The 507349-nt window shown below is 40.1% G+C and overlaps 3 protein-coding genes, 1 non-coding gene and 4 pseudogenes across 21 annotated transcripts; 5 read left to right on the top strand and 3 right to left on the bottom strand.

Annotated features, from left to right (window-relative positions):
• Positions 1–55801: 55801 nt before the first annotated feature.
• LOC135273469 (U6 spliceosomal RNA) lies at positions 55802–55902 on the top strand (annotated as a pseudogene).
• A 3849-nt stretch (positions 55903–59751) lies between these two features.
• On the top strand, positions 59752–355108 carry PDE4DIPP2 (PDE4DIP). 18 transcript variants are annotated; one of them, XM_064372639.1, is made up of 48 exons: positions 59752–59768; positions 173993–174048; positions 179107–179258; positions 199235–199345; positions 239467–239543; positions 249585–249708; positions 249900–250075; positions 256875–256992; positions 281742–281873; positions 283648–283767; positions 284005–284097; positions 284237–284449; positions 286075–286233; positions 286754–286867; positions 287025–287162; positions 287930–288109; positions 289037–289231; positions 292735–292902; positions 293069–293150; positions 297285–297376; positions 300656–300772; positions 300998–301135; positions 302469–302581; positions 303966–304093; positions 314611–314699; positions 320728–320960; positions 323580–324015; positions 324852–325044; positions 325602–325721; positions 327178–327706; positions 329154–329389; positions 330387–330438; positions 331538–331761; positions 332433–332585; positions 334569–334754; positions 338431–338637; positions 339823–339954; positions 340591–340710; positions 342154–342343; positions 343006–343130; positions 346706–346945; positions 348935–349060; positions 349627–349853; positions 350776–350919; positions 351975–352113; positions 352419–352465; positions 353299–353350; positions 354035–354266. In XM_064372639.1, exons 2-48 carry the CDS (start codon positions 174021–174023, stop codon positions 354178–354180), a joined length of 7314 nt encoding a protein of 2437 aa, XP_064228709.1. In that variant the 5' UTR covers positions 59752–59768; positions 173993–174020; the 3' UTR covers positions 354181–354266. The 18 variants fall into 18 exon arrangements, 16 of the variants coding, with proteins under 16 accessions (XP_064228709.1, XP_064228707.1, XP_064228705.1 ...); XM_064372637.1 differs by lacking the exons at positions 59752–59768; positions 353299–353350 and adding an exon at positions 127005–127108 and having other exon boundaries at positions 354091–354266; XM_064372635.1 differs by lacking the exons at positions 59752–59768; positions 353299–353350 and adding an exon at positions 127005–127108 and having other exon boundaries at positions 325605–325721; positions 348935–349051; positions 354035–354162.
• On the bottom strand, positions 86130–107756 carry SEC22B (SEC22 homolog B, vesicle trafficking protein). The gene is made up of 5 exons (XM_012458826.2): positions 107549–107756; positions 100380–100489; positions 94716–94876; positions 91948–92094; positions 86130–88102 (listed from the first exon to the last, which is right to left on the bottom strand). Exons 1-5 carry the CDS (start codon positions 107621–107623, stop codon positions 87948–87950), a joined length of 648 nt encoding a protein of 215 aa, XP_012314249.2. The 5' UTR covers positions 107624–107756; the 3' UTR covers positions 86130–87947.
• Positions 232060–233611, top strand: LOC110568973 (large ribosomal subunit protein eL6-like; annotated as a pseudogene).
• Positions 282818–283636, top strand: LOC105721697 (coiled-coil-helix-coiled-coil-helix domain-containing protein 10, mitochondrial-like; annotated as a pseudogene).
• Positions 355109–379808: 24700 nt separating the features above from the next.
• On the top strand, positions 379809–381040 carry LOC105721688 (G1/S-specific cyclin-E1-like). The gene is given in 2 exon segments (XM_064371778.1): positions 379809–379919; positions 379922–381040. Coding segments are annotated over 2 exon segments (1230 nt in total).
• Positions 381041–385804: 4764 nt separating this feature from the next.
• LOC135273541 (U1 spliceosomal RNA) lies at positions 385805–385969 on the bottom strand. Its single transcript, XR_010341328.1, has one exon. It is a non-coding gene; the product is annotated as a U1 spliceosomal RNA (small nuclear RNA).
• Positions 385970–398553: 12584 nt separating this feature from the next.
• On the bottom strand, positions 398554–417190 carry LOC105721673 (RNA exonuclease 1 homolog; annotated as a pseudogene).
• Between the last annotated feature and the right edge of the window lie 90159 nt (positions 417191–507349).

Raw genomic sequence — 507349 nt, 5'->3', positions numbered from 1 at the left:
GACCAATCAAGTGTTGGTGAAACAGTCCAGGCACAGATTGGAGAAGACCTGAACTAATGAGGTAGATTTCAGAAGGAATGGATCTGAGACAATCCTGAAGAAAAAAAAAATGGGGGTGGGGATTGGAGCAAAACCTATGTGACTAATTGGATGTGGGAGTTTACAATCCTGTTGGGAAGGGAAATCCTACCCATAGAGCCTCTCCCTGACTCTACAGGATAGAATTCAAACTTCTAAAAATAGTACATACAAGGCCTTTCCATCACTGGGCCCCATCTCCTGTCCTCCCTGCCCCCATGGTGAACTTCACACAATAACAGTATTGAATAACTTGAGATTCCCCCAAACATTTCTTGCTGTTTCAGTCTCTGTACCTTCTGTTCCTTTGGCTTGGAGTGACTCCTGTAGTCCCCTTCCCTCCTCCTCTTAACGAACTTCTAATCATAATTCATCCTTCAGTCCTAAGAAAGCTTTGCTGACACTGCAATAAATTCCTACCTCTAGCAGACAGTTCCTCCACTGTCTTCCACTGCCACTTCTTTATCTTACACCAGTATTTATTTTCCACACAGGACTATTTGTATTTCTGTGTTCTCAACTACGTTAGGAGGTCTTCATGGGCAAGGACCATAGCCTATTCATCCTCAGTGTCTATCCCATAATAGATGTTGAACTAGAATGTAAAACAATGCTAAGCAAGTGCAAGTCAGTATGGACGTAGACCTGTGAAGTTCCAAGACTGTATGCTAACAAGCGCTTTAGGTAAGCAAGTACTGTAAGGCCAGTTGCCTCGCTGGGAGCTCGGACACACCGCCCCCCCATCTTTTTTCCAAAAGCTCGGACATGCTTGGGCATGTTCTCTTCTCCCCTTCTCGCACAGCCTGGCCTTCCCTTAAAGAACCCAGTATGCAAGCGGGATCTTGTGATTCTAGACAATAGCAGCCAACTCTTTCTAGCCAATAGCAGCCAAGTCTTTCTAGCCAATAGCAGCCGAGTAATTCTAACCAATAGCAGCCAAGTCCTGTATGCTAACAAAGGCTTGTAACCTTACCCAATAGTAGTCCTGCTCTCCCACAACCAGTCGAGCTCCTTCACTCCCTATAAAACTCCACGTCTGAGAGGAGTCCAGGCGACTTCTCCGGCCCCTCCTGTTGGACCGCAGAACCTCGCCCGGGAGCCTGAATAAACCCTTCGCATTGGATCTTCTTGTGCTGGCCTCAGTTTCTTCCTTTTAAACTCGGCAAGAACAAACCTTACAAGTACTATTAGTGAAAGTAGTCACATTGGAATACTAGAAACCCTTTTCAAAAATAACACAGCCAAAACAGTTTTGGAATTTCTCTTGTGTAAGTATGTTCAGAGAAAGATAACATTGTTTTTCAGTTGTTCACCCACAGTGTTACCAGTTCAATCTTCTTCTTTACTCACCAAAAATAGTGCAAAGTGACTTTGCTACATACACATTTTAAAAATCATCTGCAAAGATAAGTTTTGTCACCATTAAAATACACTCAGAAGAATATAAGACAGTTATCTCAGAAGAACAACTCTAGAAGTGACTGTAGCTCTGACAACATTATTACAATAAATGTGCAGGCCGGGCACGGCAGCTCATGCCTGTAATCCCAGCACTTTGGGAGACTGAGGTGGGCAGATCACCTGAGGTCAGGAGTTCAAGACCAACCTGGCCAACGTGGTGAAACTCCATCTCTACTCAAAACACAAAAAATTAGCTGGGCATGGTGGCAGGCACCTGTAATCCCAGATAGGAGGCTGAGGCAGAAGAATCGCTTGAACCTGGGAGGCGGAGGTTGCAGTGAGCCGAGATCGCACCACGGCACTCCAGCCTGGGCAACGAGAGTGAAACTCTGTCTCAAAAAAACAAAAACAAAAATAAGTGTGCAGTTTCTCAAAGTGTTTTAAAGAAAGCAGCTGTTATGTTCACATATAACTTTTGTTGAATTTGTTACAGTGTTAAACTTATTGCATACATTCTGGTAAGAAGAACAGGAGAAGTAAAGAGTAAATATTATGAATGGAAGTAAGGGAAAGATATGACTGAAAACATATTTTAAAGATAAGTTTTAATGTTAGAAAAATATGAATAAGGGCTACCAATTGCTTTAGTTTTAATCAAAACTAAAAAACATACATATTTATCTTTCCTAATTTAAACTCACATAAAACTGTCTTCCAAAATAAATGCAAAATTGGGCACTTATTTGTTCTCATGTGTGTCCTCTCAGAGCTAAGAAGCAGTAAAAACCCTCACAGGCAGAGACTCTCTCTTTTCTGTTTTGCCCCAGTTTCCATCACAGTAGTGCACATAAGTGCTCAATGATATATGTTTTACATAAATGCTGAATGAGGAACATATATATATAAATAAACTGGGGAGCAATGCAAAACTGGAAGAATGTCGTGGTGTGTTGGAGATGCTGAAGAAGAGATTCTGGGGAGCTGTGAAGCATAGGTTGAGCTATGCCACGTATCTCTCCATGTAACCCAGGAACCCAAGGATATGTGATGAGATGTTTGTGGAAGCTGGAATTAAAAGGAAGATTTCTTTTAATAATGCCTTGCATTTATGCAGTGCTTCAGATGTTTCAAAAACACTTTTAAGTATATTATCTCATTTGATCCTCAAAGCAATCGTGGGAAATAGGCAGCCCAGTCATTATTATTCCCATTTTGCAGATAAAGAAACTGAGATAGAGCTTTAAGTATCTTGCCCAAGGTAAATAAGTAATTAATGACAGAGCTGAGACAAAACCCCCACTGTTTCTGTCCTCTTACTCAGTCTCACTCCACTGCACCTTTGTGCAACAGTGTGAAGCACATCCAAGATGATACTTAGTGTGGGGACCTCTGCATAGAGGGACACCAGCTTCTTGTCACTTCCATGTTAGTACAGAACAAGCTGACCCACTGTAACTAGGAAATATAAACAAGTGAATACATTCTTTTAATTTAAAATATTTTTTGAGAGCCTATTCTCTGTAAAACACATACTAGGCTCTGCAGCAATGCAGAAATAAATAAAACCCAGCCCCTGTGGTTTGGAGAGCACGGAGCATTGAGGGAGGCCAGCATACAAATAATGTAACTACAACATAGATAAAACACAGGGATATGGGAAAGTAGAGAGTACTGTGATTAATTTCAAGGCCACTTTCATCTCATCCATTCCCCAGAATGAAAGATAAGAACTGTGGTGGCCTACCCAGCTGGACTGTAAACCATGTGACAACAGGAACTATTTCTTACCCCTTATTCATGTTTGTAAACTCCACAGTAGTTGGTTCTTTGCCTTGCATAGAGTAAGTGCTCAATAAAGACCTGCTTTCTGAAAGGTTCACAGAGTTCAGCCAAACAGAGGACGAGTTCTAGAAGGCCAGAAGTTAACCTCAAGATTCAAACTAGCTCTGAGAATTAAGAACCAGCCAGACCTTTCCACTGAGCCGAGCCCCAATCAATTACCTCTGCTCTGATTAAGGGAATAAGTAATGTAAGTAATTGTAATATGGTTTGGCTGTGTCCCCACCTAATGTCTTATTTTGAATTATAATCCCCGTAATCCCATGTGTTAAGGGAGAGACCAGGTGGAGGTAATTGAATCATGGTGGTGGTTTCCCCCATGCTGTTCTCATGATAATGAGTGACTTCACGAGATCTGATGGTTTTATGTGTTTGGCAGCTCCTCCTGCATTCATTCTCCTTCATGCCACCTTGTGAAGAAGGTCCCTTGCTCCTTCTCTGCCTTCTGCCGTGAAGTTTCCTGAGGCCTCCCCAGCCATGCTAAACTGTGAGTTGAATTAACCTCTTTCTATATAAGTTACCCAGTCTTGGGCAGTTCTTTAGAGCACTGTGAAGACAGACTAATACAATGGGCTTCTTGACATATTTTTGCCCTTTTATGATAGTGATTATCTCAATCTGATTGATGTTAAGGAAAGGCACAGTGACTCATGCCTGTAATCTCAACACTTTGGGAGGCCAAGGCAGAAGGATTGCTTGAGCCCAGGGGTTCAAGACCAGCCTAGGCAACAAAGTGAGACCCTGTCCCTACAAAAAAAAAATGAAAAAATTAACTGGGAGTGGTGATGCATGTCTGTAGTCCTAGCTACTCAGGAGGCTGAGGTAGGAGGACCACTTCATCCCAGGAGGTTGAGGCTGCAGTGAACCATGTTACCATCGCTGTATTCCAGCCTGGGTCCTGCTCTATCAGCAAGACCCTGTCAAAAAAAAAAAAAAAAAACAGAAACTTACCTAGAAATTTAATATCTTCTGCTATACATGAGATATGCACGAAAATTCATATAGGAATGCTCACTGTAGCACTACCTTAAAATCTTCGTTTAAGTATTTTATGCTAGAAGGTATTACACTTCAATTACTAAGGAGGTATGTACTTTTTGTATATCATAATGTATGAAAGGGTTGACCTGTATGCACCAAGATGTCTCTCCAGTTTAAGAGTATCATAAATTTACAACTGTGTAATTATCAAACCACAGTATTATTGGATGAGTCTCAGTGCTTTAGTCACTAAAACGGTTATGCAATTCTGAATATTTATTAATGTTTTGGCATTTGTTCTCAGGGACTGAGTTGTTTTTACTCACATTCTTATATTCTTCCTTCATGATTAGCCAAGAAGTTCTTGACAGCAAGATTCAGTCACACAGAAAGTTTTTATCTTAAAATATGGAAAATCTTCATACCAACTAGGTGCAGATCATATCTAAGTCCCCCAAAGAAGAAGAAAATGGAAACTTTTCTTATTAAGTAGAATTGAAAATGGTTAACTAAGTATGAGAGTGGGGGCATCAAAAGGAAGGAAGAGAAATTCCATTTTAAAACATATGCACAGGCCAGGCACAATGATTCACACCTGTAATCCCAGCACTTTGGGAGACCAAGATAGGAGGATCACTTGAGCTCAGGAGTTTGAGACCAGCCTGGGCAATATGTTGAAACCCTGAGTCTAAATAAGATTACAAAAAGTAGCTAAGCATGGTGGCACACGCCTATGGTCCCAGCTACTCAGAGGTAGGAGAATCACCTGAGCCCGGGAAGTCAAGGCTGCAGTGAGCCGTGATCACACTAATCACTGCACTCCAGTCTGGGTGACAAAGTGAGACTCTGTCTCAAAATAAATGAATAAATAAATAAAACCATGCATTTAAAAAAATCTCCAAGTAAGTAATTCATCAGGAGATAATTAATGGCTGGCAACAGGTATTTATAATGGAAGCATATATGGCCTTAACGATAGGGTTTGCTTCTGAAAGCACTCTAATTAAAAAGGGAAAGAGTAATTTTGTAGGAAAGTACAAATCAGTGGTGTGTATGTCTGCTAATGTGGGCAAAGAGACGGAGGTGGTAATTGCTAGACCCAGACCAAGTATCAGCAACAGCTGAACATAATGATCTTATACATATGCAAATAGGATTTCTGATAAAGCCAAAACTACATCATTATTATTATTCATCAATGTGGAATGGAATGTGAAATTGGAATCAGCAGGTGAGGGGTGGTTGTACCTGAATATCCTGTATATCAACTCTTTTTTTTTTTTAATCATTCTGATCTCTGTTAAGAATAATGTAACATGACTACTTTTTCCTCTTTCTCAGATCACTGATTCAATCATTGTTTTTTCAAATCTTTGCCCCCTTTCCTCTTATAACACTTACTAACAGTCTAAGCAGAAAGAGAAGAACAGATGGTGGTAAGACCTAGGATGTTTACCCCACTAAGATCTATGTCTGAATCCAGAAGGAAGTGCTCATTGCTGAGAAGAGCCCTGACAATTCACACCTCTGTTTGTTTCTTTTGCAAGATATAGCTACCTCAAAAAAGTCTTCCTTAATCGAACTCTTATGGCCTGGAATCCTTTCTGCCGATGACTTTCATTTGAGAGTATTTACTAAAGGCAATGGTTGGAGAAATAGATATTTTTAAAATAAGGGAAGAAGTAGATAGGGTAAACCCAGACGTACTTATGTAAACTCCAAGTGCTGAAGTTAGAAGACAACCTTTAAGTTACAAAAAAAAAAAAAAAACCAAGTTAGAATATGTAAAAGACAATATAGTTCCTTACCCATCCGCCACTTGGTTTTGAGGAGAAAAGGGAAGTAGGAAGAGTTGAAGAGAAGGACAACAGAACAGAAAAGAGTGGGAGAGGAAGGGGAAAGGGTGCTCTGGAGCACTATGCACCTGTTTAAAGTGGGGAAGTAGCACTAACACTAGCAAAAGAAGAACCACCATGGAGTTCCTCCTTGCACATCTCTCTTCCCTCCTGAAGGCCTAGGGTGAGCTCACTGCCCCCTGAGACTCTCTCAAGGCCCTTAAGATACCTTCTTGAAGTCCCTCCAAAGAACTCAGTGTGCCCGCAGTCCAAATCAGTTTCCTCTATCATAAATACCCATAGATAACCACGCAATAAAGCATTAATGATGACAATGGCAATTTTGTGTGTCAAATACCGTATTAAGCACTTTACCTGCTTTATTGTTTGTAATGCTCCAACAGCTTATGGGTAGGTGTTATTATTCCTACTTCACAGTACAAAAAAGTGAAACCTGAGTAAATTGTCTGAGATCACACAGCTGCTAAGAATTGGCACAGGGATTTAAGCCCAGGTCCATCTGACCAACTCTGATGGCACATAGTTGACCTTTGCATGGTCCTGCCTGCCCACAGGTCGCTGCCTCAGTGATTCAATCTCATCTATTGTTTAGATGACCAACTTAACCACTAAATAAGTTATCCTCAAATCATTCATTGTAAGCCTAGTCTCCCAAGTTTATTGTGAGTCAAGGGCTAGGTCATACACCTCTTTTGTGCTCCTCTATATCATGGCACCCAATCTCTTGCTTGTCAGCTTCCAACTATGGGGCTTAAGTTTAAGGACTTCTTTTCCTGGTATCTGTCCCTCACAGGGGAGATGTTCAGACAATTCTATTGATTGATTTCACCTGACAATTTTTTATTTTGAAATACTCTCTTCTAAGTGTTCCTAATAAATTTTTCAAAATCAGCAAGGAAAAAAATTCTATTTATTGACAACTGTTTATAAAAATTAAAACATCAATTTAAAATTTAAAATAACCTATAATACCACCACTATTAGCATCTTGGTGTGTTTTATTCATTTGTTCTTTATATGTATATTTTTACGGAGTTGTAATCAAGACATACGTATAGTTGGGTTTTTTGTTTGTTTGCTTTTTGTCTTTTTGTTTTCTTGAGACAGAGTCTTGCTCTGTCACTCAGGCTGGAGTGCAATGGCACCATCTCGGCTCACTGCAACCTCCACCTCCCAGGTTCAAGCAATTCTCCTGCCTCAGCTTCCCAAGTAGCTGGCATTACAGGCGTGCACCACCATGCCCAGCTGACATTTGTATTTTTAGAAGAGATGGGGTTTCACCATGTTGGCCAGGCTGGTCTCAAACTCCTGATGTCAGGTGATCTTCCCGCCTCAGCCTCCCAAAGTGCTGGGATTACAGGTGTGAGCCACCATGCCCAGCCGACATACATATAATTTTTATCAAGATTTCTTAGGTAATTCATATATCATAAATATTTTCTTTGTTTTTAATAGTTGCCATACATAGCATTGTTATTGTCTGCAAGACATTCCAGCCTTAATTAATATATAGAGCTAGAATGCTTTCTGCATTAGTATTGGGATCTGTATCCAGAAGTTGTCCATCTTATTTCAAAGACAGCCTTTGGGGACAGTTCCTCCATACTTGTTTTATTGCCAGTCATGATTGGATGAATAAGTAGACTCCTCTTTATCTTGAATCAGGGAGATGGATGAGCCCAAAAGAATCCCCTGTTGTTGCTCTCCAATCCCCTTTCTGGCATTTACAAGTCTTCACCACTTTCCTGGAGACTCTTTCCTTCTTTCTGTTCCCCATTTTCTTCCTAGCAAAAGGCTTCACTTCCTACTTCACTAAAGATGTCTCCTAGTTCAAATATCACTTTCCCTGCAAAACCTTCCTTAGCCCTCACCATTTCTACACTGACAGGCCATCTAAGGACTCCCTGTTACCTCCCCTCTCAACCTAGCAACTTATCTCTTATGTACCCACGTTTACTTCTCTCATTATATCTCAGAAAAAAGAGTCTGTCCTTTCAATGCTAATTCTTCAGCATTGGCCATTGATTTCATTCCCGTATACCTTTTCTGAGGCCATTTTGCATTCATTACCCACTGATTCCCACTCTCATCATTCATCTTTCCCTCTCTATTGGTTTACTCCCTCAGCCAACAATTTTCTTCCAGACACACACACACACACACACACACACACACACACTCACTCTTTCTATTGTATTTCTATTTCAAATTCATCTTTCCTTTCACTTCCAAACCTCTTAAAAGAGTGGTTTATCCTTTGCTGTTTTTATTTCTGCAATTTATTACAACTTCCTCTCATTACATTTATTGAGCACTTACTATGTAAAAACAATGTTGAAGTAGAGATCGATAAAGCAGTCTCTACTCCCGAAGAGCTTCTAATTAGTAGGGAAGACAGTAAATCAAAACAGCACAACACAATAAAATAAATCGTATCACATAAATATGTGCAAAAGTATCCATGGGGAAATTGGAGAGATTTCCTAGGGAGGTGACATTTGAGTTTGGTCTTGAACAATGAGTGCAGTATTATCAGGCAGAGACTGTACATGTATTGCACATGACTGACAGGAACAACTTATGCAGATAACTGAGAAATCATATTAATGCTTACTTAGGAAATACCAATACTTATCAGGTGTGATAAGAGCTGGATTCCTAGTAAGGAACATCTGAGGAAGAGATGAAGAATTATTTAGGCTAGTAATTCTCAAACTTTAGCACTTTAGACTCACCCAGAAGACTTATAAAAATGCAAACTGCTAGGCTTCATTCCCAAAGTTTTGAAAGGGGTGTGGGGTGAGCCAGATAATTTACATTTATAACAAGTTCCCAAGTGATACTGTTGCTGCCGATCTGGAGACCACACTTTGAAAACCGCTGGCTTAGTAATCCAGCTTCTGCTTCAGCTGTTCTAGTGAAAATACTTTTTAGATGTCTCCAAAGATCTCCAACTGCCAAATCCAATGAACTCATTCTCAGTCTTCATTTTCCTTGATGAGTTTGCAGCATTTGACATCATTGGCAATTTCAGTGACCTGTTAACTGTCTCCCAGCTTTAAGTCTCTCTTTTAATCCATTCAGTACTCTGAAACCCACAGGATTGTCCAAAATACAAGTACAAACCCATCACATCATACTTAAAACCAATGGCTCCCCATTCTCTGCAGTTAGAGCCCAAACTGCACAGACTGACATGAAAAATCCATTGGCATTCTGACCACGTTTACGTCTGCCCCTGTTGCTGCCCAGGATTGCATAGTCTTTATTCCAGGCACATCAAGCTACTAGCCAGTCCCCAAACATGCTATGGGCTCATGTTCTCTTCAGCTCCCTATATGCACTTGCCTTTGCCTATAATGCCCTTACTGCCTCCCCTTCCCTAGCCCATCCTCCCCTGGACCCATCGTGATATAGTGGAACCATAGTGATGTGGTTTGGATGTGTGTCCCCTCCAAATCTCACATTGAAATGTGATCCCCAACGTTGGAGGTGGGGCCTGGTGGGAGGTGCTGGATCTTGAGGGCAGATCCCTCATGGATGGCTGAGTGCCATCCCCTTGGTGATAAGCAAATTCTCACTCTGTTAGTTTACAAGAGACGGTTGTTTAAAAAGAGCCTGACGGCCCCCGTCTCTCTTGCTTTCTCTCTTACCATATGACACACTGGCTCCCCTTTGCCTTCCACCATGATTGCAAGCTTCCTGAAGCCCTCACCAGAAGCAGATACTGGCACTGTGCTTCACCTACAGGGTGCAGAACTGTGAGCCAAATAAACCTCTTTTTTTTTTTTTTTGAGACAGAGTCTTGCTCTGTCACCCATTCTGGAGTGCCCTGGTGCAAACTCTGCTCACTGCAACCTCTGCCTCCCAGGTTCAAACAGTTCTCATTCCTTAGCTTCCTAGGTAACTGGGATTACAGGTATGCACCACCACACCCCGCTAATTTTTATCTTTTCAGTAGAGACAGGCTTTTGCCAAGTTGGCCAGGCTGGTCTTGAACTGTTGACCTCAAGTGATCCACCTGCCTTGGCCTCCCAAAGTTCTGGAATAATAGCTGTGAGCGACCATGCCTGGCCAAAATAAACCTTTTTTCCTTTTAAATTACCCAGTCTCAGATATTCTTTTATAGCAATGCAAAATGGACCAATACCCATGGAATCCTGGCTGAAGGCCTAGCTCCAATCTCATCTCCTCTGCAAAGCCTTCCTTACCTTTCTGGCTCCTTTTCCTGAGGCACTCCATCGGTTGGTTTATAGATATTATATATACCACTTAACAACTAGTTGAACACGTGATTACTATATGGGGACTTGCTTGATTCTCTGAATCTTACTCTGAATCTATCGTATTATTTTTGTTATTCTCATAAAAGGCTTTCAATATAGGTGTATTGAATGAATGTTGAGAACACAGTACACATTTGATAAATAATGATTTGAGTAGGCAGTTGCTCCTTACCCAGTGGAACAGGCAAGCAGGCAAAGAGGAGGTGGAGGACACAAAGAGAAACTTTGTTAATGAGCAAGAATCAAACGTGCCACCTCCAGCCTCCTGACTCCCTGCCTGAGAGGGTGAACCACAGGCTATTCCCCATGATTGCCTCTTTCTTTGATGACACAGTGGTTTGTCAGCTCTGTGGACTGGGCAGTTATGCAGCTGCCTTTCTTGCTTTCAGCAAAATGCTTGCTGGAGGACTTATCCAAAGCTGAGGAAAAACACCTGTGGGGACTGGGCAGGAAGCACTTCAGTAGTTTATCTTGGTGCATGCACCACCAGCGGACAGCCATTTGCCTTCCATTCCTGTTCTGCAACTGAAGAAATGCTGGGGGGTTATCTGCCTCCAGGAAGAAGAGAGCCCACCTACCATCCATTCTTCTCTCTTTCATCCTTAGTCTTACCCCTGCACATTCTGATTGTTGTGGTGACCAGATCCTGCAGAAATAAAACAGGCCTGGGTTCCTATGTGGCTGGGCTGTATTCTCATTATCTAGTAAAACCATGACATTAAGGAGGCATCTATCAACTATTGAGCTCAGAATACCCATGCCTTTTGTCACCTAGTCTTTCCCCGTCTCTGTGCAAATGGTTACTAGAACAGCCATTTATAAAGTGACTCCTATGTGATGGGTGTTTTGCATACATGATCTCATTAGATCCACACAAGATTCCTGCAAGATAGATACCTTTATCTCCATTTAACAATTAAAGATGCTGAGGCTCAGAGAAGTTAAATAACTTATCCAAGGTAGACAAGCTAATAAGTGGTAGGGATCAGATTTGAACCTATGGTGCAACAATTTTAAAGGCTATATTTTTTCCACTATTTATATCATCTTGGAGAACTACAAAAGCTGAAAGTTACAGAGTCAGCCAATGTCATAGCAGAAATTAAATTCAAGGTGTTCTGATTTCCAGGGCAGCCTACAAATATCCACCATATTGAAAGAACTGTTTGAATGGGTATATTTAATGTTCCAAGAATTAATGACACTTAAAAATATATGTTGATACTACAGTTTGAAAAGGACCCAGAATTGGAAAGGCTGCCTGATTATCCATGAGTGTCCCTTGTCTCTACTGTCCTGTAGTCAGTGCCACCTCAAAGTTGGATGCACGTGAGTAGAGATGCTTTCTTGTCACCAAAAGTCACACATTTACCTTTGATTCAGACCCTCTGCGGAAGTCAGTGCTTTTAAAATCTTCCCTTCTCTTCTTTTTGTTTGACGAAATATAAATGATTGTTTATTTCTAGAACGATGCCAAATTCAATAAAACAATGACAGAGTTGTGTTTTGTCTTCTGGTCAAGTTGACACCATAAAGTGGGTTTTCCTGAATGTTTCCCTGTTGCACTGGTGCTCTTGGCATTGTGAATAAACAGAGCTGGTGATAACATCCATCATAAGAGTTAAGCACATCGAGTGGGTGATAAAATCAACAAGAAGCTGAAAGCAAGATTTACCAGGGATAAGCTGCCAAGAGTTGGCTGTAGACTCTAAGTGGACACTGTGGCTCATTCATCTTCGCCCTTCAGCTTTCCACCCCAACGACATCATCCCTGCCTCAGCACTCATGACAAGAGTAGGAAAGAGAAGGAAAGCACCGGGGTCAAATACAGAAGACAAATACATAGTATTGATCAGCCTGAGATAAAATGTGAAGACTCAGTAGTAAATTCTTGAGTACTGAGAGAGAACAAAGAAAATAGTTTTTTTAAGTAAAAATGAACCAACTAACAAACAAAGGTCATATTCCAGAAGGGCAAGTAGACACAAATGATCACTGGGCTTCTTTTAAGCAGCGTTCCGTTTTCTTGTCCTAACCTATCTCAAACTAAGGAAGTTCTAGGGTCTATTGTTCAGAGATTTGACATTGTTTGCCTTGGATTATTCCCACTCTTAAATGTTTCTTGCCTTTTCTCAAAAATGGGTTAAAAATGCCCAGGTTTCCCTCAAGCATCTTAATGAGTTAGTCACGATTACAAATGCATCTTTTAAATTACCCAACCTGTTGAAAGGCTACCGTGAAAGGAGCTTCTACAAACAAAATCTGGGCGGTGTTTTTTATTATCTTATGTTGCAAAATGTGAATAAGGAGCTCCTTCCAAGTGAATAATTAGCACAAAGGCTGTTGAAGCAGAGGAGAGATAGGTGGGCTACTGTTTCATGGAAAATGTCGCTGTTGTTTCTGCAAGGAATATGTACATTACTAGTAAAGGAGAAGCTCTTTGCTAACAAATGTGAAAGGGCTTCACACAGTTTATGGCATATAATAAGTGCTCATAATTTCTTTGCTGCATCAGAATCCTCTCTGTAGTCTACTTCTCAAATAATCAACCGTGGTGACCTCCATTTCCTCACCATCCTGTCTCCTTGTGTTCCTTCTGTTATAGGAATTGCAGCCTCATCACCTATCACAATGCTTCTCAACCCTTTTCTTTTCATCCTTGCCTTCCTAAGGAGGCTTTTCAGACATTTTTAAAAATTGCTCTTCTCCGTAACATTTTGGTACCACAGTGTGATGGTGAATTTTATGTGTCACCTTTACTGGACTAAGGATTGCTGAGATCACTGGTAAAGCATTATTTGTGGGTGTGTCTGGGAGGGTGTTTTTGGAAAAGGTTAGCATTTGAATTGGTAGAGTGAGTAAAAGATTACCCTTGGCTGTGTGGGTGGGCATCATGCAATCCCTTGAAGGCCTGAATAAAACAGAGAGGTGGAGGAAGCACAAGTTCCCTCTCTCCTCTGGAGCTGGGATATCCATCTCCTCCTGCCCTGGGATATTGGTAGTGTTTCTGGTTCTTGGGCCTTTATACTTGGACTGGGACTTACAGGATTGGCTCCCCTGGTTCTCAGGCCTTCTGGCTTGGACTGGAGTTATACCATTGACTTTCCTGGGCTTCCAACTTGCAGATAGCTGATCATGAGAACAGTTTCCATAATTGCATGAGCCAATCTCCCGTAATAAATCTATTTCTGTTTATCTATATACATGCTGTCAGTTCTGTTTCTCTAGAGAACCCTAACACACACAGATATATTGTGATATCAGTTCATGTATTGTATATATATCTGTACTTTATACATTTAAAAAATTAAGTTGTTTTTTATCCCCCAAGAACAATCCTTACTCCCAGTGAGACTGTGGAACCTATCAGACCACAGCAGACTGACTTATGATACAACAGAAGTAGATCACAGAAATAGATGCTAGACAAAATTGATTCGGGCAAAAACTGATTCAGATGTCAGGCATATAAATTTGTCTAGATCAGACTTAGTAAAGGTAAAGACAGACAGATGGCCATAAAGGTTAGCTAAACAAGACACAAGTTGGAGAATACAGCTGACGGCAGTGTTGATGGAAGATAGGAGGGCAAGGCTCAAGGCAGGCAGAGAAGTGAAGAATATTTGTCCACTGGGTCAGAGAATGCCTTATATAGAGAAATTTCATCATCCAGAAAAGGTCCATAGAAGAGAAATTATTCTCAGGTCTGAAGCCAGACTTCGACATTTTGCCTTTGTTCCTGAGGAGCCTGGACTACCCAGCCGACTGTGCCCTATTGATGAAAATCTCTGATTATTATAGGGGAACACATTATGTTGGCTCCCATATTCCCTGAGAACCACCTACGTCTCCTAGTACTTTGAAGTCATGGTATCAGATGAAAGAACCAAGCTTTCCAAATTGACTTGGAGCTGTACTGGGGGTTCATGGCCTCAAGCATTCAAACAGGTTGATCAGATATGAGGTCTGATATTCCTTTTCCTCAAGTCATTTATCTTCTGGAGATCCTAACTAACCTAACCTCTCCTAATCTAAAAGGAGCAGACCCAGGGTTCTGACTGGGCAGTCTCAAAGTTATGCTTCCTGAAACCATTAGGATCGCTTCATAGTCACATCCAATAGCCTTTCTCTTTCTCAGGCCTGCAGCTCACTGCATGTGGTGTTGCGTCTTTAATTAGAGGTCAGCCACTTTAACTGCAGTCTTCATCACACTCTGCCTCCAGAGTCTTCTGAATGCTGTGTTTGAGGGTCTTCTCAGTCTCTTCCTTCCTCTTTATCTTTATCAAAGGCACCCTTTTAATCTTTTGGTTCCTTTCTGTTTCCCTCCATGCTCATCTGTTTATATGTTCAGCTTAAGGTCATAAACATAGTTGAGTGCTTGCTATATGCCCAGCACTGATATAAACAAGAACAGCCCTTGCACATTCTTGTGATGGAACAGATATGTATATAACCGAGCAAAACACAACGTGAAATATGTAATAAAAATATGTACAAAATGTCTTAGGAACTCAAAAGAGGAAGCGATGAATTCTGTCTTGAGAAAAATAAAAGGCATTGCAGAAGGAGAAAATTGTACTTTGAGAATGAATTAGGGATTTATGAAAAGAAAAGTTGGAGGAAGAGCATTACAGACAGAGAGATGAGGATGGGACAGGAACAGCATGACCAAGAAGGGTTAGAAAGTCCATGTAACTGGAGGGGAAGTAGGCAAGAGTGGGCAGGGGGAGTGGTAGGCATCAACCCTGGAAAGTTAGGAATGCATCGCAGCTGTAGTCTGCATTTAAACCTACATGTCTAGTTAACATTCAAATGGATCACTGCATGCCCTGGCACATTCATTTTTTAAAAAATAAATTTAGCTCATACTGCTTACTATATACCATGTAACATGTTTGGTGCTGGTGATACAAAGATAAATAAGCTGTCCCCTCGAGAAATCAAAATATAATAGAGAGGTAAGGATATGTTTTAAGTTAATATGTGCAGTACAAGCTGACCCATGCAGTGATGGTAGTGTGTATATAACACAAAATAGAGAGCAGTTGGCTCTGAGCAGAGCATGCTTCAGAGAAAAAGTGATAGCTGAGCTTTAAAAGATTAATTGGGGTTGGGTGATGCGGTAAGCAGAATAATTGCTTCCCAAAGATATCCACATCCCAAACTTGCAAATGTTGCCTTACATGTCAATGAGTGCTTCGCAGATATGACTAAGTTTAGGGAAGACTGGAAGATTAGATTATTCAGATGAGCCTGATATAATCACAGGGATCCTTACAGAAAAAGGAGGTGGGAGTGTCAGAGAAAGAGATGCGACAATGAAAGCAGAGTTAAAGTGACAAGGCCATCAGCCAAAAACAAAAACAAAAAACAAAAACTGTGGTTAGAAGCTGGAAGAGGCAAAGAACAGAGTCTTTCTTCAAGCTCCAGGAGGTATGAAGGTCTACCAACACCTTAATTTTAGCCCCATGAAATAGCCTCATTTCAGACTTCTGATCTGGAAAAGAGTAAGTTTGTGATAGTTTGTTACAGCAACAGGAAATGAATACAGATGGGAAAGCAGCCAGGGTGTTGGGGGTGAGAGCATTCCAGGCAGAAGGAATAGCATAAGCAAAGTCACAGAGGCATGAAATGGAAGGGCATACTCTCAGGCCAGGGGTTACAAGTAGTTTAGTGTTGCTTAGGTTTAAGAACCACCAGGTACGGAGCAGAAGAATATGCTGGTGTGTAAGGCAAGTCCCTGATGACATAAGGCCTGGTAAGGAGCAGCCCTAACATGGAGCTTAGGTATTGCTGAAGCTTAGAAGATAAATCAGGAGCCATTTCATGGTTTCACACAAAAAAGGAAAAACACTGAATTTTCCATTTTGGAAGAAAAGCTTAATGGGAAAGAGCCCAGGGCAGGGAGATTGTTAAGGAGGCTATTACAAAGTCCTGGAGAGATGTGGTGGGGCTTGAACTAAAGCAGCGTGAGGAATAGAAGTCAGGGTAGTGATATTTAGGATTCAGAGTGACCAAATATGAGGAGCAAGGAGAAAGGGAAGAGTCAAGGATGACCCCACATTTCTGATTTGGACTTTAGTGAATGGCCACATGTTTACTGACATGGGAAAAACTGGAAGTTCCTCCCTATGTTTCTTAGACTCATATTTTCTATATTTCTGTATCCACTAGGCTAATTCATCCATCAGCCTATGTCTAGACAGCCTATAAAGTCTTTCTAGCCACTTTTTCTGATTCTAGCCTTTCCCCTTCTCGATCTATTCTCCACTATATAGTTAGAACAACCAGTTGAATATTCATCAAATATTTATTTAGTGCCTGTCATGTTCCAGGTTCTGTTATAGACTCTATTCATATTATAATGAACAAAACAATTTTAAAAAATAAGCTAGCTTGCATTTAATCTAGAAGATTCTCATAGAAGGTAATTTTGGGTTGTTCCATCTCTAATTCATACCTTCTACAATCACTTCAAATTTCCTCTCACTTTATATCTAAATTTTCTTGTGTGTGCTCAAGCTCTCTGTCAACTTCCTTCCACCAAACAAACTGTAGGGACTCTTAACTTACAAATCGGTTGTGATCTAAAGCAGTGCTTTTCAAACTATCTGTGGGGTTAAATTTTTTTTTTAATTTCCAAGCTTGTGGTCTAAGCGTCTTCCTGCATATGACTAGTCCACAGGTCATGCCATCTGTGACTCACTGTGAGAATTCCACGACACCCAAACCAGTTCATACCCTGCTCACTGACATTAGTCTACTGACAACGTGCTTGTATGTTACAGCATTCTCGATTTGCTCTAAAACTTTCTTAATGCTTACTCTCAATTTTAGCATCATCCATATACCACATTGGAATAATTAGTAAGTCCCTTACTAAAACAGTTTTCATGGATTTGGAACACATTTTTTTATAAATGCCTAATGGTATCGTGATTGCATTTTTTTACTTTTTATTTTTTTCCTTCAACTTTTAAGTTCAGGGGTGTATGTGTAGGATGTGGAGGTTTGTTACAGAGGTAAACATGTGCCATAGTGGTTTGCTGTACAATTAATCCCATCACCTGGGTATTAAGCCCAGTATCCATCAGATATTCTTCCTGATATTCTCCCTCCCCTCACACCCCCCTCTGACTGACCCCATTGTGTGTTGTTCCCCCCATGTGTCCATGTGTTCTCATCATTCATCTCCCACTTATAAGTGAGAACATGCGGTTTTTTGGTTCTCTGTCCCTGCGTTAGTTTGCTGAGGATAATGGCCTCCAGCTCCATCCATGCCACTGCAAAAGAAATGATCTCATTCCTTTTCCTGGCTGCATAGTATTCCATGGTGTATATGTACATTTTCTTTATCCAGTCTGTCGTTGATGAGCATTTAGGTTAATTTCGTGTCTTTGCTATTGTTAATAGTGCTACAATGAACATACATGTGCTTGTGTTTTTATAATATAATTATTTATATTCCTTTGGGTATATACCCAATGATGGGGCTACTGGGTCAAATGTTGTTTCTGCCTCTAGCTCTTTGAGGATTTGCCACACTGTCTTCCACAATGGTTGAACTAATTTACATTCCCACCAACAGTATAAAAACATTCCTTTCTGTCCACAACCTCACCAGCATCTGTTTTTGTTTTTTTTTTAACTTTTTAGTAATAGCCATTCTGATTGGTATGAGATGGTATCTCATTGTTGTTTTGATTTACATTTCTCTAATGATCAGTGATGTTGAGCTTTTTATCATATGTTTTTGGCCACATGTTTGAGTTCTTTTGAGAAGTGTCTGTTCATGTCCTTTGCCCATCTTTTAATGGGGTTTTTTTTTTCTTGTAAATTTGTTTAAGTTCCTGTAAACTCTGGATATTAGACCTTTGTCAGATAAATAGATTGCAAAATTTTCTCCCATTCTGTAAATTGTTCACTCTGATGATAGTTTCATTTGCTGTGCAGAAGCTCTTTAGGTTAATTAGATCCCATTTGTCAATTTTTGCTTTTATTGCAATTGTTTTGGCATTTTTGCCATGATTGCTTTTTTTCTTTCTTTTTTTTTTTTTTTTTTTTTTGCTTGCCCATTGAAACCTATATTGGCCATTCTAGCTTATGTTCTTCCTATAAATAGACCTTAGACTATGTGGAGACAGGAGATGGAAGAGCTCTGAGACTACTCTTCGGTACACCATCTTCCTTTAAAGAATGAATACTTCCGACCAGGCGTGGTGGCTCATGCCTTTAATCCCAGCACTTCGGGAGGCCGAGGAGGGTGGATCACGAGGTCAGGAGATAGAGACCATCCTGGCTAACATGGTGAAACTCCGTCTCTACTAAAAATAGAAAAAATTAGCCGGGCATGGTGACACGTGCCTGTAGTCCCAGCTACTCTGGGAGGCTGAAGCAGGAGAATCGCTTGACCCTGGGAGGCGGAGGTTCCAGTGAGCTGAGATTGCACTACTGCACTCCAGCCCGGGTGACAGAGCAAGAGTCCGTCTCAAAACAAAAACAAAAACAAAAACAAAAAAGAATGAATACTTTTTATTGTCCCCTCCTTTTCTTGTTTTTCTTTTACTTCTCCTTAACCCATCCCATTTTGTGCAAATTAAGATTAAAATTAATGTGAAAGACTCCCAATTTTTTATCAAGTTCTTGCCAGAACTATTGGAACCACTTCAATTTTACCAGCCCTAATTAGATGAAGCTATTTAGCATAAATCATCCTTGCAGTTCAACCTCAGGCTTATGCACTGGCTGGGACTAAAAAAGAAAAGGAGCCTTTGTCTCTGATTCACTGGCTCAACTCTGAGGCTGGCTTATGTTGGACTGCCTCCAGCCCCCAATGAGTATGTCTGCAGCCTTATATTACAGTTTTTTCAGGAATTTTAAAAAAATCCATATCCTTTCTTTGATTTTAACACTACAAATTCTTTCTTCCCTGTGAATAAACTCTTTTTCTATGGCTCTCATGACTCCACATTGGATTTCTTTGTTGTCTCATTCTCCTCTCTCTCATTAACAAAGGGCCTCATCCTAGACCACCTTCTCTCACCCTCACATGCTCTCAGATGCTCTCATCCTTTCTTATGGAATCAGTTATTACCTAGAGAGACTCATGACCTCAACTGTTTCCTGAGTATGAGGCACTTAATTTCAACTGCTTTCTCAACATTTTCACTTAAATATCTCCTAAGCATCACAAACTCAACTCAATGTTATTATTCTGCATTCCATATCAGGAAAACACCATCTGCTTAAACATTCAAGATAAACACTTGGGATCATTTTTGACTCCTCATTTGCCTTCATTCCCCATCTTCATCTGGTTGCCACTCACCATGCCACAACTGCTGTGTTTATTTCTCCATTCTCATTTTCCCCATCTCCACTGCCTTGCCTCAGGCCCTCATCAGTTTTTACATGGGCTATTCTCAGTTCTCTGAACCCTCAGATCAGCAATGTCCCACCCAGACTCTGAGTTGCAGTCCCACTCACTGCATTGTCCTTTCTCTCTGACAAGCACATCCAGTCATCCCTACTCTTGATACTGACCTTCAAAACTCTTCTTTCTGTAGCTCTTTGTAATGCAATCAAAACTCCATTCTCAGCATGAATTGCCAAGCCTTTTCACACACAGCCCCTGAATCTGACTGACTTGTAGCCTCTTCTTCTAATTTAACAATAACAACAACAAAAACAACAAACCACCACATCCCACAGACCATCCTCTCAGTTATCCTCAAATTTCCCAAGCTTGCCAGCATTTCTGCCACTTCTCAGGGCCCTGTACCTTTGAGCATTCTATTCTGGTGACCAGCTATGAACCAACCCCTGCCCTGCCTTGATGTTCCTCTATTTGGTATACACGCTTCAGCTTCCAAGGCAACTCCTCCAAGCACAGTTCACTGCTCCTCCCACTGCATTACCACAGCATGATGTAAGGGCCTCTACGGGTGGTTCCTTCAATGCAGTTGTTTTGAGCTAGGCACTGAGCTAGATTCTAGGGGTACAAGATAAAGATAGGTAGATTCTAGAGGTACAAAGATAAAGATAGCCCTTACAAAGACGGCTCTTAAGGAGCTTATCTTCAATTAGTAGAGGAAGACATAAGTGTAAATAGCAAGTACACTTATGTATTTTAAAACAATCGATGTTACAAAGCACTATAAGTGCTGTAGGAGAAATATGGGCAGGGCACAATAAATGAAGGAAGGGGTGGTTAATTCTACCTGTGGGATTGGAGGTGGGAGGAGAGAAACTAAGGAAATCTATTATAAGGGAGATAACCCTCCTGGAGGGTAATGAGAGGAGCTCATTCCAGGCAGAGAACAGCATGAACAAAGGCCTGAAAGGATGCAAGAGCATGCTATATTTAGGGAAAAGCAATTGGTTCTGTATAGCTAGATATTCAGTATCAGCATAGACCGAGTTAGACAAGAAGCTGGAGAACAAGAGGAAAGCTTTACCTTATAGGCAATAAGGAGCCACTGCAGGGTTTTACACAGGGATAGATACTTTACCATTTGTATTTTCAGAAAGCTCATTCTAGCAACAGGGTACAGAGTATAATAAAGTACTGGAGGGTGGTCTACATATGTACTTTTCTTATTGGATTGTGAACTCCTTGTTGTCGAGTACCGTGGCTCTTTAATTTCTATCCTTCCAATGCCTAATACACGTATTCATCAAGCAATAAGAGAGAGGATCTCCAGCCTGGCCAACATGGTGAACTCTCGTCTCTACTAAAAATACAAAAAACTTAGCTGGCCTTGGTGGCAGTGTGCCTGTGGTCCCAGCTACGCAGGAGGCTGAGGCAAGAGAATCATTTGAACCCAGGAGGCACTGACTGCAGTAAGCCAAGATTGCGCCACTGCACTCCAGCCTGGGTAACAGAGTGAGACTCTGTCTCGAAAGATAGAGTGAGAGAGGATCCATGATGCTGGTGCTGGAACGTGGGTCTGTGACACAGGGAAATGGAGCTCTGGGCCAGGCTGTGCCAGCTTGGTGAGGCATCAGCAAGTCACTCTGTGCTTTTGTTTATCTATAAAATGGTGGCTTACACAAGATCATCTTTCAGTTCTCTTTTGTTCTAATGCTCTGTAATTGTATAAAGGAGGTTTCTTTTTCTTTTTTTTTTTTATTTGCAGTCAATATTTGGTAATACAAGTAAAAGTTTACAGAGGTGAGCGTCAAGAGCTAAGAGCACTGTGAAGCACAGGTGAACCGAAAGTTTACACAAGCCATTTTCTGAAGAGTGGGTAATGACTATGGTTAAATTATTCACACAGTAAAAGGATGCATTTTTCCTGTTGTGGGAGTACAGAATTGTCTCCTCAAATGTTTATTCCTTTTTAAAGTAAATAAACAGAACTTGGACTATTCTTATTATTATTATAAGCCTTTAAGTTTTCAAATACATTTTGAAAACATTAGGAGCCTAAGAGACACCCAGCAGTTTTGTCCACCTTAAGTTAGTTCTTTATTTATTAATTCAGCATAGTACACAGAGCTCTACCAGGTTCTATGTGTCCCTTTTATAATTTTTGTCTATCTTCAACTTAGTAGAATATGCTGTGACATTTCTGCTTCGTCAGCATATTATTGGCCCAATCACCAGAATTTAAAATTCGGGATCTCCAGCAACAAAGCCAGTTTCTATTGACCACTCCCACAAAAAAAGCAAAGGTTTATTTTAGCCTCCATGCTATTTGATTTTTATCTTGATGATGCTATAGCTTTCAACTCTCTTGATAAAAATCTTTTTTTGCTGATATAATATTACCGTCTTTAACCCAGAGGTTATTTTTCTTAAAGAACAAGTTTTCTCAATGTTCTTCACTACCATGAACTGTCTGCATTTATATTGAAATGGAAATATTTAAATTTAGTTTATTAGAGATTTTGTGTCCAACTTTTAAAATTTAATCTTTCCTAATAAATATTATTTACTGTCTAGTATCGAGTTCAAAGATATAAATCTAATTTTTAATACCTATACTTATTCATAAAACCAACGAAAATTCTCACTTTGACCATATTTTCTTAATAAGCTATGTCCCTGGGTTTCTTTTTACTGTAAAACATAGCTGCTAAATTTATGCCAGGGCATAACTTTCCAAAGTGGCTTGTAAACCAGCCACAGTAATTTGAACTAAGTTTCAACCTCCTTTATAAAAAACATTTAGAGGAGGAAAAGAGACTATTTATTATTATAATTTGGAGAACAGAAAGAGAAAGATAGTGGTGACACCACCCATCCCTTATGCTCTCACAGGCACTGTTATGCTCCAGGTGAGGTGGGTGGTGAGGCCAGTAATCCCCTGGGCTTTGAATTAGCTGAGCGTAGACTCAGTTTTCAGTTGCTTGGCTTGTTCTTGAAGAGTAAGCTGACAGGGTAGATTTGGTTCTCAGCATATTATCTAAACAAACAAGACGTGTAGGGTAGCAGTTTCACATCCAGTGAGGGGCTCAGCCTTCTTACAGAGCACCTTTCTCCACTCTCAGCCTCCTGTGCTTGAGAAACAGCAGCAACTGGCCCTGGCTGGGCTGTCTCTCTGAGGCTGCTATACAAAAAGCTTGTATTCTAATAGACTCATTAGCCCCAAAACCTATTCAGAGCATCTACTTTTTATTTATTAAAGTGCACATGAAATATATTTGGGGATATAAGATTAGTATTTCTTAGGAATCAAGAGTCTCCTAGCCAGGTAAATTTAACACTATAAAGTTCTAAAATTCACAGCAAATTTTAAGCCAAACACACTATCTGAAATTAACACAAAGTATAATTTTAGCTCCTCTTTTGTTTCATGAAGAAAGTCTAAATAATATTATCTAGAAAAATTCCCAATATGCAGGCTATTTACTGTTGCTTTCTTTATCTTCAAAGTGAGATGATGTCAAAAAAAATTTTTTTTTTAATATCTTATGCAAGAAATAATAATGGAAAGGAGAAATGTTGTCACTCCAGATAAATGTTTCCCCATCCAAAACCTAGCGGAAGTTGGAGAAAATAGCATGGTAAGAGGCCCTGAAAGGCTAAAATATTGCAAATTAATAAATAATAAGTCTGAGCACTTTCCCATTCACTTATTTTGCCTGGTGGTTTTTCCCTAGGAGTATCGGTTGTGAGAAGGCTAATCTCATATCAAGCCTGGGAGAAAGAAGAGGGAATTGTGTACTGACTTAAGAAAAATGGCAGATAAAAATAAAACATGCCTTTTGTTATATAGGAAGATTTTAATGTATATAAATAAATTTTATTATTTTATTGAACATTAATTACATTAGTCTACCTCGTTGCTTTTGCACACTGGCAACTGATACCTGTTAAAACAAGTTCTTGTATGAATGACCCTCCACTATTTATTCTCACAAAAGTAGCTCTACCTCACTTATTTTGGTTCTCAAAAGGTTACTATTCAAACAACCACCTCTTGTGAAAAAAAGAGCAGAAGAAAATGAATTGTTTTTAAAACTAAGCTTGTCACTTTCAGAAACAAACTTAAATTTCAGTGCATAGTAGGTAATCATTCAATAAATACGTGTCAAACATGTAAAGAAGTCTAAATGTTGTTGTAATAAACCATTTACTTGGAAGATGTATGCGGAGATAACTGTCTGTAGTTAGCTTGAAGCATGTTGAGTAAGATTAGCATGAATGACAAGTGTGGCCTCTGGAGTCAGACAGTCTGAGTGTGAATCTTACTGTCATTCACTAGCTGTGAGATCTTGGGTAATATTTGCACTTCAATTTCCTCATCTGCAAAATGGAAACAATAATGATACCTACTTCATAGACTTTTGTGAGATTTGAATGAATTAATACATGTACAATGATTAGAAAAGTAAAAGTACCTGGCATACAGTAAGCACTTAATAAATGTGAACATTTAATTACATGGATTGATTCTGCTTTAAAATTCTTTGTAGCAATGAAATGCCCTAAATTTTTCATGGGATGTGAGACTGAGACTGAAATAATACAGACCACAGTTCCAGAAACTTTTTTAAGTGGCTTGTAATCCCAGCACTTTGGGAGGCTGAGGCAGTTGGATCACCTGAGGTCAGGAGTTCGACCAGCCTGACCAATATGATGAGACCCCGTCTCTAGTAAAAATACAAAAATTAGCCTGAGGTGGTGGCGGGTGCCTGTAGTCCCAGCTACTCAGGAACTGAGACAGAAGAATTCCTTGAACCTGGGAGGCAGAGGTTTCAGTGAGCAGAGATCATGACACTTCACTCCAGCCTGGGAGCCAGAGAGACTCCCTCTCAAAAAAAATAAATAGATAAAATAATCTGTCTTCGGGAATACTTATATGAAAGCAGAGATTGAGCCAGAACCTATACCTGTAACCATATAGCCCGAATTATATTTGTTTAAAAGTGAATTTACATTTTTGTTCCTCCTTTTTTTCATTCTCCTATTCTCCCCTCCACAACCTTTTGTACTGGTATAACATTTTTTTCAGTTAGTATAATTTTGATTTCTAGTTATACTAAAGACACTTGACTCGATACCAATACGAGAGGTAACTATATATAACTATATATATCTATCTATATATATCTGTGTGTGTGTATGTATATGTATATATGTATATATTCTAGATTAAATATGAATAGGATGTAGAAATCTTAGTATTATGTACAGCATTGTTACTAGGGAAAACACATTCCACAAAGGCAAATAATTGAGTATTCATTTTTATTCTTCTCAGTAAGACAAGGGCCTGGGGTTATTGATTAGACCAGCTTTGTCTTTAATTCCCTTCCAATAATGAAGAGGAATATTATTGCCTAAGAGAAAAGGGTGGTCTTTCAGGCCTACTTGAGCTGGGTGAGATGGAGCACACACCCCAACCAGGTGTGGAGGTTCCCTGCCAGGGTGCCTTTATGAGGTAGGTGGTTACCAAGTGTCGTGCCTTAAAGGGTTATGAGTGAGATCATCTCTCCAGATTATCTGCTGCACTGACTGACCTTAAATCACTCTTGCCATGATTTAAGATCCTTACACTCCACTGTGACTTCCCACTGTGATTTATGCTTTGCTGGTATAAAGTAGTAATCCAAAGTAGTAATGGATCATGTCCCTTCCCCTATTTGCAGCCACTCCTATTAAGTGATTTGAAATACACTTTTATACATACAATTTAAATTTTATAAATACAATTTTAGATGATTGTCAAGCTCAGCAATATAGACACACTAATGCTTTTAGCATTAAAAATCAAAAGCCCTCCCCCACAAAATGTCATAACTGTATATCTAGAAATTACTTAAAACATAAAATAATTAATTTGCTTATCAAATATAAACAACACCAGGTTCAAAATAGGAAATAGACACAAATTTCAGGTAAAATATAAGTATCGTATCAGCCAGGGCCTGCTGTCCCCAGCCTGACCCCATTGCCCAAGCTGATATCTGCCTCTTGCAGATATAGCCTTGCCCAATCCTCATTCCAGTGAGAACCATACCTCGTTCCAATCCAGTTCTTTCTCCAGAAGAGAGACGAGAAATCAGGAAATAGTTTATTATTTCAATTCCCAGCACCTAGCCCAAAACCTGGCACAGTGCCCAAAATATAAAGAGCATTTAGTAAATATTGATTGAATGAACAAATACGCTGTCACCACGCTGACCCCCCACCACCTGCCTCAACATAGTCAGTATTCAGTATGACTTGGGATGGATTTAGCCTTCTGAGGCTTCTGTTTCCCTATCTGCCCTTCACATGTGTGGCTGGCCATCCTACCTGGCCCTTCTGATCTGGATGGTCATCTGCCCTGCTTCTCAGTCTAAAACCCCATGGAGTGCCACAGTGGAGTCTGCAACACCAGTTAACGGGCCAAGGGGTGAGAAATGCCAAGGGAGCCAGACCCTCGTACTTGGGTCCTATAATTCTTTCTTTTTTTAAGCCAGAGTCTCACTCTGTCACCCTAGGCTGGAGTGCAGTGGCACAGTCTCAGCTCACTGCAACCTCTGCTTCCCAAGATCAAGTGATTCTCCTGTCTCAGCTTCCCAAGTAGCTGGGACTACAGGTGCACACCACTACACCCAGCTAATTTTTGTATTTTTAGTAGAGACAGCGTTTCACTGTATTGGTCAGGCTGGTCTTGAACTCCTGACCTTAGGTGACCCACACGCCTCGGCTGCCTAATGTGCTGGATTTACAGGTGGCGTGTAATCCCAGCCCCCTAATTCTTTTTCCCTAAGCCAAGACCTTTTCAAGGGTCTCTTATATTGCCTAGGAACCTCATCAGTAACAATTCTGAGTCCTAATCTTGACAATCCCTTCTTTCCAAAGCTGTTCACTGCTCCCTGTTTTATTCTTTGAATACTACTGCCAGAATAGTATCTTCTCTATATTATGACTCAATTTTTACTCTTTTTGTCATAAGGCAGTTTACTCTCATTGGTTGTGCAGTTAAAATCCAAGTATGAAATCTAATTAATATAACTTTATCATAGATGTGCTAGAAGCTACAAGTCTTGAATTTCTTTTTTAGTTTTCAGCTAGCCAGTCTTTTCTGAAATAAATTGAAGCCACCCTCCTCTTAGAAAAAATCTTTCTTTCTTCATTTTATTTTCATGGGCTGCTTCTGGTAGTATATTGAATTCTGCCTTCCATATTTCTAATCAGCCTTCACAGTTTCTTTCTTTTCTGTCCCTTTCTCTCTTTTCCTATTTCCACCATATCAACTAAAGCTTTCCTTAGCTCTTGCTTTACCTATAGCAATACCTCCTTCTTGGCCTTCAAACTTACTACACCAGTTTATGTTGGCTATGGTCCTTATTATCTATGGGGGCTGAGGCAGGTTGCTTTCACTCTGATCCTCAGTTTTTTTCATCTGTAAAATGGTCATATTGGAGTATGGACCTTGTAAGTTTGGTATAAATGTGAGCAAATATCCTTGGTTCCCCTGGGCTATAAATCCAAATGTGGTTATGTTAATTTAAAATCTGAATAGTCCTCATCCTTTCCCAGATATTTCTGAGAAACTCATAAAATGGATTAACTCAATGAATATTTATTGAGCACTCTGTGTGAGTCACTGATGTGGGCCCTGGGGACACACCATAAACAGATAGACCTGGACACTGCTTTCCTGGCATTTGCATTCTAGGATAGCAAAAGTGATGATTAAAAATAGAAGAAAAAGAAATGAAAATTACAAAACATGAGATGGTGATAAGTGCTATGGAGAGAGAGTCAGGGTAGGCAGAGGGTAGGGAGGCAGAGGGGTTGTTCAGTTTTACATAGGGCAGTCGGAGAGGGCCTCACTGAGAAGGTGTTTTTGTACAAAGCCATTTGGGTGTCATTAGTGGGCAGATCTTACCTGTGTTCTTAAGCTACTGCTATCATTGTGTGTATTGTTATAGTTAGCTATTTGATGCTGGTGCTGACAGCACCACTGTGATCTAAAATTCCACAAACTGTGTCAGTGTGGAGCCCTGCGCATTTACCCTAGCCAATGATGCTTTTGAAAAACAGGAAGTAAGAGAGTTGACTTTCAGCATTAATGCTCAAAGTAAAATGTTATTACTGAATTAACTGAAATCAACTACTATTTCCTCAATACAACTTGGATAAAACCTTTTTCTGCAATCACAGCTAGCACTGTGGTGCTGGTTTTATGGGAAATCGAGGACTGTGAAAGCCCCTGTGATGCCTGTCAGCATCCTCTTTCACAGTGAGAAAAAAAAAGCTCTCTTCCTTAATATGACATTGAGTTACCAGTTACTGGGCGATAGGCCTTAGAGCATTACAGAGTTTCATGGCTCTTTCCAGGACTCAGAGGCCCTTCTTTGTTTTCTTCTGGGAAGACACATACAAGGAAGCTGGATTAGGCCCTTCTCTGTGACAGCCAGACTTGCCATGGCCTTCCAGCTCTAAAGCCCTGTCTTACCATTACAAACTCCTTCCTCAACCAACTGTGCTCTCTCCAGGGGCCCCGCCATTCCTGCCAGCAATCTACCTACCTCTAGAACTCTCTCCAGACATGCCCATGAATGCTGAAAACCCTACTGAGGCAAAGATTTCCAATTTGCCTCCAGCAAACTTCTCAACCCCCTTAAATCAATGGATGCCAATCATTGCTTAAAGGAAAGAGACATTGTCTTATTCTGCATCACAGCCATATCTGTCTGAATTCTGGCCCATCTAGGACATAGCATTACACAAGAAATAGAAAAATAATTCATGAAGTTCCTAGCATAATTCTTCTGTTTAGTAGGTATTCAAACATTGGTAACTATCACAATTATTTAGGTAGTAGTTGAATGGGCAATTGTAAACATATTGTTTATAATTTTTGTTTTTTTCAAAATGTTTTACAAAATCATGTGTTATATAATAAGAAGCAAATTCTTTAAAAAAAAAACAAAACAAAACATGTACACACCAAACTCTTGACATATAGCTGTTTTCTTCCCCTCCTTTTCATCTAAACTTCTCAGAAAAGTGTCTTACAATCACTATTTCCACTTCCTCAACTTGCTTCTACCTAGCTTCTGCCCCAATTATTCCTCTAAAAACTGCTCTCACTGAACCCACCAGCTACTTCTAAATGTTCTTCCCTTGGAAGTATGTTGGTGGGTCTGGGAAAGGAAGGCACCCTCAGGTAAGTAACAACCCAGAGCAGAGTGGATTGAGTAGAAGGGAGGGACAAGGATACAAGAGGTGAGGCAATGTCATCCAAATTGAAAGAATGGTGCAGAACCAAAGTTGGATCCAAACACTCACCTTGTCCCAGAGCCAGGCATTCCAGCCAGAAGTCTGCTCACCTGAGCAGAAGAGAGAGTCCAGAAACAAGCCAAATCCAAACAGGTAATAAGCTGAAAAACCAAAGTAGTCCCAGAAGGAAGAGTGCAAGGAGTTGGAAGGCCAAGAGGAATTCCAAACTCAGCAACTTACCAGCTGCATTTGGCTGGGCTTTCCTGGGAATATGTGATGAAAAGTCCAGACCTACAGTGTTATCTCTTTCAGAAATGAGAGATGGGCTCCCAGGGCACTCCTATACTGGATATGTCAACACAGTGCCTGCCACACCCAACTTCCTCTTTGAGATGAAAGTGCCCCACCCACAGCCCCCTGCTTTGAGAAGCAGAGGTAGGTTGTTCTTTACCTAGGGATGGCACCTGATTGGACCAGTGATTGGCCCTCGACATTAGGGGCTGCCTATCCAAAAACTAGGGCCCGAATGGAAAAGATTAGTTTGATCCATCAGATTCTCTCCTTCTGGGATTTGAATTGGGAAACACGGATAGAAAGAAGCAGTTAGCCATGGAAGAAAGGGTAGCATAGAATGGAGTTGGGGCATGGAGGGTTATAGCAAACCAAAACTATGGGGAAGCAGAACAATGTGATAAGAAGGTAGAATTTATGAATAAGCAGCAATTCTGAGGTAGAGAAAATACATGAAAAGTAAACAGAATTTGTTAGTTGAAATAAGACAACAAGAAGCAAACCTGCAAAGAGTCACAAGAAATGAGAAATAGTACACCATTGTTATTAACATCCTCTCATCTGGTGCAACTAAAAGCCAGTTTCAGACCACCTAGATTTGCTAAGGCTCCTGTGCTCTTCATCAGGTCTACCCCAGCTTGCGGGGTTTCCATGCTGGTGTTTGTTGGGCTCCTAATATGAGCTAGGCACAGTTCTAGGAGTCTGGGATCCATGGGTTAACGAAACAGGAAAATGCATAAAACAAATCCCTCATAACTTGAGGCAGGGTTTCTGTTTCAAAGGGCCAAGTTAAAATAACTGCTCTTGCCTTCACCGTTTCCCATGGTCCAGTTGGTGTCATTACGGTGTCATTATGAGTCTACACCCACTTTGGCACACAGTTCATATATATCACCCTGCACTGCTAGGGTGGGTGACTGGAGAATCAGGAAAAGAGAAAAAAACAGAAGTTGGGAGATGGGACGTGAAGGAAGTCAGATGATGTATGATCATGGCAGCAGAGTGGCCGAATGCCCAGGCTTTAAATTAACTTGTGTTCAAAATTTGGCTCTATCACTTATTCATTATGTGGCTTTTTTGGCAGGTTAGTTTACTCAGCTGTGAGCTAGTGATAAAACAGCATTCTCCTCATTGCATTTTTTTTTGAGAATTAAGTGAGAAAATACATGCAGAGCATTTGTCATAGTACTTGGCCCATGGTAAATAATTGATAAATGGTAACTATTGTTGCTGATGCTATTATTACCAGCAGTTCTCTAGTTTTCCCATTAGTTCGGTAGAATGAATGAGGTGGAGGGGAATTAGATGACATTCTACACTCAAACCTCTCTGAAGGCTGCTGCCAGCCATAACATGGTAGGCTCATTAAAGATCCTTCTCGTTGGTGCATACCTTCCCAGGTACTGTCTAGCTGCAGGAGTATCAATAATACCAAGAAGGGGTGTTAAAAAAAAACAGTAAGGATAAAAACTGTTGTACGCAAAAAAGCAGTTCTGGAGGGCAGGAAATAATAATTAGTGAAAGCAAAGTGTGTGGCAGTGGTATTAGCCAGAGCAGTCAGTTGTGTGGGGGAGGCGAAAGAACACACGTGCTTCTTAAGCACTGCTTTTGTCACCTCTGTAGGGGTGGAGGGTAGGTGGATGTAGACCGGATAGGCCCAGACTGAGGCATAGCTGAGGGCTGTGGTTGGAAAGCAGTGCTTAGAGAGAATGAAAATAGAAGCCCTTCACCCTGGAGTGCATGGAGGAGTAACACAGGGAGGGAAGAGGGCACCGTCATGGCTGGTCAAGCAGGGCAGACCTCCCAGCGACTTGGGAGGCTGAGGTGGGAGGATCACATGAGCCCATGAGTTTGAGTTCAGCCTGGGCAATATAGCAAGACCCAGTCAACCAATCAACCCAGGAAGGGAGCAGACTACAAATAGAAGTCCCAAAACTGGAGTTTCAGATGTGAGTGTGGATCAGGAGTCATTGCTGCTCTTGAGGAAGCTGAGTTATCTTAGCTTTGGGTCCAGGTGCTTTTGCGGTAGTGTACCAGACCACATCACCTCAGGGAGGGCCAGTGACTGTGCTGAGGCTGCATTCTGGCCTTCCTAGCAGGGATGAGCAGTACCCTACTCCTATAAAGACCTTCGTGGCATTTAAGATGGATCCAAATTGCCCCCAAGAGGCCCTGTATCAGGATTAACACCATGCATAAATGTCTGAAATATATCATTTGAGCAGAATGATTGTGAAATACTCAAGCCTTAGTCTTCCAGAGTGAGTCTCTCTGTTGCCTCTTGTACTCAGGCTTTCAGGATACAGCATCTGGTCTGTGATTCTGAGTGCTGGGCACGCAGCTGATGGAGCACCCAAGCATAGGTAAGGCGAGCTGCCTTGCATAGCATAAGCTGAGCATCCAGGTTATGGCAAACTGAAGTCCCTAGCATACATTAGACCCCCTAGGGCTTGAAAACATGCTTGACCACAGGCCTTTCCCTTTCCAAGCAGAGATAATGAAGTATGACACAGAGCAACTCATGGGTCAGAGTGGCTCACTCCACAGTGTTGGCAGCACCAGTCTCAACAGCGTGAGGCTGAACCAAGTGAGGTTCTAGCTGTGCAGAACTGGCATGCAGGTGCAGAGGACACCCTGTGCAGCTGAGTTGCTTGCATTCGTTTTTATTTCTCAGTAACATTTTTACATGTATGGCTTTATACTAGTTCCTTTATCTCTCCATGTTTCAGTTTCCTCATCTGCAAAACTGCAATAATAATAGCATATACCTCATAGGGTCATTACGAGTATTAAATTAGTTAACATAGGCAAGCCCTTTCAACAGTGCCTGGCACATCATTGGTGCTTGCTTGTGCGTACTGGAGCAGAGGTGCAGTGAGTCTTGACTTGCCTAAGCATAGTGTCAACCTCAGCACATCAGGCAAACTTCCTTCTCTATTTTAGGAGGTCATAACTAGGGCAGTTGCACAGAAAAGAACAAAATGCTGTGAGACATCTCTTTAAATGTCTAGGTATCTTCACTGACCAGGGTGTCTCTCACCTGGTCCACAGTGAGAGTGTCTTTCACCAGAACCACAGATAACTGGCTACACCGAATTTGGTTCAGAAATGTCACACATTTCTGTACTGTTTTGAAGGTGCTGATGTTTCAGGTAACACAGAACTGCTGGGGCTACATTATTGTATGAAGCATAGCTGGACAGGTTGTATGTGGATCTGTTTCAGGGTATATTAAGATGTTTTCCAAGAATAGCAAGAAACATCCCTTAGAAAGTCATGCAGGGGCCAGGCATGGTGGCTCATGCCTGTAATCCCAGCACTTTGGGAGGCCAAGGTGGGTGGATCAGCTGAGGTCAGGAGTTTGAGACCAGCCTGGCCAACACGGTGAAACCCCTTTTCTACTAAAAATACAAAAATTAGTTGGGCATGGTGGCGGGTGCCTGTAATCCTAGCTACTTGGGAGACCAGGGGACAAGAATCGCTTGAACCCAGGAGGCGGAGGTTGCAGTGAGCTGAGATGGCACCACTGCACTCCAACCTGGGCAACAGAGTGAGGCTTTGTCTCAAAAAAAAAGAAAGTCATGCAGGATACTGATCATGCTGCTGCCATCGGTCAAGAGGCATTGTGTTCTCTGCAAACTCTTCGTTATCCAAATGTAATGAGGGAAGGCGGATAAGGTTACAGGCACTCCAAAGATCTAATTTTATGGTCCTTCTGAGCTGGCCCAGGAATGTGAGGGAACCAGACAGTATTAGGATCCCCGTAATCCAAACAGAGGCCCAGTCATATGCTTTTCTTCTTCACAAAATGCCCCACTGCCTTCTTGAGAGAAGTGGGGCCCAGTGGATCGCAAGGCCTATGAATTCCTGCCACATGTCAAGTTAGGGCTGTTGTGGTGGCCATAGGAAGGCTACATAAAATTCAGAACACCAGTTAAATTTGAATTTCAAATAAATGATGAACAATGTCTTAATATAAATATATCCCAAATATTGTGTGATGTATAGTTATACCAAAATGTATTTGTTATCTGAAGTGCAAATTTAACTTCGTATCCTATGTTTTCATCTTCTAAATCTGATAACCCTCGCCGAGGGGTATGGTCAGGGAAGGCTGATGGATGGGTGCAGCCTCCAACTAAACAAAAATAATAGAGATGCTGGAGGATTCTGGTGCCCTCACATCAGAGGGAACTCATAATACTGGCTTGTTCGGTTCAACTATCTGATACATACCCACTCTAATGCAGAAGTTGGCTACACTATAGATTTCAAGGGCTCTTGCTGATCAGTCAGGGCTGTAAGAAAGTCCCAGTGGTGCCCACACAGTGTGAGCTTTCAGACTATAGCCAGGCCACTAGACCAGAAGACTTGAGAAGTCTCATTTACATAAGTATCTTCTTGCCCCCAAATAAAAGCAGCCTTGTATCTCCATAAACTACTGGTTCTGGGTCAAAAAATGACATGGCAACTGGACAGGCTCACCTGAAGACAGAGAGCTTGCTCTGGCAACAGGCAGTGCAAGGCTTGGCAAGTCTGACCAGCAACGTGTGCTCTCAAAGGCAGCAGCCCCATTGTCAGACATTTGCTACATCTACAGAACAGATGCAGCAGCCACCAGCTGAGACCACAGCTCATTTCCCTTATGGAGGTTGAGTTTTGGAGAATCGGCTGGAGATCCAGCCTTGTGGATAGAGGGCCAGTGCCCAACCTCACTGACTGAAGGTGGGAGTGGGTCGTAACCAAAAGTAAGGATGTGGTGTAAGGCTGGGTTTCCTAAGCTGAGAGAACAGTCCAGAACCTCAGACGAGTGTACACAGGCAGAGTCTGAAAGCCAGGTCACTAAGACCCAGAAACAAAGATCTACCCAGACAGGTAACAAAGGTCAAGGCAGTCTTGAGAAACAAAGTTGAGAGAGTGAACCAGTAACAGGTTGATGTTTCCAAAGTCAGTGTGTGACTAGCCACCTGTGTTTTTTTATTATCACTATTCCTGGGTTGTGGGTGAAGTGTCGGTTGGTTACAGGTGCTTCCCTGAGGTTAGAGGTGCTATCAGGGACCAGACCTGACTCTCAACACCAAGGGACATTTCCCAGGTCTGCTCTTCAACTGCTCTGTTATCCCTGACTCTGTTAGATACTCTCTTTTGTTTTACTCTGCACACTTGGCTTCTGAGACTGTACTCTCCAGGTCTCCCCCTAGCTGCTCCTTCTCTGTCTTCTTCAAGGGTTCATAAGTGTTCATATTCCTTAGGGTCCTGCCCCGCCCTTAGCCCACTGCTCTTCTCTTTTCTTTCTATCTTTGATTCCTGGATGTTCTCATTTACTGTCATGGTTCCAACTGAGACTATTACTGGTTAAAATGTCAGTTGTGCAGATGAAACACTTGGGTCTTTTTTGCAGCTTCCTAGCTGTGAGACCTAGGCCAAATTACGTCATCTTTTAAACTTCTCTCTTTTAAACTCATCAGCCAAATGAGTATAAATAACATCAACTATATATATATATTTTTTATATATGTGTATATATATATATATATTTCATATCATTGAGTATAAATAACATCAACTATAGATAGATGGTATATATACCCATCCATATATATATTTATATGTGTGTGTTTATATATGTGTGTATATATATATATAGTTGATGTTATTTATACTCATTGATATGAAAATCAGTGAGTCTTGATGATGTGACACACAGTGTTTTCAAAGAAAAAAACTCAGTATGTTGTCAGGCACCACAGATGCACCACATATGCATCGGGTACCAAGGGTGTTCTGTTGGTCAAAGTTCTGTTTGACAAATAGAACTGTTATCATTTTGAAAATGTCAGTAGCAATATATATGTATATATATATACATATATACATCTGACATAGATGTGTATATATACATATATATGTGTGTGTATATATACATATATATAGCTGACATATAGATATGTATATATACATGTGTGTGTATATATACATATATACATCTGACATATAGATGTGTATATATACATATATGTGTGTATATATACACATATATGCATCTGACATAGATGTGTATATATACATATATATGTGTATATATACACATATACAGCTGACATATAGATATGTGTATATATGTGTGTGTGTATATATACATATATACATCTGACATATAGATGTGTATATATACATATATATGTGTGTGTGTATATATACATATATACATCTGACATATAGATGTGTATATATACATATATGTCTGTATATATATACATATATACATCTGACATATATATGTGTATATATACATATATGTGTGTGTATATATATACATATATATATCTGACATATATGTGTGTGTATATATATACACATCTACAGAATAGATATAGCAGCCACCAGATGAGACCACAACTCATTTCCCTTATGGAAGCTGAGTTTCAGAGGATCAGCCAGAGATACAACCCTTTGGATTGGGGGCTAGTGCCCAATCTCACTGACTCAAGGTGGTATGTATCATTTGTTGATAAAAACATCTTTAAAAAGCAATGATTCAAGGCCAAGTCCCTGGCCCTTAGGAAGTTTGTGACTTTGGTGGTGAAAACAGACTCTTATAGCAGATTACCTTATTGTTTAGAATATTTGCTGCCCCTGCCTGTGGGGCCTATGGAAGGAATTTGACACCTGGCTTGGCCATGGACTTGCACTGGCCAATAGAATGCAAACATAAGTGATATGTGCTGAGCAGAAACTATAAGAGCCATCATGTGGTTTCATCATTCTGTTTTCCATTGTTACGATGCTACCATATCCCAAATAGGGCCAGCTTCTTTAGGCTAGATTAAGAATGCAAAAGACATGAAATAGATCAGTGGCCAATTCATGATGTACACATAACATGAACAAATACAAATCTATTTTGTTATTAGGATATGAGGATTATCCGTTACTGTATCACAACCTAGCTAAAACTGACTGATACAACTCCTTTGAGGATTATAAACAGAGTTTTTGAAGGTAATACATGATGATATGAAAATCAGTGAGTCTTGATGATGTGACACACAGTGTTTTCCAGCAAAGAAAACTCAGTATGCTGCCAGGCACCACAGATGTATCACAAGTGCATTGGGTACCAAGGATGTTCTGTTGGCCAAAGTTCTGTTTGACAAAATAGAACTGTTATCATTTTGAAAATGTCAGTAGCTATAAGAGTTTTCAAAAGGGGCCAACAAAATTAAACTTTAAAAATATGTTTGGTGTGTACATAACACACAAAACAAGAGCTGACTGCACTAAAAGATACCAGGGATTCATAGAGTTGCATGCTGAAAGGAAATGGCATTGCCGTGAGTTTATTATGACCTACTTCAACATATTGGAAGAAATGTCAGCAATTTGGAGGTTGGTAGCATAATTTAACAGGAGAACAGCTCCATTTTTCTAACTCTACCACAAGCCCCAAATCAGCCTGACCATTTCTAGGGCACACATCTGCTTTGCTCGGTAGCAGCAGCAGCAACAACAAGTAACGACAAGTGATTGCATATAAGGACCCATGTTAATGTATCACTAGATATTAAACAGGGCATTACTTTGCTGGTATATGTGTCCAATTTGAATAAACAAATCAGCATATGTGTCAAATTTGGATCCAGCAGGGCACTTCAAAACTTAAGTAATTTTGACTCAATTCTAAATACTCAATTTTAAAGTACTTTCTAAACGTCAGCATTTTGACGTTTTGGGCTAGATCATTCTTTTTTGAGGAACTCTTCTGTGTAGGATGTTTAGCAGTATCCCTTGCCTGATCCATTAGATGCCAGTACCACTCCACAAGTTGTCACCCCCATGGTGACAACCAAAAATGTCTCTAGACATTGCCAAATGTCCCCTGGTGACTTCCTGCTCTAAAGCAATGAATCTAGTGGGAGGAAATTAGAAGCCGGTACATACTACATAGAAAATATTTTGAGAAGACAGGACTTTTGATTTATCTAATTAGTTCAGGTAGTTAGCTGATCACTTTGCTTGTAAATCAAACCAACCCTTCGCCAATTCTTAGTAATAGGTATTGATTGAGTGCCTACTGTAGACAGTAAACATAATTTGCATAGTCAATATAGCCTGGAGATTAAGCACTCAGCTCTGTAGCCTGGGTTGGAATCCTGGCCCTGCCACCTGCTTGCTGTGTAACCTGGGGTATGTTTCTGTGTCTCTCTCCCATTGTTACTTCAATTGTACAATGAAATAATGATAGCATGCGTGAAATCACATAGACATGTTGTGAGAATGCAATGAGTCAATGAACATAAGGTGCTTAGAACTGAGCTTGGGTTATGGAAAACAGGCAATAGATGTTTGTTCTTATTCTTAACCCTTACAACAATCGTTCAAGTTAGGCAGCATTGTCTGCATTTTATGCACGTGGAAGCAAATATTCAGGGAAATCAAGTCCCAATTACACAACTGCTAAATCATTTGATTAGCAGGAAGAGGAATCAGATTCAAACTCCAAAACTGCTATGTTTCTCACTACACGACAGGCTTGGGTGGAAAACAGCTTAAACCTGGGAGAAAGCTCTCTTTTAGGGATAAAAAGTGCGACTGTTCAGTTAGTTTGGTGTGTTTGCATGGGGTAGCGCAAAGCCCCTGTGAACGTGACTTTTACCACTAACTAGTTGTGTGAATTTGGCAAGCGTCTTGAACATCCTGGGGCTGTTTACTCATCTGCAAAATGGACACAAAAAACCACCTGCTCTGCGATCTTCACGGGTGGTGGTCAGAGTCATGTGAAAAGATGCAGGCAGCAGAGCGCTGTAAAACTGTATAGTGCTCAACAAATGTAAGGTGGGCCGGTGCGGTGACTCACGCCTGTAATCCCAGCACTTTGGGAGGCCAAGGCAGGTGGGTCACCTGAGATCAGGAGTTCCAGACGAGTCTAGCCAACATGGCGAAACCCTGTCCCTACTGAAAATACAAAAATTAGCTGGGCTTGGTGGTGCGTGCCTGTAGTCCCAGCTACTCAGGAGGCTGAGGCAGGAGAATTGCTTGAACCCAGGAAGTGGAGGTTGCAGTGAACAGAGTTCGCACCACTGCACTCCAGCCTGGGCGACAGAGCAAAACTACATTAAAAAAAAAAAAACCTAAGGTAGAAATAAATACAAGGCTAGGCTGTTGGGTAGGCATGTCTAAGACCTTTCAACCCCTTGGTCACGTCTTGCTTCTCCTGCAAAAGCAGGTTTTCCTGGGGCCCCACGTCGCCATCCCGGCCTAAGGGGCAGCAGACGTTGCTGGGGAGGCCTCATGTGCGTGCAGGCAGAGGTGGGGGCTTCTTCCCTGGTTCCAGGGTGGGCAGACTGGGAGGTGACCCCAGCATGGACGCGGCAGCTGCTGCTTATCTGTAGTTAGTCAGCGGCCCAGACAGATGAGGTGTCCGTGGTGACCTTCCTGCCTCAGTGAGTGTGGGAACTTGGGGCTTCCCAGGGCGAGGGAGTGGGAACATAAACGAAACGGGCCCTGCCATAGCTACGGCATTGTGTCCTCCCTCGGCCCTGCCCTGACCTCGGAGGAGGCGCCCAGGAGATCATCCAGGTACCGCTGCCCAGGGCCGCGCATGGGGGAGGGCCAGGACTCCGGGGTCCGGTGACTGACAACCTCCCGGCATGATGCTGACTCCCCCAAAAGTGGGTGCTTCCTGCCAAAAGTCCCGCCATCGGCACCCTTTGTTGTCAGAGCAGAGTCAGAAATATGTCATCCCGGTGGAAATTCTTCTTCCCTCCCTCTTCCCTCAGCAGATTTATCCCTGGATTCCCTGGACTGCTCCAGGGGTTAGTCTCCTGGAGAGAGCAGGGCCTCTGCATCTCTTTCTGGTAAAAGGCAGCAGACATAACAAACTAGGAAGTTTGAAAGAGAAGCAGCTAATTCTCAGTAACTCTTCATGGGTCTGTGGAAGGCTTGGCATCCATGGCTTCTTCAAGATGCACACCTACCTGTGTCTGCCACTCTTTGCATCAAGTGACTTCTCCATGCCTTTCTTGTGTCATTGTCTTTTTTCTCAGCCTCTTTCCATTGCTTCTTTATGTTTTCTCATTGCCTAGCTCCTCCCAATGGCACCACCCCGAGTGGTTCTAGGGCAAAATACTAAAGCATTTTAAATTTGTTTTAATGACTTCCTACCCTTTTTTTTCAGTCTTGTTTCCTTCCATCTTGATGGTGGCCAGCGGTGGCTCTGCACTTGACAAACGTGCCGGGGAGACACCAGCCAGCAAGCAAGGGAGAGCTGGAGACTTCTCAGCGCTTACCTTCTAGCTGGGAAGACAAATATTGGACAGTCCTCCTCTAAAGGAGTCGTTCAGAGTGCTGTGAGTGCCTGTCAGTAGGGGCAGACAGGGGCTCAGGGAGAGCCTCCTGGAAGAAGAGATGTTTGGGTTGAGCCTGGAGGCATGAGAGTTACTCGGGTGAAGTGTTGGAGAGAGAGGTGAAGACAGAGAAGAAGACGGGGGAGAAGGAACACGTTCTATGTGATGATGCTGAGGGAAGACAGAACATTTGAGGAACCAAAAATGAATATACAGCTGCCTGTGGTGCACAACCTGGGCCTCACCCTCTCCCCTGAGCACTTGACATTGTGTGCACCTACTCACCCACCATAAAACCTGTCATGTTTACTCTTCCTTTAAGGCTCTGTTGTTTTGCCTTTCATAACTGCAACCCAACTGATAGTTCCCTAAGACAGATTTGGAGTCTGGAAACTACTCCACTATGCAACCTTGAGAAAGTGACAACTTCTCTGAACTGAGGTTTATCATCAATAATGTAGGCCAATAACTCTGCTAATAGTCACATTTCGTGATTGTTTACACTGTGTCAGCTTCCAGTGCTAAGTCCTTTCGTCTTTTCTTGTATGATTCTCACAAACCTTATGAGGCTTTATCCCTTTCTCCCTTCTTGAAGGAGTCTTAGGAAGCCTAGATGTGACACTAATTATAGATGCACTTTGTAACCATTAAGGGTTAATGCAAAAAATGAACTATTACCATGATGTTTAATAATATTTCCACGATGTCCAACAAGTACATATTTAATGAATAACTGCATTTGTTAATAGTTCTGGGCTATAATGTCTCAAAATATTTTGTGTCTGTCTCCTGAATAAACCAAACAGAAACCAATAGCAGGGATGAAAAGCGTTATCATCACCAAATTGCTAATCGTATGCCATGCCAGACCACAGAAGGGAGAATTCCACAGATGTGACCCTGAGCCTCCAAAGTTTACACTGATGACCACCACTACCTGGAATGCAGATACAGATAACAGAGTGAAAGCTTAGTATTAGCTGATGAAGAGACGCTGGGTTGTATCAAGCTCATTGCCTACCAAGGGGTAAGGGTCTTTCAGGAGACTGAATGAGCAGGAAAAAAATTCATAAACTTGTATTAAAATTCAAGCGGGGGACTGAAGCCAGAAGGTTCTAAGTCTCTTGGTATTCTTCTTAGTACATGTCTCTTCGCTTTCTATCACTTTATCACAGCGTTTTTCACCCATCCCCAAGGCTGGGAAATTGAACGTGATATATGCACTGTCATAATAATGACATGTTCTTAAATCGTCAACTTCTGAAACCACATATGTGTATCACAAACTAATATGAATGTGTGTGTGCGTGCATATTTATGTGTGTGTGTGTGAGTGGCTTCCTACACTTACATGGCCCTACTTGAAGAGAAGTGGTGCTGGCTCCCCCCAAAATCAGCCAGTGTGGGAGGAGTACTGGCACCGAAAACAAAGGAAATGAAATAGGATAACTGTGCTTTGAGGCTCACAGATCAGATGAGAGGCAATGAATGAGAAAGTCAATGAGCTGAAAATGACTTAAGTACAGGCACCTCCTAGGGATTATACCCCTAATAAATGACTGTAATGAACATTTGTTTAAACTTCTTTAAAGTACTTTGAAATTCAGCATCCTTTCCCTCACTCACAATATTAAATAGTATAGCTTGGAGGTTAAAAGCAGATTCTGGATTCAAATCCAGGTTCTGTCAGATTCTGCCACTTACCAGCTAAGTGACGATGGACAAGTCACAATATCTCTAAGCCCTTATTTATTTACTTGTAATGTGGGAGTAGTATCTTCCCCATGAAGCTCTTATAGGGATAAAGAAAAATAAGATGTGACAAATGTTTTGCATTCGATGTATAGCAAATGACTACTTGATGATATTGTTCGGGTGACAAAATAGATGTCTAGAGAAGTTAGCCTCCTCTCTTGGGTCCTCCCGAGTGTTAACAGCAGTGCAGGGAAGCAGTCAGGCATCCTTCCTCTGGCCCAAGGCTTTTATCCACATGGAGCACCAGTCCCACACAGAAATAATGTTTAGGCTACAAGTGATTTTTCATAGATATCTTCTTTAACTTGCATTTGTGAGCCAAATTCACACATTAGCAAACTCAGAACTCCAGTGGAAAGGCGTATGTAGGAACTTCTGGAACATTAGATCTGGGATGACCGTAGGAGACTCAAAGAACTATGCGTGAGAGAAAACACAATACCCTGTCGCACCCCCTCCAATTGTGGGCAGGTAGATTATTTACTTTGTGGGTTGATGTGACACAATTTTTAATCCCATGTTGGCTACGCTCTGCCACTTCCCCCCACCGTTAATGGGTGTGTGCTCAGGCAGTGTAAACTCAGGAAGGTAATGCAAAACCGGGAAAGTAAATCTGCTTCTTACACCTCTCACCCGACATCAGCCTCCTCCTCTCTTTTTACTTCATTCTCTCCAGCTTTAAAAAACCAGAGGTAAATGCATTTTCAGTTGTCTTTGGCACAACACTATTTTGGAAATCAAAGACAGCCAGCTGGACCAGGAGTCAGGAAGCCAGAGGCTTTCATCTGGGTCTGACATTGGTTAACTGCGGGCCTTCAGGAAAATGAGATCAGTCCTCTAGGCTTTTGTTCCTTTTCTGTTAAATGAAAAGAAGACTCGAGTATTTATGAAGTGCTCACTGTGCACCGTGTGACTTCAATTATGTTACTTTATTTAATCCATAAGAGAAAGAACTCTACCAGACAGGAATATAGATCTGTATTGTGCAAATTTTAAAATGCAAGAGCAGAGAGGCCAAGTTGCCCAAGACCACGGAGGTGGTAAACAGGAAGCTGAGTTGGAATTTGAACCTAGGACCATCTGATTCTAAATTTTATGCTTGAATGAGTTATCCAGTACAATCTATAATTTTCTTTCCTGTTCTAATATGATGCTGTTATGTGAGCACCATTAATCAATATTTTGTTGGCATGGTTTATTACAGTGAGTCATTCTTCCATGCCTTGGAGTCTTACTCTATACAGTCAGAAGCCCTGAGTAGATCCTTATTTAGTCAGCTAATACATTAGTTATACGCTCTGATATTGTAAGTAGTAGTTTTATTGCCATTTGTGAACATATAATGCACCAGATGTGGTGGCAAATGCCTGTAATCCCAGAACTTTGCAAGGCCAAAGCAGGAGGATCACTTGAGCCAGGAGTTCAAGACCATCCTGAGCAATATGGTAAGACCCCATCTCTACAGAAAAATACAAAAAATTAGCTGGGTGTGGTGGTGCATGCCTGTAGTCCCAGCTACTTAGGAGGCTGAGGTGGGAAATCACTTGAGCCCAGCAGACTGAGGTTGCAGTGAGCCGAGATTGATGCCACTGCACTCTGGCCTTGGTGACAGAGCCAGACCCTGCCTTAAAATAAATAAATACATAAACAAATAAGTAAAGTAATGCTTGTCTTCATCTTAGATGCTTCTTCCAATAAGAAGAATCTTTTCTTGGGAACTCTTCCCCTATCCTTCCTTGGAAACTTAATATTCATATAATTGACTTTACCTTCTATTATTTAGATTGTTTATTGGCAAACCAAAGTTATCTGATATGTTTGTCTAACCCACACAGAATCAGGGCATAATATGAAGGGTACTTGGTTCCTAGGAGGGTGTTTGCACAAGAATATTGGACATGAGGCTACCAGCTCTTCACCATGACAATGGAGATTTGTCCTTTTATTCTTCAGGTGCCTCTGAAGTTGGAGTCACATAATAAATAAATATGTCTCAGTTATAACTTGACTACATAATGGCTGGAAGAGGAGTGCATTGGAGCATACCCCATTCTGTGGAGGAGAGACAGGAACACTTAATATTTCTTCTGTAGTCAACCAGGTATATCGTTGAGCCTAGTTCTTCACTCTGTAGTTACAGTCTCTAAAGGTAAATATGATGCTTATGTTAGTTGCTCTTGCATCCTTAGGCTAGCCCAGCACCTAGCACATAGTCAGTGCTCAATAAATATGTGTTAAATAAATGAACAGGACAAGACAAACCAATAGGGAAGATAATTAGGAGCACCTAGACCTGGATTAAATGTTGGTTAGCAATGTAAACCTGCCTAATTCTTGTGAGATGAGCTCCCTAAGAGCAATGACTCTTTTACTCATCTTCGTATTCCCTATGATTTAGCCTTCATAATACAGACTCAAAAATTTCCACGGGATTAAATCATCTTATAGTAAAATCATTTTAGAAGATAATACAGTGGAGGGATGAAAGAAAAGTGACTCGAAAGTGATAATGATAAGAGCGATAACAACAATCACAAAATCTTACAAGGTAACAGTGGAAGACAGAGTGCTCTTGGAAAGGCGTGACGCTGTTGCTGGTGAAACTGCATCAGAAGCTGTCCAGGTAGGGGTTGTGATGGCCTCTTTCTGCTGCTTCCATGACTGTGAAAAGTAGAGTCAATTTATATTGATGCTTTAGAGAAAGTTATTCCCTAACATTCCTCTCAGTTTTGTCCCCATCATTCCCTAACAGGCCTGAGTTCAAAATACCATAGCTGTCGCTGACCGGTTGTTGATTTTCCCCTCTGTTCTTGTACAGAGCCACTTCCTGGGTACATAAAACCTGGGATGAATTCCAGGATCTTCCCTTCCTGGACCCAGTACTGCACCCCTCTTTCTCTGCAATGACAATGTCTCTCTAAAGGGTGGGGGGCGTTTTCACTGCACCCAGGACTCCTCTCCCTGCCCCATCCTCTTAAACATAGCCATGCTCAGTGATCCTGAGCTGATTTTCTATTATATACTGTGATGTCATAACCAATGATTTCTTCTATTAAAGAAAATAAAAATACACATTTTAATTTTAGTGAAACATCCCCTGTGGTTAAGAGAATATATACAAGATGTTATATAAGAAGCCCAGGAGCGGGAGAACAGAGGATTCCGTGATGCTTCATAGATTTCTGGTTATGGCGTCAACTTAGAGACTGACTCAAAATTTACATAAATAGGAATAAAGTCATGGCTTGGAGGGGGAATGAGTAAGGCTGGTTTAAAGTCTACAGGGAGCAATATCCTACATAGATGAATAAGGCAAACAAGAAATACTCTTGAATGGAGCAAGAATGTGGGAAACATTTAGATGAGAAAATGGAAACAAAATAAAGAAATGCAGAGAGCTTTAAAGTCCACATAGAAGACTTTAGAAGACAGTAGTAACTAATATTGTCCACCCAGCACTCGTTTAAGCTCTTTAGATGTATCACTTGATTTAATCTTCACAAGTCTATGAGGTAGGTACTGTTATCCCCATTTTGCAGGTTAGGAAAGCAAGATGCAAAGTGATGGAGTGCGTTATCAAAAGCCCCATAGCAACTAAGTGGTGAAGAGAGTTCAAATTGGAAGTGTAAGCTCTCTTCTATACTAACATTCATTCATCACTAACTGTGCTAAACAGTATGCTGAATCTGACCCAAGGAATCTTAAAGAACTATGTGCAAGAAAAAAAAATATGTTTCTATCCCTTCAATTGTCAACACATAGATTATTTACTCTGTGAATTGATGGAAAGCAATCTTTAATCAGTGGGTTTTTTCTTTTTTTTTTTTTTTTTTTTTTTTGAGATGGAGTCTTGCTCTGTCACCCAGGCTGGAGTGCAGTGGCACAATCTTGGCTCATTGCAACCTCCACCTCCTGGGTTCAAGTGATTCTCATGCCTCAGCTTCCCAAGTGACTGGAATTACAGACGGGCACCACCATGTCCCGATAATTTTTGTATTTTCAGTACAGACAAGGTTTTGCCATGTTGGCCAGGCTCGTCTGGAACTCCTGGCTTCAAGAGATCCGCCTGCCTTGGCTTTCCAAAGTGCTGGGATTACAGGCGTTGAGTCACCATGCCCTGCCAACCCTATGTTTTTTATATACATTCTTCTCATAAAGTATGTGTATATATACACTGTAAGTGGTATTTATATACTCAAATACAATTTACCACCATTCTTCAAGATGGCAAGGATATGCTTCATTCTTATCTCTGGTTTTGAGCATGGTTTCCATTAGTTATTCCTGAGAGGAAATTCATAGTCCTTGCATTTTACAGATGGTGAAAGTGGTTTAGAGGAGGTCAATGGCTTAAGCAAGGTCACAGATCAAGTTTTAGCAACATTTGGCTTAAATCGGGATCAATAACCTCTGACTGTCCAGCCTGGTCCTTGCAGGGTCTGCCTGTCCTGGGGCCTGGGCCACATTCCAAATTGGGTCATCTGGTGCATGCTGCCTGTCTGAAATTCCCCTTGTGGTTTTGCTCACATCTGGTGTTTTTCACTTCTCTTTCTAAACACGTGCTTTGATCCTATTGCTGCTGCAGCAGAAAGATGTCCATGGTTCCAAGGAGCATAGCTAATTTAGTGAGAGGTGAAAGATATTCCTCTCAACAGGACTTCTAAAAATAAACAGTATCACAGCCTCCCAATGTCATGCTTGAAGCACTTCCCAGAAAACCCCCAAGTTAGTAACTTCTACATTATCTCTCTACAGCCCCAAAACCTCCAACATGCCTGGACTTCTAGCCCCTCTTCTCAAATCCTCAGCAGGTTTGGAAATGTTCCTCGTGTTGTTCTTCCCTTTAGTCACCCTTGGAGTAGACTTCAAGAGTGACAAATGGTTAAAAGCTTTCCATAAGACTCTGTGGTCATGTTTCTCTATCAGCTCACACACACTAAGCTGGGAGCTACATAAATTTACTTCCATGAAACCTTATCTACAAGCTTTCCTGTTTTATTTTTTTTACCAAACTTTGTTACTCATTCTGCCCCTTAATTTATCTTACTAAGTCTGTTTCTAAATAATAAAAGTATTTTTTCATTACCTTACTATTTTTAGGTAACTAGAGAAGAATAAAAAAATCCACAAACCCAGCACTCTGCCATAGCCATTATTAATTTTTTGTTTTTCTTCCAGTTTTATTTTCCTTACATGTATGTCTTTTTGTTTGTCTATTTGCTCAGTCCTTTTTCACACAGAATCATAATTTAAATGCAATTCTTGTGTCCCCTTCTTTTACTATTTAATATTATAAATGTTTCCCATGTTGCTACATAATCTTACAGATAAAACATTAGGAATGAAAGGAGATACAGATTTCAACAAAGTAAATGGGCAAAGGGCTTCTTCAATGACCTCCTATAAAGCAATAGATTCTGAATATCATTTGTGGGACCCAATTCATCTCTGAGTTGCTGGGATTTGGCATTAAGATAAAGAAGACATAAGTGATTACAAAGAGGCAAAACAGCCCAATATTTTTGGAGACCAAAGATTAATATGAAGTCACAAATGGCTAAATTCAAGATTCGAGACAATTAACTTTCCCTACGGAGTAAGTCAGAGTCAAGGCTACCTAAACAGTCCTCAGAAAAGAACAACTTATCACAGATATGGCCAGAAGGAGGGATGTTTGGGAAACACACCCCCTGGGAAAAGAACATCCTCGCATGGGCTGTGGAAAATGTTAATAAGTAAGTTACTTTGTTCACTACCATTTCCAGAGGGGTTTCAGAGAAGAGAGGAAGCAAGGTATTCTTCCTGTGGGAGGGGATTGTTGGGCTTCCTGGCTATGTTTTCTACTCTCCTGGTCCCTTTTTCCTTTCAGTTGCCCCATTTTAGCCCACCCCAAACTAAGAAATGTTACCCCAAATGGGTTAAGTTGTCCTTAACTAGCCAACATTCCTTCAATCAAACTTTTGCCCTCTCTTGCCTTTGCTGACCTTCCCAAACCCAAGATGCCAGCCAACTCTCCTGTGCCATCTCATCTCTGCACATCCACCCTTCTCATACACGGAGGCCGGTGCTGAGCAGCGTCTGCATGGCTGCTTAATAGCAACAGCGAAGGCTGATGATGAATAGAGGTCCAGAGGTCTGTCCAGCTTTACTTCTCTGGAGCTGCTCTCCCTATTCTAGGAAAATCCACTGACCTATTATTTGTGTCAGGTACTTTAATCCTAACAGTGCTGGAAGATTGGTATGGCTATTCTCAAATTACAGATGAGGAAACTGAGGTCTGGGGATCTGTCTGTGTCAGAGGTCCCCAACCCCTGGGCCATGGACAGGTACCAGTCCATGGCCTGTTAAGAACAAGGCTGCACACCCCCCTGAACTCCACCTCCTGGTCAGATCAGCAGAAGCATTAGATTCTCAGAGGACTGCAAACCCTATTGTGAACTGTGCATGGGAGGGATCTAGGTTGCATGCTCATTATGAGAATCTAATGCCTGATGATCTGCAATGGAACAGTTTCATCCCCAAACCATCCCCACTGCTGCCCCATCTGTGGAAAAACTGTCTTCCACAAAACAGGCCTCTGGTACCAAAAAGGTTGAGGACCACTGGTGTGTAATAATGTGTAATATTGTAGAGAGACAAGACAACTGAGAAAATACCCAAAGGTGCAGAGAAAAGTACAAAGCAAAATTCCTCCGCATCCATTATTCCCAAAGAAGTATCGATAACTTTTAAAATACATTGCCTCTAATCGTACCTATGTGTTCATCTATGTATACGTGTACGTGTGTATGTAAGATGATAACTCGTAATACATGAGTTTATTTTGCTTTACAAGATTAGGATTCTCTTATGTCTATGCGTTTGCTAGTACTTCCATAATAAGGTACCACGATGGAGTGGCTTAGACAACACCAATTTACCGTCTCGCAGTTCTGGCAGCTAGAAGTCTGAGATCAAGGTGTTGCTAAATTGGTTCCTTGTGAGGACTGTGAGGCAGAATATGTCCCAGGCCTCTCTCCTGTCTTCTGGTGTTTTGCTGGAAGTCTTTGGTGTTTCTCAGCTTCTGCCGCATCACCCCAATCCCTGCCTTCCTCTCACGCAGCAGTATCCTGGGTGCACGTCTCTCTCCACATGGCATTCTTTTCATAGGGATACGAGTCATTTGGAATAAGGGTCCATTCTACTTCACGATGACCTCATCTTAACTTGATTGATTGTATCTACAACAACCTTATTTCTAAATAAGGTCACCTTCTGAAGTAATGGGGCTCAGGACTTCAACATATCAATTTTGGGAGGACACAAATCAACCCATGACAACTATTTGTACAGTATTGCATCTTTTTTTTTTTCTACTTACCATTCTATGTGAACATTTTTGTCAGAGGAAAGGACTAGCACACGCATATGTGGGCAGGTAGGGAAGGCCTGAGCAGAGCAGCACAGTGGGAATCACCCACAGCCCAGAGCATGGAGACAGGGGCCGGGGAGCTGTCAGAGCACTGACCATCATCGTGGTTTTCCTGCCTCACAGGCTTCCTGAGGGCTCCTGAGAAACGTGTCAGAAAAGAAAAACTTTCAGGTCTGTCCAGTCTCCTCCATGGCCACAGCTTCCCACCCACATACCATTATCCGGCTTGGAATGGATTCTGGAAGGAGAACTCAAGAGAAACCATAGAAACAGACAGCAGGAAGGAAGTGTGAGGGAAGTTTTGGAAGGTGACTGGATTAGATTTGTCAATGAGGAAGCAGCATAATATTATAATTAAGCCCTACATAGAGTCAAACAAACGTTTTCAAATCCTACCTCTGACACTCATTTTTAAAATATTTTTTTGGCCGGGCACAGTGGCTCACACCTATAATCTCAGCACTTTGGGAGGCCGAGGCGGGTGGATCACGAGGTCAAGAGATCGAGACCATCCTGGTCAACATGGTGAAACCCCGTCTCTACTAAAAATACAAAAATTAGCTGAGCGTGGTGGCGCGTGCCTGTAATCCCAGCTACTTAGGAGGCTGAGGCAGGAGAATTGCCTGAACCCAGGAGGTGGAAGTTGCGGTGAGCCGAGATCACGCCATTGCACTCCAGCCTGGGTAACGAGCGAAACTCCGTCTCAAATAAAAAAAAAATTTTTGGGCCGGGCGCGGTGGCTCAAGCCTGTAATCCCAGCACTTTGGGAGGCCGAGGCGGGTGGATCACGAGGTCAAGAGATCGAGACCATCCTGGTCACCATGGTGAAACCCCGTCTCTACTAATACAAAAAATTAGCTGGGCACGGTGGCGCGTGCCTGTAATCCCAGCTACTCAGGAGGCTGAGGCAGGAGAATTGCCTGAACACAGGAGGCGGAGATTGCGGTGAGCCGAGATCGCGCCATTGCGCTCCAGCCTGGGTATCAAGAGCGAAACTCCGTCTCAAAAAAAAAAAAAAAAAAAAAAAAAAAAAAAAAAAAATTTTTTAGAGCAGTTTTAGGTTCACAGCAAAATTGAGCAGAAAGAATAGAAGTTTCTCATATACTTCCCGTCCCCACAGATGCACAGCTCCTCTCCATGATCGGCATCCCCACACAGAGTGGCACGTTTGATACAATTGATGAACATACATCAACACATCATCATCATTCAAGTCCATAGTGTAAATTAGGGTTTACTCTTCGTGTCACACATTCTATTGGTTTGGAAAAATGTGTGAACACGTATTCACTGATATATATCATGTAGATTATTTTCTACACCATTATATATCACGGAGAATATTTTCTATACTACAGAAATCAGCACTTCTGATTTCTATAAATCTGATTTAATGTGGAGGAGCGGAGAGGGGAAGCACTTAGGGATAGCCACTCTGAGGAAGCAATATAAAGCTGAGACCTGAAAATATAAAGCTGAGGTTTGAAAATAGCCAGATGAAGTGCTGTAGGCATGGGGAGAGGTGGGGGAGAGTGTCCCAGGTAGACAGAGCAGGTCCTAAGGTAATAAAGAGCTCGTTGACCCATTAGAGGAACTGAAACATCAATGTAACTAGAGTGGAGTCAGCAAGGGGGAACAGGGTGCACATGAGGTTGGAGACATCAGCAGATCCCAGATCTTGCAGGGAGTCATGGGATCTCATTGGATGCCTATTCTTAAGAGAATGAGGGGGACAGAAGAGCCAAAGGAAGAATAATAAGGGAGGAAGGAAAACTAAAAGAGAGAAATAACACAGAATAAGGAGGATAGAGGGTGGATGGGTGAGAGAGACAGAGAGAAGAGGGAGAAACAGAGCAACAGAGAGAAACACAGTGAGACATTTTAAAGGTCAAAAACAGAGAAGTTGAGGAGGATGAGGACTGAGTAGGACCAAGAGATTTAGCAAGTCAGAAGTCCTTCGAGACCTCTGAGACAGTAGGTTCAGTGCAATGGTCAAAGTGAAAGCTAGATTACAAGGGGTTAAGAAGTAGTATGTGGTGAGGAAGTAAAGGGACAGAAGGAAGTTAGCATATTTATTTTTAGAAGTATTATGATGAAGGAAAAGAGAAAGTTTGGGTGATAGCTAAAATGAGAATTTCTTCTTTATTTTCATTTTGGGTTGGAACTTTTTGAGCATTTTTCAAGGCTGAGGAGAAGGATCTAGTAGGTAAAGATTGAAGGCAGGAAGAGAAAGGAGAACGTCTTCTGCCTTCAGGAGGCCTCATTCTTGTAGGTATTTTGCCTGCAATTAGAAAGTGACAGACTCTGGTATCATGATCAGACCAGAGACCTAAACAATGTGCAATTTTAATCATAGATATGGTTAATTAAGACTATATAAAGTATTTCCATGGTTTTTAAAATTCCAACTATAAATCGAAATAGTAGTATTTTTAATTTCCATATTTTAAAACAACTGGCATTTGAAGAAAATTTCAAGAAATTCGTATTAGACACTATTAAGAATGTATTCTACTTAACTCAAGTGTTGTAGCTAGCTTCCTTAATATAATCCCGGTTTCATTTTTGCATTTGATAGAATCCTTTCTTTGTACTTTCCTTGGACCATTTATTTGGGCCAAAACCAGGTAGCCCCAGATTTCAGGTCAGTTTGATGTCAATGGCTCTTTTAAAGATATTTAAGTTTCAATTTCCCAGTTGCTCATAGCTTTTCTTGTGCCTCAGGAAGACTGAGAAGACGACCCGGCTGGGTTGATGGACTCGTGGAAAAAGAAAGTTTCATTTTGCCTGCCCAGTTTCCTTATCAGCTAGGAATGATGCACATTTTCCATCTCACCTCCTCCCTTTTTTATACAGCAAAGGAAAAAAGATCACTAAGTTTTATTTAGTTTTCTTAAACATCAAAGTTAAATATGCACATAGTTCAAAGAATCAAATATTTCTAAATTACTAATTACAAGAAATAGCATTCCCCTACTCCACCCCTTCATTTCCCACTCCTCAGAAGAAATTACTTTCAACGCTTTAATTAAATTTTGGCGGGGAGGAGGGACGATGGTAATCATTGTATACTTAAATAGCTGCTTCTTAATTTTCTCTATTGACTTTCTGCTGTCGAAGATGGCGATTCAGTTTTCACCTCTTCCTATAACATGCACATGTATTTCCTAGGCTTATATTTCTATGTTATTATTAAACTGACACTCAGTGTTTATATTACTATCAAATAAATGCTATTCACATCTCACACAAACTCAGTAATCTTTTTTCCTTTGCTGTATGGGAAAGGGAGGAGGTGTGTTGTATAATAAGTTATGATCACGTTCTTCAAAAATGTTTTGCTTTCTCTGGAGTAAATAATTGTCTCATTTTTCGTTTGCCTAGTTTTCCTATGCATATGTTACTAATTTAATCCATACTCTTCTCTAGTAAGTCTCCTCTCAATACGTCCAAACGAACTTGGTATTTCATCAATTTCATCCGGAAGAGAGCTCTTCCAGAGCCTACTGATGTGCTCCTCTCTGGGCTGGTTGACCTCTAGGCCTGCTGTACATCTGTCATCTTGGGACTTCCCTCCACCCACATCCTGGGGACTCTCTTCACCTCTGTGTTGAGAGCTCTGGTTCCTGAATTCCACCTCTTCCCCTTTCTTGACTCACAACACTGTTTTGGTGGAGCACATTCTTCAGTAGTTTCCTAAGAGAGAGTGCAGGGAAGATGTAACATTTGCCGTCAGTGCCCTGCCCAAATTCTCTTGGCACTTTTAACATCCAGGCCTTCGAAATTGCTAGCACATATGTCTGTTTGCCTGAGAGCTTTGTCTAGCTACTGAAAGTTGGCTCAGGAAGTGTTGGAGAATTAGCCCCCTTTTTCCTGGGACAGACCCTTAACCAATGACTGATGAGTGTTAGTAGATAAATATCCCAGCTCACTCAACCATAACCCTGAAGCATGCTTCCTACACAGGCCTCCCAGAGTTCCCCAATAGAGTCAAGTTCCACTTGTTCACAGTAACTTGCTAGATACATTAACTTCCGTACGACCCTTTTCTTGTTTCTTTACTCCCCTACAGATGTTACCTGGGATCATCTTCCCCAGTACACTAATTTTACTCTTATATTTTTAATTTTCCATCTCTTTTTGCTTTACTTTCTACTTTCCAAATCTACTAAGCTTTTTTTTTATATTTTTGCTATCATATTTAAATTTCTAACTTTTTTGTTCTCTAAATGTTCCTTTTAAAAAATAGCATTCTGTTCTTCTTTCAGAATTTTTTTCTCTTATTTCTCTGGAGATATTATTAATAATAATTTTTGTTTTTTTTTTCTTTCAGAGATGCTGTTGTTTCTGAATTATCTTTAGGGCATTTCTCTCCAGTGTGTCAGGGTTTCAGAAAAGGCTTTCCTAATATTCAAGCTGGCTGTCAGGGTTCCCTAAGTAAGGGAAGACAACATAAGCGATTTGTTTATAATCTCCTGTTTCTTCCCAGCATGCTGTTCTTTCACACAATAGTGCCTTGCCCCTTCTGTGTCTTGCTCTTCCACCAGAAAAACCTCCATTCTTGGACATCATGGGGAAGGGGCAATCCATCTAACAGCAAGAGGGAGAGGGGGCCTGGGGCTTCCATTGTTTCCTGAGCTGATTTTCAATTCAACCTACTGTTTTTAGCCACAACTTCACCGTTACTTCCAAAAGTACCTGGTGCCACCAATTGCTGAGCATTTGAGAGATTCTGAAATGTAAAGTGAGTTGCTTTAGCTTTCTCATCTGCAGGTTTTGGATTCAGCTTTTTTAGGTCTCTTGATTCAATTACCACTCATTCATCTATAGTCTAGCATTTATTTGTTTATTTATTTTATTGGAGATGCAGTCTCACTCTGTCACCCAGGCTGGAGTACAGTGGCATGATCTCAGCTCACTGCAACCTCCCCCTCCTAGTTCAAGTGATTCTCCTGCCTCAGTCTCCCACGTAGCTGGGACTACAGGCACTCGCCACCATGCCTGGCTAATTTTTGTATTTTTAGTAGAGGTAGGTTTTTACCATATTGGCCAGGCTGGTCTTGAACTCCTGACCTCAAATGATCTGCCTGCGTCGGCCTCCCAAAGTGCTAGAATTACAGGCATGAGCCATCATGCCTCGCCTAGTGTTCTAGCTTTTAAAATTATCTCACTCTTTTCCTTTTTATATTTTTTTGTCCTGGTAGGTTTATCCTTAAAAAATATTTACCAAAATTCTTACTTGCTTACACATAAAGAAACTCTGGAAACAAAACATGCATAAGACACTAGTAACAGTCCTTATTTCTGGACAGGGAGAAAGTGGGAACTGAGTTCATGGGAGACATAGATGAGGGAAACTTTTCAGGTTGTGCCTCTTTGTATTTTTCTGGTTTTAAATCCATGTGAATCTGTGTATCACTTGATCAAAACATTAAGTTTTGGTTGACATCTAGGAGGGAGTGGAGCATGTGTTTAATGTGCTGTCTTTAACCAGAAGTCTCAAGTATTGTTTTTCTAAATTAGCAGCTTCGATGTTGAAACCATGAGAAGCTACCCAGCCAAAAGCCTCCCAAACAAATCCAGAGCTGTAAGCAAAAATACAGACAAATTTGGCTTTGTGAAAATTAAAGATTTATGCAAAACAAAAACCAAAACTCAAATCAAATAAAAAAAGGTTAGACCAAAAACAAATTGGGAAAAAATGTTTGCAGCAAGTATGACAAAAGGCTACTTTACTTTAAAATATGGAATTTTGACCAGGTGTGGTGGCTCATACTTGTAATCCTAACACGTTAGAAGACTCAGGCAGGGCCGTGTGCTGTGGCTCACGCCTGTAATCCTAACACTTTGGGAGGCCCAGGCGGGTGGATCACTTGAGGTCAGGAGTTCAAGACCAGCCTGGCCAACATGATGAAACCCCGTCTCTATTGAAAATAAAAAACAATTTGCCAGGAATGGTGGCACATGCCTATAATCCCAGCTACTCAGGAACTGAGGCAGGAGAATTGCTTGAACCTGGGAGGTGGAGGTTGCAGTAAGCTGAGATTGCGCCACTGTGCTCCAGTCTGGGACACAAAGTGAGACTCCATTTCGAAAAAAAAGTTGGGGGTGGGGGCTGAGGCAGGAGGATGCCAGACCTCCAGGAGTCTGGGTGACAAAGCAAGAGGCTATTTTAAAAAAAAAAGATGGAGTTTTTACAAAGCAATTAAACACAGATGAAAATCCAGTAGAAAACAACAGGCACCAGGGCGTGGTGGCTTACGCCTCCCAGCACTTTGGGAGGCTGAGGCAGGCTGATCACCTCAGGTCAGGAGTTTGAGACCAGCCTGGCCAATATGGTAAAACCCCATCTCTACTAAAAATATAAAAGTTAGCCGGGGTTGGTGGTGCATGCCTGTAGTCCCAGCTACTCAGGAGGCTGAAGCAGGAGAATCACTTGAACCAGGGAGGTGAAGGTTGCAGGGAGCTGAGATAGCCCAATGCCCTCTGGCCTGGTGTCAGAGTGAGACTCTGTATTAAAAAAAACAAAAAACAAAAACAGGAAAAGGACATGAATACATTACATAAGTAAATAAATACAAATGGCTTTTAATATAGGAAAAGTGTTCAATCTCACTCATAAATTAAAGATTGAAAATCAGAACAATGAGAAAATCAGTTTTCACCTATCAGAATAGCAAAATTATAAACTCTGATAATATACATTGGTGAGGTAAAGATTTAGTGAGACTAAAATATTTTTAGTAGGATTAAAAATTGTTACTAAATTTGCAGTGCATTTTGGTGCTGTCAAAATTTTAAAGTTATATTTACCTTTTGACGCTGCAACTTCATTATCAGACGTGTTTCTATGAATCTGCTTGAACTGAACATGAAGACATATTTACTTGCTCGCTCTGGCTGCACATATGGTAAAATTGGAAGGATACAGAGAAGATTGTCATGGCCTCTGCACAAGGATGACATGAATGAAGCATTCCATATTTTTTTAAAAATACATATTTACACTGATATTCATTGCAGTATTATTTGTAGTCACCAAAACTGTAAGCAACCCAACCCTGCTTATAGTAAGTAACTGGCTACACAAATTACAGTGTATTCATTCAGAGGGATACTAAGCAGCCAATAAAAAGGCAGGCCAGGCACAGTCACTTACACCTGTAATCCCAGGACTTTGGGAGGTCGAGATGGGAGGATCAGTTGAGGCCAGGAGTTTGAGACCAGCCTGGGCAATATGGCAAGGCCTGACTCTACAAAAAATAAAAAATCAGCAGAGAGCGGTGGCACACACCTGTTGTCCCAGCTACTCGGGAGGCTGAAGCAGGAGGATCCCCTGAGCTCAGGAGTTAGAGGTTGTGGTGAGCTATAATCACACCACTGCACTTCAGCCTGGGAGACAGAGCAAGACCCTGTCTCTAAAAATAAAAAGAGCAAGACCCTGTCTCTAAAAATAAAAAGAATAAAAAGAATGAGGCAGCTTTATACTTACAGAATTATTTCTAATGTGTAGTGTTAAATTTACAAGAAAAGTATGGAAAAGTGTATATGGAGTGATTCTATTTGAGCCATTTTTAAGTAAATTTTCTTAAATACATAGATGTGCTTGTGTACATAAGAAACAAATCAGCATGACTACCTCTAGAGAAGAAAACTGGGAAAATGAGGGATCAACAAAGGGAAGGAGAGTTTTTTTCCCTTAAAAACATATGTGTGTGTATACATATATAATCTCCAAGTGCATGATTTTAAAAAATATTAGGTAGTTCACAGCTCTCCAGGAGGACTAGAAACCCAGGTCTAGGGGCTACATAGCCAGAAGCAACACCTAAAATTGTACTGCAGAACAATATCATGAAGTCATCAATGCCTCCACTGCACGGAAGTCACTGCTCAGTGAATGCCCCAAGCCTGGATGCTGGTCCCTGCTGCTAGAACTGCCAGGACCACCACCACGGTAGCATCTGGAAAAGGAATGTTCTTATTACAACTAATGCCATTGTCTGCTGCAGAACAGATTTGGCAGTCTTTGCTATTTGAGGTCACTAGTTCCTGAGTCAAACACCAATCCAGATCCTTATGCCTATGCATACCTGTAAGGGAAGCTGGAAGTAAGTATCTGACATTGTCAGCTTCTAGAGTAAAAGGTTGTTCTCTGTATATCCCATCAGGACCTATAATGTGATGAATGCTTCAAAATATAGAGCATTTAGATAACAGAGGTGGAGAGAGAGAGAGAGGAAAATAAAGAAGGAAGAAGGAGTTTCACATCAATTTTCACTTTGCTTGGGGGAAAGTATCCTGGCTGCCATATGACATACTCACTTTCCTGTGTCTTTTGCATGTACTGTTGTTAAGAATCACAGGACTTCAGAGTAGAAAATTCCCAATAGAGGATTTAATTCAAAAGCATTGTTTTCTAGTGGAGAAAACAAACTCAAGAAAAATTTGGGAAAACTCAAGTGCCCAGGATTACTCAATGAGAGTTTCTGATTATGTGATTAGGGTCTCCCAGTCCAGGGTCCAATCCTCCATAGAATGTTCAGGTATTATTAGGACTTCAGCCAAGGCTCTAATGCAGTATCAAGATGCAGATTTGCTTCTGGTAGGGCTTCTTCTTGAAGAAACTGGTGCTACTTATTACAAATATTATTAAACATTTGTATAGGACTTTAATTTTTTGAATTTTTATTTTTAAATAGTAAAATAGTTTATTTTAAAAAAACAAAAATATAGAAGGGTTTAATGTAAATGGTAAAATTTCTACCTTTATCTAGCTCACCTACTCCCTAGGAATAATCAGTGTTGAAAGTATGCTGAGTATCTTTCTTTTTCTATGTGTATGCACATATATTTGTATGTATTTATAGACATGCACATACCACATATATAACCTTTTATACGTTGCTTTCCCACTCTATATGCATCATGGATAACTGATACTTGAATGCCAGTAAGTTATTGCTAGGTTGGGAAGCACCACATGGAGACACAGTGCCCGAGGAGAGGATGTCACAGACCATGAAAGGCTTGGTGGTAAGGTGATATTTTTGGTCCAGTGAGCCTCATGGTGTTACTCGAAGAATAAATTGCCTGAGGAAGAAGACTACTAACTATAATCAGGGCTGCTTCAAAACATGAAGGAACCTCCAAAATAATCTCGTTCAACCTCATTTGTAAGTGGGGAACTGTTTTCCTTGGAATTGGGGTGATTAGGGACCTTGCCCAAGATTGCCCAACCAGGAGAGTGACAGAGTTGGGACTTCTTTCTTTCTCCAAGACCCTGGCTCGTTGCATTGTGTTTCATTGCTTTCTGCAACTTTCAGAGGAGAGGGAGGGAAATAGTTAATTTGAAAACACTCATATCCTCAGATTACATTTGATTTCTCAGAGTGTAGTGCTGGTGTTCCCTGCCTGACTTTGCGTCCATGAGTTCTTCCATGAAGTTTTACTTTTAGCTTTTCTATTGCCTATGATATGTCTTATTAATGATCTCCTTGGGGACTACGAATCTTGTACTTTTCAGTCTTTTTATGGCAATTTTCACTCTTCACTAACACAGCTTTATTGTTTGTCCAGGTCTTGGGAGAATATTGAATAAGACCTAATATTTTATCAGATGGATGACAAAAGGAGGGGATAAACAAGAAAGACAAGTTGACATAGATGCCAAATTCATTTAATCAGGGAAAAGTCATTTAGTGCTAGGTGATGATAAAGGGGTAGAATACTCATTAGAAAAAGACGCGTCTTCTGCCCGTAGGAGCTTACTTTCTAGAACAGTTACTTCTAGTCTCTTTTCTTCATACCACTCCATCAAAAAAACAAAAAAGAAAGAAAGAAAGAAAGAAAGAAAAGAAAACCAGAAAACCAGCATACATGCCTAATAATTGCATGTTTACTATAAATCATATATGTTCTACTGTGACATATTAATACTGGTAAAGCCTAACTTCCTTAATATTTTAGATTTAAAAATAAATGGAAGCAAGCATTCACATATGTTTTTCTCATACCTCTATGTACCATTTCGGGCACTTCACTTTGGAGTCCACTGTTCCAACAAGAGAATCAGATGAACACCCAAAATACTAGAACGCTTGAGAGTGTGAAGAGGGCTCTAATATCAGGGTAAGCAAAATATTCTTAGGGCATCAGGAAGCATTGCTGAGGATATTCAAGAACTTCTGACCTACTCCATAGGCACAGCATCCCTAGGCGTGGGCAAGGGATCAGTGCCAGGCTTGCTTCCCTTGGCTGGAATCTGCTCATGAAGACTGCACGTGAAGACCTACCCCACCCCAGAAGCATCTATTTCCTGACACCTTAAGCATGTGAGGGCTTAATAAATAACATGTCATGCCATGATGATAGGGACAGATCTGTTTGACCCGTAGCTCGGAGCCACCCTCAATTCTCTGAGCTCAATGGTGGAGTAGCAAGTACTGTGGGTATGGAGCTGGGAGGCAGAGCTAAATCCTAGCTATCTTACTAACCAATTGTATGACTCTAGTCCTTAAACTCTCTGAGCTTTAATTTTCCTATCTGTAAAATGTGAAAGATAAATGCCTTCCAGGACTATTTACAATTTCTAACTTTTGTTGTTTTTCAATGTGCATTACAGGTATCATCTTATGAAATCCTCATGACTAAACAATCAGGGGAACAATATTGTTCCCCTTTTGCAAATGTGGAAACTAAGTTTTAGAGTAGATAATCTGCTTGCAAGTTTACGCAGCTAGCATGTGCAGAGATGGGATTCTGAGGCTCGCTGGACTCTGAAGTCAATGTCATACTTGCTCTACTTGGCTGCTGACCATGAACACACTTCATGAACTCTGAAGTACAAACAAGGTACAGAGTGTAAGATTTAGTCATTGTCCTCAAGTCTAAATTCAAACTATGTTTAGCTATACAGTTTATGGGGCCTTTTTCTTTTTCTTTTTTTGAGACGGCTCTGTTGCCCAGGCTGGATGGAGTGCAGTGGCGCGATCTCGGCTCAGTGCAACCTCTGCCTCCCGGGTTCAAGTTAATTCTCTGCCTCAACCTCCTGAATAGCTGGGATTACGGATGGCCACCACCACGCCTGACTAATTTTTTTGTATTTTTGGTAGAGACGGGGTTTCATCATCTTGGCCAGGCTCATGATCCACCTGCCTCGGCCTCCCAAGGTGCTGGGATTACAGGCGTGAGCCACTGTGCCCAGCCTATCTGTAAAGTTTTAAAGTTCAATGAAATAGGATTTGGTTAGAATGAAAAGGTAGAGAAAGAGAATTTCAATTTTAGTTGCCTTATCTTTAGTCCCTTACAATATGTGATTATCTGGAAAGAGCACTCGGTTAGCAAGAAGAAAACCAGTTCTGTCCCATACTCGCTCTGAACTTAGGCAGTTCATTTAAGCTGTTTTTCATTCATCTATTAGAAGTCCTAATGAATGAGCTCTAAGGGGTCTTCTTGCCTGATAATCCTCAAACTCCATCCTCAAAACTTCCTGCAATCTGCAGTCTTCCTGCCCTCCATGGAGAGGGCAGGACAGAGGCATGTAGACAGGGAGGCGATCCTCAGGTCAGCTAGGGCTTACTCAAACAAGGTCCTGTGGGGCAACAGGGAGAGTGGATGCGGACTCAAGCCAGAGTCCTGGTGGGATGGGCCGGTAATTATAAGGAAACATTGCAGAGAAAGTTTCTGTTGTGGTTGTTCCCTTTGTTTACTTTAGGCAGTTCTGTCATTTTTTAACTGACCCTTCCCAGATGAGATCGTCAGTTTTCAGCTGGGTAAAGTCAGGCCCTTGAAACTGATGGGGTATTTGAATCCTCTATGGCTCAGTTGCTGGAGGGAGGCCAGGGCAGCTGAAACTCCCCCGCCCTTTCAGGGAAGTGAAGCCAGGGCTACAAACTTGCTGACAGTGGCTGGTGGCCTGTAAACCCAAACATCCCCCTCTCCTCCGCCTCGCCTCGCCTCGCCTCAGTGTAGCAATGTGAAAGAAAACAAAGCCATGAGCTTTCCAGAGCAGGGGAAGGCTCTGGCCAGATTCCTTTCCAGCTACTCCCCCCCGTACTTCGGCTCACAGCCACACAGTACAAGGTTGTAGTTACAGCTGAAAACTGCTGACGTCTACTTTCTGGTTGTTGTACAAATAATAATAATTAATAGAACACACACCAAAAAACACACTTTTCTTCATGGCTAAAGATTCACATAGTTGAGTCAAACCTAAATAAACATACTCACTTTGCTTTTCCTGTTTTCTTAAGTTTGAATAATAGTCATGTAGCTGTTTAAGAATCAGACAGAAGGAAAACTCATCTGCTTAGCACTTTTCCTAACTTGTCCAGTTTCTTTAGCCTTCTGAATACCAAAAAACAGTCTTTTATTCATAAGATTAGAAACTTCTGGCCAGCAGGTCTGAATAAGGCTGAGCTGACATGAGATGAAACCAGGTGGAATGGCCTGCCTTTTTGAATTATAGAATTTTAAGCATTGATGGGACTCAAAGTTACTAAATACTACCACTTCATTTTGCAGATGAAGAAACAGTCCCGAAAGGTTAGGATGTGCTTAATGTCACACAGCCTGTATCAGAGGGGAACCCAGAACCCAGGTCTCTTTACTCCTAGTCTGGCACTCCACACTCCTAGTCCTCTCTAAGCATGAAGATATATATATATATATATATACACACACACACTATGTGTTTGTGTGTGTGTGTGTGTGTGTATATCCATGCTTAGAGAGGACTTGTGTATTAAATATATACTTAATATATTACATATATTAAATAATATAAAATATATGTTATATATAATATAATATATGTTATATAATATATATAATACATATTCTTATATATGATATATATACTGATATATATACAGAGTATATATATACATCTTTTGTATATATACAGATGTGTATATATATACATCTGCATATATATATACAGAGTATATATATGTCTTTTATATATATACAGAGTATATATATATAGAGAGAGTATATATATATATAAATCTTCATGCTTAGAGAGGACTTGTGTATTAAAATTTTTTATAGACGTATATAATCCCTGTCTTTGAAACACCCAATTATTTTGCAGTTCTTATCCACTGGGTATAGATTCTTTAGGAAAAGAGAGGGAGTTAATGTTTATAGAACACCTATTATGTGCCAGGTTTTTCCCACATTTTCTGATTTAGTTTTCAGCATATGAGGGAGGTATTATTATACCTGTTCCGTAGATGATGAAACTGAGAGGTTAGGTACATTTGCTGAAGTTCATGTAACTAGGAAGTCATGGACTCAGGATTCGGATCCAGATCTCATCGGCAGCTCCCAGACTGTGCTGCACCACATTGTCACAGCCACTGTGAACATCACAGTGTACAGTTACATACGTCCCACCTTTCAAAATTATGACCTAATTTTTATTATCACTGCTTTTGTGGATGTATTCACTCATTTGGTAAGTATTTATTAAGCAGCTACACTGTGCGAGGAACAGTCAAGACACTGAGGGTACAGTAGTGAGCAAAATACATAAATCCTTGCTCTCATAGAGCACAGGTTACAGGAGGAGGAATAGACAGCAGCTCAAATAAATAAGTCAGATAAAATGATAAGTGTTGGAAGAATAAAGCAAGGAAGAATAGGATGTGCTAGAGGCTGAGGGATGGGAGGAAGACAGCGAATTTAAATAGGATGGCCAGGAAAACAAAGTATCATTGGCTACATTTGAACGAAGATCTGAAGGCAGTGAAGGAATAAACTAATGGCTATCTGGGATAAGAGACTCTGAGGCAGACAAAAGAGTGAAAAGTCACTGGGGCAGGAGGAGGCCTGGTATGCTCAAGAAACAGTTAGAAGGCCTATATGTTCAGAATGGAGTGTACAGGAGGAAAAATAGGGGATCAGGTGAGGTCACAGATGGAGGCCAGATGAGGTAGGTCCTGGGACTAATCAGACATTGCCTTTTATACTAAATGAAAGGGGAACCACGGAAACTTGAGTAGTGAATGACACATTTAGATTTTCTTTTTTAAATTTTAAATATATTTTTTGTTTCAATAACTTTTGGGGTATAAGTGGTGTTTGGTTACATGAATGAATTGTACAGTGGTGAAGTCTGATATTTTAGAACACCTGTCACCAAGTAGTATACATTGTATCCAATGTGCAGTTTTTTATCCCTCACCTTCCTCCCAATCTCCCCCCTTCTAAATCTCGAAGGTCCATTATACCACTTTGTAAACCTCTGTGTACCCATAGCTTAGCTCCCATTTGTAAGCGAGAACATATGGCATTTGGTTTTCCATTCCTGAGTTATTTCACTTAAAATAGTGACCTCCAGCCCCATCCAAGTTGTGTAAAAGACATTACTTCATTCTTCTTTTATGGCTGAGTAGTATTCCATGGCGTATATGTACATTTTCTTTATCTACTCATTGGTTGATGGGCCCTTGGGTTGGTTCTATACCTTTGCAATTGTCAGTTGTGCTGCCCTAAACATATGTGTGCAGGTGTCTTTTTGATATAATGACTTATTTTCCTTTGGATACTCAACAGTGGGATCGCGACTTTAGTTCTTTGAGAAATCTTCATACTGTTTTCCACAGATGTTGTATTAATTTACATTCCCACTAGTAGTGTATCAGTGTTCCCTTTTCACCGCATCCATGACAACGTCTATTGCTTTTTGGATTTTTAATAATGGCCATTCTAGTTCATGTAAAGTGGCATCTCATTGTGGTTTTGATTTGCATTTCCCTGATGATCAGTGATGTTGAGCTTTTTTTCGTGTTTGTTGGCCATTTGTATATCTTCTTTTGAGAAGCATCTATTCAAGTAATTTGCCCACTTTTTAGTGGAATTATTTGGTTTGTTTCTTACTGTTTTTTTTTTTAACTCCTTGTGGATCCTGGACATTAGTCCTTTGTTGGATGTGTAGTTTGCAAATATCTTCTCCCATTCTGTGAGTTTTCTATTTACTGTGATGATTATATATTTTGCTGCACAAAAGCCTTTTAGTTTAATCAGGTTCCATTTATTTATTTTAATTTCTGTTGCATTTGCTTTTGTGGTCTTAGTCATATACATATATATGTATATATATGTATGGGTATATATATATGTGTGTGTGTGTGTGTGTGTGTGTGTGTGTATATATATATATATATATATATATATATATATTTTTTTTTACCCAGGCCAATGTGAAGAAGAATTTTTCCTGTGGTTTATTCTAGAATTTTTATGGTTTCAGGTATTAGATTTAAGTCTTTATTTCATCTTAAGTTGATTTTTATATGTGGTGAGAGAGATGGATCCAGTTTCATTCTTCTATCCAGTGGCTATCCAGTTTCCAGAACCATTTATTGAATAGGGTGCCCTTTCCCTGACTTACGTTTTTGCATGCTTTGTTGAAGATCAGTTGGTTCTAAGTATCTGGCTTTATTTCCAGGGTCTCTATTCTGTTCCACTGGTCTATGTATCTACTTTTATATCAGTACCATGCTGTTTTGGTTACTATAGACTTGTAGTATAATTTGAAGTCAAGGAATGTGATGCCTCCAGATTTGTTCTTTTGGCTTAGGATTGCTTTGGCTATTTAGGCTCTTTTTTGATTCCATATGAATTTTACATTTAAATTTTTAAAGGATTGTTAAGAGTGCTGTATTGAGAGTAGACTAGGAGGTAGGGAACAAGGGTGAAAGCAGAAATGCCAGTCAGGAGGCTATTGCAATAATTCAGGTAAGGGATAATGGTGACTTAAACTGGAGTAATACGGAATGCAGTGAAAACTGATGCAATTCAGAGTATATTTTGACAGTGAAGCTAGTATGACAATCTGCCATCTTTACATGCCATGATGTCATAAAACATGCTTCTATTTTGGTGATTTATGCCGTTCCTGCTTGCACTATTATAGATAATATTTTCACTAACGTTCCCATTCACACTTTTTGCATGTCTTATTTCCTTACATAAATTCCCAGGAGTTGGATTACTGAGTTGAAGATGTGATCATCCTTATGACTCTTGCTACAAGTTGTCATATTACTTAGTAAGTTCCACCCGTAATACCTTAGGGATCTTTAATTTGAAATGCTCCAGAATTCCTGCCTCCCAGCATCTCTAACCCTCTCTCCTATGATGGTTTTTTTTTTTTTTTTTTTTTTTTTTTTTTTTTGGTTTCCCTCCTCTCTCTCTTTCTGTGGAGCTTATAAAAGGGAAGGGTAACAAAGATGGACAAAAGTTATGGCTGGCACAGACAGCGGTAAGAAAAGACAGAAAAGAATTTCTTCATTTTTTTTTTTTCCTTACAGCCCTGAGAAAGGCCCAGCTGCTTCCCTTAGTTGGATAAAAATCTTCTTCTGTAAGAATCAGCAAGCTAACAACACTGCTTACTTAGAGACCTTTTTGTCTTCTGGGGAGATCAATGCACTTTACAATTTCAATTATCTTTCATAATATCCCCCGGTGTCAGAACAAACTGCCTCCTCTGAACAAACATTCCTCTCACCAGGGTGGGAAGTTTACCAAACTTTTTGGTTCCATTATTCCCCTCCTCCATCAGGCTGGTCCCCCTTTCAAATGACCCATCCCCCATCTCCACAACTCAAAAGTGTACCTGCTCAGTCCTCCTTATCTAATTTCATCCTAGGTGGGAAAGAAAATGTTTTAATTGTTTCTTAGAAATGAGGATCTTTTAACAATTTTAGAATCAACTTGTCAACTTCTGCTACTCCTAAAATGTATATGGGAATGCATGAGACTCATAAAACACAAAACAATGAAGAACAAAGTTGGTGGATTCACACTTCCCAATTTCAAAATTTAGCACAAAACTACAGTAATCAAGACAGTGTGTTACTGGCATAAGGACAAACATACAGATCAATGGAACAGAATTGAGAATCACAAATAAACTCTAACAGTTACAATCAATTGATTTTCAACAAAAGAGCCAAGACAATTCAATGGAGGAAAAAAAGTCTTTTCAACAAATGATGCTGGGAAAACTGGATCTCCACATGCAAAAGAATTAATTTGGACCCCTAAGATCGTACACAATAATTAATTCCAAGTTAATCATAAGCCTAAATGTAGAAGCTAAAGGTATAAAACTTTAGAAGAAAACTAACTCCTTTGACTTGTGTTAAGTGGTAAATCTTTGTGAACTTGAGTTAGGCAGTAATTTCCTAGATGCAACATCAAGAACACAAATAATAAAAGAGAAAAAAACACTTGATAAGTTAAACTTAATCCAAATAAAAAACTTTATGCTTCAAAGGACACCCACAAGTGGAAGAACACCCCACAGAATAGGAGAACATATTTGCAAATTGTATATCTGTTAAGGGTCTAGAATATAAAAACACAGATCAATAAAAAATGACAAATGATCTAATTTAGAAATGGACAAAGGATTACAAGATTTTTTCAAGAGAAAATATACAAATAAGCACATGAAAAGATAAATAAAAAACACAATGAGATATCACTTCTCACCCAGTAGAGTGTCTATAATAACATAGGCAGAAAATAATAATTGTTGGTAAGGATGTGGGGAAATTGGAAAGCTCATACACTGCTAGTGGCTCGGAAAATGGTGCAGCCACTTTGGAAAAGTTAGACAGTCCCTCTAAAGGCTAAAAATAGAGTTACCATATGTCCCAGCAATTCTTTTATCTTGGGAATCTACCCAAAAGCAATGAAAACGTATTTCCATACAAAAACTTGTGCAAAAATGTTCACAGAAACTTTGTTCATAGTAGCCAAAAAGTGGAAACAACTCACATGTCATCAACTGATGAACAGATAAACAAACTGTGATGTATCCATGTAATGAAATGTTATTTGGCAATACATAGGAATGAAGTACAGATCAATGCTACAATATAGATGAACCTCAAAAACATTATGCTAAGTGAAGGAAGCCAGTCACGAAAGACCACATATTGTATGATCCCATTTATATAAAATACCCAGAATGGGCAAATCCGTAGAAACAGAAAGCAGATTAGTGTTTGCCTAGGACTAGGGGAAATGGAGGGGTGGGGCATGGGGGATGAAATTGATGAGGGACTGCCAATGAATACAAGGTTTCTTTTGGAGGTGATGAAAATATTCTAAAATTAATTATGGTGATGGGTGCACAGCTAAATAAATATACTAAAAACCACTGAATTGTACACTTTAAATGCAAATTTTATAGGATACAAATTACATCTCAATAAAGCTGTTTTTAAAAAGTGGCTTCTTGTTTACTCTTGAAAAAAGACACCTGATTGGTTCAGTGCTCTCAAAAATGTGTTCATGTAACGCATGAAGGAGCATGCTAGAGATCGGCCTAAGGAGTTGCCAGCAATAAAATCTAGAGGTAGAGAAGGCCTGGGGAAGAGGAGGAAGGCATAAGGGACGGAGAAAGGAAATAAGGAATAGGTGAAGGGATGCACCCAGAAATGAAGGCACAATCATCTCATGTTGGAAAACCAAGGGCAAAATGGAAAGGAAATCCGGGAGTGGAATTTGCAGAAAACTTTACTCCAACTGTACAGAACTAGGGCTGAGGTGGTTCAAAGTAAAGCTACAAAGCAAGTATTAAGAGGAGAAAAACTTCACTGACTTGTTGAATATATAAGGCCTTGTACAACTCATAGGGATTATTGGTTAGAAGTATACAAGCACTGTAGTCAGTTGGAAGAAGAATGATGATTGCTGTTGCCAAGTTTGTATCAAGACAAAATTATAATATGATCCTGCAAATAGCCAGAAAGAAATGCAAAAGTTAACCACCACCCCCTACAAACAAAGTTGTGAATTAACATGAGGTAACTTTCTAAGAAACCGGTCCTGAAGTTCATGTATATACTCTTATTTGTATAGATTCTTGAATCTCAAGATGTTTTAGTGTTTTTCAACACAGTAACTTTTAAATTTGTTTATTTACTTATTTTTTTATTTTTTATTTATTTAGTTTTTTGAGATGGAATTTCTCTCCTGTTGCCCAGGTTGGAGTGCAATGGTGCGATCTCAGCTCACTGCAACCTCCATTTCCCGGGTACAAGCAATCCTCCTGCCTCAGCCTCCCAAGTAGCAGGGATTACAGGAGCACACCACCATGCCAGGCTAATTTTGTATTTTTTTTTTTTTTTTTTTTTTTTTTTAGTAGAGATGAGTTTTACCATGTTGGTCAGGCTGCTCTCGAACTCCTAATCTCAAGGTGATCCACTCACCTTGGCCTCCCAAAGTGCTGGGATTATAAGCTTGCACCACCATGCCTGGCCTATTTATTTATTTTTTTAATTGATTTTAACTTTTATTTTAGACTCGGGGGTATATGTGCAGGTTTGTTACATGTGTATATTACGTAACACTGAGGCTTGGGGTGTGAATGATCCTCACCTAGGTAGTGAGCATAGTGACCAACAGGTAGTATTTCTTTTCTTTTTTTTTTTTTTTTTGAGACAGAGTTTCGCTCTTGTTACCCAGGCTGGAGTGCAATGGCGCGATCTCGGCTCACCGCAACCTCCGCCTCCTGGGTTCAGGCAATTCTCTTGCCTCAGCCTCCCGAGTAGCTGGGACTACAGGTGTGCACCACCATGCCCAACTAATTTTTGTATTGTTAGTAGAGACGGGGTTTCACCTTGTTGACCAGGATGGTCTCGATCTCTTGACCTTGTGATCCACTCGCCTCGGCCTCCCAAAGTGCTGGGATTATAGGCGTGAGCCACCGTGCCCGGCCAATAGGTAGTATTTCAACCCTTGTCCCCCTTCCTCTTCCTGTCTCTAGTAGCCCCCAGTGCCTATTGTTCTTATCTTTATGTCCATGAGCACCCAATGCTTAACTCCCACATGTGAGAACATGCTAACACATTTGGTTTTCTGTTTCTGCCTTAATTCACCCAGGATAATGACCTCTAGCTACATCCATGTTGCTGCAAAGGATGTGATTTCTTTCTTTTTTGTGGCTGTGTATTATTCTATACTGTGGATATACCACATTTTTAAAAATCCAATCCACTGTTGATGGATACCTAGATTGATTCCTTGTCTTTGCTATTGAGAATAGAGCTATGATGAACAAGTGAGTGCATGTATCTTTATAGAATGATTTATTTGCCTTTGGGTATATACTCAGTAATGAGGATTGCTAGGTTGAACGGTAATTTTGTTTTAAGGAGGAAATCACCAAACTACTTTCCACAGTGGCTGAACTAATTTACGTTCACACCAAAAGTTTTCTTGGCAGCCTCACCAGCATCTGTGGCTTTTTGACTTTTTTTTTTGAGAGACAGTCTTGCTTTGTTGCCCAGGCTGGAGTCCAGTGGTGTGATTTTGGCTCAATGCAACCTCCACCATCCGGGTTCAAGCAATTCTCCTGCCTCAGCCTCCTGAGTAGCTGGGATTACAGGCACGTGCCACCACACCTGGGTAATTTTGTAGTTTTAGTAGAGACGAGGTTTCACCACATTGGCCAGGCTGATCTCCTTAGGTGATCCATACTCCTCGGCCTCCCAAAGTGCTGGGATTACAGGCGTGAGGCAATGAGCCCGGCCTTTTTTAATAATAGCCATTCTGATTCGTGTGAGATGGTATCTCATTATGGTTTTGATTTGCATTTCTCTAATGATTAGTGTTATTGAGCATTTTCCCATGTTTGTTGTCTGCTGTATGACTTCTTTTGAAAAGTATCTGTTCATGTCCTTTGCCCACTTTTAACATTTTATTTAGTTAATTAATTTATCTATTTTTGAGACAGAGTCTCATTCTGTCACCCAGGCTGGAATGCAGTGGTGCTATCTGGGCTCACTGTAGCCTCTAACTCCTGAGTTCAGTGATTCTCCTGCCTCAACCTCCCAAGTAGCTGGTAGGATAAGCATGTGCCACCATGCCTGGCTAAATTCTGTATTTTTAGTAGGGGAGGTTTCACCATGTTGGCCAGGCTGGTTTGAACTCCTGACCTCAAGTGATCTGCCTGCCTCAGCCTCCCAAAGTGTTGGGATTACAGGCATGAGCCACTGTGCCCAGCCTGCCCACTTTTTAATGGGGTTATTCTTTGGTTGTTGAATTGTTTAAGTTCCTTATACATCCTGAATAGACCTTTATCAGATGCACAGTCTGTGAATATTTCTAAATTTTTCCCCCAAACATTAGATCTTTTTAGAGACATGTTGTATCTGACATGTGTCCATGTTGGAAATAAGATTTTAAAAATAAGAATATAGGGTAAGTTAAAATAAATAATATAATGGTAACTCATGGCATCTAGTAAGTCACACACATACACATACCATCCCCCAAAGCGCAAAGCATGTCAAGATACAATTCACACCAGTATTAGCGTCTTCTTATGTGTCTTAGCCCTGCCTACCCAAAAGCCTGTCTCCTCCTCACAGCCCTGTCATATAGAGTGGAAAGGACAGAATAGCTGTGACCAGGGCTTACTCATCTGTGCAGTCACTAGATGGTAATAGTTATAATAATTAACATGTGTAAAAGGTTTTACATCATATAAGCCACCACTGCACATACGATTTTAATTTAATTTTAATCTTTATAGAAATTCCTCTCCTCCTCCTCCTCATCTCAGATAGGAGTATAAAAGCTTAGGAATGAAGTCTCTTGCTGAGATCTCTCACTATGCATTTTCCTCAAGTCTATAAGCATTCCTGAACCTCTCTAGCCAACCTTTCTCTCTTCTTTCACAGCTAAGCTTCTTAGAGTAGCTTACACAAGCTGCCTCCCTCTCTTTGCACTCATGTTGCTAATTTTTCCTTGTCTAAGGAAAGTGATACACTACATTAGGTCACATTCTGAAAGATTGCACCTGGGGAATGCAGTCATCCACCTACTGCAGTTTGGATCATACATAGGTATTAAACACAACTTGAGGCATGTCCTTGACTACTGAAGAAAGTAAGCAAACTCTAGGCAGGCACTCAGACTTGGGAAGCTGGCAGCGTTCCTCTGAGGTCTAAGGAGCTTTCCATTCTATGGCTATCCTCCCTGTCCTTTCCTTTCTGAAGGGAAGGAAGAAAAGAAGGAAGGGAGGGAGGAAGGAAGAACAGTTTCAAAACAAAGTCGTCTGACTACAAATTCTGTTCTATTTCCTTTATTAGATTCTTTCCAATTCACTGTTGTTGTGGTAAAGCACGAATTTTTACCACTTGTAAAGAGGCCATTGTTACTCCCCTCTCCTATCACAATGCCTGAGATTCCTCCATTTAAATATCGGTAATGATGTTGCTCTTGGAAGACTTTCTGATTGAGCAGATTGAAGAAGCTGAATGTGATAGGAGGGGCAAGAAGGCTGCAGGAAACAGAGACTGGCTTGATGGACCGCTTCATCTATTGCCCAGTGCTCCCCGCAGCCAGGTCTGGTCCCTTGAAGGATAGAAAGTACAACACAAGGAGGTGAGTAAATAACTTAATGGTCTTGGATACACAGTCAGTCCTCTGCCCTCCCAGCAGCACTAACAGTATTTCCTGTTCTGTTATCTGAAGTGTGAGGTTGGCACTCTGTGATGACACAAGTGCCCACTTCCAGCCACACCAAGCAACCTTTCCTCCAGACTGAGATGGTTACCTCTATTCTTCATGTTCTGACCTTCCAGCTGCAAAAGTAGGGCCCAAATCTCACCTTCTCAAATTCTGAGGTAGTGAACCTGAAGAGGCGAAGCTCTAGAGTTCCAAGGAGTTCCCCACCTTACCGGTGTTTGAAATCTACACTAAGTTCCCATATATTTTCCCACACTTTTCATTCCCTTTCCTGTCATTTCTTAGTGTCTCCTTTGATAGCAAAGGGGGCAAATGTAAACAGGGTAAGCCATGGGCGGAATCATCAAGTAGGTAACATGTGTCTTTGCTGCTCCCATCTGCTTCCTTTCTCCTCCCTCCACTGAAGTCAGGAAAGAATCTAAAAATAGTCATCATACCTTAATGTAAATTTAAAGTTCTCTTAACTGTATCTCACAAGGGCTTTATTTTTAGTTATAAAATTTTAAAAAGTTGCTTCGGCCACTTCTAGAGGCAGCCTTTCAGGCAGATAGCAAAGGCATTTTTAGGGAACATTTTCAGGAGTCTTCACCCGGGAATCACCCCAAGCAGGAAGCTCCTCAGAAACATTCTCATCCCCCAGAATTTCGTGCTCACCACGCTGAACTGGATAGAGAGTTTGAGATAAAACGGTCTACAGCCATTCATTTCTGGCACCTTCCTCCAGCTTCTACATTTCTGGTCGCTTTTCTGTCATGACCCAGCTTCTTAGGTCAGTACCTGGTGAAACTCATGGTGACCCGGGAAGGCTGGATCGGAGAAGCAGAGGACAGGCTGTCCTCTGACGATTTATTAAAGTCTGTGGCTTCTTACTCCTCCACAAGACTCCTCATCAGAGGGTGCGGCTTGGCTCATGCTGGGCACTCAGGAGCTTTGTGGTGGGTATCGGTTTGTGCTTCCTCCCCTTTGCTTTCGATTCAGTGCTTTCCTGTTGCAGTCTGAGCAGTTCTATTTAACCGCAGCCTCACAACAGCTACCACTGCATGCAAACTGGATCCATCTAGGGCCAAGTACAGGGCAACCAGAGGATAAGGGGTTGAGAGGTAAGACAGGAGACTGCTAGAAGTCAGCTGAAAAGGAAAAATTCCAAATCTAGAATGTCAGGATGATTAACAACCAAGAAAACATTCCAGTACCTGAAAAAAATATGTCCTGGTTTACATTCAGCTATGATTTTAAAAAACGGAACCCTAAGTTAATTAGTTCAAATACACTTTCATTAGAAAATACCCTTGTCTGCATTTTTCAAAGAAATATATAGGATAAAATAAATCCTGGTTTTAATTCAATAATTAATTTAAAAAATTAAGTATTCAAGTTCAGTTCTGATTCAGGAATAAGATAAACGGTAATTTGAGGCTAGAATTCAGTCTAGATGTGTTACAGGCCCCACTGTAGAATGCTCTGAGCAGAGGAAACAGCATCTGTGAACGCCTAGAGGCAAGAGGAAGCAGGGCGTGTTGAAACCCTGGAGGTGTTGTGAGTGGAATTCAGACCGATGGCAGGTTACTGATCATGAGAGGCTTATGAACTGTGATAAGAAGTTTGGACTCCATCCCGAGTATAGTGAGTAGCTACGAAAGAATTTTAAACACAGGTAGTGAATTTAAAGAACTGCATTTATGTAAATCATCATCTAGTGGCTAGTGAAAAATGATCCGAGGGGAGAAAACCTGGGGGCGGGAAACTTGCAAAGAGACATACACAACGCCACATAGATGGTGATCACTGAGGCCAGTGGGGACAGGGAGAAGTGGGTGGATTCAAATATGTAGATTGTATTGAACTTGTTATTGACTGAATGTGGAAGGTGAGCAAGAGTCATTAAGGATGAATCCTGCAGTTCTGCCTAGAAAACTGGGTAGATGGTGTGGCATATGTTTGGATGAGGAGCATTATAAGAGGAATAGGTTTGAGGGAGGGAGTTGGTTAATATGCTTCCAGAAATTTCCAATTGAAGAAGTTCTAGAAAGCAGTCAAATATATAAATCTGGAGTTCAGGGGAGATAGTGATTTAGAAATAATTGGCAGACAGATCTCAATAATGCCATGGAAAGGGATAATATTTCTCACAGAGAATGTTTACAGAGCAAAGAGGCTGATGTAGAACAGGGTTCTGAGGCACACCAGTACTTTAGGAGTAGATAGAGAAAGAAGAGCTTGCAAAGGATGCTGAAGACCCATGACTAAGATAAGGAAAAAATAATAATACGAAGGAAGAGTGAATCTATCAAAGAGGATGTTATCAAAAGCATCAGATGCTACTCTGATGCCAAGTAAGACAAAAACTGATGTATCCGCCAGATTTAGTAATATGGGAGTGAGGAGGCATTAGTGTCTTTAGTGAAAGCTGTTTCAATACAGTGGGAGCCAATGTCAGATTAGACTGGGTTAAAAATTGTGTGAGAAGTAAAGAAATGGAAATAGCAACAGCTGACATTTCATTCAGCAAGCTACACATACTATTCCTTTTCCCTCTACCTCTATCCTCCAAATTCCCTTTCACACTATCCCTATTTGGTAAATCTTGCTCACTCTAGGACAGGGCTGGAGTGAAGATTTGCAAAGAAACAAACAAAAATCTGAGGAATATGTATATATTTTTTTCCAGAAGCAAATTCAGCCAGGGCTGAAATTCAGGAAGTGAGTGACTTATTCTGTGCTCACCAGACAAGAACTTTTAGCCAATAAAGAAGGCTACACAGTCCCTGGTGCCAATGTGGGGGTGTTGGTTACATTAAGCCAAGAATGTGATGCAATTCTCAAGAACAGGAAGAGGTTTAGCTGGAATAGAAAGGACTCTGACTTCGTGGTGGTGGTAGCAGAAGTGGAGTGGGAAACAGGGTAGTTTTTACCAAAGAGCAAAGCTAGAGATTAACTGGCAAAAGCAGAAGGAACTGATAAACTGTAACTGAAAGCCTTCCTATTCCATCTCTGGTTGTAGTAGAGCAGACAGAAAAAGCCTCTCATTCAGAATTCGCTCTTCTAACAATTACAAAAGAAATTACCCACCACTTAGAGCTCTCTTGACAGCTATTCTGCTTACAAATTAGAAAATGTATCTGTAAAATGGGGGATAGTAGCTATCAACTTCACAGGGCTACGGTGAGTATCAAATGGAAAACATGTCTGTTAGAGCACCATATATGCTATTAATTTGCCTAGTGTTCCGTTATTGGAACGCTACACTTGTTGGAGTTATTTATACCCTACTGCTCAAGGTCATCACCAAGGTCTGATTTTTGACAAAAAAAAAAAAAAAAAAAAAAAAAAAAATTGGCCTAAGTGGGTTAAGTTTAAATGTCGGTTGCTCTTGTCATTACAAGATGATTCACTGATTAAAGATAGAAAAGCACAGATATTTGACTAATAAAATAATTAGAAAGATTAGCTGTAGATAACATTTTCTCTGAATGACGAATGTATGCTGTATGATAGGAACTTATGTAGACACTGCTGAGTATCATTCTTTGTACTTAGGTAGGCATCTTAAACTATAAATCAGGCCTGAATACCTTTTCTTTTACACACAAAAAAAATTTATTTAAAAACTGGCAGTAAGTAAGATCCACAAATCTAGGGTTAAATGGACAAACATCGCTAGGAGTTTCTGGAAATAAAGGTCAAATTATTAACATGAGATTAAAGAAACAGTCAATTATTTTCTTCACAGGACACAGAAAAGGAAAAATGTTATTTGGAGTGAATGTTTGTTATATTTATTGTAATAGGTTTAGCTTTGTCACCTAATTATCATTATTTTTAAAAGGCTGTTTTTTACAATATAGTTAGTTCTTTTCCTCTCCAGGAAAAACTAGACACTCTAATTAGGGACGCGGCAGAGCCTTTGGAGTTTTGCTGCCCTCTTCTGGGAACAGGAAGTCATAGCCTGAGAAATTGACTGCTAGAGGATCCTAAATATTGCAGTATATAACAGGAATAATTCCCTTTTCCCTATGAAGAGTAAAACAATTATGAAACTGGGCGTTAGTCTCCAGAGAAGAGGCAGGATTGCCCCGGTCACAAATGTTTTTTAAACAGTTGTAACAGTAATAAAAGTTATACAGTATGGTATACTCGTACATCACGTCAATGTTTATAAAATCTTCAGGACCATTATTGCATTCTGCCTCCTTTAGCCTCAAATAGTTCACACGAAGTAGGCAGAACAGACGTTACTCTCATTTTCACATGGGGAAACTGAAGTACACAGTACCTAAAAAACTTACCTGAAGTTCTGCCAAAGTGCTGAGCTGGGCCTCGAAATCATGTCTCCCAATTCACAGTTCAATGCTCTTTTCACTCATTCACCTACTACATTCAATGTAAGTAATTTGTTTCTGTTGCAGTTTTATCCCTTTTCAGCAATGTCTGTTTTACACCATAGTGTCTAATTAATTTATAGAAAGAAGTCTTCTGCTTTGTATATGATTCTAGCAAGGCTAAGGCTACGCTATTACTGTGGCAAAAACGGATATATTTAAATTACACAAACAAGTGGATGGACTATAGCAGAACTTCTTAAACTTTTGCTTAGAGGTTCTTTAGTGTCTTCTTTTTCTTTTTATGTGATTCCTAAAAGCAAGTAGAGTTTTGTAATATTAAGTCTCAACTCTGCTACTAGGGAAAAATTAGTCTGAGAAAGATGGAAGAAAAGGTGGAGTATAAAAATTAAAAAAAAAAAAAATCAAGAAAACCCAATTTGAAAGTCAAAGTTCTTTTATTCTAAAGTTTTAAGTGTGCAAATAAACCCATTCTGCATATTTTATGCAAATAGCTAAACAACAGGCAGACAAATAGATACAATCTTCAGTCCATATATTGACCTAACTGCTTGTCCCTGCATGCCCAGTCCAACAAACCTCACTGCCTACCTACACAACCAGGAAGTAAATAATTGAGAGTTTAGCTGGTACCAATTTCCATCAGTTCGTCAAAACTAAGCCAGTAAAACCAGTTCCTTGAGTATGGTCAAATATTTCTTATTTTACATGGCATATTGGTCAAGGCATTTATCACTGAACTGGAGTCGCGTTTTCAAAAAATTAAGTAGTTAACGGATCTGAAATGCTCACTAAATATTATCTCAACATAAAAGTAATTATCAATTGGAAACATTTCCAGTCCAAGATCCGTTGTTATATTTGACTTCTGAGCTTTCTCCCCAAGTCTAATTTGTCTCTATGCCTTAATTTCTTCTTCTTTGTCCCCTTACCTTTCAATTGTTCTGCCATCAAAGAATCAATTGCACTTGCTGTATTTTCTTCCTCTTCTCCAATGTATTTGCCATATGTTGATATAATCTTACTGGTCCTCTCTTTCGTCGTGACTTTCAACATGCCTTTCTTTCCCCATTCCATTGCTAGGCCTATACCATTTTGCCCCACTTTGTTTTCTTCTTTTATTCAAATTGTGTGTGCCTATGATTTATGAAACAACCCAGTTCCAAAACACATGTACATATGTCTTTGTAATTCAATGAACTTATCCCACAAATGTTTGTTGCACACCTCCAATGTGTCAGCCACTGCACCCAGCGCCAAGGATTCAAATTGAATAATAATTGATCTCTATCTCAGGCATCTCATAAAGCGTGTAGCCAAGGAGACAAACAAGTGCACACTGACTACATTTGTAGGTGTTAGAGTAGAAATATGAACAAGTTAAGGATGAGAACATAACTTCTCCCAGGTCAGTGAGAAGGAGGGTATGAGAATGTCAGAAAGGCTTTACAAAGAGACATTTGAACTGAGTCTTTGAAAGAAGAGCAGAACTTTAGCAGGAGTCTTTTTTGTTTGTTTTGCTATATGCTTTTTTATTTTGCATTTAAAAAAAAACTTTTATTTTAGGTTTTGGTGTACAGATGATTTTATTACCTGGTAATAAGCATAGTACCCAACAGGTAGTTTCTCTAGCCTCTCCCTCATCCCATCCTCCACCATCAAGTAGGCCTTGGTGTCTGCTGTTCCTTTCTATGTGTACTCAATGGTTAGCTTCCACTTAAAAGTGAGAACATGCGTTGTTTGGTTTTCTGTTCCTGCATAATTTAGTGTGGGATAATGGCCTCCAGCTCCATTCACGTTGCTGCAAAGGACATAATCTCATTTTTTTAATGGCTGTGTATATTCCATGGTGTATATGTACCATATTTTCTTTATCCAGACTACCACCGATGGGCATTTAGGTTGATTCCATGTCTTTGCTATTGTGAATAGTGGCTATGATGAACATACGCGTGCATATGTCTTTATGGCAGAACAATTTATATTCCTTTAGGTATATATCCAATAATGGGATTGCTGGGTCGAATGGTAATTCTGTTTCAGGTTACTTGATACATCACCAAACTGCTCTGCACAATGGCTGAACTAATTTACATTCCCATTAGCAGTATATAAGTGTTCCATTTTCTCTGCAAATACGCCAAAATCTGTTAATTTTTGACTTGATAATAATAGGCACTCTGATTGGTATGAGATGGTATCTCATTGTGGTTTTGATTTGCATTTCTCTAATTATTAGTGATGTGGAGCATTTTTTCATATGCTTGTTGGCCACGTGTAAGTCTTTTTTTGAAAAGTGTCTGTTCATGACCTTGCCCACTTTTTAATGAGGTTGTTTTTTGCTTATGAAGTTCCTTATAAATTCTGGATATTAGACCTCTGTAGGATGCATAGTTTGAAAATATTTTCTCTCATTCTGTAGGTTATCTGTTTACTCTGTTCATCTTTTTGTTTCTTTGTTTTTGGCTATGCTAAAGCTCTTTAGATTTCATTTGCCAATTTTTGTTTTTGTTGCAATTGTTTTTGGCATCTTTGTTATGAAATCTTTGCCAGGTCTTAAGTCCAGAATAGTATTTCCCAGGCTATCTTCCAGGGCTTCTATAGTTTTAGGTTTTATATCTAAGTTTTGAAGTATGTTCCTCTAACACCTAGTTTGTAGAGGGTTTTTAACATGAAGCGATGTTGAATTTTATTGAAAGCCTTTTCTGCATCTATTGAGATAATCATGTGGTTTTTGTTTTTAGTTGTTTATGTGATGAATCACATTTACTGATTTGCATATGTGGAATCAACTTTGCATCCCAGGGATAAAGCTTACTTGATTGTGGTGGATTCGTTTTTGATATGCTGCTGGGCTTGGGCTTGCTAGTACAGCAAATTGAGTTGTTGAGGATTTTTGCATCTATGTTTCTCAAGGTAATTGGCCTGAAGCCTTCTTTTTTGTCGTGTATCTGTCAAATTTTGGTATAAGGATGATGCTGGACTCATATAATGAGTTAAGGAGGTGTCCTTCCTCCTCAGTTTTTGGAAATAGTTTCAGTATTAATGATACAAGGTCTTCTTTATACATCTGGTATAATTTGGCTGTGACTTCATCTGGTTCTAGGTTTTTTCTGATTTGGTAGGGTTTTTAAAAATTATTATTAGTGATTCCATTTTAGAGCGTGTTATTGGTCTGTTCAAGGATTCAATTTCTTCCTGGTTCAATCTTGGGAGGTTGTATGTTTCCAGGAATTTACTCATTCCTTCTAGGTTTTCTAGTTTGTTTGCACAGAGGTGCTTATAGATGTTTCTGAGGGATTTTTCTTCCCTGTGTGGTTGGTGGTTATGTCCCCTTTGTCATTTCTGATTATGTTTATATGGATCTACTTTATTAGTCTAGCTAGTGGTCTATCTACCTTATTTATTCTTTCAAATAACCAATTCCTGAACTTACTGATTTTTGGTATGGTTTTTCATGTCTCAACTTCTTTCTACTCTGATTTTTGTTATTTCTTGTCTTCTACTAGCTTTGGGGTTGGTTTGCTCTTGTTTCTCTAGTTCCTGTAGCTGTGATGTTAGGTTATTAATTTGAGATCTTTCTAACTTTTTGATGTGGGCATTTAGCACTATAAACTTCCCTCTTAACACTGTTTTAGCTGTGTCCCAGAGATTCTGGTATGTTGTATCTTTGTTCTCATTAGTTTCAATTAATTTCCTAATTTTTCCTTTAATTTCATTGTTTATTCCAAAGTCATCCAGGAGCAGGTTGTTTAATTTCCATGTGATTGTACAGTTTTGAGTGATTCTTAGTATTGATTTCAATTTTTATTGTGCTGTGGTCTGAGAGTGTGGCTGGTTTTTTTTTTTTTTTTTTTTTTTTTTTTTTTTTTTTTTTAACCTTGCTGAGGATTGTTTTATGGCCAATTGGGTGGTCAACTTTAGAGTATGTATGTGCCATGTGCAGACAAGAAGAATGTATACTCTGTTGTTTTGAGTGGAGAGGCCTATAGATGTCTATTAGGTCTATTTGGTCAAGTATTGAGTTCAGGTCCCAAATATCTTTGCTTTCTGCTTTGATGATCTAAGTCAGTGGGATATTGAAGTCTCCCACTATTATTGTGTAGTTATCTAAGTCTCTTCATAGGTCTCTAAGAACTTGCTTTATGAATTTGGGTGCTCCTGTGTTGGATGCATATATTTTAGGTTAGGTATTCCTGTTGAATTGAATCCTATACCACTATGTAATGCCCTTCCTTGTCTTCTTTCTTCTTAAAGTCTGCCTTATTTGAAATTACAATAGCAACCCGTTTTTTTCTGTTTTCCATTTGCCTGGTAAATTTTTCTCCATCCTTTTACTTTGATCCTATGGGTGTCATTGAATGTGACATGGTTCTCTTGAAGACAGCATTCTGTTGGGTCTTTATCCAACTTGCCATTCTGTCCCTTTTAATTGGGGTATTTAGCTTGTTCACATTCAAGGTTAACACTGGTATGGTGTGGATTTGATCCTGTCACTGTGTTGTTAGCTGGTTACTATGCAGACTTGTCTGTGTGGTTTTATAGTGTCAGTGGTCCTGTCATTGTATTGGTAGCTGGTAACTATGCAAACTTGTGTGGTTTTTATAGTGTCAAAGGTTTATGTACTTAAGTGTGTTTTTGTTGTGGCCAGTATTGATCTTTCCTTTCCATATTTAGCACTCCCTTCAGGACCTCTTGTAAGACAGGTCTGGCAGTAACAAACTCCCTTAGCATTTTCTTATCTCAAAAGGATCTTATGTCTCCTCTCCTTATGGAGCTTAGTTTGCCTGGATATGAAATTAGTTAGAACTTAAGAATACTGAATATAGGACCCCAGTGTCTCCTGGCTTATAGTGTTTCTGCTGAAAGGTCTGCTGTTAGCCTAACGGGGCTCCCTTTGTAGGTGATCTGCCTCTTCTCTCTAGTCTTTAATATTTTTTCATTCATTTCAACCTTGGAGAATCTGATGACTATGTGTTTTGGGGATGGTTATCTTGTACAGTATCTTGCAGGGGTTCCCTGCATTTCCTGAACTTGAATGTTGGTCTCTCTAGCAGGGTTGGAAAAATGTTCATGGATGATATCCAGAAATGTTTTCCTAGTTGTTGCTTTCCTCCCCGTCTTTCATGCATGCCAATGAGACATAGATTTGGTCTCTTTACATAATCCCGTATTTCTCAGAGGTTTTGTTCATTTGTCTTTAATCTTTATTTTTGTCTGAATTCTTTAGGAGAACCGATCTTTGAGTTCTCAGATCTTTTCCTCAGCTTCATTCATTCTGCTATTAATACTTGCAACTATATTCTGAAATTCTTTGAGTTTTTCAGCTCTATCAGTTCAATTTGGTTGTTTCTTATGATGGCCATTTCATCTCTCATCTCCTGTATTGTTTTATTGTATTCCTTAGAATCCTTTGACTGGGTTTCAACTTTCTCCTGAATCTCAATGGTCTTCATTCTTATCCATATTCAGAACTCTGTTTCTGTCATTTTAGCCTGGTTAAGAACCATTGTTGGTGAACTACTGCAGTTGTTTGAAGGTAAGAAGACACTCTGGCTTTTTAGATTGCCAGAGTTCTTGTGCTGGTTCTCATCTGCCTGGTATGATGTTGCTTCAACCTTTGAAGCTGCTGTTTCTTGGACAGGTTTTTCTGCTTTTGTCTTCTTTTATGCCCTTGGGGTTTGATTGTTGTATACATTGGGTTCAGCCAACTGGCGTCATTTCTGCAAGATTTTAGGGGCAATGGCTGAGCTCAGCACTTGTGAGCTGTGTGTTCTAACTCTGCAGAGGCTGTTATTGGACCTCTGGCTTTGTTTTCTAGCCCCTCAAGGTTAGGAACCTAGCAGGTATCTTAAACTGTTTTCTGTTGCTATAACAGAATACCTGAGAGCGGGTAACTTATTAAAAAGAATTTTATTTAGCACATGGTTCTGTAGGCTGGAAAATTCAGGATCAGGTAGCTGTATTGGGTGCTTCTCATGATTGCCTCATGCTGCATCAAAACATGGTAGAGAAACAGAAGAGGACCGAGTATGTGCAAACGAAAAGTGCAAAATAGAAGAGGCAGTATTGTTTTATAGCAATTCACTCTCTTGAGAACTAACCATACCCATGAGAACCCACCCAGTCTCAGTGTGAAGAAAAAGATGTTAATCCATCTTAGCAACCTAATTACCTCTTAAAAGTACCATCTCCTACTATTACATTGGCAATCAAATTATAACATGAGTTTTGGAGGGGCCAAACAACACCCAAGCCATAGCAGCAGGTTTAAAGGGAAAAGGATGGGAGAGAAGTATACAAAAAGATACTCTGCAGAAAAGGCATACAGTGAGCCAAGGCACAAGGTAAAGTGTTTGACTGGTTTGAGAAGCTAGCTTATTTAGTGTGGGCTGAAACAAAGTAACAGTGGTGGGGAGTGGCAGGAGATGAGCCTAGAATGGTACAATGAGGCCAGACTGTGAATGGCAAACTGGAGTATTTGATCTTTTATTCTAAAGAAAATGCAGTATGATTAGCATTAAAAAAATTACCCATGGTATTATCATGGTAGTACTGACATAAGAGGGACATGTAACAAAATCAGTAAGGAGGGTACCGCAAGAATCCATGTTAAAGTTAATGAGTGCTTAAACCCAAAACATAAAGGATGGAAATGATGTAAGAAATGAAATACCTTTTGAAAGTTATATAAAAAAAGATTTTGGTCAACAGTCTAGTTAGAGGTGAAAGAAGAAAACAGAGGAGTCTAATACAATTCATGACATGTAGCTCAGATAAAGGAATGGCAAATGATGTCTAAATATTGGAAATATAGTAAGAAGCACAGGTTTGGTTTTATCTTTGAGAGCAATGGAATGGAGGTAATATATTTTAGATGCAATTAAGTATTTATGGGATAGTCAAAAACAGATATATAAAAAGCAAAAAAACTTGGGCCCAAAACACAAGTCTGAAGGTATATTGGGGAGTTATCAGTAATACAATTAACTGTTGAAGCTCTAAACACAGACGACAAATTAGAGGAGCTTTTTTCTTGAAGAATTCTTGCCATGCTTGACATTTTTTACAAACAGATTTCTTAAAATATGGCCTATCTTCTTTGGCTAATGTGCAGACTAAAATGAAAGAGCACAGTATATTATAAAGTCAGTAAAAGGTAATATAAATTTAGGCCTAAAAATAAAGAATAAATGCACTCAGTTGATTATGAAGCTGTAATTTATAGATGCAAAATTGCAGCAGTACATTAACTTATATGTAAAACAACATCTAGGGAAACAAAAAAATGAAAGTAAAATGGAAAAAGATAAAAGAAGTGACGCAAAGAGAAGAGAATGGGCAAAAGGACATAGAAAAAATGGGATTTTTTTTTAATGGTGAAAATTTTAGTGAATCACATGTTGAAAACGGTTCGATTAATACTGAGATCAAATGAGAAAGGAGCAAATAAGGAAAGCTGTATTACAAGCCAAGAGTAAAAAGGGGAAAACAAAATAACAAAAGCAAAAACTATTTAAAAAGAATAAAGGAAGAAGAGGTAATGAATTTAAAAGGTACTGAAATAATAAAAATTGTAAAAAACACTTTTCAAAATAAACATACTAACTTGACAGTACAAGTGAAGTGCGTAAGACAAATGTATCTGTGTCATTATTTAGGAGTAGTGAAAAGTATTCTTAAATAATAATTTGGTGTCTAGCAGGCCTGGATTTCAATCTGCTTTAACTTGCTAGCTATGTGACCTTGGGCAAGCACACAGAAAATGCTTCTAAGAATTGTAATTATACCTGTAAAATGCCTAATACTTAGTGCTACAAAAATGAAGGAAATGAGAGAAAAAAGTATAGATTACTATATGGAAGGCAAATTTCTAGTGATTTTTCTAATCTAAACATGAATTGTTACAGTACTTGAAATAAATTTGCTGAGAACTGAGTGACTAAATTGCTTGAGATAGTTTTATACTGCTAGGTGAAACCTGCCTGACAGTACTATGAATAGGACGTGAGATTCGATTTGCTCATTCTATCTCAAAATTTGTCACACACACAATGACTGCTATTTACCTTCCTGCTGAGCTATCTGGAGGAAAAAACCCACCAGGTAGGAGTCTACTAGTTCTGCTAACTTCACTACCAAAAACCTTAATTGTACAGCCACCAATACCCGAGCCCTTCATCATGAAAGCTACCAACAACGTGGAAATTTAAGATATGAGATGTTTTATTACATGTGTTTTACTAAATCCTATCTGTGCAGAAATGATTATCTATTTTCCTTCTTAACTAGCTTTTGTTGGCCGGGCGCGGTGGCTCAAGCCTGTAATCCCAGCACTTTGGGAGGCCGAGGCGGGTGGATCACGAGGTCAAGACATCAAGACCATCCTGGTCAACATGGTGAAACCCCGTCTCTACTAATACAAAAAAAAAAATTAGCTGGGCATAGTGGCGCATGCTTGTAATCGCAGCTACTCAGGAGGCTGAGGCAGGAGAATTGCCTGAACCCAGGAGACGGAGGTTGCGGTGAGCTGAGATCGCGCCATTGCACTCCAGCCTGGGTAACAAGAGCGAAACTCCGTCTCAAAAAAAAAAACAAACAAAAAACAAAAAACACACAAAAAAACTAGCTTTTGTAAGACTTATTAAGTGGAAAATATAAATCTTAAGCTCCTTAAATGTGATTTTGAGGAATTGAGACCAAAACAGTATTTTTCTGTGGAACCAGATCCTTGAATACACTACAGGAAAATATTATTTGATATGTATTTTTTTGGGTACATACAATTTTTCAAAAATACATCTCTCCACAAAGTTAATTCGAATTGTAGAATTCTTCCAAGTCACCATAACTGGAGTTTTCAAGGCTCTGGGTACTTACCTTTGAGTTCCACATCCTGTATCTCTGGAGCTTTTAACTGAGGAAACATGGACCACTAGGTCATGAACAGACTTTGTAGTCCTTGAACAGCCTGAAACAGTATGTGGTACTTGGTGTGCTTGTACACAGGAGCATTTTTCTGGAGTAATGGCACGTACCTTTCAACAGATTTTTAAAGGTTTCTCAAAATGCTTAAGAACCATTGTTAGACATTTAAATAACCAGAGTGTGTACAACGTCCAGATATTTCTAAATTTTGACATCTGTAAGATGTCTTAATTAAAACAAGCCATGAAGCTCAGTGTCATAATAACCAGAAAACACTTGAGACAGTAGTTCTGTGTCCTTACTTCCTAGTGGTTTACACACTCTTTAACCCATATGGCAATCTGGCTTCTGTCCCCAGTGCTCTGGAATTACTTCTGCCTGTATGATTAAGTTCCTGGTTGTTAAATTCAAAAATACATTTTTTGGTACTTATTTTATTTGACCTCTTGGTGGTGGTATAGTGGTTAAGAGTACAGACTCTGGAGCCAAACTACCTAAGTTCAAATCTTAGCTCTGTTACTTTCTAACTCTGACTTTGGACTAATTATTTAACTCTGTCATGCCTCAAAGCAGAATCCTTTGTAAAGTGTATTTATAAATGGTACGAAGAGTACTTACTTCAAAAGGTTTGGTCAGTGTGAGAAATAAGCTCCTAACAAACAAAGAAAGTGTTAATGTAATAGTTATTATCTGGAACCTCTGATCACATCTTTCTTGAAAATCACTTGAAATCTGCCTAAGCTTCATTCTGCATTTGATGGCTCCTTATTTTCATCTATCTACTTCCAGGCTTATCCTTCCCTAATGTATCTTTTATGCCAAGGCCAAAATGATCACTTGAACTGTAAATCTGATGCCATCCTTTGCCACTGCCATTAAGATAGTCTAACCTCCTCAGCACGATAGACAAGTCCTTTTATGATAGTGTACCAATCTAGTTATCATTCCTCAAGTCTCCTCTGTTGTCTATGCTTGCCCTGTGGGCTAAGCTGAACCAAGGCGTTACATTTCCAAAATACGCTTTGCTCTCTTTATTCATGCCTTTGCACTTGCCATTGACTCTCCCTCGAATGCCCTATTCTCCTTCTCTACAAAGTCTTCTCTTACCATACTCCTTCCCAAAACAGACTAGGTGTCCTTTCTTAATGTGCCTCCAATAACCCCATACACTGTTTATCCCATTCTATTTTAAATGCCAGTTTGGTTACTGATGCATTTCATCTAGTCAGATCTTCCCACTGCCTCTTATAAAGAAAACCAGGAGCCATATTATGATAGCCTTGTTCTCTCATCTTTCTCTACCCTGATCTTAAATCACTTTCTTCTTCCTTTGTTGACATTTACCCAATCCCTTCTTTCTTAATTAGCCTACCAAGATTAGACAGAAATGTATCTACAAAAGATATATGTGTATAAGTTAACTAGATAACAAAACTTCACACTGAAATGAACATTCTAGAAGTATTTATTTCATTGCTGACCATTAGGTTGCAGCATGCAACTCTCAACAATGAGCTGCCCCTCTCCACTCTTTTAGAAGCACCAAATACTATGGTACCAGTATTTAGGATTTCAGCCTTTCAAAGGCTTTTATTATCAACATCATCATTACCTAGGAAGGAGCCTTTTGGGGACTTAAAAGCACTTATTATCTATAAAAAGTAACTTCATATTTCATGCACAAAATTCCCAATTGGCAGATTTACATCCATAAAAGAAAGGAAAAAAAATTTTGTAGTTCTATAAATTATCGGGAATAAAATAGCATTTCTCCTTGCCTTGTTATAAGGAAAAATATTTTTTTCCTTACCAGGAATCAGGATAGCATGTTTGATGATCCCTCAGGGTTTTAAAATTGCTTACTGGTTAAAGTTCTCGCCAAAGATATTAAGAAATAAGTTGGCTCGTTTTCCCATACAATTTAAAGAAATATTTGCAGTATATATAGGAGTTTTAAGTTATATTATAGACCCCTGCAATAATATTTAAAAGGCCTATTCTCATTAAAAAATTCTACCTCAGAAGGTAAAAGGAAATCCTCATCATCCCTGAGCAGAAAAGGAAAAAATCATGGGTACTTTAATTAGTTAATAGAAAACCACTATAAATGAGTTATCTATCTCTAGAACATTCTCAGAGAATTTACATAAACTAAAACAGGAATGAGGTGCTCTCAGAGACTTTTTCTCAGGTAAATGTATTTAGTAGTTTGAGTACTGCAAAAACTTTAATTAGCTATATAGATTAATATCTTTTATTTTGAAATTTGCGAATGTCTTAAGAGGATGTCTACAGGACATGAAACTACTGGGTGCAGGAAAATTTTTAAATGTTAGCAAATTGTGGGAGGAGGAAAACAGTGGAGAAAATCGTGGTAGAGAAAGTAAAGAAGGGGCAGGAGAAAGCTATAATTATAACCTGGGTCTTCCTTTCTTCTCATGAAGCCAAGGGCCTCATTTAAGCATATGCTATACTTGCTCTTATACTAATACAAATCAAATGCTTCAAAATAAAACTAACAATGTCCCAAACTAATTTTAGTCTTTTGTTTAAGGAGTAAATGAGAGAAACATTTTAGCTTCTTAATCAAGGAGTGCTATAATTTCAAGCCATCTTAATATAATTCATTTAACCCTAAAGCAATTGTGCAATAAGCAATTTATAAAAGGAAAACAACAAAGGTTAACTTTCTACAGGGGCCAATTGACAAGGCCTGTAGAGCACAGCAATTAACCTTCACATACCGGAGTCTTGTTTAAAAGGCCATCAAAAACTCATACTACTCAAAATCACAAATGTCACCAACAAAAGGAATGTTGATTAGAGTCAAAAAAACAAAAAACAAACAAACAAAAACCCTTCCAAAAGGACTGCCTTCTTTGAAGGAATTTCAGAATGTTGCTAGCACAAGTTGGCTAAATCAAATCTCATTGATGGCTCCATTAGAGAATGAGACTGCCCCAGTCAGTGCCATTTCTAAAATGTACTGGGAGGGAAAAGACAAAGTAACAATCTACTGTTCCCTAACATTTATGGCTTAACACCCAGAGAAAGCCTCTGCCCCCAAAAGAGACGTTCTACATAGGGTTAAGCTTCATTTAATGAGGTGTAACCTTTCATTTTCAGGACATGTCTTTGCTTGCAAGGTCTTTAGAGGCAGAAGTTCTGCTTGGATTCTAATACACTTCTCTGTAAGCTCGGTTTCCTGAAAATATACACCTACTGGGTTCTAGGTTCTCCCTTACCAGTGACTGTATTCATTATTTCACAGCCACCAGAATCGCACATACACTATTAACATGATGAAAAATACAGCTACTGCTGCAAGTTTGGCATAAGTGGAACGCATGTTCAAGTACTTCGCATCCTGGCGGTATTTCTTGGACAGACTGGACAAATTGTTAGCCTTTGAATCCAATGCTGTCAAAGAAGAAAAAAGGAAAACATTAAATTAGTCCCTGGAAAAGTATTAAGATATTAAAAATAACCAAAATGAGTAGCACTGTAACAACCATGAATCTTGAATTATCATTTTTATTTTAAAGGTAACATTGCATATACTAATTAACTGATGATCCTGAAACACTGTAATATCTATAATATAGTTTAAAATTATCAGGTCAGATTATGTTCGAATTTTTGAGGCTATATGGTAAGGTGGTTAGAAGTGCAGGTTCTGGCCTAAGACTCTTTGGTTCAGATATCACCTGTCCCATTCATGTGATGTTGGTCAAGTCACATAACCTATTTAAAACCTAGTTTCTTTATCTATAAAATGGGGATAATAACAGTAACCATGTCATAGGTTGTGTGTACATGAAATTGCCTGTAAAGTGAGCAACAATGCCTGCATATGATAAAGTACAATGATTATTACATGCTAATAATTATTATCTTCATAATCTTTTAATGGTCTGAATCATATTATCTTATATTTTGAAAAACAATAATGATAATCCATGTAAAACAAACTCAAATAATCAGAAAATTCAATTAACCAAACACAGTCTTAAGCTATACTTCAATGATGACTGCTAAAATTTCTAAGATTCTCCACATAGTAAAGACTATTGTGAATTTAAAATTATCAGCATTTATATTTCAATAGATATAGGAAATATAAATTTAGTTACAACTAAAATACAATAAAAAGTGCCACAAAAAACCCCCAAATCAATTAAGTTTTAGCATTTTCTGGCAAGTTGGCAAGTTTTTTCACCCCTAAGGACATCTGCAATGTTGTTATCTTATAACTGGTAACTAAGCACTTAGAGAAATAGCCAGATAGACAAGAGCTAAACCAGATTAAAATATAGGGTATATTTTAAAAATAAACACAAACTCTCCATTTGACATAATAAATTCTGATCAAACTCTTCACTTCTTTAAATTTCAGAAAAGCTATTTTGCAATCTGATTGTTTCTTCCTTAAAGAATGCTTTTGGAATATTTGGAGTTGCTTAATAGAGACTGGTTTTGATTGGGAAACATGGCATTACTTAATAACACAGACATGACAGCCACGTCTGAACTAGCAACTGATCACATGAGTAAGAATAACATCTAGTCACGAAAGAAAAGTTAGGGAGAAATAACCATGACAATGCGCAGGGCGTCTTCTTACAGAATCTACAAGAACACGCACTCCAAAGGGCGGGGAGTTTAAATTATTGTGTTTGCTGCTGTATCCTGAGCGCCCAGAAAAGGGCCTGGTATATAGTTAGTGCACAATAAACATTTGCTAAATGAATCTAAATTTGTTGAGAATAACTCAGCAGAGAAACAATTATCAGACCATACAAAACAAGTCATAGTTAAGAGAATTTATATATGAATATTTTGAAACACAGGATAACATAAAGACAAAGCTATTGCTTGGAGAAGTGATTTATCAAATATTTATGTTACAGGCACCAAGTGAAGTGCAAAGGATACAACAATGATCAAAATGTACATGATCCCTGCCTTTATGGAATTTAGAGTCTTGCATGGGTGATACACAAAAAATTCCTGTGCTAGTCTACTTTATCTCATTTAGGAATTAACATTCACTCACTCACTCAAAATTTGATATTTAAAGAGTGTGAAGGTAAATGGATAACTGCTTACTACTCACAAAAAGGTTAAAGTTTGTAGTTTGTAATAAAAGAAAACCCATTTACTAATGAATATATAGCATGGCTGAATTTAAAAATACTTATTAAAGGCCGGGCGCGGTGGCTCATGCCTGTAATCCCAGCACTTTGGGAGGCCGAGGAGGGTGGATTACGAGGTCAAGAGATCGAGACCATCCTGGCCAACATGGTGAAACCCCGTCTCTACTAAAAATACAAAAATTAGCTGGGCATGGTGGCGCATGCCTGTAATCCCAGCTACTCAGGAGGCTGAGGCAGGAGAATTGCCTGAACCCAGGAGGTGGAGGTTGCAGTGAGCCGAGATCGCGCCATTGCACTCCAGCCTGGGTAACAAGAGTGAAACGCCGTCTCCAAAAAAAAAAAAAAAATACTTATTAAGGAACCTATTTGTGACCATTACTGTGAGGGATATATAAGAAGTATGTGAGGCCGGGCGCGGTGGCTCAAGCCTGTAATCCCAGCACTTTGGGAGGCCGAGGCGGGTGGATCACGAGGTCAAGAGATCGAGACCATCCTGGTCAACATGGTGAAACCCCGTCTCTACTAATACAAAAAATTAGCTGGGCATGGTGGCGCGTGCCTGTAATCCCAGCTACTCAGGCGGCTGAGGCAGGAGAATTGCCTGAACCCAGGAGGCGGAGGTTGCGGTGAGCCGAGATCGCGCCATTGCACTCCAGCCTGGGTATCAAGAGCGAAACTCCGTCTCAAAAAAAAAAAAAAAAAAAAGAAGTATGTGAAACAGACATAAAACACATAAACACGATCTTTAAAGAGCTTACATGTTCACATTAAACACTTAGGTAATACTTAAATTTCAGGTAAATACACATAAACTTTTAATCTAATTTTACCTAATTACCTACACTTTTTAAATTATATAAAGGGCTAGGTGTGGTGGCCCATGCCTGTAATTGTAGCACTTTGGGAAGCTGAAGTGGGTGGACTGCTTAAGTCCAGAAGTTTGAGACCAGCCTAGACAACATGGCAAAACCCCATCTCTACTAAGAAAATACAAAAATTAGCCAGGCATGGTGGCACACGACTGTAGCACCAGCTACTCAAGAGGCTAAGGTGGGAGGATCACTTGATCCCAGGAGATGGAAGTTGCAGTGAGCCAAGATTCTGCCACTGCACTCCAGCCTGGGCAACAGAGCAAGACCCTGTCTCAAAAACATAAATATATGAAATTATATAAAATTATTTAATTATACAAATGTTTACCTACTTTAATATAAATATTTAAATATATAAAATATTTATCTTATATGGAAATATGTTAAATTTATTTATTTATGGTATATATGGTAAGTTAGGTATTTAATAAATATGCATATTTAAGGTAAATTAGGTAAACATACACACACGTAATATGTGCTAAAAACATTATGTTAGTAAGTGCTTTAGCAGTTTAAAGTACAGAAGAGATTAATGTGATACAGGGTATAAGGATCAGAGAAGGCTTCTTCAAAAAGGCAGTTCTTATGGAGGTCTTATAGAACAGTTCTAGCACGAGGCAGAATAGACCACTAAGGATAGTGAAGAAGCTGGCCTGGCTGCAGCAGAATGTTTGTGAACTAGAGAGTGACAACATCTGCATTCTCTTTATTTTCCATGTATAGAGCACAATGCCTTCCAAATAACAAGCACTGATTGACTGAAAAGTAAGTCAGACTGGATCTTATCTTGCAGTCCCAGATTTAAAAGTTTTCCAGAGAGGAATGCCTGATGAAAATGGCCTTTTATAAAGATTGATCTGGTGGCAATAGTCTCCCAAAGAGGCTACTCAAGAAACCACTGCAATAAATCTTTGACAGTTTTCTCATTCTTTTCATTTCCATTAACTTTTACAAGTGTTTCTGTATATAATTTGCTTAATTTTGTCAATATCTTAGAAATAATCATTGCTTTGAATATGGATGAGTCCTTTACACTGTTCCAACTCAACAAAAACTAATCATGCTAGGAAAAAAACATACCCTATTGGAAGCATTGTAATGTAACGTACTTCTGGGAGATAAATTCTTAACAGTTTTAGGTAGAATCTAACAGCATAAAAGGCACTGCAAAATAAGCTATCCTTGTCTATGGAATGAGAACCATTTCTTCATAAGATTCATTGCTTTTAGATACCTGAGAGTGCTTCTCCTCGTTGTAGCACTTCTTCAATATTGGCCACCATGATCCTCTGCACATCTTGTAATTCAGTGTTGATGGAGCCTAGGTTTCTTCGAGCACGACTGTCAATGTAGAGCTTCTTTGTTTTCTGAATGAAGGTATCTGAATGATGAAGAAAAGTGACCATGAACCATTTCTTTAAGGCCTTCAAAGCACTGAAGTAGGAAATTAAAAGTTCTGAGTTGGTGGCTAATGCCTGTAATCTCAGCACTTTGGGAGGCCGAGGTGGGCAGATCACAAGGTCAGGAGATCAAGACCATCCTGGCTAACATGGTGAAACCCCGTCTCTACTAAAAATACAAAAAATTAGCCAAGCATGGTGGCACATGCCTGTAATCCCAGCAACTTGGGAGGATGAGGCAGAAGAATTGCTTGAACCTAGGAAGCAGAGGTTGCAGTGAGCTGAAATCACACCACTGCACTTTAGCTTAGGTGACAAAGCAAGACTACATCTCAAAAAAAAAAAAAAAAAGTTCAGAGTTTATTCCTGAATTTGCCACTGTCCATGGTTAATCAAACTCTTGGTTGGATATCAAAATCTAGGCTTTGATTTCTTTATTTGTAAAATGTAAAGGTACAACTAGATGACCCTTCAGAAGAAATGTCCTTTGGATACCTTTGAAGTATAAGATTTGCTATCTAAGGCTGCTATCAGAAGGCTTAGGGAAATTAAGACCCTCTATATTAAGCCTTTCCTAAAAACAGAAATTTTCAAACAGTATTTATTCTGAGGACCCTTAGGTTTACTTAAGTCTACACATTCTTTAAAAGGATACTGGTAACACTCTAGCATCATTAGAGCCTAACATGGCAAAAGAGTTCATGATCATTAAAAAGCTTAAACACTGCCTTAAAGTATATTCTCTAATATACATTCCCAGTTTCATTCTATTCTTAAACCTCAGGTAAAGCAAATTAATAGGGAGTTTTCCAAAATACCAATATAAAACAAGTCTCGGTCAGGCACTGTGGCTCACACCTGTAATCCCAGCATTTTGGGAGGCCAAGGTGAGCGAATCACTTGAGGCCAGGAATTCGAGACCAGCCTGGTCAACATGGCAAAAGTCCCATCTCTACCCAAAATACAAAAATTAGCTAGCTGGGCAAGGCGGCGTGCATCTCTAGTCCCAGCTATTCAGGAGGCTGAGGTACAAGAATCGTTTGAACCTGGGAGGTGGAGGTTGCAGTGATCTGAGATCGCACCCCTGCACTCTTGCCTGGGGGATAGAGAGAGACTCTGTCTCTAAATAAATAAATAAATAAATCTGAAGTCTCGTCCATCTTTTGCTCATATCAGTATTTCTCAAAACTATAAGAAGAATGACTTAAATTATTAAAGATATATTCAACTTTTGGCAAAAATCTTAATTTATGTGTGCTGGACTCCTTTATTTGCCTCTTTAGATCTCCTTTCTGCACTCCTGCCCCTTGTTTTCTGCGCTGGGAAGCTGACTTGTATGGAGTGCCTCAAAAGACTCCTTGCCCTCTGTCAGTTAGGTTCAGGCAGTGAAAGAGCCCAACAGTAGGGAAGAAGGAGAACAGACAGTGGCATCAGGATATTTATTCCCCTGGCTCCTTTCAGAGAAGGAAGGATCCTTCTTCTGGCAGTATCGCTCTACCAAGTTACTGCTCCTCTCAAGTTGGCCTTCTCTAGAAATTTTTTCCGTTTTAGTTTCAGAAACTGCTCCTTCCTCTTATAGCTTCAGGCCTAGGAATAGTAATAACCAGTATGCTATTGGTCTGAGTTTACTGTACCTTGTAATTCTCCTACAGCCTATTCATATCTTTGTATATACTCCCTTAAGCTAATTTGCATGTACTATTTATTTCCTGTATGACCCTGACACATTTGTCTTATTTTTGTGGGGGTGGTTTATGGGACTACTACTGTCTACAAAAATAAAATTTGAAAACCAGCACTTGGAGAGTGTGTAGTTATGAAACACTAGAGTGTTTTCCTAAACATTCTCTATTTCTTAAAAGCAGGATCACCCATTTATCTAGCAAACTTGAAACACTTCAGAAATTCTGAGAGAATAAAACTAATTTCTCTTTTAACTAAAAATGTCAGCGATATAGCCTGATCCTACTTGTTCTCACTCCCTGTACTTAGGACATTTCCTTTGATCCCTTGCCATCAGATACTTTACCAGGTCTGATTAGTGATTAGTCTTTCTATAATTCTTGTACAAAAACAGACACCTATGCTCACTATTCCTAAATATAGTAAATATTATACTCCAATACTCCAATACCATGAATACCATGTATCTTCTATTTCTTGTTTTTTTTTTTTTTTTTAATAACAGGATCTTATTCTACTAAAAGAAACAACACACCATTCTTTCTGATTTCCCAATTCTGATCTCCATAAAATGAGCCTTATTGTGAGTGTTAGTCTATGGACTGGGGTAAAGAAGAACTCAGCCATAATGTGCCATAGACCTTTAGGCACAGTACCTGTCACATGTGACTCCAATGAAGAGTCAAACCAAATAACAGAGATGGGCAAAAGACAACAATTTCTATGGGGGAAAGATCAAAAGACTAGAGAAAATTACTTTTCAGAAGGAAGCCTTAATCATTTAAAAAGACAAAAAGAAGTGGAATGGAAAAGAAAGCAAAAGCTAAAACTTCAATAAGTAAACATCAGAAAAAATTTATCAATATTATATCAGTGTGTCTGTCCCCTTGATAGAGAGAAGTGAGGGGCAAAAACTTACCAAATTCAATAAAGGAATAGGGTCGGGACACGGTGGGCACCTTCTTTCCATGCTGTTCATCAAATTCTGAGTGCAAATCTTCTAGGTAGGCAAAAGCCAGCTTCTTAGGGAAGACAGCTTCACATAAAACCAAATAACACACCCCCTGCTCAATAATGTAGCTGGTGAGACAAAAAAGGCAAGACAAAGTTGGCTATAAAGTAATATTACTGACAACAGGTTAAAGCAGAATTTCTGTACCATGCAAACTTTTTTTCTTTTTGAGACGGAGTCTCACTCTGTTGCCCAGCCTGAAGTGCAATGGTGCGATCTCGACTCACTGCAACCTCTGCCTCCCAGGTTCAAGTGATTCTCCTGCCTCAACCTCCCTAGTAGCTGGGACTACAAGTGCGAACCACCATGCCTGACTCATTTTTTTATATTTTTAGTAGAGACAGGGTTTCACTATGTTGGCCAGGCTGGTCTCAAACTCCTGACCTCATGATCCCCCCGCCTGGGACTCCCAAAGTTATGAGATTAGAGGCGTGAGCCACCACGCCCAGCCCCTACCATGCAAAATTTTAAAAATATCCAGCCTAAGCACTTTGAAGCTGGCTAAATCAGAAAGTCAATTTAAAACCACAAATGCTTGGAATCAGAAAGCAAACATCTTTCCATTATTAGTAGTATATTCCAAAAGGAGTATTTAGACATAGTTATTATAATTTTTCATCCACTACCTAATTTTTTTTTTTTTTTTTTTTTGAGACAGAGTCTCTTTCTATCACCCAGATTACCCAGGCTGGAGTGCAGTGGTGTGATCTCAGCTTACAGCAACCTCCACCTCCCGGGTTCAAGCAATTCTTGCGCCTCAGCTTCTCAAATAGCTAGGATTACAGGCACCCACCACCACGCCCAGCCAATTTTTGTATTTTTAGTTGAGATGGGGTTTCACCATGTTGGCCAGGATGATTTCAAACTCTTGACCTCAAGTGATTCACCCACCTCAGTTTCCCAAAGTGCTGGGATTACAGGAGTGAGCCACCAAGCCCAGCCAATTACACAACTCTTCAACTAACATTTTAAACATGTATTTTAGCTTGAGGATGTATACGTAACGGTTTGTTACCTGGGTATATTGCATAATGCTGAGGTTTAGGGTATGAACAATCCCATCACTCATATACTAAGCATAGTACCCAATAGTTTTTCGACCCATGCCCCCATTTTTGCCTCCCCCTCTAGTAAGTCCTCAGTGTATTTTTGTCCATGAGTGCCCAATGTCTAGCTTATAATTTTATAAGTGAGAATATACAGTATTTAGTTTTCTGTTCCTGCGTTAATTCACTTAGGTAATGACCTCCAGCTCCATCCATGTTGCTGCAAAGAACTTGATTTCATTCCTTTATATGACTGCATAGTATTCCATGCTGTACATGTACTACATTTTCTTTATCCAATTCAGCACTAATATGTACTTCAGTTGATGTCTTTGCTATTGTGAATAGTGCTAGAATGAACATGCAAGTGCGTGATTTTTAGTAGAAAGATTTGTTTCCTTTTGGATATAAATCCATTAATGGGTTTACTGGGTCTAATGGTAGTTCTGTTTTAAGTTCTTTGAGAAATCTCTAAACTGGTTTCCACAGTAGCTGAAGTTACATTCTCACAAACAGTGTATAAGCAGTTCCCTTTTCTCCACAGCCTCACCAGCATCTGTTGTTTTTTTACTTTTTAATGACAGCCCTGTGACTGTTGTGACCCCTGTGACTGCTGTGAGATAGTATCTTATTGTGGTTTTGATTTGCATTTCTCCGATAATTAGTGATGTGCATTTTTTCATTAGTTTGCTGGCCTCTAGTACGTTTTGAGAAGTGTCTGCTCACGTCTTTTGCCCATTTTTTAAATGGGGTTATTTGTTTTTTTCACTTAATACCTAAGACTTTTTCTTGAAAAATTCAGAGTTGTGACTCCATCTCCCTTTGATTCTATATGGTAAACTAACATACACATATTTAAACTCTTTCCAGCCACAAAGAAAAACAGTGGAACTGGAAATTTCTGTGGATAGAAATGTAAGGTTAATGACTTAAAAATGTAAGGTTAATGACATAATGTTTACTGGATATAAGACTAATAACACTTCTTAATTTCCAGTCCAGGAGAACTCTGTAATCAACTGTAATCTTTTTAACAGTGGAACTGACTTTCTTTTGTGATAATGAGCTCCCTGGCACTCTGGAAGGGGCTATATGATTACATGTCTGAGAAATTCTTAGAAAAATGTTAGGCTACTAAGTGGTTTCCAACTTCTTTTTAGCCATAGCATAGACACACACACACGCAAATATATATATTTTATATATGCAATATGTATATATATATTACAAGCAAAACTTATATTCAGAAGGCCAGTGTACATATCAGATAAAATCAGAGGTTCTTTAGTTTAAGTAGGAGTTTTCAAATATTTTCTCCTATTGTACTGGTTGTCTCCTCACTGTGTTGACTGTTTCCTTTGCTGTACAAAAGGTTTTAGTTTATATAGTCCCATTTATCTATTTTCTTTTCTGTTGCCTGTGCTTTGAAGTCTTTGCCATAAAAATTTGCCCAGACTCATGTCCTGAAGTGCTTCCCCTATGCTTTCTTCTAGCAGTTTTATAGTTTAGGGTCTTAGCTACTTTCAGTTAACTTTTGTATATGGTGAGATAGGGATCTAGTTTCATTCACCTGATAAGGAACTAATATCCAGAATATATAAGGAACTCAAAACAATTCAACAGCAAAACCAGAAATAATCCAATTAAAAAATGGGCAAGGAACAGAATTGACATTTCTCAAAAGACATGTGAATGGCCAAGTATATGAAAAAATGTTCAACATCACTAATCTTCAGGTAAATGTAAATAAAAACCACGGTGACATATTATTTCACCCCGGTTAAAATGTCTATTAAAAAGACAAATGACAATAAATGCTGATGAGGATGAAGAGAAAAGAGAACTTTTATACACCATACGTGGGAATGTAAAGTAGTACAGCCATTATGGAAAACAGCACGGACATTTCTCAAAAAACTAAAAACAGAACTACCACACCATCTAGGAATCCCACTACTGGGTATTTATCCAAAGGAAAAAAAACTCACTATGTTAAAAACATACCTGTACCCCCATGTTTACTGCGGCACCATTCATAACATCTAAGGATAATCAAGAAAAATGTCCATCAACAGAATAACAGATTTTAAGTGTGTTTTTTATACACACATACACACACCACACACACACACGGAATACTATTCAGCCATAAAAAAGAATGAATTTCTATCATTAGCAGCAACATGGATAAATCTGGAGGACATTACATTAAGTGAAAACAGTCATACACAGAAAGATAAATACAGCATGTTTTCATTCATATGTGAGAGCCAAAAAATTTTTTTAAGCTCATGGAAGTAGAGAGTAGAACTGTGGGTATTAGAAGTGGGAAAAAGTAGAGAGGAGGGGAGGATGAGCAGAGGCTAGTTAATGGATACAAAATTACAACTGGATAGGAAGAACGAGTTCTGGTGTTCTGCAAAATTGTGGGGTGAATATGGTTAGCTAGAACTTGCTGCATATTTTCAAAAAAGCTGCAAGAAGGGATTTTGAATGTTCTCAATACAAATAAATGATAAATGTGTGTCTGAGGTGATGAATATGCTAATGACTCTGATTTGATCATTATACATTGTATATATGTATTGAAATACCACTCCATACCCCATAAATATGTATAATTATTACATGTCAACCGAAAATAAAAGGAAAAAATTTAAAACATAAGGAGGAGTTTAGGGGCCCACAGTATTATATATACTTCCATGCTTGCGCTTTCTATGTGGCTCCTGAGGCATCCTAGGGCTCCATAAAGGAAAGACTATTATATGATCTCTCAGACCCCTTAAAATAATATTAATAATACAGTTGTCCTATTCCTTGCTTGGGCACTTGAATTAACTGGTCTCTTTGCTTTCAGTCTACACCATCTTCTATACCGTCAGTTTTATTCCCAGACAGTACAGATGACCATATTACTTTGCTTACATACTGTAAGGGTTCCCTAATATCCACAAAATAAAATCATATTCCATGGTATTATATTTATAGCCCTTCAAAACAAGTGTAAGCAACATTCTATCATATATTTTAGTAAACCAAATGGCAGACTGTTTTCCAACATGCTAGGTTCTTTTCATATTTGTGGACTTCTGCTTATATATTTTTTTCTAACCATTAATGCTCTTTTATGTATATGAGAAATCTTGTTCATTTTCATATGTTCCATTCTACCATAATTTTTTCTGTGAAACTTTTTATATATACTTCCCTCCTCTATCCCCTTTCTTCAAACTTACCCCCGACAAATGGGAATTCATTCCTTCCTTCTCTCTGTTACCAAAACATTTTATTTAAATCTAATTTATGGCACCTTTTCACTTAAAGTAGTATAGTATACTTTTTTGAGTATATGTCTCTCTCTGTACTAAAAGAACAGAGTTAAAAGGTGTGGACATTAAATGCAGGACTCAATACAAGGTCTGGCAAAGAATAAACCCTTAATAGCTCTTGGATGGAAATAAAGGATTATAAGAGATGATGAATGTCCTAAAGGAATCAGGCAGAAGAAAATCTCTTCTCAATTCCATGAGAACTTTCCTAGGTCTTTGTTCACTAAACCATGGTGAAAATAAAGATACTATATATTATGTGACTATATTTTTTGGTGAAAATTAGAGTTATAGAAAATATTTCAGATATTATAAAAATTAATACTTTGTGAAACATAATGTCCACCATTTTCTTAGCCAATAGCCTAGTGTTTTATTTGTTTTGGTGTACTTGTTTACTTGTCTTTTACAGGTAGAGAATTTTTTTTTTTTGTTTTTTTTTTAAAGTAAACATAGCAGCTTCCTCCCTGGCCTAAATTACCTTACTATCTAAGTCCCTAAAATAGCAAAGATTATTTAGCTAATCCGTTTTAATTTTCCTCTGATGCTCTTTTTAATCCTTCCTATTTTATCAGCTTCAAACTTGGCAAGTATTAAATACCAATTATTTGTAGATAATTTAAAATCCAATAATGTTCCTTTGATTCCTCTATCATCTGTATCATTGTCTATAACCACTGATTAAGATACTCTCTTTTTTAATTTTCTTTTTTAAAAATAATAACTAATATTTATTGACTCTTCCAATGTATCAGACAAGATGCTAAATACTATACATGGATTCCTTCAAAATCCTCTGAAACCTCCTATATTTATTTTCACTACTTTATAGAGGAAACTAAGGCTTAGAGAAGTTATGTGAGTTGCTCCAAGTTACAAGGTTAAGAAATGTGTGAGCAAGGGTACTAACCTACAGGTATCTGGCTCCAAGACAGTCCTAAAGCTAGAAGTTACCTATTATTGCATGATGGGCACAGCATTCATTAGACACATGTTAACAGCTTACATTACTGTAAGCATGTTGAAAAAACAAATAAGATCTCTGTTTTGCAGAATTAGAGCCAGAGAAGTTGCTTCTCTCAAGAGACTACATTTTTAAATAATCTTTACTTTTAAAAAAATTATTTTTATAAAGCATTCTGTTACTGTATTTTACACTTAAATGATCGTAAAGAAATCAAGATTATACTCACTGAAAAGTCATGGCTCCTGCTTCCAAGGTACATCTGGTAGGGGACTGTTCATTCAACTTTCGAAAGAGTTGCTTAGCCTGACTCTGATACTGTTGAAGGTCCCGGCCAGACTGAAAAAAAGATATCTTCATTTAAGAACTTTTCATAAAAAGCTGTATCAATTAGTGAGAAACATCACATTGTGAAGACACTCTGAATAAGGTCCGTCATTTACAGGTAAGTAAGATTCATTTTAACTAAAGAAAGATAACCTACTTTCAGAGTACAGAGAAAGACCTAACCCTGACTTCTTCCAGATGATCACATTAGTTATTGGCTAAGATGCAAAAGCATATACCTCAAATACACTTAACGCACTCTTAACTTCCAATCCAGTGTTCTTTCCACTATTAGGACAGTACTCTCCTTCTAACCCATTTCATTTGCAGTTATTCATATAGAACTATACAGCATGTGCTATACTCAGGCGAAAATCCCAGGAACAAGATTGATGAATTTCATTTTTATGTTCGAATATCCAGCAGAACCTTCCACAAGTGTTACAATTTTGATCATTTAAACAAAACTAAATGTGTACTCATGATTGCAAATTACTATGAACACTTTGACTGCAATTAGGTAAAAATGACCAAGAGCAGAGACAAAGATTAGAATGTCAAATACCCTTTACTGAATAAATCGATTTGGTTCCCAAATTTGGACAGCAAAAGTTTGAATACAGAGGGATATATGCAAACAAAAATGAAAATAATAGCATTCAGATGTTATAAGTAATATTCTCCTGAACAATTTCTAACTGCTTTTACAATTTTTTTTTTTAAAGAAGGGGGAAATTTACTGGGAAAAATAGCAGTGTCATTTCAAAAGAAGAAAATCACGCATCTACTAGATCCAATAGGGAAAGGAAGTGCCCAGAGAATGGGAAGCAAATAGACATTGTTTATCCATCCACATGTGGGGTATGAGGGCTTTCTGCCAGCTATCCAGCTATAGTCTGAATGTTTGCTGATGTCTCCCACAGAATTCATGTTGAAATCCTAACCCCCTAAAGTGATGATATTAACAACTGTCTTTGCGAGGTGATTAAGTCATGAGGGTAGAGCCTCATGAATGCGATTAGTACCCTTATAAAAGAGACCCCAGAGGGTTAGCTTGCTCCATCCACCATGTGAGAAAACAGCCAGAAGGTGACATCTATGAACCAGGAATAGGCCCTCAATAGTCACCAAATCTGCTAGTATTTGATTTTCACCTTGCAGAACTAGAAAAATCAATTTCTGTTGTTTATAAGCCACCTAGTTTATGGTATTTCATTACAGTAACCCAAACAGACTAAGACACTGCCATGTGATGCAAAGAAATCATTCTATTTTGGAATTATTTATTTTACATTGAAAAAAAGTCTCCCTTTGGCAGATGTTTAATAACTAAATATTTAAGTAGAAAAGTATTTACACTAGTGTCTCCCAGGGTCTGAGGTCTAACTTTGATAAAGAACACAGTGATATCTTAAAATTGTAGATAGTGTATTGCTAAGCTGATAGTGAAAACAAGGAAGCAATAATAAAATGATAAAGTGGCAGATTTGTAAATGTACAATTATAGGATACTAAGATTCTAAGCTGTACATAAAAATGGTGAACTGGAAATATCAATATGAATAAGAAGGTGAGTAAGCATGAGGTGAACCAGGGGAGATAGGCAGAGTCCAGTCAAGGTATTAGTTTGTAGATTTATCTTGTTTAGCACCACTGTTATGGCAATGATTTGTTTTACTGACATATATTTGTTATATATTTGTTCTATATTAACATTTGAATGTCTGTCTGTATGTATGTACAGTTTTATATATTAAACAGCATTATAATTATATATCAAAATTATCATATTAAACAGACTACTAATATATGGTCAGCCAGTAAGAGAGTGAATACTGTCATATGCTTTTACAATGAGAACTAGTGCACAATATTCTATTTTCCTAAATTTGAATGGTACTTACCAATCTTTTTGTTTCCCCAGTGCCATTCTAAAGAAATCTGAACCCACAAGAGTAGATAAAAGGAGTGCAAATAATGTTGGGAATGCTACTAAGTGCCAAGAAAGAATATCATCATAGATCTGTGATATTCAACCTTGACTTCACAATAGAATCACATGGGGAATCTCAAAAACAAAATTAAAGGCAGATGAGAATCGTAAAAGGACTAGTTGAAGAAACATGGAAAAAATTGTCGGATAGACTGGTACAAATCCTTTGACTTTAAAAGAGGCACTGTAAACATTACTGCAACCTGAGAGAAAGGCTAACAACTGTATCAACTATAAGAAACTGGCCAAAAGCATGCTACAATTTCAGGAATTTGCAAACAGCAATGTAAAGGGATTATGGTATGCCAACCAACATCTTACCATGCTGATTCAGTTAGCATTACCATCCTTGAGAACATAATGCTAGCACAATCTTTTGGGTTAAATAATAATCTTTCTGGCATAGTCATATAATGGAATATTATGCAGTCATTAAAACAATGCTGTATAGTATTTAATATGAGAAAATATTCATTAAACACTGTTAAGTGAAAAAATTAGGTGAAACAGTCTTATGATATTACCTATTATTTAATTTTATACACACATGCATATGTTTAAGGTCATCCACCAGAACGGATATAATCTGAGTACAGATTATAGCTAATAAACACTGTTAACATTTTGGTCATTTTGCTTTTATGTATTTACTGATCTTTCTATAATATGCACAAATTAATTTTGTAACGTGAAAAATCATTCACTCATTACCATTCATTACATATTTGCATCCAGTGTGTTGATTATGTGCAATTCTAATCTGTGACCTTTAAGAAAGGCAAGATGAGGCCGGGCGCAGTGGCTCACGCCTGTAATACCAGCACTTTGGGAGGCTGAGGCGGGTGGATCATGAGGTCAGGAGTTCAAGACCAGCCTGGCCAAGATGGTGAAACTCTGTCTCTACTAAAAACACAAAAAATTAGCCAGGCAAGGTGGCAGGCGCCTGTAATCCCAGCTACAGGAGAGGCTGAGGCAGGAGAATCTCTTGAACCTGAGGGGTGGAGGTTGCAGTGAGCCGAGATCGCACTGCACTCCAGCCTGGGCAACAGAGTGAGACTCTGTCTGAAAAAAAAAAAAAAAAAGGAAAGGCAAGATGGAATTAGAAAAGATTCTTCACAAATGGTCAAATCAAATTATTAAGTGTTCACTTTCTGCCAGGCACTGTTCTGAACACTTTATATTATTTAACTCGTTTAATCTTCATGAGGTGATTAGAATTATTATGCCAATTTTTTACTTGAGAAGTCAAACTTGTCCAGTGACTCTAAGCTAAAAAGGGAAGGACTAGGATCTGAACACAGGCAATCTGGCCCTGGAGCCCCTACTCCTAAGCATTATGCTACACTAACTCTGTAACTGAAATTGCTTCAATAGTAGATCCACCTTTTAGGTCAAGGCTTATTATGTAATTCTAATTCATTGGAAATGCTTAAGAAACCATGTGGCAGGTCTGATCTAGATCTCACAAAACAGCATAACCACTGTTTTACAGACTGAGCTTCAGTTTGCTTTCAAGATCAAAGTCACAAAGGGCCCACAGTTACCAGTCCACCCTACAATACTTAGATGTCCTCATTCTGTTTTCTACTCCATCTAGAACAGATTAACAAAATTTGTATATGGTGTAATTGTGAGCTATCTGTTAGTAATCCAATAATGCAGTGGATCAGAATAACTGGAAAAACTGTGAAACAAATTTGAGGTTATCCAATAGCAAATTTAGCATTTGGATCTATATATTACAAAAGGTAGAAGGTAGTAATTTGACACACAACTACAACACTTTTCATTGCTGTCACCTAGGACTGCTGAACAACTAGTTGTTTTAAATAACAACGTTTGTCTTCATAGCTCTTATCATTTTTAAATACCCCATTGAACTCAGCTGGCCAAAGACCAGCAGCACCAAGAACCAACCACTTTCCTCTAAAAGCAATTACAGTACGGTGATTAATCAACCCTCAGTGATTGGGAGAATGAGACAATTAAACTGTACAACATGTTATCTGCTTTCTTGGAGCTTCCTGCTGCCTATTTGGTGAGAGCTAACATTTTCTTCAAGTCTGAACTGCCCTTCACAGTGCCAGGGGAAAATAAAAGAAAATACAACAATTTTGAGGCAGAACAGAAAGGTAGCTAAAGAAATTGCAAACATCCTAAAAGGAGAAACAGACCATAAAAGGAAGAAAAAAGATAAACAGGATATCAGTTAGGGAGTCTACATTTGAGAAGAAAAGCTCATCTCTCTATCTGCCCTAAGTCTAAATTTCCAGTTAAACACAAAGGAAACACCCTGTATGAAATACTCTGTCTACATTATTTTGTGAATTTTATTCTCTATTGTATTATCTGAAGAACTGTCCATCTTTGGTAATACAGGAGCTTGTATAGGCACCTAGTAAATACATAAAATATGATATCTATTATTAGTATAAATACTGAAAGTACACTGATAACAAAAACAAACAAAAATGAAAATACGCTGAATTATTTGGCCTAGACAATTAAGGTGCCTAAATATAAAACTGTTTGGTCGAAAAATATCTGTTTATTAAAAAGTTATTTCTGGACTGCTGAGGTAAGACATCATTAAAAAGTCTTAGAACAAGGCAGTGAAGTGCAGTGGTTAGGCACTAAAGCTTCAGTTGAATCAAACAAATACTTATTAAAAAACACTGGGTCTCAACTGGGGTGATTTTGCCACCACTCCCCACCACCATGGGACAGTTAACAATGTCTAGAAATATTTTTGTTGTCACAACAAAGTGGGGAAGGGTGGTGGTGCTACTGGCATCTAAAGGGTAGAGGCCAGGGATATTGCTGGACCTCCTATGCAATGTACAGGACAGTCCCCAAAACCAAAGAATTATCTATCCCAAATGTTAACAGTGCCAAGGTGAAAAACTCTGATGAAAAACTTCATCATGCTACTTATTAGCAGTGTGACTTTAGGCAAGTGATCTATCCTCTATAAGCCTCAGAGCTTCCTTATCTATAATTGGAGATTTTAATAGTACCTATTCTATATTAGAATAGGTAGCATGAGGATTAAATGAAAAAATGCATTTAATGGGCTTAGCACAGTGTTTGGTATATAGTAGGCACTTTTATAAATGTTCTGTATACCATTAATATAGTCTAAGATTCAGATTTTTACAGACATTAAAAGTTCAGGCAAACTTTATCATTCAAAGTCAAAATTCCTAAAGGAAAATACTATGGCACTACAATCACAAAAAATATTTGTGTGTAAAATTTCTTTCCTTGTCAATTAAATGAAGCAACCCATCTTGATAAACCAATACAAAATCAATACCAAACTCAGAATTAAAAAACAATAAATTAATTAATTTTTCAATAAAGTATCAAGGCAGAGAGTAGGGGCCACTAATATTAAGTAGATTTTCAAGTTCACTTTGTATTCTTTGTCCACACTGAAATTCAATGCAATACTTTAAAAACTGAGCAGAATCCATCCCCCCTACCCTCATCACACAGCCACCCACTGTAGGAAAACTATCTTTTAGTCAAACTACACATCCTTCAAGGATATTTCCCTACACTAACTACTTTGTTTAAATCATATTCCTGGGTTCATTTGAACAATTACACTCCTTCTGCAGGATGGTCCTAGAATATTCCTGAAAAACATTTCACAGTAGCAAATCAGGGTATGTTAAATTGTTCACAGTTATTTCAAAGATTAGACTTTGTTTTTATGAAATGAATGGAACATATTTCACCTAGCATGACCTGCAACTTTATTATCTGTATCAATACTCTCCTAAAAGTTAAAGTAAATATATATTTCCAAATCAAACCTAAAAAGGCATATAACTAAATAGAATAGTTCCTTACCAATGGATCCTACTGTTAGCTTAATGTCATGCCTTCTGGGAAGACTTTCCTGACTTCCTAAAATCAACTTAGATACATTTTCCATGTTCAATCATAAAACTCTCTTCCTTCTCCTTAGCAGTTATACTACATTTTCATAGTTATCTGATTTTTCCAGTAGACTGTAAGCTCCACAAAGGTAGAGACTGTGTACTCTCGACCCCTGCATTAACACTATGCCTGGCATATTTGATGTGCTCAATTAAATTTTTTTGCATTAATATATGAATGAAAAGTCCAATAGAATAAATGCGCAAAACATTTTTTTTAAGATCTCATCGTTTTCTTAAGGCTCAAGGTTTTAAAACACCACTTAGACTGTATGAAAAAGTAAAATAAAATTGATCACTTTCAATAATATATCAATTCCATTCTCAGCTTTGTCTTCAGAACCTCTCAAGCTCGCTCTAGAAACTGGCCTTACTTCAGAGATCTCCACTGTGATTCTAAAACACAAAACAGCTTCCTTTTAAGATATCTGGAGTTGTTGCTGTTTTTAATCAATTCGATATATTTTTGAGCACCTACTAGCATAAAGCAGCTATTGTAAAAGATATAAATAACACAGAGATTATTAAGAACCGTCGTTAGCCCACTAGAAAACTCCAGTTATTGAAAGACAACGAAAAAAACAAGTTACAATGCATTGCAGGAATGTGGTAAGGTGTATTGGAAAGATGGGAACTGGGGATAATCCTGAAAGAATGTGCTGTACTGAACTTTAACAGGTGCTTTATATGTGGCAGTATTACCTCACCCACTTTCAAAAGATGTCAGCAAGCTAGGTCAAGGATCAGGTGCTACATTATAGAGTTGAGGAGCTTGGCTGCGTTTTCCCAGGATTTATCCGTCAGCAGTCCTATTAGCAGCAGAAAACTAGAAGCCCTGAATTTCAACAAAGTCCCTAGAGTCAAAGAACACTGAGTCATCACAATCAACCAAAGTTAGCACTTCTACAGAGCGTTTTTCTAAAGAGAAACAGGTAACACAAACATCTAACTCATTCTTCGGGAAAGCTTTCCTCTCTCAGGTAGTCTCTCCCACACCAAAAGATAAAAGAGCACTTCAGGGAGGTCGGCAGTGCCGGGAGGTCACAAGGATCTCCCGGTCCTAGGGAGGAATCCGACGCTGAGGGCAAAGCGCGCTGGCAGAGACTTGGGGTCGCGGGGGTCGTCGCTCACCTGTTCGTCCTCTTGCATCGAGGCTGCCAGCGGGAGCCCGTCCGCCACTCGGGCGATCATTGTTAGCAACACCATCTTCACAAACTACAGGGATCCGACACTGGCCCGGAAGGCCGTTGGCTTCGTCCTCACTTCCTCCGCCGCGACAAGTTAGACCCTGTCTCAGTTACCAGAGAGGCAGCTGCTTGCGTCTCCGCTTCCCGCTGAGGTGGCCGGAAACAGCGCAAGAGCTTTCCACTACCGGTCCCCAGAATCGGCTTCCCTCAGACAGCCACAACTATCGGAACACTGGTTCCGCGACCTCTCCTTCCACCTTCATTCACTTCCAAGGTCTGCCTGGCTTTTCTGAGTTTGGGGCTTCGAATAAGCCTTGCCCCTTGAGGGGCATTCCACCCAAGCTGAATCAAAATTTTCTAGTTCTCGATACTTTAATCTTGGGAGAGAGCTGAGAAGGAAGGTGGGAGTTAATGGGTACTCCCCATTAACTATTAACCCTTAACCATGAAGGGTGTGTTAAAAAAGAAAAACCTTAAAAATTAGGCTATTTTCATATTTAATTTTTCTATTTTCTATGTTATATATTCTATAAAATATCCTATATTTGTATATTTCTAGGCAAAGATTTTTGTCTATTTTTGTTTGTTTATGCTACATCCCCAGGTTCCTTAAACGCTTTATGGTAAGAAGTAAATATTTGTTGTATGTGTGAATAAATGAACAAGTACAGGACCTCGTGTATCACCTAGGTCAGTCAGCCTACAAAAAGCTGGGTCTCTGATATAGCTAGGTGTTCTTATCTCCTTGTTTTTTGGCATCCCCTTCCCTAAAATGGGGATATTATCAGCCTTTTGGGGTTTTAATGAATATTAGATGAGAAAATCTAGGTGCAAGCGTTTCCTAAACTAAAAAAAGAATTATACAACTGCTTTTTATTTACCATTACTTAATAATAACTACTCTTTCCTATGTGCTTACAGGAAATTCTTGCATTCATAGTAACACTGTTAAATATGTTATAGATATTAATTAACCAACCAGTAAACAGCCCAGTAAGCTAAGCAACCCAATAAGGTTGTTTAGTATTATATCTCCACTTTGTAGTTGAAAGGAAAGCCTCAGAGAGCTAGCAGTGATGTGGACAGGATTTGAGCTCAGGTTCAACTCCAAATCCTCATGTGATTCTGTCTTAACTTGTACCCATTAATTAAAGAGCTCAGGCTTTTGTTACCTTTTACATTAGCCTTCAGCATTGGAAGAAAACTAATATTCTTTTTTGTGTGGCATTGTTTTTATTAAAAAGATTTTTATTTCAATAGCTTTTGGGTTACAAGTGGGTTTTTATTATGTGAATGAATTATATAGTAGTGAATGCTGAGATTTTAGTGCACCCATCACCCAAGTTGGGTACATTATATTTAATAAGTAGTTTTTTATCCGTAAGTCCCTTCCCACCCTCCCCCTTCTAAGTCTCTAAAGTCGGTTATATCACTCTGTATACCGTTGTGTACTCATAGCCTAGCTTCCATTTAAGTGAGAACACATGGTTTTTGGTTTTCCACTCCTGAGTTACTTCCGTTAGAATAATGGCCCCCAGCTCCATCCAAGTTACTGCAAAGGACATTATTTCACATCATTTCATTCCTTATTATGGCTGGGTAGTGTCCCATGATGTGTGTGTGTGTGTGTATATATATATATACACATATACATATATAACATTTTCTTTATCCACTCATTAGTTGATAGGCAGTTAGGTTTGTTCCAATCTTTGAAATTGTGAATTGTGCTACTGAGAAAACTAATATTATTTAATGATAGACTTTTGAGACCAAAACCCAATAACACCTAGTGATTGACTCCACATGAAAGATGAAGGACTAGAATAAGACCAAAACAAACAAACAAAAAACAGTTGTACTATAAACAGACACAGAAAGTGCAATGGAAGTGAATCCTTGTGTATATGGGAGTCTTAAGTTGGTAGAATCATAGTGTCTTACATTTAAAATAGCCCATAGATTTAAAATTCTCCCACTCAACAAGGACATGCCTTCTCCACAGCCTCAAGTGATGGTCATTTGAGTAATGGGGAATTAATGATACAAATATTTTAACTAAGGATACAGACTGCCATGTTGATTAGAGAAGCAGAGAGAAGAATGTAGTAGGTGTGTGCAGAGAAGCAAATTTGGAGCAAGAATCAAATCTCTTTTCAGTTCCTGGCTCTAGGCTCTTCACAAGACCCATACACATTCCTGCCATGGGGTTGTTCTATCAAACACTATTGCTTCTTTATAACAAATTCCCTCTTTTTTCCTGCTTAGGCTACTTTGAGTTACTTTGTTACTTACAACCAAAACACACACACACACACACACACACACGAAAGAATGCAGTCATCCTGGAGCAATTATTTCTTGGAACAACAACATTCATACTCACACCTCTTACTTTTATCATTTGTAAACACACTAGATGACTCTGGCCCCCTTCAGACACATTGAACTTATTATTCCAGGAAAAGGACAGTGATCATAGGCTGCTAGTAATTTCAGCCATCAGGAGAAAACTAGAGTTGTCTCTAAAATTGCCCGCTATTCAGACCTTGGGAGCTCTGGCATCTGAGTTCCTTTTCCTTCTGACTTGATCAGCTTCATCTCATTCACATCCACGTATTGCCTTTGAGCTGCTGCCCTTTGATTCCTGGAGGAATACAGTACTGTGTAATAATGTTTAACTCTGTGATCAGTAAGTACACGGAAGGTCCTCAACTATTTTACGTTGAATTAAACAAGAGTATCAACAAACATTTGTACCAACTGTAAAATTTATAAAGCCTACGTAAATCTTTTGCCCTAAATCTGACAACCTGTGAAATGGATACAATTCTTGGAGTTTGTAAACGTTGTATTAGGGAAAAAAGAAAAAGTAAACATAAGCCTTGAATGACAGCTGCCAGCAAATTCTTGAAACTTACCAGATATCGTGAAATGCACATATCGAAACCAACTTATATTAAGCTGCCTAAACAGGATAAGACTTTCTATTACAGCAGAGTCACACAGTTCCAGAAATTTTACAAGTGAGATCAAACGAAGCAATAAAGATTTGTGTCCATTTATTCCTAAACAATTCTATCGAGTGCCTAATTCTATTCCAGACACTGAGCTAAGTAATAAAGACGAATAAATAGTAGTCCCAGCAACTGTGACCCGCCTATCCCCAGACCAAACACTGTCACTCAGAAGGTCTGCAAGTAAACAGCAGCTCCTGTTTGAATTACATGATTATATACATGGAAATAACATTTCTTCTGAGAAACTGTTTTTGTGCTCCTGGCAGGCAAAAGAACAGGTAGCCGCTGTATCTGGGCCGATATCCATCGATCTGGACCACTGCACCATTATGGCTGTACCGGCCATTAAAACATTGGAACATTTTCTTACAGATCAGTAAAAAAGCTATTGCCCGGATCATCCCCTCTTTGAGCCCTTTCTTTCTACCCCAGCAGCACGCGAACGCTTAAGATCCCTGCTCCCCACAGTTCAGCCAGATCCCGCTGTCACTGGCCGTTTTCCAAGTTAGTCTTTTTGAAAAGCCTGGCCTCCAAGCACAGCCACTGGATACCCCCTGGGAATCAGAACGCCTCCGGCCACACCTGCGCTCGGCTGCTAGGCGCAGGCCACCGCGGGGTTGGGAGGCAGCGCCCCAGGCGGGCTTACTGACACCGTCTGTACTGGTGATTAAACACGAGTTATTTTCAATTATCATCCCTGATTAAACCTCCTGACAGTGCGAGCTGCGCGAAGGCAGGACTTCGCCTTCTTTATTCTTGAATTCGTTCACAGCGCTTAGCTATGTCCTCCGCACAGGGAGTCGAGTCAGTGAAGTGAAAGTAAAGGGTTAGGGGGAAGGAGGAAAGAGCTGAAAAGAACAAGGTGTGCCTTGTAAGTCCTGTGAAAGCCTATGTTTAAAATAATTACGACTTGCAGGGCGCGGTGGCTCACGCCTGTAATCCCAGCACTTTGGGAAGTCGAGGCGGATGGATCACGAGATTAGGAGTTCGAGACCAGCCTGGCCAAGATGGTGAAACCCCGTCTCTACTAAAAATACAAAAATTAGCCGGGCCTGGTGGCGGGCGCCTGTAATCCCAGCTACTTAGCAGGCCGAGGCAGAGAATGGCTTGAACCTGGGAGGCAGAGGTTGCATTGAGCCTAGATCGTGCCACTGCACTCCAGCCTGAGCTACAGAGCGACAATCTGTCTCAAATAATAAATAAATAAATAAATCAAAATAATTACGACTTTAGCCGGGCGCCGTGGCTCACGCCTGTAATCCCAACACTTTGGGAGGCCGAGGCTGGTGGATCACTTGAGGTCAAGAGTTTGAGGCCAGCCTGGTCAACAGGGCAAAACCCCGTCTCTACTAAAAATACAAAAATTAGCTGGGTGTGGTGGTGGGCACCTGTAATCCCAGATACTAGGGAGGCTGAGGCAGGAGAATCACTTGAACCCAGAGGCAGAGGTTGCAGTGAGCAGAGACTGGGCCACTGCACTTCATCCTGGGTGACAGAGCAAGACTCCGTCTCAAAAAAGAAACAAACAAAAAAAAAACCTATCACCTTATATAGCCTATTTCAAATAACGAGCCACAGCAAAGCTATCTCTTGCCTTCTAGAAGAAGCTATTTCATGAAACTGTAATACTTCTTCCATCATGTCTGTCTGGTTTCCCTACTTTGTCAGGAAAGCCCAGCAGAGAGCAGGCCCAGCTGGTTCACTCCTTGGAGCCTTCGATGTATGGGGTGACTAGGATAATTGGGGTAGTTTTGATAATGCCTAAAATATTGTATGGAACTTAATTTTTTTAAAAAACATATTTCTTCTCTTACTAGTCTCCAAACTCTTTCAGGACAGAAAAACTAGTTAGTTATTCCTAAGGGTCTAGTATCCTGTACCTGGAACCTAGCAAATGCTCAATTACTGTTTATGGAATAAATGACTGAATGAATGGCATGTCTCATGGGTTGAGATGATACTCATTGGTTGTATACAGCACAATTCACAGTGGCTATTGTACTAAGTGAAAACATATCCAACCCCCATTTCTTTCATTCTTCCAATTAGTTATTCAACAAATGTTTATTGTTCAGCTACTATGGGTTAGGAATATCAGGCACTGAATTATACAGAGATGAACAAAAGGAACATGATATATGTTACTGGAAACGGGTCCCTATCCAGAACCCAAGAGAGGGTTCTCGGATCTCCTGCAAGAAAGAACTGCGGGCAAGTCCGTAGAGTAAAGTGAAAGCAAGTTTATTAGAGAAGTAAAGAAACGAAAGAATGGCTACTTCATAGACAAAGCAGCACCCAGGTTTGATCGTTGGCTATTTTTATGATTATTGCTTGATTATATGCCAAATAAGTGGTGTATTATTCTTTCCGAGAAAGAGGCAGGGATTTCCCTCTTTTAAATCATATAGGGTAACTTCCTGACATTGCCATGGCGTTTGTAAACTGTCTCGGTGCTGGTGGGAGTGTCTTTTAGCATGCTAATGCATTGTAATTAGCATGTAGTGAGCAGTGAGCGCAGCCAGATGTTATATTCATTGCCATATTGGTTCTGGTGGGTTTGGTTAGCTTCTTTACCACATCCTGTTTTATCAGCAGGGTCTTTATGATCTGTATCTTGTGATACCAGTCCTGCCAACCTCTCATCTCATCCTGTGACTGAGAATGCCTAACCTCTTGGGAACGCAGCCCAGTAGGTCTCAGCCTCGTTTTACCCAGCCCCTATTCAAGATGTAGTCGCTCTGATTTGAATGCCTCTGACAGTTACGTTCTAGCTGGCTCTCTCTCTCTTCCATTATCCCGAGCCCACCTCCACCCGCATTGCGTTCCCACCTCTCAGTCTGCAATAATAAAAGCTTTGGATGGTGATGTTTTTAACCCTAAATATGCACCCATATTGTCCTTCATACCTGCAGTTTCATTATCTTTCTGCGGAGTCTAAATGGCTTTGTTTTTTCCTAGTGACTATTACGGTTTCCTGATCTTACCTGTAGTCTCAGCAGCTTTGCTGTAACTTAGCCTCCTCCTCTCATTATCCTCCAGCTTCTGCTCCTTTTATTGGACCATCTCTCTTCTACTCATCTCTCTTCTACTCTCTTCTACTTCAGTGTTTCAGAAATTAGTGAAAAATTTCCTCTCAAACTGACTTTTCTTTACAGTCTTAAGGGTTGGATCTTTCAGTTATTATTATTGATAATAGTAGTATTTTATTTTATTTTCAGTTTTTTATGATGGGGTCTCCCTGTCTCCCAGGGTGGAGTACAGTGGCACAATCTTGGCTCACTACAGCCTTGACGTCCTGGGCTCAAGCAATCCTCCCACCTCAGCCTCCTGAGTAGCTGGGACTACAGGAACACATCACCACACCTGGCTAATTTTTGTATTTTTTGGGGAGATCAGGTCTCACTGTGTTGCCCAAGCTGATCTCAAATTCCTGAGCTCAAGTGATCCGCCCGCCTCAGCCTCGCAAAGGGCTGGGATTACAGGTGTCACCCACCACATCTGGCCAGATCTTTCAGTTATTACTAGTCTTAGTTATTCTTTCTGGGGGGAAAAAAAAGTATGAGCCAAAATCATTCAGCTCTACCTGCCAGAGGATTAAATCTAATATGACATTAAAAATGACAAAGTGGGTCATAATCTAACTTGCTGTTAGTGCTTGCTTGTGGTGAATTCTCTAGCTTCCAAAGATGTAATTTTTGTTAATCAGCCCCTCTTGGTTTTTCCCTAATCCCCAGTCCATCCTCTCACTCCATCACTAGGACCTTTTTCTTTCTTCTTTATTAGATAGCATAATCCTCTGGTTCTGGAAATCTGACAGTCAGGCCCCAAACTCTGTGTGCCATTTCTCTAAGGAGGTCTACCTCCAAGCTCTCTGGCAGATGATAACCAAAATTTCAAAGTTCTGGAAGGAATTTCCTTTTAAAAAGCTGCTATTTATGCAGCCTGTCACTTCTTGAGAACATTACAATAAAAGCTTTGAGTTGGAGTTTTCGGAGCTCGAGACATAACAAGCCTTTCTTCCTCTTTTAAGTTCAGATCAAATTGGGAACTAGACAGAGGAGTCAGACAGAGAATTAATAATACTACGGTACTTTTATTACTGATCAAACTCAGGAGAGAATGTGAATTTAGATCTGTGATGATGCAAAGGTCCTGCTAATATTTCACTCTAGAATTAGGCAGACTTCACTCCAGAAACAGTAAGCCTTTCTCAAATGGGCAGGCTGGCTCCTTATCACATGGCATAGGGCAAACCAGAATGAGCTGCTCTGAGGCTGGCATCTTAAGTGCTCAGCTATCACCAGAAGACTGCTCAGATTCTCAGTGAAGAAGGGAACAGGGTGCAGCCCAGCACAGAGCAGGACCCCCCTCCTCCCAGAGAGCAGAAATGGTCTTAGTGCCTTTGTCCGCCTTGGCCAGCTCCAGTGGTGATAGTGGTCTCAGAGACTTCCAGCTGTTCTGTCTCTACTAGCCTTTAGCTGGAAAGACGGTTTGTCCCTGTAATATGCTTTTTGTGGAGGACTTCGCTTATGTGGATTTCATGTGACACAGTGCCTTTCTTATGAGTTTCCTTATTCTGACTATGTTTGTACTCCAGTTTATTGCAGTTGCCACTCCAAAAGAAATACTAGAGTTTTATGTTACTTGTGGGATAGAACGTGTATTTTTATTGGTATTTATCATTTTATTTGTCACAAATGATAAGATGTTATCTAAAATTACTGCACTTGTGTTTGGGTTTTGTACTAGTTTTGTATGGCTGCTTAATTTTGTTCAGCTGCTGAGGAAACTTGAAAATACTGATGAGAGATAAGCCTTAATTGAACTTCTGAAATACTTCAAGACTCTGGAAAATAGATATAAGGGATGATGGGTGATGTATCAAAATTTGGATAATTTTTAAGGGACATTTTTTGAGCAGTGATGATCAAGTCTAGTCTGAATACAAGCTCTCATTTACCACAAATTACACCAGAGGCACTTTGGTTTTAAATTTGCCTTTGTAACTGTTGTAACGTGATAACTGTTGAAATTTGTCTCACATAGAATTTTCTGGAGGTTTTGTTTTTTATGGAAGGATACTCGTGAGGACACAAACTTTTCCTTAAAACCATGGATCAAATCACAAATGAAAGAGGGGACATTATTACCAACCTGTGGAATACAAAGTATTATAGAGGAATATTATGAGAAGTTGAGAAGTTATATGCCAACAAATTAGTATCAAGAAGGATACTCGTGAGGACACAAACTTTTCCTTAAAACCATGGATCAAATCACAAATGAAAGAGGGGACATTATTACCAACCTGTGGAATACAAAGTATTATAGAGGAATATTATGAGAAGTTGAGAAGTTATATGCCAACAAATTAGATAAGCTAGATGAAATGAACAAATTTCAAGAAAGAGACAACCTACCCAAACTGATTTAAGAAGAAATAGAAAATCTGAATATCCTATAACAAGTAAAGCAATTGAATTAGTAGTAATACTTTTTTAAAATGTTCCACAAAGAGGAGCCCAGTTTCAGATAGCTTAATCTGTGAATTCTGCTAAATATGTTTATAGGACACAAACTCTTCACCCCCTCAAAAAAAGGGGAAGAGGAGCACTTCCTAATCCAAGTTTCATACGCAGAAGTATGAAACTAGACCCTTACCTTTTACAATATACAATATTCTATGAGGCCAGTATGAGGCCTGGCACCAAAACCGAAGACTTCAAGGAAGGAAAATGACAGGCCAGTATACCTTTAGAAATATAAATGTAAAAGTTCTCAACAAACTTTATTCAGCAACATATGAAAAGGATTATACATCCTGACAAAGTGCGATTTATCCTAGGAATGCAAGTTTGATTAAACATATGAAACAGTAAATGTAATGACCATATTAATAGAATAAAGGACAAACTCCATAGGATCATCTCAATAAATGCAGAAAAAGCATTTGAGAGAATCTAGCATCTTATCTTGTAAAAAATAATGAACAAACTAGGAAAGAAGGGAAGTTCTTCAACCTGATAAAGGGTGTCTGTGAAAAACCCACTGCTAACCCCATACTTAAAGGAGAAAGACTTGAAAACATTTCCTCTAAGATCAGGAATAAAACAAATATGTCCACTCTCACCACTTCTAGTCAACATAGTACTTGATGTTCTAATGAGAGCAATTAGGCAAGAAAAAGAAATAAAAGTACCCCAACTGGAAAGAAATAAATAACACAATTTCTATTTGTAGATGACTTTATCTTGTATATAGAAAATTCTAAGGAATCCACAGAAAAAATGAAGAACTAATAAATGAACACGCCAAATTGTAAGATACAAGATCAATACACACACACAAAATTACATTTCTATGCACCAGAAATGAACAATCCAAAAATGAAACCGAGAGCACAATTCCATTTACAAGGCATCAAAATAAATAAAGTTGCACATCTACAACCATCTTATCTTCACAAAGCTGACAAAAACAAGCCATGGGGAAAGGACTTCCTGTTCAGTAAACTGTGCTGGGATGACTGGCTAGCCATACGCAGAAGTATGAAACTAGACCCTTGCCTTTTACAATATACAAAAATTAGCTCAAGATAATTAAAAATGTAAATATGGTATCTCAAATTATAAAAATCTTAGAAGAAATCCTAGGAAATAGCATCATTTAACATCAGCCTTGGCAAAAAGTGTTTGGCTGAGTGCCCGAAAGCAACTGAAACAAAACCAAAACTTGACAAATGGGGCCTAATTAAACTAAAGAGCTTCTGCACAGCAAAATAAACAATCAATAGAGTAAACAGATAACATACAGGATGGGAGAAAATATTCACTAACTATGCATCCAACAAAGATCTAATATCTAGAATTCATAAGGAACTTCAATCAAGAAGCAAAAACAAATAGCCCCCTTAAAAATGGGCGAGGGATATGAAGAGACATTTTTCAAAAGAAGATATACAAGTGACCAACAAACATATGAAAAAGTGCTCCACATCACTAATTATCAGAGAAATACAAATCAAAACCACAATGAGATACTACCCTATACCAGTTAGAATGGGTGTCATTAAAAAGTCAAAAAACAACAGATGCTGGTGAGGCTGCAGGGAACACTTATACACCATTGTTGGAAATGTAAATTTGTTCAACCACTGTGAAAAGTAGTTTGGAGATTTCTCAAAGAACTTAAAGTGACCATTTGATGCAGCAATCAATCCCATAACTGGGTATATATCCAAAAGAAAATAGATTATTATACCAAACAAATGTCCATCACTGCACAATTTACAATAGCAAAGACAATCTAAGTGCACCTCAAGGGTGGATTGGATAAAGAAAATGTGGTACATATACACTGTGGAATTCTATACAGCCATAAAAAGTGAAATCATGTCCTTGGCAGCAACATGGATAGACTTGGAGGCCAAAATCCTTAGCAAATTAATGCAGAAACAGAAAACCAAATACCATATATTCTTATTTATAAGTGGAAGCTAACTACCGAGCACACATGAACATAAACATAGGAACAACAGGCACTGTGGACTACTAGAGAGGGAACAGAGCGGGGGCGTGGGCAGAAAAACTTCCATGGGTATGTAACAAACTTGTACATGTACCCCCGTATCTAACTTAAAGTTGAAATTTAAAATAAATAAATAAATAAATAGAATATTTAGGAATAAATCTAACAAAAAAGTGTACACTAAAAACTACAAAATTCTATTAAAAGAACTAAATAAATGGAAATATTAAAAGAACTAAATAAATGGAAAGGCATTCTGTGTTCATGTTCCATGCTCATGGATTGGAATAGAGTTAAGATGACAATAATCCCAAATTGATCTACAGATTTGTTGCAATCTCTATCCAAATCTCAGCTAGCACTTTTTTTTTTTGACAGAAACTGACAAGCTGCTCTTAAAATTCAGATAGAAATGCAAAAGACTCAGAATAATTAAAACCATCTTTAAAAAGAAGGAAAAAGAAATGAGAAGGACTCAAACTTCTGATTTCAAAACTTAATACAAGCAACGTAATTAAGACAGTGTGATATTGAAATCAGAATAGACATACAGGTCAATGGAATATCATTTAGTGTGTCCCAGAAATAAACACATGCATATATGGTCTAATTTTTAAAAAAATCGGGAAAGGAGATACCCTTTTCAAGCAAATGATGTGTGACAACTGGATATTCACATGCGAAATAATGATGATGGGCTCTTACATCACACTACATATAAAAATTATCTAAAAATGGATCATCAACCTCTGAGCTAAAACTATATATCTCTTTCAATGAAACACAGGAATAAATCTTTGTGACCTTCGATTCAGCATAGCTTCTTAGCTATGACACCAAAAGCACCAACTGCAAAAGAAAAAAATAGATAAAAAGACTTCATCAAAATTTAAAACCCAATTTCTTCAAAGAACACAAGAAAGTGAGAAGACAACCCTCAAAATAGAAGACACATACCAACAAATGGCTAGAATTTGGAAAAACACTGAATTGCTGGTGGGAATATAAACATTATGAGGTCATTTGTCAAAACACTTTGGCAGTTTAAGAAAAGTTAACCAGAGTTGCCATATAACCTAGCAACTCCACTCCTAGGTATGTACCCAAAGTAAATGAAAACATATGTCCAGAGAAAAATATATACATGAAAATTTACAGCAGCATTATTCACTATAGCAAAAACAAAACAAAACAAAACAAAAAACAAAGACCACCTAAATGACTATCGACTGACAAATGGGTAATATTAAATGTGATATTTCTTTACAATATATTTTCAGCAATAAAAAATGAATGAAATATTGGCACTTGCTGTAAAGTGGATGGACCTCAAAACACTATACTAATTGAAAGAAGCCAGACATAATGTACTACATATTAAATGATTCATCTATATGAAATATTATGAAATGTCCAGAACAAGTAAATTTATAAATATAAAAAGAAGACTAGTGGTTGACAGGGACTGGGGAAAGGAACAGCAGGTGGTAGAAATGGAAAGAGTAAGTGGCTGATAATGATTATGGAGTTTGTTTTGAGGGTGATAAAAATGTTCTGAAATTAGATAGTGATAATGATTGCACAATTCTGTGACTATACTAAAAAAATACTGATGAAAAGATTAAAAACAAGCTAAATACATGGAGAACTGGCCGGGCGTGATGACTCACGTTTATAATTCAAACATTTTGGAAGGCTGAAGTGGGAAGATTATCTGAGATAGAGAGTTCGAGACCAGCCAGGCCAAGATGGCGAAACTCTGTCTCTACTAAAAATACAAAAATTAGCCGGATATGGTGGCAGGCACCTGTAATCCAAGCTACTTGGGAGGCCGAGGCATGAGAATCGCTTGAACCTGGCAGGTAGAGGTTTGCAGTGAGCTGAGATCATACCACTGCACTCCAGCCTAGGCAACAGAGTAAGAGCCCATCTCTAAATAAATAAATAAATAAAATGGAGAACTATTCCGTATTCATGGATAAGAAGATAGTATTGTCAAGATATCGGTTCTTCCCAACTTGATCCATACATTCAATGCAATTCTAATAAAAATCCCAGCAAATTATTTTGTGGATTTTTATAAACTGATTCTGAAGTTTATAGGTAGAAGCAAATACTCAGAATAGCCAACACAAAATTGAAGAACAAAATTGGAGGACTAACACTATGTGAGTAAACAAGACAGTGTGATATTGGCAAAGTAATAGAAATACAGATCAGTGGAATAGAATACAGTACAGAAATAGACCCACATAAATACAGCCAAAAGACATTTTGCAAAAGAAAATATACGAATGGCAAATAAGCATATGAAAAGATGCTCAACATCATACGTCACTAGGGAATTGCAAATAAAAACAAAAATGAGGTACTACCTACCACATACCTATTAGAAAGGCCAGCTCCAATACCACATGCTGGCAAGAATGCAGAGCAATTGAAACTCGTATTCATTAATGGTGGGAATGCAAAAATGGTAGCCACATTGGAAGACAGGTATTTCTTACAAAACAGACATATTCTTACTTTACCATCCAGCAATTGGCCTCCTTGGTATTTTCCCAGAGTTGAAATTTTACATTCACATAAAACCCTGCACATGAATGTTTATGGGCAGTAGGTAAATGAAAAAACAAACTGTGACACATCTACACAATGGAATTGTATAAAGCGCTAATAAGAAATAAGCTATCAAACAATGCAAAGACATGGAGGCACTTTAAATGCATATTATTAAGTGAAAGAAGCCCATCTGAAAAGGCAACATATGGGATGATTCTGACTATATGACATTATGCAATAGGTAAAACAGTGAAATTAGGATCAGTGGTTGTCAGGTGTTGGAAAGAGGGAGGGATGAATATGTAGAGCACAGAGGATTTATATGACCATGAAACTACTCTATTGGATACTGTAATTGTGAACACACATCATTTTACATTTGTCAAAATCCATAGAATGTACAACAAGAGTGAACCCGAATGTAAACTGTGGACCTTGGATGATAATATGTGTCAATCTAGGTTCACTGATTGTATAAATGTACACTCTGGATTTTGATAGTGGAGGGGGCTGTATGTGTCTTGGGGGCAAGATGTATGTATGAAACCTCTTATCATCTGTTCAATTTTGTCCTGAACCTAAAACTGCTTTAAAAAATAAAGTCTACTTTTTAAAATGTCAATTTCAAGTCTCTTAGAGCTAACCAAACAAAATGATATTATCAGAACTTAGTGCAATATTTGGAACAATTCAGATTCATAGTTGTTTCCAAACTCATAGCAGAAACTCAGTGTCACAGGTAGACAAAGAGGGAACCTTTTAGTGATAGCCTATCTAGTTTGACAATCATCGTATGCCAGTTATCTGAGCCTGTGACCTATAACCATAACGTCAATTGAGATAAATGTTTACTGTGAAGAGGTTAATTAGGATACTGTGTTTGATATGTGGCAGGTAGGAGTTGGAAATCACCTATACAAGTGTCCTTTCTCAGAAAAGGACATTTGAGATCTTGGTACTCCATTACTAAATTTAGAAAGCTACAGCTTGGCAGATTCAGTTTCTAGTGACTATGGTTTAGTGAGATTGTTGGTTTTGATTTCCCACTAGGATAATAAGAATCTATTCATTTCCATTTCGTTTTTTGAATCCCTCTTTTTTTTCTGGCACTAAAGAGCTAATTTGAGTGTGGGCTCTGTTTATTGTATAATTTTCACACTCTCGTCTATGTGGACATTTCAAGCCCATGCCTCCGTGACTCATGCCACTGTCTAGTGCTGTGGAACTGCTTAGGCCTATCAAACCCACCTTGCAATCAAGATTTCTTTCTTTGTTTCAACTTAAGAATTGTCTTCAGCAAATATCTGAATTGAAACTGCTTCTAATATTTCTGAGAGATAATGGTCTTCTGTTCTACTTGGGGTTTGCTGAACTTCTGGCATCTGAGAGGTCAATGTCTTTTATCAGTTTTAGAAAATTCTTGAGCTTTGTCTCCTCAAATACTGCTCCTCTCTTTCCTCTCTCTTTCAGGGACTGCAATTAATCATTTCTTAGACATTTTTTATTGTGTTTTTGAGGTCTGTTATGTTCTTTTCCTTTTTCTCTTTCCTTCTGTTTGGATATTTTCTGTAGACCTGTCTTCCAGTTCATGAATCCTGACTTCTCCTGTACTCAGACTGCTGTTAAGCACACCCAAAGAATTCTTATTTCCAGCTTTTGAAATTTTTGGTTTTAGAATATTTGTCCAATTCTTTTTATAGAGTCCATTTCTATCTATACTGAAGTAAATTACCCATCTTTCATCTTTGTCCATCTTTTCTTCTATTTTCTTAAAACTATTAATTATAGTGATTTAAAGTCCTGGCCAATTCTAATATCTAGATCGGTTTCTATTAACATTTTTCTCTTAGTGTTTAGTCATTTAGATTTAATCTTTTGCATGGCTCATAATTATTTTATATTGGATTCCAGATATTGTATAAGAAAAAACTGTAGACTCTGGATAATGTTATCTACCCCCAAAGAGTTTCTACTTTCTACTTCTGGAAAGCAGAAAGAATAGTGGCAGATAACTTTGATTTTGTAAGGCTTGATTTTAGGCTTTGTTTAGGACTATTTCATTTCAGTATTATACTGCCCTTACTCCAAGGATGTGCTGAGATCTCAACTGAAAGCCCTGGGTATCTATGTACCTTATCAAGGCTTCAAGTCTACCTTCTGTTAAATGCTGAACTCTTCACTTACCTCATTAAACTCTAAACTGCTGTTTTCAGATTTTTGTTTTTATTTTTTTGGCATTTTGCTTTGTGCATGCTGAGTATAGGATCTTAGGTCACTATCATGACAGCAATTTGTATAGCTTATTGAACTCCTCCTCTGTACTTCTCCTCTCTTGGAGCTGCTCTCTATTGGAGGCACTTTGGTATCCCTCAGCTTTGGCCTTTGATATGATTCGGCTTTGTCTTCCCACCCAAATCTTATGCTGAATTGTAATTCCCACTGTTGGGGGAGGGACCTGGTATTAGGTGATCGGATCATGGGAGTGGATTTCCCCCATGCTGTTCTCATAATAGTGAGAGTGAGTTCCGATGAGATCTGATGGTTTAAAAGTGTGTGGCAGTCCCCCCCTCGCTCGCTCTCTTTCCTGCTCTGCCATGGTAAAACGTGCTTGCTTCCTCTTCACCTTGCGCCATGCTTGTAAGTTTCCCGAGGCCTCCCAGTCATACCTCCTGTTAAACCCGAAGCACTGTGAGTCAGTTAAATCTCTTCATAAATTATCCAGTCTCAGAGAGTTCTTTATGGCAGTATGAGAACAGACTAACACAGCCTTTTATTCCTCAGCCCAGAAAAACTGCTGTATTTTTTTTTTTTGGCTTTCATTATCTTGCACTTAGGTTTGAGCAGTCCCTCAAGAGAAATATTCCAGGGTGAACCTTGAGTTCACCTCATGTGTCTTCTCTCCAGGATCATAGCTTTAAGTTCTGCCTGTTTTAGTTACTCTTCAGTGCCTCCAAAGAATTATAGATACTCCTAGGCTTATGATGGAGTTATATCTCAATACACATATTCTAAGTTGAAAATAAGTCAGAAATAAGTCTATTCTAAGTTGAAAATAAGTCAAAAATGCACTTAATACACCTAACCTACCAAACATCATAGCTTAGCTTACTCTATTTTAAATGTGTTCAGAACACTTATGTTAGCCTACAGTTGGGCAAAATTATTTAATGCAAAGCCTATTTTATAAAAAGTATTGATTATGTAATTTGTTAAATACCATACTGAAAATGAAAAATAGAGTGTTTGTATGGGTATTCAAAGTATAGTTCCTACTGAATGTTTATCACTTTCACACCATCGTAAAGTCAAAAAAATTTAAGTTGAACTCTTGTAAGTTGGGGACCATCTGTATATGTACACAGTCATGCCTCACTTACTGACAGGGATACATCCTGAGAAATGCATCATTAGACAATTTGTTGTTGTATGAACATTCAGAATATATTTACACAAACCTAGATGGTATGGCCTATTACACACCCAGCCTATTGCTCCTCAGGCACAAACCTGTACAGCATGGTACTGTACTAAATATTGCCGGCAATTTTAACCCAATGGTAGGTATTTGCACATCTAAACATGGAAAAGGGAGAGTAAAAATATGATATTATAATCTTATGCGACCACCAGTTGTATATGCATTCTGTCATTGATCAAAACTTTGTATGCGGTGCATGACTATATATACACATATAAATATATATGCATATGTACATTTATATGTATAATAATATGTAAATATTTGTATATATTTTACTCCAGTTTTCCCCTGAAGTGGGAGGTTTAGTTTGATATATACTACTCCATCTTGGCTGGAGTTGGAGGTCTCAGTACTTCATAGCTTTTGGGTTTGCAGTAACTTCACTGAACTGTTTATCTGCCACACTACAAAAGATGGCATATTCTCTTTAAGTGATGGAGCCTCATTCCTTTTAATCTATGTATTAGATAAAATCTGCCACGTGTCTATGCGCAAAACCAAAGTCTGAGTCTCTAAAATCTAAGGCCATAATCAAAACTAAGTAGTTTATAAATCTAGAGTCATATACTGGGGATTCCTCTTCAGCCTGCATTTGGATAAACCGCATAAACCCAAGTGTGTAGCCCTACCATTCAAGGACATTTTATATGGTTCTGCATGCTTCAGCGGGTCAGGTGATGTTTATATAGGTTAAATGGTGGAATGGGACCCTTTAGTGTTGTGCGATGTGCTGGCCTTGATGCTACAAGTTTGTTGTTGTTGTTAATATATCTGAATTCCTTTGTTGGGGGAAAAAACTAGGGCTAGGGGCAACTGATCTGGCATTGCCTGCCTTTGCCTGACATGAAATTCACCAGGACCTCTGGGAGAATGCCTTTAGTTAAGCAATAGGATTAGAAGCCTGATAGCAGAAAATTAGGAGGTAAAGAATGATTGAGAAGTCAGAAAGTGTAGACATCAAATGAATACAATATATTTAAACAAATTGGATGTGAAGGGAAGTGAGAAATATGGTGATAGGCAGAGAGGGAAGGATTTCATTTTAGGGATGAAGAGATTTAAGCATGTTTGTGGGCTGGGGATGAAGCTAATGGAAAAGGAGAGGAAGAAGATACAAAAACCAGAAGAGATAATTAAGAATTTTCTGGTAGAGGTGGTTAGATAAAGAGCCCAGATAAGACAGATTGGACAAAGATAAGGAGAGGTAAAGATAAAGGTTAAGTTAGGAGACTTAAAGAATGGGCCAGGCATGGTGGCTAACGCCTGTAATCCCAGAATTTTGGGAGTCCAAGGTGGGTAGGTCACTTGAGGTCAACAGTTTGAGACCAGCCTGGTCAACATGGCAAAACCCCATCTCTACTAAAAATGTGAAAATTAGCCAGGCGTGGTGGCAGGTACCTGTAATCCCAGCTACTTGGGAGGTTGAGGCAGGAGAATTGCTTGAACCCAGGAGGCAGAGGTTGCAGTGAGCCGAGATCATGCCACTGCATTCCAGACTAGGTGACAGAGTGAGACTCCCTCTCAAAAATAAATCAATAAATAAAATAAAAATAAAAGAAAGAATGACGAGATACCTGAAAATTCCATTTTCTGGAGGCAGCTGGAATCATGATAGGAAAGACCATTTAAAAATATAGCAAAGAAGTAGAATTAATGATTGGATGAAATGATTGAGAGAGAAATAAGTCTCTGACAACCTCCAGGTTTGAGGATTGAGCAGCTGGGTAGATAGGGCTGGGGTTAAAACACAGAACTGAGCAACAGATTTGGAAGGAAGGATGAGTTGGGATTAAATCAGTTTTGTTCACATTCAGTCAATTAACAATAATAGCTGTTGCCTATGAATCTTGAGATCCACAATGCCCAACTATAAAGATAAACCTTGCTCCCCTCCCTGCTGGCTTTATGCTATGTGCAATAGTGTTGCAGAAGCATTTTGCTTTGCCGGATGCAAAAGCAAACTAGTCTCTGTTCTTCAAAGACAGATGTAGGATATAAGAAATGGATTTTCAGAGTGAATATTTAGTGGACAATTTATTTAACCTATAATCTAAAAAAAAAAAAAAAAGGTTAAAACACTTTCTTGGTTTATACTGGATACCAAGCTATATATGCTTTGCTGCGAGTTCTTCGTGAAAAACTGCAATCAGACAGCCTCAACTGAAAGGAAACTTTAGGCTGCTCGGGAGAAAGTTTTTACAATGGAAAAACTAAAGAAAAAATCGAAAGGAAAATATTTTAGGAAAGAGAGAAATGTAGCGGAGGAAAAGAGGCTAGTCAACAACCTGCAGTAGTGATTCTGAGGAGCTAATAAGAGGAAAAACTGGATAAATTTTAAAGGATAACTGATGGGGGGCGCGGGAGGTGGATGAAATCGGGGAAAATATTGAGAGCGCCAGAAAGAAAAAGACAAACTTCTTTGAGGTTGGAAATAGAGAGAAGGTAACACTGGAGCAGATAGAAGGAAGAAACGGAGTGGGATCTGGGAATGAGGCAGTGGGTGGAGAGAGAATGGGGAGACGACAGAGGATGAAGGGCAGCCAGCCGGGTGTGTCTGCGGCAGAGGGACCAGAGGAATCTGGGCGGAGCAGGTGGCAGAGGCAGCCGCGGAGGAGGCCCGGGGAGCTGACGGGGGTGCTCAGCCTGGCCCAGAGGATGCGCCCTGGCAGTCCCGGCAGACTCTAGGAAAACGAGCAGGGGCCGTAGCTAGGACGTGGGTGGCCAGGCTGGGGAAATCCATGAAGGGGACCTGCGGCGGGTCCTGCTGCTGCTGTCGTTCCCGCCCGGCTCACCGCGCGCCTTACCGGCCCCCACGGCAGCCCCCGAGCCGGGAAAGACGGCGCCCGGAGCCGGCCGGGAGCTGGGCAGCAGCGGCTGAGGAGGAAGAGGCCGCGGCGGCCGCACCCCGGGTGAGGTGAGAGCCTGGCCAGCTCCTGTGGCCGGAGCCCGGGGCGCTGAGGACCGCGATCGGGGTGGCCACGCGCGGCGCGCTGGGCAGGGGGGCCGCGCCGAGGGCTGGGCCCAGGGCTGGAGACCCGACGCCGGAGACGGCTTGGCGCTGAGTGGCTGCTGCTCGGAGAAGGGTAGGGAAGGGGCAGAAATAAAGGTTAAAGCTTGGGAAGCTCGGTCTCTATCTCAAGAGCCTCGCTTGAGGCGTAGACATTCGCTGTGTTGGTGGAGGTGACATTGCAGGCTGCGTGTGTTAGGCTGCGCCGAAGGAGAGAGGAACACATGACTCAGAAGCATCAGAGATGGCCATGGAAGATGAGGGATCGGGAAGCGCGCGCTGCCTTCTCTTACACCTCTTCTTTTTAGGGTTATTTCTCTTAGGTACAGATCTCAGGGTGGGGCTGGTGGTGATTCCCTCTTCCTAGGCTACCTCTCTTTCCCTGCAGAGCTGGAGTCATGCCTGATTGTTGGATGAGGCTGTGCACGACAAACTCCTAAATTCAATCCTTTCCTTTGCTTTGGCCTGGAAGAACAGGCTCAGTTTTCTCCATGTAGCAGCAGTAGGATAAAATTTGTCACACATACGACTTTAGGAGAAGAGATCGACTGTGCTGCAGCCTTTTTAGAAATAGAAGTGTCCTCATCACAGCATTTTTAGCTTTTTATTTCATGGGAAGGTAGTACTCATAAATCAAACTACCAGGCAATAGTGGTTCCAGTCTGAGCTAACTGGAGTCTATAAAAAGTTACTTTATTTCTCTAGGCCTCAGTTAGTTTCCTATGCATAAAAGTGGAATTTGGGTTAAAAGAGTACTAAATATAAAACGAAATAATCACTGGATCTGTATTCTATGTTCAGGATAGCTATATTTGTGAACTACGAAATTTAGCGTATTCACTGACACTTAATTTTATTTTTCAATAACGCTATCCACTGTTTATGTCAGAAAACATACGAATGTTCAGATAACAGTGCTTAAATTACATGCCTTCTAAGAAACCCATAACAGATTACTGCAGCTAAGAAATAATTAAGCAAAAAGTATTCATCGTTTGATTTTTTATAAGGTGAAAGTTGTATTACTTTATACAAATTACTTTTATAGACAAAATTACTTTTTAAAAAATGTATATCTATGGGATGTTCATTATTTTATAAAATACTTCAAAATTTTATTTAAAGTTTGGAACAAGAAAATTAACCTGAATGTGTGTTTATAATTCCAAGACTCCTTAATCACTTACATACACTGGGTGAATTCATTTCATCTGGAAAGAAGCATTAATCCTGTAGAATTTAAAATGAATCCTGACTCCTTATCACAAAAGTATGATTTTTCTCACTACCTTTGGTTAAAAAAATTTGTAGGGTTAGAATTTGATCCTCTAAATTGTGGTTTAATTGTGAAAATAGATAGCAAACGTTCATGGTTTCCTTCATAGTTACTCATCTGACAAACCACATCTACGTTCATCTTTGTTGATGTAATGATAAGTCTTGAAATGTTTTTTAAACATTTCACAATTCCCAAATGAAACAGTTGCAGCAACTTTACTGAGGTTAGTGCTACTTCGCCCTTCATTGAAAAATCAATTCCTCAGTTTAGCATACTTTAAAATATGTAACAACTTTAACTATAGTGTTAGAGGTTTAATGAGTGTTAGAGTATTACAGGTTATAGTTGGGGAGTGGTGTCTTTGATATGATTTTCTAACTCTCAATCAACTGAAAAATGTAAGAAAGGAGCTCTGCACATTATCCAATTAAATTTAGTTCAGTGTTATTTATTGAGCAATGATGGTGGAGGCCAGCACAAACTGGAAAGAAAACTACCCTTAGATAGCTCAGAATCTATAGTTCTATAATGTGCTTCAATAACTGGAGTATGGAGTAAGTGCTATAACAGAAAGGTGAGCTGTGGACCTCTCTCTCTCTCTCTCTCTCTCTCTCTGTGGGTCTTTCTCTTTCTCTCTAAGGAAAGCTGACTTCCCTAACAGGCCATAGAAGGTGGCATTATCTTGGAAAATATGTCAAAATCTTGTCTTTAACTTATTAAGTCTGTTTCTTTTCTTTCTTTTATTTTTTGGAGATGGAGTCTCACTGTGTTGACTAGGCAGTGGTGCTATCAATCATTGCTCCTTGCAGCCTCCAACTCCTGAGTTTAAGAGATCCTCTTGCCTTGGCCTCCCAAGTAGCTAAGACCACAGTTGTTCACCACCATTTCTGGCTACTTTTAAAATTATTTTGTGTAAATACAGAGTCTTGCGACGTTGCCCAGGCTGGTCTCAAACTCCTGGCTTCAAGCAATCCTCCCACCCCATCCCACTCTGCTTCCAAAGTGCTGAGATTATAGGAATGAACCACTGCACCCAGCCAAGTCTGTTTCTTAAACTGATAAATCACAGGACTGCTATATAAATGCAGAATAACAAATGATTAATTTATGATGATAATTTTAGCATCTTAGGTAACTAGATTCTCTTTTGTGATTGCAGCAAAGTATCTCTTGGTATATGTGCCGTATTTGAGAGCCGAATTATAGCCAAAAGGTTGTTTTTGAACTTGAATTTAGAGCAAGAGGAATTAATTAGTGGATTCTAAATTTCAAATAATTTGATAGCTTCAAACAGAGTATCAAGATGTACACATGGTTTCTTTCTTTCCTGGACAGAAGTGGTCCACTGATGATTATCTTCCCTTCTTAGGTACACCCCTTTTTTCTATCTCTGATATGCTAATATTCTCAGTCAGGTTATAGTCTGGTTTGGAGATCCTTGTGACTGTTTCAAGTGTCTACGTTTGTTCTCTAAATCAATTTGTCTTCATTGTAAAGTTTAAATTCTAAGTGGCAAGCTTATTTTCTTATTTTCTTATTTCTTATTTCTTATTTTCTTTAGGAAAAAATTATAATGGGGGTAGGAAGGTGAGGCTGGGGGACCATATTACAGCAGCTACATGCTGGCAATATAAACCAGGTGGTCAATCACACCTCTATGTGGTGCTAAAAGGCAGATGAGACCTGGCGAGGTGGCGCACGCCTGTTAATCCCAGCACTTTGTGAGGCCGAGGTGAGTTAATCACTTGAGGTCAAGAGTTTGAGATCAGTCTGGTCAAAATGGTGAAACCACATTTCTACTGAAACTATGAAAAGTAAGCTGGTTGGGGGGCGGGGGTGGCGCGCCAGTAATCCCAGCTACTCAGGAGGCTGAAACAGGAGGATCACTTGAACCAGGGAAGCGGAGGTTGCAGTGAGCCAGATCGTGCCACTGCACTCCAGCCTGGGCGACAGAGTGAGACTCCATCTCAAAAAATAAAAAATAAAATAAAAAATAAATAAAAAAAAACTTTAAAAGGCAGATGATCAGAGAGGGCTTTACACAGGAGGTGAATTTTTGTCTGGCGTGACCAGATAACAAAGCCAGGTTGAGTGGAAAGCAAATTTTGCCAGAAGGGCACAAGCAAATTTATGAAGCTAGGAAGATGCCTTATTGAAGTGCATCCCATGCTGTCATAAAATTTTCTGTGAGGATTTAATTCAAAGTCAATCCTTTTTCAAGCATATAAGTATTTAAAAGGAGAAATTAAGGGAATTGTTAGCTGTTAGCCATCTGCCTCAATGTGTGCTTTTGAAGCCCAGCAGATTACACATTCTATGCAGATGGATAGCCTGAAACCTGCAGACAACTGTCAGAGGACAATGACTTCAGAGAAGATTCAGTAAGTTTCTAATATGAAACTTCAACCACCATAAGATGCTTGTCTAGTCATCTCTTTGTTGTTGCTGTTTTACAGCTTTATTGAGATATAATTGACATACAATAAACTGGGCAAATTTAAAGTGTGCAATTTGAAAAGTTTCAATATATGTATATACCTGTGAAATCATCACCACAATCAAGATGGTGAACTTAACCATGATCCCAAAAAGTTTCCCTCTACCCTTTGGCAATTCCTTCTTCCTGCCCCTCTGCTTTTGTCATTATGTGTTACTTTGCATTTCCTAGAATTTCATATAAATGGAATCAAACAGTATCTACTCTTTGTGGTTGTCTGGCTTCCTTCATTCAACATAATTATTTTGAAACTTATCTATGCCGTTGTGGGTATCAGTAGTTCATTTTCTTTTGTTGCTGAGTAGTATTTCATTGTATGAATGTGCTACACTTTATTAATTCACCATTCATTGGGTTGTTTTGAGTTTTATGGCTATTACAAATAAAGTTGCCATAATTATTTGTGCACATGTCTTTGATTTATCTTGGGCACATTTCTCAGGGTATATAACACTAGGCATGCTTTTAAAGAAACTGCCAAATTGTTTTCCAAAGGGGCTGTACCTTTTACATTCCCACTAGCAATGTATGAAGGTCCTCATTTCTCCACAGCCTTCCCAATATTGTTACTGTACATCTTATTTATTATAGCCAATTTTAGTGGGTATGAAATGGTATCTTGTTATGGTTTTTTGATTTAAATTTCCCTAATGATTAATGATATTGAGGTTTTTTTCATATGCTTGATTATTATCTACATTTTTTGGTGAAGTGTTTGTTGAAATCTTGCCCATTTTCCATTGAGTTGTTCGGGTTTCATTGAGTTCACTGGGTTTGTTTCATATTCTAAATACAAGTTTTATTATATATGTTCTTTGCAAATATTTTCTCCCACTGTGCAGATTGTCTTTCCATTTTAGTAACACTGTCTTTTGAAGACCAGACATTTTAAAATTTGGCAACAGTAAATAAACATTGTCAATTTTTTCTTTCATGGTTTTGCTTTTAATGTCATATTTAAGAAATCTTTGCCTAATCCAGATTACAAAAATATTCTGTTCTTTCTAGAAGTTTTATAATTTTGCATTTTTACATTTAGGACTGTGATCCATTTTGAGTTAACTTTTGTATATCAAGGTTCTTTTTTTTTTGCTTGTCAATGATGTATAGTTGTTCTAACACTGTTTGTTAAAAGCACTATCGTTTCTCCATTTAATTGCCTTAACACCTTCGTATGTAATTGTCTGTATCTGGGTTTCTATTTTGTTTGACTGATTTGTTTGACTGATTTATTTAACTACCTTTTTTTTTTTTTCCATCGTTTTTTGAGACAAAGTCTAACTCTGTCACCCAGGCTGGAGTGCAGTGATGCAATCTTGGCTCACTGCAACCTTTGCCTCCTGGGTTCAAGCAATTCTGCCTCAGCCTCCCTTATCTATCTTTAGACCAATACCATACTGACTTGGTTACAGTAGCTTTACATTTCTTGAAATCATGTAGTCAAATTCTTCGACTTTGTTCTCCTCAATCAAAATCGTTTTCATTGTGCTAGGTTCTTGGTATTTCCATGTACATTTCAGAATTCACTTGTAAATGTATACAAAAAGTCAGTGGGATATTTGATTGAAGTTGCAATGAGCCTATAGATCAACTTATAGAAAATTGATATCTTAACAATAATGGGTCTTCTGATGCATGAACATGACATATTATTTCATTTATTTTGGTTAGTGGTTCTCCATTAAGGGCAACTGTACATCACAAGGGACATTTGACAGTATTTAGACACAAACAACTAGAGCATCAGAGCCCCTTTGCTGTACTCACAGTCTTGTGCTTACAGTGTATAATTCCATTCTTCCAGGAGGTTTGCTCCCAGAACTGGTGGTATAAAGAAGGAAACTAGCAGTATGAGCACTTTGAGGGCTAAGCAATGGGATAATATCTTTCTAAAGGAACGATTAAATAAACCTCATTTGGCCTTTAATGGACATGAGTTTCAGGTGGCTTCCTGGCCTTTCTACTGTTGGCCCCTTTGCTAATGTGTGAAGACTTCCTTTATACTCAATCTAATTCAGCTACCATAGGCCACATCACCAGTGCTCATTGTGTTCTATAAATCCTAATATTTTCATTAATCTGAAAGGAGGAAGCAGTATACTCAAGTGGACTTTCTTATAAACTCAGATGGAAAGTGTCTTGAAATTTGTCTTTTTAAAAATATCTGTGCCTTTTTTTATGCTATAACATTCTTACACATATCATTCTTTGATTAAATCTCCAGCTTATTATAATGATATCTAAATTCTAAAGAGCCAATTCTAGTTATACCAATATGACCTTAGAGAAAAGTAAGGGAATACAATTTTTATTTGTCGGCTATTTTGTTGGAGTTAAGTATTTAAAAAAGTAAGATAGATCTCAGAGGCACCACTGTTAAAAATAAATGAATGAATAAATAAAGTAGAAAGAAGAGACAAAGACCCAAACCTTTCAAAATGAAAAATGAATTTTAAATGTAAGGTTATATGCCTGTTACCTAATGCTGAGACCATCATTGCATAAATGAATAAACAGATTTACCAGTTTAACCATTTTAAGTGTACAGTTCAGAAGTTGCATTAAGTACATTCATATCATTATGCAACAAGTACCACCATCCATCTCCAGAATTTTCTGTTCTTCCCAAATGGAAACTCTGTATCCATTAAATAATAGCCACCCATTCTCCCTCCCCCACCTTCTGGTAACCACTATTCTACTTTCTGTCTCCATGAATTTGACTACTCTAACTACTTCATATAAGTGGAATCATATATTTGTCCTTTTGTGTTCAGCTTATTTCACTTGGCCTCATCTCTTTTAGGGTCATCCGTGTTGTAGCATGTGTTGTAATTACGTACTCTTTTGTGTGTGAGATAGAGTCTTACTCTATCACCCAGGCTGGAGTGCAATGGCACAATCATGGCTCACTGCAGCTTTGACCTCCTGGGTTCAACTGATCCTCCCACCTCAGTCTCCCAAATAGCTAGAATTACAGGCAATTTTTTTTTGTATTTTTTTTTGTAGAGATGGGGTCTCACTTTATTGCCCAGGCATATAATTATGTACCTTTTAAAAGACCAACTAATATTCCATTGTATGTTTATACAACATTTTATTAATCCATTCATCTTTTGATGGAAATTTCAGTTGTTTCTACCTTTTGCCACTGTGAATAACACTGGAAAAGATATGGATGTACAAATGTCTGTTTGTGTCCCTGCTTTCAATTCTTTTGGGTATATACTCAGAAGAGGGATTGCTACATATATGGTAATTCTATATTTAATTTTCTTAGAAACTACCATACTGTTCTCTATACGGCAGCTGCACCATTTTACATTCCCACCAATGGTGTACAAGCGTTTCAGTTTCCCCATATCTTCATGAACACTATTATTTTCTGTTTTTGTTTTTTAAAATAATTCCCATCCTAATGGTTATAAAGTGAAATGTCATTGAGGTTTTGATTTGCATTTCCTTACTGATTAGTGATGTAAAAGTTATTTTTAAGGTTTCTTATTTACTGACATAGTTACCATTTCCAGGATTCTTCATTCATTTGTTTAATTCTACATTTTCATCTGGTATCATTTTCCTTCTGCCTTAAAGAATTTCTTTAATTTTTCTTATTCTTGTGCAGATTTGCTGGTGGGAAAATTCTTTTAGCTTTTGTATGTGAAAAAGTCTTTATTTCACCTTCGTGTTTGAAAGATATTCTTGCTGGTTATCAGGACTGACAACATACTTTGTGGGGCTCAATGCAAAATGACAATGTAAAACCCTCCATTCAACATTATTAAGAATTTCAAGTCATCAACAACGAGCATTAAACCAAGCACAGTCCTTCTGAGTGCAAAGCCCTGTGTGACTGCAGGGGTTGTACGCACAAGAAACCTGCTCTGCTGGTTATAGAATTCCAGGTGACTGCTCTATTTTTTCCTTTAGCTCTTTGAAGATATTGCTCTGTTGTCTTTTAATTTTTTTTTTTTTCAGCAAAAATGGATTTAATACAGTTTATCAGGAGCTTACAAAATCATTGGAAAGGATAAAGGAATGGTCACTGCTGCCCCTACAACTTCTACTCAGCAGGCACGGGGTAGGACCTAGACACTGAAATACTGCTGCAGAAATGCCCAATGTGTCCATAACTAGTTTTCTAGCAGAAACAAAACATAACTGTAGCCTAGGATCAACCTTCCAAGTGCATCTAATTGGCAGAAGCATAACCATATCTACAGGACATGAATTGTCTTTTAATTTTCAAGTTCTGCTCTCATTCTTATCTGTGTTCCTCTCTATATAATGGTTTTTTTCTCTTGAATACTTAGACATTTTTCTCTTTATCACCGATCTTAAGCAATTTGATTAAAATGTCCCTGAGTGTGGTTATTTTCATGTTTCTTATGCTTTGGGTTTGTTAAGCTTACTGGATCTGTGTGTTTACAGTTGGACAATTTTTGGCCATTATTTTTTCAAAAATTTGTGTTGCCCCTTATAAGTCCTTTACTTTGGGGACTTCAATTACATATATATATATTAGATCATTTAAATTGCTCCCATTGATCACTGATGCTCTGTTCACTTTTTGTCTTCCTTCTCTTTGTGTTTTATTTTTGGATCATTTTTAATGCTATGTCTTTAAGGTCATTAACTCTTTTTGCTACATTGTCTAATCTGTTGTTAATTCCATCCAGTGTATTCTTCATCTCAGATATTGTCTTTTTCATCTCTAGAAGTTTGTAACTTTCATGCATTAATTTTTCTTTTCTTTTTTTTTTTTTTTTTTGAGATGGAGTTTCAGTCTTATCACCCAGACTAGAGCGAAATGGAGTGATCTTGGCTCACTGCAACCTGCAATCTCTGCCTCCTGGGTACAAGCAATTCTTCTGTCTCAGACTCTTGAGTAGCTGGGATTACAGGCATCCACCACCATGCCCAGCTAATTTTTGTATTCTTAACATAGACGGGGTTTCACCATGTTGGCCAGGCTGATCTCGAACTCCTGACCTCAGGTGATCTGCCTGCCTCGGACTCCCAAAGTGCTGGAATTACAGGAGTGAGCCACTGTGCCTGGCCCATGTATTAATATTTAACTTCATTTGATCAATCTTTGTTCTACTTTCTTGAACATTTGAAATACTATAATACAATTTAAACATTTGTTTTGTTCTGAGTATGTTTCTAGTGATTGATTTTTCTCTTCATTTTGAGTACTGTTTCCTGCTTCTTTGCACACCTGGTAATATTTTTGATTTGATGCCACACACTGAGCATTTTACATATTGGGTGTTAGTTTTGTATTCCTGTAAATATTATTGAGCTTTATTCTAGGTCACAGTTAAGTTAGTTTTTAAGCTTCATTATGGGGAATCCAAGCAGCTTTTTAAAGATGATTAATTTTCCTCATTACTTGGGTGTTACTCTTCTGAGTACTTTACCCAATATCCTGTTATGTATGAGGCTTTTCCCAATTTAGTAGATGAAGCAAACTATTTCCAGCCTTGTGTGAGCCAAGAGGATTGTCCAATCTGATAACCTTGTGTGATTCTTACCCCAACTTTGATAGTTTCCTGATACAAATGTACTGATTTGTATCAGTTGAATATTCAGGGGGACCCTCCACAGATCTCCAGAATTTTCTCTCCTTTCTGGTAGTCTTTCCCATGACCTCTGGCTGCCTTGGCCTTCTCAAATCCCAGCATGATCTCTTCAACTCAGGGAGACCACCAGGCTCTGCCTGGATTTCCTCTCCACTGTTACCACCTGTGAGCGCCTAGGCAGTTAAGTAGGACAGCTGTATGGCTTACTTTGCTTATTTCTTTCTTCTCTTGGATAACTTTCCTATGTTGTCTGATATCCGGTGTCTGAAAATCATTTTTTTATATACCTTGTCCTGTGTTTTTGTAATTTATGTCAGGGGTGAAGGGGAGTGAATACGAACTCTATTACTGCACGCTGTCTGGAAGTAGAAGTGTCTTTTAGACACATTATAAATTAATAGTTTTCAACCCCGACTACATATTAGAATTATCTGGAGGAGGTCTTTAAAAAGCTGATGTAAAGGCTTCACTCCAGACCAATTAAATTAGAGTTTTTCAGACTGAGGTCTTAGCATCAGTGTTCTTTAAATGCACTACAGCTTTTCTCATATACAGCAGGGTCAAATAACCTGTGTATTCAAGAAAGGGTTGCATTTATAAACCATTCTGAGAAACTTTTGCGTTCTGTCATTTCAACTAAGACACAGAGGTAGTTGGCTTTTATTTTTGATAGACAGTGTGGAGTTACAGGTTTTAAAGAAGAGTCTGGCAGATACAGACCTTGTTTTAGAGTCATGAGTGTAGCAACCATGTAGGAGATGGGCTCAGGTAAACTGAGTGAAGAGACGGGATCACAGAGAAACTGTTGTGAGTGGTCCAGAGCCAAAGGTAATAAGGACCTGAACACAGGCACTGGTATTGGGAATGGTGAAGAAGAGATAGGTTGGAGAATTTGAGTTAGAATTGACAGGACTTTTTGATCAACTGAGTGTGGGAAATGAGGGAGATGGTGGAAACAAGTATTACTCTCCAGTTTATTACTCAAAACAAGTAAACTCTCTCTAAACAAATCCCTAGGCCAGAGAGTGAATAGTAATTTCATGAACTGAGCTAGATAATATGGTGCGAGGAGCAGGTGTCGGGGACATGAGAGAATTAGTTTAGTTTGGGATAACCAAAAGGACGTGTCTTATAGAACTGTCTCCTGACCTCTAATTTCTTCTGAATCATGGGACAGAAAAGACATTTTAAGCATATGTTTTTAGTATGTTGTATAATTTTGAACAGATGTATTTTTCTTCTTTTGACTTAATATTGAAATCTGTTTATATCTCTTAAACAAACATCAGTGAATGCTGCAAGAAAGTAGATGTCGGCCAGGTGTGGTTGCTCATGCTTGTAATCCCAGCACTTTGGGAGGCCAAGGTGGGCGGATCACCTGAGGTCAGGAGTTCAAGACCAGCCTGGTCAAAATGATGAAACCTCATCTCTACTAAAAATACAAAAAATTAGCTAAGCGTGATGGTGGGCACCTGTAATCCCAGCTACTTGGGAGGCTAAGGCAGGAGAATTGCTTGAACCCAGGAGGTGAAGGTTGCAGTGAGCCGAGGTTGAGCCATTGCACTCCAGCCTGGGCAACAAGAGTGAAACTCCATCAAAAAAAAAAAAAGGAAGAAAGAAAGAGAGAGAGAGAGAGAAAGAGAGAAAGAGAAAGAAAGAAAAGAAAGAAAAGAAAGAAAGAGAGAGAGAAAGAGAAAGAAAAGTTGTCTTCTAGATGACAAGCTATCAAGTCAGACATTACTGCAGACTTGGTTTGGTTTTTTGGCTGTGGGTGTATCCATTCCTCCCTTCTTTGGACAACAACCCTACTTTTTTGGGGGGTGGAGGGTGGGGAGAATTGCCTTTTTTGCTATGGTTTGCAGTCTTGGTGGGAAGTTTGGTTAAGGTAACCTGACCTAATGATGATCTTGAGACCCACACGAGGATGATTTGATTTTATGAGCCTTGCATCATCAGTGGAGCAACATAAGAGTAGAAAAAAGTGGCCAGAACCAGTTGGCCCCTTCTTGCTACCTAGAACCTTATTGCTTCCCCTATTCCTGCCCCTTTTGAGCCTGTCCTTTTGACTCTTCAACTGTTCCTTTGATTCTGTAGGTCTCCTCTTCCAGTAAATCCTATTTTTAAAAAACAGCATAGCTGGAGTCTGTTCACTGATCTAGGTGCTAGAATAAAATGAGGAACAAGATTATTGGATAAAGGCTGTACTCTCACAAGTTTAAGTTTAATGAAGTTGTAGTAGGCCTGGTGAGGATATAGACAGAAAACAAATAAATACATATACATATAAAGTGATTTCTGATATTAATAAAGTTTATTAAAAATAAACTTTGTTAGAGAGGAATTGAAGCAGGAGGTGAAAGAACTGAAAAACCCTTCAGGTAGAAATAAGCTTGGTGTATTTGAGGAACAAAATGAACACTGCAGCTGGAGCATAATAAGTAAGAGAAGGGGGCAGAGGTGAACCTGAGCCAGGTCACCTGAGACCTCATAGACCATGGTAAGAAGTGGATGTTATTCTAAGGACATTGGGAGGCCAATGAAGGTTTAAAGCAGGAACATTGTATGATCTGAAAAGTGTTAAAAAAAAGTCACTTTGCAATTGGAGAACTGACCTTAGGAGGCCAAGAGTGGAAGGAAGGGAGCTGCTTTGCGGGCTGTTCCTGTAAATGGCATCAATAGGAGATCATAGTGATTTACATCATGGCGGTAGCAGCGGGGCTTGTAAGAAGAGAAGGCCTGGGCCTTCTAGCACATAACATGGTACCCTGCAGATCCTGAAAACAAAACCAACAAATAAGATAACTGAGGGATAAAGAGAGACATCTTCATTGTTGGGTCTTCCTATTAAGCTGTGTTTGAAGCCTCTGTTTGAAGTTTTTGTTTCACCTTAGTGGAGATTTTCTCCCCACTCATTATGAGGGTGGGAGTTAGATGGTGGGACAGAGTTAGAGGTCACTCAAATGAAAAGAACCCTGGATAATGTAAGGTCTGTTCTCGCAGAGGATAAAATGAAGAAACTGAGGCCAGCACGAAAATAATTCAATGCGAAGGAATTTATTCAGGCTCCTGGGTGAGGTTCTGCGGTCCGACAGGAGGGGCCGGAGAAGTCGCGTGGACTCCTCTTAGACTTGGGGTTTTATAGGAAGTGGAGGCATTTGATTGGTTGTGCCCAAGGTGAGTGGGACAAAATGGCGGGGAGTGGGGCCCAGATAGGACAAAATGGTAGGCAGAAAGACAAAATGGCAGGCAGGGAGTGGGGCCTGGATTGGACAAAATGGTATCAGGTAGGTCCTGGCAGGGCTTTTTTTCCCAGGCTCCTGGGGTGGGGGGGGCAGGTATCTGAGCTCCTCGCAAGGGAAGGAGGTGTGTCCGAGCTCCTGGCGAGGGGAGGGTGTGTGTCCGAGCTCCCTGTGAGGGAGGGGGGTGTGTCCGAGCTCCCCACGGGGGAGGGGGGTGTGTCCGAGGTCTCAGCGACGCAACCAGCCTTACAGATAATATTAAAAATATCTTCACACAGGGTTGCATATGGCGACCAAATGGGTAGTGCCCACGGTGAGGAGGGTAGCAGATATGGTGGTGGTATTCCTCAAGGCCAGGGGTCCCCAGCCCCCAGACCATGGACTGATATCGGCCCATGGCCTGTTAGGACCCGGGCTGCACAGCAGGAGATGAGTGGCAGGCCAGTGAGGAACATTACCCCTGAGCTCCACCTCCTGCCGATCTGCAGATCAGCAGCAGCATTAGATTCTCATAGGAATTCAACCCTATTGTGAAATGAGCATATGAGGGATCTACGCTGCCTGCACCTTATGAGAATCTAATACCTGATGATCATTCCAAATCCATCTCCCACCCTGTACATGGAAAACTTGTCTTCCTTGAAACTGCTTCCTGGTACCAAAAAGGCTGGGGACTGTTGCCCTAGGATTCTTCAACCTATTTATGAAATTGCCTGTTCTTTTAGTTTTATTTGCTGCAGCCTCATAAGTATAGGTGATTCATACTAGGTCACACAGCAGTTCCAAACAGAACTCTATAAAGATTTTACATTATGAAACCTGACATCTCATGGCAGAAATATTATCATTATCACCATAACTACATATATAATTACATGATTAACATTTATCAAGTAAATGACAAATGCTAGGCCCTATCTTAAACTTATTTTATAAGCATAATAGTATTTAATTCTCACTATAATTCTGTGAGAAAGATGCTATCAAGATCCCCAGTTTTATGGAGAGGTTAAGTAATTTGACAAGATCACACAGTTAAGAAATGGTAGAGGTTGTGTTTAATTGGCAAGTGTTGATTTTCTGTTTCGTGTATATTAGAGTAATTATTTTTGTGCATCTGGTATGTTTTAAAATTTTTTTCCCTAGGTTTTCTTTTTGTTAAAAAGTAAATCAAAACAAAACAAATGAAGACTATAAAACAAAAGCCTTTGGTAGGACTTGGACAAAAATGATATGGTCTCCAAGTTAGCATAACGAGTATGAAAATGTCATCTGTTTAAAAATCATAAGCTGCATGAGTAAAATTTGACCTTGTGAGAATTTGCTTTCTAATTTATATGGCATACCACCTCAAGGTTAGCACAGAGAAATATATGCCCTGTTTAAAACGAAAGGAAGTGTACCCGGGCACAACAAGAACCTATCAAAAAAGCATCAGAGAGCTCCATATTAAGGTTAATAAAAATAGGTGAACTGCACATTTCAAAGGAGAATCTGGGACACTATTCAAATAACAAAGACTTAAAGCAAGCGGGGCTCACTGCCCGGAATAACAGGCTCATGCATTTACAGAATGAGGAGATTCTGTCCACTGTATGCACGCTCATTCACACTCACATCTAACCCCACAACACTAGCTCAGAGAAAGCAGACGCAGTGAAGGAAATGTTAACATGGACAGTGACGACCCTGGTGTACAAACAAACAATATCAAATTTTAGCATCCCTTTTGTCTCTATGATAGTCTAGTCTATAACATCTTTTGGCCATATAAACCTTGACTTTGAAATCTCCAAATAAACATTTCAACCAAATTGTACAGTTGTATTGTAATTTCAGCAAGAAAGATTTTCATTGTTTGCACATATCTTCAGAAAGAAAAAAGTGTACTTGGTAGTAATTGAAAGCAAATTCTTGAGTGAGAATGCTTGGGTGGTATATTCTAGAGACTGGGAAAGGTCCTACTCATCACTCCCAAATTTTCACCATACATCTACTTTCCTGATGTGCAGCCTTAAAAAACTGCTCTAACTTCTTTGTCTTTCTATACTTTAGAGAGAATAATAGCTTCTTTGTGAATGGGAGGTCTGGGTTTCTAACTCCGAGGAATGACCTTGGATTGAGGAAAGGTTCAAAGTCTGTGTATTAGTCTATTGCTATCGCTGCATACCAAATCACCCCAGTGGCTGAAAACTATAAGTATTTAGTACTCACACTTTTGGAGAGTCAGAAATCTGGGAGCAGCTTAGCTGGGTAGAATTGCCTCAAGTTCTCTCATGAGGTTGCAGTCAAGCACTCAGCTGGGGCTGCTGTCATCTCAAGACTCCACAGGGGCTGAAGGATCCACTTCCAGTCTCAGGCAATAGAATTTGGCAGGCTTTAGTTCCTGTCCAAACTATAGGTCTGCTTTAACACGGTAGCTTATTTCCCCCAGCACAACTGATCTAAAAGAGAGCCTGCATATTCAAGATGGATGTGCCACAGTTGTTTTTGCTTCTTAAAAAATGACCTAATCTCAGAAGTGACATCCCATCCCTGCTGCCTTACTGTAGTCATTAGAAATGAATACTAGATCCATCCCAGACTCAAGGACAGGGAATTATACAAGGGTTTGATGACCAGGGGTTATTGGGGCCTCACTTAAAGACAACCTATCACAGTCTGCATTCATTACCTGAGATGCTGTATAGCAGAGGAGCAGTAGAATTTAGTTCCCTCTCTTTCTTCTTCTGGAACAAAGCTTAGTACAAACTTAGCACAAAAGGGAGGGGAAGTATAACCAGAGCTGAGGCTGAAGACTACGCCAAGCTGTGTAAGCCTCGTTTAAGATTTTCATCTATATGCTCAGAACAGTAACAACTTCAGACCCTCCTTGCTCAGTCATCCCTTCAACTCCCTCAGAAGACATTGCTGGCAGTGACTGGCCCTGGGGACTTCAGCTGTCTTCTTGCATGCTTGAAAGGCCAAGGTTCACATCTATGGCTCCAGTGTCCTATCTGAGGGTAGGTTAAAAAAGTGACACGAGGCACTCAAGACTAGAGAAGTGGTTGACCCTGTGAGGCAGGCACATTATAGTTTGAGAGGCAAGAAGTCAGGCCCCGGGTTCCCACCATGAGGCAGTAGGAAGCCATAGAAGAAAAATGCAAATGCCACACGCCTGCAGGCGCCTGGCAGGTAGCATAAATAAGTGAACCTGCTCAGGTATAAGGGCACAGGGAATAGTGTTGGCGACTGTGACTCTGACTGTGACTTTCTGGACCATTGACCAAACAAAATACGTGAGTGAGGGCAAGTCTTTAGGATAGTACCACCAGCAGGGGGCACATGCAGATGGTTTTCATTGTCTCGAAATCAGGTTTGGTACTTGGGGCTGAGCAGCTATTTACAGTGGAGAGGCTCTGGTTTGAATTATCCTACGCTACTTGAATTCACTACAGGCTGCATGGAGGGAGCAGCATGGCCGCTTTGATTTCCGGAACCACCTGTAGACGATGTGAAAAGAAGAATAGAGGTGAGGCTGATTTGGGTTTGGAGGAGAGTGAGCAGGTGCCTCTAAATGAGAGTTGGGGCTCAAGGTTTTCTTAAAAAGATAAGATTCTTGAAAAATTGCACTCTAGTTACATTAGTGCCAACTTATGAGGTCACCTGTTCTTTTTTCCCTCTCCCATTATCTTCCCTTTCCCCCCCATTCTACCCCTCCATGATGCCCTAAACGTCACAGAAATTTGCCCTTGAGACGGAATACTATTTGGAAGGAGGTTGGAAAAGCAGGTCTTGGCTCAGAGAGTTGCTTTTACCTTGTGATATCTTTTTTTTTTTTTTTTTTTTTTGAGATGAAGTTTCGCTCTAGGCTGGACTGCAATGGCGCGATCTCCGCTCACTGCAACCTCCACCTCCTGGGTTCAGGCAATTCTCCTGCCTCAGCCTCCTGAGTAGCTGGGATTACAGGCACGCGCCACCATGCCCAGCTAATTTTTTGTATTTTTTAGTAGAGACGGGGTTTCACCATGTTGACCAGGATGGTCTCGATCTCTTGACCTCGTGATCCACCCACCTTGGCCTCCCAAAGTGCTGGGATTACAGGCGTGAGCCACCGCGCCTGGCCACCTTGTGATATCTTAAAGGTCCAACCGTTCATAACAGACAGAGAGCTGTTGCCAACAGGGTCAGCAGAACATAGCACTAGAGAGCACCAGAGGAAATGCCTCTAAGGATTCGGCTTTTGGCACATCATCTGGGGATGAACAAGTTGGGCCTGGACTAGGATGAATCAAGTAAGACACTCCCTGAGTCATGAAAATGCGGGGTCAGATCCTGTCTTTATTTAAAGTTTTAATATTTTCTTCATGGTGGACTTTTCTCATTTTTTTCTGAAATATTACATTAAAATACTATTTATCTTGATTACTGAGTTTTTGGGACCCTTTACATTTTGAAGCTCAGGTGAGTGCCTTGCTCCTCTCATCCTAGTTCCGGCCCTGAACACCTTCACAGTGGAATCAGTTTGAACCAGTTGATCTGGTCCATCAGCACCAGGCCCTTCTGGTTTGGATTTTTCCCCCTCCCTCTATCTCCTGAGAATGTACTGAAGCCAACAAACAAAGGATGCAATCATTCTCTTCTGTATACCACAAGCTCTGAGCTTCGGCCAGCTTGGGTAACTTTTGTCTGAAGATTATTTGGGCTGAAAAGAATTGTGGTGGTTAATGTTGGATGTGTCTGTTCTTTTACCAAACTGATATAATTTCCAATGTCATTAACTATTTTTCTGATTGTTTCATTTTGGTTTTTGAGACAGGGGCTGGCTCTTTCACCCAGGCTGGAGTACAGTGGCATGATCTCCAGGGGCTGTGGCCTCTGCCTCCCTGGCTCAAGCCATTTTCCCACCTCAGCCTCCTGAGTAGCTGGGACTACAGATGTGCACCACACCACACCTGGCTAATTTTTCTGTATTTTTTGCAGAGATGGGTTTCACCACGTTGCCCAGGCTGGTCTCAAACTACTGTGCTCAAGCGATCTGCCTGCCTCAGCCTCCAATACTGCTGGGATTACAGGCATGAGCTACAGCACCCTACCCCAATGGCATTAACTCTTAAAGCCACTTGAACTTTGCAAAGATAAAGGATGGTAGAGTTTTGCTCTTCTTTGGTCCAGGATTGCCAGATGTTTGATACAGTACTCAACAGCTCAGTATTTTGGTGTTTTATATGCTAAAATGAAAATGAAAACAAAAGTGAATACACAATGTGAGATTTTTCTCATTAAAATTTCTTCCTCGTCGTGTGAAGTTTTCTGAGGCTGTATCTTGATATTTTTGAATCTTTGCCAGCTGGAAGAAAGGACAAAACACAGCTGTTCTAAACTGCCAAGAAATTGGCTGGTGCGTAGAAGAGGGAGTTTGTCTTTGTTGTATATTTTGCCTTTGTCCAGGAAGTGATTATTTTGACCAGCAGTTCTGGTTGTACAGATATGAGCCAAATATCTGGCAGAGGGTAGCTCCTGATTTTAGTCAAGTAATTCACTGCTGAGACTTCAGATTATGATGTAAAGTGTTCTGCTTAATAGCAATAAAAGCTGACCTGAAAAGGGTGTTATATTCTTTTACATAATATAGTTATTTAAGGATTTCAAATATCCTTAGGAGTTACACATTAAATATTTTTTTTTCACATTAAATATTTAAGGTGACAAATCTTCATCTTACTCTCAAATGGTTCATCAACATAATATTAATGATTGTGTGCTTGGGTGTGTGTGTGTGTGTAAATAGAGAAATCAAATGTGGCAAAATGTTGACAATCTATAAAGGCAGTGAAGGATTTATAGGACTTTATTGTGCTAGTTATACAACTTTTCTATATGTTGGAAATTTTAAATTTTTCAAGCTGGAAAGTTAAAAAAAAAATCAATGTTACTTTTCACTTATATGTGTGTATGAGTGTAAGCTGTTAAATATGGCTTCAGGTACCAGGTAGTAGATGGAATGATACAAGAAACAAAGGCAAGGACTGTGGCTACATATGGTGTCTTGTCTTTAGAAATATTTTTTTCTTTTTTTTAAGAGACAGGATCTTGTTCTCTGTCACCCAGGCTGGAGTGCAGTGGTGTGATTACAGCTCACTGTAGGCTCAACTCTGGGCTCAAGTGATCCTCCCACCTGTCTCCAGAGTAGCTAGGACTACTGGTGTGCAGCACCATGCCCAGATAATTAAAAAAAAATTTTTTTTTTGTAGAGACAAGATCTCGCTATGCTGCACAGGCTGTTTTCAAACTCCTGGCCTTAAGTGATCCTCTTGCCTCGGCCTCCTAAAGTGTTGAGATTACAGGCATGAGCCACTGAACATGGCAGTAATTATTTTTTTCTAATTCAGAATCTAATCCAAGATCTGAACTAGGACCATGTATTCCATTTAGTTATTGTTATCATTATGGATTTTAAAAGCAGTCTGGATTGATTGACACAGGTTCCATCATTGACTTGTACTGGAACTACTTGCACTGTCCTGGAAAATGACTCAGATTTTAGCGATGGCGTGATTGTCATGAATGCCTTGGAAGCTATTTATGAATTTATTACAGTATTGTTTCTGGTTCCAGAAATGTATTTATCGACCCTAACATCAGTCCCTTCAATTTTTGAGAGGTGATATCTATGTTCAAATCAAGGAGAATTATTCATGTAATTCACGTAAGTCTTTCTTCACTATTCCAATCCCCTTTCCAGAAATTTACATACCATATTTCTTGCATGATTTCCCCTCTCCCAACATCAGATACACATAAATAGTGGGTGTTGAAAGAATAAGGGGGGGTTGTGTGAGTAAATTACCACCAGCTGTCTGAAGGCTTGGTCATAATTTCTTTCCTTGAGGTTTGAGGTTTTTGTTACAGCTGACAGACAAGGCTAACCATTGAAAGGGATGGATCTGAATAAACACACACACACACACGCTCATGCACACGCATATGTGCACACACACACACATTCCTCAAGTCAGGTACAAGATGGAGGAAGTGTCTACCTCTTCTGCTCCCTAGACCTCCAGCCAGCAAGTGAGGAAATCTCCTTATTCAGCTTCCTTGCCAATGCTTTGGTCTCACATGATAAATCAGAAAAGATGAGAAATGGAAAATCTGGGTCACTGGCCTAGCCCTAGAGAGCAGTTTGGAGCAGAACTGAAATTAAAATTCACGACTTCTATACAGTATTGGAGTCCTGCCTGATACACAAACATTAATGAAAAATAGCTATGATTTATAGGATGCTTAAAATGTGCTAGACAATGAATTAAACACTTTTCACATATTAGCTCATTTTGTTCTTACAATGGCCCTATTAGGTAGTTATTATCATTAACCTTGTTTTACAAATGAGGAAGCTAAGGCACATTTAAGTAATGTACAAAATTGCAAGGCTGGAAATTGACAGAGGAGGACTGGAACCCATCTCCCTGACTGTAGAGCCAGTAATCTTAACTGCTCTGCTATGATGCCTGCCAGCAATCTCAGCTGAGCTGCACTGCTCTTCCAGATGAATGGGACCCTAGGCACTCACCCACAGGAGACCAGGGTCCTGTGAGTAAATTACCACCAGCTGTCTGAAGGCTTGCTTGTAATTTCTTTCCTTGAGGTTTGAGGTTTTTGTTACAGCTGACAGACAAGGCTAACCATGGAAAGAAATGGATTTGAATAAACACACACACACACACATATGCACATACACACACACACGCACATGAATATTTTTCCTTCTAACAGTGAAAAATAAAATTGTTTTCATCAATACTATTCTTAAGTTGATTTTTTAATTGACAAATTGTAATTGTATATATTTATGAGGTACAATGTAATGTTTTGATATATGCATACACTGCAGAAGGATGAAAACAAGCTAATAATTTTTAAAATTTTAAAATAAAAGCACTGTCTTTTACAATCCCAATATATGATAAAATTTTATATCGCTAGCATACTTTAGTACTCTACTCAGATGCCACCCTCTTTAGAAAAACTTCTCCAGTGGAATTTAATTAATCACTCCCTCCTTCATGTTCTGCTTGGTGTGTACCTTTATTGTAGCACGTTACCCAGTCTGGTTTGTATTATGGTTTGATGAATGCCTGCCTGGCTTTCCACACCAGATTTTAACACTGAATTTCTGTACTAGATTTTAGCCACACCTAACACATGATCTGTGTCTCTCGAATTAAATGAACTAAGTTAACCAAATTGTCCTTGAGTTCTATCAACTGTGGAAATAAAGTTAAGTCCCATGGGCATCAGCTACCTCCAAACTCCCACCTGTTCACTTAGGAAATGAAGTCTCTTACAAAGCCCCCTGTACCCCACAAATATTTCTGCTTATTTTAAGAATTGTTTTCTCTTCTAATCTGTTCCTGGTCCTGATTTTGGTTGTTCTGAGTCACAGCTGGCCCTTTGCCTACTACATGTAGTCATCAGAGCCACACATCCTCCTCCAAATTCTCCTGCCTCAGTCCACTCCAGCCACCGAAGGGCAGACCTTTTCATTCTTGTATATATAGTAGTTTCTCTCCAGGTTACTTGGACACCCTGGGTAGCCAGGAACACCCATCCAAGCTGCACGTCTGCCCATTAGGTTCCTCTGTTGTGCTAAACAACAATTTGAATTTATAAATTCTATTGAACAGTTTTTCATCAAGTGAAACTCCAGTTTTATTGTACTTGGGAACCTGCTTCTCTTACTGCCTATTAGTTAATCTTTTTAAGGCTCTGTTTTCTCTTCTGTAAAAAAGGGTTGCCTTGCTAGGATGCTCCCTTGACATGCTTCACTTATCTTTATTGCCCTGATCACCATCTGGCATATTATAATTATTTCTTTACTTATTATCAGTCTATACAAGTAGATTGTAAGCTCCATGAAAACAGGGTCTTTACTGGGCTTTTTTTAAATGACTATGTCTCTAGAATAAAGAGTAGTGCCTGACACAATGTTTCACATGAATGAATGAATGAGATAATGCATCAGAAATACTGTGTACATATTAAGGCATTGTCCCAGTTGTCCTGCATAAACAATCTACCCCAAAATTCAATGGCTTAGAACAACCGTTTTATTATAAATCTTTGTGGGCCAGTAATTTGGACAGGTCTCAGTTCAGCAATTCGTTTTCCCCATGCAGTATTGACTGGGTCACTAGGTGGTGTTTAGTGGAAGGCTGGGGTGCTCTGGAAGTTCCGGGTAACTTCACTCTTATTCTGTGCCTGATACCTTTGAGGACTGCTGGATGACTTTCCACAAGTGCCCTCAAGACCTCTCCTCTCTATAGCTCCAGCAAGGTAGTTGGATTTCTTTCATGACACCTCAGTATATCAAGAGGCCTAGTGGAAACTGCAAGGATTTTTATTGCCCAGGTTCAGAAGTTTATGGCCTAGAACTGCATTCTACTAGTCAAGCAAGTCATGAAGACCAGCTTAGATCCAAGGGAGGAGAATTCGATTCTACTTCTGAATAAGAGAAGTAGCAAAACAATTGTAGCTATTTTTAATCTACCACATTCCTTTTTCTTTGGCCACAGACATTATTACCAAAAGTGAAATAAGCTCACCCTCTCCTAAAGCCCTCTAAAGTTTCCTGACATTTACTGCATCAGCATAGAAGTCCCCTTTCTCACCATCTAACTGAGGTTTAGGTGATGATGAGGCTCCTGGCACTCAGCCCCTTGAGTACAGTCCCTCCTGATCTGAAGTCATTGGGCCTCTCACACCCAAGAAACAATGGGACAGAGATTGGATAACTGTGATAGACACTCCCATTCAGAGTCAGAGAACAGCGGCATACAGCAGTCAGGAGTCCACAGCAATTTTGAAATCTAGCTGAGTACATGTTACCAGTTTCTTGATTAGGGCCCAGTCCTGCTCCCGGGATGATTCCCTCTGGCTCTCCATCAGTCCTCTGGGCTCTTGGTTCCCTTCTTCGAGTCATTCTTCTTTATCCCTAAGAAGTAATCTCGTTTTTGGCTAGGTCACTTTCCCAGCCCGCTTCTCTGAGGCAGATTGAGGGTCTAAAGGCATCTTTTCATTCTGTATCCTCTTCATCCTTTTCAGTCCATGCTGGTACAATTCACTTAAAAATGTTATGGCATCTTTCGTACTAATTGATGACCAACTCCACTAGGCAGAAGCCACAGCCACATTTCATTCTGAAGCCAGCTCTTTTTCACCTTGTTTGGGCTACCTGTGAGTCTGACATGGGATAACAGAACCTTAAAATTCTTAGAAACTCTTTTGTCCAGTGGAGAGGTACATTGCCCAAGATTTTAGAGGCCTTTTTGTTTAACTAAAAGGATATATGAGGCACCCCCTTAATCTTTTTGAGGTCTTAACCATGGGTCTAGCTGTCACATCTTCGATTTTATTTTTGCTCTGAAGCCATTTCTTATTTTGAAAGCTCTTCCTGTCTAGAGAGATTGAGGATGAGAAGCAGTTTGATGTTTGAACCCAGCAAAGTCTATGATCGTACCGCCCTGAATGTGCCCAATCTCGTCTGAACCCAGCAAGTCCTGGCTCTTTGTATTTCCTCTGAATTCTGCCTAAAAACCAAATGGCTCTTTTTTTAACCCATCTTTCTTTTTTTAGCAATACCTTATCACAATGTGACTAAAAGAAACCTCTTTGTACTTTTGAAATTCTGCTGAAAATCTCCTTAGCCAGATCCTCGCCTTCACTGGGCACCTCTTCTATTTTCCCACTTTATCAAAGACAACGGTTTCGATAAACTTTCTGCGACTACATAACACAGGTCGTTTTTTCACCCACCACCCCATGATGTGTTCTTCACTGTCCTTCACAGTCTCTCCAGCAGTCTCCTCGATGTCCTTCCAGTCTTCACCAACGTTTTTCTCGAGGCCTTTCCAGCTTCTGTGGCAACCAGGTACCAAAATCATTGCTGTTTATTTTCAGTTTTTGTTACAGCAACAGCCCACTTTCAGATACCAAATTTAGTTCCAGTTATCTATTGTTATTTAGTAAACTACTCCAAAACTTAGCAAGATTAACAATTTATTGTATCTCATGATTTCGGTAATCAATAATTCTAGCATGGCTCAGCAGGGCAAATTTACTCCACAGTGGGCACAGCTAGGGTTGGTCAGTTGTGTCTGGCTGAAGGAAGACTGCTTAACACATAATGCCTGGCACGCTGATGGGAACTGCTGGTTACTGGGCTTAGCTAGGCCCCTCCCCTTGTCATGTAGTCTCATGGCCTCTGCACATGGTTTCTCCGGCATGGTAATTTGACTTATCCAGCAGCTGAGGCCTTAGAAGACATGTCCCAAGAATCTCACATGGAAACTACAAGGCTTCTTACTTACCTAGCCTTGGCAGTCAGACATCTCTTCTGCTGTATTCTATTAGTCAAGTAAGTCTCTAAGTGTAGCCCATATTAAAGGGAGGAGAATTAGATTCCACCTCTCAATGGGAGAAGTAGCAAATAATTTGTGGTCATCTTTAATCAAATACAGACAGTATATCCTTGATCTCAGAATGATGCCTCTTTGTCTGGAAAGGACATCTGTTTTTAAACCCAAGGTTAGAGAGACAGACACGGAGCTGTGATGGATCAAGAAGACATCATGTTCTGATCAACCAAGTGATCACAGAGATCACTGAAGTGACGGATACTGCAGACATATTGTCTTCCTATCTAAGTGCCCAGCGAATGTTACTTGTCAAAATAAGGGAAGCGGTATGCCAAATGGTTAGGCAGGCCATTCTGAAACAAAACTGATTGGTTTCAAATCTCAGCTTTGCCATCTATCTGCTTTGCGAATTTAGGCAGTATAATTTACCTCCCTGCGTTCCACGAGTCATCTGTAAAGTAGAAATTAACCAGAGCCTACCTCAAAAGATTGTTGTGAGGATGAAAAGAGTTAGTACACACAAAGCTTTTAAAGGAGGATCTGGCAAAAATATATCAAACACGGTTATTTTTATTATTGATTTATAAGTTATGGAGTAATCTACATCAATGTCAATAATACTTTTTACCCAGAATCAAGTTGGAGAGAAGGAAGGGAAAATGAATATTAAAAACTGAATGAAAGGTAAAAGTATCATTGGAATATTTGGAGCTAAGTGTGGAGACTGTGACACCTTCTGATTTTTTGTCCCTTATCATCAATTCAGGTATTCCCTGAAGCACAATCAGTTGGCCTAACTAAGAGCGGTGCACTCAGGAAAGAATAACATGAATAGTTTTCTTTATCAACATCATTTACCCATATTATTTCAGTTCTAAGCCAGAAAACTGAGAGCAGATACACACACAACAATCCTCGGTTGCAAAATGGGAATAAAAAGCAATGTGTCAGGATAGGCCAGGTCATGCTTGTAAGGTTGGCTGCCTCGTGGGGCGTTCGGACACGCCTCCTCCCCTCGCGGGGAATTCGGACACGCCCCCCTCCCTTGCCGGGAGCTCGGAAACGCCCCCCTTCCTTTGCCGGGAGCTCAGACACCCCTCCCCCCCGCCGGGAGCCTGGGAAAAAAAGCCCCATCAGGACATACCTGATACCATTTTGTCCCATCCAGGCTCCACTCCCTGTCTACTATTTTGTCCTATCTGGGCCCCACTCCCCACCATCCGGGTCCTACTCCCCTCCATTTTGTTTCATCCGGGTCCCACTCCCCTCCATTTTGTTCCACTCACCTTGGCCACAGCCAATCGGACGCCTCCACTCCCTATAAAACCCCGTGCCTGAGAGGCGTCCGCGCGACTTCTCCGGCCCTTCCTGTCCGGGCCGCAGAACCTCGTCTGGGAGCCTGAATAAAACCCCTTGCATTGGATTATTTTCGTGCTGGCCTCAGTTTCTTCATTTCATCCTCGGCGAGAACAGACCTTACAATGCTTCAGTGATAAACAATCACCAAAGCTCACTAACTTACTACCAAAAATGAATTTCTTGCTCATTCCACATGTTCAATTTGGGTTAGCAGGAAGGCTTTGACCATCATAGTAACTTAGAGACCTAGGCTGATGAAAGCTTCATCTTACGTGTATTGATCTTCAAGGATTAATAAAACAGTGGAAACTGAAAAGGGCCAATTTTGTATTGGCTCTTAAAAATGTCTGCATTCAAATGCAATAAAAGAAAAAAAATTTTAAAAAAATGTCTGCATTCTTCTTAGAAGTGACCACATGAGACTTCCTCACACATTTCAGCCACGGAAACAAGTTACATTTCATTGCTCAAAAGCCATAGCTAATTTAAACTGGGATGAGGAAGAATAAAATTACCATGTATCCACAAGGAGAAAAGCTTAATAAAAAGCCAGAAAGCATTACATATAGTGACTGATAGATTCCATTATTGTTCCACAAATATTTATTCTCCCCTCCTGCACTCTGTGGGCAGACTGAACTGTTCTGCACCAATGACTTTGGACTTGGCCATATTACTTACTTTGGTGAATGGAAAATGGCAGAAGGGAGAGTGTGCCAGTTCTGAGCAGAAACCTCAACAGACATCATGAGTCTCTGCCAACTCTCCTGCACTCCTGCACTCTGCCATGAGAAGATAATTGCAGATAACCACTGCTTCTTTAGTGTAGGTCCTGGAATGAGACCCATGCCCAACCAGTCCATATCTAAACTACAGATTCTTGAGGGAGAAATGGATGTATGTTGTATGATACTGAGATAGGGGAGTTCTTTGTTAAGCACCATGGTTTCGGCAAAAAGATGACTAATACAGTGATCCAACACAAGGATTTCATGAGACTAGCTACTACAGATATGGTTTGCACGAAATAGGACCTTACTAGTTAGTATGCTAAGAAATGTAAAGCAAAATGAGATGGTGTTACATTATTTATATATTAGCTAGATATAGATCTAAAATATCTTTTTTTGCTTTTTAAAATTTTTATCTTTGGATCTAAAATATAACTATCCAATTATTTATATATTAAATAAGGAAAACAATTAAAAGGAGAATTTCTACTGCTTTTGAGGCTAAGATAATAAAATTACAAAGTCCTTTTATCCCAGGAAAATAGTCTTTGGTCCATTCCTGCCACTATAACAAAATACCTTAGACTGGATAATTTATAAATAATAGAAATTTATTTCTCACAGTGCTGAAGGCTGAGCGAAGATCAAGGTGCTGGCAGATTCAGTGTTTCGAAGACCTTGCTTTCTGCTCCCAAGATGGTACTTTGTTGCCACATCCTCTGGAGGGAACAGATGCTGTGTCCTCACATGGCTGGAGGGACAGAGGACAAAAGGGACCAGAGTAATCCCTTCAACCTCTTTTATAAGAGCCCTAATCCCATTCATGAGAGTGGAGTGCTCATGCCTTATCACTTCCTAAAAGGCCTCACCTTTTAATACTATCACACTGGGTATTAAGTACCAATGTATGAATTTTGGAGGCATACATACATTCAAACCATGGCAAAATTCAAAAGAATAGAATGATAACGAAGAAAGCTCTTCATTGAGGCATTATGTATAAGAGTCAAATATTAGAAACAGCATAACTATGCAATAATAGAATATTTTAAGCAATTTATGGTTCCACTAATATAAAATATTGTACAATCATTAGGCTAATAACTGTGAACTTTCCCTAACAACAGGGACAAATATTTACTAAGCAAAAACAGAGAATATAAACTTATATCTAAGCTGTAATTATAGCTACGTAAATAGATATTTAATATATATGGTTAATGACTAAAGGGACTATGGAGAAATTTAAACATTTGTGCTGCAGCAGTGGTTATATGGGTAAATAATTTTCTTCTGAAGTCTAACACAAAAAATTGTACTTTTGACAATTTTTAAAAAAATTTTTTTTTAAAAAATTTGTTTTTAAAAAAACAAAGAAATTTCCCTTCTCAGGAATATACCCATTTGTGTAAGAAAGAGTTGGTGTTTGGATTAAAAGATGCATTTTTTTAAAGAGTGGAAAAAATGCAACACATTTTTAATATTGAAGATCCCTGGGTATTCTGAGTAATCTATATACCTTTCTGTATTTTTTAAATGTTTTTTATAATGAATGTGTTATAAACTTTTGAAAAAAGTTATTTTAAAAATACATGAGCATATTTTGTGGTGTCTTTTCTGAAACCCCACAGCTCACCTAGTCAATGCTATCATTTTTTGAATGCAGTGCACAGCTGTCTGTAGATAGAGTTCCTCTCCACAACTTGGTAGCCCGTAATTTGATTTGAGACAAAGCTAAATATAGCCCCAACTTTGCTATGAAGGGCGGAAATATGACTCTCCCTGCCTTTTTTCTTCCCCTCAGAGGCAACAGGATATTCTTTTCAAGATAGGTGGCCTGTAAGGCTTGCCTAAGATCAAACTGGACCTTGAAATTTTTCCTGGTGACGTTCTGAGCTTGGGAGCAGTGTGGTCCTACCAATAAACCACGTGTTGCAGGAGCCTAGACTAGGGGCCTTTTAGACAGTTCCGCTAAACCTTCAGATGTTTTGTTATCCTCTCCTCCCCACCACTACTTTGTACTGGTATGTAGGGGAACTTATCTAAGAGCCAAGAGACAAGATGACAGGTTGCCCCAAGAACACAGACTCCCACAGTCTCACTGATACCCAGGCATGCCAAGTTCTTCCTGAGTTAAATGCCTAGGAAGCCTGAAAGAATAAATTCATTCTGGAGAAGTCCTGTGGGTTGTATCTTTAGAAATTCAGGCAACCTATCTTTGGGGCCATCCAGTGGAGAACACAGCCTGTATCAGAATCTTCGCAGAGACTTCGGGCCTTTTTGGGTCTCAAATTTAGCATCTTTGAAACAGGTACAATGAAATCAACATTGCCATATGTGGGCACTATAAAGCCTTTTGCAAATTAAAAAAAAAAAGGTCAGTGATAATGGTAATAATAACAGTAATTATGTCATTTAATAAAACGGTCTTATTTTAGAGCTAAAAAAGGAGCTTCAGGGCAGCAAGCACTCTAATTATAGTATGCCTGCCTTGTTTAAACCTTGACACATAAGTACATGGTACAGGGTCTGAGGCAACGCCATCTCCAAAAAGCCCTTTTCCGTGATCTTAAAACAGTCACAAGGGAGAGTCTAGGTCCTGATGACTACTGCCTTGAGGCTTCTCTCGTGTTCTGGGAGTCAGGCAGCTCCTTCCTTGAAGCTACTGGTAGAGCCCAGTTGCTGGCGAAACTGAAAAACCAGAAGGTAGAATACCGTAAAACAGATGTCTGAGATGCAGGCAGCTAATAGGGCTGTAAGGTTTTGTTGGGATGCTTCCGTTCCTGAGGAAGCGTCCTGTCCCTAGATTAATGGTGAAACTGTCATATCACATCCCTAGGAAGATAACGTCGTATTCCACAACCACCTTGGGTGTACCTCTGCATTCAGCTGGGATTGCTCCTGAACCTTCCTAGACTGCATCTCCGGCTCCGGGGTCACCTGTGGGTGGGGCGATGCCGGCACCCAGGGAGACCTCCTCTCCGAATTCTCCCTGCAGTCGGTTGGTTTTATCCCAAGCCCTTCGTCGGGATGCGCGAGGGACGGGGCTTGGTACGGCGTCCTCCAAGCGGTCTGCCCTCTGCCGTCATCATTCGTCTGAGCCAGCGAAAGAGGGGCCGGGGAGGCGCGAGGGCGGTTCGGGCGGCGCGCAACGCGGGCGGTTCTGCCCCAGCACGCGGGCTGCCGGGAGCCCCGCCTCCGCTCGCGGTGACAGCGCAGCCGGGGCCGAGCGGCTCGTGCCAGCCAGGGGCGCCCCAGCCCGGAGAGTGCGCGCACCGCCGCCCGAAACAGCGCAGGGCGCACCGCCGCCCGACCCGGCCTCCCGACAGAACAGTCCCTCCCTGTGCCGGCCGCGTCCAGTCCGTCTGCCGAAAGAGCCGGCAGCGGAGCTCTCTGTTCGCCGCCGGCGCAGGACGAAGGAGCTGGGGAGGAAGAAGCGGCTGCCGTTTGCGCTGGAGATTCGTGGGCAAGGCTTCTCGTCTTCCCAGGCTGCTTCCCCTCCCGGGTGAGGAGCGCCCGGAGACCGAGGAAGGAGCCTGGAAGATGGAGCAGACGTGGACGAGGTAGGTGCGCTGTTTCCTCCTCCTTCCCTCTCCCGGCGCCCTCGGGGACAGGTCGCCCCTCACCGCCAGGCCCCGCGACAGCTTCCCTTTTCCGTCGCCTCGCCCTGCCTGGTTCTCAGCCCATCTCTCTCGGTCCTTCTGCACATGTTCTGTTTTCCTGGGTTTCCCTTGCTTAACGAATCTCCCTTCCACCGAGTCCCGTGTTAAAAATACCCGGGGAGTCTGCCTGAAACTTTCTGTAGAAATGTTTCTCTGTCTTTTCGTGTGGCGAGACGGATTCCGGTGGGTCTTCTTGAGAGGTATGTTTGATGTCAGATGCTTTGAACGACATCAGGTTTATTTATTCTCACCCTGCCACGTTTCCCTTCTCAGCTTCGTCTCTCACCACTCACACAAAGGCCAAGGACTGAGTGAGCAGAGCCCAGCAGTACTCATCTGCATAACCTCCAGTTGGGGCCCACTTGGGAGAGGAATGGAGAAGGAAGGAGGTCAGGGCACCCTACACTCTCAGGCTTTGTTGAGGTCAGGCAACAGTTGGCTTTTAGGTCAGATTTTGGACCTGGCCCGTGAAACTGAGTTTTCTTCCAGTCCTTCCCCCCAAATACACTTTAAAATGAAGCCCCATTCAAGAAGGGGTAAGAATAAAAGACCATGTATTGAGACAAAGACTTCCTTTCTGTTTTTTAGTGGGCGGAAGGGTAGGGAAACTATTCCAGAGGTGTCTCTAAAACAGATATGCTTCCTTCTGCAGGATTTAGCTTTGGAGAATTGAGGTGGGGCCAAGTGAGTGCTCTGACTCTTGAGTGAAGGCTGTACTAACACAGAAGGCAAATCTGGGGCTTAGGCAAAAGACTTGGGTGGTTTTAGTTGATTGTTAAGCTCAACAGCAGTCAATGGTATGGTGTGAATATTAAAGAAGAAGCAAATGGAAGCTTAGAGTGTGTTGACAGAAGAAGTATGCTGTCTAGATTTACAAGTGATGATTCTACTTTTGCCTCCTTTCTGCTCTTCTTGGGCCTCTCTAGAGGATGGTGCTTAGTTCTGCGGATCATTAGATAAAATAAATACAATCAAGAGAAACTCAAAGCCATGCCTTGAGGGATGACCAAAGGACCTGGGACTCCTGAGTCTGGAGAAATGATGACTGGGAGTGGGAGGATGTAGCTTCCTTCAAATTTCCTAAGAGCTGCTGGTGGTAGAGGGATTGGATCACTTTAGAATCTCTTAGGAGGACAGAACAACTGATTGATGCAAGCCACTTGCAACGAGGCAAGTTATGGCTCACTGTAAAGAAAATGCTTTCTAACAAGTGAGCTGCCTGGGCAGTAAAGAGATTGCTGACCCTGGAGTTACTCAGGCTAGATGACCACTTGATGGTGATGCAAGTGAATGTATCAGGGCTTTTTGTTCTCTGTTAGTGTTTTTCGTGCTTGAAGAAAAAGGTATTATTTATTAAGTTTTTAAAACTTTATATTTACATGTAACAATTTCAGACAAATTCAGAAATGATTTGGAAAAAAATCACAAATTATATATTGACAGTCCAATTAATTTGACAAATTGTGTATACTCTTGGGATGGGCATTCAGGTAGAGAAAGGGAACATTACCAGCATCCCCGAAGCCCTCCTGATGACTCCAAGGATAACCATTATCATAATTTTTAACACCATAGAGTAATTTTTCCTAGATTGAACTTTATGTAAATGAAATTATACGCCACGTACTCTTTCGTATGTGGCTTCTTTCACTAATCTTATGCTTTTGGAGTTCTATACTGTTATATGGTATTGTTGTTCATTTATTCTTGCTTTTAAATAGGCTTCTATTATATATAAATATATCAAATTTATTTGTCCATTCTATTCTTTTTTTTTCTTTTCTGTCTTTATTTTTTTTTCTCCTAAGTGATCTTTTTTTGATGTCCATTCTATTCTTAATAGGCCTTTGAACAGTTTCCAGTTTGGAGCTTATTATAAACAGCGTTGCTATGAACATTTCTGTACAGGTTTTTTGGTGAACGTATGTACACATTTCTGTTGAGTAAGTAAGTAGAAGTATGATTTCTGGGTCATAGGAAATGCATGTTCAGATTTTGTAAATACTGCCAGATTGTTTTCTTAAAGTGATTACAATAGAGATTTCTAAAGAGGGCATCCAGTGTGAAAAGGTGCTCCACGTCACTAGTCATCAGGGAAATGCAAATTAGAACCTCAACACCGCGCTGCTGGATACATATCAGAAATGGCTGAAATTACAAAGACAGAAAAGAACAAATACTGGCAAGGTGGAACATTCAGAATGTTCACATTATTTTTTGTTTACCTCTACCCACCATAAGTAATATATTTACATTGCAGCCAAGTACACTTACATATGTAACAAACACAAGTTTCTTGTAACAATATGTAACCTTACTGTGTGTTTTGCACTCTGATATTTGCTATTCTATCTTTTTCTTTAAAAATAAAATGTTGGCTCTGATTCACTGAATTTAGTTCTCCATCTAATGGTTCACAGTTGGAAAAATCCTATAATCACAGATCATGGCTGACATCTCAGATCCTTCCTGACTCACAGATCAGATCAGTTCATAAACACTTATTAAAAATTTGAGGGCAGGGGCAATGGCTCACGCCTGTAGTTCCAGCACTTTGGGAGGCCTAGGCAGGTGGATTACTTGAGGTCGGAAGTTTGAGACCAGCCTGGCCAAAATGCTGAAACGCCATCTCTGCTAAAAATACAAAAGTTAGCTGGTTGTGGTGGCTTGCACCTGTAGTCCCAGCTACTCAGGAGGCTGAGGCAGGAGAAGCCCTTGAACCTGAGATGTGGAGGTGGCAGTGAGCTGAGATTGTGCCACTCCACTCCAGCCTGGGTGAAAGAGCGTGACTCCATCTCAAAAAAAAAAAATTATTTTTTGAGAGCCCTTCAAACAGGCCAGACACTGTGCTAGATGCTAAGAATAAAACAATGAATGCAATGAATGAGATTGAGTCTCTGCCTTTGAAGTCTTTACATTCTCATTATTTATAATTTGAGCAGACAGATGCTGAGGCAGAGATATGCATTGGCTGCTCTACACGGTGGGTAGGGGATTGAAAGAATAAAAATTAACTATAATTGACAACATTTATTAAGCTTTCTTTGTGTGCTAATCTCTTTGAATACTTAATTCGCCTAACCCTTACAACCCTATCAGGTAATTGCTGTTATACTCATTTTTAAGAAAAGGAAATTGAGCTTCAGAAAGATTAAATAATTTGCCCAGGGTGACACACACAGCTAAGAAAGCAATATAGCCTGGAACTGTTTAATTCCAAAAAATCTATGCTTTTACTTTATTTTAGTAGAGTTTTGTAGGTGACTCAGTTTATGAGTTGTTTCTGAAGCTGGCTACTTGCTCAATTTACCCATAAAGGACAAGGGACTTGGTATTTTAGTTCTCAAAGTTAGATATGCTCTATTTCTAGCTACACATCATCTGCACCTCTGTAGCTCAATGGGAAGTTTCCCCCCACCCACTGGGGCTGTCACGTGACTGCTGCCAAATTCATTGGTTAAATCATCTGGACGCAGCGTGGTTGGCTCTGGAATGGCAAATTTTCTGTGACTACCCTGGCTTTACAAAAAGCTGATTTGGTCACCACCTTTCAAGTTTATTTCCATGAATAAGGTGAAGGTTGTCAAAAGAATAAGCTCATGGAGCTGATGAAGAACTTGATGATGGGGGGAGGTTTTCTTACCTGGCAGGTCCATTATCAACTAGGCAAGCAGCTTCTACTGCTCTAAATTTTCAGCCTCCACCCGTCTGGACTAGCACCCCCTACACCTTCTGCTTTAAAGATTATCGGTATTTCAGGATTACTGTTTGTATTAATTTCCTATTGCTGGTGTAACAAATCACCACAAACTTTTTTTTCTTTTTTTTTGAGACAGTGTCTTGCTTTGTCTCTTAGACTGGAGTGCAGTGGTGCAGTCTTAACTCATTGTAACCTCTGCCTCTCGGGTTCAAGGGATTCTCCCACCTCAGCCTCCCAAGTAGCTGGGATTACAGGCTCATGCCACCAGACTCAGCTGATTTTTGTATTTTTAGTAGAGATGGGTTTTCAGCATGTTGGCCAGGCTGGTCTCGAACTCCTGACATCAAGTGATCCACTCGCCTCGGCCTCCCAAAGTGCTGGGATTACAGGTGTGAGCCACTGTGCCTGGCTAAATCACCACAAACTCAGTGGCTTAAAACAATACAAATGTATTACCTTATAATTCTGGAGGTCAGAAGTTTGAAATTTGGTTTTCTAGGTTGAAACCAAGGTGTCAGCAGGACTGTTCTCCTTCTAGAGGCTCTAAAGGAGAATTTGTTTCTTGCCCTTTGCGGCCTCTGGAGACTGCCCACATTCCAGGTTCATAGCCCCTTCCAGCAATGGCATCGCTCTGGCCTCTGCTTCTAACATTACATCTCCTTTGCTCATTCTGACCCTCCAGGGTCCCTCTTACTAGGACTCTTATGATTATACTGGACCCAACCAGATAATCTAGGATAATCTCCTCATCTCAAAATCTTTAATCACATCTGCAAAGCCCTCTTTTGCTATGGAAAGTGGCATATACACAGGATCTAGGGATTAGGAATGTGGACATTCTTATAAGACCATTATTTTAGCCTACCACACCATTCAGTGCTGAAAAAGTCATTACTAATCCTCTTCCCCATTTCAGTGGAAATGTTCTTGTTTCTAGCATATGAGAACGCTGAATAAACGTCAGGTGACTCATATATGAACCTTATACAACCTCCCCGAACACATAACTCAAGAAAAGAGTGAACTGGAAATGTTTAAGGGCAATCTATAAGACTGAAGGTTAGAAAAGAAAAGCAAATTAGTCTGTTTTGTTTTGTTTTCTATTACCCTGCAATTTGATTTAATAAAATGCAAGCATTAATTGCATTTTTCTGCTGTGTCTGTGGAAGTATGGAAAATGGAAGTAACATTCAAGAAAAGTAATGATCTGGTTTCAAAATTTAAGAATTCTGGCTTTGTTTCTTTTCTGAAGTACAGCTTTCAAGCAAGACAAGGTGTCCATTTATCATAGCTATATTTTACTTAACAGATCTCCATTGATAGCTTATTTGAATTTGTTTTTCTCTATATAAATGTTTAGCCTAGAGGAATCAGGGAAATTTATTTTTCTTTGAATTCATGGTGAGTTAGTAAAGAGTCCTGTTTAGAAAAGACATAGTTACAACCAGAGATGGCATTTTTTCTCATTTTATAGATATGGCCACTGAGGTTAGCGTGGTTAAGTGATTTGCTGGCATTCATACAACTAGGAAGGCCTAGTTAATTCCAATATCTTTACTTATTATGGTGCTGGTGCTTTGCATATAACACTTCATATTAGGAAAATGCTTGTTTTCAAAATTCTATTATTGAAATGTCTTTGGAAGTTGAATTTCCTGTTTAATATTCAGCACTGCTAGCAATTAATTACCTGAAAGTTAAGAAGGAAATTCTGCCTCTGCAACTCTGGTCTACTTTTAAATGGGCCTATACTTGGATTTTGGCCTGGGGAATTTGCCAGAATCAATGCTTTCACTCCTACTTGCTTATTTCCCACATACCAGATCAGTCTGGACCTGACTGTCCCAGCCCCCATTTCTTTTAGCTACATGCTAAGACTATATTTAAAATACCTAAAGACTGGGAAGGGGTTGTTTTTGTCTCAGAAAGGATAAGCTGACTCTCCTCATGGTGTGCTCCCCATTGTGGGAGGCTCGCCTGTCTGTGGCTGAGGGATCATATTTCCAAGGCTAGGTGGAGTATCCATCCATTCAGTGGATGTCCCAGGACACTACTCCTATTGAAATCTACCCCCATTTTATAAATAAAATTCCAAACTGGGCTCAGAACATTCCACAAGTTGTCTCTGGCAAAAATTCAAATAGCATTTAAAGTTAGAAGAAAGTCCAGAATAAAAGAGATGTCATAGTGACCCAAGGTGGCTCTGTGTGATTCTATTTTAAAACACTCAAATGCATTGAGGACTTGTTTTCCTCTGTCTCAGAGCATTTTCTGAGTTCTGTGGCCAGCAAGACAAGCATGATCTGAATTTCTTTTTTCTGAACCCTTATGGCTAAAGTGCTAAATTAGTCACAGACTATAATAAATTGTATAATAATAATGTTTTATTTTCATAGCACTTTCATAGCCTGTGATTCATCTTTCCTTAATCTGTCTCATTATCTTCAGTCCTTTTCTGCTTGTTACATTCCACAGAAATGTCCTTCTTTCTTGGCTTTTCCAAGGCTAGCGAGGGAAGAGGTAACTTGCAACCAGTGTCTTCTTATCATGGTCATGGTAGAAAGGGTGTAAAGAAGCAATGACTTCTGACACATAGAAAGCATTGACTGGCCAGGCGCGGTGGCTAACGTCTATAATCCCAGCACTTTGGGAGACCGAGGTGGGAGGATCACTTGAGGTCAGGAGTTCGAGACCAGCCTGACCAATATGCTGAAACCCTGTCTCTAATAAAAATACAAAAATTAGTGGGCATGGTGGTCGGTGCCTGTAATTCCAGCTACTCTGGAGGCTGAGGCAGGAGAATCACTTGAACCTGGGAGGCTGAGGTTGCAGTGAGCCGAGGTCACACCACTGCACTCCAACCTGGGTGACAGAGGAAGACTCCATTGCAAAAAAAAAAAAAAAAAAAGCATTGACTGACAAAGAAAATTGAATAATTTCTAGCATTTCATATAGTTTAAGAATAAATTTATTGTCCATTTCATAATGTAGTATATTATCATTCATAATGTAGAATAACATGCTATGGAATTACAATATTTTTTAAATCATTACCCTATCCTGAAGCATGTAGACTTCCAATTTTTAACAATAATACTTCATAAATATCTAGGTACATAAAGCATCTTCTTCTGCAGCATTATTTTTTGAATAATAGATGTTCAGAAGTAGAATAACTATGTCAACATTTCCAGTTCTTGAAAGTAAATTGCAAATTACTCAAGTAATTTGAGTAATTTTATTCAGTCATTCAATTTAAATATCTTTTTCAAGATCTGAATTCCTGTTGTAAAGGGGGAAACTGAGTCACACTGGCATAATGTGACATAACCTAGATGAACCAATATCATCATTTTCAATTTTTACCCTTCTCTGGGGTATAATGCTTCAGTGTTGCTGTTAATCGCTATTACTATCCTGAAATGTTTCCTGAAATGATAATAAACAGAAAATTTTAACATAAGAAAGTAAAAGGTAGATGTAAATTATATCAAAGCTATGAATACCTATTAGGTTGTCTATTACAAGCAAAGAGAATAAAGAGAACATAGATGCCGTGTTTGGTTAGGGGATTATGGGCAATATCCTTTATATGCTGCTTTTAAACTAAGTCAACATAGATTTTTATTGCAGGAAGAAGTTTACATTTGTGTCTACCAAGTGACAACATGTGAAGTTTGGAATTGAGTTGGTTTTAGGTTTTTCCGTGTATTACTTGGAGGTTTTCTCTCTATTACTTTCTGGTATTGCTTGGAGATTTTCAGGTTATTGGTGCCACTGGAGCAGCATTATTGCCAGCAGACCCAGGGAGCCGGTTGTAGAGTCATTGCGACTTAATTCACCATGAGCTAAAATTATTATGTGTGGGCCTTAATATACCAGTTGTTCCCCTCTACACATCTAGCCTTGCCTTTGCTGGGATAACTTTGCTTACCCTTCAGAGGTTAGATTTAGAAATATCTCCTTTCGGAATTATTTTTAGAACCTAGGTCTGGGTGTTTTCTGTAGCCAGAACACGCTCTGCCAACTCTGTTGAAGCATGTAGCTAGTTGGTTAACTTGATATTTTCCATACTCTAGTTTATTGGAAAAATGAAATGCTTTCATCTGTAAATCTTTAGCATCTAACATTGTTTCTAGCACTTAGAACTAGGTCATCTATTAAGAGCTTTTCGGAGAAGATTCCCCAAAAGGCTGATGTGAATATCTGTTTGGTGGGTGCCTTCTTATTGTAGAATGGATACAGCAGGTTATCAAAGCTTGATGCCATTGTGCATTCAGATTGTACTTATCATTGTTTAAGAAATATGCATCTTGGCCAGGCGTGGTGGCTCATGCCTGTAATCCCAGCACTTTAGGAGGCTGAGGTGAGTGGATCACGAGGTCAAGATGGCCAAAATGGTGAAACCCCATCTCTACTAAAAATACAAAAATTAGCTGGGCATGGTGGCAAGCGACTGTAGTCCCAGCTACTCGGGAGGCTGAGACAGGAGAATAACTTGAACCTGGGAGTCAGAGGTTGCAGTGAACCAAGATCACACCATTGCACGCCAGCCTGGCAACACAGTGAGATGAAAGAAAAAGAAAAGAAGAAAGAAAGAAAGAAAGGAGGGAGGGAGGGAAGGAAGGGAAAAGAAAGAGAGAGAGAGAAGAAAAGGAGGGAGAGAGGGAGGGAAGGAAGGAAGGAGGGAAGGAAAGGAGGAAGGAAGAAAGATGTATCTTGTTTTCTCACTAAGGGAAAAGCAAAAAAAAATGCATTTTATTCCTATTATGACCTAGACTTCTTAAAATGCTTGACAGATGATCGTGAAAGATCTAAAAACCCTCCCTTCCAGGGACTGACATTCTAGAGGGGTCACTAGGCATGAATATATATCACTATTATTCCTTGACCTGACAGTGCCTTAACTCGAATTCACTTCAGTATTCTATAAGCCAAGCCATCTTTTGTAGTTCATCTTTCTTCCAGATTTTCCACCCTTGGAATCCTTAATGCTGAAATTATACTTCTTGACCACAGGTCAAGCACCTCACTTCCTCATTCTTTCTGAATGTTGTTTACCTCATCATGTATTCCAGTTCCTCAACTCTCTGTGTCTTCCAGGCCATCTGCTCTTTATTCACCTCCATACTGAACCCAGACGTCAGGGTCAGATCTTTGAATCATGTTCTCAGTGCTGCTTTAGAATCTAACTGCCTTAACAGTCTTGCAGCTTGGTAACCCTTAGTCAATTATATTATCCTCTAGGATTCTATAAGTGTTATTTTAGTATGTTATAAAACCATACTGAGAAGAAAGATTCTAGATTCATTCTTGCTAATCTTCAGCAGATCTATAATGCTGTTAAGAAATTCTCCTCCTCCTCCCACCTGTCTCTTTCCCCTGCTCCTTCTTTCTCTTTCTCTTAAAAATATATTCATCACAACCTTTGATTTCCATAGTGTAAATAAAAACAAGTTTCAAAACTTATGTTCAATATTATTTCTATTTGCAGAATTCACACAGGCAAATAAACTGAAGAACAACTAAGTAAATAGATAAAAATCTTTATCAATGTTGCCTTTAGGTGGTAGCATTTTTAAAATTATTTTTATTTTTCTCTGCACACTTTTCTCTTTTCCAATATTTCTATAAGAGGCATGTCATTCTTTTAAAATCATTAAAAATAGACATTGTAAAGAAAAGAAACTGAAAGATTATTTGAATATAAAAGTGGTGGAAAGGGAAAAAAAATCACCTGTCTCTTGACATTCAGTCTAGGGCTCTAGAAAGATTCAGCCAGCTGCAATATACCCCAATATCTTGTGGATAGAAGTTGTTAATGAAAACTGAGGATTGCAGGGTGCATTGCCAGGACCAAAAGTAAAATGCAAAAGGCAAGTTTCAGAGGTGGGTGGAGAGACTATATACCATTCCTAGGTGATGTGACTGAATCCAGAGCAGTTGTTTTCATGTCTCTTTTGAAAGAATGTTATCTGTGAATGTTATCTTAGCTGATTCAGCGGAGGTAGAGGAAAATTTATTAGATATTTGGATATGTGATGGCCTCATAAGGCAAAGTGAGGAAAAACAATTACTTACTCATTAAGAGGTTTTTCTGAGTCTTCATGGGTAGCATCAAGAAAGTAATGTCAATTTCCTTATTTTCTTTAGGATGAAGACTTAGTGCAGGACCCAAAACGAAACAAAACAAGGATCCTAAAACTTACAGGAGTTGTTGTGAATGCACGATGATCTCTGTGGCTACTGGGGACTTAGCACTCCAGAAAACAGCTTCTCAGAGTGAGGGTCACTGTCAGTGAATAGACTTTGAGTGAAGGGTGTAATTGCAGCCTGTACTGGAATAAAGTGGATGTCTCTGTATCAGTGCCAAGTCAGCCCATACTCAGTGGGCATTCAGAAGGAGGCTCACCGTGATACTCTCTCTGCTCTGGGGGCTTTGCCAATTAAGCATCCTCACTTGCAGAGGTTATAATGATAGGTCTTTAGATGAGAAAAAACGATAATCTCACTGTATTATATAATAGTCTTAACATTCTGCATCTGGGACTTTCACCCTATTTGCATTTGAATATGTGTTTTTGCAATTCTGGTGCCACATTGGGGGGAGGGTATTTGGCAACATTTGGAACATAGAAAATATAACCAGTGTCTCGCCTTAGAAAAAGAAAAAAACAAACAAACATCTGAGACATCTCAGAGCTTGTTCACGAATGCCTTTTCCACTTAAATGTGTCTGTTTCCACCACCTTTCCTGCCTTTCAGTTTATTCTGTTGGGTAGGGACAATGCCAAGTGTTATCACAGGAGGGCCTGGAGGAAGGTGTAAATATTCTGAAAAAAGAGGGTTAGAGATAGAGAAGTATAAAATGATGGATGACTCACTTTTCAGGATAGGACCTATATAAGAAGTCATACTAGCCACTTCCCTTTCGGGATTTTAATTCCTTTGTCACATGGCATCTGTTACACCAGTACTCAAATACTCAAGTGTAAGCTGTGCCCATCAGGGATAAGTTGATAGTCCAAGAAACAAATTTGTATCAGGGTTTGAAACAAAAATCCCATCTCATTAGCACAGCAAACAGCCCAGCCTTCCTTTCACCCCAGCTTCTTAGGGGCCATTTCCCTGGAGTCAAGGCAGGTACAAACGAGGTTCCCGGTAAATGTGTGGGAAATAGGGCATATTGGGAAAAGTAAAAGTTTGCTCTCAAATAGATACAGTTTTTACATTCAGGCTCTGACACCAACTAGCTGTGTGATCTTGGGCAAATTACTTCATCCTTCTAGGCCTCTTGTTTCCTCTCTGTAAAACATGGATAACAGTATCTACTTCAAAGGATTCTATGAGGGCTGAATGAACTGATGCCTGGAAAGTATCAGGCATTCAGTAAATTGCAGAGGCAGCATTGGTGGAGGGTGGTGATGGTTGTCCATGATAATAATATGTTCATTTAATACAAGGTTAGTATTGAGGAAAATTCCAGTGCAAAAAAACCTGTGGAACTGTAAAGTTATGCACCAGCAGTCCAGAAATCATTACCTGTAGATGTCTTTGTTTTTAAGTTGACACTATTTCTGAAATCTTACCATTTATAAATCCTCAGGGCCAGAGCTTCACATATTAAAAATAGGCTACAGTTCTTCTCATTCTGACCCTTTTGTAATTGCCACAGTTGCATATGGCTGTAAATTAAAAATAGGAAAAATGAATCTTGGAACATTAGAAAGATTTCTTTCATTTGAAACAGAAACCAGCAACTCCTGTTAAATGAGCTCCTGGATATGGGAATCAGAACAGAATCTGTGTTTGGATCAGTGCTTACTCCTGTGAGGACCCCAAGGAAGAGTGAACTTCAGCAGCCTTGCTGCCATCCCAGATGCCCCCACTGTCTGAGAGGCCACACCGAGCCCAATCCTTCCCATAGTTCATCTTTTAGCAAGGTCATTAATTAGGAAGAACAATGTAAATTCAGTAAAAATACATTCTTCAAACTTTTTAAACATAAGAATTAGCCTTTCGGCAAAAACAGTAAAAAGAAAAAAAAGGGGAGGATACTTACTATATTTTCCACCGCTCTAAACCTCCGGCCTTTTCACTTTTCCGGGTTCTTTTCTAATTTGTTTCTGTGGGTATTTTCACAGTAGTGCAAATCTTAGTCCCTTCTTGCTGACATTATTTTAAATCATTCTGGGGTCTTCTAAGCTATAGCGCTTGAGGAGGGAGGTGCAAATGAAGAAGCAGTTTCCCCCTGAGCTTCCCTTCATATTCCCAGCTAGGTGAGTGCTTGGGGAGGAAGGCTTGAGGAGAGGAAAGGTAAAAAGAAGTTGGAAGATGTCCTGGGAAATAGTTTAGGGCTCCTCAGGCGGGGAGAAGGGGGGTGGGAAGATGCGGGGAGCGGTTGGGAAGGGGAAAACAAAATGAAAGCCCCCTGAACACACTGTTCATTTTCCTATCATTGGGTCTTTGTTATGCTTCCTTGTGTATTTATTATACCCATCCTTCAGGACCTAGATTCAGTGTTCTCTGTTTTCTGTAAATTTCCTAGAACCCCTCCCTTGGCCACCCTGCCCCAGCCCACTCCCCATCCAGACAAAATTAATTGCTATCTCATTTATGTTGTGAAATCTCAGGTCAAATCTAATTTTTCTGATAATTATCTCTGAATCATGTGCCTGTGCCTGCTTCCCTCAATAGATTCTGAGTACTTTGACCACAGGGTGTATACAGTTTTTCACCTTTGTATTTCTAGCACCTAGTATATAAGCAACTGCTCAATAAATGTTTATCAAATGGAATTATAAACCCTAAAAATAGCAATAAGGGCCCAGGTTTTTGCTCCAGGTATTGCTATAGCAGATTGTTTTTTCTCCTTCTGAGTTTTTGTTCATCAGAAAACTGTATAAAAAGAAGCTTGAAAGATAGAAAATGCCTCTAAGAGATGGCCCTGGTCTCCAGGCTTAGAAATGTTAAGCTAGGGTGGTGGTTAGTGATGAATTAGGAGGGCCAGACTGTGTATGGGTCTCAGAACAAATTCAATGTATGTGAATAGCCTGAAGAGAGGGCCGGAAAATCACCATTCCTTTGGAAGTTTAGACACTGATATAGGAAGAAATAACCTTAGATTAATTATTTTAGTAGGTCAGACTGGAGAGAGGAAAGTAATGGAGGCTAGACAGGCATTAGTACCTTAGGTACAGTTTTCATGGTGATTTTGGTCTTGGATTACAAATATCTCATGCTGTTCAAAGACTCATAGAACCTGCTTGTAATGATGATTACCATCTTGTCATTGGTTTTGAATGAGATGATTCATTCACATGATCTGTTGCTCCTCTCAGTCCACAAATTAGACAGGCTAAAGTGTAAGAAAATAATACCAGAGATAACAGTTCATGGAGGAAGGTCTATTTTGCCTTATAGAAAATATCTCTCTGCAGACTACAAAGGAATAAGAAACCCAAGTGTCCACCCGTCCCCACAATGTTATGAGAAACTAGACTAGTGGGACCAATGCAATGCTTGCATCTTGAAAGAAGCTATATCAGTGGTTAGTTTCAAGTACAGCAAAACTGAGTGTTTTAGATAACCCTGGCCGTAAATGAAACTACCAGTCTTAGAAAATTACTGGAAGAAATCATCACAGCACAGTTTGAGAGTGTCAGAATATCAGGGGGTTCTAGATGGCCTTCAGAGAAGCAATTATTTCCTGATCATTCTCAACTTAATCACACTGGAAAACCATAGAAAAAGCAAGTAATATGGGATATTGAATGTTGATGTATTATTTGATTCTAACATCTTAATAGCTACTTGCAGCAAATCAAGAAAATATGAGTGATATACGAAATCAAGCAGGTGAAACAGCTTGATTGATGAGTAGGTTGTACTTGGAAAACGCTTGGTACTTCCAAAAGCAAAATAATGTCTTGGCGAGAATATTAATATACGTGATTTTAGTGGAATTGGTATTGGCATTAGCAGATTGATGAGGTGGGGAGAAAAGTATAGTTTGTTTATAAAGAAAAAGCAAAATTTTAAGTAAAAGCATTTCAGGAGAAAGATTATACGTGGAAATGTAGGAGAGCTAAAAGTGGCCTGGTGAACCACATATTAGCTGAGCATGAGTCATTCATGGATTGATATTTAAAAAAACTAGAGACACTTGAATTTGAGAAACTAGGACAAGGATACAAAATTTTTTTCTGAACTTGGGTAATATGGAAGAATGTACCAACATATATTACCACTTTGTGTGTGTGTGTGTGTGTGTGTGTGTGTGTATGTGTCCATGCTTGGAGTCTGTCTATACCATACACCAATTCTCCTTGCATTTTCGTTTATCAAATATTCTTACAAATTGCAACTCCCTAGACTTACACTCTGTGTTTCTCCACTCTGAGCCCCTTCCCTTGGGGAGCATCAGTTTCCTTTCCAACCTGCAGAGCAGCTGAGTGAGCCCCTCCCTCTGGCAATAAGAGAGGGAACTTGAGCTGTTAATAGAGCTAAAGTGATTTCTGAAAAATCTCCTGAGAGACCGTGGGAATGCCTATTATCTCCGTACCTATCTAAAGTGACCTCTCTATCCTTCCAGTTATTGATTCATATAGGGCAGGCAGAGTGCTCAGAGTGCATGTGGGTGAAATGGGAAGGGTGAGATGGCTGGTAGGACTGATAGGTATTGCCGTGTGGTAGCTTGCTCTTGACCTATAATGTGCAATCTGCAGAGCAGAGAAGATTGAGTGAGATCGTGTCTGGAAGGTACCCTGGATCCTTGGACAGTATTAAAATAGGTTTTATGTTTAAGCATCTATTAGAGTAGAATTGCATAATTACTGCAAGGAACCTTAGAAATGCATGTCCCTCTTTTATAAATATTAGAGAAAACTAATGCCCAGAGAGGTGAAAGTGACATATAAGCCAGTTAGTAGCTTGTCACCACAAATTAATTAATTGTGTGTTGAAGCCAATGGATTCCTCAAGACTGTGACTTAGTAAAGCAGAAATGAAATTCCGTCTGCACTTGGTCTGTACTGGGGTAACAGCATCAGAAGCCTGCAACATGCCAGCCAAGTATCATAATTAAGTGAATGAGAGATGACAAGGACATGGAGTGGCAGGGACTGTGGCAAACTGGAAAACACATCGCTGTCCTGTGTAAAGGGGGCAAGTTATCCCCCTGTGTGGGAAGGCAGGCCCAGTGTTGGTAGACCCACTGATTTCCCAAGAGCAGTTAGAAATGGGTCAACCTTCTGTGGGCTAAATAAAACATGTCGGATGGGCTGAATTTGGCCTGAGGGTTGAGCTTGCTCCTGACAGCAGATGCAGCCACCTTCATCTGTGGACTAGGCAAAAATGCTCAGTGAATAGCCCCAGCTAAGTATAAATTTTTCCCCACAAAATTTTAAGACATTTTTCTGGTTGATAGTTTTGACATCCTTCTCCTTTTTTACCTCAACAGAGGGGAGTCCATAAGTAGTACATTCTTCTTTGGCCTTGTATACTCTCAGGGAAAGCTTTTAAGGAGAGGGAGAAGGGAAAGAGGCAGGGGGCCTGGAAGAATCACAAGCTGGTGATCTACTTTTGGATACTAAATGATTGTCAGGTGGTATGTGTAGCCCAATGTGCCCTGTCTGGTATGTTCATGTCCATCTGGGAATTCACAAAGTAAAGATTTCTGCCAAGATCCAGCCCTGAGGCAGGGAAGAAAAAACACCAATTTCCAAGCAAAGGCCAGATCCTCCTCTGCCTCCCTGTGAGTATCTTCTGGCTTTTAACAGGAGAAGTCCTCTAAATCTCTGTTTACAGAATTCTTGGGAGCACCCAAGAGTTTAAAGAATAAGCTACCTATTGAAAGCATCTTTCTGTAGGGTTATTGCAATCATCCGTTTCTGACTTCCTTATCACTCAGTCAGTTGCCAAGACAGTAGCCAGCCCCCCTTTAAAACATTAGTCACTCAGTCTGTCTTTCTTTTTTATCCACAAGACCCTAGTGGCTAAATGCCTCTTGATGTCCTGAAAGGCTTCAAACAGTTTGCACCCTCTGCCCAGTCCTCCTATTAGTTCCCTGACCTCACCTCCTGCTACTCACCACGTTCTTACTGCACCCAGTCACTAACTAGTATGCTCCCTCTTATGGGCCTTGGCATTTTATGTTCTCTGCTTAGAAGACTCTTTCCCTAGAGACCCTCATGCCTATTCTTATGGCTTCTTAGAGCAGCCTTGTCTACTGAAAATTGCAGTCTCCTCTACCTCCTCCTACCTCCAGCTCCCTCTATCCACGTTCCCCACTTTACTTATTTTATAGCACGTATTCCCAACTGCTACTATACAATTTATTTATTTGTCTCCTGTAGTGTAAAAGTTCCATGAGTGCAGGGATTTTTGTCTGTTTTGCTCACTGCTACATTTGTGGAGCTTAAAACAGGGCCTAAAAACCCAGCATGTGCTTGACAAGTGTTTGTTGACTACATTTTAAGATATTGTCCCCTCTCTGCTAGGGATGGTGGTATTTACTGTACTGAACAGATACGCCTCTTGCTACTGAATCATGGTGTTATTAACATTTCCATTCATAAACTTGGTCTGTTTTTCAAGGTTTCTGTGTCAGTTCTACTTTCTAAACAGATCTTGAATTCTTAAAATTTCCCTTAAACTATCACAACTTCCTATTTGGGACATAGACTCTTACCATCCATTTTTGCCCCTTCACAGTCTCACTGTGTAGAGCCAGGATGCAGCTAGCTGGAATGACTGACCTAAAATTTAAATGTGATCATTATCATTCATTTCTTATGTAAAATCCTTCATTGATTCCCCATAGCTCTTTAAAACTCGGTGGCCTTACCCCATGCTACAAGGCCCTGAGTGGCCTGGTTACAACATGGGCTTTCTTTCTTCCTCCAACAGACCAGAGTCCGCTCTGACTCAGGGCCTTTGCTGTTCTCTCATGATGGAACACTCTTCCACTCACATTCTACACCTGGCTGATATCCTCTCCATCTATGTTTAAATGTTCCTTTCCCTGAGTTTCTCTGAGTCCCTATGCTAGTTAAGTTCCCTCTGCATTTTCCTTCATAACATTTACTACAATAGTAGTCAATGCTTGTGAAATTATTTTAATGGCTGGGTCTCATGTACTTACTGAATATAGGAACTCTTCTGGGGCGTTTGCCTTTGTATCCCCAGCACTTGACACTGTCCCTGATACATAATGGAAGCTTAGTAAATACTTGCAGAGATAAATAGAAATGACAAATAGGTAGGTGTCTTCTCCTCGATCCCTGGGATTGGGGACCTTGTGGGATACTCATTAATTAATGATGTGTTTCTCTCCACAGAGATTATTTTGCAGAGGATGATGGGGAGATGGTACCCAGAACAAGCCACACAGCAGGTAAGGATGCTGTAGGTCTTGCCCTGTCAAATTCTTTGTTTCTTTTCTTTATTCATTTGTTTTTCTTTTGAGACAGGGTCTCACTCTCTCACTATGGATGCAGTGCAGTGGTGTGATAGCTCACTGTAACTTCAAACTCCTGGGCTCAAGCTATCCTTTCACCTAAGCCTCACGAGTAGCTGGGACTACAGACATATGCCTAATCTTTAATACGTTTTCAGAAATGGGGGTCTTGCTATGTTGCCCAGGCTGGTTTTTAATGTCTGACCTCAAGAGATCCACCCACTTCAGCTTTCCAAAGTGTGTGGGAGAAATTGGCACCTGGCCAATTCTTGGTTTTCTAATGATCATAATTCCCATGAATTATGGCCTCTTTAAGTTCATCATGGCAATATCTTCAAACTTTTGTGAATTTCCAAATTTACACATACTACTGTAGCAATTTCACACTGACAATTATAAGCTAGATATAATTCTATGTACTGAGAGGCAGCACAGTACAGCAAATCATAACAGATACTTATGTGAACTCGTCATACTTTTAATGATTCTGTAATTGCAAGGCTAAGCTCACTTATACAATGATTAAAATAAATTATGTTACTAAAATGAAATATCTGCCTTAATACACCATTAAAATGGGTATAATAGGCTAGGCTCAGTGGCTCATGCCTGTAATCCCAGCATTCTGGGGGGCTGAGGTGGGAGGATCACCTGAGGTCAGGAGTTTGAGACCAGCCTGGCCAACATGGTGAAACCCTGTCTCTACCAAAAATAGAAAAATTAGCTGGGCATGGTGGCCCCTACCTGTAATCCCAGCTACATGGGAGGCTGAGGCAGGAGAATCACTTGAACCCAGGAAGCAGAGGTTGCAGTGAGCCAAGATCTTGCCAGTGCACTCCAGCCTGGGTGACAGAGTGAGACTCAGTCTCAAAAAACTTAAAAAGAAATAAAATAATAAGTAAATAAAATGAGTATTATAATAATAATGTTAATCTCATAGGTGAGACTGAGAAAAGGTCTTAGCACAGAGGCTGTCAAGTAATAAGCACTCAGTATCTTACTCATTGTTACTATTAATGTATTCGTAATAACAGCACAATTATTACTGCATTTACATTAGCCAGAGATCTACATGAGTTGCAAAACCAAAGGGAAGGTAACATTCTTTTGGGGTCTATTTTTCACAAAGAGGGTTTTACTTCCTTGCTAAGTTATTTGCTTTTTTCATAACAGCCTGGAAGCACAGATTGTTTATGTGCACAATTTGGAAAAAAGTTTTTAATTTGAATAAGTTAAGGATTTCAGAGTCACTTAAAATTAGTATTTGAAATTGTGTGTTAAATCCGCTAATTCCAAGGGTTACTATGCTCAACATTTTAAATGTCAGTCTTCTGCATTTTGAGGCAAAAATTGAAGGACTGGGGTGAAAATGTGAGAGGAATGGATAAAATGCTTACTACATATAAGACGTGGTGAGGTGCTTTTATGTATTATTTTATTTAATCCGTGTAACAGCTCTGTAAAGCAGATGTTATTACCCCGTTTTTACAGAGGTAATAAATCAGCAAAATTAAGAGATTTGCCTAAATTCCCACAATTAGCAAGTGGGCAAGATTCAAATCCAAGCTTCAAAGGCACTGCTCTATCATATCCACCAATCTAACTGTGATGTATTATTATTCTGTTTTATCTAATTATCTTCCCCTCAGTAGCATATTTAATTTCACCTATTGTGGAAGAAATATTTTTTTCTAATCTTTATTTATTTATTTATATTTTTTGAGATGGAGTATTGCTCTGTTGCCCAGGCTGGAGTGCAGTGGTGCCATCTCGACTCACTGCAACCTCCACCTTTCAAGTTGAAGCAATTCTCCTGCCTCAGCCTCCTGAATAGCTGGGGTTACATGTGCCTGCCACCATGCCTGGCTAATTTTTGTATTATTGGTAGAGATGGGGTTTTGCCATGTTGGCCAGGCTGGTCTTGAACTCCCAACCTCAAGTGATCCGCCCACTTCAGCCTCCCAACGTACTGGGATTACAAGTGTGAACCACTGCACCCAGCCTCTAATTACTTTTAATTTAAAATTTCGCATTTACTTAGAAACATTCAGAATATCACCAAAACAGGTGCAACATCATCATAATTATTTTATTATTATTATTTGCTATCATAGAGTAGTATACAACTACAGAAAATTATGTTGGGTAAGCTGCATGAAAAACAATTGAAGAGGGAAAAGATAGTATCTCCATATATATATATATATATATAATCGATTTGTGGTATGCACCAATAAAACCCGCTTTAAATTTCTGTTCCAATTTAAACCCCCAAACAGTACCAGGCAAGGTTAGTGGCTATTGAAACTACCATTAAGGAGAGGGTTATCTGATGGCACACTGAATACTACATTAATTTTGCAAAAATAAAAAGACATTGTACAGTGTTCAGTTTAAAAACAAATCATATGATCTTACATTTCAGTTTTTTTTCTTTGAAATCAGTGGTGCAATGGGAAGTTAAATAGTTTTAGGCAAAAAACAAACAAGAACAAACAAACAAAAAAAGGCTCTTTTAAAACCACGCTGTTGACTATCATATTTTTCTTCACCTTTTTCATCTTTCTATTTACCGGTGTCTTTCCAATCCCTTTTTTCTTTCTTCCTTTTTTCTTTTTCCAGTTTTTCTAACTTCCCTTTTCCCTGCATCAGACTTTCTTTTATTCCAGAATACAGAAATAGCCTTTATATTTATAATCTTAAAAGCCTTTCTTTCCTCAAGGCTGTATATTATCTGCAGCAGTAATTCATTTCTTTCATTTCTCTCAGTTTCCTTACAACATCACCAATGAATTAGCCAAGATGTTCTCTTGTGTTCTTTTGGGGCAATTTTCAGAAGAAAACAAAACAAAACAAAAAATGGAGATCCCTTTGGTACATTAGAATCCTGGAAAATTCCCCCCCGCCCTCATTTCCTTGCAGAGAGAATATAGATTTTTGTTTCTTTCTTGTAACTGACCTGTTCACTTTCACCCTGTCTTCAAATTTTTTCTTTCTCTTTAGCAGAAATGATTTTCCATCTTTTCTGAACATTTAAAAACAAAAAAGAGAATTCTAAGAAGTTGACTAAGCATCTGGGTGCTTTTTCTTGTGCTGCTTCTGGCAAGTTGGCAGAACAAAGGAAAGAAGGCAGGGAAGGAGGGATGGGGGAAGGAAGGAAGGAAGGATGGAAGGAGAGGAGGGGAGAAAGAGAAAGAAAAAAGAAAGAAAAAGAGAGAAAGGAAGAAAAAAGAGAAAGAGAAAGAAAAGAAAGAAAGAGAAAGAGAAAAAGAGAAAGGAAGAAAAGCATGTGTTGGCATTTTGCCTCTTTATTGCCTTGGATCTCCTTCGCTCAAGTGTCTAGTTAACGGCAAGGAAATTACCTGGTGCTTGTTTTGCTCTTACGTGCCCTGACATTGTCTACAGAGCTTAATGCTTTGCCATGACTGTCATTCTTTCTTATTTAAAAAATAGTTCCACAATAAAGGTTCATTATTTCCTTCTGTCAGCCAAAAACTATGTAGCTTTCTATGTTGTCCACCTGGATCTGTAACTCAGGTAGGCAGTGACTCCAACCCTGCCCCAACATGAGGTCCTCTGTGTCCTTTGTTTGACAGAGGCTCTGATTTCTCATTCTTTTACAACATTACTTCTCAAAAGCAAGCATAGGGTTAATTACAGTGTAGACTCCACGAGGTTCTCCCAAAGCAATGCTTCCACTGGTTAATGGAATGATTGTCTCTGCCTCTTTGCCTATTTTCCCCACTCTCAGACCTTTGCAATCCCTTTAGTTGTTAAAATAACACAGTAGTAGCATACCGCTAAGGAAGACAGGTGGAGAAAATATGGGATCGGTTCTGCCACTTTTTAGCAATGTGATCTAGGACAAGCAAACTTTCTGAACCTTTACTTATTCAGCAGTAAAATGACTTTAATAATCACTTATGTCTATTTCACTGGTTGCAGCAATTTCATCAATGAAATAATTCATGTGAAACTATTCTGTAACATGTAATGCCCTTTAAATATGTTGGTTTTTACAACTGTTACCATTACCAAATAGTAACCTGAAAAAGTCTCTGTAGAGATATTTGTAGAAATACTTCGCTAGTAGCTTGGTTTTTTCCTTTAGACTCTTTTGGTTACCTATTGTTATGTGACAACCTATCCCCACTTAAAACAGGAGTCAGCAGACTACAGCCCATGGGCCAACAGCCAGTTTCTATAAGTGAAGATTTATAACCACACAGTCACACTCATTCATTGACAGATCGTCTGTGTCTGCTCTGTGCTACAGGGTGGAGTTGAGTACCTGTGACAGACATGCTATGACCCACAATCCTAAAACACTGTCTGGTCCTTTAAGAAAAAGTTTGCTCACACCTGGCTTAAAACTACAATGATGTATTATTTCTCACATTCTGTTTTGGGAAACTGGGCATTTTTGCTGCTGGTCTCACTTGGGATCACTCAACTGGCTGCGATCTTCTGATGGCTTGACTGGGGTTGAAGGTCTCATACAGCCTTGCTCACATGTCTGGCAGGTGACTGTCAGCTGGGGCATCTTCACTTCCCTGAACAGCTTTTCAGTTTCCAGTGGGGTAGACCAACATCTTCGCAGCATGGTTGTCTTGGGATGCTAATAAGACAAGAACAGAAATGCAAGGCCTCTCAAAGTTCGTTTCTGGAAGTCAGACAGTGGCACTTTTATCATATTCTGCCAGTCAAGGCTAGCCACTTTGCCAACCCAGATTCAAGAGTTGGGGAAACAGGCTTCACTTCTTGATGGCAGGAGTATCACATTGCAAAGGTGTATGGACGCAAACTAGTTTGATTCGCTGGGGATGGCTATTAATATGATTTCCCACAGGCTACTTTACGTGAACTGCTTCTATGTGGCCTAGACTGAGTTTGTATTTTGTGGAAACTGAATTCTGCGGGAATGTGCGAGTCACAATGATCCTAGTGCCACTATTAGATAAATCTTTCCTTGTTATTGTTCTGTTTCACCGACAGCTTTCCTTAGTGGCACTAAAGATCGAGGCCCTCCAGTGCAGTCACCGATCTGGAGAAGTGGTGAAAAGGTCCCTTTTGTGCAGACATATTCCTTGACAGCATTTGAGAAACCCCCTCAGGTACAGACCCAGGCTCTTCGAGACTTTGAGAAGGTAAGTCATGTGAGTGAGTGGATAATCGTTATACCAGTTAGAAGCAGTACTATGGAATAATGATGTCTTATAAAAATATGACCCATGGATTAGTCTGGATTGTGGGTTATTATCATTGTGGTGTCTCTTTCAAGAGCATGTGTCCCAATAAGCATATGCTCTGTTAGCTGCGTGCTGGGGGGTGTGGTTTATGGACACTTGCCTGTATAGCAGTCCCCGCTTATCTGTAGGGGGTACATTCTAAGACTCTCATTGGATGCCTCAAACTGCATAGTATTGAACCCTATATACGCTGTGTTTTTTTCTATACGCATATACTTATGATAAAGTTTAATGTATAAATTTAGTGTTAATGAGATTAACAATAGTTAATAATAGCATAGAACAATTATAAAAATATACCAGCATTACTACTCTCGCACGTTTACATTATTAAGTAAAACGGGAGTTACTTGAACACAAGCGCTGTAATACTGTAATCATCTTATAACGCAGACAGCTACCAAGTGACTAAAGCATGCGCGATGTATACAGCCTGGATGTGCAGGACAAAGGGATGATTCAAGGGTGGGATGGAGCGGAACGGCACGAGATTTCATCATGCTACTCAGAACCATGTGCAATTTTACATTTATGAGTTGTTCATTTCTGGAATTTTCTATTTAATATTTTCAGACTGTGGTTGACTGTGGGCCGCTGACACCATGGAAAGCAAAACTGTGGATAAGGGGGCATTAACTGTACCGGTAAATTCTGCCTCATTACCCATACCCTTGGTTTACTTCTCAGATAAACTCAGGAAGTTTAAACGGCATCCTGAGAATCTGTAGATACAGCATAGTGAGTCCCAGTCCAGCAGCTAGTATTATGTTCTCTGTTGCCAGCTTGGACCTCTCTAGATACCTGGGAATTGCCTGCAGTACGCGGTGGCACAGTAACAACCGTTTGTTTCTCAACAAGAATCTGATAATGTTGCTTGAACCTCCTGAACCAGTGCCACGTGCTCTGCTTCTTCATATGTTTGTCCTTAGATTTGACCAAAACCAGCAAGTGATAATGTAATACAGATCCCCAGCTCCCTATGAGCTGGGTTGATCCCAGGAGGTCTGTACAAAAGAACATGTCTACTGGGATTTAAATAGCCCAGAAACAGGCACCCGGAATTTCTTATACTCCTGTGCTCTAAAATAAATAAATAATAATAATAATAATGGCTCTTTGGTGCCCCCTCAGGGATAACCGGGAAGCAGGTCCCACATACGTAATGTGTAAATAGTCTCTAAGACACTGAGGTTTCTCTCATTCTGGAATTGGTAGCTTTTGACAGAAAAAAAAAAAAGTAAAATTCTAATTTCAAAAAATGTTGTGTTGACATGGGTTTATCCCATCTTTCCTCAATTTGTAAATAGAAATATTTCACTAAGACTTTCTGTACATCCTACTAGATATTCCTGTGGGCAAAGAATATGCACCACCTAACGTGTGCCTAAGAATTAGCCTATTCTTCATCTTTTTTGCTAAGAATTCTCATGGATCTGTGTGTATGTTTTTTTAAAGACACAGAGAGTTTACATGATAATTAAGAGGCTTTGAAGAGTAAACCTCTGAACAGCTCTGTTGTGCTGGTGGGGGTAGCAGGGATTATAACACCCCAATCCTCTCCTTTTTTTTTCACCTTTGGATCTACTGCGATGGAGAAAAAGTGAGCACAGCTGCAGAGCTCTTCAAAACACTATGGAGTGCTCTCTAGAGGACAGCCAGCCTACATGTTCCTTTTTGGTGAGAGGTGACTGGAAATATAGAAATGAGGGTTGTCACCTGCATTGAAGGAATGGATGGCTGCACACTGTGGGGGGAGGGGAAATGATGGGTTGAGTTGGGTGATAAGCAGGGGTCAGCTGACTTTCAGATATAAGGCCCTAAATCCTTTTCTCTTAGAGTTTGGGTCTGATATCACAGATGATTCCTTATTTCTTGATGCTGGGAAACACTAACAGAAGCCAAGCTAAGATGCAGGGAAAAGGCCAATAAGAGAGAGTTTAAATCTCTCTCTGTTTATGTGTCAAATAAAAAGTAAATAAAGAGGCTACAGCACACTTCAGGCTTGATCAGAAAGACATTGCCAGTAAACCATGCAGTACTGTGTCACATGTTTGTTCATTCTTATATCCATTCATCCATCCTGTGGACTCTGAATGACAAGCCTCCATGAAAGGATTTAAAAATTAGAGGAAATATTGGTTAGAAAAAATATAGGAGAGATAGGAACACATTCCAATGCCCCACCCATATTTTAAACTTTACAGAAAATACCATGTTATTTAGAAAATACTAAATACCATGTTATTTAGAAAATATTAAATAACATGGTATTTTCTGTAAAGTTTAAAATATACATTCGGTAGCCTTGATATATAGGACGAGTAGCTATACTCAGAGAGAGGAAGGGTCATGCTAAATGTTTTTTGTCAGAGAAGGGTTGACTCCTCCAGAGCTTAGAGAAGTTGTCAGAGGGATATAGGCCTGGGAGAAGCAGCCAGGAATCCCTTCTTATTTCATTTATCTGTGTAACAAACACATGATCACATTAAATGAGATTCTTTAGTTGCTGCCCTTAGATAGTTATAGTCTATTTGGAAGTACAGATATTGCATTAATTACAATATAGAATAGCAAGTGCTTTCATAGAGATAATGACAGTACACTCTGAGACCTTGAGAGAACATACCTACTTTTATTAAAGGAATAGGGAAAGGCCTATTACCAGAGGACACTTCTCCTGGGGGCTGCACATTGAGCAAGGTCTTCAAAAGTTAGATTTTACTAGTCAGAGAAGTGGAGTATAATATTCCAGACAGAGGGGAAATCTGGGGGAAGGAAGAGAGATATGTTCATGGATTGAGCAAATAAGAGACTGGGCTATTGAGAGGTAAAGAAAGGAGAGTTAGAACAGGAGAGACCTAATATTAAAGGAACTTAATCTGTCAAAAGTAATTGTAATTGTTCAGTAACATGGTTACTTCTAAAATGTTTGCTCATGTAGGAAATTCTAGAGAAAAGAAGGTTCTTTGATCACAGGGAAAGAGATAACAGACTGAAAATGCAAAGACTGGCACATTATGGAACCAAAACATAATTGGTCAATTAAGGAAGTGAAAATGACAACTATCGTTTATGTTGGTGCAGAGAAAAAGGGACAAAGAAGGCAATATTTCGCACATACAACAGTTTTTCTTGTCTTTCATTCTCCACCCACAACCAACAGCTTGGTTGTACGTGTATACAAACTCCATTGTATGTTTGTTAGGTTGAGGTCAATAGGTATTATTTTCCATATGAAAGGAGGGCATTGCTTAGCATATATGCTTCATTTGTATTTTCGAATGAGTGAGTAGTTTAATTAATTTCCCAACCTTATCAGCTTTGTTATGTAGGGGCTTTTCCCCACTCAGAGAGTCCACTGATGAAGGGATCTTTATTATTTTCAGATCCGTAGAGTTAAGCAGTGGGTTAAGTGTATCTCATAAATTGTCTTATTTTGTCTTTTAAAGACATGAAACAAACATCACTCTCCCCATTTTTTAAGTGAGGGAACCGGGATTCACATAAATTGTGACTTTTTCAGGGTCATAAATTTAGGTACCATGATCATAAATCTGAACAGGCTATTGGGTCAGAAATAATTTTACCTACAAATGACCATAATGATGTATTGAGAAAAACCCCTTGCCATATGATTTCTCAATGATCACAGCACCCAGCTGCATCTCTGGGACACGTAAGACCAGAGCAGCACATCCATAATACTGGCTAGCATTGGCTGATCACCTTCCACGTGGCAAATATTGTTTTAAGTATGTGACAGCATTATCTCATTTCCAGCAACCCTGTGAAAAGGCATGATTACCAGTCAGAATGCCGATCATTAAAAAGTCAGGAGACAACAGATGCCGGAGAGGATGTGGAGAAATAGGAATGCTTTTACCCTGTTGGTGGAAGTGTAATTAGTTCAACCATTGTGGAAGACAGTGTGGCCATTCCTCAAGGATCTAGAACTAGAAATACCATTTGACCCAGCAATCCCATTACTGGGTATATACCCAAAGGATTATAAATCATTCTGGTATAAAGACACATGCACACATATGTTTATTGCACCATTGTTCACAATAATAGCAAAGACTTGGAATTTCAGGCACGAGCTGCCCCACCTGACCTCTTTTCCACTTTAAATGGAATGATAAAACTAAAAATGAAAAGGAAGGGAGAGAAACAGAGACTTTTTGAAATAATATTTGACATTGGACAGGACTTATTAAGAAGATCATAATAGTAGCTAATAACAATAAATACTATTTGAGTGCTCATTATACACTAAGCACTTCTCTAGATATTTAACATACTTAATTTAGTGAATTTTCAGTTCATTTTTCTAACTTATGAGATAGCTATTATTATTACAAGCATTATACCAGTGAAGAGATTAAGGTTCAAATAACTTGCCCAAAGTTATATAAGAATAAAGTAACAGAGTCACTATAACTCCAATGATTCCAAAATTCTTGGGGAAATGAAAGGACCATTCAGAAAAGGAGAGCATTACATTGGTGGAATGCCTGTACTGAGTTTTTTTTTTTTTTTTGTACATAGAATCAAAATGGCAGAAGGTACAGAAAAGCCACAGAAAGATGGGAGTCTTTGGCTGTAAAATCAAGAGGGGGACTCCCCTGCCCTGTCCTGTTTACACATTTTCTAATAATGTTGTCTTTCACATGAAAATGTCATTAAAGCCAGCTGTAGTGTTTGCCTGACTGTACTCTGCAGCTTTCCCTGGCAGTCTGAATCTAACCGCAGTGTGTCAGCCTGTTCAGGTCCCACCCATCCTGGCGAATTTTTCCATTTGGATCTTGAAATCTTTGGGAGGAAAAAAGAAAAAAAAAGTGTTAAAAGCAGAAGGCTTTTTTGTTTTGAGGGGCTTCTGAAGCTCTGAGTTATCACAGTCTGGTTAACCTGTGCTAATTTAGGTTAATTGGGGTCCTGTCGTTGCTCTCTTTATGTTCCACAATTTTGGTGCTTCTTGAGTGTTTCTCTCTAATTACAGCCTTGGAAAATGAATGCTACTGGTAAAGTGCATTTTTATTTTAAAACATGCGTTCACTCTTCCAAACCACAGTGTCCCACACATACTGGCTTTGTTTTCGCTGGTATCTTAAGACATTCAAAAAGTTATTAGGTGGCAGGGGGTAAATATTAAACTTTCAGCAATTACAAGTACAGTTTGTTTTCCTTTTTCAATCTCGTGTTTAAAAAGAAAAACAGAGGGCTTCCACACCCGGTCATTCTTGAGACCTTCCATGCAAAGTTTTCATTACTTAGCAACATTACCAAAGACATAAATCAAATCAATTACTTTTTTTCTTGACAACTACAGAGTAAAAGGAATGCTTATGAATGCTGTAGAAGATACAAATAAAGACGTGAGTTTCCATTCTCAAAGAACATACGATCTGATTAGGGGCATAAGAAATTTAAATTATATAAGATTTAATTTAAATAACATGTAAGGCAATGTTGGAAGAGGTATTTCAAGATGGGAGTACTTGCCAAACAAATGTATGTTTTTAAAACTTAAGTATGGCCAGGCGTGGTGGTCATGCCTGTACTCCCAGCACCTTAGGAGGCTGGGGCGAGTGAATCACCTGAATTTAGGAGTTCTAGACTAGCCTGGCCAACATGGTGGAACCCCATCTCCATTAAAAATACAAAAATTAGCCGGGCGTGGTGGCACATGCCTGAACTCCAGCTACTCAGGAGGCTGAGGCAGGAGAAGCGCTTGAACCCAGAGGGCAGAGGTTGCAGTGAGCTGAGATTGCTCACTGCACTGCAGCCCGAGTGACAAAGTGAGACTCTGTCTCAAATAAATAAATAAATCTTAAATACTAAGATATAACTTTTTGTCTAATTTGCATGTGTTTGTGTATGTGTGTGTAAACTTTTCAAAGTTGTAAATATTAGCTTACATTTGGTTATAAAATTAATAAAGAAACTTTATCAAAAAGAATGAAATTTTAAAAGTTGGACAACACTGAATATTCTGAAAGCTATGATTACCAACACAGAAAAGAGAGCAACAATTTTCACCAAGAATGTGGCACTTGAATTGGAATAATTCTTTTTGTAATTTCAAATGATCTCCTTTCTCTCTCCTCGTTAGAACTTGTTTTCTTCGCTCCTCCATTGTACGAAGAGAAGCCCTTTCTTTCTGTGGACTTTGCAAAGTTTCCATTCTAACGATAATTTCCATTCCAATACTCAATTTTAAAAATAACACCAAAGATCATGATACCAATTAATATTTGTAAGTGCTTACAGTGTGCCAGGTTCTGGGAATGCACTTGACCTTATTCTCTTATTCTCCTAATAGTCTTTTGAGGTTTGTACAGCCATTATCTTCATTTGTAAAGAGAGACACTGAAGCTAGGAAAACACTAGTAATTGATGGAAAGTGCTGGAGCTGGGATTTGTACATAGTATACTGGTTCTAGTGCCTGAACTCTCAGCCACAATTTTATTATGCTTATTGATAGCTGACTCCCTTATTCATTTGTTTGTTAATTCACTCATCCACTTAGTATATGAGTTCATCATGTGTGCCAGGCCATGTACTAGCTATTAGTTGCGCAATGATCAAGGATGAATATATGAAAATATGTATGTTCAGTGGGCGCGATGGCTCTTGCCTGTAATCCCAGCACTTTTGACGCTGATGTGGGTGGGTCACCTGAGGTCAGTAGTTCGAGACCAGCCTGGCCAACATGGTGAAACCCTGTCTTTACTAAAAATACAAAAATTAGCTGGGCATGGTGGTGCACACCTGTAATCCCAGCTACTCGGGAGCCTGAGGTAGGAGAATCGCTTGAACCCAGGGGCAGAGGTTGCAGTGAGTCGTGATTGTGCCACTGTACTCCAGCCTGGGCAACAGAGCTAGGCTCCATCTCAGAAAGAAATAAAAGAAAAGAAAGAAGAAAGGAGGGAGGAAGGGAGGAAGGAGGGAAGGAAGGAAAAAGAAAGAAAGAAAGGAAGGAAGGAGGGAGAAAGAAAAGAAAGAAAGAAAAAGAAAGAAAGAAAGGAAAGAGAAAATATGTATGCTCAAGGATGAGTGTTTATTTCAGTGTTCTTTATACTGATACAATACTAGTACTGAAGCTGAGGATTGATTACTTCAAGTAAGGAATATGTATACAATAGAACATTATAGAGCAATGTACTGATTTGGGAGGATGTCCACTATAACAAATTTAAGATTAAACGAAAAACAGCAACAACAATTTGACTGAATATTACAAAAAGTAAGACCTCATTTTTGAAAAAGAAAAGATGGAAATGTCTAGGAGGATATATAGCAAAATATTGATATTGATTATGTCTGAATGATGGGATTAACCTATTGCCTTCTTTATAACTTTGAATGTTATATTTATTTTAATTATCTACTCATTGGAAAAATATTCTAGTGCTTTCACTATGTGCAACATGTCTTAAGCATTGTAGATAGAATGACAAATAGGCAAACATGGCTCCTGCCTTCATAGAGTTTACAGAACAGCAAATTCCAACAGCTATTCATTATTGTAATAGAAGTAAAGAGTGTTATGGAATATATAGCTGGACACTTACTCAGTATGAAGAGGTTGGGGGATTCAGGGAAAGTTTTCCAGAGGAAACTGCATCTAACCAAGGACCTGAAGAAAGAATAAGAATTAGCCACTAATATGGGGTGGGAACGTGAGAATGAAGAATGTTCCATGCATAGGAAATAGCTTGAATCAAGATCCAGATGACAGAAAGAACCATAGTCAGTCAGTATTCCTAGCGCATGGGTGTGAGGAATGCAGAGAAGAGTTGAAATCAGAGAAAAGAGAGAGGAGCCATCATACAGAGTCTTACAAATTATGTAAAGGCTTTTGAATTTTATCTGAGCTCAAGAGAACTGCTGAAAGCTTTTAGATTTAGAGGTGACATGACCAGATTTTCCTTTTAGAAAGATCCCTTTGGCTTCCATGTGGACTCTGCATAGGAGGAGGAGTCTAGAGGCAGAGGAAACAGTTAGGAGGTGGTCGTGGCATTCCAGGCAAAGGCTGGTGGAGATGCCAGTATACAAATTAGATAAATGGACCAATGAAAGAGTTTTCAGAGGCAGAATTGATAGGGCTAAGCCATTGATGGGATGTAGAACCAGTGAGGCTGAAGAAACCCAAAGACGACTGACCACCAATTCATCTCTCTGCTCACACCCTACCCACTGTCACCTTGTCATAAACTTCCAGACTGCCTTCACCTCTCTAATAACATGAGTTATTTGTTCAAAGTGTGCCTTTTCTTTTAAACATGAGCTCACCATAGCAGGGACAGTGGTTATCTTTTCACTGCTAGACACAGTGATTAGCGTAATGCCTGGGAGAGAGTAGCCATGCCCTTTTCTTTTCTTTTTTGTTTGTTTTGGATGAATAAATGATGTCAAGTTTTCTTGCTTGGGCAACTACTAGGTTATGCCCTGCACTGAGAAAGAGAAAACTGGAACAGGCACATGTCGTTCTTTTACAGCCACTGTAGCAACAGCAACACGAACCAAAAAACAGTCAAGCAGCTTCTATATTTGGAAGAAAAGTAAAGCAGATTCTTCCTGTTGTTAAGGAACTCCAAATCTAGGGGAGACAGTCAAGGAGATAATTCCACTATACTGTGAAACAGGCCTCAATAAGCGTAGGTTAGCAGTGCTGTGGAAGCATTCAGGAAGAGCCCCTGCCCAGGCATTAAGGCCGGGTAGGTTTCTTAGTAGGTAATATCTAACTTAGATCCTTATGGGTGAGTTGGTATTAGTTAAGTGAGAGCTGGGTGGGGATTAAAGAGAAGTGACATTCCAGGCTAATGCTACTACCCATGCAAAGTCCTGGAGGCAGCAAGAACCTGGTGCATTCAAAACTAGAAGGCTTTCTGTCATGGATGGAGCACTGGAGGGTCAATTGGGGTTCATCTTGGCTTTGTCTCCCGCCTTATCCTCCTACTTCTGGTCAAGGCGTTATTGTTACAGCCATGGACATTCATGGTATCACTGTGATCACTGTGGACTCTTGGCCTCTTTTTCTTTCTTTTTTCTTTTTTTTGAGACAGGGTCTTGCTCTGTCATCCAGGCTTGAGTGCAGTGGCATGATCTTGATCCACTGCAGCCTCGACCTCCTGGGTTCAAGTGATCCCCCACCTCAGCTTCCTGAGAAGTTGGGACTACAGGCACATACCACCATGCCTGGCTAATTTTGATGTTTTGTTTTTTTATTTATTGTAGAGACGGGGTCTCACCCTGTTGCCCAGGCTGGTTCCAAGCTCCTGGCCTCAAGCAATCCTCCTGCCTGGGCCTCCCAAAGTGTTGGTATTACAGGTATGAGCCACGACACCCGGAAACTCTTAGCTCTTACGCCCAGAGCAGGTGCTTGTCATGCCTTCAAAATTGCCTTCACTCCTAGAAAAAGACGGAGAAAGCATTATTTAAAATTTAGAGAAAAAGCTGAGGCCAAAAGTCACTATTTCTCCTGGATTCCAGAAGCTCAGCAAATAATCTGAGTTGAGCCAATTGTGATCAAACACCAAGTCCTGCTGATGCTGATTGGGCCAAAGTGATGGGGAATCTAGTCTGGAGTCTGGAAATCTTTGGGAGGCCCAAGCTCAGCTGTCATTCCTGCCTGGCGGCTCATTTCACTGACTCTGGCAGCACTGTTTCTGGCTGGGCCATGTATTTTTGGTGGCCAGGGACATTGTTATTTGTTTTGTTTTGTTTTGATATGGTTCACAGTGCTCTGGTGTGATGGTGAAGATAACACCTGGTTATTCCAGAACTGGGGGTGGTGTGGGTGTGTATCCATGTTGGGGAAGGCAGCAGGAACATCATCCTAACTCCTGTTCTTTATCTGCGTGATGAGGCTGCCTAAGACAGGGTTTATTCATCAACCTGATGCAATAGCTCTGTCACTAGTGCTCTTGTTATCAGGCCAGTTATTTCAAGAAAAGGCTGTGTACAGGATGGGTATCAGTACTCTTCCAAGTTTTAGCAGAGAAAATGGAATGGTATTGTTAATATTTTAGCATTTAATAGACTCTGGAACTTCAGGAATTATGTTAAAATTTCAGAAACAGACTTTTAGAAGGGTGACTTGTTTGTTTATTGTGCAATCCAAAAGAAAAACACAGGACTTTGTGGAGTTTGTAGTCAGCTTTCTGAAGCACGTATCAGTAGTTGGCTTCTGAGACAAGGCAGAAACATTACGTTGGAATAAAAGAGTTGATGAGCGGAACACCAAGTGGGTTGACATTTTCCTTGGCAGAATGTGGTATGTGAAAGTTAAACGTAGTTTCTTATGTCAAAACATAGATCATATGTTTCTGTCTTATCTAAGGGTTATCCTAGAACTTTACCTTTTTATAAAACATAATAAACTGTGAATATTCAGTATTGAGAGGCACTTAGAAGATACTACATCTGACTCTTCTTTTAGGGTCCTATTACATAGGTAGGATTGGTATACAGAATATTTAGATGTGATTCATTCTAAGCCATTTGTCTTTAACTGAATTGAATCAAATTTGACTTTAACTGAAACTTATCATTAAAAAAAAATCCCTTATAGAAGATAAAGATTTGGTTTAGTTCTCTAAGCTTCGGTTTATTTGCCTTCTTGTAAAAGCGAAGCTCTATTGAAACATGATTAACACACTATACAGTGCACCTTCTTTTAAATTGTACAATTGTATGACTTTAGTATATTCATAGAGTTGTGCAACCATCACCACTGTCTAATTCCTGTACCTGTTTCTGACTCCAGTAAGAAACTTCATACCCATTCGCACTCACTTCCCATTTTCCCTCTCCCCAGTTCTTGGAAACCACGAATCCAGTTTCTCTATGGATTCGCCTATTCTGGACTTTTCATATCAATGGAATTATACAGTATGTGACCTTTTGTGTCTGGCTTCTTTCATATTATAGCATAATGTTTTCAAGGTCATTTATGTTGTAGCATGTATCAGTACTTCATTTCTTTTTATGGCTGAGTAATATTCTATGATTTGGATATGCTAAATTTTATTTATTCATCAGTTGAAGGACATTTGAGATATTTCCAATTTGGGGTATTATGAATAATGCTACTATGAACATTTGCATATGAGATTTTGTGTGGTCATATGTTTTCAATTTTCTTGGGTATATAACTAGGAAAGGAATTGCTAGGTCATATGGTAATTCTTTATTTACCTTTTGAGAGCCAACTTCAGTTTGTTCATCTTAAAAATGAAGAAAATGATTTTTTTTTTTTTGAAATGGAGTGTTGCTCTGTCACCAGTCTGGAGTGCAGTGGTGTAATCTTGGCTCACTGCAACCTCCGCCTCTCGGGTTCAAACAATTCTCCTGCCTCAGCCTCCCGGGTAGCTGGGACTACAGGTGCGGGCCACCATGCCCAGCTCATTTTTGTATTTTTGGTAGAGACGGGGGTTTCACCATGTTGGCCGGGATGGTCTTGATCTCTTGACCTCGTGATCCGCCCACTTCGGCCTTCCAAAGTGCTGGGATTACAGGCGTCAGACACCACATCCGGCCAGAAAACAATTTTTTACATAGATCTAGGTGGTCAGATCCTTTAAGGTCTCCAGGAAGATTATTTACAGTGATGGGTACTTTTTGAAAAGATGGAAGGGGCCTGAGGTAGAAGAGGGAATACCTTATCAGTTGCAGGTAAATCCCAGGCTTAGCAGGGTCATACAGTCTCATGATTAAGACCCTGATGCATATGCAGTATGGAGTTAAACTGTTGGAGTTACAGTCTGTGCTCCTCCACTTTCTTGGTGAGCAAGTCAGTTAATCTCTTGATGTCTCTTTGTCCTAGGCAGTAAAATGGGGATCATCGTATCTTCATACTTCAAAGGTTGTGGTAAAGATAAAATGAAATAATATACGTGGAAGTACTTTGTACATTGTCAAATCCAATGCAGGTGATGGTTGTTGTGAAGTTAGTATAATTGTATCTGATTAATTTTATACAGGCCCAAGTCATTCAAAACAGCCAGGAATTAAACTTTTTATTTGTACAATTCAGATTTTATGAGACCAGCATAGAGACTCCCAGACACATAGATGTATTATAAATAAAATATGTATTTGTAAAACAAACCAGCCCTCTCTTCTTCCTGCCCCATCTCTTCTTGTCTATCCCCATCCCTAATCAAAACAAGTTGGGCTCCTGGTTGTAGTTCCCTGGGTGCTAAAAAGCAGGAAATACTCCCCAGACATTTGTATTTCCTTCCCACAGGGCTGTTTTGAAAATATGACAGTTAGCAAAGTTATAGGTTCAGTTGTCTATTGGTCATCATCCTTGAGTCATTGTTACTGCTTTTGTCTTAGAAATAGGGTGTCCTTTATACACACTTATCACTTCTGCAGCACAAGGCAGCCAGAGCGCTCAGCCTGAGCAGGTGGACTCTCATTACCTTTTCGGGCTACAGGAGAGCTGGTGGGCATTCTGAAATTCTTCAGAAAGTGATAGTTCTCTCACTGGCCTTTGGTAGGAGTGTTTCTATGAGAAAATGTGTTTCAAGCATAGAACTTCAGGATGGCCAAAGATCTTTAAAGCCCTCTAGAGCTAACTCCTAGCTGATGTGTGAAAACTTTTAACAGTATATCCCTGACAGGTGATTCTTTAGTTTCAGTGAAGCTGCCTTTTGTGACAGGAAGTTTACTCTGTCTCATGATGTATGTGCTCACTAAAAATCTGATGTATAAACATATGGATAGAGTGTGGCAATACCTTTATTACATCCAACTCTACTAGAGAATTTATCCTTATATCTAATCGATAGCTGCCTCCCTGTAATTCCTACTTTCATTCCCCTTAAAATAGTGACTGGACAAGGAAAATGTGGCACATATACACCATGGAATATTATGCAGCCATCAAAAACGATGAGTTAGTGTTCTTTGTAGGAACATGAATGAACCTGGAAACCATCATTCTCAGCAAACTGACACAAGAACAGAAAATCAAACACTGCATGTTCTCACTCATAGGCGGGTGTTGAACAATGAGAACACATGGACACAGGGAGGGGAGCATCACATACTGGGATCTGTTGTGGGGGACTAGAGGAGGGACTGCAGGGAGTAGGGAGTTGGGAAGGGATAACATGAGGAGAAATGCCAGATATAGGTGATGGGGATGGAGACAGCAAACCATATTGCCGTGTATGTACCTATGCAACAATCCTGCATGTTCTTCACATGTACCCCAGAACCTAAAGTACAAAAGAATATATATATATATATATATATATATATATATATAAGATAAGCTGTTTTACAAATAAGATATACAAAGAGTAAACACTTGTCCATGTATTGAATATCTAAATGGTCACAAACATTATTTTTAGTTTATTTGCCTCAGATGAAAAAACAAACGCTAGCATTACAGATACGGTTGCAACCCTCTTAGTATCCTGCCTGGATCCCTCTCTTCTGACTGCCTTCCTATAGTTAACTTGTATTAAGTAGTTTCCCCAAAATGAGTCAATGAGAAAAAAGGAGAGCCGGAATATGAACATCGATCTTCTTGGTTCAAAGCTATTGCTCTTTTCACAATTTCATGGTACCCAACCTAGGTAAATATGTATAATAGTGATAATATTTATTGTCTATGTGTACATGGATGAAAAGTGTGAAGGGTTACTTAAAACACTACTCTTCTGTTCCTCTGTTGCCGTAGTAACTTATTTTAAAAATAGTTTTATTTTCAAGGAAGGTAAAGATAAGAATTATCCACAGATATCAAATTAGTAGAGTTAAAATTGTGGAAGTTTTATTCGAAAAGAATGTGTCCATTAAGATGATTAATCATTTTAGTGAGTGAAGCTTTATTTTTAGGAGAAAGATTGGTAAAAAATTAATATGTTTTCAAGTACATCCATTATATGAGCTAGCTGGGGGGTCTGAATATGATTAAGCAAACGTCAAGCTGGGTTTTTTTAAAGGCAGACTTGACAGTTGGTTGTGTTAATGGGGCATGACAGGCAACAGCTGGGTGGTAATCCTCCTCCTACTGTTGGCATTGATTGAGTCTTTATTTACATCTTATTTCTAGTCTGGACTAGTACGTTTTTACTTTGAGACCAGAGTAAAGATATTAGGTATACTATGAGAAGAAAGAAGAGCAAAGATAGATGCACTTCCCCTTGCTCAAGAATTTGCAGCGTTTTATTTCCTAAGCAATGCAGAGGTTATCAAAACACACAGGCCCATTTACCGTGAGCTAATAGGTTGCATGTGCAGCTCAGGTATGTGTGTTTTTGTTTGTTAAAGCTTTTTTTTTTCTTTTTCAAGTTTTCACATAACAGCACTGACATTTGTTAAAGCTACAAGAAAACAAATAAGTAAAACAAAACCTAAACAATTCACAAAGAAAATAATCTTCCCGGTCAGGAGTTCCTGGCCCTCCCTGCCCCCACTGCCCTCCTCCCCACCTCCACTTCCCTTCCCCTGACTGGTGTCCAGATTGACAGCCAGGATCCTGAAGGGGCAACCTCTGGGCTCCTCACCGTGACTTTCGAGCTTTCCCTGAGACCACTTTTTATTTCCCCTCATCTCTGTGCCCTATTGCAGGACACATCGCCCTTTACTTGGGCCTGGTGGGCCCTCTGCCCCTTTGCTCATGTTCTACCTGCCTGGACTGCCTCGTGTTCTCCACACTGCCTATCCAAGCTCGACTCATCCTTTGAGACGAGCTAAACTGCCAGTTCTCTGTGGTACCTTCCCTGGCATCTTCTCCTTCCTAATTTTTATAGTTTTTATTTATTTATTGAGACAGAGTCTCGCTCTGTCACCCAGGCTGGAGTGCAGTGGCATGATTTCTGCTCACTGCAACCTCCACCTTCCAGGTTCAAGCAGTCCTCATGCCTTAGCCTCCTGAGTAGCTGGGACTACAGACACATGCTACCATGCCTGGCTAGTTTTTGTATTTTTAGTAGAGATGGGGTTTCACCACGTCAAACAGGCTGGTCTTGAACTCCTGACCTTGTGTGATCCACTCACCTTGGCCTCCCAAAGTGCTGAGATTACAGGCGTGAGCCACTGCACCCAGCCCAGTTTTTACTGTTTGTACAGTTCATATTGTCCTTTGTAATTTGTTATATATGATTTCTAGAACTCTTGTAGAAAGTCCAGATTCTTCATGGTGTGTTAAAACAAGTCCCTTAGAGTAATTTATTTTACTTATAATCTTTTTATAAGGAGGAATGCTATTAGGTATGCTTTTTATCCTAAAAATTTATATAATCTTGTATGTAGATTATGTTTTATTAATCCAATGAGAAATAAATCAGCAGATTAATTACTCATCAATTATTTAATTCAACAAATATTTATTGAGCACCTGCTACGTATCAGGCACCATTCTGGGCACTCGTGATACAGCAGTGAACAAACCAAGGAAACATCCCAGTTTTCTCATGAAGTTTACGTGCGGTGGGGAGAGACGGACAAGATAAATAAGTAAACGAGATAAATAAATAAATGTAGTATTTTAGAGGGTGATAGTGCCATGGAATAAAAAACAATGAAGGGGGATTCAGAGAGCTGGGATGAGGCACAGGGTAGGGTTATAGTCTCAAATAGAGTGTTCACTTCACTGAGAAAGTGACATTCAATCAAAGATGAAGAAAGTGAGGAGAGAATCATGCAGCTCCCTAGAGAAAGAGCAGCCGGGCAGAAGGGTCAACGAGTTCAAAGACCCTGAAGAAGAAACCTTCTCTTGCTCACTGTTTTTGAGAAACAACAAAGAGAAACAGTGTGGCTGGAGCAGACAGCAGGGGGAGAGTGGCAGGAAGAAGTAGAGGAGGTAATAGAAGTGGGGAGAAGAGGATGTAGGGCCTCAGGCCTTGCAGGCTGATGAAGGGACATCACCTTTCACTCTAAGTTAGATGGGAAGCCAGGGGCTCTCCAGCAGAGGAGTAATCCGACGTATTTTAAAAGGGTCACTGTGCTGCTGTGCTGAGAATAGACTATAAGGGAACAAGAGTGGGAGCAGGAACACTGATTAAGGGACTGTTCAGATCACGTAAGGAAAAGATGGCAGCACTGTGGAGCAGGGTGGTAGAGATGCCAGGGGCAGTAGTGGCAGTATAATATATATACATAAAATAGATATAGTAATATATAGTATATATATAATATAGTATAATATATATTATATACATAATACAACAGATACAACCGTAATACAATATATGTATTATACTACATATATGTTATTAATATATATACTATCATATAGTATATATATAGTAAGATTTGAGGTCACATGATATGTAGGAGATGGAATGAATCAAGAATGATTCAAAGGTTTGGGCCCAAAAAACTGCAAATATTGAGTTGTTACAAATTGAAAAAAGGTCTAGTGAGGGAGGAGCATGTTTGCTGGGGAAGATCCAGAGTTCAGTTGTAGATACCACAAGTATGGGATGTCTAAATTCAAGCAGAGATTTCTACTAGCAATTTAGATATAAATTGCAGCTTAGGGAAAGTTGATATGCCCACGCACATTAGGGTGGGCATATAAACTTAGAAATTTAAGTGAAAAAGCGTCATTTTTCTACCTACTCTAGAATAAGTGTTCTACCAAATGTAGTTTCTTTGGAACTATTAAAACAAATTTTCTTATATTATTGGAAATCTGTGATAATAATACAGGTGAGCCAGCCCATATATAACAAAGCAAAATGTACAATATTTATGGAATCTTAGCTATTCGTTAATTCCACAGATATTTAGGGAGTGCTTCCTAAATACTATGCAACAAGAATACAAGGACACAAAATATGGCTTGTCAGCTCTCAAAACACTCTTGCTGGGTTGAGGTCATTGCAAACAGGCTGTGCCAGCACAATGGGATGAATGTTGCTGGAGAGGTCTCAGGTTGTTATGGAAGCTGTAGGAGTTTAGAAAGATGTATTAGTCATTGACTTTTTCCTTGGGCAGCTTCAGACTAGTTGGAAAGATCAAACACGTAAAAAATTACATAACTCTAAAAGATGTAAATAATCATTCAAGATAACAAAAGCCACATCATAAGGCAGCATAGGAACACTTCTTGAATGTTAATATCTGCCTTTAGATATTAACATATTAATATTAAGTTCAAAAGAGGAAGAAGTCTTTCCAGGCTAGGGTAACAGCAAAGGCTTTGCTTGGGTGGAATTTGGGAACATCCACGTTAAATGATCTAAGCAAAGAGTTGAATATGTAGGGCTAGATCTTGGGTGAGAAGACTGGTTGGAGATTTGGGGGTTGTTTCAAGGGTGAAGTATAGCCCTAAAAGTAGATGAAAGCTCCATAGAAAACAGGTGAAGAGAAAAAAGTAGAAGGCTAAGGACTTACTATAATTTAAGTACCCACCTTAAGGAGCTGGCAAGAACACAGAAAAGATGCAGAGCGATAGAGGAACAAGGTATCGCTGAGGAAATCGGCATACATGTCCCAACAGAAATCTAAGATGCATAAGAATACCCTGGATTCATATGCAGTTTTATTTCCTGTAAAACTTTTATGAAATTATCTTATCTAAGAAAGGAATCTAAGTAGACAGCCAAAGCATGATTCAGCACTGATCTAGAGTCTGGCAGCCTGGCTCCCCTTGAGCAAAATGGAGGTGACAATAACTGGGCTATCCCTTGAAGAGCTTAGCCCAGGAAAGGCCGTTAAAAATCACTAATTTTTAAAGCCATTTCATTTTTTAAGTGAGGACAGTTAGGCCTCTAGAGAAGTGCACTCCTATGGCCACATAGCTATTTAGTAAGAGAACTGGGAACGGAAAAGCATATTTTGAGTTTTAACTTAGACTTTTTTCTTCACTGTCTCTAGCTAAGCCTAACTCTTATTCTAAGAATTCAGATTTAGTGAATATGATTAAATGAATTTTAAATGTTTAGATTTTTTTTTCAAATGATATATATTTTGGCTTAAGTTATCAACTGTGTATGATAAGAAATGTGTTGCCTGTTTTGCCTATTTATAATCTAAATCTATCTGTGAGAATGCTTCGCTCTAATTATGCCCCCCCGAGGCCACTTTATTCATTCAAACATTTTCTATCTTTCACGGCAAAGTGCAAATTCAACTTCTAATGAAGATTTCTCTGATCACTCCACTAAGAACTGACTACTCATTCTGACGGGCTCCCCTGGAGTCAACATCCAGACTCAGGCTGAAACTTATTAGTGGGTCATGAAATCAATCTGGTGGGTCACTTCCAGGAAAAGAAATAGGAAATATCAGAGTACATCACACAGAATGATGGTGACAATTGCTTTTTGAAACATTTACTTCAGTTAAGAGTGTATGCATATGTACTAGATTGCAATGTAACATGCAAAAGTTGAAAAACACAGGTTTGGAGGATTATAATGTAAAACACATATCTTAACATATCGTGACCAGCTGTATAGCCATGTAGCTCTTTGAGGGTTGGGACTTTCTTGATCTTTATCTCTCTCATGCCCAATGTCCTATCTGGCGGGTACTCAGGAGTTGTTGACTGGAATGGTTATGAAGATTTGAGAAGGAATTGGAAGAATGAGAAGCAGGTAGGTTGGGGAGGAACTGAGGGCTTGAATTAAATGTACAATTTTTAGTTTATTTTACCTTGGATGTTAGTATTTTGTTTCACGTTAATATTATTGCTACCAAGAACTCGTGTTTAGTATCTGTGCTACGGTGTTGTCTCCCGTCACCTTCAGTGTAATGTGGTATAAATAATACTTCCTGCTCATGTTGCAGCTGTCACTCAAGGATCTTAAATTACTTTAGGAGCAAGATCTGGTGATGAGTGCCTGGCTCCACTTGGCAGGTGCCAGAGTTAAGAACCAGGGACTGCCTGAAATCTCTGGGCTCCAAGATGACGGGTCCGTCTCTGTCATCCTCCCACACTCTCTACTGCCTATCCCTTCTTCCATGGAGGGAGGATCCCTTGACCCTGCCTCTTTCTGAGCTTTGTAACTGGTAAACAGAGTCTGCAAAGATTCCACTGAGCTAAAAGATTTGCACTTTCTTTGCGGGTAGCTATGGTGTGTATGGGGGAAGGCTCGTGGGAATGAAGGCTATTCATTTAACTGTATCAGAGCTAGAAAAGCTTGGGGCTGAAAACTGCAAAGGAACTGATTAGAGGTGAGCTCTGGATCATCAAAGAAAATTGAGACTTCTCTGGTTAGAAGCTCTTTAAGGTATGCATGGGACAGAAAATGGGATATTTGACATGTGGTTACCTTTTTGTGGGCCATTTTATATACAAGTGTTCTTTTCTATAGCAAACTTATTTCTTGTTTCTGGCCACACTCGTTTTGGTCTTATAGTCCAAATCAGCCATAGGTCATTTAAATACCCCCTCACCACCCTTTGTTTCCTTCTCTTCTTTGCAACCCTGCTGTCACCTTGAATTACTCCCCTTCCCCTTTCCTGGAAGCTCTTGGGGGTCAGTCCCTCTTTTCCGAGAAGCTGTTAACTGCCTGCAGTTGGGCCTGGGAGGCTCCAGGAGGGTGACAGCAGAGTCCTGGTTTGGAGTCGGGTTACACCACTTGTGTCTGAGTTCACGCAGCATGTTCCTCTGTCAGGGATTCCGCAAATATCTCCCTGAGGTAAAAAAGGAAAGTGCGCTGTGCTCCAGCACCCAGAGCAGTGAGCCCAGTCCCGAGTCCCGGAGAGAGCTCCAGCAATACGGGCCATGTTGCCGTAGCCCCGGCCTCTGGTTCCGCAGCCTCAGCTGCCTCCCAGCCGGCTCGCTTCATGCTGCGGTGCAGCTGCACCATGTTACTGGGCTGAGGGGGCAATCAGGCACGCTCCTCCCCATGGGTTGCCCATCATGTCTAATGGATATCGCACTCTGTCCCAGCACCTCAATGACCTGAAAAAGGAGAACTTCAGCCTCAAGCTGCGCATCTACTTCCTGGAGGAGCGCATGCAACAGAAGTATGAGGCCAGCCGGGAGGACATCTACAAGCGGGTGAGTTCAGGGGCCTGCCTCTCCGGGGCAGGGGCAGGGGATGGGGATGGTGTAGCCTTCCCCAGTCCGTCACTATTCCAGGCTCTTCCTAGCTGGGGCTGTGCTAGTCAGTGAGAGAGGTGGGGTTTCGTCTAGCTCTGGTCATCCTAACAACCTGTGACCTTGGACAAGCTCATTTCACTTCTCTGGTGCCTGCTTTCTGCTTTCCTTCTCTGTAAAGAAAGAGGGCTGAAATAAATCAGAGGCTCTTTCAAACTCTGACGTGGAACGGTGCAGAACAATCACCTTGGGAGCTGATTTAAAATGTAGATTCCATGCCTTATCCTAGGGATTTTGATTTAGTCATGTGGAAGTGTGGGGCTGGGGTGGATATTTGCATTTTTAAAATGTATTAATTTATTTTAGAAACGAGTCTTGCCCTGTTGCTCAGGCTGGAGTGCAGTGTCACTATGACAGCGCCGCAGCCTCCAACTCTTTGGCTCAAGTGATCCTCCTGGGTCAGCCTCCCGGGTAGCTGGGATCACAGGCGAGGGACACCAGGCCCAGATAATTAAAAAAAAGAAAAACAAAAACTGGCAAGGCACTGTGGCTCAAGCCCATTATCCCAGCACTTTGGGAGGCCAAAGAAGACAGATGGCTTGAGGTCAGGAATTTGAGACCAGCGTGGCCAACACGGTGAAACCCCATCTCTACTAGAAATAATTTAAAAATTAGCAGGTGTGTTGGTGAGTGCCTGTAGTCCAAGCTACTTGGGAAGCTCAGGCAGGAAAATCTCTTGAACCCAGGAGGCAGAGGTTGCAGTGAGCCGAGATTGTGCCTAGATGACCTAGATGACCAGCGTAGATGATGAAGCAAGACTCTTTCTTGTCTCAAAAAAAAAAAATTGTAAAGAAGGGCAGAAGGGGTGGCACTATGTTGTCCAAGCTGCTCTCAAACTCCTGGCCTTTAGATCCTCGCACTTCAGCCTCCCCAGTCATTGGTATTATAGGTATGAGCCACCTAGCCTGGCAAAATATGCTCTTTTTTTTTTTTTTTAGAGACGGAGTCTCACTCTGTCGCCCAGGCCGGAGTGCAATGGTGTGATCTTGGCTCACTGCAACTTCCGCCTCCTGGGCTCAAGCAATCCTTCTGCCTCAGCCTCCCGAATAGCTGGGATTACAGGCATCTGCCACCATGCCCAGCTAACCTTTTTAAAAATATTTTTAGTAGAGACAGGGTTTCACCATGTTGGCTAGACTGGTCTGGAACTCCTGACCTCAGGCAATCCACCCACCTCGGCCTCCCAAAGTGCTGGAATTACAGACATGAGCCACCTTGCCCAGCCAAAAATGTCCATTTTTAAGACGAGATCTGAGGTGACTCTGAAGCAGATCATCACCAGGTCATACCTCTACTAGAGAAAGGCTGCTCCTAACTCCGGCTTGGTGGGGCAGAGAATGATGCTATGGAGAAAAGGGCAGGGGCTACGGGTGTTTCTGTTCCTTGAGAAGTTCATGTTTGCTTTTGAAGATGACTATGTAGATAAGTGTTTACGACAGAATCTTAGGCATTTTTAGTCTTTGGAATAGCTTGCCTTAGAATGAAGAAGAGGGTACCTATGGGATAGCAGTTGGCCTAGGTGGAGTGGGAGGGAAAATGGCCATTTCCTTGGACGGAAGGGCTATCTTGATTGATGGGTCAGTGATTGGGGTGGGGAAGGAAGACCTGCTGGATTGGCTGAGCTGAGGGTGAGATGACACAGCACCTAGGTAAGAGGACATCGGGCTGTGGGTTATGAGGACTAAGCCTCCTAGCTGGTCACCACAATATTGGTTTCCTCAGCCCTCTCTGTGTCTGAACAAGCAGGACCTGAAGTGGCCCAAATGACCGGGGACTAGTTGCCTCTGACCTTATCAGAAATTCTAAATCTCCAACTGTTTACCCCAGAGGAGTATACAGATATTATCATTTTCTCTATGTGCCCTGTACTGTCAAGAGGATAACTGGGCAGCATTATAGGCTGCTAGATAATATCTTTGATCAGGGGAATAGCTGGTGTCTATGAGACCCAAATGATTATTTGGTAAATTCAATTAATGTGTACAGCTAAATCTGGGGGATTGAACCCTACTTCCTGTCTCTCCTGCATTTCCATGTTTTAAATTCGAATTTTCCAGAAGTTCATCCAGATTCACCTTTCATCTTTCATGTGGCTACATAATGAGTATGCCTCACTGGAGCTGCCGGGAGTCAAGAAGGATGTTGCCAAGTGAGGGTTGGTAACAGAGATGGTGAGAGAGGGAGGATGACAGGGAGGACTTGCCTTAGGGTAGGAACAGTGATAGAGTTGTTCACTGTGCAGAGGGAGCAACTTTCCCCATTAACTGTCTTCAAGGCAAAGAAGGAAGGGACAATTTCTTAGATAATTTGAGGAAAATGATTTTTTGTTTTTTGAGACAGAGTCTCGCTCTGCCACCCAGGCTGGAGGGCAGTGGCATGATCTCCGCTCAGTGCAACCTCCACCCCTGGGGTTCATGCAATTCTCCTGAGTAGCTGGGACTATGGATGCCTGCTACCACACCTGGCTAATTTTTGTATTTTTAGCAGAGATGGGGTTTTACCATGTTGGCCAGGCTGGTCTGAAACTCCTGACCTCAGGTGATCCACCTGCATCAGCCTCCCAAAGTGCTGGGATTTTACAGGCATGAGCCACAGAGCTCTGCCAGGATTTTTTTAAAAGATTGAATCTTATGGCTGCCTGAATCATTTGGTCTCACTCTGCTTCTCCCTAGCTAAAGATCTTTAGGAAACATTTTGAATGGGGTGTGAGAAGGCACCATTTCTCAACTGGAGAAGTGTGATAAATGAGATTATAGGAGCTGCACAAGGTGTGTGTGAGGGGAGTGGAACACAGCATATTGTCACATGCAGACAGGACAGCCCTTAGATATGGCCCTGTCTCTTATTTAGTCTTATGTGTGAGCAGAGTAGTCAGAGAGCTAGTGCATCACATGATTTGAGGGATCTCAAACTACTTCTTACCAAATGTTTGTTCAATCTGTCTGTCATATTACTCTTCTCATTTGGTTATGATTATTTGAAAAGTGCTAAAAGCTTGTGTTAACGTGTTCTTATTACTTGGGAAACAGACTACATAAAGCCATTATCAATCATTCAGAGTTGAAATTAGTTTATCACATTATGTTGTGATGAGGGATTGATAGATTCTAGGGCAGTTCTGGTTTATTTTACTTTATTTTTGAGACAGGGTGTTACTCTGTCACCCAGGCTAGAGTGCAGTGGCACTGTCACAACTCACTGCAGGCTTGACCTCCTGGGCTCAAGCGATCCTTCCACCCCAGCCTCCCAAGCAGCTGGGACCACAGGTGTGCAACCATACCTGGCTAATATATATATATATACACACACACACATACATACAATTTTTTTTCAGAGATTGAGGTCTCACTATGTTGCCCAGGCTAGTCTCAAACTCCAGGGCTCAAGTGATCTTCCTACCTTGGCCTCCCAAAGTGCTGGGATTACAGGCGTGAGCCACCTCACCTGGCCACAATTCTGTTTTGATGTAAGAAAAAGAGGTTAGGAAAACACTGCATTAGGACCTATTGTCTTGAGATTCAACTAGGAAACTTAGTCAAGTTACTTAGTCTCCCTGAGCCTGTTCCAGCCTCTATAGGACTGGCATTGAGAATAACGCTACAGATACTGAGAATTACTTTTTCTATGAATAAATAGCAGCCGTGAAGATGAAATAAGAAAACATATCAAAACACGTAAACTTAATAGCATCATATATATATATATATGAGAGGGTAGTAGTTATATTTCTGCTAGTAGTTATAGTTATTATAAAATTTAAAAATGAGGAAGAGGTTTGACTCTTTATAATCTCACCCTCATAATTCCCACAGATGTGTCTTACGTTCATTCTTGTTATTCATATTGTGCTCCCACAAGATTGGGAATATTAATTAGCGCAGTGTTGATGAAGAGGCATCATGGGTAATGTGCCCAGCATCACATGGTGAATGAGGTGGTTCAAAGGAGAATTTAGAGTACTGTTCTGTTACCAAACTCATTCACAGAAGTTTGACTTTTCTGCTGCTAAGAAACAGAATTTTCTTGATTCTGATTTTTTTTCTTTAGTGTCAGAGGGACACTTCTTTACAGAAAATATAGCAAAAATGTTAAATCAAACCCAACTGAATTAGAATCTGCCATAATTTGAGTGCTACGTGTGTGTGGTTCTTTTTCAGGAAACCAGTACTTGTGAAACATATGTAAAGTCTATTGTGAGTAGTAATTATTTTATTGATTTGCGTATTTATGCTACTGGGAATTTTTGTTGAGCTATTTGTACTTAAGAGGGAAAAATTACTCTTAGTGAAAAACAATAAAAGTATTTGGCTTCAGGAAAGGGAAATATGGGCAACTTTGGGAGAAGAGGACTGGAAAATGGGTGCTATCTTTCTCTTTCCAAGTGGGAAGTCTTTTTCTAGGTAGTTGATTGAGGAGACGAGATATAATCCTTACTTGTAAATGGAAGCTACAAGGATTTTAAATTATAAGAGGAGTTGTCAAAGCTAGAGAGTTATGTTAGAAATCTAAGCGTATCAACTTCAAAGCAAGTAAATAAAAAAGAGTTTCTCTTTTTTAAGCTGTTTAGAGATTTAAGAAATAATCTTAAGAATCATCCTGGGCATGGATTAATAAAATAGTATTAGTTTATACATAAAATTTGGTTTCTTGAGACTGTCTACTTTTCTGTTGAGTGTTTAAGTTAAGCTATCCTTTAAGCTTCAATTTTTGTAAATTATCATAGTAATTTTTTTAGAAAGGAAGAGGCTGCTTACTCTCAGTACAGATAAAGTGGGACATATGCCTACGTGATTAGGCACTGGTACCCCCTCTTGGTAGCAAACATTAATTGTAAGTTCGGTTTTTAGGGAAGACAGTGTTAAACATATAAAGCAAGCAAAGGAGAAATCATTGCAGTACACTGACTTTGGAGCAAAATAAAGTGAGAGAATGTTGTTGAGTGGTCCACAGCTGAGTATGGCCCGCTCCTAGGGAGACTGGCTTGTTAGCATTTCTGGACCGCAGCTGCTGTGGTAAGTAATTTTTGGGTGGCAACTTGGCTGACTTCCTCATTGTTGATTGCCTAATCCTGCATCTTCTCATATTAGCCAAGTGTGTCGCCACTGGAATCATGTCTGACCGTGGAATTTATGAAATCCACTGCTGTTCGGTAAACACCCAGTCTCCAAACGGCACACAAAACCATCATCACTGGGTTTTGCCCCCTGATGACTACTTGTTCAACTTGTGTGAATTAAGTTTCCATTCTAAGACTGAAATTTAAAAACTGACAAGGCCAGATCTGATAGCAAAAGGGTCAGGAGAAATAGAATGTTGTCATCTTTGACCAGATAGAGTCGATGTTTAAATATTATATAATTGATATTGGAGGTTAAAATGGATTTGGCCCTTAGATATGAGTTGAGAGAGTTGTGTTCCATTGTTTTATGCCCTTAAACTGCCTGACCTCTTTTAGATTGAAACTTCTTTGGTTTTCTCATTTTTGAGATCGGATGATACTTTTCCTGAGCAATTTTTGAGGTTTGTAAATAGCATACTTCTATAGCTATAGTAAACAGCTTACTGATTTTACTTACCTACCAAATTGCCATTGTTTTTACTATTCTGTTGGTTAAGAGCTACAAACTGGCGAGACCTGGGGTGAAATCTTGGTTTTTCTACTTATTATTTGTGTTGGGAAAAATACCATAATTTCTCTGAGCTAAAGCAAGTACAGTAATAACACCTATCTTATAGGATCTGGAGGAAGATTAAATGAGTCTATTAGCTGAACTCAGCAAAATGCCTATCACATAGTAAGCCCTCAATAAATATTTGCCATTATTGTGACAAATCGAGAGATGGGAAAATTATCCAGATAAGTCTAATTCCTGGAAACATTCACACTGGACTATTTTTTCTTATTCCCAATCAATTTCTTTTTCCTCAATAGTGGACTTGAGACCATTTGTCCTAGTTGTCTCAATTCTCAATTTTTGTTTGCTTGTGTATAAATAACATAATATAATCCAAGTGTCCCTATTGCATCAAATTTACCTTGGCATTCTCAGATACAAATGTTCATCCAAAGAAAACAGATGAAAAAGGCTGGGTTGGTTAAATTTCTTTTTGGCTCATTGACTGATTTTCTTTAGTTCCAGCCTGATTTCTTTAGGCTTCGGGCAACATGATGAGTTACAGTTTACCTGCAGACTTACAGGGACGCTCAGGAACTCCATCAGGCTATAGGATTTAGGAAGATTGACTTGAACCAAAGGAAGGCTATTAGAGAAGGATGAGTTATCTTGGTGAGTTATCAAAATGTTGGGACAAAAGTTTGAACTCTAAGGAAACCTAAATTCTTTTTTTTTAAAAACAGAGTCTAGCTCCGTAGCCGGGTGCCAGGCTGGAGTGCAGTGGCACAATCTCGGCTCACTGCAACCTCTGCCTCCTGGGTTCAAGCAATTCTGCTGCCTCAGCCTCCTGAGTAGCTGGGACTACAGGCGTGCGCCACCACATCCAGCTAATTTTTGTATTTTTAGTAGAGATGGGGTTTCACCATGTTGGCCAGGTTGGTCTTGATCTCTTGACCTTGTGATCCGCTTGCCTTAGCCTCCCAAAGTGCTGGGATTACAGGCGTGAGCCACCCCGCCCATCCAGAAACCTAAATTGTTAATCTGCCCTTTCTAGCTACATGATCTTGGCCAAGTCACTTAACTTCTGTGAACCTTAGTTTCCTAAATTAGAGTCATCAATTCCTGCCCTGCTCTTCTCCCCATGTGTAAACATGTTTTAATCTATTAGATGTTAGATAAATAGAAAGGATTGTGATTTCTATCCTGCATACCTGGAGATACATACTAGAGAGCGTGCACCTGCTCAGGTTATTGTCTTAAGTGGCTGTTTGGCTGCTTTTGCCAGAATTAATGATAGTATTCTTTTTTTTTTTTTTTGAGAGGGAGTCTCGCTCTGTCACCCAGGCTGGAGTGCAGTGGCACAATCTTGGCTCATTGCAACCTCCACCTCCTGAGTTCAAGTGATTCTCCTGACTCAGCCTCTTGAGTAGCTGGGGTTACAGGCACCCACCACCACATGAGGCTAATTTTTGTATTTTTAGTAGAGACAGGGTTTCACCATGTTGGCCAGGCTGGTCTCAAACTCCTGACCTTGTGATCTGCCTGCCTCGGCCTCCCAAAATGCTGGGATTACAGGTGTGAGCCACCACACATGGCCAGCCAAACTATCTTTAAATCGTTCTCTGGAAGCCTCGTATGAACATGGTCTGTGTGTGTGTATCTGTCTATGCACACTCCATGTGCCAATTCTCCATTCTCAGCCTTCTGAGGTTCATGAGGTCATGCTTATCTATTTCTTCTTTTGGGGAATGAAAATTGGAAGAAAATAGGGGGAATCTATCTATTAAATATTTGTAACCAATATTTATGATTTTGGTTAATTGTTTTTTAAACTTCACACTCATCAGGATGGCTACTATACTAAAAATAAAACAACCCAGAAAATATCAAGTATTAGTAAGGATGTGGAGAAATTGGAACCCTTGTGTATTGCTAGAAAGAATATAAAATGGTGCAAGTGCTGTGAAAAACAGTATGGAGTTTCTCAAAAAATTAAACATAGACTTACCATATAATCCAGCAATTCTGCTCTGCGTATAACCCAAAAGAAATGAAAACAGATACTCAAACAGATATTTGTATTTCTGTGTTCATAGGAGCATTATTTACAGTAGCCAACAGGCGGAAGCAACCTAAGTGTTCATTGACGAATGAATGAAAAAAATTATTTAGCCTCAGAAAGGTCTGAAACTCTGACATGTGCTGTAACATGAGTGTCATGCTAAGTAAAGTCAATCCCCAAAGGACAAATATATATTTATATATTTCACTTAAATGAAGTACCTAAAGTAGTCAAATAATGAAGACAGAAAGTGGAATGGTGGTTGCCAGGTGTTGGGGGAAGGAGGGAATGGGGAGTTAGTGGCTACAGAGTTTCATTCGGGAAAAAGTTCTGGAGATGGATAGTGATGATGTTTGAACAACTATGTGAATGTACTTAATGCCACAGAACTGTATACTTAAAAATAGGTAAAACGGCAGATTTTATGATGCATATTTTACCACACACACAAAAAATGTTTAAGCCTGGCATGTTGGCTCATGTCTGTAATTTCAGCACTTAAGGAGGCCAAGGTGGGAGGAATCACTTGAGCCCAGGAGTTTGAGACTAGCCTGGTCAACAGAGTGAGACTTCATCTCTCTAAAAAAAATTGTTTTAATTAGCCGACATAGTGTTGTGTGCCTGTGGTCCCAGCTACTTGGAAGGCTGAGGTGGGAGGATTGCTTGAGCTCCGGAGGTTGAGGCTTCAGTGAGCCATGATTGTACCCCTGCATTCTAGCCTGGGTGACAGAGACCCCATCTCACACATACACAAAATGTTTAAAGCAACTTTCCCCAAAGCATCAGTTACTTTAAAACATAGTGGAACTTTTAACCAAAACCAACTTCTGCTGTTGCTTAACACAACTTATCTCGTTTTGCAGAGCTTTTGATAAGAATCCATAACACTTGCCTGTTGAGAAACGCTTTTTCCCTTTGAATACTTAAGAATGTTTTCCCAATCACTGGAAAACAAATCTCAAACTAAATTCTGGGCCCTAATTTAATTTTAATCCACTTTCAGTTATCTCTCTAACAATGTCTACTTAATTTATACTTCTGGATGAACTTTTACAAGGCTACTTCTTCCTTTAACTTACGTACATCCAGGTTTATGCATTGATAGAAGTAGCATATTACACTTGAGAAAAATACGCATTCTAAGTTTCTATCTCAAATGTTTCCCTTGTTTGCAATATCATTTTAGTCATTCTTTTGCTCATGTTTGCACACATGCATAGCTGTATTCAATCAAATGTCTATTGATTATCTACTTTACGCCAGCCACTGTGCTAGATTCTGGTGGAGAAGACAGCAACAAATAAATATAAATGGTATAAGAAGGGCTACCATAGAGGTATGGACAGACTACTCTATAGTATAATAAAATCCACCAGGAAAGGCCTTGCCAAGTGTGCGAAGTTTGCACTGAATCCTAAAAGGTAGTAACACACAGGAAACAGGAAAAGGCATTTCAAACAGAAGAAAAAATAAACAAAGGCACAGAGGCGTACAAAACCATTGGGTGCTTGGCGCACTCTGAATCGTTCAGTATGGCTAGATCGTGTGGTATGGAGGGCTTGTGGTGGTGGTAAGATGAGGCTGCAGGGGAGAAATCATGGAAAGTTTTGTACTTATCCGTTCATTCATTCTTAAGCATTAATTAGGTACCTGCTATGTTCCAAGCACTAGAAATTGGGACTTCTAAGGTGAGTAAACCACAGGTGCCAGAGTATAGTACAAGGCAGTATCAGAGCTATGTACAAAGTGTAAGGAAACTCAAAGGGGGCACTTTGATTCCAAATGAATAGAGTGGATGGAAAGCAAATCTGCAAAGGATCCTTCAGGATGACCCCTGAACTTTGTCTTCAAAGGGGAATAAGCATTACTAAATCAATGGATGCTGAGGTTGGAGGAGAGAATTTTTTGCCACAAGCAAAAGCCTTTAGGCAAGAAACCATAGGGTGTGTGCATAGAATTAGAAGTAGTTTAGTGTTGCTGGATTTAAGTACTAGGGGAGGAATGAGGCTGATGTGAGGGACACAGTCTTTTGTACCATTTTAAAGAGTGTGGACTTTATCCTGAGGGTGATAAGGCACCATTGAAGGCCTTTAAGCTGCAGGGAACCTGCTAGATCCCTCTGATGCATGGGAAAGGTAGATTCAAGAGAGGCAAGGCAGGAGGTGAGTGAGAACAGACTGGCCAAGACAAAGAAGGCCTGAGTGAGGGCTGTAGGAATAGAGGGGAGGCAACTCACCTCTAAAGTATTTAAGAGGTGAAATATTTGTAGGACTTGATGATTGATCAGTATGGGAGAATTGAGAGAAAGGAATCAAGAGGAAGGCCAGGCTAAGAGAAGTCACTTTTTCTGGACTTCTGGTTCTTTGTTTAAATGAGTGAGCTGGACCAGGATTGACGCAAACATTCCTCCCAGTTCTAAAGTCCTGTGATTCTGGGCAGCCTCTCTGAATGTTCTCACCCCAGCTTAGGTAGTTGCTTAAAAGAGACTCATAGTTTCTCAGTTTCTCTGATGGCTTCTCAGGATGTGAGGTGGCAGGCAGAGCTGAGATGGCTTTGGAACTGCCAGCTAATGTCAGGGAAATCTAGTGCTGTTACCAGGTAGCCGGAGCTATAATTAGCTCAGTTGCTAGGGCAAGGCTGAGATTCTGTAAGCGTGGACTGCCAGCAACAGCTTTCCCTGCTGGATAAATTTACTTGTTTGAAAGAACAAAGTGGGTATGGATGGGGTGTTTTAAAATGTGTTTTAGATAATTTAAATTTTGCCCTGGGTATAGGATATGTTAAAAGCAGAAAACGGGTTTGTGTCGGGTCTAATTAACATCTTGCCTAGGGCAGGAGCGAGGAAAAATTCTACTTTGATATATGTTTGGATAGCTGGAAAGAGACTTACTTTCACCTGAAGGGTGATAAGTAAGAACATAAAATCACTGTTCAGAGGTAGAGAAGATCTTGAAGTTAATATACATAATCCCTTCACTTTTTAAGAAAACCATTTATTTAAAAATAGTTTTGGACTTACAGTAAAGTTATAAAAATAGTACAGAGCGTTCCCATATGCCATTCACTCAGCTTCCTCTAAAGAGCAAACCCTTCATTTTAAAGATAAGATGACTAAAGCTCAGAATAGTAATTTGCCTAAAGTCACACAGTAAATTAGTAGCCAAGCTCAGACTAGAATCCAGGAGGCCTAACTACCTGTTCAGGCTGCTTATAGGACCTCTAGGGTCTTCAACAAAATTTTAAGAACTGTAAGTGCTTGTCAGAACTTAGTTTTTCTTTCCTTTTGCATTACTGGGCTAAAATAGAACCCACATGGCAGGAGCTAGAGTAATTCACAGATAGATGAATCTGTACCCTGTGCCTACTGCCAAAAGAAAAGATTTAGTTCCTCAGCCCCCTCAGAAGTCTCATCTGTAGGTTTTCAAAAGCCACTGTGAATGTATTTTTTTCTTTTGCCCTGCTCCCTGCTCTGGCTTTTGCCATCTCATCTGATCAAGTTCAACTGCTCAGAGAAAGGAGGCTCTATAATACACAGAGTAGGCACGGGGATGGGGGGCTGGTGTGAACTGGAAAGGGGCCCGCCCTATCATGTTCAATAGCAGCTAATCCACCCACACACCAACAGCAGTGATCCCACTTGGTACATGCTGTTCTGTGGAGAGCTAAGTAATAGTCATGTGGCTTTTTGCCAAGCAACTTTAGAAGTGACTTTGGGCAGCACTGGGCAGTTACCATCCCTGTTATTTAGAAACTTGGCTTGATGAAGTGGGGAGTGAACGAAAGGCACAGGCTGCCTTTTCATCTCCCAGCCTCATGTGAGCCCTGCTGCTGCAAAAGGCTACAGGCCACCTCTTCAGGCACATGGGGCTTTAGAAAGCCCACCCAAATGCTTGAGAAGAGGAAGTCCTTCTTTTTTTTTGAGATGGAGTCTCGCTTTGTCACCCAGGCTGGTGTGCAGTGGCGTGATCTCAGCTCACTGCAGCCTCTGCCTCCTGGGTTCCAGCTGTTCTCCTGCCTCAGCCTCCTGGGTAGCTGGGATTACAGGCACACACCACCATGGCCACCTAATTTTTGTATTTTTGCTAGAGATGGGGTTTCACTATGTTGGCCAGGCTGGTCTTGAACTCCTGACTTCAGGTGATCCACCCACCTAGGCCTCCCAAAGTGCTGGGATTACAGGTGTGAGCCACCACACCAGGCAGAGGAAGCCCTTCCTTAAGGTCCCTGGGTGAGTGGCGGGGAGACTCCTAGCATGAAGGCTGTGTTCTAGAGCTGCAAAAAGAGGTCTAGGCACTGGTTGAGGGCCTGAAGTCAGCCAGTTCTTTCAGGTCACTTTTTCTTGGTAAGTCTCAGATCTTCTCCCTGAGACCACACAGGTAGCTGCCTCTCTCAGAGTTACTCCCACTCCAGATTCTTGCCAGTCAAGCTCACTGTCTGCTCAACACAAACGTAAATCTAGTCTTGCCACTGTGAACTCCACACATTTGAGATAGGTCTCAGTTAAATTAGAACGTTTGTTTTGCCAAGGTTGAGGACACATGCCCCTGACACAGCCTTAGGAAGTCCTTATGGCATGTGCCTAAGGTGGTTAGGGCACAGCTTGATTTTGTACATTTTAGGGAGACATGAGACATCAATCAGTGTAAGAAGTACATTGGTTCAGCCTGGAAAGGCAGGATGACTTGAAGCGAAGGCTGGAAGATTCAAAGTGGGGAGGAGGCTTCTAGGTCACAGATAGTTGAGAGACAAATGGTTGCTTTCTTTTGAGTTTCTAATTAACCTTTCTGAAGGAGGCAATTAGATATGCATTTATCTCAGTGAGCAGAGAGATAACTTTGAATAGAATGGGAGGCAGGTTTGCCCTAAACAGTTTCCAGCTTAAGTTTTCCTTTTATTTATTTTTATTTATTTATTTTTATTTCCATGGTTTATGGGGAATAGGTGGTGTTTGGTTACATGAGTAAGTTCTTTAGTGGTGATTTGTGAGATTTTGGTGCACCCATCACCCAAGCAGTGTACACTGCACCCAATGTGTAGTCTTTTATCCCTCACCCCCTTCCCACCCTTTCCCCTTGAGTCCTCCAAGTACATTGTGTCATTCTTACACCTTTGCATCCTCACAGCTTAGCTCCCACTTATGAGTGAGAACATATAGTGTTTTGTTTTCCTTTCCTGAGTTACTGTACTTAGAATAATAGTCTCCAATCTCATCCAGATCACTGTGAACGCTAATAATTTATTCCTTTTTATGGCTGATTAGTATTCCATCATATATATATATATATATATATATATACACATACATACACACACACACCCCCCATTTTCTTTATCCATTCATTCATTGATGGACATTTGGGTTGGTTCCACATTTTTACAGTTGTGAATTGTGCTCTATAAACATTCGTGTGCAAGTATCTTTTTGTATAATCACTTCTTTTCCTCTGGGTAGATACCCAGTGGTGGGATTGCTGGGACAAATGGTAGTTCTACTTTTAATTCTTTAAGGAATCTCCACACTGTTTTCCATCGAGGTTGTACTAGTTTACATTCCCGCCAGCAGTGTAAAAGTGTTCCCCGTTTGAACATCACACACTGGGGCCTGTCGGGGGTGGGGGCTAGGGAAAGGACAGCAGGGGGATGAGGGGTTAGGGGAGGGATAGCATTAGGAGAATACTTAATGTAGATGACAGGGTGATGGATGCAGCAAACCACCGTGGCACATGTATACCTATGTAACAAACCTGCACATTCTGCACATGTATCCCAGAACTTTAAGTATAATAGTAATAATAAACACCTAAAAAAAAAGAAGTGTTCTTTGTTCACTGCATCCACATCCACATCTGTTTTGATTTTTTGATTATGGCCATTCTTGCAGGAGTAAGGTTGGTATCACATTGTGGTTTTGATTTGCCTTTCCCTGATTGTTAGTGATGTTGAGCATTTTTATATATGTTTGTTGGCCATTTGTATATCCTTTTTCGAGAATTGTCTATTCATGTCCTTAGCCCACTTTTTGATGGGATTGTTTGTGTTTTTCTTGCTGATTTGTTTGAGTTTGTTGTAGATTCCGGATATTAGTCCTTTGTCAGATGTATACATTGTGAAGATTTTCTCCCACTCTTTAGGTTCTGTTTACTCTGCTGACTGTTCTTTGGCTGTGCAAAAACTCTTTAGTTTAATTAAGTCTCAGCTATTTATCTTTGTTTTTATTGGATTTGCTTTGGGGTTCTTGGTCATAAAATCCTTGCCTAAGTCGATGTCTAGAAGGGTTTTTTTCGATGTTATCTTTTAGAATTTTTATAGTTTCAGGTCTTAGATTTAAATCCTTAATCCATCTTGAGTTGATTTCTGTGTAAGGTGAGAGATGAGGATCCAGTTTCATTCTCTTACATGTGGCTAGCTGATTATCCCAGCACCATTTGTTGAAAAAGGTATCCTTTCCCCACTTAATGTTTTTGTTTGCTTTGTCAAAGATCAGTTGGCTGTAAATATTTGAGTTTATTTCTGAATTTTCTATTCTGTTCCATTGGTCTATGTGCCCATTTTTATGGCAATATCGTGCTGTTTTCATGTCTGTGGCCTTACAGTATAGTTTGAAATCAGGTAATGTGATGCCTATAGATTTGTTCTTTTTGCTTAGTCATCCTTTGGCTATGCGGGCTCCTTTTTGGTTCCATATGAATTTAAGAATTGTTTCTTCTAATTCTGTGAAGAATGATGGTGGTATTTTGATGGGAATTGTGTTGAATTTGTAGATTGCATTTGACAGTATGGTCATTTTCACAATATTGATTCTACCCATCCATGAGCATGGGATGTGTTTCCATTCGTTTGTGTCATCTGTGATTTCCTTCAGCAGTGTTTTGCAGTTTTCCTTGTAGAGGTCTTTCCCCCTCCTTGGTTAGGTATATTCCTAAGTATTTTATTTTTTGCAGCTATTGTAAGAGGGGTTGAGTTCTTGATTTGATTCTCAGCTTGGTCACTGTTGGTATAGGGAAGAGCTACTGATTCGCATACATTAACTTTGTATCCAGAAACTTTGCTGAATTGTTTTTTCAGTTCTAGGAGCTTTCTGGAGTAGTCTTTAGGATTTTCTGGTAAACGATAGTATCATCAGCAAACAGTGACAGTTTGACTTCCTTTTTATTGATTTGCATGCCCTTTATTTCTTTGTCTCGTCTGATTTCTCTGGATAGGATTTCCAGAACTATGTTGAAAAGGAGTGGTGACAGTGGGCATCCTTTTCTTGTTCCAGTTCTCAGAGGAAATGCTTTCAACTTTTCCCCATTATTTATTATGTTGACTGTGGATTTGTCATAGACGACTTTTATTACATTGAAGTGCATCACTTGAATGCTGAGTTTGCTCAGAGTTTTAATCATAAGGGATGCTGGATTTCATCAAATGCTTTTTCTGTGTCTATTGAGATGATCATGTGATTTTTTAAAATACTGCTTATGCTGTGTATCACGTTTATTGGCTTGTGTATGTTAAACCATCCCTGCATCCCTGGTATGAAACCCACTTGATCATGGTGGATTATCTTTTGGATATGTTGTTGGATTTGGTTAGCTCGTATTTTGTTAAGGATTTTAGTATTTATGTTCATCGAGGATGTTGGTCTGCAGTTTTCTTTTTTGGTTATGTCCTTTCCTGATTTTGGTATTAGGGTGATACTGGCTTCATAGAATGATTTAGGGAGGTTTCCCTCTTTATCTTGTAGAATAGTGTCAATAGGATTGGTACTAATTCTTCTTTAAATGTCTGGTAACATTTCTGTTGTGAATCCATCAGTCCTGGACTTTTTTTGTTGGTAATTTTTAAATTACCATTTCAATCTTGCTGCTTGTTATTGGTCTGTTTAGGGTATCTAATTCCTCCCGATTTAAGCCAGGAGGGTTGTATCATTCCAGGAATTTATCCATCTCTTCTAGGTTTTCTAGTTCATGGACGTAAAGGTGTTCACAGTAGCTTTGAATGATCTTTTGTATTTCTGTGGTGTCGGTTGTAATATCTCCCGTTTCATTTCTTATTGAGATTATTTGGATTTTTTCTTTTATTTTCTTGGTTAATCTTGCTAATGGTTATCAGTTTTATTTATCTTTTCCAAGAATCAGGTTTTTGTTTCATTTATCTTTGGTATTTTTTTGTTTGTTCCATTTCATTTAGTTCTGCTCTGATCTTGGTCATTTCCTTTCTTCTGCTGGGCTTGGGTTTGGTTTGTTCTTGTTTGTCTCATTCCTTGAGGTGTGACCTTAGATTGTCTGTTTGTGCTCTTTCAGACTTTTTGATGTAGGTGTTTAGGGCTATGAAGTTTCCTTTTAGCACTGCCTTTGCTGCATTCCAAAAAGTTTGATAGTTTGTGTTACTATTTTCATTCAGTTCAAATGGTTTTTTGATTTCCATCTTGATTTCATGATCATTGAGGAGCAGGTTATTTAATTTCCATGTATCTGCATGGCTTTGGAGGTTCCTTTAGGAGTTGATTTCCAGTCTTACTCCACTGTGGTCTGAGAGAGTGCTTGATATAATTTCAATTTTCTTAAATTTATTGAGGCTTGTTTTGTGGCCTACCATGTGGTCTGTCTTGGAGAAAGTTCCATGCACTGTTTAATAGAATGTATATTCTGTGGCTGTTGGATGGAATGTTCTGTATGTATCTGTTAAGTCCGTTTGTTCCAGCGTATAGTTTAAATCCATTGTTTCTTTGTTGAGTTTCGGTCTTGTTGACCTGTCTAGTGCTGTCAGTGGAGTACTGAAGTCCTCCACCACTATCATGTTGCTGTCCATCTCATTTCTTAGGTCTATTAGAAATGGATTTATAAATTTTGGAACTCCAGTGTTAGGTGCATATATGTTTAGGACTGTGATATTTTTCTGCTGGACAAGGCCTTTTATCATTATGTTATGTCACTCTTTGTCTTTTTTAACTGCTGTTGCTTTAAAGTTTGTTTTGTCTAATATTGTAGGGCTGATGGCCCACAGGGTCGTGGGGTGTCCCTTATGCTGTGCTGAGGCGCAGGATCCAAGAAATGAGACAGGACACAGAAGTACAAGAAAAATGCAGCTGGACTTGGGGGACCACGCCACCTATAAGCGGAGTCAAGTGAGGCCCCAAATGTCCAGAAGCATCAGTAGTTATTGTGTATAGGTTAGGGGGCAGGGCAGTCAGTGAAGTAATTTTTAAGAATAGTGATAGGGTCATGAGCAATAAAACAAGGGGTCCACCCCCATTAGGTCACCTAGGCTGGGAGGTGGACAGTGTGCAGCAAGGGGTCCATTCCCATTAGGTCGTTGAGGCAAGGGCCGTGTGCAGTAAGGGGTCCACCCCCATTAGGTCACCAAGGCATGGAGGTGGGCCATGCACAGTGAAGAGGGTGCAGTATGCAATACCTCTATCTAGGGCAAGCTACTAAGAAGGTTTATAGGAGGGTGCTTTAGGTCATATAGCAGTGACAGAGCTGTCAGGGTCTACGCCACCTGCTGGCAGCTTCCAATGAGTTCTATAGGGGAATGCTTTTCGAGCAGCACAGTAACAAGAGCTGATAAAGTTCACAGTCACCAAGGTGTAATTGCCAGTCTGAGGGCGGCCTTCCACAAGAACTGGAGCAAGGTCCTATGACTCCTTTATCAGGAGGAGTGGCTCTTGCCCCGAGCCTGCCATACAGCGGGTATCTTTATGATACTGAACGCTGCCGCCTGGGCCATGGATTCTTGTCCTGGTATAACTGTTTTTCCCTTAAATCATGCTCTGCACTGTGTCTGCTCTAGGCATTCCTCCGATTATGAGCTGCTTATTCCTTAATTCATGCTCTATAGGGCATCTACTCTAGGCATTCCTCCAATTATAAACTAAGACATAGTTATATGTGTGTGTGTGTATATATATATATATGGAAATAACTGAGTAGTAACACTATAAACTGAGATATTCTCCAGGCCTTAATTGTGCCAGGATTCTGCTTAGCTCTCCTTCCTTGGTACCTATATGGGGGGGTTACCCACAAATATAAGTATAGCTACTCCTGGGCCAGGCACAGTGGCTCCTGCCTATAATCCCAGCACTTTGGGAGGCCGAGGTGGGCGAATCACTTGAGGTCAGGAGACCAGCCCGGCCAACATGGTGAAACCCTGTTTCTACTAAAAATACAAAAATTAGCCAGGTGTGGTGGCTCATGCCTGTAGTTCCAGCTACTTGGAAAACTGAGGCAGGAGAATTCCTTGAACCCAGGAGGCGGAGGTTGCAGTGAGCTGAGGTAGCGCCATTGCACTCCAGCCTAGGCTACAAGAGTGAACTCCATCTCAAAAAAAAAAAAAAAAGAAAGAAAGAAAGAATAGTTACTCTTGCTTGTTTTTGGTGTCCATTTACATAAAATATCTTTTTTCACCCCTTTACCTTAAGTTTATGTGAGTCCTTATGTGATAGGTGAGTCTTGAAGGCAGAATATGGTTGGTGAATTCTGTTCCATTCTGCAATTCTGTATCTTTTAAGTGGAGCATTTAGGCCATTTACATTTAATGTTGGTATTGAGATGTGAGGTGCCATTCCATTCGTTGTGCTATTTGTTGCCTGTATACCTTGTTTTTTTGGGTTTTGTTTTTAAATTGTATTTTTGTTTTATGTATCCTGTGAGATTTATGATTTAAAGAGGTTGTTTTGATGTGTTTCAGGATTTGTTTCAAGATTTGGAGCTTCTTTTAGCAAATTTCATAGTGCTGGCTTCATAATGGCAAATTCTCTCAGCATTTGTTTGTCTGAAAAAAACTGTATCTTCCCTTCATATGTGAAGCTTAGTTTCCCTGGATATAAAATTCTTGGCTAATAATTGTTTTGTTTTAGGAGGCTGAAGATAGGGCTCCGATCACTTCTAGCTTGTAGGGTTCCTGCTGAGAAATCTGCTGTTAATCTGATAGGGTACCTGGTGCTTTGGTCTCACAGCTCTTAAGATTCTTTACTTCGTCTTAACTTTAGATAACCTGATGACAATGTGCCTAGGTGATGATCTTTTCATGATGAATTTCCCAGGTGTTCTTTGTGCTTCTTGTATTTGGATGTCTAGGTCTCTAGCAAGGTCAAGGAAATTTTCCTCAATTATTCCTTCAAATATGTTTTCAAGCTTTCAGATTTCTCTTCTTCCTCAGGAATGCCAATTATTCTTAGGTTTGGTCATTTAACATAATTCCAGACTTCTTGGAGGCTTTGTTCATATTTCTTGTTTGTTTTTCTTTGTCTTTGTTGGATTGGGTCAAACTGAAGACCTAGTCTTTGAGCTCTAAATTTCTTTATTCTACTTGTTTGATTCTATTGCTGACACTTTCCAGGCCATTTGCATTTCTATAAGTAAATACCAACACAGTATTTGGGATGTCTCCTGGATGCTGCAGGAGCAATCTGCTTCCTTCAGAGGGTCTGTGGGTTCTCTCGGGTTTCATAATTTATTTCTGTAGTCGTTCTGGAGCAAGAATTCATGATGCAAGCCTCCACATGCTGCTCTGTTTGTCCAAATTGGAGCTGCAATCTAGTTCTGACTTCCATTTGCCATGATCCTGAGTTTTCCTTTTAGCTTAGTAATTTTGGGAGCCCAAGATATTTTCCTTTCACACCCACCTAGCACAGTTCTATTGATGACAACAGGGTTGTCAACTCTCTACTTCAAAAATCAGGAAGTGCTGGGTCCAGAGCTGGATTCCCATGGTCTTCCTGTAGCAGAAATCAAATGAAGACAGTGAACTTCTGAGACTCAGAGGAGCAGATCCCTTAGAGGTAGGGAGCAGTATTTGTTCTAAGGCTTGTTCTTTCTGACATCTTATAGTCTGTGGGATTGTGGGGAAGCCCGGCTTGCTGACAAACCAATTGGAGCCTCAGAAGACTCCGAGGCAGATTAGTAATAACCAGTCCCTGCCATCTTCTGTGAAGCTGGGGTGAGAGCAGACAGGTTCCTTCAGCTGTGTGAAAACTTGGTTCTGTAGGGAGCACATAAAAGGGCTGGCAAGAATTGCTGCAGTTAGAGGATGGTGATGTCAATTAGGAATGGAATTCCACCTGATGCTTTCTGAGTTGGCCTTCAACTGCTAGCTTTCTAATTTCTACCTCCCCTCTCCCTCCTCCTGTTTTCTCTACTGCTGCAAAAGGACAGTTTGCTTAAGGTTCTTGATATAAGGTGCAGGAAAATAAATGGTCATGAGGAAAGCAGCCTGAGGACTCCTTCCCTATCATTTGCAGCTACTTTATCTGCAGAAAGGGTGGACTCAGGTCTCGTCCCACCTTCTGGTATTAAATTCTTCCTATTCTTAGGCCCTTTCTGTCCTTCTTTGCCCCATATCCTCTGTCCCCTTTTCCCAAATTCACTCATGCACATGGAAAGAAAACGCTAAATGCTTCCCATTTAAATGCTGTAGAGAAAGAAATCTGTTTTGTGTTTCCCGTGTGCCAGGCACCATGTTGTGCATTTTACACATATTTAATTTCAACCATATAATTGTCCTATGAAGTGGGTATCTTGTTCCCATTTTTCACAGAACCAAATTTGCCATCGATAGGCTCAGGGAGGGTACCTGGTATCCCAGCAGCCGTGTGGCCTCATTCTACAGTTAAGCAAGGCTTTGGTACATTCTGTAGAATTTGGTTAGTAACTCTTTCAAATGCAAATGATGTTTTTCAGTGAATACATTGTGTTAGGTCTGACTGGAGAGAAAGAAAGGACTCTAGTAAAATGATATCTAATTTCATAGTGACTTTTGCCAAGATTGTGGCAGGAAGAGGTGGCACTGTCTCACTGAGGTATCTGCTGTACAAGGTGGCATTGACCTCATTTTTACTCTTAAAACAGGTGCAACTTGTTGTGAGCAGCCTGGGCTCTCCTTATCTCTATAGTTTCCTGTTAGACTTGTGCTGAGTCTGGTTTGGAACTCCAGAATTCAGAGGAAATAGGAAATTATTCAAACCAAACTTAAAAAGTTAGAAAATGAGGCTTATGTGAAAAGGGCAATGGAATTGGGATTTTCACTTTGGGGGAAAACAGAGGTGACCTAATAGTGCCTTTTAGATACCTGAAGTCTCAATATGTGACAAGTGGTAATTAGGAATAAGAATAGGATTGACCTATTCGTATCCTCAGCAGGGACAGGGACAGCAATCTCATTCCTGGATATATACCCAAAGGAAAATAATTTGTTCTACCAAAAAGACACATGCACTTGTATGTTCATCGAAGCACTATTCACAATAGCAAAGACATGGCATCAACCATTAACAGTAGACTGGGGAGAAAAAGTGTGGTACATATAAAGCAGGGAATACTATGCATCCATAAAAAGAATGAAATAATGTCCTCTGAAGCAAAATAGATGCAGGTGGAGGCCATTATCCTAAGCTAATCGACACAGGAACAGAAAACCAAATACTGCATGTTCTCACTTACAAGTGAGAGCTAAACACAGACATCGACACAAAGATGAGAACAATAAACTTGGGGCCTACCAGAGGAGGAAAGGTGGAAGGGAGGTGAGGGTTGAACTGACACAAAAACAGAAAGCCAAACACTGCATGTTCTCACTCATAGGTGGGTGTTGAACAACGAGAACACGTGGACTCAGGGAGAGGAGCATCACACACTGAGGGCAGTTGGCGGGGGGAGGGGAGAGACATCAGGGGTGGGAAGGGAGGGGAGGGTGGGGAGGGATAACATGGGGAGAAATGCCAGATATAGTATGCACCTAAAGTAAAATAAATAAAAGAAAAAAAGAAAAAAAAAGAAAAACTATTGGGTACTATACTCACTACCTGGGTGATGGGATCATTTGTACACCAGACCTCCGTGACGTGCAGTTTACCCATGTAACAAACCTGTACACCTACCCGCTGAACCTAAAATAAATGTTGAAAAGAAATTACAGAAGTGGAGGGCAGGTTGCAGTATTAAGGAGTGGCCAGGAGAGGCAATGTTTAGAATGCGATTTAAAACACCCTTCCATACCCAAATGCACAGCCACCCCTACCTCACCCCTCACGCATTTATTATCTCACAATGTATGTGAGTCAGAAATCCAGGCACTGCTTAGCTGTGTTTTCTGCTTAGGGTCTCTCTAGGCTACAGCCAAGGTGTTGGCCAGGCTGCATTCTCCTCTAGAGACTCGACTGAGGAATCTGACTCAGAGCTCACTTGGGCTGTCAGCAGAATCCATTTTTTTTTGTAGCAGTAGGACTGAGGGCCTTGACTTCTTGCCAGAGGTTGGCTAGAGGCTGTCTAGAGTTCCTTTAAGTCGCCTAATGTTCCTTGCCAGGTGAGCTTTCCCATATGGCCACTTACTTCAAGTCAGCAAGGAGAGGCTCTAGAGCAAGTCTGCAAGCAAGAGAGTCTTAAAATTTATCATAATCACAGGAGTGACATTCCATTACCTTTGCCATATTCTGTTGGTTAGAAGCAAGTCACAAGGCCTGCTCGTACCCAAAGAGAGGGAGTTATACAAGGGCACGAACACCAAGAAGGGGGTTATGGGGAGCCACATTGTAGTTTGTGAACCACACTATCTTTTCCTTTTTTTTGAAGAGATGGGATGGAAAGGGAAGCAAATAAATATGACAGTTACCAGTGCAGGAAGATTTGTTTCTAGGTTTACCGTCACAGCATTTATGGCCTTCCAAGCTGACCTGAGCTGTGAAAGCCTCCATGCCGCTGAGCTCCTTACTCACACTTTGCATTTGGCAGTTTGTACTGCCATTTGCTATGTCATTTTTGTTTTTCCTTTCATCTTTTGTTTAAATAGACTTTATTAAGTATGCAAGATGAGTTTTAACAAGTGTATACCACTGTATAACAAATACCACACAATCAAGATTCAAATACTTCCATCACCCCAAAAACATTTCCATATGTCCTATAGGTGCCACATGTTCCAAACTTTTCATACCTCTGGCTGCAGAAAACCATCGATTTGCCTTCTGTTGATAGATTAGTTCTGTCTATTCTAGAATTTCATTGAAAGTGAATCATAAAGTATAGACTATAGTATCTGGTTCTTTCACTTAGAATAATGATTTTGAGTTTCATCCATGTTATTTGTATCAGCAGTACATTCATTTTTATTGCTGAGTGGTATTCCATTATATGAATATAATACAATTTGTTTATTCATACATTTGTTGATGAATGTATGAGTTGTGTTCAGTGACAAGGTATTATGGATGAAGCTGCTATGAAAATTCATGTACAAATCTTTGTTTTATTTCTTTTGGGTAAATGCCCAGTAGTGGAACTGTTAGGTCATATAATAAGCATGTATAGATTAAATATCTCTTATCCGAAAGACTTGAACCAGCGTGTTTCAGATTTGTTCCGAATTTGGAATATTTGCATATATATAATGAGATATCCTGGGGATGGGACCCAAGTCTACACATAAAGTTTCTTTATGTCTCATATACACCTCACATACAAGCCTCAATGTCTTTCTTTATGTCTCATATACACCTCACATACAAGCCTGAATGCCATTTTATTTTTCTCTCGGGGACGCTGAATAAACCGTGTGTTGTGTGCCTGCATTTTTACTGCAACCCTTCATGAGATCAAATATGGAATTTTCCACTTGTGGCGTCATGTTAGTCCTCAAACAGTTTTGGATTTTGGAACATGCTAGATTTTGAGTTTTTATATTAGGGATGCCCAATCTGTATTTCTGCCCAACTATTTTCTAAATAAATACTGCCTAACTATTTTCCAAAGTGGCTATGCCATAGAAAATAATTTTTAAATAGTAACTTGAAGGAGATGACGAAGTTAGCCAAATAGAGAACTGAGGGAAGAATATTCTGGGTAAAGAAACATCAGGAAAGCCACTGTGGCTGACGCAGCATGATCAAGAGTAAGCATGCTGGAAGATGAGGCCCCACAGGGAATGGGGCTGGTTCAGTAAGTCCTTGTAGATGATTTTAAAGATTTCAGCTATTATTCAGAGTGACATGGGAACCCATTGAAGGGTTTTGAGCAGAGGAGGGTTCTAACAAATGCTTGTCCTGTCTGACTGTTAAAATGATAAATCTGGTTACAGTATTGCAAATAGGGCAGAGGAGAACAAAAGTAAACACCAGGAGGACTCTTAGGAAGACACTGCAGGAATGTATGTAGGGACTGGTAGTGATTAGACTTAGGTAATAGCGATGCACGTAGGAGCAAATGGTGAAGGTAGCAAATCTAAAAGGGAGTGAAAGAAAGGAATCAAGAAAGACTCCAGGCATTTTGGCATAAGCAACTAGAAGGATGGAGTTGGCATAACTGAAATAGGGAAGGGTATGTATGGAGCAGATTTGAAGGTGGAGAGTAGGGGTTCAATTTTGAACATTTGGTGTGTAATTTATTTGCTAGACAATTTATGTGCCAGTATTAAGTAAGCAGTTGAATACATAAGTCTGAAGTTCGGGAAATAGGGTTGGACTAGAGACATAAATTTGGGAGTTATCAGCAAGTAGATGGTTAAATATTAAATTTAAATAGTTAAAGCCATGAAACTATAGGAGATCACCAAAGGAGTTGGAGTTAGAACTTCCCAGGTGGAAGAGAAAAGGACCAGAGACTAAGCCCTATATCACTCCAGCAATAGTTTGGAGAAAAAAGGAAGAATCAGCAAAGGAGATAGAGAAGGTGCAAACCAGTGAAGTAGGAGAAAAAGTCCAGAATCCTGGAAGCCTAATGAAGAATGTGTATAGTGGAAGAGGGCAGGATCCACCTTTCAGATGCTGCTGAGAGCTTGAGTAATATGATGATTAAAAATCGACCTTTGGATTTAACAACATGGATGTCATTAATGATCTTGATTAGAGTAATTCTGGTGAGTGGTGGAGACAAAAGTCTGACTGCAGTGGGTTTAAGAAACAATGTGAAGAGAATTGGAGTCAGTGAGTATGAATAATTACTTTGAGTTTTGTTTCAAAGGAGAGCAAAGGAATGGGGCAAACCTGATAAGGGTGTGAGATCCATAGGGGATTTCTAGAAAGACATGTGAATAATAGCATGTTCACATGCCAATAGAATTTTCCATTAGAAAGTGAAATATCGATAAAGAGAAGAAGGGGAGACCTTCTGGGTGTTGCCTGTTTAAGGGGAATAGGACTTAATATGTAAGTGGAAGGTTCGGCTTTAGGTAGCATGGATAGTTAGTTGATCTATGGTCATAAGTGGAAAGACAGAGAATATAACCCTCGATGCTGTAGATGGATTGATATGTGGTAAGAGACTGTCAGTTTTTTCTTCTGGTTGTTTTAATATTCTCATGGACATATGAGGCCAGCTTTATTCCCCTACATGTATTTTCAAATATATTTCTAGAGTGAGTTACTCTCCCTCATGTGTACTGATTCCTGCTGACATATCCTTGCTCACACCTGGAATATCTGTATCTTTTCAGTCCATAACCCTAATTACTTCTCAGAATCCAACTCAGATTCCACCAGAACATTAATGTTGATTGCTTGCAAATACCTTAGAAGCTGCAGATGAGGCTGATCTCCACAGAAAAGATAGAGGGGGAGCCACTTTTCCATCCTTTCCTATCTCCTCCCTGTCCAACCACCTGCCCACCCAAACCCTAGGCCCAGCTGGCTTTGGAGGACTCCAGTTGAACCTTCACCTTTTACAGGGATGGAGCAGTCTCTGCAAGACAGGGGTTGGCAGAAGTAGGAAGCAAACAAATTGAGAAAAGAAACAGTAAGAAGAGGAAGTTCTTGACAGGGAGAATTGTTTTTCAAGAGGGTTATATTTTTATTTTGAACAACATCCATTTGTTTGATAAATATATCATTATCTTCTACATGTGAGCATTGTGCTAGTGATGGGGCTACAATGGTGAGAAGATAGAGGCAGTCCCTGCCCTCATGACACTAAGAGTTTAGTGCCTGAACATAGTCTGAGCAGCGTCGTCTGAGCAGCGTCGTGACATGCTGACTCCTGTTAAGTGCAGTGCCTGTTATCATCCCTGCCCAAAGGTTTCGCTTCACTTATAATTAGTTACAGTCATTTTGGTATTTTGATGGTTGATGGATGCCAACACCCCACAAAACTCTCCAACGTTCCATGAGACCACAGGATTAACTGTGATGCAGGTCAGACTATGACTTCAAGCAAAGTACTTAAAGCAAGTACATCCTTTTCCTAACATAAAGCAGTGCTGTCCAATGTAAATATAAGCCACACATGTAATTTAAATTTTTCTGATGGCCACATTTTAAAAAGCAAAAAAAAATTTTGTGAAATTAATGTTAATAATATATTTAAAACATTATCATTTCAACCTGAAACCAACATCTTAAAATTATTGATGAGATTTCCCATTCTTTTGCTGTAGTTAGTCTTTGAAACCCAGTGTATGCTAAGTCTGAAATCCTCACAGCACATTTTGATTTGCACTAGTCACATCTCAAGGGTTCAATAGCCAGATGTGGCTCATGCCTGCCATCCTGGATGGCACATCTGTAGAGTCTACAGGGTAAGTGCTGTCCCTGGTCTCGAGCGGAAGTAGAACTTCAGAAGAGTTGCCTGATCATGGGACCTGGCTTCAGGACACAGCCAGGCTTCCAGGGAAGGAGTGACTGCTAGATGTTAGAACTTAGAGTTCAGTTGCTGTGTGAGATTCAATGTAAGAAAAATGGTCCTAGACTTTACCGAACAGCAGTGACTGGCTTTGTCCTCTTTGGAGAAAAGATCAAAGTATGTTTCAATCCAGAATTAAAAGCTGAATTTGGGGATAAATATCAGATTATGTTAGATGTCACAGATAATTTAAAAATATTTAGCAGGTTTCCTATGCAACAATTTGTCTATAGAAAAATTAATATGGTTTTTATACTCTGAGGTAAGATGTTACTTAGTTTCCAGTTCTGCAGCTGCTGCCCAAAGAAAACATTTATGTGAGAAGTCAAAGAAGTGACGGATGGTTCCCATGAGCTCCAGTTCCTAAATAGCTGAGAAAAACACATCTTCTGAACATCCCCTTTAGCTCCTTCAGCAGGGCTGGGCTCCTGTCTCCACACAAGGTGTCCTGAGGGATTGCAGGGGCTCCAGCCTTACCCCTGGCTTTTGCAGGAGGCCTGTCCTTTGCTAAATTAAGCCCAGCCAGGCCTATTTGTGAACAGAGAGGCTCCAGCCAAGTCAGAGAGATTGGTTCTGCTAAGGAATGTCCTGGGGAGGGGAAAGAATCACTGAGATCATTGGTATTTATGTGTATGTTTTCTCACTTGCCAGCTCAGTTGGGCCACATCAACAGAGGCCTCTGGGACACAACCAAGATTCTAATAGAGTGACTATAGGGAATGAATAGCTCATGATACACTGAGAAGGGTTTAATGGGAGATCAGTGTGAATACCACAGTAGAGTGGATCTTGGGAACTTGGTGCTCAGAGTCTAAATAAAACTGGCCAAACACCTAATTTTCCCCCATTTGTCTTTTTGTTTTTTTTAAAAAAAGATTTTATTTTTATTTATTTTTATATTTTAATTTTTTTAAATGAGATAGGATCTTTCTATGTTGCCCAGGCTGGTCTCAAACTCCTGGGCTCAAGGGATCCTCCTGCTTCAGCCTCCCAAAGTGCTAGGATTACAAGCGTGAGCCACCACACCTGGTCAGATTTTGTTTTTTAGGGCAATTTTAACTTCACATCAAAGTTAAGCAGAAGGGTCAGAGATTTCCCATTTACTTTCTGCCCCTACATACATACCTGTGTACATACAACCTTCCCCATTATCAAAATCCAAAGATGTCTCATTTTTAATATATCTTTTCTTGGGTTCTTAAGCTTAGTGTTGACCAGAAATACCTCTTATTATGATTCATGCATTGACTACCTTTGGGAAAACTAACATTTACTGAACACTCACTATATGTCAGGTATTTTTTTTTTACACGTTTTCATTTATTACCCTGAAAGGTAGGGATATTAGCACCATTAAAAAAACTAACAACTGAAGGAAATGAAACTTAGGTTAAAGTGATTCACCTCTAGAATACAGAGATGAACTATGAGAAACTGTAAAAAATAGTTGAATATCTGCTTTTTATATGGTTCAACCTAATAGAATGTGAGAGGGCTCATGTTTGAACCCAGGCCAATTTAGTTCTAAAGCCTATACTTTGCATTGTACTGTACCACTGCCCTAAAATTACTAGAATAGTACTGGATTCTTTATTTTCCCTTGGCAGTGCTGTAGTTATATTTCTGTTCTGCTCCCCAGAAGACTAGAACCGGGATACTTGGAGAAAGAGCAAACCAAGGTATGGTGTATCTTGAGTTACGTCTAGGAGCCTAGGTTTCGAGACTAAAGCTAGGAGTTATATGATGGACCCGCATTGATTCATGTATCTGCTGCTATTTATATCTGCCACCTGTCCGAATTTCCGTACAGCTATCTGACTCTGTGTTCTCTTTTGTTTGTTACATGCTATGATAATCATTGGCTTAATTACTCCCTCAGGCTGTAAATTCTCTGAAGACTGATTCTGTCTTGCTCTATCTAGTACTTATTAAAGTGCTTGCACATAAAAAATAGGTGTTCACTAAATATTTGATAAAAAAACAAATGAATAAACAAATGCTACTGTTTCAGCATTCCAATGAGCACTGTCTCTTTGTCTCTGTCTCTCTCTCTCTACAGACACACACACACACACAAGCGCGCGCGCATGTGCACCAGTGTCTATCCAGACACCTAGCCTCCTTAGCATTCTTCCATGGCCTCAGTGCTTACTCAGACATGGATATCTGTGTTTGTCTAATCAAGGTAAGCCAGACTGGGAAAGGATTGGTGTCGCTTTGAGGCTTTTACTAAGGACTGACATAGGTTGGGCTTGAAACATGACCTGAACAGAGCAGTTTTGCCATTTGGATATGGAGCCCTGTACTGAATAAACTGAAACTTTTCCACTTGGTTTTTTCCATCTCTTTGGAGAGCATGACTGGACACTAAAGCAGGCTCTGGCAGGAGAGTGTTCTGGTCTTGCAGAATCTTCTGGTTGCTGAGGCTGAGTACACAGCCCCACTGTCCTTTCTCTGGCAATGAAGGACACTTGTCACATGTTGGGGCGACTTATGTTTCTAATTTGGGACTTAACTGCACTAGTAAAGATAGCAAATACGGAATCTGTAGAAAGGCAGAGACTGTGCATCTGAATCAAGGCTTTCTTCCACTTCACATAAAAGTCTAAAAACTTAATGCTTTGCATTTGAACACCTTCTGATTGGTGGCTAGATTTCTCACATAAGCATAAAAGATGAGTAATGCAGGTGGTATTATCATTCTTATGGGCAAGAAGGAGAGGCTCTTATTCAAGTTAATTGTGTAAAAACATAAAGCTCTGGGGATGACTAGTCTAAGGTCACACAGGGAGTTAATGTCAGCCAGATATCTAGACTCACTAAGGCTTCATTTTTTCTCTAAAACTAATGAATGGAGATAAACTTCGTTTACAGAAGAATTCACTTGGAAGCTACTAAAATGTATTTCTAGGGATCCTGCAATGACCAGCCCCTTCTTTGTCTTTTGGTCAAGACAGATAGAGTCCCTTATGAAAATGCTCAGTGCTTCTCCCTGGTTTATAGAGTACTGGACTTGGCCCATTGATATCAGAGAAGCCTGGAGAAGAAATTCACTCTGCATACAAAAAGTACTTACTTACTACACTTTTCCTAGAAGAGATAATATTCTAAAAAAGAAAAGGTTTTAAAATAAAAACCATTCACTAATTACTTTTCACTTTGGCTGAATAAATCAGCAGTTACATGAAGGGCTCCCTACAAGATTTTGAAACTCTCCCTCCCACTAAATTATTATTTTTTAATTCCTTTAGTTTATAGAATTGATTAGAGTGGGATTTGGTCATATGGATTTTTGTCCCAAATAGACTCTTTTGTGGACAACCTGCTCCTCTCTTGCAAAGGTGCAGTATCCATTTCCTTCACTCACGGACCTTAATGCAACTCTGATTACATATACTGAGAACTCCTTGAGGTCAAGGACGATGATGCCAAGAAAAGCACTTAGGTTTTGACAGTCTTTAATCTCCAATACTTTCTTGTTGACTTTATCAGTGAGTGTATCCTGGCAAGCTGTCAAGTTTTTTTTTTTTTTTTAAAAACTATTTATTTATTATTGTTATTATTTTGAGATGGAATCTGCCCAGGCTGGAGTGCAGTGGTACGATCTCAGCTCACTGCAACCTCCGCCTCCTGGGTTCAAGCAATTCTCCTGCCTCAGCCTCCCAAGTAGCTGGGATTACAGGCGCCCGCCACCACGCCCAGCTAATTTTTTTATTTTTAGTAGAGATGAGGTTTCACCATGTTGGCCAGGCTGGTCTCGAACTCCTGACTTCAAGTGATCCACCCTCCTTGGCCTCCCAAAGTGTTGGGATTACAGGCGTGAGCCACTGCACCCCTATTTTTTGAGTGTCTGTTCTTAGCCCAGCAGCAAACTGTGAGGGATATAAGCTTGCAGATGAGTTGAAATGCCTACACATGAATGCACAAATGTGAAGTTAAATGCCAAAACAAAATGTAAGTCATCTTCTACTTTGGGTGAAATGGAAAAAAATTAAAAATAAATGTAAGTCATCAATTCAAGAGTGATAACAAACCAGAAACTTATACTGAGACTTATTGTGGGCCAAGAACTTTTCTAAAACCTAATTGGGGAGGCAGACATTTTAAATAAACAATGAAAGGCAGAATCGGATGAGTGCCACAGTAGAGGTAAACATCGGATAACCTGGTATGAATCCTGGTTTATTAAAGACGATCTTGATTTTTGCCTGTTGCCCAGAGGTAATTATGATAGCACCTCTTTGTAGTATCAGAACAATCTCAGTTATTAAATTATAGTCATATAAGTTATAAATGAAGTACAGTTGAAATGAAGAGAAAACAAATTATTAGTTTTGACTGTGAGGTCGGGGGAAGGTTTCTGTAGGAGAGGATGTTTGAGGTGAGCCTTAATAAAGAACAGGTTTCGACAGAGAAGCCATCATAGGCTGACAGCAATTCAGGAAAAGCCTTGGTGGCATCCAAGGACACTTGTGTGATTGATTTCTCAATCAGTAAAAGCCCTTGTGTTTAGTGGAGAGTAGTACCACCAATGGCTAGCGATGTTTTAGAAATGATCTCACCGTGAACTATCATCACTCAGAACTCTAGTTATCAGAAAAAAATGGCTGCTGGGTAATGACTGATGTCATCATGATCCTGTGTCAGATCAGAGGGCACAGTTCAAGCTGAGTAAGGTGAGCAGGTGAAAGGGAGAGGAAGAGAGTGAGTAAAGTAATGTGAAGTTGAAGAGACTAAAGGATAAGAGGTGAAGTGAGAGAACTGTCCTTTTATTGGTTCAATCTGCCCAATTAAAAAGTTGCAGTTCCTCTTTAAACAAATCTTGTTTTCAATTTATTTCTGCATCTCTTCTTTCCTCCCTGTAACCCCATGCCCTGTTGTATTCTGAGTCTCCCGAGTTTGAGAGGTGTCTAGAGGTAGGTTTAGCTTTCTTTGGCCCTCAGTGTTGGGAAGCAGACTCCGCACCACTGAGTCTATGTGAGTCTAGTGGCTGAAAGAAGCTGCTGTCGGGAGCCGAATTTTCTTTGCTGTCTATGATTGAGTTTAGGTAATTGCAGAAATGAAAATGAGAAAATAAAAAAGAATACGGACATTTACCTTCTTGGGATGAAAATGTCCCTTTTGAGTTTTCATTATGTAAGTTTGAAAATTTTCAAATATTCAAACCAAGACCAAGACCATGAAAATGGTACCTCCCGATATATGTGTCTCATTTACCAGGGAGCCATGTTCCCGTCTCTCAGCTGTAATGGTTCCCAACATTCTGCTGTCTTTTCAGTGATCTCCCTGCACCGTTCCTTCCCCGTCTTGTCCTCCTCCACTCCTTGCAGCAACTCTCTGACATCATATAATTTTATTTGGAAAGACATCAGAATGTAACTCTAACAAAGAAGGCTTTGTTTTTAAACATAACCACAATACTATTATTGTACCCAAAAAGCTTAAAAATAATTCCATAATACCATCTAATACTGGGTCCATACTCAATTTCCCCTCTAAAATGTCCATTTTAATATCTGGAGATTTTAAGACTATTTCTGAGCTCCAGTGTAGTGCACAAGAGTAGGACGTTTAGCCCTTCTAACGGAGAGCACGAGCGGTGGAAGACGAGAAGGCGGGAATTCTAAAGTGCATTTGATCTTCTATTGCCAATTGGTTAATAATATTCCTATTAGAGAACATTCTTAGTTTAAAACTGAGAAAGTCTTTCATTTATTTTTTATTTTTTTGAGAAGGATTATTGCTCTGTTTCCCAGGCTGGAGTACAGTGGCGTGATCTCAGCTCACTACAGCCTCTGCCTCCCGGGTTCAAGCGATTCTCCTTACCCTTCTGAGTAGCTGGGATTACAGGTCCCTGCCATCACACCTGGCTAATTTTTGTATTTTTAGTAGAGACAGGGTTTTGCCAGGTTCGCCAGCCTGGTCTCGAACTCCTGACCTCAAGTGATCCACCCGCCTCAGCCTCCCAAAGTGCTGGAATTACAAGCATGAGCCACAGTGGCCAGCCAAAACTGAGAAAATATTTTAAAGGTTTCAGATTGAAAAGTTTTCCACATAATCGCACAGCCTTATCTATCCCCTTCTCACTCATTCAACAAACATCATTGTGACTCCACTTCTGCCTCTTGTCCATGGATTCCTTGTTTGTTCTCTTGTCAGTTCACTTTTTTGGTGCTTTTAGTGCACACAGAGGTGTGAGACACTGCGAGGACCTCAGATTAGTCACAGCTGCCGGTTATTTGCATCAAACGTTTTGCTGGGTACTTTACATAAATTCATTTATTCCTCACTACAAATGTTGAGGTAATTTTTTCAACCCCTATTTTACAAATTAGGAAATTAGGTTGTAAAAAGCTAAGTAATTTACACAAAAAAAGGTCCCTCAGCTAGGAACTGGCAGAAACGTATGTGAACCGAGGTTTACTCATCCTGAAATTCCTGCCCCAGAGTCACAACTCTGAGAGGCAAAATCTTAATAACCAGTGCACATGGCTAGCTCCGCCACACCATCATTTCCTCTGTCCTTAGAGTTTGTCATTCAAAGGGGTAAATAAGACAGGTGTAGAAATATGAAGCATTTACACAGGATGCCAGTGTTGCAGTATGAAAAAAATATTTGAGCTCTTTCCTGTCTTGCAATATGGCAGGTGAAAAAGTTGAAGAGAAGAAACCTGAAGCCAAAAAGGCTGATGCTGGTAGCAAAGTGTAAAAGGGTAACCTCAAGGCTAAAAAGCCCAAGGTGGGGAAGCCCCATTGCAGCCGTAATCCTGTTCTTGTCAGAGGAATTGGCAGGTATTCCCGATCTGCCATGTATTCCAGAAAGGCCATGTACAAGAGGAAGTACTCAGCCGCTAAATCCAAGGTTGAAAAGAAAAAAAGTTTCTTGCAGCTGTTACAAAACCAGTTGGTGGTGACAAAAACGGCGGTACCCAGGTGGTTAAACTTCGAAAAATGCCTAGGTATTATCCTACTGAGGATGTGCCTCGAAAGCTGTTGAGCCACGGCAAAAACCCTGCAGTCAGCACGTGAGAAAACTGCGAGCCAGCATCACCCCCAAGACCATTCTGATCATCCTCACTGGATGCCACAGGGCAAGAGGGTGGTTTTCCTGAAGCAGCTGGCCAGTGGCTTGTTACTTGTGACTGGACCTCTGGTCCTCAATCGAGTTCCTCTGAGAGGAACACACCAGAAATCTGTCATTGCCACTTCAACCAAAACTGGTATCAGCAACGTAACAATCCCAAACATCTTACTCATGCTTACTTCAAGAAGCAGCAGCTGCGGAAGCCCAGACACCAGGAAAGTGAGATCTTTGACACAGAAAAAGAGAGATATGAGATTACAGCACAGCACAAGATTGATCAGAAAGCTGTGGACTCACAAATTTTACCAAAAATCAAAGCTATTCCTCAGCCCCAGGGCTACCTGTGATCTGTGTTTGCCCTGACAAATGGAATTTATCCTCACAAATTGGTGTTTTAAATGTCCTAATAATCTAATTAAATAACTATTACCTTTTAAAAAAGAGAATATTTGAAAGCTCAAGTCATCATCATGAGAAATTACTTTTAATTCGGGGAGATAAAGTAAGGATCACAGAGGACGTGGCATTTAACCGTGAAGCTGAAGGAGCACAATGATGTGGGAATTCCAGTTCGGCTAGCAGATAATAATGGGAGATAAAGCTGGGTAGGTAGATTGAGGTCACATTTTGAATAGATTGACTCTGTTATCAGGACAGTTGTGTAAAATTTAATTGCTGTACAGTTAAAAATTGCTGAAAAGCTTTTTCTTTCTTTCCTTTTTTTCCCCTTTAGCTGAACCTGCATTACACATTAAAAGCTTTTTGATTAAAGGGAATGAAATAACCAGAGCTATGCTTTAGGAAAATTTAAGTAGTAGAGGGACTGAGGTTGGGGAAACCAGATGAGACTATTCATATACTCCAGTCCTGGGGAGAAGGAAGGAATACCCAATAAAGTGGTAACCTAGGAGGGGCGGGGAGAAGGCTGAAGATGAGGGGCAAGATTGGAGAGAGATTTTGAAATATCCAGTGTTAAGAAATCTCTGTTAGAGGAGCTTGAAGGCAATACATAGTTTTGTTCTGTAATTTGGATATAATAATAATGTTCCTATTTGCCAGACACTTTCTAAGTGTATATTTATAATAATAAGTATCATTATTTTAACAGTTTTAAACTGTTAAAACTTCCTAGGGCCTTTTGAAACATTATCATAACCATGGCATTGAAACATAATTCACATACCATTATAAGCCAGCCATTTGAAGTGTGTAATTCCATACACACAAATGTTTTAGTATATTGAGTTGTGCAGCAATCATTGCAATCAATCTTAGGACAGTTATCACTCTAAAAGGAAACCCTGACCCATCAGCCATCAGCACCCAATTTCCCTATCCCCCAGCTGCAATCAACCACCAATCTTTGTTTTTTCTCTGTGGATTTGCTCATTCTGGACATTTCATATAAGTGAAATGATATGGTATATGGTTCTTTGTCACTTGTGACTGCCTTTCTTTCATTTACCATATGTGTTCAAGGTTCATTCATGTTGTGACATGTACCATTCCTCTCTATGACTACATAATATTTCATTGTATAGATATACAACATTTGTTTATCCAATCATCTGTTAATGGATGAATTTTTAAAAATTGTTCTAGAACTTTGCTGTATCAAATACTTACGCTTGAAAAAAGTAAGCTTCCAAATGCACTTGCACATTTGGGTTGTATACCAATTTCATTATTAATACCGTATTTTATTATCTACAACATCTCTACCGCTTTACATCTTACTTACCATTAAACCTTACTTGGGAACTTAAACCGTATCTGAACTCCCCCAGCATATATCACCTTTAGCATTTTAAATTCATACCTTGTCATTTTGCTCTTGTCTTCTCAACCAGATTGCAAACATACCAAGTATAAGAAATACACATCAGACATCTCCATCATTCCTTATAGGACCTCTGAATCCTTTTCAACACTAAAAGAGTTGCAAAGTGTGGAGAATAAGTCCTTTAAGAGTCTGAACTGGTTTTTTTTAAACATTCCCTCATGCTGACTAAATTTTTTTCAGCCGAAACTTCCCATTCCACTACTGCAGAAATATCTTGTGGAATATTAGAATTACATAGGAGACAGTGTGCAAACTATTGACCAAGTTAGAATAATAGATAATAATTAGCATTCCATGATAAAGGTATTAATTAATTTTGGAATCAGATTTTTAAAAATTGATCAGGTAAAGCCATTTCTCTTTGTTTTTGTAAAAAGTAGTTTTTAAGGATTCACTATGCCATGGCTTCTATTGGGGCAAAATTTTGAAAATACTACTTTTTAAAAAGATAGCCACAGTTTGGATTATATTAGCAATGGAACAAGTAACAGAATTAAACTTGAAGCCTTGGAAAGGAGTTAGCTAATTGGTTACTGCTGGTTGTTTTTAACCTAATCCTATTTTGAACTTTGCAGTAAACACCAGTGTGGAAATCATTTCAGTAGAATCCTGTATTTAACATGGATTGGTGTTAAGACTCTGGTCAAGTGCTATTTCCTGAAACAAAACAAGCTGTGGACACAGAAAGTCCAATTAAACACAGTTAATCCATACACTTGTTAACCCTGTGCTCTAGTTCTAGGTACTAACATTGCAGCAAAAATTTAATTTCAGCTTCATCATTGAAACTTTTCCTTGAGTTAGATGGGCAGATACTCCTTTGGAGGCATGAAGAAAGAGGAGTGCTTTCTTCCCATCTCCCCTTTCTTGAGAACATAAATTTCCTTAGATATCTTGACAAAGAGCCGAGAAGACTTGGTGATAAAATAAGCAAATGCAGTTAATTTGGAATCTACCTATGCTATACTCAGAATTTAACAATTTACACAGGAATATTTACTAATGGAGAATGAATAAATCTGATAAACTATATGATGATTTTTCTATAGAAATAAGGTGCAAGAAGGTTAGACTTTAATGTAAGATACTGTAAATTGGTTTGTACTTGCATTTTCATGGGATAAGATTTTGTAGCACTTGTGAAATTAAATTACTTTGACCCATTGAAGTAATTGATTATAATATTTAGGATTTAGTTTTGTGGAGATAAATCCATTTTAGCAGTTCTGTGTGAGACTCATAAACTTTATTATCTGTTTGAATAAAATTTTTCATTTTCCATTTCTACTTATTGCTTTTACCTTGGAGGTAAATTATTGCTTTTACCTTGAAAACCCTTCTGGATTTTAGCTATCCTAGTCAGAGAGGGTAAATTGTTATTTTTTTTATAATTAATAATAGTTACCATTTTTTGAATCCTGGCTGCATGCCAGGCACTGTACAATGTGATTTTTGCGCATTATCTCATTTAGTCTCCTTAACATCCTTTGTAGATTAATATCATTGTTATCTCCTTGATAGATGAGATGAGTGAGGCTTTTAGAGAGGCCAGGTGACTTGTCAAGCCCTCTCTCTCCTTCAGAGCCTGTGCTCTTGTTGACTATACTTACTGAATCCATATATTCTTTCAAGACTAACTTATTACAGCACATTCTCTAATTCTATAATTTACCGCATTCTACAAAATGGGACAAAACTGGGCAGTGTTTCCTAAGCTGGTCTCTCTGGTAAAAGGCTAAAGCAAGAGTGGAGTGTTGGTTTCAGTTATTGCTTTTACCTTGGAGGTAACCCTTTTGGATTTCAATTTCCTTGTCTTTAAAATAAGAGAACTAGAAGATAGAAATGCTAAGGTCTTCAAATCTGTGAATCTTTGGCCAAATTGGTCAAAGCATTGACTTCATTTTCTTCAGTAGGATTTAGAACAGATAGATAGAACCTACATAATTTGTGCCCTCCATTTTTCTTCCCTTTAGATCTAAGTATTTTTCCTGGTAAGGCAGAGGTCTCTGACTGGTACTAGTTAGCCTAGACATGAAGGAAAGTGAATCAAGGTTGTTGAACAGCTGTGTGCAAGGCATGGTTCTATGCTTATCATGTACATTCTCTCATTCAATCTTCACAGAATTCCTTGTGAATAGTTACCTTCATTGACAAAGAAAGCAACCACACTATACTTATGAGGAAGCTGAGGCTCATAGTGATTAGTTAACCTCCCCAAGGTCACCTAGCAGGGAAGGGATAGAGCCAGAATTTGAACCTAATTCTTTCTGGCTTTAGGTTGGTTTCACGATGCCTCTCACATTCCCTGTTGTTTGTTTATTTTTATTTAAATATTCAAGGATTTCTCATGCAAAAAATAGTATTAGTAGTAAGGGACTTTTCAGAGAACTTTCTGTTAATCAGTTTATACTTGATAGAGATTCCCTGTGTCATATCCTGAGACTGAGAACTAGCCAGGGGGCATTGCTATAGCTCCAGTCATTTGAGACCTCATGTATTTTTAGATATGAGATTTTTTAAAAATCTGCTCAAGCAGGTTTGGCTTATCTGAGGTGGTTTAGCATATCCAGACTTTTCTGATTTAATAAATTAGCCAGGCATAGGAATATCATTGATAATAACACTTCATAATTATAGATTCCATTTTCTTTCATATGAGATTTAAATAGCTTTTTGTTCATTCTTTGTCATTTTCCAGGTGAAGAAGTCTTAGTAGAATTTTACCTATCATCAAAAAAGTGAATCATTTGGTGGCAGAAATAATAAACTTAGGGGTCCTCTTTCTCAGCACCATATCCTGAACACTGAATCCACTTGAAATGTTATGGTCTCATGGAAAGCAAACTGCTGTTCCCAAATGATAATGCTGTTGTTATTGGTGATGATGGTGATAATAATAATATTATTATCATTAAAATTATAATTATACCTGTGTTAGGAACACTGTTCTAATTCCTTTGCATGTATTAATTTACTTATGCCTCACAATCCTCTAAGGTAGGGTTTATGAATGAGGAAGATATAGTTATCTGGATATTACATATGAGGAAATTGCTCCCTCTTTCATTTCCAATATAATTGAATGCATACTACTTCACCTCTATAAAGGGCCTCTACCTTAGGGACCATTTCTTATGATGACATTTGAATTCCTTTAAGTATTGACCACAAAGCTGGGGACATAGCAGCAGTTTATTAAATCTTCTATTTTACTGAGTGATGAATTGGTACAGATGAATCATTCTCAGTGCCAGGCCATGGGATTGATACAGAGATCTTGGACTTGTTCCTCGTACAGAATTGAAATGTGCTTGTTTCCATTTGTTAATCTCTTGGTGTTTGCATTGCATAATAAAATACAGGGTCTCAATTCAGTTTAAATTTCAGATAAACAACAAACAATGTCTTAGCATTTAAGTTATGTCTCAAATATTTCAAAGGATATCCTTGTAATAAAACAAATTATTTGTTGTTTATCTGATATTTAAATTGAACTAGGTATCTTATATTTTTATTTGCTAAATCTGGTAATGCTATTAGGTATTCATAAAGTAATCACTTTAAAGGAAGTCCTGAAAAGACAGGGCTATCATTTTCTTCTCACATGCTATAATGTAAGCCTTGAAGAAATTAGAATATTTTCATCTCACTGGATCTGAACCTATTTTTAAGCTTAGTCAAAAGGTATACCTACTTATGAGGGGAAGAAACATTCTTTTCAATATGTCGCTAGAAACTTACTAGCAATATGATCTGAAATACCTTCAGTCCAACTGCCTTCCAACCCTAAATTTTTTTAATTCTAAGTAACCCTTCAATATTTAAACCAGGTTTCTACTTTTTCCAGTTAGTATTTGTCTATTACTAAGTCAGATGGACCTTGGCAAAAGTTGGTAAATTCACCAGACATAAGATTGCAAACTTCCTATTAGTCAGCAATCAACTAATTAGAGACAGCGAATGTTTCCATTTTTAGTAGAGACAAATGCAAATAAGCTTTATCAAAAAGTATCAGTCAGCCTATAATGACATCAAGGGCTGAGATAACGTTTGGGGAAAATGGGCACTCTCATCACTATCAGTGATAGTGTAAATTGTGATAACATTTTTAGTATGTGGTGCTACCTATTATGGTAAAAAAGGAGGATTCCCATCGAGACCATCCTGGTCAACATGGTGAAAACCCGTCTCTACTAAAAATACAAAAAATTAGCTGGGCATGGTGGCGCGTGCCTGTAATCCCAGCTACTCAGGAGGCTGAGGCAGGAGAATTGCCTGAACCCAGGAGGCGGAGGTTGCGGTGAGCCGAGATCGCACCATTGCACTCCAGCCTGGGTAACAAGAGCGAAACTCCGTCTCAAAAAAAAAAAAAAAAGCATTGTTTTCAAAAATGTTTACGACCAAATTTTTAAAAAATAATTAAATCCCTAGATATTTAAAAGTATTATTCTATTAATATAATGCTACTAAAAGTATTATTCTAGCAATTTGGTTTTCAGGAACATGCCTGTATTAGAAAGAAACAATTTATTTTAATATATACTCTGTCCTGCAGTGGTTTAGAGAATGCTCGAGCAGTGTTCATGATCCAGGGGTAATAATGAATAGGTTGGGAAAATCGGTAAGTAGCTTAGGGGAAACCCTAAAGCTGTACAGTTTATTCTTCCTTGACTAGATTGCTGATCCAGCTGAATCCCCAATTATGTCAAGGGTCACAAAGAGGGCAGAGATGAGGTGAGAGACTGTAGACCAAGGCAGGACTCAAATAGGAACCTGGATCAAAGGGTCCATGGCAGTTAATGACAATTAATGCCTGTGTGCTTTTCAGAACATTGAGCTGAAGGTTGAAGTGGAGAGCTTGAAACAAGAACTCCAGGACAAGAAACAGCACCTGGATAAAACATGGTGAGTTGTAATTTCAAGCGCTGGTCCTTTCCAGAGTCTGGGTTGGTAATCTGAGAGCAATAGATTTGGAACCAAATTCCTTAACCTATCTGTGGCATTTGAATCCTGTGTCTGATTCAGGAACTGAAACAATAGATTTTCATATGCTGTGTTTCCCTTGGGCTCTCTGTCTATTATTAAGTTAGATGGACCTTGGCATAAGTTGGTAAATTCACCAGACATAAGATTGCAAACTTCCTATTAGTCAGCAATCAACTAATTAGAAACAGCGAATGTTTCCACTTTTAGTTAGAGACAAATGCAGATAAGCTTTATCAAAAAGTATCAGTCAGCCTATAATAACATCAAGAGCTGAGTTAACGTTTGGGGAAAATGGGCACTCTCATCACTATCAGTGATAGTGTAAATTGTGATAACATTTTTAGTATGTGGTGCTACCTATTATAGTAAAAAAGGAGGATTCCCTTTGATCAAACAATCCCTAGAAGGAATCCATTCCTTATAAATAAAAGCACTAGTGTGAAAGGATAAATGTATAAGGATGTTTACTGCATCATTAGTTGTAATGGCAAAGAACTAGAAACAATTATCCATCAATAGGGCTTTGATTGAAGAAAGTTTGGTATTACCACACTGTGGACTATTATGCAGTTATGGAAAAGAATGAGTTAGCTCTATATTGTTGTCCTAGTGGGAATTCCTTGATTAAGTAAGGGGGAAAATTTGCTGAGTGATATTTGTAGTATATTGAGGAAGAGTGAGATCACAGTCCATGATAGGGAGAAGACTGGATATTTTTCTTTGTATACATTTGTATTGCTAAATGGTTAGTTTTATAGTGTATAGTTTTTTAAAAACTTGGTGTTAAATGACAAGTATTATTGAAATTATTTAAAGTATTTCTAGATTTTAATAAAGTTTCAGAATACAAAAATTAATGTATAAAAATCAATAGCGGGAGAGAGATCCAAGATGGCTGATCACTAGCAGCTCGGGCTCGTAGCTTCCAGTGAAAGCGCAGAGAACCAGAGGACGCCACACTTTCAGACGAATATTTGTTGCTCACGGACCAAGAGATTCCCAGTGGAGGAGCCCCACGGGTCGCCAGGGCGACTCTTGTGGCCGGCGCGGCGGTTTTGCTGGTGCCTTAGTGCGCCAGTTTTTGGTGCAGAGTCTGGAGACTCCCGGGCAGAAAAGCACCATCAATCTTAACACCGCTGTTTTGGCTGGCGCAGTGGATTGCTCAGATTTCGGCGCTGGGAATCAACAAGTTGGACGTCCGCTCAGAGACCTAGTTAGAAAGTCAGTAAATACAAAGACGACAGAGGGATAAATATATAATGAAGGGAAGAAACCAGCCTAAAAAGGCAGAGAATACTCAAAATCAGAATGCCTCTCCCTCTACAGGGGATTGCAAGTCCTCATCAGTAACGGAACAAGGCTTAATGGAGAACGAGTGCGCTCCAATAACAGAAGCAGGTTTCAAAAGGTGGGTGATAAGAAACTTCTGTGAATTAAAAGAACTTGTTCTAACCCAATGCAAAGAAACTAAGAACCTTGAAAAAAGGTTTGACGAAATGTTAATGAGAATGGACAATTTAGAGAGGAATATAAGTGAATTGATGGAGCTGAAAAACACAACATGAGAACTTCGCGAAGTATGCACAAGTTTAAACAGTCAAATTGATCAAGCAGAAGAAAGGATATCAGAAGTCGAGGACCAGCTCAGTGAAATGAAACGAGAAGACAAGATTGGAGAAAAAAGGATAAAAAGGAATGAGCAATGTCTCCAGGAAATATGGGACTATGTGAAAAGACCTAATTTACATTTGATAGGTGTACCTGAATGTGACGAAGAGAATGAATCCAAGTTGGAAAATACTCTTCAGGATATCATTCAGGAAAACTTTCCCAACCTAGCAAGGCAGGGTAATATTCAACTCCAGGTAATACAGAGAACACCACAAAGATATTCTTCAAGAAGACCAACCCCAAGGCACATAATCGCCAGATTTATTAAGGTTGAAATGAAGGAGAAAATACTAAGGGCAGCCAGAGAGAAAGGTCAGGTTACCCATAAAGGGAAACCTATCAGACTTACAGCAGATCTCTCAGCAGAAAGCCTACAAGCCAGAAAAGAGTGGGGACCAATATTTAACATCCTTAAAGAAAAGAACGTTCAACCCAGAATTACATATCCAGCCAAACTAAGCTTTATAAGCGAAGGAAAAATTAAATCTTTTGCGAACAAACAAGTACTTAGAGAGTTCACCACCACCAGGCCTGCTTTACAAGAGCTTCTGAAAGAAGCAGTATACATATAAAGGAACAACCAATATCAGCCTTTCCAAAAATATATCAAAAAGCAAAGAACATTAACACAATGAAAAATTTACACCAACTAATGGGCAAAACAGCCAGCTAGCATCAAATGCCAGTATTAAACTTACATATATTCTAATTGGATAAAAAGCCAAAACCCATCAGTATGCTGCATACAGACCCATCTCACGTGCAACGATACACAAAGACTCAAAACAAAGAGAAGGAGGAAGATTTACCAACCAAACAGAGAGTAAAAATAAACAAATAAACAAAAAGCAGGAGATCCAATTCTCACCTCTGATAAAGTAGACTTTAAAGCGACAAAGATCAAAAGAGGCAAAGAAAGACATTACATAATGGAAAAAGGATCAATGTAACAAGAAGAGCTAACGATTCTATAGATCAACAAGACAGAAAATTAACAAGGATATCCAGGACTTGAACTCAGACCCAGAACAAGTAAACTTAATAAACATTTATAGAACTCTCCACTTCAAATACACAAAACATACATTACCACCTCACACCTATTCCAAAAGTGACTACATAATTGGAAGTAAATCACTCCTCAGTAATCACATAGCATTTCATAGGTTTAAGTGAAATATTGGTTGGCTGCTTGTTTGTTATTTTCTTCCCTTATTCCTTCCTGTCTACGTCACTAAGTATAATTATTGGTATAAAAGAGGTTTTCAATACCCATTACTAAACTGCATTCTAGCCCGGGCAAGAAAGCAATACTCCCATTCTCTCTCTCTCTCTTCCTTTTTCTTCCTCTTCTTCATTCTTTTTTTCTTTCTTTCTTTCTTCTAAAAAAAAAAAAAAAGAAAAAAAAAAAACAATGATTAAAGAAATACTGGCCAAGATTTCCCCAAAAAACAACAAAAAAAGAGATGATATAAACTCTGTAATAAAAAAAAAATCAGTAGCATTTCTACACACCAATAACATTCAAAATCAAGAAAGCAATTCCATTTACAATAGCCACTAAAATAATAAAATACCTTGGAATACATCTAACCAAGGAGGTGAAAGATCTCTACAAGGAAAACTATGAAATGCTGCTAAAAGAAATAATAGATGACACAGTCAAAGGGGAAACATTCCACACTCATAGATTGGAAGAATCAATATCATTAAAATGGCCATACTGCCTAAAGCGATCTATAGATTTAACACTATTCCTATCACACTACCAATGCCATTCATCAAATGACAATATCAAAGCCAGAGGCATCACACTGTCCAACTCCAAACCATACTACAAGGCTACAGTTACCAAAACAGCATGTTACTGGTACAAAAAACAAAACAAAACAAAACAAAACAAAAACACCTAGACCAATGGAACCAAATAGAGAACCCAGAAATAAAGCCACATACCTACAGCAATCTGATCTTTGACAAAGTCAACAAAAATAAGCAGTGGAGAAAAGACTCCCCTATTCAATGATGCTGGGATAACTGGCTGGCCATTTGGCCATTTGCAGAAGAATGAAACTGGGCCCCTACTTTTCAGCACCTATAAAAGTTAACTCAAGATGGATTAAAGATGTAAATGTAAGACTTCAAACTGTAAGCAGTGGCTCATGCCTGTAATCCCAGAACTTTGGGAGGCCGAGGCAGGCGGATCACAAGGTCAAGAGATCAAGACCATCCTGGCCAACATGGCGAAACCTGATCTCTACTAAAAAATACAAAAATTAGCTGGGCATGGTGGCATGCACCTGTAGTCCCAGCTACTTGGGAGGCTGAGGCAGGAGAATCACTTAAACCTGGGAGGCAGATGTTGCAGTGAGCCGAGATTGTGCCACTGCACTCTAGCCTGGTGACAGAGTGAGACTCTGCCTCAGAAAAAAAAAAAAAAAAGAATCCTAGAAGAAAACCCAAGAAACACCATTCTGGATATTGGCCTCAGGAATTTATGACTAAGTCCTCAAAACCAATTGCAACAGAACCAAAAATCAACGAGTGGGATTTATTTAAATTAAAGAGTTTTGCCCAGCAAAAGAAGCTATCGACAGCGTAAACAGACAGCCTCTAGAATCTAAAAAAAATCTGCAAACTAGCATCTGAACAATTGGACAATGAAAAACAAATAACCCCATTTAAAAAATGAGCAAAAGGCATAATCAGACACTTTTCAAAAGGAGACATACATATGACCAACAAATATATGAAAAATTGCTCCACAGAACTAATCATTAGAGAAATATAAATCAAAACCACAATGAGATACCATCTCACACCAGTCAGAATGTGTACTCCTAAAATGTCTAAAAACAACAGATGCTGGCAAGGCTGCATAGCAATGGGAATGCTTACATGCTATGCTGTTGGTGGAAAGGTAAATTAGTTCAGTCACTGTGGAAAGCAGTCTGGAGATTTCTCAAAGAACTTAAAACAGAACTACCATCCAACCCAGCAATTCCCTTACAAGGTATATATCCAAAAGAAAACAAATCTAGACGAGAGATCCAAGATGGCTGATCACTAGCAGCTCGGGATGTAGCTCCCAGAGAAAGCACACAGAACAAGAGGACACCACACTTTCAGACGAATTTTTGTTACCCATTGACCGGAAGATTCCCAGCGGAGGAGCCCCACGGGTCACCAGGGCGACTCTTGTGGCAGCACGATGGTTCTTGGTGCAGAGTAAATGGGACTGGGTCCCCTTTCAGTCGACATTTGGAGCTCCAGGAAGGCAGAGTCACCCATTTATCTGATTGAAGAAGGGACTCAAGAAGGAAGCCAGACTGGAGATTCCCGGGCAGAAAAGCACCACTAATCTTAATGCTGCTGTTTTGGCCGGCGCAGTGGGTTGCTCAGATTTCAGTGCTGGGAATCAGCAAGTTGGACGTCCACTCAGAGACCTAATTTGAAAGTAGGCAATTACAAAGATGACAGGTGGATGAATTCACAATGATGGGAAGAAACCAGCATAAAAAGGCTGAGAATACCCAAGATCAGAATGCCTCTCCTTCTACAGGGGATCACAGTTCCTTGTCAGCAACGGAACAAGGCCTGATGGAGAACGAGTGCATTCCATTAACAGATTTAGGCTTCAGAAAGTGGATAATAAGGAACTTTAGTAAGCTAAAAGAACACGTTCTGGCCCAATGTAAAGAAACTAAGAACCTTGAAAAAAGGTTTGACGAAATGCTAACGAGAATAGACAACTTGGAGAGGAATATAAGTGAATTAATGGAACTGAAGAACACAATACGAGAACTTTGGGAAGTATGCACAGGTTTCAACAGTCGAATTGATCAAGCAGAAGAAAGGATATCAGAGATCAAGGACCAACTTAATGAAATGAAACGAGAAGACAAGATTAGAGAAGAAAGAGTAAAAAGGAATGAGCAAAGTCTCCAAAAATATGAGACTATGTGAAAAGACCTAATTTATGATTGATAGGTATACCTGAATGTTATGAAGAGAATGAATCCAAGTTGGAAAATATTCTTCAGGATATTATTCAGGAAAACTTTCCTAATCTAGTAAGACAGGACAATACTCAACTCCAGCTAATCCAGAGAACACCACAAAGATATTCCTCAAGTAGAGCAACTCCAAGACACATAATCGCTAGATTCACTAGGGTTGAAATGAGGGAGAAAATTCTAAGGGCAGCTAGAGAGAAAGGTCACGTTACCCATAAAGGGAAGCTTATCAGACTCACAGCAGACCTCTCATCAGAAACCCTACAAACTAGAAGAGAGTGGGGGTCAATATTCAATATCCTCAAAGAAAAGAATTTTCAACCCAGAATCTCATATCCCACCAAACTAAGCTTCATAAGCGAAGGAAAAATAAAATTTTTCGTGAACAAGCAAGCACTCAGAGATTTCATCACCACCAGGCTTGCTTTACAAGAGCTTCTGAAAGAAGCACTACAAACAGAAAGGAACAACCAGTATCAGTCATCCCAAAAACTTGCCAAAACATAAAGAGTATCTCTATAATGAAGAATCTACATCAACTAATGGGCAAAATAGCCAGCTAGCATTAAATAACAATATTGAACTCACAAACATTAATATTAATTCTAAATTTAAATGGATTAAATGCTCCAATAAAAGATACAGACAGGTAAATTGAATAAAAAGTCAAAACCCATCAGTACGCTGTATCCAGATCTATTTCACAAGCAATGACATACAAAGACTCAAAACAAAGAGATGGAGGAAGATTCACCAATTAAATTGAGAGCAAAAAAAACCAAACCAAAACAAAAAAAACAAACAGGAGTTGTAACTTTCGTCTCTCACAAAATAGACTTCAATAGTAACAAAGACTAAAAGAAACAAAGAAGGACATCACATAATGGTAAAAGGGTCAATGCAACAACAGGAGTTAATGATTATAAATATATGTGCATCCAATACAGGAGCACCCAGATACATAAGACAAGTTCTTGATGACTTATAAAGAGAACTGGACTCCCGCACAATAGTAGCAGGAGATTTTGACACCACATTGTTAATATTCGATGGATCAATGACATAGAAAATTAATAGGGACATCTATGATCTGAACTTAGACCTGGAATAAGTAAACTTAGTGAATATTTATAGACTTCTCCACCCCAGGTCCACAGAACATACATTTTTCTCAGTATCACATTGCACCTATTTTGAAAGTGACTACATAAATGGAAGTAAATCACTCTTCAGCATTTGCATGGTATTTCACAGACTTAAATGAAATATTGGTTGGCTGTTTGTTTGTTATTTTCTTCCCTTATTCCTTCCTGTCTCCATTGTTAAGCATAATTATCGGCATAAAAGAGGTTTTTAACACCTATTTTTAGATTGCATTCCAGCCCGGGCAATAGAGCAAGAATCCTGTTCTCTCCCCCTCTTTTTCTTTCTCTTTCTTTCTTTCTCTTATTAAAAAAAAAAAAAAGAAAGAAAATGCAGATTTAGAAACTTCACAGATATGCATTTTAACTCAAAAGCAACATTAATTAAGCATGCACTGCAAAATGGAAATCATACTGCCCCCAAGAGTGTGAAAATTAATACAGAAGGATTGTTATCATTGAAGAGTTTGCACTCTAGAAGAGAAGCTACATAAAAATAAATATAAAATTATATAAAAATTTCAAAATATAGTAAAAATTATCAGATTATTAAATTGTATTATTTAATAAGAATTTTCAGTTAGGGGACCCATAGTGTTCAATTTGGTTTTCTTAAAAAAAAAAAAAAAGAAGAAGAAGGTCCTTACACACTCTTGCCTGGACAGTGGACCCCTGGCTTCCAATATTCTGGGAGCTGAGGGTGGGAAAAGGCTGGGGATGAGGTCTCATCATTCAGCATCAGGCTATCATTTCTTTGCCATCTTCAGGATGCTGCCCATCCTTTCTGTTATCCCTTTGTGCAGAGAACCTCTTGGTTCACCTGTTTCACAGATTGAACCTCCAATCTTCTGCAGGGAGAGAAAGGAGACTGGGGAGGAATCTATCTGCTTCTGTCTAAGTCACCTGGGGCTGCCATAGCAAAATACCACAAAAAAAAAAAACAAAAAAAAAAAACAAATCTTATCAAAAAGACACATACACTTACATGTTCATTGCAGCACTCTTCACAATAACAAAGACATGGAATCAGTCTAGATGCCCATCAACAGTAGATTGGATAAAGAAAATGTGGTACATCAAATTTACATATACACTGTGGAATACTATGAAGCCACAAAAAAGAATGAAATCATGTTCTTTGCAGCAACACAGATGCCACTGGAGGCCATTATCCTAAGAAAATTAACGCAGAAACAAAAAATCAAATGTGGTAGTATGTTCTCACTTATAAGCAGGAGCTAAACAAGTACTCATGGGCACAAAAATAGCAACACTAGAAACTGGGGGCTACTACAGTGGGGAGGTGGGGAGTTGGGGAAGGGTTGAAAAACTAAGTATTGGGTACTATGCTCAGTACCTGGGTAATGGAATCATTTGTACCCCAACCTCAGCATCATGTAGTATACCCAGGTAGGAAACCTACACAGATAGCCCCTGAAGCTAAAATAAAAGTTGAAAAAATAAAAGAAAGTAAAATATGAATGCAAAAAAACAATGTTTTCAGATTATGTTCTGGGATCAGTACACAATCAATCTGATCTGGCATTCTTTCTGGATCTACAGTATTTCTTGATATTTAGGACAACAATCCAACATGGTCAAAATGTTTAAAACCAAATTAAATTATACACGGTGTGCTGATATTGCTAAACACATACTAAGGCATTAAATAAGACAATAGATTTTAGAAAAACTTAATAACAATTAGTAACATTTGAAATTCGTGTAATGCTTTGTTTTAAAAAAACTTTTTAAAATGTCATTTGAATTAGGTGACATTATTCTATTTTGGGAAATGAGAAAACTAAGGTGTATTCTTCTCAAATCAGTGGCAGAGCCCTTATCTTCTGGCATAAAGTTCAGGGTCTTCTGACTTCAAACAGCTGTAGTGTCTTAAATAAGGCATTCCTGGTTAATGGCGTTAACTCAGAAAATGTGTAACTTCCATTCTCTATCGATTGTAGTTAGTGGTTACCTATTGCACTAGCAAGGAAGATGGAGTCAAATATAGATTCAGAGCAAAAGTTGATTCTTGGGGTCTGCCTATTTGAGGGTCTTGGATTATAGCCTTGACTTTTGTCTCTTCTACAGCCAAGATCCTCATGCCTCCGAAAGCTATATCATGATAGGGGAGCTCAAGCTACATATAGCCCCCGGGATGGTATTGAGTAGTGTTGACTGTCCAACAAAGAATCCCGTAATCTTTAGGGAAGCATCATTTGTTCTCCTTGGACACATATTAAAGTATCTCTGGTCTTAGTGCCCCATAAGCCTATATACTTCGATATTCTTTGTTGTCCTGAGAACAAGAAGATGTCCCATGGTTCTCAACAAATGGCTCAAAGCAGGAATAAAACCAAAGAGGAATCAAAATCATTCAGCATCTGATATTGCCCCCCAATTTCTAATCCCTAGACATCTAAGAGCAGCTGTTGTTCACTATAAATAAACTGGTGATACCTACCCGCCTGGACATTCAATCCTAGGGATATCAGACAGGCAAAGCTCAGCCAAAATCTTGAGCTTTCATGGATTAAATGTCTCTGCATGGGATCATGGAAAAGCTGGGTAGAACTCTGGATAGGTAGCACAGATTTAGGGCAGCCTACTATGAATTACTGGCCTTAAAGGAAGAGAGCATTTCTGTGTCTGCCCAGATGGATATTCTGTACCAGCAACCTGAACGGAAAGAACACTTGAATTTCAAATAGCAGGAAAAGCAAGGAACAAGCAAAGCATCCTGGGAAGCAGAGTCGATGGAAGAGTCCCAGGAGAGATGGCAGTGAATGTAAACCACTTGATGACTACCTGCCTTCCAAATGAAAGTTCCCCCGGAAGCTATAGCAATAATGAAGCCACTAGGAAGTCAAGTATATACCACTTGACAAACAACAAAAAAGAGTTTCTAAAAGTTTGGAATGTTTTCAACCTGAAAAAGTTGAAGAGATCAGTTCCACTCCCACCACCACCCCCTGCAATAAAAAAAAAAAAGAGAGATCAGTTCCACAGATAACTGTAGAGAGAAAAAATGCTCCATTTTTCTTCTTATCAGTGTCACTCTGAATTACTGGAACAACCTTAATAGTTCTACTTGCTAAACTGTATATCTGGCTAATACTCTGTGGTTTTAGGGCTGACGTGGAGAATCTCAACAGTCAGAATGAAGCTGAGCTCCGACGCCAGTTTGAGGAGCGACAGCAGGAGACAGAGCATGTTTATGAGCTCTTGGAAAATAAGATCCAGCTTCTGCAGGAGGTGAGGAGGAATTCCCAAAGTCCATAGCTGGGGATACTCTTTTATTAATACTCCTTTTCCTACTGCCCTGCCTTCTGGCATTCACCTTTTCTGTCTCTACTTTCCTTCCCAAATTCATCCATGTTCCTGGGTCTTAGGGCTTCTAACCTAGGTAAAACCTTGCAGCCTCTCCGTTTTTGTTCTTTTTCCAGGAATCCAGGCTGGCAAAGAACGAAGCTGCACGGATGGCAGCTCTGGTGGAAGCGGAGAAGGAGTGTAACCTGGAGCTCTCAGAGAAACTGAAGGGAGTCACCAAAAACTGGGAAGATGTACCAGGAGACCAGGTCAATCCCGACCGATACACGGAGGCCCTGGCCCAGAGGGACAAGTAGGTGCCTTCAGTGCTCTTTTTGTCGCTTGTCTTTTGCCTATTTTCAAGGCATACAGCAGCTGCACTGTTCACTTTCAGGGACTGACAGTGGGAGCTTCGTTACTTCTAAGACTTTATGGGCTCACAACCAAAGATGTTCTTTTCAGGATTGAGTTTTCAATGGTATCCATTAAGAAAACTCATTTCTTGGATTCAGTGGGCAAATAGTGGCAAGCAAGAGACCTGGATTCACTTATTCAGCAAACATTTACTGGGCACATCACACGCCAGATACCAGGCTAAGCACTTCAGTTACAGAAACAAAAGACCTAGTTCTTCTCACCAAGAAACATGTTACATGATTTTAATAAGTTTCCTGATAGAAGAGCATGGGGTGCTCTGGGGAAATATTGGAGGGTCATCCATTCCACATTAAAAGAGCAAGGTGTCTACTATGGTCTGAATGTTTTGTGTCCCTTCTCCCGCCCCACCCCCCACCAGTTCGTATGTTGAAATCTTAACCCTTAAGGTGATGGCATTATGAAGTGGAGCCATTAGGAGGTGATTAGATGATAGAGACTGAGATGGAACCCTCATAAATGGGATTAATACACTTGTACAAGAGACTCCAGGGAGCTAGTTAGCCCCTTCTGTGTGTGAGGATATAGTGGGAGTGCACCCTTAGGAGCCAGATTGTGGATCTTCACCAGACACTGAATCTGTCAGTGCTTTGATCTAGGACTTCATCACCTCTAGAACTGTGAGAAATAAATTTTTGTTGTTTATAAGAGTTATGTGTAAAATTTTGATGCCACAAAAGAAATAGCACTTGAAGATAAATCCTCTCAGCAAGGCAGTTTACTTCTGTAGAAGGGTGTGCCTCATGGATGGATCAATGGTGAGTGCACCCCTAGACAAGGGAGGAAAAGAGGTCTTTTTCCTGTCAGAGGTCATACCTACTGCTGTATCATTCCCCTATTGGCTAGGGTTAGACTGCACAGGTTAGACCAATCCCCACTGGCTATTTTAAAGAGAGCAGGGGTAAGAGCTGGAGGAGCAGGGGGGGTAGTTTGGTGGGAAGGACAGTTAAGGGCAGGTCAGAGAAGGTACCCAGTGGTGACCTAGGTCAAAGCAGGTGACCAGAGCAGATGACTGGAGCAGGTGACCAGGGCAGATCACTAGGATGAGTCAAGACAGAAGAGGGGACTGGGGGAACAGATGTGAACTACTGATTAGAACTGGTGGAGAAGGCTGTTTACTGAAACTGCAAGGAAGTTAAACTTTAAAATGGAGGACAAAGAACTGAACATACTGACAGACTGATTCTTGGAAGAGAAATTGAGAACTCATTGTATCCAGTATAAGCCACCCAGTTTATGGTGTTTTGTTATAGCAGCCCAAACAGACTGAGATAATGCCATTGAAGGTTTCCCAGAGGAAATGAAATCTGAGCTGAGCTTTGAAGGATGAATAGGAGTTAGGATAAATAGGTAGAAAGTGGATAGGGAAAGGAAAGATTCTATGCAGAAGGAGAAACTATGGAGGGAAGACACAGGGAAAGGAATATTTCAAGAACTTTAAATAATTATACATAACTGGAGCAAGTGGAGGACAAGTAAGAGGTAAGTTGTTTTGGGAATAGGGGTCTGACTGTGCTAGCTTTGTACACCATTAAAGGAACTTGGGCTTTGTCCTGAAGGTAACTGGGCAATTGTTGAAGTCAGCACTATCTACTGTCTGGGTTACTGCAGAAACCTTCTAGAAGCCCTCTCTGCTTCAATTCCTGTTCCTCTCATTGTCTCAACCTAATAATTAAGAGCAGTTCTGAAACAGATAATTCAACAACAACAAATTGGCAAATAATTTAGTCTCTTAGGTGCATAAGACTGTAGTGGCATAAAAAGCTTTAAGGAGCTTTTAACTGAATAGGAAAAAACCACATGTACACACTGTGACCAATGTGATCTTTCCAAGACATTAATTTAATTGCACCATCACAGAACCATTTAAGAAGCTTACCAATACCTTCAGGAGATAAGATCCATACTCCTCATGTGGCCATCAGAGCCTTTTATGATGTGACCTCTGCTTTCTCCCACACTCCTCAGTCCCCAGCACTCCTGCACACTTCATTCAGGCCAAGCTAGTAATAACAATGATGGCTAAGCTTTCTTGAGCAGCTCCTACTATCCAGCTGAGTACTTTGTGTTCTTATTTAACAACCCCATGAGATATGAATTATTATACTTTATCAATGAAAACACTGGCATTTGGAGAGTTGTGTCACACGGTTTCAGGGATTGCTGACATCCAAACCCTGAATCCGTACTGCCTCCAGAAGCATAAGAAGCTATGGCCAGTCTCCAGAATTTTGCTCATGCTTTTCCTACTGTGGGAAACGTCTGCCAACGTTTTCCCTTCTAGTGAACCTCACTAAGGCATCAGTTGTCATTTCTTTGAAGGCTTTGTGGTAGCAGAATGAAGTTTCTGTATTGTTTCTTTGTTTTACGTATCTATATACATATCGTACAATTACCAGTATGGTGTTGTATTTACTTTCAGATTTTCCCTACTAGATTCCCCAAGACTGTCTCATATTTGAACTCCAATAAAAAAAAAACTAAACTAGAAAAACAAAACCCCAAGAAAAGCACATGCACATCTGAAAATAAATTGAGGCAGATGGCCTTGCACAATTTTGGAGAGTAGAACAGATCCTTTGTGGAGACTGAGGGTCAAAGAGATGAGTGAGGTTTGAGGTTTAAGAAAAGTAGAGATGTTGTAGTGCAGATACCATGAGAGAATTTCATGTGGAGTCCACATTTCTCCTTCTCATCATCATTGCAGTTTACATTTGTATCATGTTTTTAAGGTTTTTTGTTTGTTTTTGATTTTATTTTTGAGATGGAGGCTCACCCTGTTGTCCAGGGTGCAATGCAGTGGCACGATCTCAGCTCATTGCAACCTCTGCCTCCTGGGTTCAAGCAATTCTCCTGCCTCAGCCTCCCCAGTAGCTGGGATTACAGGCATGCACCACCACACCCAGCTAATTTTGTATTTTTAGTAGAGATGGGTTTTCACTATGTTGGTCAGGATGGTCTTGAACTCCAGACCTCAGATGATCTGCCCGCCTACACTTCCCAAAATGCTGAGATTACAGGCATGAGCCACCATGCCCGGCCCAATGCTTTTAAGTTTTTAAAGTTATTTGTGCTCGGCGTGGTGGCTCACACCTGTAATCTCAGCACTTCGGGAGGCCAAGGTGGAAGGATCATGAGGTGAAGAGATCAAGACCATCCTGGCCAACATGGTGAAACCCCTTCTCTACTAAAAATACAAAAATTAGCTGGACATGGTGGCATGCACCTGTAGTCCCAGCTACTCAGGAGGCTGAGGCAGGAGAATCATTTGAACCTGGGAGGCAGAGGTTGCAATGAGCCAAGAATGTGCCACTGCAGTCCAGCCTGGCTACAGAGTGAGACTCCATCTCAAAAAAAAAAAAAAAAAATTGTATCTTATTCCCAAATGTTAGTTGATACTCACACTCTAAATGAATTTATAATTGGTTTGTTTATGAAATTCTTACTTGACTTTCTGGTGCCCCTCACCTTTCTGCCAAGCTATTTTCTCCCAAGGCGCTATCATTTTCTGATACACTTGTACAGAAATAGTAATCACAACTGGAAACATTTCACCTAGTACCCAGCACATTTTCAAGGACCTGGACAGAACCTTACTCTAATATATACAAACAGAGAATATGCCTAGCACATAGATGATCAATAACCTTATATGAACCCATGGTTTGTATACTTCAGCACAGTATTTATAACTTAAGAGTCTGAATTTTCAGTCTCTTCTCCAGCCATTGCCTCTTCTCCCTGGCCTTTGTTCCAGTGACTCTTCCCAAATTGTACACTGGGTCTTCATGCCTTCATTCCTTTGTTCAATCTCTTCCTTCTGAGCCTGGAAAACCACCCATGTCTTTGCTATTGTAAATAGTGTGCAGTGAACATTTGCATGTATATATCTTCATGGTAGAGTGATTTATATTCCTCTCGATATATACCCAGAAATGGGATTGCTGAGTTGAATGGTAGTTCTGCTTTCTATTCTTTGAGGAATTGCCATACTGCCTTCTATGATAGTTGAACTAATTTACACTCCCCTCAACAGTGTCTAAGTGTTTTCTTTTCTCTGCAGCCTCACTAGCGTCTGTTATTTTTTGACTTTTTAACCATAGCCATTCTGGCTGGTGTGAGATGGTATCTCACTGCAGTTTTGTTGGCATTTCTCTAGTGATCAGTGTTATTGAGCTTTTTATCATATGCCTGCTGGCTGCATGTCTGTCTTTTTAAGTGTCTGTTTGTGTTCTTTGCCCACTTTTTAATGGGGTTGTTTTTCTCTTGTAAATTTGTTTACATTTCTTATAGACACTGAATATTAGACCTTTGTCCAATGCATAGTTTTCAAATATTTTCTCCCATTTGGTAGGTTGTCTGTTTACTCTGAAACCACACAATCTTTTTTTTTTTTTTTTTTTTTTGAGACAGAGTTTTACTCTGTTGCCAGGGGCCAGGCTGGAGTGCAGTGGAGCAATCTCGGCTCACCGCAACCTCCGCCTCCTGGGTTCAAGCAATTCTCCTGCTTCAGCCTCCTGAGTAGCTGGGACTACAGGCGCACGCCACCACGCCCAGCTAATTTTTGTATTTTTAGTAGAGACGGGGTTTCACCATGTTGGCCAGGATGATCTCGATCTCCTGACCTCATGATCTGCCCGCCTCGGCCTCCCAAAGTGCTGGAATTACAGGCTTGAACCACCACGCCCAGCCATCAGACAATCTTTAAAATCTCTTTCCCCGAGCATTGCTACACTCCTTCAAGTCAAATGAATCATTTATTTATCTTTCTTCCTATAGCTCTATGGTAGTACTCAGCATACTATATGGTACCTCTATTCTGGTAGCAAGTATTACATTCTATTACTATTATTTGCTTATATACAATCACACATCACTTAACTACAGGGATATGTTCTGAGAAATGCATCTTTAGGCAATCCATTCTTAATTGTATGCCCATCACAGAGTATGCTTACACAAACCTTGATGGGATAGCCTACTGCACACCTAGGCTATATGGTATAGCTTATGGCCTCTAGGCTGCAAACCTGTACAGCATATTACTGTACTGAATATGGTAGGTAACTGTAACACAATGGTGACCATTTGTGAATCTAAACATAGAAAAGATACAGTAAAAATACTGTATAAAAGATAACAAACAGTACACCTGTTTAGGGGACTGACCAGAATTGGAACTTGCTGGACTGGAAGGTGCTCTGGGTGACTTAGTGAGTGAGTCGTGGCGTGAATGAATGTGAAGGCCTAAAACACATTTTATAGTCATACAAAAATATTTTCCTTATATTCTTATTCTAGAAAAGGTTTATTCCTTTTTTAAATTTTTATTATTTTTTCTTTTTAAACTTTTTTATTAAAAACTAAAACACAAACATATACATTAGCCTAGGCCTACGCAGGGTCAGGATCATCAATATCACTGCCTTCCACCTTTAAATCTTGTCCCCTGGAAGGTCTTCAGGGACAATAACACACAAGGAGCTGTCATCTCTTATGATAACAATGCCTTCTTCTGAAATAGCTCCTGAAGGAACCGCTTGAGGCTACTTTACAGTTAACTTTTTTTAATAAGTAGAAAGAGTACACTCTAAAACAACAGTAAAAGTATAGTATAGTAAATACATAAGCCAGTAACATTTATTATCAAGTACTACATACTACACATTTATTATGTATAGTTACATTTTTATACAATTGTCAGTGCAGTAGGTTTGCTTGCACCTGTAATGCCACAAACAAGTGAGAAACGCATTGCACTATGGTGTTACTGCAGCTAGGGCTTTACGGGGCGATAGGAATTTTTCAGCTCCAGTATAATCTTATCGGACCACCATCATTCATGCAGTATGATGACATAATGTTGACAGAAACATTATGTGGTATGTGACTGTAGCTGTGTGTCTCCTTACTCTTCAAATCACTAGCACAAGTGCTAGAGGAATTTAAATTTTTGCAAAACAGAGACTGTACTTTTCTAACTCCATGTTCCCAGTACTTGATAGAGTGCATTGAGTACACAAAATGGTTATCCAAAAACCGTTTCTTGAATGGAACAGCCACCCCACCACCACCAAAAAATTCTAGGCCCTTATTACTAGAGTTAAATACCTGTGGTCTATAGATCCATGGATAAGCTTCAGGAGGTCCATGAACCTGGTGAAAATGCAAGCAAAAAAGTTGTCCCTGTGGCCGAGCATGGTGGTTCACGCCTATAATCCCAGCACTTTGGGAGGCCGAGGTGGGCGGATCACGAGGTTAAGAGATCGAGACCATCCTGGTCAACATGGTGAAATCTCATCTCTACTAAAAATACAAAAATTAGCTGGGCATGGTGGTGCACACCTGTAGTCCCAGCTACTCAGGAGGCTGAGGCAGGAGAGTTGCTTGAACCCAGGAGGCAGAGGTTGCAGTGAGCCAAGATCACGCCATTGCACTCCAGCCGGGTAACAAGAGCGAAACTCCTTCTCAAAAAAAAAAAAAAAAAAAAAGTTGTCTATGTATTTATTTGGGGCAGAAAATACATGGTTTTTTAAAGAAATGTATCAAAATGTTCAATGATCCAAAAGGGTAAAAATCTGCTATACTAGACCATGCTATTTTTGTAATGGGTTGAGAAATAAGGTAATAATAGTATCTTGATCATAATTATTGTCTTTACTTTTTCTTTGCTTCAGGAGAATTGAAGAACTGAATCAGAGCCTGGCTGCCCAGGAGAAGCTTGTAGAACAGCTATCTCAGGAGAAACAACAACTGCTACATCTGTTGGAGGAGCCAGCTAGCATGGAAGTGCAGGTAAGGTTTGGTCAGTATATCCAGACGCACTTGCTTCATGCTTTCATATGCCCTACTTTTTAATATCTAATTGTATTTGTTATCTGTTGCTGTGTAACAGATTACTACAAACTTCACAGTTTAAAACACTGTATATTTGTTATCTCATAGTTTCTTATAAGTCAAGAGTCCAGATATGGCTTAGCTGGGATCTCTGTTTGGAGTCTCGTAAGTGTGAAATCCAGGTGTAGACTGGCCTTTTTTCTCATCTGGAGGCATACCTAGAGTAGGATCAGCTTCTAAGCTCCCTCAGGCTGTTGGAAGGATTTATTGCTGTGTGGCTGTAGAAGTTACGGCTGTTTCCTTCTTCATAGCCAGCAGCAGAAAGAGTCTGTTACTTTTCTCACTTCTAGACCCTCTTTTAAGGGGCTTATTAGGTCAGGCCCACCAGCATAATATCCATTTTGGTTAACTTAAAATCAACTGATTAGAAACCTTAATTACATCTATATGACCTTTTTACTTTTGCCGTATAACATAGCATAACTATGCAGTGACGTTCCATCACCTTTGCCATAGTGGTTAGAAGTTACAGGTTCTGTCCATCCTCAAGAAGTGAAGACTACACAAAGATGTGATGGCTAGTGGGTGAGAATTAAGGGACTACCCAAGAATTTGCCAGCCACATTAAGTAATTTATAATTATATAGAACATATAATTTTTTTTTTTTTAGACAGAGTCTCACTCTAACCCAGGCTGGAGTGCAGTGGCATGATCTCGGCTCACTGCAACCTCTGCCTCCCAGGTTCAAGTGATTCTCCTGTTTCAGCCTCCCGAGTAGCTGGATTACAGGCATGTGCCACCACACCTGGCTAATTTTTTATTTTTAGTAGAGATGGGGTTTCACTATGTTGGCCAGGCTGGTCTCAAACTCCTGACCTCAGGTGATCCACACACCTCGGTCTCCCTAAGTGCTGGGATTATAGGCATGAGCCACCACGCCTGGCCATAATGTGTTTTTAATTTTGAAAGAGAGAACTCACTGTGGTAAAAATAATCGCATTGATTTTCTGGGAAGTTACCTCAAAGGGAACTCCTCTCCTCCATTCAACTTTTAGTTTACTAAAAGGATATTTTCTAAAAGAACTTTAGAATATACCTGCACCCAAACAATATAAGCAATTACCTGGTATCCTTATCTTCTTGCACTGGTCTTAGAATACTGATAAGACAAAATGTGGGTGGTTTACTTTATTGTTTCACGTATGGAAAGGTTGGGGTCAAGATAAAAGAGCAATGATAAGAATTAGTTTAAAACATTGCTTCCTAACCTTTTCCATTTCATGGCTCATATAGCAAATGATAATATTTGTAAGGTATAGAGGTAAATGGATGAAGCTTCTCACTTGGAGGTGGCCAATTTAGGTGCTTAGGCCACTATGAAGGCAGAAAAATAATCACTATCTTGGCCACAATTACAAACTTTAGACTGCAGCTCCATTTTGCTTGGAAAGCTCTGGTTAACAAACTCAAGAAATGATGTGTGTGCATATAATTTTACAAGTATGAATACAAATTGAAGCTCATAGGCTTTTTGCCAGATACATGTTGAAATATATGGAAATTTTCTTAAGGGAATCTTGAAAATATTTCATAATACATTTTAATTAGGAAAAGCTCGACCAAGAATAGGAATTGAATTTCTATCCTGATTATTTATTAGCTCTATGACTATGGATATGTCACTTCTCAGCTTCCATATACATAAAATGGAAGATAAGCTCAGATAATCTCTATAGTTTCCTATAATGCTAACATTCTATTTTTATCTTATTTCAAAATTTTGTTTCATTTTATTTTAGTTCAGAATTTACAGGAGTATAATTTCTTTCAAAATGCTCACCTTCTGAAATGAAATCACTTTTTTTACTGATTTTGTATTTACAAGCACATGAGTACAGGCCGGCTTTAGCTCACTGGTTACTTCGACAATGCTTTCTATGCTGGAAAACAAGCACATAAGTACTAAAATATTTTGTACATATACTTATTTTCATCATCTTTGGTAAGCACTGAAATTAATATATGTAGTTCAATATTTGCAATGCTAATTAAGGAATTGGTTTGGTATCAGTTTTCAAAACAGTGTTAAAGAACCAAAACATTATAATTTCAAAGAGACTAAATTCTTTATATTCTATTCTAAAAGGATGCTTAGAACAAGAATAAGTACAGCATCCAGGGGATAATATTGCATGCCCACCGGGCAGAAGAAATGCATCAAATCACATAAACTGTACTAAATTGATATGCTATTTTGACATTGCCTAATAAAAATTAGGTTATTGTTATTGTTATCACCCAATACTTTGTACATTTAGAAACCTGATACATTGTGTCATTCATTCTATAAGACAGTGTTTTCCAACCTTTTTCACAGAAAATTCATTTTCATAGGAAATGAATATACATCTATGGTATTCTGAAATAAGTGACCATGGCTGCTCATGGTTTGAGGCGACTGTCCATGGCCACCTCAGGACCCGTGCACCACCCTGAGAGCTGAGGCCATCAGCATCTTTGCACAATGGTGGAGCACTCTGAGGTACACTGTGCTGGAATACCTAAGTTGGAAAGCTCTGCCACAGGAGGCCTCTGATAGTTGGTCCTCTCAGGTGTGGAGAATAGAAAGCCTCCCATAGCATATTTCCTTGTTTCTCCCTTTAGGTCTATGTCTTACAGAAAAAAAAATTGGGCCCCAAGGACTGGTAGTATCTTTCCTCAATTTACAAAGTAGTTTAATTCATGGAAAAATTGAACGTAAATTAACATCATTTCCTATATATGTAGCAGAATTACATTCTAGGTTCAGATGACTGTAAACAGTTTTATCACTCAGTGGAACATTCAAATTTTAAGTCATTTGGAATTTGGCACAATACTTTGTCCTGTAACATCCCTTGTCTCACTCATCATTGTGACAACAACAAAAACAAGAAACACACATATTTTCAAAGTGTTCTCTAGGAGATGAAACAGTTGCTCAGTGAGAACCACTGGTATAGGGGATCCTAGCCTTTCGAAGGTTTAGGGTACATTGAAAGACTAGTATGAAAATAACTAAAATACAGTGTGATAAATGAGGAGACAGAAATACACACATGGTGCTAAAGGACTCCATGGCTGAAAGGGATTATCTCTAAGGAGGAACTCACCTGGAGGTCACCCCTCTGCTGGGCCTTAAAGACTGAATAAACCGGGAAGAAAATAGGAAAAGGTCATTCTTAGACAGGGGGAGCAATGTATACAATGATGTGGAACACAGTTAAGGAATTGGGAATAATCAATTTTACCAAAAGTAAGTATTGGAGAATGATAAAATATACAGCTGGAAAGTCTCATAAATGTTGAGCTAAGGACTTCATGTTCTAGGCACCAGAAAAAAAAAAGAAAAAGCAAGGGAAATGAAAGCATATGATTTCCATTTGGAAAGGCAATCCTAGTTATTGTGGAGACTGAGGATTGCTTGAAGAGTAGATAATTGATGTCACCTCTTGAGAGAGCAAATCATAATCTGACACAGCTATTAACTGCTTTGTCAAGTCCATCCTTTGAATTGGTTGGGGGAAAGAATATTATAAAACCAATTACAAAGCACTTTGTCTTTCCCCTCTGCATAGGTAATGTATGGTGAACCTTGCTCTTTTTGATACCTGGAGCCTATGTTGTGGGTGTTATCCTTGTCTGCTAACAGTATACTTCCGCTGTAACAAAGTTCCTCCGTATTCTACGCAAACCTTTATCTGCCATGCTAACTGTCACCACAGAACAAAGACCCTTACAATGTGGAAGGCAAAAGTTCAATTTCTAAGCTCTGGGCCTGTTTTTCAGAGGCTAAAGAATCCCCTCATCTCCAGCAAAGCCATCCCTGGAATCCCTTAGCAATTCAGCTGGAGGATGGAGGAGCTTGAGTTCTAAAGATCTATTCACTTCCTTTAATTCCACCTACCTTCACAATTGACAATACCATAAACAGTTGGGCCTTAGAAGAAAGAAGAGCTCATAGATCTTGCGCTTCTAGGTCTGAATTGTCCAAGCAAAGAACATTCATTTATCCCACCTCCCATAGATAAGTATTTCTCACGTGATCCCAGTATGAAAGTCTGGAGTATAATGAGTATAATATACTCACGATAATATCTGAGTACAGGAATTTCACTTCAGAGTCTTCAGTCCTTCAAATAAGACAGATACTTTTGATAAAGATTATTTTATTTAATTGATCTTACAGGCTTTCTAGCTGTTTTCCTTTCCCATTCTATGAAAACATTCTACAACATTCATTTTAGTGGGAGTGAACTTGCACAGTATTTATGAACTTCTACAATTTTTACAAAACAAAAAAGTACCACCAACTAGACATGCCACTGATTGACATCATTCTGTATTTCCTTCCAATCCTTCCTGATACCCATCCAGATCAATAGTATGTTGTGATCAGAGTGTTGAGGAATGTTTAGATGAGAGTCTGTGACATCTTGTCCACATGTTTTTCACTAGGGAGTCAGAAAATCTAATAAAGTTTACAAAGCATTTTTCTGTTCTTCAGTAAAGGTGTCTACAAAGTTGCAGGGAAAAGATACCAGTTGTTTTAATTATTGATATTATTTCCTTCTACAAAATGGTGGAAGTTTCATCACAATGAAGCTTCTAAATGAAACCAGACCTGGAGGGTGTGAAGGCAGAAAAAATGATGCCCTTGCAAAGGGAGGTCTGGAGGAATTCTTGTTTTGTTTTTGCCTTTTTTCTCTGTCTGCATTTCTCCTTCAGTATAAGATAAGCAAAATTTATTAACATGTAATCTCACTGTGGTTGGCTTATAAAATGAAACAGGATAACACGATTAGGGAGAGGCCCACATTAAGTAAGTGAGGCTTCCCACTCACACAAATTAGCACAGTCAAGCTGTTGCATTTATGCCTTGTTTGGAACTTAATGTAAATAGCACTGCATGCAGTGAGGCATATTTCCTAGAATAGCAAACATTCCTGCGTTACCATGGAGAAATCTGACTTGGAGGTTAAGGCAAGAATGTGCTCTAAATGTTCAAGGCAGAGACTGAAAATCTTGCAGGGATTAGTAGCTTACACAGCTCCAGACAACTTCATATAAGGAGATTTGTTTGTAGAGTAGCTTTTCAGTATCCTCTTCTTTTGCTGATGAATGTTGAAGCCGGAGACTCATTTACAAATTCCCGTTCAACATTACTATCTCCCAGACAACCTTCATTAATAATATGTTTCTGAAGCAGGCCTTATCAGCTAAAACAATCGTTGCTCTAATCCTTTTGAGCAGAAAAGGAAGTGGAAAAATAGGTAGCTGCTTTACAACTTAATCAAAAATCTTTATTGAGCACTTATAATGCACAAGGTACTGTTAGGTGAAGGAAGAAGAACATGAAGATGTGTAAGATTTTGTCTCTGTCTTCTAGAGATTACAATAGGAGAAAGTCACTGATGGAAAAAAAATACAAGGCAGTACAGAAAGGAAAAATCATCATGGACTGGGGTCAGAAGCAAAGATTTTGGTCTCTGAGAGCAGGATTTTACTAAGTAGATATGAAAAGGAAAAGCGTTACTTTATTCATTCACTCAGTGATTATTTATTGAGACCTAGAAAGATACTGTTCCAAATACATCAGAAGCAGTCTTAATCCCCTCAGGCTGCTATAACAAACCATAGACTGTGTGGCTTATAAGCCACAGAAATTCATTTCTCACAGTTCTGGAGGTTGGAAAGTCCAAGATCAAGACACTGGCATTTTTAATGTCTGGCAAGGGCCCACTTTCTGGTTTATGGATTTCCTGCTGTGTCTTCACATGGCGGAAGGGGCTAGCTAGCTCTCTGAGGTCTCTTTTTATAAGGATACTAATCTCTCCCAAAGCCCCTACCTCCTAATACCATTATGTTGGGGTTAGGATTCCAACATATGAATTTGGAGATGAACACAAATGTTCAAACCATAGCAGATACCAAGATGAGAACGTTGTGGTTCCTTTTCATTTTTATTATTTTTTTTTTTGAGATGGAGTTTCGCTCTTGTTACCCAGGCTGAAGTGCAATGGTGCGATCTTGGCTCACCGCAACCTCCGCCTCCTGGGTTCAGGCAATTCTCCTGCCTCAGCCTCCTGAGTAGCTGGGATTACAGGCACGTGCCACCATGCCCAGCTAATTTTTTGTATTTTTAGTAGAGACGGGGTTTCACCATGTTAACCAGGATGGTCTCGATCTCTTGACTTCGTGATCCACCTGCCTCGGCCTCCCAAAGTGCTGGGACTACAGCCATGAGCCACCACGCCCGGCCCTTGTGGTTCCTTTTCTTTAATAGCTTACCAGTTAATGGGGGTGAGGCAGTATGGAGAAATGGCACACTAATTACTATAGGTGCAAAACGTATTTTGGAAGATGGAATAAGAGAAAGATGTCTTTTGGTGGTACTCAGAAAGGCAGCTTGAAGGCAATACTTGAAGGGTGGATAGGATTTTGACAGGTGGAGGCGGTAGTGATAGAAAATAATATTCCACATGTATAAAATATGGAGGTGGGAAAGCTCAGGATAGAAAAGCAGTAGCAGTAATAAAATATATATAAGGGGACAAAAAAATAGAGTGGAGCCAGGTTCAGAGAATGTTAAGAGGCCGGCAAAGAAGTTTATGATTAATGAGTAAGTCACTGGGTCTCCGGGTTTCTTTGAGGGAGGGTGATATCTGAGCTCTGTTCTAGAAAGATTAATCTGAAAGGAGGATAAAGTAGAGGGCAGAGAATTTGAGGGGACTCATTATTTTGGTACTCTATTACTTAAGATATGAAGTCATTAGAGGGTAAGAAAGGATGAAAGTGTTGTGCTAAGACAGAAAAGCAAAATAAAATTTTAACATACAATAGTTCATCTTCTGATTCATACATTCTAGTCAATGACTATTGAGTGCCCACCATGTCTAGGCAATGGTGCTGTTAGGTGCTAAAGAATTTTCTTCTAATGAAGGAGACAGATAAATAACCAAATAATCAAACAAATATATAACTTCAAATTGTGATAAGGACATTGAAGAAAGCAAAGAGCAGGGATTGGTAGACTTTTTCTGTATAGGGCCAGATAGTAAATAACTTAAGCTTTGCAGGCAGTAAAATTTCTGCCATTGTTGCATAAAAACAGCCATACACAACACATAGCAATGAACATGGCTGTGTTCCAGCAAAACTCCATCTGCGCAAACAGGTGGTGCTGATTCGGTCCACAGACTAGAGTTTGCTGACTGTATTAGGAAGAAAGGGAGGCACTTTAGACAAGGGGGAGAAAACAGTCAGGAGATCAGTCTTTCCTGTGGTGATTTTTTTTTTTTTTCATTATACTTTAAGTTCTGGAATACATTTGCAGAACATGCAGGTTGGTGGTTTGCTGCCCCATCAACTAGTCATCTACATTATGTATTTCTCCTAAGGTTTCCCTCCTCTTGCCTCCCAGCCCCCCGATAGGCCCCAGTGATGTTCTCCTCCCTGTTGTCCATATGTTCTCATTGGTCAACTCCTACTTATGAGTGAGAATATCATGCAGTATCCAAAACAGATATATAGACCAATGGAACAGAACAGAGGCCTCAGAAATAACACCACACATCTACAACCATCTGATCTTTGACACACATGACAAGAACAAGCAGTGGGGAAAGGATTCCCTATTTAGTAAATGGTGTTGAGAAAATTGGCTAGCCATATGCAGAAAACTGAAACTGGACCCCTTCCTTACACTTTATACAAAAATTAACTCAAGATGGATTAAAGATTTAAATGAAAGACTTAAAACCATAAAAACCCTAGAAGAACACATAGGCAATACCATTCAGGACATAGGCATGGGCAAAGACTTCATGAATAAAACACCAAAAGCAATTGCAACAAAAGCCAAAATTGACAATTGAGATCTAATTAAATTAAAGAGCTTCTGCACAGCAAAGAAACTATTATCAGAGTGAACAGGCAATTGACAATTGAGATCTAATTAAACTAAAGAGCTTCTGCACAGCAAAGAAACTATTATCAGAGTGAACAGGCAACCTACAGAATGGGAGAACATTTTTGCAATCTACCCAAAGGGCTAATATCCAGAATCTACAAGAAATTTAAACAGATTTACAAGAAAAAAAAAAAAAACCTCATCAAAAAGTGGGTGAAGGATATGACCAAACACTTTTCAAAAGAAGACATTTGTGTAGTCAACAAACATACGAAAAAAAGCTTATCATCACTGGTCATTAGAGAAATCTGAATCAAAACCACAATGAGACACCATCTCATGCCAGTTAGAATGGCAATCATTAAAAAGTCAGGAAACAACAGATGCCGGAGAGGATGTGGAGAAATAGGAATGCTTTTACACTGTTGATGGGACTGTAAATGAGTTCAACCATTGTGGAAAACAGTGTGGCCATTCCTCAAAGATCTAGAACTAGAAATACCATTTGACCCAGCAATCACATTACTGGGTATATACCCAAAGGATTATAAATCATTCTGCTATAAAGACACATGCAAACATATGTTTATTGCCGCACTATTCACAATAGCAAAGACTAGGAACCAACCCAAATGCCCATCAATGTTGGACTAGATAAAGAAAATGTGGCACATATATACCATGGAATACTATGCAGCCATAAAAAAGAATGAGTTCATGTCCTTTGCAGGGACATGGACAAAGCTAGAAACCATCATTCTCAGCAAATTAACACAAAAACAGAAATCCTATGGTAATTTTGAGATGTCTATGATGCATCCACATGCAGATATCAATTAGGTAACCAGCTATTTGAGAGTTGCCCTCAGAGGAGAATTCTATGATAAAAATATAAATTGGAAGCTACTGGTATAAAGATGGGAAAGGATGAGATGACACCAAAAGAGAATAAAGAGAGGTAAAATGGGTCTAGAACTGAGCACCAATGAACAGCTACTAAAGGTGTGTAGTGATATGACTCTTAGTTAATAAATCTGAGGTAGGCATTAATTTAAAGTCCCTGTCTTACAAGAACAGAAAATCAAACACCTCATGTTCTCATTCATAGATGGTTGTTGAACAATGAGAACACATGGACACAGGGAGGGGAGCATCACACACTGGGGTCTGTTGGGGTGAAATAGGGGAGGGACAGTGGGGGGTGGGGAGTTGGGGAGAGATAGCATGGGGAGAAATGCCAGATATAGGTGATGGGGAGGAAGGCAGCAAATCACACTGCCATGTGTGTACCTATGCAACAATCCTGCATGTTCTTCACATGTACCCCAAAACCTAAAATGCAATTAAAAAAAAAGTCCCTGTCTTAATCACTATGGTGAGAAATTCAATTTCATAGGTTTGGTATTTCCTCCTCTCCCTACTTTCTCAATTATTTAAAGATCCCTAGGTTTTACCAGGTGCCAAAGCACCAAGGAGACTACTCTGATCATTGATCTACCGCTAAAGCACCCCTACCTCAGTAAGCATGGTTTTGCCAACCCTAGAAGCTTGTTATATTGGAACCTTTTATGGAGCCATAATCCCGATGAAAAGTCCAGCCTCTCTAAGTCACCCTATTACTTCCCCCTCTGAGGTCCTGTTGCTTATCCAGGGCAAAGATATGGAATGGAGGTGGGTACTTGTTACTCTTTGACCTCCAATTTCTTTCCATCTGGGTGAAATGTCACTCTCTCCTCTTCATTGACTTCAAAAACTTTTCTCTCTTCTCTTCCCCAATGCGACGTCCGGCTCAATCTTCTCAATGGGCTTAGAATTTCATAAAAGTCTGGAAATGCGCTTGGTTTCAAACAGCCTCTGCTCTTTGCTCTGCAAAAATTCTGGAGTCAAGGGAATGCTAAGATCTTGACCATCAGATTAGAAAAGAGGGAGGCAGAGATATACAGGTAACAAGACAAATTTACATCCAAACACCCTCTCACCATTTGGCTAGGGAAGAAGTATGAGATGAAGCTGGAAGGGAAGTAGATTAGGATCTTTTTGTAGAGATGATTAAATGTCAAACTAAAGGTTTTGACTTCAACCTACAGGTAGTGGGCAATAATGGATCTTTACTGTGAATGTTCTGCAAATAACATGCAGGATAATTAGTGGTAAGCTTCTAAGGCTGTGTGATACAGTTCAGGTATCAGGTTTCAAGAACCTGAAATGGAAAATGCAGTGAAAATGTGAAGCAAGATACACTTGTTAGAGATGCTCAGAAAAAGGATAGAAAAGAAGTTAGTATTTGGCTTAATAGGGAAGCATTCCGGGAAGTAAAGGTACACTCTGATGTTTTCAAATCCATCTAGTTTACAGGTCTACCCAGTTACACCCAGTCACATTAGGAACTGTTATGCCTCACCTTATCTATCCTGCTAATTTCTCTCTAGATTTTGACAATGTCAGCCATCCCTGTCATTCTTGAACTCCCCCACCTGTGCTTTGACTGTGCAACTGCTCCACTTAGTATTCCACTTCGTTGCCTCAGTCACCTCAGCATGTCCCAAATAAATATCTTCATTATTTTTTTGCAAATAGATGCCCCAACTCCTACATTTCTGTTAATTTATGCCATCTTCTACCAGTCTTCCAGACTCCAAACCATTATTTCCATCTTAAACCCTTTATTTTCTTTGTCTGCATATATACCATCAAGTCCTGCTGTTCATTTCTTCAAGGTGATTCTCATATTTACCACTTTCTTTCCATTTCTAAACCAGACCTTTATTAATTCACACTTGAATAACTGTAGTGTCTCTTTAGCAGGCCTTCCTGTAACCATCCCAAAGTTCTCCTTGAAAGTGCAATCCATCCTGTTGCCTGGGTAATCTTCCTAAAAAAAGTTTCAATCATGCCATTCTCTGCTTAAGCCCAACATTATATCCAAATTCTTTTACCTTTGTCAAAACATTAACCAAATTCTAGTTGCCAAGGCACTCCATAGCATAGTGTCTGGGTTATAGATGGTTCTTGTTACATGTTCTTTCAATGAACAACTATAGAGGATTCGATGCATGGATGGATAAACCTGGTCATTCAAAAACCCCCAACATCTCCCTTTACCTTCAGGCTAGCGCTGTGTTGAACCCAAGTTCCATGGCTTTTAAGGATGCTATTTTATTTTTTTGGAGTCCCTTCCTTGGCCTCCTTCATCCTAACATCCATCTCAAGTGCCACTCTTGTCCCTTCAACTATACCAGCCCATACTAACCTCATCTTTTTCTGTACCTACACTAAATTTAAGTCAGTACCATTTCATTTACCAATCAATTATTTTAACTGTCGTGTGCACCTTTTCTCCCTTTTAACTTAACTGAAAGCTCGTTGAAGAGAGAAAAAAGATATAAGTTTGCATTCCTGCTCATTGATTGATTTAACAAATACTTTTAAAATTCACTTAACAACCTATGGGTATTTAATAACTTGAAAGACTCTAATGGTTTCTTTTAGATGGATTTTGCTGAGAAGCATACTACTATAATCTGCAGATGAACTGGAAATCTCCTGGTTTTTAAACAAACATTTCAAAATGTTATGTTGTCAATTAATGCAAAGCATGATTGTTTCTGACGTCTTAAAGATTTCCAAAGAGCTCAGGGAAATCACGCACCTGCCTGTGTTACCACAAAGCCTAACTGGCTTTACTTTGACATTCTTGCATTTTAGTTTCTCTGCCAGAATCACATTTTTCTTTTGTTGCATAGTTTTTAGTAATTAGAATAGCTATTTCCAACGTCATAACTAGGCAGTGAAACCTAATACAACTGGTTTGGGACATGGGGGTTTTCCACCTCTCCAATTCTTCTGGAAACTCCCTCTCAGCCCAGAAGTAGGTCTTAGAAACACTACAACCTTGTTGCTGTACAAGGAGTACAAAAGAGACTATGGTGACTGCAAAATCTAGAGGTCAAAACAGAGATAGTGCAAAAGACCCAATACCACAGTAATATTTAGAAGTCTTGTTCCAAATGCCGATACAGTTCTCTAAATTCAATGTAGATTTTTTAAAGTAGTTCTTTATTAATGTGCTTTTCTGTCTATCTGCAGAACGTCTGATCTTTTGACTGATACAGCTTAAGATGGTTCTTGTTCAGTGGTTTTCTAAGTGTGGTTCCCAGATAGTAGCAGCAACATTATCTGGAAACTTCTCAGGAATGCAAGTTCCTGGGCCCCATCCCAGACCTGATTATTGTGTCAGAAACTCAAGGGGGTAGGTCCCAGCAATTTGTGTTAATAAGCCCTCCAGGTGATTCTGACGCATGCTGAAGTTTGAAAACTACTGTTTAAATTCAACATAATTCACTGTAGTTTAGGAAATTAAAAGCCAGATATAAGTGACTTAACTTAGGCCATAAAGCAAATAAGTGCTTGTAAATGTATTTACTAGTCAATATTCAGGGTGAATTGTTGATATGTAAAATTAATAATCTCTTTAATCATAATATCAAACTTATTTTCAAATTTTTCTTTATTATGTGCCTGCTGTAAGTTTTAAAAGTAATCATTTTATACTAAGTCATTGCAAAAGCCCTAAGTTTCACCTTAACACATGCCTTGCTTCAATCATAAATGTTTGGTGTACACACACATATAAAATATTTTCCTAGGGTCAGGCACAGTGGAACCCTGGAGGCAGACATTGCAGTGAGCCAAGACTGTGCCACTGTACTCCAGCCTGGGTGACAGAGTGAGACTTCATCTCAAAAAAAAAAAAAAAACTCATATGGATAGGCTTACGTTTTTAATTTGCAATTAGGCCTTTTATAGAATTTCTTCTGGGCTATATTTTATAATATTTTCCTAATTTTAAAAACTGTTCTTAAAGTCGGGGTGACTTTCTACCAAAGAAATCCCTTAGATTAAAATTTTTGGGGTAATACATATTTTTAATTTATTTATTCCTTATAACCTTTTGAATTGAAATGTACTAATATGTATACAATCTACAGATCTAAGTACCCTGTTCAATGAGCTTCAACAACTGTACATATTCATGTCATCTTTATTCAAAACAAAATACAGAACATCTTCATCACCTCAGAGAATTTCTTTGTGCCCCTTTGCAATCACTTCTCACCCTGTCTCTGACTGTTCAACCACCTCCAGACTTCTACCATTATAGATCTGTTTTTCCTATAGTCTGTTATTAGACTTAAGACGAGATCAGGTGCGTTCAGGGTAGTACAGCCGTAGACCTGTTGTTAGACTGCAAATAAATGGAATCACACAGGATATTCTCGTTTACATATGGCTTGTTTCACTTAAGATGTTTTCAAGATTCATCCATATCACCTGTATCTGAGTTCATTCTTTTCGTTGCTGGCTTGTATTGTATTGTATGAATACACCAAAATATGTTTCATCTACCTTTTTTCTTAGTAACAAATTTTTTTTTCTTATCACAAAAGCAGTACTTACTGTAAGTTATGTAAATTATGTAACATATAATGTAAAAAATTATAGAAAATAAGGAAAAAAGAAAATACCCATAATTCTACTTTCTAGACATAACCATTACTAATAACTTGTGTACCCCTTTGAACTTTGGTTTATATAAATTATTTACTTATATATTTATCATATGTAGTATAAAAATTCTTATTTTAGGTTCAAGTTTTACCACTTAGACTCTGATATTAGTGTGTTAAATTGGCAGTCCTTAGCTTTAACCATATAGTATTTTCTAAATTAAATAAAATCTAAAATTAATACCTGAATAAACATTCATTGTCCAAAATTCAAATGATACACAGTCTGTAGAATAAAAGTAAATGTCCTTGTATAGCCCCACCATAGGTAACCAATTCAACTGCAAACTCCTGACCACAGGATAATAATAAGGACCAAGAAGTGCAGACTTAATTATAACACAACTTTTCTAAGTTAAATTTTTATTTTCAAGTTTTATTATCTCTATACCAGTGATCTTTTTGCTGGGAATACATTATTTTATAATTCCAAATGCTCATGTAGGAACTAATTCTAGTACAATAGCTTATATCCACTTTGAGATAGTTTTGAACTATTTTCTCTGGAAGTGAACAGAGTGCCATCTTCAAATTTCCTGATTGCTGAGTGGTTTATTCCCATCTGTTTTTGAAAGCCTAGATATGTATAGCTTTCTCAGTATATTGATCTTTACTTACAGCAAACATATTCTTCAATGGCAAATTGCCTTTTCACCATTTGTATTGACTTGTACAATACAAATTGTACTACATCAAGCTATCTATATAATGTCATTAAAATTTGGAGACTATCAATCAGATGCAAAATCCTTTTGAGGAACAGAGAATAATCCAAAGTATAATTCAGGGTTTGCTCTTGAAGAGCACTTTGTTTCATTCACATTTGCCGAACAGGAAAATGTGGCTTGCGTTGACAGTAAAAAATGAACTCTTGATTATATTTAAGACTGGGTACAGCAGAGTAGTGTCTTGGCAGGCAGTCTGTCTTTCCATCAGTCAGGGTAAGTCCAGAAACTCTTTGCCTTTCTATAGATCACCATAGATTCCAAAGCGTGTTGCTTCATTTCTTCCAACTTTGAAGTTCACGTACCTAGAAGCAGACAAAAATGCAGCTGTAGTTTTACTTGAAATGCTTTTATATTCTCGGTTTTCGGGTCAGAATATACATAGTAGATGAAATTACATATACAAAATTCTATAGCCTATGATACTAGGCCATTCTTGCATTGCTATTGAGACCAGGTAATGCATAAAGAAAAGAGGTTTAATTGGCTCACAGTTCTGCAGGCTTTATAGGAAGCATGGTGCTGACATCTGCTTGGCTTCTGGGGAGGCTTCAGGAAGGTTACAATCATGGTGGAAGGTGAAGGGGGAGCAAACAGGTCACATTGCCAGAGCAGGAGCAAGATGGGGCCATGGAGGCGCCACAAACTTTGACCAGATATCAGAAAAACTCACTCACTACTGCAAGGGTAGCACAAACCCATGAGGAATCCACCCCCCTGACCCAAACACCTCCCACCAGGCCCCACCTCCAACATTGGGGATTACAGTTCAACATGAAATTTGGTTTGGCCATATATTCAAATCATATCGCCTACTAAGCCCAACGCTCTGACTGTCCTCTCTTACAATGGAGCTACTAGATTTTGCTCTGGTGATTAAGAGAACAATACAATCTTATGTAGACAGAGCCCCATAATGTTTTAAAATTACTTAAAATATTCCAATTCATATTAAAACAATATTAGCTATTATTTAATAAGCTAAACACAATTAAAGCATTTCCTCAAAATCATCTCATTTAGTCGTCAGGAAGACGTTTGGGGGCTTATTATGAACTCTCATAGATGGCAGTTGGATATCTTCAAGTTTAGGAGTATGGGCTCTGTCCTGGGGATGAGGTTCAAAAAAACTTAGATGTTGCTGGCCTTAGCTTACAAGGTCAAAATTTAGCATGATTAGAACTGGGAAATGTCCTGCTCTAGGGGACTGCAAGTGATTGTTAAGGTTGTTCCTCTTGTCATGTCTGAATGCCTCTCAGGCCAGGAAGATAATTCTTTATTAAAGGACTGGTCGGAGGTGACTGCATTCCACCCAGTCAGAGCTCCAGCTTCCCTCCTCTGTGTGCAATCCAAGTTTTAGACCCAAGGGTGGAAGACCTACCACTGTACGGTGCTGAGTAAGTGGGGGTGCCCAGTGAACTCAGTGAGGTTCCCAGCTCTTCCTGACGCGAGCCGCGCTCCCAGACAGTTGAGCCCTTGCCGAAAGAAGTTCCGCGTTTTGCGATAGTGTTTACCTACCCTCCCCTGCCCTAAAATAATGACTACCCTCTACCTGAGCGAGACTTCAGTGGAGGTCATCTACTCGCGGTGACTGCATGCTTGAAAAAGCCCATTTCTCTTCTATTATCTTCAAAATCCTGGTTAACCAGATTCACACTGTATTTGCCGGACTCTTTCTCAGGTGACTGCTCGGTTCTCTTTTTTGTTTGAAGTAAGGCAAGTCGCCCAAGGGTGCTAACCTCCCCACCCACATCGCGGGACAAACACTGATTTACTCTTTTCGAGGTGAGGGTTGCACCGCCCGCCCCGCGCGCTTCTCCGGACACCAAGCTTTCCCCGCCCGCCTCGCAGCCTCAGGGCCTTAGAACCCAGGCGGGGCGGGGGCGGGACAGGCGGGGCTGCCGGAGGCGGTGGCGGCGCGCAGCGGTACCTAGTGGCACTGCCTGGCTGCGCCAGCCGGGGGACGTGGCACTGTACGATGATACAGGGGGAGGGGATGCGGCTTTCTCCTCCCCGCGAGGAGGGGCCTCGGGACATCCTGCAGAGGCGGGAGGATCCTTGAGGGGACCGGTGCGACTTTCAGGTGAGGTCTTAGCAGATGAAGGCGGCTGGCTGTGGTGGGCGCCAGTTGTGCTCCCCGCTCCGCATCCGCCGTGAGCCGGGTGTGTGACAGGATTTGGGGCGAGGGGCGCGCTGGCCACGCCCCGCATGCGCAGAGCCGGGAGCCCTCCGCCCGGACTACAGCTCCCAGAAGAGGCTTGTGGAGGCCGCAGACGCGGAGCGGCTGGCGCCATCTTGAAATCTGATCCTCCGTCCGCAAGGCTTTGCGTCTGCGCGGGCGGCCGCTGGTGCTCTGGAGCCCAGTCTGCTAACTGGGGAGGACGTTGAGGACGCGGCGGCCGCGGGAGAGACAGCTGAGGGAGATATGGCAGAGTCGGAGCGCGGCCTGCGCTGCTGTCACTCAGCATCCCCCTAGGCGTTTCCACGCCCGCCCCCTGCCCTAGGGGCGGGGCTGACGCCTCTGCTACCCGGAGCCGGCGCGCAGGGCAGGGGTGCGCCCCTGCAGAGTGGGGACCCCACTGTCTTGTGCCATGCTGACCCGAGACCACCGAGGCGGGGGACAGAGCGCAGCGAAGAGCCATTGAGTGGTCACCCAGTAGCCGCCGCCGCCGCCGCCTTGGGAAGCTTGGCACCCGCCAGGAGGGAAGATGAAGGAGATTTGCAGGATCTGTGCCCGTGAGCTGTGTGGAAACCAGCGGCGCTGGATCTTCCACACAGCGTCCAAGCTCAACCTCCAGGTTCTGCTTTCGCACGTCCTGGGCAAGGATGTCCCCCGCGATGGCAAAGCCGAGTTCGCTTGCAGCAAGTGTGCTTTCATGCTTGATCGAATCTATCGATTCGACACCGTTATTGCCCGGATCGAAGCGCTTTCTATTGAGCGCTTGCAAAAGCTGCTGCTGGAGAAGGATCGCCTCAAGTTCTGTATTGCCAGTATGTATCGGAAGAATAACGATGACTCTGGCGCGGAGACCAAGGCGGGGAATGGGACGGTTGACATGTCCGTCTTACCCGATGCGAGATACTCTGCACTGCTCCAGGAGGACTTCGCCTATTCAGGATTTGAGTGTTGGGTAGAGAATGAGGATCAGATTCAAGAGCCACACAGCTGCCATGCTTCGGAAGGCCCTGGAAACCGACCCAGGAGATGCCGTGGTTGTGCAGCTTTGCGGGTTGCTGATTCTGACTATGAAGCCATTTGTAAGGTGCCTCGAAAAGTGGCCAGAAGTATCTCCTGTGGCCCTTCTAGCAGGTGGTCCACCAGCATTTGCACTGAAGAACCAGCGCTGTCTGAGGTTGGGCCACCTGACTTAGCAAGCACAAAGTTACCCCCAGATGGAGAAAGCATGGAGGAAGAGACACCAGGTTCCTCCGTGGAGTCTTTGGATGCAAGCGTCCAGGCTAGCCCTCCACAACAGAAAGATGAGGAGACTGAGAGAAGTGCGAAGGAACTTGGAAAGTGTGACTGTTGTTCAGATGATCAGGCTCCGCAGCATGGGTGTAATCACAAGTTGGAGTTAGCTCTTAGCATGATTAAAGGTCTTGATTATAAGCCCATCCAGAGCCCCCGAGGGAGCAGGCTTCCAATTCCAGTGAAATCCAGCCCACCTGGAGCCAAGCCTGGCCATAGCATGACAGATGGAGTTAGTTCCAGTTTCCTTAACAGGTCTTTGAAACCCCTTTACAAGACACCTGTGACTTATCCCTTGGAGCTTTCAGACTTGCAGGAGCTGTGGGATGATCTCTGTGAAGATTATTTGCCGCTCCGGGTCCAGGTACACAAAATGGCTACACAGTGCCTTTCTGATTATAGCTAGCTGGCCTCTGGCTTCACATGATTTCGGTCTAGGTGGAGGCTAGTAATATTCTAGATTTGAGAAAATCATGGGCCCATTTTTGCTGCACCTTTTGCTGTGTCTCTTACAGAAACGTGATTTGCACTCAGATAATTTTCTTTTCACAATCCTTTTTGTAAAATCTGTTGGCCTTCCCATTATCAAATTGTATACCTTTTAAAACAAAAAGGTAAAGATTCCCAGTTCACTTTTATCCTATAAAAAGAAGACATTTAATCTCATTTTGGGCACTAGAACTTTTCCTCTTAACTCCATTTTCCTTCTTTTTTTTTTCGAGTCTTTAAATTTGTTCATGTTTTTAGATTTTAGACGTTTCCTCCCAATGGCTTTCTGTTAGGCAGTTACTTCTCTAGTTCTTCCCAGAGCATTAAGGCTTTCATTCGTAAAATGCCTGTAAATGATTACAGCATAAGGTAAAGGTTTGGAGAAAACCTATTAATTTACCAGTGAAGTATTATAACAACTGGACATTTATTATAATTAATAGATCATTTGAGGATTAGTGATGACTCATAAAAGAGACAGGAATTCAAGAATTCAAGTATGGTATTGTCACTGAAAATGTTAAGGCATAAACTGTTCACAGCCAGAACTTTACTGAGTTCTACTGGAAGATATTTGATATTAAGAAAGAAGTAGTCCATAATTGGATCAGAGGAGAGTTTCATCCATTATAGTCTCAAATTCTTAATAACTAGAGGATGGCAGTTGCTTAATTTGAGCTATTCATGTCTGCCTAGTTGATTCTGTACCAACCTTTTAAATTCAGCTATGGTAGTTTGTTTCTATAGCAACAGTAAATACTAGGTTCAATTAACTTTGAAACATTGTGTGAAACATCAAGTGAAACATTCTTTCATGTTCCACTTGATGCAACTTCTTTAATGATACAATCACAAAGGTAGATGATCTAGAAGGCATTTTTAGAAAGCTTGCTGCTGGTCAACATCTTTCCAGAAATTTAGAGCCTAATAAGTGTCATTGTTGATGGTCACATGACATTTTTGAAAAGTAGTTCTATGATATGTATACTTTCTATCACAATAAGACCCTAAGCAGAAAACAGGAGAAAAGTTTTTAAATTTACAGAAAATTATGAGAAACAGCATAGATGAAAGTGTCATGAAAGGTAAGAAGTCAGTGTGTTTTCATTTGTATAAAATATTAAGTATTGTTTGCTTAACACTGTGTACTTCTATTCTTTTGCTGCTTTTTATTTCAGTGGAGCCTCACAGCTAAATTTGGGCTTTACAGTATTTCTGTGACTAGACATAGGTGTTACAAATTAAACATGTTGTTTTCATATTAGGCTCTAAAATTAGTTGGGCCAGGGTGGATGGGAAATAAACTCATTCCCGCAGCCCCCCACCAAATATGGCCAATATTGTAGAACATTACATAAAGATTGAGAAAATAATAGCCAAAACAAGATTTTTTTCTCCATATTTAAATACTATATGTTGGCGACTGGTTTTTGAAATTGAGTAGGATTTTAAAGATCATCTTCAGGCAGTCTCTCCATTTGGAGATATGGAAAGTTCATTGTTTAACCAATTTAGCCCATGCAGAGACAAAGATTTCCGACCATTCTCAGGCAAGACATTTAATTCTATACATTAAACCTCATTGTGTGAAGTATATAAATTTAAGTAAGTGTTTATTTTAAACCAGGAGCCCTCTTTCTTTAACCTAAAGATGCCTGGAGGCTTCTTTAGAGATTACGTGAAAAAAAATGTCATCTGAATGAACACATAAACTATGGTAACTGTATCTTTGGGTCAAGTCCCTTTACTTCAGTAAATTTGGACATTAGAGCTTTAAAATGGTAGCATATGACCTTTCTTACATTATTTACTGTCTCTAGAAAAACAAAAATTGGGAAGAGGGAAAAAATGTCATTCAGCTTCAAGAAATGTGGCATTTAATTATTATGCCATTTACTCTAATAATTTAGGATGTCAGGGAAAATAGATGAATTGGACCCAACATGTTTGGAAATAAAATGAGCAGCAAATCTATTGTTTAAATCTGGTTACTTTTAAAGCTCCTTAAGAGCCTTATGACAAAACCAGTGCTAGGGACAATGGCAGACTAGTTTTTGTCTATTTCTCTGAACAAATGTGGGAAGAATAGAAATAATGTAAATTTTTTTTTCTAGTTCTCTTTTTAGTTTGTAGAAACACAAAACCGTGAAAGCAAAAATGTTTCCTTTAGTTCAACTCTGCCATAAATATGAAGAAAATCTTTTATCTTAAAGAGGAAGATTGTTCTGTAAGGTCATTTTGATTCCTTTGTCTAATCCTCCGCTTACCATATTGTATGCACTATTAAATATTAACATCCAGATTCCTCCTGATTGCTTTTCCTCTTTTTTCTTTCCTTCTTTCCCTTTTTCTCTTCCTTCCTTTCTTATTTATTAAAAATAGCAACACTATAGTTTTGCTTACTGATATTCAGATATTATACAAAGTAATTTATTTGCCTCCTAAGGAATTTATGTATGTTCAGATATTGAAAGAAAGGTTTGAAGCAATCTTCTAGCTGGTAATTCCCTTCTTTATCGTCTGGCCCTGAACTAGAAAAGCTATCATGGGAGGGGTGTGGTCCCTTAGTAAACAGCAATGAGCTCTGGCCCATGTGCAATTTCCCTTTCTATCTAAATTCAAAGAACAGGAGATCTTTGCTTTAAACCTTGCAATGCCAAGGTCTGCTCCTTTGTGACTATGGTAAATTTATCCCACTCATATTTTAGCTGTATAAAGTGGATCAGGCCCTTTGGAAGATGTTGGCATTAGATGCTGGTAAAAGATTAGGCCTTTAATTTTATGCTAGTCAGTGGTTCTTGTCTGTCTCCTACTATTAACAATAGGGATGAAAATTATAACAGTTTGAGATCTATAGCTCACTACTGGGAGGACTAAAAAGTGCCAAGAAAAATGCTGTTAACACAAAAGGTCTAAAAACTGCCCTTAGCCTAAAAGTCTCATATTATGCAACACTAGGCCTGGAAGCAGTTCTCTTTCCTGATACTGGGAAGGCTTTGTCCTAATTCTGAGTCAAAAGTGACTTAATTTAAAATTATATTATCATTTCCACATGATTTTAGTACCTGAGTGTCTTGAGAGTAACACTGATTCTATCAAATCAGGTATTATTTCTCAGGCCACGCTATCATCATAGGAGTGATTGTTTTATGTACTTGATACTTCACAAGAATTCATTATGTTGTTGACTCAGTGGAACTTGCTGAGTGCTCTTTCAGCAGACTGTTATCTGCAAGGACATTTTTCTGAGATGTAAAATCGTAAATTATTACAAATAAAAGAGAAACAAATACCTTCCAACTTTTAGGTCAGTACACGATTTCTTATGATTATTCATACCAAGATTGGTTCATATGAGATTCAGATTCTTTATGTACTTTCCTGTGGCACTCTTTGGCGTTAAATTTGAATGTATATTATATGTAGTCTTATTTCTAAGAGAGCCACCGAAGGCCTGTTTTTGTTTGTTTTTTATTTTTCTTAATCATTCATTAAATAGAAACTTTTGATCTCTGCAGTATTCCTGGCATTATGGTAGGCAGTGGGTTTATAGAAATGAGAGATACATTCCCAACCTGAGTGGGAATCCACTTCGGTTTAAGTGGAATTTTTTCCTGATTTCCCATGTAACCTTGGACTAATTACTTCTCTAAGTTTCTATTTCCATGTATGTAAAATAGGATTGGATTAGATGGTTAGTTTATAAAGTTTCCTTCACCACTCTAAGATTCTTTGGTTTAAAGTAAATAAATATGACCTCCTTCCCTGCCATTTTAAGCTTGAAGCTATTTTCTTTAATTCTGCCTGTTAAAGTTTAAATTTCAAAATATCTTACTGTAGATGTTATTGTTGTTTTACACTGAGCAAGTAAGCCAAATTTTATGGAGAGAGTTTTATCAGTAAGTAAATGATAAATTTATTTATTAGTTGGAATTGTTGTAAATATCTATTAATGTGGTTACCTTGCCCGTGGTGTGACATAGGTCGGATTGCCTTGGGTGAAGGCTTTCTGTTATACCCACAACAGCAAATATCTCAAATAATTTTTTCAGAAGTCATTATCCTTGCTGCTTTTTTTTTCCTTCTCCCACTATCCAGTCCACCAGCAAGTCCTGTTAGCCATACTTTCAAAACATATCCATATCCATCCATTTATTTTCCCCTGCCTTACTACCACCAGAATCCAGGCCACTATTGTCTTTCACCTGCACTGCCATAGCAGTCTCCTAGCTGGTCTCTCTGCTTCTGTTGGTGCTCCCCAATAATTCATTTGCCACTGTGTGATCTTTTGAAAACTCATGTATGATTGCCTGTTAAAAAAAACTGCGTCTATTCTCATTCCAATTAAAATGAAATCCAGCTTCATTAACCCTGCTGTCTGAGGCTGGATGTGACCTGGTCCCCACCTGCCTCTCCACCCCATTGAGTGTCCCTATCCCCTTTCCCACTATGCTGTAGCCCTGTGCTATCCAGCAAGCTAACCACTAGACTTTAGGAGCTGTTGAGCCCTTGAAATGTGGCTAGTCTGAATTGAGATGTGCTGTGAGTATAAAATAAACCTCGAATTTCAGACTTATGAAAAATCATGTAAAGTATCTCATTAATAATTTTGCTATTGTTTGTTTATGACAACATTTTGGATATATTGGGTTAAATAAAATATTTTGTTAAAATTAAGTTTACCTATTATTTTTTACTTTGTTCATTGAAGCTACTAGAAAATTAAAAATTACATACATGGCTCACATTATATTTCTATTAGAGAATACTACTGTAGTCACAGAGGCCTTTCTCTTTTCCAGGCTCATATTCCATTATCCGTTCTTTCTCCCTGGATTGTTCTGCTGATCTTTGCAGGACTGGTTCTGTTTCCTTCAGATCTCTATTTAAATACTGCCTCATAAAGACCTTTCTCTGATCAAGCAATTTAGAGTGATTTAAGCACCAAGTCTCTATTATACTTTCCTATTTTACTGCGTAGGGCTTGTCGGCAGTATTTTTCCCTTGTTTGTTTATTATGTACTCCCCACTCTAAGCCCTGCAAAATATGTTTCAAGAGCACAGGGACTTTGTCTTGCATGGTACCCTATCTTCAGGACAGTGCCTAGTACATAGTTAGTGTGCAGCAAGTATATGTTATGTTAGCATTGTATTCCTCACAGTGCCTCACATGGTGCTTTGCTTATTATAGCATTTAGTAGGTGTTAGAAAAGTTGATAAATAGCACTGAAGAAATAAAAAAGATTTTCTTCTGCAATCTTTATGCTTCTAATCAGTTGCTAGCAGGAAGGGATTTAAGGTAAGCTGTAATTCCACTGCCTTGAAGGTGGCAATCAAGCCTGAAAGTGTGAGGGAAAGAAAAAATGAATAGCAGTTGCCTTTTTTCTCTTAGTGAATTTAGAATTTATATTCCTAATTGAAATGAAAGCAGGTATGGAGGGGGGAAGATCAAATTTAATTGTCACAGTAAATTTGTAGAGTTTTATTTTGACATTCCTTAGCTTGTAGTGATGACTAGGAATAGTTCAATAAGTTTATCTTATTGTCCCATATATAAATCGTACTTTTTTTTGCTCCTGAATCTTTTTAGTGAATTGATATTTCTGTAAAACATATCTCCTTCCCATTTCACTATGGATTATTTATCTATGCTTATGCTGTAAATCTACCTTTAAGTAGGCACATATATTTTAAACTTATTTTATTTGTTCTCTTTTTATTTTGAAACAATTTCAAATGTACAGAGACATTATAAGACAAATACCAAGAACTCCCATATGACCCTCACCCAGATTTACCAGTTGCAAATATTTTGTCGCATTTGCTTTATCTCTCACACTCTCTATATTTACATATTATATTTTTTAAATTCTTGATCCATTTGAGAATTAGTTGTAGTTGTAGATATTATACTCCTTTACCCTAAATACTTCAGCATTATTTCCTAATGACAAGGACATCTCTTATATAATTACAGTACAATTACCAAATTTAGAAAATTAGACATAAAATACTGTTATCTAATATATAGTTCATATCGAAATCTGCCAATTTTTTCCAATAATGTGAAACAAGCATGATGTAAGAAAGGTAGCTGCAATGTAACTTCTCTCAGGAGTAGTGTGTTTGATGAGTATGCCTTTTCAACTCCTTGATTAAAAATAGAGCAAAGCAAATATTTGGTCATTGCAAGCATTTCCTTTATTAAATCCTCCCCTTCTCATTGAACTCTGAATTAGTTGCTTTCACTGAATAAATACATAGTGTTTGTGTGAATTGGTAGGGAAAAGTGGAGAGGGAAGCTAGAGAGCATAGTACAAATGGAGGTGAATCAGCGCTCTTAGTAAGGAACAGGCCTGTCTTTAGGAATTTATACTGATAATTTATGCAACAAATGTGATTTCAAAATGTCTGGCAAAAGATGCAACAGACATTTTTGAAGATAAAAATAAAATTTTGTTGGCTGCATTTAATTCACCTTATTTATTTTGCTGTTTCTTCCTAGCCCATGACTGAAGAGTTACTCAAACAACGAAAGCTGAATTCACATGAGACCACTATAACTCATCAGTCTGTATCTGATTCTCATTTGGCAGAACTCCAGGAAAAAATCCAGCAAACAGAGACCACCAACAAGGTATGATTAGGACTATGCCCTAGGAGATGTAGGGTTTTCCTGAGGATGTGACTGGCACTCGCCTGAATCTATCAACCTGCATAGGACTTGGGAGATGAATACTGTGTACTCCTTGTGCTCTAGGGAATATTTCATTTAAAAGTGTAGTTTTTCCCTTTATTCTTATCAAGATTTTAGCTTGTTCTGTACAGCTTATAATTTCTGGTGCTTTTCAGGTGTGTAATTAAAACTTGAATGCAGACCGGGCACAGTGGCTCACACCTGTAATCCCAGTGCTTTGGGAGCCAAGACAGACAGATCATGAGGTCAGGAGTTTGAGACCAGCCTGGTCAACATGATGAAACCCTGTCTCTACTAAAAACACAAAAAATTAGCCAGGCGTTGTGGCAGACGCCTGTAATCCCAGCTACTTGGGAGGCTGAGGCTGGAGAATCACTTGAACCCAGGAGGTGAAGACTGCCGTGAGCTAAGACCATGCCACTGCACTCCAGTCTGGGCAACAGAGTGAGACTCCATCTCAGAAAACAAAACAAAACAAAAAACTTGCATATAATCTTTAACTGTAGAAGGCACAGAGATAGGAGGTCTGTGTTTTTTATTTTTATCTTAACTTGTTACCACTTTCTAGACCATGAATTTTAATGTCTGGTTTAGAAGAAAATTGCTACAATTTGGGATGCTGAACTTGTGGCCTGGGTGCCTGTATAGTGCCCTCTCCTATGCTAGATAGCAGAAGCTCTTTGGTCTTGGCATAAGGGATCCATACTAGGAACCACGTGCCTAGTTGGTCCATGTGGACAAGTCCCTAGTATGACTGTCATCGTAAAGCGAGCACAGTGCATGAAAATTGAGACAATTGGGTGACAATTGCTGCAGCGTTTATCCCCGCGACAGAACCGCTGCCGCCGCCGTCTCTAGATCGCCCGGGTCCCAACGCCGCCACCATGCCCCGGGGAAGCCGCAACGTGGCCGCCCGGCCAGTCAGCTGCCCCGCCGCGCCCTCTGCCCACCCTCTCGCGCACCCACCGCCCTCGGCAGCAGCCCTGGCTCCCGCCCCTTCGGGCCAGCCGGGCCTCATGGCTCAGATGGCATCCACGGCCGCAGGGGTAGCTGTGGGCTCGGCTGTGGGACATGTCATGGGCAGCGCCCTGAGCGGAGTCTTCAGCGGGGGAAGCTCGGAGCCGGCCTAGCCTGCCGCCCAGCAGGCCCACACCCATGTTGCCTCCTAGCCCCTGCAGATGGGGCCCTGCGCTTATGAAATCAGGCAGTTCCTGGACTGTTCCACCACTCAGAGTGACCTGTCCTTGTGTGAGGGCTTCAGCGAGGTCCTGAAGCAGTGCAAGTACAATCATGGTCTGAGCTCCCTGCCCTGAAGATGTCGGTGCACTCAGGGGCCAGCCCTGCATCGACCTCTGCCCCTTGTTGACAGGTAGACCACAACACTAGATTGTATGCAGATAGCTGGGATTGCAAGTGAGGAGGAGGTTTCTCACCCCACAGTTAACCCAAGACACAAATGTGCAATTAAAAGAATTTATTTTAGACCAAAAAAAAAAAAATTGAGACTATTGAGTATTGAAGGAAGTATTTCATTTTTCCTTCTAGTTTTTGTTGCTGATTGACTTATGACTCTAATGGTTACTGTATATGGGAAAAATAGCAAGGTAATATCTCCTAAGAAATTCTTTAAATTCTAGATTTGAGGACGGCTTTATTCACTTGAAGTTAAAAGCCATCATTGACCTAAAAAACTGTTTTTCTTTGCTGAATTCAGATTCTTCAAGAGAAACTTAATGAAATGAGCTATGAACTAAAGTGTGCTCAGGAGTCATCTCAAAAGCAAGATGGTACAATTCAGAACCTCAAGGAAACTCTGAAAAGCAGGGAAAGTGAGGTAAAATATTTAGCAATCAAGGACCTGTGTGGAAACAACCAGTCCCATCAAAGTAGAAAAGTATTTTATGTTTTGTCGAAATGAATATTGCCAGACTAACAGATCTTAGCTTGGAGAAATTGTAGCTTAACCTCAATTGATATTTTGGAATAGTCCTGGTACTAAAATCTGTACAGGTGAGATAATGGAATTTATAGTTATTTTACTAACGTGTGATGTTCCCTCTCTCATTTTCAGACTGAGGAGTTGTACCGGGTGATTGAAGGTCAAAATGACACAATGGCAAAGCTTCGAGAAATGCTACACCAAAGCCAGCTTGGACAACTTCACGTATGTGAAGGTCACATAGGACAGGAGAGACTTCAGTTGGGGATGTGCCACTTTGGTTGCAGTCTTGATTTTATTTCCACAGTCTTTGCTGGGACTCAGTGCTTGCCCTCCTTGTGATTGATTTCTACTCTCTTTTCAGAGCTCAGAGGGTACTTCCCCAGCTCAGCAACAGGTAGCTCTGCTTGATCTTCAGAGTGCTTTATTCTGCAGCCAGCTTGAAATACAGAAGCTCCAGAGGGTGGTACGACAGAAAGAGCGCCAACTGGCTGACGCCAAACAATGTGTGCAGTTTGTAGAGGCTGCAGCACACGAGCGAGAACAGCAGAAAGATGCTTCTTGGAAACATAACCGGGTAAATCATTAACTATTTTATAGCCCTAAATGCTGACATTGCTCTGATAATAACTTTTTAGCAGGATAGTTTGTGTTGAACCATTGAGTCACTTGCCAATGGTTGTTGAACTCAAATACTTAGATTTGAACTCAAATAAAAATCGACCTTAATAAAACTGCCTTTGCACCATGTGCTAGTCACAGTAGTCCCCCCTTATCCGCAGTTTCACTTTCCACGGTTTCAGTTATCAGGGGTCAACCAGTCCAAAAATATTAAGATATTTCAAGAGAGACCACATTCACATAACTTTTATTGCAGCATGTTGTTATAATTCTTCTATTTTATTGCAATTGTCAATCTGTTAATATGTCTAATTTATAAGTAAAACTTTATCATAGTTATCTATGTATAGGAAAAAAAGTATATATAGGCTTCTGTGCTGTCTGTGGTTTCAGGCATCCACTGGGCGTCTTAGAATGTATCCTCTGTGGGTGACAGGTGACTACTGTGTTGAGTTGTGCCCTGGAAATAACAAGGATGAATAGCACAGCCTCCTTTCTTTTAAGTTACTTATAGTTTAGTATGAGAGACAGTCACATAAGCTGAATTTCAGTGTAGTAAGTTCTGAAGGGGATGTATGTATGGGGTCCTACAGGAATATCTAGCTGGGGCTGAGGAAAGGAGTCAAGGAAAGCTTCATGAAGTAGGTGATACCTGAGGTTATTCTTGAAGGATGGGTAAAACCAGACAGAAAAGTGAGGAAGAACCACTAAGGTCAGAGGAATGACATGCGTGATAATCAGCCCTGTATTTTATTTTTTATAATAAATACACAATTATAATAATAAATAATTGTGAATAATAAAATACACAATTCTTAAATGGTTCCTTTGTCTTGTTAGCTTACAGCATATGTGTTTAGGATTTAAAAGATTTTTTTGTGATCTCTTTTTTCTTCAGCCCTTTAATACTCAGATTTAAAAGTATAATTTTTGAAGGCTCTCCCTGGTTTAGTGACTTGGAGATTAAATATTAGCCCTGAATTTCCTTTTGAAATATTAAAATTTCAGATGTCTTGACAGGGTTGGGAAGTGGTGGAGGGATGGAGGTAGAAACAATTTTTAATTTTTTGTTATTTACCTAAAGGAAAAATTTTTCCAAGGTTTGTTTAGTTGATGAGAATATGTATTTTGAGAGCTTTCTAAAGTAACAGATGATTTAAATATTACTGACTTTATTATTAGAAAAACATATATGGCAAACTAAGAAAGAAGAGTGATGGTCTCTGTGAGATCTTTAGAAAAAAAGGATGATGGGAATAGTCTATCCTTGAGCTTATTGTAAATAATCCAGGTTTACAGTGGGACAGCTTCTCACTTAATGGTTCTATAGATGTATTCTTTTTAAACAAAAAATAAGTATTGAACTATAATATCAAGCTTGCTTCCTACCCTATTCACAATTTTTTTATAGTTTTCCACATCCTATTCAATTCATGTATGGTATTTCTATAGCAGTTTTACTAATGGCACCTTCTACTGCTTTATCTTACATTTTATATGTCTTGAAAATTTAAGGCTTCTATATCTAATAACCATGTGAGAATTTTAGGTCTCTTTAAAAAGGTAATATGTTTAATTCAGGAATTGCGAAAAGCCTTGCAACAGCTACAAGAAGAATTGCAGAATAAGAGCCAACAGCTTCGTGCCCAGGAGGCTGAAAAGTACAACGAGATTCGAACCCAGGAACAAAACATCCAGCACCTAAACCATAGTCTGAGTCACAAGGAGCAGTTGCTTCAGGTGAGCTTACATGATTTTTGATGATAGAATGAAAGTTTTAGGGGAAAATGGAGCATTAAGAAAAGACTGATCTGTTCTGCCGCCCACTCTAAGCTTCAGTTACATTGAATCCACTACATTTCACTGAATGTACAATTTTTTCATTGTATGCATAGTGTGCATAGTTTTTTTTCTTTAACATACCCTCCTCTCCCTTCATTTAGGAAATCCTAGTCCTTTAAGACTGTAAATATTACATCCCCTGTGAGGTCTTTACTGACACCTGCAGGCAGAGTTAGGCAGTGCATCTTGTGTTCCCCTGGTAGCTAGTGCCTGTTGCAGAGCAGTTAATTCTATGTGTTGTCTCTGTTGTATGTTGCCGAATAGTTAAAAATTTGTATGTCTGTTACAATCTCTGCTAAACTTGCTACTCTTGAGGAGAGTGATCACATCTTGTTATTTTTTATCCTGAATAAGAAATTACTTGGCAATTTAGTTAATATTGGATAAAAGAATAAAGGAAACTATTTTTTGGTCTCAGGAATTTCAGGAGCTTCTACAGTATCGAGATAAGTCAGACAAAACTCTTGAAGCAAATGAAATGTTGCTTGAGAAACTTCGCCAGCGTATACATGATAAAGCTGTTGCTCTGGAGGTGCGTATCATCATTTTGCCCACTATGTGTTACAGAAATTTGTGTCTACTTAAATTTGCTGCTTTGGGATTTGGTTTTCTATTCTTCCATCTTGTTGAATAAGAATGATCAGGGTAGTGAATCTTACAAAGCTTTAGGAATCTTCCTTTCCTTGCAGCGGGCTATAGATGAAAAATTCTCTGCTGTAGAAGAGAAAGAAAAAGAACTGCGTCAGCTTCGTCTTGCTGTGAGAGAGCGAGATCATGACTTAGAGAGACTGCGCGGTGTCCTCTCCTCCAATGAAGCTACTATGCAGGTAAGAGCAAAACCTATCATGACATGGTGTTCCTCTCCCACTTGTATTCTAAGCCTGAAACATGACCCCCTTCCATCATTTTCTGAAAAACAGGGATTTTGCTTTATAAGAGGGGAGAAAACCAAAAATAGCAGTCACTGGTTCCATCATTGTAGATTAGAAAGTGAGAGATTTTAGCACTTCTACTTTCTTTTGTAATATGAAATTTATGAGGAGAGCCAGTGAATATTGATTTCTGTTTACATAGTTCTGATTTATTTCCAATTCTTGTTCATACATACACACACACACACACACACACTCTCTCTCTCTCTCTCTCTTTCTCTCTCTCTCTCTCACTTATACTGAAGCATTGCCAGGGTGCAACTATTATATTGTGTTTTCTACATAATATTATATACATCTCCGTGAATTGCCATAATTAGAATACTTGTTTATCAACATTTACTGTGGGCTTTTTTAGATATTTATTTTAGAGCTTATATATCTAACTATCTGCTACTTTTTCGAGAAATCCTTTATAGCATAGTGTACTTCCTCCAAGAGACTTTATTTTATCATATATTCTATATTTAATCTCTCCACAAACTAGATAAAAGTTTCTAAAAACAAAAATATACATTAGTATGGCGTTGTTAGGTCAGTGTTCTCCTCTTGCAAATAAAGATATTGATGGAAGATTATTTAAAAGTGGATCTAATTTCTCATTTATCCTGAGGAGTATGGGGTAATGTTTTGACTGATGATTGCTCTCTTTATGGCTATAGAGTATGGAGAGTCTCCTGAGGGCCAAAGGCCTGGAAGTGGAACAATTATCTACTACCTGTCAAAACCTCCAGTGGCTGAAAGAAGAAATGGAAACCAAATTTAGCCATTGGCAGAAGGAACAAGAGAGTATCATTCAGCAGTTACAGACATCTCTGCATGACAGGAACAAAGAAGTAGAGGCAAGACTTCAATTAACTTACCGGCAGTTGGCTTAGTGATTATGTAAACTCAGCCTTGGATTAGGACTCTTCAGATCGGGAGGACTCTGACCCAGTCTTTAATTTCATTCTGTGCCTGGGCAAGTCATTGACTTTCACTGGGATTTTATTTTTCACATCTAGAAACTTAAGCTGGCAATTAACTTTCTCAAAGAAGTTATGTGAGAATTAATGAGACCTAAAAATTGCATCTTTTAATATAATAGCTAACCTTTATTAGTTACAGTGTTCATGCTGGGTCAGATACTGTTTTAAGATCTTAATGGATAGTAACTCATTGAATCCTCACAAGTCCATGAGGCACATACTATTATCCCTGTTACAGAGAGGAAGAAACAGACTTCTGAAGTTAAGAACCTTGTCCAAGCTAACATAGCTACTAAGTAGCAGATCTGGTAACCTAGGCAGTATGGCCCCTCCGTTTCCTCCACCATGAGCCATTGGTTAATACAGAAAAAGAAACCATCACTATGATAGCAAAAACAGTGTTTAGTGTTCCTTTCAGCTTATTGTTTTGTGCTTCCCCCTATAAAGTTACACTGGGGAGAAAATAGATCAATGAATTGAGTAACCATTTATCCTCATCTAACATTAATTGTTACATGCCCTGAATAAATAGGAAAAAGACTTATTTCAGAGAACAGTATATATATAAGGGTCCGCTAGATATGGTTTTCTATATTGTTAGTATTCATTCCCGGGACATGTATTTAGAGACTTCAGCGTTCCAGGCCTGTGCTAGATCTGGTTAAACAAAAATGAGTAAAACATGATACTTATTCTCAAGAATCTCACAGCTCCTTCTTCTGTGATAGTCTTTTAAGCTCTTTGATATTTATTAGAGGCAGTTTTTTCCTCCAGAAACTTACAGTGTCCCTTCTGTGTTAGGATCTTAGTGCAACATTGCTCTGCAAACTTGGACCAGGGCAGAGTGAGATAGCAGAGGAGCTGTGCCAGCGTCTACAGCAAAAGGAAAGGATGCTGCAGGATCTTCTGAGTGATCGAAACAAACAAGTGGTGGAACATGAAATGGAGATTCAAGGCCTGCTTCAGTCTATGAGCTCCAGGGAGCAGGAAAGCCAAGTAAGGACTAATGCACAGAGCAGAAAAGTATCACGTAGTGCATTTATAGTCTGCAAATAGGAAGCATTTGCAGACTATAGATGTGTGTATATTGATATATTTTACAGTCAACTCTGTTTCTTCAATTTATTAGCTAGACCACAGTTTTATTTATTATTTATTTAGAGATGGGGGTCTCACTACTTGTGCAGGCTGGTCTCAAAATCCTGGGCTCAAGCAATCATCCTGCCTTGGCTTCCCAAAGTGCTGGGATAATAGGTGTGAGCCACTGCATCTGGCCTTAGACCACAGTTTTATACTGATCATCAAAGTATGAAAAATTTTTTGAAAACTTTATATTTGGAAGGGTGCCTAAACAATACATGTATCCATTAACGTCATTACATACATTTTCTTTTCCTTTTAATAATCTGATCATTTTCACGCCTATAATCCCAGCACTTTGGAAGGCTGAGGCGGGTGGATCACGAGGTCAAGAGATCGAGACCATCCTGGTCAGCATGGTGAAACCCTGTCTCTACTAAAAATACAAAAATTAGCTGGGCATGGTGGCGCATGCCTGTAGTCCCAGCTACTCGGGAGGCTGAGGCAGGAGAATTGCTTGAACCCAGGAGGCGGTGAGCCGAGATCGCGCCCTTGCACTCCAGCCTGGGTAACAAGAGCGAAGCTCTGTCTCAAAAAAAAAATAATAATAATCTGATCATTTTGAGAGAAAGGAGTAGAGGCTGTGGAGTGTTTTGATTTTGATTCTGAATATTAAGACTTCAGTGATACTTTGCATTTTCAGCAAAGGTATGGGAAAACTTACACTCAACATGTTTACTTTTAGTTTTTGTTAAATCTGAGTTATCCTAAGAGGAAGAAAAGATTGCATTTTTCAGAGGTCATGATGAGAATAAATAATCTCATAATAGTATGGGGTATATTACTTTCACATTTCAGAAGTAAGTTCTCTTTTTTATTATTATTATTTTTTGAGATGGCAACTCCCTCTGTCACCCAGGCTACAGTGCAGTGGTGTGATCTCGGCTCACTGCAACCTCTGCCTCCTGGGTTCAAGCGATTCTCTTGCCTCAGCCTCCTGAGTAGCTGGGATTACAGTCATGCACCACCATACCTGGCTAATTTTTGCATTTTTAGTACAGATGAGGTTTCACCATTTGGCCTGGATGGTTTCTAATTCCTGTCCTCAAGTGATCCACCCACCTTGGCCTCCCAAAGTGGTGAGATTACAGGCGTGAGCCACCATTCCCTGCCCAGAAGAAAATTCTTAATTTTTCTTTATTTCTGTGTCTTTTCTTCACAAGGCTAAAGACTCTTGGTTGACTTGTGCTACATTTCAGAGACCCAGTAGCTCAGAATACCCCTAGTCAGTTTTTAGAGGAAGAAAGACTCTTTCTTGCCTATGTTATTTAACCCCATAATATTTTCTTATGTTTCCTTACATTGTAAAGGGATTATACTCCACTGTTCTAATTGTTAGGCCCACTGAAGTAAATACACATCTTGTTAGAAAAGTCCTGCTGTGTGCATCAGAAATTGTTTCTGAAATAGACCTAACAAAATTATTCTAAATTATTTAAGTCTTTGGCAAGAGGCTAGCAACTTTGAGTTTTCTTTTTAACCTGTTCATGATTTGGAAGAATTGGTCTTTATTATACCTTAGAAAAAAGAATTATGCCCTGCAGGTAATAGAATAATGAAGATGATGGAACTTACAGGAGATTTTTCAACTCAAGAAGATTAATGGTTGTATTCTTCTAGATCTGCTTCTCTAATTTTACATGCAAAAGAAATCACCTGATAGCTTTTTAAAGATGTAGATTGTAGAGTTCAACTCCAGAGATAGAAATTGGGAGGTATAGGTGGGACTTAATAATTTGCATTGCTAACAAGTTTCCGGGTGATAGTGATGCTGCTGGCTCATGGACTGCATTGGAGGAGCACTGCTAAAAACTCTTAAATACTATTAGAAAAAGAGTGCCAAGGCAGATAGAGCACAGTATATATCTTATATGTTATTTATTATGTTTTTTCCCACAGTTTTCACAGATATTTTTATTAAGGTACTTTCATAATATACTGATAACCTCTAAAATGGTTATCCAAATCTCCAAAGAGCCCAAATTTTGCTTACTGAAAAATAGAAGTTTTTTTCTCATATTTCCCTTAGAAATCATGACAAGAGCTCAGCTTCTCACTTAAAACAATAGTACTTTTCCTTAGAGACAGTTGGTGTTATGATTCATCATCGTATACCCTCAGTCATTTTAATATCAATTTATTATTTCCAGATTTTCTGTTTAAATGCAGACTTCCTGTGCATTAATAGTTACAAAAATTCTAGGTCTTTCCCTAATTGTGTCATCATCTGTCTTAGAAAACTGGAATTTGAAATGAAACTGAGTTTGGTGATTTTGAGATTGAGATTCCCCGATCATGTTTGATAAACATGTTTATGTGTGTAATTTTTTATGTTTATATCTGATAAACATGTTTATGTGTGTAATTGATTCATTCAGTAAATATGTAGTGAGTGCCTATTATGTGCCAGGCACTGTACCGGGTTCTTGAGATCCAGCACCAAGTTGCCTTTAGGAAACTTGCATTCCATGTAGGGGAAGCAGAGAGAGATACATATCAGATAATGGTAAGTGCATTGAAAAAAATTTAGCTCGGTAAGGCGACTTGGGGATAGAGAAGAGATTGCTGGATTTTTAAAAGTTTTTTTTTCCCAGCTTTATTGAGCTATAATTGATAAATATTGTATATATGTATTCAAGGTGTACAACATGATGTTTTGATACACATATACATTGTGAAATGATTACCGTGATCAAATTAACACAATCGTCACTATACATTTTATGCGTGTGTGGTGAAGACACTAAAGATCTACTCTCTTAGCAAATTTCAAGTAAATAATATAGAATTATTAACTCAAGTAAATAATGCAGTATTATTAACTAAAGTCACCATGCTGTACATTGGATTCCCAAAACATAGTCATCTTGTACCTGAAAGCTTGTACCCTTTGGCCAGCGAGATAACTGTTTTAGATAGGACATGCAGGGAAGGCCAACTTGATAAGGTGTCATTTGGCAAAGACCCAAAAGGAGCAAACCACACAAACGTTTGAGTGAAGAGCAATCCAGTCCTAAGCAGCAACTATCCGAGAATAAAGACATTTGTTATCCTAATTCCAGAATCTTAACACCTTTGCCTGGTAGTTCTAGCAGAACCTATTTCAGATTCTCTTATCTGTTACAAATGTGTTAAATTCAGTTTTTTCCCCAGTGTTCTGCCTATGAGACTTTTTTTCCATTCACTTTAACTATGTTTTTCCCTGTAAACTAAAAGGAAGGAAACTATTTCCTAAGGACCCACTGTTGTTGTGGTGGTGGTTTTTAACAAATGATTGACTTTGAAGAAATAATACCAGAACAAAAATTTTGTTTTACTAGAATACCTTTCTAATGTTATTTGTGATTGCCTCTTACTAGGCTGCTGCACAGAAAATGGTGCAAGCCTTAATGGAAAGAAATTCAGAATTACAGGCCCTGCGCCAATATTTGGGAGGGAGAGACTCCATGATGTCCCAAGCACCTATCTCTAACCAACGAGCTGAAGTTACCTCCATTGGCCCCCCTCTTGGAGAACAGACTGAGCAAGTAAGAACTATAGACTTACATAATTCATGCTGAATGTGTTTCCTTTTTACATTTGAGGTGTAAGCTTGATAATTTTAATACCAAATTGTGAGAATATTCTCAGTGCTGTCATTGTGATCATAGTTCCTGCATCTTCCTAACTCCCCCGACTTTTCCAATTTTTTAGGGTTCAATGCAGATACCTTCCAGAGACGATAGCACTTCATTGACTGCCAAAGAGGATGTCAGCATACCCAGATCCATATTAGGTAAATATAAAATTTCATTTCATTAAGGGACTTTGTTTTTCCTTCTGTTAATCTTTATATTAATAGGTTTGGTCAAGACTCTTCTCTTCCTACCTTAATGGAAAAAAATAAGTTTGGAATTTCTCTGAAAGGCTGAAGAAATGTCCTTACCTTATGTTGAGTTGAGGTTATTCCTCTGGGTTCACAATTTGGCCCAGAGAAACTCTGTCCTTATTCTCCTTTTCAGAGAGCTTTGCCAGGGATTCAGAAATGCAGGAGGTAGTGGTTCCAATCCTGCACAGCAGGGCCATGTGCTGACAGCTTTTCCTGGGTATCTTTCAAGTGTGGGGCCACTGGCTGTAACTTGACATCACCTGCGTTAAACTGTTAGGAAGGGTAGGCAGTGTACATTGAGTTATTTGCCAAGCCTAGCCCCATTCAGGGGATGGTTTAGAAAAGTCTTACAAGTAGTCATTCTCTAATAGGAAAACTTTATACTGATCAAAAAGTAAAAGAATGTTGAATTTTTTTTTAAAATTCTTTATTTGCCTTTTTTAAAAAGTGTGCTTTTCCCTAAATTTTTTTATTTTGGAAATTTCAAACCTACAGAAAATTGGCAAAAGTAGTATAGTGAATACTCATATACATTTTTATTAAGACCAGTTATTAACATTCTGCCACATTTGCCTTATTTCTCTCCATGTACACTCCCATATGTAGATGTAATTTATTTTCTGAACCATTGGAGAATTTCTTACAGAAATCATGACACTTTATTCCTGAATACTTCAGTATTTTCTAAGAACAAGAACATTCTCCTACATAGCTACGGTGTAATTATCACACTCAGAACATTTCACCTTGATATAGGCTTAGTATCTAATACGCAGTCCACATTCAGAGTTCCTGTTGTCCCAATAATGTTCTGTATAGCTACTTTGGTTGCCCCAACCCAGGGGTTATGCATTGTGCTTTGTTGTCATGTGTCTTAGTCTCTAATCTAGAACAGTTGTCTAGCTTTTTTTTCTCTTTAGTGAGATTGGCATTTTTTAAGAATCCAGGCCAGTGAATATTCCTCAATTTAGCTGTGATTGTTTTCTTGTGGTTAGATTTGAGTTAAACATTTTTGGCAGGAATACCATATGAATGACTCAACCTCTTCCTCTCCCCCTCTCCCCCTCTCTGCCTCTCCCCCTCTCCTCCTCTCCTTATCTCCCTCTCTGTCTCTCTCCATCTCTCTCCCTCTCTCCCTCTCTCCATCTCCCCATCTCCCTCTCCCCTCACTTTTTTTTGAGACAGAATCTCAAAATTGCCCAGGCTAGATTGCAGTGGCACCATCTTGGTTTACTGCAACCTCTGCCTCCCAGGTTCAAGCGATCTTCCCACCTCAGCCTTCCAAGTAGCCAGGACTACAGGCATGCGCCACCATACTTGGCTAGTTTTTTTGTATTTTTTTTTTTAGAGATGGGGTTTCACCATGTTGGCCAGGCTGGTCTGGAACTCCTAGCCTCAAGTGATCCACCTGCCTCAGACTCCCAAAATGCTGGGATTACAGGTGTGAGCCAGGATGACATCTTTCTTAGTGCATCACATCAGTGCATGATAATCAGTTTGTATCATCCTTGGTGATATTAAATTTAGTCATTTGGTTAAGGTTGTACCTGCCAAATCTCTCCATTATAAAAGGTTCATTTTTCCTTAATATGTAAGTGATCTGCTGGCTGAATTTGAGATGCTGACAGTTCTGTTTTCCAACAATCATTCACTCAGTGGTTTTAGTATCATTTGAGCCTTGCCTGAACCAACTCTTACATTGGTAGCTTAAAAATAGTGATTTTCAGGGCTGGGCATGGTGGCTCATGCCTTTAATCCCAGTACTTTGAGGCCCAGGAGAGCCGATCACTTGAGCTCAGGAGTTTGAGGCCAGCCTGGCCAACATGATGAAACTACATCTCTACTAAAAATACAAAAATTAGTCAGGCCTGGTGGTACATGCCTCTAATCGCAGCTACTCAGGAGGCTGAGGCAAAAGAATCGCTTGAACCTGGGAGACAGAAAGATTGCCCCACTGCATACCAGCCTAGGCGACAGAACGAGACTCAGTCTCAAAAAAAAAATATGATTTTCTGTTTTTAAAATTTCTTCTTTATTTGTGGATATTATTTTATAAAGAAGACTCTCCTTTCCCTATCTCTGTACCCCATTTGTTTTTATCAATATGGACTTTTAAAAATCATTATATTAATGAGAACACATGGACACAAGGAGGGGAACGTCACACACTGGGGTCTGTTGTGGGGTAGGGGGACTAGGGGAGCAATAGCAGGGGGTGAGGAGATTGTGGAGGTATAACAATAGGAGAGATACCTAATGTAGGTGACAGGGGGATGGAGGCAGCAAACCACCATGGCATGTGTATACCTATGTAACAATCCTGCAAGATCTGCACATGTACCCCAGAACTTAAAGTATAATAAAAAAAAGAACAGTTTTATTAAAACATAATTCACATACTATGCAATTCATTGAAGTATACAAGTTAGTGTTTTTTAGTATATTCAGAGAGGTGTGTAGCCATTGTGACTATGTAATTTTAGAACTTTGTCATCAGCCTCCCAAGAAATCCATCTCATTAACAGTCGTTTCTCTCAAACTGCTGAAAATCATTAATTTCTCTTCTGTCTCTAAGGATCTATTTTGAATAAATTTCATATACATGGGAAAAATAAAAATAAAATCATTATATTATTGATTTTGTTCATTATTTTCTTTACTGCTCAAATTAACCCAGATTTGGTCAGTAGGAGCCTCATCAAGCTGTTTCTCTGACCCTGACCCTTTGCCATATCCCCATCAGTTTTTTTTTTTTTTTTTAGCACTTTGATAATTTCTGGCACAGTAGGATGTTCTATGATTACCTTTTACTTCACCTGCCTCAGTCCCAGAATCAGCCATTATCCTAAAGAGCCCCCTGGTTCCTTTTGGTGGTCATGGCATTGACAGACTATGATCTGGGCACAATGTCTTCATTGCGACATGAATACCTTTTGCTTCTAGGCCCTTTTAAGTGAACAGAGCTAGCAATGAATATTTTTAAGTATATAGTATGTATTTGTATACATATGAAGATTTGATACTGATATCTGTAATTCCAATTTAACAATATAGGTTCTTTTTTCCCTTATTTCATGTTTCTATCTCCTTGAGAGCCTTGGTTACTTATAACATCAATACATTTCAAAGTATTTACACATTTGCAGAATACTATAATATGCAAAAGTACTTTCAGAATTACTATGTAAATACCACTATCAACAATAAATGTGTTATGCAATATTTAAGTTTTTTTTTGTAATTTTTTTTATCCTTAGGGTATTTTTGAAATTCTTTTTATCCTTAAGGTATTTTGCACTGATGGTGTTCAGTTAGTGAGTTCAAAAATTATTTGGATTAATTTTTTAAATTATCTTCTGGGTGGTTTTATTATCTGTTTGCTATATATATTCATTTATTTATATAGTATTGAATTTTAGGCTTTTTCTCTTCCATTAATTGTCAAGCTGACTTACATATTAAAAATTAAACATTAACACAGTTCAAAACTCCAGCATATAAAATTATATACTCAGATGTCCCATCTCTTTCCCTATCCCTTTTCTCCTGTTTCTGCTCATCTCCTGAAGGTAATCAGTTTCATTTCTGGGTTATTCTTTCTGTATATCTTTCTGCAAAAATAAGCAAATGAATCATCTTTGTGTATGTGATGTATACATGTACATTCTTATTTTCCACTCTTCCTAATATAAAACCTACTACCTTAGATGTATTCTTAAGCACATAGTTTGTTTTACTTAACATAGTCTCAGAATCTCAAAATCACTCATATAAGTTCATAAAGATCATTCTTATTCTTTTTTTTACAGCAGTATATAGTGCCATCTGTGAATATACTATAGTTTATTCAATCTTTTCTTTATAGCATTCAAGATGATTGCAGTATTTTGCCATTATAAACAATGCTACAAAGAACAACCTGTGTATATGTTTTATTTTTTTTTACTATTGGAATACGTTCTCAGTAAATTACTCAAAGGAGGCAGCAGATATTACATTATGTTAATAGCAATTAAAACTAGCACTCTATTTTCATTTTAGGAGACTTGGACACAGTTGCAGGGCTGGAAAAAGAACTGAGTAATGCCAAAGAGGAACTTGAACTCATGGCTAAAAAAGAAAGAGAAAGTCAGGTGAGTTTTCTAGTCAAGTCTTAATTTTTAAATCCCTATTATTTTTTCTTTCAAAATAGTTTATATTTTAAAAGTGTGTAATTCTCCAAGTATAATATATCTGAGTCCAAATGCCAGGTATAGCTTTTTTCTTTTGGGGGAAAAATGTAAGTTATTTTTTATATACATAATCTCAACAAGATACTCCTGTTTTTATATTGGGACCATTAAAACTTATTAAGTGCTGGAAAAATGCAATGCTCTCTCCCCATTGCTAACTGGAATAAAATAATTGTAAAGGCCGGATGCTGTAATCCCAGCACTTTGGGAGGCTGAGGTGGGTGGATCACTTGAGGTCAGGAGTTCGAGACCATACCACCACCATACCTGACCAATATGGCAATACCCCATCTCTACTAAAAATAGAAAAATTAGCCAGGTATGGTGGTGGGTGCCTGCAATCCCAGCTACTTGGGAGGCTGAGGCAGGAGAATCACTTGAACCCTGGAGGCAGAGGTTCTAGTGAGCTGAGATCGTGCCATCACGCTCCAGCCTAGGCAATAAGAGCGAAACTTCGCCTCCAAATAGTAATAATAATAATAAGAAGAAGAAGAAGAAGAAAAAAGCACTAGTGAAAAAAGGAAGTGTTGTGTGACTGCCACTTAATTATGACATTAGACCCATGAAATTAGTTTTAGAAACATGAAACAAGAGAAACTTGAGTATAATCGATGTTTATTGAATATTCATATGCAATGTACTGTGCTAGCACTAATGCCTTACAACCCAATTATAATACATGAAGAAGCTGAAACACTGATTTCTCTTTTAAAATGGGAGTGGAGAATAGTTATGTAACCAATAAATGCCAGAGGTATGATTCAAACTCCAGATTTTTGTGACTTCACATACTTCCTAAGAAGATTCATTTCCTAGAACACATTTTTCCCATCTTACACTTTAACTCTCTCTAGCGTATAGTTTTCATCAATTTTTTTAGAAGAGGCCTTTCAGCCTTAGATATTCCCTTACCCTGCCTTTCCTCCACAGCTAGTTGCATATTCAACTACGATGTTGAAGAAATACGAGCACCACAGTGCAGAGTTACAGTCTAAAACTAAAAGCCTGTTTGTTACTTTGCCATCTCTTTTAGAAGATCAGTCAGTGTCGTGGCTTCCTAAATTAAGTTTAGCTAGCTAGTCTAAATAGCTCCTTAGTTTTTTTCTACCTTTTGCCACAGCTAGATCTGTAATATAAAATGTGTGTTTGTATTTGTGACAGAATTAACATATTTTATCTTTTGATTTTATTACCATATTTCTGCTTACAAACAGACTCATGTTTTATGACTCAATTAGTTTTTAGGATATGAGAATGTGTGGCATTTAAGAAATACCAGTTTTAAAAATCCCCTAGTCTCCCTTCCTTTTTGATCTTCTACCTTAGCCGTTATCTGATTATTCATGTCAGGTATTTTAGTTTCCACGTGTTCTTCCTGTTTTTCTCACATATACCAAATCCAGAGTAATGTTACTTTTTGGTTCTGTCCTATTTTCAGAATCATGAAATTCTAATGCCTATGAATGGGTATTTTGAGGGGGTGATATTTAGCTATTGCTAAATTCCTTTAAAGGGTTTGTTTAAAACAACTTGCCCTTACCATAAAGACTGTATGGATATGTGGCATCTACTGGGAAGACATTATAGTCTACTGCCTCTGAGTCAGCTTCTCTGAGTTCACGTTCTGGATTTGCCACTTACTAGCTAGCCATGTGGTTTTTGAACAAGTTCCTTAATTTCTCTCAGACTCAATCACCTTGTCTGTAAATTGAAGAGTAGAAAAAGTCACCTTACATACAAATCAAAGAGGAGTTATTTCATAGGATTGTTGTGAGGATTCACTCCTTCATTCATTCATTTGCTATATGGGGACGGTCTCTAAACTTGGGCTAGTGCTGGGGATGAGGTAGTAAATGAAATCAGTAAGGTCTCTGGCTCTCTGTAGTTAATTTCTACTGAGGAGATACAATAAATAAATATTACAGATTATAGTAAGTGATATGAGGGAAATGATAGAAAGTAACATGGATGGAGACCATCTTAAATAGGGCGGCCAAAGAAGGCTTCTCTGAGCAGATAACACGTAAGCTAGGACCTGAGGATGAGAAGGAGGCAGCCCTGGGAAAGATATTTCAGGCCAGGGGAGTAGTAGTTGTAAAGGCCCTGAGTCAAGAGAAAGTCTGGTGTTCTTAGAACAGAAAAAGTCAAGTGTGCCTACGGAGTCATGAGTGAGGAGTCAAATGACAGATATTAAAGTGGGAAAAGTAGGCAGGAACCTACTTTTCCCACTTTAAATATATACAAAGCATTTATTAGAGAGCCCAGAGCATAGTAAGTGTTAGCAGGTATGGTTATTATCAAGATTTTTTTTTTGAGACAGAGTCTTGCTCTGTCGCCCAGGCTAGAGTGCAGTGGCATGATCTCAGCTCACTGCGACCTCCGCCTCCTGGGTTCAAGCGATTCTCTTGCCTCAGCCTCATGAGTAGCTGGGATTACTGGTATGCAACACCACGCTGGGCTAATTGCTATATTTTTAGTAGAGACAGGGTTTCATCATTTTGATCAGGCTGGTCTCAAACTCCTGACCTCATGATCTGCCTGCCTCTGCCTCCCAAAGTGCTGGGATTACAGGCATGAGCCATGGTGCCCAGCCTATTATCATGAGTTTTAATAAACTTTGTCATAACCAAGTATTTGTCATTTTCTGTTGAGAACACTGTAAGTTTAGGGCATGTAATGCCAGCTTTTGGCAGGACTCCTTCAGAGGTGGTGGCGTGCTCTTCCATCTGGAGGCATGTAATATTTGGGGATCTCTTGTGATGTTAGCAGCTTTTGTGGTTTGATGCCTAATCCATTAATTCATTAAGTGTTGCAAAATGGAAATATCCTAATGCTATCATTTTTTCATCTGTTAGCTGAAGTACTTACGTAAAAACTTCATCTCTTCCTGCTTCTGCTAATGGTCACCATTCTTTTTCAGTATCATAATAAGCTTGTTAAACAAATTTGACGTGTTTGGTAGTGCCAGCTAAAGTGGAAGACATCATTAAAAGCAACTATTACATCTTCTCATAAAACATCCTTTGTTACCATACTGCATGGATTTTTTATTTGATCCTGTAGAGCCCTATTCTTGTCTCATTTTGTCTTGCATTACTGGCTGATAGTGATATGATATGCAAAAGCATTTGCCTCCGTGTAAAATGTAAACATGGCAGATATTGATTCCTCTTTTCACAGATGGAACTTTCTGCTCTACAGTCCATGATGGCTGTGCAAGAAGAAGAGCTGCAGGTGCAGGCTGCTGATATGGAGTCTCTGACCAGGAGTGTACAGATTAAAGAAGATCTCATAAAGGTCTTTCAAAACTTTTTAAAGACCATTGGAAATGTTCACATCTCAGAATACCTGTAGGGCATCTTCAGACAATATTTGCACACATTGAGTCCTTTGGCCAGTTCTTATGAATATCCCACTTGAAAGTATAAGCAGACTATTTCAAGAACATTTGTTTCTGTGCTCCTTGGCTGAATAATTCTTTTATTACTGTTTTCATGTTTATCCTTATTTTTTGACTTCTAGGACCTGCAAATGCAACTAGTTGATCCTGAAGACATACCAGCTATGGAACGCCTGACCCAGGAAGTATTAATTCTTCGGGAAAAAGTTGCTACAATAGAATCCCAGGGTCAAGAAATTTCAGGAAACCGAAGACAACAGGTAAGTTATTGGAATGTAGACCATATATATATATATATATATATATATATAGAGAGAGAGAGAGAGAGAGAGAGAGAGAGAGAGAGGGAGGGAGAGAAGGATTTTTTTTCTTTTTTAGTAGAGATAGAGTTTCACCATGTTAGTCAGGCTGGTCTTGAACTCCTGACCTCAAGTGATCCACCTTCCTCTGCCCCTCAAAGTGCTAGAATTACATACAGGCATCAGTCAGCACATTGAGACAGGAATGTGCCACCCAAGCAGGAGTGCGGTGGTATTGAAGCACTGCAGCTTCAAACTCTGGGGCTCAACGAATCTTCCTGCCTCAGCCTCCTGAGTAGCTGGAGCTACAGGTGCAAACCACCATGCCCAGCACAAACCTTATTTTTCTACTGTGAAATAAACCATGGTATTGGTTTTTCATAGATGGTATTTCATTGAGAAACTGTGCTCTAAAGTTTCCTACTTTGGTCAGTAGTAGCTATAGATACTTCTTTCTGACATGTGTGATTCTGAAAAGAGCAGCAGTTCTTTTGGACACATACCAATAGTTATCCCTCACACTCATACATCAGTCACCTCCCTCTCAACTGAATCTTTCTCTTCTATCTGCATTTAACCATGTTCAAATCTCTCCCAGTCTAAAAAGAGAGAAAGATACCCCTGCCTTTGCCTCAAATGTCTTTGTAGCTACAGCCCCGTTTAACCTTTCTTCAGTGCCAGACTTTTCCAAAAGACTTACTTGCCTGTACTTCCTGTCTCCATTATCATCTTTCTCACTAACTACTCACCCTACTCCATTCTAGCTTTTAACACTACCTTAAACAACTCTCTGTTGGTTATATATTATAGCACAATTACACTCACAATGACACATATCTATGATTAATGAATGTCTTTTTCCTCCACTAGATAGTAGGCATTCCCTTAGAACCTAGAACAGAGTCTGTCCCATAGAAGGTGCTCAGTAAATATTTATTGAATGAATGAAGAATACTAGTAAGTCCTGTTATATATGTTTCCCTCTTGCTTGTCCTGTTTCCCTCTTACTCCTTTCTCTCAGCTACTTTCCTGTGCTTCTAACTTCTCTCTCCTTTTTCTTCTTTTTGCTCCCTTATTTGAATTCCACCTTACAGGGTTTTAAAGATTAAAAAAACATAATGAATATGACATTGATTTGAAAACTATAAAATACTATCAAAAGGTTATATACTAAGATAGTAGACTTTTTAAGTCCTATTACATGCTAATGCATTTTCTTGTTCCTCAGGATTAACTGTGGCTTCATGTCTCATTGTTCCATTTGCATATTGCTTCTTCTCTCTTCTTTTCTCAGTTACTGCTGATGCTAGAAGGACTAGTAGATGAACGGGGTCGGCTCAATGAGGCCTTACAAGCAGAGAGACAGCTCTATAGCAGTCTGGTGAAATTCCATGCTCATCCAGAGAGGTAAGAGAGTGGCTATTTTTCCTTTTATTCTTTGTTGAAATTTTTATTTCTTTTACTATTGTATTCTTTTTATGCCTTTTATTCTTAAGTGCGGATGCTTATGATACTGAAGAGGGGGAAAAAATCAGGAACAATTACTGGGGCTACCCACTTTGTCATTTGTTTCATGGATTGCTCTGAGCCTCAGTGTCAAAATCTTAAGTCGGGAATAGTGCCTGTTTCACACAGGGATTGCAGAGATTAAATTTGGTGTCTAAAACAATGCCTTGCATATAGTCAGCACTCAATGTATGTTCCTTTCCGTTTGTGATCCATGTTAAAGGCTGTTCTATTATAAAAGTAAGGCTACTCCCTGTCTCTACTGAAAATACAAAAATTCACTGGGCATAGTAGTGCACTCCTGTAGTCCCAGCTACTTGGGAGGCTGAGGCAGGAAAATTCGTTGAACCCAGAGGTGGAGGTTGCAGTGAGACAGGATCGCACTACTGCACTCCAGCCTGGTGATAAAGAGAGACTCCGTCTCAAAAAAAAAAAAAAAAGACTATAAAGGGCACTGATATTCATTTAATGTCATTGAAGAAGATATATTCATTGGAATGGCTGATATCACCCCAGGACCACTGATAGCCATCATGATGAATATCTTTTCTTCTGCCTCTTGGTTTTTGGTCATATATATGATATCTCTCAGGATCATTTTATATTCTCTTCATTTTTTTTCTCATTTTGCCTTCCTTTTTAGCACCTTTTACTTTTTTTCAATTTTTGTTTTTAGGTTTTTTTTTTTACTATTCAGTTTCTTCTAATTTATTGTTGGGCTTTAAAAATGTTTTCTTCCTACCAGGAAAATGAAGGCAGAGGAAAAGTATGATAGGACCAGTTGATTGTGTTACTTTTCAAAGAACCTCTAGAGCTTTAGTTTTTGTGAATCAGATTCCTTTTCACACCATCAAGTTTGGTAACAAATGAGAAGACAGATATCTTCAGTAATGGTTCTACTTGGCTCAGTCTTGCTCCAGTTTATATTTAGTTTTACCTGGGTTTTAGTGTTTTAGAAACAAAAGCTTTTAGTTAAATAATGAGATTTCTCTTGCTTGGGCTATAGCGGTGTGAGCTAAGTCTTAGGAGCTATAATTTCATGTGAAATTGGCCCAGAATCTAGCATAAGGGGCATGCTTTTTAAAAAAGGAACAGTCCTTGATAATCTATCAGCAGTGAACACAAATGCCACACAAAGACTACATTCACTTATTGTGTCCTGGAGAATGATTACTTTAGAAAGTCGTGTGGCTCAAAGTGGCATTGATGGTTCTTTGGAAGCAAATGTGGACTCACTACAGTTGATGGCTAATCCATTTTCCTTCCGTATGGCATGTTTAATCAGCTCTGAGAGAGACCGAAGTCTGCAGGTGGAACTGGAAGGGGCTCAGGTGTTACGCAGTCGGCTAGAAGAAGTTCTTGGAAGAAGCCTGGAGCGCTTAAACAGGCTGGAGACCCTGGCCGCCATTGGAGGTGGGGAACTGGAAGGTGTGCGAATTCATCACAAGCATGCCTACTGAGCACTGGCGGGTCTGACTGCAGCCCAGGATGGAAGCCTTGTTTACACTAACCAGAAAGATCCCTGTCTGACTTTGGCAGAATTAAATGGTGACTTACTAATGATAGAACTGGTACAAGTAGCATCAACTACAAAGTGAAACTCACTTTAGCCTGCATGGATCTCACTGTATATGCATATCAATCCCTAAATTGAATGGTGGAGGTTGCAAAGTGTATTTGCACATTTTAAATCATTTTGTTTTAGTTTTTCACTTTTATTCATTCTTATCCCTAGCCCCTCCTCATTCCCTCATCCCTTCTGTGGGCCAATAAAGTTTATTCCCCCACCCCACCTTCACAATCCATTTCACATGTTCCATATCATGTCATAAATGCATGTGTGTGTATTATTTTTGCCATTCAGTCAACTCCTCTTTGAGTGAGAGCATTTTTTACATCAAAAGAATATAAGTTTTAAGATGAGAGAGGAAGAAAGAGATTGAGAGTCTGTAAGAGTGACTTCGCAAAAGTGATGTAATCCTTATCATAAGGTAATCAAAACCAGGAGAGTAGTCTTGTAATAGTAGACTGCAGGTATTGGGAAGGCCAAGTTAAAGAACAGAGACAAAAACTGTGAAAGTGATCGTAGTGAACTTTTACCTCTAATACTGTGTCAGAGTTGATGGTTGTACACTAGTGAAATTAGATTAGGTACAGATTAAATTCTATTTAAATTTTTTTCTTTATTGATTCCTTTGGGTTTTTTAAAACCAAGAGCATGCTATTTAGTCAGAACATAACTTCTAGAATGGTCTTCCAGAGTCACAATTCTTTGTTTAAAAAGTTAATTTCAAATGTAGTATCCCTCTTTACATTCAATGTTTCAGTAAATAACTCATTATAGCCAAAGGAGGGTATTGCTTCTTCCATTTGTGGTGCTAGATAGGGTCCTATTTTTTCATTATTTAGTCTGTATACATTTCTCCATATAAAACTAAGTAATAGGCTTCAGGCTTTGAAGTGCTTGAATCATTTAGAAAGAAATGTCACAGATGTATGTTTATAGTTTTTAATCATTGTCTCAATGCTTTCTTGTGGCAACATCACAGATATAAGGAGAGGGGCACTGGAGATTGTATTTCTGATATCTTGAATGTCAAGAGTGTGAAAAGTAACCAAGGTTGCTTTGTAGCTTTATGGGTTCAACATCATGAATTTGTTTTTATTTCTGCTGGTTGTAAGTTTCCTAGGTTAGAAGCTGAGATTTCAGTTACTTTAAACATGGAATTTGGCAACAGGGATTGAGGCTTTCTAGCACAATAAATGTGACTGAATATTCTTTCTAAACTAAGTGGGGCATAGTGATTTTTTTCCTTCCATTTTTTTTTTTACATGACACTATTTCTTTCACATGTTGACATGGCTTGTATTACATCCTAAATTCATCTATTTCTGTAACTTTAGCTGTGTCTGTAACAGAGCATCAGTCAAACTAGAGTGGACAGGAAGAAAATGTTCTACTGGAGAAGCACTCTGAAATCTTCTGATTAAGTAATTTGCAAAAGATCGATAGCCATAATCCTTACTCTTAATGAATCTGTCATTTCAGTTTCAATGGCTTTTGAGGAAAAAGGAGTTATTTAAGGAAGGAGATAAGAAGTATAGGCAGATCCATCCACTTTTCTTAGTCTCCCAATTTTAAGAGACCCTTTCTTGCACAACATTTTTTGTAACTTCCAGAAATAAGAATGAAGGTAGTGGAGCTGTAGAAATATCAATCTATCAAAGACTAGTTTGTCCTGTCATTACAAGACATTAGGGAACATCTTTCCTTAATGTTGCTAATAGACCAAGGAAGCTGTCTGAGTCTGCAGTTAAGATTCAACTCTGGGTGAATCTTGGTTTCTAATGGCTCATAGTGATTACAGTTTATGTTAATAATCACTCCTACTTCTGTCTACCTCCACCAAGAGTAGACTGATGGAAGGATAAATTAAAAGTCTGACCTTATTGTCATAAATGTAACTAAAATATGGTACTAACTTTTTCTGGTCTAGATAGCTGGAATGAGGCTTACAAATAGTGCTATCTGGAGAGAGCTTGCTGGTCTAACAATTTTGTGTGATAATTTGCCATCTGATTAGAGAGCATGAGTGTGATAAATGTTCATAATCCATATATAGATCATGCTGTGATTGGACACATTTAGTCATATTTAACATGATATAATATTCCATTTTCTCTTCAGGTGCACAGACTCTTTCTCATACTGGGTTATTCTACCTTTGCTAGTCATTTTTTAACATTACAGTAATTTTAGATAAAGCATCGTGTGCTTATAGAACCTTGTACTTGAATAAAAATAATCTTCATATAAAAATAATGAAGTAAATTTTTACTTAGGTCATGCTTAATTGGAAGCATAGAACTTAAATTGAGAAAAAAATCCATATTATAGATTTTTTTCTCATGTTTCCTTTAATAGCAAATAATGCAGAGTAATGGTTGTAAGAGTTCAAAGTAGATGAAGTCTGTAGGTTTTGGAACTATAGAATTGAAAAGAACCTCCAAGAGGACTTATTTAATGAATGAAATGGACGTCCTTAGACAGATGCTATCCCTAAACTGTTTTCTGTTGAAATTTTTTTTTATTTTACTTTAAGTTCTGGGGTACATGTACAGATCTTGCAGTATTGTTGCATAGGTACACACACGCCATGGTGGTTTGCTGCCTCCATCCCCCCGTCACCTACATCAGGCATTTCTCCCAATGTTATCCCTACCCAACCTCCCCACCCCCTGCTGTCCCTCAGTATTGAAATTTGATGATTATTAGTACCTAGTATAAGTCAACATTCGCCTGATGTTCTCTTTTCAGATAGCCAAGTTACAGCTTTTTTGAAAAGACATTATTGGGCTTTGTTAGTATGTCAGGGTTTTACTTTGATAGTGTGTACTCTTGCCTGTCACCCAACCTTCTCCACACCCTTTTCTCTTCATTCAGTTGTGGATAGCAGTGATATTTTTAGTACCTTTGCTTCTTAGGGGAATTACATTTTTCCTTATTTATATTTTTAAAAGATATTTCTGTTACATTATTCATAGCGAGAGATCTATTAAGGATCCAGAAAATCTTAACCTGTATAGGATATTAGTTCCTGACCATACAAATTAGTTTCCTTGAGGGTTCTTTAGTATAAACACAGTTTATACATAAGTAAACTGTGTGGCAAATATGCATAAAAGACCTATCATTTTTTATGCTCATGTATCCTCCTAATTCAGTGTCTGGGTCATGACATGTTTGGCTTATAGCTTCAAAAACAGTTCAGGAAAACTGATTTCAGTTCTCTCTACGTTGATCTTCCAGTTGGATCTGGAGTCTTCTGATTGTGGAAAGGAGGAGCAGATCACATTATACTGAAAATTGTCCCTTTCATTGAGAAATAAAGGTTGACTAAGCTACCTAAAGTCACTTTCCTTTGGACTATAAACCTTAGAGAGAACAATAATTTAATAACTTTTTCTTTTCTTGAGGTAGTATTAGAAAACTCTAATTCCCATTGATGGGATAAACTTGTTTTCTCGTTTCGTGGTCTTTTTATGTGAAATAGTCACAGAATCTTGACATTTGGCATCCCTGAAAAGCTCACGTGGCCTTGTCAAATAGGGCCTTGTGTAGTGTTCTGCAGGTTTACAGTCCGTATCCTGCAAGGAAAGGTGACAAACTTCCTGTGAAGTTAGGAAGAAATATTAGTAACCCACACACTTAATGTCCATCTTCCATTTTACCTTGTAGAAGTTGAACTAAAGATAGAACAAATTAAATTCGTTTTCTTTTCTAGGTATATCCTGTGAGATACAAACACAGAGAATTTTAGTTCTCTCAGGGTTAAAGCTCAGTGAGCTTTTCTTTTCTCTTTGGTAGCTTGGAACCATTTGTACCATAGAAAGAATAGCTGGAAATATGAAACTTGAATATGGCAAAACAGTAATAAACAAAGAATGAGTCAATAGGATAATATATTGGAGTGATTTCCGTAGGGTAATAATTTCAGTTTTAATGTGTTTTACAATGTGGATTTAAGCCTCTTTCTTACCATTTACACCAGTAGCTTTGTTAAAACTTTATTATGATCAAATAACAAACCTGTTGCTTTTAAGTAGTCTAAGTGCTAACAGAAGGTAAGTCTTCGACTTCTTCCTGTATCATCACCTGAGCCAAGATGAGTTTTCTAAAAAAAAAAAAAAAAAAAGCAGCATTGTAACTTGCCTCCAACAAAGAATGGGAAATGGAAGGAAACACAAAACTGTGGTCCTGACGCTACTAATTCTGCCAGGTTTCAAATAAGAATAATTAAACTTATACGGTGATACACTGACTATTTTTGTGTTACTCTCCCTTTTTGTTGCTTAAAGTCAAATTCCAGAAGTAAAAATCTTTATCATACTGTTTTCCTCTTACTAAAACTGGAAGGGTAAAATAGAAAGTTCAGCAACATCAGAAAATGTTTTATTTAAAATAATATGAAGAATAGGGGTTTTACAAATTGGCTTCCTTGTAGATTTACTTTTAGTATATAACATGAATATGTAGTGCTTCTTTTTATAATAAGCTAAGTCATAGCTTCAAGATATTGACCTCTTTCAATCTATAACCTTTGGAGGCATGTGTATACCAGCATGTTTGATAAATTATGAGTTTCTATCAATGTCCATGAAGTCTTACTAGTTTTTATTTAAAATTCTGTGGGTTGTTGAGAATAATTAAAGTGATTCATAACTTCACCCTTGAACCTGGGAGGTGGAGGTTGCAGTGAGCCGAGATCACACCATTGCACTCCAGCCTGGGCAACAAGAGTGAAATTCGGTCATAAATAAATAAATAAATAAAGTGATTCGTAACTGCAGATGAAGGAGGTGAGAGATATGTTAAATGATCAGAAACTTGGCATTACATTGTTTCCAGGACTATTTCCCCACCAAAATAAGCTGTATATTTTTCATTTCTTCATGGCACTGTGCTGTTAATTTGTGTTAACATTTGTGCTGAAATGGAGTGTACTTTTTTATATATAAGTGTTAGAATTTTAGCTATCTTAGTTGAGACACAAAAAATTGTTACTTATCCAATAAAAGTATCAAAGGCCAACAGAAACTATTTGGTTTCATTTTTAAGAGATTTATAAAAAAAGAAGTAGAGAAAGCTTGTATCTTTTTTTCCTCTTATAGGAGAATCAGTCTATTGATTATTAACTAAATTCCAAGTCAAAGCAAGGCTCATAGAATGAGTATTTATTTAACTAAAGGAAGGAAGAAGAAACCCGAATTTTTCTCCTCTCGAAGAAATGAGACTAAAGAAACAGTATTACACTTTCACCAGAAATGTAACATATGCTTCTTTACCTTAAGAACCCTTCCTTGCTTTCTTTGCTGTAGGAGAATAGCAGAAAGCATGACAGAGGTTTGAGGAGCCAAATGTGGTGGGTAGTGCTATCTCTAAACATTCTTAGAAAAGCCTGTTTCTCATGTTCTTCAAAGAAAAAGACCATGAGCAGGAATAATTTCTTGACATTACAGAATTATGGTATCACAGAATAGGTACAGCAGTCATACCTCCTGCCCTGCCCAGGAGTCCTAATTTACCTGTGCCTTGGTTAGCCTAAGGATAGAAGACTGTAGTTGTATTGAATAATTACCCTTTTAGAGAAGTAGAAACTCTTTCCAGAATTCTAGTGGGATTTCATGTCTCCAAAAGTATTTTAGATTATGATTTGGCCTTTTCAAGTCACTTAAAACAGCTACTTTTCAAAATAAGAGCTGGAAAGCCCTAAGGTGACTTAAGAGATGTTGCAATTTAAAGACAAAGATATGCCGTGAGGGGTTTCACCGCAGACAGCAGTTTTCTACTACTTTGTTCCCCAACCAGCATCTGTCTAGAGAATTTTATTTCTTAGCAAAAACTGAGAAGGACTATATGGAATCTTAATAATTTTCTTAGGATCCTGAAGGGAATGTGTGCAAGTGAAATTGTGGTTTGATAGGAGGCCTCTTTTACTTGATTCTCTCTTACAGCACCATGATATTAAAGTCAGCAGTAGTTGGTTCATGACATGGAAACATGAGCGTTCTTACAATGAATGCATGGCAGAGTACCTGGGAGTGAAAGTGAGATGGGGCTGAGAGTGTCGGACACAAGGGCCCAGTACCAAAGGAAAGAACACAGCACTGCCAACTTATTCATGCGTCCAAGGATAGAAGACTGTGGTTATATTGAATAACTACCCTTTTAGAGAAGTAGAAACTCTTTCCAGAATTCTAGTGGGATTTCATACCCACAAAAGTATTTTAGATTATGATTTGACCTTTTTGGTTCTTCAGATCACCTTTTAAAATTGATAAAATGACCTCTTGCTATGTTCTAAGTAACAGTATGGAAAAACATCCCTCCTTTTCTGTTGATCCCATATTAATGGCTTAAAGGGAAATAATAATGACTACAGAGTAGAATTTGGGGAAAATGGTCTCAATTCCACCCAGTTTGGACTAATTACTAAAGAATTAATACCTCATGAGCCAGATGTGGCATGCACCTGTAGTCAGGTACTTGGAGGCTGAGGCGGGAGGATCCCTTGAGCCCAGCAGTTCAAGACCAGACTGGGCAATGTAGTGAGACCTTATCTCTAAAGCAAAACAAAACAAAACAACAACAACAAAAATAAGTCATGAATTTTCCCCTAAGGCTTATTTATGCATGTTGGAGTTTTAAGACAATTATCATTTAATGATGATTAATCCTTTTTGTGAGGCACCTGTTCCAAAGAGTTCAGCTTACTTTACGGACAGCTCTTTACTTTTTCAATGTCCTGTAAGGCAGAGAGCAAAGAGTGTTATTTCAGGCCTCCTGCTGGGGAAACAAGTATTCAGAAATGAAGACGTGTAGGTAGAATCAATCAAGATCATCCAAATAATAACATCAGGCATAAGACTTCCTTCTGCTGATGATATTTAGGTTCTGTGGCCTTCAGCTTTCTCAGCCTTCAACTTATAAGCCCGTGGACCACTTCAGTTTACTAACAATAACAATAATAGTAACATTGTTTAAGGATGATGTTTATTGAGTACACACTGTGTACCAAGCACTGTTCTAAGCACTTCAAAATCAGCAAACCCTTTAAAGTTCACAGCAATTTGGAGTGGATAGTACTCTTAACCCTAATTAAATGAAGAAACTTAGTTATGGAAAGGTTATGACTTGCCTAAAGTGATATAAATAATGAAAAAAGCACAATTCAAATCTAGACAGTCTGTCTCCATAGTTCATGTTCTTAATTATTATGCTATACTCCATTTAAAAATTCTACAAAAGTAGGAATTTTTGCCTCAGTGATAAGACTACCTTATTTTTGCATAATGCTGAAATTTTCACCCAAGGATTTTGTGGTCTTATGTTTTAAAGGCTTATTTTTGTGTACTTTGTAGCTTTAGATAGCTGATAGAAAATAATTTTCTAAATCTAAACAAGGGACATTTTGGTATCACCTCCATTTTGTGTTGTTCAGAGCCTAGAAACTTCTAAGAACCACAAGTTGAGAAATTTTATTAAAGCCTCAAATAAAAGTTTTTAATAAAATTGCCAGTCTCACATGTAAAACTTAATCTCGAAGAAGCAAGTTAACTTTAAATGAACAGATTCTTAGCTTTTAGAGAATCTACAGGTGACAAGTAAGTGGAAGAGTTATCAATATAAAAACATAAGTATCTTTAAATTAGAAATTCAAAGTATTCCAAGTTAGTTCTGAAGACAGTGTTGTGTTGTGCTGTAAAAGTTTAGAAAAGGGTATCACCCAAAAAGAGTTCTTCTCATTTTTTAAAAACATGGAAAATGGTAAAAGATGTCTAATGTAAACTTTATATACAGGACCTTGTATGAGATAATTTACTCTTTTATTCCCATATCTTCTATAAATTTTTTAGCTTTATCCCTTAAACATGGAAAAAAAGTTTCAGCATTTTAATTCAAATTGATAGAAGGCTGAACAACCCTTAAAGCTGCCATATGGAAGAAGACTGTGAGCTAGCTTAAAAGAGAAAGAAGGGGAAGAAACAAGGCCCCTGTGTAGTAGAGTGTTGAGATGAGATGAGCATTTATTTGTCTCCACCTAATTCCTTATGAGATCAGAACCATAGCATCCTGCTTTTAAGTGAAATAAGAAGGAACATTATCTAAGAATGCAGACATGATACCAGAAAGGCTACCAAAGATAAGTGGAGGGCAGAAAGTATCAGATAAAAACCTTCAAGACCAGTGACAGTCACCCTTTCTAATCCCCACTTCTGGAACCTGGCAGGAATGGCCCTGTGATGTGGACCCAGAATGGCTACACAACCCAGCAACAATGGTAGGGGGATGAGGATCCTGACCTCATAGAGCTGAGCTTTCTTCAACTACAGGGTCCTACCCCCATGTTCAAAAGAGAAACAATGTGAACAGTCTATTTTCTGTCACTGAGTGAGACAATTCTGTCACTGAGTGAGACAATTCATTTCTTTTGCTGGAAAAACATAAAAGATTGTGATCGCTACTGTCATACAGGGAAAGATTTTCCAAAGTAAGCATAGCATGATATGGAAGTCCTAGGTAAATTAGCATCCTGGGTTCAGTAAGTTTTTAAAGCAGCCAAAGATGAAGGAATGTGTCTATACACCTCTACTCAGCTGGTATCCTGAGTGAGATGGTTCTGGGGTTGGTTTGAATGAATATGTATTGGAAATTCCTATTGTACACTGTCTGCCACAGACCTCTTATTATGCTGAGTGGTAGAGGTGCCTTCTTGTGGACAGGGCTTCACTGAACAGGACCCTCCCTTGATCCAAAGTTAACACAAAGTTCATGATGTAGATTAGGAAACCTAAGCTGTTATCAGAGCTCACTTATGACCTCTTAGCACTTCCATGAGATCAGCCTGGGCCATTGCAAATTCGTAGATGTGAAGTGCCCCTGCTTACCTCATCTGTATTGGGTAGTGAATCCTCATGATTCAAGCAGAGCCTTTCATGCCTAGATTTCTGAACTCAACAGAAGGTTCTTTGGTCTTGGAGAAAGAAGCAAAGATAAAGATCTGATTTGTCACCAAAAGAAATAGTGTCTTTTGTCTAAGAATCCAGAGACTTGACTTGTTGGCACAGCTCTTGTCAGTGCTAGTTGTGTAACCTTGGACACAACACTTGATCTCTTTGAGGTCCAGGTTAATCAGTGGCCAGAAGTGGAGTTGTAACTGGTTGGTTGCCGAAGCTAGAATCAGAACAAGATTTCAAGATTCTTTAAGTTGGGCAGGTTCTATAAAACACAGTGAGTGTCACAGTAAATTTTCTTTGATAAATTAACCATAATAAATTTCTACACTTCCTGAAAAATACAGTAATGTAAAACATAGTTCTTGGTCTTAAATTGTATGAATAGTCTTAATTTTAACCAATATAAAGAGGAAGAAGTGCCCTAGATTTGTACTGTCCACTAGGGTAGCCACTAGCCACGTGTAGCCATTTAAATATAAGTTAATTTAAATAAAATAAAATGCTTTGAAATGTGGGCTATACTACCCACATTGCAAATGCTCAGTAGCCGTACATGACCGTGTCCACTGACTGGGCAACACTGACACAGAACATTGCTCTCATTGCAGAAAGTTCTCTTAGTCAGTGCTGCCCTAGACCTTTGCCCATACCACAGACTGCAGCTACTTGTACCTTAGAGGGAGGTGTAGATGTTTGGGTCCTAGAGTGGCTGTGTCCGTCTTTGGAGAATGAGAGGATAGGTTAAATCCCATGTGGATAAAGCAGTGCAAGAAACCCTTCAGGCAAAGCATGTCTGCAGAGAATAAGAGTTTGAGACAGGTGAGGAGGAAGGGAGGTAGGTTAGAGGATGTAATTAGGGAACAGCTGAATCATTGGGTGTCTTGAATCTTGACTAGACCTGAAGCTTACTAGGACACAGGACCCCCAAAGGGAAGTTCTTCAGAGAGATTGTCATCCTATGCACAACTGATCCCAACAACAGATACCGCCGAGAGAATCAGAGCAGTTCTAATCTCCAGGCACTCAATGGGGAAAGGGTTAGGCATGCTGGACACATGTTATGGAAGAGAAAATTGTTATATAGCCAGGCGGTGGGGATCATTCAGGCTTTCTTGACATGGGAGTGGGGTAACCAGTGTATCTGACAGTCGGCTCCTTAGGAATGGGTCTGTGCAGGCAAAGTCAGCTGATGCTGTGAGGATCAGGCTTGAGTATTAGTAAGAAAGTGTGATACAAAAAGAAAGATTGGTTCTATTTTTCTTGCCAGCCCTGCTGGCTAGGGAAAATTTCTTCCCCATTTATATGGAGAAAGGAAGAAATCAGAGGCGTCTAGCAGAAAAAGTGTAATTTTACCTGCCTTCTGGAAGCCATCTGTGAAAGGAATCATATTTCTTTTCTGGACTTATTTCCAGGTGCGGCTGCAGGGGATGACACTGAAGATGCAAGCACTGAGTTCACTGACAGTATTGAGGAGGAGGCCGCACACAATAGCCACCAGCAAGTAAGTCAGTGTCAGGGTCTGGGGTTTCCAGGGTGGACGGCACACAGCCCTTCTGAGGTCTCATGGTCTCCTGTAGCCCTTGTGGACCTAGAGTGAGAAGATATCTTTTTATATAAACCTCAGACATCTTCCTGTTCTTGAGCTTCCCAGCTGCCTTTCCAACACATATCTTCACTCCATTTTTCTCTCCAATCCACCCTTTGGTTTGTATTATGTCTATTTCTTTATTGCTTCCTGCCTCATCCTACCCACCTTTGCCCCTATTTATTCTCTGTAGCTATAGTTTCAGAAGAGTTTTTATGTGCAAGACAATGGACACATTCTCTTTGGGCTTTTTGTAACTGAAACGCTCCATAGAAGACAGAGAGTCATCGAAGGGCTGCTTGGGGAGGTGGCAGGGCAGAGAACCTACTTGGGAGAAACTCCAAGAGGATTGGAATGCTTCCAAAGCAAGGATCTTTCTCGGTGAAATCTCAGTATACAAAGAGAACCTTATGCAACCTGACAAACCACTGAGGTCATGGTGACTCAATGATCAGCAGATGGTACTTCAACAGCAATCCCCTGTCAAACCTCAGAACTTGGTACCCAAGGCTGAAACATTGTTTCCACCCACCATCAGCGACGATGTAACCAGCATGTTACAAGAGTGGATATTCTGGACCTCAGAGATTAAGTCACCGATAGTGATAGCACAGCACTCACTGGAACTCCTATAATGTCTCCACTTCGTCTGTGCCATTTAGCAATCTCCTCCTAGATGGGCTGTGCCTGTGATTCTTAAGGAGAAAGTGAATCATTGGTAGATATCCTGCACAAGCAGCTGGACTTTCCAGTGATAGCTTTCTTGGTGCTATTAGGAAAACTCTTCAAAAAAAATGAGGCTTTCTCAAGAAATGAGGCTTTCTGGGTTTACCTGTATGTCTTCCACATAGGAAAAAGAGGAGACATCAAATTAATCAATAAGAAGAGCCCAAGTGAACGTCCTCAAATCTTTTGGGATTTGGCACTTGGGGACCTGAGTAGTTGTCTAGGATACATCATGTTCTCAGCAGTTTCTTTACCTTACAGTAGGATCACCTTCTTGTTGCTATAGCTGTACCTGACCTTCCCTTCTCCCTTGAGTGCTTGCATGAGCTCCGCTCCTCCTTTTGCTTCAACAGCTTCTCCTGAGTCCTCCTTACCCATGATTGTGACTTTAATTATGTACATCTCTGTCCCTCCAGACAGATCCCTCTGCCCTCACTCTCTGATTTCATTGAGGATGTTGGGTGAGAGAGAGGAGCCTGCAGGATGAACAGATGTCTACTCTAAGACAGCTAGATTGGGAGGTTGGCTGGTCACTGATGGTTATAATGACTGTGGGACAGGATTAACTTAGAATAAATGAACAGGAGACACAGATATGAAGACAGTCAGATTCTGATTGATAGGATCTGAAGTACTCCTGGTATTGCAAGTCATTTGCTCTAATTCTCAATCGTAGGCAAACTGATTTGTAGAGTGCTTCTTCGGCCTTCTTCCCTGTAGCCTGGCACGGAGAATCTGACCAGCTCCCATTTTGAGAAGGTCAGCTCACCTTGGAATGAACTTTTTACATTAGGGGATTTGTATTTCCCTCACAATACTTGCCACATTACTTGGCATAGGAGATGCTTAGTGTAATTATCAGTTAAAAAGCCTTTGAATCAGGGCTTGACTCATGATAGACAAAGTATATGCCTGCTGGATGGAAGAATCGCTTGGGTAAGCACCATTTTTCTTTTAATCACCTTTCCTTGAAGATACATCTTCAGCTTTGGGCAGGAGGAATCTTGGTGTGTGAAGTCATTGCAAATTTACTTCATCTTTTCTGGAGTTTGAGGCTGTGACTCTCCTGCTACCAATTAAATAAAGGTTACTTTGCCATTAACTGTTTTTGTGTCCAGATTCTCAAAATTTGTTGCTTGTTTCCAGGAAAATAGATTTTGAGCTTCTCCTTGTTGTGTCCTTGGAAGGTTAAACTTTTGCTTGACACCAAGCTCCCTTCCTACTCCAAGTGTTCTTATACCTTCCCTAATAGACACATCCAACTTTATCTTTCTTCCAAGGTGAGAATCACTTTTTGGCCAATACAAGTTGCTTCCTCCTTATTTTTTGGACTCAGCCACCTTAGAAAGCCTCAAGTTTGACCATGATAATAATTTTCCCTAGATTATCTCACCCAAAATTCTATTCTCAAGCAGATGTAAGATCTATAAGTACCTATGAAATGCTGTGAAAGAACCTAGAGTAATCAACCATTGCATTTTTTATTTGAACTTTTGTAATGGAGAAAAAGTTAATCAAGAATAAAGATTCAAGCCCAGATAGTGCAGACCTATAGTCGCAGCTACTCAGGAGGCTGAGGTAAGAGAATCTCTTGAGCCCAGGAGTTCAGGGCCAGCCTGGGCAACATAATGAGACCCCACCTCTTAAAGAAAAAAAAAACAAGATTCAAATACAAAGAACAGATGTTAGTAGACAAAGTGTGAAAAACTTTAAAAAAGCTATTTAAAAAATTAGTTATTTTTGATTGACAAATCATAATTGTATACATTTATGAGATATGATATGATTTTATATATATATATACACATATATACACACACAAACACACACACAATATGGAATGACTAAACCAAGGTAATTAACATATTCATCACCTTGCCTACCTATCATTTTTGATGGTGAAACATTGGAAATTCACTCTTATTTTGAAATATGCATTATTATTGACTAGAGTTAACTTGCTATGCAATATATCTTAACACCAGTTCTTTCTGTTGATACCTTTGATCAACAACTCCCTCTACTCTCCCTCCCCATTCTACCAGCCTCTAGTGAGCACCATTCTACTCTCTGCTTCTACGAGTTCCACTTTATTAGATTCCACATATAGGTGGGATTATATGGCATTTGTCTTTCTATGCCTGGCTTATTTCACTAAGCACAATGTCCTTCAGATTCATTCATGTCACAAATGACAGGACCTATCCCCTGACATTTTAAGGTTAAATAGTATTCCACGTGTATCATCTGCCACATTTTCTTTACCCATTCATCTACTGACGAACCTAGGTTGGTTCTTTATCTTGGCTATTATGAACTGTATGTATTAATACTGTAATGAACATGAGAGTGCAGATATACCTTTAACATATTCATTTCAGTTCCCTTGGATACAGACCCAGAACTGGGATTACTGGATCATAGGGTAGATTCAATTTTTAGTTTTTGAGGAAACTCCATACTGTTTTCCACACCAGCTGTACTAATTTACATACCTGTCCACAATGTGTGTGTGCCCTTTTCTCTGCATTATCTCTAACACTTATCATTCACCTTTTTGATAAAAGCCATTCTATCAGGTGTCAGGTGATATCTCATTATGGTTTTAATTTGCATTTCCCTAATGATTACTGATGCTGAGCATTTGAGAAAAGCTAATTTCTAATGCCTTAATGATGACAACTGACTTAACATTGTGACAGATATGAAGCAATAGGGTAAAAACAAAACAATGCCATTCAAACAGGCTATCAGATTTGCACATAGGCCTTTGTGGGGTAAATGGAAACCCAGTGCACAAAAACCTGAATTATATGGAAGCAATATCACAAGTGAGTTAGAAAATGTGAAAAAAATAACCAATATGAGAGCTATAATTAAAAATACACCTAATGAATTCACACTATCACTACAAATACTGGACGCCCTGGGGTTTCATTTGGGGGAAAGAAATATTTGCTTTTCATACATGGTCAAAACTAATGAAAAGCCTAGATCCTGAGTTACTTTTCAGGCATTTACATTTAAAACTTTAACTTAGTCAAATAAAGTCCACTTGGAGATAGAAATATGAAAACACAAATTAGCCTGGGTAAATATCAGATCGCTAGGCAATGTTTGAATTTCTCACTTTAAAGTGGGAAATTAGATCAGATGTACCTTAAGGTTTTTCTGGTGTTAACATTCATGGTTCAAAATTTTTCTTTTTCAGGAAAATAGGTATATTGAAACAATAGGACAAGATAACATATACCCAGAAGGCATTTTAAAAATGGGTAAACTTCATTAAAGTTAGACATTATTTTTAAGCTGAAGGAACCCTTAAGGCTTAGAAAAGAATAATGCTGTGCCCACATTCAAGACTAATGGCAAAGTGCATTTTAGTAAAGTTAGTTGGAAAGAGTTTATATAGAATGATAACATCTCATAGGGTAAATGAGGGGTGGGATCATAAGCTTTCAGAAGTGGTTTCGTTTGGTCCCCCTTCCTTTATTTTGTCACAAATGCTGGGGGGCACATATTGGAGATGGCCACCAGCCTGATGAAGCCTCCCAGGAGAGACTTAGAGACAGACATTTCCAGGAGCCTGCCAAATCTCAGGCTCACATAGCCCAAGTAAGATTGGGTGCCTGGGAATTGAGTGGCTTTGTGTAAGAATCTTTCTTCTTTGACATGGGTGTATATCTCTTCACAACCTCAACTGCTATGCTACTGAGCACCATTGCACAGGTATACAGTGAATCAACACTACCACAATCCTGTGACCTAGATTTGAACATGCTTTGTTATGGGTGGGGAATAGCAAAAGTCAGAGGCTTTGTGCCAATCCAAGCAGCTCTGTCAATCATTGATCCATGTTAGCTGCTCTGGGCCCTGCTCTGTTCAATGTATTGGTGACCTGAATGGAGATATAAAACATATAATTAATTCTAAAAATCATCCCCCATCAGGGGCCACTACATGATTTGTGGATATGCACATCAAATATTTGGATGACGTGGATAATTTGGGAATGATTCAGTATAGCCAGAATAAATTTATAAGTGGCAATTACAAGTCACAATATTTATAGTGATAAAAGAAAACAACATGACCGAGAAACAGCTGTGGGGAAGGACTGGAATATTCAGAGGTCAAAACTGACCTGAAGTTAAGTCAGAGCTCCAAATGCTGCCACTGAGAGGAAAAAGAAGCCAATGTGACATTCGGATACATTAAGATTAATATTGGACAGACAGGCAGGAACTCCTTGTACTAAAGTAATTAGTCATATGTTAAGTAGATCATCATACTCAGATTTTGATTTCTATAGTTTTAAAAACATGGGAAAAGACCAAAGATAAGCCCAAAAGGAACAATAACAAAGTCTAAAAGTTAACAAATTCTCATTTGAGGAAAAACTATATGATCTGCTTTAATTAAAACATTGATGAATAACTTCAAGAGTATCCTCAAGAAATAGAAGGGTGCTGGGTAATTGTTCCTGCCTCTGTTTCTTCCACATGCTTAGATTTGTAGGGAGTTTGTCTGGCAGCGTCGGCACAAGGATAATAACCAAAAAGTGAGGTTGGCTGCTTGGCAGGGTGGCTTCACCTCCACCTCTCAGTAGCTGTAGTGTGATTCTTCTGCCAATCAAGTAAGTTGGTGTTGTCTTTCCTGCAGCTCCACCTTATTCTGATTCTGTGACTATGTCTACTGACTGTTTCCCCAGTGCCCTGAGTCCTCCCTCTCAGTTGTCCTTGAGGGAGTCAGAGTTACAGGCAGGACCTTAGGCTTTGCACCCTGATATCTTAAGCCATCATCTCTGCCATCCAGCACTCGAGTGTTGTGGAGCTGACGAAGCTTCTTGACTTGTGAGAAAACTCTCAGGACTCTGCCTCCTCAGGAAGTGAATAATCACCACATTCACACCTTCCAGTCCTGTTTAAACCTTGTCTGTTTGCATTTGTTTTTAATTTCTTATGTGCTTTTCACCCTCACCGTCTCTGGATTCTCTTCTTCACAAAGGGGAAATTCTTCCTGCTCATTTGGGTGGGAAATTCTTCCCACCCAAACCAGTTCCCAGGGCCCTTATGCCTGACTAAGGAAGTTCTGGGTAGGGAGTTCATTTTAGATCTGCTTTTTTTTTCCTCCTCATTGAAAGCTGCCTTTGCAATCTCATGTTTCTCTTGGGTCCTGTTGAGTAACCTAACTTCTTCAAACCATGATTTTCTTTCAGCTCGTCAAGGTGGCTTTGGAAAAAAGTCTGGCAACTGTGGAGACCCAGAACCCATCTTTTTCCCCTCCTTCCCCAATGGGAGGGGACAGTAACAGGTGTCTTCAGGAAGAAATGCTCCACCTGAGAGCTGAGCTCCACCAGCACTTAGAAGAGAAGAGGAAAACTGAGGAGGAACTGAAGGAGCTAAAGGCTCAAATTGAGGAAGCAGGATTCTCCTCTGTGTCTCACATCAGGTAGGACATTCTTCCCAGAGAAGGGCAACTTGCAGGTCATGAGGCACCACAGCCAAGGGTCTCGCCTTGCTGTAACCAAGGCATTCATGCTGCCAAGGGGCTACTTGGTCCACATCCCAGGCTCCATGCATTAATATTTCTACAAATTCTTTCGATAAAAGTAAGTAATATTGGCTAATGGTAATCACCTTTTGTAATTCAAATAAACCTGGTCTTAATTCAATATAACAATGTCCACTATTATTGTGCATCTGCCAATCATACATATGACAGTCATGGTGGAAACCTCCTTGGTACATGATCGATATTGGTCTTTTTACCTGACTGAAACATATAAGGAATCCCTGCTACCTAATATGTTTCACTTCTGTATACAGAACCAGAAGAGTCCACAGAGGAGGAGGATTTCTGTAGAGGTCCCTCCCTCTCCTCTCAGCTCTTGCTCAGAAGTCTTTGAATAATTGAATATCAATTTTAATAATCTCTGCTGCTTTAGTAATTTTACAAAAATAGCTCATTCATTGGTTAGGTTGGCCATTCTGTCTTTGATGGCTTTTTTGTGAAAAGATAGTTGGAACACATGCTGATACTATAGGACTGACCCATTTACTCATGCACTCCCAGGACCATGATCAGCACTGCTTGTTTAGAGCACAGCTGCACAACTTCTAAATCATGCCCTGTTGTTTCCCTGTATATTACATGCCACTTAAACTCCCCTGGATAATGTTAGCACTTTGAAGAGGACCTTGGCATCTAGCCTCATGCCCTTGTTTCATAGTTAAGGAAACTCAGGTCTCTAAAATTTCAAGTGACTTGCTCAAGATTGCATAATAGTCTGTGGCTCCCAATGTTTAACATCTAAACCTTGCATCTATACCATATACTTTATCAAACAATTTTTAAAAAATTCTTGTGATTATTCTAAGTGCTGGATCTTTTGCTCTGAATTATCTTAATAACTTTTTCCTTAAGTTCTACTTAAAGCACATAATTTTAGTTAAATTTTTGTATGTGTAAACTTGATTGAGTTGTTATGGGTAAGAACAGTACATCTCTTTTGAGTCTCTAGTTGAACCTACAATCAAACCATCTGTAGATATCCCCATGGATTATTTTCCTTTGCCCTCAGAGTTCCTAACCTGAAACTGGTCTGTTCAACCCTCCACCCAGCCTACAGAATCACTGATACTGTAAGTTGGGTGGAGGTTAGAATCTTATATGTTGTTCTTCTTTTTAAGAAGGTTTTGTTGAGTTTTTCTTCTATTTATTTGTAATTTTAAAACATCAGAGTTTTCTTTAAAATATGAAGTTAGAACATAATATTATATATTCTTTTCCATATACACATGTGCCCCTTTTATCCCCATTCCACATCTCCGTTTTGGTAAATACCTATCCCCCTTTTCTTTATTGAGAAACTGTCTCATAAATTCTCTATCTGTGTCCTATGTCCTAAAGTATTTTCCTCCCAGAAACACACCAGACAAGCTCTGCCCTAGGTTCCAAGACTCCTGGATTCTGAGAAATTCAATCTAGGTGCATAGCCCACTGCTGATCCTTGAGGTTGTGAATTACTCATTTCCTGTGCATCCTCTAGCTCAGGGCTTCTCAGTTTAGCATGCTTAAGAATCACCTGTGAAACTTAAATAAAATGTGGATTCATAGGCCTTTGCTCTACAGCTTTTTTAACAAGCACCTTGTGGGATTCTGCTGTTGGTTTCTCAGGTCTGCAGCTAGTACAGCAGAGATTGAATGACTTCTCTGCTGCAGACCTTGATCTAACCATATCATATATGCAATTTCATTTAAGCATCTGCTAACTCCACTAGGTAAGTGTTATCATCCTTATTTTATATAAAAGTAAACTGAGGCTCAAAGAAGTTAAGTGAATAGACTTGTTAAAGCCATCTTTGCTTCCACTCAACCCGAGTATGAGTTTGTTTTTGTGAAAAGAGTGGATCTGGAATGGCTTGGTGAAAATTAGCTGTTTTAGTCAATTTTATTTCTTCGACAAATATGAATAATTTATGTGACAGGCACTTGTGTAGGCACTGGGGATACAGAGTGAATAGGACAGCCACAGTCCCTGCTCTCAAGAAGGGACATAAAGCAAATAATTAACTAAGTACATTTTGATTGTATTAATAGTTCTGATTAGTGTTATTTATTTCTTCTGTGTTCTAAAGTCCCAGTGGTTTAAAACTGACTGATGATAAATAATAGATATGTAGAATTCATAACAATTAATTTGTTACACAACAGGTCTTATTTTTTTTTAACAGTGTAAGTACTTTTGTTTATTCCAGAGGCTGCTAAAAATTAGAACATCTGAGGCTGCATGGCACAAGTAAAGAAAGCTAGCCTGCATGTCTTGAGTCCAAGATTTCTAGTGATGGTGCTGCCACCAAGTAGCTGTGGAAGTTTGGGCAAGTCTATTACTCTTCCTGAGCCTTGGCTTTCTTGTATATAAAATTAGGGAGCTGTTGTAGGTCTCAGGTTGCTTTATGCTCTGGGGTGTGTCATGAGTCTATCATGGGCTGAGATGTGGGTTAGAGGTACTTTTAGGAACTGTTGTCAGGACCAGACCTAGCCTTCAATTATGTGTGTTTCCTGCAGGAACACCATGCTGAGCCTTTGCCTTGAGAATGCAGAGCTGAAAGAGCAGATGGGAGAAGCAATGTCTGATGGATGGGAGATCGAAGAAGACAAGGAGAAGGGCGAGGTGATGGTGGAGACTGTGGCAGCCAAAGAGGGTCTGAGAGAGAGTAGCCTTCAGGCTGAGTTCAGAAAGCTCCAGGGAAAACTGAAGAATGCCCACAATATCATCAGCCTCCTCAAAGAGCAGCTTGTGCTGAGTAGCAAGGAAGGGAATAGTAAACTTACTCCAGAGGTCCTTGTGCATCTGACCAGCACGATCGACAGAATGAGCACAGAACTGGTTGGTTCTCCTGGGAAGCACCAACACCAGGAGGAGGGGACTGTGACTGTGAGGCCTTGCCCCAGTCCCCAGAGCCTTGACCTGGGGGCTGCCTTCACAGCGGATGCCCACCAAGTAAGTGTGGGCTTAGATGGAATGAAAAACATTTGAGAATGGCTCAAGATGACAGTTTTTACCTTAAAAAGTTCTTCTGTGAATCAGGAGGTACAAAGAGAAGGGTCTCTTTGTACTACAAACAATAGTAATAATATTCTGCCCACATTTAGCCTTTAGAAAGGCTTTTGCAATATACATATTTCTTGAGTACTTAATTTTTCACATAACACACTAGGCATTGGCATCAGGCAATAAAACCAATGGCTGCCCTTGAAATACTTAATATGGTGAAGAAAGATGGTACGAAAACAGATCATTTTAGTAAGGTGTAGTAACTGCTGTACATAGGGATGCATCAGGTTAGGAGGCAACCCAGCAAGTGGTGTGTAATGACATCTCTTCCTTATCACTGCCATTTTTTTGTCACAGCTCATCACAGGTGTCTATTCCTGGGCCTCCGATGGGTTATTGGGATCCTCTTTTAGGGAAGGAGCTTTGCTGAAGATTCAGTAAAATGGAGAATACAGGGGATTCTGAGAGAATCAACAGGAAAAGTGCGAGGGGAGATGAGTGGAGGGTTCCACCCCTTCTCTTTTTGACCACTGAGAAGACATTTTCCGAGAGCTCCTCTGTACACTTGATTGGCGCTGTGCTGTGTGCTGTAGATACAGAGATGAATTATACTTATCCCAGCACTCCAGGAGCTCCATCTGGAAAGCAAGTTGCTGCCAAATGGCATGAGAAGTGCTGTGACAGACATGAGTAAAGTCCACAGGGTTCAGAACGGGCAGTGGTTGTCACTGCATGGGGGTGACCTCAGGCTGTCCTGATCCCCGTATTGGCTCCTTTCACAGTTGGATAACCAGTCCCAACCTCGTGACCCTCAGCCTCATTCAACGTTTAGCCTACCAGGGTCCACCCAGCACCTGCGCTCCCAGCTGTCACAATGCAAACAACGCTATCAAGATCTCCAGGAGAAGCTGCTGCTGTCAGAAGCCACTGTCTTTGCTCAGGCTAATGAGCTGGAGAAATACAGAGTCATACTTAGTGAGTAACTATGACTTACTAGTAAAGAAAACTAGACTGTGTGTCCTATAAGTTCTCTATGTTCTATACCTACATACCATGTGGTTATGGGGCACATGAAGTGTGGCTAGTGCAACTTGGACATTTTGTTTTATTTCATTTTAGTTAATTTAATATAAAGTGGTCATATGAGGCTAGTCACTACCTTATTGGACAGTACAGGTCTAGGTGTCTTGGGACTCTAAATTGGTTCAGCTCCATTCAATATTTACTGAACCCGTGTGGATAAAGCACTTGGCAGCTTCAATGGGGCTTCTAGAGATGATAGTATATAATCCCTAAACTACAGATATCTGGTCGCAACTAAGCCTAGGTAATCTGAAGGGGAGATTATCAATGGCAAATGCAGGCTCATCCTGGTGGAAAGAAATTCTGCTTCCTGGAGCTGGTGGTCTCTTCTCCCACTGGTTCAAAGAAGCTTCTTTCCCTGCCCCAGAAGGTTAGGGTATGTGTCATCGAGGCTGAGGGTAGATGTGGGAAATTCAGACATTCTGCAACACCTGCTGTCTCTTCCTAAGCAGGTGACTCCTCGGTGAAGCAGGACAGCAAGCAGGTCCAGGTGGACCTCCAGGACCTGGGCTATGAGACTTGCGGCCGAAGTGAGAATGAGGCTGAACGGGAGGAAACCACCAGTCCCGGTAAGAGCACAGGGTGTGGAGTTCATCTTCCCTCCCTGGAGTCAGCTGTCACATTTGGGTGCTGTTGGCCAATTTCTCACCTGACAAGCAGTGGGAAGAGGAGGTTCACAGGAGAACTCTTACCCAAATTGAGGCAAAGTGTAAGTTTGAATTTCTACAATTGGTTTTTGGCATACTGCTAATAGTAATAATATAAAGTTCTATCCAATCGACTATTATAGAAATACTAAGGCCTACTTAGAGACCAGATGAGGTTTTGCAAACGTGCATACCATAAGTTAAAAATAATTTTGTTTTGCATTTTAAAAGGACCACAGCTATAGGGCCACCCACCACATTGAAAACCAGAAGAGAAGAAAAACACAATCTCTCTCATTCTTGAGGCAGTGTAGTATAGCAGTTAAGAGAAAATACCTTGGGGCCAGACTGGTTGGTTCAAATCTCAATTTGCAAACTTTCTTATGCCCCAGTTTCTTCCTATGTTAAAATAGTAATAAAGGAACTACCTACCCCATCAGGTACTTATGTCAATTTAATGAGTAAATTCTTATAAAACACTTTAGAACAGTCCCTGGCATCTGGTAAAATGCCATGGATTAGTTCTCATTCTGACTACCACTTCTCTAATTCACCAGTGTTAAGATGCTGATATATTTATTCAAAGTCTTATTTTCTTTTTTTTTTTGGAGACAGAGTTTCGCTCTTGTTACCCAGGCTGGAATGCAATGGCGTGATCTCGGCTCAGTGCAACGTCTGCCTCCTGGGTTCAGGCAATTCTCCTGCCTCAGCCTCCTGAGTAGCTGGGATTACAGGCACGCACCACCGTGCCCAGCTAATTTTTTGTATTTTTAGTAGAGACGGGGTTTCACCATGTTGACCAGGATGGTCTTGATCTCTTGACCTTGTGATCCCCCCACCTTGGCCTCCCAAAGTGCTGGGATTACAGGCGTGAGCCACCACGCCCGGCCCTCAAAGTCTTATTTTCATATGCCTATTTTTCACACAGTTGTAACCCAAAAAACTTTTCAATTATAGTAAAATTTAGAGAGCAGTAAACTTTCAGCACACAGGAATAAATCATCCTGTATTCTTGTGGCCATCCTAAATAGATAAGGCCATGTTAATGTCTTAAGAAACATCAGTGTGTGGAATGAACACAGGACATTAAAGGATTTGAATTCTGGTTCTGCCCTGTGCTAGTCTGAGTCATCTAGAACAAGCTGGTTTCCCCAGTTGGTAAAATAGAAAGTGATGATACCTAACTTGTAGGGCTGTTGGGAGAATAAGAAATATTGTGTTTGAATGCCTAGTACGGTGTCAGGGTTGAATAAAGTACTGCTTCAACTTTTTCCCTAGTAATTATTGTCCTGATGACCAAACCTGCCTCCTCTCAAAGGCAGTGGCCACAACAGCACATCCAACTTTTATTTAGAAAGACATCTTTGTGTTTTTTCAGAGTGTGAAGAACACAACAGCCTCAAGGAAACGGCCCCGATGGAGGGGCTGTGCTCTGAGCAGGGGCACCGGGGCTCAACACGGGCTAGTTTCTCTGAGAAGAAGCCCTTGGAGAACCAGCTAGGGAAGCAGGAAGAGTTCCGGGTGTATGGAAAGTCAGAAGACATCTGTGTCCTACGAAAGGACATCAAAGATCTGAAGGCCCAGCTGCAGAATGCCAACAAGATCATTCAAAACCTCAAGAGCCGGGTCCGGTCCCTCTCAGTTACAAGTGATTATTCATCTAGTCTGGAAAGACCCCGGAAGCTGAGGGCTGTTGGCACCCTGGAGGGGTCTTCACCTCATAGTGTCACTGATGAGGATGAGGGGTGGCTGTCTGATGGCACTGGGGCTTTCTACTCTCCAGGGCTTCAGGCCACAAAGGATCTGGAGAGTCTCATCCAGAGAGTATCCCAGCTGGAAGCCCAGCTCCCAAAAAATGGACTAGAAGGGAAGCTGGCTGAGGAGCTGAGATCAGCCTCGTGGCCTGGGTAAGGAGGGCACTGGTTGGGCCCTTTCTTGATTGAAAATGTGTGAGTTTGTGCTCAGTGTAGGGTGGCTCAGGCAGCTGGAAGAAAGAACATGTCTGGGTAGTCACAAGGACACTGATTTAAATGGTAGAGATATGTCTGTGGAAAAGCCAGGTAAGCAACCAGGAGGGCATGGGATAATGTCCCAGTATCTGGGAGATACCGGGTCTCAGGGATATATTAGTAAACTAATAGTATATATGCTGTAGTATAGTAGTAAGACTGGAATCAGACTGCCTAGCTCTGACGCTTACTACCTATGCAACCTTCTTAACCTTTCCAAGCCTTTGTCCTTACCTGTTAAATGAGGACGATAACAGAACCCATATCAAAGGTGGTTATTAGGTTTAAGTGAATGAATACAAGTGCTGGCCAGGCATGGTGGCTCACGCCTGTAATCCTAGCACTTTGGGAGGCCAAAGTGGGTGGAACGCCTGAGGTCGGGAGTTCGAGACCAGGCAACCCAACATGGTGAAACCCTGTCTCTACTAAAAATACAAAAATTAGCTGGACATGGTGGTGCATGCCTGTAATCCCAACTACTTGGGAGGCTGAGGCAGGAGAATCGCTTGAACCTGGGAGGTGGAGGTTGCAGTGAGCTGAGATGGCACCACTGATATCCAACCTGGGTGACAGAGTGAGACTCTGTCTTAAAAAAAAAAAAAGAATTAATACAAGTGCTTAGAATAGTGCCTAGCATATATTAAGCTCTCAATGGTATTTTCCATAGTTATAAGTGTTATTGATACTTTGTGTTGAAAACATTCATTCATCTTGGTATGCATCCTGGTTATCTGTTGCTAAGTAATACCACTCTAAAACTTAGTGACTTCAAATAATCCTTTTTTATGCTTCATAGTTTTTTGGGTTGACTGGGCTCACCTGGGTAGCTCTGACTTAGGGTTTCCTGTTTTGGGTCCCATCAGTTGATGGTATGAGAGTTTATATGATGGCCATATCATTGCAAAATACAGTCAGCCATAGTATTATAACAGAAGAAGTTCAGGCATCAGGTGGTGTTTGAAACAGAAGACATGAAAGGTGCTATCTAGACTTAGGATGAAGTGATTCTAATTATTTACTGAGTAACTGCTGTGAATCTACGTGATACTGGTGCTGTGAGGGATATAAAATACAGAACCATCTGTATTCTCACAGACCTAATGATTTATCTAGGGACATATAATTAACATATATGTAACAGTTGAAGAACAGTGGCATACTAAATTTTTTGATGCAATACTTTATCAGGGTAGAATTTACTCTTAAATACCTCCTATGGCTTATATGCCAGAATTCAGCTTGGGAGAGTTCCTCAGAGGTGTTCTTATGGAATTCTCCACAGAACCTCCATAACCTACCATACACTCTTTCCACCCTTACTCTTTCCTCTTCTGTCCTGCTTTAGGAAATATGACTCCCTGATTCAGGATCAGGCCCGGGAACTGTCTTACCTACGGCAAAAAATACGAGAAGGGAGAGGTATTTGTTATCTTCTCACCCAGCATGCAAAAGATACAGTAAAATCTTTTGAGGATCTCCTAAGGAGCAATGACATTGACTACTACCTGGGACAGAGCTTCCGGGAGCAACTTGCCCAGGGAAGCCAGCTGACAGAGAGGCTCACCAGCAGACTCAGCACCAGTAAGTTGGCCACAGGGCTTTGGAATCCTCTCAGTCACTCCCAGAGTTCCAGACACCTGGTGGCCACCACACCTTTACTGCAACCTAGGATCCTGTTTGTGTTTCATTTCCTGGGGCTAATACAGAAGCAAGACTGCTCAGTGGGAAACATGGAGAGGAACACACAGGGCTGGAGATGCCATGGTTACAGCTGTAGAAACTTCGCCACTCATGGAATGTGACCTCTGGGGCAGGGGCAGCATCTATCTGGTGCTAAGAGGGAGTAGGGGACAGGAGATGGAAGGGCCTTGTTATAGAAGGAAGAGTTCTGAACTAAGACCCAAGCTCTAACCTAGATGCTGCCACCAACTCGCTTTGGGCAAATGCCTTATTCTTGTGGGTGTCTTCATTTATGGCATGGTAATGTACATACCTGTACTCTGCTCATGGATGAAGCACAATCCTCTTTTGGACACAGTTTAGGCACTGGCTGCAGTAGTTCAAGGGCTTCATTGTTTATTATTGGGGTCCTTTACTCAGAGAGAATTTCCAGAGAATACCAAAGGGAACATAGTAGGATCAGACTTGAGAGCCACCCAGCCTATCTTCTGGTGGCAGGTGCAGAGATGGGGCAGGGCTTATCATCTTCTCAGAGACCAGTGCAGATTCTGCATGAAAGCTGTGGTGGGACATGTACATCTGGGAGCTAGTCTGCAGCAGGACATGGAGGCTGGAGTGACCACAGGGCAGCCAGGCAAGGGCCTCATGATGAATGAAACAAAAGACATTGTAAATGTATTACCCTGATTTCGGGCAGAGGAAGTCATGAAGGTGACTGTCAGGTCAGGGACAGTTGGGTGCTTCTCTAAAGACACAACCTGAGGCCTCCCAGAATAACTATTCTGGATGCACATATGAAATGATCACTACTCTGTCTCCAGATAGGCTCCTGTGTTTGTAATGCATGAAATGGGACTGGCCTAATTTCTTATTGTTTCTTTCTAAATTTGGTTTGCAGAGGATCGTAAAAGTGAGAAAGATCAAGCTGGACTGGAGCCATTGGCCCTCAGGTAATTCAGAAGAGAATCTGGGAAAGAGATTGGGACTGAGGCCCAAGAGGTCAAGGGTGGCAGCAGCTCCACAAATCAAGGGGAATAAAGGAAAGGGATGAATGTAATGAACTCATGCCTTCACTGAACACTTCACTGTTGTTTTTAACTAAATTCTTTCTTCTCTTTTGGTTTAATTGCATTGGCACATTAATTCACCAGGTTTAGTAACCTAGAAACAGTCTGAACTAAAAGTGAACTAACTAGGGTTCAACAGTCTTCGGCTCCCCTAAGGATCCTGCTTTCCTGTGGTGTGTTTAATAAGTAGAATGAGCTTTTTCCAAAGTTGGCCTACCCCAAGTTGGGTTGACAGCTAGTTTAATAGTCACCCAATTGGCCTGGGGAAGAAAGGAGTCAAATAACAGTACCTGGTGAGAGAGGTCTAGACATGGTAGATCACTGGGAGGCTGCAGTGCCTCAGGAACCATATCTCAGTAAGTTGCTCCATATAATCATCAATGAAATATGGACTCAGAGTCAGTTGTAGCCACTAGTTTGGGTTCTTTGTGTCTTGCATGTGTTTCAGACCACACAAATGCTTCTGAAAATATCTGTAGTGAAGGACATGGTGTTTCATATTTTGTTTTTATTTCTAATCCATCATAGAAGCATATGTGGTCTGAATTCAGTTAACCACATTATTTCACTTATCACGCTCTTGGATGTTGGGACAATGGTTTGCTCTGTGTTTCTCAATGCTTGCTTTCAATTTTTATGCCTGTCTTGTTGGCGATGGTCACAAACAGTTCTCAGGCTGCAGCTGTTCCAGGGATCATACTTTAAGTGCTGCTTAAAGTATGGACTTTAGGACTAGACTATGACTAGGCTAGACTATGTCTTTGCTTGTCCTCAGCATATTATGTGGCCAGAGCACTGGGTAGCTCTTGTCTCTCCATCTTCGCCCCACCTGTGCTTCATCCCTAAGCAGAGGTGGGTTATTTCCATTATTCTCTGGAGGCGTGGTCCCCTTGGCCTACTTGGCTTTTCCCATGAGCCATAGTCAGGACAGGTTGGTTCGGGTGACCTGGGTTTTATGTGTTGCAACCCTTCTCCCCACCAGGCTCAGCAGAGAGCTGCAGGAAAAGGAGAAAGTGATTGAAGTCCTTCAGGCCAAGCTGGATGCTCGGTCCCTCACACCCTCCAGCAGCCATGCCCTGTCCGACTCCCATCGCTCTCCCAGCAGCACCTCTTTTCTGTCTGATGAGCTGGAAGCTTGCTCTGACATGGACGTAGCCAGCGAGTACACACACTACGAAGAGAAGAAAGCTTCTCCCGGTCACTCAGGTAGCCTCCACTTTCTGGGTGGTACTGTCTTTGTCTAGGCTGAGTGCAGACCTCAGGAAACAGGCCTTATAGCTCTGCCATGGTATGTATCAGGCTGAACATGGCTATGGGGCCAAGTGCCAAGCACGGGCACCAGTGGCTCAGGATCTTTGCCCGCTCCTGACTCTACAAGTTACTTCTGTCACCCTGGCCTCCATGGGCCTGTACATGCTGTTGGACACAAGGTGAGCCATTGTGGGGAGAGTGAGAAGAGCATGGCAGATTTTTCTTCCTCGGTGAATCTGTCGGAAAACCTCCTTCATCTCTCCTACAGTGATCTTGCTATTTATTCCAATTATATCATCCCTCTTACAATGATCTCGCTATTTATTCCTGAGCAGTGTTCCCTAAGTCAATGTGGATGTCCACAGATGCTGCTAGTCTTGCTTGATGTTTTTGGAGTTGCCATTTTCATGGTTTCAGAGCTCAGAGCACTACTATCATCCCTCAGGTGGTTTGCCTCACTAAAGGAGCTGTCTGCAAGCAAGAAAATGAATACTGTTAACAGTGCTTGTGCTTGGTTCTTTCCCTGAAAGAAGACTGTAGCCCTGGTACCCCTGGTTAAATAGAAGGCCAGGATTCCAGTTCTCTGTAGAACATCAAACATTTTCCTTCATTCATGGGTTTTATAGATTCCATCCATCATTCAAGTCATTCTGCTGTGTTGTCTTCTAAACCATCATCAGTCAGTGCATCTCAGGGGGTTAAGGCCGAATCCAGCAGCAACCCCATCAGCTTGCCAGCTCCCCAGAATCCCCCCAAGGAGGCCAGCCAGGCCCATTCAGGTATGCAACAGTCAGTGGGGCAGAAGCTTCATCTTCTCTTTCTCTGCTGCCTGTTTAACTTTCTTCAAGGGCAAAGGTTTAGACTCGTAGGGGCCTAAATGCATCAAATCCTAGACAGAATCAAGAGACCATCCTCATTTGCCAACTGTGTCTGATTTAAGAAAATATTTTAGAAAATAAGTAACCCACATCAGGTTTTGATCAGCATACTAGTTTTGACTAGTAGTTGGCTAATCATTTAAAATAAACATTCTTATTGGTTTTCTGTCATTTTACCCTGGGGAGCAAAGAGGCAAAATGTTTCTCCCAGGATTACAACAGTCATAGGATGATAAGAAATTCACATCTACTCATCCACTGTATGTGTAACCCATTAAATATGCATGCTGAGCCTCTGCAAGAGGTAGTGCTACTTATTTTATAGCCAAGGATGCTGAAACATCCTCAGACAAAGTTCTGTTCATAGTACGTTACCATTAACGGATGTATGAATGGATTGGCAGTCCTTGATATGTACATAGAGCATATCTCGGGGGCAATTAAAGGGGTGCATTTCATTTACAATCCCAGCTTAGTTGCCAGAGGGTACACTGCTCATTCACAGCCCTGTACCAGAGATGGCAAACCTCGTCTTTACCTTCTACCTCCTACCAGAGTGGGCTGGCTGCCTTCAGTGTGGTTTATTGTGAGGTTTGACTTGGGTAGAGGTGCTTCCAGAAAGCGCAGTGCTTTCTTCTACAGCCCTCATTTCCCTGAAGGCAATTCAATCAAAATCTTAAGGAAGAGGAAGTGTTCCAATGCTTCCTGAGCCTGGTTTCAAAATTTTTAGGCCAGAGTGGGAAGCAGCTGGACCAGAATCATGAGGAAAAGCTGTGCTCCCAGAATTGTAGACATCTGCTTAAATGTTTTGCGTTCAAACAGAGCAGAAGATGAACAGAGGATTTAAAAATGAGAATGCTTCCTCAAAGGATGCCTGGGATGTGTTATTTGGCAATTTGGGTGTATTTGCAGTACTGATCTGAAATGGTGTCAGCACCATGGGACACGGGATGTGTTTCAGGATGTAATCATTGTCTTCTACGTTAGACATTTCCTACAGGTCAGCTTTTGTTTCTACTCCTCCTCCATTGGCTACCTGCCCTTTAATTGCTTTTAAGGAAGAGGAAACAATTTTAAACTTTGAAACTTGCCAGGGTTGCTAAAAACCTGTCTGTAGATGGGCTGCCTAAAGATAACTGGGAAAGACTTGTTTTAATACCAATTTCCTGTTCCAAGAATTTATAATTCTCTGAATCTACATTAAGGCCTAGAGAGAATCAAGAAGGCCTAAAGAATCTGCATGTATTAAAAGTTTTTCCTATGTGATTTAAATGTCCAGAAGGGTTTGCAAGCCATGTTGTCTAAGCCACCTTACCAAGGCATCTATTTTTAATTTGATGAATGAACAAGTTGATTTGGAATTCCAAAGTTTATTTCCATCAGAGCCCTGAACTGTGTGCACTAGTAATGAAAATTTCCCCACAGCCTTTGTCCACTTCTCTCATACTCAGGATGGGATCTGATGCTGTCAGAGAGGAGTTCTAGGTGGCGAAAGAGTCTTGTCCCAGGGCCAAGGACTGACACATGCTGGGAGCAGAGCCCCAGAGGCCCATGAGAGCATTCAGGCTCTTTGACTTGTCCATGCCCAGGGTTGCTGTGGTGGGGCTCAATAATGCCACCTTACCTTCTTTAGCCAATTGCTTTCAAGATAAACATAGAGGATGTGTGCAGCATAATCCTGGCAGGGTAGAAGTGGGAAGGTCAGCCAGGCCAGCCTCTCTGGTCACCCTTGGCTGTCTCATCCTGTGCCACGCTAGGTGATAGCCACTCCACAGAGTGACGTCTGGTCAGGGAATGGTTTTACCTCCTCAATCTTTTACCCGTTCTTTTCTCTCATTTTCCCTCGATGATGTGTCTCTTTTCTCCCTAACTTTCTGTTTCTAGGCTTTCATTTTCACTCCATGCCCAAGCTGGCTAGCCTTCCTCAGGCACCATTGCCCTCAGCTCCATCCAGCTTCCTGCCTTTCAGTTCCGCTGGCCCTCCCCTCCTTGGCTGCTGTGAGACACCGGTGGTCTCCTTGGCTGAGGCTCAGCAGGAGCTGCAGATGCTGCAGAAGCAGTTGGGAGAAAGTGAGCACCTCTGCTGCATTTGTGTGCTTGCAAGTGGCAGCCCCACACTGTGTTGCTCTGCATGGCTCGGGCTGGATGGCAGAGTTTAGAAAAACAACACGGGTACACGTTACAAATGGAAGACTGAGGGAAAGCTCTGCTTGCTTATTTTTTGGAAATGTATTTACTGTTATTTCTCTGGTGTGTGTCTCATCAGTTAACAGGTAGATATATTCACAAGGCTTTTGACCTGGTGCTCTCACACTGTAGACGGTGTTGGATACCACCAAGTATGCTGAATCCCTGACAGACTGCTCATTGGTAGGGGATGGGAAAGAGATGTTATGCTTTGCCTAAGATGAAGTGGCCAAGGAAAAGATGGTCATATTCAGTGAGCTTCTTTGTGTGGCTATTATATTTTTCTGCTGTGAAAAGCTGTTAATCGAGTTCAGTTCCTGGCATCATCGGGTTGGAGCTAAAAGGGTAGTGGTAGAGGGATTCAGAAGAGGAAATGATGAGCCCCTTTTCCTACTGCACATTGTTCATCTCTGCCCTGGGACAGGTGACACGTAGGCAGCTAGAGCCACAGCACCAGCTAGGGCATCTGACTGTGAATCCCATGGTCTGACTCCCAAAGATAATTGATGTTATGTAGTTATGTAGACTGTGGACAGTCATTTTTTAGAAAACACTTTGATGTATTTATAGGCTAGATGCTCATCATAAGTTTAGTGTGTTGGTGATCACTGATAGCTTAGAAAAAAATGGGAAAGAAACCTTCACGTGAATTTGCTCTCTCTTAGCACCTTAAGCACAATAATTAGCAGTTTGAATGAACTTAAACTCATTTGTCAGGCACGTTCTGTGCCTGTAAAGAAGCTTAGGTGATCTAGAGACTGATAGGGTCATCATGCCAGAAATTTACAGTGATGTAAGACAACACCTAAGAATTTGCATCCCCCTCCCTACAGCCCCAAATGTCATGTGGACCAGCCTATTTCTTTTATTCTTCTTCTTTTTTTTTTTATTTTGAGACAGGGTCTGACTTTGTCACCCAGGCTGGAGTGCAGTGGCATGATCTCGGCTCACTGCAGCCTCGACCTCCTGGGCTCAAGAGACCCTCCCACCTCAGCCCCCCAAGGAGCTGGGACTATAGGCATGTGTCACCATGCCTGGTGAATTTTTGTATTTTTTGTAGAAATAAGGTTTTGCCATGTTGCCAAGACGGGTCTAGAGCTCCTGAGCTCAAGTGTTTGGCCCACTTCGGTTTGCAAAAGTGCTGGGATTACAGGCATGAGCCACCGCACCCAGCTTAGCCTATTTCTTTTGTCAATCCAGGAAATGGATACTTTGTCTAGTGCAGGGAATGCTAAGGCTCAGGGAAGTGAAGTTACTTGTTCAAGGTCACTAGAAAGTGGGAGAGATGGGCTTGAATCAGGTCTTCTACTCCAGGTTTCACGTTTCTGTTACACCTTTTCTACTTAGGATGGCTTTGTCACCATCTGGCTTAGGTTATGGGGCTGAGCTCAGCTAATCAAACTCTGGGGACCCCTTGCAACAATCTTTCCCTCTCTTTAGAGACCAGTAGGAGGTGCTGGTGTTTCTGACCTAAAACTTGTTACTTTAGCAGTTCTGGCACCAACAATTGATGGACAACAAACGTGTCCCATGACAAATGGCAAGAGTATTTTCTAGCTTCCATTTTTCCCCTTGCCTCCTTTTCCTTTATCTTTCCACATTTGTCCACTTGTCTTTGCCCAAAGGGAAGGATGGAAGGAGAGCACTGTCCATTGGAAAGGGTCCGTTGTTTTGGGTTAAATTGGAATCACATCAAGTCTGAGGCCACTGACTGGAGTTTGAATGGTCCCAGCCTAGATGAGGAAGATTGTAGCATTTTCTCCACCTGGAATCATGGTCCTCTCCAAGGACTTATCCAAGCTCACTGTTTGCTTTGAGCCAATTTTCCATGTGGACAGTGGTTCCTGGTGGCTTTTCATGTCCCTGGGGTTGAAATCTTGTGCAAGAGTCTGAATGGTATCTTTGCATGGTTTAGAGCATGTGCTGTGTGTTGTGTGGCCAAGGGACTGGAACATGAGAATACTGATCCCTGTTACTGATAGACTTACAACCTCACATGGCCTTGACTGAAAAGCGAGCTGTCCACAACCACTGGTTTCCCCTTTTGCGTTGTGTTGGGATGGGGTTGAAGGCAGTTTGAAAGAGGTAGGAAATCATGTATTGTTGCATCCCTTCTAAAATTTAGGTGCTTAAAATTTTTTATCCTCTTCCTCAACTAACTGATTCTCTAATGATCATCTAGTATTTTGCAAATTGGAGAAGAGACTCATGACAAGACCTTTCAAACTTCTGCCTGTTAGAATCACCTATAATGAATTTAAAACATCAATTTTTCAAGATGGATTAAGGCAAAATCTCTGAAATCCAGGAATCAGTATATTTTTCCATATTCTCAGGTGATTCCAATATGTAGCCAAATTTGAGAAGCAGTTACAAATGGGGATAAAAACTGGCAAGCGGCAATTGCACTAACCCCTCCCAGGAGTTTGGCTTGCTTGGAGGAAACAAGGACCTCACTCCTGTTGCTTAGGAGGAGCTACCTATCTGTTCTCCTGCCCAAGTTCATAATCCCTGAAAGAAGCAGATTCTGAATTTTCTCCTAAACTGTGTCTGTGCCCACCTCTTTCCCCATCTCCCCCATGCCAGGCTTCTTTTTACAGAGGAGCGGAGATGATAGGACTCAAGTCAAAGACCTGTGATTTTAAAGGGTCTATGAAAGTATCAGCCCATGAAATGACAGGCCCTACCTGCTTCTGTGGAGTAGTATTCAATGATTCTTTAGAAAGGAGTGATGCCAGCTACTCCGGAGGCTGAGGCAGGAGAATTGCTTGAACCCAGGAGTCAGCGATTGCAGTGAGCCAAGATCACACCACTGCACTACAGCCTGGGTGGCAGTGTGAGGCTCTGTCTCAAAAAAAAAAAAAAAAAAAGGATAGAAAGAAAGAAAGAAGGAAGGAAAGAAAGAAAGAATGAATGAATAAATGAATGAATGAATGAATTTTGCAGCTTCTTGAGTTCTGCTGGATGGGATCCAAATAAATACTTGCCTTACGTAGACCCTTCCCCAGACTCAACAAAGAGTTCTTCCTCTTTCTGGAGGAACTAGGGCCACCATATCCAGCTCAATTTCATGTCCCCTTTTTCTTCTGAAAAACTCCAAAGTGGAATGGACATATTGACTGGTTGGTTTCAGGGGAAGGCAAGTACATGTAGACAAACAAATGTTTGCATTCACAGGTAAGTCTAATCCTGTATGCCATTGCACTCATAACTTCTAACTGGGAGTGAGTCCTACTTTTGGAACTTTCCATGGAGTCTGTCATGAGGAATTATGGCAGGACCCAGGAGCAGGGCCACTGAACTTTTCCACTGTGTATACTGATGACTTTAAGATACTTTATCCTCTACCTCTTGTGTCTCCTGCTAGGAAATACAAAGGGTGAGTGTTACAACTTGTAGCTCACGAGCCTTCGTCTGATTGGTACACCACAGTGAACTGGGGTATCTAACATTCCACATGTCCCCTTTTAGACTCTATTCTTAGCAATCACACACTTCCTTGCTCTTCCTTCCCTTCTGACATCCCATTTGTTTCTTACTCATGTTTCTTTCTGCCCAGGTGTCAGCAGAGGCGGCTCTTCCCACTACCTCAACTCCGCCCAGCCCCACTCTCCTCCAAGGGGCACCATAGAACTGGGAAGAATCCTGGAGCCTGGGTACCTGGGCAGCAGTGGCCAGTGGGACATGATGAGGCCTCAGAAAGGGAGTGTATCAGGGGACCTATCCTCAGGCTCCTCTGTGTACCAGCTTAACTCCAAACCCACAGGTAAAGCACAAAGCTGAGACGGCAGCCTTTGAAAAGAAATCTCATTCAGAGTCTACTCTTCTCCTACCCAGGCAGGACTTTTTCATTCCTCCTCCAGTCCCTTGCTCACAGGCTGGGTATAAAATGAAAGTGCTGTATCAGGGCTCAATCCTTTCTAAGTACATTTCTTCATTCTCCTGCCCAGGGCCTCAGTGTTCTGTAGGGATATGGGGAAGTCAGGGACCTCCCTCTTGTGCTCTCGCATTTCATGTCCTTCCGTCTCCCTGCAGCCTGGCCTCTTTCCAGCCCACTCTCTTAGACCCCTCCAGAATGCCAGGCATAGACGGGACTTTCTTCCGTCAGTCAGGAGTTGTCACAGGAAGGGGTGCAGCTCCCCAACCCTACACATATATCCTATGCACAAAACTCAGTCACAGCAAATGGAGAGGTATAGCTAAGCTCTTAAATGCTGGGATGCAGCTCAGTTCCAACAGTAAGACAATCATAATTTTCAGAAAAGGACTGAGCCCAGAGCAGAATGGTGCAGTCATGTCCATTGTAAGTATCCCTCTGACTTTTCTGCATCTTTTTCCTTTTTTGGGGATTGGGGGTGCCATCCCCTCTCTAATCTGCCTTCAGATCCCTAGGTCCTTCCAGGCGATTCTTTCATCTTCCATATTAAAAGTGACTTCAGGGAGGCATTCAGTGTCAGTCATTAACCACATAGGGTGAGTTTAAGGTCACATACTTTTACTTTAGGCCTTCTCTGTAAGGGTAGAAGGAAGGGCTTTGTCCCTTGCTAAAGAATGCTCAATCATGTGTCAGTAAGAAGAAAAGTAGAGTGAGGTCTTACCTATTACCCTCAGAATCACACCCCGGAGGTGGCCATGCCTTTCCGGATGCTAGGCAGGCCCTGTCCAGAGCCCTCAGTTATTTTTCTAAAACATGTAGAACTCTCACAAGACCCCTGAGTGGGAGGAGGCCCATGGAGTTTTCTTAGCAAGTGACTGTCCTGTGTTTGAAAGCACATTTACTCTTTAAACAAAACTACCATTCCCCTGGGCATCCATGTGAGAGAACACAGTCGGCAGAAGGCTAGTGATATTTACAGATCTTGCTGCAAGGCCCCTGGCTGAGCCCACCCCCATCAGTAACCAGAATTCTCCATCTCCCACCTCTCTCCATGTCCTGGCGGTTTGGCTGCAGGGGCTGACCTGCTGGAAGAGCATCTCGGTGAAATCCGGAACCTGCGCCAGCGCCTGGAGGAGTCCATCTGCATCAATGACCGCCTACGGGAGCAACTGGAACACCGGCTGAGCTCTACTGCTCGTGGAAGCGGTAGGAGAGGCCCAGACCTGTTCCTGGCTGTATTTAGGGAGCTTCTGAATGGAGGACCCATAGGCAGAGCTTCACAGATATTCTTTACTTCACTTGCTCCTTATAAACAGTCCAGGAAAGGAGGTGGGCAAATACTGTTATCCCTACTTTCTGAATATATCTGAGTCTAGAGAGTAACTCTCTTTGAGGCAGAACTAGGTTTGGTCCTCAGAGTCACCTAACTTCTCACCCCATACTTAATCCGCTTATATGCTGCCTGCTGGTGTCTGTGCCCTTGCTGTGTGATTGGTAAGTGGTAGAGCCAGGTCTGCAAGGGTCCCCCCAGCTCCACCCCTGGCCGCTTTGCCAACGTGGTTGGCATATGGTTTTCCATATGTTGCTGTCCTGCCTACACCACAGCAGCAGCTGTTTCGGGAGAATGAGCCTCCTGCACCATTGCAGTTATGGCATGTGATAATGCATGCAGATAATCCACTGAGAAGAGGCACACAGAAAAAATGCACCCAGCCCTCTTCATTCAGGGCCAGGCCTGGAGTCCCTGTGGTTTTCTGCTGGGTTGGGGCAGTATCTTTGAGAGATAAAGAGTGGGAAACTTTTGAAAGCTTCTGTTACCCAAATGTGTGTTTTCTGGGACAGGATCCACCTCTAACTTCTACAGTCAGGGCCTGGAGTCCATACCTCAGCTCTGCAATGAGAACAGAGTCCTCAGGGAAGAAAATCGAACACTTCAGGCTCAACTGAGTCATGTTTCCAGAGGTACGTGGTCAAAAACCACAAACTATGGTAACTCTGAAGTTTCTTTCTTACCTGGCCACACTATTCACCAACTGGAGAAGCAAACAGAAGGTAGAGATAACAGAGCTACTCAAATCCACCCAACCAAACCTATAGCTGTTCTCAGTCTAGAGAAGGCTGCTTTGTAAGACATCCCAACTATGGGCCTCTCAGACTCCTAGGCCCCGAGAGTGAAGAGCTCGAGGAAATCCATCGTTTTTGAACAAGCCCACCTGCATATGTCCAGAGTCACGAGCTGTCAAACTGGATACCAGTCTGGTACCTGTTCTACCTCCCTTCACCCACAACTGATTTGGAACCAATAAAGGAAAGAGTGCAAATGGCGAATGCCTATCTTCCCTCTCAAGTTTCTGCAGACTTTATTGCAGCAGCGTGTGTCGCCCCTGGCCCTGCTCTGCTGTCCCTCTGCCTCCTCACCACACCCCTCACTCATACACTCAGGGCTCCTCTCCGGTCTAAGTACTCCTGCGACTCCATGCAGAGTCAGCAGCAAATGCCACTCAGCACTTTCCCAGCCCTAACCAGGGGGCATTCACAGGTGGGCATCATTTCCCATGTGGCTGGGAGGCAGCTGACCTTGGTGTTAGTCTGCTTGATCAGATCAATGTATTATCAATAACAAACTATTTTTATTCAAAAATACTTATTGAACAGCCATAAAAAGACTGAGAGTAGTATCCAAAAGGATTAAGCCCAGAATGAAGGAATGCTTTTGGAAAAGGAAAAAGCCACCAAGAAATATTTCTAAGTTAGCCACCTCAGAGCAAAAAGATTTGCGAGGAAAGGTCACTGCTGGGGGATGATAACGAAAGGGGCAGAACTACTAAGCCACCTTTGCAGACTTGGAGAGAAGAGAACGACCTAATAGGTGGAAAGATGGTAAGGGATTTAAATGAGTATCATTTGCCAGGGTCAAGTGAATCTTTCCCCAGAGAACTTGCTGAGCCAGCAGCTGTACTTTTAGAGTCCCTTCAATAATCTCTGACGACTTGTGAAGAGCAGAGAAGTGCTACAAGTTCAAAAAAGAACAAATATCCCAATTTTCAAAATAATGAAAATGATATATTCCAAAAAGAAACCTTGATGTTGATCTTTGTCAAAATTCAAGAATGGATTATTGAACAGATGGTATGTGAGGACCTGGAAAATAGCGAGCATTAGAAACGAATTTCTCTAGGAGCAAGGTTGGCCACATTACATCAGTGGAATGAAGGGTTTTGCAAAGAGAGAGATGCACCATTCCCCAGGCTATGTGGGATGTTGAACCAGCATGCTCTTCCCCACCAACACAGGGTCTTTCTTCCCTGCTCCTTAGCTCTATTTGTCAGGGCGATGTGCTTGGGGTCATCTTCCTGCCGAGCTCCAGCCCCATGATAATAAACCCTCTTGTGTTCCTCTCACCAGAGCACTCCCGGGAAATGGAAAGCCTGAAGGAGGCTCTGCTGTCCTCTCGATCCCACCTTCAAGAGCTGGAAAAGGAGCTGGAGCACCAGAAGGTAGAAAGGCAGCAGCTTTTGGAAGACTTGAGGGAGAAGCAGCAAGAGGTCTTGCATTTCAGGGAGGAACGTCTTTCCCTCCAGGAAAACGACTCCAGGTAAGAGGAGACCCATTGACAGAGAAGGTAGGATTCTCCATTCTTACATTAGAAGAAAGGATATTGGCAAGACAATCGGTGCTCTCTTTCGGAAACCTCAATGTTCCCTCTGCTATTCCTGATTTGTGTGTAGCGGGGAGGGGCCGCTTTGAGCAGAAGGAAGGACTTTTCTCGGAATGCCTTTTCACTCTCTAGTTGAGAGTAAAACACTGTTATATGTCTTCAGTATAACATAGACATGGAAAAGAAGGGTTTCCATGCTTCCAATTAGATATAGGACATTTGTCTCAACATCACCTGGAAGCTTCTATACTGGCTGTGATGCTTGGTCCCAGCATAAGCCCTGTAATGCTTGTCAGAATGCAAAGAGCACTGTAGGAGCAATTAGGAGACTGTGCTGGTGTGTCTCTTCTGCTCTGAACTAATGTAGCTAATGCTGTAATTTCAAGCAAAGTTACTTTACCTCCCTCAGCCTTCATTTCCACATCTATGAAATAAAAACAATGGTCTTTGTGACCCGCTGAGTTGATATCTGGGGCTCCGATATAACCCTAACCGTAACCCTTTATGACCCCCTGAGTTGACGTCTGGCTCTCAGCTGATTGCCCCGCTGTGGCTGAGTGGCCCTGCCATCTCAGTGGGCCTTGCCTCTCCCTGGGCAGACTGCAGCACAAGCTAGTCCTCCTGCAGCAACAGTGTGAAGAGAAACAGCAGCTTTTCGAGTCCCTCCAGTCAGAGCTACAAATCTACGAGGCACTTTATGGCAATTCCAAGAAGGGGCTGAAAGGTATGTGTTCTCCTCTCGACCCATGAGCTTTTTGCCCTTGCATAGGATGCTAGTGAGGTCTTTTCTTTGGGAGCTGTGGAGATCATGGGAAACTACAGAGTTCTGTATCAGAAATCCCTGTCTGAGCCTGGGGCTCCCATTAGGAACTCTCATACACAAAGCCCAACGTGAGATGTTGGTGGCATGAGCAAGATCCAGCCTGATCATTCCTAACAATGGGCCACAAGAGTAAACCTCACCCACTTAGATGGTCAGACACTACTCAATATCTAGATCATAAAACTGTCTTAATGATACCATCATATGAAAAGGCCTTTAATATTGTCAGTAATACATACTGACAACCCATTCAGCCCAGTGTAGCAGGCAGTCTGCTCCCACCCTGACCCTTTCCCTAGTGGCATCTGGCTCTCAGCTTATTGCCCTTTTGATTTTCATAAATCCTGATTTAGTTTCCTGACTTTCTAAAGAGAAGGTGAAATGGAATTTGAAGAAATACAGCTCCCGGCTGGGAGAATAGCTTAAGTACAAAGTCAGGGTGAGTGTTGGGTCGGTGGGGACCAGCCTGCCCACAGGAGAAAATTAAAAGACACACACATACACACACACACACACACACAAAAAAAACAAACAAAAAACAAAACCAAAAACAAAAAAAAACTTATAGAAATACCACTGAATAGGACCTAAATTTCAATCTTGTATTTAAATGTTAAGGACATTTATTGAGGACTTTGCTGCCTGCTGAAATAATCTAACATTTGATAATTTTGATATATTTCTTCATTTTTCTTTAAATGAAAAATGGTACTCAAAATATAATGTTAATAAGTCACAGCAGGCTGGAACAGAGGGCTGACATCAATGTCATGAAATTTAGCAAAGATAAAAAGCAAAATCCTGAGCTTGATTAAAAATACCAGTGGTAGAAATGTAGGATGAAGGTAGAAATATAGGGTAGGCAGCCATTCATAGACTTGAGGGTGTGAGGTTTGCTAGAAACATGTTCATACAAGTAAGATGTAGGTCAAAGGTTGCTAGAAATGCCAGCTGAACCTGACACTACAGTAGTGTAAGTGTGATGTCTGCCTGTGGAGACCGTGTCTAAAATATTGTTGGATTAAAGGGCACCATCTTTTGAAAGGGCATTGACACACTAGGGAACATAATGACGACAGGGCACACAATGGCATGGACCAGAAATGTCGAACTGATCAGAGAAACTAAAGAAGTTTAGGCTTTCAAAAGGTCTTGAGGACATGAGAACTGTCTTCAGATATTTGAAGAACTGTCAGGTGAAAAAGAACTGACGTATTTTTATGTCCCTCCAGAGGGCTAAATAAAGGGTAAAGGGTAGTGGAATTTAGATTTGAAATATCATAAATCCTGACTTAGTTTCCTAATTTCCTAAAGAGAAGGTGAACTGGAATTTGAAGAAATACAAGGGGCAGGCAGCTCACCAGGCTGGGAGAATAGCTTAAGTACAAAGTCATGGTGAGTGTTGGGTCAGTGGGACCAGCCTGCCCGCAAGAGAAGCTCGGTGTTGGGGAGACTGAGAAGTCAGGATGGGGCAGCAGAGTCACCAAATCTTGAAAGTCCACAGGTCAGAATGAAAGTTTGCATTCTGTATAGTAGCCAATGAAACTAAGTCTGTTCTTTTTCAAAGAAAATAACCACATGATGAAAACAGAACTTTAAGATGCCAAATCTCAGGGGATGTCCTTGAAGTTGGGAGACATTAAAATCTGGGAAACCTATTGGATGGTTCTAGTGATATTCTGGCACATTAAGAGATGAGAGTCGAATATAAGGTGCTATTGGGAATATGAAAGGGCATAGATAGATTAAATTACAAAATAAGCAAAATTTAGTGAGAACTTGTATTGAGAAAGAGAGAGAGGAACATTGCAGAACTGTGGGCAAAATTCAAGAGTAGATTATATACCAAAGTCTCTGAAACTACTTTATCCTGAGCTGCCTTCCCTTTCATGTCTTTTAGGATTCATTTCAATGCTACAATCACTAAAGCTCCATAATCTCTTATCTGTAATTTCAAAATCCAATAAGATCTCCATATTAAATTTTTCAAATACTCATTTAATGGCAAAATCTAGATAAACTGACAAGAGGATATTCATAAGCCTTTATTTATCTACTTAGAAGATTCACATAGCTCACTGCAGAAATAGTTATATGTTTGATTAAGGACTGTGGCTCACATGCAACTGGGTACATGTTATATATGATACATACACACTGCTGCCTTGTGAAAACTAAAACAAATTTCACCTTTCAAAATACATTTGGCCTTAAGGTTTTCAGATAAGGGACTGTGGCCTTGTAGAATATTTCTTAGATCTCTTATTCCCCAGTACAAAGAAATAGACTACATGTGGTGAAGGGTGGTAAATATATATATGTAAATATATTTATATATGTGTGTGTGTGTATATATATGTGTAGATGTATATATGTACATATGTGTATATGTATATATGTACAAATATATGGACATCACACAACATATATACACACTATATGTAGGTGTATAAATATGTACACATATATATACACACACATACATATATATACATATATATACAGAGAGAGACAGAGAGAGAGAGAGAGAAAGAAAGAAGTTGAAAAACTCACTTAGTTATAATCCCTGATCTAAGATACCCAACTCACATTCTCACATGTGAGTTTTTTTTGTTTTTTTATGCTTTCTTTTATAATTATTTATTCAAAAAACATTTTATGATAGATTCAGTTAACAGTAAAGTAATACAGTCAATAGTATTAAAATCTATAGAAAATAGTTTCATTAAGGTGCAATTAAAATACTTGAAATTGGGACATATCTCTATATTTCAAACCAGTATACTGGCTTTCTGTTTTTTAAAAGACTAGTTTATTCTAATCATTAAGACATCCAAAGTTTTTCCTCTTTGCTTTTCTTAAGTGCATACATTTTGGGCATATACTATAATAACCAAGAGTTTGTGAACCCATTGATTAGGTAGACACTTTGGGGAGAGTGGGGTAGGAGGGCTATTATCTCCCTTAATCTGGACACAACTGCTCAAGCAGCCTACAATTTATTAGCTTCTCTAACTGCTTCACTATTTGGTTTTCACTGACCTTTTTAGCAATTGACTGGCCAAAAGGCCTTCTCCTTCTCTTTTATTTTTGAGAGTGAAGACTGTCAAATCTCTTTCTCCCTCATCCCCTGCCCTTCTCTAGCTCAGTGCTGACCTGCCTTGGAGGATCTTATACTTTAGCCTACAGGACTCAGGTTACCATGGAGATGAAATATGGACTTATTCTCATCTGCCAATCAAATACTCTATAGGTGCATGTGGATAACTTAAACCCCAGGGAAATTTCAGACTGGATGTGTGCCATGTCAGTGTCCCCAGGCCACACACAGAAATGGCAAATCTGTATTATAGATGGGTTGCACAAGACTCAGATTAAATTGAGGTCCTTGGCAGAAAAGAATGTCACAGAGGAGGGTTGTGACAAGTGCTTGGAAATACTTGGGCCAATGTTACCAGACTCCTCTCTTCTTTTAGCTTACAGCCTGGATGCTTGTCATCAAATCCCTTTGAGCAGTGACCTGAGCCACCTAGTGGCGGAGGTACAAGCTCTGCGAGGGCAGCTGGAGCAGAGCATTCAGGGGAACAATTGTCTGCGACTGCAGCTGCAACAGCAGCTGGATAGCGGTGCTGGCAAAGCCAGCCTCAGCCCCTCCTCCGTTAACCAGAACTTCCCAGCCAGCGCTGACCCTGGAAACAAGCAGCTGCTCCTCCAAGGTAGGAAGGAAAAGGAACTTAGAAAGCCAGTGGGGAGATCACCAGGAGGTCTGTGGTGGAAGGTGCAATCTGCCTCATCCATGCTCCTTAGGGTCAGGTTGAAATCAGAGATGCTCTCATCTAGCAGCCTGAGCAAAAGCGTGGTATTTACGTCAGACCAGGCTCGAGATTCTGAGTTTACCACTTACAGGTCATTTGCTTTGGGCAAGGTGTTTAAAGTGGCAGAGGTTTAAGCCTTAGTTTCTTCATATTTAAGATGGGGATAATAATAATATATATCTTATGTGATTTTGAGCATTAAATGAAATCATTTACAAGTGCTTGGCACACTAAGAATTGCTTAATAATTAGCAGCTGTATATGTTCACATCTTTTCCTTGGATTCGCTTAGTGCTTTAGTATTAACCAAGTGTTTTCACATATATAATTTCAACTGAAGTAAGACAGGTTTTGTTATCTCTGTATTTCACAGGAGAAAACTTAAGTCTTGAGATATTAACAGAAAAACGAGGGTTTACAGAGGTTACAGACAAAGCCAAGATTCGAACCAGATGTTGTGGTTTTCAGTCTGTTTTCCTTCCAGCTCACCATGCCCTGTCTCGGTATTGCTGACCTTCCCAGATTCTCTAGTCCCCGTTTCCCTCATAGGTGGGGAACTCAGTGTGTGACAAAATACTCCTTTCCCTAAGGAAAGCAGGCTCTGGGGAAGTCCTGGATGGTGGGTGATGTATTTCAGGTGGCCATCACGCACTTTCTCTACCCCACCCCTTGCCTGCCTTTTCAGATAGATGTGCTTGGCCAGCTCCCCCTTCTCTTCTCAATATCCCCATCAATATCACTGCCCCCAATATTAATTTAAATGTTAATGGTGTCCCCTACTCTCTTAACTCATTCAATTTCTACTTCCTCTGTCCTTTTTTTCCTTTTGATACACCATTTAATGCACCGTCTCCACTCACCTTCATGGCCATACTTTCAATTTTATTCAGATCAGGAACCACTTCTGTTCAGTATCTCTAAAGCTGAGCTTTCAAACTCTCCTGCTAGCTATTTCTGGGTCATGTTAATCTTTATTTTTCTCTGGTTCTTGTAGATGCTCATTTATCTGACGGTAATTTGTCAATTGAAGGTGACAATAACTTGACTACACTGTTTTGGCAATTCAGTGAAGAACTCACGTGGGCTGCCAGGCATACCGCCTGGTCCCCAGGAACTGCTCAGCTTACATTAGGTGGAGGCCTTGCCCTCCTCTGGCTGCCCTGATGGTTGTGGTGTTCAGTTATGTCTCCAACTCTTCCTTCTAACCAGGCCTTCCCCTCTCCCTGGCTTCCCACACAGCAGCCAAGACTCAGCCCCACTGGCGAAGTCTCTGCCCCTCTTTCTCTAGCACCCCGAGGCCTGAGTCGGAAAGCAGGCACGGGGCCACACTTGCCCGAACTGGACCTTTTCTACCTTCTTTGTGATATTTTCCAATTCCTCCACCTTAGGGTTGCTTTTTAGTCTCCAGCAAGACAATGTTAACCCACCAAGCCTTCTGTCTCCATTCTCATACAAGTAAACTTTTTCAGTATTAACTCATCAGAATGATGACTGGAATGTTTAGCCCCCCATGAATCCATTCATTCCTTGATTCTGCATTTTAATATGTGCTAGATATATTTATACATATTATGTTTAGTTACAGGGCATTGTATTAGATACCACACACAAATTATACTCAAGACTTGGTTTATAAAAATACACCTAATAATTTTTCAAAGTAGAAGTTACTTTTTTTATGGAACACCCCTCAATTAAAGGAATATCTTTTAGTTCTGAAGAATGGAAACATTCTGAACTCAGTGATGCATCTGCTTTTGCTTTTGATTGTGGGGTATGGATGATATTCTGTAAGAAGAGAGTCGTCAGGTGGGACGACCAGGTGTGCGTGTGCTTCCCGTGCAGCGTGTTCCAGGGCTGCTGGAAACCGTGCTTGCCTTTCCCCCCTAGATCCAGCTGCTTCCCCTCCAGTCCGGGATGTTGGTATGAATTCCCCAGCTCTGGTCTTCCCCAGCTCTGCTTCCTCTACTCCTGGCTTAGAAATGCCCACAATCAACAGAACAAATGGTAAATATGGTAATTAAAGGGCCCTGGGACTGATGATGGAAAGTGGTTAATGCCAACACCCCTTTGTTGTCTATATACATATTATCTGTGTTTAGAGAGTGTTCTCTGCGTGCCCCAAGGCCTTTAGCCCTACTCATTGCACCTTCTGTGGCCGCCTTTCTTGCCATTGTTCACCCTCCTGTAGTTTTCCTACTGCTCTCTTTTTGCTTCATTGCACCATGATCTCTCCATTCTGGAACATGCTCTGTGTATCCAGCTTGATTTCCTTGTCTGTGTCTTCTCTACCCAGAGACTTATTATTTATTATTAATAAAATGTGTCCCATTTCATTTGCCAATGAGGAAAAAATTGTCTCCTGGGAAATTTATCATTAAGAGATGCTCTAAGAAAGATTATAAAAATGTAAAGCTCAGAAGATCTCTGTGGACTTTGCCCCACCCTTGTGCATTCCAAGACTTCCTTTCTTGTTCCCAGCCTCTTCTTTTTCTTGTTCCCTACTCTTTTGGGTTGGAGCAAACTGAGAATATCATTATGAATAACAGAACATTCTGTTTCAATGTTGTTTTGTTTTTCAGGCTTGAGTTTGAATACTTCTCCAGTGATGAAGACCCCTCCCAAGCTGGAGGGTGATGCTACCGATGGCTCCTTTGCCAATAAGCATGGCCGCCATGTCATTGGCCACATTGATGACTACACTGCCCTAAAACAGCAGATTGTGGAGGGCAAGCTGCTGGTCAAAAAGATAGTGTCTCTTGTGAGATCAGCATGCAGCTTCCCTGGCCTTGAAGCTCAAGGCCCAGAGGTAATCACACCTGTAGCTTTAGGCACACTCTTTCCTTGTGCCCTCTCTTCCTTTGACTTTAACTCCTTCTCCCATCATTTTGGGGTTTTTTCGTGCTTTGCATCTCTCAACAGCTGAGGTTTTTTTCTTCCCTGTATAGCAGCCAGGCCCTTTCTTCTTTCTCTCCTATTTTCACTGTGAGTTCTGCTGTGTTCCAGATGTAGCTGACTGGGTACTTCCACTCGGCGCCACAGACACACATGGCATTGCTGAGCAGTCTTTAGTAACTTATTAACTACCACAGTCACACAGGCATGTGACCATCTGTGGGCAGAGTAGACTCAATGGGTTGGACAGAAATGGAAGGATTTGCAGATGTGTGGACCCCGCACGTGGAAGGGTCGAGAAGTCCTGGCAGCCATGGCATTTCCTTGTGCAGATTGCATAGGGGGAGGCAAGCAGTAAGGCTTCTCAGAGCACCTTGCCAGTGAGAGAGACTGGGCCCAGTGACTGTGCTGTCTGAGCTGCTGGAGACCCATGGATCTGCAGGGACAGCCCAGCCTCCATGGAGCCGACACACGAGAGGGCAAGACACACACCCAAGTGGATGAGCACAGTAGGGTGCTACAGGCACAGTGTGAGAAGTCATCCTCTGTGCTGTGACAGTGCCAATGCAAATGTGGTCATTTATCTCAGGCAGGGAAGGTAACAGGTCCATCGAGGACATAGCAAGGGGGATGAGTTTTGAAAGCCTTGTGGGTTGTGCAAGTGGAGGAAGGCATACCTGGTAAAGGGGTCAGCATCTTAGTTCTGAGAGCTGCAAACGGTTGTGTAAGGACCTCACAGTTTCAGGCAGGCCTGTGTTCTGTGCCTCACTCACAAAGGAAGCTTGAGCCCATGCAGGGAAAAAAGGAATCGCTCCTGTGGGGTTACCTTTCCGCAGGTGCTGGGCAGCAAAGGCATTCATGAGCTTCGGAGCAGCACCAGTGCCCTGCACCATGCCCTAGAGGAGTCGGTTTCCCTCCTCACCATGTTCTGGAGAGCAGCCCTGCCGAGCACCCACACCCCTGTGCTGCCTGGCAAAGTGGTAAGATGCCAGTGTCCTTTCTTCGTTCAAACCCAGCTCTCCTGCCCTCCAATACTGTTCCGTCTCCTCAGTGTCACAGCTTTCCAGAAAATCAGGAGCCACATGGTGAGCCAGGATAGACAGGAACTTAGGGGAGTGTCCCTGGAGGGACGTCACTGACCCATGGTGGCTGCTTTCGTTGCAGCTCTGAATATATCCCAATCTCCCCCTAACCCCCAGCCTGTGGATAAAAAAATGAAAAGATGAGGGAGGGGTGTGGAGAAGGCGGAGACATCATAACCCTGGCAATCCATAAATGTTCAGTTTCTTTACCTCTCTGACGTTTGGCTGAATTGGAATTCAGTTAAAGCTTCAGCACCCATCTCCCACCCCTCAGGTCCCATGGTCAAATAAATGATCACAGAATGCCCCCATGAGACTGAGCCTTTTTAGCCACTCCCTGGCATCCCAGCCAATCACTTAAGCTGGCATCTCTGGGCCAGGCCTGGGGAAAGTCAGCCACCCCTCAGGGTCTGCTCAGAGCTCAGGCTAACTCCGATTGGCAGGCAGGTTTCAGGATGCCCTCCTTTGGGATTTGAGCTCCAGATCAATGTCACCAATACCTTTCAGGATCTAACTATGCTAATTCCAGGGAGAGGGTGTTTTGCCATCCTCATGTTGACACAAATATTTACAAGCTTGCCAACTTTCCTGAGTCCAGATCTCTCTCCTGACATAACATTTCTGAACTCTCCATCTTAGGAAGGGAGAGTGACAGAATTGATAGCAGGACTAAGTCAAGGTCTTCTTCAGAGTTGGGAGTTTTATTCCAGCCTGAAATAAGGTTTTCTTAAGCTACAGGTGTGTAGGCCTGTGCTAGTCTGCATGGGGGCTTCCAGAGTCTCAATAGTCCTACCTAATGGCCTCATCCTAAACTCCCCAGCTGGAGGTATTCGCAGCTGTGAAGGAGGAAATGCAGTCCAGGAGAGTTGAGAAGACTGGAATCTTTCTTTGAATTGGAAAGAGCCACAAAGCGCAGGGTGCCTGTTCAGTAAGAATCTATTCCTCTTATCCAGGGAGAATCAACAGAAAGGGAACTTCTGGAATTGAGAACCAAAGTATCCAAACAGGAGCGGCTCCTTCAGAGCACAGCTGAACGTCTGAAGACCGCAAACCAGCAGAAGGAGAGCATGGAGCAGTTCATCGTCAGCCAGCGTAGGTTCCCTGAGTGAGGGAATGGGGGACGAAATGGGCAGTCTTCCCAATGCCCCACTTGTGCTGCAGATGAGCAGCAGTGACCAGGGAGGCCTGGAGATGTTGGGATTGGAGAGACTGATTTCATGTCCCCAAACCTCCTGTGCCACGAGCAATTGTGGATGCAGAAGGAGGGGAGGATGGGGGTGGATAGCAGGAGACTCCAAGCTTAATGGCCAGAAAGAAATGCTTTAGAATTCTCATGCTAAGCAAGGAGGGGTAATTTCTGCGGGTGATTTCTACTCTGTGGTGCTCTCTTGTTTCAGTAACCAGAACACACGATGTTTTGAAGAAGGCAAGGACTAACTTAGAGGTAAGGAAACTATTGCACCAGTCAGAGGCTTGCCCCCAACCCATCACTATCTGTTAGCAGATCTTGTAGGTGGCCCTTGGCCTGCTTTGGCCTTCCAGGAGAAGATTTTGGGTCTACCGTCCCCCCAGGCAGCTCCTGCCCTGCATCTTTGTTCACTCTCACATTGGCGGCATCTCTCCATTCTGCTCCAGTTTTTCTTCTTTGATGCTAAGTCAGGAGACTGGAGAAATTCAATTCAGCTGACTCTTGAAGCCAGCAGACATTTGGGGATCTGCCTCTGAATGAGCTTTTGGTAGAGGGATCTTGAGGCCAGTTGTGTTCTATTCTTCATGAAAAAATAAAAGCAATTTGCATCCTAACAAATCGATTTCACTGCACACTACTGGGTTAAGAACAGCAATTTGAATTTGATATATCTTTTTCTTTAAGTGACATGACAGAGAGATCTGTTGGGTCTCATCAGTCTAAAAGAGAATTTGATAATAAATAACAACAGAGCTTAAGGGGGGAAAAGGTTATATATGTACTAGACATTATCTACATTTACTTAAAACACTAAGTGTTCATCATTCCCTAGGAAGTACTTTAAAGTAAAACGTGAGGTATGTGAAATGGTTTAAAAATCAGAAACTAAACCTTTTAACTTGGACTTCAAAGTTTTGCCATAAGCAATTGAGCTATTCCTGGAAATGTTTCTAAATTGTAACCTGAGAGAATGTCGATCTCCATAGTGTGAAAATGACTAGGGCCATGATTTAACTTGCTCTTTCTTTTTTTTCACTAATTCCCTTTTGTTTTTCTCTGATAATTCCTTTTTTCTTGAGCCTCTTTAGAGCAACAGTTACAGGATTGCCTCTGTAAAGCCTTATTCCTGTCCCAGAAAAGGTAACCCCAAAATCTCTAGTATCCACTGGCTTTTTCCAGCGTGGAAGCTTTCCCCTCGACCTCCCATAGATCATTGGAAAGGACCCGAGGCCTCAGTTCTAATACCTAGCTCGTCACTAACTGGTGCGTGGCTTTGGCTTGTCCCTTAGTCTCTGTGTCTGCTGCACCCTCATTTGTGAAAGGTGGAACTGGACTTAGTTGAGCTCTGAGGTCCATGTAGACTTGAACTCTCCATGTCCTCATTATGTCAACTGGACATCAACTTAACAGAGGACTTCCCTGCAAAATGTCCACTTTTTCCTAAAAGAGGCTGTTTCTGTATGTGCATGTTTCCTGCTAAGCAATTCTTTTTTGGGGGAAGATGGCAGAGGCCATTTTTCTGCTGAGACAAAGTGATTTGGAGAGTCACCTGGCCCCTGAAGAGGGAATGGTGGGATCCAGCCACCCAGCATGCAGTGAATTGGAACAGGGATCTAGGCACATGGGGAGGTGGGGAGGCTCCCCATAACCTGGGGCACCTGTTGTTCCTCCAGACTGCAGCGCATGCTCTTAGCTCATCCTCTTACCTGGCTCTCACCAAACTCCTGGCTTTAGTCACCACATTGCTCTCACTCCAGCTTCAGGTAGCCATCAGCAAGGCCTGGCAATATACACTGGTGTGGTTTGTTTTATTTTTGTCTGCAGGTGAAATCCCTAAGGGCTCTGCCATGCGCTCCAGCCTTGTGACCCTTGCCTTCCAGGAACCATGCAAGAAGCGCAGCCACCAGAGGTCCTTAAAACAGCAGGAAGCATGGGCCTGTCCCACTTTTGTGCAGCTACCTATCTGCTGAGGAGCATCTGGGCCTCGTTCCTCCAAGTCCGCTGGAGGGTCCAGAAGAGGGAGTCAGAGGTGTGTCCTGGTGGAGCAGGAAGAAAGGCAGAAAGCCTTTCTGACAGCTATGGAATACCCTTAGCCAAGGCCCACTTGGCCCAGCATGAAGCAAAGGATGTGTAGTTTGCATAGAAGGTTTTGTGATACTGCTTCTCAACAGCCCCAGCAGCTTGGGAACTAGCAACAGCACACTTGTTGCCTCATCAGCTGCCCTTAGATGGAAAACTCAGTGGATATTGGACCCTGATTCTGATGAATGAAGCATGTGGTCCCAATGCTGGAGCTCCTCTGGCAGGTTCTAAAAGCACAATACTGAGCAGCGGTGCCGTGCTGGACAGTACTGGCGGGGGCTCAGTGAGCACGACTCACAGAGCCACACCGGATCCTATTGGGTCGAGTCAGGCTGGGCTTTGGTCTGCGCTGCAGCATCTGTGTTCTTTGAGTTCACATCATGAATGTGGTGACATCCCAGATACCATCTCAGGCTTAAGCTAGCACGTCCTATTTCTTTTCTTCTATGATACCCATATTGGACTGACCTCACTACAAATATGCTGTCCCATTTTGTCATCCTGTCTTACCTCAGGGAAACTGGGGACTGATGGCCAGACCAATTCTGTTGAAATTCTTGCATAGAGCAAACCTGTGCTCATTTTTAAGTGGCATGGGAGAGGCCCCCAGCTATAGTAAAGCCCAGTCTGTGTCTTCACAGTGCTGATAGAATGTGTTTGTGTGTATAAATGTATGATACAGATTTATATATGTTGCCATCACCATATGTTGAGGGCTAATATAACTGGTGGACCGGGTGGATAAGAGAAAATGAAAGTCTTTTTGGTGATTATTAAAGCAAAATGTGTATAAAGAAATAAATAGTTTTTCTTTCACCGCTTTGTTTTCCATTTCTGCACCAATCCCTTGACAGTATAAAGAACTGGAAAGAGAAAATGGGAAAGATAAACTGTGTTTAAGAAGCGCACAGTCTAATGCTTGAACTCTAACTTTGAAAGTGTAAGGTCTTCTCTCTTTGTCATTTTGTAAGAATCTTCGGTCTGAAAATATGAAAGAATGGTTCTTAAACTTGGTGTACCTTAGAAGCAGCTGTGGAGATGATAGGAGCTACCTCTTGGTCTCCAACCCCAGGAGATTCAGTTGGTGTGGGCCCTAGAATCTGCATTTTAAAAATATAGGCACCACAGTTGATTCCATTACATGTAGGCTGCAGATCAGTTTCAAAAAACAGTGTTCTATAACATTGAATCAAAACTAAAAATACATTTAAGAACTTTGAATCAAAAAGTATGTCATTCCATAAACACTGATATAAAATTTTAAAATTATTTTTCGGGAAAAGTTCTTAGCTACATGCTTTTGATCCCCAGGACTGAAATAAACCTATCACTTCACAATTATTTACTAGATACATTTAAAAAATAAAAACAAGTAGGAGGTGGAGTAAGATGGTAGAATAGAACTCTCCAGCAATGGTCTCCCTGAAGGAACATCAAATTGAACAACTATTCATACAAGAAAACACTTTCACAACAGCTAAATAATCAGATGAGAGATTATAGCACCTGGTTTTAGCATAATAACAAGAAAAGATGCATTGAAGAAGGGAGGAAGGACAGTCTTGCATTGCTTTTGACACCTCTCCCCCAACCACAGGAAATGCATCTTTGAGAGAGAATCTAATGCCTTGGGGACAAGGAAGAAAGTGTGGGACTTTATACTGAAACTTAGTACCATTTTTGCCATAGTGAAACACAGCACTGGACAGAACCCTACAGCACTTGATTCCAGGCTGATGCCTACAAAAGAAGCATTTAGACCAAGGGCATCAGCTGCTCCAGCAGGAAGAACCCACCAAAATTCTGGCCGGATTTATCACTGGCAATGTATTAGGTTTCAAGTAAATTTCAGGAGCAGGCAGGCTATAGTAACCACATCCTTGGGTAAGCCCTGATGCCGCATAGGTCTGGAAGACCCTGGGCTTGGGGTGTGAGCCAGTATGACAGCAGCAGCTGCAGCAGCTATGGGAATGCTTGCATCACCCCTCCTCATACTCCAGGCAGTGCAGTCTGGAGAGAGATTCCTTTTGCCTGGGAGAAAGAGAGGAAAGTAAGCTAGGGGCTTTGTCTGGGAACCCAGAGAACAATCCCTGATATTCCCCAAGTCCAACAGGTCTGGGGACCTAGGAATCTGTAAGGATTGCAGTGTACCTGGGCCTAGGGTGCCCTGCAGTACAAAATGGCTGCAGTGATCACTGGCTTGGGAAACTCATCAGCCCACTTTGAATTCCTGGAAGGCCCTCTGAAGACAGGTACAAACAATACCTGACTACAAAGGCTGAAATAAATACCTTATCCTTCAATGCCCAGATATTGACAAACATCGACAGCATCAAGAACATTTACGTCAATATGACCTCATCGAATGGACCAAATAAGACACCACTGACCAACCCTGGAGAGATGGAGATGTGTGACCTCTCGGGGAATTCAGAGTAAGTATTTTGAGAAAGCTCAGCGAACTTCAAGAAAACAGAGAAACAACTCAGAAATATATCAGATAAACTTAACAAGGATACTGAAGTAACAGAAAAAAAAAAATCAAACAAATCCTGGAGCTGGAGAATGCATTAGTGGGTCTCAGTAGAACTGATCAAGCAGAAGAAAGAATTAGCATGAAAACAAGCTATTTGAAAATAAGGTCAGAATTATAAGAAAGAATACAGAATGCTTAAGAGATCTAGAAGAATGCCTCAAAAGAGAAAAATAAAAGATTCTTTGGCCTTAAACAGGGGGTTGAGAAGGAGCAAAGAGTAGAAAGCTTCTTCAGGCTGTGCGTGGTGGCTCACACCTGTAATCCAAACACTTTGGAGGCCAAGGAGGGCGGATGACCTGAGGTCAAGAGTTCAAGACCAGCCTCACCAACATGGTGAAACCCCATCTTTATAAAAAAATAAAAAATAAAGAAACCTTCTTCAAAGAGATAATATTAATAACAGAAAACTTGCTAAACCTAGAAAAAGATATATTATCCAGGCACAGAAAAATCAAAGATCACTAAACAGATTCAATCCATATTAAACTGCCCCAAGACATATAATAAATTCTTAAAGATGAAAGACAAAGAGGGGATCCTAAAAGCAGCAAGAGAAGAGCAAATAACATATGAAGAAGTTCCTCCCTCCCTCCCTGTCTCCCCCTCTTCTTTTCTGCCCTGCCTCCCTCCCTCCCTCTCTCCCTCTGTCCCTCTCCCTCTTTTCCTCCCTCCCTCTCTCCCTTCCTCCCTCCTTCTCTCTCCCTCTTCTTTTTCTCCCTCCTTCCCTCCCTCCCTTCCTTCCTTTTTTCTTTTTTCCTTTCTTTTCTTTTTTTCCTGAGACGGAGTCTTGCTCTGTCACCCAGGCTGGAGTGTGGTGGCACTATCTTTGCTTACTGAAACCTCCACCTCTAGAGTTCAAGCAATTCTCCTGCCTCACCCTCCTGAGTAGCTGGGCTTACAGGTGTGCACCACCATGCCTGGCTAATTTTTGTATTTTTAGTAGAGACAGTGTTTCACCATGTTGGCCAGGTTGGTCTCGAACTACTGACCTTGTGATCTGCTCACAGCCTCCCAAAGTGCTGGGATTACAGATATGAGCCACCACACCTGGCCTAAAGTAGTTTCAATACATCTTGCAGCAGACTTCTCAGTGGAAACCTACAGGCCAGGAGGCAGTGAGGTGACATATACAAAAAGCTGAAGGAAAAATAACTGTCCAGTGAGAATATTGTACTTGGTGAAAGCTATCCTTCAAACATGAAGGAAAGATAAAGCCTTTCCCATACAAATAGAAGCTAAAGAAATTTATCACTGTCAGATCTGTCTTGCAAGAAATGCTGAGTTCCTCAGTCTGAATAAAAAGATCATTAACTTGCAACAAGAAAGCTGTTTGCTTTTTAAAGTAAAGTGCTTGTATTTGTATTCTCCATATTTTGGAGTAACTATCTACATGATGTTTATAGGTCCTGTGGTTTTTCACCCAAGAAACAGAATCTCATTCAGTACATTTAGTTCTATAAGAGTCCTGAAGCTGAATATTTGGGCTGTGTCAGAGGCACAAAGTCTAGAATGTGTGTTTTCATAATGTTGTACATTTCGTGCCTTGAATCACTTAGAAAAGTGTCTTAGAAAACCTGGACAGTTCCCTTCTATCTTCACAAGAATTTTATATGTATTTATGAAGATGATTCTGTACTCTAGTATATCTTTTTGGGCATGGGACTAATTTGTATCTCTTTAACTCATATTCTGCATGATCTGTATATAGTACATCAAATTTAGAGGTGTGACCTTAAATTTAACTTTTTTAAAAAACTGGGAGATCAATAAAATTTAAACTGCTTAACAACAACAACAGCAACAAAAAAGGAGTAAAATAGGATAAGACAGAGGAGAAAACCAGGAAAGGTTCATCAATGGGTATGAACTTACAGTTAAACAAGAAGAATAAGTTGTGTAGTTCTGTTATATACACAGTAGAGTGACTATAGAAAATAACATGGGCAGGCATGGTGGCTCATGCCTGTAATCCCAGCTCTTTGGGAGCCCGCGGTGCGTGGATCATGAGGTCAGGAGTTCAAGACCAGCCTGGCCAAGATGGTGAAACTCTGTCTCCACTAAAAATACAAAAATTACCCGGGCATGGTGGTGGGCCCCTGTAATCCCAGCTTAGGAGGCTGAGGCAGAGAATTGCTTGAACTTGGGAGGCAGAGGTTGCAGTGAGCCGAGATCATGCCAATGCACTCCAGTCTGAGTGACAGAGCCAGACTCCACCTCAGAAAGGAAGGAAGGAAGGAGAGAAAGAGAGAGGAAGGAAGGAAGGAAATAACAACATATTGTTTAAGATAACTAGAAGCAAAGATTCCGAATATTGTTAGCACAAAGAAATGATAAATGATAAATATTTAAGGTGATGGCCATGGTAATTATTCCCATTTGATCATTAGACTATGTATATATGCATTGAAACATCACACCGTACCACGTAAATATGTAAAATTACGTCAAATACAAACAAAAAAATTTTAAATATGAAAAAATGAAAACAATGACAACAAGAACAAAACCTTAACCGCTATCATCACAACCACCACCAACAACAACTGCAACAATAACAACCACAACAATAACAACCACAAAACCCTTAGCAGCCTCGTGTCTTGGGTGGAGACATGCCCTACCTCAATAGTGAGATAGAATCAGCTTTGCTTTTACACTCATGTATTTAAGTATTTACACGAGTAACTCTGGCTGTTAAATACAGAGGAATTACTAGAAGACTTGGCTGAATGAATGAAAAGTCAGCAAAACTATTAAGTATTATGTAAGGACAAACCGGCAAAACTTCAGGCCCTCTTGCTTTAGCCTCCCAGAAGTTTCTTTCCTGTACATCCTTGTGCTGCTCCTAACGGCTGGCACCCTGGGAAGCCACATGCATTGCCGCCAAGGACCACAAGGGGCACCATGGTCCTCCCCTTGGAACTTCCCTGTAGAGAAGCCAGGTACCTGGAATATTCAAGTTCCTGGGAGGCCGGGGGCAGTTGTTAGCCAGGGGAGACTGGTGGTTCCTGACTTTTGGCCACACCGTATCCAAACTTGGCCTAAGGCTCCTGCTGCAAGGGTTGGTTGTGGAGGCTCAGCCCTACAGATGGAGGCCTCTTACCTGGTCTCTTCAAAAACAGATTCTGACCTCATAGAAATCCAACTGTGCTTCTCCTGATGGTGTAAAACCTTCCCCCAGCCTCTCAGACCATGGCAACTTTTTCCGGTGTTGACCTGCATCCTCCTTGCGTGAAGGAAGCGGGGAGGAGGTGACGATGGGGGAGGAAGAGCTGGGAGAGGGAGGAGGAGTGGTGACCCAAAGCCTTGAGAGGACAGTGGGGAGGGATGGGGAGTGGCAGGCAGAATAAGGAGGAGGTGGACAGGACAGTGACTGGAGCTCGAAACCAAGGTGGCTGCATTCTCAGCCAAAGAAAGCAGCCAGTCTCTCTGAAACCTCACTAACCGCATCCTGGACACACACACGATCTCTGATTCCCTAGTCGCTTTTCTTCTCACAAGAACAACCTGTCACCCTCCTCCCGTTCCTCTTTGATGCCTTCCTTTTCTGCTGTGTCTTCCAGGGCTGGTGCAGGTCCTACACCTACAGCCAAACTTTCGTCTTTTGGTTGCGGAGAGTCCAGAATCTCCCAGGAAGAGCAGACCACGTGAAGTCACAGAGTCGCCATGCAGAATCTGAATCCAGTGTCCCAAGTCACACATCAAACTCCTTCCAAAAATAAAATTGGAGAAAATTTTCCATTCCAAATCATTTTTTCTTGTGACCTGTTAAGCTATGAAGCCCCAAACTAGATGATCAGTCCTTCTAAAGGCAAAGATCGGCCTTAACAAGGGTAAAGCAGGTATGGGTTTTGATTATAGGAGTTAAACAAAATCAAGACAATCCCAGAAAGGTAGGAGAAACTGCTTAAGTTACTGGATAAAAAAACCCCTGTACTGTGAGCTCAGGCTGTCATAACTGAATACCATCAACATGGTGGTTTAAATGATAATTTTTTTTTTTGAGACAGAGTCTTGCTTTGTCACCAGGTGCCAGGCTGGAGTGCAGTGGCACGATCTCGGCTCACTGCAACCTCCGCCTCCCGGGTTCAAGCAATTCTCCTGCCTCAGCCTTCCAAGTAGCTGGGACTACAGGCACGTGCCACCACACCCAGCTAATTTTTGTATTTTCAGTAGAGATGGGATTTCACCATGTTGTCCAGGATGGTCTCGATCTCTTGACCTCATGATCCGCCCGCCTCGGCCTCCCAAGACAAAAATATTTTCTCACAATTCTGGAGTCAAGAAGTGCAAGATCCAGACTGGATTCTAGTGAGAGCTCTCTTCCTGGCTTGCAGATGACCACTGACTCTCTGTTCCTACATGGCCTTCTCTCCCTGTGTATTATTTAGGGGAGTAGAAGAGAGGGTGAACAAGCTTCCTGTTCCTCCTATTAGAAGGACACTAATCCTATTAGATCAGTACCCCTGCTTATGACCTTGTCTAGCCTTCGTCACTTCCTTAAGGCCTCATCTCTGTGTAAGTTACACTGGGAGTTAGAGCATCAACACGTACATTTTGGGAGGATATAAACCTTCACTTTTCACCACCCCTCAGGCTGCTCCCCCATTCAGGTGTCGCTAGCTCTCAGCTCTGGTCCCTGGGAGCCTCGCAGTCACTGGGTCCTCAGGTTTTTCCAGCCAGAGTTTCTCCTCCTCTCTCTGATTCAGATGCCTCTGTACTGGCATGTGCAGAGTCTTTTTATTTTTCCTTTCCTTCGATTTTTTTTCTTTCTCCTCTTCTTTCTTTGATAATTATGTATATGTAATATTGAGACATTTTGTCAAATGACACTGCCTCATAATTTCTGCATTAATAAACACAAGTCTTAATTGATTGGTTCTCAAAGGGAAAACTATGCTGATCGCAGTCTCTCTGAGCAGACGGAGCTGCTGATCTTATGTAGAATTTGTGGGCAGGGTGGGGTTCAGGGACTGGTAGAGGGCAGAGACATAGGAGAGATGCTGTCAGCCATTGGAGTAGCTGTTTCTGCTTGGCCCGGCTTTGGCAATATACCCACATCTTACCACTAGAAAAACAGAAAGCAAACGTGTGTTCCTAAAAGTCTCAAAATTGTGAAATGACTCAGACGTGGGAACTTCACGTTCCCATGTATGATTTGACTGCTTGGCACTCGAAGCTGCTCATTGGACGAGTTGCTTTCAACTCCCTGACTTTCAGACGTGAGGGGCTAGCATTGACTGAAGGCCTTGCATAAATGTGTTCACTGAGGTGAGTGGCTGTGGTAGGCAGAGTAAGCTGCCCAAAAGGTGTCCGTTTTTAATCCCTGGAACCTGTGAATGTGCTACTTTACATGACAAAAGAGACTTTGAAGGAGTTATTAAGAATACTGAGATGGAGGGCTGGGCGCGATGGCTCACGCCTGTAATCCTAGCACTTTGGGAGGCCGAGGTGGGTGGATCACGAGGTCAAGAGATCGAGACCATCCTGGTCAACATGGTGAAACCTGTCTCTACTGAAAATACAAAAATTAGCTGGGCATGGTGGTGCATGCCTGTAATCCCAGCTACTCAGGAGGCTGAGGCAGGAGAATTGTCTGAACCCAGGAGGTGGAGGTTACGGTGAGCTGAGATCATGCCATTGCACTCCAGCCTGGGTAACAAGAGCGAAACTCCATCTCAAAAAAAAAAAAAAAAAATGCTGAGATGGGGATATTATTCTAGAGGACCCAGTGTCATCCAAGGGTGTGTGTGCGTGAGAGGTGGAGGGCAGGGAGTCTGTGTCAGGATGACGTGATGTGAGAATAATTTGAGTGCCCATTGCCGCCACTGAAGGTGAGAGAGGTCCTAGCTGAGGAATGGGGACAAACTCTGCATGTTAGAAAGGCAAGGAAACAGTGTCCCTACAGCCTCCAGAAAGGAAAACAAACCTGTCAGCGACACCTTGACTTTAGTGCAGTGAGACTCATCTCGGCCTTCTCATTGTCAGAACCATAAGATCATTAACTTGTGTTATTTGAAGATGCTGTTTGCAGGAATTTGTTACAGCAGCAATAGGGGACTCACACAGTGGTCATTGATAGATCAAGATGATTTAAAGCCAGTTCTGGCAGCTATTTGTAACCAAGGCTTCAGAACAATTGCTCTTTTCCCAGGAATACGATCTTCAATATTTTCCATTGTCATTGTAAATAATCAAAGTGACACTGAAGATTATCCCAGGTATCTCTACACATGCGGTCTAAACCCTTACCCTCTGCTTAGAGCATCGTAATGTCTGGTAGTACGTAAGGATAGGTTGTGCATGGTTGTCTGTTTGGAACAGAATTGAGGAAGCCCAGGCACAGGGTTTATAATGCTCCCCACAGGTGTGACTGCAGACTGTTGGACATATGAGGGTGCTTTGTCATATCAAAGCCGCCTTCTTTCTGAAGTTCCCATGTATGAGTCATTTTCACCATTTTGAGACTTTTAGGAACACATGCTTGCTTTCTCTGTTTCTTTAGTAGTAAGATGTGGGTATATTACCAAAGCCTGGCCAATCAGAAACAGCTACTCCAACGTTTGATGTGAGATGAAAGATTCAAGGAGAAGCACTGATCAAATTCATTCTGGCTCCTGCAACATAATAATCTCCCCATCTCAAGATTCTTAATGTAACAGTGTCCAGGGGCAGCAGAAGTCATGGTGCTGTTGACAGTGTCTATCTGAATTGTCTTCTTTATTTTTTTCTTCTTTTTATAGCCTGGTTGTCAGGTTTCCTGCTGATCCTCTGAGCTATCACTATCCCTTTAATAAAGTATGTTTCAGGCTCCATCATCTGGACTCCATTTTGATGGTTGAAGATAGTGAGGTAGAGAGAGAGATAGAAAGAGAGAAAAGCAGAGGCTAGAGAGTGAAAGGAAGGAGGAATGAAGGGATGAAGAAAAGAAGACAGGAAGGAAAGTAGGTAGATGTTTCTCTCTGAAGTCAGCTTGGTGCTGAGTTCACCTCCAGGAACCTGCCTCATTCTTTTGAAGAGAGTAACCACCTCCACCCAGTGACTCCCCTTCAAGGATCAAATTACTCCACTTGCTGCTCTCCATCCTGAGGATGTAAGTTGGCTTTCTCATCCAGCCTCCTCACATCTAAGTCACTCCTGTGGTTAGTGAAAAATCCTAAACCTCACTGTTTAAGCAAATCCCTCATCTTTCCACCCCTACATTAGTAAGTAGCTTCTTTCTACTCGTGTCGTGTCTTGTATCGGTCAGGTAGCATGGCGCTTGCTGTTTGGACAGCAAGGTGATATAATCCTCATGGCTGCAGGAGTGCAGGTGTATTGCTTAAATTATGAAGAGTTGTGTGGAATAGGAGTGGGGTGGAGAGTGGGGCTCAGAAAGAGAAAAGGCTGCAGGAGGGTGGGTAAAGTGACCATGTGTATACCATGTAAGAAGTCTGAAGATGACCTGTGGGGAAAAAGCATACTTTTTCTTTTAGTGAGATACTGTGCTCATTGATTAGCTTTCCCAGGTCAAGACTTGTATGTTGCAATCCAAACTTAATGACTGCTTGCATTTCCTCACATATGAGAATTTCAGCTGCATAACTTATGTTAATGGGAGGTGTGATCCTTTCCTCCTATAGCAATTACTTTCTTTGAGGGATACACGTTTCTTTCAATACTCCTTGAAGCATCTTTTGCAAATGGTTTTTCTCAGTTTTTGTGAGTTTCAGTTGCTTGGGATGTTTGTGTAACCATTATGCACACCCTGCCCTTACACACATAGACATGCATTATGTACTTCTGTGAGTATATTTCAACTCTTGTAAACTCCGTCTTATTATAACTGGTGACTTGCAAACATTTGTTAATGGATGGCAAATCTTGTAGAAATTTCACTTGTCCTGATCCTGCTCCTCCTCCTGGTCCTCTTGCTTCTCAACTTTGATCCTGGACACACTAACAGGCAAACAATACCCGCTGCCATTTCTCCTGCTTGGTACATTAACGTTTTCTCACAACAGGGAGGGAAAGATCCTCTGAATGGAAGGCTTGCTCTTTCTGGAGCTTCCTTTGAAGCAAAACAGCAAAGGACCTGGCAGAGGGTCTGCTAATCTTTGCTTCTCATTCAAGGTCTGGGTTATAGCTCACAGGTCTGGTAAAAGTAGTTTCTCTCCCAGTATTACCCATTAGATCCCACAGAGAGCTCAGAGGAGGCTGAGACTTCCCACCTGGCCACTTTGGAGTCATTGCACATCCTTCCTGTGGAGACCCTTTGGGAGGGTAACCATGATTAGGACTGACATGCTCTTCAAGAGGCACATCTCCCAAAGGACAGATTTTCACTACAGACCTCATGGGAACATCTGCTCAGCTCTTGGGGAATGGGATGAGGGGCAGCTACACTCCCCTACATCGGGACAAGAAGAAACTGTTGTTAGAAATGGAAAGGTGCCTGTTAAATACAGGAACCAAGGGTTTTCTTTTCTTTCTTTCTTTAGTTTTTTAGACAGAGTCGGGCTCTGTAGCTCAGGCTGGAGTGCAGTGGGGTGATCTCGGCTCACTGCAACCTCTGCCTCCCAGGTTTAAGCAATTCTCCACCTCAGCCTCCTGAGTAGCTGGGATTACAGGCACATGCCACCACGCCCAGATAATTTTTTGTATTTTTAGTAGAGACAGGGTTTTACCATCTTGGCCAGGCCGGTCTCGAACTCCCGACCTCGTGATCCATCTGCCTTGGCCTCCCAAAGTGCTGGGATTACAGATGTGAGCCACCGCACCCAGCAAGGAACTAAGAGTTTTCTTATGTCATTATTTCACATAGTGTGAAATACATTGAGCACTCTGTACAATTCCCTATTTAGAATCTAGATTAACATTTTCTTTCTATTTTTAAATTGCATTTTAGGTTTTGGGGTACATGTGAAGAACATGCAAGATTGCTGCACAGGTACACACATAACATTTTCCAGTTTCTATTTCTAAAAATAGAGTTGCTGCAACCCCTGTGAAGTAAAAGGAATAGCATTTAATTCTCCTACATGAAACAACTAAGAAAAAATATAAAATGGGCAAAATCCACAGAAGGAATATTTTCAAGGTAATAGACGTGAGGCAGAAAAGGACAGGTCACTGGTCCCTGAGAAACTGGCACCAGACATGAGAACCCTATAACTGGCCTAACTTACTGCCTTGAGAAGGTTTCCACATCAGGCACAGGGAGGGGAAAGTGAAGAGGATCTGAATGGACTCTTTGTGTTGAGGACGGTGAGGTGAGAGTCCAGGGAAGCTGCGGTATCATGGAGTCCATAGAGAGAGGAGGGCGGAGGGAGCCGAGGACTCTGAATCAGGAATAACTGCAGAACATGACAGCTGGCATGCAGCACAGTGCTGAGACACACAAGAAAACTACCTGGGTCTATTAGAGGAAAAACCATTTGAAAAGATGGGAGGGAATAGAGTCTGGCACTCACACAGGGCTGGAATAGCATCTATTTCTAAAAAGTGGAGTAGAATAAGAATGCCTCAGAATTCACAAAGCAAGGGTAAAGAACTCAGAAAGGTTTTGCCTGAGTAGTAGGAACTAATTACCCCTAGACTGGGCACTTCTGTGGACTCGCTAACAAATCACAAATGCAAGATCTGAAAAGTTCAAACTGCTTTTCAGCAACGCGAGTGCATCCCTAAACAAAACTCAAAATCTGCAGGATCACAAAAATATCCAACAATCTACAAGGGAAAATTCACAATTGTCTGGCATGCTATCAAAATTTGGAATCAACTCTGGGCAACATAATGAGACCTTGTTGCTACTAAAAATAAAAAATAAAAAAAATTAAGTAGCTGAGTGTGGTGGCGTGTGCCTGAAATCCCAGCTACTCGGAGGCTGAGGCAAGGGGATCTCTTGAGCCATCTGTTTCTTTGAGTCAAGGGCTTCAGAGTTTGCCAGGCACCCAGTCCAGGAGGCATGTAGTGTGATCTGAGTGACAAAAATAGATGCCCGCTTGTAGACTAAGACAGTCACTAATGTTTAGAAAACAAATGTTACCTACGGGTCGAGGGTTCACATCCACCAGCACGGGTGTATTTAAAAGGCAGCAAACACCACGTGCTGTCAAGCTTGTGCAGCCGGTGGAACTCTCCTTGGTGCTGAGAAATGATTCTGGTAGAGCCCATTGGCCATTTCTAGTAAAGTTAACCTTATACCCACCCAATGACCCAACAATTCCAGTACTTGTTATTCCTCAAGGGAAATGAATGCATGTGTTCACAAGAAGATCCACACAAGAATATTCATTCATCTTGCCCAGCAAGTGGCATCTGTTTCCTATCAGCGGGAGTATAAGTCTGAAAACTTCTGACCCGGGCCTTGGTATCAGAGTCACCAAGGAAAATACAACGCAGTCAAGCACTGGATGGAAGAACAACACTTTATTCAACAGAGAGGAGATGGAGTGGAGTCCGCTTTTGTCGTGGCTGTTGGTCCCACGGCCAGCAGGATCCCACTGGTCGCAGCAGGGCTATTTGGCCTGCATACACAGCCTCTTGAGAAACAGAAAGAAGGGCCCACCCTCCCCTCAGGAGGGCAGATATGGCAGTGGGGTTGATGCCCGTGTTTAAGTGGAACAAAGGGGTGCATACTGAGTCTGATCCAGGGAAAGATATTCCCACACTAAGAGGTGAGTCCAGCACAGGCTGTGAGGACTCCTTACCTCTTGGGAAGGAAGTGCTCCAGGCCCAAGGCCCATTCCCATGTGGCGGAGTGGAGGTGTAAAGACTCCTTGCGTGAGATTGCCTTTCCCCACGCTTTCCTGTTAGTATACAAACTTGGTGACAGGGCAGGGAGACAAGCCAGTGTAGACCACGACACAGAGTTTGGAGTTCAAAGTCATTAAAAGCTTGTGTCCTTTCATGTATAACAAGCCCAGAGACCAGAAAACCAGTTCTGAGCACACCATTGGCTTCATGTAAGCCACCACCACAGGCGATTGGGTTATTTGCTGTGCCGGGCAGGGTTTCCCTTGGACTGCTTTCCAGGTTAGTGAGCTGCGAGGTCTCTTTCCCTTCCCCCGACACCCTTGGTTCAAGGATCAAAAGGGAGCTGATGGCGAAGAGGAACAACACTGCCATAACTCAGATTCGAACCGAGGTTGCTGCGGCCACAACGCAGAGTACTGACCACTGTACCATCACAGCGACCCACCGGCCAAGTGACAACCCCTGAGCTTGCTCTAGTACTGCTGATGTCAATAGATTTCGATTATTAGGTGGCTTTGTGTCAAGACCACCATGGGAAGATCACGCTTTTCTTCCTTTCCTGCCTGCTCTGCTTTTCCCTCCCTTCCCCCCAATTTTCACAAGTGAGGAGAACGATTCTCATCTCCTTCACTGCAGCCTGGGCCTCCCTGTACCCGCCTCTCCAGGGAGGTCTCCCTGTCCTCGTCCACACCTCCTTTGCTCCTCTCCCACCTGTCTGCATTTCTGCTTTTCACCCTTTCTCCCATGTCACCGACTGATGCCAGTTGAGTCAGGAGAGGGAGTCATGAACCCGGGTGTTTCCCAGGATGCTGACTCTGACTCTAGCGCTGGGGAGGGGCAGGACTGGGCCATTCAGCTGCCCTTTTAGCTTTGGAATCACCCAATGCACTGGTTTCAACATAAGCCGGCAAAATGCATCTCTCCTGTTTTCCAAGGCTTTGGAGCCTGCACAATTGTTCTACAACAGGTGGTGGCTCTGCTAGGGTCAGATGGGGCTTGCTCTGCGTGGTGATGCCTGAGCACACCTCGACCTTCCGTGTGGTGCAGCCAGTTGGCGTGCCTGCTTCCAATCCTGGAGGTGGGTGGTTCGAGGCCTTTTCCAGAGTGTCTCATGCATTTGAAAAATCCTTAAACCCCGGGCAGCTTTCTTCTATCTAGCACATCCTCTCATGGAAAGGCAGGGCGAGACCTACTTTACCCTCCTCCCCTCTGTGTCTCCTGTAGGACATGAAGACGTAAATCAAGGTCCACTAGGATTCTGGGAACACCCATTCCTTAATTTATTTGACAAAGGCCTCTCTCTCTCTGTCTCTGTCTCTATTTTGTTTTTTTTTTTTACTGTTATTCATTTAGCCCTTTCCATACACTTTTGAAGTTAAATTGGTTCTAAGATTTTTCTATTACATATAATGCTCTAGTCATTCTTGTACAGGTGTTTGTGGTAGTTTGTATTTCTGTGGGACAGAGGTGCAATCACCACAGAAAGAGCAATTACTCTATCATAGCGTTCAGACAGTTTTCATATCATTCCATTCTCTCTCCTCTGTTGGCTCATTAGCTAGAACTCTTTTGTTATTTTAGTAATTGCCTTAGGGCTTATAGCATACCTTTTTAACTTACCACAGTCAACCTTCAAGTGATCTTCCACCTCGCCTTCTGGACTTGACGTGATCACCGACAGGCACTTTTGCTTTTAGGCATGTTATAAATCCCACAACCCATTGGTATTGCTTTTGTTTAAATAGCCAAACTTTTACAAAAGAGGTTTACAAAATAAACAATAATAACTAGTGTAGTGACCCATTTCTGATGCTCATTTCCTCGTGTGGATGTGGACTTTCATCTGGTATCGGTTTCCTTCTGCCTGTATGATCCTTTTGATGTTTCTTGTAGTGTGGGTCGGCTTGCAGTGAATTCGGTCAGCTTTTGTATGTCACTACATGCCCTTGTTTCACTTCCAGTTTTGGAAATACATTTGTTCTGGTGTAGAATTCTAGGTTAACGTCCTCCACCCTCAGTACATTAAAGATTCTGCTTCGCTGTCTGCTCACTGGTATCGCTGCTCCTGGTAGAGGCCGGCAAGAGCAGAAAGAAAGCTGATGCCGTCTTCATTTTTGCCTCTGCATGTGTAGTGTCTTCCTCTTCTGGCTGGATTCGAGCAATGTTATCATGACGTATCTGGGAGTGGTTTTCTTCGTGTGTCTTGTGTTTCAGTTTCCTCAGCTCCTTGGGTCACTGGATTTATAATTTTCATTATGATTGGGAACTTTGCAGCTATTACTTCTTCAGAAATGGGCCAGGCACAGTGGCTCACACCTACGGGAGGTCGAGTCAGGAGGTGTCAGAGTGGGGCCTGAAGTTCGAGATCAGCCTGGGCAATGTAGTGAGACCCCATCCCTAATAAAAAGAAAGAAGAAAGAAATTAAATGGTTCCTTTCCTCCTCCCTTCTTTTCAGGAACTCCCATTACTCATAAATTAGGCCTTTTAGTCCTCCCTACAGTTCACTGATAATTTTTTCATTAAAAAAAAATCTGTTGTCTGTGAGTTTCATTCTGCATATTTTCAATTATTCATGGTTCCAGGTTCCTTAATCATTTCTTCTCCATGTCTAATCTGCTAATCCCTTCCAGCAAATTTATTGTCTACCTGTGATATTGTGGGTTTCTTTTCTCTCTTTCTTTCTCTCTTTCTTTCTCCTTCCTTCCTTCCTTCCTTCTTTCTTTCTCTTTCTTTCTTTCTTTTTCTTTCTCTCTCTATCTCTTTTTTTTCTTTTTCCTTTTGAGACAGGGTCTCATCCCGTACCTCACACTGGACTGCAATGATGTTATCTTGGCTCACTGCAACCTCCGCCTCCCAGGCTCAAATGATCCACCCAGCACAACCTCCTGAGTAGCTGGGACAGCAGGCACACACCACCACACCTGGCTGATTATTTGTAATTTTTGGTAGAGACGAGGTTTTGTCCCACTGCCCAGGCTGGTCTGAAACTCCTGAGCTCAAGGGACCCGCCCACCTTGGCCTCCCCAAGTGCTGGGATTACAGGCATCAGCCACAGCGCCTCACCCCTGATGGTGTGGTTTTCATCTCCAAAGTTTTATGTGGGTCATTTTTACATGTTCCATGTCTCTACTTAATTCTTTGGGCCTGTGAAATACGGTCGTAATAACTGTTTTGAACTCCTCTCAGCTAATTCTACCATCAGGTCAGCTCTGGTTCCATTTCCATTGGTTATTTTCTTTGTTATGAGTCCTGGTCTCCTGCCCCTTTACATGCCTGCTCTTCTTTGACTGGATGTCAGACATTGTGAAGTTTCCCTTTTGTCTACTGGCTATGATGCTATCCCCAATAAAACTTTCAATACCAGGTTATTTTTTGTTGTTCTTGTTCTGGGATACCAGTTAAGTGACTTGGGATCAATTTAATCCTTTTGGGTCTTGCTTTTATGATTTCTTTTGGGGGCAGGTCAGTGTAGACAGAACTCATTATTCCCACTACTGAAGGAAGGCCTTCCTAAGATTCTCCCCAAATGCCCCACAGATTATAAGTAGTCCTGTTGAGCTGGTAGGAGCAAGTAGGATCTCCTGCCCAGTGAGCACCAGGCACTGTTTCATAACTCTTTCACTAGTTTCCTTTCTTGGCCTTGGGCAGTCTCTTCACAAGCATGTGCTGCTCACCACCTGAGGGAGACCCTTCCTATTTTCCCAGATTCTCTCCCCGTCCATGTCTCTCACCACTGCATCTTTATTCTATGAGCCCTAGCTGCTTTGCTTTCCATGGAGGCTCAGCTTCATCACCTCAAACCAGGGAGCTGGCCTCAGATTCCTACCCGGGGCCTAGCCTGGGAACTCCCTGAAGGCAGCAAGCTGGGGCAATGGTAGGGCTCACCTTGTTTCTTTCTCACCCCTCAGGGCTTGCTGTCCTTTGTCACCTCATTTCCAGTGTCTTGAAAACTGTAATTTCATGTATTTTGTCTGTTTGTTTGGGGAGAGGAGCAGTGGCCAGGGTTCAGGCAAGAGAGTAAATCGAGGCTGGGCACAGTGGTCCATGCCTGAAATCCCAGCTCTTTGGGAGGCTGAGGCAGGCGGATCACAAGGTCAGGAGTTTGAGACCAGCCTGACCAACATGGTGATACCCCTTCTCTATTAAAAATACAAAAATTAGCCAGGGGTGGTGGCAGGCACCTGTAATCCCAGCTACTCAGGAGGCTGAAGCAGGAGAATTTCTTGAACCTGGGAGACAGACATTGCAGTGAACCCAGCTCACACCACTGCACTCCAGCCTGGGTGACAGAGGAAGATTCCATCTCAAAAAAAAAAAAAAAAAAAAAAAGAGAGAGAGAGTAAATCGGGCATCTGTTACTCCACCATTGCTGGGAGAAGAAGGCATCTCTTTACGTGTTCCTAGTTTGACTTGAGTAAGAGGTGTGCCCATTTATCTTCCAATGTATTTTTCCAGCTGAATGAGAGAGCCTTTTCCTTCGTGCTCTTGCCAGCATAACAAAGTTTCCACATATGAATCTGATGGACCAGTGAGTCGGGTAGTGCCCTACTGAGGTGCAGCAGAAGCACATGGTGGACACTGCCCGCTCTGGCATGTATTCCACAGCTAAACTTCCAAGATGTTTGGAAAGTCTTCCAATAATTTTAATTGTTTTCTATTGTGATCTACCTAACGAGCTCAGAGAAAACCGGCCAGAGGGACCTTGAACTGCTTTCTGTCAAGAGGCTTATTCAATAGGAGGGGAATGAATGGCTCCTTCTTATCCAATAGGAGGGGAAGGAATGCCTCCTTCTAGATGTTTGTTCTGCTTCTCTTTTCTTTATGAATTGCATTCTGCTTTTGTTGGATGCAAACGCTCAAATGACTGTGCTCCCTCTTAGGCAAGAGTGAATTAGCATGATAACAACTACCTCTGTGTGATTCACTTCTTGACTGTGTTTGTCTTCTTTTTCTGTAAAACTCATCTCACTGGAGATGGATCTCTGGAGCCACAGGATCCTGCACCTGACCATGCCTCTTATGCAGATCTGGAGTCTTGCAGTTACTGGCTCCCCTTGCCTTGGTTCTTTTGTTGACTCTCTTCAGCAAAACAAACTCTGACTTTCACATCCTAAATCTGGCTCTTGGACATACAGGTTCTTTTGCTTCCCAATTCCTCCTCAACCCAGCCCTGCCTTTCCCAACTCTCCATCTGCTGTCTGTGTGCCTGGGTCTGTCTGTCTGTCTCTCATACTCCAGGCTGCCCCCAGTCTTACCCACTTTCTTCCCCTTTCAGGGTTCACCTTCCTCCCTGCTTACAGAGTCCCACAAGCTGAGGGGTGGCCCCTTACAGGGAGGGCAGCTCATTCTAGAAGGTGCTCTTTAGACTTGGCATAAATGTTACAAAGAATACCCAGGTTTGAAAAACTTCCTATCCTCCCATTACCTGAATTATTCAAAGGACTAAAAGTGTGTAGTCCAGTAGAATTCTCCATGTCTCTCAGAACCCTGCCTTGGAATACTTTCATTCACCGAGCAGCTATTGGGTGCTCACGGGGTGCCAAGCCTTGCTCCAGGTGAGAAGCTGCATGGTGACCAAGTCCTGCACCACTGAGCCCACATCTGGAGGCATCAAGAAGGGACCAGGCAGTGGGAGCAAAACTGGCTTGTGTCCTCCCCACAAGCATTTCCTCGTTCGGGTGCAGGTGCAGTGGGGCGGCTTCAGTTAGGGGAAGCACAGGGGGTGGTGTCCTAGGTTTGTTATTCCTGCATCAGGCCCCAACTCACATGGGCCTGGTGTTAAGTCAGAAACGTGCCTAACCACGAAACTTCTGGCCTCTGTGTCACCGTGCCGTCAGGCATCTAGAACCCGTGCAATGGCACAAAGATGTAAGAAGGCACAGCCTGGGGTTGGGGGCGTTTAATCATAGACAGGTATCTGAGGTGATGAGTCAGACTTCCAGGCACCACGTACCTCTTTGTGGAGCAATCAGGGTAGTTGTTGGCACACAACTAAAGACTACTCACCCTGTCCCACACAGAGGCATGGTTAACCTCGTGAGTATTTTTTCTGACCTTCTATCTTCCACATCCAGATGTATAAGGTCTTTGTTGCCCATCTGCTTCAAGTGAGAACGTGAAAATCCTGCCTGAAGGCTTAAGGGTTTATTAGAAAAATAAATGTTGTTTGCAAAAGGTGCATTTTAGGCAAAAATTCAGTTCTCGAGCCCCAGAACCCACAGATCCCAAGCCCAATACACACCTCCTTTCTCTCCCTCCCTCCTCGCTGCACGTCTCTGAGAAGATGACAATTCCAGCAGAAGAACAAGAGAACCTCGTAGTCTTCTGTTCGTAAAGCCGTCGACTGAGCAAGACAGACTCATCTGGCGGCCATGTGATTCTGAAGAAGTCACACAGGTTTTCTGTGCTTCCATTTCTACATTGTAAAATGGGCCCAATAGAAATACGTTTCCGTATGGGTCATTCCAAGTTTAAATGATATGTGGCAGTAAAGCCTTAAACCCACATCCCGACACACAGTAACCGTTCCAAGAGTATTAGCCATTATTAATATTATTATCATCGATGGCCTCATCGTGCCTATTATCATTATCTACAGCCATCTTTGAAATAATGGCATATCCTTTCAGGGTATGGAGGGACCGAAGCTTACTTAACTCTCTCTAACTAATGAACATGAGATTGGCCCCAACATTTATTATTATGAATATTGCTGCTGGGAACATACTTCTGCATTTATCCATCACCACCTGTGTGTTTGCCTATCACATCACTTCACAACTCAAAAACATTCCCTGACCAGGAATCAAACCCAGGCCACAACAGTGAAAATGCCAAATCCTAGCCACTAGACCACAAGGGAAGCAGACAAATCCAGCTGTTTCCTCATCACAGGAAAAATTCACTTTCTAAGAGGACGAGAGCCCATGTGAACGTGGCTCCCAGTGTCCCAAGTAGGTTGCAGGCCTGCAGGGCTCCCAGCAGCCACTGCCCTGCTGCTTAACACCTCTCACCTCTGCTAGCCAGCCACTGCTCTAGGCTGTATTGAGGCCAGGCTACAAGGAAACTGAGTGGTTTTCCATTCTGGTCTAGCTGTAGCACAGTGAGAGGCAGAGCCAAACACGTGCTCTCTTTTCCAGCCTCAGTTTCCTTGCCATTAAAGTGCAGACTTGGCTGTCAGTGGGTGATGAGCTGAGTCCCTCTGGTTCCTGATCTCTGAACTGGCTCAAGGGGCTCTCCTGATAATGACATGTGCAGGGGCTCTCTTTTGTCCCCCAACCAGCTCAACTAGTAGAGCATGAAACTGAATCAAGGGGTCTTTGGCTGAGCTCCAGGTGCAGATGCAGGTTTAAGTTCTATTTCTTTTGTTTTAGGCTTTTTTTTTTCTTTATTGTATTTTAGGTTTTAGGGTACATGTGAAGAATATGCAAGATTGTTGCATAGGTACACACATGGCAGTGTGATTTGCTGCCTTCCTCCCCATCACCTATATCTGGCATTTCTCCCCATGCTATCTCTCCCCAACTCCCCACCCCCCACTGTCCCTCCCCTATTTCCCCTGACAGACCCCAGTGTGTGATGCTCCCCTCCCTGTGTCCATGTGTTCTCATTGTTCAACACCCGCCTATGAGTGAGAACATGGGGTGTTTGATTTTCTAGGTTCACTTTCTTTTGTTCCACCACCATTGGACCAGTCCCACAATTGTGCTAGGGGCATGAGGAAACCCCCCTACTCTAGCCAAGTGGGCTTCACAGGAAAGACCTCCGTGGTTTCAGAGACATCGTAGCTGTCCACTTGTCAAGAAGATTTCTGTGATAGATGAGAATGCTGGAGATTTCCGGATCTAAAGCTAACATGAAGTCCGCCTCATCTGGCGCCCTCATCTCCCATCTGACTCCTGGCGGGCAAACCAGGCCTGGTTCCCAGTGCTCAGCAGGGCTTCAGGTAGTAATGGAACTCCTCCCGTGCTTCTTGAGATGCAGCTGGGTTCCCCCAACTCCACCCCTCAGCTCCCCTCCCCCCCCTTTAAAAAATAGTAAGGAAAAGGTCACTATGAAAGCCACTGATCATGTGTGATGCAAACCTACTGACCCTGCTGACCCTACTCTAGCTAAACAAGCCGAGCGCCGCCCCTTGACACATCCACCAAAGTCTTAGGCGCTGCCTTGGGCAACTGCATATTGCTGCCCATGATGATGAAATTTGACTGCATCCTGACATTCCCACGTTCCCAGCAAACTTCTGGCAAAAGGCCCCAGGAAGCACCTGCAATCCCTCAGGCCAGAAGATTGCGGATCACAATAGGCCCGGGCTGAGGGCTCCCACCTGCTCCTGAAATGAAGACTCCGAAGACCCACACTGGGGCATGGCAATCCTGCTTCGTCCTATGAGGTATCTGTAAGGCCGGTTGCCTCGCTGGGAGTTCGGACGCATGCCACCCCCCAACTTTTTTCCAAAAGTTCGGACATGCTTGGGCATTGTTCCCTTCTCCCCTTCTCGCACAACCTGGTTTTCCCTTAAAGAACCCAGTATGCAAGCGGGGTCTTGTGATTCTAGCCAATAGTAGCCGAGTCTTTCTAGCCAATAGCAGCCAAGTAATTCTAACCAATAGCAGCCAAGTCCTGTATGCAAACAAAGGCTTGTAACCTTACCCAATAGTAGTCCTGCTCTCCCACAACCAATCGAGCTCCTTCACTCCCTATAAAACCCCACATCTGAGAGGAGTCTGTGCGACTTCTCCGGCCTCTCCTGTCAGACCACAGAACCTCGCCTGGGAGCCTGAATAAACCCTTCACGTTGGATCTTCTTGTGTTGATCTCAGTTTCTTCCTTTTAAACTCGGCAAGACCCCAAGAACAAACCTTACAGTATCCAGTTCCAGAACTCAGCACCCCAGTCCGGGATTCGCCTGGCTGACACTCTCCAGCTCCCAGAAGCTGTAGCAGCCGGTGGGTTATGCGCCTCCAAGTTCCGGGAGCCCTGCGTGCCACGCACAGTGTGGACGTGTGGACCCCGCCCATCCAGGCTGTGGACGCCGCCTCTCCAAGTCGTCTAGTTGGTTCCCCCAAAACCCATTCCATTTTCTTTACTCCATTCTGTGTACAATCTTCTCAACTTTTCTAGTCTAACAGAAAAGCTTGTGTATAAAGATGGGTAGGAAAAAAGGAGTCAAGCCAATTTCTGGTGAAAAAAATCTTATTAAAACCAACCAAAAAAAAAAAAAAAAAAAAAAAAAAAAGAAGTGTATGAAGAAGAAAATAAAGGATTCCCTGCTGTCCGATCTCACTTGATTGCTGTCATCCATTACACACTAAATGGATGAAGACCGGAAGGCCCCAAGAAGTCCCAAGTCCTGTTTTGACAATCATCCGGCCTCCTTGGGCAAACGGAAAAGAGGGAAAACAAAAAAAAAAAAAAAGAAAGAAAATAACAGAAATTTTGCAGAAATTTCATCTCTGGGCTTGGCACAGTGGCTCTCACTTATAATCCTGGCACTTCGGGAGACTGAGGTGGGAAAATCACTTGAGGTCAGGAGTTCAAGACCAGCCTTGCCAACATGGTGAAACCTCATCTCTACTAAAAATACAAAAATTAGCCAGGTGTGGGGGCTCATGCTTGTAATCTCAGCTACTGGGGATTACAGTCACTTGAACCCAGGAGACTGAGGTTGCAGTGAGGGGAGATCACCCCAGCCTTAGCAACAGGAGACTCTGTCTCAATTCAGAAAAAAGAGGAAAGAAAGAAAGAAGGGAAGGAAGAAAGAAGGGAAGAAAAAGAAAGAAAAGGGGAAGGAAAGATGGAAGGAAGAAGGAAGGAAGGGAGGGAGGGAAGGAAAAGAAATTTCACCTTGGCACAGGAAACTCTATGACCCAGGCTTCAAAGGCTCTGGCCCTAAACCCAGAGAGGATTTTGCCTTGCTTTCTGAGGTGCAAATGAAATAATAAAAGTTGATCAAGAGACGGCAGAGAAAAAGCAAGAGGAATGTTTCCTTCCTGCAGGTCCACCTTGCCCAAGTGTTACTTGTGGGATCAATAGAAATGCCTTGACATGGGTGAATGGGAACCATTGCTACTTATTAGGAATTCAGACACCTCCAGGAAGGCCTCAGCGCAAGATTCCATGGTGTAATGGTGAGCATCCTGGACTCTGAATCCAGCGATCCAAGTTCGAGTCTTGGTGGAACCTTTCTGTATAATTAGGATGTAATGCCACCTTTTACTCCCTGGATGGTGTGAGTATTCCGCTGAAGTTCAGAAGCGCAGAGCTGCAGGCCTGCGTGTCTCTTCTGCTCCTGTGTCTGAGTCTCCTGATGTCCCCCGCGTCCCCATTCCCTCTGTCTCCCTCTTCGGTGTTTGGGATCCCGGAAGCCGGGTTTTCACAGTGGCCTGGACCACAAGAAAATTGCTGAATCTTCCAGTCGGGGTCGTAGAGCCTGGAGGGTTCCCCTCTTGGGAGAGCCGCCTGGCCCTGTGCAATCAGAGTCCCGGACCCCTGCCAGGGACCCAGCGACCCAGGAAGTCCCCACCTCCTCTCAAGTTGACCCTGGGCCTCGAGTTGAGAGGTCTCCTCCTCTAAAAAGGCTGGCGCCTCTCAACCCTAGACCTCGAGACTCCTTTCACATGGGAAATCTCGTAATGGCGCCCATTGTCTTTTTGGTAAGTAAACGGTGGCTTAGAAATTTTGGTGGGATTAGCTAAGTCATTGGTGATTGTGTCTCAGTTTAGGGTCAATGGTTCCAGACCTAACTTGGGAGTAGCACTGCTTTATTCAGATGGGCCATCCTATTCCGAATGTTAATTTACTCTGTTTTTCATATTCAGATTTCCATGCTGAATTTCATCTCTATTGCCGGCCCTAAAAGCCCCTGTTTCACTAAGCTTTGGAACCTGACTATAGGAAATCTTGTTTCATCCCAAGATCTCAGCTGGAAAGAGAAATCCACCGGGTGGGTGGCCTCTTCCAGCGCGGAAGCTGGGACACCATCCTGATCCTCCCCCCACCGGAGCCGAGCCCTCAGAGCCACGGAGAAGAGGAGCCTGAGCAGCTCTGAGGGACGAGTCTCTGATGATGGGACTTCCCCTCATCCTGCCAGGACCCTGTCCCAAGGAGAAGATGCCTTAGGATGCGACCAGAGTTACAAATGTTTTCTCCTGCTCTTTAGAGCACTTGGGATGAAGCTCCTGCCAAGTCTTGGGAGCGAGGTAGCATGTCACTCAACGTGCTCAGGACCATTGCTCTGATTTTCATATTTTCGGACTGAAAGCGTTTATGAAGGACTGAAAAACACCATAGTCTTTGAGGACTCAGTTTAAAGGACGTGGGGTGGGGGTGGGTGCAATGCCTTGTTGGCTCCTTGGAGTGGACTGGCAGGTAGGGAAACACACACACTCCGTTTCCTCTAGCAGGCTGGACTTCAGGGCCTGGGATGGAAAACTGAACAGTCAAAGAGTAACAATATTCATGGAGAGGTTGGCTCCATGCATTGAAAATTGTTATCCCCAGAAACAAGTGTAGGAAGCACCCAGGGCACTGCTGTTCACCACCAACTGAGCAGCATGTGTGACTTTGATTACAGTGTATAGTGCATGAAAATTCATTCCTGTTTACAAATAATTGATCACAATCAGTTGTAGATTTCTTTGTTCCTTCTCTCCTTCCACTGCGTCACTTGACTAGCCTTAAATTAAAAAAAAAAAAAAAATCACTTGTTTGTACATATTATATTGTTTCAGTTGATCCTTTCCCATCCGTGCCCCACCCCTCAAAGTAGCTGGGACCACAGGTGTGCCCCACGACCAGGCTAATTTTTATATACAGGGTTTCGCCGTATTGGCCAGGCTGGTCTTGAACTTCTGGATTCAAGTGATCCACCTGCCTGGGCCGCCCAAAGTGCTGAGATTACAGGAGTGGGCCACTCCACCTGGCCATCATTTCTATTTTGAATTTAAATATTTTGTAGTCATAAGTATCATCCTTCAAAGATTCTGGGTTTCATTCCATGTGCATGATGGGGTTCAGGACACGCTACTCCAAATTATAACACCTGAGGTATTGAATATTTTATGCTAAAGGAATTTGAGAAAACAACAGAAGCGGCAGCCAGCGCGGTGCCGGGGGCAGGCGCGGATCCCGCCACCCCCGCGCGCTCGGCACCCCCGCCTCCCGCCGCCGCCGCCTGCCGGGACTGGAGCGCGCTGCCCGCCGCGGACACGATCCTGGCCTCAGGCTGGAGCAGTCCCACCATGCCGAGGGAACGCAGGGAGCGGGATGCGAAGGAGCGGGACATCATGGTGGAGGACGGCGGCGGGGAGTTCTCAGTTCGCTCCAGGAAGAGGAAGGCAAACGTGGCCGTTTTTTTTTGCAGAATCCAGATGAAGAAATGGCCAAAATCGACAGGACGGCGAGGGACCAATGTGGGAGCCAGGCTTGGGATAATAATTCAGTCTGTGCGGACCCCTGCTCCCTAATCCCCACACCTGTCAAAGAAGAAGATGAGCTGGTTTACCCAAACTCAATGTGCAAGCCTCGGCATATCACGCCGTCCAGAGGTTCCCCACTGCCTGTACTGAGCTGGGCAAATAGAGAGGAAGTCTGGAAAATCATGTTAAACAAGGAAAAGACATACTTAAGGGATAAGTGCTTTCTTGAGCAACACCCTCTTCTGCAGCCAAAAATGCGAGCAATTCTTCTAGATTGGTTAATGGAGGTGGGTGAAGGCTATACGCTTCACAGGGAGACCTTTTACTTGGCACAATATTTCTTTGACCGGTATATGGCGACACAAGAAAATGTTGTAAAAACTCTTTTACAGCTTATTGGGATTTCATCTTTATTTATAGCAGCCAAACTTGAGGAAATCTATCCTCCAAAGTTGCACCAGTTTGCGTATGTGACAGACGGAGCATGTTCAGATGAAATTCTTACCATGGAGTTAATGATTATGAAGGCCCTTAAGTGGCGTTTAAGTCCCCTGACGATTGTGTCCTGGCTGAATGTATACATGCCGGTTGCATATCTAAATGACATCCATGAGGTGCTACTGCCACAGTATCCCCAGCAAACCATTATGCAGATTGCAGAGCTGTTGGATATCTGTGTCCTGGATGTCGACTGCCTCGAATTTCCTTACGGTATACTTGCTGCTTCAGCCGTGTATCATTTCTCTTCATCTGAATTGATGCAAAAGGTTTCAGGATATGAATGGTGCGACATAGAGAACTGTGTCAAGTGGATTGTTCCATTTGCCATGGTTATAAGGGAGATGGGGACCTCAAAACTGAAGCACTTCAGGCGCGTCGCTGATGAAGATGCGCACAACATACAGACCCACAGAGACAGCTGGGATTTGCTGGACAAAGCCCGAGCCAAGAAAGCCATGTTGTCTGATCAAAATAGGGCTTCTCCTCTCCCCAGTGGGCTCTTCACCCCTCCGCAGAGCAATAAGAAGCAGAGCAACGGGCCAGAAATGGCATGACACCCCAACCTTCACCAAAGACAGTCACGTGGAAGTGCCTGCCCCACGTTCTCTTCTGTCCTCTGCGGCGGAGGCATACATTCGCTTTTACAGATATCTAAATGGAAGAATGTTTCTTCCACAACAGATGTATTTCTGTGGATGGCATCGGACATGGCAAAGTATTTTTTATTGAATGGTTATAGGTTTTTTTAAAATAAGTGGGTCAAGTACACCAGCCACCTCCAGACACCAGTACGTGCTCCCGATGCTGCTATGGAAGGTGCTACTTGACCTGAGGACTCACGACAACAAAAGCTTGAAGCTCCAGAGGGCCGCAGTGGTGTGGCTTTCTCCGTGGGGTGCTCTGGGCTGCATTGTACCAAGTGAAGCAGGTGGTTGTGGGCAAGCGTCGTGCAGAGCCCACAGCCAGCTGAGCAGGGCGCTACCCTCTCCACACTATCAATCAGTTGACAATGTTGTACAACACCTTTAATGAACTCTGTTTTGTAACTGCTGCTATATGTATCCATTTTTTAATAAAGATAATACTGCCTTTGAGACAAAAAAAAAAAAAAAAACAAAACAGAAGCAGGAAAGTCACTGTCACTCTCCCCCTGCCCTTCTTCCCTGAAGCTGATCATGAGACTCTCATGTGAGAAGTGTCCTTTCTGTACCCAGAGGAATTGTGCGTCCTTGAGTCTGAAGACACAGGGACACAGAGAAGAGCCTGAATAAAGAGGCCTGGCTACGTTTTCCCCAATTTGTTACTGTTAGATCATACATTTTTGTCTTATCATAGCTCTCCATGACTACTCACTCTTCATAAAACCTACTGTTAAAAAAACAGCTGAGGTTTCGTTGTTTCCATGGGCCTTCATTTCCTTTGGAAGTCACTCCTGTCATATAAAACTTATTTTAAATAATTAGATGTGCTCTTCTCTTGTAAGTCTGTCTTTTGCTATAAGGGTCTCAGCAGTGAACCTAGGCTGGGTGAGGAAAAGTCATATTTCCTCCCCTACATGTACAAATGTCTTCCACTGTAAAACTATAAACATATTACTGGGGCAGATTTAAGGCAAGAAATTGAATTGTTATTCCCCTTTGGATGAACTGAACAGATGAGATAATAAACTCCCAGTTCCTCCCAGGTGGATATACATCTATAGCTCATTCCCTGAAGCTCCTTGAAGGTCAAACCTGCTGGAGATTGAGGGGACTTCCAGGGATCTCTCAGCCTAGGAGATCACTGCTGGTGAGAGGATTGCTGCAGTCTCCCTGGGAGGGTGCATGGCCACTGGAAAGTATCACTGCTGTAACTTCAACACAACTGTTTTCATCACATCTGCTCTTTGTGCAGTGTTGCAGGCAAAACACAAGAGCTAACACGCACATGAGTAACATATGCACTCAACTGTGCCTGACATGCAAAGTGCCATGTGTGAGGCACAGCTGATGAGTGTGCATATGTTTACTCATTTGGTGCTCACCTCAGGCTGAGGTCACACCACCACCTTCATCTTTTATATGAGAAAACAGATGCACAAAGACATTAAATAACCTGCCCGTGGTCACTCAGCCAGCAAAGGAGGATTTGAAAGCAGGAATTTGAAGTGAAGGCAGCCTGACTCCAGAAGACATTCTTAGAACCATTGTATTTATACTGCTTCTAACGAAATCACCTTCACAAAAGTTACAACAGTGAGAAAAACCTGACATAGGAAAATTGTGACTGTGAAAGAAATCTGACCTAACTGACTGTATCTTGCTTTTAACCTCCAAGCTGCCCTTGTCCGTTCCTGGGCAGAGGCCAGGCTAACGATGAGAGGAGTTTACTTCCAAGTCTAAGTCTGAAACAAAGATGATAGCCCCTTCCCTAAACCAATTCCTTCCTTTCTTGGGGATCAGACCTCCTTAGCAAAGCTAACAAATCAGGCACCAGATTGGAAATCATGGCTCAGGAGCCATGCAGCCAGAAGCCACAAGATTCCTAAGCTCCCCAATTGTGCCTGTAGATAACATCATTAGTGTCAAACCTAAGTTGGTGTTCAAGGTATTTTTCAGACCCTATCTTACGATGGACTAGTTGGCACACACAGACCGGTAAACTAGCTCATCTGGTCCTGTGGTCCCTGCCCAGGGGCTGACTCACTGCAAGTAAACAAGCTCTGACTCCCTGTGATTTTCATCTCCAACCCAACCAATCAGCTTTCCCCATTCCCCAGCCTCCTGCCCGCCAAACTGTCCTTAAATAAATCCCTAGCCTCTGAATTTGGGGGGTGGAAGATTTGAGTAATAATAAATCCCTGTCCTGGTCACTTAGCTGCCTCTGCATTTATTAAATTCTTTCTCTGCTGCAGAACGCCTGCTGTTCTCAGCTCCATTGGCTTTTCTGGGCAATGGGCAAGATAAAGCTACTGGGCAGTTACACTAATAAAAGAGAAACACAAATGGTAAGCATGCTTGAAAAGAAATGTAAGGCTGTGTATTTCTTTTGAAGAAACACCAAACGAGGAGGAATGATATGACAGGCAGTACACCGTCCTAAATGTTTTCACGATTCTCTTACTGTTGCTGGAGCAGCCGTGAGAAACAGCTCCCGAACACCGAATGGGGAAGGAAAGGGTTTATTATTATCATTGTTAATATTATTACAGCTGGGGACTGAGCAATGGTTCCAAATTACCCAGCTCGTTTAACAAAGGAAGGTTCTATGTTTATATAGGCTTATACTTTAGGTATTACACGTGGAAGAATCTTAGGTTTACAGCCTTAGAAATCACATATGAAAGGGTTTCGGTTTACAGCTTCAGGAATCACATATGAAAGGGCTTCTGTGTTTACAGCTTTAGGACTCACATGTTAAAAGGTTCCTGGGTTTGATCTTGTTTTAAGTAAAAACAGTCTTCCGGAGTTTCCCCAAGACCAAGCCTGCCATCTACAGGAAGGTGAAACAGGAGGCGCCAGTCGGTCAGCCTTTTCTTCTATTGAAATGCAGTGTGATAGTCAAAGGAGAAGTTGATCTCAGATGACTGGGTCTCCTTCCTCACTACCTCCCCTATATCCTTCTTATCCCAACAACTCCTCCCCAGAAACCTTCAACTTAAACACGATTCCTGCCAGGTTTGGGTTTTTCCTCCCTTTACGTTTTCCTCTCACCTGTTCCACACCCCTTCTTCCATATCTACTCTGTTCTTTCACTTTCAGATCATTGAGGATTTTCCATTGAAAAATATTTTTAAAAACCATGAAGAAGTAGATAACCGGCCATCCATATTCAGACCTCCTGGAATTAATTACTGTTAACATATGTACATATTTTTCTTCCAAATCATTTTAAGCTATTGTATTTTTTAAATTATACATGCTAAGCATAGACGATACTAACAGTACAGAAAATGTACACATATGCTAAATTTTTGATCACCTTAAGTTCAAAAATAGCTTTTCATAACATTCAGGCAACACTGGAGTTATGGTCTTGTGGTATATTTTAACTAGACTGTATATTTTAACTAGACTGTACTCTCCAGGCTGCACAAAAGAAAAAATAATAAAGAAGAATATATACATATGTGTGTTTATGTACATATATAATATATATGAAAAAATAAAATAATAAAAAAGGATATATATGCTTTTATAAAATTGAGCTTAGATTTTATTTTACAAATATTCCATTTCATAGTGCATGAACTTAACTGCAGACAAAGAGACAGAAACAGAAATGAAGGAATTCCTGAACGCCTTCCTTTAGACACTTTTCTAAAGGAATCCACATGCCCTAAATTAAGTAGAAGACATCAAGATTTGGAGGGTTTTCTTATGACTTTTTACCATCAAGTTGATTAAGGTGTGAGTTGAATATGGTACAATACATTCATTTCAAGTTTGATGACGTAGCTATTACTCCCAGGTCCTTTTGTGCCCTTTGCAGTCAGTCCCCCACCAACTCCTTGACCCCAGCAATCAATGATGGATGTAGTTTCTGTCACTATATGGGTTAGTTTCACCTGTTCTAGAAATGCACCTTGATGGTGCCACACAGGATGAACTCTTCATCACTCAGCATGTTTTTGAGATTATTCATGCTATCTGATGTTTCTGCAATGTTTCTCATTTTATTGCTGAGTAGTTCAGGTAGTTGGGGTAGATGGCAGTGCATTCTGCCGCCAGGTAAGACTACGGTTCTGACTTCTGTGTCTCTGCGTGAATATGCGCAAGGGCACCTGGGCACTGGGAGAGCCATTCACCTCCACAAAGTAAGCGTGTTACGTCCACAACCCCACAAAGTAAGTGTGTTACGTCCACAACCCAACAGGAACACTAAGAGCCACAAAGGCCTTGTTTTCATCCTAAAGAAGAGCCCGTCTGTGTACAGTTTCTACCTGGCTCTATGAGGTGAGAACACATTCCCTGCTAGCACAGAAATCCTACACTCTCATGGGGGCTGCAGTTAGAAGCAGAGGCTATGTGAAGGGTGATTCTGGGGGATATGAGAAAACACAAAGTTTTCACAGAGCGTGAGAACCCGAGAGACTGGAGACCATGAAGCAATCACTGCAAAAATTAACTTCACTTATAAAAGGAAGGGAAGAGCTCTGCAACCACTTGGCGTCTGTTAAAGAAACTCACAAGGGCGACAGCAAGAATGGTAACAAATCATTACTTTCTGTACCCCATATTTGCAGCTGTAACGATGACTTAAGACACCATGCAAGGTACCAACCCACAGAAGCTGTCAACCCTTTGCATTGCTCTCTGGGTCTTCGCACTACAAAGACACAAGTGAAAACATGGACACAGTCACCCTCTACCGCAGATTATGCAGTCAAGCTTTCCACCTTTGGGGAAACCACAGAGGTCAGCATACCCGAAGTGCAATGAATAAGCCTTCATCCTGAAAAAACCAGCCTCAAAACCACGGTATGTCCCCCACTAGACAAGTACAAACTAACATACCTCTGCCCGACACAGCCTCATACGCCTCACCCTTTACACACACGGTGACTTGGCCCATGCACCCACCCCCAACCCCTGCAGCCCGGAGCCCTCCTAGCTCTGACACACATCTGGGACTCTCAAGTCCGACCAGCAGTCCTGGTCTCACTCCCACAGAGGGAACTCTTTCGTGGGGAAGGAGAAGGTGGCGAAGCGGCAGCCCCTGCTCTGCCTCATTTACATAGTGGTCACCCTACCCGTGATGTCACCGAGAGTGCCTTCCCCACCTCCCAAAGTTTATTTTTATGCTTCTAATTTTTATGTCTCATGAAAAAAAATGAAAAGTTAAAATTTAAAATATTTGTAAGTAACTTAAAAAATTCAAATATTGTCTTGTCCATCTTTATAAATTTGCCCACGCACATGAAGTGTGCTGGGTCCACACCTGTGTCACAGCGGAGGACCCAGGGCTCTTCCTCACCTTGACAATGTGTGGAATCCTGGCTGGGACACCCCGGTGAGCTGCCCATTCAGGTCATCAGGGGAGGCCTCCCCCAGCAGGAGCTGGCTGAGCATCACGGGCAAATCCCGCCAGGCTGTGGGCAGTTCTGAGGGAGGAGATGACCTGCTTCTGGCCCAGCTGTCATTTTGGTGCTTGTCATGGCATTAACAAATGCCATGTCACATTTTTGTAGATGGCTACAAAATTTTTGTAGATGGTTACACATTTCCTCTCATGTCACATTTTTGTAGATGGCTTATTTCCTGGAGGAATGCAGGGGAACAGATTAGCAGGCACATCGCCTCCTCTGCTGAGTCTATTTACCCCTGCTGTGCTTGTAGGCAGTGACATCTTCAGGAAACCAGGGCTTCAGCTGTCACAGAGATCACCAAAGTGTGGCCTTCCTCACTGCTAACTCTGTTAATGATGGGCTAACTCTGCAGCTGGTAGGAGCAAAGAATACAGTTGAGGTGTATCTTCAAATACTTATGTCTTTTGACTTTTAAAAATGTTGTTGGCCAGGCACAGTGGCTCATGCCTTTAATCCCAGGACTTTGGGAGGCCGAGGCAGGAAGATCATGGGATCAGGAGTTCGAGACCAGCCTGACCAACATGGTGAAACCTGTCTGTATTAAAAATACAAAAAAATTTAGCCAGGCATGGTGGTGCACACCTGTGATCCTGCTACTCAGGAGGCTGAGGCAGGAGAATTGCTTGAACCCGGGAGATGGAAGTTGCAGTGAGCCAAGATTGCACCACTGCACTCCAGCCTGGGCAACAGAGCGAGACTTCATCTCAAAAAAAGAAAAAAAAAGTTATATATTTTGTGTGAAAACCCAAAATTCATGGATAAAGTGGGAAACCATCATTCTCAGCAAACTGACACAAGAACAGAAAACCAAACACTGCATGTTCTCACTCATAAGTGGGGTTGAACAATGAGAGCACATGGATACAGGGATGGGAACATCACACACTGGGGCCTGTTGAGGGGTGGGGGGCTAAGGGAGGGATAGCAGTGGGTGAGGAGACTGGGGAGGAGAAATACCTAATGTAGAGGACCGGGAGATGGATGCAGCAAACCACTACGGCACGTGTATACCTATGTAACTTCCTGCACGATCAGCACATGTACCCCAGAACTTAAAGTATAATGAAAAAATAACAAATAAATAAATAAATAAATGAAAGTACACTTCACAAGGTCACCTTTTGTGAGCACACCACAGGTGGTGCGAACGCCCCCTCAGCAACAGTTGCTTCTCCAGAGTCTTCAGCCGTGATTCTGCTCACCTCACGGGATCAGCTGCCCTCCTTCTTTAGGACAGGTCCAGGCTCCTCTTCAATTTCTCCCACTGGTCTCTGAGTCAGGGGCCTGGCTCCAAACGCTGTGTGAGTTCAGCAGCGTGGAGCTCTGCTTCCTTCACTGGGAGGTTGGGAACCCCAGACCCAGGGCAGCCAGCTCAGCCTGCCATCTGGCCTTGAGAAGCCTGGAAACACTGCAGGCTGCTCCATGTGACGGCCAGGCCAGGATCGAGTACACCCTTCCCTCAGAGCTGGCCACAACCTGGCAGGCCTTGGTCACAAAACCTAGCCTGCCCCCATCTGGCAAAATATCACTTTTCATCTGGAAGTTAAAATAAGTTAGAAAACAAATCTAAAACCAAAAACCCAGCTGTAGACAAGTCTCCATGGACGTTCTGTGGCAGGCCACTCCCCCAGAGCCGAGAGCGATGAAATGAGCTGGACATTCCCAGGCAGCTCCTGCTGCATCTGAACAGCACATCAAGCCCAAGAGGAAAGAATCCCCAATGTGAAGTGTGCCAGGACCTCTGGTCCCCCCAGCCAGAGGCGAGACGGCAGTGTGCGGCCCAACCCACGGCTCTCCCGTCAGGACTCATGCCAGCTCTGAACTTCCCATGTCTCTGCTCCTCCTGACACAGCTGCCCTCTCCCTTCCTCAGCCTCCATCCAAACCCAGCGCTTCCTCTGATCCTCCACTTAGATTCCACTTTCTTCCTTAAAATGTCAGTGTCAACTCCAGCATGAAATAACCATTCCTGTCTCACCAATGAGGGCACAAGGGTTCATCATCCAATACTCTTGCTGCACTGGCTACGTACCAGGTCATGGTCTAAGCCTTTGGAAATTTCACCCCACTGAGTGCTTGTAGCTGCCCTGTTCTATCCATTTGCAGATGAGAAAACAAGGCTCAGCATGGTTGTTGCGATTGTCCATGCCACACAGCTAGAAAGGAGTCAGCCAAGGCGTGGGCCTGGGCAGTCTGGCCCATCTGTGTCCCAACCACTGCCCTGAGCTACCTCCCTTCCCAGAGTTATTCCAAGATCTGAGCCCTCTCAGCCTGGGGAACATCAGGAATCCTCCCCTGATCCCTCTGTGCTTAGTTTGCATGATATTGATGCAGAGACAGCCCAACATTGGGGTTGAAAACCACAGGTACCATTTGAATTTGGTTGCCATCTCACCTAAAAGTCTCCTGTCTGTAGCCCAGGGCTGTCACTGATCTAATCTGTCTGAGACATTCCCTGGCCCCAGCCCCTGCTGTGTCTCCCCGGCACTGCTGTGTCTCTCACTTTTGTATTCGAGGCCACAGCTCCAAGAGGGTGGAGCCTGGTGTCGATCTTCACCCCCCTGCCTAGCACATGGAACAGGGGCTTATTTGTGAATGAACAATGATTAAATTAGTTATGTGAAAATGCTCCATAAGTGAATCACCACCTAAGTATAGCTACAGTAAGTTTAAGATAGCTTTAGTTATCATTGCTAGCTCTGTACCTGGGAAAAGGAACTCTGTAAACTTCTCAGAATCCTCTTTCACCATCTGGAAATTGAGTGATTGGATATTATTGAGTTTTCTTTCAATGCTAAAATACCACAGTTCTACTATTCATTTTATATCTTACAACAGTTTGGGAAGGTGAGAGAGATGGTTGCTTTTCTCTTTATTTCAAGGAAAGAGAGATTCAGAGTAATTTAAGCAAGTGTCAAAGGTGACATGACTGGTGTGTGGGATGCTTGGTGATGCTGGGACGATCTAGATGAGAAGATGAGACACATCAATACAGAGCACATGGAGCGTTTGGAAACTATGAATGAACCACAAGCTCTAAGCTGCATGGGAAGGGATGTCCCAGCGTCACAGTGATGCACTGGCTTCAGATCTGACTCAGTGCAGCCCCAGGAGTGGTGGTCAGAGGGATACTTGTGTCACCCCTCCCCAGCTTTGGACAGCTCAACAGAGAGAAAGAGACTGTTTGGAAGAAAGTGAGAAAAGAGGACAAGATTCTCTGCCTGTTCATCCAGACACTTCTTGCAGATCTTGTCCAAGCCCACCAATGTTGATCTGAAGCCATGCATCATGGGGTCTCACCCAAGGCCCATTTTAACCACTACTTGGGTACTTTGTTTGTAATTTTCACTCAATGCCCTAGGAATCAGCAGGTGGCAAAGCCAGCCAGGCTTCTGTCCTTCCTTTCAGGATGGTAGGTTCTTCCAGGACCCAGGAAGGTCCAGAGATGCCATAGAGCAGCCAGGGCCTGGAGTCAGAAACCTTACAAATGTACCCGGTGCTCCATTTTACTGCAGCTGAGCTGGCACCCAAACCTCACAAAAAAGTCCTTCTGACTCTTGTTTCCTCTTTCCACAGGCAGCGGAGTCTCTCCTTGTGTTCACCACCACAGTGACACAGAGAGTACTGCCAGGCTGCTGCCCATGTCTGCCTAGCACCCAAGGGCCCTTCAGTCAGCTTGTAGTGAATACCACCAGGCCTGGGACTCACCCTTCAGGGCAGCGGGCTCCCTTTGACCCAGGGCAGGTCCACAAATGTCATTCAAGAGCCGAGGCCTGCTGATTAGAAACCCAAAGAACCCATTTGGTGGTCTACCCCGCTGTGGCCCATTGGTCCCTAAAACCAGCACATGTCAGAGTCTCACCTGAGGCCCGTGGTGTACTCCCCGTGTACTGCTGCTGGCTCTTCAGGGCCTTTGGGCTCTCCAGTCAGCAGGTGATGGATCCTGCCAGGACTGGGCTCTTCCCTTCAAGGCAGCCGGTTCTTTTCTGGATCATATGTGTCTAGATATGTAGCCCAGGAACTAGGGCCTGAAATGGGGGCCTGATGACTCTGCCTGGTGCCCTAGTCTGCTGTGGCTGAGCTGGTATCCAAGATGCAAGAGCAATTCCTCTTTCTTCTCTCCTCTACCCTTGCCAAGCAAAAAGAAGAAGTCATTGTATTGCTGTGAGCTGAACTGCCTGGGCTTGGTGTTGCAAGCATTCCCTTACCAGCTGGGCTGGTATCTTCCCAGGTCCTGGGTCCCCCTCATCCACGGTCTCTGAGCACAGCACAGCACTAGGACTTGCCTAGGAATTTCAGTCCTCATGGCCTAGACTGCCTTTCAGGTTTATGTAGAGCTCCAGAGCACTTGAGCTCCTGGTGCGAAGCTTGCCAAAACTGAAGTTCCAACCCCTGGGATGGGAGATTCCCCCTGGCTGGGGCAGGTGTACATGCCCTTTCTGTGGGTGCAGGCTGAGTTCAGCTCAGCATTGCTTTCCACTGGGACAGGGCAGCGCTGAGTTCCAATGAAGAGTCCCCAATCACTGCTCTGTCCCTCCTCCAACAAACGAATTCTCCTACTGCCAGAAGATGAGGAAGGGATGGTGCCAGCAATTTAAGACTGTCTTTCCTACCCTCTTCAATGCCTCTTTCAGTGACATGAAGTTAAAGGGATGTACTTGGATTGCTCACCTGATTCTTGGTTCTTTACCTTTTGTTTACCCCTTTCTAGACACTATGGTGACTACTTTTTGACATTCATTAACTCAATTAAGACTTCCAAAGTACAGGGTGCAATTAAAAGCTGTTTAGAGTTATAGAAATAGGCTTAGAGGACTTTATGAAAAAGCCAAGGTTAAAGTGACTCAGTTGAGCATCAAGGAGCCAAGCTTAGATGTACAAGATTTCAGCAAACATGTTCTCTAGAACCAGGCTTTGCATAGCACCTGGCACCAACAACATGTTCAAATAAATGAATGAATGAATGAACCAGAAGCATCCTGGAAGGAGCAGCATGGTCAAAGCCTGTACTTCCTGCTCCATCCACTGACCACAGCACACTGAGGACCATGGTTCAGTGCCTTGTTTACTGACCCTCTCCTTCCTTGGACCTCAGCCGATTTCCCTCCCTGGGAAAAACCACCCACATCAAGTGGCTGAGCCTGTGGCTGAGGTACAGTACAGAGGCCTTTGCAGGAAAGTGGCCTCTCAGGGACTTCCCCAGAGCCACCACCAGCACAGAAGCCTGGACTTTGAGCTGCAAGCCCTCTTCTAGTCCACGCTTCCTCTGGCCCCTGCTTGGCCTAAGTCCAGATGCAAAACATTTTTAAACATGTACAAGGGTTGGTTTAGGAGTTGTGTGGCTCTCATCACAGGAAAACAGTAAGTTGGCTTTCAAAGTCACCTGGACAACAGTGGGACCAGTGGGGAGAAAACATTTTTGTAACTAAGAGTTTTTCCTGACAAATAAAACACAAATGCTCATCATGTTAGTAACCTTTTCCCCTCCTTGATTTTATAATGGACATAGCAGTTAGTGAAAGCACTTCAGTTCCCCATGGGACTAGGGCTGGGGTATGGTCATTTAGAGTGTGGTGGGGGCCAGCTGGCCTGGTGCCTACAACTGGAGCCCTGGACAAGCATCTCTTGTTCCTCATGGGAGCTCCTCCCACCTTGAGTCACTGCAGGCTCACACCTCTGCTCACGGTCCTTATCTGGGCTGTGGCAGAGGGGACCAAGAGCAGCCCAGGGCAGGGAGAGCTTCAGGGCCCAGAAGGACTGGTTCTTGCTTCTGGAGAGAGCAGTCAAAAGAGATGAACCTTCATCTCCAGGATGGCTGCTGGCTTCTGGGTCCTGTGGGGCTACAAGAGGAAGGTGAAGGGAATAGAGCCAGCATTGCTGATATTTTATAATGTGTGTTTCAAGAAACACTTTGGCCCGCATTACATCTGAGGTGCTTTGAAGAGCTCTAGCACGTCTTGTCCTAATTCCTTATGACCTAGTGAGATCAGTGGGCAGCAACACTGGCTCAGTTTCAAGATGGGATGTCACCTAGTGCGTTTATGCAGCTCTCACGGGATACCTGGAACTAAGCAATTCCTAATAAACACAAGGTTGTTATCTCACAGTTATCAAGGCTGGGAAGTCCAAGATCAAGGTGTTAGCATCTGGCGAGGGCTTTCTTGCTGTGTCATCACAGGGCAGAAGGTGAAAGGGCAAGTCAGTGAACTCTCTTCTCTGAGCACTCACGTCTGTGAGCTCTTTCCATAACAACATTAGTCCACTCCTGATAGCTCTGCCCTCATGACTTAGCTGCCTCTTAAAGCCTCACTCCCAACACTATTGTACTAGGGGTGAGGTTTCAATTTAGGAGTTTTGGAGGGGTCACAAACATTCAAACCTTCGGACATAAATGATAGGTTGATTTTCTCTCAAGCAATCGTGAGGCCATAGTCTTCACTGCATTGATAAATCTTGCTTCCCAGTTCCTGTATCTTTACAGTTTTTTCCTTGATGAGGGGCCTGATGTCCTCTACTGCATTCCCTGGGTGCTGTCATTGTGAATTCCAGTGGCCTCAGGAAGGTGTACATCCCTAGAGCCTGGATATCTGGATATCTTATGGGGAGGACCTACTTGGCGCTCTGTGCCTGGAGTCAGGGATCCTGTCCTGACAGCTTTGGACTCACCCTCACGCCCATTCCCTAACAGGACAGAAGAAAAAGGTTTTCATGTCCTATAAGATATTAATAAGCTCCTACATTAATTTTATCACTATTACTAGTACTTCTGACAGAGTAATAATTTTAAAATTAAACAGAAATTTAAATCAATGTGTTGCTGACATCCCAGTTCTAAGGGGAGCAGCAGTATATCCAACAGCATGTCTCAGGAGAATTACCATATAATCAACATATATCTAAAGGCAAGTGGGGGAAAACAAAACTGCTGAGTCTTCCAGCCAAAAAATAATAAACCCCTGGGAAGGGAACTGAAGTGAAGCCAGCCTTGTCCAGTGATTGCTGTCTCATCGTTACGCCATGCCTGCATACAGGAGCCCTTCCCCTTGCCCCCTCACCCACACTCCCTTTCTACTTGCTGGCTTTTTTTTTTTTTTTTTTACAGGTGCCAGGGTATTAGAAGTTTTCTAGTTCTTCAGATAAAAAGTGTCTTCAATTCCCACCTCATTTCTTGGAAACTGTAAGAGCAAAATCAACCAAAGAAGAACATCTGGCTTTCTTTTAATAAGAACACCTGGTTCAACATCAAGGGGGAGAAGATGATCATGTAATTGTTCCAAATAAACACCAATAAATCTGAGCCCAGATGAGCCAGGAGTTCCTAAAGAGGATCTGCTTTTCTTCTGTTTACAAGTGTACTGGCAGGAACCTCGGCAGAAATGCGAGGAGCAAGCCCCGGGCACATCCGTGCTATGCCAGGTCGCATCCCCTAGGACATTAGTTACATGGGCCCAGACAGGTACACCTGCTGTTCAGGTGTACAGCAGCCCTGGGCCAAAGCCCTGAGGGATTCTGATGTACCCAACCTGATTTACCAACCAGGACAGTCTGGCAACTCCTTGAGGACCTGCCGAAAGTGCTGGTGTCCAGGGTGATTGCCTGGCCAGACCCCCTGGCTGCAGGCAGGAAGAGTGAAACCTGGGACTGAGGGTGTAGAGAGAGCGGAGTGCAGTTAGACAGGAAGCAAAAGATGGAAGAGGAAGGTGAGGGGACAGGAAAATGACAACAAAGGGAACACACCAGTGGGGAAGAGAGAGAAAGGCCACGAGAAAGGAAAGAGAACAACGGAGAAGTTTCTGTGCAGCCTGGGCAGCAGAGCGAGACTCTGGGACAAAATAATAATAATAATAATAATAATAATAATAATAATAAACTAGAGATGGGTTCTCACTGTGTTGTCCAGGCTAGTTTTGAACTCCTGAGCTCAAGCGATCCTCCCACCTCAGCCTCCCAAAGCACTGGGATCACATGCATGAGCCTGCATGCCTGGCCCACACCAGCTGTGTTTAATCAATGCAGGGTAACCCTGCGGCTTGGTGACATCAGCAGGCTGTTGGCTACTGCGTGTTTTTTTCCATCCTGCCCCACTCCCTGCTGAAACCAGGGGAAGAAGATCCTTCTGAGACAGAAGAATAAGGAGTCTATCCCAGGTCACCAGGTCCTGGGGTGGGCCATCCAGATTTGGAGGGGACGGGAGGTACCCGTTTGCTGAGGGCCTTCACTGTGCTGGGCACATTTGTGGCCAAGCTGGGTGAATGATCTTGGGGACGCCTCCTGCTTCATCCGCCTCACTGCTTCCTTGCAATGAGAATTTCCCACGTCAGGGCAACCTAACAGCTCAGTGGTGGCTCTTTTGAATCTCACAGATGGCACGTTGAGAGCAGACAGTGGCTGCCAAGTACCTGAAAGTGGCCCAGAAAGCTGGGCTGTTCCACACACTTTGCCCAGCCATGCACTGAAGCCAGAAAAGGCGGCCTTGGGCTGGAGCCAGGGCACAAATCACAGCTGCAAGTTCTGGGTCTGCCAACAGCTCCAGGGTGGCCTTGAACCAGCAGCAGCCCACCTCCTGCCTCAGTGCCTTGTTTAAAACAAAAGAACTCAAGGCATTGAGAACTCATGTGCACCGTGAGATGGGGCAGCTGCTGTGGAAGCCAGTCTGGCACTTCCTAAAAAGGCTGAACACGGAGTTGCCACATGACCCAGCAATTGTCTCCTAATTATGTGCCCAGAGGAATTGGAAGCAGGTGTTCAAATAGAACCACGACACAAATGTCCATATAGTCCCTATGACTTACAATGGTGAAAAGGTGGAAATGACCCAAGTGTCCATTAGTAACACAGCATGGCCCTCCACACACTGGAACACGACTCAAAGCTGTTAAGAGTTTCTGATTTGCACCTTTTTCATTCAGGATTCACCTGCCGCCGCAGTCTGAGTTTATTGGCATAGGCAGGGTCCACTGACCTTTTTTTTTTCCCCACATAATTAAATTAGGGTCTCTTCTGTTCAACTCTGTGGACATTTGGGGCTAGATTGTTCTCTGGGCTGGGGCTGTCCTGGGCACTGCAGGGTGCTGAGTGGTGTCCCTGGCCCCTACCCACTCCATGCTGGGAGCACCTCCAGTCCTGACAACCGCAGATGTCCCCAGACATTGCCCAGTGTCCCCTGGGGGCAGGATTGCCCCTGACTGAGAACCCCCCCCCAGGTTAGGGGAATCTACGAACCCCCAAGAGACTCTTTGTCCCATGACCATCTCTCCTACTGAGGTCCCAGGAGGCTGCGCACATTAAAATCCACACCCTGAATGGGGAGAGAGAAAGAGGTGAATTCCAGGAGCTGGGGGTCCCCCTGGTTTTTGCCATGTGTCCCATTAGAAGTTTATTACTATGATCAGGGAACAGACTGCATTTTTTTCCAAATAATTAACGCAGGTTCTCCCCCACTCCAGGCAGTGTAGACACCTGCTGGTCCATGAGGCAGTGGCTTGAGACAATGGACTTTAGGTGAGGGCCTGAGAGCCCAAGGCCACCCTACATGTTAATTCAACACCTAATTCAACGTAATTCAAGCAAATTCAACTAATTCAACTTAGGCGCTGATTCAACAGGAGACAGTCTGTGCCAGGAAGGAGGCTGCAGCCAGCAGCAGGGTTCAACTGTCATCAGAAATTCTTTGTCTGAATTCCTTTTTCCTGACCTTTAGACACCATCCCTTACCCTGGCTGGTTCTACTCAGCTACAGGGTCATGTTAAGATGTTCAGGGCCTGGGGCACATTTGCCCTCCTGGGCCACGTCCTTCACTCACAAAAGTCCAAAGCTGGCCAGGCGCGGTGGTTCACATCTATAATCCCAGCACTTTGGGAGGCCGAGGTGGGTGGATCACCTGAGGTCAGGTGTTTGAGATCAGCCTGGCCAACATGGGGACACCCCATCTCTACTAAAAATACAAAAATTAGTCAGGTGTGGTGGTGGGTGCCTGTAGCCCCAGCTACTCGGGAGGCTGAGGCAGGAGAATCACTTGAACTGGGAGGTGGAGGTTGCAGTGAGCCGAGAACACATCACTGCACTCCAGCCTGGGCAATGCAGAAAGATTCTGTCTCAATAAAAAGAAATCCAAAGCCGTATTTTACAATTGTCTCAGCATAAAGACAAACAGAATCCAGACTGGAGTCATGATTATACACTCACAAGTATTTTATTCATCTTTTGTCAACTGGATTTTAAAACATCTCCAGGGGCCCTGGACCTGGGGCTTTTGTGCCATGGGAGGCTGGATCCTGCCGGGAGCAGGATCCTCCCTTTACCCAGGCTGGGTCACCCCAATGTGAAATGCCCAACTCCCAGACTCACGTCCTTTGCAGCCTGGGCCGCTACCCTGGAACGGGGTGCTCCTGGCATGGAGTGGTGGAGGCCAGGGATGCTGCTCAGCACCCTGCAGTGCCCAGGATGGCCCCATTCCAGAGAAGAATTGGGCCCCAGGGGAGAACATAGACCAAAGTCAATCCAATTATTAAAAAGAAAGAGGCTGGGTGCAATGGCTCACCCCTGTAATCCCAGAATTTTGGGAGGCTGAGGCGGGTGGATCACGAGGTCAGTAGTTCCAGATCAGCTTGACTAAGATGATGAAACCTGTCTCATCCATGAGGTTTTTGTATTTTGGATTTTCAGAAAATACAAAATACAAAAATTAGCCAGGCATGGTGGCGGGAGCCTGTAATCCCAGCTACTTGGGAGGCTGAGGCAGAAGAATTGCTTGAATCCAGGAAGCAGAGGTCACAGTGAGCTGTGATCTCGCCACTGCACTCCAGCCTGGGCGACAGGGCAAGGCTTCCTCTCAAATTAAAAAAAAAAAAGATTTTATTTTTATTTATTTTAAATTTTACTTTTTATTTTTTTTAGAGTCATCCGGGCTGGAGTGTAGTGGTGTGATCTGGCTCATTACAACCTCCACCTCCCAGGTTCAAGTGATTCTCCTGCCTCAGCCTCCCGAGTAGTTGGAATCACATGTTCCTGCCACCATGCTCAGCTAATTTTTGTTTTTTTTGTAGACACCTGTTGTTGCTCTGTTGACCAGGCTGGTCTCGACCTTCTGAGCCCAAGTGATCCTCTCGCCTCGGCCTCCCCAGGTGCTGGGATTACAGGCATGAGCCATTGCACCTGGCCTGAGAGACTTTTTTTTTTTTTTTTTAAATCCATACATTTATTCTGTCCCTGCCTGGAGGTGAGGGAAAGGGGATCCGGAGAGCCTGTGAAAGAAGATGGGGTTCTGGTGGGAAGGCAGTGTCTGGAGGCCGGTGGGCTCCATGCAAGGCAGGCCCTGGGGCTAATGAGGGGCTGGCTGGGTTCTCAGAGGTCATGGAGTGCAAGGGTGGGGCGGCGAGTGGTGGAAGCTGGCCACCCGGAAGGCAGGCCAGCTCCTGGAGCCCGGAGGCAGGTCTAGCCCATGCCAGGCTGAGTGTGGCCCTGGCCCCCGCTGGAGTCTGTCCCATACCCACCCCCTAGGTGGGAAGGCAGCAGGCCCACTCTTCCCAGTGGGAAAGGGCTGTGCAAGTCATCAGGTTTAAATAAAAATAATAAAAATAACAATACAAAATAAAAAAAGACTGTCTCAAACAAACCTGGGACAAGCCCACCCCACGCCCCCCAGTGAGGAGCAGAGGTGTCAGCTGCCACCTGGGAGGGAGTGAGGGCCTGGCCAGAAGGGCAGGAGGGGCTGTGGGCCAGTTGGAGGTGGGCTCCATCCTGGTCTCTGTCAGCAGCAGTTTATAGAGACGCCAGAGGTCTAGGGGGCAGAGGGTGGGGAGGGGTGCGAGGGGCTGCAGCAGGACGTGGGCTGGGATGGGCTGGGCGAGGCATTCTCTGGCCACCGGCTCATCCCACTGCTCTGGGCTGCCTCGCCAGGTGGACGGGTTACTGGAGATTTATTGCACTGTTTGGAAGAGGCCTGGGACTAAGGACAGGCCGGGGCGGCAGGAGAGGTGAGCTGGAGGCAGGCAGGCGTCATCACTTGGTCTTGGCGTCTTCTCGGACCTTCCAGATCACCAGGTGCATGCAGGCACTGGCATCCTGGCTGGAGCTGTGCCCATCCACATTGTCCTGGATATCTGTCTGAGGTAGTCAGCCATGAGGTTCCGCAGGGACCGCTTGCATGGAAGGCTGAGGCGGTGGGGGAAGAGCACGGACGTGTCCACGACGGTGCTGTGGATGACCTTCAGGGCCAGGAGGTTGCTCTGCAGGCTGTGTCCAATGAGGAAGGTGTTGGCGCTGAACATGCTCAGCAGGACGGCCTGGACGTCGTGCAGTGTGACACTCGTGTCCGCGATGTCAGCCTCTGTCACACCCAAAAACCTGGTGTTGTAGTCCACGATCGCATTGTCCGGCTTCACGAAGGTGTCATAGACCATGTGCACATCCATGTCCCCCGTGATGCGTGTCAGCTCCTGGCCGTGCGTTGTGTAGGACATCTCGCTGTCCAGGGCGTAGATCCCTGGGTGGCCGTCTCCGGAGAGTTCTTTCTCAAAGGTCTTCACAAAGCCCTTGGGGCGCTCCTTCCGGCCATCCTGCATGTGTTGCTTGGCAACCTGGCAGCCGACAGGGCTGTCGGCAGCCGAGCAACACGAGTACTGGGCCTCCCAGCCTCTGGCCACCCGGCTCCGGCACAGCCGTCCCCAGTGGTAGTAACACTCCTTATCACGGACACAGTGGCCCGAGGAGGACACGAGGTACTTGGTGCAACAGCAGCAGCAGGTCCTGCAGGAAGAGTCCTGGGGCCTCTTCTCAGTTGTGAAGACGATGGTGCCCCCGGGCCCTCAGGGTGCAGGAAAGGGTAGCCATTCTCCTTGAGCTGGTCCTGGGTAAGCAGGTACTCCTTGAGGCGGCTGTATAGGGCGGCCCGTTTCAGGTCCTCCCCACAGGGACTGCTTGGGCGGCTGAGCGAGAAGCTGGTCTTGGTGGCCAACCTGCCCCCCAACACCGCCTCATGGGACACACCACGCTTGGCACACTCGGTTCCCCCAGCCCTGTGGCCTCGTCCTCACTCTCATCCCCAAAGAGGTCAGCGTGGCTCAGGGCCCACCTCTTCAGCTTGGGAGCGTCCTGGGAGGCACCCTCGTCCAGCGAGCAGGCTTTGCGCTCCACCAGCTTCCCCGACGGGGTCTTGGCGCCCTTCCTGTCGGGGAGCTGGAGCGGGGCCGGGTGGAGCTCTGCTGGCTGCCAGTCGGGAGTCCCTGCTTGCGGGGCTTGGTTGCTCGGCTGGCCGGTCAGGCCTCCCTTTCCCTGAGCTGGCCACAGGAGTGGCCGAAGATGGCTTCTTCTTGGTCCCTTCTGGCCACTCTGCCTTGCGGTGGGGGCTGCTGGCCTGCAGGCCCTTCTTGTCCACACAGGGCCTGTCCCCCCGCCCTCGGCACTTGTCTTTGGTCTTGTCTGCCTCCAAGGTTCAAGTGATTCTCCTGCTTCAACCTCCCAAGTAGCTGGGATTATGGGTGCACACAACCAGGTCTGGCTAACTTTGTATTTTTTTGTAGAGATGGGGTTTCTCCATGCTGGTCAGGCTGGTCTCGAACTCCTGACCTCAGGTGATCTGCCCGCCTCAGTCTCCCAATGTGCTGGGATTACAGGCTGAGCCACCATGCCTGGCCTGATGATGGCCTTTTATTCCACTTCCCCACAGCTGATTCCTGATAGTCTTGTTCACTCTCCTCCATAAAAGAACAACTGCTTCAAGGCCAGGTGCAATAGCTCACGCCTGTAATCCGATCACTTTAGGAGGCTGAGGGGAAAGGATACCTGTGCCCAGGAGTTCGAGACCAGCCTGGGCAAAATACTTTACAAGGAAAAAAAATTTGACGAGGTCTCACTATATTGTCCAGGCTGGTCTCGAACTTCTGGTCTCAAGTGATCCTCCTGCCTCAGTTTCCCAAAGTGCTGGGATGACAGGTGTGAGCCACCATACCTGGCTGTTACAAAATTTTTAAAGAATTAGCTGAGTGGAGTGGTGCATGCCTATAGTCCCAACTACTCAGGAGGCTGAGGCAGGAGGCCTACTTGAGTCCAGAAGGTTGAGGCTGCAGTAAGCCATGATCACACCACTGCCTGGACAACAGAGTGAGACCTGACTAAAAGAAAGAAACAAAAGAAAAACTGTTTTTTAGCCAACTCTTTTTGTTTGTTTGTTTTGCAATGGAGTGTGACTCTGTCACCCAGGCTGGAGTGCAATGGCACAATTTCGGCTCATTGCAACCTCTGCTTCCCAGGTTCAAGTGATTCTCCTGTCTCAGCCTCCCGAGTAGCTGGGATTACAGGCACCTGCCATCACGCCTGGCTAATTTTTGTATTTTGAGTAGAGACAAGCATTCGCCATGTTGATCAGGCTGGTCTCGAACTCCTGACCTCAGGTGATCTGCCTGCCTTGGCCTCCGAAAGTGCTGGGATTATGGGTGTGAGCCATCGCACCTGGCCCAGCTGTACTATTTCTATGGCAATTGAATTCTTATTTTAACTCATTTGAGAAAATAATCACGTAAGTTTAAATAAATTTGGACTAGACATGAAAATTCTGAATACTTTTATTCAGTTGAGCCACAATACCTACATAAAGCCTTCAACACGATAGCTTGTCTCAGAAAATACCTTCCAGCTTGAGACAGAATAGAAGTATAAACTCTGTATCACTTGCCATTTTACATACAAACATAATTGTCTTGGTTTTTGTTTTGTTTTGAGCAGGGGAGTCTTGCTCTTGTTACCCAGGCTGGAGTGCAATGGTGCAATTTCAGCTCACAGCAACCTCCGCCTCCCAGGTTCAAGCAATTCTCCTGCCTCAGCCTTCTGAGTAGCTGGGATTACAGGGGCCCACCACCATACCAGGTTAATTTTTGTATTTTTAGTAGAGACTAGATTTTGCCATGTTTCAGGCTGGTCTTGAACTCCTGACCTCATGATCTGCTCGCCTCAGTCTCCCAAAGTACTGGGATTACAGGTATGAGCCACCATGTCAGGCCCATAATTGTCATAATTCATGTTTTTGTTGTGTCAACCTAAATAACAGACTGTCTAAAAGAAAATGATGGTAACAGGCATTGAAATGGTAATATGCGGCCATAGCAAACTATGTGCTTATTCAAAGAGGTAAAGGAAGACAAAGGTTGTTTTTGGTCTTCGGTTTTTTTGAGACAGGGTCTCTGTTGTCCAGGTTAAAGTGCAATAGTGAGGTCACAGCTCACTGCAGCCTCAACATTCGGGTTCAAGCCATCCTCCTGCTTCAGCCAGGGCACAATCACAGCTCACTGTAACCTCCACCTCCCTGGTTCAAGCAATTCTCCTGCCTCAGCCTCCCTAGTAACTGGGATTACAGGGGCCTGCCACCACACCAGGCTAATTTTTGTATTTTTAGTAGGACTAGGTTTTGCCATGTTGGCCAGGTTGGTCTCAAACTCCTGACCCCAAGATATGCCTGCCTTGGCCTCCCATAGTTCTGGGGTTACAGGTGTGAGCCACCACATCTGGTCCATAATTGTCATAATTCATGTTTTTATTGTGCCAATGTAAATAACAGAGGCTGTCTAAAAGAAAACGATGGTAACAGGCATTGAAATGGGAATACGGGCACCATAGCGAACTATGTGCTTATTCAGGGAGGTAAAGGAGACAAAGGTTGTTTCGTTTTTTTTTTTTTTTTTTTTTTTTTTTAAGACAGGGTCTCTGCTGCCCAGGCTGGAGTGCAGTGGTGAGATCACAGCTCACTGTAGCCTCAGCACACGGGGCTCAAGCAATCCTCCTGCTTCAGCTGCCAAGGTGCTGGGACCATAGGCATACACTACTGTTCCCAGCTAAGTTTTGTATTTTTTGTATATATAGGGTTTTGCTATGTTGCCCAGCCTGGGACAAAGGTTGTTTGTTTGTTTGTTTGTTTGTTTTTGGGGTAGTCTCACTGTCACCCAGGCTGGAGTGCAATGACACAACCTCAGCTCACTGAAACCTCCCCTTCCTCAACCTTTCAAGCAGCTGAGATTACAGGCACACACCACCACCATGCCCAGCTAACTTTTGTGTTTTTAGTAGAGACAGGGTTTCACCATATTGGCCAGGCTGGTCTCCAACACCTGACCTCATGATCCACATGCCCAGGCCTCCCAAGGTGGTGGGATTACGAGCTTGAGCCACTGCATCTGGCCGACAAAGGTTTTTAAAGGAAAAAAAAGTGAGGATTACATAATTGTTCAGAAATAATTATCCTCATCCTCAAAGATCAGTAGCAAGGGTCAGCCTTGACCACCTGGGCTCAAGTAATCCTCCTGCTTCAGCCTCCAAGGTGCTGGGACCATAAGCATACACTACTATTCCCAGCTAATTTTTGTATTTTTCTTATATATGGGGTTTTACCAGTCTGAGTGTCTCTGTAAAAGTATTTTTGTGTGTAAGCCTGTAGTTCTTGTAGAGTGTTTTTCATTACTAAACATGTAAATGTGAGAACCCTCTCTTCATGACCTTCCCTGGTTCTATTTGTGAGAGGGTTTCTTAATATTAGTGGCTCCATTATGATAGTGGTAATTTTCACAGTGCTTTGAACAAAAATTATACATTTTAACAAAAATTAGGGTTTAAGGGAACAAATCTTAATATGGTTTTATATATTAAAAAAGTGACTTCCTGGCCAGGCGCAGCAGCTCACACCTGTAATCCCAGCACTTTGGGAGGCCGAGGTGCATGGATCACCTGAGGTCAGGAGTTTAAGATGAGCATGCCCTACATGGTGAAACCCTGTCTCTACTAAAATACCAAAAATTAGTAAGGCATGGTGGCAGGTGCCTGTAATCCCAGCTACTCAGGAGGCTGAGGCACAAGTATTGTTTGAACCCAGGAGGTGGAGGTTGCAGTGAGCTGAGATCACGCCACTACACTCCAGTCTGGACCACAAGAGGGAAACTGTGTCTCAAAAAAAAAAAAAAGAAAAGAAAAGAAAAGAAAAGAATAAGAAAAAAACGTGTCTTCCTCCAGGTACACTGGCTTATGCCTCTCATTTCCACCACTTTGGGAGATGGAGGTGGGAGGATTGCTTGACTCCAGGAGTTTGAGACCAGCCTTGGCAACATAGCAAGACCTCACCTCTACAAAAAATTAAAAATTATTAGGATACATGCCTGTAGTCCCAGCTTCTTAGGAGGCTGAGGTGTGTGGATTCCTTGAGCTCAGAACTTCTAGATTGCAGTGAACTATGATCGTACCACTACACTCCAGCCTGGGCGACAGAGTGATATCTGTCTCAAAAAGAAAGGAAAAGGAAAAAATAAAATAAAATGTTACTTCCAATTAAAAGTAACTAATTTATCAACTATTAAGAAACTTTTTTGTTTTGTTTTTATAAATAATGAATATTACATTTCCAAAAATTCATCTGGGATTTAGAAATCTCAAATGTGCCTATAGCGTGTCTTCCTGCACTTATGTCTATTACCCCAGACCTCCCCTAGCTACCAATTTCATCAGTTTCATGTAGATTTGGATCTAGTCAGCATTTTTGTGTTTTGAGATGAACGTTTGCTCTTGTTGCCTAGGCTGGATTACAGTGGCATAATCTCGGCTCACCACAACCTCTGCCTCCCAGGTTCAAGCTATTCTCCTGCCTCAGCCTCCCAAATAGCTGAGATTATAGGCATGTGCCACCACCCCTGGCTAATTTTTGTATTTTTAGTAGAGATGGAGTTTCACCATATTGGCCAGGCTGGTCTTGAACTCCTGACCCAGTGCTCTGACCACCTCGGCCTCCCAAAGTGCTGGGATTACAGGTGTGAGCCACCATGCCCAGACTTCAACTGTGTTTCTTTACTCTTCTAGACATACTGTTCCAACAAGTCTTGTTTTTTTGTTTTAGTTTTTTTTTTTTCTTTTTCTTTTCTTTCTTTCTTTCTTTTTTTTTCTGATACAGAGTCTCACTCTGTAGCCCAGGCTGGAGTGCAGTGGTGTGACTTTGGCTCAGTATAACCTCTGCCACTCAGGTTCAAGTGATTCTCCCACCTCAGCCTCCTGAGTAGCTGGGATTACAGATGCTTGCCACCATGGCTGGCTGATTTCTTTTGGAGTTTTAGTAGAGATGGGGTTTCACTATCTTGGCCAGGCTGGTCTTGAACTCCTGACTTCATGATCCACCCACCTCAGCCTCCCAAAGTACTGGGATTACAGGCACCTGCCACTGCACCTGGCTAATTTTTGTATTTTTAGTAGAAATGGGGTTTCACCATGTTGGCCAGACTAGTCTTGAACTCCTGAGCTCAGGTGATCCACCCCCTTCAGCCTCCAAAAGTGCTAGAGTAATAGGCGTGAGCCACTGCACTTGGCCAATAGTGGTGTTTTGATACATATAATGTACAGTGGTCAGATCAAGGTCATTAGCATATCTATCATCACAAACATGTATCATTTCTCTGTGTTGGAAACATTCAATATCCTCCTTCCAGCTAAGGAGATTATGTCCTGGTCGATAACTAATGTCAGCATCCCATGAATTGAAGGGTCCACCTTTTCTACCCTGTGGCAATGCTGGCTTTGTTGCAGATTCATGCCTAAAATAGGTGAGTCCATCTCAAGCTTTCTGATCTATTCCACTGGCCCAGATGTCCCTCCCTCTGTGAACCCCATTCTGTAGTTATTACATTTTTAAAACGTTTAATGTTAGGGAGTCTCATCACCTCACTACCTTGTTTTTGCTTGTTGTTTTATTTTATTTTATTTATTTTACTTTTGAGTCGGAGTCTCACTCTGTTACCCCAGCTGGAGTGCAATGGCGTGATCTCGGCTCACTGCAACCTCCACTTCCTGGATTAGGGTAATTCTCCCGCCTCAGCCTCCCGAGTAGCTGGGATTACAGGTGCGTGCCACCATCCCCCACTTATTTTTGTATTTTTTATAGAGATGGCCTTTCACCATTTTGACCAGACTGGTCTCAAACTCCTGACCTTGTGATCTGCCCACTTCGGCCTCCCAAGATGCTGAGATTACAGGCATGAGCCACCATGCCTGGTCCTTTGTTTGTTTGTTCATTTTTTGAGTCAGAGTCTAACTCTGTCACCAAGGCTGGAGTGCAATGGTGCGATTTCAGCTCACTGCAACCTCCATCCCCCAGGTTCAAGCAATTCTCATGCCACAACCTCCCAAGTAGCTGGGATTACAGCCATGAGCCACAATGCCTGGCTAATTATTTATTTATTTATTTATTTATTTATTTATTTATTTAGTAGAGATGGGGTTTCTCCATGTTGATCAGGCTGGTCTTGAACTCCCAACATCAGGTGATCCACCTGCCTTGGCCTCCCAAAGTGCCACAATTACAGGTGTGAGCCACCACACCAGGCCTAGTAATCATTTTTATACTTTAGCAAAAAACCCAGGTTGGAGTTTTAATGAAACTGAACTGAATATTCTTTCCAGTGGTTGAGAACTGATATCATGGTGGCAGAGTTCTTTCTAAGAACATTTTCCACATTTCTACTTAGTAGGTTTTTGATGTCATCATGAACATTTTTATTATTCCACTGTGGGGATTCACTGTCTATGTGAAATTATTTTAATTTTTTACATATCTTATTGGAGTAATTATAGCATTTATATTTAGACAGATATATTTTTGTATGTTTATGTAGATATACAAAATGCTGTCCACATTTGGAAAATTTTGAGCATCAAAGTCAATGAAACAACAGACCATTACCCACTGAACAATTCAAGAAACCATGTGCAAAAAATTACACAAATACAGAAGAAGAGAAAGCTCTTCCTTAGAGTAGAATGCAAAAATTGAAAGAAAGATGGAGTTTAAAAATCACCCTTTTGGCCAGGCATAGTGGCTCATGCCTGTAATTCCAGCAGTTTGAGATGTCAAGCCAGGTGGATCACCTGAGCCCAGGAGTTTGTGACCACCCTGGGAAACATGGTAAGACCTCGTTTCTACAAAAGAATTTTTTAAATTAGCTAGGCTTGGTGGTCCACACCTGTCATCTTCACTACTTGGGAAGCTGAGGTGGGAGGATCACTTAAACATGGAGGTTGAGGCTGCAGTAAGCTGTGACTTTGCCTCTGCACTCAGCGACTTTGCCTGGGTGACAGAATGAGACTCTTTTTATTGTTGTTGAGATGGAGTCTCAATCTATCACCCAGGCTGGAGTGCAGTTGTGCAATCTCCACTCACTGCATCCTTCGCCTCCCAGGTTCAAACGATTCTCCTGCCTCAGTTTCCCGAGTAGCTGGGATTACAGGCATCCACCACCACACCTGGCTAATTTTTGTATTTTTTTTTTTCCTCTTCTTTCTCTCTTTTTTTTTTTTTATTGCATTTTAGGTTTTGGGGTACATGTGAAAAACATGTAAGGTTGTTGCATAGGTGCATACGTGGCAGTGTTATTTGCTGCCTCCGTCCCCTTCACCTATATCTGGCATTTCTCCCCATGCTATCCCTCCCCAACTCCCCACTCCCCGGCTGGCCCCCCCCAACAGACCCCCGTGTATAGTGTTCCCCTCCCTGTGTCCATGTGTTCTCCTTGTTCAACACTTGCCTATGAGTGAGAACATGTGGTGTTTGATTTTGTGTTCTTGTGTCAGTTTGCTGAGAATGATGGTTTCTAGGTTCATCCATGTCCCTACAAAGGACGTGAACTCCTCGTTTTTAATGGCTGCATAATATTCCATGGTGTATATGTGCCACATTTTTCCTGTCCAGTCTATCATCGATGGGCATTTGGGTTGGTTCCAGGCCTTTGCTATTGTAAACTGTGCTGCAATGAACATTCGTGTGCATGTGTCCTTATAGTAGAACGATTTGTAATCCTTTGGATATATGCCCAGTAATGGGATTGCTGAGTCAAATGGAATTTCTATTTCTAGGTCCTTGAGGAATCGCCACACTGTTTTCCACAGTGGTTGAACTAATTTACACTCCCACCAACAGTGTAAAAGTGTTCCTATTTCTCCACATCCTCTCCAGCATCTGTTTTCTCCAGATTTTTTAATGATCGCCATTCTAACTGGTGTGAGATGGTATCTCAATGTAGTTTTGATTTGCATTTCTCTAATGAACAGTGATGATGAGCATTTTTTCATGTTTGTTGGCCTCATGTATGTCTTCTTTTGTAAAGTATCTGTTCATATCCTTCTCCCATTTTTGAATGGGCTTGTTTATTTTTTTCTTGTAAATCTTTTTTAGCTCATTGTAAATTCTGGATATCAGTCCTTTGTCAGACGGGAAGGCTGCAAAAATTTTTTCCCATTCTGTTGGTTGCCGATTCACTCTATTGACTGTTTCTTTTGCCGTGCAGAAGCTGTGGAGTTTGATTAGGTCCCATTTGTCTATTTTGGCTTTTGTTGCCAATGCTTTTGGTGTTTTGGTCATAAAGTCCTTGCCTACGCCTATGTCCTGAATGGTTTTGCCTAGGTTTCCTTCTAGTGTTTTTATGGTGTTACGTCTTATGTTTAAGTCTTTAATCCATCTGGAGTCAATTTTAGTGTAAGGTGTCAGGAAGGGGTCGAGTTTCTGCTTTCTGCATATGGCTAGCCAGTTTTCCCAACACCACTTATTGAAGAGGGAATCCTTTCCCCATTGCTTGTTTTTTTCAGGTTTGTCAAAGATCAGGTGGTTGTAGATATGTTGTGTCGCCTCCGACACCTCTGTTCTGTTCCATTGGTCTATATCTCTGTTTTGGTACCAGTACCATGCTGTTTTGATTACTGTAGCCTTGTAGTAGAGTTTGATGTCCGGTAGTGTGATGCCTCCCGCTTTGTTCTTTTTGCTTAGAATTGACTTGGCAATGCGGGCTCTCTTTTGGTTCCATATGAAGTTTAAGGTGGTTTTTTCCAGTTCTGTGAGGAAGGTCATTGGTAGCTTGATGGGGATAGCGTTGAATCTGTAAATTACTTTGGGCAGTATGGCCATTTTCACGATATTAATTCTTCCTAACCATGAACATGGAATGTTTCTCCATCTGTTTGTGTCCTCTCTTATTTCGTTGAGCAGTGATTTGTAGTTCTCCTTGAAGAGGTCCTTTACGTTCCTTGTTAGTTGTATTCCTAGGTATTTTATTCTCTTTGTAGCAATTGTGAATGGCAGTTCATTCTTGATTTGGCTCTCTTTAAGTCTGTTATTGCTGTATAGGAATGCTTGTGATTTTTGCACATTGATTTTGTATCCTGAGACTTTGCTGAAGTTGCTTATCAGTTTCAGGAGATTTTGGGCTGAGGTGATGGGGTCTTATAGATATGCAATCATGTCGTCTGCAAATAGAGACAATTTGACTTCCTCCTTTCCTAATTGAATACTCTTTATTTCTTTTTCTTGCCTGATTGCTCTGGCTAGAACTTCCAGTACTATATTGAATAGGAATGGTGAGAGAGGGCATCCTTGTCTAGTGCCAGATTTCAAAGGGAATGCTTCCAGTTTTTGCCCATTCAGTATGATATTGGCTGTCGGTTTGATTTACCAAGCAAATGGAGAGCAAGAAAAAGCAGGAGTTGCAATTCTCATCTCTGATAAAATAGACTTTAAAGCAACAAAGATCAAAAGAGACAAAGAAGGACATTACATAATGGTAAAAGGATCAATGCAACAAGAAGAGCTAACGATCCTAAATATATATGCACCTAATACAGGAGCACCCATATACATAAGGCAAGTTCTTAAAGACTTGCAAAGAGACTTAGACTCCCACACAATAATAGTGGGAGACTTCAACACACCATTGTCAATATTAGACAGATCAACGAGACAGAAAATTAATAAGGATATCCAGGACTTGAACTCAGACCTGGAACAAGCAAACCTAATAGACATTTACAGAACTCTCCAGCCCAAATCCACAGAATATACATTCTTCTCAGCACCACATCACACCTACCCTAAAATTGACCACATAATTGGAAGTAAATCACTTCTCAGCAAATGCAAAAGAATGGAAACCATAACAAACAGTCTCTCAGACCACAGTGCAATCAAGTTAGAACTCAGAATTCAGAAGCCAACCCAGAACCTCACGGCCTCATTGAAAATGAACAACTTTCTCCTGAATGTTGACTGGATAAACACTGAAATGAAGGCAGAAATAAAGATGTTCTTTGAAACCAACAAGAACGAAGACACCACATACCAGAATCTCTGGGATACATTTAAAGCAGTCTCTAGAGGAAAATATAAGCAATAAGTGCCCACATGAGAAGAAAGGAGAGAACTAAAATTGACACCCTATCATCAAAATTGAAAGAGCTAGAGGAGCAAGATCAAAAAAACTCAAAACCTAGCAGAAGACAAGAAATAACTAATTTTTGTATTTTTTTTTTAGGAGAGATGGGGTTTGGCCATGTTGGCCAGGCTGCTCTCAAACTATTTACCGCAGGTGATCTGCCCACCTCAACCTCCCAAAGTGCTGCGATTACAGATGTGAGCCAGCAAGATCAGGCTTTTTTTTTTTTTTTTTTTTTTGAGATGGAGTCTCACTCTGTCACCCAGGCTGGAGTACAGTGGCTAGATCTCAGCTCACTACACCTTCCACCTCTCAGGTTCAAACGATTCTCCTGCCTCAGCCTCCTGAGTAGCTAGGATTACAGGTGCCCACCACCACACCTGATTATTTTTTGTGTGTTTTTAGTAGAGACGTGGTTTCACCATGTTAGCCATGATGGTCTCGATTTCCTGACCTCATATTCCTCCCACCTCAGCCTCCCAAAGTGCTAGGATTACAGGCCCGAGACACCATGCCCAGCTGAGATTCTTAAAACAAACAAACAAACAAAAAACAAGTCATCCCTTCACTGTGTGTGTTTACTATGTACACTGAATTGTTTTAGAATGTATGGGAGGCCATTGCTTTGGACTGAACCCCTGCACTAGGCCTCAAAAGACCAGACCAAACCAGAATGGAGCCACTTGTGTTAGGTGCCACATAATCAAACTGAACTTAAGAAAAACAGTAAATTCACAGCAACTGATCACAGAGCACAAGAGGCCTGAGCTGGCATGATGTGGAGGTCATCCTAGCTTTAATCCTAAAAGGAAAGCAACTTTGAAACCATCAATCCACTTTCTGTTCCTGATTTCTGCTGACTTTTCTGCCTATAAAGCCCACCTCCTCTGCTCAGCTCATTGGTGAATCTTTCCATTTCATACATGGGGTGCTGCCCAATTGATGAATCACAAATTAAAGACAATGAGAGTTTACTGAATTTGTTAAGATATTGTACTTTGATATACACACCATATCAAAAATTAATTCAGTCAAGAATCATTATTATATTTTTTGGTTTTTGAGATAGGGTCTCACTCTGGCACCCAGGCTGGGATGCAGTGGCTCGATCTTGGCTCACTGCAACCTCCACCTCCTGTGTTCAAGTGATTCTCATGCCTCAGCCTCTAGAGTAGTTGGGACTACAGGTGTGCACCACCATGCGCAGCTGATTTTTGTATTTTTTGGTAGAAACTCTCCATGTTGACCAGGCTGGTCTCAAACTCCTGACCTCAAGTGATCCACTTGCCTCAGTCTTCATCAATGGATATTAATAAAATGTAGGATATTCACACTGTCTCAAAGATGAGAGGCAAGGAAACCACAAAGAAATTGGAAGTGATAAGAAAAAAACAATGGTATAACTGTCAGAGAGGAAGTAGTGAGAACAAAAAACAGGAAAGAAAAATGGGCCAGGCATGGTGGCTCATGGCTGTAATCCCAGCACCTTGGGAGGCCGAGGCAGGTGGGTCCCCTGAGGTTAGGAGTTCAAGGCCAACCTGGTCAATATGGTGAAATCCCATCTCTACTAAAAATGCAAAAATTAGTCAGGTGTGGTGGCAGGTGCCTGTAATCCCAGCTACTCAGGAGGCTGAGGCAGAGAACTGCTTGAACCTGGGAGGCAGTGAGCTGAGATCACACCACTGCACTCCAGCCTGGGTGACAGAGTGAGGCTCCATCTCAAAAAAAAAAGGTAAATTGAGGACACTGTCACATTTTGCTGTTAAATACCTCCCAAATTCTATTTTACAGAAAAATCTGTATTTTTCTCTAAAAGTCTAAACTTGGTATTCACACTTTAAATAGTTAACAATCATTCCTTTACACTAAGCTCATAATCATATTTCCTTCAATTGTTCCCAAAATGTTCTTTATATCAGGTCCTCCAAAAATTCACACCCAAACCAGGTATTGTATCTTATTTTCTTTTCTTTTCTTTCATTAATTCACTCATTTAGAGAGGGAGTCTCATTCTGTCACCCAGGTTGGAGTGCAGTGGCGTGATCTAGGCTCACTGCAACCTCCACCTCCCAGGTTCAAGCACTTCTTGTGCTTCAGCCTCCTGAGTAGCTGGAATTACAAGTGTGTGCAACCACAGTCAGCTAATTTTTTGCATTTTTAGTAGAGACAGGGCTTCACAATGTTGGTCAGGCTGGTCTCGAACTCCTGATCTCGTGATCCATCCACCTCTGCCCCCAAAGTATTGAGAATACAAGCGTGAGCCATTTGACCCTTCCTATTTTATAGTATTATGTGGTCAAATAGAATTTCAGAGTTAGTATATTCTAAATAAAAGAGTACTTTGAGAGTAAGTATATTCTAAATAAAAGAGTACTTTGAGAGTGAGTATATTCTAAAGAAAAGAGGAATTTGAGAGTGAGTACATTTTTTAAAAAGGTGTATTTTGAGAGTGAGTATATTTTGTATAAAAGAGTACTTTGAGAGTGAGTATATTTTTTATAAAAGAGTATTTTGAGATTGAGTATATTTTTTATAAAAGAGTATGTTGAGAGTATTTATTTTATAAAAGAGTACTTTGAGAGTGAGTATATTCTAAATAAAAGAGTACTTTGAGAGTGATTATATTTTTAATAAAAGAGCACATTGAGAGTATATTCTAAAGAGGAATTTGAGAGTGAGTATATTTTTTATAAAAGAGTACTTTGAGATTGAGTATATTCTAAAGAGTACATTGAGAGTGAGTATATTTTTTATAAAAGAGTACTTTAGAGTGAGTACATTGTAAGTAAAAGAGTACTTTGAGAGTGAGTATATTTTTTATAAAAGAGTACATTGAGAATGAGTATATTTTTTATAAGAGTAGTTTAAGAGTGAGTATATTCTAAAAAATGGGTACTTTGAGAGTGAGTATATTTTTTACTGAAGAGTAATTTGAGAGTGAGTATATTCTAAATAAAAGAGTACATTGAGAGTGAGTATATAATAAATAAAACAGTACTTTGAGAGTGAGTATATTTTTTATAAAAGAGTAAGTTATAGTGAGTATATTCTAAATAAAAGAGTATATTGAGAGTGAGTATATTCTAAATAAAAGAGTACTTTGAGAGTGATTATATTTTTTATAAAAGAGTATATTGAGAGTGAGTATATTCTAAATAAAAGAGTAATTTGAGAGTGAGTATATTTTTTATAAAAGAGTACATTGAGAGTGAGTATATTCTAAATAAAAGAGTAATTTGAGAGTGAGTATATTTTTTATAAAAGATTAAATTCAGAGTGAGTATATTCTAATTTAAAGAGTAGTTTCAGAGTGAGCATTTTTTTTTTTTTTTTTTTGGTTTTATTTTATTTTATTTATTTATTTTTTTAAACTTTCACAGTTATACATTTTTATTTTATAAATTTTATACCATAAACATGTATTACTTTCTTTTTTTTTTTTATTGAATTTTAGGTTTTGGGGTACATGTGAAAAACATGCAAAGTTGTTGCATAGGTGCATTCATGGCAGTGTGATTTGCTGCTTCCCTCCCCCTCACCCATATCTGGCATTTCTCCCCATGCTATCCCTCCCCAACTCCCCCCCACTGTCCCCCCTACTCCCCCGCGACAGACCCCCGTGTATAGTGCTCCCCTCCCTGTGTCCATGTGTTCTCCTTGTTCAACACCCTCCTATGAGTGAGAACATGTGGTATTTGGTTTTGTGTTCTTGTGTCAGTTTGCTGAGAATGATGGTTTCCAGGTTCATCCATGTCCCTACAAAGGACGCGAACTCCTCATTTTTAATGGCTGCATAATATTCCATGGTGTATATGTGCCACATTTTTCCTGTCCAGTCTATCATCGATGGGCATTTGGGTTGGTTCCAGGTCTTTGCTATTGTAAACTGTGCTGCAATGAACATTCGTGTGCATGTGTCCTTATAGTAGAACGATTTATAATCCTTTGGATATATGCCCAGTAATGGGATTGCTGGGTCAAATGGAATTTCTATTTCTACAGATGGATTAAAGACTTAAACATAAGGCCTAACACCATAAAAACACTAGAAGGAAACCTAGGCAAAACCATTCAGGACATAGGCGTAGGCAAGGACTTTATGACCAAAACACCAAAAGCATTGGCAACAAAAGCCAAAATAGACAAATGGGACCTAATCAAACTCCACAGCTTCTGCACGGCAAAAGAAACAGTCATTAGATTGAATTGGCAATCAACAGAATGGGAAAAAATTTCTGCAGCTTACCCATCTGACAAAGGGCTGATATTGAGAATTTACAAAGATCTAATAAAGATTTACAAGAAAAAATCAAGCCCATTCAAAAGTGGGCAAAGGATATGAACAGATACTTTACAAAAGAAGACATACACGAGGCCAACAAACATATGAAAAAATGCTCATCATCACTGGTCATTAGAGAAATGCAAATCAAAACTACATTGAGATACCATCTCATGCCAGTTAGAATGACAATCATTAAAAAATCTGGAGACAACAGATGCTGGAGAGGATGCGGAGAAATAGGAACACTTTTACACTGTTGGTGGGAGTGTAAATTAGTTCAACCATTGTGGAAGACAGTGTGGTGATTCCTCACGGGTGCAGAAATAGAAATTCCATTTGACCCAGCAATCCCATTACTGGGTATATATCGAAAGGCTTATGAATCGTTCTACTATAAAGACACATGCACACGAATGTTCATTGCAGCACAGTTTACAATAGCAAAGACCTGGAACCAACCCAAATGCCCATTAATGATAGACTGGACAGGAAAAATGTGGCACATATACACCATGGAATATTATGCAGCCATCAAAAACAATAAGTTTGTATCCTTTGTAGGGACATGGATGAACCTGGAAACCATCATTCTCAGCAAACTGACACAAGAACACAAAATCAAACACCGCATGTTCTCACTCATATGCGGGTGTTGAAAAATGAGAACACATGGATACAGGGAGGGAAGCGCTACATACTGGGGTCTGTTTGGGGGAAATAGGGCAGGGACAGCGTGGGGTGGGGAGTTGGAGAGATATGGCATGGGGAGAAACCCCACATATAGGTGAAGGGGAGGAAGGCAGCAAATCACACTGCCACGTATGCACCTATGCAACAATCTTGCATGTTCTTTACATGTACTGCAAAACCCAAAATGCAATTAAAAAAAGTATTTTGAGAATGTGTATATTTTTTATAATAGAGTACAAATAGAGTGTGTATATTTTTTGTAACATAATACAAATATAGTTTGTATATCTTTTATAACAGAGTGCAAATTGAGTTTTTATATTTTTTATAAGAGTACAAATAGCGTTTGTATATTTTTTATTACAAAGTACAAATAGAGTGTGTGTATATATATATTTTTTATTGCATTTTAGGTTTTGGGGTACATGTGAAAAACATGCAAGATTGTTGCATAGGTGCATATGTGGCAGTGTGATTTACTGCCTCCCTCCCCTTCACCTATATCTGGCATTTCTCTCCATGCTATCCGTCCCCAACTCCCCACACCCCAGCTGTCCCCCCTCCCCCTCAACATACCCCCGTGTATAGTGTTCCCCTCCCTGTGTCCATGTGTTCTCCTTGTTCAACACCCGCCTATGAGTGAGAACATATGGTGTTTGATTTTGTGTTCTTGTGTCAGTTTGCTGAGAATGATGTTTTCCAGGTTCATCCATGTCCCTACAAAGGACGTGAACTCCTCGTTTTTAATGGCTGCATAATATTCCATGGTGTATATGTGCCACATTTTTCCTGTCCAGTCTATCATCGATAGGCATTTGGGTTGGTTCCAGGTCTTTGCTATTGTAAACTGTGCTGCAATGAACATTCGTGTGCATGTGTCCTTATAGTAGAACGATTTATAATCCTTTGGATATATGCCGGAGTGTGTATATTTTTAATAACAGAGTACAAATAGGGTTTTTATATTTTTATAACATAATATTTTGTGGGTTTGTATATTTTTCATAACAGAGTTCGAATAGATTTTATTTTTCATAGCAGTGTATTTTGAGAGTTTTTATAGTTTTCATAACAGGATACAAATAGAGTTTGTATGTGTTTTATAAGAGAGTACACTTAGGGTTCCTATATTTTTTATTACATAGTACAAATAGAGTTTGCATATATTTTTAACAGTACAGATATAGTTTTTTTATTTTTTATAAGTGAGTAGATATGGAGTTTTTATATTTTTTATAGCAGAGTATTTTGAGAGTTTGTATATATATATTTTTAGCTAAATGCATAAGTGTGTAAGTGTGAAAATGTGTGTGTGTATTGTCTAATAGGAGCACTACACATCAAAATGGGAATGCTGCTTATCTTTGGTGTTGGAATCACTCATTATTAAAAAGCTTGTTTTCTGCTATTTTAAAAAATCTTTGAAATGAGTTGTGACTTTTATTATTATTAAAAAATAGTATAATAATTGAGAGGGTAAACCCACCGCTTGTTGGACCTGACTGGGGCTGGGAGAAATGAGAGATTCCTTTGCAGGTGTCACCTCCCTGCCAGAAAAGTGGCCTTGCAGGGCCATCCTACAAGCCAGATGCGCCTCTTTCCCCCGTCCATCTACCTGGTGTGAGGTCACACAGACAACGTCCTTCGGAGTCTGACCTGCCAAGGTCAGGGGGAAGTGGAGGTCTAGTGACATCCAGAACCTGGGGGAGCCCAAACAGGTGTGACTGTGCCTTTGCAGGATGACCTCTCACCTCAAAGAGCAATAAACAGCTCTAGTGCATTTCTAAATGTTTTCATGAGAGGGTTTTTAACTTCTCACTCCTTTGTTCCAACTAGCACATTTGGAATCATAAAATGCACAAAGAAGACCTGCTCTTTACAACCACCTTCCCCAAGCCAGCATTCTATTCAAAAACAGCAGATAAAGTTCATGGCTTTGATGAAAGGTAATTGTTTATTGAAAACAATTAATATTGCTTTCCATTCTGGAGAGAATTAAATGAAAATAATTTGGAAGAACGTTTGGTTTGATGTGAAGCAAAGAAATGATTTCAGATCACAGATACAATCATTTGATCTCACTTTAAACTGAAGGTCCAGGGAGGAGCTGGTGTTGCTCTTGTAGTCTGAGGGTCCTGGAGCTGGAGACTCCATTAGGAGCAGTGTTGTTTTAGTTTGAGGCTCGTGGAGCTGGAGACCCAGGGAGGAGCCGCTGTTGTTGTTTAAGTCTGGGGATGGTGGAGCTGGAGACCTGGGAAGCAGCTGGCGTTTGGGTGTTTTTGTTCCACTTTGAGGGTTGAGGAGCTGGAGACTCAGGGAGGAGTAGTATTGTTCTAGTGTGAGGGTTGTGGAGCTCAAACCCAGGAAGAAGCTGTTATTTTTGTTCTACTTTAAGGGCCGTGGAACTGGAGACCTGGGAGGAGCAGTGTTGTTTTAATTTGAAGGTCATGGAGCTTGAGACCCAGGGAGGAGCTGGTGCTGCTATTGTTTAAGGCTGAGAGCTGTGGAGCTGGAGACCCAAGGCGGAGATGGTGCTGCTGTTCTAGTTTAAGGATTGTGCAGCTGCAGACCTGGACAGGGACTGGTGCTCCTCCTGTTCAAAGCTGGGTGTTGTGGATCTGGAGCTGTGGGGAGGAGCCAGTGCAGCTGTTGTAGTTTGAGGATCATGTAGCTGGAGCCTGGGGAGGAGCAGGTGCTGCAGTTCAAGTTTGATGGTGGTGGAGCTGGAGACCAGGGAGGAGCAGGTGCTGCAGTTTAAGTTTGATGGTCATGGAGATGGAGACGGGGAGGAGCTGGTGATACCACCACGTAAGCCTGAGGGTCATGGAGCTGCTGGCCCCGGGAAGGAGCCAGTGCTACAGTTGAAATTTGAGGGTCGTGGAGCTGGAGACCCAGTGAGTAGCTGATGCTGCTGTTCTAATATGAGGGTCAGAGAGACCTGGGGAGGGGATCGTGATGCCTGCCAAGTCTGAGAGTCATTGAGCTGGAAATCCAGGGAGGAGTTGGTGCTGCTGTTATAGATTCAGAATCGTGAATCTGGAGACCTGGGGTGGGAGTTGGTGATGCTGTTGTAGTTTGAGGATCGTGAATCTGGAGATGGGGGAGGAGCTGGTGCTGTTGTTGTAGTTTGAGGGTTGGGGAGCTGGAGATCTTGGGAGGAGCTGGTGCTGCTGCTTATGTCTGAGGGTTATGGAGCCAAACATGGATGGATACCTGGGAAGGAGCTGGTGCACCTACTGTAGTTGAGGATTGTGCAGCTGGAGACCAAGGAGAAGCTGGTACTGCTGTTCTAGTTTTAGGGTTGTGGAACTGAGAGTTTGTATATTTTTTATAACAGAGTACAAATAGAGTTTGTATTTTTTTATAACAGAGTACAAATAGAGTTTGTATATTTTTTATAACAGAGTACAAATAGAGTTTGTAGATTTCTTTTTTTGACACTATCTGAAAACAAAGCAAACAAACAAACAAACAAACAACAAACCACACATGCACACAAAATAAAATACATAGAATTACAAAGGAAATTAATTGTGTTGAAATTTGACTGGGATTACAGGCACCCACCACCATGCCTGGTCAATGGTTTTTTTGCATTTTAAGTAGAGAGATTGCCTCTCCATGTTGGCCAGGCTGATCTCAGACACCTGACCTCATGATCTGCCCACCTTAGCCTCCCAAAGTGCTGGAACACAAGCATGAGCCACTGCGCCTGGTCAAAATTTAATTGTATTGAAATGTGGTTATCAAAATATTTAAAAAGCAAATTTTTGATATAGTTATATATATTAGTGTTTTACAATATATTACAAGACTTAGCAGTGAGGTAAGTAACTAATGCATAAGCCAGGTTAAACGCAAACTATTTTGGCATGTCCACAACAATTTTTATTCTATGAAACTATATGTGCTTTCTACTGGTCACAATCACAGGTGCTGTGAATACTACTGTAGTTTGTTAGCATATTCATAATTGAAGAGACTACTAAGCTTCAATTAGAGGTTATTAGAAATAAACACGTATTTTCTTTCCAATCCACATTTATGGACCCAAGGGGAGAATTTGTGAAAGCTCCAGGAAAGGACACCTGTGTAGGGAAAGCATATGTTGGAGGCCTTTTGACGTAGTTTACAAGTGGGGAGAACAATAGGAAGAATGAAATATTTTAATCAAAACCTTTGAAAATGTTGAAAAACTAAAATAGTAGTCTTTTAATATGGAGCATGATATTATGATTGGAATATAAAATACAAAGGAACATTAATGTTCATAACTTTCTCTATATTATTTTGTTGAAAAGCAAAGGATTTTTATAGTCTTTTTATATATTATAGGTGTGAAAGTTATTTAAAATACTGGCCAGGTGTGGTGGCTCATGCCTGTAATCCCAGCACCCTGGGATGCTGAGGGCGGCAGATCACTTGAGGTCAGGAGTTCAAGACCAGCCTGAACACATGGCAAAACCCTGTCTCTACCAAAAATACGAAAATTATCTCGGCATGGTGGTGGGTGCCTTCAATCCCAGCTACTTGGGAGGCTAAGGAAAGAGAAGCTCTTGAATCTGAGAGTCAGAGGTTGCAGTGAGCTGAGATTGCACAATTGCCCACCAGCATGGAAGACAGGGAGTGACTCTGTCTCAAAAAAAAAAGTATTGAAATACAGACTTTGGATATAAGCCATATGATAATAAAGACTGATGATGGGAAAAAAGATGTAGCAAAGAAGAGATGTTTTGCCCATAAAAGGGCAAGAGTTGTTATTTCTTTCTTTTTAAATTTGTGTATATTTACTATGCTTACAATAATTTTTTGTAATATTAGGGAATCATGGAAGCTGACAAAGACAATGTAAAAGTTCTTAAGGAGCATTGGCCAGATGAATTTATGAAAGATGAACAAGACAAGGTAAAAAGGAAAATTACTGGGTATTATTAAAAATAAATTTATATCTATTAGTTCTGCAGTAAGGCATGTTTTGTATGTCTTTGTCCAACATTGCCATGAATTTGGAAGGCTGTTAGGCTTTAAAAAATTTTTAACTTCCATTATGTTATTTAAGCCTTATAAAAAGTGTCATATTTTAATTCATTCCCTTACAGGGCTTACAACACTAGCTTCTTTCTCACCAACGCCCTCATTTCTTGGATTTGCATCATCAAATTAAAAGCATAGTTAGCAATTGTCTCATTAGACCCCAAAAGGGAACAGAGGTCCAGTAGCTTAAACCCCTTACCTAAGGTCATATTTCGGTCTTGTTAAGGCAGCTGTGTACTATGGGTTACTATGGGAATCACAGATAATCATCAACAACAACAACAACTACCACAAAGTAATATGTCCACAATTACAATAAAAATTTAAAACTCTTATTGTAGTCACAAATAGCTAGGAAAGGATCTGATGCAGCACTGAAGTAATAGTTAGAAGATCTCAGTCTTTGCCTTACTTTAGAAATTTCAGTGACTTTGATGTAGTGTAAAAGTGGTTTCTTGCTTTATATAATGGAGATAGTACTACTTGGCAGTGTTAGAATAGATAAGAGATGATGTAAAATATTCAACAAATGCATTATTCACATACTCATATTTATTCTGAGACTGTCTAATGTCTTTGTTCAGGATGAGAGGTATAGTCTTCAGTTCATTCAGAAAAATGAGTTCAGGGGCTATTTACTTTCTTTGGTACCATTTGGTATTTTTAAGGAATTAATTGATGAAATTACAAAGGAAAATATTCAAATAAGGAAGGATATCCAAAAGTTTGAAGCTGAGTGACAAGAGGCTACCAGAGAATTCCAGGTATGCTCTTAATTATTTTATATGCTACATTTCTTTTTATTGCATTTTAGGTTTTGGGGTACATGTGAAGAACATGCAAGATTGTTGCATAGGCACACACATGGCGGTGTGATGTGCTGACTTCCTCCCCATCACCTATATCTGGCATTTCTCCCCATGCTATCTCTCCCCAACTCTCAACCCCGCTGTCCCTCCCCTACTTCTCCCCAACAGACCCCAATGTGTGATGTGCTCCCCTCCCTGTGTCCATGTGTTCTCATTGTTCAACACCCACCTATGAGTGAGAACATACGGTGTTTGATTTTCTGTTCTTGTGACAGTTTGCTGAGAATGATGGTTTCCAGGTTCATCCATGTCCCTACAAAGGACACAAACTCATCGTTTTTGATGGCTGTGTAGTATTCCATGGTGTATATGTGCCACATTTTCCCTGTCCAGTCTATCATCGAAGGGCATTTGGGTTGATTCCAGGTCTTTGCTCTTGTAAACAGTGCTGCAATGAACATTCGTGTGCATGTGTCCTTATAGTAGAACGATTTATAAGCCTTTGGATATATACCCAGTAATGGGATTGCTGGGTCAAATGGAATTTCTATTTCTAGGTCCTTGAGGAATCGCCACACGTCTTCCACAATGGTTGAACTAATTTACACTCCCACCAACAGTGTAAAAGTTTTCCTATTTCTCCACATCCTCTCCAGCATCTGTTGTCTCCAGATTTTTAAATGATCACCATTCTAATTGGTGTGAGATGGTATCTCAATGTAGTTTTGATTTGCAGTTCTCTAATGACTAGTGATGATGAGCATTTTTTCATATGTTTGTTGGCCTCATGTATGTCTTCTTTTGTAAAGTGTCTGTTCATGTTCTTTGCCCACTTTTGAATGGGCTTGTTTTTATCTTGTAAATCTGTTTTAGTTCTTTGTAGATTCTGAATATCAGCCCTTTGTCAGATGAGTAGATTATAAAATTTTTTCCCATTCTGTTGGTTGCCTATTCACTCTAGTGACTGTTTCTTCTGCTGTACAGAAACTGGAGTTTCATTAGGTCCCATTTGTCTATTTTGGCTTTTGTTGCCAATGCTTTTGGTGTTTTGATAATGAAGTCCTTGCCTATGCCTATGTCCTGAATGGTTTTGCTAGGTTTTCTTCTGGGGTTTTTGTGGTGTTAGGTCTTATGTTTAAGTCTTTAATCCATCTGGAGTTAATTTTAGTGTAAGGTGTCAGGAAGGGGTCCAATTTCTGCTTTCTGCACATGGCTAGCCAGTTATTCCAACACTATTTGTTAAACAGGATCTCCTTTCCCCATTGCTTGTTTTTGTCAAGTTTGTCAAAGATCAGATGGTTGTAGATGTGTGGTGTTGCCTCTGAGGCCTCTGTTCTGTTCCATTGGTCTATATCTCTGTTTTGGTACCAGTACCATGCTGTTTTGATTACTGTAGCATTGTAGTATAGTTTGAAGTCCGGTAGTGTGATGCCTCCTGCTTTATTTATTTTTTTGCTTAGTATTGACTTGGCTATGTGGGCTCTCTGTTGGTTCCATATGGACCTTATCGTGGATTTTTCCAGTTCTGTGTAGAAGGTCGTTGTTAGCTTGATGGGGATAGCATTGAATCTGTTAATTACCTTGGGCAGTATGGCCATTTCCACGATATCGATTCTTCATAAGCATGAAAATGGAAAGTTTCTTCATCTGTTTGTGTCCACTCTTATTTCACTTAGCAGTGGTTTGTAGTTGTCCTTGACGAGGTCCTTTACATCCTTTGTTAGTTGCATTCCCAGGTATATTATTCTCTTTGAAGCAATTGTGTATATTACTTATAACAGATTATTTTGAGAGTTTGTCTATTTTTTTATAACAGTATTTTGATAATTTGAATATTTTTTAGAACAGAGTACAAATATAGTTGGTATTTTTTTATAACAGAGTACAAAAAGAGTTTGCATATTTCCTACAACAGAGTATAAATAGAGTGTGTATATTTTTTATTACAGAGTATTTTGAGAGTTTGTATATTTTTTATAATACTACAAATAGAGTTTATATATTTTTTATAACAGAGTACAAATAGAGATGGTATATTTTTTAGAACTGAGTACAAAAGAGATTTTCTATATTTTATAAGAGAGTACAAATATAGTTTGCATATATTTTATAACAGAGTACAAATAGAGTTTGTATATTTCTTACAATAGAGAATTTTGAGAGTTTGTATATTTTTTATAACAGTATTTTCAGAATTTGTATATTTTTATAAGAGTACAAATAGAGTTTGTATATTTTTATAGCAGAGTCAAAATTGAGGGTTCATATATTTTGTTACACTGTATTTTGAGAGTTATTATATTGTTCATAACACTACAAATATTGTGTGCATATTTTGGATAACAGAGTAAAAATAGAGTTTGTATATTTCTTATTACAGAGTACAAATAGAGATTGTATATTTATTATAACAGAGCATATTGAGAGCTTGTATATTTTTTATAGCACAGTACAAATAGACATTGTATATTTTTTATAACAGAGTACAAATAGAGTTTGTATATTTTTTATAAAAGAGTAAAAATAGAGTTTGCATATTTTTTACAACAGAGAATGTAGAGAGATTTTATAATGTTGATAACATGGTACAAATGGAGTTTCTATATTTTTTATAAAAGAGTAGAAATAGAGTTTGTATATTTATTATAAGAGAGAATTTTGAGAGTTCGTATACTTCATAACAGTGTACAAATAGAGTTTATATATTTTTTAAAAGAGTAGAAATAGAGTTCGTATATTTTTTATAACAGAGAATTTTGAGAGTTGTATATTTTTTATAACACAGTAAAAATAGAGTGTGTATATTGCTTATAGAAGAGTAGAAATAGAGATGGTATATTTTTTATAACAGAGGATTTCGAGTTTGTATATTTTTTATAGCAGAGTACAAATACAGTTAGTATATTTTTTATAAAAAGGCAGAAATAGAGTTTGTATATTTCTTAAAACAGAGTATTTTGAGAGTTTGTATACTTTTCATAACAGAGTACAAATAGAGTTTGCATATTTTGTATAAAAGAGTACAAATACAGATTTTATAATTCATAAATCTGAGGTTATTGAGAGACTGCACATATTATATAAGAGAGTATACGGAGAGTTTGTATATTTTTCATAAAAGTGTACAAATAGAGTTTGTATATTTTTTAAAAAAGTGTCAAAATAGAGGTTGTATATTATTTATAAGGGAGTATCTTCAGAGTTTGAATATTGTTATAGCAGAGTAGAAATAGTATTGATATATTTTTATTAAAAGAGTATTTTGAGAGTTTGTATATAGGATTAGAAGCAGCTCCAAGAAGAAACGTCTTTCTATCTGGCTAAATCAAAACATAGATAAAATTCTCTTAATTGAACAAAAAAACAGCAGAGAAGTTTGAAAGCTATGATTCTTCTGTGTTTTAGACGCAGTCTTACTGCTATTTGTTATATGTCAAAATTTTGCTGGAAATGTCTGATTTTACATGCTTCACAGACAGGGGTCTAAACTGAAACATACACAATTCAGTTCATCATTGTAAATTGAAAGCATATATTGAAAACCATACCATTAGATAGCTCCGTTTTGGTTTTAGAATCAGGTATTTTTCTTGACAGCATATACTCCCATTCATTCTGGAATATCCAAATGCAGCTCCTAGAGAAAAAGTGTTTCTAAGTCACTGAATCTAAACATAGATTCAACTCTCTTAGATGAACGAACACACAGCAGAGCAGTATGAAAGAAATGTTTCTCCTGAGTTATACATGCATTCTTATTGCTATTTCTTATATGCCAGTATTTTGCCAGAAATGTCTGTTTTTAGATTCTGCACAGAAAGGGTTTCTAAACTGCTGCATCCATATTTCAGTTTAACTCTGTAAGTTGAATGTACATGCTGACAACTATTCTGTTAGATAGCTCTGTTTTACTATTAGAAGCAGATATTTCTCTTTACAGCATATACTTCCATTCACTCTGAAATATCCAAATACAGCTCCTAGAAGAAATGGGTTCCTAACTCGATGAATCTAAACATAGATTCAACACTCTTCAGTGAGCGAACACACAGCAGAGCAGTCTGAGAGAAACGTTTATCCTGAGTTTCAGACACAGTCTTACAGCTATTTCTTATAAGCTGGTATTGGCCTGGAAATGTCTGTTTTGAGATTCTGCAGAGAAAGGGTTTCTAAACTGCTGCATCCACACATCACTATAACTCTGTAAGTTGAATGCACACATTGACATCCATTCTGTTAGATAGCTCTGTTTAAATTTTAGAAGTAGATATTTCTCTTTACAGCCTATACTCCCAATCGATCTGGAATATCCAAATGCAGCTCCAAGAAGAAACGGATTTCTAACTCACAGAATCTAAACATAGATTCACCTCTCTTAGGTGAACGAATACACAGAAGAGCAGTTTGAGAGAAACATTTATCCTGAGTTTCAGACGCAGTCTTACTGCTATTTCTTATATGCTGGTATTGGGCTGGATATGTCTGTTTTGAGATTCTGCACAGAAAGTGTTTCTAAACTGCTGCATGCACACATCACTTTAACTCTGTAAGTTGAATGAACACATTGACAACCATTCTGTTAGATAACTCTGATTTGGTTTTAGAAGCAGATATTTCTCTTTACAGCATACACTCACATTCACTCAGGAATATCCAAATGCAGCTCCTAGAAGAAAAGGGTTTCCAACTCAATGAATCTAAACGTACAGTAAGAACTCTTAGGTGAATGAACAGCTTGAGAGAAACATCTCTCCTGAGTTTTAGATGCAGCCTTACTGCTTTCTATTAAATACTGGTATTGAGCTGGAAATGTCTGTTTTGAAATTCTGCACAGAAAGGTTTTCTAAACTGCTGCATCCAAACGTCAGTATAACTCTGTAAGTTGAATGCACACATTGACAACCATTCTGTTAGATAGCTCCGTTTTGTTTTAAGAAGCAGACATTTCTCTTTACAGCATATACTCCCATACACTCTGGAATATCCAAACTCAGCTCCTAGAAGAAACGGGTTTCTAATTCGCTGAATCTAAACATAGATTACACCCTCTTAGGTGAACGAATACACAGAATATGAGTTTGAGAGAAACGATTCTCCTGAGTTTTACATGCAGTCTTACTGCTACTTTTATATGCCAGTATTGGGCTGGAAATGTCTGTTTCGAGGTTCTGCACAGAAAGGGTTACTAAACTGCTGCATACACAAGTCACTTTAACTCTGTAAGTTGAATGCACACACAGACAACCATTCTGTTAGATAGCTCCGTTTTCGTTAAAGAAGCAGACATTTCTCTTACAGCATCTACTCCCATTCACTCGGGAATATCCAAACGCAGCACCTAGAAGAAACGGGTTTCTAATTCGCTGAATCTTAACATAGATTACACTCTCTTTGGTGAACGAACACACAACATAGGAGTTTGAGAGAAACGATTCTCCTGAGTTTTAGATGCAATCTTACTGCTATTTCTTATATGCTGGTATTGGGCTGGAAATGTCTATTTTGAGATTCCGCACAGAAAGGATTTCTAAACTGCTGAATTCACAAATCACTTTAACACCATACGTTGAACGCACACACAGACAACCATTCTGTTAGATAGCTCCGTTGTGGTTTTAGAAGCAGATATTTCTCTTTACAGCATATACTAAAATTCACTCTGGAATATCCAAACTCAGCTCCTAGAAGAAACATGTTTCTACCTCGCTGAAACTAAACATTGATTCAAATCTCTGAGGTGAAGGAACACACAGTAGATCAGTTTGAAAGAAACGGTTCTCCTGAGTTTTAGATGCACTCTTACTGCTATTTCTCATATCCTGGTATTGGACTGGAAATGCCTGTTTTGAGACTCTGTACAGAAAGAGTTTCAAAACTGACGCATCCATATATGAATTTATCCCCATAAGTTGAATGCACACATGGACAACCATTCTGTTAGATAGACTGGTTTGGTTTTAGAACCAGATATTTCTCTTTATAGCATATACTCCCATTCACTCTGGAATATGCAAATGCAACTCCTAGAAGAAATGTGTTTCTAACTCGCTGAATCCAAACAAAGATTCAACTCTCTGAAGGGAACGAACACACAGCAGAGCAGTTTTAAAGAAACGTTTCTCCTGAGTTTTAGACGCAGTCTTACTGCCATTTCTTATATGCCAGAATTGGGATGAAGATGCATATTTTGAGATACTGCACAGAAAGTATTTCCAAACTGATACTCCGACACATGAGTTTAACTCTGTAAGTTGAATGCTTACATTGACAACCATTCTGTTAGATAACTCCGTTTTGATTGTAGAAGCAGACATATCTCTTTACAGCATATAATCCCATTCACCCTGGAATATACAAACGCATAATCCAGAAAAAAACGTGTTTCTAACTCACTGAATCTAAACATAGATTCAACTCTCTTCAGTGAATTAACACACAGCAGGGCAGTTTGAAAGAAGCGTTTCTCCTGAGTTTCAGATGCAGTCTTACTGCCATTTTTATATGCTGGAATTGGACTGGAAATGCATGTTTTGAGATTCTGCACAGAAAGGCTTTCCAAACTGCTGTATCCACACATGAGTTTAACTCTGTAAGTTGAATGCACACATTGACAACCATTGTGTTGGATAGCTCCATATTGTGTGTAGAAGCAGATATTTCTCTTTACAGCATATACTCCCATTCACTCTGGAATATCCAAACGCAGATCCTAGAAGAAACTTCTTTCCAACTCACTGAAACTGAACATAGATTCAACCCTCTTGAGTGAACGAACACAAAGGAGAGCAGTTTGAAAGAAACGTTTCTCCTTAGTTTTCGATGCAGTGTTACTGCTATTCCTTATACACCGTTATTGTCCTGAAAATGCCTGCTTTGAGATTCTGCACAGTAAGTTTTCCAAACCGCTGCATCCACACATGAGTTTAACTCTGTACGTTGAATGCACACATTGACAACCTTTCAGTTAGCTCCGTTTTGGTTTTAGAAGCACACATTTCTTTTTAGAGCGTATTATTTTTTTAGAGCGTATCATTCACTCTGGCATATCCAAACGCAGCTCCGAGAAGAAACGTGTTTCTAAGTCGTTGAATCTAAACATAGATTCATATCATTTAGGTGAACAGACAGCAGAGCAGTTTGAAAGAAATGTATTTTCTGGGTTTTAGACACAGTCTTACTTTAATTTCTTTTATGCCGGAATTGGGCTGGAAATGCCTGTTTTGAGATTCTACACAGAAAGTGATTCCAAACTGCTGCATCCACACAAGAGTTTATCTCTGTAAGTTGAAAGCACAGATTGACAACCATTCTGTTATATACCTCCATTTTGGTATTAGAAGCAGATATTTCTTTTTACAGCATATACCCCAATTCACTCTGGAATATCCAAACGCAGCTCCTAAAAGAAACGTGTTTGTAACTCACTGAATCTAAATATAAATTCAAACCTCTTAGGTGAACAAACACACAGCAGAGCAGTTTGAGAGAAACGAATCTCTTGAGCTTTAGACACAGTCCTTTTGCTATTTTATATATGCCTGTATTTGGCTGGAAATGCCTGTTTTGAGATACTGCACAAAAATTGTTTCCAAACTACTGTATCCACACATGAGTTTAATTGTGTAAGTTGAATGCAAACATTGACAACCATTGTGTTCGATAGCTCCGTTTTGGTTTTAGAAGCAGATATTTGTCTTTAAAGCATATATTCCCATTCACTCTGGAATATCCAAATGCAGCTCCTAGAAGAAACGTGTTTCTAATTCACTGAAGCTAAACATAGATTCAACTCGTTTGGGTGAACGAACAGAAAGCCGAGCAGTTTGAAAGAAAAGTTTCTCCTGAGTTTTAGACGCAGTCTTACTGCTACTACTTCTATGAAGGTATTGGGCTGGAAATGGGTGTTTTGAGATTCTGCACAGAAAAGTTTTCCAAACTGCTGCACCCACACATGAGTTTAACTCTGTAAGTTGAATGCACTCATTAACATCTATTCTCTTAGATAGCTCCGTTTTCCTTTCAAAAGCAGATATTTCTCTTTTCACAATATACTCCCATTCACTCTGGCATATCCAAATGCAGCTCCTAGAAGAAACTTGTTTCTAACTCGGTGAACATAAACATTGATTCAACTCTCTAAAGTGAACAAACACACAGCAGAGCAGTTTGAAAGAAACGCTTCTCCTGAGTTTTAGATGCAGTATTACTGCTATTTCTTATATGCTGGTATTGGGCTGGAAATGCCTGTTTTGAGATTCTGCATGGAAATGGTTTCCATACTGCTGAATGCACACATAAGTTTATCTCTGTCAGTTGATAGCTCCGTTCTGGTTTTAGGAGGAGATATTTCTCTTTACCGCATATTCTCCCATTCACTCTGAGATATGCAAATGCAGCTCCTAGAAGAAACGGGTTTCTAACTCGCTGAATCTAAACATAGATTCAACTCTCTTAGGTGAATGAGCACACAGCAGAGTAGTTTGAAAGAAACGTTTCTCCTGAGTTTTAGATGCAGTTTTACTGCTATTTCTTATATGCCGTTGTTGACCTGGAAATACCTGTTTTCAGATTCTGAACAGGAAGTTTTCCAAACTGCTGAATCCACACATGAGTTTACCTCTGTAAGTTGAATGCACACATTGACAACCATTCTGTTAGATAGCTGCGTTTTGGTTTTTGAAGTGGATATTTCTCTTTACTGCCTGTACTCTCTTTCACTCTGGAATATCCCAAAGCAGCTCCCAGACGAAACGGGTTTCTAACTCGCTGAATCTAAACAAAGATTCAACTCTCTTTGGTGAACGAACGCACAGCAGTGCAGTTTGAAAAAACGTTTCACCTGAGTTTTAGACGCAGTGTAACTGCTATTTCTTATATATACCGGTATTGGGTTGGAAACGCCTGTTTTGGGATTCTGCACAGAAATTGTTTGCAGACTGCTGAATCCTCACACGAGTTTAACTCTGTAAGTTGAATGCACACATTGAAAACCATTCAGTTTGATAGCTGCATTTTGGTTTTAGAAGCAGATATTTCTCATTACAGCCTATACTCCTTTTCACTCTGGAATATCCCAATGCAGCTCCTGGAAGAAACAGGTTGCTAACTTGTTGAATCTAAACGTAGATTCAACTCTCTTAGGGGAATGAACATACAGCAGAGCAGATTGAAAGAAACCTTTCTCCTGAGTTACAGATGCAGTCGTACTGCTCTTTCCTATATACGCCGGTATTGGGCTGGAAATGCCTTTTAGGATTTTGCACAGAAACTGTTTGCAGACTGCTGAATCCACACACGAGTTTAACTCTGTAAGTTGAATGCACACATTGAAAACCATTCTGATTGATAGCTGCGTTTTCTTTTTAGAAGCAGATAATTCTCATTACTGCCTATACTCCCATTCACTCCGGAATATTCCAATGCAGCACCTAGAAGAAACGGGTTTTTAACTCACTGAATCTAAACATGGATTCATCACTCTTAGGTGCACGAAAGCACAGCAGAGCAGTTTGAAAGAAACGTTTCTCCTGAGTTTTAGACACAGCCTTACTGCTTTTTCTTATTAAGCCTTACTGCTTTTTCTTCCAGCCTGTATTGGGCTGGAAACGCCTGTTTTGGGATTCTGCACAAAAACGGTTTGCAGACTGCTGAATCCACACACAAGTTTAACTCTGTAAGTTGAATGAACTCATTGACAACCATTCTGGTAGATAGCTGGGTTTTGGTTTTAGAAGCAGATATTTCTCTTTACTGCCTGTATTCCCATTCACTCTGGAATGTCCCAACGCAGCTCCTAGAAGAAACGGGTTTCTAACTCGCTAAATCTAAACATAGATTCCGCTCTCTTAGATGAATGAACGCACAGCAGAGCAGTTTGAAAGAAACGTTTCTCCTGAGTTTTAGATGGAGTCTTACTGCTATTTCTTACATATGCCGATATTGGGCTGGAAACGCCTGTTTTGGGATACTGCACAGAAAGTGTTTGCAGACTGATGAATCCACACACAAGTTTAAATCTGTCAGATGAATGCACTCTTTGAAAACCATTCTGTTATATAGCTCCATTTTTGTTTTAGAAGTAGATATTTCTCTTTATAGCCCATACTCCCATTCACTCTGGAATATCCCAATGGAGCTCCTAGAAGAAACGGGTTTCTAACTCTCTGAATCTAAATAGAGATTGAACTCTCTTAGGTGAATGAATGCACAGCAGAGCAGTTTGAAAGAAACGTTTCTCTTGAGTTTTAGACACAGGCTTACTGCTTTTTCTTATATATGCCTGTATTGGGATGGAAACGCCTGTTTTGGGATTCTGCACAGAAAGTGTTTGCAGACTGCTGAATCCACACCCGAGTTTAACTTTGTAAGTGGAATGCACACATTGACAATCATTTTGTTAGACAGCTTCGTTCTGATTATAGAGTCAGATATTTCTCTTTTCAGCATATACTCCCATTCAGTCCATCATATCCAATCGCAGCTCCTAGAAGAAACGGGTTTCTAAACCGCTGAATCTAATCATGGATTCAACTCTCTTAGGTGAACTAACTCACAGCTGAGCAGTTTGAAAACGTTTCTCCTGAGTTTTAGACGCAGTCTTACTGCTATTTCTTATATATGCCAGTATTGGGCTGGAAACCCCTGTTTTGGGATTCTGCACAGAAAGGGTTTGCAGACTGCTGAATCCACACAAGAGTTTACATCTGTAAGTTGAATGCACACATTCACAACCATTCTGATAGATCGCTGTGTTTTGGTTTTAGAAGCAGATATTTCTCTTTACAGTCTATAATCCCATTCACTCTGGAATATCCCAATGCAGCTCCTAGAAGAATCGGGTCTCAAACTTGCTGAATCTAAACATAGATTCAATTCTTTTAGGTGAATGAATGCACAGCAGAGCAGTTTGAAAGAAACGTTTCTCCTGGGTTTTAGACGCAGTCTTACTGCTGTTTCTTACATATGCTGGTATAGGGCCGGAAACGCCTGTTTGGGATTCTGCACAGAAAGTGTTTGCAGATGGATGAATCCACACACGAGTTTAACTCTGTAAGTTGAATGCACACAATGACAACCATTCTGTTAGATACCTGCGTTTTGGTTTTAGAAGCAGATATTTCCTTGACTGCCTATACTCCCGTTCACTCTGGAATATCCCAATGCAGCTCCTTGAAGAACGTAGTTTCTGCCTCGCTGAATCTAAACATAGATTTATCTCTCTTGGGTCAACGAACACACAGCAGAGCAGTTTGAAAGAAATGTTTCTCCAGAGTTTTAGACGCAGTCTTACTGCTATTTCTTATATTTGCCGGTATTGCGCTGGAAACGCCTCTTTTGGGATACTGCACAGCAAATGTTTGCAGCCTGCTGAATCCATGCACGAGTTTAGCTCTATGAGTTGAATGCACACATTGACAACCATTCATTTAGATAGCTGCGTTTTGGTATTAGAAGCAGATATTTCTCTTTACAGCCTATATTCCCTTTCACTCTATAATATCCCAACGCATCTCCTAGAAGAAACGCGTTTCCAACTCTCTGAATCTAAGCATAGATTCAAATCTAGTAGGTGAACGAACGCACAGCAGAACACTTTGAAAGAAACGTTACTCCTGAGTTTTAGAGGGAGTCTTACTGCTATTTCTTATATATCCTGGTATTGGGCTGGAAACACCTGCTTTGGAATTCTGCACAGAAAGTGTTTGCAGACTGCTGAATCTACCCACGAGTTTAAAACTGTCAGATGAATGCACACATTGACAACCATTGTGTTAGACAGCTGCGTTTTGTGTTTGGAAACAGATATTTCTCCTTACAGCAGATATTCCCGTTCACTCTCGAATATCCCAACACAGCTCCCAGAAGAAACGGGTTTCGAACTCGCTGAATCTAAACATAGATTCAACTCTCTTACATGAATGAACGCACAGCAGAGCAGTTTGAAAGAAACGTTTGTCCTGAGTTTCAGACGCAATCTTACTGCTCTTTCTTATATATGCCTGTATTGGGATAGAAACGCCTGTTTTGAGATTCTGCACAGTAAGTGTTTGCAGACTGCTGAATCCACACAAGAGTTTAACACTGTAAGTTGAATGCACTCATTGACAACCATTCTGTTAGATAGCTGCATTTTGGTTTTAGGAGCAGATATTTCCTTGACTGCCTATACTCCTGTTCACTCTGGAATATCCCAACGGAGCTCCTAGAAGAAACGGGTTTCTAACTCGCTGAATCTAAACATGGATGCAACACTGTTAGGTGAACGAACGCACAGCAGTGCAGCTTGAAAAAACGTTTCTCATGAGTTTTAGATGCAGTCTTAATGCTATTTCCTATATATGCCTGTATTGGGCTGGAAACGCCTGTTTTGAGATCCTGCACAGAAAGTGTTTGCAGACTGCTGAATCCACACACAAATTTAACTCTGTAAGTTGAATTCACTCATTGACAACCATTCTTTTAGATAGCTGCATTTTGGTTTTGGAAGCAGATATTCTCTTTACAGCCTATACTCCCATTCACTCTGGAATATCCCAACGCAGCTCCTAGAAGAAACGGGTTTCTAACTCGCTGAATCTAAACATGGATTCAAGTCTCTTAGGTGAATGATCGCAGAGCAGATCAGTTTGAAAAAACGTTTTTCCTGAGTTTTAGACGCAGTCTTACTGATGTTTCTTATATATGCCTCTATTGGGCTGGAAATGCTTGTTTTGCGATTCTGCACGGTAAGTGTTTGCAGACTACTGAATCCACACATGAGTTTAACTCCGTAAGTGGAATGCACACATTGACAACCATTCTGTTAGATAGCTGCGTTTTGGTTTTAGAAGAAGATATTTTTCTTTACAGCCTATACTCCCATTCACTCTGGAATATCCCAATGAAGCTCCTAGAAAAAACGTGTTTCTGACTCGCTGAATCTAAACATAGATTCAACTCTCTTAGGTGAATGAGCGCACAGCAGAGCAGTTTGAAAGAAACATATCTCCTGAGTTTTAGATGCAGTCTTACTGCTATTTCTTATATATGCCGGTAATGGGCTGGAAACACCTGTTTTGGGATTCTGCACAGAGTTTGCATACTGCTGAATTGACACACGAGTTTCACTCTTTAAGTTGCATGCACACACTGACAACCATTCTGTTAGATAGTTGCGTTTTGGTTTTAGGAGCAGATATTTCTCTTTACAGCCTATAATCCCATTCACTCTGGAATATCCCAATGCAGCTCCTAGAAGAAATGGGTTTCTAATTCGCTGAATCTAAACATAGATTCAACTCTCTTAGTTGAACCAACGCACAGCAGAGCAGTTTTAAAGAAAGTTTTCTACTGAGTTTAGACACAGTCTTGCTGCTATTACTTATAAATGCCGGTATAGGGCTGGAAATGCCTATTTTGGGATTCTGCACAGAAAGTGTTTGCAGACTATTGAATCCACAGACGAGTTTAACCTTTTAAGTGGAATGCACACATTGACAGCCACTGTGTTAGATAGCTGCCTTTTTGTTTTAGAAGCAGATAATTTTGTTTACAACCTATACTCCCATTCACTCCTGAATGTCCCAATGCAGCTAATAGAGGAAACAGTTTTCTACCTCGAAGAATCTAAACATGGATTCAACTCCCTTAGGTGAGCGAACACACAGCAGAGCAGTTTGAAAGAAATGTTTCTCCTGAGTTTTAGACGCAGACTTACAGCTATTTCTTATATATGCCGATATTGCGATGGAAACACCTGTTTTGGGATTCTGCACGGAAAGCGTTTGCAGACTGCTGAATATACACACGAGTTTAACTCTGCAAGTTGAATAAACACATAGACAACCATTCTGTTAGATAGATGTGTTTTGGTTTTGGAAGCAGATATTTCCCTTTACAGCCTATACTCCCATTCCCTCTGGAATATCCCAACACAGCTTGTACAAGAAACCAGTTTCAAACTCGCTGAATATAGACATAGTTTCACCTCATTTAGCTGCAGGAACACGGAGCAGAGCAGTTTGAAAGAAACGTTTCTTCTGAGTTTTAGAGGCAGTCTTACTACTATTTTTTTTTATATGCATGTATTGGGCTGGAAACACGTGTTTTGGGATTCTGCACGGAATGTGTTTGCAGACCGCTGAATCCACAAACGAGTTTAACTCTGTAAGTTGAATGCACACATTGACAACCGTTCTGTTATATAGCTGCGTTTTGGATGTAGAAGCAGATATTTCTCTTTACAGACTATACTCCCATTCACTCTGGCATATCCCAACGCAGCTCCTAGAAGAAACGGGTGTCTAACTCGCTGAATCTAAACATAGATTCAACACTCTTAGGTGAATGAATGCACAGCAGAGCAGTTTGAAAGAAACGTTTCTGCTGAGTTTTAGACGCAGTCTGTGTGCTATTTCTTATATATGCCTGTATTGGCCTGGAAATGCCTGTTTTCGGATTCTGAACAGAAAGTGTTTGCAGACTGCTGAATCCACACACGAGTTTAACTCTGTAAGTTGAATGCACACATTGACCACCATTGTGTTAGATAGCTACGTTTTCGTTTCAGAAGCAGATATTTCTCTTTACAGCCTATGCTCCCATTCACTCTGGAATATCCCAACGCAGCTCCTAGAAGAAACGGTTTTCTAACTCGCTGAATCTAAACATAGATTCAACATTCTTAGGTGAACAAACGCACAGCAGTGCAGTTTGAAAGAAAAGTTTCTCCTGAATTTTAGACGCAGTCTCACTGCAATTTCTTATACGTGCCAGTACTGGGCTGGAAACGCTTGTTTCGGCATTCTGCACAGAAAGAGTTTGCAAACTGTTGAATCCACACAAGAGTTGAATTCTGTAAGTTGAATGCACACATTGACAACCATTATGTTAGTTAGCTGCGTTTTGGTTGTTGAAGCAGATATTTCTCTTTACAGCCTATACTCCCATTCATTCTGGAATATGCCAACACAGCTCCTAGAAGAAACGGGTTTCTAACTCTCTGAATCTAAACAAAGATTCAACACTCTTAGGTGAACGAATGCACAGCAGAGCAGTTTGAAAGAAACGTTTCTTCTGAGTTTTAGACGCAGTCTTACGGCAATTTCTTATATATGCCTGTATTGGGCTGTAAACGTCTGCATTGGGAATGTGCACAGAAAGTGTTTGCAGACTGCTGAATCCACACACGAGTTTAAATCTGTAAGTTGAATGCACACATTGACAAACATTATGTTAGATAGCTGCGTTTTGGTTTCTGAAGCAGATATTTCTCTTTACAACCTATACTGCCATTCACTCTGGAATATCCCAATGCAGCTGCCAGAAGAAACGTGTTTCTAACTCACTGAATCTAAACATAGATTCAACTCTCTTAGGTGAATGAAGGTACAGCAGAACTGTTTGAAAGAAATGTTTCTCCTGAGTTTTAGACGGAGTCTTACTGCTATTTCTAATAAATGCCTATATTGGGTTTGAAATTCCTGTTTTGGGATTCTGCACAGAAAATGTTTGCAGACTGCTGAATCCACACACGAGTTTAACTCTGGAAGTTGAGTGCACACATTGACAACCGTTCTGTTAGATAGCTGCGTTTTGGATTTAGAAGCAGATATTTCTCTGTGCTTACTGCTGTTTCTTCCATATGCCGGTATTGGGCTGAAAACGCCTGTTTTGATAGAAATTACCATTATAATACCACTGGAAAATTGGGCAATGCGGGAGCCTTACAACTACATTAGATATGTTAGTCTGTACATAGGTTTTAAAAAATAGCAGTATCTATTAACAACTACAATCTGCACTTAAGAGCTTATGACAAAATATACATACAAATAACTTACCATTCAAGATTATGAGTTTCCTAAGAAGGGGTTTTTGTTTGCTTTGTTTACAGCTGTATCTTTAGTATCTAGAAGAATGGCTTGCCCATAGGTTTTTAAATAAATGTTTGCTGAGGGAGTAGAAATTATAAACATTATCCTATGACCCATCTTCTCATGAGTGCTTAAAATTCATTTCCAAACTACTTACTGGTTTATTTCATTAGGAAAGGGCTTAAAATATAATATTAAAAATTTACCTGTATCCATTCCATGACTCTTCTCATATATAAATCAGTATTATTTTCTGTTACAAATTTAAGAATGTAACTTCTAAGAAGTTAGGAAGGCCAGGCATGGTGACTCATGTCTGTAATCCCATACATTTGGGAGGTGAAGGCAGGTGGATTACAAAGTCAGGAGTTCAAGAACAGCCTGATCAATGTGGTGAAACCCCATCTCTACTAAAAATACAAAAATTTGTCAGACATAGTGGTGGGTGCCTGGAGTTCCAGGAAATCAAGAGGCTGAGGCAGGAGAATCACATGAACCTGGGACATGCTTGTTGCAGTAAGCCGACATTGTGCCACCGTACTTCAGCCTGGGTGACAGAGTGAGACTCGGTATCAACAACAAAAAAAGAAGTTAGAAAATATGGCCACCATCATACGCCTGTGAAATCACATAGCTATCCTGTGGTCCTCTCATAACTTTCGGCTGTTACCTCTGTGCACACCGTCCCTGACACACAGCTGGCAGTAACACTGTCTTGGTTCTATTTGTGTAAGAAATAGAATCAGAACATTATACTAGCAGCAGAAGAAATGAATGGGTTTAATAGAAATGTAAGCTAGGTTAGCAGTATTGAATTTTTTTGCAATAAAGAATGAGTGGTAATTTGCAGTTGAGTACCAGGGCATTGTGAAAAGAGACTTTAAATGCCAATGTTTGGGGCACCCTTCATAGATGGAATTATTTCAATAGGTAAACTGTCAATTTGCTAACAAAAATGCTATCCTAGATGGAGAGGAATGTTTTTTATATGAATTGATTTGAGAGTCTATGTTTTGTTGCAGTAAGAAACCATGACAAATCTCGCAATAATGATTTCAATAATGCTAATGTGGCATGTGGGCTGGTTGTATCTCTGCTATACATTGGCTAAAAAACTGATCCCTACCTGGAAGCTTCCATTCTCCTAGGAGAAGGAAAGAGACATAACAGAAACACCCAATGGTTCTTAAAGATTCTACTAGTACATGACATACATCACTTCCACGCCCATTCTATTAGACAGAGCAAATCATGTGGTCAGGCTCCACTCCAGTGGAGTAATGTGGTATATTCATTCCCAAAGGTGCTGAAAGTTAAATGGCAATAGGAGGTGAGGCAGGATTCATTTTATAGAAAGGAGATAAGTGAATTATTAGAGACATAATACTTTCTACTACTCCATCTATATTTGTTTCCTAGGGCTGTCTAACAAAATACCACTAGAAGGGTGGCTTAAAAGGAAAGAAGTTCATTCTATTACTGTTCTGGAGACCAAAAGTCAGAAATTAGAGTCTTAACTAGGTCCTGTCACCTCTTAAACTATGGGTCAAAATCTTCCTTACCTTTTGGTGGTGGTCATCAATCCTTAGCATTTTTGACTTGCAGCTGCACAACTCCAATCTCTCCTCATATGGTGTTCTCCCTGTGTGTTGCTCTCCTTATGGCATTTTCCTCTTCTTATAAGGATACCAGTCTTATTGGGTTAGGGCCTTGTTCTATTCTAGTATGATTTCATTTGAATTTGATACCATTTTTGTAGAATCTATTTCCAAATAAGATCAGATTCACAGGTGCCAGGTTTAGGACTTAAGCATACCTTTTGTAGAGACACAATTTAACCCATTACACTATCTCAGCCTACTTCCCATATCTTGTAATATATCCAGGATCTTCTGCACATTCTAATTCTAATATACATACTGTGTTTTGCTATCTCTAATTTCTGCTTTATTCTAGATTAATATTTGTTTTCATCTCTGCCAGTACCTTCAATTTCATATCCTAATTGGACAGTGTTGATCAAACTATAACCATTTAGTTAAATTTATTCTTATTCTTACATAATCTAACAGGACTGGATGCAAGAGAGATCAATGTATTTTAATAGAATATGGAAAATACACTGATACAAATTTAGATCCCTGATTGAAACTAATCTCTCAAAATCTACCACTTGTCCAGTTTTGGTTATGTCAAATAATATCTACAGTAACATGGCAAGGCTAGTAAAATGCTATTTTCCCAACTGTACTATCTGTGCAAGGCTGGGTTTTCTTCAAATATTTCAACCAAAATAGCATGGTGCAACAGACTAAATGCAGAAGCAGATATGAGAATCCTGCTGTGTTATATTAAGCCTAGTATTTAAAAAGCTATGCAAAAAAAAAAAAAGAAAAAAAGAAAAAAAAGAAAAAGAAAAAAGTAAAACAGTGTACTCTTGTCACTAACTTTTTTGTATCAGAAATATATAGTTTTTTCATGAAATATGTTCTTATGTTAACACATAGCAGGTTTAAAATTATTTTAAATAAAGTAATATTTTTCAACATCTCAGTTTTAATCTCTTATGTGGCATATACAGATAGATAAAATCCACATAAATAAATAAAAGCTGTTTGGGATCATCAATATAAAAAAAGTTTCAGAATCACTGATGCAGAAAATCAAGGGGGTATTTGGCATGAGATGGGACGGATAGACTTTCCTCTTAATAGAGATGATAGAAATTGTCAGACCAAAATATCCACCAACAAATATGGAAAATTTTCTACAACTGTCCCATTTAATCCTCCTTCCCCTTTTAAATAAGGGATGAGGTTTCCTGTTTCCTATGTATGATATTCTTCTACTTGTGCCCTGAAGCCAGTAGACTGCCAATGGCCTGAGCTATTGCCTGTCTCTTCACTCCTTTATCTTGCTTGGCCCATCCTTCTACCAGCTGTGCTCTTACCAGCATTTACAGGAATTTAGTTTTTTCACATTGAAAACAATTGACACTTTTAAATTATCAGTCATATCCACCCCAAGATTTTGTGGTATTAGTGAAAACAGTGCTTCACAAATTGAACATGTCAGTGAATGTCGGTTGCTATTTTCTACTTTGTTGCTCCAACAAGAAACCTTGGTGCCATTCTTAAAATCTCCAACTCCCTAATACCCTCGCATTTGTATCCAATTAATCATCAAATTTTAACATTTTTTTCCACTGAAGATTTCTAAAATCTACTCATGTACAACAATTGGCATTATTGCAACCCTGATCCTGTGTTTGAGTTGAGCATAAACCCACTAGCAAATTTTCCTTGTCTATTCCTGTCCCTTCCTAGCCCTTTTTGACAGTACAGATCAAACTGTTATGAACAACAATCTGATCATGTAGTCATCTTCACAAAGTCCATTGGTGGCTCACTCATTAGTGCTAGTTGGGGGCTGAGTTCTTCCAATATGCAGACAAAGAGTAGAGAGACACTGGAAGCCACTGTTGCTGATCTGCTGCACTATTATCAAAGGGAGAGAAGTAGAGAAAGCATCTGATTTGATCCATAATCTCAGCATGAGTTTTCTTAGATCTGAGGAGGAGAATCTGTCTTATATATATTTTTTGATTATTTCTTCAAGGAAGTGCAGAAACTTTGGATGGGAGCTTGAAATGATTATGGGAAGTCAAAATAGAAACACTCAGATAACCAGGTGGAAAGATGTGGTCTGATAAATGTTCGTTATATTGTCTATTTTCACATTTCTTCCACAGTGGTAGGGATTGCCAGTGTCTCTGTGGGCAAAACTTAAATTGAAAGACTGATATTTAATTTTTATTTGGATACATATTTGTATTGTAAGAGAAAACAAAGCAGAATTTTAAAAAGATTTTTCAGCTGAGAATTTTACCTAGAGCCTTGTGTCCACTCAAGAGAAACATTTCAGAATAAAATAGACCAAAGTGTCTGGCTTCCTGGCATATTTCCTAACAATTAAATTGAGCTGCCTTAGCAAGCCATTTCAAAGCCGTTTCCTGTTTGAAGCAGTCTGCTCCTTAGTGTGAAAGAATGTAGCTGATTATCTTTCTATAAACAAGGAAAAGATCTTCAAGTGGTCTGACTTGGATGGAAAACTGGCTCTGGGAGAGAGAAAATGCTTTGGGGTTAAGAGGAAAAGGAGTGGGACAAAGCGAGGAGAAGGAAATTTAAAGCATACAATGGATGGGAAGAAACCCAAATACGGTGCAGTGGGAAAGTATGGCTGGTATTATTTATTCTGGAAACACTGGCCCCTTCTCTGGTTGAAAGACTGAAGCCACTCACCTCATCAGAGCAAGTCGAGATTGTGTGTTTCTCAGGGAAATGTCAGACTAAAGGTATATTAACTAAAACCATTTTATTATGAAAGTATTGAATATTTTGTGTAGCACCTGTTTTCCTAGAGCAGAATGTAGAGAGGAGGAGATCTTGATACATTAAAAGAAAATTGCACTTTACAGTGTTAAACAGGCAAAGAAGACTTCATTCAAGGTCCTAGCAATAAGGAAGACTGAACTCAACTCCCCTGGAACAAAAGGGAGGAGGGCTTTTTAAGCACTGGGGTGGAAAGTACGGAAGGACATTGGCAGGGAGATTGGCTCATGGGATGAGGCCAACTGTGCTTGCTAATTGTCAATTACTGAAGTTGGACTCTTAGCCTTTGTGCATCCTAGGAGGTAGGGGCACTATCACCTTTAAAGGCTACATTTTACAGGACGGCTCCAGGTCATTTAGAAAGATATTCCTGGGTTGTAAAAGTGACTTCTTAAAAGATTTCTCAAAGAGGAAGAGAAAAAATTTATAACTGAAACTTTTCTGAATGAAATGCTGTAAGAAGAAAAGAGAAGTCAGGGTAAGAAGGCTTAAATTTAGTGAAGCTGAATGAAATGCTAAGAACATCTTTGCCAATATAGGTTACAACTAAGCTGATGTGTTTAAGACACCAGTAAGATTAAAGGTCCAAATTATTGCTTCTCTACTAGTAACAGAAAAGTCTTCAATAATATGTACAATGTGTAATATAAAAGATAATAAATGATAAATAATAAAAATAAATAAATGGCTTAAATAATAAATTTATTGGTTCATGTAACTGAAACTTCCAGGTGAAGTTAATGAATGATTTGATCCAAGCAGAAGTGTCTTTTTAAGAGTATTTTAATTTTAATTTTATTTTATATTTCCATAAGTTATTGGGGTACAGGTGGTATTTGTTTACAAGATAAGTTTTTTAGTGGTGATTTGTGAGATTTTGGTACACTCATCACCCAAGCAGTATACACTACACCATATTTGTAGTATTTTATCCCTCACCTGCCTCCCACTCTTCTCCCTCAAGTCCCAAAAGTTCATTGTATCATTCTTATGACTTTGCATCCTCATAGCTTAGGTCCCACGTATCAGTGAGAATAGACAATATTTGGTTTTCCATTCCTGAGTTACTTCACTTAGAATAATAGTCTCCAATCTCATCCAGGTCACTGCAAATGCTGTTAATTCATTCCTTTTTATGTCTGAGTAGCAGTCCATCATATATACATACCACAATTTTTTATCCACTCATTGATTAATGGGTATTTGGATTGGTTCCACGATTTTGCAAATGTGAATTGTGCTTCCATAAACATGTGTGTGCAAGTATCTTTTTTGTATAATGGCTTCTTTTCCTTTGGACAGATATCCATCAGTGGGATTTCTGGATCAAATGGTAGCTCTACTTTGAATTCTTCAAACAATCTCTACACTGTTTTCCATAGTGGCTGTAATAGTTTACATTTCTACCAGCAGTATAGAAGTGTTTCCTGATCACCACATCCATGCCAACATCTACTGTTTTTAAATTTTTTCTTTATGGCCATGCTTGCAAGATAGCATTATGGTTTTGGTGTGCTACAAAGAGAATAAAATACCTAGGAATACAACTAACAAGGAATGTAAAGGACCTCTTCAAGGAGAACTACAAACCACTGCTCAATGAAATAAGAGAGGACACAAACAGATGGAGAAACATTCCATGTTCATGGTTAGGAAGAATCAATATCGTGAAAATGGCCATACTGCCTAAAGTAATTTACAGATTCAATGCTATCCCCATCAAGCTACCAATGACCTTCTTCACAGAACTGGAAAAAACCACCTTAAACTTCATATGGAACCAAAAGAGAGCCCGCATAACCAAGACAATTCTAAGCAAAAAGAACAAAGTGGGAGGCATCACACTACCGGACATCAAACTCTACTACAAGGCTACAGTAATCAAAACAGCATGGTACTGGTACCAAAACAGAGATATAGACCAATGGAACAGAACAGAGGCGTCGGAGGTGACACAACGTTTCTACAACCACCCAATCTTTGACAAACCTGATAAAAACAAGCAATGGGGAAAGGATTCCCTGTTCAATAAGTGGTGTTGGGAAAACTGGCTAGCCATATGCAGAAAGCAGAAACTCGACCCCTTCCTGACACCTTACACTAAAATTGACTCCAGATGGATTAAAGACTTAAACATAAGATGTAACACCATAAAAACACTAGAAGGAAACCTAGGCAAAACCATTCAGGACATAGGCGTAGGCAAGGACTTTATGACCAAAACACCAAAAGCATTGGCAACAAAAGCCAAAATAGACAAATGGGACTTAATCAAACTCCACAGCTACTGCATGGCAAAAGAAACAGTCAATAGAGTGAATCGGCAACCAACAGAATGGGAAAAAATTTTTGCAGCCTTCCCGTCTGACAAAGGGCTGATATCCAGAATTTACAACGAGCTAAAAAAGATTTACAAGAAAAAAACAAACAAGCCCATTCAAAAATGGGTGAAGGATATGAACAGATACTTTACAAAAGAAGACATACATGAGGCCAACAAACATATGAAAAAATGCTCATCATCACTAGTCATTAGAGAAATGCAAATCAAAACTACATTGAGATACCATCTCAAGCCAGTTAGAATAGTGATCATTAAAAAATCTGGAGACAACAGATGCTGGAGAGGATGTGGAGAAATAGGAACACTTTTACACTGTTGGTGGGAGTGTAAATTAGTTCAACCACTGTGGAAAACAGTGTGGCGATTCCTCAAGGACCTAGAAATAGAAATTCCATTTGACCCAGCAATCCCATTACTGGACATATATCCAAAGGATTATAAATCGTTCTACTATAAGGACACATGCACACGAATGTTCATTGCAACACAGTTTACAAGAGCAAAGACCTGGAAGCAAACCAAATGCCCATCAATGATAGACTGGACAGGGAAAATGTGGCACATATACAGCATGGAATATTATGCAGCCTTTAAAAACGAGGAGTTCGCGTCCTTTGTAGGGACATGGATGAACCTGGAAACCATCATTCTCAGCAAATTGACACAAGAACACAAAATCAAACACCACATGTTCTCACTCATAGGCGGGTGTTGAACAAGGAGAACACACGGACACAGGGAGGGGAGCACTATACACGGGGGTCTGTTGGGGGGAGTAGGGGGACAGTGGGGGGATGTGGACTTGGGGAGGGATAGCATGGAGAGAAATGCCAGATATAGGTGAAGGGGAGGGAGGCAGCAAATCATACTGCCACGTATGCACCTATGCAACAACCTTGCATGTTTTTCACATGTACCCCAAAACCTAAAATGCAATAAAAAAGAGAAAGATTTAGTTTGTATATTTTACTGTTAATGTGAGAAATATGAATTTCTTTGCCAGTATAGCTTTAAATGTGATGATATATTTTTATTTTTCTAATTAATTGCAAGAGATCCACATATTTTATTAGCAGTACTATCTTCTTCTTGAGGTCTTCACTCTCAACTCTTGCTAATTGTTAAAGAACCTAAGGGGTCTTCTCAGTCTTCCAAACACCAGATAGACAGCTGGGTTATTGGCTCAGTGCCCTCCTGCTTGCTATTCATCCTCAGTGTCACAGTTTCCCCATGAAGACCAATTCCTCATTGCTCCACAGTGCCCATCTCTGTGGTAATTATGTATTGCTATTTCATTCATTCAGCAAATGTTTGTAGTGACTACATAATATAGGCAACTCCTGTGCTTCACTACTAGCTGGACTACAAAGCAGTTCAAGAGAGACTTAAAGAGCTTCTCTTTAAGTAGCTTACATTCTGGTGAGAGAGATAGACAACAAAGAAGGAGGCCAATAACTAAGGAAAATAACTATAAATAGTTATGAGTGTCCAAAGGAAAGTAGTAGGAAATAAGGAGTGTAGTTCTATTAAGGATAGGAAGGCAGAGCACCTGTAAGTAGGTGTCATTTAAGACCTGCAATTATAAAAAATGTCCTAAAATTAGATTATGATAATGGTGCACAACTCTGAATCTACTGAAAGTATCTTTGAATTGCTAATTTTAGTCGTGAATGTTATAACATATAAATTACATATCAATAAAGCTGTAAAAAAAAAACTATAGCCAGATGCTGATATCCAGCAGAGGTTTGACCAGAAGCAGACTGCTTTGTATTTTCTGCTTTTGTGCCTATTGAAAATTCTGTTATATAATTTGGGTAAATTCTCAGTTTTGATCTGAGATTTGGCTCTTTAGTTTTTACATTTACAGTAGTCTGTGAATTTAAACCTTAAAAAACATTCCCGTTGCTAAATATAGGTAGAGTTTAGGAGGGAGGAAACTGAGATCTCATTACTCAAGGAATAGATATTAATTAGTTTAATCAATTCATTGTAATTCCAGTTGCTGTATATTTTCAAGAATATAAGCTTAAGCAAATCAGTGCATTTCTCTAGGTGACCTTCATTAGTATAAGGGTTTCCACATGGCCTAACAACCAATCATACCTAACACACCAATTTCAAAATTGGTAATAAGATTTGGCTGTGCTCCTACCCAAACTCTCATCTTGAATTGTAATTTCCATCATCTTCAGCTGCGCAGGGAGAGACCAGGTGGAGGTAATAATGAATCATTGGGTCAGTTTCCTATGTGAGGGAGTTCTTGTGAGACCTGGTGGCTATATAAGTGTTTGGTAGTTCCTCCTGCATTCATTCTTCCTCCTACCACTTTGGGAGGAAGGTGTCTTGCTCCCTTTATCAGCCACTGTGAATGCAGACCTCCTGACGCTTCCCCAGTCATACAGAACTGTGAGTCAATTAAACTTTTTTCCTTTATAAATAAAGTATTCTCAGGCAGTTCTTTATTCCACTGTGAGAACAGACTAATAGACTTGGTAAGATTTTCTCTCTTTCCCCTTTCAGATGTGACAAGGAAGATTGCCATCCCAGTTGCTTCTGAAAGCCTACCTGTAACTAAGGTAAGTTAGTCCTGGGATAAAGCAAGTTCTGTTTGTGGCATAAATGGGAGAGAGAATACGCCAGGGTACATCAAATACTTCTGAATTCTCCCTTACATCTGTACTTACAAAAATGTGAGAAAATACATTTCCCAACTGCCTGAGACAATTTGAGGGAAAGTTTCTGTATATTTGTTTGGCTTTTTCCAGCCTGAGGTCTTTATCTGGTATAAATGGGTTGTAGAGTTTAGTAATTGTAATTGGCATTGCTATCAGAAATGCTGAAACAATAAATTAGAAAGCCAAGGGTATGAGAGGATTTCATGGAGAAAGGGGTAAAGCGGAGGTGAGTGAAAAAGGGAACTTGCATCTCAAGAACTTTAGCAAAAGTTGACCACTACAGTTTCACAGTTGCAGTGGCTGGTGAAAAGGTAAGCATATGTAGTGTTTGGGTTAGGGGATAGAGAAGACATGCAAGTAACTTTTATTGAGAACTTAAGTTCTTGGCACTGTTTCCATTTCAGATATATTACTACATTTTTGCCTCTCAATAGCACTAATAAGTAGATATTAAAAGAAGTAGAAACCCAAAACTCTGAGATACTAAGTAATATTCCTACAATCACTCAGCTAGTATAAAACTCCTGCCATCCACAGTATCTCTACATCCCTCACCATATATAGTATAGTTTAATAATTTAGGAAGTAAAAAGTGCAGAATACATTTTTAAAAGTGGTCTATCCAAGTTGCTAACATGAAGATGATGTATTGTTATCTCCAAATTCTAAGAAATATTTGCTAATTCAGAATAGATTCAGAAAAAATTATTCCTGAAGATTTCAGGGTATTTGTGATAATTGTTTCAGTGTACTCATAGCAGAACTCCCCAGAGGTTTCAAATACTTATCTCAGGACAGATGAATGACCTAGTTATCTGAAAGATCTCATCACGAAGACCTGTACTTGCTAATGCTTGGTAACTCTAGGAAGTCTTCTTATATGCCCAATACCACAAATCCAGGTGGAAAAGACCCCACAGGGCTCTGGTGCTTGGTGTGTTTCTCTAAGTTTGCTGAAATAATTGAAAATATAGATGAATTCAGATAATTTATAGATTATTTATGTAACATTATAATTTCTCACCTTTGCCAGTATCCTTCTCTTTTTCAAAGCAAAGCTTTTTAAATAAAGATGATTTCAATAAAGATTGAATATATAAGGTTCTGTTGAAGGAGGGCCAAGATGGCAATGTTTGCATTTTGTATCACTTTTCCCCCTTCAGAATCATTTTCTTCTAGGAGGCTGGGAGTGTGATTCTAGAATAACACATATTTGAACTGTGTGAGCTCACTTACATGCAGATTTTTAAAATTAAAGTTATACCCTGTGTGTGTGCCTATCCTGACTTTCTTTCCACCACCTTCATATCTTCTGCCTTTGCAACCTGAGGCAGTGAGACCAATGCTTTCTCTTTCTCCTCCTTTTCAGCCTATTCAGTGGAAAGATGAGGATAAAGACCTTTATGATGCTCTACTTCCACTTAATATATAGTAATTATATGTTATCTTTCTTATGATTTTTAAAATACTATTTTTATTCCTCTAGCTTACTTTATATTGTGAACACAGTATATAATACATAAAGCATACAAAAGATGTGTTAATTGACTGTTTTTGTTGGCTGTTGGTAGATAAGATTTTGGGGAGTCAGAAATTGTACTCAGGTTTTCAACTGTGCAGGGGGACAGTAGCCTCAACCCTCAAGTTGTTTATGGGGTCAACTACTCTTTCTTCCATAAAATGTCTGACTAAATAAAAATCTACAAATATTTATTTTTAAGTTTTTGGGTGCTTAACAATTGACATTGTAGGGGAGAGAACTTTTCCTCCAAAGATTTGATGATTACATTTCTGAAATGAACTGACAATAGATAAGACTAACAGAAGACAAGCATACAAATATATTATGTGCCTGATGGCATCGAAGGAAAGAAAAGTGAATACCCCATAACCTAATCAAATTACAAACTTAGATGCCTTTCTCATAGGGAAGAGGGGAGGGGGGATGTATGTCACAGAGAGAAAATTAACAGTTTTTTAGGAAAATAAATAGGTAACAGTTTTTGACATAGACTGGGTTGTGATGCTCACCTCCAAACTCTACTCTTGTGATACAATTAATGTACTCTGTTTGAGATTCCTAGAGGGAGGAGAAATTCATGACAATTGAGGTTTTTGGAGGATCTTTCTTTAGGTAGTTAAAGGAAGTTCAGAGGAAAGTTCTTCCTGTACTTTGGTGGAAAAAAATAGGTAAGAAAACTTCATTCTCCTTTAGTTTCAAGCACTCAGTATGTCAGAGCACCATACTTAGGGGTATTTTTTTCTGAGTCCCAACAACATTGAATATTTCTTTGCAAATGAATTATCTGATATATTTCTATTCTGGTATTCTATTTTTAAGTACATATTTTTAATAAGTTATTTGCTTTCAAAAACTTTATGGTGCAATCTCATGATTAATTAAGATAATAATAAAATACTTCTCCTGGATATATATATTTGTTGTTGTTGAGATGGAGGATATATATGTCTGCTGTTGTTGAGATGGGGTCTTACTCTGTTGCCCAGGATGGTTTTGAACTCCTTGCTTCAAGTGATTCTCCAGCCTTGGCCTGCCAAAATGTTGGGATTGTGGGCATGAGTCACTGTGCCAAGCCTCCTTGATTTTTTTTGTAGGGAGCATTAGTAGAATTAAATTTAGAATGCACTGAAAATTTGTCCCAATTAATATGGATTAAATATTATCTGATAGTATATAAATTATCTCTTATTTTGTTTGGATTATGTTAAAAACTTACTAAAAGTAAATCATGATTTATTACATAAAAAAGTAGTATGATGTCAAAATAAAAATGACACAACCACAAAACAGATTTTAATTCTGATTTAAATGTGCTTTTTAAATATATGGGGAGTAGATATTTAGCAATTTTCAGCCTTCTGGAATAAAATATAATTTATTTAATCACATGTTAGTTTTTTTCAGGACCAGAAAGTATAAAATACTCGATCAATTGATTTTACTTTTAAAATTGGTTCTTTTTAAGTGCTCAGGGTTTAAAACATTACCATCTACTATGATAACATCAGGTCTTGCTATTATCTTGATATTGATTGTTTCAGTGGAAGTTGGTAGAGTGTCCTGTAGGTTACCGAAAATGAGAGAATAGCAAGGAACACCTGCCCTCAAAGGATACAGACAGTTGGAAATCCTCCAAGGGGTACACTCAATATTTTTATATCTTAAAAGTCTGTTTCTACCGTGACCTCCCTAAGGGAGACCCAACATTTATGATGATTTTGTGTGGGAATTGTATTCCATCTTCCTTTCTGATGACTTTTCTCCTTCCCTTGGCCACTTATAATGGAGGTGCAGGACATTGCTAAAGTGAGCAAGCTCAATGACAGTTACAGTATAAGTTTCCAGGAGCATAGAGAATTTAAGCAAAATTTTAAGATTCATTTTTAGTGCTCCTAAAGTCACATTTAGATCATGAGGATCTTCTTTCTTTATTTCTTTTCTCCCTTCTTTCTATTATCTTCTCTTTTATTCCCCTCTACCTCATTCCACCTTTCCTCTTTAATTTATTTGAAATTATTTGGTAAGGCAGTTGGTACATGGAATATATATTTTACAATAAAGTGATATTATAAATGGTGGTTAAATTCCATACTAGTTTATAGGCATGGTTTGTTTTTTTCCAATTTTTTTTAAAATGAGCCTTATTAAGTTATACTTGAAAATTAATTATATGCAAATATGTATATCCCAGTTACTGGCTGGCTGTAAAAATTTAGGTATATGGACATCCTAGAAAAAATACTAGTTTCATGGGGCAGTAAATATTTTTGTCAAATATGTGTAAACTGTCTTAAGCAAAGGTAAGAAAAAAATTGAGGAAAATGCTACAAATAGAAAAAGGTAAGATTTTTAGGATTAATGACACATTACTACAAGGTGTATAAGGTCTTCAGAATTTACTGCCTATGTAATTATAACCTCCTTAGTAGTGCTGCTGAAATATTACATTATGCAACATTATAACACTAGTAATTAAACTAAACAGAAAACATTCAATTAAAAATAGAAAGTTTTCAAAAAAATTTAATTTTTATCATATTTTGTATTTCTTTTACTTCATTGGCTTCTTTAATTTGTTAAATTATTTAATTCACTTTTCTCCATTTAACTTGATTTACAAAAAAGAATACATAGGGAAATTTTACCAATAGTCTTTCATCAAAGGAATAGAAAAAATAAGGTAAGTAATTTCTTAAGTAAATTATTTCCATCATTAATTAAGTGAGAGAGAATTTTTAAAAATTCTACTAGACTAGTAATTTTCTCCTTCTCCATTTGTGGTAACTATCATATTACTAGAATCTTTTTTTTTTATTGCATTTTAGGTTTTGGGGTACATGTGAAAAACATGCAAGATTGTTGCATAGGTACACACGTGGCAGTGTAATTTGCTGCCTTCCTCCCCTTCACCTATATGTGGCATTTCTCCCCATGCTATCTCTCCCCAACTCCCCACACCCCACTGTCCCCCCACTCCCCCCAACAAACCCCAGTGTATAGTGCTCCCCTCCCTGTGTCCATGTGTTCCCATTGTTCAACACCCGTCTATGAGTGAGAACATGCGGTGTTTGATTTTGTGTTCTTGTGTCAGTTTGCTGAGAATGATGGTTTCCAGGTTCATCCATGTCCCTACAAAGGACACGAACTCATTGTTTTTGATGGCTGCATAATATTCCATGGTGTATATGTGTCACATTTTCCCTGTCCAATCTATCATCGATGGGCATTTGGTCTGGTTCCAGATCTTTGCTATTGTAAACTGTGCTGCAGTAAACATTCGTGTGCATGTCATATTACTAGAATCTTTTCATGTCTTCTGGGCTAGAGATTCAGAGATATGTGGTGATCTGGTCACCATATAATTTAAAAATTTTAGCACGTAAGTTGAACATTTTTAACTTTTTCTACAACTGTACTTCATTTTTATTCTGAGCAAATATTTCCCTGGAATGTCAGAAAACTATTCTGTGACTAGGGTCTCTCTTTTTTCTGCTGAATCTAAGTTCTTGAAGGCTTCTACAAGTGCCTAGTGCTAGTGGTGAGGTAGACTTATCTGACTTGCTGTCCCATCTGGCAGAGATACATCTGCAGTCATACCCATCCTGTTGTGTAATTGGCCACTGGCACAAGCAAGTTACCTGACAAAGTCCCAATCTCTTGTTTGGAAGGCCCTTGCCCACCCATCACTTCTCCCAGCTACTTTTCTGTACTCTTGGGCACATGGTAATTCTTCAGCTGCTTTGGCCCAAATTGAATCATGATACACCCTTACAGTTGATTAAGAGATTGTTGACTCTGCAGGGCCATGCTTCTATTTCTGATCTGCAGATTATCTACATTCTTCTACCTAGGAAAATGCCCACAGGTTCTTGGAAGTTCTTGGGATAGCCACAGTGTAGAGTACACTTACCAAAAACCAGTGTCTAGGTTCCAATGGATAATACTCTTTCTCTTCTCCCAGTCCAGGGAAATCTTGAGTGTGTTTGAATGATGCAGTATGAAAGGGTGATAGCTTGACTTTTTTACTTGTGGATTTCTTCCAAATCTATATTTCTTTCCCAAGTTTTGAGTTTCTCATGCCTCAGGTTTTTCAAACTCCAGCAAAGAACAATCTAAGTGGCTGAATGACAGGAGCAGGCATAAGAAAGAGCCAAAAGATGACATAAAATGTGAGTAGAGACAAATGTTAGTTACTTCAAAAACTATCCCACCATTTATCGTTAATTCATTTCCCTTACTAATGAATTCAGTCATATTCCTATGGATAGAAACACTAGTGCCTCTCTTGGATTCATTCTGTGCATTGCAAGGCACATTTAGGGAAACCATCAGTGGTTTCACATTTTCTGCAGAATAAACTCTAAAGTTTTCAGAGCAGCATTCAAATTTCTCTAAAATTAGATTCCAAATTAGAACCTTTGTTTCAGCATTTCCTACATCCTACCCACCTGATACTTTATACTCTTATTTTGAAAAATGTCATTCATATATTTGTATATTTGCTCATGCTAATTTATTTACCTATAATTCTTGGTTGCCTTTTAAAAGACTACTTAGTATCTACCATGCAAGGCCCAGGCCAAATGCTGCCTCATTCAAGAATCCTTCTTAGGTTTCTCAGGACAAAATTGTCTTTTTTTTCCTTCAAGTTTCCTAGCTATTTTTGTGGATGGTGGGAGTGGATTCTGCCTTGATTAAAATTATTTATTTAAATGTTCAATATCTTACTAGATTTGAACACCTTGAAGGGAATAATTGTGTATCATTCTAACATTTAACAAGATTTCTATTTTTCTGTTAATTGTACATTGTTATTTCAAATTCTCTAAAATGGCCAAAATAGCAGTGACTCCTATTTTGTAACTTGGCCTCTCGATGCAGTTTCCATCTAATGGTCTAAGATTAGGGGACCACAAGTCCCTGGAACAGTGGGAGAAAATGTGAGTGTCCTAGATATACCAGGCCATATGGTCATCCTTTGTGAATTGGTTGCCCTTTTTAAAGGGATGAAAAGTAGGATAGAGGGAAGGGAAGAGGAAGGTATATTCCTTTATTACAAAGGCAATACCTTCAAGTTGTCCTCCTCACTTTCATTACACCCTAAAAGACAGAATGCAGTCGCATGGCCACACTTAACTGCAAAGGAAGCTGGAAACATATAGCTAGGTGTTACATTTCTAGTTAAACTCAGAGTTTATTAGTAACGAGATAGGGAGACTAGGTATGGTGGGAAGCCAGAAGTCTCTACTAGACAGACTGAATTTAAGCATTTCCTTTATTCCTGTAATAGTATATAATTAAAATTTCTACACACTCATAGAATGCTTTATTTTGGGATACCAGGAAAATGTAGTTTTTCAGAGTATTTAATAACAAGTAGATCATTTCCTTTTCAAGACAAATACATAATACAAATTTTGAAGGAACATGTTTTTAGAAAGGAGCTCAGAGAATGTAATACGGTTTGTCTTTTGAGTATAGTTTTGTTATGCAGTTGATTGAAAAATGATATTCAACAGGTGGTCTCAGTAAATATGGTTTAGAAGAAATTGGTGAAAAAACTTACTGTTAGACTGAGGGTTCTACATCAAAGAATTACCAGCTTTATCTTCTAGCTCTGCTCTGGTAGATTTGATATAAAATAGTAAGCTTCCCTGCCTTTCGTACTGGCATTACATCAAGGAGGACTAAGTCTTCAGCTTCCTTCATTAATTAGCCATGCCATCCAGTGGGCAAACCCAGCTTAGAGAAATTTAGCCATAGGCACCCATGATGTGTCCACACTAGGAAGGTGTAGGCCAGTGTGTTTCCAAGTGATTTCTCTGAAGATTCCACAGAACACAGAAACCTCCCTTACTGATCTAGCTCTTTAATCACTGGTTTCCTCAATATGTCATCCCACATTTTTTGAAAAGAATCTGAAGTACAAGAGCTATTCCTGAAATTTAAATGTATACTTTTCCTCTTTCTGAAACCCCCAATTTTGCTATCAGTCATGGTTGCTAATAGTCCTGTTGTCTTCGGCAGAGCTGCCAACTCTGTCAGTTTCTGAAATATTGTTTATGTAGGAACAATTTATTTTGTAGGGAGATGAAAAGCAGATTGCAAAAGTGGTCTATTGCCAACTTTTAGAATGTATGTGTTCTACTTCAGAACCCTTCCATATAACTACTGAATTATTATGTTGATTAGCAAAGTGTTTCTCAAATAATTGATTCATAAAGCAGTCTATGCTTGAAATAATTAGCAATATATCCTTATTTGCATTTATAAAGATATTATGTTCTTCAAAATACTAAACCTATGGAGGATGAATTGTAACAATGCTTCATTGTGACTTTTTTGGTGAGGTAACTCATATGTGCAATGTGTAATTTTTTTTGCAGAAGCATATGTTCATTTTCTCATTTAAAACAGTTTATAATTTGTTTCAAAACAGCTTTTTACATTTGCTGCTTTTTAAAAATTACTTGCGGGAATGCAAGTAAGGCAAAATCGCTCTTTTATTTAGTGATTTTATTTCTAGAAAAGGCAAACAATTATAAACATTTCTACTTAGACCATGTTGAGTGTTGTAGGGAAGAAAATATATTTAAAGGTGGACTTTCTAAAGACCGCTTATACACTATTCGTAGCAGTATAAATTAGCTCAGTCATTGTGGAAGACAGTGTAGCAATTCCTCAAAGGCCTAAAGACAGAAATATCATTCAACCCAGCAATCTCATTACTGGATACATACCCAAAGGAATATAAATGATTTCATTATGGAGACACAGGTACACACATGTTCATTGCAGCACTTCACAATAGCAAAGGCACAGAATCAACCTAAATGCCGATGCCTATCACTTATAGACTGGATAAAGAGAATATGGTGCATTTATATCATGGACTACTATACAGTCATAAACAGAATGAGATCATGGCATTTGCAGGGACATGGATAGAGCTGGAGGCCATTACCTTACCAAGCTCACACAAAAACAGAAAGTCCAATACCTCATATTCTCACTTATAAGTGGGAGCTAAATAATGAGAGCGTATGGACACATAGAGGGAAACAACACACACTGTGACATTTTTGGAGGGTGGAGGGTGAGAGGATCAGAAAAATAACTGATAGGTGTGAGGCTTAATATGTGGGTGATGAAACAATTGGCACAACAAACCTTCATGACACAAGTTTACCAATTAACAAACCTGCACTCCTACCCGTAAAGTTAAAAGTTTAAAACAGTGGGTAACTACTGTTTTAAACTGTGAGTGTCTTGCCTTTCATTTTTTTCTTTCTTATTCTCACACTGTGTTCTTTCTAACTTTCTATCTCTCCTTTTATTCTCTCACCTCCCTTACTCTTTAAAAAAAAAAAAGTCTAATCTTTTTATATTTAAACACCTTTGGTTTTTCTCTCTCCTTCTCTCAACTTCTTGTAGAACTTAGGGAGGTCTAAGTTATTTTCTCTTTCAGCATTGATTATTCTGGGTAATGATTCCCTCACTCTGACTGCTATTCTGTACTTAGGAAATCCAAAATATTAATGAGTTTTAACCTTGGTGACGTAACTGGAATGTCAGGGAGTTTCTATCTCTTTCTCATTCTGTTACTCTATTCTCTCTATTACACATTTGATAAACAGATTAATATCAAACGTCATTATAAATTTTCTTGAAGGAAGATAAATAGCCAGGGCCTTGTATTTCATAACAGCAGTTATTATATCTGCTTGTGGGCATAATGAACATTGTTCAGTCTGACCTCTATTAACTTGTTGAATAATGCTATTGAAAAATTATGGTTTTTATTTCCTTTTTTAAAAATGTTTTAAAATTTTTAATTTTTATTATACTTTGAGTTCTGGCATACATGGGCAGAATGTGCAGGTTTGTTACATATACTTGTGCCATGGTAGTTTGATGCATCCATCCCAACGTCATCTATGTTGGGTATTTCTCCCAATGTTAGACCTCCTCAATCCCCACATCCCCTGCTATTCCTCTGCTAACACTCCCAGCCCCCGACAGGCCCCAATGTGTGATGTTCCCCTCCATTTGTCCATATAATCTCATTGTTCAACACCCATTTATGAGTGAGAATGTGCAGTGTTTGGTTTTCTGTTATGGTGTCAGTTTGCTGAGAATGATGGTTTCGATCTTCATCCATGTCCCTGCAAATGACATGAATTCATCCTTTTTGATGGCATACTATTCCATGGTGTATATGTGCAACATTTTATTTATCCAATCTATCACTGATGAGCATTTGGGTTGGTTCCAAGTCTTTGCTATTGTGAACATTGCAGCAATAAACATACATGTGCATGTTAATTTATAATAGAAAGTTTTATAATCCTTTGAATATATACCCAGTAATGGGATTGCTGGGTCAAATAGTATTTCTAGTTCCAGATCCTTGAGGAATAGCCATAATGTCTTCCACAATGGTTGAACTAATTTACACTCCCACCAACAGTGTAAAACTGTTCCTATTTTCTCCACATCTGCTCCAGCACCTGTTGTCTCCTGATTTTTTAATGATCGCCATTCTAACAGGCATGGGATGGTATCTCAATGTGGTTTTGATTTGCATTTTCCTACTGACCAGTGATGATGAGGTTTTTTTCACATTTGTTGGCTGCATAAATGTCTTCTTTTGAGAAGTGTTTGTTTGTATCTTTCACCCACTTTTTGATGGGGTTGTTTTTTCTTGTAAATTTAAGTCCTTCGTAGATTCTGGTTATTAGTCCTTTTTCAGATGAGTAGACTACAAAAGTTTTTTTCTGTTGGTTGGTGGTTCACTCTAATGATAGTTTATTTTGCTGTGCAGAAGCTGTTTATTTTAATTAAATCTCAGTTGTCAATTTTGGCTTTTGTTGCCGTTGCTTTTGGTGTTTTAGTAATGAGGTCCTTGCCTATGCCTACATTCTGAATGGTATTGCCTAGGTTTTCTTCTAGGGTTTTTACAGTGTTAGCTCTTATGTTTAAATCTTTAATCCATCTGGAGTGAATTTTTGTACAAGGTGTAAGGAAATAATCCAGTTTCAGCTTTGTGAATAGGGCTAGCCAATTTTTCCAACACTATTTGTTAAATAGGGAATCCTTTCCTCATTGCTTGCTTTTGTCAGGTTTGTCAAAGATTAGATGTGTGACATTACTTCTAAGGCCTCCTTTCTGTTCCATTGGACTATATCTCTGTTTTGATACCAGTACCATGCTGTTTTGACTACTATAACATTGTGGTATAGTTTGAAGTTAAGTAGCATTATGCCTCCGGTTTTGTTTTGTTTTTCCTTAGGATTGTCTCAGCTATGCAGGTTCTTTCTTGGTTCCACATGAAGTTTAAGGTAGTTATTTTTCAAATTATGTGAAGAAAGTCAATGGTAGGCTTGATAGCATTGAATCTGTAAATTATTTTGGGCAGTATGGCCATTTTCACGATATTGACTCTTCCTAACCATGAGCATGGAATATTTTCCATCTGTTTGTTCTGTCATTTTCTTAAGGGATAGTTTGTAGTTCTCCTTGAAGAGGTCCTTCACATCCCTTGTTACTTGTGTTTCTAGGTCTTTTATTCCCTTTGTAGCAATTGTGAATGAGATTTGACTCATGATTTGGCTCTCTGTTTTTCTCTTATTGGTGTATTAAAATGCTTGTGATGTTTGCACATTGATTTTTCTTATGCTCAGACTTTGCTAAAGTTGCTTATCAGCTGAAGGAGATTTTGGGCTCAGACAATGGGGTCTTATAAATATACAATCATGTCATCTGCAAATAGAGACAATTTGATTTCTTCTTTTCCTAACTGAATACCCTTTCTTTCTCTTTCCTGATTTAACTGGCCAGAACTTTTAATAATCTGTTGAATAAAAATGGTGACAGAGGGCATCCTTGTCTAGTGCCAGTTTTCAAAGGAAATGCTTCCAATTTTTGCCCATTCAGTATGATATTGGCTGTGGGTTTGTCATAAATAGCTTTTATTATTTTGAGATATGTTCCATGGATACCTAGTTTATTGAGAATTTTTAGCATAAAGCGCTGTTGAATTTTGTCAAAGGCCTTCTCTCTGTCTATGGAGATAATCATGTGGATTTTGTCTTTGGTTCTGCTTATGTTATGGATTAAGTTTATAGATTTGCAAATGTTGAAACAGACTTGTATCCCTGGGATAAAGCCGACTTGATTGTGATGGATAAGCTTTTTGATATGTTGTTGGATTTGGATTTTATTGAAGATCTTTACATCAATGTTCATCATGGATATTGGCCTGACATTTTCTTTTTCAGTTGTGTTTCTGACAGGTTTTGGTATCAGGATGATGTTAGTCTCATAAAATGACTTAGGGAGGATTCCCTATTTTTGTATGGTTTGAATCAGTTTCAGAAGGAATGGTGCTGGCTCTTCTTTGCACCTCTGGTAGAATTCAGCTGTGAACTGGTCTGGTCTGGGACTTTGTTTGATTTGTAGACTTACTTGCTGCCTCAATTTCAGAACTTGTTATTGGTCTATTCATAGATTTAACTTCTTTCTAGTTTGTCTTGGGAGGGTGTAAGAGTCCAGGAATTTATCCATTTCTTCTTGATTTATTGGTTTATGTGCATGGAGGTGTTTGTAGTAATGTCTGATGGTAGTTTGTATTTCTGTGGATCAGTGGTGATGTCTTCTTTATCATTTGTATTGCATCTATTCCATTCTTTTTTATTACTCTGGCTAGTGATCTATCTATTTTGCTGATCTTTTCAAAAAACAAGCTCCTCAATTTACTGATTTTTTTTTGAAGGTTTTTTTTTTGTGTCTCTGTCTTTTTCGCATCTGCTCTGATCTTAGTTATTTCCTGTCTTCTACTAGCTTTTGAGTTTTGTTCTTGTTCCTCCATTTTTTTTTAATTGTAACATTAGGGTGTTGATTTTAGATCTTTCCTCACTTCTCAGGTGGGCATTTAGTGCTATAAATTTTCCTCTTGACACTGCTGTAAATATGTCTCAGAGATTCTGTTATGTTGTGTTTGTTCTAATTGATTTCAAAAAACATTTTTATTCTGCCTTAATTTCACTTTTTATCCAGTAGTTATTCAGGAGCAGGTTGTTCAGTTTCCACGTAGTTGTGTGGTTTTGAGTGGGTTTCTTAATACTGAGTTCTAATTTGATTTCACTATGGTCTGAGAGACTGTTATGATTTCTGTTCTTTTGCATTTGCTGAGGAGTGATTTACTTTCAATTATGTAGTCAATTTTAGAGTACGTAATGTGGTGCTGAGAAGAATGTATATTCTGTGGATATGAGATGGAGACTTCTGTAGATGTCTATTAGGTCCACTTGGTCCAGATTTGGGTTCAAGCCTTGGATTTCCTTGTTAATTTTCTGTCTCATTGATCTGTCTAATATTGACAGTGGGGTGTTAACGTCTCCCATTGTTGTTGTGTAGGAGTCTAAGTCTCTTTGTAGGTCATGACGAACTTGCTTTTTGTATCTAGATGCTCCTGTATTGGGTGAATATATATTTAGGATAGTTAGCTCTTCCTGTTGCATTGATCTCTGTACGTTATGTTATGCCCTTCTTTGTCTCTTTTGGTATTTGTTGGTTTAAGGTCTGTTTTATCAGACTAGGATTGCAACTCTTGCTTTTTTTTCTCTCTCTCTCTGTTTGCTTGGTAAATCTTCCTCTAATCCTTTATTTTGAGCTTATGTATGTCTTTGCTCATGAGTTGGGTCTTTGGAATACAGAAAACTGATGGGTCTTGAGTCTTCATACAATTGCCAGTCTATGTCATTTAGCCTATTTACATTTGAGGTTAATATTATGTGTGAATTTCATTCTTCCATTTTGATACTAGCTGGTTGTTTTGCCCATTAATTCATGCCATTTCTTCACAGTGTTGATGGTCTTTACAATTTGATATGCTGTTGCAATGGCTGGTAATGGTTGTTCCTTTCCATGTTTAGTACTTTCTTCAGGAGCTCTTATAAGGCTGGCTTGTTGGTGACAAAATCTCTCAGCAGTTGCTTGTCTCTAAAGGATTTTATTTCTCCTTCACTTACGAAGCTTAGTTTGGATGGATATAAAATTCTGGGTTGAGAATTATTTAAGGATGTTGAATATTGGTCCCACTCTCTTCTAGCTTGTAGTGTTTTGCTGAGATATTTGCTGTGAGTCTGATAGGCTTCCCTTTGTGGGTAACTCGACCTTTCTCTCTGGCTGCCTTTAGCATTTTTTCCTTCATTCCAACCCTGTTGAATCTGATGAATATGTGCCTTGGGGTAAAATGCAACTAACCTACATGCTATTTGAGAATAAACCTCTATTTTTTATTGAGATTATACCAAATGGTAAAGTACATGTTTTCCCTTTCTCTGGACAGTATGAGAAAGACATGCTTTGGATTTTAAAGTAAAAGAGTTTTTTAAAAAATGGTAAAAGGAATAAAGTAACTGCTTGAATAAAAGATATAACTCAAACATATCAGAAAGTTTTCAATCTTAGTTTTTGCTATAGGTTTTCTCAGGATTGCATAATAATCAGCACTGTGGTTTCAAAGAACTAGTTATAGTTCGGTCTAAATGGTTGTATTTATTATTGATTGTAGAAAATACAGAATTTTTTATGTACTGAGAAATTTATATATGAAATAAAATAAGCGCCTTGTAATTCCCACCATTTGGTTTTTTTATTCTTTTGTTTGCTACATAAAACATCTCCCTGTATTAGCAAGCAATAACTTTAGCAGTGGTATGCAGATCATTTTATTATATATGATACAATTTAATGTCTGGATTTGTTCATCAAATGATTAAACAGCTATTAAGAAAAAATAAATTCTTATTTTTCTGATTATGTGTTTCACATTATTCTACTTATATTTTGGATAATTTTGATACAAATGGTTTTATTTCAAATGGTCATTTTGGACATTTGCAAATTCAGTAACAGCTAATGCTAGAAAGAGCTAGGTGAAATTACCATTTTATATTTTCATATAAGATAGTGTGCAATGCTTCCTGATCATGTAGTGTATATGCTATAAAATGATGTTTGGGATGGATGATAATGAGACTACTGTAAAAATTAACATGAGAGTTGTAATCATGCTCTGTTTGAAAGTGAGACTTATTTAGACTTAAATTGATTCTATGAATATATGTGTGTGTGTGTATGTGTGTATATGTGTGTATGTGTGTGTGTATGTGTATGTATATGTGTTAGAGTGTTTGTGTGTGTGTGTATATAATGTCAGTTACTGTCTGGCTAGTAATTTTGATACACGAACAACCCAGAAAGTGCCGATTCTTAAACTCCTAAGGAAAGGAGAGAATAAATTGAGGAAAATGCTCCAAATAAAATGGGGCAACCTTTTTAGGATTAATGATATATTAATAGTAGGCATTTGTTAAGGTCCTCAGAATTTATTGCCTATGTAACTATAATAACCTCCTAAACTAGTTTATCTGCTGACAGTCTGCCCCACTCCAATACATTCTTCACACAAAATTTGTCCTCTAATGTGAACAGATTATAATATGCCCTGATTTGGAATTTGTCATTGATTCACTTTCACCTGTAAGATAGTCTATGATCCTTGTGTGATATTCGAGAACCCCTTTGTCTAGTCCTGGTTAACAGCATCATCAATTTTTCTCTGACTGGCTCACTCTCTCTGTCCAGCCTACTGAATAACACAATTTGCCTGGATGCTCCAGGATTTTCCTTATCTCTGATCTTTTAATGTATCTCTTCTTCCATCTCAAATTCTGTCACTGATGTTTGCCATGTTCTTGTGCTTCTGGGCCAAGCTGTAGATATTAACACTTCTGTGAGGACTTCTCCAATCCTAAACCTACAAAATACTTTGGGTAGGAGTTCCTATACCCTTCTAAATACTCTGTGCATAATATTACCCAATCACTCAGTTACTTCTCTGTCTCACCACTAGACTGAAGGACTGAGACTAAATATGTATCATGGTTATCAACCGAATTTGCTTCTTTCAGAAGATACATTGGGAGCTCTCTTCCTACTAGCCTGAGAGGCATTCTAGTAGATAGGGGCAATCTTTCACCTTACTACTCTTCTTTGATATTGAGGTGGGTTATCAATCATTTCTGGATTTACTGTTTCAGTCACTGCAAAAGGAAAAAGATCATATCACTTTGAGATATGGATTTCACATCCTTTGGTTATATACCAAGAAGTGGGATTGCTGGATTATATGGTAGTTATATTTTTAAAGGAATCTCCATCCCATTTTTCATAATGGCTCTACCAATTTATGTTCCCAGCAACAGTCCACAAGAGTTCTCTTTTATCCACATCCTTGTCACAGCTTATCTTTTGTCATTTTGATAATAACCATGATAACAGGTGTGAGGTGATATCTTATTGTTGTTTGATTTGCATTTCTTTGATGATTAATAATAAACATTTATTCATATACTTATTGGTCACTTGTATGTTGTCTTTTGAGAAATGTCTATTGAATGTATTTGCCTATTTTAATTGAGTTATTTGTTTTCTTTCTACTGAGTTTCAGTTTCTTATATATTTTGAATATAAACCCCTTATCATATGCATGATTTGTAAATATTTTCTCCCATTTTGTAAGTTGTTTTATCACTATTGATTGTTTCCTTTTTTTAAAAAACTGTATTTTAGGTTCTTGAGTACATGTGCAGATCATGCAGGATTGTTGCATAGGTACATACATGGCAAGATGGTTTTCTGCCTTCATCCCCCTCATCACCTATATCTGATATTTCTCCCTTCATTATCACTCCCCACCCTCCCCACTCCCTGCTGTCCCTCCCCTAGACCCACCCCTACTGACTGCAGTTTGTCATGCTCCCCTCCCTGTGTCCATGTGTTCTAATTGTTCAACACCTGCCTATGAGAGATAACAGGCAGTGTTTGATTTTCTGTTCTTGAGTCAGTTTGCTGAGAATCATGGTTTCCAGATTCATCCATGTCCCTATGTAGGACATGAACTCATCGTTTCTTATGGCTGCATAGTATTCCATGGTGTATATGTGCCACATTTTCTTTATTCAGCCTATCAGTGATGGACATTTGGGTTGGTTCCAGGTCTTTGCTATTGTAAACAGTGCCACAATGAACATACATGTGCATGTGTCTTTGAGAGTAAGATATTTAGTTTAAATTATTCCATGTAACTATTTTTGCTTTTGTTGCCTGTGTTTTGGTGTCATAATAAAAAAAAGTAATTGTCCAGCCTGTTTCACAGTATCAGGTCTTACATTTAATTCTTTATTCCATTTTAAGCTGTCATATATATATAGGCTAAAATAAGCATCCAGTTTTATTCTCCTGCCTATGAATATTGAGTCTTCCCAACACCATTAATTGAATACATGTTCTTGGCACCTTTGTCAAAGGTTAATGGACCAAAATGCCTGGATTTATTTCTGGGATCTCTTATTTAATTGGTTTGTATGTCTGTTTTTATGCCAGTATCATGCTATTTTTGTTACTATAACTTTGTAGCATATTGTGAAATCAGGTAGCATGATATATCCAGATTTACTTTCTATGCTCAAGATTGCTTTGATTATTCAGGGTATTTTGCAGTTGTATATATATTTTATAATTGTTTTATTAATGTGAAAAAATGACATTTGGCTTTGGGAGGCTGAGGTGAGTGGATCGCAAGGTCGAGAGATGGAGACCATCCTGGTCAACAGGGTGAAACCCCGTCTCTAGTAAAAATACAAAAATTAGCTGGGCATGGTAGCACAGTCTGTAGTCCCAGCTACTTGGGAGGCTGAGGCAGGAGAATTGCTTGAACCCAGGAGGTGGAGGTCGCGGTGAGCCGAGATCACACCATTGCATTCCAACCTAGGTAACAAGAATGAAACTCCATCTCAAAAAAAAGAAAAGAAAAATGACCATTGGAATTTTGATAGGGATTATGTTGAATCTGTAGATTGTTTTGGGTAGTATACATTAGTTCTTTGAATCCATAAATGCAGAATATTTTTTATTCATTTGTGACTTCAGTTTTTTTCCATTAACATTTTATAGATTTCAATGTGCAGAAGTTTTACTTTCTTGGTTAAATTTGTTTCTTAGTATTTTATGTTTGGATACAATTGCAAATGGGATTGTTTTTTAATTTCCTTTGTGGATAGTTCATTGTGTATATAGACACACAACAGATTTTTGTATGTTGATTTTTGTATCTTGTAACCCTACTGAATTTGTTTATTAGTTATAGTAGTTTTTGATGAAGTTGTTAGGATTTTCTATAAGAGTATGTTATCTGCAAATGGATAATTTTACTTTTTTATTTCTGATTTGGATGCCTCATATGTCTTTTTATGACCTACTTCCTCTGGCTAAGACGTCTGGTGTAATATTGAGTAGAACTGGCGAGAGTTGGCTGCCTTGTTTTGTTCCTGATTTTTGAGGAAAATCTTTTAAATTTTTTAACATTGAGTATGTTAGTCTATAACCTTATCATATATAGCCTTCATTGTGTTGAGGTACATTCCTTCTGTATTTAATTTGTGGAGAGATTCTTTTAAAATTATAAAAGAATGTTAAATTACGTAGAATGCTTTTTCTGCATTATTAAGGTAACCATATTTTTATCCTACATTTTGTTAATTTAATGTATCATATTGAACCATCTTTGTACCTTGGGGATAAATCCCACTTGATCACAGCATATAGTTCTTTTAATATTTGTTGAAATAGGTTTGTTAGTATTTTGTTGAGGAATTTTGCATCTTTGTTTACCAAGAATTTTGGCCTGTAATTTTCTTTTCTTGTAGTGTCCTTGTCTGCCTTTGGTATCAGCATAATGCTGACCTTGTAAAATTAGTTTGGAAATCTTCCCATTCTTCAATTTCTTTACGAAGCCTTTGAGAAAAATTGACAATTATTCTACTGTAAATGATCATTAGAGTTTGCCAGCATATCCATCAGGTCCTGGACTTTTTCTTTGTTAGGAGATTTTGATTACTGATTTCATCTCCTTACTCTTTATTTGTCTCTTCTTAGTTTTATTTTTTCATCATTTAGTCCTGTAGGGTAGGATATATGTTCCTTGGAATTTATCAATTTATTTTAAGTTATCCAATTTGTGTATAATTGTTCATATAAGTCTCTTATGATCCTTTGTATTTCTTTGTTACCAGTTATAATGCCTTCTCTTACATTTATAATTTTACTTATCTAACAGTCATCTCTCGTTTTTCCATCATATAACTAAAGAATTGTCAATGTTATCACTCCAAAATCAAATCTCAGTTTTGTTGATATTTGAATTGACACTCTAGACCCTATTTGACTTTTTTCTTCTCCAATCTTTATTATTTTCTTCTGCTGACTTTGTATTTAGTTGCTCTTTTCTAGTGATTTGAGGTGTAACATTAGATTGTTCATTTGAAACATTTATCTTTTTTTAAATGTAGACACGTGTCACGATAAGCTTCCATTTTTAGAACTGCTTTTACTGCATCTCATCAGTGTTAATATGTCTTTTTCTTTTATTTATTTTTATTTAAAAAAAATTTTTTTAATTGCATTTTAGGCTTGAGGGTACATGCAAAGAACATGCAAGATTGTTGCATAGGTACACACATGGCAGTGTGATTTGCTGCCTTCCTCCCCTTCACCTATATCTGGCATTTCTCTCCATGCTGTCTCTCCCCAACTCCCCACCCCCCACTGTCCCTCCCCTATTTTACCCCAACAGACCCCAGTGTGTGGTGCTCCCCTCCCTGTGTCCATGTGTTCTCATTGTTGAACACCCACATATGAGTGAGAACATGCAGTGTGTGATTTTCTGTTCCTGTGTCAGTTTGCTGAGAATGATGGTTTCCAGGTTCATCCATGTCCCTACAAAGGACGCGAACTCATCGTTTTTGATGGCTGCATAATATTCCATGGTGTATATGTGCCACATTTTCCTTGTCCAGTCTATCATCAATGGGCATTTGGGTTGGTTCCAGATCTTTGCTATGATAAATTGTGCTGCAATTAACATTCATATGCATGATTCCTTATAGTATAATGATTTATAATCCTTTGGCTATATACCCAGTAATGAGATTGCTGGGTCAAATGGAATTTCTATTTCTAGGTCCTTGAGGAATCGCCACACTGTCTTCCACAATGGTTGAACTAATTTACACTCCCACCAACAGTGTAAAAGTGTTCCTATTTCTCACAACCTCTCCAGCATCTGTTGTCTCCAGATTTTTTAATGATTGCCATTCTAACTGGTGTGAGATGGTATCTCAATGTGGTTTTGATTTGCATTTCTCTAATGACCAGTGATGATGAGCATTTTTTCATATGTTAATTGGCCTCATATATGTCATCTTTTGTAAAATGTCTGTTCATGTCCTTTGCCCACTTTTGAATGGGCTTTTTTTTCTTGTAAATCTGTTTTAGTTTTTTGTAAATTCTGGATATCAGCCCTTTGTCAGATGGGTAAACTGCAAAAATTTTTTCCATTTCTGTTGGTTGCCGATTCACTCTAATGACTTTTTCTTTTACCGTGCAGAAGCTGTGGAGTTTGATTAGGTCCCATTTTTTTATTTTGGCTTTTGTTGCCGATGCTTTTGGTGTTTTGGTCATGAAGTCCTTGCCTACACCTATGTCTTGAATGGTTTTGCCTAGGTTTTTTTCTAGGGTTTTTATGGTGTTAGGTCTTATGTTTAAGTCTTTAATCCCTCTGGAGTTAATTTTAGTGTAAGGTGTCAGGAAGGGGTCCAGTTTCTGCTTTCTGCACATGGCTAGCCTGTTTTCCCAACACCATTTATTAAACAGGGAATCCTTTCCCCATTGCTTGTTCTTGTCAGGTTTGTCAAAGATAGGATGAATGCAAATATGTTGTGTTGCCTCCAAGGCCTCTATTCTGTTCCATTGGTCTATATCTCTGTTTTGGTACCAGTATCATGCTGTTTTGATTACTGTAGACTTGTAGTGTAGTTTGAAGTCTGGTAGTGTGATGCCTCCCACTTTGTTCTTTTTGCTTAGAATTGACTTGGCTATGTGGGCTCTCTTTTGGTTCCATATGAAGTTTAAGGTGGTTTTTTCCAGTTCTGTGAAGAAGGTCATTGGTAGCTTGATGGGGATAGCATTGAATCTGTAAATTACTTTGGGCAGTATGGCCATTTTCACGATATTGATTCTTCCTAACCATGAATGTGGAATATTTCTCTGTTTGTTCGTGTCCTCTCTTATTTCCTTGAGCAGTGGCTTGTAGTTCTTGAAGAGGTCCTTTACGTTCCTTATTAGTTGTATTCCTAGGTATTTTATTCTCTTTGAAGCAATTGTGAATGGCATTTCGTTCTTGATTTGACTCTCTTTAACTCTGTTGTTGCTGTATAGCAATGCTTGTGATTTTTGCACATTTTGTATCCTGAGACTTTGCTGAAGTTGCTTATCAGTTTCAGGAGATTTTGGGCTGAGACGATGGGGTCTTCTAGATATGCAATCATGTCATCTGCAAATAGAGACAATTTGACTTCCTCCTTTTCTATCTGAATACACTTTATTTCTTTTTCTTGCCTGATTGCTCTGGCTAGAACTTCCAGTACTATACTGAATAGAAGTGGTGAGAGAGGGCATGCTTATCTAATGCCAGATTTCAAAGGGAATGCTTCCAGATTTTGCCCATTCAGTATGATTTTGGCTGTTGTTTTGTCACAAATAGCTTTTAATATTTTGAGATACGTTCCATCAATACCTAGTTTATTGAGGGTTTTTAGCATAAAGAGCTGTGGAATTTTGTCAAAAGCCTTCTATGCATCAATAGAGATAATCATGTTGTTTTTGTCTTTGGTTCAGTTTATGTGGTGAATTGTGTCTATAGACTTGCATATGCTGAACCAGGCTTGCATCCCTGGGATGAGGCCTACTTGATCATGGTGGATAAGCTTTTTGATGTGGTGTTGCAATCAGCTTGCCAGTATTTTATTGAAGATTTTTGCATCTATGTTCCTCATGGATATTGGCCTGAAGTTTTCTTTTCTTGTTGAGTCCCTGCCCGGTTTTGGTATCAGGATGATGTTGGTCTCATAAAATGATTTGGGAAGGATTCCCTCTTTTTGGATTATTTGGAATAATTTCAGAAGTGATGGTACCAGCTCCTCTTTGTATGTCTGGTAGAATTCAGCTATAAACCCATCTGGACCTTTAATTTTTTTGGGTGGCAGGCTCTTAATTGCTGCCTCAACTTCAGACCTTGTTATTGGTCTATTCAGGGTTTTGACTTCTTCCTGTTTTAGGCTTGGGAAGAGGGTGTCCAGGAATTTATCCATTTCTTCCAGGTTTTCTAGTTTATGTATGTTTGTAATGATCTCTGATGATGTTTGAATTTCTGTGGAATCTGTGATGATATCCCCTTTATCATTTTTTATTGCATCTATTTGGTTAGTCTCTCTTTTCTTTTTTATTAATCTGGCTAGTGGTCTGTTTTGTTGATCTTTTCGAAAAACCAGCGCCTGGATTTATTGATTTTTTTGAAGGGTATTTTGTGTCTCTATCTCCTTCAGTTCTGCTCTGAACTTAGTTATTTCTTGTTTCTGCTAGGTTTTGAGTTTCTTTGATCTTGCTCCTCTAGCTCTTTCAATTTTGACGATAAGGTGTCAATTTTAGGTCTCTCCTTGCCTCTCATCTGGGCATTTATTGCTATAAATTTTCCTCTAGAGACTGCTTTAAATGTGTCCCAGAGATTCTGGTACATTGTGTCTTTATTCTCGTTGGTTTCAGAAAACATCTTTATTTCTGCCTTCATTTCATTGTTTATCCAGTCAACATTCAAGATCCAGTTGTTCAGTTTCCATGAAGCTCTGCGGTTCTGACTTAGTTTCTGAATTCTGAGTTCTAACTTGATTGCACTGTGGTCTCAGAGACTGTTATGGTTTCTGTTCTTTTGCATTTGGTGAGGAGTGATTTACTTCCAATTAACTGGTCAATTTTAGAGTAGGTGTGATGTGGTGCTCAGAAGTATGTATATTCTGTGGATTTGGGGTGGAGAGTTCTGTAAATGTCTATTAGGTTTGCTTGGTCCAGGTCTGAGTTCAAGTCCTGGATATCCTTGTTAATTTTCTGTCTCGTTCATCTGTCTTATATTGACAATGGGGTGTTAAAGTATCCCACTATTATTGTGTGGGAGTCTAAGTCTCTTTCTAAGTCATTAAGAACTTGACATGTATCTGGGTGCTCCTGTTTTGGGTGCATATATATTTAGGTTCGTTAGCTCTTCTTGTTGTATTGATACTTTTACCATTATGTAATGTCCTTCTTTGTCTCTTTTGATCTTTGTTGCTTTAAAGTCTATTTTATCAGAGATGAGAATTGCAACTCCTGCTTTTTTTTGCTCTCCATTTGCTTGGTAAATCTTCCTCCATCCCTTTATTTTGAGCCTTTGTGTATCCTTGCATGTGAGTTGGGTTTCCTGGATACAGCACACCGATGGGTTTTGGCTTTTTATCCAATTTGCCAATCTGTGTCTTTTGATTGGGGCATTTAGCTCATTTACATTTAGGGTTAATACTGTTATGTGTGAATTTGATAGTGCCATTTTGATGCTAGCTGGCTGTTTTGCCCATAAGTTTATGCAGATTCTTCATCGTGTTGATGCTCTTCACCATTTGGTATGTTTTTGGAGTGGCTGGTAGGGGTTGTTCCTTTCTGTGTGTAGTGCCTCTTTCAGGAGCTCTTTTGAAGCAGGCCTGGTGGTGATGAAATCTCTGAGTACTGCTTGTTTGCAAAGGATTTTATTTTTCCTTCACTTATGAAGCTTAGTTTGTCTGGATATGAAATTCTGGGTTGAAAGTTCTTTCCTTTAAGGATGTTGAATATTGGCCCCCACTCTTCTGGCTTGTAGGGTGTCTGCTGAGAGGTCTGCGGTGAGTCTGATGAGCTTCCCTTTGTGAGCAACCCAACCTTTCTCTCTGGCTGCCCTTAGCATTTTCTCCTTCATTTCAACCCTGGTGAATCTGATGATTATGTGCCTTGGGGTTGCTCTTCTACAGGAATATCTGTGTGGTGTTCTCTGTATTTCCTGGACTTGAATATTGGCCTGCCTTGCTAGGCTGGAGAAGTTTTCCTGGATAATATCCTGAAGAGTATTTTCCAGCTTGGATGCATTCTCTTCGTCACATTCAGGTACACCTATCAAACGTATATTATGTCTTTTCACATAGTCCCATATTTCTTGTTGACTTTGTTCATTCCTTTTTACTGTTTCTTCTCTAATCTTGCCTTCTCGTTTTATTTCATTGAGTTGATCTTCGACCTCTGATATCCTTTCTTCTGCTTGGTCAATTTGGCTGTTGAAACTTGTGCATGCTTCACGAAGTTCTCGTGTTGTGTTTTTCAGCTCCATCAATTCACTTATATTCCTCCTGAAGTTGTCCATTCTCGTTAGTATTTCATCAAATCTTTTTTCAACGTTCTTAGTTTCTTTGCATTGGGTTAGAACATGTTCTTTTAGCTCACAGAAGTTTCTTATTACCCACCTTCTGAAGCCTGATTCTGTCAATTCATCACAGTCATTCTCCTTCCAGTCTTATTCCCTTGCTGGTGAGGAGTTGTGATCCCTTGTAGGAGGAGAGGCATTCTGGTTTTGGGTGTTTTCATCCTTTTTGCACTGGTTTCTTCCCATCTTTGTGGATTTATCCATCTGTCGTCTTTTTAGTTGCTGATTTTCAAATTGGGTCTCTGAGTGGAAGTCCAGTTTGTTGATGATGAAGTTATTTCTGTTTCTTAATTTTCCTTCTAACTGTCTGTCCCCTCTTCTGTAGGACTGCTGAGGTCCACTCCAGGCCCTGCTTGCCTGGGGATCACCTGCAGCAGCTGCATAACAGTAAGGATTACTACCAGTTTCTTCTGCCATCTTTGTCCCCGAAGGATACCCACCAGATATTAATCTGAGCTCTCCTTTATGAGGTGACTCTTTGGATATATGGGGGTCAGGGAACTGCTTGAGGAGGCAGTCTGTCCTTTTTAGGAGCTCAAGTGCTGAGCTGTGATCTCTGTTGTTCATTCAGAGCTGCTGGGCAGGTACTTTTAAGTCTGCTGCAGCAGAACTCATAAACCACTTTATTTTCCCACATGCTCTGTCCTGGGAAGTTAGGGCTTTATTTATGAGTTTCTGTTGTGCTGCTGCCTTTTTTTCTGGGCTGCCCTGCCCAGTAAGGAGGCAGCCTAGTCACTGTCTGTCTGCAGAGGCTTTGCTGAGCTGCTTTGGGCTCCACCCAGCTGCTGTGTGAACTTGCCTGCAGTCCTGTTTATATGTGTCTAGTTAGAACTGCCTCAGCAAAGCTCACCCATCTCTGTAATGACAGACTCCCTCTGTAATGGCGGGTTGCCTCAGCAATGGCTGACTACCTCTGTAGTAGTGGAGTGCCTCGGTAATAGTGGACGCCTCTTCCCCACAGAGCTGAACCTTCCCAGGTTCAGCTGTGCTTGCTGTGAAACTCTCAACCCAGAGCGTTTCCAATTGCTGTTTTTTTGTGGGATGAGACCAGCCAAGCCTGATCATCTGGCTGTCTGCCTCAGAGCCTTTTTTTTTTTAGCTAGACTGTCGACTCTCTCCTAGGTGTTCCAGTCACCTGCTGAAAAGGCACTGGGATCTGTGTGATTTCCCTTGCAGTGACCCACTGTGCCAGATGAAACAGTGGCACTGTGATTCGTGGTGCTTTTTTGCCCGGGAATCTCCTGGCCTGGCTCCGTGTTTCAGTCCCTTTTTTAATCAGATGAATTAGTGACTCTGCCTTCCTGGAGCTCCAATCACCAGCTAAAAGGGCACCCAGGCCCATGTATTTTGTACAGAGAACTGCCACACTGTGGCAATGGCAAAACAGCCGCACTGGCAAAACAGCCGCACTGGCAAAACAGCCACACTGGCTAAAACAGCCATGCTGGTGACCCTTGGGGCTCCTCCGCCTGGGAATCTCCTGGTCTGTGGACAACAAAATTCCATCTGGAAATGCGGTGTCCACTCACCCTCTGCACTTTCACTGTGAGCTGCAATCCTGAGCTTCTCCTAATCGGCATCTTGGATCTTCTCCAATATGTCTTTTTTCTATTTTCAATTGTGTCAAGGTACTTTTTCATTTCTCTTTTGATTCCTTCTCTGACTTTGTATTCAGGAGTGTGTTGTTTAATTTCTACATATTTGTGAAATTCTAACTTTCCTCCTGTTGATTTCTGATTTAATATTGAGAGTGGAAAAGATATTTAATATTTTTCAGTCTTCTTAATTTGGTTAAGATTTATTTTGTAGTCTAACGTAGGATCTATCCTAGAAAATATTCTACATCCATTTGAAAAGAATATGTATTCTGTTGCAGTTCATTCAAATGTTAGCTATATATTTGTTAGGTTTATTTGGTCTATAGTGTTGTTTAAGTCTGCTGCATCCTTACTGTTTTCTGTCTGGATGACTTATATGTTGTTGAAAGTGAGATGCAGAAGTTCTCTACTATTATTGTGTTGCCATCTGTCTCCCTTCAAATCTGGTAATATTTGCCCTATGTACTTATGTGCTTCAATGTTGGCTGCACATACATTTATACTTGTTATATCCCCTTGATGAATTGACACCTTTATAATTATATAATGACTTTCTTTTTCTCTTGTGACAATTTTTGACTTAAAGTCTATTTTGTTTGATATATGTATAAACACATATGCTCTTCTTTGGTTACCTTTTTAATGGAAAATCTTATTCTATACTTTCATATCAGCCTATATGTTTCCTTACAGTTAATGTGAGTTTCTTATAGGGAACATATAGTTAGATCTGTCTTTTTAAACATTTATCAAGACTGCAATGTTTTATTTCTCCAAACCCAGTACGTTTGGACTCATGTTGTTTTAACTTCTCTAGAGGACACTATTTGTCAAACTACAAGTTGGTTGAAAAAATAAGATATTAACCTTTCAATTAATATCTGACAAGATAACAATTCCTTATATTTATGTAGAATTTTTCAAGTTTACAAAGTTATTTTATTTTATCATGAAATACCCAGCAAAGGAAACAAAAAGTGAAAAGAACTAAGATATTGCATTTTTATTTCCTCCCTTAGGTCAAAGAGTTATAGATTTAGACAAAATAAATAAAGAATAAAAATGCCTACTCAATATTTTCTATATGCTCCTGAGTATTTATAGTAACATGGATGCCTTCTAGATCAAAAGCAAAATAACAAGGTCTGCTTAGGACAGAACCAAGTCACTGACTGTCACTCTATCATGTCATTCTAATGTAAGTAGATTTCAACTTCTAACCTGTGAGAAATAGGTCTCAAAGTTTTTGATGAAAATTATTTTGAGTAACATCCAATTTAGGAGGTGCTGAAACAAGTTCAAACTAGCAATTGGAAAAAAAAAAAACATATAAGAACCATCAATAAAAGGGGAAATAAAATATAAGAGTGGAAGGGTTTCTAAACTGGTTAGTTATGGAAAATTAAGACTGACAGCACATTTTAGATGTATAATAGATATAACACAACATTTTAAGGATAAAATTTGTATGTATTACTTTTTCTTTCAGTAATTTAACATCACACACACACGCACATGCACACACTTACTGAATGAATAATTGGGATACATGAATGAATATAAATGAATAATTGGAAAGATATTTGAACAGGTAGAAAATGAAATCTATTATGCAATAATTTGCTCCTGCAGAGGAAGTTGTAAAAGTTAATGTCATGAAAAACGTAAATGAATCTGGAAGGCCATAACTTATTTTGATGCCAGTTTCTGACTCTGCAGAAGTAGCCAGATTAGAAAGTGATGCTGCAATCACAGAACTCAAATTATTAAATCTATGAGCCAGTGAGTAGAAATCTAGAGCAGAAATCTCAAGGCTAAAATTCACCTTAAAATTTGGAAGGGCTCTAAAAGTCTCTTTGATGTATCAAATATCAGAAAAATTATGGTGTAAGATTGTTTATTTCCTTCAAAACATAAATTAAATGGTTGCTAATAAATGACTTTTGTTAATAACAAAGAAAATCATGCCTCTTGATGGAAACCATGCAGAAAAGGTAAAAATAACCTCAGTGCAAAATTCACAGTAAGGAAAGTGAAAGTTGAGGACTGAAAAATTACTGATGGAGTTCTGATACAGACCCAGCAAAAGTTAGGAAAGGCGTCTCAAATAATGAAGTGTGGTAACAACTGATGGGAAACCTATAGCAGGTGGAAATAGGAGGCTAATAGGAGAGGACAAGTAGTGCCAAAGTAACACATTCATAAATTGTTCAGTGCACTAGTAGAAGAAAACTGAGAATGATTGTGGTCCTAACAAGTGAGTACAGATGAAAAAATGAAAATCACGTAAATGGAAGGATTGAGAAAACTGAAACCAAACATATTAAATATATGCAGTGAATTGTCTTTCATGGAAAACAAATATTTTACAGTGCTTGATACATAGGAATTGCTCAACAGTTGTTGATATATACATAAAAGGATTATAATATAAAGTTGAGAAATTATCTAGAAAAGCAGGGTGAAAAGATTAAGTGAAAGAAATTAGGAGATAAGGAGATGAGAAAATTTCAGGTCACATCTAAGAGAATGATAACTCTTATTTTTCAAACAATAGGAAGTTAAGAAAGAGAAAACAGAAAACAGGGGAGGATATACATGAAATAAGTAACTCAAGAAAATGTGCCAAGGTATAAGTTTCCAGTTTGAAACTGCTCACTTAGTACTAGTTCAATGGTTGAAATTAGATTCACATAAAAGAATATCGTAAGAACATTTCAGAATACCAAACAGATCTTTTGAAGTATGCAAAGAGAACAAAACCAAATTACTCACAATTGGTAATCATAATGTTCTCAGACTTTTCACAGCAATACTGGAATTTAGAAGTCATACCTTCAAACTTCAGGGAGAAAATGAAAATAAGCCTAAAATTCAGTGCCATGTCAAGCTGTTGATTAAATGTGAGTCTACAATTGAGATTTTTTTAGATAGCCTGGGTATAATAATAATTCTTGTTTGAGCAAGGTTACTCAGGCCTCTAATCCCAGCACTTTGGGAGGCTGAGGTGAGAAGATCATGAGGGCAGGAGATCGAGACCATCCTGGCTAGCACAGTGAAACCCCTTTACTACTAAAAATGCAAAACCTAGCTGAGCATGGTGGCACACATCTGTAGTTCCAGCAACTTGGGCGGCTGAGGCAGGAAAATTGCTTGAACCCAGGAGGTGGATGTTGCAGTGAGCCAGGATCATGCCAAATCCTTAGCTAAATTCTTAGCTTTTGTAGTGGGATATCAATAAACAATGTCTAAAATTTAAAAAAGTATAGAAGTAGAAAAATGAACATCATTTGGGTTTATGGAGTTGCCAACCTATAGGAAGAAGCTGAGGCACAATAAATATAAGTATAGAGTTTATTTGTCCCAAGCTTGAAGATCGCAACCCAAGAATATAGATCCATGTTGTCCTGAGTATACATTAATTAGCAGCAGTTACAAGTGGATTTTTAGAGGCATTAAAAGGGTACAGGGAGTGGATTGATACAAAGTTATCTGTCAGGAAATCTGATTGGTTTACAAAAATAGCATTGGTTGATGATTGGCTATATATTGTTAAGCAATAAATTGTTGGTTTTTGGTCCATCGTTAGGTGAATTTGTAGCTACTTGTGGCAATAACAGGCAGTTTCAAGATAGGATTACATAGCTCAAAAAAGGGAGTAGGGCATGATTGCTGTCTCATTTTAATGTCCGTCTTGGCCTGGTAATTAAAAAGACTTTACATTCTCCAGATAAGTGTTTCTTTTTTCCTACTTTTCTAGGATGTAATTTTTTTTATAGCATTTTAGGTTTTGGGGTACATGTGAAAAGCATGCAAGATTGTTGCATAGGTGCATACGTGGCAGTGTTATTTGCTGCCTTCCTCCCCTTCATCTATATGTGGCATTTCTCCCCATGCTATCTCTCCCCAACTCCCCACCCCGCACTGTCCCCCCACTCCCCCCAACAGACCCCAATGTAAAGTGCTCCCCTCCCTGTGGCCATGTGTTCCCATTGTTCAACACCTTTCTGTGAGTGACAACATGTTGTGTTTGATTATGTGTTCTTGTGTCAGTTTGCTGAGAATGATTTTTTCCAGGTTCATGCATGTCCCTACAAAGGACACGAACTCATTGATTTTGATGGCTGCCTAATATTCCATGGTGTATATGTGCCACATTTTCCCTGTCCAGTCTATCATCAATGGGCATTTGGGTTGGTTCCAGGTATTTGCTATTGTAAACTGTGTTGCAATGAACATTCGTGTGCATGTGTCCTTATAGTAGAACGATTTATAATCCTTTGGATTTATACCCAGTAATGGGATTGCTGGGTCAAATGGAATTTCTATGTCTAGGTCCTTTAGGAATCGCCACACTGTCTTCCACAATGGTTGAACTAATTTACACTCCCACCAACAGTGTAAAAGTGTTCCTATTTCTCCACATCCTCTCCAGCATCTGTTGTATCCAGATTTTTTAATGATCGCCGTTCTAACTGGCGTGAGATGGTATCTCAATGTAGTTTTGATTTGCATTTCTCTAATGACCAGTGATGATGAGCATTTTTCCATATGTTTGTTGGCCTCATGTATGTCTTCTTTTGTAAAGTATATGTTCATATCCTTCGCCCACTTTTGAATGGTCTTGTTTGTTTTTTTTCTTGTAAATCTGTTTTAGTTCTTTGTAAATTCTGGGTATCAACCCTTTGTCAGATGGGTAAGCTGCAAAATATTTTTCCCATTCTGTTGGTTGCCGATTCACTCTAATGACTGTTTCTTTTGCCGTGCAGAAGCTGTGGAGTTTGATTAGGTCCCATTTGTCTATTTTGGCTTTTGTTGCCAATGCTTTTGGTGTTTTGGTCATGAAGTCCTTGTCTACGACTATGTCCTGAATGGTTTTGCCTAGGTTTTCTTCTAGGATATTTATGGTGTTAGGTATTATGTTTAGTCTTTAATCCATCTGGAATTAGTTTTAGTGTAAGGTGTCAGGAAGGCGTCCAGTTTCTGCTTTCTGCATATCGCTAGCCAGTTTTCCCAACACTACTTATTAAACAGGGGATCCTTTCCCCATTGCTTGTTTTTGTCAGGTTTGTCAAAGATCGGATGGTTGTAGATATGTTGTGTTGCCTCCGAGGCCTCTGTTCTGTTCCATTGGTCTATATCTCTGTTTTGGTACCAGTATCATGCTGTTTTGATTACTGTAGCCTTGTAGTATAGTTTGATGTCCGGTAGTGTGATGTCTCCCACTTTGTTCTTTTTGCTTAGAATTGACTTGGCTATGCGGGCTCTCTTTTGGTTCCATATGAAGTTTAAGGTGGTTTTTTCCAGTTCTGTGAGGAAGGTCATTGGTAGCTTGATGGGGATAGCATTGAATCTGTAAATTACTTTGGGCAGTGTGGCCATTTTCACGATATTGATTCTTCCTAACCATGAACATGGAATGTTTCTCCATCTGTTTGTGTCCTGTCTTATTTCGTTGAGCAGTGGTTTGTAGTTCTCCTTGAAGAGGTCCTTTACATCCTTTGTTAGTTGCATTCCCAGGTATTTTATTCTTTGTAGCAATTGTGAATGGCAGTTCATTCTTGATTTGGCTCTCTTTAAGTCTGTTATTGGTGTATAGGAATGCCTGTGATTTTTGCACATTGATTTTGTATCCTGAGACTTTGCTGAAGTTGCTTATCAGTTTCAGGAAATTTTGGGCTGAGATGATAGGGTCTTCTAGATATACAATCATGTCATCTGCAAATAGAGACAGTTTGACTTCCTCTTTCCATAATTGAATACCCTTTATTTCTTTTTCTTGCCTGATTGCTCTGACTAGAACTTCCAGTACTATACTGAATAGGAGTGGTGAGAGAGGGCATCCTTGTCTGGTGCCTGATTTCAAAGGAATGCTTCCAGTTTTTCCCCATTCTGTATGATATTGGCTGTTGGTTTGTCATAAATAGCTTTTATTATTTTGAGATACGTTCTGTGAATACCTAGTTTATTGATGGTTTTTATATTAAAGGGCTGGTGAATTTGTAGAAGGCCTTCTCTGCATCAATTGAGATAATCATGTGGTTTTTGTCTTTGGTTCTGTTTATATGGTGAATTACATTTATAGACTTGCGTATGTTGAACCAGCCTTGCATCCCCGGGATGAATCCTACTTGATCATGGTGGATAAGCTTTTTGATGTGCTATTGCAATCGGCTTGATTTTATTGAATATTTTTGCATCTATGTTTATCATGGATATTGGTCTGTAGTTTTCTTTTCTTGTTGAGTCTCTGCCGGGTTTTGGTATCAAGATGATATGTTGGTCTCATAGAATGATTTGGGAAGGAGTCCCTCTTTTTAGATTATTTGGAATAGTTTCAGAAGGAATGGTACCAGTTCCTCCTTGTATGTCTGGTAGAATTCGGCTGTGAACCCATCTGGACCTGGGCTTTTTTTGGGTGTTAGGCTCTTAATTGCTGCCTCGACTTCAGACCTTGTTATTGATCTATTTAGGGTTTTGACTTCTTCCTGGATTAGGCTTGGGAGGAGGCAAGTGTCCAGGAATTTATCCATTTCTTCCAGGTTTTCCAGTTTAAGTGCATAGAGTTGTTTGTAATAATCTCTGATGATGGTTTGAATTTCTGTGGAACCTGTGGTGATATCCCCTTTATCATTTTTTATTGCATCTATTTGGTTATTCTCTCTTTTTTCTTATTAATCTGGCTAGTGGTCTGTCTATTTTGTTGATCTTTTCAAAAAACCAGCTCCTAGATTTATTGATTTTTTGAAGGGTTTTTCGTGTCTCTATCTCCTTCAGTTCTGCACTGATCTTAGTTATTTCTTGTCTTCTGCTAGGTTTTGAGTTTTTCTGATCTTGCTCCTCTAGCTCTTTCAATTTTGATGATAGGGTGTCAGTTTTAGATCTCTCCTTTCTTCTCATGTGGGCACTTATTGCTATATATTTTCCTCTACAGACTGCTTTCAATGTGTCCCAGAGATTCTGGTATGTGGTGTCTTCATTCTTGTTGGTTTCGAAGAACATCTTTATTTCTGCCTTCATTTCACTGTTTATCCAGTCAACATTCAGGAGAAAGTTGTTCAATTTCCATGAGGCTGTGCGATTCTGGGTTGGTTTCTGAATTCTGAGTTCTAACGTGATTGCACTGTGGTCTGAGAGACTGTTTGTTAAGGTTTCCATTCTTTCGCATTTGCTGAGTAGTGATTTACTTCCAGTTATGTGGTCAGTTTTAGAGTAGGTGTGATATGGTGCTGAGAAGAATGTGTATTCTGTGGATTTGGGGTGGAGAGTTCTGCAAATGTCTATTAGATTTCCTTGGTCCAGGTCTGAGTTCAAGTCCTGGATATCCTTGTTAATTTTCTGTCTCGTTCATCTGTCTAATATTGACAATGGTGTGTTAAAGTCTCCCACTATTATTGTGTGGGAGTCTAAGTCTCTTTGTAAGTCGTTAAGAACTTGACTTATGTATCTGAGTGCTCCTGTATTAGGTGCATATATATTTAGGATCATTAACTCTTCTTGTTGCATTGATCCTTTTACCATTATGTAATGTCCTTCTTTGTCTCTTTTGATCTTTGTTGCTTTAAAGTCTATTTTATCAGAGATGAGAATTGCAACTCCTGCATTTTTGTTTTGCTCTCGATTTGCTTGGTAAATCTTCCTTCATCCCTCTTTTTTGAGCCTTTGTGTATCCTTGCATGTGAGGTGAGTTTCCTGGATACAGCACACTGATGGGTTTTGGCTTTTTATCCAATTTGCCAATCTGTGTCTTTTGATTGGGGCATTTAGTCCATTTACATTTAGGGTTAATATTGTTATGTGTGAATTTGATCCTGTCATTTTGATGCTAGCCGGCTGTTTTGCCCATAAGTTTATGCAGATTCTTCATTGTGTTGATGCTCTTTACCATTTGGTATGTTTTTGGAGTGACTGGTACTGGTTGTTCTTTTCTATGTGTAGTGCCTCTTTCAGAAGCTCTTGTAAAGCAGGTCTGGTGGTGATGAAATCTCTGAATACTTGCTTGTTCACAAAGGATTTTATTTTTCCTTCATGTATGAAGCTTAGTTTGTCTGGATATGAAATTCTGGGTTGAAAGTTCTTTTCTTTAAGGATGTTGAATATCAGCCCCCACTCTCTTCTGGCTTTTAGGGTTTCTGCTGAGAGATATGCTGTGAGTCTGATGGGCTTCCCTTTGTGGGTAATCTGACCTTTCTCTCTGGCTACCCTTAGCATTTTCTCCTTCATTTCAACCCTGGTGAATCTCACAATTATGTGCCTTGGGGATGCTTTTCTTGAGGAATATCTTTGTGGTGTTCTCTGTATTTCCTGGACTTGAATATTGGCCTGCGTTTCTAGGTTGGGGAAGTTTTCCTGGATAATATCCTGAAGAGTATTTTCCAGCTTGGATGCATTCTCTTCATCACATTCAGGTACACCTATCAAATGTAGATTAGGTCTTTTCACATAGGCCCATATTTCTTGGAGACTTTGTTCATTCCTTTTTACCCTGTTTTCTCTAATCTTGCCTTCTCTTTTTATTTCATTGAGTTGATCTTCGACCTCTGATATCCTTTCTTCTGCTTGGTCAATTCGGCTGTTGAAACTTTTGCATGCTTCGTGAAGTTCTCGTGTTGTTTTTCAGCTCCATCAATTCACTGATATTCCTCTCTAAGTTGTCCATTCTCGTTAGCATTTCATCAAATCTTTTTTCAACATTCTTAGTTTCTTTGCATTGGGTTAGAACATGTTCTTTTAGCTCATGGAAATTTCTTATTACCCACTTTCTGAAGGCTGATTCTGTCATTTCATCACACTCATTATCCATCCAGTCTCGTTTCCTTGCTGGTGAGGAGTTGTGCTCCCTTGTAGGAGTAGAGGTCTTCTGGTTTCGGGTCTCTTCATCCTTTTGCGCGGTTTCTTCCCATCTTTGTGGATTTATTCACCTGTCGACTTTGTAGTTGTTGACTTTCTGATTGGGTCTCTTGAGTGGCTGTCCTGTTTGTTGATGATGAAGTTGTTTCTGTTTCTTAGTTTTCCTTTTAACTGTCTGTCCTCTCTGCTGTAGGACTGCTGAGGTCCACTCCAGGCCCTGCTTGCCTGGGGATCACGTGTAGCAGCTGCTGAACAGTAAAGGTTGCTACCAGTTTCTTGTGCTTTGTCCCTGAAGGAGACCTGCCAAATTTCAGTCTGAGCTCTCCTTTATGAGGTGACTCTTTGGATATATGTGGGTCAGGGAGCTGCTTAAGGAAACAGTGTTTTCTTTACAGTAGCTCAAGTGCTGAACTGTGAGCCCCATTGTTCATTCAGAGTTGCTCGGCAGGTAAGTTTAAGTCTGCAGCAGCAGAACTCATAAACCCCTTTTTTTTCCCCAGGTGTTCTGTCCCAGGGAGTTAGGGCTTTATGAATTTCCGCTGTGCTGCTGCCTGTTTTTTTTTTCTTCAGGGCTGCCCTGCCAACAAGGAGGTAGCCTAGTCACTCTCAGCCTTTAGAGGCTTTGCTGAGCTGCTGTGGGCTCTGCCCAGCTGCCCTGTGAACTTCCCTGCAGTCCTGTTTATATGGGTGTAGTTAGAACTGCCTCAGGAATGGTAATGTCGGGTTGCCTTGGCAATGGCAGGTTGCCACAGCAACTGAAGGATGCCTCAGGAATGGTGGACTGTCTCTGTAGTGGTAGAGTGCCTATGTAATGGTGGATGCCCCTCCCCCACAAAGCTGGACCATCCCAGGTTCAGCTGTGCTTGCTGTGAAAGTCTCAACCCAGAGCATTTCCAATTGCTGTTTTTTTGTTTTTGTGGGGGTGGGACCAGCTGGGCCTGATCACCTGGCTCCCTGCCTCAGAGCCTTTTGTTTTTTAGTTGAATGGTCGGCTCTCTACCAGGTGACCTGGTTGCCTGTTGAATAGGTGCTGGAATCGGTGTGATTTCCCATGCGGCAACCCACTGCACTGGCTGAAACCGCAGCTCTGAGATTTGATGTGCTTTTTATCCCGGGAATCTCCTGGCCTGACTCCTTGTTTCAGCTCCCCTTGCTGGCTAAGAGGGGTCACAGTCTCGTTTACTCTGCACTGGAAACCACTGCGCCAGGGCACAGGCAAAACAGCTGCGCTGGCCAAAACAGCTGCCCTGGCTACCCGTGGGGCTCCTCCACCTGGGAATCTCCTGGTCTGTGGGCAGTAAAAATCCATCTGGCAATGCAGCGTCCACTCACCCTCTGTGCTTTCACTCAGACCTGCAATCCTGAGTTGCTCCTAACCGGCCATCTTGGATCTCTCCTCTAGGATTTAATTTAAGAGAAAGCTACAATTGTTGAGGGTGCTTGTCTTTAAGACTTATGAAATGTAGTGGGAGGAGAGGACTACTGTTTCTTTTAGTATATTTTTAAAAGCTATTGGATCCTTTAAATTATGTGCTGATAAGCAACCTAAATAAAAAGACAATGTAACTGAAATATAAGGAATATTAGAACATATATAAAGAAAAATAGAAAATTTTTTTTTTGTTAATACAGATACCTAATCTGAAAATCTGAAACCCATAGTGCTCCAAAATCTGAAACTTTTTGAGCACCAACATGACACTAGATGTAAGAAATACCACTTGTGAGTATGTAACAAAAACTTTGTTTCATGCACAAAATGATTTAAAATATTTTATAAAATTACCTTCAGGCTATATGTAAAACATACATGAGAAACATAACTGAATTTTATGTTTAGCTTGAGGTTCCATCACCAAGATATTTTGTTATGTATATGTAAATGTTTCCAAATATGAAAAATCAGAAATTCAAAACACTTCTTGACCCAAGTATTTCGGATAAGGATACTCAACCTGTCATTTGAAAATAAAATATTTTTCTTTGATAGTTCTACATGCCACAGATTTTTCTGACTCCAAGCAAGCCCATATCACTGTTGCCTCAGAGATGTGTGCTTTAAAGCTTAGCAGAATACCTGCCTCCCACTTTTTCTGGATTGTTTCCTAGGTAAAATGCAGATAAAATGCAGAAATTCTAAACTCTTAGATGTTGGTTCTGCCCCTATCTAAACATAAGGGAAATCTAGGATAACTTTCATCAATCTTTAACCTTCCTTTTCTCCTTTTTAATGATCACCTACTTTAAAACTACTGAAATGTTTTAAAATCAACACTAAAAAACAAAATTGGGAGGCATAGTGGGTGGCAAATATTTTGAAAAGATGAGGAATGAAGGTAGAAATTTGAGTGGCTATGTTTATAGAAACCATTTTCCATCAATGAATTATATTTTATATGAAGCAATGTATGAGGCCTCTTTTTCAAGTAGCTACAAGTGTACTCATTGAAGAAATAGATTTTAGACTTTGGATTGAAAGTATAATACAAGCATCACTGGTGCCATTGACTATAGAAAAGTGTCATGGTTAGCACTAAATTGTTACTTGAATTTTTTCCTTTAGATTTTCCAAGATTTACCTGAATTTATTTTGTATCTCTGTCTTGCTGAATTTAAAATGAAACTGATACACACTCCTCATTTTAAAATGTGTTATTTGAAATAGTTATCTCATGCTGGTCTGAGTTTCATTTTCAATAGCCTCCAGGAAGTTATGGAAGGCACTATTTATTTAAAAGCTAAATTTTATGGAGATGCTTTAAAGACATTTCTGACTACATTTATTCTGAATTATTCTGTATATATTTTTTCAAAGTCAATTTCATGTTTCCATGAAACATACACAATCTTTCTTGCCTACATATTCTTTTGTAATAGGTATTTTTGGGTTGATGTTGTATGTGCATGTTTAACTTCACCTCAATCTGTTAATATAGCTGCAATGATAAATCTGGGATTAGAATAACATTTATTTGTTAACTTAAGAGGCTAACATGGCATACTGATTTTAATATTTACACTCCATCTACTTGATGTAGTTTAGAAACCAGAACACCATGAAAAATAGGACACAGAAGGCTAAAACAGAATCTAACCAAAGAAAGCAGAAGGGATAAATAATGTGCAACAAAAATGAGCTGATTATAGCATGGGGAAAAAGTATGTTTCTAAAGTTTCTCAAATTTAGAGATGAAATTTTTTCCTAACCAAAATTATCTCCCTTTTAAGACAGGACATGAAGGACCTGCAGAAATCTGATATGTAGAAATGACATTGTCAACCTATAACTGATATCTTGAATTATTATTTTATAGGATTGAGGCAGAAATTACATTTAATTAGATGATTTTTATGTGTCCTTCCTATAAAAGGTGGAAGAAAGACTCATTCAATGAAAGCATTTTTTGAGGAATTGGAAGAAGAAGATTTAGTAAATGTAGTACAAGCATGATTACTAAGAAAGAAATGATCAGATTTTGAGTAATAATGGGTGACTAAGTATGGAGGCAGGTCTGGGTATTGTTTTTCTGGGCCAAGCTACAAAATGACATAAGCCTCAGTCCAGGATAGAATATGAAGTGTGAAAGTTTCATGTGTGTGTGTACACTTATCTGCATGTGCTTACACACACTTGCACACACATGTGCATGTGCATACAAATATAATGGAGGATAAGGAAGGCAGGGGAGAACAGATGCACATGAGCAACATTGTTTAATCCAACAAACAAGACCACTAGGATTTAAATATTTGTGGCCAGGACTTTCAGGCACTGGGATGGGTTATTAAACTTGTTTTTCATACTTTAGTTCTAACTTTTCTCAATTATACTAAGCCTTCTTTTGACCATTTTAATGTCTGAAATCAAGATATATAAAGAGAATCTAGGAGAGCTGGGAGAGCAGGCATAAACAAGTTTTCTGGTAAGTGAGTAAAAGAATAAGAGTGGGACCCATACTGAAAATATCTTGATTTTGGATCAGTGGAGATTTCAAGTGAAAATTCTCATGTGTCCTGTGGTGAGACTGATCCAAGAGCCAAGGCATGTGTTAACTGATGCAGATGGCTTTTGAAAGGCTTGGTGATGAAGGTGAGATGTAGGGGTAAAGGTGAGGAAAAATAGAGTTCACTGTCATAATCATAAACAGTTATTACAACGTCCCCCTGGACCTTGTCTTTAAGGTTCTGACAATTTGACTTTTCCCATACGTATTAACTTACTATCTGTCTATATATGTGTCTGCATTTTGGCTGGGTTTTCTAAAAGTTTGCTTTTTGAGGGGAGGATCTACAGTATCTCTCATATCTCAAACACATGTTATACTTGATATTCTTTCCTGACAATTGTGGATGTTAGAAATTATTTTAGCCTTTTTTTGAGGGGAAAGAAATGTATGAGCATATGTGTAAAATATCACAACATAAAATGTAAAAAGAAAGTAAAAATTTCCAGGAGCACACTATTAATTTATTCACCAAATAATATATATTTCCTGTGTGCTGGAGATAAGTCAGTGATCAAGAAAGGCAAGATTTCTGCAGCCCTGGAGGTTATATTCTTAAGCAATCTCTGAGTATAATGACGAGCAAGGCTATATATCTATAGCTATGAGATTGTGTTTACATGTAAAATAACAATAGGTTTAGTATGTATTAAGTGCCAGCTGATAGAGTTTGAATAATTACAAAGGGGAGGGAGAAATTATTTCAGGCAGCAGAGTTGTATTATTAAAGCATGACTATGAGAATGCAATGAGAAGTGGACTGGTTTGCCTGAAGTCCAGGGGTTGTATAAGGGAATAGTTGGGGACAACATTTGAAAGATAGATAAGGAACCACTGAAAACTTGTGAGCAGGAAAATGACAGAATAAAATTGATGATGACATAGTAGACATGAAAATCAAGTTAGAAAGTGGAATACTGAAATAGAGCAGGGAAGGATTAAAGATGATGTCAGTAGGAATGCAAAGTTAGTGAAACATAAATCATATTTGAAGGAAGACTCAATAGACTTGGGACTAGTGAATTGAAGCCAGAAAGGAAGAGAGAAATTAAGGATCATTCCAGTATTTCAAACCACAGTTTTTCAATAAGGTGACATTCCACCATTTCAGACCAGTTTTTCAATAAGGTGACATTTGTACAAATGGAGAATTATAGATGGAGAATAGTTTCGAATGATCAATGATGAGTTATGGTTTATGTATGTGCAGTCATAGCATATGGGAATAGAATAGTTTTAATTTATTCTAACTTTATTTTGCCTTGAAATTTTCTTCTCAGCGTTTTTAAATATATAGAAAAAATTAAAGACTAGTACAATAATAGGATTCCTGGGTCAAATTATATTTCTATTTCTAGATCCTTGAGGAATTGCCACACTGTCTTCCACAGTGGTTGAACTAATTTACACTCCCACCAACAGTGTAAAACTGTTCGTATTTCTCCACATCCTCTCCAGCATCTGTCGTCTTCTGATTTTTTTAATGATCGCCTTTCTAACTGGCATAAGATGGTATCTCAATGTGGTTTTGATTTGCATTTCTCTAATGACCAATGATGATGAGTTTTATTTTGTTAGCTGGCTTTATAAATGTCTTCCTCTGAAAAGTGTTTGTTCATTTCCTTTGTCCATTTTTTAATGGGGTTGTTTGTTTTCTTGTAAATTTGTTTAAGTTCTTTGTAGATTCTAGATATTAGTCCTCTGTCAGCTGACTAGATTGCAAAATTTTTTTCCCATTCTGTTGACTGCTCGTTCATTCTAATGATAGTTTCTTTTGCTGTGCAGAAGTTCTTAAGTTTAATTAGATCCCTTTTGTCTATTTTGGCTTTTGTTGCCATTGCTTTTGGTGTTTACGTCATGAAGTCCTTGCCTTTGCCTATGTTCTGAATGGCATTGCCTAGGTTTTCTTCTAGAATTTTTATGGTGTTAGGTCTTATGTTTGAATCTTTAATCCATCTGAAGTTAATGTTTGTATAAGGTACAGGGAAGGAATCCAGTTTCAGCTTTCAAGGTAGGAGAATCAGTTGAGCCCAGGAGTTCAAGACCAGCCTCTGTCACAAAATGAGACATGATCTCTACATAAAATAAAAATAAAAAAATTAGGCAGTCATGGTGGCATATACCTGTGAGTCCAGCTACTCAGGAGGGTGAAGTGAGAGGATCACTTGAGCCTGGGAGGTCAAGGCTGCAGTGACTCATGATTGTGCCACTGCTCTCCAGACTGGACAACAGAGTAAGGTCTTTCTTTAAAAAAAATACCAAACACACACACACACACACACACACACACACACACACACTCGTCCTCAGCTACATAAAATTGCTAATGTCAAGAAGTGGAATTATAGATATTCTTACTACTTTTCTGTTTCTTCCAAACTTACTTATGCAATCACATTTTGCAATATGAGAATCAGAAAAACAAAAAAGAAAGAAGTGCTTAGTAATCATCATGATAAACAGTATTATAAACATAGTTTGATAAGATAATCAGAAAATTAGATTTGAGGTATAATTAATTTCTCCTTTTGACTGTTTACATGGCAAATGAACCTTAGAGCCCTCTTCATTTGGAGTAATAGAAAATAAACATTACTGTTTCATTAAGCCCCTGCAGGCCTCTATTGGATCTGTGGTCAATGAACCTACAGCAGTTGCCAGAAAAATGGACAGGAACATGTGTGTTAGGTATTATAAAACCATCATTCTTTCTATTGCCCTTAAGACAGGGAAAGACTTTAGGATATCCTATTTATGATGAGCCTAAAAATGGGAGCAAATGAGCAGTGGACCTAAAAAGGGCTATAGAAATTGATGATTAGAGAGACACAGATCGGCCTCCAGAGAAAATAATTAACTGTTATGGTCCAGCTACTTGGGAGCAAGATGGGATGTGGGGATATCATACTCCCATCTACATGGTTAATTATATTATCAGATTATAAGCAGTCTTAGAAATTATAAGTAATGAAACATCTAAAGCTTTAGATTTCTTAGCTGTACAATCTACACAAATAAGAAATGCAATCTATCAAACAGACTAGCATTAGATTATCTGCTGGCCTCAGAAGGACGAATTTGTAATAAATTTAACTAACTGTTGTTTAGATGTTAGTAACAGTAAGAAAGTTATGCCCATTTTCCAGTCCAAGCCTGGAAAATGTTGAACTCCAGACTCTTTTTTGTGGATGGTTCTCATCCTTTTGGCAAATTCAAGACTCATTGGGAGTATATTATTTATATTAGGGGGCTGTCTCATATTCCCTTGTTTATTCCCACTCCTGTTTAGGAGTATACAGTCCACCACAGAGGCAGTGGTGATGAAGCACACCACCTTTCAGAGAATGGCACTAAATAGGTATCAACCATTATCCACAGAAGAAATTTCATCTCATGAAAAGGTAGAAAGCGATTAAATTGGTGTAAGTCTTCTATAGGGTGTTTTCCTTTCCCATATCTCCCCTTCCTCACCTTCTATGTGGCTAACAAAACACAGATGTATGAGGATGAAGTAAAGAGGCTAAGCCTCAGACATCACTTGTAAAATAACTTGCTAAGATGCAATATAACTCCTACCTAGGTACAAGCAAAGAGCACAGGAAAGAACTCCAGGATTAACTCCTAACTGGCTTACTCGTGCTTCTCCCCAAGGGAAAAGCCAAACATGTGCCCCCCAGCTGGATGGCTGGTTAGCCAATGATGGGTAAGACTCTCTGAGAGATGAGAGCAACCTAAGACAGGCACAGCCATGGGAAGGCCAACAAAGGCTAGGCATACCAAAAGCCAGTCTGTTCCCATGAAGGAAATGAGCAGTGCTAGAAGCAGATATACATGACAGGTAACTTTCCAGGCAAGCAAGTAAGTTGCCTGTGTGCCCCCCAGGTGGATGGCTGGTTAGCCAATGATGGGTAAGACTCTCTGAGAGATGAGAGCAACCTAAGACAGGCACAGCCACGGGGAGGCCAACAAAGGCTAGTCATACCAAAAGCCAGTCTGTTCCCATGAAGGAAACGAGCAGTGCTAGAAGCAGATATACATGCCAGGTAACTTTCCAGGCAAGCAAGTAAGTTGCCTGTGTGCCCCCCAGGTGGATGGCTGGTTAGCTAATGATGGGTAAGACTCTCTGAAAGATGAGAGCAACCTAAGACAAGCACAGCCACAGGGAGGCCAACGAAGCCTAAAGTCATGCCAAAAGCCAGTCTGCTTCCATGAAGAAAACAAGCCGTGCTAGGAGCAGATATACCAGCATGGTAACTTCCCAGGCAAGCAAGTTGGCTGTGAGGAGACTTGGACTCTGTGCTACTATTCTAGCACTCTGTGCATCTAAAAGGAGGTCAAATGTCCTTTCAGGGAGTATTACCCATCATTGACTAACCAGCCATCTACCTCAGGGGCACATGTTTGGCTTTTCCCTTGGAGAGAAGCATGAGTAAGCCAGTTAGGAGTTAAACCTGGAGTTCTTTCCTGTGCTGTTTGCTTGCACCTAGGTAGGAGCTGTATTACACCTTAGCAAGTTATTTTACAAGTGATGTTTAAGGCTTAGCTTCTTTACTTCATCCTCATACATCTGTGTTTTGTTAGCCACATAGGTGAGGAAGGGAAGACATGAGAAAGGATGATAGTATCTAGATTTTAAAAGAAAAAATATGATAATAATAACTAGATTTTAAAAGAAAGGTTTTAAAGGGGGGAAGTGTGGAAGGAAAATAAAATAAAATAAAATAGAACAGAAAATAGTTTAAACAGTCATAACATAGGTAGTAGTTAACTAAAAGTAAAGGCAAAGCAGACCGGGTACCACCCCTTCTTTACATAGATAAGAGCACCAGAGCACATCTTTAGGACTGCAGCCAGCACATTCCTGCATTTCCTGTTCTTCTGATCTTCCTGGATGACCTCTCCCAAACTTTTGACCCCCTACCTCAACTGCAAGATTGGAGTCAAATGACAAGGAAGCTCAAGATTGTAAAACCAGATTGACTGTCCTTGTCTGAAACCCACTTCCTGCCTCAATTTCCAGTCTCAAACAGCATATAAGCTGAACAGCCTCCTTTATTAGGGTCAGCAATCATTTTAGGCATGAGCCCACTGCCATCCTGGGTGCCCGGACGTCCAAAATAAAGTTCCCTTTGGTCTCAAAACAAACAAAAAGACTAGTACAAAAATCCTGTATACTCAATACATCTAGATTGAACAGTTTTTATTTTGTCATATTAGTTTTATCTATATGTCTGCCTCTCTGTTTTATCCATCTATTGACAGAACCATTTAAAAATAACTGGCAGTTGCAATAAAATTTCATTTTTAAACACAGGATGTATATTCTAAGAATGTCAACTTCGGTTTTAAAAGAAATCAAGAGCAAAGGTATTTCCCTTAGTGATATAAGTAGTCTGTGTTAGACCCTTAGGTTGCCTGATGGTCAAATGCACTACTCTTTACTCCTACCATGTAATACCTTCCATGTTTATATTTGAAATTTATTGCTTGGAGTGTTCAGACATGTAAACTAGATTCATGCAAATAAAAACACTCTGAATATAAAAGAGTTCTACTGAGGTTTTATGGATAGGAAGAGACTTAGAAAGCTAAGAAAGAAGATGAATGAAAACAGAACAGTGGAGCAGAGTTTGTATTTGCATAGGGAAATTTAATGGGTGGATCAAGTGGTCCTTAGTGATATCTGATCATGACTGATCATATGGCCTTGGAAATTGGGAAGTAGGCCAAGATCATGTTCTGAGATGGATTTTTTGGACCACTTCCTTTGTTTCTTATAACATCCACATGTCTGACTAAAAAAGCAGTATTTTGGGTTGTTGTATATACATAGTATGATTGTGATATTATTTTACTAATAACCTAATAAATGCAGACATATAATTATGAGATGATGGTAGATATGGGGTTTGGGTGAACATATGGGGTCTGTATCAAAGTAGAAGGGATTTCAAAATTACCCTGTGTGCTCTTAATGGTCTCATTTTAGCTCATGGTTACTTTATTATTGTGACACTGGAGAATATGAGTTTTTGGGAATGGGCTTTCAGGGACCAATGTATGATGTATATGCTTGAAATAGGGGAAAAAATCCACAAAGTATTCAAAGTTGCAGGACAAACTGCTTTAGTTTTAATATTTTTAGTGTATTCACCTTAGGAATTTGTTTTAACTCTTTTTGTTAGAGACGGGTTCTCATTCTATTGCCCAGGCTGGAGTGCAGTGGTGTAATCATAGCTCACTGTATCCTTGAAATCCTGGGCCCAAGCAATCCTCTCACCTCGGCCTCTTGAGTAGCTGGGACTACACTCATGAGCCACTGCACTTGGCTAATTAAAAAATTCATTATAGATAGAGGGTCTCACTATAATATCCAGGCTGGTCTCAAAATTTTGTTCTCAAACAGTCCTCCCACCTCAGCCTCCGGTATGGCTGGGATTACAGGCATGGGCCAGCACACCTGACTGCATCTTTTATTCAGTGTTCATTCCATATAGGTTAGGTGTTTGGAGAATAAAAATGTGAATCGCCTTAATAACCTTACTGTTTAGGACTTGGACTCTGTGTTGGATTGAATAGTGTCCCACCCTCCCCCCCAAAAAAAAACCCATGTCCACACTACGAATATCAGAATGTGACTTTATTTGGAAGTAGGGTTCTTATAACTAGTTAGGTTAAGATTGTCATACTAGATTAGGATGGGCTGTTATAGAAAGAGAAGAGGACAGAGATTCACAGAGGTATAGAGAGAATGTCAGGTGAAGACATTGGCAGGGATTGGAGTGATATGCCTGTAAGCCAAGAAACACCAAGGATTACTGGCAACCACTGGAAATAGGGAGAGAGGTTTGGAAACTCTTTTGAGAGATTATTTCTCAGAGCCTCCAGAGGAAATAATCCTGCTAACACCTTGATTTTGGGACTTCTAGGCTTCGGAACTATGAGAGAATAAATTTCCGTTGTTTTAAGTTACCCAGTTTGTGATCATACGTACTTTTTATGTAACAAAATTTTAAAATATTTGTACTAATTTATGGGGTACATGTGAAATTTTGTTACATGTATATAATATATAGTGAGCCATTCAAGGATATTTAGGGTATCCATCACCCGAGGACAATATATTTTTGTTAACTATAGTCATCCTATTCTGCTATCAAGCATTAAATTTATTCCTTCTAACTATATGTTTGTACCCCTTAACCCACTTATCATCTTCCCTTTTTCCCTCATGTACCTGTCCCAATCTCTATTAACTCTTTCCACTCTCTACCTCCCTCCATGTGATGAAATGTTTTAGCTCTCACTTGTAAATAAGAACATATGATACTTGTATTTTTGTGCCTAGCTTATTTTGCTTAAGATAACATCTCCAGTTCCACTCGTGTTGCTCTAAATGACAAGATCTTGTTTTTCTTTTTTTATGTTTTAATAGTATTCCATTGTGTATATGCAAAGCTTTTTTATCCGTTCATTTATTGGTGGACACTTAAGTTGATTCTATTATCTTTGCTGTTTTAAATAGTGCAGTAATAAACATGCAAGTGTAGATTTTTATTTGATATATATTAATTTCCTTTCCTTTGCATAGATACTTAGTGGGATTGCTGGATCAAATGGTAATTCTATTTTTAGATTTTTGAGAAATTTTGGTACTACTTTCCATGGATTTGTTTAGGTTAATTTTGTATCCTGCCACTTTACTAAATTCATTTGTCAAATCTAAGAGTTTTTTTTCTGGAGTCTTTATATTTTTGTAGGTAAAAGATACCATTAGCAAAGAGGGTCAATTTGACTTCCTCTTTTCCAATTTGGTTGCTTTTTTTTTCTTACCTGTTTACTCTGGCTGTGAAATAGGTGGTGAAAGAGGGAAACTTTGTCTCATTCCAGTTCTTAGAGAAAAGGCTTTCAACTTTTCCCCATTCAGGATAATGTTAGCTGTGGATTTGTCACATATGACCTTGATTATTTTGAGATATGTTTATTTTGTACTTAATATGTTGAGAGTTTTTATCATGAAGGGATGTTGAATTTTATCCCATATATTTTCTGCATTTATTGAGATGATTATATGGTTTTTGTTCTGTATTCTTTTTATGTGGTGTATCCTGTTCATTGATTTGTATATCTTCAATCATCCTTGCATCCATGTTTTACATCTTACTTTATCATGGTGTATTTTTGCTGTGCTGATGTGGTTTGTTAGCTTTGTTGAGGAGTTTTGCATGTATATTCATTAGGGATATTTCCCTGTAGTTTTATTTTTTCTTGTGTCTTTGTTTGGTTTTGGTATCAGAGTGATGCTAGCTTTGTGGAATAACTTGATAATTCCTTTATTTTCAAGTTTTTAGAATAGTTTCAGGAGGATTGGTACAAATTTTTTGTACATTTGGTAGAATTTGGCTGTGAACCCATAAGGTCCTGGGCTATTCTATGTTGGGGAAATTTTATTAGGGATTAAGTCTTCCTCCACATCATTGCTACCTTCAAATTTCTTATTTCTTCCTGATTCAATCTTTTTAGGTTTTATGTATCCAAGAATTTATTCCTTTCCTTTAGTTTCTCCAGTTTGTTAGCATATAGTTGTTCATAATAATCTCTGATAATCTTTTGTATTTGTGTGGTATCAGTTGTAATGTCTTCTTTTTTGTTTCTGATTTTCTTTATTTGGGTATTCTTTTTTTCATGGTTAGTCTAGATTATCAATTTTGTTTATCAAATTTTATTTTATCAATTTTATTGATCTTCTTGAAGAACTGAGTTTTTGTTTTGTTCATTCTTTATAATGATTTTGTAGTCTCTGCTACCTTTAGTTCTGCCCTAATCTTCATTATTTCCTTTCTTCTACTAATTTTAGATTTGGTTTGTTTTTGCTTTTCTATTTCCTTGAGGTGCAGTGGTAGATTGTTAATTTATAATCTTTCTACTCTTTTGATGTAGTTATTTATTGCTATAAACTTCCCTTTTGGCACTACTATTGCTGTTACCCATGGGTTTTGGTATGGTATGTTTACATTTTTATTTGTTTTAAGTAATTTTTTGATTTATCATAATTTCTTTGTTGACCCAGTGGTTGTTCAGGAGCATATTGTTTAGTTTTCGTGTATTTGTCTAACTTCCAAAGTTCCTCCTGTTGATTTCTAGCTTTATTTCATTGTGGTCTGAGAAACTTTTTGATATAATTTTGATTTTTAAAATTTTGTTGAGAATTATTTTGTGGTTTAACATATGGTCTATCCTGGAGAATGTTCTATGTGCTGATGAAAGAATGTATATTCTGCAGTTTTTAGACAGAATGACCTATAAATGAAATTTGGTCCACTGGGATAAAGTCCAGTTTAAATCCTGTTTCTGTGTTGATTTTATATATCTAGATTATCAGTCTAATGCTGAGATTGAGTTGTTAAAGACCCCCACTATTATTCTATTGCAGTCTATCTTTCTCTTTAGAGCTAGTAATATTTATTTTATAAATCTGTGTACTTCAGTGCGGGGTACATATATATTTATAATTGTCATATCTTCTTTCTGGATTCATCCCTTCATTATTATATAATTACTTTCTTTGTCTTTTCAGTATTTTTAACTTAAAGTCTGTTTTATCTGATATTAGTGTAGCTAATCCTGCTTGTTTTTGGTTTCTGTTTGTATGGAGTGTCTTTTCCCATCCCTTTACTTTTAGTCTATATTAGTCTTTACTGATAAGGTGATTTCTTACAAGCAACACATAGTTGGGTCTATAATTTTTTAAAAGTAAGTTCATTCAGCCATTCTATATTTACCTTTTCTTTTCTATATTTACCTTTTCTTTTTTTTTTTGAGATTGAGTCTCACTCTGTTGCCCAGGCTGGAGTGCAGTGGCATGTGGCTCACTGCATTCTCTGCCTCCTGGGTTTAAGAGAGTCTCCTGACTCAGCCTCCCCACTAGCTGGGACTACAGGTGCATGTCACCACACCCAGCTAATTTTTATATTATTAGTAGAGATGGGGTTTCACCATGTTGGCCAGAATGGTCTCAATCTCCTCAACTTGTGATCCACCTGCCTGGGCCTCCCAAAGTACTTGGGATTACAGGTGTAAGCCAGCATACCCAGCCCAGCATTCTCTATCTTCTAAGTCAAGAATTGAATTCATTTATTTTCAAGACTATTATTGATATTTGAAGCTTTGTTTCTGCCATATTATAAATTGTTTTCTGGTTGTTTTATGTATTCTTTATTTCTTTTTTTATTGTTTGTCACTGTACATTGGTAGATTTCTGTAACTATAGTATTTGTGTTCTTTTTCTTTCTTGTGTTATTGCTTTACTAGTGTGTTTTATACTTTTCTGTATTTGTATTATGGTAAATTCTCTTTTGATTCCAGACTTAGGACTCACTTGATCATTTCTTATAGGTCCAGTCCGTGGTAAGGAGTTCTCTCAGCATTTGCTTGTACAGGAAACATTTATTTCGCCTTCATACATGAAGAATAATTTTGCTAGATATAATATTCCTGGTTGCCAACTTTTTTCTTTTAGCACTTTAAATATGTTATGGTATTCTCTTCTGTCCTGTAAGGTTTTTTGCTTAGAAACCTGCAGCTACACTGATGGAGTTTTCTTTATAGGTGACAAGACACTTTTCTCTTATTGTTTTTAGGGTTCATGCTTTTTCTTTGACACTAGACAGTTTGACTATAATGTGCCATGGAGAAGATCTTTATATATTGTATCTTCTTGAGGATCACTGGATCTCCTTCATCTGTATGTCTAAATCTCTCGCTAGACTTGGGAAGTTTTAATCTATTATTTCATTAAATTGGTTTTCTAATACTTTCACTTTCTTTTTGCTATTGGTGATACTGATAATTCATATATTCAGTCATTTTATATGGTCCCAATGTCAATAAATCCATTTTATATGGTCCCAGAATTTCTCTTTGCTTCTTTTAGAAAAAATAACTATCCATTTGGTAAGCTTCTAATTCATATCCCCATTTTTTTAAAATTTCTTTCTAATTTTCCTCAGAATTATTTTATGTCTCACTGAGCTGCTTTAAAATTAATATTTTGAGTTGTTTGTCTGGGATTTGGAAATTTCTTTTTGAGTAAGATCTAGTGGTGGGAAATGATTGTGTTCCTTTGGACGTGTCATATTTCCTTGCTTTTTTATGTTTTCTGTGTCCTTGAGTTGATATCTGCACATGCGTTGTAACAGTGACTTCTTTCCATTTTTGAATTTACTTTCATGAGGGAGGACATTTTTCTAAAGATATATGTATGGCATTAGTTGTGTAGGACACTTTGGCCTTGATTATGGGTGCAAGCAGTTTTGTAATCTTATATGATTTCTTTGGGTGTAAAGAGCATTAGCAGTATTTGCAATTTCTTTGGTGAGTTAAGTTGTGTTTATTTTTTTAATTGCACTTTAGGTTCTGGGGCACATGTGAAGAACATGCAGGATTATTGTACAGGTACATACCTGGCAATGTGATTTGCTGCCTCCATCCCCATCACCTATATCTGGAATTTCTCCCCATGTTATCCCTCCCCACCTCCCCACCTCTCACTGTCCCTCCCCAAGTCCCCCACCAACAGACCTCTGTATAATGCTCCCCTCCCTGTGTCCCTGTGTTCTCATTGTTGAACACTAGCATATGAGTGAGAACATGTGGTGTTTGATTTTTCTATTCTTGTGTCAGTTTGCTAAGAATGATGGTTTCAGATTCATCCATGTCCCTACAAAGGACATGAACTCATCGTTTTATATGGCTTCATAGTATTCCATGGTGTCTATGTGCCACATTTTCCTTGTGCAATCTATCATCAATGGACATTTCGGTTGGTTCCAAATCTTTGCTATTGTAAATAATGTTGCAATGAATATGTGTGTGCATGTGTCTTTATAATAGAAAGATTTGTAATCCTTTGGATATATACCCAGTAATGAGATTACTGGGTCAAATGAAATTTCTATTTCTAGATACTTGAGGAATCACCACACTGTCTTCAACAATGGTTGAAATAATTTACACCCCCATCAACAATGTAAAAGTGTTCCTATTTCTCCACATCCTCTCCAGCATCTGTTGTCTCCAGATTTTTTAATGATCACCATTCTCACTGGTGTGAGATGGTATCTCAATGTAGTTTTGATTTGCATTTCTCTAATTACCAGTGATGATGGTATTTTTTCATACTTTTTTGGCCTCATATATTTCTTCTCTTGAAAAGTGTCTGTTCATATCCTTCGACCACTTTTGAATGGGCTTGTTTTTTTTCTTGGAAATCTGTTTTTGTTCTTTGTAGATTCTGGATATAAATCCTTTGTCAGATGGGTAGATTACAAGAATTTTTTCTCATTCTGGTGGTTGCTGATTCACTCTAATGATTGTTTCTTTTGCTGTTTAGAAGCTCTGGAGTTTAATTAGACCCCATTTGTCTATTTTGGCTTTTATTGCCAATGCTTTTGGTGTTTTAGTCATGAAGTCTTTGCCTATGCCTATGTACTGAATGGTTTTGCCTGGGTTTTCTTCTAGGGTTTTTATGGTGTTAGGTCTTATGTTTAAGTCTTTAATCCATCTGGAGTTAATTTTAGTGTAACGTTTCAGAAAGGGGTCCAGTTTCTGCTTTCTGCACATGGCTAGCTAGTTTTCCCAATACCATTTATTAATCTGGGAATCCTTTCCCCTTTGCTTGTTTTTGTCAGGTTTGTCAAAGATCAGATGTTTGTAGATGTGTGGCATTACCTCTGAGGCCTCTGTTCTGTTCAGTTGGTCTATATCTCTGTTTTGGTACCAGTACCATGCTCTTTTGATTACTGTAGCCTTGTAGTATAGTTTGAAGTCAGGTAGCATGATGCCTCCAGCTTTGCTCTTTTTGCTTAGGATTGTCTTGGCTATGTGAGCTCTGTTTTGGTTCCATATGAAGTTTAAGGTGGTTTTTTTCCAGTTTTGTGGATAGCATTGAATCTGTAAATTACTTTGGGCAGTATGGCCATTTTCATGGTATTGATTCTTCCTAACCATGAGCATGGAATGTTTTTCCAACTATTTGTGTCCTCTTTTACTTCCTTGAGCAGTGGTTTGTAATTATCCTTGAAGAGGTCCTTTATATCCTTTGTTAGTAGTGTTCTTAGGTATTTTATTCTCTTTGCAGCAATTGTGAATGAGAATTCCTTCTTGAGTTAGCTCTCTGTAAGTCTGTTACTGGAGTATATGAATGCTTGTGATTTTTGCACATTGATTTTGTATCCAGAGACTTTGTTGAAGTTGCTTATCAGGTTTAGTAGATTTTGGGGTGAGATGATGGGATCTTCTAAGTATACAATCATGTCATCTGCAAATAGAGACAATTTGGCTTCCTCCTTTCCTAACTGAATACCCTTTGTTTCTTTTTCTCACCTGATTGCTCTGGCTAGAACTTCCAATACTATATTGAATAGGAGTGGTGATAGAGGGCATCCTTGTCTAGTGCCATTTCAAAGTAAATGCTTCCAGTTTTTGCCCATTCATTATGATACTGTCTGTGAGTTTGTTGTAAATAGCTTTTATTATGTAGAGATACGTTCCATTGATACCTAGTTTATTGAGAGTTTTTAGCATAAAGGGCTGTTGAATTTTGTCGAAGGCCTTCTCTGCATTTATTAAGATAATCATGTGGTTTTTGTCCTTGGTTCTGTTTATGTGGTGAATTACGTTTATAGACCTGGTAATGTTGAACCAGCCTTGCAATCCTGGGATGAAGCCTACTTGATCGTGATGGATGAGTTTTTTTATTTGCTATTGCAGTCGGTTTGTCAGTATTTTATTGAAGATTTTTGCATCTATGTTCATCATGGATATTGGCCTGAAGTTTTCTTTTCTTGTTGAGTCTCTGCCGGGTTTTGGTATCAGGATGATGTTGGTCCCATAAAATGATTTTGGAAGGATTCCCTCTTTTTGGATTGTCAGGAATAATTTCAGAAGAATGGTACCAGCTCCTCTTTGTATGTCTGGAAGAATTCGGCTGTGAACCCATCTGGACCTGGGCTTTTTTTGGATGGTAGGCTCTTAATTGCTGCCTCAACTTCAGCCCTTGTTATTGATCTATCCTGCTTTAGGCTTGAGAGTGTGTAAGTGTTCAGGAATTTGTCCATTTCTTCCATGTTTATTGGTTTATGTGCATAGAATTGCTTGTAGTAATCTCTGATGGTGGTTTGTATTTCTTTGAAATCTGTGGTGATATCCCCTATATCATTTTTTATTGTATATATTTGATTATTCTCTCTTTTCTTTTTTATTAATCTGGTCAGTGGTCTGTCTATTTTGTTGATCTTTTAAAAAAAACCAGCTCCTGAATTTATTGATTTTTTGGAAGGGTTATTTGTGTCTCTATCACCTTCAGTTCTGCTCTGATGTTAGTTATTTCTTGTCTTCTGTTAGCTTTTGAGTTTTTTGATCTTGCTCCTCTAACTCTGTCAATTTTGATGATAAAGTGTGCATTTTAAATCATTCCGTGCTTGTCATGTGAGTATTTATTGCTATAAATTTTCTTCTAGACACTGCTTTAAATGTGTCCCAGGGATTCTGGTATGTTGTGTCTTCGTTCTTGTTGGTTTTGAAGAACATCTTTATTTCTGCCTTCATTTCATTGTTTATCCAGTCAACATTGAAGAGCCAGTGGTTCAGTTTCCATGAAGTTGTGTGGTTCTGATTTAGTTTCTAAATTCTGAGGTCTAATTTGATTGCACTGTGGTCTGAGAGACTGTTTGTTGTGATTTCCATTCTTTTGCATTTGCTAAGGAGTGATTTACTTCCAATTATGTGGTCAATTTTAGAGTAGGTATGATGTTGTGCTAAGAAGAATGTATATTCTCTGGATTTGTGGTGGAGAGTTCTGTAAATGTCTACCAGGTTTGCTTAGTCCTGGTCTGAGTTCAAGTCCTGGATATCCTTGTTAGTTTTCTGTCTCATTGATCTAATATTGACCATGTAGTATTAAAGACTCCCACTTTATTGTGTGGGAGTGTAAGTCTCTTTGTAGGTCATTAAGAACTTGCTTCATATATCTGGGTGCTCCTGTATTGGGCGGGTATATATTTAGGATTGTTAGCTCTTCTTGTTGCATTGATCCTTTTGCCATTATGTAATGCCCTTCTTTGTCTCTTTTGATCTTTGTTGGTTTAAAGTCCATTTCATCAGAGATTAGGATTGCAACTCCTGCTGTTTTTTGGCTCTCTATTTGCTTGGTAAATCTTCCTCCATCCCTTTATTTTGAACTTATGTGTATCTTTGCATGTGATGGGTTTCCTGGATACAGCACACTGATGGGTTTGATATTTTATCCAATTTGCTAGTCTGTGTCGTTTGATTGGGGTGTTTAGCCCACTTACATTTAAGGTTAATATTGTTATGTGTGAATTTGATCCTGCCATTTTGATGCCAGCTGGTTCTTTTGACCATTAGTTGATGCAGTTTTTTTATTGTGTTGATGGTCTTTACCATTTGGTATGTTTTTGGAGTGGCTAGTACTGGTTGTTCCTTTCTATTTTTAGTGCTTCTTTCAGGAGTTCTTGTAAAGAAGGCCTGATGGTGATGAAATCTCTGAGCAATTGCTTGTTCATAAAGGATTTTATTTCTCCTTCACTTATGAAGTTTAGTTTGACTGGATATGAAATTCTGGGTTGAAAGTTCTTTTCTTTAAGGATGTTGAATATTGGCCCCCACTCTCTTCTGGCCTATAGGGTTTCTGCTGAGCTATCTGCTGTTAGTCTGATGGGCTTCCCTTTGTGGGTAACCCGACCTTTCTCTCTGGCTGCCCTTAGCATTTTCTAATTCGTTTCAACCCTGGTGAATTTGACGATTATGTGCCTTGGGGTTGCTCTTCTTGAAGAATATCTTTGTAGTGTTCTCTGTATTTTTTGAACATGAATATTGGCTTGCCTTGCTAAGTTGGGGAAGTTTTTCTGGATAATATCCTGAAGAGCGTTTTCCAACTTGGATTCATTCTCTCCGTCACATTCAGGTACACCTATCAAATGTAGATTAGGTCTTTTTGCATAATTTCCTATTTCTTGGAGGCTTTTTTATTTCTTTTAATCTTTTTTCTCTAGTCTTGCCTTCTCTTTTTATTTCATTGAGTTAATCTTTGATCTCTGATATCCTTTCTTCTGCTTGGCTAATGGGCTATTGAAACTTGGGTGTGCTTCCTGAGGTTCTCGTGGTGTGTTTTTTACCTCCATCAATTCATTTACATTCCCCTCTAAGCTGTTTATTCTATTCAGCATTTCGTCAAACCTTTTTTTAAGGTTCTTAGTTTCTTTGTATTGTATAGGAACATGTTCTTTTAACTCAGAGAAGTTATTACCCACGTTCTGAAGCTTGTTTCTGTCAATTCATCAGATTCATTCTCCATTCAGCCTTGTTCCCTTGCTGGTGAGGAGTTGTGATCCCTTGGAGGATGAGAGGCGTTCTGGTTTTGGGTGTTTTCATCATTTTTATGCTGGTTTCTCCCCATCTTTGTGGATTTATCTACCTGTGGTCTTTGTAGTTGGTAACTTTTAATGGAGTCTTTGAGTGAACATCCTTTTCATTGTTGATGAAGTTATTTCTTTCTGTTTCTTAGTTTTTCTGTTAACAGTCAGGCCCATCTGCTGTAGGACTGCTGGACATCCACTCCAGTCCCAGCTTGTCTGGGGATCACTTACAGTGGCTGCAGAAGAGTAAGGGTGGCTGCCAGTTGCTTCTTCTGTTATCTTTGTCCCAGAAGCATACCCACAAGATGGCAACCTCAGCTCTCCTTTATGAAGTATTTCCTTGGATATACGGGGATCAGGGAGCTGCTTGAGGACACAGTGTGTCCCTTATAGAAGCTCAAGTGCTGAGCTTTGAGCTCCATTTTTCCGTTCAGAGCTGCTGGGCAGGTACATTTAAGTCTGCTTCAGCAAAACTCATAACTGCCTTTTATTCCCAGGTGCTCTGTCCTGGGAAGGTGGGGCTTTATTTATAAGTTTCACAGGCTGCTACCTTTTTATTAGAGATGCCCTGCCCAGTGAGGAGGTAGCCTATTGAGAGTCTGCCAGCAGAGGATTTCCTGAGTTGTGTGGCCTCTGCCCAGCTGCTGTATGAAATTCCTTGCAGTTTTGTTTATAGAGGTATAGTTAAAATTGCATCAGTAATAGTGGTCTGCCTCAGTAATCGCAGTCTGCCTCAGTAATGGTAGTCTGCCTAGGTAATGGCAGTCTGCCTCGGTATGGTGGAATGCATTTGTGTGGTGGACTTCCTCGGTAGTAGTGGACTGTATTCTACAATTACAAAAGTTTATGAATTCTAGAATCATAGGATGGCTGAATTTTGTAATGTCAGGATGTCTGAATTGCAAAATCATAAAATATATGAATTCTAAAATTATAAGACTTCTGAAATCTAGAATGTCTGAGTTCCAGAATTATAAGAAGGTTGAATTCTAGTATCCTGGTATTTTTGAATTCTGGAATCATAAACTATCTGAATTCTGGAAATTAGGATGTCTGATTTTCAGAACCATAAAATGTCTGAATTCCAAAATGATACAAATATCTGTGTCCTTGAATCATAAGATGGCTGAAATATAGAATCCTTGTATATCTGAATTATAGAATCATACAATGTCTAAATTCTGGAATGTTAGATGTCTGAATTTCAGAATCATAAGATGTCTAAATTCTAGAAATGTAAGACATCTGAATTCTAGGATGTCTGAAAATTAGAATCAAATGATGTCTCAATTTTAGAATCCTAGTATATCTGAATTCTAGAATAATAAAATGTCTGAACTCTAGAATCATAAAAAATCTGAGGTCTAGAATCTAGGTGTTTGAATTCTAGAGTCATAAAGATGTCGGAATCCTAGAAACTTAAGAAGGCTGAATCCTGAAATATTAGTATGTCTGAATTCTAGAATCATAAAATGTTTGAATTCTGGAAGACAGGATGCCTGAATTCCAGAATCATAAAGTGTCTGAATTCTAGATTTCTAGGATATCTGAATTCTAGAATTATAAGATGTCTGAATTCTAGAATCCTAAAATATCTGAACTCTAGAATCATAAAATGCCTGAATTCTGGTAGTTATGATGTCTGAATTCCAGAATCATAAAATGTTAGAATTCTAGAATTGTAGGGCATTTGAATTTTAGAATTCCAGGACGTCTGAATTGTAAGATGGCTGAAATCTAGAATCGTAGTAGGTCTGATTTCTTGAGTCACAAAACGTCTGAATTCTAGAAACATAAAATATGTGAATACTAGTATCATAGTATGACTCAATTGTAGAATCGTAAGATGTCTGAATTCTAGAATACTAGAATGCCTGAATTTCAGAATAATAGGATGTCTGAATTCTTGAATTATAAAATGTCTGAATTATAGAAGAGTAGGATGTCTAAATTCTAGAATCTTAGGATGTTTGAATTCCAGACATGTACATTGTCAAAATTCTAGCATCATAAAATTTTTGAATTCTAGAATGGCAGAATATCTGAATTCTAGTATCACAGAGTGTCTGAATTCTAGAAGTGTAGAATGTATGAACTCTAGAACCATAGTGTTTTTGAATTCTAGAATCATAAAGTATCTGAATTCTGGAATCTAAGTTTTTGAATTCTAGAATCATAAAAATGTCTAACTTTGGCCGGGCGTGGTGGCTCATGCCTATAATCCCAGCACTTTGGGAGGTCGAGGTGGGTGGATCATGAGGTCAAGAGATCGAGACCATCCTGGTCAACAAGGTGAAACCCCGTCTCTACTAAAAATACAAAAATTAGCTGGGCATGGTGGTGCGTGCCTGTAATACAAGCTACTCGGGAGGCTGAGGCAGCAGAATTGCTTGAACCTAGGAGGCGGAGGTTGTGGTGAGCCGAGATTGTGCCATTGCACTCCAGTCTGGGTAACAACAGTGAAACTTCGCCTCAAAAAAAAAAAAATCTAACTTCTAGAATCAATAGATGCTTGAATTCTAGAATCCTAGTATGTTTGCATACTAGTTTCATAAAATATCTGAATTCTCGAAATTAGGATGTCTGAATTTCAGAACAATAAAATGTCTGAATTGTAGAATTATAGGATATCTAAATTCTAGTATGTCTGAATTCCAGCATTGTAAATGGCTGAATTCTCAAATCCTAGAATGTCTGAATTCTAAAATCATAAAATCTCAGAATTCTGGAAGTTAGGATGTCTGAATTCCAGAATCATATAATGTCTGAATTCCAAAATGATATAAATATGTGTATCCAAGAGTCATAAGATGGCTGAATTCTAGAATTATGGTATAGCTGAATTATAGAATCATACAATGTCTAAACTCTGGAATGTTAGATGTCTGAATTTCAGAAACAGAAGATATCTGAATTCTAGAATTGGAAGACATCTGAATTCTAGAATTCTAGGATGTCTGAAATCTAGAATAATAGGGTGGCTGAATTCTAGAATCCTAGTATGTCTGAATACCAGCATCATATAATGACTGAATTCTTTAAATTAGGGTGTCTGAATTTCAGAATAATATAATGTCTGAATTGTAGAATTATAGGACATCTAAATTCTAGTATGTCTGAATTCCAGCATTGTAAATGGCTGAATTCTCAAATCCTAGTATGTCTCAATTCTAAAATCATAAAATCTCAGAATTCTGGAAGTTAGGATGTCTGAATTCCAGAATCATAAAATGTCTGAATTCTACAGTTATAGAAATGTCTGAATACTAGAATCATAAGATGGCTAAATTCTACAATCCTTGTATATTTGAATTATGTGATCATAATATGTCTGAATTCTGGAATGTTAGATATCTGAATTTCAGAAACAGAAGATGTGTGAATTCTAGAATTGTAAGATGTCTGAATTCTAGAATTCTAGGATGTCTGTATTCTAGAATGGTAAGAAGGGTGAATTTTGGAATCCATGTATATCTGAAATCTAGAATCGTCAAATATCTGAATTCTAGAATCATAGAATGTCTGAATTCTAGACTCTAGGTGTTTAAATTCTAGAATCTTAAAAATATCTGAATTATAGTATCATAAGATGCTTGAATTCTAGAATCCTGGTATGTTTGAATTCTAGAATCATAAAATGTCTAAATTCTGGAAGTTAGGGTATCTGAATTCCAGAATCATAAAATGTCTGTATTCTAGAATTGTAATATGGCTGAAAACTAGAATTGCAATATGACTGAATTCTAGAATCCTGGTATGTCTGAATTCTAAAATCATAAAATGTCTTATATCAGGAAGATAAGATGTCTTTAATCCAGAATCTTAAAATGTCTACATTCTACAATAATAAGTTTCTGAATTCTAGAATCATTGGATGACTGAATTATGGAATGACAGGATGTCTGAATTCCAATATCATAAAATATCTGAATTCTATAACTGTAAGACATTTGAATTCTAAGTTCTCTCAATTCTAGAATTGTAAGATGACTGAATTCTAGAATCCTGGTATTTTTGAGTTCTAGAATCCTAAACTATCTGAATTCTGGAAGTTTGGATGTCTGATTTCCAAAATCATAAAATATCTGAATTCTAAAATGATATAAATATCTGTATCCTAGAATCATAAGATGTCTGACTTCTAGAATGCCTGTATATCTGAATTATAGAAACAGTGTCTAAATTCTGGAATGTTAGATGCCTGAATTTCAGAATCATAAAATGTCTGAATTCTAGTATTGTAAGACATCTGATTTCTAGAATTCTAGGTTGTCTGAAATCTAGAATCATAGGATGGCTCAATTTTAGAATCCTAGTGTGTCTGAATTCTAGAATAATAAAATGTCTGAACTCTAGAATCATAGAATATCTGAGTTCTAGAATCTAAGTGTTTGAATTCTAGACTCATAAAAATGTCTGAATCCTAGAATCTTAAGATGGCTTAATTCTAAAATATTAGTATGTCTGATTTCTAAAATTGTAAAATGTTTGAATTGTGGAAGAAAGGATATCTGAATTCAAAAACCATAAAGTGTCTGAATTCTAGAATTGTAGGATGTCTGATTTCTAGATTTCCAGGATGTCTGAATTCTAGAATTATATGATGTCTGAATTCTACAATCCTAAAATATCTGTATTCTAGTATCCTAAAGTGCCTGAATTCCGGTAGTTAGGATGTCTGAATTCGAGAATCATAAAATGTTAGAATTCTAGAATTGTTGGGCATTTGAATTTTAGAATTCTAGATCGTATGAATTGTAGAATTTTAAGATGGCTGAATTCTAGTATCGTAGTAGGTCTCAATTCTTCAGTCATAAAATGTCTGAATTCTAGAAACGTAAAATATGTGAATACTAGTATCATAGAATGGCTCAATTCTAGAATCGTGGATGTCTGAATTCTAGAATATGAGAATGCCTGAATTTCAGAATAATTGGATGTCTGTTTCTAGAATCATAAAATTTCTGAATCCTAGAAGAGTAGGATGTCTTCATTCTAGAACATTAGGATGTTTGAATTCCAGACAGGTACATTGTAAAAACTCTAGCATCAGAGGATTTTTGAATTCTGGAATCGCAGAATATCTGTGTTCTCGAATCACAGAATGCCTCAATTCTAGAACTATAGAATGTTTGAATTCTAGAATCATAGAATATCTGAATTCTAGAAACTAGGTATTGAATCATAAAAATGTCTAAATTCTAGAATTGATAGATGGCTGAATTCTAGAGTCCTAGTATGTCTGCATACTGGCATCATAAAATGTCTGAATTCTTGAAATTAGGATGTCTCAATTTCAGAATAATAAAATGTCTGAATTGTAGAATTATAGGACATCTGAATTTTAGGATGTCTGAATTCCAGAATTGGAAATGGCTGAATTCTCGAATCCCAGTATATTCAATTCTAAAATCATAAAATCTCAGAATTCTGGAAGTTAGGATGTCTGAATTCCAGAATCATAAAATGTCAGGATTCTACAGTTATAAAAAATATCTGTATTCTAGAATCGTAATATGGCTAAATTCTACAATCCTTGTATATCTGAATTATGTGATCATAATATATCTGAATTCTGGAATGTTAGATGTCTGAATTTCAGAAACAGAAGATATTTGAATTCTAGAATTGTAAGACGTCTGAATTCTAGAATTCTATGATGTCTGAATTCTAGAATGGTAAGAAAGGTGAATTTTGGAATCCATGTATGTCTGAAATCTAGAATCGTAAAATGTCTGAATTCTAGAATCATAGAATGTCTAAATTCTCAAATGCTAGATGTCTGAATTTCAGAATCACAAAATATTTGAATTCTAGAATTATGAGACATCTGAATCCTAGAATTCTAGGATGTCTGAAATCTAGGATCGTAAGATGGATCAATTTTAGAATCCTAGTGTGTCTGAATTCTAGAATAAAAAAATGTTTGAATTCTGGAAGACAAAATATTTTAATTCCAGAATCATAACGTGTGTGAATACTAGAATTGTAGGACTACTGAATTCTAGATTTCTAGGATGTCTGAATTCTAGAATTATAAGATGTCTGAATTCTAGAATCCTAAAATATCTGAATTTTAAAATCATAAAATGCCTGAATGCTGGTAGTTAGGGTGTCTGAATTCCAGAATCAAAAATTTTAGAATTGTAGAATTGTAGGGCCTTTGAATTTTAGAATCCAGGATATCTGAATTGGAGAATTGTAAGATGGCTGAATTCTAGAATCGTAGTAGGTCTCAATACTTGAGTCATAAAATATCTGAATTCTAGAAACATAAAATATCTGAATACTAGTGTCATAGTATGACTCAATTCTAGAATCATGGATGTCTAATTTCTAGAATACTAGAATGCCTGAATTTCAGAATAATAGGATGTCTGAATTCTAGAATCATAAAATGTCAGAATTCTAGAAGAGTAGGATGTCTATATTCTAGAACCTTAGGATGTTTGCATTCCAGACAGGTACGTTGTCAAAGTTCTAGCATCATAGGATTTTTGAAATCTGGAATCAAAGAATATCTGAATTCTAGAATCACAGAACGTCTGAATTCTAGAACTGTAGAATGTTTGAATTCAAGAATCATAGTGTTTTTTAATTCTAGATTCATAGAATGTCTGAATTCTAGAATCTAGTTTTTTGAATTT

The sequence above is a fragment of the Aotus nancymaae genome, unplaced genomic scaffold, assembly GCF_030222135.1.
Source record: "Aotus nancymaae isolate 86718 unplaced genomic scaffold, 86718_ANA_hifiasm-v0.15.2.pri h1tg000007l, whole genome shotgun sequence".
NCBI lineage: Eukaryota > Metazoa > Chordata > Mammalia > Primates > Aotidae > Aotus > Aotus nancymaae.
The sequence above is the reverse complement of the archived record's forward strand: the minus strand, read 5'-3'. Positions and strand labels throughout refer to the sequence as shown.

What these genes read in the sequence shown, in the direction of transcription:
- SEC22B (XM_012458826.2), bottom strand. Translation starts at nt 107,623, where the DNA reads ATGGTGTTGCTAACAATGATCGCCCGAGTGGCGGACGGGCTCCCGCTG. An exon ending in CGATGCAAGAGGACGAACAG is followed by an intron (nt 100,490 to 107,548) that starts GTGAGCGACGAC and finishes TCTTTTTTTCAG; the next exon opens with TCTGGCCGGGACCTTCAACA. An exon ending in GCAGGAGCCATGACTTTTCA is followed by an intron (nt 94,877 to 100,379) that starts GTGAGTATAATC and finishes TTGTCTCACCAG; the next exon opens with CTACATTATTGAGCAGGGGG.
- PDE4DIPP2 (XM_064372625.1), top strand. Translation starts at nt 273,987, where the DNA reads ATGAAGGAGATTTGCAGGATCTGTGCCCGTGAGCTGTGTGGAAACCAG. An exon ending in CTTCTTGGAAACATAACCGG is followed by an intron (nt 284,450 to 286,074) that starts GTAAATCATTAA and finishes TGTTTAATTCAG; the next exon opens with GAATTGCGAAAAGCCTTGCA. An exon ending in TTGGAGAACAGACTGAGCAA is followed by an intron (nt 292,903 to 293,068) that starts GTAAGAACTATA and finishes CCAATTTTTTAG; the next exon opens with GGTTCAATGCAGATACCTTC.